Source organism: Colius striatus, chromosome 4 (assembly GCF_028858725.1).
Source record: "Colius striatus isolate bColStr4 chromosome 4, bColStr4.1.hap1, whole genome shotgun sequence".
NCBI classification, from domain to species: domain Eukaryota; kingdom Metazoa; phylum Chordata; class Aves; order Coliiformes; family Coliidae; genus Colius; species Colius striatus.
Window position 1 is genome coordinate 32,971,491 of NC_084762.1, and position 576,716 is coordinate 33,548,206.

Genomic DNA, 576,716 nt, shown 5'->3' on the forward strand with positions numbered 1-576,716 from the left:
CGCATAGTACCGGCGAGACCAGGGAGGGCGATGGCGGTGCCTCCCCTCCCCTCCCCTCCCCTCCCCTCCGCTCCCCTCCGCTCCCCGCCCCGCCCCTCAGGCAGTGCCCCCGTGGGGATTGTCGCCTCCGGGTCTCAGAGAAGGGCCTTTAAGACACGCGCACTCGGCAAGGCGGTTAATTTAAATGCAAATATTTATTTTAAAATGTCTTCAACTTTACACTTTTGACTGGTAATAAATGTAAAATATAATTTAAGAAATACACTTGAAAGATCCTTCTAAAAGCAGACCGAGGAAACTGTCCAAAAAAGAAACAAAACAGAAAAGTGCACCAGTTTTAACAAAATTCCAAAATGGCAAACCCACGTTTTACTGCCTGTCTTTAGTTAGCCTGCTACTGCTACACCTTGACGGCTATTATACTGGTATGCGAAGCAGCACAGTCCATACTGGTTAGGTTATCTCCTGCCACAGGTATTTCGGTTCGCCCGTTTTGCTTTCAGGAGCTGCCAGTTTGTCTTCCCTAGAGTGGCTGAGGGGGCCTGGCCCCCTTGGCACCCACCGAAATCCTTGAGCTGTCAAAATGGCCAGCACGCATACTCCAATCACACTGCACGCACAAACTGTTCCCATTTCAAATAACGTCTGAGTGGTTCTCTCCAGAAATGCACCTGTAACTTTTGGGGTCATGCCATACCTGTTAGGCCGAAACTGTTGGTAGGTCTTCACACACCTCTTTTTTTCATCTTGTCTTCCACCGCATGTCTTAAGGAGGTGCGGGAATGGCACTTTTAATACAAGATTATTAGTGAAGTTCAATGGCAGATTATACCTTTTTTCAAGAGGAATTATATTACTTGTATTTTACACAGGCATTTTTCTATTTTTTTTCTAAATTTCGGAGGCCTTTACATGGAACCACATTAAAATGTTTGATAATTATTGGTGGTTCTCATAACAAAATCTAAAATGGACTAATTGAAAACATTGCACTGTACATGTTATGTAATGCTTTCATACCCTTCCTTTAAAAATCATTCCAAATCCAAAATTCTATTGCACTGCGAAAGAATATACATGTGTAGAAAAAAAATCTGAGAGAAGGAAAAAGGTGAAAACGGAGTTTCTTGATTTTTCAAAAGACAGACTGGGTCTAAACACAAAAGGATTTGGCAGTATGTATACTTGCAGAACTAAACTTGTGGTAGCTTAGAGTTTCTTGGTAGTACAGCCTCCTGAAGAGAGGGTGTTTCACCAGCAAACTGACCTTTCTTCTATTTTAGTCCAGCTGTAATTATCTCTGTCTGTAAGTATCTCTCTCTTCATAATTATGGAGAGCAAGGGGGAAATGGGGTACTGGACTCCTGTCTAACTGTTCTTTTCGCAAAACTTGTGAAGTACGCCTGAAGTGGAAAGAAAGCTACAGAAAGCAGAAAGCAGAAAGGGTAGAGGTCACAATGTACCATCCTATAAATTTAAAAAGTAGAAAAGCTAGAGGAAGAAAAAGGAAAAGGTGTTTTTTTTGATGGACATAGCTGACTTTAATGAAGAAAATGTTCTTTGGTTTTGTTAAGAAGCTGTGTAGGAGAAAAGGGGTGGGAAGAGGGACCCTTTCAGAAGAGGGAAGTTTACTGACCATATAGAGGGATAATCTTTTTTGGCTATAATGAGTAGAAAGAAAGTGGAATACCTTAACTGAAAATTGAGGTAACTTTTGGCTTTTTGAAGGTCTTTCTTAGAAAGACAGCATTTTAAATAAAGCACACAACACCTGATGCATGCCTCTCCTTATGTCGCATTTTAAAGGAACAAAGAGAGAATACATATAGACCAAAAGTGTTGTGTTTTGGTTTTGTTTTGTTTTTTTAAAGAGGTGCAGAAGGGAGACTAGTGAGATAAGGAAGAGAGACCAAGGTGTCACCTAAGAAGAGGCAGAATAGCAGTGTAATTCCTATGACACTCTCCTGTGCAAAATGGGGAACTCCAGACCTGATTTCTTTAACATGCCCTTTTAATTAGCTAAATACAATTGCTAAGACTAGCTAAGCAGATGATGTTCTTTCCATTACTTCTGCCACATTTTTTTATTAGTCATTGGAATGCCATGATTCTACCAATACAAATGTGAAACTGGAAGGTTTGGTTGTTTTGCAGCTGTCTCTGGAACACTGTTGCTCATCAATCCTGAGAAACTTCAGACCGCATAGTTACGAGCACCAGCTGCACAGCTGAGCTACAATTACAGGAGCAAGAGAGTTAATGCAGATACTGAATTTGTCAGTTTTGAAGACTAACCACAGGAAAGGAACACTTCTTTGCCTCCTAGAATGTTTTAAATCTGTTTGAGAAATGCAACTTAGTATTGAATTATCTCAATCCTTGTTTTCAAGAAATTATTTTCAGCCTCAAAAGTTACAACTTCAGTTCTACAGAAAAAGTTAGAACTTGATTTAAGAGCAAAGAATTATTAGCAGTAGGGGGAGCATTAATGCTGCGATCACAGGATAATTACACTTTGACAGCAATATGTCAATGAAGTTGATCTTTCTTTCCCACAAAATTTGTCTTAACTTTGTTTTTTCTTTTACCTTCCTCTAAACCTCGACCAAGAGAAAGTCTTTGCCTAAGCATAGGCAAGTGCATGGATCTCTGTTTTTTAAAAGAAAGTGCTTTGTGGTTTTAGTATCTTTCTCAGCCTTTTACTGATGATTTTCCTCAGAAGCATTTCTGATAGCATGATAGAAAAATGTATTTATAATGACAAGAAGATACACCACATGTATTCAAACATGACAAAGGTATTCATCAGGGTGGTAGTGTCTATGAACATAAGCTACCTGCTGCCCTCTTGGATGAACCTTCTTCAGCTAAATAAAAACCTTGTGACTACAACCCAAGCATGGCCACTCTGCTCATAATGCATGTTACAGAAGTCTGCTTCGGTTGTGACATGTGAGTTCATGTAAGACTTTACATGATTTAAAAAAAGAGGAAGAAACTCCAAGTGAAGAAAGTCCAGGCAAAGAAAAATGTTTTCTAGTGAGAAATGTTTTTAAAATCTGGTTTAGATTTAAGGGTTTTTTCTCAACATAACCAGAAAAGTCTTTAATTTTGGATCTTTACACTGAGAAAGTAGAGAGAAAAAGAGGAAGAGAGCAGAAAGAAAAGACAAAGAAAACAGAACCACAGCTCTCTACCTCTATCATTCTGAGGTTAGGTTTTTTAGTTACATGACACTGATGAAAGTAAATGAGCATGTTATTTTTTTTCCCCTACCTAAGGCAATGTCTACACTCATAGGTAGGGGAAATTAGTTCTTTTAACCTTTTCACTTAAACCATCATGTTGTTAAGGCAAATTAATGGCTTTTCTGAAATAACTACCGTAGGTGAGGCTGTCCTACTTACGTTCCAACATAGCTTGAACACAAGAGCTCAGAAAGACTTCTAGGCAGCAGAAGCTGACCTGATCCCACAGAATATTTCTTACCTCAAGCTTATTGCCTCACACTTAAGTATTTTAAGCACTAGGAATTCCCGTAAGAATTACATATGCCCTGTCGATCTCGATACCATATCAAAGGATCAGCAAGTAAAGTCTTACTGACTTGGCTGATGCACAAACATCAGACCTCCCTATGCCATCCAGAAGAGACACAGTCTAAGAATTTTAGGAATAAATCACTGTGTTTTAATGAAGGGCAATTAAGTCATAGATATGTAGCTGACATTGCTATATTACAATCAGGGAAGAGGATGTCAGACTTTCCTACAGAGAATTTAGGTACAGCTCCTTGACCTTTCATTTCACTAGTTAAATCTCCAAATTGAGAACTGACCAAAACCAGCTTACCCCTTGAACACTGCTGCCTTCACTTCAGGTTTTCAAAACAAAGTTCTCCTTTGGTATCCAAAGAGTCTAAAGTGAATATAAATTATTGGCAGTGTTACCTACAGTAGAGGTCTCACACGGTTTCAGCCACTGGTGTAAATGAATACCAGCAAACCTTAGAAACAGAAGGAAACTTCTTGCTGTACAAGTTTACTTCTAGCTAAAATCAGTTCAATTTTCAGTAAAAACAGTAGCTTGTAATGCTGTACAACTATCATTTGGACTATCATTTGTATGGTGCTCAGCAGCCATTTGCTGACAGCTAAAACCAGGTCATATTCTTAGTAAAGACAAGACCTTAATCAGCAGCTTTAACTTTGATAAGTGTCTGCTATCTGTAGACTGAGAAACATCTCAGAGGGAGACACCTGAGCTTTTAGAACTTCCCACCTTCAGCACAAAAAATTATCCTCCTCAAACAGCAGAATTCATGAGTGCATTCTGTCTCAGCCTCTAGCTAGTTTATGGCTGAAGAGGTTTGAATGCTTTCATCAGTCAGGTGTCAGAGGCACACACTGGAAAAAGAAAGGCATTTCTTTCAGCCTGAATGTCACTATCAGGCAAGCATTTGACTAGGCATTTCTTCTACAATAACAATTTTTTTATTGTTGTTACAATAAATGCATTGGGAGACTCCTAAATCAGACTTTAGGGCTGTACTTGAGGGATACAAACAGCAGGTCATTAAGGATAAAAGCTAAACACCAGTGACCGAAAACATCTTAAAGCCTACTTCTCAGCAGTAGTTTTTAAAATAATACCAAAGCAACAACAACCACTAAGCAAATGTAACTCTTTAAAAGAACTGCTTTCATGCTACTTACTGATCAATGTCAGGAGGTCGTTAATGTCTGCATACAAAAATGTTTTGTGAGATTAAATCAGTGGCAATTTAACTGGGTACAGTGCAATGTCAGATTTCAGTCCAGACTCAATCCAGTGCACATGGGGAAAGGATGAAGGAATATCTGTGCCTTAAAAGCAGATAACAAGAGATTCTTTTTTAGAGTTTCTTTCTTCTCTTCTTTCCAAATGGTGCAACATACCAAATACTAAGAAGGATCTCAAACAGGCTGCCATGGGAGGTTGTGGAGTCTCCTTCCTTGGAGGTCTTCAAGACCCACCTGGACATGTTCCTGTGCAACCTGATCTAGGTGACCCTGCTTCTGCAGGGGGGTTGGACTAGATGATCTCTAAAGGTCCTTTCCAACCCTACCATTCTATGATACTATTAACAGTGGTTAGCCATTGTTCAAAAAGAAGATAAACTGCTGATCTCTTCATAAGCACAGTTCTTAGGAGATTGATGCATGTATGTGGTAATTTAGACTAGAAATAATTTCACTGATACCACTTTTTTTTTTTCACGTGAAACCCAGAATAAAAAACTGAGACAAAGTTAAATGGGATGCGCAGGATATGTGCATTTTTCTTAGGTTTAGACTTCAGAGATCCACAAGGAAGCAAATTTGTCAGAAGATGACATTCAAAAGACATGTAGATAAAGTACTGAGGGATATAGTTTAGTGTAGTGATAGGGATGGCAGTGTGAGGTGAGTGGTTGGACTTGATGATCTTAAGGGTCTTTTTCAACTGTAATGATTCTATGATTCTATGATCTCACTTTTGAGTCACATATTCATCTGTCCTCCTAGAAGAAGGCTGTTATATCTTTTAGATTGATTCTCTTACATGCAGAAGCTTCATCTACCTCTATAATATCAATTAAGATGTGTAAAATGTGTCTGGGTTTGCTGGGAACATGAGAAAACACATCCCAACTGAAATAAACCAGGAAAGCCTTGGAGTAGATAAAGTTATGTCAAGAAAATAGCTTCTATTTTGTAAGACGGATCTGTAGAGAACGTCTGTTGTTAGTTTGCTTAGAAATTTGGCTGATGCAGTTCTCCCACTGTAGTCATGCCAGAAAATATTTCTAAGCACAGACAAGGCATTTAGTAGCAGAGTCTCCTACAGAGTTGCACCTGGTATAACTGCTTACATTGTGCAAAATAGCACCAGCATATCAAGATGAGGGTAATAGTGTTTTACAGTCATGTTGCATCAATGCAAATGATGAGAGAAGGTGCAAGGTAGTGTGAAACTGGGCCCAGGTACTCTCACTCAGAGGGGTGTGACAAAGGGTCCAAGTGTGACATTAAGTGACCAGCTTTTCAGCAGTCATGCTGGCACATTCACCACTCACCCCCCAGCCATCTATTCCCACTCCACCCTGTCTCCCATTTCTGCCAGGCAGCTGCAAAAGGAGCGGGACTGGAGAATATTACATGGTTGCTAGTACAACTCTGTGCTGGCACTACAGAGCGCCTGGCACCAGGACATAAACAGTGGCACTGCTACACGCCAAGCAAAGAACCATGACAGCAACTCTGTGAGAGTCTAAAAGAACCACTGCTCTTAGTTTTGTAGACAGTGGATCAACAAGGCAGAGGCTTTGTGGCACCACTGATTTATGGCAGTCTTACTCTATGTGGGTATCCAGTTGGCTTGGCCAGAAGTATTTGTGAAATTTGGCTTGAACTGATGGGAACAGTGGTATACCGGACAGCGGTGGTCCACCATTGCAGTCTCACTTCAGAATGGGGTCTGATGTTGCATTGCACCCTCTGGCAGGAGTATTAAGGCAAGGATATCAAGACTGTCTCCAATAAGAGTTAGCACGTGGCCAATAGAGAGATGATTTACCTCAGACACACATACGACAAAAAAGGTGATGTTCTCATGGTTTCGGTATGGTCAGCTGCCCTATGGCAGATTTAACTTGAGCTACGGTAAGACTTTACTCTCCAATCTTGCCTTTATGCTGGGAACCTTCTGCAGAACAGTCATCAAAAGGTACCTTACAGTGTAAAGTGCAGCATTTTAGATTAAACTATTGTTCATAAGCACTTAACTGGCATGCAGACAAGGTATATCTTTACATCTGCCAACTCTAATATACAGACAGTAGTTTCTGTCAGAAAAGACAGATAGCCTTGGGTAAGAGCAGCCTCTCAGGTGCAGAACCATCTCCCTACCTGAAACCTACACTTATCCCACATATTTACAGCATCTGGGAGAACTTTATGCCACTTTTCTGGCATATAAAGCCATGCCTTCAGTGACTAATAGATATAAGAATGAAGTCATTGTAATTACTTATAGCATTTTGAAAAAGAAAACATTCATTATAGGGCTTCTTTCAAAAAGCACATATATATCTAAGCTTTTTTAAAATTATGTGTTTTTATACATGTGTTGATATAAAGTTGGAATAGTGCAATTTTAAAACAAAAGTTAGTGCAGGAGTCAAACTACAACAACAACAAAAACCAAAACAGAAGTTGATTTTTTTCATTTTGATGGAAGTAACTTTAGTGGATGCATTCAAGGGACAGCATACAGATCTGTTTTCAAAAGCACCAAAGTGTACCAAGAAACTAGAATGCTTTTGAAAAGAACATATGTCATCTTAGTATGGGATTTGGTTTTGATGTCAGCTAATGATGTCTAACAAGCTCTTACTAGATAAATACACACCATCAAGTAAAAAAGTGCATTTCCTTTGTTAATGTTACAAGTAACAGTGAGGAAATAATTGAAGGAATGTTTTCTTCTCATGTACATTTAATGGCACTTTGTAGCTCATTTATAGAAGACAACACACCATTGTTCAGTCTTTTAAACAGCAACATGGAAGGCTGATAGCTTTAAAGAGGAAAAATATGTGTACTAAAACATTATCAAGGAAACTTGGGAAGAACTTTAGTTTGAAGTGAAATAATTTTTAATGCATTTTCGGAAAACAGTTTTGCTTAATGCTATCCTTTTCAATGAAGAAGCTATGTTGGGAAGCCCTTGCCTGTTGCTATCAATTTAATACTGAGATAAAGTAATAGCTGCTGCTTCTTATTAAAGTAACAAAAAAAAAAAGCAAAAAACTCCTAAGGTAAACAGGCCACAATGAAGACCATAAACATCACATCATCTTGAAAAAAACAAACAGAACAAAGGCAGGAAAAACAAATAGCTAGAGCTTGGTAATGAACAGTAGGCAAGAGAGGAAAGATGATAAAGGCAAATTAGCAGGTACACCTGTGCAGTGCACAATGATTATTTTTCTGTGCCTGAGTTTTATCTTCCTTTTTTTCTTTCTAAAGATCAGTAAGAGAAGGAGGGGACAGGTGGGGAGCGTGTGTGACCATGTCTGGTTTTTTTCACACACACACACTCAAAATTTTTCTGCTGGCTTTTAATTTTAGTAACTTATTTAACCCAACTGGAAGAGAATCTACAACTTCTTGCTTTTATCATTATAAATATTCCAAGTGTTATAAAATCTATTGTAAAAATGTACATTCAGTGGCTTTATGAGACACAGGACCTGCTAGTGTATTTTCAGGAAAGCTTGCGTGTACTCTGTTCTGTCCACTGTTGGACAGTGGTGGAGAATCCAGGGGCTCACGCTTGATTGCTTGAACCAAGCAGGGGTTTTTAAATTCACATGGCATTTTAAATACTTCATTGTTCTGCCCTTTCTCTTCCCCTGGGCTGGGGCTGTAGAAGTGGCCATAGCACGCTGTGTGTGGCAGGTTGGGCATGCTTTCCAAACACCCAGAGGAGTTCTGAGGGCAAAATGGGGCCACCTCCTTCGTATGTGAACCTTTGCAAGATCTGTTCAGATTTAGGTTGTTGGGATGATTTGCTACGATGCATTGCCAGTTATGTGGCGTGTAAAGGCAGTGCCTTGGCTTCTGACAAGGTGAGGTTGCCTCACAGAGGTCCGGTTCTGTTTTGAGGTGCACTCGATTGGGGTAGCTAAACACCTGCTTTCTTACTGAGCTGTTCTCATCCAGCCAGGCTCGGTTTTGTGACATCAGGTAGTTATCAGCAATGTTTTCAGAATCTGAGTCATATTCTGTTTTGATAGCCATCTCCAAGGGAGGAAAAGTTGTGTCATAGAGAGACTCTGAGGACATGAATGGTCTCTGCAGTTTCAGATGGTCCGTTGCACAGCTCTCTGTACAACGCTGTTGTACACCCGAGTAAGACTGGCAGCTTTCCGCATTCCCCCAGTGGGAAAGGCAAGTTGATGCTAAATTTAAGGAACTTTGGTCTCTGTTGTAGAATGATCCAGCTCTCCTGTTTGAACACGTGTTTACTCGCTGGCTAATGGAACAAGAACTTGAGTTTCTTAAAGTCCAGCTATTGTTTGAAGTGCAGTTGTTCGGAACACCTAAAATCGATGTACTAGAACTGAGAGGTTCCTCTTGCATAAAACACTCACCATTTGTATGAGGCTCAAACTTCACTTTTACAGTGTCTTGTTCATTTTTTACTGCTGTCCAGTTAAGATGCTTCCACTGGCCGAGAGTTTCAATGGCACTGTTATAGGAAAGTCCCTCCAGGTTTCCTTTCAAACTGGCAAAACCACTTGGTATCTTCAGTTGTTCATCTTCTTCCCTTTCAATAACAGCAGAAAAAAATCAGTCAATCAGAGGTTTCTAAACGGATGTCTTCTGAGATAGAAATGGAGTGGCTCAACATATACTACAAGCTACACTTTGTCCTTAGCTTAATGTGGGACTTTCACATTCCAGTCCATATCCACCTTTGCATTTTTTTGAGAGCAAAAAAGAGTGTGCATGCATCGCGGCATCAATGTGTGTGCACAGCTACCTTTCTGTGGCAGTGTTTCATTTTAATTCTGTCATGCATTTACTCTTCCATTTCAGGCACACAGTTCACAAAGACTTTAAATATTGTAGTACAGTATGGTAAATACCTTACACTTTTGTCCTTCCCTTAAAATATATCTAAACAATATTTGTGTGTAGAGAAAACTAGAGATAAAAGACAAAGGAGTATCTTAAATGAGACATATATTGTTAAAAAAGAATTATTTGGACACATAAGAACTTTCTGATCAAAGTGATTTGAGGGAGAACTATAGGGGTCGTCATTTTGAGAATGCAGAGTTAGATGACAGGAACTAAAATTGGCCATAGGTTTGTTCTACATGTCTAAATAAGGGCAGGATAATGTAGGTGAGGCTGTTGTGGGAGTTTGCTACAGGTCACCTGATCAGAAGGAGGAAGTGGATAAGGCCTTCTACAAAAAACTGAGAGCTGCCTCTTGATCGCAATTCCTGGTCCTTATAGGGGACTTCAACCATCCTGGTATTTCCTGGCAAAGCCACACAGTCAAGCACACACAGTCCAGAAGGTTCCTACAGAATGTTGATGACAATTTCCTGTCACAGGTGGTCAAGAAACCAGTGAGGAGGGGTGTGCTGCTGGACCTTGTGCTGACAAATAAAGAGAGTCTGGTTGGGGATGTGAAGGTTGGAGGCAACCTTGGCTGCAGTGACCATGAGATGGTGGAGTTCAAGATCCTGTGTGGAAGAAGCAGGACACCAAACAGAACCATGACCCTGGATTTCAAATGAGCTGACTTTGGCCTCTTCAAAGACCTGCTTGGAGGGATCTCATGGGATAAGATCCTAGACGGCAGAAGTGCCCAAGAGAGCTGGTTGATCTTCAAGCACTACTTCCAAGCCCAGGATCAGTGTGTCCCCATATAGAGAAAAGCGGGAAAAGGAAGCAGGAGGCCTCCATGGATGAACAAAGATCTGCTGGGACAAATAAGGGAGAAAGCAGACATCTATGAGAAGTGGAAACAGGGCCTGATTTCTTGGGAAGAGTATAGGAAAGAGTATGAGAGCATTTAGGGGTGCAACCAGGAAGGCTAAAGCCCTTTTAGAATTAAACCTGGCCAGGAAAGGAAATGAAAACAAGATGGGGCTTTTCAGGTGCATCAGCAGCAAAAAGAAGATTAGGGGGAATGTGAGCCTGCTGCTGAACACAGAGGGTGCCCTGGTGACAGAGGATGCAGAGAAGGCTGAACTACTGAATGCCTTCTTTGCTTCAGTCTTTACAGCCAAGGCTGGCCCTGGGGATGCCGAGTCCAGCAAGGATAGTAGGATGGTCTGGACAACAGAGGAGTTGCCCTTGGTGGATGAGGAAGAGGTTAAAGACTTGTTGAGCAAGCTTAACACTCCTAAGTCAATGGGACCTGATGGGATGCATCTGAGAGCGCTGAGGGAGCTGGCTGATGTGATTGCTGAGCTGCTCTCCGTCATTTTGAACAATCATGGAGGACAGGCGAGGTGCCTGAGGACTGGAGAAAGGCCAGCGTCACTCCAGTCTTCAAAAAGGGCAGGAAGAACAACCCAGGAAACTACAGGTTGGTCAACCTCACCTCCATCCCTGGGAAAGTGATCGAACAACTCATTCTCAATGTTGTTAATAAACATAAGAAGGAAAAGATGGTTATCAGAGAGTCAACATGGATTCACCAAGGAGAAATCCTGTTTGACCAACATGATAGCATTCTACAAGGACATAAATGGCTGGCTAGATGAGGAGAGAGCAGTGGATATTGTCTATTTTGACTTCAGCAAGGCTTTTGACACTGTCTCCCATCACATCCTCATCAGAAAGCTCAGGCAGTGTGGCTTGGATGAGTGGACAGTGAGGTGGACGGAGAGCTGGCTGAATGACAGAGCCCAGAGGATGGTGATCAATGGCACAGAGTCGAGTTGGAGGCCTGTAGCCAGTGGAGTTCCACAGGGATCAGTTCTGGGGCCAGTCTTGTTCAACATCTTCATCAACAACCTGGATGAGGGGACAGAGTATACCCTCAGCAAGTTCCCTGATGACACCAAACTGGGAGGACCGGCTGATTCCCCAGAGGCTGTGCTGCCATTCAGTGGGATCTTGACTGCCTTGAGAGTTGGGCAGAGAGGAACCTTGTGAGGGGACTGACCTGCTGGAGAGCAGCTCTGCAGAGAGAGACCTGGGAGTCTTGGCTGATAATAAGCTAAATGTGTGTCCAGCAGGTCAGGGGAGGTTCTCCTCCCCATCTGCTCTGCCCTGCTGAGGCCTCATCTGGAGTTCTGTGTCCAGTTCTGGGCTCCCCAGCTCAAGAGGGACAGGGAACTTCTGGAGAGAGTCCAGCACAGGGCCGCCAAGATGATCAGGGGACTGGAGCATTTTCCTTATGAGGAAAAGGCTGCAGGAACTGGGGCTGTTTAGTCTAGAGGAGACTGCAGGGGGAACTCATTAATATTTACAAATATCTAAATTGTGGATGTCAAGAGACTGGGACATCCCTTTTTTCTGTTGTATTTAGTCACAAGACAAGGGGTAATGGGATGAAGCTGGAACACAAAAAGTTCTATTTAAATATATGAAAAAACTATTTCACTGTGAGGGTGAGAGAACCCTGGTACAGGCTGCCCAGGGATGATGCGGAGTCTCCTTCTCTGGAGGTTTTCAAAATCTGCCTGGAGGCATTCCTGTGCGACCTGATCTAGGTGAACCTGCTTTAGCAGGGGGGTTGGACTAGATGATCTCTAAAGGTCCCTTCCAACCCCTACCATTCTATGATTCTATGAAATTTATGTTTTCTTTCATTTTCTAAGATGGCCAGTGTGAATTCATTTTCCATGACTTCCAGCTAGAGTACTCAACATTAGTTAAGAGCACTGGCAGAGAAAGATGCCTTAGCATTTCCATGACCAATGCAGCAGGTTGAGGATTTGTCTTGAATTCACTATTATGCTGATTCCCAACGAGGCAGGATCAGCGCTACAAAACCAATCACTCCCTCTCTGAACAAGAAGTGGGCATCTCAATAATACACTGAATATGAAAACTTGGAGAGCTAGCAAGGCTTTTAGAAGGCATTTTCTTAGCTCACCATTAAGAACTTTTTCCTTGGGTACGGACTCAACATGCAAGTATAGGCATTTCCAGTAGAGGGAGTCCATGTTACAAAGAGAGAGTGTCCCACCGTACATCAAGAAAGGAGAGTATTTTCTCTCTTTTTTTTATGAGGTATTAAATACTTTCAGTCCTCTGCTAAATATTGTTATCTTTATTATTGATAGTCTTGAGATGCAAATGGTATGATACAAATTCACTGCAGAACTAGCTTCTCAGGAAATGGTGCAATGGGGAAGCAATGGACTGAATAAAATGAAATAGCCACAAAAACACTTCACTTTTACAGTGAAATAGTATCTAGTGAAAATTCTCTAAAAGAATGTATGTTTCCAGAAATACAAAAAAAAAAAAAAAAGTAGTCATAAGGGTGCAGTTTATTGCAGACTATCAGCAGGGCAGAACTGAATATGACCTTGAAGGCCAACTCCTGTAACACTTCATTCTGCAGGAACTCTCAAGCACAAAGGAAGGATTTTAACCACGAAGAGGGTTAAAATGTAACTACATAAACATCAAAGAGCATGCTTAATTACACAAAAAACAATTTATAAGTAGAGACTTGAATACAAGGAAACATCCCCTTTTAATCTGACTCATTCTCTCACAGGCAAGATGATGTTTGTACCCTCAGTAAAGGTTAGGGGGGAGCTCCTCTGCTATTCACGTGGCTCCTGGGAGATTGCTGCCTGCAAGGGATATCTATCTACTCTAGAAGTTCAGTGACTTTCTAATTTATTTCTTCCACCTGTGAGGCATACTAAAGGAAAAAAGAAAACCAGTGGTAATAACCACATTTGTTCCACGGGGCCAGATGGTGGCTGTGTACACCTCCTGGTCCCTGCTTATTCAGTCCACTATCTTGTCTCTTGCCTCAGACCATCTTGAAGAGATAACTCAACCAGGCCCACAGGAACTGGAACAGACAATCCCATGGAGGAATGAAGAAAAGCCTATTTGGAAGGAAAGGGTAAAATCTGGTGGAGAGGTCCTCTTTGAATGCAAATTTTTGAGATTAGTTTCCTCTCCAAGGCTAAGCCTACACCCAGCTAGATGTATCTAACTACAAACATACACTGAATATGAGCATCCTTGTTTAGATTGCATTGAACATCCACAACTGAAAACATGAGCTCAACTATCATCCATAAAGAAAAAAAAAGCTTAAAATATTCTAATATTAAAAAGTAGGAAAACAAGGACACTAAATGAGTGAAGAGTTTTAGATGTAAAGTAAATCAAAATCCTAAAATAGATTTTTGTGCAAGAAAGTAAAAATACGCTATTAATCAAGCATTTTGGTTTTGAAATATTCTGGTTTAGTATGTATGTACATTCAACTTCAGAAGAAAAAAAAAGAATGAAGAAAGGAAATAAATAAATATTGTTTAGGGTTATAATAGACATTTAATATGATTCAAGACAAAAATGGATTTTCATTTTGCAACTCTTCTAATTTGGCTCTTCTTTTAGGTCACTATAGTCCTTTTAAAGACCTCATACATAAAGAATACATTCACTTTTCTCAAATAGGAAAATATACTTACTTGAACATTTGCTGTTGGGCAAGAACATATTCTGAACAACCACTTCGATACAGCAGCTGGGTGTTAGCTTGAACCCAGACCCAGTGATCTTCGTTTGTTTGTACTTTGACTAGAGAAATGCCATTTTCTCCATTATTCTTTGCTACACGATTTAAAAGAAAATCTGTTTTAATATGATCGGTATTTAATATCTTTTCTTACCCAAACTATGGGTGAAGTTTCACAGGTTTGTTTGCTACTCTGGAATCATCAGCGTAAGAAAGTACAAGCTTAAATATGTCACAAAACTAGGCAAATTACATTTTAAAAATAAAACTTGAAAAGTCTGATGAGGCACCAAGTAACCAAGGATTTTTCAGTATTAGTAGTTCTTTGTAATTTTATCCCCCTCAGTACCATACCAAACAAGAAAATGTTCATGAAAAATAGGGCTATGACAGGAATCACTTTACAGAAGCTAAAGGTTTCCAGCAGCTACAACAGAACGCTGAAAACAATTCTACTCAAGAAGTTGGCCATTGGAGTAATCTTACCATCAAAATTTTATCCATTGTAAAATCTGAAATACAGCATAGACTCTCATAATATTGCCTCAACCATGGTAAAGCATGAGTCAAAGCTGCAAGCAAATCATGAGTTTTAAAGACAATACATTCTAATTTTCCTCTGCTTTCTGATCTTTGGAGTATTTTTATTTACTATGATTGTTCATATGTCTGTAAACTTGGCATCACAGTATTTGTGCCCACACCAAAATAGCAGACTGATTCAATACTATCTTTTGAGGCAAATAACATTTTTAAAACGGGTTTTACAGAGAAGAAAAAAAAAAGACAGCATTGAGACCAAAACCTAAAAAAAACAACATGAGAAAAGAAAAGACAAGGTTCTTTCCCCATAAACTGTATATAATCCAGAAGTACTTAGCAGACACATCTTTGATTTGCTTTTCAGCAATCTGTAACACATTAGTAAAAGCAGCACCTTCATGATGACTGTTTCTTCCATATAATTCTGTTGCTTCACACAGTCCTGAATTACCTTTGGAACTGGAGCTGTAGAAGACAGAAAATGTGGAAAAATCTGTGTCAGTGAGTGGCAGCACAGAAGAATCACAGCCTGAAAGATGGGATCTTTAAGCTGTTGCCCATTAACAAAGACGGAATCACAGAGTCACAGAATGGTAGGGGTTGGAAGGAACCTCTAGAGATCATCTAGTCTAACTCCCCTGCTAAAGTGGGTCCATCTAGGTTCAGTTGCACAGGAATGTGTCCAGGTGGGTTTTGAAAACCTCCAGGGAAGGAGATTCCACAGCCTCCCTGGGCAGCCTGTACCAGGGCTCCCTCACCCTCACAGGGACAAATTTTCTCCTCATGTTCAAATGGAACTTCCTGTGTTACAGCTTGTGCCTGTTAGCCTTTGTCCTATCACCAGGCACCAGTGAAAAAGGCTTGCGCCATCTTCCCGATGCTCACCCTGTAGGTATTTATAAGCATTGATAAGGTCCTTCCCAGTTGTCTCTTCTCCAGGCTGAACAGCCCAGGTCTTGTAGCCATTCCTCATAAGAGAGATGTTCCAGTCCCCTCATAATCCTGATAGGCCTCTGCTGGACTGTCTCCAGAAGTTCTCTGCCGCTCTTGAACTGGGGAGCCCAGAACTGGACACAGAACTCAAGATGAGGCCTCACCAGGGCAGAATAGAGGGGGAGGAGAATCTCTCTAGACCTGCTGGCCACACTCTTCTTGATGTATCCCAGGATGCCATTGGCCTTCTTGGCCATGAGAGGAAAATTGTTGGCTTGTGTTTAGTTTGCTGTCTACCAGGACTCCCAGGTCTCTCTCTGCAGAGCTGCTCTTCAGCAGGTCAACCCCAGCCTGTACTGGTGCATGGGGTTGTTCCTTCCCAGGAGCAGGACCCTGCACTTGTCCTTGATGAACCTCATGAGGTTCCTCTCTGCCCAACTTTCAAGCCAGTCAAGATCCCGCTGAATGGCAGCACAGCCTTCTGGGGAACCAGTCAGTCCTCCCAGTTGGGGTCATCAAGGAACTTGTTGAGGGTACATTCTGTCCATTAAGGTCATTGATGAAGATGCTGAATAAGACTGGACCCAGAACTGACTGTGGAACCCCACTGAATTACCCCACAGGCCTCCAAATAGACTCAGTGACATTGATCACCACCCTCTGCGTTCTGTCATTCAGCCAGTTTTTTATCCACCTCAATGTGCACTCATCCAAGCCACACTTCCTGAGCCTTCTCATGAGGTTTTTATGGGAGACAGTGTGAAAGGCTTTGATGAAGTCAAGGTGGATGACATCCACTCCACTCCCCTCATCTAGCCAGCCACTTTTGCCATCACAGAATGGCCATCAAGTTGGTCACGTATGACTTCCACTTGACGAATCCATGTTGGCTCTCCCCAATAACCTTTTCCTTTATTTGCTCAGATATGACATCCAGAATCAGCTGTTCCATCACCTTTCAAGGGAAGGAGGTGAGGTCAACTGGTCTGTAATTTCCTGGATCCTCATCTTGCCCTTTTTTGAAGACAGGAGTGACATTCGCCTTGTTACAGTCCTCAGACACCTCACTGGTGCTCCCTGATTGTTCAAAAATGATGGAGAGTAGCTTAACATCAGTCAGTTTCCTCAGCACTCATGGGTGTCTCCTCTCAGGACTCATGAATTTGTGGTGTCCAGCTTGCCTAATAGATCCTTAACTTAATCCTCCCCAAACAAGGGAAGGTCTTCTTTTCATTCTATTTTCTACACTCTGGGACTCTTGACGGCTGGCCTTGGCTGTAAAGACTGAAGCAAAGAAGGCATTCAGTAGCTCTGCCTTCTATGTATCCTCCATCACCAAGGAACCCTCCTCATTCAGCACTAGGTTCACATTCTTCCTAGTCTTCATTTTGCTGATGATATACTTGAAGAAGCTCTTCTTGTTCTTTACATTCCTTGTCAGATTTAATTCCAAGAGGATTTTAGTCTTCCTTGTTTCATCCCTACATGCTCTGACAGCACTCTTATACTCTTCCCAAGTGATCAGGCCCCTTTTCCATATTCCACAGACTTCCTTCTTCCATTTGAGTTGTTTCAGAGGCCTCCTGTTCATCCATGGAGACCTCTTACCTGATTTTTAACTCTTAGGTATACAACAATCTTGGTCTTGGAAGAAGTGGCACTTAAAGATTAACCAGCTTTCTTGGGCACCCCTAACTTCTAGAGTCCTATCCCATAAGATTCATCCACACAGGTCTTTGAAAAGGCCAAAGTCAGATCTCCAGAAGTCCAGGGTCACAATCCTGCCTGGTGTCCTGCTGCTTCCACACAGGATCCTGAACTCCAACATCTCATGGTCACTGCAGTCAAGGCTTCCCCCAACCTTCACATCCCTGATCAGACCTTTGTTTGTTAGTACAAGGTCCAGCAGCACACCCTTCCTTGCTGGCTTCTCAAGCATGGTTCAAGTATATAGTAACCAACATGAAACAATTATTTATGTGTCCTCCATAATTTGCTTGCTCAAACTACTGTATGACTGGAATTCTATATTCAAGTAAGAGCAATATTTATGTTTAGGAATATTCTGCTCATAGATGACTAACTATACCTGGAATAATGAATTTTATATTGAATTCAGATAAATGCTGTGTGTATTCAAATCTACGTATTCAAGGTACATACATCACACTCAGCAGCAATGCACCTGAGTTAGCTTGACTTCAGTTTGCAATAATCACCATATGATTTGAATGGATTTCTTCCAGTCTTTTGTTCTAAATGCTTGTTTGGTCTTCAAAAAGGTGCGAAGTCTGTAACCTTGCTTTACAATTTTTTCCTATTATTAAGACCATCAGGAAAAAAATGGCCCACCATGCTTGGTTATCGTGCTTCAGGTCTGAACCAAAGGGAACACTGAAGTTAAGTTCCCACTTCATTCTTGTCAAATCCTTAGCCAGTGTCCAGTCAGTTAATAAAACTTAAGTAAAGCACCTCTCTTCTAGGAGCTGAATTCTGTTCTTCAATTAATTTTAGATGAGCCACTGAAAAATTGGCAATTGGAAATTACTTTCCATCTCTATTCCAAAAGCCTGCATAGTCTGTTATATCAGCCTTTCAGTAATTTGAATCTTGTCAAAAGGATATATGCACTAGGACTACATTACATGTCTGCATAGTAAATCCACACATACAGCATAGTCTAATTAAATATCAAATTGTGATGCTGTCAGTCACACTGATGAGCATTTTGCTTCACAGGAATAGACCTCATTGCTATAAGGTTTTATTTAATCAAGTAAAGGAAATATAATCCTAGCCCTAAACACCAACTAAAATTCAGTTCTAGAAGAGTAAGGAAAATAAGTGTTGGGAAGGAAATGAGGCTGAACACAATCTGTCCTGATGTTCTGTGACTGCTAGTGAGTGATCAGTCCCAGGCCATTTAGTGCAATTTTAGACTTACGTGCTCATGAGCCTTCTGTTTGTAAGATAAATACATTTACTAAATACAATCATTTGACTATATGTGAACACCCTCATACACACAGAGTCAGCTTTCTGAAGTATTCCTTTTCCTTTGTTTGCTACTGGAGTCCTGTGTCCAGTTCTGGGCTCCCCAGCCCAAGAGGGACAGGGAATTTCTGGAGAGAGTCCAGTGCAGGATCACCAGGATGATCAGGGGACTAGAGCATCCTTCATATGAGGAAAGGCTGTGGGAACTGGGGCTGTTTAGTCTGGAGAAGAGGAGACTGAGGGGGGATATCATTAATATTTACAAATATCTAAATAGTGGATATCAGGAGGTTGGGACCTCCTTTTTTTTCTATTGTATCTAGCAACAGGACAAGGGGTAATGGGATGAAGCTGGAACACAAAAAGTTCCATTTAAATATAAGAAAAAACTATTTTACTGTGAGGGTGACAGAGCAGTGTAACAGGCTGCCCAGGGAGGGTATGGAGTCTCCTTCCTTGGAGGTGTTCAAGACCCGTCTGGATGCGTTCCTATGTGTCCTGATCTAGGTGAACCTGCTTCTGCAGGGGGGTTGGACTAGATGATCTCTAAAGGTCCGTCCCAACCCCTACCATTCTATGATTGTATGAAAATGCCCAGGTCCAAATAATTGTGCTACCAGAAGATACTGAAAATTGAATTGCACTGGTAACTTCTGAAGGTTAGGATGATAACTTTCCAGTTTTTGTATAAAATTTAATATAGAGAGTAATATAATACTTAATATGTATTATATATAAAGGACAATATATTATCTCAATTATAAAAGTTATTATGTATTATATAATTAAATCCACATAAATTATTCACTTTTCTAAGAAAGAGTTTAAAACTGAGAGTTATTTAGCTTAATTTGTAGTTTTATATGCTTAAGAAACATAATGCCCATACTTTACTAACTGATAAAAGATTAATTTAAAAATACTTTGTATTCACTGCTGCTGCATCCTCAGCTTTGTGTTTTGCTTTCACAAGTAAGCTTTTCATCTTCATCTCTGTCATGGAAGGGAGAAGAAGTGGTACCACTATGCAGAATAAGGACAGCTGAGGTGGCAGTACTGTTCCCGATGAAGACTTCTTCCTTTGTCCGAAAAGAAACTTCAGTTTGCCTTGGAACTGCATTGTCTGGTATACAAAAAAAAAAAAATCTTAAGCATTTACTATAAAAACATTCAAAATGCTAATGCAAGTCATGGACTGGGATGCAGCTGGAACACAAAAAGTTCCACTTAAATATAAGAAAAAATTATTTTACTCTGAGGATGAGGGAGCCCTGGCACAGGCTGCCCAGAGAGGTTGTGGAGTCTCCTTCCTTGGAGGTCTTCAAGACCCGCCTGGGCATGTTCCTATGCCACCTGATCTAGGTGAATCATTCTATGGTTCTATGATTCTATGACTGTGTTGTTTGATCTGAAAACCAGTTTTGAAACAGGGCAGAGATCAAGTTGATAGCAAGTTGCTGCTTCTCAGCAAAAAAGTTTTGTACTGCAAAATGACCAGAAAAAAATCAGTCCATTTGAGTTGGGTGTTTTCCAGAGCTAAAAGACCAACCAGGGATGTAGAAATGACTAACTAGTATGGCTGTTCAGACCAACAAATGAGTAGTCTTCCAACAAATGAGGATCTGAGAGAGAAGTTGCATTTCCCTGTCTCGTGTTGATTCTCTTTTTTTTCTTTGCACATGCTATACTTTCCCATAGGAAGAAACAGCATCGGGCTTTACTAAACAAAAGAGGAAGTGATTTCTAGAAACGTCTCACTCCTATTAAGGATATTTGAGGAGCGTGTGAGACACTTCCTAATTCTGTTCTTTATTATAAGAGGGCCCTCTACAAAAGGGGAAATTTTTCCTGTTCCTTAGAGCAAATACTTTGTGCTTAAATGTTAATGTTGAAAGTCAGGCTTTACACCCTTGTGCTAGCCCTAGTACAAATTGAGGACAGATATTGTCCAAAAGAGCTTAAAACACAAACTCCATAGATTCTTTCAATTTCAAATATTGCAACCTTCTCTTCTCACATCACTCTTTATACCTATTAATAAAATGTCTTGAGGTGTTTCTTCTTAGTGCACAGCAAATGAAAAGTATATCCTGACCATGGCTCTCCACAATATTTGTACTGACATATTTAATATGAAGTAATTAAAATCTAGTATGTCATGGCTACAGTTCTTTAAGTGAAATTATACTTACAAGGAAGCCAGAAGTACTGTCCAACAAGCAGCGAACTCGACAGATGAAACAACGAGTTAAGAAGGAAGAATAATCTGTTGTCATGCTGTCGTTCTCTTGTGCCTTAAACAATTTACTGAGAAAATATTCTTCTCCTAAGAATAACAGTGGAAGCAATATATATCAGATCACGCTAAAAAAGAATGAAAATGTTCTGTAGCCAATTGAAGAAGTTGTTATGGAAATTACTAAAAATTACTTTATGGAAGGGCAAATATTAAACTGTATCATGTATAGAGACAGCTGCATATGCTCTACTTCAAGAAAATGGAAAAGTTCTTTTTTTGAATGAGATTCAGGTGAGTTTCTTCAGAAACTTTGACTTTTTACTTCCTGAGTTTTTGTGATTTTTCATGATGCAAAGCAGGGTAACAGGTGTTACTGGTTTTGAGATCACAGATCACAAAAAAAGATATTAGAAAACAGGACCAAAATAGTGAAAAATGCTAATGCAAGAAAATGCAAGAAACACTAATGAACAGTGGCTGATTAGCAAATTTTCAGCTGTTTCATCCTTGATTTTTAATGAAGCATATTCTAGTTTTGGACTAAAAGTGCATAGCCTTTAAAATAATCCCAAAACACACAAGTATTTGTACAGAAGCATGAATTTAGGAACTGAAATTCTCCACTTTATATATTAGGACAAAAAATCCAAATCCAAACTTTTCATAATTTGAAATATTAGTGAACATTATTTACTTGTTTTTTCTGCATGCTTCCTACACAATCTTGCAAAGTTCCTCAGATATCTGTAAGACTCTTGCAAAACTGTGTGACCTACTCTAGGTGGTCCTGCTCTGGCAGGAGTGTTGGACTAGACGATCTTTCAAGGTCCCTTCCTACCCTTAAGATTCTGAGATTCTGCGTGAAAACAGAAACTGCAAGAAATTCTACCAAAGTTTCATCACTGACTGTATTCCTGAGGGCTTCATCAAAGGCTGCTGAAGGAATTCTTGCCAATTTCTCCATACTCATCTGAAACTCTGCTTCCATAATTTCTTTCTTCAGTTACTTCCATACCTTCTGGTGAAATGCACACATTTTGCCGGGATCAACAGTTCTTCATGAAGTTAACAATTTCAACCCCATTTTATTTTCTGTAATCATGATTCCAGCTTAATGGCTCAGGTAGGAGAAACGTTGAGCACACGTATCCACCTACCATCCTAGGGAAATGCAGTCTCAGAGGAAAAAGTGCACTGCTAAAACTACTTCTTCTTCTGAAGACTCCTGTCTGTATAATTTTGCATGGGAAAACAAATGGCAGAAAGTGATGTTGCCACTGTGGTACTGCACAGAAACATTTTGCATGGCATGTTTTTGCATTAATGAGAGGAGTACTAATGTCCTGATCAGCATGAACAAAAGCTTGGTAGGACAAATGCTTATATGTCCATTCTGCATGGATAGGAATATCTGTAGCTATGTTAGTCAAAGAAAAACAAAGGAAACATCAACTTTGTAGCCTTATTGGCACACACTAATTTACAAATGTCAAGGATCAGGAAGATACATCATCTAGGGGACAATACCATCATAAATGACCACTACACAGCTTTCCAGTGAAGACTCTGACTTGACATAGAACAGACATGGGTGTAGGTGAACTGCAATTCTCTCTCTGCACAGTGGTGCCTACATTTCCAATCAACATATACAATCCCACCTGTTTCTGTCTGTAGTTGCTGTCCAGACAACATCTGGGGAGGATTCATGGCCCAGTGCAGTTGTCTACAGAAATCCTGGCGATCATCCACATGAATGTAATCATATATGTTTTGGTGCATTACATCAGTCTGAAATAATTACAACAAGGAATGTTTAATTTGTGAGTGTAGTGGGGCAGACACTTGTCTTTAGGTTGATACTTTCCTTAAAATAATGACTGGCATAGATACCTTCAAAGCAAAGACTCATTGAAGAAAGTTACTTGAGAGGTCCCTGTTTTTAGACATCTGGGTTTTGACTTCACCTCCCAAGATGATTATTTTTTATTCTTAACTCTTTTGTGCATATGCAAATATAAGTCACTAAAATGTCCAACTGGCAGCTGGTGACTAGTGGCATCCCCCAGGGACTGATGCTGGGACCAATCCTGTTTCATTTCTTGACAAGTGAATGATAAGTGCATCTTTAACAGGTTTGCAGAGGGTACCAACTGCAGAGAGCAAGACAGCTACTCAGACTTTCACAGGCTGTAAAAAGGGTCTGACAAGAACCTCAGAAGTTTAATGAAGGCAAAGTTCTCTCTAATTCTGGACACTTCAGGAAAAGATAGTGGCATACCAAAGTAAGCACCACGTGAGGGATGGAGGACGTAACACATCAAGAGTGGAGAAAAGAATGGGGTTTGTTCAGCCTCAAGAAGAGAAAGCTTCAGGAAGAAATTACTGCTGTCTACACTGAAAGAATGAGCAGGTGTAGAGAAGACAAACTGGGAGGACAAGAAGCAAAAGACACAAATTGCAACATGGGAAACCAAGACTTGATATAAGCCAAAAATAATTACAACCATGGTGGTTAAACACTGAAACGGGTCTTCCAGAGGGGTCATAGAAACTCAAAACTTCATGAGTCCTGGATCAGTCTGCTCTAACTGGATCTGCACTGAGCAGGAGGTTGGACCAGATGACCTCCAGAGGTCCTTTCCAACTACATGGTTCTGTGATTCTGTGACTTTACAATACATTTGTTACACACAGGCAACTAGTCTAGGATAGCAGCCTCTTATACTGAAATTGAAAGGAAACTTTTAGCTAAATCTTATTTTTGTTGACAAAACCTTTACAAAAGAAACAGCATTACAATTCACCTTCACCTGTCACATCGCCAGAAAAAGAAAATTAGTCTGAAATGGCATAGTAAAATAATTTCAATTATAGTGCTTGTTTAATGAGTAGTAAAAGGATAAAGTGAAACAACATATAGTGATGCAATTTAGAATGCCAGTTAGCAGTGGTGACTCCAAGAAAGTCATTACAATGACAGTAACTACATATTCTTAATATTTGTAAATATATTTACCTGATGAAATCCCAGATAGTCCACAATTGTCGATGACGCATAAAATATCATTCCATCTGCACTCACCACCAACGCAAAACCATTCAGTGACTGAAGAAGGAAAAATAATATCATTAGAAAGATAATCAGAAAAATAAAGACTAAAATGGGTATAAAATGTAATAATTTAAAGAATATTCTAGATGTGAAAAAAACACTGTGAAAAAAGTGGGATGTAAAATTTTTTGAGAAAGGCCTTTTTTCCTAACATGAAAGACAAATAATGACCTGGAACATGCTTTTATCCTACTTTTAAAAAGTTAGGACAACTAATTACAGTGGAACTAACATATTACATTTGTAGTTTATTATCACTTTAAATTTTATTTTGTCATTAATTCATATCATTAAAAGTTTAACAGAAAGTGTCAACTACTAGTTTTTTGCTTTCAATTTAAAACATCACATTCCATAATAATTGCTTTGATACATGCAAATGATATTTAATCTGTAGCAACAAAATTAAATACGTGTGTTGTTGTAACTATGACTTTAAAAGTGGATGTCTATTTTTTAAGTATGGAAATCTCCTTTAGTTCCTCTAAATACGTAGGTAGCATAAATGTAATGGCAAAAAGTAGGCAATAAATATTGCACTGATATAATCGATGCTTAGTCTAGAAAAATGCTAAGAATCTATAGATTCTGTAGAATCAGTGATGCATGGAAAGCAACCAGAGGAATACAAAAATAGAAGTACAGATTAAATGGAGCACACGATGTAAACATTAAGATCCATCACACTGCAGGCAGACTAATTTTGCCTCTCTTCCCTTGATACAGATTCAGTAACATATCTTCACTCCAGCTAGTCTTCTAAGCTCATTTAGATGATCCTTCCATGTGGTGCTTTTGAGGTCTTTTGAGATTACAGTTCAATTAGCTGCTGATGAAATACTGCTATATTATTATTATCCTTGCTTCACCTTTCTCTCAATTTACTGTTATAGCAATGTGCCTATTAATCCTGAGTTAATCCTAAAGCACAATGAGGGCAGATTTTCAATTGCTCCGTAACCAGATACACTGACATATTTTTTGTGAGCTTGGTTCTCTTTTTGGTTCCTAAATAAGGACCAGATTTCCAAGACTGCTTGAAGCCTGTTCACACTATGACAATGGTGGGCAGAATTTCAAGAGTTCAGCATACAATAGGCTGACCTCCTCAGAAGATTTGGCCCCAGTCACAAGTGTGGAGCACCTTTGGAAATGTGGCCCAGTGGGACCAGACATGGCCAGGGGCTCTGCGCCTCAAAAAACCTGTCAAAGAGTGACTGGAGAAGTGTAGTGAAGAGACTGCAATGGCTCACCTATATTTGGTAAGAGCTATAGCAGCAAATGATTCTATCAAGTCAATGCTAACCATGAATCACCACTAGGAATAGTCAAGCACAAGTCATTTTCAGCTCCAGGTCAGCTCCATAGATACAGATCCTTTCCAGAATAAGCTTTATTTCTGCCTAGTTGGGTTTGTGTTGAACACTAGTTAACCCAGTCGACTCTTCAAGACTGGTGCTGTTTCTAAATAATGCCCAAATTCATCCCAGCACCTCATCAACTGGAAGAGGATGTGTCAAGACTTCTACATCTTCACATCTGTGCCTTTCACTGCACTGACAGGAGCTTCCATAGATGCTATCTGTCATTTCCATTTCCAGTGTCAAGTGAGGACAAGAGAGAATTTTTGGCATCTCATCTCTTTGGACTCCTCTTCACAGCAATGATGTGATCACATCAGTGATGTGATGTTAGGAATTTTATTATATTTTGAACATCTGGCAGGCCTTTTAATTTGGGCAGCCTAAAAATTTCAATAAAACATAACTGTAAGACATTTAAAGGATCTCCTTCACATCTATGGCTGTTATCTTGTACATTCCAAAAGATGTCCAGTCCTGGGCAGGTAGAAATAAAGAATATTAAAGAAATATTCTTAATTAAATAAATATTCTTAACCTCTGCAAATTAGTGCACCAAGCACTATCTGGGAAGGCTTAAAAATGACCACAAGATCTGAATGCAATCAAAGAATGTGACACAGTATCATTCTCAGCATCTTTAAAATGTGTCTTACATTGTCCAGCAGGCAAGTTAAGAGTTTTTCAGACCCTGTAGGAAATAGCTGGGGAGCACTTGCCTTTGCCAAGGATTGCTTTTATGAATCAAGAAAGAAATACTCTGATTTGAAAATTAATCTTCCCCATCCAACATATTTGTACATACTCTTTAGGCCTCAACACATACCCTAAGAGATCAGTCTCTACCTTTAAAATGTAAAACTCTCCCACACAGTGAAAGGTAGGCAGACTTTACAAAAGTTTTTCTTTCATGGAGCCAGAATCGGGCTATACCAGGTGCAGCAGTTTATAAGACTGGGAAAGGGAAATGGGACCATGTGCATTTCTAAGGGTTCAGATCAGTGGACTGGCAACTACATCTGTGAGGTTGGAGGAGGTATTAAGTGAGGATGGGAGGAAGAAAGAGGAAAGAAGAAGTGGAGGAAATGTTCAAGGAACCACGTGTTTAAGTTATGGTAGAAATGAGTATGGATTTGAGGGAGGTATGTAAATGAAGAGGATTCCAAACTTCTCCCACTTTGTTTTTTTCTCAAAATGCTGATGTCCTCTCCTAAGTTAGGATCTCTTAACTAAGCGTTGCCTAGTTTTCATGACCCGAAAAGCAGACATCTGATGCTCTGCCCTGCAGGCAGAAAAAAAGCAAAATCCACTTTGGTGCAACAACAACTTTTGTGGAGCCACATGAGGCTATTGAGGATTAACACAAATTCCATGTGTTTAAACCTCATTCTAGCTGGGAAACCAGCTGCTTCAGACACACTAAAAAGAAATGAGCTGGACATAGAGTAAAACTTCATAACCAGTGAGTCCTACCTATGACTGCAAATTTCTCTTCATCTCGGTACTATCCTGAACTGCAGTTCTGTGTGAAACCTGACATCTGTAGTGCAGAGGACTCTGAATAGAGTTTGGCTGAGGTTTATACTTTACTCACCTACTTGCCACAGCTGAGGAGATGTAAGGGGGTGTTTCCTAGCACAGGTCTGGTACCCCAGGAGTAGCTAACAATGATTGCAAATTAGTAGAAAAAGATCTCTTCTGACTTCACAGATAAATCTATCAGGTATCACATACAACTCCATCCTCAAGCCCTTTACAGTAACACTGCATGGAGATTTTCTATTGTTCTGGCCAGAATCACAGTGAGACTGAGTGGAAGAGAGAAATAGCTTCAGTTCATGAGAACGAAGAAGAACTATTCCCAACTTTTTTGTTTTCAGTTACCAGGTCTCACATCAAATAGGACAACAAAGTATATGGTTCTACTTATGATTTTAAGCATTCTCAGTTACTGAAATAAAAATCTCTGTGGTAGCTTCCTCTCATTCCCAGTGAATGGGAGTCTGCACCGGTGTGCTCTGTCAGAACCACAGCAGCCATCTGCCTGGGTAACTGATACTCTTGAGGGGAGGAAAGGGAAAGAGGATGTGGATCAGCCTCATAACCATCCAGTTTGTACCCTCTAATGTAAGCCCATGTCTGCCCAAAACACAGAGGGGATAGCACAGAGAAGTAAAGGCAGCTCTCCTCATTTCACTGTATTCCTTTCCATAGGAATAATGAAAAGCCTGAAATAGGGCTTTTGGATTTAGAAGAGGAAATAACCAAACTCCATGGCTCAATGTTGATGGTATTTGCTTTGTGCACAATGGGTGTGTTTTAATCAATAAAGTCCACTTGCATCTGACCACAGTTTTTGTCAATTTTGCATATACTTACATGTGCACAGCTGGACAAACCCACACACAGAAACACACCCACACAAAGATACTAGTGTGGATACCAAAACCTTTGCAACAAAAAACAACTTACTTCAAATCTGCAAAATATACATGGCTGTAAGCTGCCATTTGGTAAACCATATGGATTCAATGACAGATGGAATTTCTAATCCAGGATAATAGCTGAAACATGTGAGACAGGCTTAAGTATGAATAGTGAACATTTGTTTGTTTGTGTTTGGCTTTTTAAACTCACTTACGTGAGTTTTCTACATTGTACTTAAAAAATGATACTTTTTTTTTTCCAAATGGAAAAAAAAATAAGAGCTTGGCACCAGACAGGGGCCTGTGTTCTTTTGAAAAAAACATGTACATCCAATTATGTACTCACGAAAAGCTGCACCTGCTACCGAAAGAAAGAAAACAATTAATCTGCCAGTTCAAAGAACGTACGATATTATTCTGGTGCCTACAGTAGCTGTCAGATGAAAGTTATCAGTTCCTTCCATTAAGAAGTTTTCGAAATATTATTAGTCAAGAGGTTCTCTTTGGGAATGAAGGCAAATATTTTGAGGAAGATAGGACTTCCTTTGGCAAGATCCTTTATATATCCTGACATTTTTTTCTGGTCCCATAGCAGAAAATCAGCCAGCAAATACTTCAAAGATATTTTGGTCAAGGTCATGGCATAGTAAAAATAAGAGGGGGGGCAGAGGGGGGAGAACAAGTTCCAGTCCACGTTTCTCTTATTACTCTTCCTTGAAATAAAGGAAAACCCACTAGCATTAGGTCTCCAGAGACCAAGTTACTATGGCTACTAAAGTACAACAGTCAAGGCCTGCAGCCATGCCTTGCTTTGAACAGATTTTCGAGTCACGCAACTTGGGTACTAAATTTCCAGGGTCAGTTGGCTCACAGTGTATCTGGAACAGCTTCATTTAATAGTGGATTGCTGGGGTTTCACATCCTATGTGGAATGGGGCCATTTTCTGGTAATCTAAATAAGTAGCTATTTAAAAACCCTGGAAATGATATACTCATTCTTGTCTTATGAATATTAGGAGGAAAACACAGACAGTTAATGTGTCTTCTGTCTTCAACTGTATTGTTTAGTGAATCCGTATTTCTTTCCACTGGTGTTTTTAGGACTCATAATTGCTCTTCACAAAAATCCCTCTGGAATCCCTGAGGTTCTCTTTATAAACTGAAAAAAAGTATTTGAACTCTTACAGAATCCTGAAATAAAAACCCGCATAAAAGACTATTCAGAAATACCGTATCTGGTGACATCAGAATATGGCCTTTGCTCAACAAGTACAGTATCTCTTAGCCCTCCGGACTCTTATGTATTTCTCTGATGTCTACAAAGTAACTTCAAAAGGAATATTTCTGTGAGTAAGCATTATTTTGTGCAAAGGGGGAGTGGCAGAATTGGTTTTAGCATTCAGTTTTGATCAAAGGCTTGCATGTACTGCTTAGTTTTTAGGCAAAAGAAACAAAACAGAAGATAAATTTCCATTACTTGAGCCAAAGGAGGAAGTAAATCTTGCAGACTGAAGCCTACAGGCTTGGGTTTATATGGAAAACCTTTTGGAGAGAAAGTGCTTGATCTGATCTGATCAGCTTTCATATACAGCAGAAATACTTATTTTCAAATACAAAGAAATATGTGCATATAATTACTATGGCTCTTTTCTTCTTCTTGTCTTCCCAGATAAAACCAAGTCCGTGTTACTGCCTGTCTCCTTGAGCCTGGATATGACTTCAGGCTCCTTAAAGACAGTATGGAAATTCAGCATCTAGTGTGCACTACTCAGAGCAGGGCCCGGCAAATTCATTCACGTTTCCAGAGGAATTTGAGCCCTAGCCCTCCTATTTACTATCAAAGGGAACAGCTGTGCCATCTGAAAGGCACAAAGAATTGTGCACCATTCATCTGGTGAAATTTCTCGTTATTCCGCTTTTCAGTATCTCATCACTTCCACTGAGGAATGAGGGCAACTTTGGAGATACTTGTTTACATGTGAGTCTTCAGTCTGACAAGGGCGCTGGAAGACTGTGGCTCGTCAAGAGGCACCAGACAAAACTGGCCTCCTGGAAATCAGTTAGGAAAATGTAAGTCATTGGACTCCGGTAATTGTGAGCTATAAACTTTCAAGAAAACATAGTAGTTCCCTGGAGGGTGAAATTGTAATGTGTGCACACATGTAAATGTATTTTAAACCATGGTGGTGTTGTTTTTTATATGCTCGATATGTGATAAGTATTGGATGCAAGCAAGAGTAATTTTTCCTTTAAAGTTGTTTTGATTGCCTGATGCAAAATTGTAAATACAGTTTTTCTTAGCTTTTTTTCTTTCTTTAGTTTTTCCAAGCTAAGCTTTTGTAACAAAGCTTGCTTAGTCTGCATCAAGTCCTTGTGTTAGGGCCTCTATCCTTTAATATATGCATGAGCCTCTGGCCTCCCATGGGCCTGGTGCCTCAAAACCAACCACTGTGCCCAAGATGGTACTGAGAAACAAGAGCCGAAGCATCATTTGGCTTTGTATGTGCCGAAAGTTGATGTGGTGCACACTAGAAAGAGATACAGCCCAACTGAATCCCACTGTTTTCACAAGTACTAAGCACGGAAAATGAGAATACAGACTGTGCTCCTAGAATGGAGCAGTACTAACAACTAATAGCTTAAAGACAGGTTAGGGAAGGTTTTGTTACTGTAAAAGTGAATTTATGGGTGACACTAAGCACCTCAGTACAAATTTCTTAGATGACATCTCGAGGTCCCTTCCAACCCTTAAGATTCTGTGATTCTGCGACATATTTCTTTAGAATAAATTCTTAACAGCAATAATGCTTTCTAGCGATGGCAAGGTTTGGTGGATTTTTTCATGTCTAAGTTCAAAAACTCCACAATTCTTTTCTTTGCATTATCAATTAGGATTTCATATGGAAAATGAGTATTTGAATACTACCTGTGATGAACAGACATTACAGAAGTACAATTATTTGTAGTAATCTGAAGAAGAAAAACATTCAAATCATGAATTCTAAAATTATGGAGAAAGAGCACATTTTATTTATTAATACACAGGTATCTGTATCATGATTACTGGACATGTTTGTGAGTAACTGCATGAGTAAAGTGTCGTTTACCTAAGCAATTATCATGAAAGGATACCAAAGTATGACATAATGTTTCACACCTTTTCCATTACCCTCCTCATTAATCATGCTGTTGAATTTGAAATTGTGCTTTACTAGTAACGGAACCCTACTGTTAGTGCTCTTCCACAAATGCTATGCTTGGACTATGCTTGGAAATAGAAACAATCTTTATATTGATTTATGCAGTTTCTCATTTCACTTCCTCAAAAGCAGATGTTGTATTCACAGATGGAGGCAAAGCTGGGGCAATATCATAACTTCAGTGCAAGTTCAGCCCTTCATTCTTTTTGAGTTCTGCAGCTGCTCTGAGCTTTTCAGTCTTCCGTTCAACAACTTCAATATAGAAAATGCAAGCCTGATTAATTACATCTGAGAAAACTCAAAATGAAGCATTAATTGCTCACTGCTCTGAACTTGTAATAACAAATTTAGTTAGGTAGCCTTTGTGATAACAAATGTAGCAAGATTATCCATTATCTTCCACAGAAATAATTACTGAAAAGAGTGGCAAGTAATATTTATCCAACACATGGACAATTAGACAAATATAAGTACCAAATGTCTGGATTTTTTTTTCTGTGTTGTTTACATGTAAGTGCATCAAGTCCTGAAGAGAAGGAGCTGCCATAATATTCCATCCACAGCTGACTTTTATTTGTACTTGCAAACTGTTAATGATGGTGAATGGCAGACTTCTCTTTCTGTAAGGAATCAAAACTTAAAAGAGACAATGTTGCAGCCTGTATACTATAAACAGACCGTGATGTCCTAATTTCAGAGCACTATTTTTCTATCCATTTAGCACAATACATCGCGTTTTCTAATACAGAACTACTTCAGGAGGTGTGGAGAAGAGCAAAACAATGTATTTCACATTGTGTTCAATAATATATGCTAATGAGCTTCTTTTAAACACCACTTCAGGTCAGTGGAGTTTTTAGGGAGTGTGGCATTCCTGAATTTGACTCTGAAAACTGTCTTACTGTGCATGTCTTGTAACCTGTAAGTATTCTGTTTAAAATGCTCTCCCAAGCAATGCTTTCTCTAGATGTCAAATGGATGACAGTGGATCATCTGGAAGGAGGTAAAAATGAAAAATTAGAGACAACAACTCTAACCTGCACATCTTAAACTGAGTTATAGACTAGATGAATGAACCCTTCCCCAAGGCCCTTCTCTAAGCTCCTGCTTAGATGTTTTAGCAGACATTTCTTATTGCCAAAAAAAGTATGATTTTAGTTACTGGTGAATTCTGGACACATTGCCATACTGAGAGGAGCAGGGAAGGTGCAGAACACATTGAGGAAAATACTTGCTGTTGGTCACCATCTGCTTTTGCAGCTAAGAATTCTTGGAAGAACTACAATTATAGTGGGATACAAAAACTATCTTTCTTTTTTATACTCAAAATGTCAGGGACAAGAGCGATGGTGATTTCTCTTGAAGTTCTTGGAACAGGTATGGAAGTATCTGAAGGATGCCTGTATGTCCTCGAATCTCCAAATCAATACCATATCCTTGCTAACAGGAAACAGTACATTCAATGATCAGCATCACATTTTTTAATAGCAGTTTTCTTTTCACTCCAAACCTATCAAATAGCATATTCAAGTCTCATTAACTGAGACAGGCAAAAAGTAAAACTGAAATGTACTATCTGTATTACAATATGTAAGTTTCTTTTGCAACCTTCACAACCACAAAAAAAAAAAAGAAAAAAAACCAACACTGCAAATTTACAAAAATTCTTAAGACAACACACAGGCTTGCCCAGACCTGCTTTCTTGCTCATCACTTCACCTTACTGAGAAGATTGCAAAGCTGCAGCTCATTAGCTTTTCTGAGTTTGGAATGAGAAATATACTGGAATCAAGAGTCAGCTGTAAATACAGATTAGGCTACTAATTTATAATGTCACTTCAACCTGTTGAAAACCAGTTAAACAATGTAAGACTGCAATTATCTACGATAAGCAACAGGCATTATTTAAAGTGTATTTCTATTTCATTTGGTGGTTTTTTTCACAATACATGACTTTGCCATCTTCAAAAACAAGATACTCCCTCAAAGGCAAATTGAATGCAAGGAGTCCAGATCTAGTAGCTGAATAAATCCCAGTGCATCTATATGATGCAGTGTTTGCATACAGATATTGATCGTATTGATTGCTGAAAACAACATTCAAGGATTAGCTCTGAAGTCAGTGAGAGAAAAAACCCTAACTGAGCTGAAATGGGAGAATATATTTTGTAGGGGAGGAAGTCACATGGCCACTGGACTGTCTCCAGAGGCACAGAAATAGCCTGAGCAGAAACAGAGGAAGTGGCTGTGAAAAGTGAGCTGGGGTGGAGTTGGCTGCAATGAAGAGTTTGGAGACAGCAACAGCAGCCTGAAATTCAGATTCACATCTGGTCTTTGCCCAAAGCTTATTGATTCTCTATCTTAACACTGCCAATGGACAGCTTCTTCGTTCACTGGTACACCTAAAATTTCTCAGCTAGGCCTTCTCATATGACAGCAGGTTTGCCTCTGCCCTGACAGATGGAGGCCAACTTTTCTGATGCCAGTGGAAACCAGAAAGGAGGCTATGTCTCCTTGCTGCACACCTGTGCTAGCTACCCACTCCCCCCGCTCTATTAAACCTAAGCTGCTTGTCCTGATTTTCTGATTTGATCACAGCTTGCTCCCCCTACAATTATAATCCGTCATTTCATGTTAGAGATGCTAAATATTAACTCTCACCAATCCAACGTGTTAACCCTATCCATATACAATATTTGAAAACAAAGGTGTTTCTCATTTTGCTAAAAGGCTCCATCTGTAGGGGTACCTGATTTTTCTCCTTCAAGTCTCTCCTTAAAACTCTCTTGCAAAAGACCTGGAAAAGATCAAGCTGCTCATACACTGGCAATTGTGGTTACCATTTTGTTCATTATTTCCACACACTGTGTTGCCCATCCAAAAGCATCTTTCATCACTTGTCTCGTATTTAGGCTGCAAATCTGCAGGGTGTGGATCACACCTTTTTGGTTTGCTCTGCCCCTCTGTCAAACTGGAGGGCACCATTGCCTGTAATTCAGAAACCTCATTGTTGTGGCAGTAGCAGTGGGGACCGGAGGAGAGAGCAAATGGTATTTAGAGGTCACAGGCTTTTCTATCCAAATTTGTTTGAGAAGGCAAAAAAAAAAAAAAAAAGAAGAAAGGAATAAGTGAGAATGTTAATTTCTTTGTTTAATAGAAAGGGTATTTTTTGCACAAAGTTGTGGCCATGCCAAATTTCAAGTCTGGATTTTAGAAATATGCTTGTTTACAAAGCGAAAAAAGGGACCAAGTCCTCTGAAATGTTCCTTTGTGTTTTGCCTGCGCCTGGCAAGAAGTATGTGGACATATACATATGATAAAATGGCAAGTTACTCCTGACTCCATTTATGGCTTTTTTTTTTTTCATGGATAAATTCTCTGTAAGTCATCCCAAGTGACTAATGTCATCTTAAATCATGTCATCTGAATTACTGGGAGAAGGTTCATGTTTGAAAACAAAGGAAAGCAAAAGAGTTGTTTGGGTAACTTTTAAAAATTGTATTGACTTAAAAGAAAATGCACTGAGACTATCAGCTTTTTATAAGAACTCCCTATTTAGATGGCCCCATTTTAAACCAGTAGGTTAAAAGGAAAAGCACTATATCATCATCTAACAGGATTTACTTTAGAAGGACTGTGCTAAGAGAGTCAGCACCCTTGGAAGCTGAAAAGGAGCCCTAGATCAGAATAAATCAAAAAGTCTCTCTCTACCAGTTTTTGATTTCTGAAGTCTGTGCCTTTGTCATAGCCTCACATAACAACCATGCACTTTTGTCTGACTCTCAATTTTCCTTTTCAAGTTTAAATTAAAAAATAACAGGAAGAGTAAAATCTCTTGCTCTCAAATTGAAATTCAAACTGGAGTACATTTTTCAGCGGATAGTTTTATCAAGTACTGATTCCATAAATCAATTTGGAAGGAGGAAGTGGAATTACACTAACAAGTTTAAAAAAATTACCGGAAACCAAGTGGGAAAAGAGTTTCCTATGTTATTTCCTTATGCAGAGTGAAGAACAGCACCAATAGGATGTTTTCTAATGTATAATTTTCCAGCTCCCTTGGAATGAAACTTGAACTCTAGTTCAAGCTGTTAGTAGAGGCCACCTGGAAATACCTTTTAATGCCAAGATGTGCACATACACTGCTCTGTTCAAAGCAACTTCCAGAAAGCTTATTATTTGCAGCCACTTTTAAGGTAACAACATAATGTTAAATAATATGCTCCAAGGTTGCATTGTATCAAATACCAAATCCTGTACTTGGATCATAAGTCTGACTTCCATTGGTTTTGACTAAGAAGACTTGGGTTCTATTTGGTAGGCTAACTTGGAAAAGCTAATGAAAAAAAGGCTCACTCACCTCAGTGGGAACTACTAAGCAAGAACTAAAATTTCCTATTCACAATAGTTCCCAAACCTGTGACATGGAATTATGAAATAATATATAAAGGATTTGTTTGTGAAATAAAGTGCCTGTTCTGTGTGAAAAAAGTGCCCATACCTAATTATGCTATCACTTTGCACCAGCAGTCAGTTCCAAGCACAACTGCTGCTGGTTAAGTATCTAGTCATCACTGTCAACTGTCTCACGAGTCATCTTACAACTCAAATCCACAAAATTCATCTACTAAATGGTAGGACAAAAGCATGCCTACAAAATATGGAAGCTCAGTTTCAAAAATCCAACTTTAGATGATTAAGTAGTTAAGGTAATGAAGCTAAGATTATTGATACCAGTGGAGAATTGTAGAGGTCACATCACCAAAACCAGCTTTCACTGTTTTTCTCCACTTATGAAGACAGATAGGATTTTGAAGAAGCTATTTCTTTAAAAAAAAAAAAGACCATATGTCTGTGATTTTAAGATCTTTTTCAAGATGCCAGGCATCTGAAAGTCTTTGTCTAAAAATTTAAATAAGTTGTAAGCCTGTCCAGATCCCTCTGTGGAGCATTCCGACCCTCAAGAAGATCAAGACTCCTGCCCAGTGTGGTGTCATCTGCAAGCTTATTGAGAGTGCACTCAGTCCCTTCATCCAGATCATGGATAGAGATACTAAACAGAATTTACAGTGTCATTGAATAAGAAATACCAGGATAGTATGATGACTGGCACTACGAGACAAAACCACAGAAATGTGATTCTTGTGCCCTGAAGCCTTAAGAGTAGAGAACTCATGTGGAAATTTGCCTGTGAACTGGGCAGAAGTGCTTGGAACGCCCTGAAAACAACACGGAACTTCCCTGAAAGAGTGTGAGCTTCCAGCAAGCACAGAAATGACAAAATAGGGTAGATCTGGCCTCTATTCATCAGTAAATGGGGCATGACAGAATCAGGCAGTCTTACTCAATTAGCATCTGTTTGGGAACTGCCCGGATCATCTGTATTTCTTTGCAATTTTTGTGACATTTTGGATGTAAAATACTATTTTCACACCTGAAAAGAATTATATCCAGTACATCTGGAGACAGAGATGCCATAAATCCCACACTGTGTGCATTGCATAGGAAGACAATTAGCAGAATAGAAGATCAACAAACATAATATAGATGGAAAGGACCATCAAAACATCTCCTTCAGCAGCAAGGGCTGAGACAGAAACTGGGACATCAGTGGTTCTTCCATAAAAGCAGAAAAAATGCAGGAACAACTGTGAAGTAGTCAATACCTACCTTATGTTGTCTACCTAGACTTCAGTAAATCTTTTGACACTATTTCCCACAACATTCTACTGGAGAAAGTGGCTACTCGTGGCTTGGGTGGTTCTACTCCACACTGGGTAAAAAACTGCCTGGGTGGTCGGGCCCAGAGGGTGGTGGGGGACTGGAGTTAAATACAGTTGGTGGCTGGTCACCAGTGGTGTTCCTCAAGGCTCAATGTTGGGGCCTATTCTGTTGAACATCTTTATCAATGACCTCGATGAGGGCATCAAGTGCACCCTCAGTGAGTTTGCTGATGACACCAAGCTGGGTGGGAGTGTTGATCTGCTTGAGGGCAGGAAGGCTCTTCAGAAGGACCTGGACAGGCTGGAGTGATGGGCTGAGACCAATTACATGAGGTTCAACAAGGCCAAGTGTCAGATCCTGCACTTGGGCCACAACAACCCCATGCAATGCTACAGTCTTAGGGAATCATGGCTGGAAAGCTTCCCAGAGGAAAAGGACCTGGGAGTGTTGATTGACAGACAGATGAATATGAGCCAGCAGTGTGCCCAAATGGCCAAGAAGGCCAATGGCATCTTGGCTTGCATCAGAAATAGTGTGACCAGCAGGATCAAGGAAGTGATTGTCCCCCTGTACTTGGCACTGGTGAGGCCACACCTTGTGTCCTGTGTTCACTTTTGGGCCCCTCAGTACAAGAGGGACACTGAGGTGCTGGAATGTGTTCAAAGAAGGGCAACGAAGGTGGCAAAGGGTCTGGAGAACAAGGCTTATTAGAAGTGGCTGAGGGAACTGGGGGTTGTTTAGTCTGGGGAAACGAAGGCTGAAGGGAGACTCTCTTTAAAACTACCTGAAAAGAGGTTGGATATAAAACACTATTTTCACATCTGAAAATAATTATGTCCAGTACATCTGGAGACAGAGATATCATCAATCCTATGCTATGTACACAGCAAGGTGGGTGTCAGGCTCTTCTCCCAAGTAACAAGTGACAGGACAAGAGGTAAGGCCTCAGGTTGCACAAGGGGAGGTTTAGACTGGATATTAGGAAATATTTCATCACCAAAAGGGTTTTGAAGCATTGGAACAGGCTGCTCACAGAAGTGGTGGAGTCCTCATCCCTGGATGTATTTAAAAGATTTGCAGAAACAATGCTTAGGGACACGGTTTAGTGGTGACAGTCGCACTGCTAGGTCAATGGTTAGACTCGATCATTATAAGGGTCTTTTCCAACCTAAACAATTCTGTGATTCTATAATAAAATGACAATTTTAGCAGGCTTAATATACAGGTATTGATTACACAACAAGCAGTGTCAGTAGTGATGAGGCCATTGCCTGACTGCATTGTCGTTAAGAAAACAAGTCATGAGAGCTCCTCCCTCTCAACAACACACATTTAATTCTTCCAATATGATAGTTTCACACATGAAAATTATACATGCATTTCAGATGAGGAATTACCTGCACAGCAATGTAGACTCTAAGTCTGGGCATGAGACTTTGAGTGCAGCATAGCTGAGGGGAAGAATAGGAGGTGGCTAACAGCCATGAGGCGATTACTGTAATCAACGCTATTGCCTAGATACCCACCAGTGATTCATTCTTATTTTTCCAAGTCACTATTTTATTGTGTTTCTCCACCCCATCACCCCATAAATTCTATCTGGATTTACTGACTGCCAATACCCTTTTTTTCTTCCCACTTCTCTGGTTATGGGTTTGGCCCAGTGCTCCTTAAGTATTCAGTAACAGGCTTCAGAAACTGAATGTGGCCCTTTTCTGCCAGAAGGCATGTGGCACAAGAATTGCAATACCACCTGTCTTGGGAAAGATTTTGAAAGTGCAAAGCTAATTTACTGCAGTCAAACAATCAGAGTCTGAATTCTTCATGGACAGCAAAGATTGCCAGAATGGGGTATCCTGAAAAAGACCATTAGTAAAATTGGACTTTGGTTCTCAGAGCTTTGTCTGTCTTCCCTCCAACAATGGCAAGAAAATACTCTTATCCAGAAGAAGGGATCTTAAAACACTAGAAGAAATTATTTATTTAGATACCTGCTGTGCACTAGTAAAAAGTCTTTGATAAAGTGCTATCATTGTTTATTTTGTTATTGCTGATGAAAGCAATTTGATTATAGCTATAAAAAAATCTCTATAAAATCTTAAATAAAAAACACATGTTGTGACAGAGGCCTTTAGAAATAAAAAACATTTTAAACATACTTTGAAGACAGCCTAATTCCATTGTTTTCTTTCAAGTTGAAAGGGGAAGTACTGCATTTTTCCAAGACTTGAGAGTCAGAGATACATCATTTACCCATAATTAAGGTTCTTGTTACTCCTTATTTCTATGTGTACATTAGACACGGTCGTCATGCTCACTCAGAAAAAATAAAAAGCAATTATTCCTGGTTTTACATGAACACTGCACTCAGGGACAGCATTATTCATATATATTTTGGTGATTCAGATTATTGTGGTTTTTATTATAGAAAGCATCTAGGAGAGGTTTCACAGTGCAAGGTGGTGTCATGAGAAAGAAAATAGTTTTTGACAGCTGAAATAAATCTTTTGAGAGCAAATAAAGTGTCCAGATTCACAAGTCAATATAAAAAGCACAGCAACCACCAGCAAGACTGTTTTCGTCTCCTTGGAAGGAATCACAAATGCAACTATTCAGTTAAAACCTCATGGTCCCTAATAACCAACATGGTGAATTTGGTTGAATGACCAAAAAAACAAATCACTTTCCTTCACATATCATTGCCACTCAATGACCATCTGAGCCAAACTCAGTCCCCAGTGAGTATTCCCAGCAAGTCCTAAGGAAAATTCACTCTCTTATTCTAGGTCAGCCATGTCCATAAATGAAGCCTGGCAAATACATCCACATTAACAGGTGCTTAATCATCCAATTAATGATCCAGGATAAAACCTCTACCATAAATATATTCAAAAGGAATGTGACTCCTATATAGCCTGTAGTAAGCACGCTACTAGCATATTCAGTAATATTAGTCTCTTGTAACCTATCTGAAGTTACTTATCAGTGCTCTTTTCATGTGCCCATAGCAGTAGGGCTACTGTTTGAAGACCCTTAATGATTAATATACATCCAACAAAACTAAAGATGGGAGAGCCTCATTAAAAATTACATACTCACTATATTTACAAGTTATGTACTTCCTATTCATTGAGAATATAAATTATTGTAAGTAATACTTGACAGCCAAAGATCTCATTTTGGCACTAGCACTAGATGCCTCTGTGTTCCTTGCTTTGGAATTCAAAATTAAGATCTTCTAAAGTAGGAAGAGGATGGAAAGCAGGGTGCTAATTTCCATTCCATAAACTTGAATTACTTATGATATTGGAGCCTATGATAAAATGTCGTTTTTCTTTAATAGTATGTATCATTTATTTGCTGGAGGCTACTCTTTAATTCACACTTACACGTATCTCAGAGCTGTCACTAAACCACGGTTTTTATATCATGAATACTGTGTTATCCAAAACAGCTACATATATGTAGTCTTAATCACACAGGAATTTCCAAGCACCTCGATGTATTAAAGGCATTATTACATCATGTGTTTGAAATGCAGACTCCTGTGCTCTAGCTGGTTCAGTAGTTTACAGCAGTATTAATTCTTCCTCCAGATTAATGGATCCAATTTTCAGTAACAGTATGGCCTCTTTATGATGCTCTGCCAATATAAAGTCTTTCTAAAGGGGATAAAAATACATACAAGGAGTAACTTTTGTACACACGGCTTCCCTCAGAGCATAGAATTGAGGAAGTAGGATAAATTAAAATATCACAGAATAATCTCAACTCAGATCAGAAACCAGGTAATTTCCTCTTGGCACCCTAAAATAAGGGCCAAGTAAAATAAACCTCTGCTATCACTCTAATAAAGAACTGTGAACTGGCCTGCTAGAGTTCACCAGTAATTTTGAGGATGTAAGGGTGCAAGGTACAATTGCCCAAACGGAGACTGACCAGGACTATCACAACTGCCAGTTTTGCTCTTGCAAGAAGTTCTCACAAGTGTGATTCTTGAATGACTCATGCCAAAACCAACCATTTCTCCAAAGTTGCCACAAAGCATTAACTCAAATATATCAAGTTGGATAAATTACAGCCAGAAAAGACAGTGTTTTTTTCACTCACTTCTAGTAGAAGTCCACCTTCTTGTACAGCAGTCTTGTTAGATATGTTGTCTTCTTTTATTGTTTGGCCAACTTGCTTCTTAAAGTGCTTTTCTTGAATGGCTGTTGGAAAGAGTCATTATCAATTAAAAAATCAGAACAATTAGGGCCACCAGATGAAAATTCTAATTTATGCACCTAACATGCATTGATTTAATTGGGAGTTACTGTCTTTGTGGTCCAGATCTCAGTTACTGACAACTTTCTTTTGCTGTGAGGGAGATAGATACATATTTGGCAATCCAGATGGTTTTTATATGAAATATCTGTCACATTTTTTATTGAACACATTTTTTCCATTAGTGTACTCTACATAAAACAACAACCAAAACCTACAGGAAAGAAACAAAAGAAAGTTAGCAAGTTGAGTTGTTTATAAAAATATGTATTATGACAATATAAAGAAATGCCTATATGTTTTAGGAGACAAGGGACTGAAATAAGTTTCTTCATTTCAGTGCTGACCTTCTTAGCATCAAATTCCATTCAGTCTCACTTTTCTCCATTCACTTCTACGAATTTGAGCGTGACTGTAAGATTCAAGGGAATGTTCTTAAACTGTTTCATCTTTCAACAGAGGTTTAACATTTGGTTTTAGCAGGTCATTTATGACATGAAATTCATTAAAATCTCTTAATGTAGATTGAAATTACAGATTTTTTTTTTAATAATAATGAAAATCTTCATGGGATTCAAAACTGGTGAGTGGTCTTCCTGCACATGGGTTATCGTTGCTTGATCTGAAATCTCTTTGAATACTTAAAGATTTCATATTGATATATCCCACTGAAAAGTTCCTGAAATACAATCCCACTTCTGAGGTCAATGAAAGAATTCCTGAGAAGGCTGACATCACTTGATACATTGAGCATCTGCATCATCTAGGGACAGTAACCTCTCCTTACCACTTGGTCAGTAAAAATTAAGGATTCAGCTTCACTCCTACAGCCCCATCCCTTAGATGGGACAGACAAATATCCTTGTAGAAAAATGAGATTCATTCTTCTGTCTATTCTCCTTTCCACAGGGAGAATGAGTGAGAGCATACCAGTGAGATTAACTGTGACATTTGGTACACATTGTCCCTTCCAGATAAAGGGGAGCTGGAGCAGCCACCACAGCCAGCATCCAACATCTGAAGGGTGGACACAGGCAGGAACAGTTTACACCTGAGCTTGTTGCTAAAAGCCATGACAATGGGATTTAAATTTTTACTAAGGTACAGAATTATAGAAAATAACTATGTTTTTTAATGGCTTGAATAATATTCGTTGCAAAGGACTGACAATATGATCTAAATGGAGTCACTTCCTTTCCAAAGGGCTATGCAAGAGTCTCTTATCAGTTTAACAGCCTAGTGAGGAACTACTGCAAGATATATCAGTATTTTACAACAGATGATTGCAACGCAGAACCACACTGACTGAATATTTGTGATGTTTTTTAGCTTACACAGTAAATATTTGCCACCAGTGAAAATGTTGGTCATTACCCAAAGCAATCAGCTCAGATATGTAATTAGATGTAATAAATCCCTCCCCTGAGCATGGGAAAACACATCAGGAAAATCCCAAGCTGCCATCCCATGTTTTCCAGCCAAAACAATTTTGTGATTTCAGACTTGTAATCTAGGCTGCTACAAACAAGATATAGAGATTCTTCAATTTGTATTTTCATTTTGGTGCACCAAACTGATTGGAAAAGGATGGGGTTTTTCCCCCTGATCAGTCAAGCCTTTTTCCACACCTGTCCATATGAACAGACACATGGGTACTTGTGACAATAATTTTTAAAAGCCCAGCCTCTATTCCAATGGCCTCTTCCAGAGTTTCCCTTCTCAGAAAAGATGTTTTTGTAATTACTGACATGGTGGTTTGCAGTCTTTGTGCAGGTTAAAGGACAGACAGGGAGGGGTGGGAGGAAACGAAGGCTTATTTTTTTTTTTCATGTGCTTATTTAGTATTGTGAAAATTCCACCAGTTCAAACTTCATCGTTAGTGGAAACTATTACTTTACCCAACTGAGTGGGCCAGAGCTCCCTGCCTGTTTGTTAGCCTTCAGGCTCATACAAACACAGCAGCAGAAGCACAAGAGATGTTTGTTCCACAACTCGTCTGGCTACTATAAATTCCATCTCCAAATGGAAAGTATTTTAATGTTATTTTGCCAGCTAGAGTTACCCGTATGTTAGGCCACACACATCCATTTCGTAACATACCCTACTCGCTGGCCTGGACTGCAAGGAGATCCATTGCTCCATAAAAGACGAATGACATCCTTTGTGCCAAGAAACAAGGGCTCCTCAGAGACAGGGATGTTTGTTCCTCGCACCTGAAGCAGCAGAGCTGTTGCTCACTGTCCACTCCCTGCACTGGAAATACTCAATTAATCCACCCTGGACTTGGCTGATACTGCAGTGACAGCTCAGAAGAGATACTACTGCTAATGATAGCCTGACACCTGGAGAAAGCAGAGCAAGACAGGCAGAAAATCGTGTAGATCCCCAAAATGAATGAGGAGGAGGAAAAGCAAGATATGACAGGTTGATGAGGGAAAATGTCAAGATGTTATCTGACTAGGCAGAAAAATAGGGAAACAAGAACAGAGCAGCCTAACAATACCCCTGTCACCACCAAGAATCAAGAGGGAGAACTAAAGGAATATAAGTATTGGTTGTGACGGTTGGTTTGATAGCAAAGGCCTTGATGCCGAGACAGCTGTGATCAAGTTTAGACATTACATAAAATGCTGGCCCTCTGGAGCAATGGTGAAGCCTACAGTGATGAAAGCAAATGAAAGATTGGAGAATGCAGGAGCACTGTCTCTAGTAGGCAGGGAGGAGCAAACTGTGGAAAGATAAAAAATAACAAACAACAAAGGCTGACTCAGTGACCTGAGGGGAAAACTGGCTGCTGGAGTTCCCATAGATCAAGAATAGGCCAAGGGAAAAAAAAAAATCCCTATTGTAGGCAATCTGATGAATGCTGCTGGCTGTAAAAAGATTAGAAAAAGTTTTAGCTTTATGGAGCCTTGGACTGCCTTCCATGGGAGATGCAACTGTTTAGACTAGATTGCCAGCAATTCAGCATGGAGAGCTCACCTACTAGGTTCAAACTATAAGGCTGAAGAGATGTGAAGCAGGCACAGCAGAGACCTTTTTCTAAGCACAACTTATCTAGCATGCACTTCCAGAGCATGAAATAAAACAGAAGATGGAGCTCTTCTGCCAAGGAAGATGAATGAGTATATTGATACCATAGGGTAACACATACAAGAAATACACATATCAGGGCTGCCAGTTTTGCCAGGTCATGCAATACAGTGAACATAGTACAATCTTGGGCAATGTTAAAAGCCCACAAGTTTGGAAACACTGGGTCCTACAAAAAGACAACACTGTGGAAATGTACAGGGGAAAGTGGCTAGGAGGAGGAAAAGCTGGGAGAATAAATGAAGAAAAATGGCCAATGAATCACAGAATGATAGGGGTTGGAAGGGACCTTTAGAGATCATCTGGTCCGATCCCCCTGCAGAAGCAGGTCTACCTAGATCAGGTCACATAGGAACATGTCCAGGCGGGTCTTGAACACCTCTAAGGAAGGAGACTCTGGGCAGCCTGTGCCAGGGCTCCATCACCCTCACAGTGAAATCGTTTTTTCTTATATTTAAATGGAACTTTTTGTGTTCCAGCTTCATCCCATTACCCCTTGTCCTGTTGCTAGCTGCTACAGAAAAAAGGGGTGCCTCAATCTCTTGAGTGAGATTTCCTGAAGGAAAGGTCAAAGCTCTGAGAACATTGTTCCAATTTCTGATCACAAAGTGGTAAAAGGAGCGGAAACAAAAAAATAATGTAGAGTTAGAATTAACAGTTAATTCATGGAGGAAAAAAAAAAGCCCACCAAAGGGATGTGAGGTTTGGCTGAAGGAGTGTTCAGCCCTGAGCCTTTCACAGCTGCATTGTCTCTCCCCAGAACTCTGTAAAAACCTGAGATAGCTTTTGAGCATCCAGTTCTGATAGAAGGATTGTCTCCTGCTTTTACAAATCCCTTGGCTTGAAAAAGAAATCTGGAATACTGTAAAGAAGAGAAAAGCTGCCTGACACTTTAAAGTCTATAGAAGTATTATGAAACCAGCCATCTCCTTTCCCCCAGAAATAACAGAACATTTATTTGTTGCAGAATATTCTTCAGTTCAGAGGGATGGAAATTTCAGAACTCTCATAAAACCATACTTTTTAAACCCATGGGATTACATTCTCCAGAGCATCTCTGTACCTCTTTCCATACAAGCACAAACTTCTTTCTTCAGAAAATAATTAGTGAAACTACCTGCCAAGCTAAGCTCTGTAACAAACTAACACATGGTCAAACTGTACCCCAGCCACTCCAGTGGCCTTGCACTGGTCAGGCTACCCACATCAAGCAACAGCACAGGCAAAATATGAGCAGTGAAAGGATGTTGTTTCTTATCTGAACACCTTGCCGGGGTTCATTTGAGGTGTAAGAAGTACTGCCTTCTTCGGACTCAGTATGGTTCAGGCTTATCAGTTTCAAGCCTTTCCACAAGGAGTATCTGTGAAACCGTTTCTCTCCAGTGATGCCCAGGGGATAAATTGTTTCTTAAAATGAGCAGATGAAAATTCGCAAATCTAGCTTGCAGGTTCAGAGCTGCTGCTTCATGCACATAAGTCTCACTTTTGGTAACTGTTACTCAAAAGGAAGTGAAAACAGGGTCTTTCTTCCTGGATCTTCTGTCTGCAGGAAGAATCAGCTATGTGTGTTACCCTGAATGCTAAGAAAACAAAACAAAACAACTAGGAAACACTCGGTATTAGCAATTCTGCTTAACAAACCTACAGTCATGAACCGAAATGGTCTGTTTCCTCTTACTGTGTTACAGGGAACAAGAAGTGACAATAAGGAGAGAGCTCATTAGACACACACTGAAATTCAACGATATACAAAACAAAGAACAATTACTATACACTGCTGAACATGAAAGGGATGTTTGCACTCTGAAATGCCACAACATCCAGGTTGCACAAAACCTTTGGGAAAGAAATCAGCACCAAAATGCACTCCCTGAATAAAAGATGTATGGTGCTCAGCCCTGTTGCAGAGGCTACATAAACGCCAGATGAAATTACGCTAGCAATAATGCAAAGTTTTTCTTCACAACTTAGCGGTTTTCTCAGTCTGCTTCTTCTTAAGAGATGCTTTGAAATCTGACTGCCCTTTGAAGTTTCTCCAGTACATTATGACATTTATTTAAGGTACAAACTGTTTGCTTTCCAGACCCTGTCCCCTCTTTCATTCGAATCCACTTTTCACAGCGAGTCTCGCCCTTTTTTCCCCAGGCACGAGATGGGCATCAGAGCTGCCACTGCCCAGCAGCTCTGCTCTCCCTGCGGCCCTTGCACGGAGCCGCTGGGGTCGCCTCGCCCCGCCGAGACCCCAGCCCGTGCCCCCTGCCCTGTCCAGAGGAGCCGTGTTGAAGGAGAGGCGGAGGGGGAGGAGAAGTCCCCTCTGCGGAGGAGGCAGACTGCTGACTAACCTCAGCCGCGCTGTCACGCAACCCTCGCCGCCTGTCAATCTCCCGGCGGCTCTGACAGGGGCCTGGCGCCCGTTCAAACCCTTGCGTGCGAGCAGACGAGCCGCATTACCCTATGAAGTATTTCATAATAACAACAGCTGTTAAATATTGATGACTCCTGGCAAGCGCTGAATGCTTTTCAAGAAGGTTAAGCCTTCGTGTAATGGAACCTAATTCCTCATTATATACTGTATCAGATATCTGGAAGTTGCTTTTAAAAAAAAAAAGCAAAGCAAAGGGGCTTAAAGGAACGGATCAGAAAATAACTCTCGTGCAGCAGAGCAACGGGAGAAAATCCACAGTGCGAAAGGCAAGGGGTGTTTCCCCGAAGTCAAAACCTTTTGCAAGCAGTAAAAAATGCTGCTGGAGCGATCATCAAGATGGTTGCGTTTGCCGTATTCCACTGGATGGTCTCGTGTTTTTAGAAATCATTACAAATGAGAGAAACTTTCCAGCTGCCTGCCGTTGCTGTCTGTGTATGTAAGAGTACACATGGAAATTATGTCTGCAGAAAAACACAGATAAAAGGGAGAAAGCTTGCATTCCTATAGTTTTTCTCTACAAATATCAGCCTTGAGAGATCTGGCTCATTAAAAGATTTAGTGGTGATCAAACAAGACATAAAGGATGAGATCTTAGCGAGAGGGTTTCCAGCAGGCGAGAAAGCGAGAAGGGTGATCCTCTTGCTTTGGGCAAGTCCTGATATGCTGTCCTCCAGTTCCCGGAATAAATCCTCCCTCTTCGTCGTGCTGCCCTGTAAAACCCGTAAGTCCCTCTCAACCTAATTGTTGAGAGACTACAATTTGGATGAGGTGAGCTGAGAAGCTGAAAACAATTACTTGCTATATTCAGTTGTGCTACAGTGCAAGGAGTTCTGCAAAGCTTTAGGAAAATATTTTACCTGTGGAGAAGCCAGGTCTATTTATTGAGTCAGGACAGGGAATCATGGAAACTTAGTAAGTTGTAGGTTGGAAGAGACCTATGAAGGTCATCTGGTTTATCCCACTATGATCAAAATAGAGCTAAACAGTTAGGCAGGTTGCTAAGGAGGAATATCCCTGGCAACGGACATTTCCCATTCTCTCCTGGAAAACTTGTATTGTTGAATTACAAACAGGATTAATTTTGTGAGCTCTTTATGGTTTTGGGTGAATGAGCATTAGGATAAGTTCTGGATGGACACTTCTTGTTCCCACAATTCTTGGTCTGTAAAATGTGTAGTGTAAGAAATGCTGGGAATGGGCAATTAGCATTCATGAAATGTGTGTGTATATGGAGAAGATGCGAATGAAGTTATTAGCGATTATTATAATGTTTTTTGATGGTTTATTCTATCTGTATCTCACACAACCATCCTGCAGGAAGCCACATTTGCGTGTCACGTTCTTATGTAGTCTGGAACTGTAACATCTCCCTTCTGAGAGATCACAGATCCAAGGAAAAGATGTGCCTCCGTGCAAAACCAAATTGCTTGCTAACTACTAATGCAAAAGACTCAGAAGAAGTTGTCTAGAAAGCATATTTCCTCTCTGCAGCTTACTGTTGCAACCTTTCTCTCTTCACATGACTCAACAGATGATCTCCCCAACAGATAATACCATGTTGTACATTGGCAAAGAAGACATTTTAGAGATCTGTTTGTATCACTGTGAGTAAACATTTGAGTTATCAATTGATCTGTTAGACTACATTGGCTATAAGACTGCCAATGCAGGAGACATGCCGTCCTCCTAAATTATCCCAACATATAAAACTTATTCCAAGTAATTGTCTTCCATTGCATCTTCATAATTCCACGTGATTACCTATTACTTTAAATATGATGATTTAAAGGATGGGAACTTATTGATTTATGAGTTCAGTCCTGGGGCGTTAATTTTATCCAGGTATCATTCTGTTCTTAGTTTAACTAAGCTGTAATATATTAGCTTGTCTGAATGTACATTTGCTTGCACACCCTTTTGAATAAATCCATAAAAGCTAACTACAAATGGGTTACTCTGTCAAACTACAAAATGGATGGCAAGCCTGAGTTATCAGCAACCTCGAGTAAGAAATCTGCAAGCTACTTAATCCACTTTAAAATCAATACCCACATCCTTCATAAAAATTAAAGACCATTCCAACAAACTCCTTGTCCCTTAAGTTGTAAGTTTGTAAATTACATACTTAATATTGGTTAGTTCCACAGTTCAGGACCTCAGAATGTACAATGAATGTACTTTTATATTTCTTTTACTGTAGCTTCCATTTTATTCTGTACTACGTTATGAAGTGCCGCGTGTTAAGTCTATGTAAACGGATTCAGACTTCACCAAACTAATCCACATTATCATTAAGAGTACTGCAGTGTGTTCCGACCTGCCACATACTGATTGCTTGAGTGGGAACTCAGCAAATCCCACCAATCATGATATATGTATAAATTCAGAGGAACAGCATATCAGGACACATTGATTCTAGGATCTGTGGAGAAGATGGCCTATCAAAACACCACGCAGTTTCTCAGTTCTTCTAAATGTCCTTCATGATGGCTTGTTGGCCGAATACCTGTCCATCTTTTCCCTTGTCCAGATATTTTAAAAAATCTTTACAGGGAAAAAATAAAATATAGGTTCTCTATAGCCTCTGAATTCCCATTGCTTTCTTTCTCTCTTGTCCGAGAATGTAGTCCTCTTTAGATATGCCTCCCATTTTTTCATTGTCCTGGAGCCATTTTTTACACTGGTTGAGTTCTCCCCATGAAAATGTACATTGGGGTCCACAGCAGAGGTAGCTACCCTTTGACGAGAGCCTAAATTGGCTGTGACTGTTTATGAAGGAGAGAAGAATGAGTGGAGATGTAACGAAGGTTTACAAAATTTTAAAGGCCATGGATAAACTGAACAGAGAACTGCTTTTCATCCAACTCCACGATATGTGCACTACGAAGTACTCAGTGACACCACTAAAATAATGCTTTAAACCAGATAAAAGACAGCAGTTTTGGAGAGGAGAATAACCAGACTGGATGGATCACTGTTGCAACACAGTAGTGCATTTCTTATGTTGTTGTATTCTCACTGCAATGCCATGAAATTTGTTGCTCGCTTGTCCACAAAATTTGTTGCAGACAGAAAATAAACAGCAGATGAACAAGAGCAGCATCTGCAACGTGAAACAAAGTATATCACAGACGCAACATTAAGAAAAATCAGAACCTTATGAGAAAGCCTGTGTGTGACTAAATTTAAGCATATGATGAAGGAACAGTTTGTGACTAATCGTTGCATCCAAACAAACAAAAAAGCCACTTCTTTTATGATAAAAAGCCTACTGAAATAAATTTTAGTCTGAAACATCTTGCAGAAACGTAAGTAATGAGACCAAAAACCAGTTTTACTGAAAAGACAGCTAAGAGAAAAGCTATGTGTATTCATAAGTAAGCAACTACGGTCTACTGGAATCTTCCCCACTTTAAATAGGAAGACCATAAGAATTGCATCTTACAGAAGAAATACAATGAAGTCCCAATAACAGATTTATCTTGAGAATATCAGAACATTTTTAGTTGGCTGCAGAACATATGCACAGTTTTACCCTCTTCTTTTAGATCCACAGTTTAGAACATTTACTAAATCAATCCTTGAAGAATGAAATAAAATCAAAGACCAAGTGTGAAAATAAACACAACTAGGAAAGTGTATGAGAAAGCATCTCTCTCCCTTCCTGATTAAATCAAACTGACAATGACTGACTTACATGAGATTTACATGTTCTTTGCTTGCCTATTTGGATTTCATAAGCTCTTTTCCAGGCCTTTGTTTCAAACAGACTATTTCCTGAGCTTCCACTCCTTGTTTTCTACTGCATTTGTAATGTTTTTTGTACCCTTATGATTTCATTTGCACCACTCTGTCTGGAAAGGCACAGGCTGAATTCATACCTGCTAGCCCCAAGAGGGAATTAAAGTCAGTGTCTCTTAGAAGAGAGTGGAAAGAACATGTGTCAGTAGGCCAGTATATCACCCAAGAGACTGCTTAAAAATAGCCAAATCACATGACCCACGGATGATAAAGAAAACCTTAAAGATGAAATAAACATTGCATCTAAAATATTCACGCTGAGACCTTAGTGCACGGGATAAGCATGTGTTACCCAGAAAATCAAACCTGGCTTCATCAGTTTCAGAGTTAGAAATATCTTAAGAGCAATTCCTTAATAACTGCTTAATATAGCAACCATAATGTATCCAATATTATGGGCAAAGACACATTTGCTTTCCAGTGTACTTTAAATAAGCAAACATACTTGACAGGGTAAAAGCATGAATTTCCAACTTTGAGTCAGATGGATATCACAGCACAGTGCTGCACAATCACCAGTACATTCACACACACCACACAGAACATGGCACTTTCTAAAGCAGAGCTGTTTGGCTTTGGTCTTTTCTGCTGTCTGGACACTGCCATGATGAGACATTGCTATGTAGGAAGAGCTGCCTTAAGAGGTTAAATGAACCTATGAGCTATGGGAAAAATATACCTGAGAGGAGATCCTTGAGCTTTTTTACTTCAGAAGGTAAAAGAATATGCTGAGACAAGATACAGGCAAATTAAACATCAGGAGCAGTATCTAAAAGTTTGGGTGTTTTTTTTAAATCACAGTCAATTTTCAAGATATTTTTAAAACAGAACTATATTCCAGAACTTTTTAGAAGGCTGAAGAAAAGCAGTAACATGCAAATCTTACCTAACAGCTCAGAATGAAGTACAAGCCAACAAAAAGTAAAAAACTGAACTACCAGAACCCTAAATGGATTATGTTACTATCCCTGGATATGTTTAATGTGTTTTCACATCCATTCATCTTTTGATGATGCATTTAAAGTCTAGTCCTGTAAAACTATCCAAACAGATCGACCTTGCTCCCAACTGCAATTCCTTGTAAGTCAGAGGGTCTGCAGAGAAGCCATTATGGTTTGTCCAAAACAAAATTGCTTCGCAGAACAGGAACCTTCTGCAGTATTAGAAAATGCATGCACACGATGTGTTCAATTACTACAAAATCCTTCATTTTTCACTTCCTCACAACTGTTTTGCCTTGCCTTTTTCCACAGCCCCGTTCCATGCTCAGATGAAAGATCCCAAGCAAATCCTGAAAGACCCTAAGCAGGCGAGTAGTGAGCTTACACGTTCACTCCCCCTTGGCACTACAGAAACTGAATTTTTAAAAAATGCCACTGTGCCTAGGTCAACAATCAGAAGTAGTACCTTAAAAATTTCAAAGCAAAATGTGAAAATACTATAATTAGAAAAGGCAGGAAGTATAATATTTGAAAGCTCTAAGGCTCCATGTCCCTGCTTTGGTTCGGTTTTTCATTTTTCAAAACAGACATCACTTAGATATATTGATAAAATTAAAAGGCAGACACAGAGTTCTTATCAGACTTGTCCCATGTGAAGACGAGGAACAAACAACAATGTTCTGTATTTCAGAAATTATGTTCTAGCTATTAAAAGATAACCTTTTCTCCAGTTTCAGCTCTTCTGTCATTGACTTGAACAGGCAAGTCTGACTCCTGGGAAGGTGCCTGCTACCTTGACTCACAGCAGGCTACCAAGAAATAAAGAGTATTTCTTCTGGGATAAAGACAGGTAACTTGTCTCCCACTCATGAAACATATGGAATTGCCCACCTCAGTTTTCAAGGCAATTATAGTTAATTATGGCTTTCACCAAGTGATCTAGGTGAATAGAAAGTATAAGAAGAATTACAATACATAGTTACTTATAGTATTTCTTATTCTGTGAAGGTCTTTTGCATAAAAAATGGTGATTTCTTACTTACTGATGTATCAGATCTGTTCCACACTCATTACGTGACATAAAGAGGAGTTTATATTGTTTTTTCATCTGTTACATATGAGCTTCATTGGATATACACTGTGACTTGCTGCCAGAGTCAGTCCAACAACCATCGAAACAAAACTTATTAGTGCTATGCTAAGGAACATATGAACAGGTTTAAGGCAGATGAACACTGAAAACTGCAAAAAGCAAAAGCGAAGATGCTTTTGCGCAGAGTCTTACAAAATGTGAAAGTTAACCGGGGTAAATGTATACTCCAGACCCTGTTTTGTTTTAAGCTGAGTATTTTTCAGAGGCATCCTTAAAGACTTAGTCTATGAACCCTACATCTGAAAGAGGAACATTTTTTCTCCTGCCGGGGCAGATTTGCAGGGAGGAGGCTCATTTCTGCCTTGCTGGTCTGGCAGGCAGCAGAGCTCTATTCCTCTGATCAAGAGATCACTTTCATAACCACTTTTCTGAGGTCACAAATGAGTCTGCTGCAGTCACGCAACCCCTTGCCTACCAAAGCTTACTCTAACATTACAGGTTCACGGAAGCCTTTTAAAGAGCCAGCCCATCCTTTCAGCCCACGCAGATAAAGGCACATGCATCTTATCGCACAGTCTTCCTCTGAACATGTCGTGGGACTCTCTTATTTCGGTTTAGTTCGGAACAGGGAAGAAATGTATAGCTTGGAGTTTTATCTGGATGTAGTCATGTTGCCTGAGCAGAATCAAATAAAAAGTTAAGGTGAATAGCTCTACAATTCTTCAGAACTATACTCTCACCTTTTCCAAATATTTATTCAGCCCGTGCCTTTTTATTAGTTTAAAGGTCCCTGTCTGCCAACCATGTGCTACTGTGAATTATGCTAATTAAGATATTTTAAAGCCATGGTAAACAGTCAAACAAACATTAGATTAAATAAACAGATACAATTGCCCTGAATTAAACACTGCCCTGCTGTACCAATGATGCAGAAATGGATCAGAAAACAGGCTTACTATCAACACTTTATTCTGAAGGAATACTATAAAAATAAAAGTACTAGTTAAAGCTTGTTTTTAGGACAGAAAAGCCTGCCTTCCTATGAATGACCAACATACTAATCTGTTGTATGGAATTGCCTTGTAGGTGGTAGCTTAATTGGCCTTTGGGTGATGGAGGAGCAGGTGGGAATAAAAAGAAAAAGGTTTAAAATATTTTTACTCTTACAGTAAGTCAACTCTACCCAATGAAGGAAGGATTTTGGCCTATTTTCACATGCAGTTGGTGCTATGAAAGGAATCATTGTTGTTCCATCATGAATTATTTACACTAATTACCTGAAATAAAGTTTTCAAAAGCTGTTAAATTACTTTGGAGCCTACAATTTAAAAAATTAAGTTGAATATGTTGCTCATAGACATTTTATGAGGATTAGTATGCAGACACATTTCATTTAAAGGCAGCACAAATAGGCTTGCCCAAACCAGCTTTATAACCCACCTGAAATAAGTCACAATAGCAATGAGGGCACAGCGTTAAACCTGTTGAGGATTCACAGTGTGGGCTGAGATGACTTGTTTGCACACTGTCCTGCAAGTTCATTCCTATTATTAGCCAGGCTAGCCAGGTGAAAGCTCATTCAGGTGTGCCCACACATGCTACAGACAACTTCAGGGAATCTGGAGGTGCACCCACACATTGCAAAGTGCTCTTGCCTTCATGCAAAGTAATGGTCAGGCTTCACTTTGATGTGTATCTTTACTCAGCTCAAGCAGTGAAAGTCCATAGAATCACAGAATCATAGAATGGTAGGGATTGGAAGGGATTGGAAGAGATCATCTATTCCACTCTCCCTGCAGAAGCAGGTTCACCTAGATCAGGTCACATAGGAACATGTCCAGGCAGGTATTGAAGACCTCCAAGGAAGGAGACCATTTACACAAAAGATAACCTCTCAGTCTAGGTTTTATATGAAACTAATGACAGCTTCAAATCAGCCTCGTCTCTGCTCCCAGTCTCGCCTTTATTTATGGAGGGGAATTAGACTGTAAACTGGATGGGTGATTGGGAGGTTACTGCTGCTGGACCTCACTGTCAGTGCCTGGTGCACTCATGTTGTGGATGGGAAGTGAGGGCAGGGAGGCAGGCTCAACCTCCACAGTTTCCCAGTCACCACAGCTGCTCAGCTTGGACAAAGTACTGGCAGAGCTGATGAGACAGAGATGCTGATCTGTAAAGAAAGGGTGTTGACAGACTCTGGAGTGACCTCAAGGGTAACATCACCAGTGCAGACAAGGCTGCAGGCATTTTTGAAGATAGGCCATAGTTTCAAAAATTTCTGAAACTTCTGAAGATGTTTCCCTGAGTCTTATGTTACTGATTTGCACCCATTGTGCCCACTACAACAACTTCCCATGGAAATGAAAAATATATGCGGTCAACTCCCGCCTAAACAAAGAGACGTGACTTTGTTCCTCTTTATGAAATTTGGCTAAACCACAAAAAGTTAAAGAGCATCGGATACTAATGCAAGCATTTAATTAACACAGAAATTTTTCCTTTCTAGTTATGGAAAGAGATACATGAGAATACTGTTGTGCTACTTTACCTTATATTATTCTTCTGGAGGCTATTGGCAAAAAAATCATTAGTTAACACCAGGAACAAGTTTACATATGAGTATTTCACAGTAAACAGTTGCTAGATTATTTGCTGGGCAGCTCTGTTCTTCATGGCAATCAGGCCACAGAGCTGGCACCTAAAAAGTGTTGCCTTACTGAGAGTCCTATTTGTATTCATCATTATACAAAAATAAAATATTTGCTCTTCTTTTTCCTCTACTCAAAGACAGTGTGGTCAATTGCTCCATTTTCTACAAAGGTGCAAGAGGTGCCACATATATGTGCCTAAGTGATGTTGGATCTGCAATTCTAGAGAAAGAATTGGTCAGTACTTTAGTATATTGAAATCAGGATAAACAATGGCCACTGATGTGCCAATTTCAAAATAATTACTGCAAGCTTTCCTCACTCTCTCCATGGCTCTAAAAACTTGAACCCATCAGTCAAAGTTCTGTACACAACCTACATACGTAAGAGAACGTGCAGATGGTAATTTGGATTAGCTACGAATCTCTTCTATGTAATTTTTTTTAGTCCTTTGGTGAAGTTTATTTAATTTGAAAATTATCCAGAGAAATGTAATCCAGATCACTTATACTCCAACTAATAACCCAAAATCAAACGATTTCAGATTAGTGTAATATGAATCATTGTTTAATAAATAAATTGACTTTAAATAGCTACTAAGATATTCTTTCATTAGAAATAATTTAAGTACTGTGAGAAATTACAGTAATTACAATCAAGCTTTAAGGATTTCTGAGTAACACAGTTACAAAAATTACAGTAGACATGCTCACAAAAAACACTCCTGCCCTCACCCTCTTCCTGCTGTCCCAACTTACAGTACATACTTGATGCTCAGCTACATTTCTAACACAGCTCAATGAATTCCAGACAGCTTTTGTCTGGAAGTGGAGGAAAAAATTCTTCTGTTGCTGCAACGTAAATAAAGTTCTCTACCTTGGCCAAGACTACTGCAAGACACCTGGCACTACCCAAGTAGAGGCAGATTAAAGAGGATAGCAAATAATGCAGATGCAGAGATTAGTTTAAAGCATGGCACAGTCCTTGCCTGATGTGTAGGATGCAAAAAGGAGCTGGAGTGCCTAACCATAGCATCCCAGCCAAGGCAATGCAGCTGGGAGTCAATGGAGTCAAGGCAGGGCAGGGCAGACTGAGCATGGGACAGCTGGAACATTCTTATGCCTCATGTATTTTCCACTGCCCAGATGTTCCTCAGTTGACACAAGCTGTGAGACACTGGATGTGCCAGTCCTGGAGGGTGTTCTGACCCCTGGGAAGCAACTAAAGAGACCCAGGCCTGCCCAGCATTGAGGAGGCACAAAGGTATTTTGAAGCTCTGATCGTCTCTGCTCCCACTTGGTCCCTGTGCCAAGTTCAGCTGTCGTGTGGGAACTCAGCTGTGGTGCAAGATGCATTTTGTACGTTAACCCAATGAGCTAAAATACCATCTGAGGCCAACATGCAGTTAATTGCTGTGAGAACAAAACTTTGAATTTCCTGACCTATTCAAAGTTTGAATTTCCCATTGACTCCACATTCCCATACTAACAGATGGTATACAGGGTGCAGCTTCAAAACTCCCTACATTGGAGCGAACACAAAGGGAATGACACGAGCTGGATTGCACACCCCTGGAAACCTGCTCTTTATATGCAGTGTGGTAAATTTCTAAATAAATAAATTAACGTGCCCAAGTGGACCCTCGTTCTGTGCAGATAATCCTGGCTGAAACGCCAAATCTATCCCTGCCATGGGGAGCTGGAAAAGCACTGGTTAGCAGAGCTGACTCATCAGTTGACTAGCCCACAACATCAGCCACAAAGGACCAAGAATGCCAGTGGTGGCATGAAGCATGTGGGTGGGAGCAAGGAATAAGCAATCATCTGGCAGCCTAATGCAGTAGGGAGGGCTGACAACAATTCATTATTTATTCCCCCCTCCCGCCCTAAGGCTCCATCCCTTTGCTGCAGTGATTCTCATCATCTTGACGCTGTGGTAGGGCTCTGTGCAGGGGAGGGAATGAAAGGTACATCCCTCCCTGTGGCCCATGCAATGAAAGCATCAGTGGGCTATCTGAGCTCACCACACCCAGACCACTGAGGGCAAAAAGGCTCTCATGGAGAAGAATGGAAAAGAGGTTTTCCTGGTCCTTCTTTCACCCAACAGGAGGCAAGAACAATGTCTTACTAGCAAAAAAGAAAAAAAAATGAAGAGAGCATCGCTTTCCAACTAAAGTCAGTCTGTTAGTAGAAAGAAGAGATGGAGAGTCAGTTCTGGAATGGCAGAGGGCAGATGTAATAAAAAGCTCTCATGGACAAAGCACAGAATACAGGGAAAAGGGAGAATATTTTAGCAGAGATGGGAAAGGAGGGGAAAACCCCTATATGGAGAAAATAAGAAAATCTACAGATGAGGAAGATGCAAAAAAAGAAAAGCATTTAAAGAGAGGTGAGGTGGGTTATCTCTTGAAAGGCCATTAGAGAAAAGAAGGTGGAAAATATTTCTCAAAGATTTCAGAAAAAAACAGATTCACAAACTACAGACACTGAAACAGGGAAGGAAAGTCACCAAGGTAAACAGCAAAAGCATATACAGAAAAACTAAAATTGGCAGATTTAATTAAAAGCTTGACATGAAAGTACACTGATAAAATCCCCCAAATTGTTCACATGTATCCCATTATCTCCGTGTAGATCTGAATTCACTTTCCAATGTTCTTTCCCCCCCAGCAGCCTGCTACCACTGTGAATCTGGCTGCAATATGGCTGGCTGGTCCCCGATTTTCCTTGCACAAAACACTCTCTGGTCAGATTACTGAAGTGGTGAAGGTGAGAGCTCACCTCTCCCAGGCTTCAACCTTTTCAATGGCATTTTTGCTTAGATTCTTAAAAATATATTTCACTTCAAGAAATGCAGTTTTCAAAACACTGGGTCAGATTTTAAAGGCCTGGTTTGTATTACTCCACTAATGCCACAGTTAAACAAAACATAATAAGGAATTAAGGACTTGACCAGTTGTCTTTCTGTTTCCTTCCCAACCAAATCTGTTGTTTTCTGGGAAGAGGCTTTTTGCCCAGATTTTGCCTACAGTAGGTCTTTCCTGGCAGATTGCCTCAGTGGGAAGGAGATTAGGTTTCTCACTGTGCTCTTCATCCTTGGAAACTTTCTGTTGCATTTCCCAGCCTCCACTACAGACATTTCAGGGCACATGAATATACAGCTTAAAAGTCTTCCTCAACATGTTTTGCACATGCTGCTATATGTATCATTTGGCAAGAGTCATGGAGCATCATAAAATTAGTTTGCCACTGCAGTTTTTCTCTAGCTGGAGAAACCATTCCACTTTATTTCCTGCACAAAGATTAAGCTAACTGCATCTCTTCAGAGATTCAGAAGATGGAATATCTGAAGAAGCTAGAATATCTAAAGTAAGCATGCTGATCCTTGTCTGCAGATCGTGACTTGACTAGATAAAGACAAGAAACAATAAAAAAACTCCTCTTTTCCAAATGACCTCTTGGAACTTCCTTCATCCAGAAAATGACCTCCCTTTCCATCTCATCCTGCCAGCAATGACTCTGTCAGTCACACTACTGGTTTTAAAGACATTATCAATTACCACCATGATACTTGTAAGGTGTGATCACAGAATCACAGAATCATCTTAAGGGTTGGAAGGAACCTGGAAAGGTCATCTAGTCCAACCCATGATCATGAAGCATGCCTTCAAACTGACATTATCTCTGTTTCCTAGCCATAAGTCAGCACCAATAAATGTCGGGTAGGTCCCCAAATAATATAGCACTTACTACCAAATTTATTTAATACTCCTAAAGTGCTTGCTAGCACCAGTAAGAACGACCACTGAATATTGCAATGTGCAATACCTTCAAACTTTCTTGATGTATCATCAAGTATATGTTTGGCTCACAAGAAATAACTCTTCCCTTAAACAGGTATGTGTTGCTAGGATTTAATCCTTATATGGTTCTGATGGTTCTGAAGAAGTGTTGAAAACTATCAATTCCTGTTGAACGTGGTAATTTGAAAACACTCTGCATCTTGCATGACTGAGTCTTTACTAACTATTAAAGTAATCATCTCTAATTTCCTTACACAAATATTACTTGTTCTGAGATGGACAGTCTTTTTCTATATGCAATGACATAGATTAAGACATTAAAAAGTATGGAATGAAAAAATGCAGCTCTGTTTTTCTCCACTTACTGTCTTAGCCCTCATGATAACATTGAAATATTTTCCACATCATTCCATACATTCATCAGCTCAAGATGTATTATCCAAGTTAGATTATTTCTCCTCTCAATGAATATTTTCATAAAGTATTATTATTTATTATTTCTGCCATTTTCCGTACCAGGTTTATAGGAGTCATTTGATGGCATAACATCATTTTAATAAACGATTTGAAACAAAATATAGTGGTTTTGTACCAAGTTTTCAGTCACACTGATACACAATATAATACAAACTCATGGAAGATAGTATTTTCTATACAGATGTTGAAACACTCAGGAGAACATTTAAGATTAATTTGCAACTATACAGTTAGTAAAGTGGTCACAAAGTTCTCAGTGGACTAGAAAAAGAAAAAAAAATTGTTGGATTCTGATTGAGATCTTTGCTTGTTTTCATTCCTCTCCTTTCAGCTGTTTCCAATATGTAAATTGCCAATCAATGCTGCAGGTTCAGAGGTAAATTGGAATAGTGGACACTAATTATAACAAAAAAAAAACCAGAGGGATATATTTACTTCCTATATAGATCTTCAACTTGATATATTCCATGCAGATATAAAAAGGGAATGCATTGCGGGGATTTCAATGGAATTTTATGGACATGCTAAATTCAAGTTATATGTGTTTGGCAAGACTGTTATATAGCACTGAAATGTCACCAAAAAAAAATAGAACCTGTTTTGAAGGAAGTTTTAAGGTCTCACAAACTAAGAAGTTTGCAACTTCTCTTAGTAAGCATTTATTTTAGTTTACTGATATGCATTCTACTTAGATTTCTACTCATACTGATGCCAAGATTTTAGAAAATTTGCCAGTTGCATTATCTACAATTGCACCAAAAATTCTAATGAAATTAACTCTGGATATATACAGGAAAATCTGCTGTGCTTCATCAAAAAAATAAATCATTTCATGGTGGGGAATATTCAGGGCATTGACTAATATGTCACTGCCATGTCAGAGATGATAGAGATAAAAAGAAAAGCGTCTGTGTTAGTCACTTGGGATTTTATTTCCAGTAAGATAAAAAAGACACCAGACCAAATACAATTAAATGAAAATAAGCCCCTTAGAGTAATTCACTGAGCCAAACCATAGGATTGATCATATAACAAAATGAGGTACGCTTTGCAGAAACCAGCTCCCATCTCATGTTTTATGACTTCCAAGCATCTACATACTATTTAGTCACAGATTAGAAAGACAGTTGTCTTGCACAGATTCAGCCACGTAAATCGTGTGATAAAACATATTCTTTTGCGTTTGACTAGATGACCAATTTGTTTATTTACCTTCCTACTTCTATAAACCTTCCTGCCACCTGTAGCTCTGCACATAACAAAGAAGATGTTTTCGCTGTAGGTGACCTGGGCATAATTTCAGGAAGAGCATTTCATCCATAAAGAGCAACATGAAGGAAAGGAATGATGGCTGTAAGAGAAAGAGTCAAAGCTGTGAAAAGAAGAGGCTTGATAAGAATAAAGACTTGATAGGCAATTACATGGCCTTAATAGGAAAAATACAAGCGTAGAGATGCTCATAGAAGAGGGAGAGCAAGTTGCTCATTCAGAGAAATAGAAATTACTAGCTATGATTTCTGTGGAGCACAAATGCCAATGATGTCAGGAAGGCCTCTGACACAGAGGTTGCATAATGAGAGGGATACAAGATTTGGACAGAAGTCTTTGCATTGGGTTCAGAAAGGAAGTTATAGTCCAGAAATGGTGGAAGAGTAAAAGATGTCCCCAGGATATAAGAGGCAAGACAGAAAGTGCAGCACGGCCTTGGCCAGTCCCCAGGGAGGTGCCTGAGGCCCAGGGCTAGGGCTGTCTCTGTCACCTTCCACCTGCCTTGCTCCTGGCTGTGGTGGTGGCATGGACCCTGGTTGGGAGGCCTTGATGGACACCATAGGGACCTGCCATTTTGAGGAGCAGACATCTCATGTGGCACCCTGGCAGGTCCTTCTCACAGCGGATGCCGGAGCAGCAATGCTGTTGGCAACCAAATGGACAGGGGTTTAGGATCAAAAAACCCACTCTTGTCTATGGGCTATATTCAGACAAAGATATCCCAAACTGTTTTGGAAATTATAAAACAAGTAAGACCAAAAGGCATGAGCTGAAGAGACTCTAGTCTTCTCCAAGACGGTGAGAACTGTTCAGAATGTGAAAAACAATTATTAAATGACTCCTAAGAAGCACGTTCTGTAGGTCATGTGATAATGTCCTTTCTTCCATGTCAACACCGAGCAAATGCCTCAGACTGCTACTCAGGGATGTCACCACTGAGTGTTACATGGCAAGTTTCCAGTCATTGGCACACATTTTCTGAAACAGTAACTGCATTAACCAGGGCTATCTACCTAAAGTCTAGCAAGGTGTTTTGTGTATTGCTCGCATTTAATTTAGATTTCATTTGCTCATTTTACATGCATTTGAAACTCAAAGCGCAGTATGCAAAAAAAGCCCCAAAAAACCCCAGACCCTAAGTACATTCAAAAAAGGCAACAAACTGCTACCAGTAAACAAAATTTAAATTTAATTTATCTGAGACTAAACAAATTTTTTAAAAGACAGAATTAATTACAGAAAACCCTCAGGCCACCTAGTCTTGTCCTCTTCCATGTCTTGATGTCCTCTTGTTCCTTGCTTGAGTCATTACAGTTACTCTTTAGGGCTGTTAGAAATGAAGACACAGTTGGCACCACAGAATAAAAAGCTGGTTGCTCACTGACAAAGCATGCACATACCTAGTACAAGACAAGAAGCATAGATGCATACAGACAATGCAGAGGAAGCAATACAAAAACCTAGTAAGACAGTACCTGATGCACATGACAGGCAATGATCTCAGAGCTTCAGTGGCCTAACAATTAGGACTTTGGGGAGCAAAACAAGAAATATGTTTTTTTAAAATAAAACTCTTGAAAGTAGGTAACAAAATACATCTGTGAGTGGTTTCTAGAAGCAATATAGCATTTATGTTAAAAACTAGTAAGTATATGACGGAAGCCAGTTAAGGATATGGCTGTTGATCTTTATTGTCTTCCCTGCAGCCTATCCTGCACCTTCCTACCCCCACCATCTACCCAACTTGACTACAACCAGTAAACCTATCTTTACACTTGAGGTGATCTATATCAAGTATGAATTCCAATTTAAAAATGTAATCAGGAAAAGTGCCAGTAAGTACAATTTAAAATACTATCATTCTGTCTAGTCTTAAAAAACTTTGCAATTTCTGCTTTTCTCCTGTCCCCATGTTTAGCCTTCAGATTGCATCTAATTAATTTCTCAGGGTCCCAGCAACCACCATGCACTGCTAGTGAGGCATATGACACAGCAATTCAGAACTTCCTGAACTGACTCTATAAAAGCATTACGAAGTCCAAAAGCTAAATAGTAATCTTTTAATTCTAATTATCTTTCAAAAGTCTCAGAAAGGAAGAAATATTTTAGATTTACATCTGAATGGCAGGCTCTTAATTCAAGATACTAAGGGATTTGCCTTCCCAAAAGTCTCATCAGAAATAGTTCCTATCTATATTTGCACTTCTCTGGAAGAGTTGTCTTCAAAGGAGCTATGACAATACTGTCATATGGTTCTCATCCGTCTCCATCCATGCTGCTATCTGGCAAATGGTCTTAGGACAGCTTACTGAGTTTTGACTGATGATATGATAAATTACAAGGAATGCTAAAGCAGAAGGAAGCTATATGTACTCAAATGTGTCTTCCTTCCATCTCCATGGACGCCAAGAGTCATCCTGAGATCTGCTTTGGCCAATATAATTGTACAGACACAAAAGAATGGAGCTACCTGATTTGGGAAGCACCAGGAAGCTATGTCTGCACTGGACATGAAAGAGCACAGAACAGAGATTTTGAGCTGGCTCCAAGGGTGTTGTTATGGGCACACAGTGTCTTATGCTGCTACATGAAAACAAAAGCTGCTTGAAAAAAAAGTGTGGTTGTACTGGGATGGCAAGGCACACATGCCAGTAAGCTGTGCCACTCAGAAGGAGCAATTCATGTGGGCTTATCCCCAAAGTGACATAGTCACTCTGCTTCTTGCTAAAAGACCCACTCAAACATCCGCATTGTTTCAGATTGCTCTGCAGATTACTTCAACATGGGCTGTAATCCAAAAGTGAGGCAGTAGCAAAGTGAGAAGAGAAACTAGGAGGACAGTCTCTCACACTGTTCTCTAACCTAAAACTATTTATCCTATTTGTCTTCAAAGCCTGTGCAATTATATTATGCCAAGCTAAATTCCTTGTTCTGTTAGATAAGAGGTATTGCCTTTCCTTTAAACATATCTGTGTTTAAAATAAGAAACAAAGTAAATCATTTTCTTGACAGTAAAGAAACATGTTTCCTCTCAGAGATAATAATCACTCATGAAGCTGAGAACAAGTGTAAACCTAGACAAAGTTCATGTCTGAGGGAATGCTTTCCTACCTCCTAGCCACTGCAGCAGTGCTTAGGACAAAATTATTTCTAGTACTTTCTACAGTCACAGCAATTGCTAGCAACTTCTGGAGTAAAAATGCTATCATTCCTGTGATGAAAACCAATCTTGTTTCCATATCCAAGGAAAAATTGAGTCACAGTGGAACTAAACTTCTAAACTTATACTAAGTCCATTCATTATAGCGTAGTATAATAGAATTTGATCCGGGGGACACAATGAGTGTACTTCAACAGCTGGTATGAAGTTGGGGCAAGGAGGGTCTTAACCGCAGAGGAAGAATTGAACCAAGCACAATGCATAAGCAAAATGAGCATCACATAATTGAAAAGACAGTGCATGTATCAGTCTACTGAATTAGATGGACCCATTTTTTTCTTTGCCATGTGCCTACATTTATTTATATCAATGCTACATGAGATGCAGAGTGTAAGCTAACCAAATGCAACTGAGCATAAAAGCTTACCAAACTGTAATGGTTAAAAATGATGAAGTAAGCTGGAGAAAGATGAAGACCCACACTTAATGGCTCAAAGTATTCTGCAGACTTCTCCTAGCATTGGACCAATATAGCAGCTGTGGATTGTGGGAACACCTATAAAACCTACCATCATGTGTATCTGTGACCATGTTGTCTGGTTCTGAACGTACTTCTACTATCGCTAGAAACTGTGGAAAGCTTCAAGTGCCAAGTGTCCTCAGGAGAAATTTAACAGTCAAAAATTCCACTCACATCACTTGTCATTACCAACTCCCTGGTTCTTTAGCCAGTCTTGCTAATAGCAGGAAAAACATTGAGGATATTCATCTCAGAAACAGGGATGTTCATCTGAATGGTGTCCAGCAACAGAAAAGTGGTACGAGATATAGATCGAGAATCGCAAGAGGAAGTTCTGCAAGAAGAATTGTAGTGATGGTGCACTTCCCAAAGACAGCACTAAGTATACAGAGTACAACTCTGTGCAGATGACTGACAAACCTCAAGCTCTGAGCTTGAGAGGTCTGACAATATAAACAACCCACAGCACATACCAAATACCCAAGGAGTACTGGAAAAGATCTGGAACTTATTTATAACTACAGTTCTTTATTTGCTGTTACTCAGACAAATAAGTATAGGGTCTAGAGCCAGTCTCAGAATGTAACATAGGGTTGCACTAATAGGTTCCCTTGATCTTCAAAGGTGACAATAATTTAAGCAATTTAAGAGTCCTCTTGTTCTTCTTGAATATAGGCTTATTCTGAAGTAAATCCTGCTTGTAAATCTACTCTCCCTCTTCTACAAAACCTATCTTGTTTGCAGAAACTTAAGAGAAAGCTAGCTAGCACAAGGAGGTCTGTCCTTTTACAACAATGCACAAAGAGCAGATATAGTCCTCCAAGAGTCAGAAAAGCTCTCCCATGAGTTAGAAAGAGCTCCAGGTTATCCAGCTGGATATGTCACACAAAACAGCCTCAGGTATTTGTTAACATGGAATGAATGGCATCCCCAGGAAACAAGAGGAGAAGAAAAAAGTAAAACATTGGTATAAGCAATATGTCATAATAAATTCAACTCTCTGGAAATTAAAAATGTCAAAAAGTCAAGTCAAAAGAATATAAATATATCTATATCAAAATAATCTATATCTGTATCAAAATAGATAATATCTATGTATAATATCTATAGCAAAATAATCTAACAAAATAATCAGGTTTCATAAAAAACCATAGAGGCTTGAGGATAATCTGAAAGCCTCTCATTATTTCCATAAGACAAATCAACATATAAATCATAACAAAAAAAGACTGGTGGGAGTGAAGAGAACAAGTCAACGTCCATGACTGTTGATTTAGGCATTTTATCCTGTTCTCTAGGTAGCCTCTCTTACAATATTTATTTTTACTTTGGATCTTCTATTATTTTACTTTTCCTTTATCTATTCTAAGCATATCCAGTACAAAAGACCTGGAGAGAATCCAATGAAAGGACATGAAGATGATGAAGGGACTGCAGCATCTCTCCTACAAGTAAAGGCTGAGAGCTAGAACTGCTCAATCTAGAGAAGAAAAAGCCCAGGGAAGATCTCATCGGCATGTATGAATACCTGAAGGGAGACTGTAAAGACTGTGGAGACAGCTTGTTTTTAGTGGTGTCCAGTGACAGGATCAGAGTCAATGGGCAGAAACCGAAATACAGGAGCTTCTCTCTGAATACCAGGAAATACTTTTTCACTGTGAGCAAGACCAACCACCACTGTGAGCACTGGCATAGGTTTGCCCAAAGAGATTAGGGACTCTCCATCGACATCTGGACATGGTTCTGGGAAACTGGCTCTCCGTGGCACTGCTTGAACAGAGAACTGGGCCAGATGACCTCCAGAAGTCCCTTCCAACTTCAAGCCTCCCGTGATTCTATGATTCACAAAGACTATGGCTTTAAAATTAAGGGAAAACTTCAGGCTATCTACTAGCAAATGAAAGAAGAAATTTTCCCATGGAAAAGGATCCAGTATAGGACAAACCTATGAGCTTAGTTTCAGAATCAGTTAAATCTTGCTGTGGAAAAAATGTCCTTGATTATTGTCCTGGTTTGGTGTGGGCTCATACAGTTCTGTGTTTTGGATTTAGTGTGAGAACAGTGTTCACAACACACCAATGTTTCAGTTGTTGATAAGTAACACTCATCCTAAGTGAAGGAATTTTCAGTTTCCCATGCCCTGTCAGCAAAAAGGTGCACAAGAAGCTGAGAGGGAGCATGGCCAGGACAGATGATCTGAACTAGCCAAAGAGCTATTCCGTACCATAGGATATCATCCCCAGTACATAAACTGGGGGCAGTTGACTGGGAGTGAATTGCTGCTTGGGCATTGGTCAGCAAGTGGTGAGCAATTGCATTGTGCATCACTTGTCTTTTCTTGGGTTTTATTTCTCTCTCTTTTTGCTATCTTCCTTTTCATTACTGCTACTAGTGATACTGTTACCACTAATAATTTTATTTATTAAACTGTTCTTATCCGAATCCACAAATTTTCCAGTTTTCCCACCACCTTTAGCTGAGAGACTGTGAAAAGAAAACTGTTGGAAAATAAAAATGTTGTGGAGAGATCATGGGGGAACAAAAGAATGCCTGAGAATCCCAGTACATGCACTGCAGCGGAGTCCTGGTTCCTCAGAACGGGAGCTTTGCTTCAGGTAAGCAGCATTCATAGAGCAGTGCTGAATACCATTATGGTGCACATAATGCACTGAAAGCAAGATCATTCTTTGCTTTCTTACCCATTTCAAGTTTTATTTCTTTATTTTCTGTGAGTGTCATCAGAGTGACATGCATGCCACATCAGAAACAGATGTATAAGCTATGCAGTCAGGACTGCAGCACTAAATATTCAAATACTACAGCAAATAACAGCCTTGCAGTCAGTCCTTAGGACAGCCTAATCTAAAGAATGTAATGAATGGACCTAAGGAACCTGAATCAAAGTAGTATGAAGTCTATATATGTTATTGAGCTAGGAGATCAATGGCCACGGACACAGTAGTAGAAGAAGAAAGTTGGAACAAAATGCAAGTAATTGAGGATGCTAAAAACCAGGACAGCTGAGAGGAATCCTTTGTTGCTTTCTTCTTAAAAGGCATAAATCCAATTTCCATTAAACATTGGTGAGATTGGATCACACCAAACACATAAATGGGTAAAAAGAAACTAAACACTATTATACATGCTAAATCAGAAGACTGACAGAAAACACACAGTGGTTTCTGAATTGAAAAAAATATATATATATCAAAGGGATTTACTTCAAATGGAGAAAGGGGTTAGAAGGAAGAAAGGCAGCTTGGTGAAAGGGACAAGGAAATCCAGGAATTGATGATTCTTCCAACAGCAGCGATTCAAGGCACAGCAACATGAAGACACTGATCTAAAGAAGGGACAGTACACCTGGAGAATGGAAGGGAAAATCTGGAGGACAGAGATCTAGGAGAATTAAGAGCTGGATGTTGCTTCAACAAACCAATATGTAGGAGAACAACGTAAACTATCCCAGTGGCAGTGAAGAGTGGGAAATATACGAAAAGACCATCTTAACAAAATCCTGACTTCTTCAGGGATTGGATGCACACAGAGGATATATTTTTTTTAATGAATAAAACACAAATGTCTAAGAAGAGGAACAGAAAAGTCAACACATAAAAGAAAATGTGGCAAGAAAGGGAAGGTTATAAAAAGCATGCTAGAAGTCCTTCAACCATACAAGATTGGAAGTAGAGTTTTCTGCTACACAGTAAAGGGAGAGCTACAGAAAATATAGGGGAAAAAAAAAAAAGCTTAGGTGTTTATTGCCTTTTTTGCTTCCATCAGATAGGATTAGAGATATACTAAAAACTAGCAATAAGGCTAGCACCTCAGGTGCTTGCATGAGTTCAGTTGCATCTGGTAAGACTCACTGCAGCATACTCTGAGAATAAGCTGAAGCATACTCAGAGCTACTAGCTATTAGTCTATGAGGAATCATGACAGAAAGGGGAGATTCTGAAAGATTAGAAGAGGACAAATGTGGAGCTTATCTTCAGAAAGCATGGGAAGAGTAGACCAAAGGACAGTAGGCCCACTAAGCTGAGCTTCATTCCCTAGAAAAATACTGGAGAAAAATATCAAACTATTTGTAAAGACCTAAAGGTAACAAAAAAGAAGTAGAAATCAAGAGATCTGTCAATGATATGTTGCCATGTTAGACTAAATTAATTACCTCTACAACTGGACATATGGATAGGAAGAATAGATATTACACATCTTCATAACTTTAAAAAGACTATTCCGACTGCCTCACAATCTTTTCAACTGAAGAATCCTGTTGGAAAGGGATCCAAACTTACTTTAGAACCCATAATCTGAGAACAGTTATCAGTCATTTGTTATAGAATGGAAGGACGAATTGCAATCTTGATATTGAGCAAAAAGATTGATTAAAGAAAGTACAGTCCTTGGCAAAAAAAACAAACAAAACAAAGAAGTCATAACAAAGAAGCAGGGCAGGGCTGTTTTGTTTGAAGAAGAAAAGACTGAGGCAAACATGGGAAAGTTTCATGGCTATAGAAGCTGAGGTGTCACAAGAAAAGGGAATAAATTGTCTTTGGAGAGCTTAAACTGCTGTAGGAATGCTTCAGCTTGGATGTTAGGGATTGCCAAGGAAGCTGTGGAGTCACTCATGTCGCAGATTTACAAAAGCATTAGACAAATGACCTTCAGGTTTAGACATAGCTGATTCTTTACTCAGGAAAGTCCATTACAGGCTTGTTTCCTAAAATCTGAAATTTTACATGGGAGCAGGTGAGCTAACATTTGCAGACAAATTTCTCAGAATCTACTGTAATTCAGCTTAAAGTCCATACATAAATTCAGTCTAAGGCAGATCAAACAACTTGTCTTCATGGTTCACTGTCACTAATTTTTGAAAGATCTGGATTACAATTTAAATATAAAATGTACAGAAACTTTGAGTTTATATACGACACTCTATATTCCCTATTTAGTCATCCATAAATCTATCAGATTTTCAATTTGCGAAAGGAAATGAAGTCTGGAAATAACAGAATACAGAGAAGGCACTGATTCTGAAATAAATATAGTCAAAATAATATTGCAGGGGAGATTTTTGGTGTGATGACACTGGCTTTATGTGTGCATGCATGTCTCCATGATCGCATTCGTGTATGTGTGTATAAACACAAAATACACATTCCTGCCTGCATACAGTGTCCAAAGCTATTGAATTAAATTAGTTTTTATATAAATTGTGAAGGATTACTTCTTGAATCATCAAAAAATTGATCCATATTGAGGTCTTTACATTTGCCATCTAAAGACTACAGTCAACAACATCAGTTACCATTTATATTAGGAATGCTTATGGCTAAAAGGATTAACATTAATGAATTTTATGTTGAAGCAAAGCATGAGCGGCCTCCCAATACAAGGTTAGTTACACTAAGAACTGAAAGATGAGGAGCTTTAAGCCCTGTTGGCCTGTCTACGTTGTATTTTCCTTACAGGTAGTCAGAAGCTTAACTTAGCTGTCTCTCGGAAAGGATGAGAGATGTTAAAAGAACTAGGTGCTACTCTTTTTACATTTATTTACAAAATGTATACCTATACCAGAATGGAATAATCTAAACAATCAACAAAAGAGAGTCAGTTTTGAAGTGGAGCGTGACCACCATTTTTCTGCCAGTGGAAAAACTGAGAAACAAGAGGTACTAAAGGATGTATTGTCAAGAGTGGTAAAGGAAGACAGACTACAATTAACCAATATGGAATATGGCCAAGACAGAGCCCCAGCAAGCTCAAGTGGTCACAGCCAGTAAGTACCATTCCCCTCCTGCAAGAGCCCCACCCAAGGCAAATTTTTGTCACGAGTTTTGAGTGTGACCCTCACAGCTTCCTGCAGTAATTGATGTCTCCAAGTCCAAGTACTAGTTCAGATCCACGCTGCTTTATACAAGAGATCTGGTGAGACGGGAAGGTTATTACTGCAAGCCATTTTGAAGTGCTTATCAGGAAAATGCAAAATGACTAAATGTATATAGCTTGGAGGGAATGGGGCTATTAATAGAGCTGCTGCCAACTCCTAACAGATATGAAGACTATAAACTAAATAGACAGAAGAATTGTTCTGAAGCCAAAGGAAAACTTTTCTAAGAATGAGAGAGGGACTCCACCATAATGACTTAGACTGAAGAGCAGACAAACCTGTCTGAATAAGAAGATCCAAATTTTGGAAAAGAACCAGGCATTTGCTTAAACAACTAAGATGAACTATCCATAAGCTTTAAAGTTCTATCCTGTAATAGTCTGAATAAATGACTGATGAATATTTTAATTTTTATATAGATATATATTATATATATATATACACACACACAAAATATACATATATAGATATATAATTCCCCAATATCTAATTCTCTGCAAAATTATTTTCAATCAAAGTCAATATGGTAAGGTCACTACATGCCCTCTAATTGGCTATTGATCTTTATAAATAGATTTGTGCTACACAGTGAGTGTTGCACAGTAGCTACTGAAAGGACACCTAGTGGTAAGTGAATGAGTGTGTTTAGAAATCGGTGGAACAGTTGAAGGTGTAGGATTACGATTGTCAGGGGAATTGCTGAACTATTACAGCTTGAATATGCAATGTCATCTATAAACTTATGTGTCAGCACTATTAATGGTTTTTTAAAATGGCAAACAACACTCTTATAAGCACTTTTTAAAAACATGGAATTTAAGCTGGACTTCCTTAAAACAGTCTGTGTGTCATAGATTATAAATTTGAATGTCCTGAATCTCCACTGCATCCATTTTAGGAATACTGGATAGCTGAACAGAAATCATTACAGATCTGTTCTGCTTCACATTCAAGTCAAATTTTAGCTTGCCCATCATAATTCCTTGGGTCCTCCATTGTGCCACTATAAAATATCCTAAGTAATTCCTTCCCTTCTCACCATTCTCTCCTATAAAGACAAACAGCCAAAGCATAAGAATTGCACACATTTGAGCTAATTTTATTAATTTTCTTTGTTGTTGTTGTTGTTGTCCATCCAACTTTGTAGTCACTTCTTGCCTGTGTTTATTCCAAAGCCCTTTATATGTACTAATGCCCTTGTGACCAGGAGATGCCCACAACAGAAAGCTATATTCCAGATGGAGTCATGCTGGTCTCAGGCAGAGAGGGATTATAACCTTCTCATGTAGTGACATGTTGCCTCTGGGCAAACACCAAAATCCACACTCGACTTTCTTGTTTATGTCAACATATCTTATTACAGGCATAGAACAATCTGCTGACCACTGTTCCTCTTTGATTACTGCTTTTATGCTCTCTTTTTCCAGGTCTCTCGTTTCTATTGAACATCAGTTCCTTTGGATTAATTTCCCCTGAGTGAATTAGTACGGATTTGCTTGTTCATTTTTTCCAGATACATTTTTTTTTATCCAATTTTGTAACATCTCTGTATGCCACTGGTCTGTTCTCTGTCCTCACAGCGTTTATAACAGCTCCCAACTTAGTACCGTCCTTTCATTTGAAAAGGCATAAACAAGCCATTTCTGTTCTTCTTGTGTTTTCATCACAACAAAGATTGAAACACTGGGAGGGATATTCTTTGTTTGCTTTTTTTAGGTGACTTCCTACCAAAGTTTTTGTTTAAAAATCCTCAGGTTCTGCCTTATTTCTCCTCAAATACAAGGCAGTCGATAATGACGTCCATGAAGGGGGCTGCAGCTCCTCCTCTTACCTGAACATTAGCACCCATTCCTTACCCAGCTCTGCTTCTGTGGCTCACCTCTCCTCCACTTATCATTTTTGAAGCTCTAGCCTGCTCTCTTGTCTTGAAACACCATGTAGTTTCCTTCCTTTACTATAAACAATGCTTTCTGTAACCTTAGTTTCATGATGTAAACATTTAAAAATAAGAATGAAGGGAACACAAACTATGTGTTCAATTAGGTAATTTGGGGATTAAATTAAATATATTGAAATACAGAACATTTCAGAGTAATGAAGCCTAGCTTTATTTGTTTTCCTTTTATCATCTCCCTTCTAAAAAAAAAAAAGAGACAAGGGATCTCAGACAGAAGAGTATTGAAGACAGCTGAAGACAGCTTATTGCTTGTGAATCCAAGAGAAATGAAAGTAAAGCTAGAGGAAGGGGCCATAGCACACAGGTATGTGTTCAAAGGGAGAGGCACTTGGTAAACTGCAGGATGCTGGAGCCTGGGCAACCAGCTGCCACAGTTGACATGGGAGGCTCCTGCTATCAGGATTATCACCATCTGTAATCTGATGTCAGCTTGAAAATGCCTTGCAGTCTGCCAAAGCCCCTTGTCACTGGCATTTCTTTTATACTGAAATATATTTTAAAAGCAAGAAAATAACCAAAATATCATTCTTCAGACAGCCCCCCAAAAATGTGGGGCTCCTTGTGTATACTGTGCATAATAAGGAATAACAATGTCCATTAAAAAAGCACTTCTTTATACCTCTTTAGTCCACCGATAACTTTTGGTCAATTACACAGCTTCAGATAGGCCTTTCTTTTTTGTTTTTTTTAAACAAGTTCTAGAGAGGATTTTCATCATTAAATCCCTAATCTGGATTTTGCTCTTGCAAACTGTTCAGCAACAGAAAAAACTAAGTGTGTCTGAAAACTTGGAAGAATTTTTATTATGTACGTCTGAACATGCACATTTTGCTTTCATTGTGCAGTGTTCCAGACAGCTACAAAAACAAAGTGTGGCCTAGTAAAGCTTTAGTCAACACTTCAAAACTTAAAATCTCGCTTATCCTAAAAGAAAGTTATCTTTTTGGCCTTTCAAGCAACCCCATTTCCTCTTGACATACAGCAAACACAGGTAATATGGTAGTTGCTTGACTTTCACATTTTATTTAAATAGGCATTGCAAACATGCACGATAATAGCTTTGAAAAGGGAGTTGAAAGTATCTACAGGTATTACATCTGCCCTGAGCCTCTTCACCAGTTTAGGCATTTTACAGTCATGTTTTCCCACTTCCTAAAGCTTGCTGAGGAAGAGTGGGGGTTATCACATTATTTGATGAAAACCCACAAATGACATAAGAGGAAATGCACCAATTTTGAACGCAACGTCCCATGCACAGAGGAAGTTCATTAAGAGATCTTTTTTCATCTTACTTTATCAATATAAAGAGGAAGGCTTTTAATGGGATAATGATATCATAAAGAGACCTACCTTGAAAGAAACTTTTGACTCGGAGATAGCTGACACTAAGGCGCAAGACAGAAAGTTTGTCCAGCTTCGATATGATGTCAGGTGGAAAAGGCAGGAGGCTGGCCAGATGGTCCAGTTCTGCGTTCAGGCGGTCCCTGTGTCTCTTTGAAGGATTCGATTTTTCGTTCCCAACTGCAGGCCTTCTGTGGTGGAGAACACATTTTCAATTACCTGTTTTACCTCCAGAGAGTGAAACCAGAGATCAAAGTGTTGTCTGCTATTAGTTGATAACAAGTATATTTAACCTAGTTTCAATGAAAATCCTCTGCGTAAAGAGATTTACCATTCTGCATTTGCCATAGCACAAAGACATGGACATTAGCCTCTCTTTGCACATCTGCCAAGTGGAAAACAGAGGAAGAACTGATATTTCTTACTCAAGACCCTCTCACCTTAGCAAAATGGGTACTGTCTGCATGTTCTAGTCAATATCAGGAAAAATAAATTCTCCTCTATGTTGTACAAATGAGAGTCACAATAGCAGAGGAAAATTACCATGACTAATGCATGAACACATTTGATACCCACTGTATTCATTGAAAACAATTTAGTTTTTTCATTTAATGATTCAAAGTTAACCACTGGGTCAGGAGATACTTAACAAAAGAGCCTGTCTTCAGGCATGACTTTAAAAACTATGGGAAGCAAGGTGAAGAGACATCCCCAGGCTGAAAAAAAAAAAAACCTGTGAACACTCTCACATTTACCTTTCCATGTTAGTAATAACAAAGATAAGAATTTGGTTTCTCTCTTAAGAACATTGATATTCCCCCCAAAACAAAAAGACTAATGTCACTCAAATTTCTAAGTCAAGCACTCTTAGTCCATCCCCATTTCATCTCTCTTTCATGCAGTGGACAGGACCTCAGAAAAGTTGTGGAGAAAATGCATTAAGGTGAAATGCATCACAAATGATGAAGCTCGATTTTGGGGTGTCTGCTGATATTCTTCTTACACAATGTGTAAGATGTTGTTACTGAGAGGTAGAAAAGGAAAAGCTGGTGCACTTGCACACAGACATAAGAACCTGATTTTCAGCACAACAGCAAGGTAAGGTCAGTGCTGAAGCACAGACTTGTCAATTAAGCTAGAAGACCCATGTGGTAAGTTTCAGAAGGTGGTTATCTCTGGCATACAGCCACTGCTAGACGCAGCAGGAGTCACATGAGTTATCTAGGAATGAGCTACAGGCCACTGGAGCCATGAACTACATGGATCCACAATCTCAGAGGGAATGCAACAGCCCAGTGCTATAGCTGAGCTACCATCTCCCTGGGTTGCTGGTCCTCCATTTGCTCTCTTAATGCCCGGGTTCAAGTTCTTAATGTAGCACATTGATTCTTACTATAGCACATTGCCACCTTCCTCCTGAGGCACCTTCTCCAGAATAATGTCTCCAGACATTAAGAGAAAAATCAAGGACAAAATGATTGAAAAATACTCAGGAATGCAAAATGGTAGACAAGGAAAATATAGGTGTGCAAACTGTATTCACTTTCACTTCACTAAGGCAAGGATTGTAATCCTATGTAATTTAGCTGGTGCTCCAGCAGCGAGTCAGAGTAAAACTAATCATATGTAGCATGTAATTACTGCATTTCCACACTCTACACATTCCATATGTTTTTCAATCATAATTTTAATTTTGAGCATTAATATTTCACAAGGTGGTTAAAGACTTAAACTACAACGTTTGTGTGTTCTCCTTTTGTAAGTGCAATCTAAATTTGTCATTGTAACTGTGATTAAAAAAAATAATGTTGTGCTTAGGAATTAGTAAAAAAAAGATCAAAGTTTTGTACATGGGATTGCTGCTAATTGAAAACTTCTTAAAATAAATTAGGTATGAAAAATTCCTTGCTACTTTTGAGAGCCTTCACTTCATTTTAACAGGACAACACTGATGGACAGAATTAATGAGAAAATGTTTTGAGGCAGGTGTCAGTGAAAACATAACTCCTCCTTTTTTGCTCAAAATTACCAAAACTGATATGTGACCCTTCAATAACACAATGAGTTGCTTTCAAAATATGGGGGAGATTTTGTTGATTGGGATCAATATATAACTTTATGGCAGAGACCAACTATGCAACAAATCATGCCATCAACAAAGAAAGAATATTCTTTTTCATGTTTCCAGAGTTCGTTATTTTTCAAAAAAAGAGTGTACATACTGGGCACAACTTTTTTTTTAGAGTAAACTCTGAAGCTCAGCCATCCTCACTGTGACACCAAAAGGATGTCTGACCTGTGGAGAGCAATAATTTTGTGGGAATATAGCCTATAGCTGAGTAGAACCTAAAGCATATAAACTTTTACTAATTGCTCTTCACATCTGACAAACAGCTGAATCAATTTACAACGGGAAAAAAAATCCAACAAGGAAAATCAGGCTGTTGAATTCAAGGGGTAAAAATTGTCAGGACTAATATGGAATAGAAACAGAAATTGTTCAGGCCTATTTACCGCATAAAATCGTGCCTGCTCAGTGCCAGAGATGTATGGTTTGAGGCAATTAAATAGACTACATTTGTATTGAGCATCAGGAACAATTTTCTGAAGACTGCAGAGAATGGTGTGGAAAGACTACAGGAGAAAGCTCAGGACAGAGCCTTCCTGAAAACTCAAGGAAATGATTCAGTAAGGGAGTGAATCCAAACAAACAGGGGTTTGATGTAAATGGTATTTAAGTGCCAAGTGGATGCAATCTAAAACAATGCAAGTTCCATGGAAAGGCTAGCTTAGCTATCCATAAACAGAAAAGAGCAAGCAGGAAAATTGTTCAATGAGCAGTTTTGAGGCAAATGGAAATTCTAGCCCTTATTTTGAGATGAAAGGAGAGGGTACTCATGTTCGTGTTAAAACATAGGTTCTCAAACTGTGTAAATCAGGTCTAAAAAGAGCCACAGCACTCACTCTGATACCTGTTTTGCTCTGCTTTTCATACAACGTTACTACGATGAAGTAGCACACGTAATTATAAACAATAAAGCTGGCATGTCCCCCTTTGCATTGTTAAGCCATTCAAATTCTATTTTGCAGTACCAAGTACTTGTACCAGTACAAGACCCTTCTCACTGGTCCCTCTTAGGTAGGAACTGTGTGTGGGAGCCAGCGCAGAGAACGTGTTCTATTTCAGTGGTACATTAAGGCATTGAGCCATTTATGCTTTAATGATTCAGTGTGTCCATGACACACAGACTGCCACTAGTGTAAACCAGTTCGGTGAGCTTGCAGAGGAATTTCCTGCAGCTACAGCTCTGTCTGCTGCTCACTGCCCTCTGAGGGAGCCCTACCCTGTTAACAAAAAGTTAACTCTGAATAAATGTTTGAAGTGTGCAGAAGTGTTAAACCAGCAGATGATCTAAACTGAGAAAAGATCTAGCCATTTACTATGATGGCAAGCTTTCAGTAAGAAGGGAAAAGGAAGAGAGAGACCTTGAGATGCAACAGATAGGCTAAGTGCAAAGTAACAAGAAGATGCTTATCATGAACATACTGGCCAGCACCCGCAGCCACTAAGCTGTGCTTGGGCATTGCTCAGGCACCCTGGCAGAGCTGAGATCCAGTGCCAGCTCTATATGTCCAGATGTTCACCATCTCCTATGAGCAAAAAGGACTGACAGACAGAAAGCTGTGTGAGGGAATGTGGGGCCTTATTCCACCTTCTAATCTCTTCTGGGTCCTCACAGCAAGGAAAGGCGAAAGCAGAACTCATAGTCAAGAAGAATCAGACTGGCAGAGCAGATGGGAGATGGGATAGTGTGACACCAAGTAAGAGGAAGGGTTATGCCACAGTGGGCCTTAAAATGAGAACTAGGAAGCAGGAGAGAGCTGCACCTCCTAAGGTCTCTGTTTACCCTGGCACTGCTATGGTTCTGGCTGAAGTGGGCAGTTTGGAGCAGTTATAGATACACTCAGAGCTAGGGCAGCTGTAGCTTGCCTTTAAAGAGCTGTGAAACATTACAAGAAATGTTTTGTGGAGGGAGAGAGTTTTACAAGATGCCAGTTTTAGATGAAATGGCTCACGCTCTCCAATGGTAACTGTCCTGAAATGTTACCTTAGCATTTCTAGTATAAAGTACAAATTTCAACACAGTGATTTTAGTTTGAGTTCAAAAACAAGTTCTCTTTAGTTTTCACATGCTTGAATTACCAGTAAAATGTTAGATTTCCACAGGAAACAAACACTTGGTAGAAAATATTTCCTTTACTCTAAACTCTGGTTCTCTGACTGAAAAGTGTATCTGATGGAAATTTTTCAGTCTGTCCGAACTCCAGGTGTTTGAACTGGTTCCATAAAAGCCAAAATTCTTTAGTGTAGACCACACTTCATAGAGCTTGTTTGGAAGCTTTCTGAAGCAAAAGGAGAACAGTTAGATTTTTTAATTTATTTTTATATATAAAGTAGAACTTGAACTCAGTGTATTGTCTGAAGAATGAGAACCTAAGGAACATAGTCTCTTAGTTCCATGTAGAAAGAAAACTAAAACATATTAGGTCTTCCTGTTAAAACAAGTTTTCCCTCACATTCTTCCACAGTCTTGTGGATCTCTGCATTCTCCTGTGGAGCTGCTTCATAAATTATCACCACTATTCTGTAAAACTACCTCAGAATAGAATTTCTCTGCCTGAAAAAACACAGAAGCAGTGAGCAGTATCATTCTGTGATATCCTGAATTAAAAGCCAGTTGCAGTATCACCTCCTAGCTTGACAGCCTGATTGCAAAAAGCTGATGGAGAGTTATATAGCTGGTCTCCTGGGATGCACTGAGCATGGGCAGACATGAATGTCCCAGCTGTTCTGCAAAGGGAAAAACTGTTCCTATGTCCTTTGAATCCTGGCCTTCAGAGGAACTAATCCATTAATCCCTACAGAAATCCAGGTGTCCTGTTAAGACTAGAACCTGAGCTCACTCTTTTGCCAAGAGAAAGTTAAGTTTATAGAGGCTATTCATGGATAAAAGAGAGGAATCATTATTAGGACTGACCAAAGAATTCCCAACAGCTGTTTTTCCTGTGAAAAATCAGGGTTTGCAATTGAATAAAACCCACTCTCTGAACAGGTGGCAGTATCTACCATGGTTCGTTATCAGAATTATACAAAAAAGGAGAACAAGGCCATGGAGGAAAATTTGCTTAGCTACCAAACAAGAGGGGAAAAAACTCAAACAAAAATGGTATGACATGGATCAGCATCACGGTTAAATATACTGTTCAACTAATAGGCTATGTCTACCCTTCTAAATCCAAGACAAATGATTTGAAGCAGACTAACAGTAAGGAGTCCTGAAATGTCAGTAAGGTCTCTGAGACTGATGGACAGAGAATGTGAAAGGAGCTCTGTTAGCCAGTTAGGAAGTCCCTGAGTGAGGGAAAGAGCACAGGAAAGGCTTACCAGAGACTAAGCCCACAAACAGATCAGGTTTGGGGAAGAGACCAGTGTTGCTAGGAACTGAGAAATCATCCTCGGCAAATGATAAGTAAACAACCACAAAAAAACAGAGGGCTGTTTCCAGTGCTGCACCTCAATAGTCTGGTAGGACAAAGCATATCCTTCCTTATGTTTTTAAACAAAACCAAATTTCTTCATCAAAATTGTATATGTCCTGTCAGGATAAGCTCACGCTCAGATACTTGCACTGTAATGTCACAGTAAAGCTATTTTAAAGATAGTATTACTGGTGATGATTCACAAGGTAAAAACTTGGCTCTGCCCAATTCAGTAAAAATTTGCTTTATGATTTGGTTAAATCTAGAATTTCATAAAAGGCTCCTGAGGACATTCATATCCTTTGTGAATGAGTCGTTTTCTTATCATTTATCTAAAAGTCATCTTCAAGACAAGTTCTTCTAGCTACTAGATGTGCTCCAAACATGAAACTTAATGTTTTTCAAAACAACTTCAACTCTCCCTCCTTTCTCACAAAAGTTATGATTCATAAACAGTTCTGCACAGAAGTGATTTTATGTACTGGAGTTGGTCCATACATCATGCAGTTATAAAGATAAATATCCACATCCATACTTGTATAGTAGTGCAGAAATGCTATCTATGTTTTGGATTTAACACTGAAGTTCTGCAGGAAGAATAATTTTCTTATTTCATTGTCTATTGAAATTGCTACCTCTGATGTATTTTATACTAAAAAAAATTCTTTTTTTAAAGTGGGAACAAGTGGTTCATGTGCAAATACTCTTCAAAATCCAAACCAAATCAACAGATTTCACACAAACATTCAGAGAAACTCCCCTTTGACTTTAGACCAACATATACAATTTCGAGCCAAGTGGGTTATTTTTAGAACTTCTGAATAACTGAAAATAGGGAAATCTATTTTAGTTACCTTCTCATCCTTAAATTGTCTGTGAAGGCTACCAGTTCTAGTTCATAATTTTAACACAGTAAAATATGTGTTTCATAACCATATAATCAAGCGTAACACAGAAGATGTGGGATGAGTATATTAAAAAGCTTCATTTCACAGCGTGGTTTATAGCATCTGGAAATCATTTTACATTTCAGTGATAGAGACTTTTTTTCCCTCCCACTTCAAGTATCTTGTAGTAACAGCTTCCCATTGCTTTTTTTCCTTTTCTGCTCTGCCTTCACACACACAATTCCTCTCTCCTATTTTTCTCCTAATGAAAGTGTTCTCATAATAAATACTGGTTTGAAAATGATGTGTTCTCCATGCAAAAAAAGTGAGTCACTGGTGTGCTTTTTCAGTTGGCTGAACTGACCCACTTTCCAGGCTTACACATGTTGGACTTAGTGATGCCCCAAGCAAGGCTAAGCTAAGGAGAAGGGAAGGGAGGAGCACAATGGCTGCACACTGCTGCCCCTCAACGTGCAGCTTCTCTAAAGGCTCCTTCGACACGCAGTCAGGAACACAGAAGTGGAGAGATAGCAGCCACCACTCTGAACCATTGCCCAGATGACATTTAATCCACCAGTACTTTCTGCTTATGAAAAGAGCAGCGTCCTCTGTAGTGCACTGCTGTACATGCCACAACCACCACTTGTATCCTCCCAGGATGCCTAGTCGTGGGTAAAGGCAGTTTGACCTATGTTCAGCATCCTTCCTGGAGCCAGTCTCAACCATGAACAATCTCAGCTGCCAAACAAGGGATTTCTGACTTCAGAGAAGGTGATTAGATCTCTCCTGTGCCAGCAGGCCTTGGGAGGAGGGGACTCCTTCTTCTACCTCATTTCTAGCACATACGTTTGGATGGAGATGCCTCCTGATGAATATGATACTTAACTGTTTCTGAATGGGTTTCCTCCTTTTCCTCCCAGCATATAGGCACTCTCCTGGAGGAATCATTGTTTTGATGCTGAAAAACAAAAGGAATAGGTTTCTTAGTTTGGAGGTTTCTGTGTTTCATATTGCCATAAAAAAGGATAGCACCAAAAAAGTTCAACCAAGGAAAATGATTGTTCCTTGAGTGTGGCATTCAACAACACTAAAAAGCACGGTGGCATTAGTTAAGATAGAAGCTTAAGGCTTATTCCAATTTCCTACCTTAATATTATTAGAATATTGATGTTTATATTCCATTTTCATTTTTTCAAATTAAGCATACTATACATGGTATAAAAATGGGTATAAAATACATCCTGTTTATTCAATATCCAAAATTAATCTTTTTTCCTTCTAGGCTCATTTTTAAATTCAACTAAACAAATAAGAATGAGTAATACAATCCCTTGTCTACCACAGGGAGGTTTTCACAGCTTTTTTAATACACAGGAATATTGTTCTCTATTGCTGACACTGTGATAAGTAGGATGCAATTCTTCAAATCAGCATTCTTCCAGGTCCTCACATCCTCATTTTTAAAGACTGAAAGCATATCTGTCAACAGGTCAAGAAGTAACACAGAGTTTTGTGGTCAGCACTAGGACCCAATGTAGTGCTAACAGAAGTGACAATTTTCAGACAAAACTTAGCTGGCCTTACTGTTCGGTTTCAGCACATTAGCCTTAGAGACATTGCAAGCTCTGAAACAAGTCTTTGATTTCAGTCTGCTTAAATCTTCTGGAGATTAGATGAATGTCAAAGTCTCTGATTTTTTTGTCTGAAAGTATTTTAGTCCTGCTGCGTCCTGTTCAACAGTGGGTGCATGCTGCCTGAGAGGTTACAATACCTCAACAGTATTTGATGCTTTGTGTAAGATGTAAAATTAAGGGGAACTGAACTATGACACTGAATCAAAATCCATGCTACTGAAGACACCTGTGTCGTATAATGCAAATCATAAACTTACTGAACTTCATTTAAAAACTTTTCAGAGGAGCTTTGCTTTTCAATGAACGACAGCTTTCTGATAACTACAAACCTTTTGCTTTCCAGCTTAAATTTGTTCATGGTCATTTTATGCCCATTTGTTCTTCTGCCAACATTGTCTTTTAGTTTAAATAGCTCTTCCTCCTCTACTGTGTTTACTCATTGGCTTATTTTTAAATATCAGTCATATCTTCAGCCAGTCTTCATTCTTCTATTCTAGGACAACTCAAACTCTTTTATTCCCCTTTTATGTTTACAAACTCTTTATTCTTCCCATCATCTTAGGAACCTTTATTTTCTTATTTCAGTCAATCTGACTGAAACAGGGATAAACATAATCATGCCTGGTATATTAAGCAAAATCTAGAAGTATTTCATACATGCATATATGTATGTAAATTGAACCATTCATTCTTTATGGAAATTATCTCACTTGATATTTGTGTGACTGCACTTTCCTTTTTAATAGCCTTTAACAAATTCACGGCTCACAGTCATCCTCTGGACAGCTAATATGCACAGTCCTCTGTCTTCATGTATAACTTACAGTAAGTAAATGCTCAGTTTATCGAGAAGATCTAACTTTCACTGCCAAAGTGCCCAGCCATTCCATTCATACAATTAATCTCTAGTTCATTTTTGTTAGGTGAGAATTGTATCCTATTCTGTATTGATGGCATCAGCAACTAAGTTTATCGGTACACACCTGGTTTTCCATGAAACTTCTTAGTAAAAATATGAATGTCTTCAAACTGATAGTTGAGGAACTCTGCTTGTAGTTTCCCTTCTGATCAGTCATTTTCCTTTCTGCATGTGCTGTTGAGCAGTTCCTTCCTCCAAAGTTTCAATTCTTTACTAGTCCTCAGTAGCACAGCATCCTTCACTAAATTCAGATAGATTAGGTCTACTGTATTTCCCTGATCTGAAAAATCAGTTACTGTATCAACAGAAATCCCTCGGATTACTTTGCCAAAATTGTCTAAATCTACATTCAATTTTTATTCCACTGCACAAACAACCACAGCCATTAATTGTTCTTTCCTTGAGAGTTCATCCTAAACTGATGTGTAGCACAGAAACCAGACAAATAGGTCAGCAGTTGACTTCTCTCAGTTGTAGCTGATGGTGCAACCAGCAGTCATTCTCTAATTGGTGCAGTGTCAACTACAGAGTTCTTCCAGAAACACACAAATCGGGTTTTTTTACTATTACTGGGACAATTTCATCTGAAATTAGAGGGATGAACTGTATGTCCAAAGCCTATGAGGGATAAGATACCATGCAATAAACACTGCTCCAGGTTAAGAAAGTTTGTGTATCCCACAGCTCGTGCTTGGGTAGAACCTTCTTGCCACCTTCAAAGACCTCCTGTTAGGCTAACCTATAAACTCATTTTTTTTGCAACAGTCTGCCAGTTTCTAAGATTTCGTCTCTCCTGGTGGGTTTTCTATTCCAGTAAAAAACTGAAATGGTGTGAAGAATTGCTGCAGTTTCTTGTGAGACCTTACATTAAAAGATATTTGCTTTATAATACTTTTGTGTTCTGAGTCCTTCCCGTCCATATTATGAATCTATGACTCATAGTTCATGTTTCAAAACAGTGTCACATGCTAGACTTCCCCTCTCTTGCCTTCATGAGCAAAATTACAATGAGCAGAAAGACTTGTACAACATAATTCAACTGAAAACTGAAAGTTAAGAGTTCATTCGATTTCCCAAAAGGACCACTTTGTTTTAAAACCCATTCTGGTTCAGTTGATGAATATGCAACAGTAAATAGAAATAAATTTTAAAACCTCAGCATTCAAACAACTGAAACCCAGGAAATAAATAGCAAACAATACCAACTACAATTTATGAGGTGTAAAATGCTGCTTAAGAAAGATAGAGGCCTAAAGGAAAATCTGCAATTGCAATGCTCAAGAGAAAAAAGATAGTGTGCTTTTTAGATGAATATTGTGAACAAAAGAAGTCTAAAAAGTGCATAGAGTGCTTGTTAGATGGAGATGTCTACATGTTAGAACTGCATAAAAGGCAATAGTGTTCTACGCACTTATGTCTAGTCTCAGAAAAAGAGAATCACGCACTTGCATCAAGAAAGAATAAGCCATGAACTCTTTGGGTTTTCTACACGAACTTCCCACAGAATTAGGACAAGGGGTTACCACAGCAACATGGTATGAAGCTCTTCCTCAGCAACTGAACACCAACGTCCTAGACATGCGTACAGCCAAGAGGTGGATACCAATAGCAGCATGCAGATTAAATAAATTTGAGAATGGATGTTGGGGAAAAAAATAAAGACAAAGTCAGAAGGCTCATGACTAAGGATCCTAAAAATACAGCTGAAAACAGCACTTGAAGTTGTTGAGCTGCACAGAACCACAGACCAAGAAAATATTTCTTTTAAAAACTGGAGAAGAGCATATACTCGTGCTTCCACCTGGACCATAGCCTTCTAATTGTCTGTGGGCCTTGCTCTCCATCACAGGGACAGAAAAGCCCATCTCCACCACCGCCCTACCCCTACCAGCCCATCAGCCTCATGTGTGAGTGGGAAACAGGAAGAAGTTGGAGGGATGGCACTCAGCGGCTCAGAACAATTGTGCTCTTTCCTTTCTCTTTCTCTATGTAACACCGGAGACTCCTCACATGCTCTCGCCATCTGCGGAAGGAAAAAGATAAACCCAAAGCAGCAACATTCCACTCCTATTGTAGCAGGAAAGGGGACTTAAAAGCTTGAGGAGCTTCAGGAGGAGGATAGCTAGGACTGAAAGGAACAGAATCGCTGGGAAAGGGCAGGTGTGGGTCATGATCATTCACTTTCTATTGTTAGGTGCTTTTAATCACTGATGACATTAAGTCATAATGAATCTCTGAACACTGGGGAAATCCAACAGAATGAAGGACAGCTGTGATATGGCAATCTTCAAAGAAAAGAAACATCATGATCCAGCTAACCACCAGATTGTAAGACTGACATCCCCAGATGGCAAGACTGACATCGATCCCAAGCAAGGTACCAGAAAAACTGAGAAAAAAGGCAAATGACATCACTTCACAGAAATGTATGGAATAACATGCTCTTTGGAGTGAGACTTACTCACTGAGAAGTTATCAGTTCTAGCTGATAAAGGAATTCACTTGTATTAATAAATTACTTAACTCAGCAGTGCAACATTCTGATTTTAAAATGCCACAATAAAGTATTACAGTGCACAGTTTCTGTAAGTAAATAATTTGTCAGATCCAAGAAGAAAGAAAAAATCATGTAGAAGTCACCTTCAAATAGAATGTTTTTTTAGAAAGATCTTACAGGCATCAGTGTTCAGTACAAAGTCATTGGTGATAACATTTGTCAAGTCATAAAAATTTAGAAGAGTGGCAAATAATGCTGAAGACACAGTGAAACAGAGGAATCTGGGGTGCTCAGTAAGCTGCTTCTGTTTATCCATAATGCATTTTAACACAGAGAAATGCAAACACATCTCAGAAAAGGGAATGCAAATCATTCCCTTTTTTATCAAATGGGGACTGCATCCTGAAATGTCAGTGATTCTTGGAAGGAATTAGCGATCAAAGTGAAAAATGAATGTAATCCATACGTTGAGCTCCTAGTGAGGAGATGCTGCAAAGGCAGCTAACACAGTTGCCGACCCAAGTGAAGTGATTTTACCTCTGTTTACAGATACAATGAGAGTGATCCTGGAACAGTGTGTACAGTTCCCACGTGTTTTGCAAATAATGTTAGAAATTGGAAAGGGTGAACTGCCTTGCACAGAAAACAGAATTAGATGACTTAAGTGAAGTACTTTCCTGGGGAAGTTATGAGTGCTGAATTATTTCAATCTGAAACACGGCAAGCATTTAGAGAGCGAGGCTGAAGTCAGATACATCCAAATAAGAAACAAGGCATTAATCTGTAATGCTGTGGGCTTTTAAGTACAGGGGCAAGCTACAAAGAATTTAATGGATCCTGTTGTCTTGAACTCACTGTTAGATACCTTTCTGCAAAGCAGAGTTTACCCTAACAGAAGTTATGCTTAAATTAAATATAAGCATTTGGCCTGAATGCAGGCATACTCAAAAAAATCCCCAAATTTTGTAGCTTTGGTAGCTATAGGAGGTCAAATTACGTTATCCAATGATGTCTCCTTTCATTAAATTTTATGAATCATTTCCTGGCCGAATGTGATCACATACCATGTATTCAATGCTTGAACTACATAAAAGGGCTGTGCAGACCACAGCTTTGAAGCGGTGCAGGTTTCAAAGAAGCAGCCTGGGAGCAAGGAAGATGTGTTCTCATCCCTGCTGCACTGCAGAACCGGGGTGCAGCTTCACAGCTAAAATGAGAAGGGGATGATGCTGGAGTGTAGCTTGGGGTTCTGCAGGGTAATATGTGTGTTGCTTCTACCTTGGGAGGCAGCATCTCTGGAGAAAGACGTCCACTTGCAACAGCTAACCAACAGAACAGAAATCTACGTGCCTGCTGTCACTAAATTAATTGTGGTTAGCACATTTCCGCCAAATGCTGTGTTTCTGATGAACAGCCATGTTTTAGGAGAAAATATTATAATGGCTTTGGACATACTGTCTTTGCAAATAGCATGTAATATTGTGTCCAGAAACAGCTACACTTCAAGAGAAACTGGAGCGAAGAGTCGCAAAAATGATTAAAGTCTGAGAAAACAAGCCCCGCTGCCAGAGTCCAGGAGCACAAACTGTTCGGGTTATCACGAAGAACAGCAATGGAGAACTTCCTCACAATAAGTAACTACATTATGTAAGAAACAAACATTTCGTGACAGAGATCAAGCTAATTCTAGCAAGATTCAATTTGCAGAATTTGAGGCTAATTAAATTCAAATAAATGAGGATAACTATTAAAATAATTTACCCAGGACTGTAGAGGACTCTCCAGCACCAAGCATTTTTTAAATCAAGATTTTTTTTTCTTAAGAAATCTATTAGACATGTGTGGTGAAGAATTTGTTTAAGGATGTCTGGTGGCCCATGTTATATAAGACACTCTTTCTGGCCTTACTTTTCTGCTTCAATCTTCTCTCCAACGAAAAAGGAAGAAAGTTAATTCACAAACATGAAGAGTTGTTAGGAATGTTAATTGACTAATGAAAATGTATATAATGTTTGACTTACAGAGGGTGTTCTGCAAGTGCCAAGAATCATATGCTGGGCTTACAACACAGCTGAGATTGTCTGACGTGGCATACATAAAATCTCTCTTCAATTTCCTTTAAGGAAAATATGTACAAATTTGGCTATGTTTGGAACGTCTGAAAAAAATAATCCAGTTTGCCTGTGCTTGGGAGACTTTTTGTAGCCTGACGGTTATCTATAGTTTCTGTTGGAGCTGAGCGCACATCACCCCCTTCGTTCCTCCTACAGGCATCTGCACGATACATATGCATCCCCATGCACTTTACATGCCTCTCCTCAGCACGGCTAAGGCAGAGCTAGACTTCCCCTCTCACTGTCCCTCCCCAGCCTGGTGTGCACTCCCTCTTCTAGTTGCTGCTGCCAAACACAGGAGTGAGGATTCAGCCGTGGGAAGGACTGGGAGGCAGACTGAGATGAGGCAGGCAGGGGACAAAACAGATTTCTCGTAGTCCTCAGCCTCAGCATCCTTAAGACCTGCAGACAGACGCTGTGCTTCGTAACACTCTAGAAAGAGACTGTTGAAGAGCACTCCTTTTGAATTAGCATTAGGACTTCAAAGTAATCATCCAAAATCAGGATTTTTCCAGAAAATAGGTGGCCAGCACCTTCCTACTGCAGTCTCCTGCCTAGGTGTCCTGCAGGCTCTTTTGCCATTGCTGCCTGCTTTACAGAAAGAAGTCTGAGCACATGGAGTCAGACTCCTGCCCTGCTCAGAGATCTTAGGGAAGGAATTGGGGCTGTGCAGGGTGCAAAGCCAGTGACATCAGAAATGTAAACCCTTGTTTTCTGTGAGCCTTGGTCTGATTTCTAATGTGATGAGCACTTAGTGCCACAGCTGGAGGCACCCAGAACTCTGCTCTGCATTGAGCGTACACCAAAGGCTGTGCCTTCTGAAAAATCACCTCAAGTGCCTGGCATTGAGTAAATGCAAACATATCTTTTGGAGTTATCTCTACTAATCAGATCATACGTCTCAGCAGTATAATAAAGATTAATTCAGTGGTGGTTTTGATGTACTTAGATATTAAGAGTCAAAATTATCACAGAACAGTCTGTGACAAAATTAATAGCACTGTGTTTGCAAGGGATTTGAACAGTGGGTAGTACAGAGCTGGGACCACAAAGTGAACGAGGATAATAGAAACAAAATTGCTGGGTTTAGCATGAGATTAAGTTTAGTGCCTGTCCACATGGGTGAGGAATTCACATTCCATATTTAACTCCCTGGTTTCCTAATTTGCGAGTGCTTGGCTTTGAAACACGGCAGCCCTTTGCTACAGGGTGGTTATGCAGCTACCCTCTTCAGGAATCTTTAGCAGAACAATAATTTCAGTCACTATTCTTCCCTCACAAACAAGTTCATTTGGGGACTAAATTATCTCATCAGCCCTTTCTTTATTTGTTTATATAAGAAAGCCTGAAATTAAGTTCAAGGAGATTTTTTTTGAGCTCCGAGGATGTAAATAACTAATTTTTTAAAAAGCTTAGATGCCGGGGAGCGGGGGAGGTTAAGTGATGTTTTCAAACTTATTCTGTTTTTAGAACTTCGAACATGTGCACTGTGTCACTGGAGGAAGGATACAGACTACAACACATATCAAAACATACCAAAAAAATAAAATCAGATTTGGTACATGTCTGGTAAAATGGCTTTTAGTTACTGGCACAGCATCTCTTTCCACTAGGCTTGACTTTGGTCCTCCATTGTCTAGATCACAGACCACCTGAGGAAAATACAGGGTTGTCACAGCAGCTGGGGCTGCTTTGCTGCAGCTGGGGCATTTAAGATATGGTCTGATCCATATGAATTATTTGGCGATTAACAAGACAATCTCACATTGCAATCTTGCCCTCGGTAGGGGTATCTGTGTAGCTTGTTTCACTCTTGGGAACATAGTATATTTGAGATCACAGAATCACATAACCTCAAGGGTTGGAAGGGACCTCCATAGATCATCTGGTCCAACCTCCCTGCCAGAGCAGGATCACCTAGAGTAGGTCACGCAGGAACTCGTCTAAGTGAGTTCTGAATGTTTCCAGAGAAGGAGACTCCACAACCCATCTGGACAGCCTGTTCAGTGCTCCATCACCCTCACAGTGAAGAAATTCTTCCTTGTGTTTCTTTGGAACCTCTTATGAACTCTCTCCTTCTGTTAGATTTGCTGGAACCTGACTAAAAGTTGGTCAAAAGGAGTGACTTCTGGAGACCAAAACGCAGATGCTATGAAAGCATAAGCATCATTTCCACAGCAAATTTGACTAAAAATAGTCTGATGGGTCAATGAAATATTTCTGCCACAAATGTGTAGTGTAGCAGGGCCTTAGTTCAGCTGTCTTCAACCTATAGCTAGTTCAGGTTTTAGGTGACAGCTCATATATTTTTTTATATCTATGTTTTCATAGATATATATATATATACACACACACGTATCTATTTCATACAGATATAAGTGTATATTTCTGCATCACTGGAGACAGTGTAGAAAGATAAATTAATGACTGTCTCTGGCCCAGAGATACCACCTGTCCTCAGAGAAGTCTCTGGGACAGCAGGAGAACACTGAACAGTGTTTTCCACAAGGAAAGAAGGAAAAGAGGGCTGGACATAAGGCAAACAAAATGAGGATGGACATCTTTATTATTTTAACACTTACTATGAAATATGTGTGTGTAGGAGGTAAGAGAGCAGGGAGAAAAATTACTTATAAACCTAATGTAACATCGGCGTATTGGGAAGAAGTAATCCCATTCTTCTCTCCGATTTGCTCCTCTGCGTTCCTCCTCCTCAATCATTCAGTGGAAGAAAGGGAGAAGCAGGGGATGAGATGCCAAGACACGCCCATAACAGAGGTTCACCAGAGTTTAGGTACCTGAAGGTCCAGAAAAAAAATTTTTAAAAAGGCGCCAAAAAATGTTCAGGGGAAAAAAAGGTATTTTTCAGAAAGCTGAGGTAGAAAGTGGAAATGCAGAGAAAATTTGAAATGAAACATAAAATATTTTCTCCTAGAACTGAGCAAGATATGTTAGCCTGATGCTTAAATTGACACTGTTATTGCTACTGCTTCAATTCAGTCTTTTTAAATGACTTTGATAGCAGAGTAAAAAACACTACAGCATTTGAAAGATGCAGGTCACAGTTTAAAGACACAAACTGAGAGCCAGCCTGGCATGCAAGTTGTCAACATTCTGCTCCATTCTTGCAAGTCTTCAGTTTCGTGAAGTATATAAAAATCAGAATAAAAAAGTTCCTGTTCTTCAGATACTGAATCTGAAGACAAAAGTAAAACAAAAGCTGATGTAGATATTATTTTTGAGAGGATAAAAGTAGATGAACAAGTTATACTGGTTGAAAGGCTGGCTAGTTTTGTCTGCTACACTGACAAGGCACCTTGGTTTGGATATATCCTGACTTACTGCAGGTCCTTAACTAGAGAAGTATAAGCATACAATTTCCCCTGTAGGAAGACGAATTTCCCCTTGTAAGCAATTGTCTATTTCCATTCTGTTTCTGAGATCTATGAGCATATCATCTGTCTTTTTTCTTCATTATTTGACAATTTGGAGCACTTTTCTATTGTTTCTGTTTACTGTTTTAGAGATATGTCTCCAGAAGAAAAAAAATGTTTAAATATATTTGCAAGTTGTCTGCAGTACAACTCTGACTTCTAATACTATTTATACCTGTTATTACCCTAATCAATATATACAAATTAACAACTACAGTAGTTGTATTTTCTATGTATGTATTAAATTTTTCATCATATACTTTTAGTTTTTAAAAAAATATTGAACTTTCATTTTCATAAGCAAGTAATGACTGCAAGTGTTTCATTTAATACAATCAGAGCAAGAGGTGGGGCAAAATTTGACCTCTTGCCTTCAAAATTCCCAGAATTTTTTTTAGTCTATAAGAAAAGCAAATGTTTTATGCATACATCCTACCACATACAATATGTCATGAAGCATTTGCTACCATCCACAACCACCTGACACTAATAAAGCAGCTAGTTTAACATTCACTGATTCTCATTCACTCTGAAAGGCACTAAACAGGGATTTTTCATTAAGTGAACATCTTAAGGAATCTCCCCAATTACAGGGTAGGGGAGAGCTCTTTTATCCGCTTTTATAGCATGCCTTCCCTCCCCAGCCCCTGATCACCCATCTATCCCAAGACAGAAAGATTCTGTCAATCATCACATCTTTGCAAATGGGGCTGAAAGGACCCTCAAGAGATCATACAGAACATCCTCCTCTGCTTCATACACAAGCAGCTGTATCAAAACCATTCAGAGGTTTCAGATTGGAGAAATGGCTTGTGAGCATGAAAGCCTTATCTGTTTTTTTTCTAGCTAAATCAATTGATATCATAAAAAAGCACCACATCTTTCCACTCTTTTACATGCTTAGGCCATCGTAGCTGCAACAACACAGCTGCCAAACCACTCCCAAAAGCTGCTTATACCGAAGAAGTACAGTTTCTATGAGTACCCCAGAGATTTTATGCCAGCATTCAACTACTACTACTAAAATCACAAAACTTTTCCTAAGCATCTTGACCTACATTCTCCTTACTGCAACATACAATTGTAATTTCTTGTCCTAGCTAACATGAACTTAGGCAACAGTTTCAGTTCAACTAACTTTGCAGCTGACCCTGTGTTTCTAAAGATTTTTAACTTTTTTCCCCTTTACTCTTCCCATTTCTAGACTAAACAATTATTTTAGCTTTTTCTTGTAAGTGATGTTTTCTAGGTATCTGATCATTCCTATTGCTCTCTTCCAGACACTTAATTTCTCCTGCAATTTTTCTCAAACACTCTGCTCTCAAATGAACACAATACTGCAGCAAAGGACCTACCTGGGCTGAGTGTATGTATATATATATATGAAAAACAGATTATTCACATATGTTAGAAAAAAACACTTCTACTTTTGCACGCCCATGTTTACACACCATTTTCATGACAGTGCAATTCTATTGACTCATGTTTAGTTTTCAGTCCACCAAATTTCCACATCCTTGTCTCCTTAGCTTGTGTTGCCTAGCCAGCAATTCCCCGCGTATTTGAGTACATGATTTATTGCTGACTCGAGATAAACCTCTGCACAAAACCTTACAGACTCGCATCCTGCTTGGTTTTCTGGACATTTTGACTGTTAAAAATCACTCTGAATTTGACTCTTGACTTCCAGGGTCCCTGAAACCCATTTCAGCTTGGTGACATCTGCAGGCTGAATGCCCACATGCTCTTACCCGTCCTTCCAGCCACTCACAAAATAGGGAACAGCTCTAACGGACCCTTCTGGAATCCCAACCTGGATGACAGTCTTCTTAATATACCCCTCCAAAATCTCTAGTACCTGCATTCTTTGCCCACAGGACAACCTCAGCAAATTTTGCTTCTCTAGAAATGGCCTGAAACAAGACAAAAACATGATGGAAACATGTAGAAGGATTCCTCATTAGAGAACAGGGAGAGGAAGACTCAAACTGACAAGTGTGCTAGGAGTTCTCAGATGTCAGAAAAAGACATTTTAGAGAAGAAAATCCCTGTGAAAGACAATGAGGCCAAGAAGAGCCTGCTTTCCAAACAATGCTGCCCTGACTGTGAGGTGAGAGCAGAACATTTGGAGTTTCAGCAAAGGAAAAAGTTGGAGAGGCTACACAGCATCACAACTCCCAGGGATCAGTATACTACCAAACGTAACAAACAGCTCCTGGGAAAGCAAGGCAATAACCCTGAAACTGCCACGTATTCAACTTTGCTCTGTTTCAGCTCCAGTGTTACAGAACAGGGAGAAGTCCACTAATGGTGGATTTCCACAGTCCTAAACAGACACAAAATTTGATTTTATTTAGCACATGTTTTCGGCAAGCTAAACCTACTGAAATGACCAACATTCAGCATCAATACCAATAAAGTTTAAGAGTAGGTAATAAATATATCTACTAGAAAGATATGAATATATTAACATATTTAATGCATGCATAGGTACTGATGTTGAATACAGAACAATAGCTCTGGTGCACCAGGCACCACTGCAGTCAGGTCTAAAACATGATTGCAAATCACGTATTTTGCAGCCCTAAGGTAATAGACTGCATCATGCAAATTATATATTTGTTGTTGGCACATGCAGCCTTGATTCAAAACCATAGACACTATAGTCCAAAGCAATCTCATCATCTAACAAGTATCTAGGTACAGACTAAACGCTTTGCTCCCAGATGCTGGTATTAAAGGTGTTCTACTGACACAGGCTGCTAGGCACTGCCATCTTGCACAATTTTACACCACCATCCTGCACTTGCCCTGCTGCTACATACCAGAAGGCATCTATCAGAGGGAAAGGATAAGATCCAGAATAACTCAAAAATAAAGGTAAAAGAGATACACTGGGTTTCTTGCAACAGTAGCTGTGTGCCTGCATAACTGAGGATTGCACTAGAGTGAACAGATCCTACCTTCTCTACACTGAAATGAGCGTTATCACACACTGGCACTAGGGACCTCAAGGGTTCGTAAGTATTTGAGGTGTGTTCAGTTGGCATTATGTTGGCATCACTTTGTCCATTCTGCCTGTGTAATCCTGTAAGCCCATCCATTAAAGTTCTGCAGTTACTCATGTTTGTTATGTTGACAACAGCACAATGAAGCCTCAACTGCTGTAGAAACCTCAAAGATTGTGACTCTGAAGGTAAGCTGAATTAAATCCAAAATGGCTGTCAATGGCTGTAGGAGCTCTGGACCGACAGAGATATTATCCTAAAGCATTTCTATCTCAGGATGTTCAGCTGGTCCCTAACTGGGCCAGAAAGTACCTTGTACATTTTATTCTCATGCAGATCCTGGAGTCCAGGGTAATCTTCCTTTAAAAAAAAAAAAGCAACCACTTGGTACATTGAAAAACACGTATTTGCTCTGGTGTTCACCTTCTTTGCCTTGAACTCAAAATGTTTGTAGAAACCCTGGTCTGTGTTTCACAATAGTAACTTGCATTGAGAGACAACAATAAAACTGTTGTCCCAAAGCAGCAGCTCTTGCTTCTGCTAGCCAAGTATGGTTGGATTTATTTATACATATATATTAACACAGACCCCTGACATATAATTGACCTTCTTGTACCAGCTGGTAGCTGACAGGAAATGAATTTCTGGGGCAAAGAGGGATTTTTTTTGCTTTTCACATCTTTTTGCAGCAGTGCCCCATTCTGGACACCAGCAAGCACTGTGCTACTGCCAAGCTCTCCTGTCCTACTTGCCTGGGCCATGTGGTGAGGGCAAACAATGGCAGAAAGACAGTAGCTGTGGGGGAACATACACATTGACAAACATCCCACTCCTTACCTCATGGCCAAAAGGATGACATCTTCACTCTGCCTGTAGCAGGGAAGGAGGCAGGCACTAGCCTGCTGACCAAGTAACCTCCTTCGAGTAGGAGAAGCCAAAGTTAAGGAAAATTATACTTGTGCCAATCCAGAGAGATTGTGTTAGCAGCTGATGAATTGTGGTTACCTGAGCTTGTTCCTCATGGGTGAGCCAACTCAAAGTGAAAACATCACCACTCTTCAGCAACGAGTTTGCATATGTGGACAAGAGTCAAAGTAGAAGCAGTGTCTGAGTTAGGACTCCAGTTACTTCACAGTAAAGACAAGCCTGTGTTATCCAAATTCACCTCCTTCCCAGGACTCAACTTTTATTGGTTGTTCAAATATTACTATTAAAAAAAAAAAAAGAAAACCAAAAACAAACCCTGGCTGACACTTCCTACCCAAACTTGGCACTTCCTTAAATTTTCCTCCAAAATCTGCTTTGTCCTAGCTGTCTCTGGGCACAAAGAGACACTCCCACATCCTTTACATTCCAGTTGGGACTAATTGAACTCACATGTCAGCATGAGTCAGCAGTAATTACCAGGAATATTAAGGAAAGATTTGGCACCAGACCTTGGTTATTCAACAGCAGAGCCCCCACGCTTAGCTGGGTCTCGGGCTGAATCAAACCCCTTAAAAACACGACGGCAAAATCTGGAGCAAGTTCTCAACCTAGTTCAACCACGTATAGGCAGTTCAGGACACTGAAAGTGTCTTTACTATCTTTTGAAATATACCTACAGGATCGTAATGTAAAAATAATTTCTGACTACTAAATCCTTCACGGTGGAGTTTAAATCCGTTTATATGCCGAAACCGATGGATTGGTATGAGACTGGCTGGCTGCTTTTCACCAGCATCCGCACTGCAAACAGGGCCTAGCACTGCATTTCCTCCCTACAATTCCTCAGCAGAAATCCAGATTGATGGGAAGTCAAGGTAATAACGTATCTCCCCCTCCCACAGCTCATTTGGAATAAAAATCGTGAAACCACAACAACTGGGATTTTCCACACGCGAGTATTTGTTCCCTGCCCCTCTTCACCAAATCAGTGCCCCTCAGTACACCTTCACCCTGTCGACTGTGGAGCCTTTTGCTTCCAGGGCCAAAGATTGGACATGTTGGCACACAAGCCCGACACAGCCCCTAGAAACCCAGACCTCTCCTCAAGACCAAAGAACACCCAAATACATTTTCACAAGTCAATTACAGGCTGGCTGCTTTTCACCAGCATCCGCACTGCAAACAGGGCCTAGCACTGCATTTCCTCCCTACAATTCCTCAGCAGAAATCCAGATCGATGGGAAGTCAAGGTAATAACGTATCTCCCCCTCCCACAGCTCATTTGGAATAAAAATCGTGAAACCACAACAACTGGGATTTTCCACATGCAAGTATTTGTTCCCTGCCCCTCTTCACCAAATCAGTGCCCCTCAGTACACCTTCACCCTGTCGACTGTGGAGCCTTTTGCTTCCAGGGCCAAAGATCGGACATGTTGGCACACAAGCCCGACACAGCCCCTAGAAACCCAGACCCCTCCTCAAGACCAAAGAACACCCAAATACATTTTCACAAGTCAATTACAGAGAAAAAAAATAGGTTGCCACAAATGTATGTACTGATAGAGAGACACGGTGGATACGGCAGTGAAAAGCGAGGGCTGCATCAGCCTACGGTCAGGCAGGGGGTGCCCGTAGGAACAATGGCGTGGAAGTTACTTTTCAGATTTTAACTGGTTACTCCTTCTGATTCTTAACGTCTACGATACTAGGTGCTTTGTTTTTCAAGGAAATAAATTTTTGCACTTGGTCACAAAAACTGAATGACATTAACCGAATGTCTTGTCAGTGGATTTGATCTTGTCAGGCATTAAGTCTCCCGCTTAAATGCAATGATTTAGTCTGAGCCCTGGATAATAACACTTTCTACGGTTCATAAATGAGAACTGTTTTATTTTATCTACTGCAAACATATGTGCATCAACATTCTTCTTAACAGAGTACTTCTGAGCCCAACCAGATCATCCAGTTTTATTTAAATCCAGTCCCAGTCGTGTTTTTGAAACCTCCAACTACCAAACAACGCCAAGTGTATTCTTTGGTTTTTCTTGGTGGGTTTTTTTCTTTTTTCCTTTTTTTCCCCCCTCAGTTTTAATAGTCTATCTCCTGAAAACTCAGTGAATGACGCACAAACATTGTTTGTGTCCGTCTTCAGGAAAAAAAAAAAGTTTCTTACGTGACAGAACTTAGTTTTATGCTATTTTCATTATCTTTTTCATAATAAAGACACAGAACTACAGCTTCACCCAAAGACTTACAAAATTCCTGTTTACTTATCAAAGTAACGCAAAGTCAGAAAAAGCACCAGAGCCCAAACACACACTTTGCTCTTCCCTCACTGATTTTTTCCCCCTTGGTATGTCAAACTGAAATACAAGAATTTTTAGCTCTGAAGTTACGAAAGGCTGAAAATGAAGATTTTTAGAAGTACTGGCTGACCCCAAAGCAATACCCACCCTGATCAATGCCAAGTGAGCGCACTTGGAGCTCAAAAAAGGCAACGTGAAACTTTTATTTCACTTGCTTTCCCCCCGAAAAGTCTCTCGGTGGAAAGGATGGGTGAAGCCAGATGTGGCCAAGGTGCCACGGCAAAGCCCTCTGCCTGCGCCCTCCACTCCCCTCGGTTTCAGCCCCAGGGACGGCGGGGCAGCACCCTGGGCATCTCCCGGCACCTCCAGGAGCTTTCGCGTGGGAGCTGCGGACCATTACGAGCGCGCCAGTGGAAGAAGCGGGGCACGTCCTACGCAGCTGCGGTCCCACCGCCTCCGAAAGTGTCGGGGGGAGCCCCGACATCCCGGGGAAGTGGCGGTGGGGTTGTGGGGGGGGAGGTGCGAGGTGTCCGGAGCCTACGGTCCTCCGATTCCCCTCGCAAAGCCGGGCTGAAGCCTGTCGAAGCCTCGCCTGCCCACCGCGAGCTCTCGGGATGCAACGACTTACCCTACGGTCCCCGCCACGACCCACGGGTGCAAAGTTTCTCCGCGCGAGGAGCAGCCCTCGGCCGCGGCGCAGAGCGTGCGGCCGAGGCGCGGCGGCGGTGCCGGGGCGGCGGTGCGGGAGCGGGCGGCAGGAGCGGGCCGGAGGGCGTCGGGGGTGGGGAGGATGCTCGGCCGCCGCTTCCCTCGTGATTCAGGTGGCGGGCTGGCGGCCGAGTGACAGGGCGAGCCGCCGGCTCCCCGCTCGCACGCGATCCCCAGCCCGCCGCCGCCGCCGCCGTCACCCCCCGCCGGCGGCAGAGGGCGCTGCGGGGGCACCGGCGGTCGAGGGCGGGCGGCGGCCGCGGCGGGGACGGCGGCGGCTACGGGGACGCGGCGAGGGGTCGCCGCCGGACGGGTCCTTGCCGCTGCTCCCCGCCGCGGGACGGGTGGCCGACCCGCGCATACACACTCACGCACACCACCCCTTCTCCTCTGCTACGGTGCACCTGCCCAGCCCGACTCTCCCAAAAAGCTGGAAGAGAAAAGTTACCGTGCGGATCCTTCCCCATCTCCGGGGTACCTGGAGCAGCCTCACGCCCCTCTCTCCCCACCCGGCATCGGTGCCTTTGGAGAGGGCTTCTCTCTGCGCCCCCTCGGCCGCCCCGATGCGGGTTTCTCTGCTCTCCGCCTGGTAGAGGTACATCGTCCCCATCGTACCGGTGCCTCCAGGCCTCCGGTCCAGCACCGTATTTACCGGCTGCACCAGGAAGCTGAGTAATAGCTGGGGGTTTTGTTATTTATTTTTAAGCAGCAAGGGATTTTCCCCCCAGAATATTTTTCCGGCAGATTTCTGCTTTGTACTCAAAGTATCAGAGGGTCCGAGTCAAGCAGCAAGGCCTTTTGCCAGTGGTGTTTGGTAAGTACCTAAAGCGGCTCTGGCACTGGAAACTTAAGGACAGGACAGACAAAACCAGAACAGGCTGATGCAGGAAGTCAGAGGTGACAAAGTGAAAAGGAGTCCTTTCCCCGGTAGGATGCTAGCAAGGAGATCCAAACATTGAACCCCCAGCAGACTTCTGGGACTGGTTGCTGTGGGAAGGAGCTGTCTACTGCTTTTCAGCCCTGGAGTGCCAAGGTGTCCCCCTGGGTGCAAGTGCTCTGGCAGGTACATAGCAGCACCCTGCACTGCCTGCCTTCATCCCCAACACACTGCTGCAGCTTCTCAGACTCCAGCTGGCCAAGCTCTATAACCACAGGCAATCCTGAGAAAGCCCAATTACCAACATACAGATGGAAGGAATAATGTATAGGAAAGCAAATAACTCCCCTTTCACTAATCATAGAATGGTTTGGGTTGGAAGGGACCTTGAAAGGTCATCTAGTTGAACCCCCCTGGAATGAGTAGGGACATCTTCAACTAGATCAGGTTGCTCAGAGCCCTGTTCAACGTGACTTTGAATGTTTCCAGGAATGGGGCATCTACCACCTCTCTGGGCAACCTGCTCTGTGTTTCACTACCCTCATCATAAAAAAAATTCTTCCTTCTATCTAGTCTGAATGATGTAATAGATGTTTCATTCATACAAAGCTTTACTCTCTGGTTGCTTGTGGTACAGACTGAAGGAATGTACCCTGCTTGGGCATGGATTTACTGGGGAAGAAATGGAGAGGAACAGGAATGTTAGAGAGTACTTGAGCCTTCTCTTCTCTGTTCTTGCCCCAGACAGCAAGCAGTGAGGAAGGCTGCAGAAGCTCCATGCTAGGTCTCCATAGCTGCACTTGTGTGACCTCCTAGCTTCACCAGCAGTTCAGAGCTGCAGTGTTTCTCTGCCTGACCTCACAATCACTTTTAAGCCTTCAGCTGGACTGCCCTTGTCTTGCCTTTAGCAGGGACACCTCACTTTGACAAATGTACCTGCATAATAAGCTTCCATTGCTCTTTTGCCTATGTTTTTCAAGATGAGAGGAAACCTGGACCCCAGCCCTGCTGTCCTGCACATGAAGATGGAAGAGCCTAGCTCGCAGGAACACTATTGTTCCAGCAAAATAGAACCAGTCAGTGTTGTTGATTGCTCTGTTACATCTTCCCAGACAGAGCCTTGGCTATAAAAATAGATGCAGTAATCCACATGGACAGTTGCAATTGTAAATGGCATTCAGAAAGCAAAAACGGAATTCATAGTTTGACACAGACATATCTCTAGTCCGTCAGGATGTGACACATTGGCAATGTCTCTGTGCCAAACTATGAATGCCGTTATTTACTTTTCTTCAGAATGCTATTTATGATTGTAACCTTCACAGTAAATTAGTGTATCTATTTTATATTGGACATTTTTTGAGAGGCTTTGGTATTGTCTGCACTTATTATGCTCGCAGAATTGATGTTAGACTGATTTGGGCCACAATACATCTTCGGGGACAACGGACTGTGCTTGTGTTAGGAGGATTTACCAGCATAACCCTACCAGCAAAACCCTATCTGGCAGAGGCAAGGCCTATGTTTGGAAAGAGAAATCAAAGGCCATCAACACTGAATAGCTCTTCATTAGATGAAACAATAGTGCTTCTGCTGCCAGGCCATTGACAGGGAGTGATTTACTCCTAGGAGACTTGGGGGAGTGGGGGGGGTAGAGCCTAGAAAGGGCTGGATAATGGTGAGACAGTCATGGGACAACTATTGTTCATCACTTCTCCTGGTGAACTCAGTGCCACTGAGGAGAGCCAGGAGGTGTCTTGGTGTGTGAAAACACATTTGAGCTCAGTGAACAGGCGTGAACCGGCTCTCATGCAGATGTGGTGTTACCACATGGCGTTCAGGTCTCTCTACCAAATTTCTTAGCAAGTTTGTTTCACTTGGAACAGGGCTGAACTAGCACATGTCCAGCTTGGCATTTGGATCCTTTTGCACCTGTCTGCATCAATACATCCAAAGGCAACAGTTCAGATGTTTTTATGGGAGCTTATTCCATGTACAGCTGAATGACCCAGCCTGCAGAGTGAATATTTATGCTGTGTTCTCTTCACTCCCTGGTTTTCAAATTTTGTTAAAAGTAATTATATTTGCCAGGCAAGAATTGTTTTTCATAATCTCATGCTGCTGACTGTTTATACTTATACCAGCTATGTGCAGATCTTTTTTATACAAGTTAGGCTTCCTGAACAACTGCCAGATAGTTCTGCTTTCCTTCTTGAATTTTAATTGCTTACTTGCCCAGCATCTATTTTTAAAATGGAACTGTAAATGGAACAGTAAGTTCCATCACTCACCGTAGAGGCAGAGGGTCAATGCTCTCCTTACTTCTCCTCCACTCCCTCCTGTGGGGAATATGGAGGAATGGGGACCTGAACTGTAAGACCATTTAACCATGGGCATAAGCATTTCAGTTCAGGAATGTATCTAGATGCTTTGCAGGACTGGAAATATAGCTCAATGCTTTGCAGGGCTGAGACCAAGGTTATCAGGATATACTGTTTTTATATTAGCACTGTGATCATCTACAGTCTCACATGCACAAATGTGCACATATATATATATATATATATGTAGAGACACAAGCTGAAGTTCAAGTGCACTGAGAGTATGAGGCTAGACATCCGTGCAGTCTCAACTGTGTTGTGTGACCAGGAAAACAGGTTCTGGATAGTACTACCAGGTGGCTTATAGATCCCTCATCCACTTGGTAAATCTCTGCCTGCATAGGGTTTCAAAGCAGAAACTTTGAAATATCAGTCTGCTTAAAACCCTTCTACTTGGTGGAAAACCTAGATTGACATCCACAGCAATTTCAAGACCACATGCTATCAATTCCTCACATAATCCCACTTCATTTCTGGAAAATAATTAAAGACTTGAGTCTTCATCTGTCTTCTTAGGGTCATCATTATTTCAAGCACTTACGTGCTCAGAACATCTATTTTATCTCTGGTATTATAGCTTCTTGAATGTAACTGGCTTCTCAACTGTATCCTTTTGCTCCTTTTTTAATATTTCCCATTATTTTTAGACTATGGGGAAAGGAGGTGATTGTGTGCAGGAAATTAGCAGGGAGCTCAAAGACGATATCATTTTCTTCTTGATGCTTTGAATGACACACACCATTTAAAAAAGAAAAAGATACATTCTTAATATTCTCATAAACACAAGTAAGTATTTCCTCATGAAGCACTTTTATTCCTTCCATACAGCTTTTGTAAACTCTTAAAGTACAAAGTGACTGAAATATATTTGGTCTTCAGATTATCAGAGCTAACAATTTCAACTTACCTTCTTTCCTTTATTGAATAGAGTTTCTGAGAAGCATCATACCCTATTTAAAGGGGGCAAAAAAGTAAACAAATGTGTGTGAGATGTTTAGATAAAATTCCTACCAAGCTGTATACTGTCCTCACTCTGGATTTAGGCCCTGATCTAATAAGCTGTCCATGATAAATGCAGAAGTCAAATCACAAGTCAAAAGAGTGTTTCAATGACTAGTTGTCTTTGGCGTTGGTTGGATTTTTTTTTAAATTTTCAAAGATGTGCATAACTGCTATTAGGTAGCTTTCTAAGCATGCATACTTCTAAGATTTGTCTCTATTTACCTGATCTGACCATGTAACATGGCAACAAAAATTTCATCATCCTCGTGGCCAAGAAGGCCAATGGCATCCAGGGATGCATTAAGAAGAGTGTGGCCAGCAGGGTGAGGGAGGTTCTCCTCCTCTTATACTCTGCCTGGTGAGGCCTCATCTGGAGTCCTGTGTCCAGGTCTGGGCTCCTCACCTCAAGAGGGACAGAGAACTTTTGGACAGAGTCCAGAGGAGGGATACAAAGATGATCAGGGGACTGGAGCATCTTTCCTGTGACAAAAGGATGCGAATCCTGGGTATGTTTAGCCTAGAGAAGACTAAAGGAGGATGTCATTAACACAAGTATTTAAAACATGTATGTCAGGATGATGAGGCACTTTTTCTGTTGTCTCAGGTGACATGACAAGGGGTAATAGATATAAGCTGGAACACAAAATGTTCCACTTCATCATAAGGAAAAACTATTTTACTGTGAGGGTGAGGGAGCCCTGGCACAGGCTGCCCAGGGAGGTTGTGGAGTCTCCTTCTCTGCAGCTTTTCAAAACCTGCCTGGAAGAGTTCTTGTGTGACCTGATCTAAGTGGACCTGCTTTAGCAGGAGGGTTGGACTAGATGATCTCTAAAGGTCCCTTCCAACCCCTACCATTCTATGATTCTGTGTGATTCTGTCTGAGCTACTTTTGCTTCCATTTTCTTCTCCCTGCTCCTCAGAGGGCTGCAGGTTGGTAAGGCTTTGGTGCTGATGTTTCATTGAAGGCTTCTGAATGTCGCAGAGAGGGAAAGAGGAACATGGGACACTGCAGCAGTGCTGCTGCATGCAGGGGCTGCTGCTTGCTTGCTTTTTCAGGGAGAAGCCAGTCTGAGAATCATGGTGGGAGAGAAGGCTGAAACCCCTCCTCACTGCTACATGGAGTAGTGGTAGATCCGAGATCTCAGATAACATCACCGTGGAAGTGACAGTAACTTTGATATTGAAAGTTGTTCACTTTTGTCTTTACTTCCCACCAGGGGAAGGTTGACTTCATTGGGAGTGGGACCTGGTGTCTAGCCCAGAAATTGTAGATGGGTGCCTGGGGAACAGAACTATCTTTACAAGCCAAGATTAAAAAGAAAAAAAAATATGAAGTGTTTTAAAATAAATGCAGAGAGCTCAAAAGAAGAATGTATGCTTATAAGGAGATATTTCTTGTGTCCTTCTGTGGCACGTTTTACATGCTTCTTGTGTGCTTCAAATCTGTTTCTAGCAATTCCTCCAACCTTTCTTACGTAGAAGTCCATATCAACCTGTGGATTGCAGCAAAATGCAAGAAGAACTGCTTAGCTCACTCATATAGAGAAAGAAAAAAGGTTGTTTCAAAATCTAATTTTAACTATTTTCTCAATGGGAGTAAGCAGAAAGAAAGAGATAAGAAAATATTTATAACAGCACATTAGAAGATACCTAAATATGATTTTTTCCTAATATTAAATTATTGTAAGAAGGCATAAAGACAACTAAACAGACTTGATTTTCTTAAGTATTAAAAGAAAGTGCTAGAAAAGTGGGGAAACAGCAGAGTGGAGCCCTTAGAGGTCATTATGGTCTATAAAAATCAATAAATAATTGGATTGTGTCAGCAAATTTTTAAGTCAGTTCCTTCCATATGGTCCATCTTTCGTCAGACAAGTTAGTTGCTCAAAACAAGCAATAAATCATCCCCATTCTTTAATTTTAATACTGTAAAGAATATTTGTTTTTATAACCAAATTGATTTAAGTCTTAGCACAGCCACAAAGCATTCTAAACATATGTCTAATTTGAAATCCAGTAATGTATTTTCTTACCATGTAGTTATGGAAATTTGGGGTGCATGTAACCTGAAACCTAGAGTTTTAAGCCCAAAGGAAAATGCATTTAGTAACATATATGCTATTACAAATATGTATTTGCAATAACTGACTTCAGTGAATAGAAAACATGCCCTATAACTGAATTGAAAGCTCTGCAAACAGAGAAGTTGTTGTGACACTTAAGATTTATGTGCAGAGGACCTCCTTCCTTGGAGGTCTTCAAGACCCATCTGGACATGTTCCTATGCAACCTGATCTGGGTGAACCTGCTTCTACAGGGGGGTTGGACTAGATGATCTCTAAAGGTCCCTTCCAACCCCTACCATTCCATGATTCTATGATTCTATGAAATATTATTGTATTAATCTGTGAGTTTCTCTTAACAGCTATAGATGGCTCAGAGAAGGGAGAGTTTTTATTGACAGGTATATGAAGAATCCGATGTGCAGCACAGCCCATGAGGTTTTACAATTGTTTGTGCATAGCACTTTCTCTAGGAAGTATTAGAAATGTTTCCTTTTGAGAGATACAGCAACAGATGAGCACCAAACACTTCTTTCTCCAACCTTGGTCTTAGAGTTAGGACAGCATGGCTACCATATTCTTCTATCAAGAGAAACTCACAGATCTGTTTTGAAACTATGCCAGTCTGACTCATCCTTGCACACAACTCGCTTGGATGATGCAGACATCAGGAGCAGGTGTGGCTAGCTAGCACATGGGTGAGCAAAAATGTGGTCCCAGGCAGGGACATCCTTAACTCAGTTTCCAGTCTTGCTGTGAAGAGCTCCTTGAGATACTTGGAGTGGCCTTAAGCTGTTCCCTTCCAAAAAGCAGTAGCCCATAAGCTGAGAATGGGGCACAGCGGACTTCTGCTGTGGCGTACCAAGATGTAGAGCAAATGTTTTTTCACACTCTGCATGTCTTTATCAGTTTTAACTGGGAGAACAGCACTTGCCAATTTTGGATTCTTGCATATGTGCACGTGGTGAGGAATGGGAGGGTAGATCTGTATTTTCATTGAAATTAAAATGTTGACCGCTATAAACTGTAATTTCATGTCCAGCTTTAGTGCCTGGACCTATGAGGTTCCTTATGGAGGGTTTTGAGGGAGAGAGAGAGATTGCACATGGTTAATGATACATGTACATGTAATGATACATGATAATGGTACATGAGCTCTGCACAACTCAACAGCTTCTTGTCTGTCCCACCATATGAGTATGAAGTATTCATTTTGGTCTCTTGTTTTCCTTCAGGAAACTGTTTGGCTGTAGGTATTTCATGGACACCACTTTGCATTGAAAGTATGAAGTATAAGTGTTACCAAATGTGCAAATATTGCACACCTTGCTAACAGTGAAAGTTCAAATTAAGGAAAAGGGAGAATTTGAGATAGTATCTTGAATACAATGAAGTCTAAGTTACTGGAGTAGACTGCCTTCCTCAGGGTTGTTGCAAGAAGATAGCAACCCAGCTATCGTAGATGTAAAGGCACTTTGCTCCCTCAGGAAAGGAAGAATTGAGACAGGTGAGTCTTGCCAGCACAATTCCTGCTAGTGATTTAATCACTTACAAGCTTAGAGGATAGGCAGCAGGCAGAAATTTTATCAGAGCCTGTCCTCATGGGGTTTGGTTTTTCATCTTTGCAAGGTGCTGTATCACCTCTGTATCGACTGGCACTTTTAACAGTCACATCCCGTTCAACCATCTCAAGTCTCTCTTCTGCTAGGTCATCTGGCAAGTTTAATATTTTCATCTCCCTCTGTTGTCATCCTTGACTTTTAATTCTCTGTCTCTGCTTTTTCCTCACCTTAGAGGCACCTTTCAGAAACCCTGCTGTTTGTCCCAGAGGCCTCCTTTTCCTGCAGACAAGTCAGAAGTTTGGTCTTCCTTTATCACAGCAGGTCAGTACATGTTTGGAACAGGCACAAATCTGTATTTGTCAGTACAAGGCTCCACGGAGGAGACACAGTCAAACTGTTGCTTCATTGTGCCTTTGCTATCTACTTCACTGTGATTTATGGAAGATTTGAGGTACTGCTTGATAACTTTACCATCAAAAAACTCTCTGTCATGATGTATACTGAAAATTCACAGTCTTTTCTGAAGTTATTTCCTTTGTGATCAAAATCCAATACATACAATGTAGGAGACAAATCCTCAGCTATACAGTGTTCTGCTCTCGAATGTTACTGTGACAGGGTTCATGGTGTTGGGATGGCTTGTGAAAGCCAGGTGTGAAGCACCACAAGAGAAGCAATCATCAAGTTAGAAGGCTAACACAGGGGAGATGCATTACTACAGTAATCCATTTGATTGATTCCAGGGAGTAAAGGCAGAATAAGGTGGTATTTTCCTTTAGGTAGCAAATGCTTCTAGATTTTGTGGATAACTGTAAACACATTTAATACATTTAATTAAGACATTACCTTAATTCTTTGGTAGACAGATTATATATTTGAGCCAAATTTTGGCATCTTTTGTAAAGACAGGATGAGTAGCATTAGCGGGTCTCGTGTTTAATATCCTAAAGTAGTTGTATCAAAACCAATGAAGCTTTGGGATTTTGATGTGACAGGTTAGCTGAACTGGATGGCACTAGACCTTTACACTTGTTTCTCCAGCTCTGGCCAATCTTATCTGTTCTTTTGCTTTCCCAGATACTCACCGCTTGAGCTGGAGTGAATTACTATTCTTTCTCTAAGTTCACAAGAGGCAGAACTTTTACCCTTAAAAAACAAAGGAGACACAAACAAGATGTTGTATGTAGCAGGTTGGGCAATGGCTCACATTCAGTCATTTTCATCAGTGTGTTAATCTGTATATTCCAGTTCCTTGGAGTGAAAGAAGGAACATGTAGTCTTTTCCTTATGGAATCCCAAAGGTATTTTTCTGCCTCTTTGGAGCTTTGAAATCAGTATACCAACCTCAGGCACAGAGTGGTTTTACCTTCTTCTCTGAAGAGCTGCTGACAGGGCAAGTGTTCTCAGGGGAAGGAGGCCGGCTGGTGGTGGAGCAAGAGGATGGGGTGCCGTCTCCATTTCTGCAAGGTCTTGTCAGGCTTCAGCTATCTGGTGCACTCTTTCAGGCGAAATCATCAATCTTTTTTCCTTGGCACTTGTTGTCTGTCATCAACATCTCTTCTGTTGGCCATGCCTAAAATGTGTGGGTCTGAATGAGTGTACCATGCCAACAATTCTGTCCAATTTAACAGCTGGGAGACATGATGGAAGCCTTGCCAAGAGTGCTGTTTGCCTCAAGTGCTGGTTTTGGCCATTTTCAAATCCTTGATCTTTATTCCATGCTGCAGTGTCATATCTGCAGCCCTACACAAGCATTGCAATGGCAATACCACCAAGTGTATCAGCTTCTGTCTCAGTACAGGACCATCTGCATCATCACTTTACCCCAGGGGCAGGCATCAACTGGAGTATGATGACCAAGACTAGCTGAAAAAATGTTGGATTTATTTGCCAGTGTGTACCTGTTGAGTCCTGGATTGTGCACATGCAGCAAGACAAAAACTTGGCTGTACCAGAACATTAAGGTGGAACAGTAGAATCTTCTCACTTTGACCCTGGGAGCAGTATCATCCTTCACATTTCTCCCCCCACTCCTCTTATTCTTCTCATGGAGCACAGTGGAAACAGGTACTGCCATACCCTGAAGCAAAAGGCATCTGCATCTGCAGAACATCAAACCTTTACAAGCTTGCTGGCCAGAACTTGACTGCACAACTGTGATTGCCACTATGGATGGCACAGCTTTGCAAATCCAGCTGAGGCAAGAGATCACTGTGCTGCAGTTAGACTCCAGTCCTGGATACATAAAGACAAGAGGTTGTAGCTGGCTCCCTCTGTCTTTCATAGGAGTTGGAGAAATACAACAGGACCACTACCAGAGTCACTACAGGGGAAAAACTCATCTACTATTCACCAAGACTCTGCTTGTTAAAGTTTCCTTGCATTGTCTTTCCGCAGCAGTTCTCTTTAAATCTCCTCTATGCATCATGTTTTGCAAATGGAAAGCCTTTGCTCAGTTTTGAGTGCCCAGATGTGCAGATAAATTTCCCTGGTTTGGGGATGAGGAGATCAAGGCATCTTAAGCATTTTGGCATGTATGCCTGGAAATTGAATCCAGTCCCTTCTACAGTTAATCATTGCCTGGCAATAAGGTTTATATAAAAAGCTGACTGGTGATGCAGAACTTAATACTACAGTCACATATTTATACCAATGGTGAGAATGTAATAATGCTGTTTTTGCAAACTAGATTGTTAGTTTTGAACTTTCAGAACTTTTGCTTATGTTGTTCTTTGCCTGCACTCTTGAGAGGCTTATCCTGTAGGTTTAAGGACAGAAAGTTACATGCAGTCTCTGGCTTTGGTTTAGGCTTCTAGAGAATGAAGCTAATATTAGGAGATCACGCTAAGTGCTTATAACATTATCACAGTGACTTGTGCTTTTCATATATTCTGTGCGATTGAACCAAGCAAAAGAGGTTTCTGAGTAACAGGTAAAATTATATGGGGCATCCCATTTCCCTCCTCCTCTCCTACTCCAGCATGAGCTGTTAATGTTATCCACATTCTTGTAACTTATGAGGAGTGTTCTAATTAGTGAGGGATAGTGAACAATGTTGGCTTTAATCTTTGTTCTAGTCTTTGTCTTATAAGGCTATTCTGTGCAACTCATAGGGAAAGCATGCTCACAGAAAAGCCAGTGTAAGCCATTCAGTCAGTGTAAGCAATCTCATTTGAGATTCCTATTTTTTGACTGACACTTAGAATGACAAATGGCTTTCCACAGTTCACCAAAAAAGTATGGTACCAGAGTGATGTTTCATCCCTGAAAGCAAAGAAGTGCTGATATATTTTAACACAGAGGGAATATATATACATATATATAAAAAATACTGGAGAGAACTCCAATCTGCTAAGCAACTTCCTACCTGGTATTGAAAGGAGAAAGTGGCATCCCTTTTAGCCAACTAGCAGTTGTTCCCCAACAGATACTCCAGCTAGGAGTATCTTCATCTCCTTTTTCTCCAGTATTAATTGACCAGGGAAAGGAAACTAGCCATGTCCTCCTTCTTTTGCATTGCTTTTTTTTCTGGGAAATTCTGATCTATAGTGAGAAGATGGATGTAGCAGGCACGTAAGTATCGAAGTCTGAAAGACAAAAGTAGGAATACTCCACAGGTCTGAAAAGAGCAATTCATGATTGTGTTATTTCATGTGTCATGCTTGTTTTGTTCAGCTGGGCATGTCAGTGAAGAAATGGCTTCATTTCACACTTGAACTCCCTCTGCTGCAGACAGAAGTGTGCAACTGCCTTCTGAAGTCCTGCATCACTTACTTCTGCCTGCTGATGGTACGTACTGTTCTTACAATTCATCATCTTTCTTCTTTCCTGGGTGGCCAGAGAAGAGAAGGATTAAAACCGTGAAAGCTTCTAGAAAAATAAAAGAAAATTGCCTGGGAAGAAAGTGATCAAAGCTGTTGGTGAAAAGCTGAAAGTGATCAGGAGACAAGTGATCAGACCCATTTTCTCTAAGACCATCTTTTATCACTATATCAACTGTGGATGAGCCCATCCACTCTAGATGGGTGAAGTGCATGGTCTAAGGAGGTTATCTTCTCTAGGTTAAATCTCTGAACTGAGATGATACCAGTTGTATGTAGACCACAAGCAGTTGACAGTTGAACTGAAGAATAAAGAGTTCCCACTGAGATTCAAGAAATTTCTCTTGTGTCTTCTTCAAGTGCTTCAACATCCTATTAAAATCTTCTCCAATTTTATTTTCTGCAAAACAAGTTCATTTATTCTTTTCCGTCCAGTAAAGGCTGGTAATTAAGTAATTAAGTGATCACTATTCCATTCTAACATATAGGATTTGTAAGGTGCTTTCAGAAAAGGGAGGGAAACAGAAAAAAAAGCCATTCTCCTTCTGTCTTTTGCTAGACATCACTATTTCTAAAACCCTGATCACTCTTGTTGCCCTACTTGGGTTCACTTTTGGGAGTCTATTTTACTTGAAGTATTGTATTTAAAACAAGACACTGCTTCAGTTTGCTAGTAGCCTCCTTCTTATCTGAAAGCAGCACTCTCACGTGGCAAGATGGGATGGATGATGCTTGTTCAGAACAGTTCAGTTCTTCATTGGAAAGTTTAGAAAAACAGGAGCAATAAAGCAGTTTAATTAGGTTTTCCTAGAGGAAATGTGGGCTGGGGAACGTGAAGATTCCAAAAATCTAATCAATACAGAAATTAATTGCTCAGATCTATCTTTAATAAAGGGTTATAAAGTTATCCAGTGTATACTTTTCAGACTTCCAAAACATCTGTTTCTGCTACTCTGAAATCTTCAGAGAGAAGGCAAAGTATATGTATGTCCCAAACCAGAACTCAACTCTGCATGGCATTTCTCTCCCTTCAAAAGTTACAGGAGTTTTTCAGAGTAACCTAACCATGATTTTTTTCCATAAAAAGACTCTTTGGGATATTAGACAGCTCAAATCTGCTCATTGCTCTGTGTTAATTCCTATCCATTCATTATATTAGGGGCTAGTACGCCAAAGAGTGACAAGATTAATTAAAACAGGCTGGCAAAGCTGTCTAGGGATAGGGGAGCTGCACTAGAATATCCTGAGCCATGTATCAGTTAAGAGATCTGCAGATTGTGTCAGTGGCAGCCGTCACGGTCAGGAAAATTTCTTGCCTTAGCAGTGCCGGCCTTGTGCAAGAGCACTCCCCATAGCTTTAAGGATGACAAGTCTCAGCAGGAAGAAAAAAAATGAAGCAATGGTGATTTCTCGTGATGTTCTGCAACAATTTGGACTCTTTCCACCTTCAAGATTTCATTTCCCAGTATGGAGAAAGACTAGGGCCAGAACTAACATTTCTCACTGCTGCCACTGGTAATCTTACCTTCACTAATGACATTTGGGGGAGATGAAGCAGGAGAGGGGCACATTTTCTGTGCATTGCAAAAGCTGGACCTGTAAGACTTCTACAGTTTTCTTATCCCTTGTTTTCCAAATGTTGCCACTCCATGAGATCTTTCTCTGGGCAGATTGGAGAGACACATTCATGAGCTACTGAAACCTGCAGGCTTCTACCAGCATCTCTTAAGAGCGTCTTGCTCCTCATCTGACCTCTAATTTCTTCAGATGTTTTTGTATTTTTTCTCTACCGCATCTGCTATCTTTCCTAACCTCTAAGAAATGCTTCTACCTTGTAGAAACTGAAGTTTTGCATAGCAAAGAGCTTTTTCCCCTTTCAGTAGCTGACTTCCTTCTCGTGCTTATCTCTGGATTAAGGACAGATGGCTCTGATCTTTGCCTAGGAAAAGGAGTGGACTGTTCCTTTGCCAGTCCCAGTGCAGGTCTCCTCCTATGGCAGCGAGACAAAAAAAAAAAAAACCAAGGAATCATCTCAAGTAGTCTCTCTGGCCTGCCAACTGGAACGCTGTCCTTTCTGAGACACCGCTGGAGCTTTGAGTACTCTCTTCACATGCCTCTTATCCTGTATTCCTACCCTGACAGACAGTGTGGGAAGAATGTAAGCAATATCATTCCAGAAGTCATCCCCCACTGTTGTTACAGCCAAAGGAGAGGGTTTGGGGCATGGCTGTGTTGCTCTTCATCTCTACTGGGTCTCCTTAGTCACAGGCTTCAGGCTTGTCTCACAGAGCCAGAGTTTTCCTGCTGTGCAGGAAGAACATGGCATCTGCCACAAGCTGCTTGTCAGCAGAACTTTTATGCACCAAAGACTTCCTTGTTTACATTTTTTTTGGACATCCCAATAGTAACCCATGTTTTTAGATGGTTAAAATATTCAGTAATAGTTATCAGAGGTGCTGTAATTCCAACCGTGTGTCTTCAGAAAAAATACAGGTGATGACAAAGGTGCTTCTCCATTTGTTTTGTTCTTTCCACTACTTTCTTTTACTAGCAATTGGAGGGATTTTATTTTGTCAAAATTATTATACCCCTAGAATGGCAAAACTATTACCTGCTTTAAGAAGATGAAAGAGTGTAGAAATGGATCCTCAATTTGGATATACATGCATACAAATGCAACTTGCCAAGTGGAAAAATTATATCTGGCATCTGATTTATTGATCACACATTGTGATATGATGCGTTTATTTCTTAATATGCTGACTTAAAGTGTCTTACAAGATGTATTACTGTGGTTATTTTCTGAATCAGTTCTTTATTCTTTTCCCATACAGCATTTGAGTTAAAGGACAAATATTTTTAAAAAGCAAATGGATCACCATCGATGTAACACTGTTCATTGATTTTGATCATTTGTAATGCCCACTCACACACGGCTCTGTAGACTTTGGGCTGAAGTTAGCTTCCCTAGCTTTTCAATTCAGTGTGTCTTTAGTTATGTTTAGATAAAACACTGTCATGGTTTAGGCCCATCAGGGGACAAAAGACCACGCTTAGCCTCAAGTACCGAAGAGGCTGAGAATTGCCAAAGGGCAGGGAGAGCTTAATTGCCACTTAAGGTCCAGGACAAAACAGACCAGGCTACTCGGCTTGGAGGAGGAAACAGAAAACAATTTAATGCAACATCAACTAAAACATAACCTTAAAACCCCAAAACATACCAACATAACTCAACACAGAGTGGTACAACGATGAACAGTCCGACCAGCCCTTTAAGAACACCTTCTTCTCACTCCTCCCCTCTTCCCGGGCTCAGAGCCCTGATCCATGCAAGAACCTGTCCTCCCTGCAAGTTCGTGGGGTACCTCACACACATGGCAGCCCTGTACGGGCTGCTCCAATGCAGCTCCTTTCTGCCTCTCGTGTGGGGCTGCTCTGTGGCATGCAGGCTCTCCAACACGGCCTGGGCCATGGCCGCCTCCTCACACAGTCCCTCGTCCATCCGGGTGCCGGTGGCTCTCAGTCCTGCCATGGCCCTGCATGGGTTGCAGGGGCACAGCTGCATTCTCACCACGGCTTGCAGAGGGGTCTCTGGTTTGCTGCTCCTCCTTCCTTCCTCTTTCTCTGGCTGAAGGGTCCACGTGATTGCCTCCATGTTGTATCACTCTTACACCTACTGCCAGCACTTCAAATTTCCATCCCTAAATAGTGATGGCAGAGGCACCAGATTGGCCCAGCCAGGCCGGAGGTGGGTGTGAACCCAGGAGCTGGGGGAGAGTCCAAAAACTCTTTACCGGGTCTTCACTGCAACCCACTCCCCCTCTTACCAAGCAAAAGCTGCTCCTTGCTAAACCATGACAAACGCTATATTATTTGGCAAGGGAATGAAGATATAAGTGAAAAAGGGAGAATCTTATCATGTATATAGATACCTGAAATGAGGGTGCACAGAACAACCAGGCTCTTTTCAGTGGTGCTCTGAGACATGGCAAGAGGCAATGAGCATAAGCTGGAACACAGGAGGTTCCCTCAGAATATCAGGAAACACATTTTTATTGTGAGGGTGACTGAACACTGGCACAAGTTGCCCAGGGAGATTTTGGAATCTCCATCCTTGGAGATATTCAGGAGCTATCTCAAAATGATCCCGGGCAACCAGGTCTAAGTGACCCTGCTTGGGCAGAGCAGTTGGCCCAGATGACTTTCTCATTTCATCCCTTCTGTGATCTGTTGTGATCTCTGATTATGTGAAAAAGATAGAACAAAATTTATTTTAAAATCAGAATACTCACTCTCTGTAAGTCAAATGTTTTGGTTACTACAGTAAATGATTTGCAGAATTGTAGCTTAAAAGCTGCTTTTTATTTCAGTTACGTACAGCTTGATATGCCCTTGTTTTGCCAAGGAACAATTAGGTACTAATTAACTTCTTATCAAAATACAGAATTTCTACCCATACTGTCTGGTTCTTCCTAAGTCACCCAGAACTATATTGTACAAGAAGGGGCAAACTAATTCCTTGATGACTCAGCCTGCTTATTTTTCTACCCAAGTTCAAAGTCAATGAAGACTGGCTTTCTTAGTTACTCAGAAGAAATGGAGATGAAGAGACAGAGATATGTAGGGTATTCCTGTGACAAGCGCATCAGTCCTTCCTTTAATACATTTCTCCTGTGTTTTTTGTGGTACCCAATATAATATGCACCACTCTCATTGCCAAGCACACTCATGACATCTGATGACTGATGTCAGTCTCTTGTTCATTGGTTGCATGTTGACACATGCAAGGAAAGCAAGGAAATCATCATGAAAACATAAATATTACCAACAGCACAACAGTAATGCTGCGTGTTTTGACTCATACAGTCAAATATCCCCAGTGCTTTTCTTTGCAATAGTTTTGCTGATGTATATTAAAGGGTGGAAAAAAGAATAGAGACAGGCAGTATTCCAGAGATGAGTCCTTCACAATTCTTTATCCAGGAATCACTCAAATCCCCAGTGCAAAGGAGAGGCCCTTTAGCTACAGCTGTAGGTTTGTTACCTGCAGGCAACTGACAAACCTCTCAAGTGCAGAAATTGCTTTTTGGTCTCTGGGACAGACACCTTCTGTAAAAATGGTGTCAAGGATGAAAGACTGGAGACAGCAATTTCAGAACTGTACATCAGGCATGCCAGGGGAACAGTGAAGCTACAGTGATATCTGGTGGAAGGGAGGGGAACTGGGACAATCCTGTGAGGAATATTGTTTGCGTAGGGTATGAACATCCTGAGCCCAGCTTTTTCAGGGGGGAACAGGACATGCTCTCAATGCTTCCTGCTTAACCATTGGTATGTTCTTCAGGTGAGGGTACCAATGCATGGCAAGAGAAGGAAGACAAGGCAGAGCTGATTTGGACCCGCCTCTTATGGTCATGGCTGTAATATTTCTAAGACAGAGCTGCTCTATCATCAGCTTTGGTGCTGTAACAAAGCACAGAGCTCAAACTCACACATACTGCAGGATCTCTGATTGTTTGCACAGACTGTGTTTTCCACAGCTGTGGGTCTCAGGAAGGTTTGTCAGCTTGGGCAGGATGTCAGAGCCAAACCACCTATGGGTATTTATGAGGGTCTGCACATTGACAAGTAAACTTCCTGGAAAATGAGGAACTTTGGAGCAGGAAGGAGATACCTGAGTTCTCCTGGTGTCAGCACTCATCCAGAGCTAATGGGCTTCGTCTGAGCAGATCTGTCTCTGCCACTGAGCATGTGCACCGCATATGCTCACCACTCTCTTTCTGTGGTAGAGCATTTTTCTGAAGCTACTAAATGTTGTCAGACAGAAGCCGACACAGGCTCTGTCTCCTCTGCTAATGGCTGTGTTCCCTTCTCCTGCTATCACAGTAACCCCAAGCAGTTCATGCCTAGGGAGGTGCTGCATGCTCTCTGTCTGGTTAAGCAATGAGATAATAAAGCTTTCCTGTATGTCAGAGTGCTAGGTATCTCCATAAGGTGCTCAGAAAGCATTGGGACTTTGCCAAAATTAATGAGCCCAGATAGATTCAAGCTTATAGAAGTTCACCAGATTTACTTAACGTAACCCAGAAACAGCTTGGCTATTCTGCTGACAAGGGTAGTGCAAAACTGTTGGAAAGCAGTAACTTTACTGGCTAGGTAGAAAGCAGTAACTTTACTGGCTAACAGGAGTGCCTCAGACTCACCCAGACAGTCAGTGGTCTTTAGTTACTTGTTTATGTTCTGTTTCTTCAGTAATACAATAAATATCAAGTAGCTCTTCTGGAACTTGAGATAAGGATCTGTCGCATTTTTCAGTCTTGGCACAAATACTCTTTATTAAAAACAAAAATTGGGGGAGGAGGGAGAGTTGAAACCAGAAGACTTATCGTAGATGGTTCTCCTGTCAGAGTGAAGGAAACGGATAAGATCTGTAGATTTGACTTCACTGTGTTTTGTGCAAATGCTCGGATAGCAGTAGTCCACAGCTTCCTCTTTTCTGCCCATTGCAGCCCTCAGATTTTACCCAAAATGACTACAAGCAGAGAACAGTTTTATTCATTGAGTTTACTCTACTACACAACACATGGCTTATTATTTACTTTCTGAATAATCTCAGATTTAGAAAACTCCTTGGTGTGTTTTTTACAATATATCTATAACACATTTATTGGCAAATGAAAAAAAAAAGAAGTTTCTGTGTTTAGTTTATCTCCTCTGCAGGCTTGGCCGTGCCATTTCTAATGAGATGCCAGTGGACGGAGAGCAAGGGTGCTCCAGTCATGATGGCCACCTGCGAGAAGGGAGACAAGCTCCTCTAAGGCCTCCTCCCTCCAGCAGAAAGGCCACGTGAGTAACTAACTGGAGTGGGTAGCGCATCACTTGATGCCCCTTTGGGACTTTTGGTTTACTGCTATCCCATTAAAAGAAAGGGCTGTTGGTAGTGTATTTAGTGACAGAGGGCCAAGAGAAGTGTGCCTGTGATGCTTGAGATGAAGGAGCCCTGGGCAGGCAAGATGGGAGAGAGAGTATCACACAGAATCTTAAAGGTTGGAAGGGACCTTGAAAGATCATCTTGTCCACGCCCCTGCCAGAGCAGGACCACCTAGAGTAGGTCACACAGGAACTCATCCAGGTGGGTTTGGAATGTACCCAGAGAAGAAGACTCCACAACCCATCTGGGCAGCTCAGTCCAGTGCTCTGTCACCCTCACAGTGAAGAAATTCTTCCTTGTATTTCTTTGGAACCTCTTGTGTTCCCACTTATACCCATTGTTCCTTGTCCTATCATTGGACATCACTGAGAACAGCCTGGCTCCATCCTCCTGACATCCACCCTTACAATTTGTAATTTGTAAACATTAATGAGGTCACCCCTCAGTCTCCTCCAAGCTGAAGGACCCCAGTTCCCTCAGCCTTTCATCATAAGGGAGATGCTCCATTCCCTTCATCATCTTTGTGGCCCTATTGCTGAACTCTCTCCAGCAGCTCCCTGTCCTTCTTGAACTGAGGGGCCCAGAACTGGAGGCAATGTTCCAGATGCGATCTCACAAGGGCAGAGTAGAGGGAGAGGAGAACCTCTCTTGACCTACTGCCCACAGCCCTTCTAATACACCCCAGGATGCCATTGGCCTTCTTGGCCATGAGGGCACATTGCTGCCTCATGGTTATCCTGCTGCCCACCCAGATCCCCAGGTCCCTTTCCCCTCCACTATTTTCTAAGAGTTCATTCCCCAACCTGTACTGGTAAAAAGACTCAAAATAAAGTAGAGATGTCTTTCTTTTGCTTATAGGGATTAGATGCTGATGCTGTTCACCATTCATTTATTTCCTAAGAAAAGATACTTGTGGTACCCTTGGATCTGCAAAGTCCCAAAAGAGTCATAGAGGCTGGGGTTGCAGAAGGGGCAGCCAGGTTGGGTAGAGAAGCAGTGCTTTGCACGAAGGTGGTGGTGGTAGACAGTGGCAATGGCTACTCTATCAGCCAGTGCTGAGGCCGCTGCCTGGAGTGGGGGATACTGCTGCAGCCTAAATCCTAACTCCTGGTGCGCTGGGACACATCCAGGCCAGAATGATAAGCTTGGAGCAAGATGCGGCTACTTGTAGGGGCAGTGTGGCTTTCTTACCAACCACGCAGTGCTGAAAGTCAGGATTGGGTCAGGATGGCTGCCAGCAGTGGAAGGCTATTTGTCCTTTTAGTTAAGCAGGTTTTCCAAGTTTATATGTTGTTGTATTTTTTTTTCACTTCCCTGGCCTCTCTCCTTGGGTCAGAAAATGTGTATGTCTAGACCTCTTTTGTTTAGCTCTCAGCTTGGGAGAGGGAAAAAGTTACTCATGGCTGAGCTCTTGAAGTATAACCTAATTTCCTGGGTCTCTGGACAGTGATGTAAACTGGTGCCATTTAGGAGATTCGTAGCAAGAACACATAGAAGACGAATTGGCAGAGAAACAATATGACAAGGTACAGGTAAGTTTTCTTTGAAAACCAGAAGCAAATGGGAATGCTACCAAGAACTGCGAACTTCAGCTATTTTGTGTGTACTTTAGCGTTATCTGCGCTGATCAGCCTCCTCAGTCTTTGGTTGTCTTTGTATTCATTTTCACATGAACACAATGACAGTGCTTTTAGACTGAGGTATTTCAGGCACTATGTCTTACGCAACTTGCTCTTAAACAGCTGAGACATGGGTGCCTATCTGTCTATGACAAGGATTAGTTTATTGCTTATTTAATAGAGAACTTGAAAACTTGTTTATAACTGTTTACATACAACTTTTTCAACAATTCAGATTGCCTAAGGCTACGGCATGTTCCCCGTGCTTATGTGCAGTGTGTAACCCCCATGTGGCCTCAGGCAAATGGAGTGGTTAAAAGATTTATGCACTGTGTGGATAAACAAAATCTGGGAGAATTTCCCTGAGGCTTTGCCTAGATGGATAAAATGGTGTGATTTTAAAACATGATAGTTAGTACCTGGCATTTCTCATATATGCTCGCTTGATGAAGAAAAACCTATATGAGAGAACAAGTGTTTTGAAAGAAATGCCACTTGGGCATAGCTTTATCTTCACTGCTTGTCCCGACTAAACTAACTTTTTATAAGACAGTGACTATCCTCACTGAAATACAACCCTTTTTCCTAGTGTAGACAAACAAACGAGAAATGAGAAAACAAATACCTTGAAGATTTTCAAGAATTTCCCTGACCAGGCAATGCAATGAATGTGCCAAAATGAGATGGGAGATTTGGGGAATTTCTCTTTCTGGTGAAGAAAACAAAGAAGAGGCTGCCAAAACGTCCTGCATGTTTGGATCCAGCCCTGACCCTTATGGAGGATTTCCTGGAGCTCAGTAAGAATGGGAAAACTTCCACTGGCTGAAAAATGTGTATTTCACCTGCAATGTGCTTGCCTTGTTCTGGTTTTGCGCTAAACCCACAAAAGTCCAGAACTGGGCAGGGAGAGTGGGGAGTGTGTAGCAGCAAGGATTTGGGAAGCCCACTCTCACTCAGCTTTTAAGGGGTGTACAACGAGCTATATATTGGCTGTATGTAATGCTGATTTCTCTAGGAAAGTGATTTTCTTTCAGTGTAAACCAGTCTCTCACAGGCCAAAATGAAACAAAGGTGTTGGCCTGGCATCCCACACCTGCGAGGAAATGACTTTTAAAACCACACAGTCCGTTACACCTGGTGTGGGGCCTCCTGCGGCCGCGGAAACGCACGGCGCCAGCCACCTCGGGCGCAGGCCTCACAGCTTTTCGGAGCAGGCGGGGCGGGCGCGCGGCGGGGAGGGAGGCAACGCCGACCCCACACCACCGTGCCGCCCCGCTCTCAAGCCACCCTCCGGGGCCAGCGCGGTGAGTGTCGCTGGGTGCTGGGGGTGGCCCTGGGGAGCTTCGCGCTCAGGCAGGCGGCCGCAACGAGCTGCTGGCACGGAGCAGCTCTCCCGCTCGCGGAGCCGTAGGCGCACTGCGCGTCGCGGGAGAACGGCGGGCCTTGGGACCCTCCCGTTCCTCGGGGAGGAGCCGCCTTCCCCTGGGAGGCGGCTGCAGCCGGCGAAGGGCCGCGCCGCCGGGCTGCCCGCGGCCCGCGGCTGCCGCCCGCAGGAGGGAGCGGGCAGGGCCCGGGGCGGGGGCCCGCCTCGCCCGGACGTCCTGCGACTGCCGCCGTTTCGGCCGCTGTCAGTCTCGGCTTCTGAGTCCGGCCCGTAACTAAGTTGTACAGTCTCCAGAAAGACGCGTGGCCCCGGCGAGATGGCATCGCCACGAGAAGCAGCTGCTGATCTGTGGGGCTTTTTCTCCAGGAGGCTGGCTGCCCACCACTGTTGGTACTTCTAAGCTTGCTCTGACAGAGTTGTTTGTTTTTTTCTTTCTCGATTAAAAAGCCATTTAACAACCTTTTTAAATTCCTGATGGAAGTTCTTATACACTCAGGTCATGCTGTGTTACCAAATTCTTATTTGTAAACCGAAAAGATTGTTTCCAAAAGGACTGCTGGTATAAAATAATCTTCTCTTGCCCATTACTTTGTGGTTCACTCATCTCTACAGTTTTAACATGGTTCTGAAGCGCAGGCATGAAGTCCAACACACTGACACTGATCAAGGTGAACCTGCTTTAAAAGGGGAGTTGGACTAGGTGATCTCTAGAGGTCTCTTCCAAGCCCTACTGTTCTGTGATTCTGTGTAACAGCATTTTGTTGTTGGATTCCCCGGGGCTACCTGTGGCGGTATTTCTTCCATCTCTTACCGCCATCCCTCCTTTATGTTTCCCTTTAATCCTCACACACCCTCAGGGGCACATGCTCTTGGGTGCCTATGTCAGGTTCCTAACCCAGTGATCCAGAAACATGGCTCACTCAGAGCTTCTGCTTTTCTCTTTAGGCCTCTGAACATCACTTCCAAATGCAGAGTTTTGTGTTTGCATTGAGATGCTTTTGTGAACTGTCCCATCTCGCAGAATAAGCCAGACCATATCACATCTCTGCCTATCACTACTCTTTTGGCAAACTTGGGGCTAACTGTAAAGGAGAGTGATGACTTGCACATTTCATTCAAGGTTATTCATGCTACCAATGCCTGTGGAGTGTCTCTAGAGAAAGCTTTGACCAGCAACTGCTTGTCAAGCATTTTTATGCCTGTCAGTTAAACAGTTTTTAGGCCACTTAATTTGGAAGGTTTCTTTTTCATAAATCATATTAGAGTAAAGCAAAAAGCTTATCAATGTCCATGTGTTTTTTATCAGTGCAGTTACATCTTTTATCACAATTCTGACTTTCTCTAAGAACAAAGCCAGATTTACTGGATAAGAGTTTGTTGGGGTTTTTCTTCAGTACAAGAGATGCCAGTTACATTCAAATGTCTCTATATGACCCCTTCCTCAACTAGCAACCATCAGTGCTCCTCCAAGGTTCTGAATTTTCCCAGTCTTCTGAAATGAGTATCAACTGAGCAGTAACGGTCAGCCGTCATTTCTTGGACTCTTGGTACAAGTTTTCTGCACATTTTAATGAAAAAAAAAAACCAAACACTCCAAACCTGGTTCTTCCCTCTAGCTGAAAACTGGTGTGCTCTTTCTGTAGAAAGGACCATGAGGTTCTTTGTCATCCCCATATCAGAAGTCAACCTTCACTCATAAACCAGTATCTTGTTGCTTTCTAAATACAGAAGAGACTAATTGTTTCATCATTTGCCTTTTCTGTATCAATAACAGTTTTCCATTAGCATACCGTAACAGGAGCATGTACTAAGTATACCTCTCCTGTATACCTCAAAACCTCTTTTCTTGTATTAGAGTCTGCTGGTGAAGACTTCTTTTCCTACTGTGCTTATCTTTGTTTATAACTACTGAACTTCCTTATCTTCTTGTCTATATTTATTGCTATCTATTTTAATTTCCTTCTGTTTGATAAATAATGCCTTTACAGCCAACAGATACATTTATTTCTGCTTTGAGGCAGACTGCACTTGTGTTGGTCTCGTCACTTCACTGCCAAGAACATGAAGTGTGGACATTGTCCCAAACCAGCTGCTTTAGAAACCAAAGGGTGGCAGCATGGTAGTGACTCATTTGTCATATGAGATCCTTCAATTCATGGCTTTACCTTTTCCAAGGAGCACTCAAATTACCTGTGAAAAAAAATCCAGATTATAGCATAACATGCTGAATCTTGCAGATTTAATTACAAGGAAAAACTGCTGAGTTTGATGGTGTAATCAGCCACAAAACTGGATACTTCCATTCAGGAATCAACTATACTAAGATGAAGGTTGTAGACAGGAGCCTTCAGGTGCACAAACCTGTCTTCTGCTGTCCTGTGGTCACAAACTGGAAGTCTTCAAGAAGATCTCCCCCTCTTCTCTGCCCTGGTGAGGCCTCATCTGGAGTCCTGTGTCCAGTTCTGGGCTTCCCAGCTCAAGAGGGACAGGGAAATTCTGGAGAGAGTCCAGCGCAGGGTCACCAAGATGATCAGGGTACTACAGCATCTTCCTTATGAGGAAAAGCTGCAGGAACTGGGGCTGTTTAGTCTAGAGAAGAGGAGACTGCAGGGGGATCTCATTAATATTTACACATGTCTGAATGGTGGATGTCAGGAAGTTGGGGCATCACTTTTTTCCTGTTGTATCTAGTGTCAGGACAAGGGGAATGAAATAAAGCTGGAACACAAAAAGTTCAATTTAAACAGAAGGAAAAACCATTTCACTGTGAGGAAGCCCTGGCACAGGCTGCCCAGGGAGGGTGTGGAATCTCCTTCTCTGAAGGTTTTCAAAACCCACCTGGACATGTTCCTGTGTGACCTGATCTAGGTGGACCTGCTTTAGCAGAGAGTTTGGACTAGATGATCTCTAAAGGTCTCTTCCAATCCCTACCATTCTATGATTCTATGATTTGAGGAGCAACCTGCCAGCCAAAACCAACCATCTAGCACAAAAGCTTGAAAACCAACTATCTATTGATGTAAAAGAAAGTGACTGAATGAGTTGTTGTTACCCTTATCTGATTGGAACTAGTCTTAAGACCTATGAATTTCTAATTCAAGGTTCTACATGGAGAAATAGTGCAGCAAGCTAAAATAGCAGGACTTGTCTTCAGATCAAATAAAGGAAGGTATTTTTCCACTCCACATATATTTTAGCTGTGGGACATGTGGTTACTGATAGCTTACACAGGTTCAGAAATATTTCACTATAGTGTTATGGAGTATCTGCCTCATGGAACAGTGAATGCTGTGAAAGTATTGCACACTTGCTTTTCCTTTTACTTTTTGTTGGACAGATGCTATTAGCCTCATCTGTAGGCAGGTTAGATAGAGCTCTGGCCTGCTACAGAACAGCTTTTGCATGGCCTTATGTACATGAATCCAACTGCCTCTAAGGTTTTGTCCAGTTCCTCTGGACACTGCAACAGTCACGACAAAGTACTACATATGACCTAAATGAGACATTATTGATAAATTGTGGCTTTCAGTATATTTAATCTGTGCAGAAAATATTAGAGAGGCAGGGAGAAAGCTTATGTTGTCCTAATCCACTCTTTTCCCCCTCCTCTGCTTGCTTCTCAATATCCTTGTGGGTTTTCACACCCCACTGTTGATCATGCTGCTTGTGAGTGGGACAGGCTTTCACTTTCTTAAGTGTGTCACAGTGTGGTTTGTTTTCCTGGGTTTCTGTGTAAGCTTTCAACCAATATTGTTAAGATGCTCTTAATAGCAACAAAATTTTTTTATTGCCCATCAGTGCCCAACACAAGCTGCCCATATTGCTAGTGCTTAACTCAGGTTCAAACTTGATCTACTCAACAGACCTACAGGATGAACATTGCAGAGGAACTGTATCAGCATTTAATCAAACAAAATATAAACTTCTCTGAAGGATACACACAAGTGGCCTCAACAGATAGCACTTTTTTGACCTTTTCACTGCCACAAAATTTGACCATGCAGCTGGGAAAGTTTCTCTGTTTCATGCAGTTGAGTGAAGTTTAGTTTAAAAAACAGAAACAGCACAGTTGTGTGAAGATGAAAATGACATTATTTGAAAACAATTTTGAAAGAAGGATGACTAAAAATCTTGTCTAGTTAATGAGTAACAATTGTTGATTATTTATTGGCTTTTATGTGAATATACAGTTTCAATTAACAATATTTAGATACATTTTCTCATAATTTGGTAATTATGTTAAGTAATTTATGATTAAACATTTTACAAGAAAAAAAGGCACTAAAATGTACAAGTAGTCATCCTTATTACATACACTTTCAGATATTTGGTGGATTCCTGTCACTCAGACAATTATTTAATCTCTTCCTTCAGTATTACTTTGTGTTGCATTTTATACAATGCCAGCCAATAGAAAGTATACAGTTCAGGGCCCTACTTTTGTTTCCTTTTACTCACTGCTTCTGTAGAAAAAGAAAATAACTTGCTATGAAAATTTATATGAAGATAATGAACACCCCATTCCTCACTTTTCTAAAGACTCAAACATAATCTCCTTAGAGATAAGTCTTCTTCTCTGGAGACATTCAAAACCCACCTGGACGTGACCATCTCTAGGTGGTCCTGCTCTGGCAGGGGAGTTGGATTGGATGATCTTTCGAGATCCCTTCCAACCCTTAAGATTCTGTGATTATTTATCAATTTTAAAAATAAAAACCAAACAACAAAAGTGTTTAAAGGCACAGTTCCAGAAGCTGCTTCCATGCAGGGCAGAACCAGCTTTTGTGGTGTTTGAAGCACTAAAATATTAAGCCAACAGTTTGTGACAAGTGAGATGACAGAGGCTGACATCACGCTAGGAAAATCCAATTAGCCTAGTGGCTACCATTTGGCTAAAAATGGGACCTTAAAGAATGTATAGTTTTTTTGTGCAATTTAAAAAGCAGAACCCAGAAACTTTAGCCAGTAGAAGGCGAAGACTACAGGAGATACCATCTAATACTCATGAAAATATTTAATATGAGGAGTATTTACATTTTCAAGTATGTTATGCCAAATAGCTCAGTACGTAAGTGCTAGTTCTGTTTTAGATGCTCACTGACTATATGCACAAACACAGCACAGTGTAATTTTATGTATTGTTAAAACACAACAGAATCTAACGTCACATAATAAATACAACACCATGTAAAGAAAAAGTGGTTTCCTAATTATTTGACCACTTATACAAAAATGACAAAGAGGAGTGCCTACATTCAAGTTTCTCCATGAGATTCTCAAGCTCTTGTGCTGGCAGTACTCTAGAGGTACAATTTTCAGTGTCTCTGCATTTGGACTGCAGTCATCCCGAACCCCTTGAACACACATTGAAAAATTTTTAAACTACATGATTGTTTTAAAAAAGAGAGATTCTTACTCAGCAATATGAGTCACTCAAAAATCACAGGAAGGAAAAATGTTAAAGAAAGACTTTTTGTGATTGCTTTGGATAAGAAAAACTGTATTTTTTTTCTTCATAGTCACATGGGTTAGAAATTCCAGAAGATGGGGCTCAGTGCTCCCTGGAAATTGGTGGGATCTGAAAGTGTAACCAACATGCTCTGTTGAAAACCCCATCCGTGGTTTCTAGGGTCCATTTTTCCCAGAAGTCCTGACATGTCATTACCCCTGCTGAAGACAGTGGGGTCAGCACCTCTGAAAAACAGGCCCTGTAATTACACTAGTGCTGCAGGATGCTAGTGAGTGATAAAAAATTTGTATACCACCACAAAAAAAAGAAAGATGTGATTAGAGTTATGCTTTCTAGCTCTCTGGAACAGACCAGAATATGTCTGTATTTGCATTTACGCATTACCAGAACTTTTTTTCTGGTACCAATCTAAACTGTCGGGAAATCTGTATCTCAAGGTGTAGATCAGATCTCTCATTATTTAGCCTTAGACTCTTTGAGGGAGGGGAAAAAAGGTGGAAAGTATAAACAAACACAAAAGCCCACACAGAGCTGAAAACACAAAATATCAGAAAAAGATTTGATACCTTGTTCATTTGCTTGGATTTCAGTATATATCCAAGTGGGGATGAATTAGTGTAGTTGGCTTTATTTTTGTAATTAAGAATGTGAACTAATTTGATGGAAGTAGCAAAGATTTCACAAGGAAGAAAGATGAGAACATGCCTACGTGATACATATTATCCATAGCAGTTAACCAAACCTGAACAGAAAACCAGATCTGTTGGACTGAAGCTGTGTTAATTTACCACTCTTAGAAGTTGAACACATACTTTTAACCCGTCCCATGATTTGGAAGATTTTAGTAAATAACATTTTGCAGAATCAATTACTTACCACCCAAAGCTGTTTTTACAGATCACCCACGCTGTTACTATACCCATACTTGTGTTTTAGGATGTGACAGGTTTGAGTTTGCTGTGCCATGGGACTTGAGCCACTGATATCCATGCTGTGTGTAAGGGAAGGGCTTGAGTTTAAGCCAGTCTTTGCCGTGCTTGATTTTCCCATACTGGCTCTCTGACAGTGCACTCATGCTGGCTTTATGAAAGCAGCATTGGTAGCTGTGACAGTTGGGCCAGAATGAGAACTGAGATCTATGCTTCTCTGTCAAGCCTGTGGCAACATGTAGAGAAATGTATTTGCTTAGGTGGGACCATGAAATGATAAACTGGAAGCAAGCAGTTCATTTTGCAGTCTAAAAGAGGGCTAAAAGCAAGATTTACCCCAGAAGAAGGTATTGTATTTGGCTGAGACAAAGTACTGTTGTGACTGTTTACTGATTATACCTCTCAGTTTGCCACCTTATCAGTGTGACAAGGCACCTCAGTGATAGAGTTCGCAATGATGGTTGTTCCTGTTGGCCAAAGCCCTGTGTTTTTTATCCAAATTCATCCACCACCATTGATATAGTAATCAGGAAAGATGAAGGGAGTCAGTGCCAGACAATCTGGTAATGTGAGCCCCTCGCCATGGTCCAGCTGGCACCACCACATGGCTAAGTGCATCCAAGTGGGAGTATTGCATTCAAGAGGAACAGGACCAAATCGGTACGAGAAGTCTTCCTCAGATGCTATCAGCCACCAAAGGAGTGCAACATAAAGAGCCCAGTCTAGTCTCAGAGCCCTCATGCAAGCCAGTAACTGAAAGCAAAACAAGTGCATTTTGGAATCTAATGTTGCTTTCTTTGGCAAGGACTTCTCATTACACCTCATTTTAGATGGAAAGTTGGATGTAAGGCAATATTTGGATTCCTTAAGCAGAAGTGGAACCTCTCCATTAGGTCAGCACTGATAACTCCCGGCCTGCCAAAATTTCTGCCGTGATTTGAATACCAAATGCATTCAGTCACTTCCCTAATTTGTACTTTTCAGAGTCTCAGTATGTGACAGCATTTACCAGATCTTTTTCAGATAAATGGGATTTATCATTTGTGTGTCAATTCAGACTTCGTACAGTCCATAGACTCGGTACTCAAAAGTTATAAAGCCATGTGGCTCATTGGGCTGAAGGTTGAAATTTCAAAACTCCACAAACAGGAGCAGGTTTTTCTCCCCTGCTTTATATTGTGATATAGAATGTGTGGCAGGAATTTATGTGGGTAATTCAGCTGGTTAACTTGTGGCTTAGTACATAATTTCAAGGCATAATTCTAAGAAGAGGGAAGCAATTTGTACGTGACTAAATAATGCACAGAGCTTGAGCAGCTTATAGGTCACCTTGTTAGTGCCATGTAAATCATAAATTACTACTAAACTGGTATATTAGCCCAGTTTCAGATTCAGGACTGTCCAAGAACAGCCTCTTACATCTGAGAAGAAATATCTGAAGATTTCTGGAATACAATAAGTCTCAATTTGTGCTGAATACAAACCTACTTCTACTCATTTGCCAAACAAACTTGATTAATGAGGTGCTCTGACATTTGGTCAAAAACTGAAGCACACAACTGTTCTGCAGCTGGACTAAATAACAAAAGGAAAACAAACAATTTCAATCAACGTTTTAAAAAAAACCCCACATAAATGTGGATGATTTAAGAATCTATTTGCTTTATTTCTGTTACATTAGAGAGTTACTTCCCTAAATATATGTATCTGTAGTGTAACTTTTTATCCAGCCAAGTCTTCATCAGGAAGGTAACAGATAGTTTGTAGCTACTTTGACTGGTTTTTTTTTCCTCTTGTTTTTATCGTGTGACAAAATTGACAGATGAGGAAATCTAGACTAAGATGAATTAGAAGATTTGGCAAAAATATTTAATTCTTACTACTAAGGAGTTTGACCATCCAGTGAGATGCACCCACACACCCTCATGAATGTAAGTTTTACAAACCACAGTCACACAGTGGACAAGCTTTTCCTTTGCTGTATCGCCAATGCCATTTGGCAGACCACGTACTGAACAGATTTCACGTGCCTTTCTGCAGCACACAGCGTGTGTGTCTGGGCAATGCAGTCTCAGAAAACTGTCAAACTTCAATTTAGTAAAGAGTAAACTAATAACTCTGTCAGGATTCCTGCTTGATGTGGTTACTTCTCTTATTGTCAGGCACTTGGAGCTGTGAATGGTGTGGTAAAGGTGTCCAGTCTCAACGATGTCATGAGGGAAGGTGAAGAAGGTGAAGACCCTGTGGGGGAATTCTTTGACATATGTGACAATGTTACTATCTCTTGAGATATTTAAGAGCTGTATTTAGTTCTGACTTGGTCTGAAAACCATACCAGCATTGGTTTGGCTTTTTTTTTTGCCTTTGCAAGTCTTTAAATTGTTCAGTGTTATTAACATGACTGATGATGTTGCGGGATGCCTAATACCTTCACCACCAGAACAGTAAAAAGTTCAGAGCCATAGCGAGTACTTTTCTATTTTATTGCTCTTGTTTTAGGCCCAGAAATTTGTCCATGTTCCTGTGTGCACCTTCTTTACATATAAGATAATCAAGCTGGTTTGTGTAATTCCATGAACAACAACAACAAAAAAAATCTAAGAACCAAAGTGCTTTGTGAATCAGCAGCACAGAAGTCAGTGTGATACAGAAACAGAGATCACTGCTTGCTTTCAATGTAAAAATACATTATTATCCTATTCTAGTAGTTGGCAACAAACTGTCTTCTTTCTTTTTCTCAAATGTGCAGAGCTGTCCTCTGTAATATTTTCAAAATTATATTAACAGTCACTGCATATGTGATATTTTTTAAAATTATATTAAGTCACTGTGTATTATCCTGTCATCGAGTTACTTGGTTTATTAGCCTAAATGTATTAATTCTAGTACCTATTAGTACTTAACTTGCACAGAAACATTTTTTAATATCTAACTAAAGACAAAATTCAAGAAGAGTGGTGGCATGTGAGTTTACAGTCAACTGCTTTGAGAAGAAACAGAAGATTAACTTGAAAAGACGGCCAGTTATATTACGAGAACAACTGAGATGCACTGGTCTTATAAAAATAGCTTTGAACAAGCTAGCTCAAAGTATGAGACCACAGGATTACTTGTGAGGGACTTTACTTGCCTGGAAAAAATTACAATTAAGTAATATTTTAAGATTTATATATAATTCCCCTACCCCCAAAGTAACAATATATAAATGTGCAGCTGTTTCAATGTCATCATGATAAAAATACCTGATTATACAGACTGTGACCATACAGATTCAGACCAAAACTGGAAGCATTATAATGCAAGCGGGGTGGAAGGAAGAGAATGCATTTTAAAAGCTGCTGGAACTATAACCAGCAAAAAAACCCCCAACACTGTGAAATAGCAGTGAAAACCGTTTCTGTAATCATACAAATCCTTGGGAGACTGCTAAAATCTGGTATTGGAAGCAAAGATAAATGTTTGTTAAATAAAATCCAGGACAACATCCTCAGCTGCACTATATGTGGTGGAACTCAGAAAAGGGCAGCCCTGAGGACTCCTTCCTTTCTCTGGTCACAGGGCTGCAACAAGTCTCTTTCAGCCCCACAGTCTGGGCACTGGGGTCAGCCATCCCATCTGCCCCTGCTCTGGAAGGACCACTTCTTGAGCAATGGCTGCTCAGGAGGGCTGTGCCTCTCAGCCTTGGCTAAACACATCTCTGCAATGCAGGAAGGAACACCACAGAGTGGATTTGTGGCAAGCAGGAATCTTGCCCTTGCTCCTGTGATTCAGCAGCCTGAGTGCTGAAAGAAATAGTATAATAGATTGCAGGATGAGTTATTTCTTTGTCAAGGTAAGAGTCTTGATTTGAGGAAATATCTGTGAAAATCTTCCACTGAGACTCTTCTGCAACCTAGAAAGAAGGAACCTGTACTTGGAAACCCCAAAACCAACTTCTGCAGAACCCCAAGGATTTATGAAGAATCAGTACCACTTACATAGCTTCAGCACCCTGCATTACAGTTGTGGTCCTGATGAATGACTTTGTAGTCACACATTGTCCCCCGTGGAACTGGAATAGAGAAAGTGCTCTTCTCTACACAAACCTTTCCCTATACTACCCTCTCTGCAAAATCTTCTATTTCCTAGCCTGTGCACAGAATTCAGAATGTATGGGCAGCTGTGTAGAAAAGGCTAACTAAGCATGCTTCCTGTGGAAGGGGAAGATAATGACTGACGAGCACCTATTTCATGCTCACACATTGTGATATAGGCAATCTGGGCAAGAAAAAGAAAATGCAAAACACATAGCTCTGAATGAAATCCCCTGCTCATAACAAGGGGGTTCACTGACACAAAGAAGACATGCAGGACAAAAAAACAACAAAGATTATACTGGGAAACACATTAGATGATCTACAGAGAGAGATAGCACTTGAAGCCAAGGTCATGCCATTTTGGGGCGCATAAAGGAATTCACCACACCTTGCCTAGGATGCAGTTTCTCTTCCTAAGAGCATGAAGGCTGACAACAATGGCTACTACCTGTATGGTGTATATTTTTTATTATGGAGTTAAGCAGTGATCATTTGCCCAGCTTATCTTTTATGTTCATTCTTTCCAACAACTTCTATAACAAACTCAGAGAAGAGGAAATAGGCATGTTCTTAAAATACTGCTGCATTTTATCTATGGAAAAACCCTGGGGAAATGCCTATATAGCTTGGTCAAATGGCTAACAGGAAAATACAGTTATGTGAAAGTATTTCAGTGATGTAGGCTGGAAAAAAAAGGAGAGGAAGAAACTGACATATTGTCTGAGATGGGTATATAAGAAAGGCAGACAAAGGAAAAGATAAACTCTAACACCAGAGGAAGTAACTGCAAAAAAATAAGTAACTGTAAAAACCACATTTCTCACGTCATTTAAACTCCACCGCACCAATCCCTTTATAAAGCTTGTAGATAGAGAAGCCAAAGTCTGGCATGGAGATACATTATTTCATCTTGTTGATCTTTTACATTTCCTGTGTCTACCACCCAGCCTTAAAGCAACCAATAGCCAACCACAGATGGGGAAGCAAATGCCTGTGTCACCAGAAAGCCATCTATTACCTGTATCACCAAAGGACTTTGTATCATTCGTGTCAGGTGTGATGTTCCCATTCTTGCTCTATGCATGTACTGATTATTCTTTCTTTTATGACTTCATCTTGGCTCTTTCTAATTTTACTCCCACGGTCTCCTTTCTTTTAAACAGAAGCTGAATTTAAAGAGTCTGTTGTTCAGCCTAAGAGCTGTAACTTTTGGTCTCAGAATAAGAATATATACGAAAATGCAAGGCATTGCGCACGTAGAGTCTGAAAACACGCATATCTTAAATGTGGGGTTTTTTAATATAAAAATAAAAGTCTTTCAGGAGCAATGGTATAACTTTCAGGAGTCAAAACCACCCTTATCTGACATTTCATGAGATCCTCCCTGCACTATTTCATACCTTCTCACAGGGCTATCTAGACCTGGATTGTCTCTCTGTTCTTGCTCTTTTCCCATTGCTGAAATTATCTCCATTCGTCAGCTTTTGCCACCTTAACATCATGGTTTCAATTTCATAGTTTCAAATTACTTTCACTTAGAAGCAGTGTGGAAAGAATCCCATCATTGGTTAGGACAAAAGTCTTTCCTATTCTTTTTTTCTGAATGGTGTCTGAACAACTGCCATAACCACTCAAATAACTGACTCATCTTCCAGACCACAGAATGCAACCTCAGAACAAAAAAGTCCTAACTCCTGATTGCTTCTTTCTTTTGGCTCTACCATTATTACACCTTGCAATAGTGTTTCCATTCAGCAGGAAATGTGTGTCCATAATGATATCCTTCTTTGGAAATCCTGTGCTTCCTTGATACAGCCAATTTATAAGTAAATAGAATTTGCTGTCAAAAAGATCTGTCTTCAGATTTCATACATGGCCTATTTTATCTTGCAGCAGCTCTGCATTTTTTTTGTCTGTCATATAAAATAAGTTGTAATAAGTCACTCTCATAGTGATTGCTGGTGTTAGCATGTTAAAGGGAATAACATATGTAGCACAGCATTAACCACAATGACTACTGTGATAATAGCAGTGCTTGCAAAGACGAATCACCAGCAGGGAAAGCAGTTCAAGAAAAAGAAACACACACACACACACACACACACACACACAAACAAAGCCTAAAGAAACTCACTGCACCTGAAATAACACCCAGGGAAGAGATGGGATTGTAACTCGGAATGTATGTTTTGTAACATAGTCTAATTTGAATATGCTACTCACTGTATAGACTTGCCTTCAAAAATCGTGATCTGAAAATACTTTATTGAATAATGATACCCAGGTTTTTCAATCAAAATTTATGAGTTTGTTCATTTTTCTCATTGCTTCAGATGATGGTTTTACACCTTTTGGTAAAACAGCCTTTCACACATCAGAAGTTCTTATCAATTATTGTGGAGTTCTGTATTTGACATGTTCTTAACCCTTGTCCCACTAGACTGAATGATTGCCTGGGAACGATTATCTTTATTTGTGCTTTTCTACTATCTGAAATTCTGGACCCTTAGACTCTATGGAGACTTCCATGTGAATGTTTTGATACAAATCACGTCCATCACCCCTCATTGACAGCAAAGCCAAGAAATATATCACCGTAACACACAGGACAGAACAAAACAGAACAGTGCTCTAAGACAGGAATGACCCAAACTGCTTCTCACCCTATGTGAAGGAAAAGAGGGTGAGTCTTAGTCTTTTCTTCTAGATACAGAGAGGTTGAAATACTCAAGCTAGCTGCTATGCCATCAATAATTGCATAGGGAGATAGAGGGAGAGTTTGCCAATGGACTGGTTGACTCACTATGTTCTAAGAACTTTATGAAATGTTAGAAAGCTCTTCCTCTCAGACTGACTCCAGGTGAACACCACACAACACTGGCAGCAGCATGCAACCCTCCTAATCTATATTCAATACAACAGGGCCTTGAAAAGAAAGAACAAGCACAACGGCTTTTGAGGAAGAAGTCACCTTCTTTCCAACCTCTTAAGGGTCAAGGCCCAAACAACTGGAGGGCTGGCCAGCCAGCTGGAAAGTATTACTGCTCTTAATCAAAGAGCTCACTTATTAGAGCAGTCCTTTTGCTACTTCATTTTCACATCTTCTGTGAAGAATAAGTTATGAATTATATTAACTAGAGACAAGGGGTTTTTTCCCCCTCAATTCCCAGTGTTACAATCCCATCAATAACTCTCAATCACCTTTTGTCTCAATAGTGGAGAGCAACTCCAACCCTTGCCTTCATTTGGGAAATGGTAGACAGGAGGAGATGGAAATCAAAACAAATACTATAACCTGATGTTTGAAGCTGTTAAGTTTTCTCAAGAACACCCAGAGTACTTTAAATTTCAAAAGGACATTAGGGTATTCTAAGAGGGGAAAATATGTTCCCATTTTAGAACATTGTGCATATCAGAGTTAAACAAACCAGAACTACCTACAAAAGAACAATACATTTTTCCCCTTGGTGGACTCTACCAGTGTTTCCCTAAGCATTAAGAGTCAAAGTATGTTCACTATCAGCCAGGCACCTAACCTGTCACTGTACATTCACGTTAAAAAACCCTCTTTCCAGTGCACGTTACTCATAAGTGTGCTCAATCAGACCAATTCTCTGCCCCTTTTTGCTCTAAGGTGAATTAGGAAAGGGTCTGTTAAAGGAAGATACAGGCCATTCTTTTGTGATGGTCTGCAGTTTTCTCTCCCAATACATTTTCTTTTTATTTAGCACTTCCATTTTTATCCTGTGTTCTTCTTCAGCCATCTCACACTCTCTCTCTATTTGCTGTATTTTTGCCACATGAACTTCATTCATTTGGATTAACTGCAGTTGTAAAATTGACATTTGCTGATGATGTTCTTCCTCATGCATCTTTTTCAGAGCACTTTCTTGAGATGCTTTACTTCTGTAGTTCTTATCTGCTGCTAGTCTGACATCAGAACATGAAGGCTCAGGTTGAGAGGTACCTTCACATACTGGGAAATGTACCAGTTCTTTCTCTTCATCACAAAGTTCTCTATTTGAGACAACAAATGATTCTGAAAAACATAAGAGAAAAAAAAAGTATTATAGTAGCCCTTTTTTCTCCCTCAAGAAACAAACTTGTGATAATACAGTCACTAGTGTATGCATCTAAACCTTGCGCTTTTGTACTGTAGTACAGGAGCTGCTACATAACGCAGTTCTGTTACAGAATGTTAAGGGCATCAACGGTCTGAGCTGAACTGCTTTGGGCTCTGTTGATAGACCGCCATGGCTATGACAGGAGCTCAGAATACTAAAGTGGACACCTAAATTTAGGTGGTTGAGCCTGGAGCTGAACCTTAATGCAGCTGTTTAAGCCAAATCTGTATGTGGCTTGCAATATTTTTATGCAAGATCTGAGTGTCAGGTGAAGAGCTGTATCAATGTGAATGCCAAGAGACTGAGGGAATACTAGGATGAATAAATACTACTTATTCATTCCTTATCACTGCTGTACATGTACAGTGAAGGATATTTGTAGGGAAAAAATTACATTATTCTGAGAAGGTTCTACTCATTCTTTTTAAATAAAAGAAACTACTCATGGTATAAAATAGTTACCACTGCAAATAAGGGTCTCAAAATACATTCCTTTATAAATCCTGATGACTACTTATGGTAAATACAATTATGACAGTGACATTGTAAGAATGTTATCTAACGATGTAGTTACTGTTGTCTTTTGAGCAAGGACAGTCTTCTATGTGTGATGCCGACAAAATAAATTTGCAAGAAACCACTGTAGCCACCCTCCCTTCTGGTTTTGGATTATTGCTTCTTTGTATGCTTGCCAAACAGAGAAGAATGTACTGCTGAACTTTTTCAGAAAGGTCATTCTCCAGTGTGGACTGCAGTGTGACATGTGGTTGTACATATTCTTTTTAAGTCCTTGAAAACAAAGGCGAAAAGACCTACAGGGAACTCTCGCAGCGACAATTGTGTATCAATTTGCTGCTGGTGGCTTTTTTAGGTTTTTTTTTTTTTTTCTTAAATGCTCAGACAACTTCTTCCCAGCAAAACAGTACTTTATAAAGGATCAAAATATCCTTGGGACTGTTCTCTAGAAAGCTAGCATGATAGCTGCTGTGATGCTTGCTACAAAGTAGCAGATATGTCAAAAAGTAATAAAAAAAATTGAGTAAACCCTCCTTTTAACTCCTGAGAGCCTAGGGAAATACATGAAGTCTTGTAATATCATAGCTCTGAAATTACTTTTCTATAACCAGCAGTCACAGCCAAGTGGAGAGATTTAGACTGCTGGAAGAGAATCACTGGCAAAACCACATTCAAAACAATACTGCTTGCGTCATTACAGCAACATTTATACCTTGACTAGAAGCATCAGGCTGATATTCAGAATCTTCTTCTGGTGGGCTCTGCAAAAAGTACATTTGCTCAGGCATTATGCTGGCAATCTTCTCTTTCCCTATGATGTGAGTATTTATAAGTGGACTAATACTTCTTTTTACCTTCTCCCGTCTTTCATGTGCCATTATCTTTTTTGTCCGTGCCTTGATATTTTCCCAGCATTTCTTTAACTGTTTGAAGTCTCGCAGTGATACGCTGGGCTGGGAATTATATTCGTGAGCTAGGGCTTGCCAGGTACGTTGTTTCAGAGCAATAGTTCTTGCATCACTTTTTTTACATTCAAGCACGTATTTGTATTTTTCAACTAATGCAAGCAGCACACTCTTCTCCACTTCTGAGAAGTATTTAGCAGGCTTTATTATTTCGTTTTGCATTTTCTACCGTTTCTCCAAGAAGCCAAAAAATCCTATGAAAACAATGTTGAAAGCAAAAAAACAAACACAAATTAGAACTAGTTACAGTGTCTGAAAATTGTGTTTCAGCAAATAAGTCCTAAGCACAGCTTCTAATTCTAATACACTTCATTTTCAGAATAATTTGCTAGTAGTTCTAGAGTACACAATGAAACATTCAGGTAAGATACAGTATAATTATACGCTGTTTCCTATTGCCACTTCAGTGGCTACACAGTTACAGAAGTATACCTTAATGAGGAGAAGTTTCTTGACTTTGTTACAATTTGCCTTGATATAAAATACTCAATATTCAATTTACTTAGTAAGTTCCTGTTAGTAACTTGTCTTCCTATTCATTACACTTTGCTACACTCAGTGACTGTTCAAAGCCCTGTACTGTGGAACAAATTCAGCCCTTGATAGCTTCAGGTTTAAATTCAAAACCGCCTTTGGCAGCTTTGGGTTTCCTTCGGTACACAAAAGACCCTCTTCTGCCCTTGCTGACTGTATATAACTGATTTCTCCCCTCTCTCTGCAATATTTGAAAGTTATATGAGAAACAATAGTAAGAAGTTAAATATAAGAATAAAACTATTTCACTGTGAGGGTGAGGGAGCCCTGGCACAGGCTGCCCAGAGGGGTTGTGGAGTCTCTTTCCTTGGAGGTCTTGACCCGCCTGGACATGTTCCTATGTGACCTGATCTAGGTGACCCTGCTTCTGCAGGGGGGTTGGACTAGATGATCTCTGGAGGTCCCTTCCAACCCCTACCATTCTATGAAGTTATCTTTTTAAAGACTTCTGTCGATTTGGTTCTCCTCCATGCTCAGCCTTCCTTTAGTGACATCCACTAATAGGCAGCAAGATCCTGACCAACAAATACTAAGAAAAGGTAGGGGTTGAAAGAAGACATGCATTAACTAGGGAAACTAAGGGCTCTGAAGGCTCGGGTCCTCTGCCCCTCAGTTCCTCTTCCTTACACATGCACTGCTGGTCACTCTCGGGAGCAACCAACCAGGCTAAAAAGAGTCTGGGCCTTCCTCAGTACAGCCACTGCTATATACTTGTGACATGTTAACCACTGCTTTTTTCTCAAGCCTAGGACTCAGGTAGTTAATAGGAAGAGAGTAATGGACAGTGAGTGGGATATTCTTAGCAGTAAAAAAAAAAAAAAAAAGCAGTGTTTCCTTGAATTAGTAACACATGACTGTGCTGCAAAACGTGCTTTTTTCTATTATCTTTCCACACTTCCCTCCCACTACAACTGTGTAGCCTAAATTACTTTCACATTTTAAGCAGAAACTTCTGGATAATAAGTTAGAAACAAGGGGAGCAATGTTGCCTTAGCTCACATTTCTTATGGTTTTAATCATAAAACTCAGAAATGGAACATATATAACAATTGGCTCATATCTCTAACAGTCTAGGACTCTCACAAAATGAATTTTCTAATATTTTGTTCATTGTTTCTGCTACTTCCTTCATAATATTACTTGAAGATGCAATAGATGAATAGATATCACCATCAGGCTTCCTCTTTTTTTTTTTTTTCCCCTTAACTTGACTGCACTAGCATTGTCTTCATACTATTCTTGTAATTCCTCTCCTCCAAACCTCTACTTAGTTATTCTCACCCCTTTCTCTGAAGGTAACTACTTATATTTATGAAGAAAGCTAACAGAAAGCTAATAGACAAGTTAATATCACAATGACAACCCAACTCTGACATAAGAACAGGAGTTTTCTCAAGTATCCCATAAAACATCACAATCCTCAGCGAAACAAGTCAAAGAATAGATGAGGCAGTAGGTGAAAACAAAGTGAATAGAACTAAGTAATTGGCTGAGTTTAAGTATCGCTGGGCCAAGGCCAATGCCATGAGTTTCAGTAAGGCCAACTGTTGGGTCCTCCCCTTGGGCCACAACAATCCCCAGCAGCACTACAGGCTTGGGGAGGAATGGCTGGAAAGCTGCCAAGCAGAGAGAGACCTGGGAGTGTTGGTTGACAGTGGCTGAACATGAGCCAGTTGTGTGCCCAGGTGGCCATGAAGGCCAATGACATCCTGGCCTGGATCAGGAAAAACGTTGTCAGCAGGAGAAGGGAGGCGATTGTTCCCCTGTACTGGGCTTTGGTGATGCTGCACCTCGAATACTGTGTCCAGTTTTGGGCCCCTCTCTACAAGAAGGACATGGAGGTGCTGGAGAGGATCCAGAGTCCAGCTACCAAGCCAGTAAAGGATTTGGAGCACATCTTGTATGAGGAACAGCAGAGGGATCTGGGGCTGTTTATTCCGGAGAAAAGAAGGCTCAGGGGAGACCTTCTTGCTCTCTACAACTACCTGAAAGGAAGTTGTAGCGAGGCGGGGGTGAGTCTGTCTCTCTAGTAACAAGCAACAGGAGGAAATGGCCTCAAGTTGCACCAGGGGAGGTTCAGGCTGGATGTTAGGAAGAATTTCTTTACTGAAAGGGTTGTCAGGCATTGGAAGGGGCTGCCCAGAGAGGTGGTAGAGTCCCTGGAGGGGTTTGAGTTGTATGTTGTCCTTAGGGAAATGATCTAGTGGTTGATAGGGCTGGGACAAAGGCTAGACTTGATGATCTTAAAGGTCTCTTCCAGCTGAAAAGATTCTGTGATTCTATGATTCTAACTATGTGAAGTCAATAGCAGTAGCTAAGTTGTACCCTTACTAAAAAAGAGGCAGCAAACAGTTTGTACTTTCTATCACTGCCCCAAAAGCAGTCACTAGGCTTATAATGACTGGATAGCCAACACCTGTGTGGTTCCTGGCAAGTCACAGTCCTGCTGTCTCTTACCAAACCCTGGTGCCACGAGGACATGGCAGAGCTGGAGTTTTCACAGCAGGCAGAATTTAGGGAGCATTATCCCACAGAACAAAGTGTACGTAAAACTTGAAAGTATCACATACCAATCATTATAATGTCTAGGTCTACTAGAAAGCAGAGAGCATCTGCTTCAGAAGTTCCTTAAATAAAAAACAAATTTAAAAAATAAGCAAAAACTCAGGAAATGGGCATCCTAACAAAGAGATACCAAAAACTGGCAACTCCTCTCCTAGAAACAGCACTCAAAACATGTACAATAAGAGAGATCTATGACGAAATAGACTCTACTAGTCTGTTTTACTTAGGCACTTGTACCATTCCAAACCACTGAGCTACTTTGGACAGCTGCTGAAATGAAATTCCTGGGACTAAATACTGATACTTGAACCTCTCTTAGCATTAGTTTCACTGAAGAACAGGGTGAAAAGCAGGTTCACCAGCAAGTCATATGGTTCAACAGCTTATGACCCAGAAAAAACAAGATCAGAGACACTATGTGATCAGAAGTGGCTGATTCTGCCTTCTTTTAGTCCATGATAGTTTTATTTCTAGCTTTGAAAAGGTGTGAGAATCCTAGACCAAAAATCATGAAACGTTTCTGTGCTGAAAATTCCTTTAATTAGAAAAACGAGCGTTTTCAAGAAGAGACTACATTCAAAAAGTTAAACAATGATACTGGGACTTCTGGATTCTATGTGCTAAATACTTAGCTACACAGACTGCTAGAGATCAAATGATATCAGTACATTTTTACAACAGGTTCAAATACAACCTCATACATATAACAGCCAACATACTAGGATAAAAGCTCATCTTTCATGGATGGAATCACAGCAAATCCTTAAGTCTAGCTTTTATACCATAGTATCATTTATTACTATTACTTTTACTGTAGTAGCATCTGAGATCCCCAGTCATAAGTTCAAATATTGTACCTTTCAGAAGAGAAACATAGGTCCCACTCTGAGAAGAATACAAAATATTAATCTTCCCCCATACATATTCCTAACTATTTTTTCCTATACCTACACACTGTACTTGTGTCCTTTCCATGAAAAAGCCAGGATTGTGATCTAGGATTCATAAAAGAAGTCAAGAACCAGTGCAAGCAGTTTGATGTACTTAATATATAGAAGAAAAGTGTTCTTGAAAATTCTTTTTGAGCTCTTACATGTTTAGCCTGCTTGCTTCAACACATTAAAACCCTTTTTCAACTAGGTGAACAGAAAACACTCCAAGTTGTCAGAGAACTTACAATACTGAGAAGCTGCAGCAAAACACCACCATATATTTAAATTCGCATCTTTTTCTTTATGCATACCAACCACCATGGCAGCCCACTGGCTCCTCTGCAGAATATGAGAGAGGATTTTCACAAGGACAAACAATTTTCCTTTTGAGGCTCAAGACCCTTACAGGACATATGCCCAAGATATAATTTAGCATCTAGGAATCCATGTTGAAATGGAAGTTTACTGTGTATAGCTCATACAGTCAACAGGACTGTTTTGGCAATATGTAGGCACGCGAGGACAGTTGCACAGTAAATTCTAAGAAACAAAGAATGGAAGGTTTCTTCCACTCTTACAGGTGGCCCAGGCTCCAATACATGAGCAGTAAGGAAGTATTTTATCCTACATGTCTTCTCCTGGCGTGGCTCATTTCACAACTTGCCTTAAAACAAATTAGTGTCCTAAGTACTTGTCCTCTCACAGAAACCTTAATTGCTTTAAAGTAACAAAAATATCTCTCAATCCCCTATTTTTACTTCGAAACCTTGTGTGGCATTCTTCTTTGAAAGACTGTAAGGCATGTACTGTGATGTACTCGAAGAATATTTTGAAAAATAATTGCACAAGTGAAGAGGTGCACATACATTCATAAATATGTTATATATGTATTATTTTGCATATACCTAAACACACATGCAAACTCCAACCAGTTGCAAAATCCATTAAAAAATAATCACTTCAGCTTGGCATATGTGAGCATTTTCAGTCCATGAAATACTTTTCTTATGCATAAGGAAATGGAAAGACAAAGTTACGGTTAAAGACTTAAGCCAAATGTTGAGGTTACACTAGTAAACCCAAAAAAATAGTTTGCTAGCAAACTGTGATCATTTATGATATGAAAATGGAATTCATGGCATTGGTTACCAATGTCAACAGGATTACTACCAGAATTAGTTAAGGACTGAAAAAAGAAAAAAATTATTTATCCAATTTATATCACAGATAAAGACTTAACCAGATTCAGTAGTTAACAGCACTGGAAATCAATCATAATTCTGTGTCCTTTTCATCCAGTGTTGGAGGATGAAAGAAAGGTATGAAAATGCAAGGTCCTAAACTAGCCAAAACAACAGGTTTATATTTCATTTTAATGACAGAAACAGCAGTAAACAATGCCCTTCTTTCTCAGTTTTCCTCACAGAGCTTCTATGAGAGTATTCCAGGCCTGACCCTGTCTACCTTGCAATCTGAAATCACTACGTAATTAGGTGCATATTACAAATATGAATGAGATCTGTATGGAAATTCTGTATATATGGTCCCACAAAAAAAAACCCCAAAACATCAAAAGAACAAAACTCTTTGGGTGCCTTCTCTCCTCCCCCCTTTTAATACAGATTAACAGTTACTATGGATAATCCAGCAAATGAACAAAATAATCTATTAGTAAAAATTTACATTACTTCGACGGAATTTCTCCTGGCAAATTTTACATGCAGATACTCGTAAATGTATTTTTAAAAGAAACAGATCCACTACTACGTTATCTGTTCAAATACAGCGATGCATTTTAAGCGGGTCATCCCGCTACCTATGGAGGACATCCAAAGCAGTTTGTGCAAAGGAAGGTAATGGACGCAGGTCGGTATTTCGCACGGTTGCCTGAAATTCATCAAAAATAGGCATAAACAGGAATCCTACCAGACTCTCCTTCTCTCGAACTTCTCTCACATTAACTCGAGCTCGGTTTTATTTCCTCGCTATCTCCTCTTCTGCTTGAACGAGAAAGGAGAGCAGGTCCCGGCTCGACAAAGAAGACCGCTCCACCCAGGGCGGGCATGCAGGCTGCGGCTGAGGCGCGGATCCGGGGACATGTGCGGCGGCGGGAGGACCGGCAGACGCTCACGCCGTACCCCGCGCCCGCCGAGTCCCCGCTCTGCGGTGCCGGCAAGGGCAGCCCCACCCTGCAGTCCCCCGGCTTCTCCCTCCTCGTAACAAAGCGCCGCCGAGAGCTGCCGCCGCCGGCTCGGCTCAGCTCCCCGCCCCTCGCCTCTGCCTCTCTCTCCCTCCCCCGCCTCCGCGCCAGGCCTGCCTCCCTCTTTCTCTCCCTCCCTCACCTCCTCACCGGCAGGTCACCGGCACTCCTTCAGCTTCCTACAAACCCCGCGCTGGATTTCCGCCTCTCCGCAGAGCAGGCGGCGCGGCACTGGCCTCTCCCGCGGGAGGGAGGGGCCCGCCGTGGGCAGGGAGGAACCCGCCGTGGGCAGGGAGGAACCCTTCCGAGGGACCCTGAGCAACGGGGAGGACACTTCCGGAGAGACGCTGCGCCTGCAGGTGGGGCGGCGGTACGGAGATAGGGCGTGTGGGGTCCGTGCTCCGCACCTGACGCGGGCCTGCAGGTGGAGCCCCCGGGGAGCACGTCGCTAGCGCGTCCCTCCGTGCCCGCTCTCTGTGCCCCCCGTACGGAGCAGGGGGCAGGTCCCCGCCCGTCCCGATGCAGCAGTAGCAAACGCCAGCTCGGGCTTTACCTCCGACAGCGGTCGGCGGAACGAGGCGCGTGTGCGCCAGCGCCCCCAGCGGAGTCTGGGGGAGGCGGGCCGGGGGCTCCGCGCCGTTCCTCCGTCGCGCCGCGCCCTGTCCCCTCCCCTTCCCTCCCCTCTCCACCTGCCGGCGCGGAGGTTCGTGCACCTGGCTGCCGTCCTGTCCCCGGGACCGGTCGGCCTTGCTTACGCTCCCGGCGTGACGCAGTTCCTGCCCGCCCCGTGCTGCCCTGAGCCCCGCCGGCGACAGCGGCGGGCGGGAGCGCCACGATGGGAGCGCGCGCGCGCGCGGCTGGCGGCGGGCGCGCGCATCGGCTCCCCCTCAGTCTCCTCCGCCCCCTCCCCTCCCCTCCGCCGTTGCGTGAGGAAGAGCGGGAGCTGCCGCGGTGGCGGCGGTTCGTGTGGCGGGGAGTTGCGGCGCCAGCGGGTGAGGGGCAGAGGCTGGTGCGGCAGCGGATAGTGGCGGTGGCTGCGAGGTGCCGGCTCCTGCAGCTCCTCAGGGGGCTGCCCGCTCCCGGGCTGGGGTAAGGTGGGTGCAGCGGCGGTCCGGCGGCTCGCCCGGCTCCTTGCGGGAGCAGGTGTGTGTGCGTTCCCCAGCAGAGGTGGAAGCGCCGCCAAGGCCGCTCTCCTGCGCCGTGCCGGGTCAGCGTCGCGGGCGGCCCAGGCTCCGCCGCGTTTCCTCGGCGCCTTTCTTGGCCTGGGGTTCGTGGCTTCGACACCTCCCTCTTGCCGCGGTCCGCAGCGGGAGCGTTCGTTTCTTCACAAAACCCCGCAGCGGTCTTGTTACCAAAGGCGGACTTTGGGCTCTGCCTACCCGGCCGTTGCCGCTGTGTGGCATCTGCCCCAGCCCAGATAGGGGAAAAATGGGGGAAGCTGGAAGGAGTTCGGAATAGTTTTGTTTTGGGTTGCGCATTATCTTCTGGTGAATTCGTGTTTCCTAACGGAAACTTGGAGAATTGTTTCCTTCCACGCAGTACTTTTGCTCTCAGGTTAAAAACAAGGTCATTGTCTTGGAGATTTAACTGTTGAGTGTAACTGAAGGTGAGTCCCAAATTAAAATTCGGAAATACGTGACCCGTAAATAGGGGGAACAAGAGTTGAAACAGTTTCGTGAAGCTAAAGCAATAGTTTGCAGTAATTTTTTCAATATTTTTAGAGCTTCCTTACCATCTAAAGATCAAATATGGACCCTGAAGCTGAAATAAAGAAGCAAGTAAACCCTTTCTACTGCAATGTAAGTATTCCTTATTGAAAATAGTAACTAATCCAAAATAATTGTGGTAGAATAAAGTGGGACTAAACCATGTGTAAACTTTTTTTTTGCCTTTTTAGCAAAAATTACAAATATCACCCGTGTTAAACTTATTTTGCTGTCTTTGTCATGTTTGACATAAGTGTATCAGAGACCATCTTATTAATGAATAATTTAAATAATTTTATGGTTTTTAATAAAGGCATTCTTTTAAAGTGAAAGATTAAATGTCAGCTCCTGTTCAGAAAAAAAATACAAATCCTAATTTATCTCGTCCTTGAGTTTATTGCTTTGATTTTTAAGCAACTTGTTTTTTTAGAGGAGGAGAAAATATTTGGACTGCCTTTGTTCACAGGAATTTAAACATTTTAACTGGCCCAGGGATAAACCAGCTGTGATTGTGAAACTTGCATATGCATATGAGTGAGGCAGGCACCAACTGATGGGAGTGTGTTAGTCTTGATGCAACACTGAGGACTGGCTCGTCTTAGAGACAGGTGTACTGTCTTGTTACAATTATGACGTGCCTCCGGTTCAGACTTGGTTAATAGTCTGTGAGGAAGATCTTATCCACACGAAGATACGCTATGAGATACCTAAAAGGTTCTAGAGACATCTGAATTTTTTATATGATATGGGATTTCCTTTTCATTACACCGTGTTTGTGTGGTCTTGGAGCCTCATAAGGAAAAGTTCCAAAGGCTGCTTTGGTTTGGATGAACAGTACTGTCGTAGAACTCACCTATACTGACATATCGACAGGAGATCTGTTTTGTTGTAATATCAGTGATATTTTTATCTGTTGGTTTGTGTACAATGCTAGAAGTACTTTTTCTCTTAAACTTAGATTTGCAAAATCTGGTGTGCTTCTGCACTAAACTTGCAGACTCACTTCCTCGGAGTCAAACACAAAACGGTAAGATCGGTTTTTGATTTCACCTGTTGTCAGATTTTACATATTTATTTAGTGATATGGGATACAGAGTTTGAAATCTAGTTTTTAATGTAGTGTTGAAATGTGCAATTTCAGATATTTGCTTAGTTTTGTCGCTTTTTTTTTATATATATATTTTTTTAATATACTGGAATAAAGCAGAACTTTATTTTGTTACCGTCATCCTATCAGAAAAGGTTGTTACAAGTTTGTCTCTCACATTCTGGGTTAGTAAAGACAATACATGAGAATATGTGACTGTTAGTAAATGCAGAATGGAATTGTTTAAATTATAGACAATCTAGGAAAAAAATATGCATATATCTTTTAAGTTTCATGTAATTAGCTATTCACCTGAGATTAACACCAACAGATCACCTAACTTATTTTATAAAGAAGGAAATGCTTGCATTGTTATTTTTTTAATCTTAAGTGTCTGCTTCTCTTCCTTGTTGGTTGATGACTTCAACTTAGGTTGAAGAAGCTCTGAAAGCTCATGGCATTGGTAAGCGCAAGACTTTTTTTACTTGCTGCTCTGTTCTTGCTGCACATTTCTCCCCACCCCATTGTAGCAGTTTATAAAACAGAAAAGAGACTTTCTCAAGGCCTGTGCTTTAAGACTTACCATGTATTCTTTGAGATAACTATCTAATCCTACTGAAATCAGTCAATAATGCAAGCAAAGTATATTAAAAAGAACTCCAATATTACAAATCACTTGCATTAAAGCTTTGAGCAACCTTGAAGAATTCAAAATCTTAGAGACATTAAAGATTTTAAATGCTTTTTAAACCACGTGGAAATTCTTTTTCCATATATGATTTATTTACATTTGTTTGTTAAAAGAGCTTATTAAAAATATACTAGTATCTGGAGCAAAGTACTTTGAGTAGGTTTCATATATCATTAAGCTTTCCCCAGATCTTTATGAACTGGTCTAATTTCAGAAGGAATGAAGGTCTAACTACGTTGAGATTGCTTTCCAACTTTTATGATGCACTGAAATGTATTTACAGGTTTCTGCAGTGCAGTGTTCCTAAAATTTGGTTTGAAAGTTGTGGCCCAAGTTACGCATAGGCACTGCACTGACCTAATCTGTGAATTTTTGTGTGGACTGTAAAGGAAATGTAAGTGATTAAATGCTGAAATGGCTGCCCTGAAATTTTTGGAGGTGAATTGCGGACAGTCATCACATCTGACAATCTTTTCCTTTTTTTTTTTTTTTCTTAAGGGATTAATTTGCTACTAAAAACTTGATGAATTCCAGTGACTAGAATATAATTTATGTTATTAGAGTCTGTAGGTTTATCTTCAAAACCGTTTATTTCTTTTCTTTCACTCTTCTGATCTCTTCCTTAAGATGATTACAGAAGGTTTGTGGTAATGCAGCTAGGTTTAAGCAACATCTAATTTGCAAGAATTAGCTGTCAGCTTTTTTAATTGTCAACACAGTATAGTTTGTAACTTAAATACTCAAGAAGAGTTTTTGTGAAGATTATCTCTTTAATGAAAGCATACATGGCTCTTTCTGGTGCAGTAATATAGGTTGAAGCCTTCTGATTCCTAACTATTTAGGGTTTATTATAAGCCTTACATGCAACTTCTTATCAGTATCTCATGTTTCAGTAAGAGATTACTTGCAACAGGGGGCTAGCAGGGTTGAGGGGCATTTAACGGATTAATTAAATTAAATTTGTCCTCAACTGATGTTATTCCAGTGATTCCAGCAATTTATTTATGTATTTATTTCCGTGTAATAAAATGCTGAGCTTCCTAAATTTCTGAAATTCTACTCTTGTTGCTTTTTTTATACTGAGCGCATTAAGCCCCTGTTCAAGGAACGGCAACTTTGCTTCCTTTGTGTTCTTGGCAGTCCACTCCCAAACACAGGGAATCTCATCTCGTACATATGTCTGTCTTCAGATTCCTCAATGGCAGATAATGCTATGGGGTCATTTCTGTCCTACTTTTCTTAAGCTTTCTGTAGCCTCAGCCATATCTCATGCTGTACGTGGTTAAAAAATGAGATTTCATTGGGGAGGGGATAACTACACAGTTTGAAAAAGACAGCAGACTTTGTTAATTATAGTGTAAAAGATATTTGCACTGTAGTGAATGTCAGACTTTTCCCTTGTTGCAGTTTGTCTTCTGTATGAACTAAATGACAGCCATAATTACTTACAATTTAAGCCACTGTTCAGTAATTTCATTGTGTGGTATGTGTGTGAATTGGTCTTTTCTCTCTGCCTGCTTTGTTTAATTACCTGACATTAAATAACTGCTGTTGTTTGATGTAAATATTTTTTGTCCATTTTTTGCCAAAATATCTTGTAGAACATTCAAAACTAAACATAGCTTGTTTTTATTACGTCAGCAAAAGCTCAAAGAATTTTCATTAAACAAAAATCCAATATCATACCAAATTGGTTTCTGTGCTTACAGTTTTATTTCCACTTCTGGATTGTTTTTTATTTAGTCAAAGCAGCAAGTGGCTCAGGGGAGCAAATGAAAACACCCGTTAAACTTCCTGATTATGGTAAGAATGTTTAATGAAAAAAAAGGGGGATAAGTAAAATCTTTTGAAATGTAGTATTACAAGTGATGTCTAGATCTTAGCAAGTCGCAGGGAATCCATTTCTGTTTGTTGTGTTTTCCATCTGCAGTAATGTTTTGTAATAATGCTTAAAACAAAATGCTATAAAAAAGTGAAAATAGGATTGAAGGGATAATATTTCTCAATAACTGACCTTTTGATGTGGATATGTGTATGAGCAGGGATTCACTTGAATGAGAATTTCTCAGCATATTTTCTCTAGGCCAAAGGTTAAACTCGGGAGTTCATTTCATTTTGGAGGGGTTTTGTAATGTGACTTGAGACCGTGAAGACCGATTGATAGATGAATAATGTGGGATTACGTAAACTTGATTTTATCTTACAGTGCAAACTGAGCCAGAGAGGCTTCATGGACAGACCTTGGAAGAACAGCTTAATACATGTAAAGATTCAGAACCTGCACTTGGTGAGGGGTTTTGGTACTGTAATTTCTTGCTTGGATGAAGTTTACTGAGCACTGATTATTTTTTTTTTTAAAGTAAAATTAGGTAATACATAATAAAATTGTACTATATTTACACTGAGTACCCAATAGTATGGTATGCAAGTGACTGATCTTAGTGACAAAACCATTGGATTTAGTCTGGAACATTTTTTATTAGAGTAGATGCCACATGTTGAGAGTATTCTCTAGAAACAGTCTAAGGTGGTGTGGCAGAAATGAACTTTGACTGAAATGATTGTTTGTTTCAACAAACATCAAATTTACTGACTTTTTATTTTAATCAATATAGGACTGAATTATATAATTGAATATCGGTCAAAGGACAATTTCCCTTTTCTCTATGAATGTCAACTGTGTCATTGTAAAACAGGACTGAGTAACATGTTCATGCATGTCTGTGGTTCCAAGCATAGACTGGCATACCTGGTAAGTTTTTAGAGTAAAGGTTGTTCTTCTTTTTGTTTTTTTTTTTTTTAATGTAATGATTTAAGTAGAGAATTGGCTAATTGTGTTAGGATTTTTTAAAAAAATAATAATGTGTTACATAAGCTTTTGTGAAAATATGTGTGTGCAGCTGTGATAAATGGATTTAAAATTCTTCTCATCAGTAAGGAAGGTATATACCTGTCGGTTGCTGACACCAAGTTTTTGGTTTATTCTGGTTTGGATGATAACTAAAAATGACTAAAAGTAGGGTTTTGACTGAGTTTTGTATTATCTTAAAGAACTGGACCAATGAGGAAATTATTCAGTCTTTCAGATGCTTTAGATTAAAAGGAGCATAAGTGACTTGGAATCAGGGAGAAAAAACAAAAGAATTTTATTCCCAGTTTTGTGGTTGGATAAGCTATGCAAGTTCTGTGCCTGTTTTATGGAGATCTGCAAAACTCTCAAGTTTCGTGTTGGTCCACAAATGCTTAATTACATTCTTTTTTTTCTGTATATATAGAGAAATGAGATTGTCTAGTCTTTGAATATTTACTTGAGTGTGTTTAGGATGGACTTTAATGAAACTAAGAAAGCAATATTCTGAAAAGTATTTTGATACTTTCCATGAGATATCTGCGCAAAGTTGGTACTATATCTCACATATCTTAAAGTTTTAGAACATTGGGTTTGTACAGTGTTTTGAGGCAGTTTTAGAGCTCATGTTGTTACCAGGTGTACTGTGATGGATCTGCAATGATGTCCTTTGTAAACGTGCTGTTTCTATGTATTAATGCAGATGCATGTGTGGAGTTTTGATGTTGTCATTGTTTCTTTTTTACTTGTGACTGTTTCCTGCAATTCTGAGTCTTATACTTGTTATATGTCTCTGTTATGTTCTTAAAGACTATAAAATGTAATAATATCCTTATTGAAAGGATGACTTTCAAGTCATGCGTCTGGGATTGATTAAACCTTAAGCTGTAGGAAAGTCGGGAGACTAAATAGCTGGAATTTGCTCTGCTGAAAAGAAGCTGGTGTTGTCCTGGTGGGCAACAAGCTAAAGATAAGTAGTGTACCTTGGCATCAATGAAGACTAACAGCAAACTGAGCTATACTGACAAGGGTATAGCCAGTAGATCAAAAAAAGTGTTAATTCCACTATTCTTGATACATAGGTAGGCCATTATTCCAGTGTTCTTGATACATAGGTAGGCCATATATAGAATATTGTGTCCAGTTTTGTGCTACTGCAGACAAGCAAGCTGTTGATGAAATTGAGCAAGTCTGGCAGAAAACTGCCAAGATGGTCACAGGGCTGAAGCAGTTGCATTGTGAGGAGAGGCTAAGATAATTGGTCTTATTCAGGCTGGAGAAGTGGCAGGGAGATGTAATAGCAGCCCTCCAATACCTCCAGTGAGGTTATTAAGAAGGTAGAATCAGACTGTCTATGGAGGTGCTTGGTAGGAACATGTATTTCAAAAATGAGTTTCCTACTTGACATAAGGAAGTCTTTCACCCTGAGGGCGGTCAGGTGTTGGAGGAGGTTGCCTAGAGAGACTGGAGAATCTGTATCCACAGATTTTTAAGACAAGGTGACAAAACGCTGTGCAATCAGTTCAGTGTTAGTCCTGTTTTGAGCAGAAGATTTGACTTCAGTCCCCTAAATTATTCTGTGATTCTATATGTAATCATTTTGGTAAGTTCTGCTATTTAATATGTAAAAGTTGATTTATTTCCCATGATTATTAGTTATGCTTGATTTGTAAAGAGGTGCTAACTGCAGCATCTGTATTTTCTTATTTTCTAGAAACAACATTATCCTGAGATAGTAGAATCGGATGAAGTTAAAGGTAAAGGCTCCGAACTGAACAGAAAAGTCAGACAAGTTGCATTAACAATTGAGAAGAAAGAAGGAAGAAAACAAATAAAGGTGCATTTCTTTAAGAATTCCAAAAGTTTTATATTTATTACAAAAAAAAAAAAAGAATTTCTACTATAGTGGGCAGATCTCCTTGGGATAGTAGGAAGATCTCACTTTAACTTGTATTACTACTGGTTTTTCTCACCTTTATAATTTTTCCAGGATTGCTCTGGACACAATTTCCCACTGGTCACTCCTGTCATGTGTATTTGTCTTGTTTGAAATAATACTTATTCTGCCTCAGTTGAAAGAAATATGATTCTAGAATGCACAAATAGGACAAAATGTTTATTTTAATATTGATTTCTAGCTGAGGGGGGAAGTGTAAAATAAGTTATTTTTTTACTACTAGGAGACTACTTTTCTGATTTTTCTGAATTAGTTTCTGCTTTGTTAGCACCTTGTGGCAATTTTTGAAGGAGCCAAATAAAAATTTTGGTCATACAGAAGAAAGTGTGAGAATTTGCAGGTGGATATGAGGTCATCAGCAATGCCATAGGATCACAGCAGCACCACAAGCTAAACATTTGGGGAGCTGCAACCTTAGAAGCATGTTCTTGTGAAAATCTCTTCATGTGGCTTTCTGTTGATGATTATACCACAGTAGGATTTCTAAATGTTTATCGCCTTTACATGGGCAGGCAATTGGCAGTTTCCTCTTGAGGTGTACCTTACCACTCTCATTCATGAGAACTTTACTCAGGTGCTTGGTGTTCTTTATGGTATACATTAAATTTGTATTCTCGATAATTTCAATGTTTCTCAACATCCTGCTTACTAAGCAGTGTTTCAAGGCAAGATTTCTTGCTGGTGTGTATATAGACTATGTCTAGTTTCAAAGTGGAGTTCACAGTTTTACTGTGTTTAAGCTGCTCATCTGAAAAAAGACCCATGTTTCTTTCTGTGCCATACTATCACAGTTAGGCTCAAGGATGAGAGTCAATACTGATCCTACTCTGTTATTTATTTATTTATTTATTTCCTATTATCCTTCATATTTATCTCTACTTGAAAGAATACCTATCAGCAGCAACTTTTGACCTACTCAATTCAAGTTTCTTGGCTCAAGATTGTGTATTTTACTTGAGATTTATGTTCATGGATGTAGAAATAATTAATTCCATCTATATTTTGTAGACTCTCTTGTTTTTCTAGGAATAGTTTCACTATATCCATAGCAAATCCGTCCTTGATTTAAGGAACTTTGCAAATAGAGTGTGCATAACCTACTTTATTCTTACTGCTACATTTTCTGAAACTGGCAGTTAATTTTTATTATGTCTAACAAAGATTTAGTCGTGGTAAACAACTATCCAGGTAACTGAGTTTTTTTAATGCCCATTCAGGGAGTTATGTGTTTACCATTACTTGACATATATCCTTAAAAAAAACCCCCCTATTTAATGAAATAATTATGGAATCATTTTGTCCACAAAGTAGCTAATGTAAATAGGTTTTATTTTTAGGTGGTTACAGATGCTCCAATAATGAGGAGGAGATGGCAAGAATGTAAGTGTGCTGAGTGGGATGTAAATCGTACATTTCTAATTTGGGTAAACTGGCTTTGATCTAAATCAGCTTGATTTAAGGGCAAATTGAAAGATTTGGTCAGTAATTGTAGTGTGTGCTGCATTTTGTATGGTTTATATTGAAAATTTGAAACATAACTAGAAAGATCTGGTTTATATGTCTTTGTGCTCTCTCCCTCTTTCTATCCCTATCTGCTTGCTTTCCAAGATCCTTTACCTACAATTTGTTTTTATCTGGTAATTGCTTTAGTCTCTACAGTGCCAACTACTCATGGGCATTTCAGTGAACTAGGTAAAAGGAGCTGGTCGGGGCTCTTTACGCATATTTAATTTGCAGTCCAGAAAGCCATATGGAATTTTAAAGTGCAACTATAGCTCTTACCTATGGAAGAAAGCTTTCTGTTTTACTAGTCATTAGTACTCAAAAAATTCTGGGAACATGGTATCTCCACTCAGTTTAATCTTTCAAAACTCATTGTAGTACAGTGTCATCCAGACGGACAGACATTACAATTCCAAGCTGCTTTAGGAAATGGCTAAGAATTACCACAAGTCTTTGTTGTGGTTCAACCCCAGCCAGCTGAGCAAGACACAGACGCTCACCCAACACTTCTGCCCCTCCTCAGTGTGATGCAGAGGAGAACCAGAAAAAAAGAGTAAAACTTGTGGGTTAAGAACAGTTTAATTACTAAAATGAGAAGCTGAAAAATCCTGAACTAGCTGCTAGTTAGCAACAACTGAAATGTGTGTGTGTGTGTCTTCAGCATTATTCTGACACTAAATTAAAAAACCAAAAAGCACTGCAGGAAGAAAAATTAACTCTGTCCCAGCTGAAACCGGGACAGACCCTTATTCTCAAACCTGCATAAAAAAATAAAGATTTTAATTAAACCTAATGTATTTCATTTTAATGCGTATTAATATGTAAATAGTATCTTAAAGTAGCTCGATAGAAGGAAGGAGAAGATTATTTCTACAGTGATCTGGATTAGCAGTATTGTATTCTGAGGAGAAAACTTACCTGTTTTGAATTACAGAAGGTGTTTTGTAATAAGCTGAATCCTATTCAGATTACATTTCTTGACTAACCTTTTGGTTCCTGTGTCTAATTTTGCTCATAGCTGTATGACATTCTACTCTATAATATTTAAATGTTTTAAGAATTTTATTATATAATTATAACTAGAGTATAAAATATTGAAGACTTTGTTACTATTTTGCAGTTCATATTTAATACCCTGTCACATAATAATGCTTATACAATTCATGTTTGTAACTAATAGTACACAGAAACCGCTAGTTGAAATTGAAGTGCAGTTTTAGAACTCTCCTCTATCAAGATAATGTCTGTTGTGCCACATTTCAAGCATGTTTGTTTAGATCCTAATGCAGATGACAGCCCTTCAAAAGCTAAACTTCAGCATGTGGATACATTGCTTAATAATGAAGAAAATCCAGATTGTAAAAATAAGGATGGAAAAACGCTATATTCTAGTCAAGGTAAAAGAAAAATGAATTGTTTTCTTTTAACTTTGATCAATGCACAAACTATTTGCTCTATATGTGCTTGTTTATATCTTCTAATGTTATGCCATAAAAGGTAAATTTACGCAATGTTTAGATGGATTAGGGATCTGTGGCAGAGGAAAGAATAATCCCATTGTTTGCAAATAAAACTGTCCAGTTTTACTTCACATCACTGGATACTCTGAAACAGCAGTTAGACAAGGTTCATACTTAGAAATTTTCCATGCATACATATTTTCTGGGGAAAAGGCAGAGATTCCTTTTGGGTGAATGAACTGTTCTTCATTGTCAGGAAAAATAAGAACTGCAGCATGCCAGACTGTTTGTTTACAGCATGAGAATAAAAAACCATAGTTTGAATAGATTTTTTTTTTTTTTTTAACAACTAAAATAATCAGGGGACTGAAACATCTTTCATACAAGGAAAGGCTGTGGGAACTGGGGCTGTTTAGTCTAGAAAAGAGGAGACTGAGGGGGAATCTTACTAATATTTACAAATATCTAAATGGTGGGTGTCAGGAGGTTGGGGCATTACTTTTTTTCTATTGTATCTAGCAGCAGGACAAGGGGTAGTGGGATGAAGCTGGAACACAAAAAGTTCCACTTAAAATATAAGAAAAAACTATTTCACTGTGAGGGTGAGGGAGCAGTGGCACAGACTGCCCAGAGAGGTTGTGGAGTCTCCTTCCTTGGAGGTCTTCAAGACCCGCCTGGACATGTTCCTATGTGACCTGATATAGGTTGACCTGCTTCTGCAGGGGGATTGGACTAGATGATCTCTAAAGGTCCCTTCCAACCCTGTCATTCTATGATTTGAGTAATGCTTATTTTCTTAAAAATGAAACGAGAATGAAATATAAAAACCAGTGAACACCATGTAACTGAAGAAACATCAGAAGCTGCTGCTTGGTTGTAGACTTAATGTTAAAGGTGAGATTAGAGTTCTGTCTAAAGATGTTATAATTATTCTCATTCAGAATATTTCTGATCGGAAATACAAACTTGTGCTTCATGGCTGAAACAAATCTTTGATTTTTAGGTCCAGTTTTTGTTTTATTTCTTTACAAGAAAGAGCTTTGTTTTTCCCCTTCATATTTTATTGATGTTATCTTTGAAAAAAATTCTAAGCAAAGAATATTTTTAAATTAAAATATTGGAACACCATTACTAAATATACTGATCTTGTTGGTTTAGGTGAAAAGAATATTCAAGAGGAGCAGGAAAAAAGTCCGAAAGAACAAGCAAAACCAGATGAGAAGGTTGAATCTAATAAGACTATTGAAAGCAGCGAAGGCAGCAAAGGCAACAGCTCAGAAAAGTAAACAAACAAAATCCACTGTCCCCCAAAATCCTTTAAGTTTACTCAAAGGAAATCGTAGATAATTGTCTACACTGGATTTACATAGAGTGTGCTTGAGGAAGGGGCATGCTATAACAGCAAGATGTTTGTCTTGTGAAATTATGCTCAGCTGTAAACTTCTCTCATCAGCAGAAAACCCGGTCTATGTCAAGTGACCTCAGATTTTGCTCTAGATGCAACCAGTTTTTATATTTATCTGTGTTATCCTTAAGGCGCAATCCTCATGTATTACAAGTTCAAAGCTTAATGTTCCCTCGTGGTTTAAAACCCCCTATTGTGGGTTCATCTCAGGTAGTTAGGGTAGTATATGAACTGATTTTAGAAGGAAAAGATAATTTAATGAAGGAACAATGAGAAGTATTGTGTGAGGTTCTAAACGAGTGAAAATGTACTTGCTTTGTAAATAAGGATGTTTGTTTGTAAACATCTTTATTATTAACACGATTGGGAGTTTAGTTTGAACCATCAGCCTTTGTGTGAGGGGGATATATCCAACATCTTTGTGCAACACCAGGAACCACAGGAAAGCATTTGATAAAGAATATACATGTGTCAACCCAAACATGAGACATTTGTTCCAGCAATTAGTTCTTTGATTTTGTCATGACAATATTTTCTTGGGATGTATCTGAATTTTAAACTAGTACCATTTCTCCAAGATGTGGAGGCCTAACACTTTTTGCTTGTTTACTGTCACCCAATAAAAGGAGAAAGTACCAGAAGGCTGTGTTGCCATTCAACAAGACCTGGGCAGGCTGGAGAGTTGGGCAGGGAGAAATCTAATGAAATTCAACAAGGACAAGTGTAGAATCTTGCATCTAGGAAAGAAGAACCCCATGTACCAGTGCAGGCTGGGGAATGAGCTCTTAGAGAATAGTGGAGGGGAAAGGGACCTAGGGGTCTTGGTGGATAGCAGGATGGCCATGGGACACCAATGTGGCCAAGAAGGCCAATGGCATCCTGGGTGTATTAGAAGGGCTGTGGGCAGTAGGTCGAGAGAGGTTCCCCTCCCCCTCTACTCTGCCCTTGTGAGACCACATCTGGAATATTGTGTCCAGTTCAAGAAGGACAAGGAGCTGCTGGAGAGCATTCAGCACAAGGCCACAAAGATGATGGAGTAGAGCATCTCCCTTATGATGAAAGGCTGAGGGAGCTGGGGCTCTTTAGCTTGCAGAAGAGGAGGGGTGATCTTATTAATGTTTACAAATATGTAAAGGGTGGATGTCAGGAGGGTGGACCCAGGCTGTTCTCAGTGATGTCCAATGATAGGACAAAGAACAATGGGTATAAGCGGGAAAACAAGAGGTTCCAAAGAAGTACAGGGGAGAATTTCTTCACTGTGAGGGTGAGAGAACACTGGAACAGGCTGCCCAGGTGGGTTGTTGAGTTCCAAACCCACCAGAATGAGTTCCTGAGTGACCTACTTGAGGTGACCTTGCTCTGGCAGGGGGATTGGACTAGATGATCTTCCAAGGTCCCTTCCAACCCTTAAGACTCTGTAAGATTCTGTAAATGTCTTTTTGTAGACTTCTGCCTCTCTGTGGGGTAATCCCTAAAAGGATTAAGTGAAACTAAATTCAAGTACAGGTTTATGAATCATTGTGTTAATTTGCCTGGTTTTAAAATAATTGTAACACTTGTAATCTGTAGAGTGAACAAGTTTGTGAAAACATCAAAAATAGGGAACTACTAAAAGCAGACATGCATCTGAAAGTGCTGCTATCGGTTTCTCTACTTGACATTGATCCTCACTGTGCTGTTCTGTACTTTTAAGAACAGGACCCTTTGGAAAATCACTTAACGTTGTTTTAATCCAGTTGTTCAGATAGCTCCTGCCTCATTATGAGCAAGAAAGTATTTCAGCAAGAGACTGATTGAGAAGTTGATTATGAAATTAGGACTTTAGCTTGTTCCTTTAATGTTTATTTTTGTGAGACTTTAACTTAACATATAGTTTCTTTAAAAGGGATAAGATCAGATTCTTATTGACAGTAAGCAATCAAATGATGTTTCCACTTAAGGATTCTGCACTATAACTCAGAGAATTTATGTTACTCTTTATGTTTCTTTGTAGTGAAGTTCTGCACAGTCAGTCATCCAAAGATGTAAATTATTTTGAGTTAATTAAACTTACCATCTGCTTTTACTACACTTTTGATTCTTAAGGAAGAATTCCAGAAAGCGAAGGGCTTAGGCTTGGCAGTCAAATGGTTTTAGTTTAGCTAAACCACTCTCAGCTCTGGTTCCTGGGCTTGCAAAGGGCTGAAATCTGTAGTAATTGTAGCCACAGAACAGTGCAAATATGAGTTAGTAACGTTTAGCCATATGAATATTTGTATGGTCAGTATCTCTGTGGCTACATTGTAAAATACTTTTTATAGCCAATTTTTTTCTAAAGGCAAGTTTGTGCTCATGAAAATCATACTGTAATTAGAGGCCTTGTCTTTGTGCTGTGCATACAGAAACATGTCTAGGACCACTAGGATTTCTGTGAGGAAACGTGACATTTCAGAATGTGTCAGAACTACTGTAGAAGTAGTCTGTCATGAATTTAAACTGACTATCAATTATTGACTGGCTACACATTTTTGATAGATAAGCTGTTTTTTAAATTTCTTTATCCTGTCTTAAGGTGTGAGACCAATAAACAACAGCAGGAAGAAAGCGTGGAAGTTGAGGTGAGTATTTTTCTGTTATATGGGTTTGTCCAGATTACAAACAGTTGGGGAAACAATTACTGTAATATATCATTGGCAAAGGTGTCTGATTTTGTTTATTGAAATTAATAATATTATTGACAGTAAATTAGCTAAAAATTGCTAATTCCTGCTTTGTCGTGAAAACACATGTACACATTTCATACAATTTGAGACTCTAGAATAACCATAATAATAATTACTGTTTAATTTTCGTTACAATTACTGTATCTAATACATCTCTCTTTTAAATATTAAACAGCAAGAATTTAGACCAAATCCTGAAGAATTCACTAGTCAAGAAGAACTGTTGGGTTATTTGGTGAGTGTTGAATCTTAAGCTTGCAACGTAATTTTGGAAAAAAAACATCATGGAATTATTAAGTTTAAAATGTAGCAAGTAACATGCAAACCAAAATGTAGACAATCTGTTAATCTAACAAATTTTGTCATAGGATAGGATTTAGAATCAAATTAATATCACTGAATTTATATTAGATAACTACTTGTTCTAAAGGGTTTTTGCGAAGTACTGGTTTGCTGTTAAAGGAATGACTTGCATTGAAAACTAATGTTTGTTTTCTCAACTGTAGCTTAACTCCAATCCTAAACTACATGCTTAAGTAAAATGATGTGTGTGGGGGGGTGTTTTCCCTTCTTTTTTACTTGGTCTGTCATTTTCAAATGAGGGGTTTGGAAAGATATAATTCAGTAATGGAGGGAAGCAGAATAAAGAAAAATACCTGATGTGCAGAAAGGAAAGAAGCAATTTTAAAGTAGTATAATACAAGTTGTATACTTTAACATCCCCCTCCAAAAAGTCTCATAAACCAAAAAAAGTGTCCTACCTATTCCCTTTATAAAAGAGAGTGGCAGAACACCTGAGTTCTATTCAGTTGTTGAAAATATGTATTTTGTTCCTATTCACAGCAGGGATACAATTAATAAGAATGGAAAACTAGCAGTTGTCAGTTGTTAGATGCTTTAACAGCATTTTTGGTCTTGCATACAGAAATGGTGTTTTTATTTAAAAGCATCAGTGATGAGCTACACAAAAATTTTTACTTATTGTTGCTGTGACTCAGCTACTGCATGGTAATTTATGCACTATTGACTATCATAAAATCTTTTTTCCTTTTATAATAGGAAATTATTAGGTGTAAAGATTGCACCTTGCTAATAAACCTTGAATTTCTTTTGAGGCAATCTCTTGCTTAACATGATTGCCCTCCAAGAACAAAAGAGGACTGCTGGGAATCCCATTGGAACATTGTTCTTTTTTGAAAAGACAGAAATTGTTTAATATTAGCATCTCCAGTTATTTTTGAAAAAGCTGCATTATGTGTTTCTATTGTTGTTGGATTCAAAAGGATTTTTATGCAGTGGAAAGTAATTTTACATGTATCTTTTTTTGGACTTGCTGTTCATATCATGGAATAATTCCAGTTCTTCAATTATTAACCATAAGTATACTTTTTTAACTATGAAAATCAATATGCTCAGCTTTGTCAGTAAAATAATTGTATTTCTTTTACTACTTTGATAGCAAAGATATCCTTGGCAAATTTAATCTTGCTTTTCCACCTAGCTTTTGACATGATTCCCTTTAAATATAACTTGTGCAAACAGGGACAGATAAATACTATTAGTGTTAAAAATATAATCCCTGTTACTTAGTCGCATATTAACTTAATGCTGGGGTTTGATACTTTTTTTTTCCCATTATCTGGAATGTATAAAGGTGTTTGTTTCTAATCCAGAAGACTTGGAATTGCTAGGACAGACCTAGAGGATGACACATGCAGCTCTCAGTGAGACAGAACTTACTTTCCTGCTAGAGATTCAGAGTTTCAAAGGCTGCTTTTTCCTTAGGCTTTTTGGGAAGAAGAACGTTAGCATAGAGAAGATGGCAATAGTGTTCTGGCATTTTGCTACTTTCTAGAGAAATGATTTATGACTGTATTGCTTCAGGGAAGTTGTAACCATTCATTGGTATGCATCTTGGGAAGAGATCAAAATACTTAAGGAAAGCATTTCCCTGTATATATTTCTAAGTATGTTCTTGGATTGTTCCCTTTCTAATGATTGTAGCTGCAACTTCCTTCTGTTAGGATGCTCTTGCATTCCACCCCTAATTCATGTGATTAAAAGTAAAAATTTTATTTACTTTGTAACTTCTGCAGTGTCTGACAGAAGGATAGAGACATAAAGAATGAGGTTCCTGCAGCTTTTATTTATATGTGGTGATGCTTTAATCTTTCAGGGGGAAAACTTTTATATTGTGTGTTGTTTTGGTTTTTTTTTTCCTAGCAAAGTTTTGAGATACTGAATGAAGATGATGCTTCATTTATACTCAAAGTTACGCAGACTCTAACAGATGCACTAGTGGAATATCGTCAGCAGGCTGCATCAAACAAAGTAATGAGGATTTGGGTTTTTTTATTTTGTGGGGGTTTTTTAACAAACCTGTATATTCCTGTGATGATGCATTTTTATTATTACAGAGGGTTTAATTAAAATTGCTATGGAGACTGTATTGTAAGTTTTGCCCATTAATTACTTGAATTCTTGCCCTGATGATAGGATAAACTAGCTTTTCTGTTGAGGAATCGATACTTTCTGCTCAAAAGTGTTTGCTGTTTTTTTTAAAAAGAAGCTAAAAATCATCTTTTATTTCCCATGCTTTTTCTTAGATCTAAATTTTACTGCTATTTTTGCCCCTTTTCGGTTCTAATAAACTTTTCTCATCCCTGCTGACCTCCCTGACACTCTTGTTCTCCAACTCATTTCCATTACCAGCATTCATTTCATTCACCATATAGTCAAGCATTATTGACATTGGTTTTCTTTTTTTATACAACTCTTGGTCCTAACTGTTGCCTTTGAGGTCTCTTTTTTCCTCCGCCATTAGAAACTCAGTTTTCCCCCTCTCTGCTCTTAAACTGACTTTACACAGGCATAGCATGGAGCTATTTTGAATACTCCTTTGAGGCTTCTGTGGTTGACACTTGTATTCCTGCCATGGTTTAACTCCAGCCAGCAACTGAGCACCACACAGCTGCTGGCCCAATGCTCTCCCCCTCCTCAGTGGGATGGGGAGAAGAATCAGAAAAAAACCCAACTCATAGGTTGAGATAAGAACAGTTTTGTAACTAAAATGAAATATAATAATAAATAATATATTCTTAATATTTGTAATCAAAAGGAATATAACAAAAGGCAGAGAGAAATAAACCCAAACAAACAAAAGTGATGCTCAGTGCAATTGTTCACCGCCCACTGACCAATGCCAGAGCAGTGATCTGTCCGTCTCTACCAGCTCCCCCCAGTTTATATACTGGGCATGATGTTCTGTGGTACAGAATAGTCCTTTGGCTAGCTTGGGTCAGCTGCGCTGGCTGTGCTTCCTCAGAGCTTCTTGTGCCTCCCCAGCGCTATGCTGGGGAGAAGCAGAAGAGACCTTAATGCTGTGCAAGCACTGCTCAGCAATAACCAAAACATTCTTCTGTTATCAACACTATTCTCAGTACAAATCGAAACCAGAGCCCTATAGAAGCTACTACGAAGAAAATTAACTCTAGCCCAGCTGAAACCAGGGCAGTTCCCTATACCTCCAATTAACATTCTGTTTACCTCTATTTCCACACTTTAAGTGGCTTTTTGTTCATTCCCCCATTGTCAATAGAGATAGCAGGAACTCTCCTCATATTGGTGATCCATTCAACATCTTTGCCATAGGAAACATTATTCCCATTATTTCTGATCTCTTTGAGTGTTTCTTGTGGAATTGTCAGTGTTGAACAAACCTCTCATTCAGCACAATGGCTATTCCTACTCTTCTATTCTCGCAGCTACTTAGCTTTCTTTTTATTTTTTACGGTTTTTTTGGTCTTCAAAAGCCTTTCTTAATTCAGGACCTTAGTATAAAGTTTATCGTTGCTATCCAGATTCCATCCTCCCTCTACAGCTTCTTTCTACCCCAAAGGAAGTACTTCATGGTAAATTCCGTGCCTGTAGTCTCATTAATTTTTCACTTCAACATAAGTCTTACTTTCACCTTATTCCTGCTGGCTTTTCCGAATAGGATTTTATTGGTTTATTCATATGGAAAGAAGACAAAACCTGATATGTTGCGAAACAATCAAGCTCTAACTGAAATGACTTTTAACCTACTAGTAGAAAAATACATGATAGTGTAAAATGTTTCCTTTTTAGACCTTACAGGTTGAGAATTATGCTCTGTAGGCATTGCTTCTTGCCTAATGCATTGCTTTTTCAGATAGAGATACTGTGAGTAGTGTATACATACACAGAAATTCATTGCCAGCTGCATTGTTTTCAGAGAAATACTTGGTTTTTCAGTTTTGGTAGCAGAAATACTGGTCTTTTATTTGGTTTGTGATCATTAAAAATGTAGTAGTTGATCATTGCAAGAGATTGTGATGAAATTCTGAACACAAGTTTTTTCAAACTCGTAGGACCTCTTAGATACTGAACATAATGGAGAAGCAGCATTGGAATATTGCACAGAACAGTCTGACCTGACTTCAGCAGATATTAGTGACTCTGACACAGGTAACATTAGCTTTGCAGTCTTGAATGTGCTTTAATCTTAATAGCGAACCTTGCGTAAATTTTAGTAAGCCTTTTTTCCCCACTTCTCTAAGAGCAGATGGTCTTAAAGGTCTTTTCCAAACCAAGTGATTCTGTGATTTGGAGCTTAAGAGCAGAATAATGCCAGGCTCAAGTAGCATAAATTAATGGTTGTAGGGGTTTTATTTTCCATCCACTGCCAATATTAGAAAGGGCAGACTATTGAAAACCATTCATCCTATTTAGTTTTAAGATTTGGAGAGAAATTGAATTAGTATCAACTCTGACTTTCCTCTGTCCAGAGGCAACTGTTTCTAAGCAGGCTTTCAAAGTTTAACTATGGCTTTTTTTTTTCCTCCATTTCTTCTCCTTGGTGGAGAAGAGACTTAATGCACCTCTAGTCCAATCAAGATATCAGTGCAAACAAAATTATGTTGTATAGGATGGGTAATTCTGTTTAATACTTGAATATTGCAGTTACTTGGCCTCGGTAATTCTGATTAATTTTTTCAAAGCAGCTTAGATTTTTCTGGGGTAATTTCCATCTTGATATAAACAGTTATTTTTCTACGGCACAAGAAGTACAATGTCATGTTTGCAGAGGCAAAATAGCCAGAACAGCAGTGAAGCTATTTTGTATGTTTTTTATTTTTTCTGTGCACTGACAGTTTTCTTGTTTTTCTAGGAAGTTTAGCTTTTGAAAATCTCAGTGAATGCAGTGCTAATAACAAAAATTGCAATGACTTAAAAGATACAAGACTTCACAGACACAGAATCTTAAGGATTGGAGGAGACCTTGAAAGGTCATCTAGTCCAACTCCCCTGCCAGAGCAGGACCACCTAGAGTAGGTCACACAGGAACTCATCCAGGTGGGTTTTTAATGTCTCCAGAAAAGGAGACTCAACAACCCACCTGGGCAGACTGTTCCAGTGCTCTGTTACTGTCACAGTGAAGAAATTCTTCCTTGTGTTTCTTTGGAACCTCTTGTGTTCCAGTTCATACCCATTGCCTCTGGTCCTATCATTGGCTATCACTGAGAAGAGCCTGGCTCCATGCTCCTGACACCTGCCCTTTACATAGTTGTAAACATTAATGAGGTCACCCCTCAGTCTCCTCTTCTACAAGCTAAAGAGCCCCAGCTCCCTCAGCCTTTCATCATAAGGGAGATGTTCCACTCTTGTAATCATCTTTGTGGCCCCAACTTGGAACTCTTAGTTCCTTTTTGTAAGCATAATGGAAGTAGCTTTCACCTGCCTCCCCACCCTTTTTTCTCCACAAATTTCTGTAATAGGAAAGCACTCCCGACTCTGTCAGTTATATGAAAATGTAGTAAAGTCAGATGTGAACCTTACCAGCAGTGCTGCTGTGCCAGACTGCAAATGCCTGTTTTGAAAAGCCTCATTTAGAGAAATAAGTAATGAAGACTCTTTAGAATCTTCTCTTACTGAAAACCAATATTTGTCTTCTTTAAGACTACTCAAGCAGTCGATCAGCTAAGCAGTCCTTTTCAGTAAATGAAGAAGAGGAACCCCCAAACTTTTCAACTGGCTTTTCAACTGGCTTTTCGGAAATAGCGTATGAGAGCAACGTAACGGCTGAATTTTTGAACAGTGTAAGAAATATGAATGCTGAGGAAGTTACTGCTACTCTACACAAAATAGCAGCAGCAAATCCAGCTTTCAGAGGTAATTAACTATACATACATACACACATGTATAAAAATACCCATAATATAATTTTGTTATCTCTGTGAAATAACTAATAATTTTGTTACCTCTTCAAAATTGGTCAAAGAATGTCGAGTTATTAAAGAGGGCTAAAGAGATGGGGTTTTTTTTCCCCTTTTAACTTTTGCAGGATGCAGTTTAGGAATGGGAATTCCAAATGTCTGCCTTACCCTGAAGGTTTTAATAATTGCTGAATTTATTTTAAAATTATCTTTTCACGTGTGCATAGTAACATTACATGGGGAGAGATGGTCAACTCAAATTAAGCATAATGTTATTAGAAAAAAGCAGAATCTTGTCTCTGTGATATATCTAGTGAAACACTGGGTTTGGGAATGCCAAGAGCCAAGAAGTTTTTACTTACTGATTCCCAAAGGACTTGCACTTGCAGTAGAAATAATACTAAATCAGAGTCAAGTAGTCTTTCTTTTGCTTACAAGTTTCTGATGAGTTCCAGCGATTGGGGTTTTGTTGTGTGTTGAACACAGCTGCTTGCTAACTTACCCCTCACCCCCCTGCAGCTGGACAGGGAAGGGAACAGGAAGAACAAAAGTGAGAAAACTTACAAGTGATGGTAATGACAGTTTAGTAAGTGAAGGGAAGGGTTGCGGGGGCAACAAGTGATGCAAAGACAACAACTCAGCACTTCCCACCAGTAGACTGATGTCTATCCAGTCTCTGAGCCGCAACCACCTTATAAACCAACCTCACTCCCCCTTTCCTTCCCAGTTTTTATTGCTGAGCATGAGCTATGGAATATCCTTTTGGCCTGTTTGAGTCAGTTGACTCAGCTGTGTCCCTCATCCAAGAAGCTTTTGATAGGTATTCTAATCAGAGGCTTTTAAGGGAACTAACTGGCTGTGGGAAAAGAAGAAAATCCTTGCATTGTTTGACTGAAACAGATAGCAGTAGGCAGTAACTTTTTACACTGAAAAACGGTTCCAGTTGAGAATTGTGGGCCTGTGCATAACATCTGTGCAGTTCAATATCTTCACAAGTGACCTGGAAAATAGGAAGAGTAGGTGAGAAAAAATTTGTCGAACTTGAAACAGTTAAAAGCGTTGGTTGACTGATGAATTTCAAAAGCTCCTCATCAAATCAGTGCTATTTTGCTGTTACATAAACTGATGCTTTGCCTGTATCTGATGTAGAGTGTATATTTTTGTTTCCCTTATTTCGAGTAAAGGACTTTACTGCTGCAAAAACTTTAGAGATGGTAACAAAGTACAGGAATATCTTCCACATAAGAAGCAATAGAAAGTTAGGACTCTCTTTGGCCTGGGCAAGAGATGACTGAGATACTGTAAAAGAGATTTGTAAAACCATGAGTGGATGGAGATCACAGACATAAACTTGGAATAGCATGCAAGTCCAACTTCAAAATAATAAAAAAGAGATGGCTTTTTCATCTAGTAGGAGGTGGATGATTTATGGAACTCCTAGCAAAATACAAAAATATTACACATCTTCATTATCTGGGCCAGATTGGGCAAGTGTTGGGAAGAAGGCTGCTGAAAAGTTGGCCGTATCAGACCTGGAAAGTTTCCTGAGCTGAAGATGATCTGAGATGGAAAGAAGATAGCATTCCCACACCTCATGAAGCATCAGGCACGCTTGCCCTGCTCTTACTCTCCCCTTAGCGTTTAGTTATTTGTGCTGTGTACCACTCAAGCAGTCCCAGTGTTTCTTCTCGTCTCCCCCTCATAAAGTTTTACTAAAGCAACACTGCCTTTTCGCTTGTGTTCAGAAGAGGACACTTTAACTGTTACAGTGATAAAATGAAGCATGTCTGGTCATGCTGTCTGGATTATCAGCTGCAGATCTTTCAAAGTTGGAGGCAGGATATGGAGGCAAGACTGTAACTGAAGTAGTACAGCTGTTCACAACATACAGTTGTAGTTTCCAGGCATATTCTGATTGCTAACAGTTATGGTATTTTTCATTTAAAAAGAAAAGATTCAAACTGAGGTCAGCATCTAAATGTTTCAGTATAACTTGTGCTTTTACATGCATTTTATCATGAATTCATTTTCTGGTTTGGTTTTGTTTGTTTATCTAAGGAATTGATATTCCAAACGTTATAAGGATCCTGACTGAGAGTGGAACTCTGAGAAGACCAAGCAACGGCAGCACATAGTGACATGGCAGTTTATAATAGAGTTAATATAACAATGTTTACTCTCTGTAAGTCTGTTATTTTACCCAATAGGAACTCAGTGTAGCCAATTTTGCCATGTGCAACTTTTGTACAGTGTTATTTTAATTAAATTAATAACTTGGGTTTGCAGTTCTTGTTATTTATATCTCTGTATAGATTAAATTTCCATATTGTGGAAAGGTGATAAAGCTTATGTTCTTCCTTTCCTTGTTAAAACAAACTTTTAAAACAGGAAACTTGTTTTTCTTGATATCATTAAGTACTGGACATTGACAGTCACCTTCTTTTCTTGTTTATTCTTTTACAAAGAGTTATCAGCAGAATGAACTACTACAGTCAGCAGTGCAAATTCATCCTAGAATACATACTCGGAAGTTATTCCCTGTGGCTGCTGAGTCTGGCTCAAAAGTGTTTGTAATAAAAAATCCTCTCCCATAGAAGGATTACAAACAGGTCTTTAAAAAAAAAAAGATTATGATTAAAAAAAATAATAAAAAGTCAGTGCTGTCAGTTCTAAGTTGAGAAGTGCCTGAACTGTAGCCAATTTATGGAGCCTAGATAATTGGAAACTTTAGCTAAGTCAACAGAGGTTGGCTGTGCATGCAAATTGAAGGCTGTGTCCCAAAAGACCTAACATGTCTGTGGTACAGAGGCACTGATGTGGTAGGGAAAAGTATCTCTTCTCTTATTCCACTAGCAGGAGAATGGCACGAGAGCTGGCTGATGCTGCCCTTCAAGTTCTTTGAATGTCAACTTTTTTTCAACTAAAGTAGCAGTGCTTTTAACTGAATGCAAAAGTCATTTTTCATCATCCTACAAAAGCAGGAGTTGTTAATACATATTAATGACTCCTACTTCTGTAGGATGATGAAAAATGTTTTGGATGGTTGCAAATCAGTGTGGTGGGGGGGGGATGTGGTGGAATAAAAATAGTGTCATTAAAATTTGCTTCCTGCTTGTGATGTTGGGTAGCATTCCGTGGTTCTAATTAAAGCACTTCAGCTTTGCAGCAGAATTCTGGTGTAATACAGCCATGCTGGGGCCAGATGGCAAATGAACCTCTTAATGTTAACTTATGTTTTTTGGAGATCTGGATGGAATCAAGACTCCTCCTCCTGATGGCTTCACATCTTCATATCAGGGAAAGCAAGATGCCACAAAAAATAAGATAACAAAGGAAGCAGTAACAAAATCAATTAGTTTTGTTCTATTAACAGATACAAGAAAAAAAACAGTTCAATGACAGTCAAAGAAATCAAACCACAAAATGCTGCTTTAAATAAACAGTGAGTGATTTCTAGAATGCCTCTAAATACGTTCTTGGCAGAGGTGGACCCAGAGCTCTTACAACTCATTAGCTCTAAGGACAGGGACAGTGTTCATGCCTCCTTACTGAAGATACTGAAGATAAACTTGATCAGCAAAATCTCTTTTTATTGATACAAAATTCTGAGTTGTTCCTGTAACAAAAAATAAAACCAGAAACTTTTTTGTTTGTTATCGAAGTGCAGTACGTTCTTTTAATTAAAATAATAAAATCTGAATATTCAGCTGTTGTAAGTAGCCATCTCTGGGGCAGCTTCTTTTCCCTCTTACTGTGGGATCATTGCTAGTGGAAGTAAAGTTAATTTTAAGTTAAAATGACTTGCAGTTGAGGATTTGGTGTTTTTTTCCCTTGAGTGCAGGAGGAGCATGCTGAAAATGGGAAGACCTCTGAATCTTATGTCACACCGATCTAAAATGGGATGAATGGTCTGTGTCAGATTGCTGCTGTACTTCTCACAGGCAGCCAAAAACATGGAACTGTGCGAAAATCAGAAAGAGTGTGTTTCTGGAAATGTTTCTTGCGACCACAGTCTAACACGGACTGTGCACTTGTACAATTATTTTCCTCCTGTTTTCAGGTGCAAATAGAGGCTGCAAAAGCAATACATTATTCTATCTGTCTGCTTTGTGATGGCCTGGTATATTCCTATACTAATGGAAAACTGTATGTTTGTTCCAAAGTTGTTTTTAAAGATTATGTTGTACTTCTGCCAGAACTGCAAAGTAAATAAAAGGCAGTCTCTTTACTAATCATATTTAATGATGTTGCTGACTGCATTTAGTATTCTGCATGTTGCTTCTCAGTAACAGCAAGGTAGAATCTGGGGTAACTGGAGAATTAATAGAATTAAAACTTGAGGAGCAAGAAAAAAAATAAAGCAAGATTAATTTTTCTTTTAGCTTTTATGTCAGTTTTACACGTTTCAGTCAGACCAGAGTGCTGTGGGGAAGTGATTTGTAACAAAAAATGTCAAATTTGTATTCCTCTTAAAAAGAAAGAGAAAGGAGAAGGGTATCCACAGGTCAAGTGACAGGAAAGGAAAAGTTCTGAGTGTGCAACAGAAGACATACTGTCGGGTGTAAATTGTGACGGTCTCTGCTCTACACAGCTGTGGAAACATCTTCCTTTTGTGTTGCTTCCTGCATCTTCGTGGGTTGTGTTCTGTCCTTCAGCTTACACATTTGTTACCCCTTTTGCAGCAGCAGGCTCGATCCAGGTGTAGGTGTAGCGAATTCTTGTGTGTACCTGGTGGTTTGATACCCATGTGAAACCTGCAGTTCAAATGCCTACTCTGCCTTGCCATCACCGTTACTATTCTCTCATCTAAGAAACATTTTCCAACTGTGTAAACACAAATCGGGGGATTTGTTATTATGAATGGGTTCCTGTTGCCTCCTCCGACCCCGCCCTGGATGGCATTCACAACCTACCAGTAAGCCCCCCTTCGTGCTGCTCCTGTGCAGCCCAGCTTCTGTCAGCGCAGCCTCCCTCGGCCCAGCCTCCCGCAGCCCAGCGCCCCTTAGCCCAGCCTCCCCGAGCCCAGTTTCCCCGCGCTCAGCGGCCCTCAGCTGCCGCCGTGGAGCGCGGGCCGCGGCTGCAGGGGGCGCCAGCGGCGCAGGGCGGGCAGGGACGGGAGGGCGCTCCTTCCCGGTGGCGGGGCGCTCGCTGCCCGCGGCCGCTCACGTGGGCGGCTATTTCCGGGCAGGCTCTCGGGGGCGGAAGGGGGGCCGCGCTGCCGCGTGGTTGGTGAGTGGCCGGCGCGGCGCGGCGCGCGCGGGGCTCGGCGGTGGCGTTGCCGCGCGGGAGGAGGCGCCCGGCGCGGCCCGGCCCGGCCCTGCCCGCGCGCGCGGCCCGGGGCCGCCGGGCTCGCCCAGCCGCGCGCTAGCGGCCGCCTTTTGTGTGACCCACCCCCTGCCCGCACGCTCCTGCGCGCGGCGGCGGGAAAGCGCGAGCACAGCCGCGGGCGTGCCGGTCCCGGAGACCCGGCGGCCTCGCCTCCCCCGGCCGCCGCCGCCCCTGCCCCACCTCCCCTGGGAGTGCGTGCCGCTGCTCTCCCCGCGGCTTCCCGCAGCCCCCGCTCCCGGCTCGCGTGCCGCTGGCGGAGCCCCAGCTCTTCCGTGGCGCGGCTGCGGGCGCTCCCGGGAGCCGAACTCGCGGCCTCCCCGGCGGCGGGCGGCCGCTAACGCGCTTTATTTAAACGCCTTGTAGAGAGCCTGGAGCGGAGGGAAGCAGCTTTTAGGGAACAAACCGAAAGATGTCCCGGGACGGCGAGGAAGGTTGTTCGACGGCCTAGACCTGCGAGAAGAGCCGCCGCCTCCGCTTCAGCAGCTCTGTGGTTCTGGGTTACGGCATCGGCGGCGCGAGGCGGCCTCTCGTCGCTAGGTTCTGCCGTGAGTGGGGTATGCGGTGCGGAGCCCCGGGGACTTAACTGCCAGTAAGTATTGCCCTTCGCTGGGAGAGAACTTCCCCGGGGGAAATCCCCGTGAGAGGAGTTGGGGTGGGTACCTAGCTTGCCTTCTGGTTTCTTGGGATTTTCCTGATGGCTGGAGCTCGTGAATATGCTGGTACCAGGACTCCCTGAGGTTAGTGCAGCAGAGATACAAGAGAGTAAATGACAGGTGAAACAAGCACTTCTTTTGGTCCCCTTCTGTTTCTCTCTCCCGAGGCAAGGATGGCCGAATGACACCTGAAGTAGCTTCTGGAAAGTGCTATGTATGGTTTTATGTTACGGGAAACTGGTATTGATTTGAGGTTATTTTAGTGTTTTGGACTGTAAAACTGAATTAGTACATAAACTGTTCGGTGTACTTAGCTCAGTCCTCTTGGATGAGGGCCAACTGAAAACACCCTTGAAGTCAAAAGGGAAGCACTTGTTTCAGCAAGAAATCTCATGAAAGCATTTACTTTATAAGCTGTGTATAATTCTGCTTTATGTCTTACTGCATACACCGTGGTGTTTTCATGGCCTTGGTTTTGTAACCATTTTATCTCTGATTTAGCATGGTACCTGTGAATTTGAGATGGATATGTTTAGATTTCAAATAAGTTCTTTGCAAAACACTCATCAGTGCAAGGTAACTGTGCTTCTTTCTTTTAGTAGGAGAAAGTATATCTTATAAGTCTCCTCTTTAAAAGAAGTTAATTGACTTTGTTCAGGCATGTCTGTGCCTATGTTGTAAAGTTTTTATTGCTAATTGGAGGCCATGCGTGTCATATTTTAGAGTGAGGCTTCCAAGATATCTCCCTTAAAGCAAGCTTTTTAAGTGGAAGTAACTTTTATGTCAAAGCTTTCTAGCTATTTCTTATGTCTTGCAATCAAATAGTGAAAATCTTGTTGTAATTCTTTCCTGAAAGGTGCATATGGTAAATTCTTACAAAACCATAACACCACTTAGAAGACCATAGTTGGATGCTAAAGGATTTTTTTTTATTTTGATACCAAGGCCCAATTTTTTTTTAGGGGCCTTTCAATTGATAGGTTACTTACAAGACTACTTTTAACTGAAGTGTAAACTTAGTGTATATAGCTGTTTGAAGCTAGCATGTGAAAAGCAGAAATTAAATTGTAGTCAAATATGTTTGTATAATGAGTGATTTAAATTGTTCTAAAATAATAGAAAATGACAATTGGATTTAAAACATTCTTTAATGTTTGTCCTAGAGATGTTTATATGAAGTACCGTAATAAAGCACAAATTTAGTTTGAAGTCCACTGGAAAAATTAGTTGTAGAATTCTGTTTTCTAGAGTGAATGATGATCGTCTCTGCCATAAAAGACTTATTGCTTGACTATTTTATTTAGAGGTTTCTGGGTTCAGAAATGTCAGTTTTATTGGTTGTGTGGGTTTGGGGTTTTTTTTGTTAGTTTGATTTTTACAGTTTGAATGTTGTGTTCCAAACTGTTTTGTGTTCTTAAGGTATTAAGAATGTGCAGAACATAGTTAGTGAAAGAGTAGTTTGAAAGAGAGAAGAAACAAAAAAATTATGTACTTGGTGGCATGGACTTTATACTGTGTGCAATGAGGTCTAGAAGTATTCAGGTTTCCGCCTCTAAAAATTAACTTATCATTAGAAAGCTGTGACCTGTTAAACCTCAACATCATAACGGCTTTATGCTTATTTTCCCTTTCCAAATTGTAAGTCATCTCTACAACCACTCCTAGGAGTCATCAGACCACGGATTCATGGGCTCAATTATCAGAGCAATTTGTATGTGATGTTGAATGTTTCGACATCAGCTTCTGGAGTTCTGATGTGAATGAATTCAGAAGTACGGAAATCAAGGGAAAGAAGTTGAATGTTCTGTGATCCTGTGAAGGAACCTGTGGTGTACTGTTTGTTGGGGGGTTTTTGGTGGTTTTGGCTTTTGTTTCGTTAGTCTGGTAGAGTTGGGAATACTTTTATCAGTACGGATATGTCAAAGCTAAAAGGCCATTCAGAAACTGAAGTGTGGGATTTCCTTTATTTTGGTTATTTTACACCTACACCAGTATGTCTGTCCGACTTTAAATATGCCTACGCATACTGCCTTATTTCTTAGGCTTATTTAATATGACTTAGTTTTTCAGTCTCTTTTTGTTCTATATCCACCCTCCCTTCTTTCCACTTATCATTTTAAGTGCACAGACTGGACTTGTCAGTAAATAGTGGAAGTTTTCTTAGATTCTTGTCTACTGTTATTGCCAGCAAAGGCCTGACTAAACCCATGGTTTCACCTGTGCAGACTGTATGCTATTAATGATTGAGTTGGTAAACAATGTGCAAATTAAATGAAACAGTTCACTGAGTTCCTTTGGCTTGACAAGAGTCAAGTATGTAAAAAGTTGCTTTATTGACAGGAACTTTCTAAACCAAAACAAACCCAACAGTTTAAATCTGATAAAGCAGTGCAACACACAGATGTATGAGTGGTCTTTTTCAATAAAGTAGCTCTTGGAGCAGAGACAACCAAAGGAACAGCACAGTGTTTTCTGGATGCTATAAGAACAGCTGTACTGAATCAGTCTGTATATCTGTTTAGCTGAGCATCTGGTCTCATGGCCAGACCGTATGCACAGGAAAAAGCATAAAGACAGTAGCTTTCGTTAGGAAGTTGCTGCCCTTTGGTAGAAAAAGTATTTGTAGAGTATTTCAGCAAATTAAGATTCTGAATATCTTTTTTGCAGAGAATCAGAATGACTAAAAAAAGGAAACATCAGGAAGATTTCCAGAAAGTGAAGTTAAAAGTTGGGAAAAAAAAGCCTAAACTAGAGAATGCAACTGATACTACCTTCAAAACAAAGGCCATACAAATTCCTGAGCAGCTTAAAGAAGATGGTGTGCTTCCTACGCAAAATAGAAAACTTAACATAAAGGTATACTCTGACACTATGTTTTGAAATGACAGAAAGTTACTTGTCATTTATGTTTACTGGCATTTAGGGAAAATAAATAAATAAATGAATAAATGATTGAAAACCCCCAGCAGAGTATCTGAATACAGCCTTCACAATAAACTGGCCCATGAATTCAATGACTTGAATTGCTGGACCAGAATATAACCCAGGGAAACGGTTTTAATCAGTGCAAAAACTAAGTTGCACGCAGATGTAAGTATCTAGGATTAACTTCCCGTCTTTGAAAGTCATAGTTTAGGGACAGAGTATTAAGAAATAGACTTTGTGAGTTAATGATTTTAAAACATCTTGTATTTATTTGGATGGTGGTTCTGCTTACCTTCCATTGCATTGTGCTGCAGCTCTTGCAGCTCTTTGCTCAAGCTGAAGAACACTGCTGAGACTGAGATTTCATCGTTCTACTTTTGAGAACAAATGTGAGAGGACTTTAAGCCCTCTGTTAAGTCAGTAGGGTTATGCGTGAACTTAAGAATGAGGAGTATCTAATTACTTGAAGGACAAGTCATGGCATCTTGTTTTTCCTGTCAGTTGCATTTTGATGTTTTGTTCATTTTTATGCATTAAACTAACATGATGTGGTTGTGAACAGCAGTACCTCATAAGATCAGATTCTTTATTTTCATATGTTTAAAAAAAAACGTCCTGGAACTAGGTGGGGAAGTTGAAAGAACTTTAATAATAATGGCAAGTATGTCTGTTTCTTTCCTTTTAGGACCTGCTTTCACAGATGCATCATTATAGTCCCGGGGTTAAACATAATGCACTTCTTGGTCTCAAAGATCTCCTGTCTCAGTATCCGTTTGTGATTGATGCACACCTTTCAAATATAATAAGTGAGGTGGCAGCTGTGTTTACAGATAAAGATTCTGGTGTCAGAGGAGCAGCTGTTCACCTGTTGCAATTCTTGGCTTCAAAAATAAGAGCGGAACAGATTGCTCCATTTTTCCCTTTGGTAAGTGCCCATCTCTCCAGTGCCATGACTCATATCAGTGAGGGAATTCAGGAAGATTCGTTGAAAGTCTTGGACGTTTTATTGGAAGCATACCCAGCTCTTCTCACAGACCGCAGCAGTATATTGTTGAAGAATTTTGTAGAGCTTATTTCTCACCAGCAACTGTCAAAAAGACTGAAAAGCAGAGAGAAACTTTCCTGGATGCTCTCTGTTAACCCAAATCGTAGAGTAACTTCTCAGCAGTGGAGGTTGAATGTACTTGCCAGGCTCAAGAAGTTTCTTCAAGCAGTGGTAGATGGATCCAGTGAAATAGAGGATGAAGGGCTTCAAGAACAAAAGGACAGCCCTCATTCTGTGAGAAGCCCAATATGTATAAGTTGGAAGGTCCATGCAAATAATCAGCAACATATACAACTGTTTGAAAACGGTGGCTTACGACCAAAGATCACCTCATCGTTTAGACTGAGGTAAGAAAACAGTAACTAATTTGGGAATTAATGTCAACTGTAGGATCACAGTGTTCTACTGTGATTTATTGCTATCGAAGACAAGAATTCTGTTTTTATTATGGGATTGTCAGCCACGTTTTAGAGTATTTAGTATTAAGTGCAGTCTTAACTGTAGTGGCTTGAAGTACTCAGCAGGTAACTGTCAAATGCATATATTGTGAACTTTCTCATTATATAAAATAAAAGCTTTATTTTATGCTATTTGTAATAATTTTGGAAGACCAGTTCTAGTGGTTTGATTTTTTTTTTTGGAATGCAAACTGACAATTACAGGTTGTTGCATGATATCAAAATAGACCTGGGGGCAAGCAGCCAAATTTATTTATATTATATGTAAGGTTGTTTTTAAACTGCAATAACTAATTTTGCTGAAATGATGTGCTTTTTGCCTTGTGAAGAGACTACCGTAAGTTTAAGAGTGTATTCTCTTTGAATGTAGCTCCTTCTCAAAAGGACAGCGTCGTAAAATGTGTCTGGCTCTATGAATTTTTGCTGAGTTTCCAATTCTAGATATTTTTAATGAATGGGTTTATATCTTCACTATGGATAGGAGGTCATGTCTGAGGCACGTTGATGAATGCGGAAGAAAGTGTAGTTGTAGTGTGCTTAGTCACAGAAAGGTTTGTGTTTTTTATGTAATGTTCTATAGATAGGAGCTGAAGTTCAGTAAGAAGTAACTAACTGTATTTCTCTTCCTCCTTTCTGATTCACCCACTCCTCAAACTAGAGGAGAAACTCCCATCCCACTTTACGGTACCTTTGAAATATTGGCATCCTCATGTATATGCATTATTGTAGATGGTACATACTTGCTGGTAGGAGACCTGGAATGATGACTTGAAAAACAGAAACTGTTTACTGATATGTTGTGGTTTAACCCCAGCTGACAGTTGGAGCACCATGAAGCTGCTTGCTCCCTAGCCTGGAGTGGGATGGGGGTAAGAATTGGGGGGAAAAAAGTGAAACTTGTGGGTTGAGATAAGAACGGTTTAATTTCTAAAATGAAATTAAATGTAACAACTATAAAATGTATAATAATGATTGTAATGAAAAGGAAGATAACAAAAAGAGAAATAAAAATGAGGAAAAAACATCCAAATCAACACACTCAAAGTGATGCCCAATGAAGCTGTTCCCTACCTGCTGACTGCTGTCCAAGCTCCTCCTGGCCAGCTCCCTCCAGCTTATATACTGGGCATGATGTTCTGTGGTACAGAATAGTCCTTTGGCTACTTTGGGTCAGCTATGTGAAACATCTCTGTGTTATCAAGACTGTTCTCAGCACAAATCTAAATCAGAGCCCCGTACTATCCACTAGGAAGAAAATTAACTCAATCATAGCCAAAATGAGGACACCATTATGCAACACTTCTAATCTGTAGATGATCAAGAAGAATAGAAACCTCAATCACCGTTTTACATCTAGGGGAGACAGAATAAGGGATATAAAACAGTTATACCAAATTCATCTAGGAGGTTAATGGCAGAAAAGAGTGTAGAACCCACTGCCTAATCCATTGCTGTGTCTATCATATCTTTGAGTGAATGAAGGGCAAGAGAGATTCTTTTAATACTAGAGGTACTAGCCTGAACTAGCAGGTGGTTTCCACCTCTCTTGAGGAGACACAAAAATGACTGTGCCACTCCCACTCTCCTAGACTTCCTCTCAGTAACCATGTAAAATGTGCAGTTTACTCTCATAAGAGAGTTCAGTCATCACCACCGTGATCTGCAGGTAAAACTAGCTGGAAACTAGACCAGTGAAGCCTGCTTGAGGCAAGGGAAAGGGTTCATTGCAGAGCACAGACCAGTCCTATGGACTCCATCTCTGCAGTTAGCAGCATACTAATCGTGAACTGCCATAATCAGAGGGTTCTTGTGTTGTGCCCTGAATGATACACAGTGTGTGATATACCATGCCCTGTAATAGCTGAAGGTGCAGTGTAGGAAAAATAAACTTTACATCCCATGTCAGCTGAATTGGATTCTGCTTTTCTGAGGAGCTAGATCTTGCTGAAACGTTGTGATCCACTTGTGGTTATAAGTACTTTCAAAAAGGCGTTTGCAAGCATGTGGAGGAGACAGAAGGAAACACTGCTACAGTCCAAGGCATTATTGGCAAAGAAAGCTGATGGCAGCAGAATGGAAGAATGAAAAGAGAAGGGACATCTGCAGAAGGTACTAAAATGTTCTCATTTTACTGCATTTGCACATATTTTTGGAATGTTAGTTTTGTACAAAAGGGCAGTACAGCTTGGTTTAGTGGACATCTGTGACATTCTAAGAGTGGAAGTTACTGTGGTGGCTTTTGTATTTGCCACAGAAATCTTTTCTAGTAGTGTAGAGATGTTCTGTTATGTCTCTTCCAACCCTGACTGTGGCCTTTTATAGGCATCCCCGGGCCTCTGCTGTGCACAGTAGTGCAAGGACAGAAATTGTTTTAAATAAGAGGTGCAAAATATTTGTAATGCTTGTAAAGCTCCTTGAGTACTTCCAGAATTTCAAACTGTGTGTGTTAGTTTTCAAGTGCACAAATAATTTTAAGTCTTACCTATAGATAATAAGTTGACCAAACCACAAGTAACTATTTGCGGTGTGTGTGTTTTGATGGCCTCATCGCTAATGTTGCAAGTAAATGTTTTCCTCTGTTCTTTAAAAAGTAAGCTTCCAAACACCACTAATAGTCTGCTGATTTTTTTTTAAGTTTCTGTATGTTTTTTTAATCTGGTAATGGCTTTGGGTAGGGGTGACACCTCGTCGATAATCTAGTGAGTACAGAAAGGGATTTTCAGAGTCACTTTGTAGTGTTAATATTTAGTAAAATTAGGTTCTGAATTTGAAATGCTGGAAGGTTCAACAGTGCAAATTCTTATTATTTTCTGTTGTGTGCTAGATCTTCCTTCTGTGAATTATAGTTTACAGTGAATTAGGAAATTATTAGGATGTGTCTTCAGCCTTGTGTGCTGACTGTGCTGCTTTTTGCATCCAACTCATTTCAGGTGTGGAAAAATGAAAAGCCTTCACAACTGAAAAGTGGTGATACCAAGCTGTGTGATCTTTTTGGGAACTGAAAGTGGTACTGAAGAGAAATGATACAGCTCCTATTTCTGCTGACAGAGGACAAAAGCTGTAGAGAAAAGTGAGGAAGACTTGAGAGACCAAGATGGAAGACAAAGCATAGTGAACAAATGTGTAGATGGTGTGACACGTACATCAGATAGAAATGGAAAATACAGTTCACTTGATGTACCGAGTATTTCTTTGCAGCAGTAGACCATGCATGCAAAGAAAAAAGAACCATAACCTGTCTGAGCCATAAAAACTTAACTAACTTCTGATAATTTTCCTATTTTAAGCAGCAGAAAGTTGTTTCCTTATTTTATGGGTTTTTTTTACACTTCCTTGAGTTCCCTTTGCTGATTTTCTGTTTTCTTCTTACTGTCAAATGGCAGATAAGTTACAGTTTTCTTTCGTTTGGTCCTGCTTTATAAAAATATTGGCATTTTAAAGAGAAATTGCTGTTTAAGGTGTACACAAATATATTACAACTCCCTATAGTAGTATTTCATACTGATATGAAGGTGATATGCTTTGTCGTGTTTGAGAACCATCACATCTGCTATCACTGTTCTTTAATGGTATATGACAAGAAAAGTAACACTATAATTGACATCAAGGTCTCCCAGTTCCAGAGAATGAGTATTACTATGGATATTATACTAATCAAATACATACATGACAGATTACAGTAAACCTTTGGCATCATCTGTTACTAGCAATCAGATTCTATTTACCCCTTTTATTATTAACCTTTGTAGAGTCTTATCTTGAGAGATGGGGGCTTCTTTTGCCAGGAGTACATGAAGTTTGTGTGAAGTGTTCTTGCCAAAATGCTTTTGACAGCTGAGTGGAGTATCCCTTTTGACATAGATTCTTCCTCCTTCTTCCATCCCATGTTTCAGAAAAGTAGTGAAATAGTTCTCCGTGTGTGTGTTAATGTTTTTGTAGAAATCTTCAGGTGTGTGGTGCCAGCTTCTCCGGTTTCATGCATTGTTCACTGTTTAATGGGGAGATTTTTTCTGTTCCAGAAATAGATGGCTCGAGTTCCTATAATACCAAGTATTATTTTCAGAGAAACTGTTAAGATTACTGCTTCAGAACTATTTCAGCCAGTTACTGACATTTCAGAACCTCAGCAGTTTGTAGTCATGCCGTGACATAGCAGTTACAGGACAACCTAACTTTTCCAGTGAGGCTTGCCCAGTGATGCTTTAGAATTTATTTCATTGTAACTGGAAGGTGGAGTTTGTTGACTGTCTCTTTTGATGGCTGAGAGTTAAATGGCCAAGTTGTAACATTCACCTTCTTTTTGTGAAAGAAACTGTTGTTGGTACTGAAGTGTCTCTGGCATAGAAGGGACATGGAGCAACAAAAGGGACAAATAAGGCAAATAACATTGACTACATACATTTGTTGGTGCAGTTAATGCTAAGTTTTAAAAGATTTTAAGATGTCTAGTAATTGTAGTAGATACTAAAGATAAAACTAACAATTTTTTTATGACCAGTTATATTTCTACTTGTCCATTTTATTTTGTACCAGAGATCTGAATTCTCTCTTCCCATCTTGCCTTCATTGAAAAAAAGCCTACATTTGTCTCCCACTTTCCTTTTATTCTTTTGCAGATGTCTTCTCCCTGCTCCTTTAACAGTTCAATACCTGGATTTGTTTTGGTTTATTAATTTTCTTGAGACACCGGTTTTAACCAGAGAGAAATGATGGAATAAAATTTTCTGTTCTGTGCATATGATAGGTGATTGCAACAGCACATGAAATGTAGCTTCATAGAAGGATATAACTACTTGGATAATTTAGAAATGACAGGATGACCAGGGAAAATGCCTTACCTCTTTAATCCAATATGAAATTAAAATACTTGTAAACATGACTTCTCTGCCTATTTGTGGAAAGAAAGTGAATCATTTGTCAGATCCTGTTTTGGTCGTATATGTGAAGAAAAATCACTTGGAGAACATCACTGAAATAGATGTATATTAGGAAGTTAGAATTGTGATGGGAATGCTCTGAGGGGAGTTAGAAAACAAAATAATAATAGAAAACAATATCAGAAATAATAATTTGAAATTATTGTTGTTTTTTTTCCTTTTTTAAAAAAAAAATTAAGGCTTTTTGCTTAAAATTAGCAGAAATTATTCAGGGTTTTCTTTCTTTTCAAAAACAAAATTGCATGAATTTATCCAGGAGGAGGATTTGGTCATTTGGGTTTATAACTCCTTTGAAACGTGGAAGTGTGTTATAAGGGGAGAAGGGGCAAAGTCCTTGATTTTCTTATTTTCTGGGAGATGCTGTTTATCTCTTCATTTTGAAATAATTTATGTTTAACTCCCTCATGAGATCATTTTAATAATTTTTCAGCTACTTACTCTCCAGAATGTTGTAGTTAAACATCAGATAGGAAACAAAGTTACATTTTTTTGGAATTATTATTGGTTTTTTTCCTGTTAATATGAATAATCATGTTTATTCTAGCTGGAGATGATTATTAACGGGAATAAACTTCATGCATTTGACAATATTTTGTAGTCAGTTTCATTATTTTGCTTCAAGAAACTTAAAGGTTTGTTTCTGTTGTGCTGGGTACAGTCAATTCCTGCCTCTTGGCCGAAGGTGATATGGTAATGCAAATTATATTTTACCACTTAATAGAGTTTACAAATAACAGTAGGGAAAGAAATACTGAAATCTAAGAAGCACACAAACTTGTTGCAGGGAGACTGGGGAACAGGTTTGCTGTAGGTGGTTTGAACTCTCTTTTTTCCTTACTAAAATACCTAGCAAGAAAGCAAGCAAACATTTACTGTAGTAATTTCTCCTGTTACTCAACAGGAAGGTGATATTGCTCTGATCTGTTTTTAAAGATGTAATCATTATCTTCTTTTTCTTGTTGCTTTTGTTGTTTAGGTCTCTGGCAAGTGTGATGGACAGTGCAGAAAAAGGCCTGTCCTCAGCTGAAAACTTAAAAGGTTTTATTGAGATAATAGTTCCATTACTGATTGAGTGCTGGATTGAAGCATCTCCTGCACAATCAGCTCCCATTCTTGGAAACCTTTTGGAATCAGAATCTCAGCAGCTTATGCAGCAAGTGCTTAGCATAATACATTTATTGTGGAAACTCACAAAGCGACATGATGAAACATACAAAATGGTAAGGGAGAAGTGGTCTGTGGCATTATAATGACAGTTCATTTTGTTCTGATTGGGAACTAGTGGCTTGGTGATTGGAAGTGGTGGAAGTATTTTATCAAGAGATTAAAAACTAGGTTCTGAGTAGCATCTGAGTTTGGAATTTGTCAGGTCTCTTACACTAGAAAATAATTTCTTGAACTGAGCAATGAGTTCACTGATAGTCTCTAGGAATCCTTGACAGACTGCAACACAAATGCTTTTGAAACTGAAAATTATATTGGAGAAGGATTCTGTCTCCCAGATAAACTCTAGAATATAAATTTGAGCAAAGCTTAGGATGAAGTTCTTTGTTCCTTGGTTTTATGGTTTGAAAAATTTTACAGGGATGAGGAGTGGAAATGAATTGGTGCAAGCTATATAATTTTGTCACTATTGGTAGTATCATGAGACATGCAATCAGAATGTTAGTCGGAATTTTGGAAAATATCCTTGAAGATGTTTTTTTGCCATTCTGTTGTCTTATCTTTTTCTTTCGTAATTAAATTGCTTTTTTTGATAACTTTTGCTGCTCTTCCAAAGATTCTTGCAAACTGGAGAAAGAACATTCTTCCCATTTAGGCTATTAAGAGTAGTTGGAAGGAGTGTCTGTACAGCTGTTTGTTTTTAGCTATGTATAGGACTACAGGTCCATTTGCTAAACAAAACACTGCGCGTGGAATAATTATTGACAAACACTTGTGTTATCATATGCTTAAATCAGAGTTGCCCAACATACACAGAGTGAGTGACAGATTCAGTGTTTCTGAACAAAACACACTACTTCCCTTTTTCTTCTAGAGGGCTTCTTGGAAGTGGACAGAAAGCAGATAGTGTGGCAGCCTCCTACTCTCAGCCCTTTTCTAAAGAGAAGGGTACTGCGAAGCTGCTGCCGCTAGCTGTAGGGTTCCTGCTTTTGGTCACGTGAACAGAGTGCTCCTTTGTCAAAATGTGAGCTGTTTCTGATACCTGCAGTTGTATTATCGCCTTAGGATATTGGGGAGAGAGCATTTTGTCTCTTCCTTTGTAGTCACCTTTACATAGAAAATACATTAAATGGCTCATTTTAAATTGAAACTTTGTTTATTTACTAGCCCTTGGGCTTAGAGGCCAAAGTGGTTATTACGGACACTTTGGAAAACCGCTCTGAACTCACTCGGTGGAAACCTATTAATCTTCAAAATAATTTAAGGGTCATTCTCTGTTCTTTGTATTTGAATATCAAAAAGATTATTCTGCCTCACTAGTTTGATATCAATGCAGAGTTTTTTTGTGATGAGTTCTGCTGGGCACTTTGTGGAACGGTGACTATGAGTGTCTTTTAACCCACAAAGTAGAATTATTTTTAAATATGGAAAAAAATCCCTTTTCTGTAAGGATGGTCTTTCTACTAGAAGACATTTTGACAGTAGGCTTTGAACTACAAGTACACTAATGTCAGAGAAAGATGAAGGCAGTGTCAAAACACATCTTAATAGAAAACTCAGGACAGTCACTGCAAGTAAATCGGAGTTCACTCTGATGAATTGATATAAGAGCACTTTCAATTCGCATCTGTAACTCAGTATTGCATGTAGCTAAATTAATATATGCTAAAAAAAATGCAGATTTGGTTTGGATTAAATGTTGTTGCTCAACCTTGGCTTTTACCAGAATTTTACTCCCTTATTTTGTGGACCTTCAGATTCACACACAGGATTTTACATCTGAATGTAAATGTATATGAAAACTTGAAAAAGGAAGCTAGAATTCCTAGTTTTTGTTGATGCCAGTAATGGATTTTGGAAGATGATTGCACTGATGCATTTCACTTATTATATGTTTTCTATCTGTCATCTGCTTTCCTTAACAGGAACTATGGCTTCGAATGAATTACCTTGTTGATTTCAAGCACCACTTTATGCGTCATTTTCCATATTCTTTACAAGAAACGGTAAAACACAAAAAGAAAGACTCATTCAAAAGGTAAGAATAAAATCAAGGCCATATTATAGGTTTTAATTTCGTGAGGCAGTGTGAGTCATATGCTTTATCCAATATTAAATTTTCAGTGTTGGAAAAGAAAACTTTGTTGCATATGCCTGTGATCTGTGGAAAAGTTTTTGTAGCAAGGTAGCATTGCTTTGAATTGAGAAGTTTTGGTTTAAAAACAAACCAAACAATTATATAGGAAGTCATCTGAATAGCCTCCAGTAGAAATTAAACTGCTGTCTTAGAGAAATTAAAATATTTTATTGACTGTTTCATTTGGAATTTGCATACTGCTAAATGGTGATTTGTTGGTCTGATTAGTTTTATATTTCTACATGTTTTCTTCACTGCTGAATTATATCAAAACATACAACTTTTTTTTTCCCCACCCACATCTACTCTTCTATAGTTCTGTTACAGGGCTGGATAAATACAGCTAGGAGACACAGGAGACAAGACACATTGTGCTTATCCTGTATGGCCAAGCAGTACTGGAGCAAGAGAAGCCAAACATATATTTCTTCACTACTGGGTTGGCAAAGTTGGTCATACCAGTTTTGTTCTGGTACAGGCCAGTAGCAGGTTGTTTCTCTTCTCAGCTCCCACACGTGAGACTATATTCACTCAAAAAACTGTTGGGCGGTCATTCTGTCCCAGTGCAGTCCCTGTAGAACACTGGTCTATGTACAAGGTGTTGCAGCTGGTGTCTGTCTTGCTTTCAGATACTTCCAAACTGCCATTGCAGATGGAGCTATAGTAGTAGAATCACTTCTTATTACTCTAAAGGTCTCTCATGGTGCAGGTGATATTTTGACCGTTGCATTTTCCCTTCCTGGAAGGGCACATAGATGAGAAGTACAGGGTAGTTCTTGTTTTACAGATTTTGACCTGTACACCCTTCCTTGAATTAGTAGTTAGGCAATGCAAACATCTTTCTTGTCTTATAGATGACGTACTGACTAACCATACTTCTGTTGATCCTTCTTCACTTAGCTACCAAGTTTTGGCCAATTCTTGCACTCTAAGATAAAATATATTCCTGGATATATGAAGGAAGAATTGTGAAAATATTTTTTATGATTTTATTTTGACTGTTATTTCAAGACTTCTGCAAACTTACCTTCATGCCATGAAAATAAAAATAGTTGCTTTTGGTTTCCTTCCTTACCAATATATTGTGTCAAAGGCCTGCATTTGGAAACCTTGCATGGCATTTCAAGGCTTCCTTCTCCAGTTTGCAAAATGTTGCAGAGTTTTGTCATAGTATTACTCATAGTGCTTAGTATCTACATATTCTGAACAAAGTTATTAGCGTTTATGCCACATGTAAGTGATGTCCTTTGCTCATATTGTAATGGTTGGCTGTGAGCTCAAGGGTGACATTACTGCAAGTGAAAGTGCTTTTTGTACTTTTGTTTTCACAGTGCTATTTTGTGTTCTGGAAGTAGATATTCATCTTGTGCAGCTTTTTGTAGATAAATACTATGATTTATTTTTTTCTTGTATACTGTGAGCAACCAATCAGGGCTTGTACAGAAGTTCTAGCATTTTATGGCAATCTGCAGTACCCTTAATTCCTTTCTTAATGTCCCTTAATTTTGTCTTTCAAACCTCTGTAGTGCAACAGCGTTATCCTGCAGAATATTGCAATGGTGAAAAATGTCTTTCTGATTCCACACAAGTTTGGAATCGCAGAATCATGGAATGGTAGGGGTTGGAAGGGACCTCTAGAGGTCATCCGGTCCAACCCACTGCTAAAGCAGGTTCAGCTCAATCAGGTCTCACAGGAACATGTCCAGGCGTGTTCTGAAAAATCTCCAGAGGAGGAGACTCCACACCCTCCCTGGGCAGCCTGTGCCAGGGCTCCCTCACAGGAAAGAAGTTTCTCCTCAGGTTCAAGTGGAACTTCCCGTGTTCCAGTTTGTGCCTGTTACCCTTTGTCCTGTCATTGGGCACTACAGAAAAAAGACTCGCTCCATCCTCTTGACACTCACCCTTTAGAATCACAGAATGATAGGGGTTGGAAGGGAATTTTAGAGATGATCTAGTCCAACCTCCCTGCCAAAGCAGGTTATAAGCATTGGTAAGATTCCCTCTCAGTCTTCTTAAGGCTAAACAGCTTCAGGTCGCGCAGCCTTTCTTCATAATAGAGATGTTCCAGTCCTCTAATCTTTGTAGCCTTTTGTACTTTTTTTGAAAAACAGTGCATAAATGGATTTCTCTGTGCTGATCATAGTGCACTTTGTCATTGTGCAATAATGTTAAAAATCATGTGATTCCTCTCAGAAGAAGAAACACAGAATAGACTGAAACTAAGAATTAATTTTTTGTTTAGCTTTCCTTTATTGCTTGTGGTCACCTAAAAGTGCTGCCTGGTCAGAGTATAAATGGCAGACAGGAGAAACCAGACATTGAGGTACAATCTGGAGCTTTGGTTGTTGTTGTCACTATAAATATGAGAAACAGACATTTTGATGGCAGAAAAAAACTGTCATGCACCCAAGTGTCAAATATGAATACTTTAAAAAATGGTTATTGACGTGAAAACTTCCATTTTATTTTATTTTCTACATAGTGTAATTTTTACCAAAGTAACATATATTAAAAGGCACAAAATTTTGAGTTTTAAAACACTTTCTCTCTTTCTCCCTGCCAGCAACAAGCATTGTATGACATCCTCCAATAATGTTGACCATCTTTTACTGAATTTAACCTTGTGTGACATAATGGTTTCACTAGCAAGCACTTCAACACTTCAGATGGATTCTAGTTGGCTGGACATGATAAGGAAATTTGTGACAGACACTCTTCAGGATGGCAGCAAGCTGAATAGCAAGCAGGTGAACAGATTGCTTGGTGTGACTTGGAGACTAATGCAAATACAGCAGAACAAAGGTAAGACGGGAGGTTTCATGGTCAAAACCCTGCATGTAGCATTGGAAACTGCTTGTTTTTTAGAAACACTGATAGGTTCATATGCTGATATGCCAAATATTAATATATTTGTGTATCTGTTTTCTGGGTTTACTACTTAAGTGAGCTTCCCCTTTCTAGAAAAATATTTTCTACATTAAAAAAATATTACTAGGCTGTAGAAGTACATGACATTTGAATGTTCCAATCCTTATTTAAAATCTTTAATGTAGCTGACAGACTCTTAAGAACCATCATATGTCTGTTCTAGTTCTGTGATGACATGAAATGCCAAGATAGTCTGATGGAAGCTGTTGTAGGATATTTTCCAACATATTTGATTTGAAACCTTTTCCAAGAGAAATCATAGTTCCAGTTGTGGCTTGTAGGGCCAGTACACCATTTTAGCTTGTGTTTTTTTTTTTTTTGCCTTTCAAGTACTACTTGTGTTCCAGAAGAGACTGTGGTTGACATGTCTGTGAAGTGATCAGTGTAGGACTTCTGTAGGCAAGGAAGACTTTAGTAAATATAAAGGTGTCAGAAGTCTGTTGTGTATTACCATTCTGGTGGAAGTAGATTCCGTAGCCATGCAGCCAGATAAGACTTTATAGAAAATATTTTGCCCTTAGCAGGAGGCTTCATTGTTAGTATTCTAAGGTGAATACTAGATGTCAAATGTCCCTCATATATTTTGGCAGTTAAGTTGTACCTTCTTTCAAAATCCATTTTAACTGGAAATCTGTTTATTCCTATGTCCCTGATGAATAAGATAACTAATAATTCCTGTCTAAACTTCATATTGAAGGCAAGTAATAGCCCAAAGTCAGAGATGTGCCTGTCTCACCAGCTGACCTAAAGAGGAACTGTTGCTACTCAGGAAAGTAGTTTCCAAACTATGGTTAGACAGTTAAATCAGATACTTCATGCTTTTCCTTGTAAGGAAACATTGATTTTTCCTTTGTATACCAAAATTTTACCAGGTAGTGGATAATGACTGGTGTTTTTCTAACCAAAGGGGCCATTTTAATACAATATTTTTCCTCGGGAATGCAGAAAATAATTAAGCTTAGAAAAAAATGTAAATGAAATTGCAAAGGATTAATGTCTATGGATCTTGTCTGCTGATCTTGTTCAATATCTAGGTCAGGAACTTCACCTCAAGTATGTAATTAACTCAAGAATATCTCATCCCTTCAATACTATCCTGTGCAGTGCTAGAACCCTGGCTATATATTGGATTATAATTAATTTACTAGCTGTAGAGAAAATACAGCCTTAACATGCTGGAAAGATGAGTTGACAGTTTGTTGTGGTTTAAGCCTGGTTGTTAATGAAACATCATGCTACTGTTTGCTTACCCCCCTAATATGGCGGAGGCCCCAGAGAGATGGGAGAAGATAACCAAGGGCCTTGCTGATCAAGTGAAGGACAGGGAGGGCTCACTGCCAGTGATGGTTCTGGGCAAAACAGACTCAACTACTCAGGGAAGAAAAGAAGAAGAGTTTAATCTGCTACCAAAGAGAAACAGAAGAGACAAAGCAAAACCAGAGCAGGATGTTGAGTAAAGTACAACCAGCCCTTTAAGATCCCCTTCCCCCCACCTCTCCCTTCTTCAGGCACCTGACCCTGGTGTTTTTACCTTCTCCTACACACTACAAATTTCTGTTCTTAAATAGTGATGGGAGAAGTGCCAGATGGACCCGCCCCAGAGCCAGGAGTAGTTTCAAGAACTTGTTTACAGGGGCAGCACTTCAGCTCCCTCCCCCTGTTACCAAGCATAGACAGCTCCACACAAACCCATCACAATGAAAAATTATGTCCATTGGTAAGAGCTTTACTAATGAAGACCAGCCCCTGACTAGATCCAGAATAATTTTTAGTATGGAGCGTTCTTGTCTCTGGGCAGAAGTAGCTCAGTTCAGTGTGGAATATTTTTCCAAGCTTCATTAATTTTTACATCTCATGGTTTAATCTGGTTTCCAGAGAAAATGTTGTCTGATTTTAGCCAGCTTTGTCATAAGGATAAAACTTTTATAGAATCATAGAATTGTTCAGTTGGAAAAGGCCTTTAAGATCATCAAGACCAGCACTAGCCTCACACTGCCAAGCCCACAAGTGAATCATGTTCCCAATTGATACATTGTGTTATCACCAGACTTAAAACATAGCTGATGAGAGCCTCAGAGAAGGAAACTTTGCAGGGGAGTTAACATTTCTCTTTTCAGTGGCTTGCCGGTGGCCTCTTAAGGTATTTATTTTCTGGTTAATTAGCAAATGTGATTTGGAGCCAGCAGGTTATCAGTGGAGAGCTGATAAGGCTGGTGTATGTGTCAAAGAGAACAAGATAGTGTAGCAAGAACTGAAGGCATTGTCACAGTGAGGTTTGGGGGAGCATAGGTGAGGAGTAAAGAAGAATGGTGTGAGGTTACTGCGTTAGGGGAAGAGGATGTGGAAGACAGCTGTGGAAAGCAGGAATTTATTGTTTCTCAGCTGCCTGGCAACCCATGCACTGCCTTGTCTTCAGGAAGTTCTAAAGTTTTCACTTGCATATTGTCTCTGTTCTTTTGTGTGTCTCTAATGAGCTACACAAGAACGTGTTGTTTCAAAGGTTTAGGTGTCTATCCAGTAGTTTTAAAACATTTGATACTTTACTGTAGAGTTAAACATAGATAGTTGGAGATACAGATTATAGCTCTTCTGTGTATATATGCATGTATAAAATCAGAAGATGAAGCAGCACTGTTTCAGATTTTTATGTGTTTTCTTTCTAGTGGCAACAGAACCTTTGATAAAAGCAGTATATACACTATACCAGCAAAGGAATCTCCTCTTTCCAGTTCGTACATTGCTTTTGAAGTTTTTTAGCAGAGTTTACCAAAAAGAAGATTTGAGGACTCAAAGAATCAGGTAAAAAAACATTTACATGTTCTTTTCCTTTTCAACATACTATATTTACTTCAGAAGTTAGAAGACTGAATTTCTGTGTAGACATTGGAAGACTTAATTCTGAATCAGCTTTGGCACTGTGTAATTGACATGTGAAGTTTAGGTTCTCTGTGAGATTGCAATGTGTATTAACTTCATTGTCTTTTTTTCTTAACCTAAGTACTAGATAGATCTTAATGATTTAAATTTTAACTTGAGGAACACTGCTCATCATTACTGGCTGTATGGTAGTCAGTAGATGTGTCAAGATTGTGCAGCTCTAGCTGTGAAGCATTTCCATTACTTCAACCTGAAGTTGTGGACTTGAGACTTCAGTGCCTGCGGTGATTCTGGCAATGCCTATCTAGCTCTCGTGGTTTGGCCCAGCTAGCACAGCAGCACCATGACAGTCTCTTGCTTGGTGCTCCCATTCACCGTCACTCTCCTTAGGATGACGGAGGCCCCAGCGAAATGGGAGGAAAAAGATAAGCAAGGTTGTTGTGGATTGAGACAAGGGCAGGGAGGGCTCGCTGCCAATTACGGTTCTGGGCAAAACAGACTCCAGTACTCGACTTAGAGAGGAAAGTAGGAAAGTTGATTCTACAAGAAACAGAAAGGAATAAAAGCAAAAAGGGAGTAGGAAGATGAGAAAATTACAACCAGCACTTTAAGATCTTCCTCCCCCATCCCTCCTTTCTTCCTGGGTCCAGCTCACTGCTCCCAGTATCTCTACCTCCTCCCCTCTCAATGGCTCAGAGGGGCAGGAAATGGGGATGTGACCAATCTCTCACAGATGGGCTCTGCTGCTTCTCTGGTATTCTTCCCCTGCTCTGATACAGGGTCTCTCTGCGAGGACATGGTCCTTAAGGAACTTCTCTGGTGTGGGTTGTTCCCAACAGCTGCGGCTTCTGCCAATACAGGGTCCCTCACATGGGATGCAGTTCTTGGTGAATATCTCTGGCGTGGATTCTTTGCCACGGTTGCAGTTTCTGCAGATACAGGGTCCCTCTCTTGGGACAAGGCCTCTTCTGGGCATAAGTTTAATGAGCTGCTTTGGCTTGGATTCATCCCCACAGTTACAGCTTCTGTGAATATCGGGTCCCTCCGTCAGGACACGGCCTCCTCTGGCCATAGTTTTTATGAAGAAGAATCACTGCCTCTGGCTCAGGATCTGTAATGAAGTGATTGGGTCCCTCCGGCCATACTCACTGTCCCTGGCTTGGAGTTCTTAGCAAAATGAGTCTCTGCCCCTGATTTGGGGTCATTATCAAGATAAGTCTCTGCCCCTGATGTGGGGTCTTTAGCAAAATGCAAACAAATCTTGGCTTCACCAGGCCCCTCTGCAGGATGCAGGGGAGTCTCTGCTCCAGCACACCTCCTCCTCTCTTCCCTCACTGACCTTGGAGTCTGCATGGTTGTTTCTCTCACTCTTCCCACTCCTTGCACCACCACCAGCCAGAGAAGAAGGGACAGAAGAGGGAAGAAACAGGAAGAAACCTCCTCTTCTGGCTTCTTAAAAAGTGATCGTGGAGGAGTCTAATTGGCTCAGCCCCAGAAGTGGGTCTGGCTCAGAGCTGGGAGAGTTTCAGGCAACTTCTTACAGGAGCCATCTTTACAGCCCCTTCCCCCTTACCAGAAAAGACTGTCATGTCAAACCATGACACTAGCCTTTTGTACTTATTTTATTTGAGAAGGTTTTTTTTGTTGTTGTTATTATTTTGAGTTTAATACAAAATACTCCTGTCCTTCTGGGTTTCCAATTTCACGCATCTACTTCCAGCTACGTAAAATACAGATCAGTCTGCCTCATTTGAGAACTGCAAAGGGACATAAGATCATACCCATAATATGTGTTTCTTCTGTGGGATAAAAATCAAACCTCAGGGCATCCCAAAGTACTAGCAGAGTCAAGCTTTGAGAAAACTGTTCTTCTGCAACTTCTTTACTTTGTTAAATCTGATGTTGTAGTAATGCCTGGGTGCATGTAATTAGATCTACATAAAGAAATAGCTAACACTACTCTGTAAACATTATCAAAAGAGAATTGTAGAGACAGGAAAAATGCTTTGGAATATCCTGTTTTCCTCCTCTTTTTACCCTGAGTGAAGAAGATACTTTTCTCATACTAATTTCCTCAAGGCTACATAACCACTGTTTTCTGTACTTACCTGAAAGTCTTGAGCATCTTGTCCAGTTTCATGTGATCATCTAATTATCTAGAAAACTTTTAACTTTCTATCTTGAGATATCATAAATAGCAGTAGTTTTCCTGCTGTTCCTCTTAGTCTTTCACATGGAATTGTGACATTTTTAGTAACAGAATAAAGAAATCTCAACAATGCTTTACAAAAAGGATAATTGCATTATGCCTGACAAGATATTTTAAGATGGTCATGTTTGTGTACTGTATTGATCCAATTCTTTCCTTTAGAAACAAATGAGGTTTTTTCATTTCTTCAATGTGTGGACTACACAGTAGATCCTGGATGACATTCATGTTTTTCCATTGTTTGATGTCATAGCTCCTTCAGCCTTTGTGTAACTGGTCTCCTCTTGGTTTTTTTCCTTTCTTTTTTTTCCCTTCAAAAGCTTGTCAAGAGCAGTTTGAGGAGCAGAATTCATTTTGGAACATTTTCCAAGGAAATATAAGTGAAGCTGTTTATTTTTTTAGGTATGTCTGATTCAAAAGCTAGGTAGAACCTTTTTGGCCCTTTACTGCCCTGAGAAACCCTGTGACAAAGACAAGGTTCAGAATTAATATTTCGATCCTCATGTTAGTTATTTTCACTGCCAATTGATACACACACGTGTGCATAGTCATTGTGTGTATATGTGCTTATACTTTGTGTATACTTGTGCACGTAAGCGTGGAAATGGTGGTTTACATTTAAAAGGCCTATTTAGCCTCACAGCCCGCCTTCAACACTAGCCTATACTGTGGGAAGAAGGCAGGAATTACTTTTCTGTGTACTCTAAGCTTCCAGCCATTTGAAGCCTGTTCTTTCTCAGTGCTCCGGGCTTCTATGTATGTAGTGTCACTCAGTGGATGGCATTTTCATGTGCTTTTCTGATCATTCATTGGACCTGTCTTAATTAAGAGTAACTGCAGCATCCTCTGGCAAGGAGCGAAAAAGATCAGTTATCTGAAGACCAGGCTTCTTATGTTTTCATCCTGGCTCCTTCTAGCTTTATTTTATACCAGCACCCACTTTGGTGGGAAAATAAACCAAATGTTTTATTCCCATCCACCGTTTGCATGTCAAGTGTTTTGAAAATGAAGTAATTTTTACCATTATGCTTCTCTTGTTTGACGGCTTCAAAGACCTACTTTGAACTTCACTATTTATGCTTGGCAGCTTCTTTCTTATTATCACCAATTCAGTAGTAAGCTGATGAAATGCTTTTGGTTTATAGGATCTCATAGAAATTGTAGCCTTTGAAAGATAGGCTCGATCTGTAAGAATGTTTTAGTTTGAGCTAGAAAGGACAAATAAAAGCAGGTCTATGGTAGAAATTATTGAGTTCTAAAGCTCAGCGCCAAAGTTGTTTACAGGGAGGAAAAAAAGCTAATTAATGAAGTTTCCTGAAGTTTAAACAGGCCAATTGGTTGGAATGGGGAAGGAGCTCTGGAGAATCAAGTCATAAATGCAAATGAAAATTAGTCTTACGTCAGGGAAGAGTTTGTCCAAGGTTGATTTTTTTTTCTGACAAGCTTTTATGGGGTATTTGTGGTACAGTTACAAAGGATGGGGGAAAAAGGAATTAATTCTTGTTTTTCTGACAAGCAGGTTAGAAATTCTTAAATGTCAAGCTGACTTTTTTTTCATAGGGTATGAAAACAGCAAAGGTTTTTTAATCATCACAGTATAGGATAAAGGAAGTAGTAGGTATGAAATTTGGATGAATTAAAGTTGTCCTTCAGTATAAATAGTAACATGTCACATTTTTCAGTAAAGATTATTATGATTTGAGTTAAACACAAATGGTCAGGGATAATCATAGTCATCAGATACAGAAACAACAGTGCTGTAAACAAAAATGAGTTGAATGCTGTCCAAAGAGTGCAAAAGAGGAGGATTAGGTAAATTTTATTCCAGAGACTTGAGAGAATTGGTGTGTGAGAATGCAAATAGTAAGAACTTTGACTATTACTTTTAAAGGCAGGTAATGTGATCTGGATTTGGTATAAAAAGATGGCATCTCACTTAAGGAACAGGTGTGTATGTAGTGAGAGACAGCGCATAGATGACAGCAGTGGGAGTGGTAAGGAGACAACAATGAGATTGGCAAAATAGGACTGAGTCTACTTATAAAATTTCTCAGAGCTCTCCTGAAGCTAAACTTGATGTTATCATTAATGACCAGCACATGGAGCAGGAGCATGCCAATAGAAACTTTCTCATGACATAGAGTTCAGAAGCATTACCTGAACAGAGGAAGTGAGGAACTAGAAAAAACTGGATTACCTGAGTGTATGGTAGAAAAAGGAAGAGGTGTATTTGTGCAACACTAAAAAAATCCTTTTAATTGGAAAGTACAACAATTTTTATGTGAAATTCAAACGGGCAGCTGCAAATAATAATTCTATGATTGATCTTTCTCCTTCTATAGGCTGCCTCTGTAGTAAGGTTGTGGGGAAAAAAAGCAAGTGTAATTTTAAAAGATATTGAACTGTAGCAGAAGATACATGGAAGTATTGTAATCTTTGAACAAGATCATTTGATACCTCATTTAGTGACTTTATTTGTAGTTACTTATGCCCAAGAAAGCCCAAATTGTAAGAGCTGCAGAGGCAATCTAGGATATGGATTCCTTCCACTCATGTTTGGATTAACCAAAACATTTCACTTGTGTTTTCTTGAGGCTCTGGGAAGGGTCAGTAGAAAGCTAAACATTCTAGCAGGATAGGTAAGATCTTAAGTAAAAAGCCTCTTTAAAGGTAGCAAGTGAAGAATCAGATCAACTGAGTGTAGTGAAATCTATGGGCCAGACAGATATGGATACACCTGAGGGTGCTCAGAAAGTTGTCTTGTGAAAGGGGGGGAACATTGTCATCTTTGGAAAACATCAGTGACTGTGGGAGGTCTGTATGTCAGGAAAAAGAGTACTGTTAACCCATTTGAAGAAAATCTGGCAAATTTCAGACTGATGAGCCTTGACTGGGTCACCTGAGAGATGATGGAGCCCTTTGCTTGGAATTAATACGTGCACACATAAATCGAAGTGCACACATAAAGCAATGCTTTACCAATATGATAGCTTTCTGTGATGAATGACGAGTGGCTGTGAGCACAAGGGAAGGGTTGTCTGACACCAGCCATTTGGTTAATAAGATTGTTTGTTGCCATGTCCAACCAGTTCTAGTTTTTCATTCTGATTTAAGAGATATCAGAATTGATGCCAGCAAAGACAGAATTGAATTTGAAAGTTAAGTGTAAAGAGTAGTAGCTTGATTTGGAGAGTTCAGTGGTATTGAGGGTGTAGTACTACGTCTCATGGCTTTTTAGCCTGACTTGTAACTTATTGCATATAAACTGACTAATAATAAATGGAAGTGTCGCTTTGCCAGCATATGATCTAGTCGCAGAAATACTTGCTGAAAGAGTTGGAAATATGCATTGCAAAGCACGTGGATCAAGTAAATACTTCTGATGTAACTGTAGTAGCACACCAGTATGCTCCGTATCCTCTGGTGAAACGTTTTGGGCAAATCTCACAGTATTGCAGTTCATTGTAATGTAATTGTATGTGATGTTCAAGCAACTTAGTTAAGACTAGAAAGAGTAAGTCTGTGGGGGTTTTGTTGTTTGGTTCGGTTTTCTTTTCCTCTAATTTTTCTTCTTTCTTTTAGAAGTCGAAGTAAAGTTTTATCTCGTTGGTTGGCTGGCTTACCTCAGCAACTTGCTCTGCTGGGCTTGAGAAACCCTGAGCTTTCCAACCAGCTGATTGATATCATCCATTCCGCTGCTTCTCGTTCGAACAAGGAGTTATTACAAAGTTTACAAGCCACTGCTTCCCGAATATATGGTAAGACTGCCCTACAGCGTAATGAATTTTGTTCATCGCTTGGCAGGGAACTTGCGATACACTGGTGGAATACGCTGGTTACGTGTGTGGGGCAGGGGTGGAGGAGCAGATGTGTTCAGTCCCTTGAAGGTTAAAATGAGCTACGTGTGTCATTTCTGAAAGGTGAGGTCAAAATCTTTAGTTCAAGTTAGCAGGACTTAAATCCGGTAGGCCAGAAGCATCGTTTTTAGTGAAATCTGCTTCTGGTGGGGTCGCTCCTTCCACACACGCTTCCCACTCCCAGAGGACAGTACGAGAGTGCTGTAGGCTGTCACGTAAGAGTAGCTGGAGAAGGCTGGGGTCGGCGCAGGGTGGTCGTTGCCGCGTTCCGGGTGTTTGAGGCGAGCGGCCGTCAGCGCTGTGCTTCCCTGTCTGTGTGCCGGCAGATCCGCTAGAGGGCACGCTGGTGCTGCTGCCGGCCGAGGCCCAGCGGCGCCTCGTGCAGCTGGTGTACTTCCTGCCGCGCCTGCCCGCGCGCCTGCTGGCCTGCCTCAGCCGCTGCTGCATCATGGGCAGGATGTCCGCCGAGCTGGCCGCCACCCTCATCGGGATCCTGAACATGAGGTACGGCTCACAGCGACCACAACACCCCCACGCGCGAACCCGCACTCCTTAAACGCCCGCTTGGGTAACGGTTTGCATGGAAACACCCCCACCCTAACACTTGACGCTCATGAAATAGAAGCCGGCGGTGCATGCGCTCGTGTGCGCTGCTCTTTCGCGTCCGTACAACTTACTCTTATTATAAATGCCGCACTCACCTAGCAGCTACGGTTTGGCTGTTTCAGTGTCCTGTTAGAAATTATTCATGCCCTTCGTGTCTCTGCCGTGGCTTGAAAGAGGGTGAGTTTGCCTGTAAAGTCGGGGAGAGAGGCTGCCACTCCCCTTGCTGGGATTTCACACGGGTGTTTGGCTTCGCTGCTTCTGCAAAAAATAGACTGGCTTTTCTCCACTCAGTATTGTTGAACCTTGGATAAATGAGCAGGAATTAAGCTTACAAACTATGCTTAAAGTGATCTTAATGCTTTTTGGAACATAAACTTTTTTTTCTTCACTGTAATACGTCACAATGCATTTTACTGTCAAATACCAACCTGCCCGTATTAGCTGTATACCATGTGAATAAGGTGACTAACGGATGACGTGATGGTGATGCATTCCTGCTATGAAACTGATATTCTGTCTAGTTTTGGGAAGGTGGGCCTCAAATTTTATTTCTTAAAAAAGAAGAGTTCTCTGCCATATGTTGGAAGTTGTGGCAAACCGTAACTTTAGAACAGTGGTTGTAACAACTGAAATGAGTAATAAGCACCCAAAGTGTTTATTTTATTGTTAGAGCTTACCAGATTTTCTGTGTGGGAGATTTTTATAGTAATAGCATAATTGTTTTCTAAAGATTATCAGAAAGCTGTAGGTGGACTGCGGGAACTTGGTCGTTTTGATAGAAGATGCAAAGAGGCAGGTTTTTCTGCCAGAAGTAAGTTACAATCCTGACAACAGAGGAGGAGGAACAACTTCTCATTTTTCAGAGGTGCAAAGAAAGTGTTTTCATTTATGGCATTTGGAACATGTTTTAAACTAAATTGGATTGAGGGACTGGGGATTATTTGCCCAAGAAGTCAATCTGAAATAGCTAGATCAAAAAAACGTACCACGTGCAAATTTCTTGTATTCGTAAGCCCTAACAGTCCTGCTTTCCAAGTTTCTTAATAACCTTGCAGTCTTCCAGAAAAGAGATACTACTCTTGGGCATTGTTTTTCTTTGATAAGGCTGTTCCTGTTGCATTGAGAGGAATCACTGTTAAAAACAGCGACTTGATCAGTTTTCTTGAGAAACACATCTGAAAATAAAGTCTTTTGAGAAGATTAGCATTAGTCTTTTATAGAAAAAGTAAATGCAACAGTATTAAAAACAGATTCTCACCTCTGTAGCTAGCTTAACTCGTACAAATTTTAAAGGGCTTATCGATGATGCTTTTTTTTTTTTAGCAGTGGCTCATCTACTTAATATAAAGATAAAGTCTATTTTGTGAAAGATCTTTTTCTCCTTATCATTGGAACTGCAGACTTTTTTCATCCTAAAACCTTCTTCTTAGGATACCTTAAAGAAATGGAGGACCAAGATGATGTCAGAAATGTTAATGTCCAAAAATAGCTTGGTTTGGCAAAGATAGGGAAAGAAGTAACAATATTGAGAACAGAAGAGGCTGATATTATTTCCTTGGAAAAGAAGTTGTACAGTTAGGAAACAGTAGTAAATTTTCTAGATACAAACCTTAGTTGGGTGTTACGAGCTTCATAACTTGTCATGGCACACAGGATACATTGAACTAATTTTCCATCTTATGAGAAAGATGGACTATTGTGTTCAGTTTTGTGTTGTGCTTTTAGATAATAATGTGGATGAATGAGATTGAGTTTAAAGGACAGCAGACAAAGAATGAGTCTGGAAGTTGTGATAACAGGGAATGACTGACAAATTGGCACTTAGGCAAATGAGGTTGGGAAGGAATTGGAGTTGTGTGTGTAAAAGGCTGTTGAAAGGAAATGGGAGAACACAATTTTAGCAGGATTAGAAATTTAGACCTCAGACATAAGAAAAATTTAGGTTTGAGTCTCAGTGAAATTATCTGAAATCAGAGATATGTACTAGAATAGATTGCGTAGAAAGGGGTGTAAATATGGTTCACTGGAGAGTCTTAAATCAGGTTGGACAAAAGTATGTCATGGATGGCAGGGGCAAAGCTTTGAAGGAAGTAGGGAGACTAGGTAACTTTCAGTAATCATTTACAGCTCTTGTGATCCTTGGAGTTACACATGCAAGTTTTTTAAACAATGATACTATAACAATGTGTCCAGTTTCACAGTTCTGTGCCACAGTCTGATTGATGGGACAGTTTCCGTAACTTTTAGGTTGTGCTAACTTTGCAGAGAGAAACTGATACAAGTCAGTCCTCTGGGAGATGAAATTTATGAGTACACCTGATGTTGTCAGTAGATGGCACTGGTTTTCTTCCAGTGTGTTCATGTTCTGTTTATTGAAGGGGGAGTGCTTATAAATCTCTTTTCTTTCTCTGCCACCTGCTTATCTGTCAGGCTTTAAATAGATTGCATTCAGGAACATCGGAGGCTTGCTGCTGTATTTGTTAATTGTTCTTAATTTCTTTAAAAAAACCTGTTTATTCCTACATTATTCTTGACTGCCAAAGCATGCACATTTTTACATGCATCTGGGAATGCACACACATGCCCGTGTATATTTGCCAGAGAGAAGCTATGTTAAGGTGAATTTGCTGAAAATATATATGGATGATAATAAGACTGCTGCAATTATGCCAAGAACAATCATTATAAACTCCAGGAAATCATAGCTTTTTTTGTGTGTGTGTGTGTAAACTAGAAAAGTAGGTAGCAAATGTATCCAGATGGCTTAAACCACAACCCTGTGATGATATCAGATGGTAACATTAAATTACAAGTATTGTGTGTTAACTTTTAGAAATTTTTGTTTATTAGAAATGGATTTTGAAGACATACAGTCGTTTCCACTTCTTAGTTTTGCAATGGTGAAATGAATAGCCAGGTAGTCTGCAGGAGCCCATTATATGAGCCACAGTGGGCTCTCTGTGCTGAGAGTGAGGATGGTGTTGACAGTATTTCCATATATAATGGGAAGGTTTCCCAGCCCGGTTGGGTGATTATACTGTTAAATTATTAGGATGGTTCCTGTCACACTTTTAGTCTATGTTCAATAAAGCTTTACCAGTTAGGCACAGTCCCAAGGACTATTCTGAAAAAAAATCTGACATGCTTTGGATGCTGGTATGAACATGGCCAGATTTACAATAATTGATCTTGACCAAGGAACAGACCTTGCTGCTGTTTGGGTCGCTGAGACGACCAGCTGAGAGCTGGTGAATGTTATGTGACACAGGGAGAGAGATAAAAGGTTTTGGCTTAATTTCTCTGCTGTTCTCCTCCAGCACTTGCCTTGTGCCTACTGTAAGTTACTGTAACATGCCAGGGTTTAGGGGTATAAATCTTCCCCCCCCCCCCGCTCTTGTTTGTACACAAATAGGTGAGGAAAGGTGTGTGAGTGAACAATCTGTGACTTCAGACTGAGAGAAACAAGAGGTGATTGCTTCTTAGAATTAGATAGATTCCCCTAGTTAGCCTCTCGTTAAGATGCTGAGGAATTTAAATTTATGGAGACAATTGGAAGGGTGTGGGAAGTATTTTAGTAAGTCTTTTTATCAAGTCTACCAGAGGGATTTTTCTGTGGTCTTTAGATGGTGCTATTTAAATTGATGAACCATTTGTCTTGATGCAGTATGACACATTTCTACAAGTTCAATATTTATTTTTAATTTGTGATTTATTGGAATAACTGGTAAATATAAGAAAATAGTAAGTCTCACAGGAACTCATCCAGGTGGGTTTTCAATGTCCCCAGAGAAGGAGATGCGATGGCCCATCTGGGCAGCCTGTTCCAGTGCTCCGTCACTCTCATAGTGAAGAAATTTTTCTGTGTGTTCCTTTGGAACCTCTTATATTCCAGCTTGTACCCGTTACCCCTTGTCCCATCGCTGGCTGTCATTGAGAACAGTCTGGTTCCATCCTCCTGGCACCTCTGATTAATGTAAAATCTGGGTACTTACTGTGATGTATCATGTGAAATATGGAATAAGAATGATGAGATTATGACCAAATATGGAAACTAGGAAGTTAGATTGCTGACTTGACAGTAAAAGTTGCATCTCCTCGTGACATTGTCCTCTGGTGCAAATAAAGAAAACCTAATCCAATGTAATTACGTTGATGCAGTTTATTCATATGCGGTTTATTCAGCATAGGATTCTACTATCCTCACGAATCTGATGTTCAGAAAGAACCAGGATAGACATTTTACCATCTGTTTGGTATATGATGTAAAACTCTGTCCCTCCAGATGTATTACCCAGCGGTGTTTTAGGGTCATAGTGGAGTTTTCAATTGTCTGTTGATACTTTTTTTGTAAGTAAATGCTACTTTTACTTCTTTTGGTCATCCTGGTTATGTGATCTGCAACCTTTGATGGTGTACCTTGAGGAGACACACTGAGAATTCAAACTCTAGGTAATGAAGAGCCTATATACTACTTCATTAAAGACTGAGTGAATGCATTATTGAAGACAAGAAAAACATGATATTCCCAAAAAGTACTTGCAAGCTGGGGAGAACCTGGTGAGGATATTGTAAACAGTTATTGTGAATAACACTACTGATAGAACAATTGAATAGAGTAATTCTCATGAAAAATGCAGAAAAGGTATTTACAAAAAAAAAAAAAAAACAACCCAACCACTTACAAGTCATTATGGTACAATGGGAGGTCAACTCAGTACGCCTTGGAAAATAAGTTGAAAAGCATGCATCATGTGTAAGTAGGTGTAGTAATTATGAATGGGTTGCTAAGAAAAATGTAAGAATGGTAAGGTCTGTATTCATTGAGAGGTACATTTTTCTGGCTGTGTTTTTACACCCCTCAATTTAGAAACAAAAAGGAAGGAGAAAAGTATTAAAGTAAAGGAAATACTTAATGCAAAAAGTGTGTACTTCAAAAATGTTGACGTTTCCCTCATTGGATGCCACTGGGGATGAAGGGAGAAAGATTCGTCTATTTTTGTTGCAAGATCAGGAGAGATCCCTAGTTCCTGAGAATGGTATCCTGGGATAGGTTACAGTGCACTTCTTTGTCTGACTCTGGTCTGCAAATTTTCTTTTCCTTGCTCACAGTTATGTAAAGATTTAGGACCTGAGAGAAGGAGAGGCTAAGCTTATGTTTAAGGACGTGGCCCTCTAAATTTGTCCCCAAGTGGTTGTTTATAGTTTGATATTACTAACCAAGGGGAAAAGAATTATGTTTCTGTACTTAGAATTGCACCAGTCAGTAAATGCTGTTTGCTCATTAGTGAATGTTTCTTCTAATTTGTGTTCTTGTTTATAATGTGTACACAATTCTTCCAACAACCTCTGCAACCATGGAGCAAATGAGTAGCTGACTGGCTTACTTTTAACAATGCATAGCTCAAATTGATGTTTTCTTAAAGTAGGGTTCATATTTTTCCCCAAATCCCTGGTAATTCCTTGAAGATGTTTGTTGCATTTTGCCACATCTTCAAACAGAAACACTTGATCCTTCAAGAGAAATATGAAAGTTAAAAAACTCACACCAGCAAACCGTTGTCTTACATATGGTAGGTACCCTGTTACAGGAAAAAGAAGTTAAAAACTCTTCACTTGCTCTCAGTTTCTTCAGGAGCTGTGCTTCATGGAGCTAAGTTGGTGTGAATGATGAGATAGGTAACAGGGTTGGAGAAGTATTCAAAGATCCAATTATTCTTAAACAATTCCAACACCAGTCTGTGACAGTCTCAGTTTCCTGCAGATCCTCATTAACCACGAAACACAAAACTGATTTAATCCAGTTGGTGCAAGAACCAGAGTTTATACTTTATTGCAGTTGCAAGCATTTCAATTTGATAGGAGTGAACTATGCTAAAACTGAGATAAGTATTGCCACAGGGCTTTTTAGTGTTTTAAAATAACATATTTTACAGTAGTACAAGTACATGCCTATGCTGTGAGAAGTCTCTTTTTAGAATGATTTTATAACCTGGAATTAAAGAAACAATTGTAGGAGGCCTTGGTTTAAATCTGTGATCAATGGTTGATAAAATACATTGGAAATGGGATCAGCTACCATAGTGTAAGTTAAATTAGATTTCTCATTCACTTGCAAATGTTTAAATAATGTTTAAAACTTCAGGAACACCCAACGTTAGAATATTCTCTATTATGGCCGTGGAAGCACTTCCTCGGAAGGCTGAAAGAATTGGGTTTTAGTTTGCTTTAACAGAAAACCTAGACCTTTGACTTTACACTTCTTGAGTTCTTTTTATGTTGATGAAGAAAAGAGCAATAGTATCGATGCCTCAGAAGAACTATGCATCTTGCATTTGCTTTTTCTTGTTATAGTTCAAAAGACTGAACTTTGAGATTCATTACACTTTTTGTCAACACAAAAACCTCAAAATCCCAACCCAAATTCTAAGCAAAACTTGCTGTGTTTAATAGGTGTGTTGCTATGTGAGTTGGAATTTGAGCAATGTTTTTATAGAAGGACAGGTGGAAGGATAATTTCTAATATGACTGCAGAAAGGCTCATCAGTGTTCTACCAGAGACCTTGAAATTACTCAGAGATTCCTTGTGACTATATAAGTCAAAACCAACACCTTAAACCTGAAACAGTAGTCAATTAGTAGCTAGTTCACTCAGGAAGCACAAATAAGCAGTAGCCGAGAAATAACCACTTGTTTTGGCTTGCAACTGTGTGATGTGGCCCAACTTGAAAATAACAACAGCGTGAAAAAAAGGAATGAGGTCTGTCTGGAGTGAAAAGTTAACAGCAAGTGCTAAAGAAATGCATTTCACAGTTGCAGTGACTGGGAAATATTGGCCATGCTAATGGCATGAGAAGCAGGGATTTTTTTCTTTTTTTTTTAAGTTAATTAGATTAATCTTTTTCTGTAATACCAGTTGACGTACTGAGCAGGTTACCTAAAGGTGCTGTTGGAAGCCTCAGGAGTGAGGCTGTGAAGGAGGGTAGGTAACCTTACGGAAATGACAAGATTTAATTTATCATAGTAAATGTGGGTTTGGATTGTCTGATTGGAGAAGTCTCACTCACGTGTGCTTTGACAACAGGTTCCCATTGTCAGTAAAAAATTATTGAAAAACAGGAGCTTGTAATATGCTTATTACTTTTCTTCCACCTAAAAATCACATTTTAAAAAAACCCTGAAGGGTTTGTATTTTTAAAGTGCCCATAGTTCTTAGTTATCTAGAGTAGTCTTAATATATGAAACTGATTTTTGAAGTAATTTGTAATGTATTTGTAGTACATCAGCGTCCAACAATTTCTTTTGTTTTGTTTTTTATCTTCTTTCCGATGTCCTTTCATGTGGACCTCGAAATTGAGCAGCTTTACCTACTTTATAGACATCTATGATTTGGATTCTAAGGTAATTGAGGCATTGACAGCTGGTTAGACTTGTATTTAAACAAACTTCTCCTATGCTGTAATGTTTTTCTGCTTGTGTTTTGTAAGATTAGAAGGACATTGATCTTGGTCTGCTCTTTCAGTCTTGTGCTCACCATTGAACTGTTGCAGGGCTACTGTTAACTAGCATAAAGAAGGGATGAGAGAAGCCTCTACTATGGGGGGGGGGCAGGAATTCTGTTCTAAGTGAATTAATACCTCATTTAATGATATGTTACCACTGACTTCCTGTCCTTCAGTTTTGAAAAGTATTCATTGTGTCATGGAACCTCTGGGTTAGAGATAGGAGAGTGATCCAGTAAAACACCTAAAACCTATTTGTTTACCTGAATTGGTGAGCTGATCCTTTCCTCTACTGTTTTTAACCATCTCATGCCTCATATGCCATGCACCTTACAGATGACGCAATAAAGAAGGCAGGAACAGGTCAGGCTATGTTATCCCTCATTGCATAATCCAGATTGATCCATTCATCCATGACTTGAACAAGGGATAAATCTTTATGACAAATAATATTATCATACTCTTAAGGCACATGCACAAGGAAGCCAAGCTGCAGATTATAGGCAACTTTCTCCATCACTTTCTAAATTTACCTTAATGCTCTTTTAACATTGAGCCTTCTTTCGTGTATGTCATAGCTTTCCCTTTTTTAAACTGCAAATTCATTTGGGGATCTTGAATTTGTATGTGTGCATCTGAGTGTAGTTCTGCTTGTAGGTGACTTAAACCCATTTAATAGCTCTGCAGAGAGTTTGTGTGTTGTTTTTCCTGGGGCAGAACAGCACACAGTCTCTCTGCTCCCTCTTATGTCTGCATCAGCAGCACTTAGCTTGGCATGCTGTTAGGTTGCTCAGAGTGCTTGTCCTGTTTTTTTGAATGTGCAGATAAGCAAATGTAAGTGTTCAAACAAAAGTGCTGAAGAGTTTGGAAGATTTCCATACATTTAGCAATAAACTCTAGATTAATTTTCATGTCCAGTCATCTCTTAAGTTTACTACAGTTTTTTATATGTTTGCTAGCCTGTAGTGAATCTTGGTTTTGTTCAGATTCTTGTGGATTTCATGTAAAATTCTTGCATCCACCTGTACTATGAGGAATCTGACACACCTACTAGCTGTTGCGTGGAAACATGTTTTTATATTTGATTGTTTTAAACCAGATTCTGACTAGCTCTGTCATGCAAGTCCCTGCGCCCTGAATTTGGGCTTCTCACAAGTTCTTTCCATGTTTTCTGTCTTTCTGACCAAGAATTTTTATTTTCACATTTCCCCAATTCCTGTTGCAGCTTATCATTTGATGTGTCTCTTCCAGCATTTTGTACTCCCACCATTTTGCTCACTGATTGCATCACAGTTTGAATTTCTGTGTCCAGTAAGTCCTCAATTCTCCTGAATCTTTCTTCACGCTCACCAATGCTTATGAGTGACCTCAAGTGTGACACATGGTCCCTGTGCGGTGGGTTCAGGCAGCTTCTTCCCCTGTGCTGAACAGGACACGGACTTCGTTCTTTCTTCCAGTATATGGATCTGATTCTTGTGTGAATAGTCACCTTATGTAGAATCTCTGGGGAAACAGGTTGCAAGTTGTCTTGCTAATTTAGTCGACTAGGTGTGAAATCTCTTTGATGCCGTAATGAATCAGATTGGGACCTCCTTGGAAAGAAGGATGAAATTCTCCCTTCTCTGGCCACAGCCAAGGGCTTTGCCCCAGGACAGCTCAGTGTGGGCAGCCAAGTGACATGAATGGAAAGGGATTGAGACATTGTGGGTGAAGAAAACAAAGTAGCAGGAGGTCTGAAGGCTGCCTAGGAATTACAAGGGACCACAAAAAGCTGCCTGCTCCCCAGAGTTGCTAGGTCACCTGAAATGTGGCTGGAAATAAGGATTTACCATTAAAGATGCCATGTGAAGTGGGGGCTTTATTTCATAAAGCCTGTCTGTTCTCTGTCACCTAGCTGTGGTTTGGATTTTTTTTTCCTTCCCTTAGAATTAATTATCCTATGTGGTAGTCTGATTAAATCCTAGGGGGTTTTTTAATTTAAATAAATTCTGAAATTCCTTTCCATTTCCCCTTCCTTTTTTGAGTAGCTCCAGACATGTGCCTATTCTAACTGTCACTTTTGTGAATGCTGAAATACTGTGGATGCATTTTCTTGGGGTGGCAAAATGTATATGCCTGGCACAAAGGTATTCCAAATTTGATATTTTTGTTCCCAAAACATGGAGCTGTAAAAAATTTCTGAAAAACAAGCTTTCCAGAATTTTTTTACCCATGAGATAAGCCATTTTGGCTGCTAGCAGAGAGAAATTAGGGGAAAAAAGTGATTTGAGGCAGATAGTTGGCTAGGAAAATTGCATTTGGAAGCTCTGAAATTTTGCAAGATTGTAAGAGCAGAATGCAGCACTCTCTTAGGGCAGAGATCCACCGTCTGCAGTGCAAGTGCCAAGAGCAGCATACAAGTAATTTGAATAATACACATTTTGCATAATGTGGTGGAGGTCTGAGCTGCAGCCTTTGGAGGGAAGCGAGTGACACGTGCTTGTTCCCAGCTCCTGGGTCTGCAGGGATACAGGGACGAGATGATGCCCTGCAGGTGCTCACTGGTGTCCAGCTGCTCCCACAAGTGCAAACAGCTTCCAGTTTGAGAAATCAAAGTAGGCTGGTGCTCTGCTTCCCACAGCTTACCCTAAAAAGGGAAGTGTCAGGCAGCTCTCATAATGGGGTTGCTTCTTTTTGTGTTCTAAATCTCAAAGCAAGTCTTTAATTTAGCTCTGTGTTTAATGGCTTTAGCTGCCGTAAGGTAGATGCCGAGGCTGCTTTATAATGGGATCCACTGTTCATGGAAAGAGCTATATTAAAAACAGAGGGTATAATGAAAAGTACAGCCCACCTTTGTGATATAGTGACTTTTACCAAATAAGGGAAATAAAACTAATTTAATTTACTGTGTGTTGACTGTCCTCACTTTATTAAAGGTTATACTGGCATTTATGAAAAGTTGCTATCTCAGTAATTTTGTCAACTTAGCAACCTAAGCCCGTGTAAGAGTACAAAGTTCAACGTTACTTGTCTTGAAAAGAGCAAGTTCTGGTTTTGAAGCTGTTTAAAATGCTATTCTGACAACAGCAGTTAGAAATAGGAATGCTAAAATTACCAATTTAGTCATGCTAATTGATTATATTGTGCAGGTAGGTTGTGAATTCATAATTATATGTTTTTTTTAATAAACTATCTGCTATTGGTTTTGTGTAGATCATCCTTTGCAGGCTGGAAGTGCCAAGTGCAGGATAATTCAATGAGTGATGTGGACTATTTCAGCTTCTTGTTTTCAACCCTTATAGGTAATCCATGTGAATGTCATAATTCGAAGTTAAAATGAAATCTGTTTTGATTGTCAATTACTAGATTTAATTTAGAATAAATGATTTAGTAAGTACTTCCTGAAAGTAATTCTAACCTTGTTAGATCTTTTTGATGTGAGACACTCTTTTTTCTTCTTGATCTGATTTTTGGCACCCTTTTTTTATACACTTTAGCATTTGGACTGGATATTTGCATAGTTTGGAAAATATGACACAAATCTAAATTTGGCATATGATATAAACAAGACTTTTTTTTTCTAGATTTAAGTAAATGCCTTTTATTGGCTTGTAGCAGTATAAATGAGTGCCTCTGGGATTTCCTGTAAACGTGCTTACGCTATTAAAAACATTCCATCAGAATAAAGTAATCAAAGTATGTTGAAGTGAGCTGCCCAAGGTCAGCGTGTGAGCAGAATTACTTGCGCTACGATGTTCTTACTAAGATGTAAAAATAGTTATATTCTGTGGTGATGTAACTTTGGAAAATTACAGTGGCCAAATGGCATAGTATTACTGAGAAGTATCTTCCAGTAACTTCTCCTGTGGTAAAAAGAAAGTGTTTTTTATTTATCACCTCAGTCGTTCATAATGTTCAAATACGTACTTTCAAAAGTTATCTTTTTTCCTAAGATGGTGAAGAGAGCACTGTACTGTTAACTAAGAAATGAAAGCAAACCCAAAATCACTGTTTTTGTAAAACATCTAATGCCTGTCTAGAAATAATTAGCCAAATGATTATTTTTTTTTTAACCCTGAGGTTATGTTAGAAGGCTGTTGAGCTGTGAACACATGGTGAAATGTCTTGCATTATACCTAGTATATACTGGTTTTAAAAGTTATCTTTTTAATATGTGTATGTTGAAAATAGCAGCATAACATTGGCTTCTTACAGCTTTATTTTAGTACCACATTATACTTAAAATGGGTACACCATTGATTTTTCAAATATTTCTTTCTTTCAGAAGTCAGCATTTGTATTTTGATACACTTAAAGTACCAAGCAAGAGCTTTTAACAAAAAAGTGTTATGCAGAAGTAATTTAAAAGGCAGGTTTTGTTGATGATGCTGTTGAAACAGAACAGTACTTGGCTTGTTTTGTGATACTGTTGTGCTGCTTCTTTTTCTCTAGGGTTTTCAAGAGAGGAGTTGACTAGTCTCCAGGGCATTAGAGGAAAACCACACATTAGCCAGACACAGCTTTCACCTGTCCGTCTTTACCTAACTGATCTGGACCAGTTTTTACACCACTGGGCTGTGACAGAGGTAATACATCAACACTAATTCTAAATGACAGTGTGCAAACTCTGAGTGCTCTCCATCCTTTTCCACAGATGCTTAAATCTTGTTGTGAGTTGAGTTGAAAAAAGAATGAAAAATATAATAGCTGTCAGCCAACATTTTTCTACAGCCATCAGATAACATTTTGAAGGAAACTGCTGTGAAAAGTGAATGTTCAGACATGTAGCATGTAAAACAGAATTCGTGGAGAAAATGAGCAGAAGCCTTGGTGGAAAATTCTTAAGAACTAATGAGATTAAGACCATAAATTAATTGTAAAAGTACTAATTATTAAGAGTTTTTTTTGAGAGTAAATTCTACTCTTAACTAAAAAGTAGTTGCATTAAATGAGATTTTTAACTTAGAAGCAATATTAAGTTGGCATTGGTGGTTATTTAGAATAACTTTTTATGCCTATTTAATAACAATTTATAGGGATTAGAAACTTGTCTGTGAATTAGATTACGGCTTGTAAGATTGTAAGAGCTGAAACTTAATTGCATTGTTGGTTCTAAAGGGATCTGAGCTACTAGATTTTATTCAGAACAGGTGCATTAGTCTTCATTCTGGCTCAACTTTTTTTATTGCCTAGCTCACCAGAAACCACTTTAAGGTGTGAAATCTTGTTTTAATGACCTGCCAGTTTGATAGTATTTATGAAAGCTCTGTTGTGATTACAGAAAGAGTGTAACTAAAGTTTTCAGTTTTATGATTGATTCTGGGTTTTTGTGGCAATCTCTTTGGTTCAAGAAAGCAGTATAATACATTTAAACATTATGAATTAGAAAACAAAAGTGATAATCTACTGAAACTAATAACAGTCTGAGGTGTATATTGAGTGTGTGCTCTTCTGTATAGTATTTTAAGCAAAGTTGTTGTTAAGTACTGTGACGGACACACATCTTTAGATGTCATGCCTTCAGCTAGTTGGCCCATGGAACAGCTAAACTTGACAATTTGTTTTACTTTGTTTCTTCTGGGCGCTAATGAAGCATTTTCTCACCAAAACTCCTTTCTCTGATGGTACTGAAGGGTTCAGACCCAGTCAGCATGGCCTTATGAAACAGGTCCCACTTGACTAACCCGCAGCCTACCCAGGTGGCCAAAAAGACCAGTGGCATCCTGGCTTGTATCAGAAGTAGCGTGGCCAGCAAGACCAGGGAAGTGATTGTCCCCCTGTACTCAGTGCTGGTGAGGCCTCTCCTCGAGTCCTGTGGTCAGTTCAGACCCTCAATACAAGAAGGACTTTGAGGTGCTGGAATGTGTCCAGAGGTGGGCAACAAAGCTGGTGAAGGGTCTGGAGCACAAGTCTGATGAGGAGCAGCTGGGGAAACTGGGCCTGTTTAGTCTGGAGAAGAGGAGGCTCAAGAGAAACTTGATCACTCTCTACAAGTACCTGAAAAAAGGTTGTGGTGAAGGGGATGGATCGGTTTTTTCTCTGAAGTTAAAAATGACAGAGCAAGAGGAAATTGCCTCAGGTTGCTGCAGGGGAGGTTTAGATTGGATGTTAAGAAAAACTTCTTCACTTGAGAGCATTGGAACAGGCTGCCAAGGGAGGTGACTGACTCACCATCACTAGAGATATTGAAAAGCTGTGTAGGTGAAGTGCTGAGGGACCTGGTTTAGTGATGGGCTTGGCAGTGTTAGGTTAGCAGCTGAACTCAATCATCTTAAAGATTCCAACTGAAATGATTCTGTGAAAGACTAGAATGCTTTCTCTTCATGTCCTGTACAGAACTGTACAGAACTCTGTGAAGGAACCAGTGAGATTTTAGCATTATCTACAGTATCTGAAGGATTTATATATATACTTATACCTGTTTCTGAACATGCCACCTCTTGAGTCATCGTTCTCTTTTTGCTTCTCTTCCACAAATCTTAAGTTGGTTGAGAAGCTACTCAATAGGACAATTTTTATGTAAGGACAGTGAAGTTGTTTGTTTGTAGATCACTTGTTTGTGTCTTTGGTTCATGGTTGCAATTTGGTTTTACTTTTTTTTTAACATTTTCTTTTACCATAAAAAGGAGTTGGACTAGATGATCTCTAAGGGTCCCTTCCAACCCCTACCACTGTATGATTCTATAATATTTTTGGTGAGTCTGGTGCCATCAGAGTCAGTCAATATTTTCAGAAACTTGAGACTTGCTTTTTTTCAAGTACTTTCTATTGGGAAAGATGCAAAGTGCTCCCTGAGGCTCTCAGAAGTGGATGGCAGTGATTGAGCAGAGAGTTGGATATATCCTTAGTTAGTAATGAAAGGTGATTTGCCATCCTGTGGAGCACTGCACTGCTGTTGTGGTAACCTGAGGGCTTTTCTGGCGACTAAGTTATGAAAGAGAGAATAGGGAAAAAAACCCCAATGCATCAAAAATCCATTTGTAGATGGTACAAAACTGGGAGGATTGGGTGATAGGTGAGATGGTTGTGCTGCTGTTTAGAAGAAAATGGACAGGCTGGAGAGCTTAACAGAGAGGAAACTCATGTAGTTCAGTAAAGGAAAATGCAGTTTCCTACACGTGAGGAGGAGTAACCTCAGGCACTAGTAAATGCTGGAGGCTGACCAGTGGGAAAGCAACTCAGCAGAGAAAGAGCCTTTAGGTCCTGGTGGACAATAAGCTGCCCATGAGCAGGCAATGCACCTTTGTGGCAAAAAAAAAAGCGCCAAACAGCAGCCTGGGCTGTGTGAGGAGTGCTGCCAGCAGGTTGAGAGAGTGCTCCTTTTTCTCCACTCAGCACCACTGTGGTCACATCTGAAGTATTGTGTCCAGTTTTGGGCTCCCTAGTACCAGAGAAATGTGGACATACTGGAGCATCTTTCATATCAGAAAAGGTACAGAAAGCTGGGACTGTTTAGTCTGGACAGGAGAAGGCTCGGGGTGAATCTTATCAATGTGTGTAGATACCTGATGAGAAATGATGGCAGGGTCCTGCCTTGGGAAAAATCTTTCAGTTTAAGATTTGCCAAAATTTGTAGGATGTCTTGAAAGACAGTGAGATATGATGGCTCTGTGTGCATTGAGTTTGAGGAGAGTGGGGATGGAAACTGTTTGCTTCCAAGTGGATGTAGTTTATGATGTGACACAATTTTGGAATAAAATTATTTTCAGCTGGGAGAGAAAATTATTTTATTTTCATGAAGAAGGGCTACAGGAAATAATAAAACCCAGCCTGAATTAGTCATGCTTCTGGTGGAACTGAGTGGAGCAGCACAGCTTCTGAATGCCGAATCTTTCATGCTTTCCCTTGCTGGGTAAGGAAGTTTATGGTGATGCTGTAATGTTAAGCAAAATATTTGTAGTAATTTAGAATACCTAGTAAGTGAGAACAGCCCTCCAGTGGCTGCAGAGCAGGCAGCATTCAGGCCTCTGCTTTGTGTCAGGAATTCTTCGTTTCAAAGAGATCCCATTGCGTAGTTGTCATTCAGAGTTTCCTCATGACAGAAAAATATGGTGGATGGAAATAAATAAGGAACTGATGGAATTAGGATTTGACAGCCTGGTTTCCTATGAATAAATGATAACTAGTGATCAGGTTCGTATTATTAGTCCATCCAGCTTTCTTCTCTTCCACCACTAGTTTTATCTGAACCACTGGCTAGGCTTTGGCTCTCTGCTAAAAGAATAAAGTTGCAAATACTGGTTGCCTATAAGTTTTACGAAAGTAAACAGCTGGAAGAGAAGAAACCGAATCACAGAATGGTAGGGGTTGGAAGGGACCTTTAGAGATCATCTAGTCCAACTCCCCTGCAGAAGCAGGTTCACCTAGATCAGGTCACATAGGAACATGTCCAGGTGGGTCTTGAAGACCTCCAAGGAAGGAGACTCCACAACCCCTCTGGGCAGCCTGTGCCAGGGCTCCCTCACCCTCATAGTGAAATAGTTTTTTCTTGTATTTAAGTGGAACTTTTTGTGTTCCAGCTTCATCCCATTACCCCTTGTCCTGTTGTTAGCTCCTACAGAAAAAAGGGATGTCGCAACCTCCTGATAGCCACCATTTAGATATTTGTAAATATTAATGAGATCCCCCCTCAGTCTCCTCCAGACTAAACAGCCCCAGTTCCCGCAGCCTTTCCTCGTATGAAAGATGTTCCATTCCCCTGATCATCTTGGTGGCCCTGCGCTGCACTGTCTCCAGAAATTCCCTGTCCCTCTTGAGCTGAGGAGCCCAGAACTGGACACAGGACTCCAGATGAGGCCTCACCAGGGCAGAGCAGAGGGGGAGCAGAACCTCCCTTGACCTGCTGGCCACAATCATTCAGAACTCTCTGCCTGTACTGGTGCATGCGGTTGTTCCTTCCCAGATGCAGAACTCTGCATGTGTCCTTGTTGAATCTCATGAGGTTCCTCTCTGCCCAATTCTCAAGCCAGTCAACCAGCAAAAGGCAGTTGGTAGCTCTGTTTCTGCATCCTGCTTGGCAGCAGCCAGGCAGCCTGCTGTCGCTGGGCCCATGAGGCGCTGGGAAGTGCGAGGCAGGAGCACCTGCAGTTAACAGTGCTGAGGAGAGGGGAAGGGCAGGGGATGGAGGGCCCCAGGCCACTGCTTGTTGGCTTTAGCGCTTGCTGCTGGACTTGTTTTTTATGCAGAGGAAGGCAGTCCCAGCATCCTGGCGCTGGCTCTGTACTGCACAGCGAGTGCTCTGTGTTCCTAATGGCAATAACCTGTAAGAGGGAAATTAACGTATCACGTATGCGTGCCAGAGGAGGTGGTGTTGTCTGTGGAGGAACAGCAAGTTGTGGGAAGGAAAAGAGAAAGCATTTTCAAATGGCAGGTTGGCTTTTGGAGTGGTAGCATGTGGCTAACCATAGTTGGTGAAAAGGCCAAACAATTGCCCTTCTGATAGGAATGAGTGTTTTTAAGTGGTTTATAGTAAAACCTGTTTTGAGGTGGATGCCATTGGTAACTTTTTTTTCTTGTCTCGAGAGCAGTAATTGGTATAGTGGAAATCTGAAGCCATGTTATTTTTTGAGGAGGCTTTTAGGTAATGGTGATTTTAGCTCCAGGAGTGATGCTTAAGAGAATTGTCCCTGTAAATGCTGGTTTGCATAGCTATAAAGGTTTCTCTTCATGTTTCATCTGAAACATCTGTTAAATGTAGAAACCTGGGTTCCTTTTCTGGAGCAACTTCAACTTAAAATGACTTCTGTCTTATTAAAGCCAATTATTTAAAATCATGCCCCTGTAGCTGAAATAGATGGGGCTCCAGAATAAATGGTTGCAGCCTTAGGGAAGAGGCTTCAGTCTTCGCTCATTTTAACTGTGCCTATAGTGTTTGTGGGTAATACTGTTCAGTCCTCTGTAATTGAATTGCTGGGCCAGGATCGGATGAAATAGCGCCAGCAGAAATGAGCAGTTTAACAAGGTAACCGTGTATACATGATAATTCCTGTTGTAATATTTGGTGTTTGTGACCTTTGAACGTTTTGGAGGGGGAAAGCAAATAACAGTTTGAAGGTTCTGCTCGAGGTCGAGACTCTAGAGTTATATTGAGCCCATAGCTGACTTGAAGAAATAAAAGTTTAAGAGCAAACACCGGGGAAGGTCAGCTGCTTTTAAAAGCTGTCTTGGATTCAGAAACCTTGGGACGCAGGTAATGTAATAAACCAAAGTGTGTCAAACCCAGACAAGTCTAGTAAGTAAAACAGTTGGGAAGGCTGCATCTGCACTGATGAGTTTTGAAAAATTATGACAAATCAAGAAAGGCAGCAAATCAGTGCATGTAAATTAAAAGTCCTGCAAGGATGTTTGTCTTGAAGTGAAAGGTGCTGTTGCAAAGCTGTAGCTTAACTTCAGGCAGATTAACACTTCAGAAAAAGCCACGACATTTTTAAATGTAGATTTTGAGTTGAAGTTTCTGTAAGATTTCAACTAGTCATCTTTATTGAGATTTCCAGGTTAGAGTTACTCTGAGGAGAAAAAGCAGCTGAGGGTAAATAGTACCCCTTCTGAACTAAAAATACACTAAATTTTTACCCTCTTTAAGGAGGATAAAAACCCCCTGTATAACCCCATTAGTGTTTTGTAAAGCTGTGTAATAGCCAAGTTTAATGTGGTTTTTTTCTTGAAAAGTAATGCAAATGCCAAAGTGAAACTATATAAATGAATGTAATGCCTCCTGAAGTGAATAAATCTCTTTTTAAAAGGTTTCTTCCAGCACTGAAGATATAAAATTTAAAAAATCCACGAAGCCAATGAAAAAATCATACTAAACCCCCCTCCAAAATGAACCAAAAAACCCCCCAATAAAACCAAAACACGAACTCCCCAGAAAGCGTAACTTAATCTTCAGGCCAGTGCTCTGTTGTACCTGCGTCGTGGTACTTCCAGTGTATCTTGCAAGGTCTTAGAGCTATGAGCTCACACGTTACTGCATGTGACTGATGTGAATTAACATCTCCACGATTGCTGTGCATTATGCTATACATTCACATCCTGGCTTTGGATACCTCAACTAAATTTCCTCAAAAAGACAGGCTTTGCGGGACAAAAACTAACTTCCCAAGTGTATGGTTTTCTGTGTTTTCAAGTCCTGTTGTCTGGGGAAGGGGCAGGCAGGTGAATTTGAAGACTTGCACATCAAATGTTCCTTCAAGTTTCCAGTGTGTGGTCTGACAAGGAGGCATGCCCAAGGAGGAAGAGTTGGCCGTGGTGATGTGTTACAGCTGTGTGCAAGCCACAGAGCTGTGAAAGAAAGGCTTACTGTGACTGCAAGAGGAGGAAGCAAAAGTTTCTTGGGCAGCAAGGCTAATTTGTGGTGTACTACCTTTCTTTGAATCTTGTTACTAAGATGGCTCTTGAGAGAAGAACCAGACCTGTGCTGTATTTCAGGTGTGGCTTTGTCTACTTCTGGGCAGCACATCAGCCGTTGAGCATAAAACCTGGTTTTGCTGAAAGAAGAACCAATAGTTTCAGAAATGCCTGTTGCTTAGTGAGGCAGTAGAATTGTAACCAGCCCATAGCTCTCTACCTCCTGACACCAAATCTTGCTGGTACCCAGATTTAAGCATGTCATCAAATTGTTGCCCAGGAGGTGAGCAGTGATGGTTGCCACACATGTATCGCTGTCTAGTGGCAAGTAAAGATAGCTTCATTTGGTTTAGTTGACTCTCAGTTTAACATGAGGCTGCGTGCCACAGCTGAGGAGCCTGCAGACAGACAGTCACCGCAGTGCAACAGATGCAAAGGTGAGTTTGTGTGCTGCAGTTTCTGAGCCAGCCATTGCACGTGAACTGGGGCACATAATCCTTCTGAGTCGTTGGAAGCATATACTTTTAGCAAGATGCAAGACACAATACGTGTTTTTAAGCCTTTGTAATTCTTAAACAAGCTTCTTTTATTCCTGTTTTGCTACCTTGAATGTTAAGATAGCCCCATAGCAGGGCTTTTACTCTGTTGTCTGCTTGTGTAACATTCTTCTACAGATTCCGTTCCTCCTTTTCAGCTTTTTCTTTTTTTAACCTAGGTTTTGTTTTGTTGTGCCTGTGTAGGGGGGTTAATTTGTAGCTTTTTGTGTTATGTTTTTTCTTCTTTTTCTGGAGTCATTCAATCAGGAACACCTTTCACATCTGCCACCGTGAGCTTAGCCAGGGCAGATGAACAAAGATCTCTTGTTGCACGCAGCTTTCTCATCAACTTGGGGCACTGTTAATATTGCCCTGTCAAATCAATTTATTTCAGAAGGAGAAGCAGCACCTGTCAAGGGAGTACACTGTACGGGGTGCTTCGGGGGAGGCTGGCCAAGCTTCAGACAACAAGCTTCATTGCCTGCCCCATCACCTGAAAACTTCTCGTTTCCTACGCTCTGCAGTAACATGTTACACTGCATAGAGTCCCACTCCAGACAGTGATTTCACCAGGGCTTGGGAATTGACTGCAGAACAGCCTCTTACATTCTAGGTACTCGTGTTTGAGGCGGATGGATGTCAATGTGAATCGAAAAATACATTTTGAAGTTCACATTAGGATGTAGTGTCTGGTGTGTGCCAGTCTTCTTTTGTAATAAAAATCCTTTCTCTTTGGAGTCTGAACTGTCCTCGGTATGACTGCACAGAGTGGATTGCTAAAATATTTAATCTATTATCTTTTCCGCTTGCTTGGTTCTTCTCTGTGCTCATGCTTATGTGTGTCTTCGGAGGAAGGTGAGTATTTTTCTTTGAAAGAGTGCTTTGTGGCATGATTAAGCTTGAAATAACGTGCAGATTTTCCCTGCAGAGTTACTCATGTTTCTCTTGAGGCTTTTTGAGACAGGATTCTGACACTTTATGGGAAATACTGAGTGATATATGGAGCGGGAATAGTTAAATAGCGAACAAAACATGTCTCTCGCTTCATGGTCTGTTCCTGTTGCCGTGAGGGCTCAGGCTAAAAGTGGGCTCCTTCAGGTCATCCCAATCCTGCTTAGTGGAATTGAGGCATCTTACAGATAAGCAATATTAAAGCCATAGATCCCTCTGACTATACATTAGAGCTATGTTCTGATTGGATTAATGGTCATGTGAATTGGCTATCAGCAGCAAAAATACTGTTAACTCATCCCGTTGAAGAGTAGAATAAAATGCTCCATGGTGTTGGGATTCTCCAAAAACACCAGGGCTGCCTGGGCTGCCTTCCTTGAAGCACTAGTAGGGAACTCGCTGTTGTAGTTGCGTGGCTGATGAGTTTGGTGGGTGGTTGGGCTTGTCTGATCAACAAGGTTTGGTTTGAAAACCTGCCAGTGGATTACGAAGCCTGTAGGATTTGCTGCATAGTGCAAACAGATAATCCCTGTATTTAAGAGAACACTTTTCTTTGCCTTAATTTATTCAAATGGACATTCAATCAAGAAGAAAATCAAAACCTCTGTTCCTACCCCAAGACTATTACAGAATACTTGTCTAAAAAAATGACAACCCTGTGCCATGGTCAGAAATGCTCGTTCTCTGTCCAGTCGCTTCAGTAACGCTCCGAACCACAACTACTCTGGCTTTGGTCCAAAACCGATCTGTGAACGCGCCAAAACTGTGCTGAATGCTAATCAAATGTAAAATAACGAATCAGCTGTGACATTTTATTATGGAAATTAAACATCATGCAAACCCTTGCCTCAGGAAAATAAATGGTCAGGAAAAATACTAATTTTCATGTGGTAATTACATTTTCTTTGCGTTTCATTTCTGTGTCTAATAACGTTTCAGTTTCGCTTTTTCTAACAGACATTTGTTATTAAAGCCTTTTCAAGCAGGATTTAATTCATGGAGTTGAAAAGGATCGCCACTCCCACTTAAACGTAGCAAAACAGAACTGGATGTAGGGAAGGGTGGTTCTACTTTCAGGGTCAGAACGATCTAAAAGGCTGGAAAACCAACTTGCCAGTACACTTTACCACGACCCTTACAAGCAAGTATGTTGCTCCTCAGTGGTAGAATGCCCGTTTGCCTTGAAAATTCTGGAAGAGTCTGAGTGTCGGTGAATTATACCTGTTACAAAATGCTCCTGCAACTTGTTGTCTTGGGGAGGACCTCAGAGGGCAGGTGAGCCTGTCCTAGGAATGCAGTCCTAAGGGTGAAATGTTAATGATGCTTTTATTGATGATATAAGCTTAGTTTGCTGAGTGGGCCTGGTGGACCCTTTAAGAAATTAAAGACTCTTCAAGGAAGGTCTTTAATTTCTTGGCCACTTGCAGGTATCTAGTGTCATGTGTTCATGTAAACTTCCTGAGCTCTGTCCTACATGCAACAAATGTCTCCTGTGTTTCCCCTCTCACAGTCCTCGTAGTTTCAATCTTATGTGCATTCCCAGCCATCTCTGAGCGTTGCTGTGGCTGTTTGGTTCAGTTTGGGGGTGGTTTTCCCCTCTTTGTCATATCTGTAGGTGACACCAGTCCCTCTTGTCGGCTATAGTTTTGGCAACCTCGGCAGGTTGACGCCTGCAGGACAGGATCTCTCTTCTCTGTGCATTTTATCTATGCCTGTTCAGTTTGAATTTACATTTTGTGAAAGTGAGTGACTCCTGTTTTGTACAGTATGCCAGAAATAGTCTAATAGTAAAAAAGTCTTACGGAGTGGTGCTGAACGGATGATCAGTACTGTCTCATCCAGTCTGTTGTGAGCATCTTTATTTTTCTGTCCTAAAGTGATGTTTGCCCGTTCCGTGGTGGTGTCACAACCACCTTGTGGTCAGTTGTTATGCACAGAATTTCCTACTCGTTTCCAACTGTTTGAAACTAGCTGCGTGCAGAAGTTTTCACTAGTCTTCAAGCACGACCCACCACTTCTGTTTCCCTGACTCTTCTCTGTATCTGTTACTCATCAAACCCATGTGATCTTTCCTGTTGGTTGGTCCACTCCTCCTGTCTTGGCAGGGGCTCTCAACCACGAGCTGTCAGCCGACAGGTTTCAGAGATGTAGCCTTACCTTTTGTGTGTTACTTGTTAAAATGCTAGGTCACATTGGCATCAGAGTTTCTTTGACATGACAGTCCCCAGTAGTAATGTCTGTCTCAGCTTGACTTTACTCTCTGACACGGCAAAAAGCAGATGTCTTCAGTGTGTTTCTTTGGAATATTTCAGAGTACTTAATATTTTATCCCTTTCAAGTTGCAGTGTACAGAAGCACTCCACCAGATCTAGGATAGAGTGCACAGTTTAAATAATACTGTTTCATTGTAAAATGTATAGTATAAAAAATAAGGATATTCAGTGCAAGAACATCTATAAAATTGCCTTTTAAATAGCTCTACTAGTCAAAATTCTTCACAGTTACCCCTGTCATAGCGATGAACACGAGCAAAGTCCCAACAGCCTGATGGTATGTTCTGTCAAGCAGATGGGTAAGGATCTCCTGGATTTGCCTTACGCAGAGCTAAAAAGCACCTGTAGCGTGTCCTTTTGAAAAAAGCTGAGCACACTTCGCTGTCACCATAGAGGATACTGCTTGGCCATGTCTGATCAAACCATCCATATCACTTAGGATTGGGTTTTCGTACCACAGGACATGAGCTGACAGTTCTGTTCCTAACCTTTCCTTTCCTTAGAGTCTCTCTTCAGCTGGAAATGTTGTGGACTGTTATTTTTGACATAACATGGGTGAGGATTTCTGTTTTGACATGATCTCATGTTTAGATATGTTGACTTGCCCCAATATGTGGAATCTGATACCTCTTTAATCTATCACAGAATTCGATTCTTCGTCAGATCATTCTGTGAAAGTTTTCTTTAGCTCTTTGGTCAGAAAAGCACCTCAGAGGAACGGGATTTGCTTAGTCATTTGTGAAACTCAGGGAGTTAATTTTTTCCCTCAAACATTTGATCTTGCTGTTCTCTTTCCGATTCCCTTCAGCACAAACACAGGATTTCATTCCTCATGTATTGGTTCTTCCATCCTCCCTGTCCTTAGCAGGATGTCACGATGGCAAATGTTCTCATAACGCACTCGTGCCATGCGCTTTGCCTTCTGGAGGGTTCAGCTGACAGTGGGGGGGATCAGCAGCAAATGGAAACAGAGAGAGGTCAGCCAAATTCTCCAGCTAGTTTGCAAATTTCTGGTATAGATAGGAAGGAAAAGAGAAACAGAGAAAGCTGTCTGCCAAAGACTGGAACACAGCTAACTTAGAAGATGTACTAGAGCTCTGGTTTCTTGATCCTATCCAGCAGCCATATAGCATTTCGTGGAGACTTGGGCTAAGTTTTTTTGTCTTTTCATATGATACCTCTGTCCATTCTGTCTCTGAGCAGCAAATATGTTTTGCTAGTGCCTGATTGGCCTGCCTGAGCACCAAGAAGTTTCTGGCAGTTCATAAAACAAGATTTCCCTTTGTAGTATTATATTTTGTGTCATCTTGGAACATGATGTGTTGGCAGTGCAGAGGAAAAATAAGTTGGAAATGACTCTTTCACACTTTGTTGTATTATTTTCCTGTTCTGTTTCACTGTGATTTCTCCGTTTCATGCTAGAGAAAGTTGTTTGTCAAGTTCTGTTCTGAAATTCCCCATCTCTGTGGCATGTCGAGGCTCAGTGTGGTGCTGTAGGAGTATTTTTTGCCTTCTGTCACATAGGTAAAATGAAGAAGGCCACTACCAAAAAACTAGTGATGTAAGCTGTTACCTCATTAAACAGTGAACCGTTTATGTTGACAGTGGTACTTTTGTGTATGGTAAAGATTCAGTATTTTGAGAGGAAGTTGCTATGTTGGTACTTTGTATTTGGGTCAGTCAGCCAAGTGTGACAGCACAGAAGGATTGCTGGTTGCCTTTAGGGTACTTAAATGTAACTTTGTTTTATTACAACAGATGATCTGTCACAGCTTGTCCACTATACCTTCCCAAAGTCAGTGCTTCGACATTCTCCAGACTGGCATCTGTAAATATCTGGTGAGTACCATTTTGTCTTAAAGGTTAAGGTCTTGTGATAAATTTTGTAACAGTCTCATTACCCTCAAATCCACTTATTCCACATGCTTTGTGTATCATCTCAGCATTTGCAACAGTTCTAAACAATAATAGTAGAGTTTTAAAGAATGTCTAGTAACTGTGAGTGCCCCAACTCACGTGGATGTTTTTGCTGTGCTTTGTGCATAGTTCAGTTTGTTTTCCAGCTGCAGATCAAAGGGTGTCTTGCTTTGGCTCGGTTTGCTTTTTAAAAGAGCAACTAGCAGCTGCTTATCCTTATCCTGAACACTCCCAGAGCTGAGGATGGGGCGGGGGCTGGCAGGGCTGAAGCTGTGTGACAGAATAGTGAGGGACAGAGTCTGCAGTTCCCTGTGATGCCGCCTGCTGGGAGAGGGGACCTGTCTGTTCATCTGGCGAGGTGGTGCTGTGATCTCCACACGTACCCACGGCTCCCTTGGTCAAGCCCTGCTGAAAATGACTAGAGCAAGGCTTCCATGGGGAGTGGCTTACCTTGGGCCTTACCTGGACTTTGAGGGGTGAGTGGTCACTCAGATCACAACTTCTAAAGCAGCTTACATGTTCTACTGCACCGTGTCTTCGAGAGCAAGCAGTTGTGTGGAGCTTTGTAGCTGAGACTGCTGCCCAAGGTCTCTAGCAGGAGGACTGCACCTAACAGTGAAGAAAGGCACCGTGTAGGCACCATCCCATATAGGAACTTACTTGAGCAGTCTTATCTACTGGATTTGTGTAAACTGAAACGTCTGTGTTCACATCACCTTCCAGACTGGCTGACTGGCACACTGTATCAGCAGCATTGGCTGATTTGCTCTTTCAGGGTGCTTTGTTACATGCAGACACCTGCCCGGCTCGCTGTCCTCTCCTGCTTGTGGTTGCTCAGGAACATGATTACTAGTTTTCTTCACTTGGTGCCTCAGCATCCTGCAGCATTCAGCAGGGGCTCAGTGACAGTTGCAGTACATCCTCTGCTAGACAGGAGCAGCACCCTTCTGCCTCTGTAGCTGCCTGGTGCAAGGGCAGCTTGGGACATGAATCTGTGCCTGTGGCCTCAAAATGCACCTGGGGTCATGGGCTGGGAGTATTTAAGTTTGAACCCATGGCTGCTCTTTCCCCTCTTGTGAGCAGAGTCACACCGACGAAACGCATTCCAGGCTTCTACAGCTCGTGTTTTACCAATCTTTTTCTAAATGTTTCTAAAAGAATCAGCTGACCTTGCTGAGTGAACCAAACGCCTCTTTCAGCCAAAAACCATGTACTTGCAGGAGAGCAAATCAGGCTACTCTAAAACTTCTTAGTTTTTTGTAAAGTAAGTGGGGCCACATTTCTGATGCATGGACTTCTTTTTTTATAGCTCTGCATGACAAAAACCTCGGATAGTTACTCAGCAGCCCTTCAAAATGGAAACTGCTCTTTCCTTCACTGCAACTACCCAAAAAAGATTTGTTTCTAAATTATTTATCATGCCTGTAAAACCCTTACTCAAGTTGATGTTCTCGTTTTAACACCAGAAGAGCATCGCCCAGCTCTGGGCCCACCTCGTGTTTCAGTAGCTTTAACTGAACCCAGCTCACGGTGCTTCCGTCCCTCTGGGGCAGGGACATGGCTGGGGACACGCACCCTGATGGTGATCCAGCGGAAGCTTTTCTTTCTGGAGAGTAAATTCGAGTTTCCTTCTACCTCAGTGGCTGCTCACTGCTGTTTCAAGACATGAAAGAGCTGCTCCATCCCCTGATACATGCTTAAAAGGGCAGACCTGCTCTGTTTGTGCTGGTACCATCTTACCAAGCGAGGCCCAGAGCAGTATTTTTGAGGGGTTTTTTTTTCCCTTTAAAAATACATTTGAGATGAGCGTTTATTTGGAGGAGATGGAATGAAGATGGTGGTTTAACCTTCTGTGGGTGTGGATGGCAGTTGGTCAGCAAAATGGGGATTTGAAAAATTGGAGCAGCTTGGTGTAGACTTTGAACAGAAACAAAATCACAGCTGCCAGGGTACCAGTGGGAGTCGTTTGGCTCTAGACACGTTTGTAGACCAGCACAAAAACTGTATGAAGTGATGAACCTGGGTTTGGTGCTTTTTGTTTGACTGCAGGTTGGATTGGTTGTGATACCTGACAGCACGGCGGGCTCTGTTCTGTGTGCCATAAATAAGCTCCTGGATCAGGCTTGCATCCTCAGCGAAACCCTGCACAAGTTCTTAGCCTCTTGCTGTTACAGTCTCCTGTACTTTCTGCTCACTTTGGACAAAGAGGATGCGGAACATATGCAGAAAAGGTAATGCTGCTTTTTGTACCATGTTAATTGTCCCTGCCTTTACACCCACAGCTATTACAGAGATGTAAAAGACACCCCTCGCCCACATCCCCCAATTTGTTTTGCTGCCTTTTGCTTATTCAAAACAGTACTTGGATTTAAGGAAAACATCTGCAAAGTTAGCTGGAGTTGTTTAAGGCAATAAATGAAGAAGGTTTCATCGTGAATTGTTCGAGTTAGAAGTCAGGATGGTTCTGACTTCTGAAAGGGGGGTATTTATACCTTAATCTGTAGCTTTAGCCTTTAGTTTCATTAAATACATTGAAAAGCAACATGCAGAGGATTTGGCTTTATAAGCTTGTACTCTTAACTGACTTGATATTTCAGCTTTAACAGAACTTTGCAGGCATCGTTTTACACACTACAAATCCATTTGATTTAAAACAACAAAATCTAGAGATACCAGATTTAAACGGTTATTTACTTATATAACAGAAATGTCTTCCAACAGTTTAAACTTCAGATTTTAACTGTTCCATATACAGGAAAGTTGTTCAAAGCTTACTTAAAATGTAAGATGTGTTTTTAAAGCCAGAGTCCTCCTTCGCTTACTGTATTTAGTGACTTGCAGATCACAAAAAGCTGATGGCGTTGTTTGTCGTCTTACAAGTCTTAAATAAAGACTCAGGTGTACCTGAATGATGACTGAAACAAAAACCTCTTCCCAGCTACACTAAGCAGAAATTACACTGTGTAAGAGCTTCAGCAATATCTGTAGCTCCAGGGCAGGACCTTAATTTTTTTCATAATTATACAGTATCTTCAAGTTTAGCATTTTCTGGTACAGATTTTCTGCTTTGGCATTAAATGTGGTGGGGGCAGTTGCATGACTGAGTTCAGAGCGGCACAGCGAGTCAACGGAAGCAAGCGCGCCTGAAATCCGCATCCTCCCATCATTTCAGCTTTTGTTCTCTGTTCTTCACAGGGACATGCTGTGGGGATCGTGCATTTCTGCATTAGCACTCCTGCCACGGTTACTGAGGCTGATGCTGCAAAGCCTGCAAGTGAGCAGGATCTGTCGGGAAGAGCTGCCCATTGTTGCTCAGTTGCTTCGCTTACTAATGCAGCACGGTCAGCTCAGGAGCCATATGATCACAAATGAATTTTTGGTGCAACAGATTATCAAGGACATCATGGTATGAAACTTCTCCTTCTCTTCCACAGCTTACAAGGGTTTAAAATTATTGCAAATGGATGCTTAGCAAAACACAAGTTACGATTGTCTTCTGTTTGTCTTGGAAGCCCAGGCGGCTGCCTGTCCGAGCTGCTGTGGCCACTGCACAGATGAGGTGCTTTAGAAGTTGAGCTTGCACCCAGTCTGGGGCCTGGGACAACAAAACAGCCTGCCCAAAGGACAGCTGTCCCACAATAAGAAACTACTTCTTTCTGGCCATTGGAGCTGGGGTATGGAGGTGTGTGAAGATGGTACTAAATCAGACAAGCTCTCTTAAAGTTATGTGCAACGCAAAATACATTCTCTTTCAAATGTTGCAAGCCCCAAAGCTTCTATTCACACCTCTGTGTTCCAGTGCTCTCGGAGAGAAGCTTTACAGTGGCTTCTCTCATCAGGAAAAAAAACATCTGAAACTGCCTTTGCACAAAGTTTTGGGTGCAGAGAGTTTGTGGCACATGGATCTGACTGAGCCCCACAGGCCCGTTAGCTGCTCCACTCCTGAAGGGTCTGTCACCAGAAAGTGTCACGGCAGTGGTGGCGAAGGCAGCTTTGAGAGGGCACCAGGCAAGGGCTCTCCGAGACAAGCGGCTGGTTTCCTTCGGTGTGTCTGTGATATCCCACTGTGGGGGCGTTGTGCTGGTTGTTTTGGGTTTTTTTCTGGATGCTGAGGAGGGTGAATTATGGGCCTGTGGGCGATGCTGCTGTTAGTAGCAGTTCTCCTGCAGACTGAGGTTTTGAGCTCTCCTGCTCTACTGGAACCACGCTCATTTGCATTGTAATTGCCTATAAATTGCAGAATTGGAAGTAAGCAAGCCGCTATAATTAAGAGTAAGGCAATTGCACCTGCTGTAACTCACACATGTCAGTGTAACACTGAGCAGTATCGCTTCATTCTTTCAGTGTTGGAATGCAGGAAAGAGAGGAACAATGTCACTGCAGGCAGGGGAGCAAGGGCCATCCCCTGCCTTGAGCAGCTCACCTGGGTAACTGAAAACAAAGTGAAGCTTTGCAAGTGCTGTGAGTGACAATGAGTTTGACCTTTTTTTTTTCCCCCCCTTCTTTCTAGATGCTGAAGAGTGGTGAAGTTCAAGAGCAGTGGCTAACAGACCTCCATTACTGTTTCAACATCTACCTTGCCTCTCATCCCCAGGGCCCAGGCCCTATCAACACAGTGTATTAAAGAGGTCGAATGGCATTTATTGTAAAGCATTTACTTCTATTTAGTTTTGAATGGAAGATGTTGGAACAAAGCTTGTCAATTTTTTTTGTAAGTGAAACAGAATAAAAATTTTACAAAGAACTGCACACCGCTTGCTTTGCCTTTGCTTTCAAGCAAGGAGACATTGCTGGAAGTGCGTTTTGAAGATGTGGTGACCTTGATGAAAGGTGTTAAAAAAAATCCAGTCTCCTTGGAGCTGAAGTGCGTGCAAAGAAACAGACTTAATATATTAACTAATAATTAACTAATATTATCTAGTAATAATTTTGAAGCATCATATTAGTTAAATTCATAATGATGTAATACCAACTAGAAGAAAAAATAGGAAACACTACACTTTGCAACCAGAGTAGCAGCTTTTATTTTTGCTGAGTTCATATTTTTAAATACTTAGTGCAGAGTGATACTGTACACGGGCAGCTCCGCAGCTCGTACAAGAGCGAGTGTGCTTCCGGAATGGGTCCCATCGTTTTTTGCTTTCTGTAGACACTCTTTCAGTGCAGGTATAAAAATAGCAATTAATAGAGAACAAAATGGTGATAATCTCAAAAGCTAGAAACGTACCTCTAAAAGTTTCCACAGGCTGTGGAAAGCAATTTATTTACTGAGTTATTTTTCTTAACATTCCTAATTTTCCTTCCAAATCCACAGCTAGCTCAGCAACATTTGTTTCTTTGGTACAGAAGTGGAGCAGGAAGGCTGTGCTTTCCTTCCTGGTTAGACTTTGAAATAGGTCTCTCAAACCATTACCTCTTGAGAGAGTTTCCGCTTCCTTTGAAACGGTGTTCGAACACATTCAGAATTCCTACTTTTAATGAATGAACAGAAAACTTTGCGAGCCCCTGCAACTCCACTGTAATGCTGGGCTTGGCACTTCATTTTCTGTTTAAAGATGCAATTCAGATTTCATCCTGTCAGTAAATAAATTAACAGTTGCATTTAAAAACTCCTTAGTACACAAAATAAAGTGAGTCCAGCTCCTTAGAAGTCTGCTTGAGCTGTAATGCTGAGATAATGCAAAATTGAAAATGTATTTGAGTTCTATGTTGTAGGTGACTTGGACATGATAAAAGAGAACAGTTGTACCAGAACGTGCTCTTTAAATCCCAAACATTCGGTTTTGCTTAGTCCTTGAGTCTGGTATTTTTTGATTTTGCAGCAGTGGTTGCTCTCATGTTGTAGGAAAATTGCTTTGATTTGCCCATGTTCTCCAGCAAATTAACACACTGTAGGTTGTTTACTGTAAAAGAAGAGAATGATTTGAGTGGTTAAAAAGTTTCATCTACGCTGTGTTGGAGATGTCAATGAACCAGGCTACACCTTGTTTTCTTGACATCTCCCCCTTGACTAACGGCACATTGAGTTTGGGTCCTGTGGTACATGCTACAGCTGACATGGAACAAATGCTCCACGTTTTAATGCAGCCTCTGCTAATGGGGCTTCGTTTGAGCTGTGCTGTGCTGCTGAGCAGCAGCAGCAGCTCCTGGTGAGCGATACTTGGCAACGTTAAGTACTGGGTCATCTCTCAAAGGTCGGGAAAACTAGTCTGGAGCTAATGCAGAGTACTCTCGCTGTAATTAGAAAGGAAAACTGATTGTCAGCTGACCATTCTTTTCAGTTGGCGGTCTGGCTGAAGAGCTGGACTCATTATATGGTTTTATTTAACGTGCTGCAAACAATATCTGCGTTTTCCTTTCCCAGTTTTGTAGGGAATGGATGCAAATGTATCAGTGCTTTATCCCAGTCTAGCCAGGGCCATCCCAAATGCAAATCTGAACGTTTCATTGAGGAGAACCCAGCACATCTTAAGGCTGTTTTTCTTTCTAATGCCAAGAATTGCAAAACTGCCTCCTTCACAACTTTATAAACACACTTCAGTGTCCACAGTGAAACAAAAAAAAAAGGGCTTCTCATCTTTCTGACCTGCTGCTGCAGAGAGGCTCTTCAAAGGCTGTGTGTATTGAATTAACTTAAACCATCTATTTACTAAAACAAACGTGGATCAGCTTTCAGGTTCCAAATTGTTTCAATCATAACAATCAATCACCAAGACCCTATTTGCCAGAATATTTAGAAGCACCTACCCGCGGTCTGCACAGGCCTGTGCACGCTCTTTTTTCTACCTGACACCCTCTGTCCCCCATTAGATTTGTACATTTCCTTTCAATCCCTTCTGCCTGTACCCACTCCAAAGTGTCTGGTCTGCTTATGCCAATGAGTTAACCGAGTTTGGTGTCAGTCTATCTCCTGTTACAGATTTGTCACTGCATGCTTTTTCCACTACCTATATGAACATGACAGCCAGTCTTCACCTTTCCAGGTGTACTTTCTGCAAGAGAAGAATCAAACTGAACAGTCCATTCTGACCTACTCCAGGCACCTACGTCAGAACGAGAGTATCTGGCATTAGCCACTGACAGCTCTGAACTTTTCCAACAAACGTAATGTTGTCATGCACAAAGGCAGGCAGATGAAAAACATGTTATTGTCTTTAAGTAAGGGCTAAAGTTCCCTGAGCTCCTGTTAGGGGAATAAAAGTAGGTAGTGTTCTAAAGGAACTGGGCAGAGTTCCTATCACTATCCTCTTCGTCACCAAGTTATGAAAGCAAAGGACAAGCAAACCTCCAAAGAAAGCCTTTTTCTTTCAGGAGACAGGGAGATCTGTTGTCCAGAAAAGTTAAACACAAAGAAGCAGCATTATTTGCTAAAGCTCTTTTAAAATTTAGATTACTGTCTGCATGAAGAGGTGGCAATCAAACACCTGTCTGGTCAGGCCTTTATAAAACAGTGGATGAAAAAGGCCTCTGTCTCTTACAACACAAGGCAGAACTCACCTACAGTGCTGACAAACTCAAGGACAGGCCTACTGTCAGATTGCCTTTTGACTTCAGAGGCTGCTTAAACTAGTTGGAAAACGTATTTTTCCTTCCTTTGCAAGTGCCCCCCTCTTGCTGGCATCTCCCTGAAGCGTTGCTGCTGCCTGGCAGGGCACAGCCCTGCCCCATCGCCACACTCAGTACAGCTGTGGAGGCCAAGCCTCCCGTCAGGCGCTGAGTCTTTGCAGAGCCAAAGGCTGCCGTGGCTGTAGCTCCCATCCCAGAGTAAGTACACCACACACTTAAAAAAGTCTTTAAAATAGCACTGAGTAATAGCAGAGAAGCCTGTGTATTCTAGCTTAGAAATGAAGCTAGCTGTCCCATAATGCCATGTGCATAAACGTTCCAGCCTTTAGTGGCTTTGCCAATACCTTCACCATCTGCCTGCCTGGTTTGGCAGTTCCAACTGTGCCGACCCTACTGCCCCAACACCCATTCCAGCCTAGAACTGAATTTGCCATCAGAACTAAGGCTTGCCCAAACAAGATCTTGTAGTGACCACACAGCTTCTAAGTGTGAGTTGGTAGCAAATAAATGCACCATTTTCTCAGAGCCTTAGAACTTACAACAAGTAGAAATCTAGGAAATCACTGAGGCTCTGTGCACAGCGCAGGAACTCCATTGTGCCATTTTAGAAGGAAAGGCAGAGATCAGATGAGTAACTTTGGATCTTCAAGTTTTCGTCTACGCACCGAATCATGAACTCCTAATAATTGGGGCTGTAAGTTCTTGGCATGTGCAGAAATCTGCTTTCCTCTCTAGGACCAGTAAATATGTGTGCTGCCAAACCAAAGCATGAGCATCTGTAAGCCTTATTTTAACCGCAGGTGAATGTTATCTGTACAATCACTGTGCAAGTCCATTACATCAAGGTCTTCCCTAGTAACAGCCCAATGAAAATAGGTTTTCATATAAAAGATTCAATGTAAGGATAAAAGTCCAAAAGTAGTGACAGAGTGCGCAGTTAGTCAGAGCTGTCTGGGAGTAGCTCCGTGTTTCAGAGTGAGATCCCAGTTCTTGAGCAGATTTTTTTGTTTCAAAGATGAAACCAATCGCAAATGTACAGAGATGTCCAAGTATTCTTAAAATGTGTGTGTCCTACCTGAGACCAGCTGCACATCAGGAAGTTTCAGCTTAGAAGAAGCCCTTGATGGCTGATAGACTTTGCCTTCCTGAGAACGTCCTTTAAAAGACAATATGAAGGGCTCTGTGTTTATTCACATTACTCTTGCTTATGGTCAAAAAGCTCATGAGACATTCTATATGACAGAACATTGTGACCACCCCAACTTGAACTTGAACTAAAGTTAAAATACGCCTTGCAGTTGCTACAAAAGAGAAGGAAAATAAAACTATTCCATCTATTTTGTTATGTTATCTTTTTTGGCTATCTAAACTAGAGTTATCACCAGGTAAGGTACACAGAGTTAGCACATCCCTTCCCCATCAGTGATACACACTGTAAAGGAACTCGAGGTTTTAAAGCGATGCTTTCCTTCCACCCTTCAAAGGTGCATCCTTTGCACCACGCACATCCAGGCATGGGGCAAAGCAACACTGGGTTACCAGAAGAGATGATCTCACTGTTCCAGTGAAGACCAACCATTTATAAACAGGAAAGTTATTAACATGGCACAAGACCATGTGCTTCAAATGGAAACATTTAAAAAACAATGGTTAAAAACATTAACCTCTGAGCCAGAGCACCACTGTGCCTTGCTACAGCTATTGATACAGTTTAACTGCTCTGTTCTCTTTGCACACAGATCTGACAACAGAATTATTTGGTTGCTCCAGACCTGTGCTGGAATGAGGCTGCCTGGTGATACAAAGACCTTTGGCAGCAGTCATTGGAAATCACAGAGGTTTGTGCTTTTTTCAACCTGAAACAAATACAATTACCCAGAACATCTGAGGTTCAATCCACTTTTTATAAATAGCTAGAGTCCCTAGCAATTAGGTAGGAAGTGTAGAGAAGAATCCAAAACACAGGGAAAATAGTTATAAAAGCGTTGCTATATAAAATACAGTGAAAATTACCGTAGATCTGCTCAAGGATGGCCTGCTTGCTGGTCTTTGTGGCTGAGCTGGTTTTGTTTACAGATTTCAGATTTTTACACGAAGGGACTGACTTCAGAGGGCTATGGTTCAGCTGTTTCTTCCAAGCAACCCGAATGAAGAAGGCAGCTGTCTCTTGTCTCCATTTGTCTTCATCTTCTTTGCACTGCCGCTTAGCACTAAGAAGCTGAAACAACTCCTGTCTTAGCTGGTAACTAGAGAGCAGAAAAGAGAAGAGCACTTGTTTTAGGTGACCTGTTTTAACTTCAGTGCTTTCCACGCATCAGTTCACATGGTGGATTACATGAGTAACTGGGAAAACAGAACTCCCACTGATGTGCTAAGTCATTTGGATGTGAAATGTTTGCTCAGGAGAAAAAGTAGGAGCCGGGTTCAATTCTGGACGCGTCGGTTACTTCACACAGCTAATAAAGATCTGGCATTTACAGGTTAAAGTACTGCAACATCAGCTCATCAACTGCTTTATAATGTATGGAAAATCTGGAGAAGGCATATCCTCTAAGTATTTGTGATGTAACAGTATAATCAATACTGTTTTCTCATTTTCACTACATTCCCAGCTTAGCAACACCACATTTTCTGGTGTGCCTTACCACTTTGTATTCTCAGTCTGTCAGTGCAAGAAACCAGCCAAATCTACCTCTTACCGGTTCAACTGCATTTTACAGAAAACTGAGCTGCTTGCTATCCCCCCTCTGAAGATGCTCCCCTCACCTTGTTTTCAGCAATCTGTTCTTGCTTTCTTTCCCTTTCCTTCTCCTGACCCAACCTTGCCATGGCTACTTAGATCTTAGACACAGGCATGGCCCCGATCAAAGTGGCGACAGTAGACACATCTATCTTTCTTCCCCCTTTGGTGGCTAATGGCACCAGCGACAAGAAGTTGTTCGGGCTTTTTTCTTGAATCAGATATAAGTATTCCATCAGATACTGGCATTTCACTCTCACAAGTCAATTAAATGGCCTAGCAATTAGCTCTGAATCTTCCAGTACAAACCTGTCAACAGATGAACACTAACACTTGTGAAATATTCATTATAAGTGTTTGGCAAGGAGCCAAAACACACTGATCATCATCATCATCCCCTCTGGCATTCTAAAAGGCCCCAGTAAATGGAATGAGGAAGGGAGGGAAAGAGAGGTGATTTTGTTCCGTTGCTCCATCTGCAGCAAGTTCTAAATTAAAACCAAAGACAACACAACCAGATACAATTTCTTTAAAATATATGTTAGAAGCCAACGCACGATGTAATTCAAACCAAGCAGCAGCCATATACAGACAGTGAAGACGTAACAACACAAGAGAATGCCAAAGGGGGATGAGATGCTCAGTTACAGCCCCAATAACTTCAAACTTCCGATAAGCTCAGTAAATTACCTCTGTGAAATTTGCTGAGAGAGACAAACATATTTAAGCTTAATTTAGTGGAGCTTCAGAATTCAGGCATGTACTGCTACACAGCTCGTTAAAGTACGTATTGAATGGGGGAGCAGTTGCATCTTACCAATACATGTCTGCAGTGCCCACAAGTTGCTAAGTGCTGTAGGAATTCAGAACAGGGGCATTAGTAAGAGACAGAAGAAAAATAAAGATTCAGTTCTGTTAAGTGACACGCCACTTGGAACTTTTCAACAGGATAAGAAAGAAAGAAAAAGTGACGGGGGGGCACAATTACAGCAACTTGCTAATTTAACTTGAGCTGGAGATGGGTCATGTGAATACTGCAGGAAAAACAGTTGGGGAACTGTTTCATACTTTAGCAGAAAAGAATACTAAGCTATTCTCTTGGAATTCAGTAATTACTGCCAGAAGCCCTTGCTGCCACATGAAATGACCCATTCACAGGCACTCCACCTTTGCACTCACATGTGATTTCATATTTGTACAGAACTTCTGGTAGTTTTTACCAACAAGACAACAATTGTGAGGCTCTGACACGGAGAAGATGTAGGCAGTTATCTTTAGAGCATGTACACACTTCTAAAATTCACCTCTCCTGTAACATCATTCTGATCCTAGTGAGAAAAAAGAAGAAGGGGAATCACGTTTGATGCTCTATGAATCTGATGGGATGCCTTAGAAGAACACTCAGTAACTTAGTCCACAAAGTTACTGCACATAAAGGAAACGTGGAATATATGTGCAGAATGACAAAGTGGGCAAATGGTATTCAGATTCATTGTTACAGAAGCTCTCATCTCAAAAACTACTGCTGGGCAAAGTATGTATATAGCAATAGAACATAAAAAACACAGCTTGACTCCAGGAGGAGCAACAGTGACAGCAACCAAATTATTTCCAGCCTCTGTCAACTCACTGTGGACCCTGGAGAATAGCACAGGCCTCAGTGTCCCCCCTCAAGAGAGCGAGCCAGACACAGGATCTGCAAGCCTCAATGAGCAGGATGAGCAATTAACCTTTGGCAAGCCACACACCTTGAAATTCACTTCTGAGGGCTACATTTATAAAGTTTGTGGACTGTGGGAATTGAAACATTTTTCTGAGAAAGGCCAGTTTAATATACTTGAGTGGACCAGTACCATTGTGCTGTAGTTCACAATATCCCTCAATAAACTTTCAATAATAAATCATGGCTATAAAATTTGCCAAGTGAGATAAATGCACTTCATCCTAATTTAAAGAAACGTCAGAACTCAAAACTTGTACTTCTACATGTTTCCAATGTAGAATTATGCATTTATGATGTATAGTTCTAATTGCTGTCTACAAGTACTTGCTATTTACCTGTGCAAGCCTGGACCCAGAAGACAGACATGGGACTGAGCGGGATCCACAGCCACGCAAGTAGGTACCTGCTCAAGAACTATCATTCAGTGTACAGCAGATGAGAAATAAAGTACTTCAGAGAGGGTGTCAGAATAACTGACACAGTAGTAGTCAGCACATACAGTTGCCTGGCGTGAACTCGCTGGAAATGCTGACCACAGCTTCCTGACAGGCAAGTGCCACCACCTGACTTGAGATCTACATCCTAACATCCTCACACTGCCTCCTTCTTTGAGAAAGACATGAACTTTACTTCAAAGTAAAGAGGTCAGAACTCTCCCTAAAAAGTAAAAAATATTGCTGTGGCACTAGCATGGAAAGTGGGAGGAGGAAATCAGGTCCAATTTCACAGCTTTTCAAAACACTCAGACAATAAAGCTCACATTGAGCTTGAAGCATAAGCAGAAAAGGCAGCAGAACTGGTGGGCCTGGGAGAGAAAATGCAGGAAGGGAGCACAGCTCTTGGCAACGCTGCGGTGCTCTCACCTCAGCATCACTGCCCGATGAACTGTTCCGTTCTGCATCAAAACATTCACTGAAATCAATGCACTACGATATTGCTGCAAGCTTCTCCATCAAAGCTCTAGCAAGAGTAAACTGTCTGCAGATGTAACGAAATGACAGCGGAGGAACCGGCAAACTAATCTCTCCTGTGAAGTCTTGCAGAATTTATGATCCTCATTAGTGCTCTATGAAATATGAGGTCTGTAAACAGAACAAATATATTTCTTTTTCTTTATTAATTTTTTAAATAACAAATGTCATTGAAACAATCTTTGATCCCCACAGCTTCCAAAGTGATGAAAGTAAGCGCATGAACTTCTTGCTGAGGTCCCACACCATCGCTGTTTCAGCAGGTGGACAGTTTCGAGAGATCTATCCAAAATCGTTAGATAGTCAAAACTTTAAAGGGAGCAGAAAGATTTCTACACAGGTAAGCCAGCTTGGCACAAGGCTTTATGTCCCAGTTCTTGGGAGGAAATTCACACAAGCATTCGCAGAGCCTTCAGAAGCAGTAGCATCACTTATGGATATGTCCTCCTAACCTACTCATGACTTACTTCAGCTTTGGTATGTAAAAGGCTCTGAATGCAAGCAAAAAATTTGGGATCTAAATGAGACAAGAAGGCCAAGGAGGACACTGTCAGCACTGAGTTGCTTACATAGCGTTTGGAAGCAGCAGAGCAAGCTGATGGCAGAAATGGTGGAGAGACAAGTGACTGCTCTGCTTTACAGTTCTGCGTGAGTATGAGGAACATGGCATGGAATCAGAGAACCACCAAATGGTTTGGGTTGGAAGCAACCTTTAAAGACCATTTAAGGGACAATTTCCACTAGACCAGGTTGCTCAATGCCCCGTTCAACCTGACCTTGAATATTTCCAGGCAATGGGGCACCTACTACTTCTCTGGGCAACCTGTTCTAGTGCCTCATCATCCTCACTGTAAGAAAACTTCCTCCTTATGTCCAATCAAACTCTGCTCTCTCTCAGTTTAAAACTGTTCCTCCTTGTCCTGTCACTAGAGGCCTTGTTAAAAAAATCCTTCTTGATCTTTAAGTCCCCTTTAGGTACTGGAAGGCTGCAATAAGGTGGTGTCTCCCTGATACCCTCTCCAGGCTGAACAACCCCAAGTCTCTCAGCCTGACTTCATAGAGAGGTGCTCCAGCCATCTGACCATCATTGTGTCCCTCCTCTATGCCTGCTCTAACAAGTCTATGTCCTTCTTATATTTGGGAACCCAGGCCTGAGTGCATAAATAGCAACCAGAGAGCAAATATGACACAAGCACAAAAATAAGTGAAGCTGTAAAAAAAGTCCAAATTTTCACCAAAAACCACTCCGAAACAGGTTCCAAAATGAATTAAAAATACCATGTTCCAGAATTTTAACTTTTCACTGGAATGGGAATGTACTCACAAAATCCAGTGTAACTTCTGTACTCCCAACAACAGTGAAGAGATAACCTGGAATATTACTGGGCTGCAAATCCAGACTCCTGCTTGGAAATATCTAGGCTGATCAGTAAAAGAATACTATGAAATACTAAAACATGTCTGAAACTGTTAAACTAGTGAGAGACCTGGAAAGATCAGTTATTAGCAAAAATCAGCAATTTATAGTTTTTCCACATAAAAAACTGAAAAAAACCCTGAAAAAAGAATAGGAAATAAGAATTATGTACATGTGATATGCTTCACCTACTGCCACACTCTAATTTTTAATAAGAAATGAAATATTAGGGAGCATGTACATCAAGAACAACTGCGTTTCTGAGGTTGAAACTCGTGCATTCATGAAAGCAGGACAATGCTGTGGGAAAAGCAAACACAGGGACATCTCACTCCCTCCTGTCTGCCTCTTCTGTATAGCAGTTGTTCCTGCTCAATCAAGTTATTCCAGTCAGCTTCAAGTTTTGGCAATGAATTCCACCCCAGCTTGCAAAGCTCTTCTGGCTTAGTTATCCAGTTAAAAGTCAGGTCAGGATACAACTTCAGGTGTGTCAGTGAATGGCTGTGAAGGATCTGGCTACAAAAACTTTGTTGGGAAGACCCCTATATCCCTACACGTGCAAGTTTGCTAATGAACACAACAGCAGTGAACTCTAGGCTGAGGCAAATCTTGATCAACACTCTCTAAAGAAATAGCACTGCTTGAAATAGAAGTTGTAAGCAAAAGGACCGAATGAAGAGTGTTGTCAACAGGTCTAATTTATTTTACATCTACTTGTATCTCTCTTCCCCAGCTACTAAAACAGCAGCCTTACCTTCTCCACGTCCTCTGTATGACTGTAGCTGCATAGTTCTTCTTCCTGAACAGCTCTTTCCTTTTTCTTTCTTTTTCTATTATCTGCATTCGAATCTCTAAAGGGATTTGTTCAATATTTGTACTTTGCCACGTGACACAACATAATTGATCATCTGTATTCCTGGATCCAATTACGCCTGTTTTTGCCAAGTTCCAACTGTCATCAGGAGCAGAAGATGCTGCTGGGTTTCTTGGCATAGTCCGGGCCTCGGCAGACAACAAAGGAGAGGTCTTTTTTGCTAAATCGTTATTTCCCACTTTGTTAGTTTGCTCTACAGCATATACACTGTCATTTCTGGTGTTTACAAATCCCATTTTGGCACTGCCAGGTCTACTAGAGCCAGCTGGTGAACATCGCTCGTCGTTTACCTCTTTACTCCTGGCTTTCTGCTGATGCCTTTTGCCTTTGGAAGGAGCTCCACATGGCTTTGAGCTTCTCACAACTCCAGCAGTACAAGTGACGCTGCAGAAAGCGGCCGTTCCTTCACTGTGCTCCCTGGTGCCAGAGGAAGGCTGACTTTGATGTCTCAGCTTTTCCCCTGCACTCACAGTCCTACATGCAGCAGCATGCCTTCTGCTCCTCCGAGCACAAGTACCTGTTGCCTCCACAATGTGCTCCTTGTGCTTTTCTGCATCCAGTTCTACAGCAGCTGCAACCTGATGTTTCGTTTCAACTTTTGTTGCCTCTTTTGCTTTGCCGCAGTGGAACTGGACACAACTGGACTTGCTCTTGGTGTGTTTCCTCGGTGAATCTTTAGAGGGAAAAATGAAAAACAACGTTCAGTCTCTGATTAACAGAACATAGCTTTTTGTCTCTTATTTTTGTTGCTCAGTTACCCTTGAGGCACACTAGGATACACTTAAATGAAATGTGTAAGCAGAAGGAATCAGAAGAGGACATGGCTGCCTGTAGCAGTACAGTCCCAAAGGTCTTCATTTGCTTACCATCCTACAAATGTGTTTCTTTCTCATATTACTTTTGAATTAGACTCCCCCCCAAAAAAAAAAAAGAGTCACTAGGAGAAATTATTTCTTCACTTACTAGAAAATACCAGTTTTCTTCAAAGAAACGAGCTCATCACGTGGTGCAGGAATGCAGCCCCATGAACACATCTGCTTGTTCCAGTGAAGACACTGGAATAGACTTTCCCTGTTTCGAGCTGATTTGCTAAACTTCTGCCTGAGCCACCCTGTATCCTGGCAGCTGACACAGGAAACCCAGAGCACTTGGCTTCTCAGAACTCTCCTTGACATTCTGAATGAAACTATGAAGCCTTTCCCTTTTTTTTCCTCGCTGCAAAGCTTCTTTCCAAGCCGAGGGTGAGGAAATAAATCCTCTGGGATAACTTAAGCTTCTAAACACTCTTGTGAGGATGGTTCTCAAACCAGTCTGGAGGGCAAAACTGAAAATCTCCATCTACCATCAACCTTCTACGGTCATAGAATCACAGAATGGTAGGGGTTGGAAGGGACCTTTAGAGATTATCTAGTCCAATCCCCTGCAGAAGCAGGGTCACCTAGATCAGGTCACATAGGAACATGTCCAGGTGGGTTTTGAAAAGCTCCAGAGAAGGAGACTCCACACCCTCCCTGGGCAGCCCGTGCCATGGATCCATCACCCTCACAGTTAAGTAGTTTTTTCTTATATTAAATGGAACTTTCTGTGTTCCAGCTTCATCCCATTACCCCTTGTCCTGTCGCTAGATACAATAGAAAAAAGGGATGCCCCAACCTCCTGACACTCACCATTTATGCTCCAGTCCCCTGATCATCTTGGTGACCCTGCACTGGACTCTCTCCAGTTCTCTGTCCCTCTTGAGCTGAGGAGCCCAGAACTGGACACAGGACTCCAGATGAGGCCTCACCAGGGCAGAGTAGAGGGGGAGAAGAACCTCCCTTGACCTGCTGGCCACACTCTTCTTGATGCATCCCAGGATGCCATTGGCCTTCTTGGCCACGAGGGCACATTGCTGGCTCATGTTTAGCTTATTATTGATCAGGACTCCTAGGGTTCTCTAAGATGGTAATTCCCTCACTCTCATGTTACAGCAGGAGCCTTTTGAAGCCAAGATTTCTGCGGGCATAAACCCACTCATAATGAAGCCAAGTGCAAAATTACCAATGCCATCAATAAAAACTGTATAGGGCTGACAATTAAAGCATACAACACCCCCAGCAGTGTCACAACACTATTCTGATCTTCCAACAAGTTATTTTTTACAGTTGTGAGAAAAAAGAGCACAGCTTTTTAAAATAGCCCTGTCATTCAGAACTCACCAAACCTCGCTACCTGGACCAGACATACAGCATACAGAACACATTTACTGTAACGCATTTAAGTTGCTGAAGTACAATGTGTAAAACTTTCCAAGCTGAACAACTGGATAACTGGGGAATGGAAAAAAACCCAATCATTTAAGTATTCTAGATCATCCTCTGAGGTTGAAATAAACTTCCTCAGATAGGAAGACCAAGTCATAACAAGCAGAGAGTGCAAACCAGAACTTATCTTTTGCTACTATAATTAATGCAAAAGAGAAAACATAGGAAAGAGGATTTCTGAGTGGAGAAGAGATCAGGATACACCCACCAACTAAATCACAGTTTTCATATACTGATAGTAGATGCAAAATATCTATTTGCAACAACTGAAAATCCTGTGAAGTGCCAGCCTGTGGGATCTAAATTTATATTTAATTCCCATAAAACAGCCAATGAAGTCCATTAACGTTCTGGTCTCAAGAGGATTAAACAACACTCCCAGTAAGATTAGCTGATTAACTTCATGATTTCATCTTTCCTGTGGCAACTTTCCTGGTGTCATTCCAATAACAAAAAGAGAATGCTCATGTAAAAATGGCACAGCATTTTATTTCAAACACTGGCATTTTGGGCTGGACAAGAGAGGGCTTTCTTTACACTCTCTGAAGGTAAGTTGGTCTCGCTGTAGAAGAAACAGATGTGTTCTCATGTATTTTCAGAAGAACCTTGAGAAAAATTTTGTTCTCCTCAAGCTCAACACTCATGGTGAAGAACAATCTAAACAACAGTAAAAAAATTTCCATTTAAAATTAAAGTTCTCTCTTTTGTAGAATTTTTATTCTGCTTTTAAAGATAAATTGGAAAGCAAAAATTCTCTAAGCAACAGCCCACATGATTTTAAAACCATCAACACAGAAAAACAATTCTGGTATTGCTACTTCAGGAAATCTACAACATCAGAGAAGCTTTCAATCAGAAGCCCAAGCTACATGCTGCTATCATATGCTGCTGATCAGAATTCCCTAGGTTACTGTGAAGGACAGGGTACACAACTGAACATTAATGTGGTTTTTCAAACACATGTATCAATATTAGGATCCTCTGTGGAAAATTTGGCAAATTCAGTCCTGATCTGTGTAGTCAGTTTGATCCTATAGTGCATGTTTCCTAGGGACTACCTACCAGCTACTTCCTTAGGTCTTTCTCTTGGTGTGAAACCATTGTAATTGTTCCAAGAAACAGTGGGAGTCTGACTGACGCAATGCAGTTTCCATTGGCACTACCAATGGAAGGCTTTGGCAAGGAATAGACAGAGGAGTCAGCAAAAGAAAAAGCTCTTCCTTCCTCTTTTATATTTCTTTGTCGTTCTCTCTTCACTGTTCTAATCCTCCCCACATCTATCTTTCTCCTTTCCCTTCTTTTTATAAATTTCTCATTATGTTCATTACAATGATCCATTTTTCATTTGCCAATCACTGTTTCTGGTTATTCCTGCGGGTTTTACTTTACCATCCAAATATTTTAATTGATAGGAAGGTAAAACACATACAGGTAAAGTTTGCTAGAATTTTTAACACCTCTGTTTGTCATTACTCAGTTTTCACAGCATATGTTAGGCTAAGATATATATGTCTGCTTTTTTTTTTCTCTCACAGTAAAGCAAATTATTCTGTTTATCTGCACATTTACATGTCAAAGAAATCAGCTCGTTGACTTTCTTTTACTTTGGATTGTTATAACATTTTGATTAGCAGAATCTCCCGAGGAATTAGCAATAATTTTACAGCTGAGAAGTTCTTGCTATTTATCTTAGATAAACTATTTATCCAAGTTTTGCTTCTAATGATAACAAAGACACTTTAACACGAGCACTTTTGAAAGATTTGAACCGTGGGCTCCTATAGGTGGCTGAAGTCTGAACCGATTGAAATGTTTTAAAAATGTTTATCTTGCACTAACACAGGAGTGGTGAAGAAATTATACCAAAGTGATAATCCATTTACAGATAGTATAAAAGACTGGAGCAGGGCAAGAAAAGTAACAGAAAGGACTTCCACACACTGTTTCTCAGAAGAATTTCTAAAATGTCTCACTTCTAAAAGAATATCCATGAGTGTTCTCATCAAGGGGCCTTCAAAGACAGGTCGTAGGAGAACCCTGTCACGGAGAATGAAGCTGGCTGAACAGCTTCCTCTGTTTGCTAGAGATGTCACTTAGAACAGTTTTACCCTCATTTTAACCTTCTTTGGAAACAAGAGTTATAATTTCCTCATTAACGTTCTTCAAGAATCCCACAGATAACGCCAAATATCTTTAATCTAATTTTCTCCAAACAGTGCAAGGAACAGAACAACTACCAACAACCTGTTCTCACATATTTTAGGTATATTTACAGACACTGTAGATACTGGTATTTTTGACTACTTTGGTTGACAGAACAGACGCAGTAGAATCTGTATCTAAGAGTATCCTGTATAAATCGCTTAAATCATGAAAGAGCAAGAAATGACAGGAAGAGAAAAACAGGTTTTACATATAAAACACCCCTAGACATGGACAAAATGGATCATTAGGACAATTAAAAAAGATTACAAACCTTGCCTGATTTTATGACCCTTGTTCTGAGGCTCTGCTGATGGGCAGCTCTCTTTTGGTGTCCCCCTGCTGTGACAAGCTTTAGGTGAACTTCTGCTGTTTCTCCCTGGTTGAATGTGTGAAGCGTTGAGGGACAGAGGCCTCTTAGTCTGTGTATCGACTGGTTTACTGGGTACCTGCGAGATGCTGGTTGTCTTCTCTCGATTTGCAGGGTTCTGGTGTGTTCGAAACCTATTTGGTTCCACATTCTGCAACTCTTTCTGCAGCTTGGCTTCTTTTCTCTTACTTTCCTCTTCACGTTTCCTGTAATTATAGTCAATATCATAAATAATTCCAAAGACAAAATCTTGGGAGCATCTACCTTGAACACCTTCCTCTCTAGAAACCTGAAACTGCCACAATAACACCTTGACCCTCACACCTGATTTGTGAGAATGGGACACCTGTTGCACTAAATTTTCTCAGCCTGATCCAAACCAACAACTGACTTGCAGCTATAGCCTAATGAAGGTTAAATCCCTACCAGTCAGTTGCCTCTTCCCTTTGTGGCCATTTAAACTGAGTTTAAAACATTCTCTTATGGAAAACAAGGAAATTTAGTATTTTTATAAATATACAAAAATTAAAAGCAGGATTTTGCAGAGGTATCAGAAGACAAGAAATATGACACTAACAACTGTTTCTTAAATTAATAACGAATAATGCTTTAATGTAACTAGTAATGTGATGCACTGTATTTGAAAATCAGAAAATTAATAGAAGATGTCATCTCTGAGAATTATTTTTCACATTTATCTGTCTCATAATTAATATGGACAATTATGTACATGAACTTCAGGCTAGCTACTGGTACTAACTTGCTGCTATATGTTTATAATTTGTAGATAATTAATTTATTTTACATAAACAGATTACACAGATGATAAATGGTGAAAAAAGAAACGTAAATTAAAAACCTGTGTGTGTGTAGTGTGCCATGACAATTATGGCATTTGGTTCTTAAAGATGAAAGAAGTCACACATCTCTTAAACAGTGTAGATACGCAAGAGAATTTTGGACAAGGTGCATCTATTGATGAATGTTTTGCAGCCTATTTTGAAATACAGTTGGATGTCATTACACTTAAGCTTTTAAATTCTTTTTTCCTACAAAGCAGAACAAAAGCAGCAGCACCCAGCAAACATTACACATCTACCTACCACTGCATTTGTTTTTATAAATTAAGCACTAGTTATAAGATGAAGTGACACTTCTCCTGTCGGAATGGACAGGTGGTAAATGTTGTATCATGTAGCTGTCTGATATTTTAACTTGCTCCAGTATTACAGCATAGTTTGCAGACTGTTGACACGTTAGCTTGCAGCACAGCATATGACAGGTTAGTTATGCAGCATGCCATCCTCAGTTCCTGTGAGTCGTATCAATGCCAGCGTATGTCATTTCGGTGTGAGCTGCTGGGGAGAAGCCTTAACTTTATCTGTCAGTACCATCTTATCAAGTATGCTCTGCAGAAGAACTTTGATTGAACTTTGTACCTGAAAAGCTGCTAATTGATCTAAAAAATACACTCCTAGCAGCCCAAGCTTCTGTATTCCCTCTGGCACAGAAAAAACCGTCGCTAGTTTCAAATAATATTGGCATTCCACAACTGGACTACGTGGGGATGTGTGCCTCGTGTGCAGTATGGATCTCACTGCCATTACTCTGCCATTTGAGCTGATAAATCAGATCTTACTATTCACAGAACAGTCATTTTCTTTTCTTCACAAGAATCAGGCAGCCTAATACCAGTATCCTCAGGGTATTAAGAAAGAAAGTGTGAAAGGGATTGTACGATACACAGTCAAGCCAGAGTGGCCTGCGCTCTTTGAATGAGTAGATTAACTCAAAGCATTAACTCCAGCAACATAGTAACTGTAAAGTTATTGAAATAACATAGGAACAGAAACTGATAAGTAAAAGGTGTTTTTAAAAAAAGTCTTTTTTGTGTACTAATTTTTCAGATTAAATGGAATAAACGAGAAATGGAAGGGATTTCAAAACTCCCCCATTCATAGACCATGACACCACAGATCACCACCATTACAGTAAAGCTTAGTTGATTAACAGACTCCTGTATAGTTATGAACCTCCCTTGTGTTTTGCTTTATTTAGTCAGAGATTCAGGCTGTATTACAAAAAAAGGATCTCTTCAAAATGAAAATTTCCAAGTTTTATGGCTGTCTAAGTTGGGAGGCGAGGTTTCATGAACAAGTAAAGGAAGTCAACAAGTTCCTAACTTAAAGGCTCTCAGGCATTCTCAGGAGGTCCTGGCGACTCAAGAGGATCCAAATTTGGGCTCTGAAGTCAGACAACCGCAGCTTGATAGTGATAACAGAGCTGACAGGCCAACAGTTTCCACTATAATTTCAACAGGATTTTTTCCTGAATGGTCATAAACTTGTGTTTCATTGCAAAAGTGAGAGAATGGAAACTCAGCCTTTAGCAGATGGAAAGGAGCAGTTTCAGCCTTATGCATTTGTGAAGACACGGAGATGCTTCAAATTTTTGATCCAACCTTTTCTATTCTGTTAAGAACATCTTGCTTTTTTGTATCTGCTCTGTCGAGAACGTTTCAAATTTAGAACATGTCCATGTGTCTGGAGAGCATTTATAAAGATATCCTTGTACAAGAAAGTTATTTAAAAAAAACCTTAACCAAAAATAGATCTCTAGGTAGGATCCTCCTGCTGCTGAAGATTTATCTGAACCAAGATATGTTATATTTTCTGTTGTATGAAGCCACCTCCTACTATACAATCTAAGATGATGCTTGCTTTTAAAAGCACGACACTGATGACTCAAGGCATGGTTAGCTTCTGATCTACTACTACAACTTTTTAACAGACAATCATTACTAAAAATGTGAATAAGGCAATTTCTGTCCAGTATTCCTATGTTGAACGCTTTTCTCAAATGTGTAGAACAGTCCCATTTGTCCTTACCTATTTTTTCCTCAAGAATTTCTCATACGTATTTTAACACCATTCTGATTTCTAATTTAGCCTTCAATGTGCTCACAGTCTTCTGCATCTTGATGCAACTTGGAAATTTAACACAGTATCAGGTTCAGGATGGATTAATGTGGAATTCTTATCAATATACACTTCCAGTTTAAAGCCAAACCATTACAAACTACTCTTCGCATAGGGTCTTCCCATCTAACAGCAGTTTAATTCATGCTACATTGTCCTGCTTTGTTATTTGGAATGGCATGTGAAAAAGTATGAAAACTTCTGGCAAGTCTGAATGACAGCTACTCTTTTCCCATGGCCACAAAACTTGCTATTCTGTCACAAAAGAAAATTGAGTTTGGTATAATTTGTTCTTGGCAAATTCAAACCAGCCATTACTTCTTGCTTTATGGTTCAGATATACAGAAGTTTGATTACTCATTCCAGAGTAAGAAAGGCATGGAGTTACTGCAATGAGTCCAGTAGAAAGCTGTGAAGAAGCTTCAGAGACTGAAGCATTTTTCACATTAGAAGAGGCTGAGAGAGCTACGATTGTTCAGCCTGGACAAAAGAAGGTTTATCTATGTCTATAAATACCTAATGGGAGGGAATACAGATGGAGCCAAACTCAGCAGCAGCAGCATCCACTGACAGGACAGCTGGCAATAAGCATAAATTAGAACTCTATCTGAACACAAGAAAAACAACTTTCATTTTTTTACTGTGAGGGTGGCCAAACACTGGAAAGCATTGCTCAGAGAGGTTGTGGAGTCTCCATCTGCGTAGATATTCAAAGCCTCACTGGACACAGTTCTGGGAAGGCTGCTCTAGCTGACGATGTTTGAGCAGGGGCAGGGATAGACAAGATAATCTCAAGAGGTTGTTTCCAATCTGAACAATCCTGGGACTGAAGTTTGTAAGTCTACAGATTCTTTTCCCTTTGAGAATGCAGACACTTTGCGCATTTTGTGAATTCTCCAGTTCTACCAGTTGTCCTGAAGTTTTTAAGGGTAAATATCTTAAGATTATATCAACCAGTTTTCTAAACACCTCAGGATGAATTTTACAAGGCTAAGCTGATCTGAAAGCATCTCACTGATCCAATTAGTCTCTAAACTGTTGTTTCGCTATTTTAGCCTGCACTGCTGCCCTTTGTTACTAGTGTGAATTCTATTTGCTGATGGACTTCATTTGACATTTAAGGAAGACTGAAGTAAAAAAAGGACACAGAACACTTCAGCCTTCTTAGCATCACCTGTGGACCAACTCTTGCTTTGACAATGATTTAATATGACACCCAACATCCGTTGCTAGTTGTTCGTATTTTGCACCTCAGCTTGTTTAATTTTATCATTGTATGTTGTGATTACTCTCAATTTTAGCAACTGCACCAAATTTCCACTACATGCTTTTCATTTTCAGGTTGCTGAAGAGCTCATAATTTTTGCTCTTTCTACACTTTCTACTTTTCTTCAGCATTCAGGCCTTTCCCCCAGTTCTCTGAAGAACCTCATCATCACTTGTTTTCTGGTAGAACATTTTTCTAAATCTGGGGGTTTGAAGGCTGGTTAATTGAACTGTTCTATTTTCTTGCTCATCTTCTCTTCCTAAATATCATGAGTTTCTTACTCATTTTCATCCATTTCTCTTTCATAGCCACATTCTCAATCAGTTTCCCCTAAGTAGTCAGAATGAAATCCTAAAGACTTAGTAAAAACAGAAGTATGGATTCAGGAACTCATTCTGAGAAATTCAAAGGGAAAGTGTTCAAATGATGAATGAGTTCTGCAGTCCTTTTGAAATCCAATATATTGGACATCAGTTTTCTCTGAATCTGCTTTAAACCTGTAAATATTATTTTCCTAAAGACCTGGGTCTGTAAAAAGTAAAACAAAAGCATAACTGTAAAAAGGTATTAAAAGTTCATCATTTTACCTGCATGCACGTAGTCTGACTGGTTTTTAAATGCCTCTTTCCCAAAATGCCTCTGTACTACTCTCCTAAAGCACTGTTCCTCTCTTACCAGATTGTCCATCCCACTTGTCAATAACTAGCTACTTCCACTCCCACTGAAGAAGAGCACCTGTTATAATGACACATTTATGGCTATTAAAATGTTTCATTCTCATACATCCCATCAACATTGCCCTCCTCTTCAGTAAGAAAGGTAATGCATATTGGAAGGGATCTCAGGAAGTCATGAAGGTCAACATTCTGCGCAAGAAAGGGTCAACTATGAAGACAGACTAGGTTGCTCAGAACTTTACATAGCTGAATCTTGAAAACCTTTAAGGATAGAGAGTGTACAATTTCTTTGGGCAACCCATTCCACTGCTCGACTCTCCTGAGGGTGAAAAAATATATCTTTTTTCCAGTCAAAATCTCTCAGTTTCCCAGGGACCAAAGTGAGGCAAAACAGCCTGCAGTTCCCCAGGTTGTTCTTTTGGTCCTTTTTGAAGTTTAGTCCAGTATTTGCTTTCCTTCAATTCACTGGGGAGCTTCCCTGGCCTCTGTGACCTTTCAAAGATGTTGGAAAGTGGCCTTTTAAGGACACCACTTAGGTCACTCGGCACGCTTAGATGTAAGCCATTTGGTCTCACGGTCTTCTCAGGGCTGAGTTCTCTCAAACAGTTCATGACTTAATCCTCCTTTACAGCTGGCACTTTTCCTTGTACCAATTCTCTAAGTACAGAGGCCTGGGAGACCTCTTGGTGAAAACTGAGGAAAAGAAGGCACTGAGTACTTCTGCCAAAACTGCGTCTGTTGTCACTAAATCACTAGCACCATTCAGCAATGGCCCACATTTTCCTTGCTCAGCCTTTCACCATTAAAATAGAGGCAGAAGGTCACCTCCCTACCTGTGACATCCCTTAAAAGCTTCAACTCCATTTGAGTTTTGGCTTTTCTGACACTGTCCCTACATGCCCACCAATGTTTTTACAACTCTTCCCTTGCAGCCTGTCCCTGCTTCCACCTCCTGTCTCCTGCCTTTTTGCATTTGAGCTCTGTCATGGCTTCCCTGCTTACCCAAACTCTCTTGTCTCAATGACAATAGTGTGTAAGCGTCTCAATAGTAATAGTGTGTAAGTTGTTTTGGCATGCACCAGTCTTCATTTATGAATTACCACTTCTTTGATACAGGTTTGTTCAACATGGGAAAAAATGTACAGAAATATTTCGCAGGCATGGAAAACAGTGAATGTACCTTTGTCAGAGAACATGACAGCTATGAGTTGTTGCTTGACTTTTTAAGGGGCAAAGAAACCCAAACCAGACTAATTAAAACCATACAGACTTAGCAGTGACTTATGTTAGTGAGACACTCTAAAATAACATATCACAAAGCAAGTTTAAATACATACACTGAAATAGCTAGGGGGTGAGGTGTTCAACCTTGGAATTCATCATCATTCTGGATTCCTACATAATGTCTCCTTTTATCTGGAGAGCAGATTTTTAAACATCAATAGGGATATTAGGTTTTTGTGTGTAGCAATACCCTGACCAATTTTAGCTGTGGAATGCACAGATGGGTACGCAGAATGATGACAACATAATGTCCCCTCCAGTTTATTACAGATCATAAAATTGCAATTAAATAAAATTTGTTATGTGACAACTTGATTTGCTTGTACACTCCAATTGTATTTTAATCCTATTTTTATGGTACTTGGAACACAGACTTTGGTTTCTATTGCTTTTAAACAAATCAACAACAGCTTAGTAAGTTTCAGAAAGTACATCAGAAACTCACAAAGGAAAACAATTATAAAAACACCCCCAAATTTCTATGAGGCAATCTTATTCCATTTAATCGTCTAGATGGGCTATCACGGATTCTTCTAAAAATGACTGTCATCATAAAGAATAAAATTACCTCACTGGTTAAGTCAGTTGTGACCACACAGCAAGAAGCAGAGTTTTCCAAAGTAAAATGAAATAAGTAAGATATTTAGGGTATTTTCAAAGGCAGCTTCTCCATGCTTGGGCTTGACTTCTACTGACTTCAGCAGAAAAGGTAAATAGTAGGAGGGCTGCAAGTTACAACTTTTGGATCTCAAGATGTGAGCAAGAATTTAATTATCTGCTACCTCTAGATTTGGTTCTTACTGGGCATTAATAATTATTAACCACTATTGCAGTAAGATGAAAATCCACTGAAAGTCTGACTGGTCAGTCATGCAGAATACCAACTACCAAATTTGAAATAGAGCAGAGTGCAGCTGGCTTTCTCTGTGATACATGTATGCAACAAAAACATCCCATGCAATAATTATCTTGTGTGTTTACTCATTTGACCTCTCTTTACACAAATAATACTACAAAATCATGCAGAAACCTTATCACCTTTTTTTCATTCCAGAATTAGGTTTCTTAAAAAAAAAACATGTACTAATTTATTATTCTTCATATTACAAATCTTAAGAATAAATCCCAAGCAAGCAAAGTACTTTGATAATCATTTATGTACCTTTCACCACTTTGCTAACATTATCTCATTTAAGTGGAGCAGAAATTCAGTCAGAACCTACACATTTTACAAGTAACTATTTGAACTGTATGTTAGTTATCTATAATCTAGTTTAATGATTTCATGGTAACTCTCTACTTTGAGAGCAGAAAATGTAGTTGCAGAGAATGATACTACAAGATAGGAGCTGCACATAAAGTCCAGGAGTTCATTTTTCTAGAAAAACACAATCTGTGCTGTGAAACAGTAAGTTAAGACTTGTTGAACCATGCTTTTCCTATGTTGTTTATTTTCTTTTACTTTATCTACTTATTAATTTCTTTTCAAAATTGCTATCAAAGACTTGATAGTCAATAATTATCTCCATTACTTTAGTGTGATAAATGTTTTCCAAGCCTTTTTATCATCATATAAAGTATCAGGAAAAGATTCATAGATGCTAATATGGTAACATCTTTCAACTTTTAGTATTTTGCCTTGTTCTTGGATATTATAAAAAGCTTGTTATTTAATTTGGGATAATCTGGAAAATAACTTCCATCCAGACGTGCATGCAGAAAAAAATCCATTTTCTGTCTCCTACAGTTTTGTGAATTTTACCAATAGGAACAATAAATGATGATGAGTAGCAGATAAAATCATGCACTGATATCTATCAGCTTATAAAAAAATACCTATTTGTTGGAGTAGATATCAAATCTCAGACTTACTTGGCAGCAGCATCTTTCCTCAGCTGTTCATGTTTCATTAAAAGATTCTTCCTCTCTTGAAAAGCTTTTCTAACTTTGTATCCTTTGTAGACAGCCTGAATTTTGAAAGCAGCAATGTCCTGTATGGCAGCTATCGACAGAGCCCCATGTTCTAGCATGAACTGAATCACTTCATGGTGTTCACCCAGCAAAGCATAATCAAGTGGTGTATACCTAAAAAAAATCCAAACCGAAACAAACTCACAACAATATCATAGAACTAGAATTCTAATCATAATATGCATTTGCTTCATCCTCATAATCAGATAACTTCTATCATGAAGTCAGATCATACACTGTTTCCAGTAAGCTGTTTTACTAATTTTTAGCATTAATTTCCTGGCTTACTAATTCTTCACACTGTGACTCTGTTTATATAGTCTATCCTCATATGAGGAGGACAGACTATATGAATGTTGGATCAAAATCCTCCAAAGCTCTATCTATAGACTTAACTGCTTTAGGCAGGCAATCTTAAAAATGTGTTATGGAGGTTCTTATATAGCAATAGAAAGTAAATAAAAAGCAAGTGAAAACATTTTTTGTGTTATTTGGATATGAATTTAAGTTCTAGAGACTTACTGTAAAATCTAGCTTAGCTTCTATAACAATGACTGAGAACAGTATGACTGACCAAGCAGCAGGATTACACCAGCATCAAGGGATAACTGAAACTCTCTAAAAAAGCACTAGAAGATTTAAGTCTGTTTTCAAGTGGACACTGGTGCTAAAAAACTTAAATGGGTTTGGGTTTTAATTATGTGAAAGATGCCTAAGGCCTTTTAAAAATGACCAAATTTCCTGTTGTCAACACAGCAGCAGAATTTACATATCTCCCTCACCAATACTAAAACAGACGATCAAGCATTTAGTGATTGAAACTTATCAGTCAGAAACCATGATCACGACCATGTAATACAAGACAATCAAACAGCAAGTGTCAATGCATGCGATTGTGAAAATTAGGGTTCTTGTTGACGGTAACTTGCTAGGACGTGATGCTGGTAAGCAAAGAAAAACAGACAGAAAGTGCAATTGGACTTGCCACACAATCATGATTTGATGGAAGGATTAACGGTATCTGAACTGAAGTGTCTGCAGGAATAAGGACAATGACATAACATGAAAATTTGTATGTCAAGGTGTGTTGCTGATAGCATTTAAAGAGATACAGATTTTTGATAACCCAGGAATGGGAACTTCAGAAGGGACCTCATTCCAGAAAAAGACATTTTTAAAGTATACATAGTTTTGAACATTTTAATAGCAGGTACAAAAAATACTTTAGTAGACCTTATGCTACTAGCAGGTATACCAAGACAAAGTATTATAGCATGGATCCCAGTCATGAAGATCCATATTTTTAAATGTGGCTTTTTTAACTCTGCTAGCAAGACCTTTCAAACTGAAAAAAATAACTGAAAGGAGTTTGTCTGATTGGACACTACCCATTCAAGACTGCTCACATACACTCCTCACAACCAGCCTTTACCCTGTGTCAGTTAAAAGCCTGTTATAAATGTTTGTTTCCCACTGGTTATCTCTAAGGCAGATAGCTTTTAAATCAAGTTGGCTTCACAGGAAAACACGCAAAGAAGACATAAGCCATCAGCTGTTACATGTCATTTAGCATGAAGCTGGTCAAGCAGCAGCTAGCCTGGCATCACACGATGCACCCAGGATGTCAACTTGTATTACAAAATAAATTTTCAAGGAACAACAAAGCCACCACCCTTCAGACTAGCACTTGATCATGTCTCTGCAAGCAAGTGGGCAGCATAAAAGCCTAGATGCAATCTCAGCTCCTTCTTGTCACAGACCTTTGTGGTTTTAACCACTAAGTTTGATTTTTGAATTGGTATCTCATATTGCACTCACTAAGACAGTGAAGAAGGGAAGATTTTTTCTATAGGTATGTTTGAAAAAAAATTACTATTTGGCAAAATTGTTACTAATTAAAAACAATTTAAGGCAATTACAGAACCAATCCATGGTTATTTTTACTCTCTCATACAATGCTCAACTTGATTTTTCCACTTTCCAAACTTTTGATCTCTTAAACATCTCTTTTGTACATGTTTATTAAGAGGCAATTGCACAATTTGTATACACAATGCATATATTTTTATTAGAATTGTATTTAAAGACTTATCCATCTAGAAATACTGGAGGTCTGCTTTGTCTGTTTTCTACACATGGACTAGCACTTAAGGGCTGATGCAACACTGCCAGTTACCTTTTGAATAATCCAGGTTTATACATAAGAACATGTACTAATGTCACAAAGGAAACAGAAATGGACACTAACTGAATGACTGTAGCAAAACCACAGCTAAGGTATGTTCCTGACATTTGAGCATCATTAGTACATTTCTACAGGTAAGGAAAATAGCAGCCTCCTTCCTGGCAAAACAGTGGCTTTTAATCTTACTTATTAAGAGTAATTTAATTACAACTTTTGGTTTAATTTTCTATCAAAAATTACTAAAGAGAGCATTGGCACTACTTAATTAGGATCTGCTTACACTTTCATTTGTGATTCTCAGGAAAACATAAGAACAAAAAAGAAAGATCCAACTTGTTTACAGTATAGAACAAAAGACAAATTATGGAGGAAGAAAGCAATTAAAAACTGGGAAGTGTCAAATTCAGAAACCCCATATTTTAATGCTAAGTCCTAAAGTTGTTTAAAATGTTGAAATATTTAAATTTATATGCATACTGATCATAATTTTTTTATAATCATGAGGAGGTCATCTAGTCTAAAAAGGGCATCATGAATTTCTGCTAATAGTAATTATCTTTGTGGTCAGGTGACTAATTTGAACTCCACAACCCAAATCATTTTTAAAAAACTATTATTTATATGTCAATGAAAGACAAAGAACAGAGATGGAAATGTACTGTCTCTTTATGATTATAGGAGTTTTTTTTTTTTAACTAGGCCTTTAGAATACAGTTAACCACCAGGTGATTTGTAATCACTCTTTTAAAACATAACGTTTCTCCCATTTTCTTTCTTCTCATGGTATTCCTACCAAAGAGAAAATAAAAATTACAGTCTACTCCAACAGCAGCAGGAATGCCTTTTTATCCTTTGTCTGTATGCATCCACTGTCAATTTCATATAAATTAAAAAAATCTTTAGCATTTCAAACAAGGCTAGAATGAGTAAATACTTGCAGAAATCTCTAAGTTCAAGGTTCAAAAGTATAAGCAGTTGAAGTTTAAGAGATTTTTCACTTTAAAAAGCTGCTTACACCTAAGCCCAAGATTACAGCACTCCTTTTACACTAAAAGACCAAGATCACATTTCTCTGGCAATATCTGAACATTCGACATTTAAATCAGTAGGTAACACCTTTGCTAAATATGAAATTATGCATTAGACTACCCATACCTCTCCTCACTGTTCTCCATATGATTAGGGAAAGCATCAAAACCAAGCAGCAACTTTATAGCATCAAGGTAGCCATTGTTACAGAGCCAGTGCAAAGCAGTTCTTCCCTGTAAACAACAGAACAGAAAAAACCCCATATTGTCTCTATCATGACACCACAAATATCATCCATCATTCTGTAATTACATGTTTTTCTGGACATAAAGGACAAACTCATCTTCTAAATAAACCTCCTTGTTCAAATAAAAGAATACAGATATTTAAAACGAAGTAACTTTTTAAAAAAATGCTAGTACTTTTTCATCTAAAGCAGCTGAAAAACAGTATTAAGAGACTAGCTCTAGAGTTACTTTCTTTGTAGTTATGCTGCCTGAGTCTGAAGCAGCTCTCACCAACTTTAGGTTTTCAGGCAGTTTTCTAGGCTGCTCCAAAACACTTTGGCAAGAATGAAAAAATTATTACAGAATTCAAAATCAGATGAAGTCTGAGGAAAGCTTATCAGCCCAGGCAAACAAAGACTAAAGCTGTGCTTACAAAATGAGCTTGACTTCAGAAGCCTAGTTTCTCTCACATGAAGAAGTCCAACTATCGAGCTGTGGCTGCACTCTATATAGCCAGCTCATATACGACCACTCTGGAGACTGGGATCACAGATCACAATACGAATACCTCAAGCTCCATTAATATTAACAAAACAGAACATCGATATTTCATTTCATTTCCAAGCCACATCTCCTGTCTGTGTCTTGCTTTTTTGAACTCTGAATATAGGAAATACCTAGAAAGCTGGGTGGCACAGAAAAATATGAACACCCTCTAAGTTCTGTGCTGGCAAAACACCTCTTGAACCCCAAGGGCTGAAAAGCATGCTGCAGTGTCTCTGTGTGAAACAGGTGGAGCTGATGTGTTCAGAGGTACTCAAACTGATGCCATTTAGAGCTGGTATCAGGTTGGAAAATTTCCCTAATATGCTCTATAGAACTCATAATAAAAAAACATGCTTTTCCATTACCTGGACTTATCCATGCCCTACAATGAACAGTTACAGAGAAGTTTTAACAAATTGGGTGAAATTCTTTTGACTGATAACGTTCCAAAGACTTCTGAGAAATTATGTCATGTAACAAAGAAATCTGTTACATGTTGCACAATTATTTTGGCTCCTAATTTCACTTATTGACTGAATAATGGCACAAACTATTCAGCGTTTTGGATTTTTTTTTCACCTGAAAGAGTGATAAATACGTGGATAAGTAACTGAAGTAGTTCTTTTGCAATCTCACTTGCAATATCTTACTTGCACTATCTCTCTGCTGCTGAAACACATTACAGACTATAAAATCTCATTCCCATGTCAGCTGTTAATAAGGAAAGACTGAAGTTAAGAAATCAGATTATTAATATGACACCTCATAAGATCTCATTTTGAAAAGTCAAAAGTGCTATGAAAAAATATGACTCTTCAGTTCATGCTGCATATATAGAAGATTCCTTTTAATTCAAGATTTTAGGAATGAAGCCATGGGGAAAATTATGTCAGAATGCATTCATTTCCTTTCATAATAAACAACAGCAAAGATGCTTCTATGTTCCAGATAAGAGAATGACCTTGAAGGAAAATATTTTCATTTATAGTTATTCTAAAGGTAATTAACTAGCTCAGTCAAGAACAACTTACCTCTTTATCCTGAATATTTGGATCTGCGTTGTTTTCCAGTAATACTACCATGCAGTTAATGTAACCACCATAAGCAGCACATTGCAGAGGTGTTCTACCTGCGTAATCCTGCACGTTAGGGTTGATTTTATTTTCTATCAAGATTTGGCACACGTCAGCATTTCCTCCTAGGGCTGCCCAGTGAAGGGGTGAATGGCCATCTTGGTCAACTAAATCTACTCTTGCTCCTCCTGTAACAATAAACACATTTTTTTTAACAATTAAAAGAACCTCACAACCTTTTGACGGTAAAGAAAGGAACAAAATTATGTCCAACCAGAACTTATTTGGTAAACTAGCAATTCTGAAAGTATCTTCAACTTTGTTACTCAAATCCTAAGACCTAAATCAAAATTAATAGTTTCAGTGAAGGTTGGGCATCTTAAGTTTTTTACATGCTTCTGAGTATCTTCTCAGATGCTTTAGAATCTCCACATTTGTGGAATGCTCTTCAAAAACCTAGCTTTTATTTGTTTCAGGCCTACTAATTTGCAGTGAAACTTTTATTTCTCAACAATAAAATCACTTTTGAAAATTTGACTTCAGATGAAATCTCTTTTTAAATCTCTAAAGCAGACAAAATATTCAGTGTGTAAGAACGACTTTTGAAAAAAGCTGTTTTTTTTTTTTTTTAATTCAAGCATGCTAAGACTCTTCTGTGCAGATACTTGATTTCTTTTTGTCTTTTTCCAAGATGTTAAAACTGTGTACAAAAATAATACTCCACAAATATAAAAGCTTGAACCAAGCAGCACCAATCACTGTCTATATCATAACATATTTCAACAAACCTAACTGGTGAAAGGAAGAGCTTAAGGGGAAGCTAAAATATACCCCACAGATCAGAAAGGGGAGCACACTTTTCAGTGAGAAAGGCTGGTTGACAAAAAAACTTGCAATTTGTTAGCCTGGATACTGTCCATAAATGGGATAATATCTCAAGTAGGAGGTACACTACTTTCAGCTACTTGGAACATTTCTGTGAAGCTAAAATGACAGAATTTTGCATCTAAGATACCACTGTTCTTTCACTTCAGCAGAATTTTTACTATTATCTCAAACTGTGTACATTGTTAAATCTCATTTCTTTCTATAAATAAAATACTGCTCATAAAAAAGAGCCAGAGGGAAATGTACTGATTTAGGATTTTTGATAGCTACCTTCATTAAAAAAGAAAGGTTCCTTTAAATAATAAAGAAATCTTCAAAGAAGCCTGAAAATGCTTTCTCACTACAGAGAAGAAAGCTTAATTTTTTTACTGGAGGAAACAAAAAGAAAAAAACTCAACACTTTGCTGGGGGAAGAGGTGGTTTGAGAGACCAGAACATACTTGGAAAGGCTAGAGTAGAAAAGAGCTGTGAAAAATACTATCCCAATTTTGAAAATTATATATTTAACACTTCCAGCCATTTTGCACAACACTGATAATCTTTTACATTTACTAGCTCTCTTCCACAAATGGTACTTACAGACAAAGCCTGCTTTAGGGAAGCAATTTTCTACCCCACTTCTTGCTCAGCTTATTTCCCAGTCCCACGAGAAAGTAGCACCAGAACTCCAAACAGGTACGTAAATAGATAACAGCTAACCTTTAATGAGTGTTTGTATCACTTCTTTGTGTCCCATCTCACAAGCTCGGAAAAGCGGGGTGTGTTTCATGACATCCAAAGCATCTACCTGTGCGTTATGTTCTAGCAGCAGTTTCACTGTGCTGACATGACCAGAAAGGGCAGCAGCATGTAATGCTAAAAGAATAAAGCCGTAGGAAAGAGAAAGCACAATACCATGAGCTTTGGAGGTTCACAATTAGAACAGTCAAACTAAAAATAACTTGAACTATTTATTTCATTGGAAGAGGAGCTTTTCAACCATGGGAAACTGAAAAATCATAACAAGCGATCATTAACCACATTTTACAATACACAGAAATACACAGAAAAAGTTAGCACTGAAACACATTTCTAACTTGTATAAATAGGAATATTAACCTTAGAACCACCGAGATTAGCTTATACTGAGGGTTCGTGGAAGGTCAGTAGCTTCTGATTAAGAGAATATAACATTATCTACTTCCATCTTTGTTTTGTGGCATTGCTTAGATCACTCCAATGGAGATTAAACTGCCCATTGACAGATTGACAGTGAGAGAAAGCTTTCATTATTTCTTCAACGTTTTCCTGAAAATACCTTTTTTTATTTTTTCCAAACAAGCAAAGGTGTCTCAATTGAAACTAACTCCAGGGAACTACCCAGCTGTTCCCACCCCTCCCTTCCTTTTTTCTTTTTTTCAGAATTACTTGGAGAAAGTTTTACACAAGATTATGTGGCAAAGCTATCACATCTTGCACAGTATCTGCAGCTTCCTCCTTTCTTCATGAAAAAGATGATGGAAAGGCCTTTTGTCCCATCTCTACAATTTATGAAGTTCATTTGTATGAAAACCATGCAAGTTGATTTTGCAGACTCCTACTCTTCCATAGATTTCTTTGCCCTCTCATATTTGAATGTATGCAGACTTCACTGAGTCCAAACCAAGAAATAACACAGAGCTGATTTAGATACTTTAGACCTCAGAGGTAAAGTCATGGTGTCCTATAAACGAAGTTTTTATCAGCTAACACAGCATCCTGTGGGCACTGTCAGCTGGAGTTGCAAATGTTAAAATGGCAGTCCCATTAGTTCACAGTTCTTTTTGAAGGAAAGGAGAACTATATACAGCAGTAGGATTTCAAACCAATGGAGGACACATATATTGGAGATTTCACTTGATTTCAGATTGCTTTGGATTATTTTCTATAGTCAGTCAAATCAGATAATCTACATTCTCATACTGCCTGACATGTAGAATGTTTCACAGATGACAAAATAATTTAGAATGAAAATGCAAAACAGTGAAATTCATAAATGTGCATTTAGTAAAGTGAATTTATATTTCCCCTCAAAATTTCACAAATATTCATCCTTGGTGAGGACTCAGTCTGCTCAACTAAGCAAAATGTGGAGCTGTGAACAGTACCTACGTGTTTCTACTTGTTTAAAGCTAAAACAGGCACGGTCAGGATCCAGCAGAGGCATTATACAGAAAGGCAAACCACGAAGGCCAGCATTAGGAGGAATTGCTTCTTGAACTGTAACCAGAAAATCAAAACAGCCAGGCTTTTTGTATTTGCCTGCTACTGTTTACCACTGCCATAAGCTTCAAAAAACTTAGGAAACGGTAAACCAGCATAACCTGTTACATAGGCACTACTGAAACACAGGTTGTTTATACTGTCTGTGAATCAAATCCATCTAGGTGTGTTGCCTTAAAACACACATTTTCAAAATCAGTGATAGTTAACTGCAATTGTGATACGGAACAATGAGGCACCTCCTACAAAAACTGAAGTCACAGCCGGAGACACTGAGAACTGCTGCCTTAGTAATTGAAATCAGGCCTTTAAGATGACACTGATGTTTAACTTGCAGCTAAAAAGCATAGGGATGATCACTGAACTCCTGAAAAACATCTGTAAGCAGTAAGATCTGCAGTAGCTCTGTGAGTGGGTGGCTATCAGAGGAAACTTGATGAGAATGAGATTCCTGCTGTTTGAAACATTTGGATGGGCCTGGTTTTCATGGTCTGACCTCACAGTAAACTCTAGGTTCTGGTTTTTGTACTGCATTTCTTATGAAACAGAAGGCAGTAAACCACTCCATCAGATGACACATGGGGTGTGTATAACAATACAATAGAAAAAGAGCTGCTGTGTCAGCTTGGCTGGTTCTTCCTCCCTATCACTCATTCTGACGCAGGCATCTTGTTTCGCACTTTGTGCTCAATATGCTCGTGTAAGCCAAATTTTCTGTGATGGAGTCTCGGTGACTGAAGAGATTCTTCAGCCAGCTGGTCACAATAGGCCTTTTGTTCAGCCGACAGACAGAGCCCTCTCCATTGTAGGCAGTGACGGCAGAGCTATAAAGCTGCCCCTGTAATGCTCCTGCAGTGCTGATCTCTGAGAGGAGGGAAATTCCTTTCCCTTGGTGTCATTCTCCTACACAATAAGGACAGCCTGGATGTTCTAGCAGGGCTGAACAGAAAGCTTGCTCTTTTTAAGTAAAAGCAAAAGGCTGAGTTAACGCAACACTATAACTGAGCTCAACTGAGTTGGCACACAAAAGTCAGAAAAACACAACCTTGAACTCTCCTCAGCAACTGTATCCCAGGCACAGTGGCATGTACCCTATTTTCTAGTAGTGCATAGTTTCCCGTCAGCATACCATGCTGCTTCTTCCCTCACAAAAACCTAGGAATGATTAAGGACCTTCAGAAAAACACCCAAGTCTGAAACGTACTGATTTACTGGTGCGTTTCCTTTTAAGTTTACAGCTCACTGTCACGATGCCCATGCTACTGCACATGCTCTCAGATTGCTTGACAGCAAGCGATAAACAGCTGAATTCCCCACTTTAAGACAATTACTGTGTTCTATACAACAGCAGCTTCAAGTAAATGTAAATTACATTCATTTCCTTGGATTAAAAGCCCTACAACAAAAATCAAGACTAAAAGGTGATTACACATCACTGCTACCAAAGGTTTAAGACGCACCCAAACACCTGAATTATTCAAGCATGAAATCCGTGACACCTCAGTAATTTCAGAAACACAGGATGTGATTAATGTCTACAAAGAAAACCTTTTTTTAGGACGTTTGCACAGTAACTACACCATTATTGCACCTTAAGGTCTGAAACAAATACTGTGAGGTGTTTAAAAGGGAACAGTTAGGAAGGAGCAAATACAGGTGAGACTGAAACAAAGGCAGATCAAGACTAAAATTTGTAGAGTACATAGATTGTAAAGTTATTAAAAAAAGAAAACTGGATGTTTTTAATGCACTACTTCTTAAATTCTTCCAAATTATATGAACTTGGAAAGACTTGGGGGTTTTGTGTGATGATTTTTAAAGAAAGCAAGAATTTTGTATTTAAACACAATTTTAAGATAACTGTGTGTGGCTTTTTGTGTAAAGATCCACCATACCACCAAAGAAAATAAACATTTTCAATTTTTTAATATGAAAGTAATCTCCAGACATGGTATCTTTCAAATCCTGAACCACACAATCCTGACATTGTATTTATTTGTCATTTGTACGTTAGTTGAAGTGAGATCTGAAAAAAGCAAAGCTGTAAAACTCCTACCTTTGTTTCTTGGTTGGGACAGATCTATACTACAAGCTCCCTGACTATAAGCACGCAGCTTAATCTAGTTTGTGCGTGTGTGCAGTCAAAAGATAACATTTGAGTATACTTTAAAACAACATTAACTTTTATATTAACAAACACTGCAATATACATTTTTGTTCAAAACAACATAAAATATGTTCTTTAGAATAACATGTTTCTCCCAGTGTTTTTGGCAGAAATACCCTCCACTACATTCTCCACAGGTGTGTGCTCTGACCATCAGCTTGGCTATCATTTTACTACTTATTATACCTAAGTGTACATGTTTGCACTTAGCTTCTAAATTTGTGACCTGGCTGTGACTGGTACGTGTGAGTTCATGATCTCCTCCCACACAGCTTATGTCCGCAGCCCCCTGCTACCAAACCCCTCCAATTTATGCCCAATATATGCAGAGTCTCCTCTTTTTCTGTTCATGTATCATAAGCACACTATACAGCTCCCCTGCTCTTACCTGTATTCCCAGAATTCTTGAACACACATTCCCTTCAACACTTGTCTCTCTGTCAAAACTGTTGTTCTGTTTTCATTGAAAATACTACATAGGTGCAATATTTCTAACACAAATTCTTATCTTATTTTCATTAAAGGAGATAAAGTAATAGTTGCTATAGGAAATACTGAATTTCATTACTTGCACGCTTGAATTCTGAAACACTGCGTGAAAAACCTATTCTTTGCTTCAGGCTGATAGTGGGATGACAAACTTAGGAAATATCAAGTTTAAACTCCTGTTTGGACAACAGAACTACAGCTCTAATCTTTATCATACTATCTTTACAAATAACTATGGTACTTCTGATTTTCATGATGGTAACTTAGCCACTTCACTGGTTTGTCTTCTCTACATGGTTTCAAAGCATTTATTTACTGATAATTTTTTTTAACAGGCATTTTCAAGCACGGCTTTTTATGCAGTTATATTTAACTTTGTTCTTCAAAATGAATGACAGCTCTTACTTTCTCAGGTTTACAGATCTAACTACATAGCAACATAGCACTACATTTCTTCTTCTTGTCATGTTTCAAACAAACTGGTTCAATATGTGCAGAAAAAGTATAATTCTTTCCCACAATAAGGCAAAGAAGTGACTCACACATAATTTAACTAATGCAGAAATATATTCAGGATTAAGGTTCACATCCAGAAAAAAAGATTAATACAGCTTCTAACAATGTTTTTTATTTGGTGGAAATCATAGTAACTGGAAACATCTAGTGGCTCTTTTCTATAAAGCATCTTACCTGTGCCAGCATATTTGTCTGTCATATTGATATCTATATCCAATTTTAAAGTCAGCATAGTCCTAATGACATCATCACTGCCTTTGCCAGCTGCCCACATGAAGGATGTTCTTCCCTCCAGATCTGAGTCATCTTTTACAGACGGATGTTTCAAAAATACTTCAACTGTTTCCTGAAAAGACATACTATTGAAATTAACATTAAAAGGCATCTGTAACAACAAGAAACTAATGTGTCTCATTTAGCTGTTCACGAAGCAAATCAAAGCTTCATTTTTCCTTGTTATATAGAGTAACAGCTCAACAGAAACACTGTATTTTCTGGTATGCCCCTTTCCTCATCAATGTTCATAGCTTGTCCTTAACTATGAGTTTAATGCTGTCATTTATTTAATACTTTTTTCTTTTCAGTGTCAAACATTATGTGTTCATCATAAGGAAGCAAAAGACACTGTAGTCACAGTGAAGAAAGCAATGGGAAAAATATTGTCAGCTTATCAAAACATTACTGTAATAGTATGATGTTAAAATAATGCTCGTTCTTTCTCCAGTTCTAAATATGACCATATATGCAAATATTTTAGTTTGTCAAGCTAGTAATACTCTGTCTATTCAAAAAAACAAACAAAAAAGAAGACTGACTCTTGAGGCAATGCAAAAATATTTCCCAATATTTAATAATATAAACAGGTTACTAATCACTGAAATATTAAAAAAAAATATTAATAAAATCTTTACTGCAAGGTCCAGGCTTTGCACTGTAACTGTTACACTGAAATCGCTATTTAAATGAAAGCAAAAATAATTATTTCTTCAAATGTTGTATTTGTGTTGACCTCTCATCAAACCAGAACACTTATTTAACCTGCTGCAAAATTCTTAATATGCAACAAATGAAAGGAAGAGAGAGGAAATCACAAGGGATAGAAAAACAAATAGGGGAAGATTTTCCAGTTTCTATCTAATGTCTTACAAATGCTGTGTATTTAACAGCTGGTAAACATCTCTTAAAATCCACTGTTAGGCTAGCCAATAAAAATTGGAAAAGAGTGTATTTCATTATTTTCTTTCTAGATTTTAGCAGTAACACTATTTTATCCTTTCCCACATGTGACTCCAAAATAGCTCTATGACTGCTCTGGGTCGGATGAGAATTCAAATGTTTATAATCATGAAGGTGTACAAATGCTTAGGACCTATTGATTGGCTTGGATTATTTTTAACTACTACTTATTACTTCATTCCTCTAAAGAAATATGAAATTTCTCATTTATCTTACGTTATTGTGATCTAAGATTCTATCATTTTGTGAATTTCAGTCCATATCTGCCCTGTCAGTTTACTGTAAAAAGGTCCAAGCAGAAATAACGAGGAATGAAAGCATTAAGCCTTCCACACAAACCAGCATGTGTTTATAGCTTTGTGTACTCACACTGACCACCACCACACCTCAGACACAAATGGGTACTCATTAGGCCAGCAACTCAGCACCCTACCAGTACTCTGCACTGCTTGAAATCCTGCAAAGTGAAAAGCAGTATGAAGGCTGGACCTTTTCAATACTAAGGCACATATCCTACAAATATAAATAAGTAATTTTATTTTTCCATTAAGATTTAGCAAAGCAACATTTCTTTCAACCATTTTTTTTCTAGAGTTTTTAATGGAAAGAAAGTGGAAGAAAATTCCATAGTGCTGTAAGAGATATTTTCCAAAATGAAGTGATCACAACCTCAAACAGAATGACCACTAAATTAGATCAGGATGGTTAAGAAATCAGAAAACAGAAGTGTCAATCAGTTTAATTGTATGTGTATTTTATAATGAAAAAAAATTACATGTATTTTACTTCTATTTTAAAAAGTGCAGAAAACAAAATAGAAAACAACACAGCTGAAAGCTAGCAGTAAAGGAGAGAAGTAAATGTTGATCACTTTATTCTGTGCTATCAAAAAACTCAGAAAAATAATAAATACTATTTTTGAATATTTGAAATTAAGACAGAAGTATCCCCATTTCATTTACCACATCAATCTATACAAGCATGGAAAAGGGGAGTATACTGTCCTGGAGATCTGTTGAAAAATTCAGGAAAAAAAATTAGTCCTGCATTTTGCACACTAAAATCAATACTAATAGAGCATCTTCCTTCACACATGAAGTTCAAAAATTTTAAAAGGATGTTTATTTGGATCTTCTGCAGGATACAGAAGCCGTCTAAATTTCAGGAAACCTATTTGGGTGGTTATTTTAAGTAACTTTTCTTCTAAAACTTTTCCTGCTATAATGAGTGGGGATAACTTAGTCTTAGAGATAACTTAGAGAACAAATTCTTCATGTAAATCAAGTGCCAGCTAAGCCTCTTCAATCTTTAAAAAACAAAACTGGCATATTAGAGTAAGTAACCCACAGAAAAACAAGGCAAAGAACAAGATACCGAGTTAAGTAAAACTGAAAGCAATAAAATGTTTATAATAAACACAAAAGAACAAAATTTATTCTTCTTGTTAGAAAGAAACATTTCATTTTAACTGAGAAACACACTATGCTTATCCAGACGGAACAGAAAAACAACATGGCTCTCAAACCATAAATATATAGAAACTACTGGCAAAACAAACATGGATGTATCTCCACTCAGTTGTTTGACTGTTTATGGAATACACTGGTGTGAATTACTCAAGGACTTGTATGCAATCAATAAAAAAAGCAAACAGAAACAATCATCATGGGAAAACAGAGGAAAACACCAGACACCGTTCAGGCATATGTAAACAGGGGCTCTTGGATACATCACCAGGTAAACGAGGGTTGCAGATCTGAATGAGACTGTTCTGTTAAATCCTTCATGTAAGATAGGAAACTATACCTTCATTGTAAACACAAAAGATTACAAAAGAATGTCTGATTCTTCATCAGCTACTCTATTTCCCCATAAAAACTGAAACGATATTGTAGTTTGGTTGGCCAGTGGGATCAAAAAGCAGCAACATAATGAACATGTTTTATACAACTCAATCCAGCCCAGAGAAAGAAAGGCAATATATAAAAAATATTTTTTTATCAATATAGAAAAGAAAAGAAAAGCAAAGCATAAAAACATGTGGACATAATCAGCAGATTGTAAATAAAAACATTCTGTCTCTCCCGTGAGTGAGTCAAACTAGAAAGAAAGGCTTTAACAACAAAATATTTCAGGGGTGAGTCAGACTCAAACTGTCATATAATGTAATGCACATTAATTAGCATGAATTTAAAAATCTCTAAAATATAAAAATTCTACAGAGATATGCTCCAATGGACCTCTGATTTTAAAAACTATCTGGATGGTCTTACTAAGACCACTTCCAAAAAAACCACACTGAAACCCTGAAAGTCACTTTCACAAGGAAACAAATGGTGGCACTTGTGGTACTAATATACCTTGTTCAGCTCCTTCTTTCAATAGTACTTCTGGATTTGGTACCTTGAATGGTTCTGAAGGGCATTAAAGTTTTACTTGTTTTATGAAAATTAACAGGTGAGTAGGCAGGAAAGACCCAAATTAGTATCCTTGTTAAGAAAACACTGCAGTATGCCCTACATACCTGCATTAATTAGGCCCTAAATAACTATTTTTTCGGAGGTTATGAATACTGTAACTGAAGGAAAATTAGGTGGCAGCTCTCAACTTACTACTCATGGCGTAATTCAACTTAGAGAGATAGAGAAGGAAAAAAACCTTCTCAAGTTCCAGTGCTTGATAAAGATTTCTATAGTAACATCTATGACCAGTAATCATTAAAGTGCTGAGTTTTATACTTGGCTCTACTGTGTCTGATCTTGCTCTGGAAAAAAAATACCTATTATAGCAAAATAAAAGAACTAGGCTGTATGAGGAATCCACTTATTTTGTTATCTGACTTTTAAAATAAATTGTTTAAACATTAAAATCTTTGTTTAAGAAAAGGTTAAAAAATATAATGATGATGAAGCATTGTGATGAAAGGCACTCACTCCTTAGCCATGCTTTAGGAGACAACGGCTCATTCATAATAGCAAATATTCATGTTAATCACCTTCTTGAAGGCAAAGACTCCTTTGATTGGTACCAAAGCAGCTGTGCAAATACTCATCCAGGTTATCTTGTTCTAAATACCTTATAACTCCTAAGATTTTCCTGTAATGATCCTTACAAATTTAAAGCACAGTAAAATAGTAGGTGTCATTGTGCTTTCTAATTAGTACCTAAGTAACTGTTGTGTGTTCTGATGCAAACAATGGGCCTTTCTTTGTACAAAGCTTTTTTTAAAACTATTTTTAACATTTTGAAATGAACCACATTTTATATCATGTAACATAGGAAAACTGTGAATTAAGCTTGTGCAGACACACTGTGTTTATATGATTTTAAAAACAATTTAAACACTTTGTTGCATTATAAATGTTTCAGCAAAATATATTTAGTGCACATTTAGGGCATATTCTACTTACAGCAAAGTTGCTCTGTGCTGCATAATGTAGAGGTGTTGCACCTTGACTATCAGATGGGATAGTTCCAAACTTATTTCTTTCTAATAAGAGATGGACAATCTGTGCATGACCTGAGAAAAAGAATATAATAAAACCAGATATGTGTCAAATTCTAAAGTTAATCACTTCCCTATCAAAAAAACAAACACAAAAAACATTAAAGAAAATTTACAGACTTCAATAAATAATAGTATGCTTGCGTTGTAGCCGTCATAGTCTACATGTAAGACTTGATATTTGAACCATTAAATCCAGCATTATTATTCTTCCCAATAGCATTCCAGTTCCACAGTCTTTATCCTCATTTTAGAGGGGCATCTGTAAATCAGATTGACCTACAAATAAGAATGTGTGGGAAAAATATCTATTTCTTTTAAAAGAAATCACTAGAGCATTTCCCTAAACAAACAAACACCAGTAGCTGGTCAGACAGCTGCAATGTTAACACTGCAGCAAATGAGTTGAATATTTCCAGAAAAAGCTTCTGATAATTCATCTGACATACTGCATTTGAGTGACAGGTCAGTCAAAAGCAGCAAAGTGAGCACAGACTGATGACCATGAGCACCTGTCCATCTACATTAAAAGCTGGGCTAAATGAACCTTGACAATTTCATCCTACATCACACTGTTTCACAGAAATTAAGTGTAAATTCTTTACTTAAAGTTTTCATAGAATTGTAGAATGGTAGGGGTTGGAAGGGACCTTTAGAGATCATCTAGTCCAATCCCCCGCAGAAGCAGGTTCACCTAGATCAGCTCGCATAGGAAAATGTCCAGGTGAGTCTTGAAGACCTCCAAGGAAGGAGACTCCACAACCTCTCTGGGCAGCCTGTGCCACTGCTCCGTCACCCTCACAGTGAAATAGTTTTTTCTTATATATAAGTGGAACTTTTTGTGTTCCAGCTTCATCCCATTACCCCTTGTCCTGTTGCTAGCTACTATAGAAAAAAGGGATGTCCCAACCTCCTGATATCCACCCTTTAGATATTTATAAATGTTAATAAGATCTCCCCTCAGTCTCCTCTTCTCCAGACTAAACAGCCTCAGTTCCCGCAGCCTTTCCTCTTATGAAAGATGTTCCAGTCCCCTGATCACCTTGGTGACCCTGCACTAGACTCTCTCCAGCACTTCCCTGTCCCTCTTGAGCTGAGGAGCCCAGAACTGGACACAGGACTCCACATGAGGCCTCACCAGGGCAGAGTAGAGGGGGAGCTGAACCTCCCTTGACCTGCTGGCCACACTCTTGATCCATCCCAGGATGCCACTGGCCTTCCTGGCCACAAGAGCCCATTGCTGGCTCATGTTTAGTTTAAGTTTTGTTCAACAAAAATTTCAACTGAAGATGTATAGCAGAATCTGAATGAACAGCTATGTGGAGATTATTTTTTTCTAGGGGCTTTAGGGTGTACAAGATAGGCTGCTCTTTCCTTTCAGCTATTAAGCAAAGTTAGGACCCAGAACATAACAACACTCTGTCCCTTTGTACCAGAAAAAAAACATTGTAATGTTGCTATGCTTTTCCCATCTATCAGAAGTAAATTGAGGTGCACTGGAAGATGTTGGTTCTTAGTGCAATCCTAGCAGGAAAAACATTGGAGTACTGAGCCTGCATAAAAAGTTTCCTGAACTTTCAGGACACACAATTAGAAAAACAGGAATTAAACTCTGTAATCAGGTCAGGAGGTCTACCTAAATTATCTGAGAAAGAAGGTTTGAAGCAGTTGAGAAAAATTTTGCATTGGGTAAATAAATACATTGGTGCAAAGATGGACGTCACTTGGACATTAATTAACGTAAACATAAAAACTTGTTTCTTGAGGTCCAGAATTGATATTTCATATAGAGGAGATGTAACTTGTCTCAGATATTTATTTACACAAAATAAAAGGTAACAGGAGCAATGATGCCCTAAGATGCAATCACATGCAACCCATCACCTTTAACAGAGTATTTGTGGCTGTATCTATGCACTACTTAAAACTCCTACTCTTAACCAGTGTAGTAACATTTTAGACTCTTTGAGATGTTTATATATATTCTAGAATCTAACTTAAAAACAGAACTCTAAAAATTGATCATGATTTACTAATCAGAACTTCCCCATGGGCATATGCCACCCAGAGACCTCACCAAATTCACAAAGGACTCTGGAGACCTTGGCACATCTTCTCTGCCCCGTTGTTCCACATTGATTAGACAATCCATTTTTCCAATGGACAAAACTGTTCTCTTAAATAAAATCAATTTCAAAACACAATAAATTTTGCTTCTTGGACAGAATCAAGTGATAACAATTACTCTTTGGGAGATTGATCCTATGACACTTAAAATGTTTCAAATTTTCTCTCTAAAAATTCAATATCCCTACTTGAATGCAAATGCAAATCTGAGGACATTCTTACTTCCCTGCTTTGCTTTTTTAAAAATAAACATAATCAAACTACAACTATACTGTCACTGAGGTTGCAGTAACTCACTCCAGTGAGCAATATGATTCTTTTACTCGCATTCTTTGTCTGCAGTGTCCCAAAGGGTCACAGGGGTGAAGCCTGTTAGAAAGGGAAAGAGTGTTTGAAGATTCTTTTTATCCAGTATATGGTGTTTATTTTTTTCCCTCATGGAGAACAGAAAATAGGCTGTCAATTTTCTAAATAATATTATTTTTGTGTCTGTCATTTTTTAAGTTGCATTTCCCTCTATTTAGACATTTATATTTAATCAGGTTTTACCTGTTTTGCAAAGATTTAGTTTTGTGAGCTGTAAAATCAAACTGTGCAGAATTCACACATGCAAGGTTATAATTTACAGGGCATCTAAGTCTCAAGGTAGCAATCTGAACACAAAAACTTATGTGAATAAAACTCTCGTCAGAGCTGATTAGTGTCTCTGATGAAGAGCTTTGTACTAGAAGTAGCAGAAGCATCAGCTCTGCCATTTTCTTCTTGTTTACTTGTACTAGCATTTTCAGATTATCTGTAGTTTCTTTGCAGCAATCTTTTGAAGTCACTTTTCTATTTTGTATGGGGTATTTTAGTAAAAACTACATAATATAATCTATAAATCCACTTAATTTGCACACATAAACTGCAATACATTGCAATAAACTGAGAGTGAACAAATGAGTCATGGTGCCACTGCCGATCCCTCTGCCTTGTGGAGCACTCACTTCCCTCAGATACCTCACAAATCCCACGTAACCGTCTTATACAAAGAACAAGTGAAGATGCTAGTATCAATCCATACATTAAATATTAGTAAAGTTTTCTTATTCTTTCAGATTTAAAATAAATATAAACAGAAGTTCTGGTATTTTCTTCATGCACCTCAATGTATCGTCTTGCGCACACACTGAGGTGCACACTCCACTTCAGACAGTGTTGCTCTGGAGTACCAATTGACAGGGGTTTTTTACCTACAAACAAAACAATAGATGCAAGAATATCTCAATATGCTCTAATTGTTCTTACATTGTGAGCATAGATAGGCCACTGAAGTAATGCATTTTACAGTGCTTTGGAGAATGTGAAGCTGTAAAAAAGAGTCTACACACAAACTTCTAATCCTGGTCTAGCAGAAACTATTATTGTTGTAAGAGATTAGTTATCATGTCAGGTTTGAATTAAATAAAAAACAGAGACAAAGATGAAAAACCACAGTCAATTAATTATTAAATGACTTCAACATTGTCCAGTTTACCAAGTAAGGCTGCCCAGTGAAGGGGAGTTCGAAATAAATTGTCATAAGATGTCACATTGCAGCCTTCATAAGAGGTCAGGACATCAACAACTGCTACGTTCCCATCAGCAACAGCAAAATGAAGGGGAGTTCGTCCTTCATAGTCTTGCCAGTTAAGTAGAGATTCTGTAGGTGCAGCTTCCTTTAAGAAAAGAGAAATACACAATTAAAGAAATATTTAAGCTCAAGAGAAAAAACTAAATATTCTTTACAGATATGAGGGGTTTTTGAGTCTTAAGGAGATCAAGAGCCCATTTTTCAGAAGAATATAGCTCTATCATCAAATACTTTTGTACTTTTGTTACAGTATAGGCTATTTTTTTACAGTTACTTAAATACTGTACAAGCCATGACTTTCAGTACATATTCTGCAAGTTTTACTAGTCCATCGTGCAAGAGGATCCTTACACAGACTAACTCAGGCTCTTGTGAAAATAACTAAGTCTTCTAAATTGATTTTCTAAGTTGAGCACAACGTATATATCTTCATATTTTTCTCCTAGAACACTCTCCTTTTTGCACAAGTTAACCTTATGGCTTTCATTAGAATACTTCTCTAGCATTTTAAAACCATATGACTACCAGACTATTTCTTAAGGAGCTGTAAAGGTTTCTAGCTGATGGGATAGAAGTTAGAGAGTACTACTAATGAATGCATCTACTTGGAATGGGTTTAATTTAGAATAACAAAATCTTTTAAAGTGTTGCAATTAGTATTTAATCACATAACATGTGCATTAATAGATGTAACGTTTCGCCACATTTTCCTAAAAATCATGCTAAATTTCTTTCACATAAGGCTCCTAGCTATATAATTTCAAATTATGATAATTTCCTCTCTTATCAGCTTTTTTTTAGACAGCTTTCTCTTCATGACTTTCTTTCCCAAGCAGAAGAAAACAGGTACAAATGAACATTGTCTTAACATTGAAGAGATCTCCAAATGGCAAGAATCATTAAGGCCCCTGGAATACAAATTTTTAACTTCACTTTCCTGAAAAAAAGAGGTACCTATAAAGAAAATGCTAAACAATAAAACAGTAGAAACTCAGGATGAGGGACACTAAGCATCCAAGGCAGAAGCAGAATGTTAAAACAGGAGTTTAAATAATCTATAGGAAGTAAGTCTGCTGTTCTACCTCCAACAGTTCAGATCAATTCACTGAATTCATGGGAACTCTATGCACAAGAAAAAGGAACATAATCCTGAGATTTTTAACTTCCAATATCAGAGCGGATTTTAAGCCATGATAACTTTAAAAACTCAATTCTTATAATAGAATCACAATATATCTTACAATATACTTTTGAAATACAAGGAAGAGGTTGTGATCAGTGCAGCTTATTAACAGTTTAAGCAAGTTTCTGATCCCTTTCTCACTAAACTAATTGTGATTTTTCCTATTGACTTCATTAGGTACAGAAATAGGCCATAAAAATCATGTGTCTTTGCATTTTGTGAAATGCAGTAACTATTACATAGAAAACAAACATCAAACATTGAGGGTGATAAGTCAAGAAATAAAGTCAGGAAATTCCAAGAATTATGATTTCCATTCAAATACTAATTGACCAAGGTTGTACATTCTATATGTTCTATTTAACAGATAAAAAAAAATATATATATTTAGAGGTATATGTAACAGTATCTCCTCAGTGCAATCTGGCTAAATTAATACTGGATCAGTAACCTCAACTCTGCAATATCCTGATTCTTTGTTTCTTACTGTCTTACTTTCTAGAAGTGACAGTTTAAACCTCCTAATATTTGATTAATATAAGTTTTCTCAAGTGAAACCTTTAGTTTGCATACTGTATGTAAAGTTGCTCGTCTCACATATAAAAACACTGAATCAGTTTTACAGATCAGCATTGTTAGCCATGTTTTGCTGGAGAAAAAAAATTGTCATCCTTGAAACATATTGCAGTTCATTATTATATCTAGCCACTAGTTCATCTATTAAAAACGTTAAAAACAACTAAAAGACCCAAAGTTAACACTGTTACATGAACAAACCACAATAATCAAAGCACCGATGACACTTGTTTTAGGAAGCATTCAAATTCATTTATCTGTAACAGTGAAAAGTAAAGTCTTACATTCTTAAATAAATAATTCTCAAGAGAAAGCAAACTGATAACGTGCTTGCTTTCTGTCTATTCAAAAAGCTCAGCAGGGGGAGTATAGAGCCCACTGCAAGAAATCAGAAGTGATGTTAATGAGAATCCCTTTTAAGAATGACTAAAAATGAATGACGATATGCGCAGAAATTATTACCAACATTCTAAATCCATGAGAAAAAAACATGTTTGAACAAAATGGACAAACCAGAAAGCAAATGTTTCTTCATTTTACTTATAATTTATTGATGTAACTTGGAAAGCTAATTTTCAAGCCTTCTAAAAGCACAACATACTAAATAAATTACTCTTAAAATGCCTGGCTCAAAGTCACCAGTTTTCCCTTAAACATAGTCCCATAACTGAAAGTGTTATTTTGCAAAACAGTAAAGAATCTTTTAATATTAGTCACCATTTATATTCCATCTGAAAGTATTCTTGTTTTTCAGAATTTTTAATCACTTAATCTGAAATTTTCTAGGCTTTTTTTTGCCTACAGTCAAGAGTACAATTTTTTGGATCTGAAGTGGTTTCGGTGTAAAACTAGCAATAATTAAACTGTCACACTCTATTAGTATTTTAACCACAACAGACAGAAGAAGAAACAGAAGCTATGCATTTTTCTGCAGCAATTAGAACAATGGAATTGCAGGCAATAATGGGAAGTGTTATATAAATAAATATAATGTCTCTTACCACAAAGAATAAACAAAGAGATACAAAATAGACAGAGTACTAAGCAGTTGCTTCCATCATATTAATGGAGCCTTATTCTGTTCTTTTCTCCTTAAATCTTCCCACTGCTTTTCATGTAACCAAGCACTTCTGAATCTGGAAAGGTGGAAAAGGAAGCTGACTATGAGAGGATTTACAGATTAGAATTTCTCTCTACTTTCTAAATGGTCATGAGGTTTACTTTCTAAAGATGTCATGAGTTCCATTTTAGCTGTATTTCATGAATTTCATTATTACACATAACCAACTTGTGCATAAGTGTCACCGCTGCAAATCCAACATATTTGTTCAGCATTCAACTGAACTCTTTTCATTATTATCTTGACAATCTCAACGAGCTAAGTACTATACAAACATCAGACAGAACCATGACCCTTCACTTTAGTAATTTATAAACAGAAGACAACAAAGGGACACATCCAGATGGCAGAGAATGGAAAAACAAGACAGTTTTTTCAGTATCGCAGATTGTGGTCTCACTACAAATCAGCAGCTTAATTTTTGTCAAGTTTCTGTAAAGCACCATTTGGGAATTCCAAGCAGCCCAGTAGAGAAAAATAGTTTTCTGGGGAATTCTTCTAGAGTGCTAAAGATAACATGAAAGAAACAACAGCAGAGTTGTTTTTTGTAACGTAGTCAGCAGACAACCAAGGCTGCCAATGCAGAATGACCACGGTAGATATCAATCTGACTGCTATTTGAGCAATGGCACATACTTTTCAGCTTACAGCACTCTATCAGGACAGCAAAGACAAATGGTTGTCTTGGATGTGATGATAAAAAAAAATGAAGAGGCAACAGTGACAGAGTTATAGGCCTTTTGCACTATTATCACTACAAGACAAAATTCTCGTGAACTTAAGCAGTGCGATTATGTAAGTTAAGACTCAAGATAAAAATTTTAACTCTATGAGTATGTATGTTAGAAACATCACGCAGAAAGAATGTGAAAAACTATAAAGTTAACCTGAATGGGAAGATCTAAGATGAATGAGAATCAAAGGTGAAGCTTGGGTGATAGATCTGGAACTGGATGGTATGGCAAAAAGTAACTAAGAAAGGAGGGGACGATTATGAGCTCTGGTAGGTAATATCTATCAAGATAAGTAAGAAAACCACTTCAGTTCGGAGAGAAGACAAGATCTTACTAAAAGATTAAACCCAGAAGCACCACCACCAAAGGTATTTACAATCAACAACAGATTCAATCAATAGATTCATTATCAAATAACATTTTATATTATCAACTTTTATAGCATATTCTATAAGCAAAATTACTTTTAATTTTAACCTGTTATATCTTATTCCATCAATAAGCAAATATAGGCATAACTATTTGGATTACAAACAGTGTAGATGATACATGAAAAATCCTAGTTGGCTAAAAAATAAACTCTTTTAACTGTCAGAGTAAAAAAAAAAAGAACAAAAAAACTCTGGACATGATTCTGCATTAGCTTAAGAGAGTCTTTGAGAATATCTTTAGTAAAGAGATAGTAAACAGTAAAGAGTATTTTTGACCTTTTGTAGTACCTCTGGCTGGGATAGAGTTAATTTTTCTCTCAGCAGCAGGTACAGTGCTAGGCTTTGCATTTGCAATTAAAACTGTTGTCCGTGTTTTCACTATTACTGAATTGTGCCTGCACAGCATCAGCGATTTTTATTTTTCATGCCCTGCCCTGTTCCACTCCACCCAGTGAGTGGGCTGAGGGTGGATAAGAGTCTGGGAGGAGATACAGCTGAGACAGCTGAACCTGAACTGATTCAAGCAATGTTCTATACTATGTAACATCGTGCTCAGCACAAAAAGCCCAGAGAAAGGAGAAGAAGACAGTAGGGAGGCTCATGGCTATAGCATTTGTCTTCCTAAGCAGCCAATTCAGTGTGCTGAAGCTTTCTCCACTTTCCTAGGAGTAGCTAATATCTGCTTACTGATGGGAAGTGGTGAATACATTCTATTTTTGCAGGTAGCTTTTGCTTTCCATACTAAATTGTCATTATCTTCATCTAGGAATCTTCTTGCCTTTCTTCTGTTTTCTCCCAGTATTCAGAAGAGGGGAGTGAGAAGTGGGAGTGAGTGGGTTTTAGGTGGGTGTGAGGCCAACCCACCACAACTTTCAAAAACATTTACCTTGACTACCTAATGTTTGAAAAAGTCTGTATTTGAATATAAGAATCCTTACCTACTTTCCAGCAAATTTCTCTAGCGTTGCAGAAAAGCAGATGGTATACACAAAACAGAACTTTGTGACAAAACTTTGTTTGTAACAAATGGTTTCACAACTAAGTCTAAATAACAAATATCTTGAATAGAGAGAAATAATACAGAGATAAAATCACATTAGTTTAACAATGGAAACTTCTTTATTTTTATAGTGGGAAAAGAAATCTGTAAGACTATCAATGTGATCTGGAGAAAAGCAAAGCAAATTTTCATATGCTACATACTAAGTTCTTAGCTTGCAAGCTCAGCATGCAAACACAGGCAAGTTGTTGTAGGTTAGCTCACAACTAATGTGTCTAATTCCGAAAGACCTCTGAAAGCCAAAGATTGTTGTAACACAAGAGAAAAATTCAACTGAGATTTCTGTATCTTTGCACATTAGTGAAGTTCAGAAATTTCGACAGCATAAAAATCAAGGTCAAAATCAATCAAAGCACATGAATTCCTTGTATGCATTACAACTGTCATTGTAGAAAACAAAACTAAAATACTGCAGAAAGACAATATGTCATCAAGGAAAACATATTACATCTGTACAGAAAAGTATTTTGATAGTCTCTCAATAAACTGATGATGAGATGACTGAGAATTGATCAAATATTTCCCAGAATTCTGACTCAAAAGACTAAATCAAATTAGGCTTTTCAGTACAGTTAACTAGAAATAAACTTTCAAATTATGAAGAAAAGACACACATAAAAAAGTCAGTTTGAAAGATATAACTGCGATGAGTAATATGACTGGTCATTTTAACTAGAAGAACTTGCTCCCCCTTCCTTATTCCTCAAATGAATAGTTAGACACATTAAACTAATTAATATCGTCCATGAGTTAGAACAAAGATACATAGAACAAACTCCTTTCAAGAGAGCAAAAATATTTAAGACAATTTCTTACAAAATTCTGGATATTAGAAAAACAAATTATTTCATTCTCAAAGAGTCAGTGGACTAAAATGAAAAAACTCAAAAGAATAAAAAGCATTTCTATAAGAATAAAGTAATAAACACAGAAAGTATTTCATATATAACAGACTTGCTTACCAGAATACATTTCACTGTGTGAATTGCACTAGGGTCCTTGTTGTTAGCTGCCCAGTGAAGTGGAATTTTTCCTTCAATATCAGGGATTCCAATGTTTGAATCATGTTTTATGAGAAGTTTTACATGCTCTGGGTTATTGTAGTAGGCACTCCAATGCAGTGCGGTTTGCTGGAACACAGTATTCACAAGTTTCACAAACATGTTGAAAAATGAATATACGACATAGTTGGTTAGAACCTGAAATATGATTCAACTGTATTTTCACAGAATGAAGGAGTGTGCCTATGCAACTCCTTTGCTCAAAGCATGGTCAACTAGAACAGGTTGGTCAGAACACTGTCAAGTCAGATTCTTAGTTATTTCCACAAAGACTCCACAACCTCTCTGGACAACCACCTGTTCCACTCTTTGACCTCGCTCACTGTAAAAACCATATTTTCTCAAGTTTAAACAGAATTAATTATATTTTAGCTTGGGCCCAGTGCCTCTTGTCTGTTCATTGAAAAACATTCAGAAGAGTCTGTCTCTGTCTTCTTTACTGCCTCTCATCTGGGCTCCTCAGTTCAAGAAGGACAGGTAGCTGCTGGAGAGAGTTCAGCACAGGGACACAAAGATGATGGAGTGGAGCATCTCTCTTATGATGAAAAGCTGAGGTAGCTGGGGATCTTCAGCTTGGAGGAGACTGAGGGGTGATTTCACAAATGTTTACAAATACATAAAAGTCGGGTGTCAGGAGGATGGAACCAGGCTGTTCTCAGTGATGTCCAATAATAGGACAAGGGGCAAAGGGGAATAAGCTGAAACATAAACTGTTCCAAAGAAATAAAAGGAAGCATTTCTTCACAGTGAGGGTAACAGAGCACTGGCACAGGCTCAGGCTGTGGAGACTCCTTCTCTGGGTACATTCCAAATCCACCTGGATGAATTCCTGTGTGACCTACTCTAGGCGGTCCTGCTCGGCCAGGGGGGTTGGACTGGATGATCTTTCGAGGAACCTTCCAGGCCTTGAGATTCTGTGATTTATACACACTGCTAAAATCACCCCTGGACTGTCACTCCTTCAAGCTAAACATTCACAGGCATTTCATAGCCTCTCCTTGACATCTGATTCTGCAATCTTTAAGCATCTTTGTGGCCCTCCACTGGACTCACTTCAGTATATCTATGCCCTTACTGTACAGGAGAACCCATAAGCAGACACAACATTCCATTTGTGTTGCCATCAGTGCTAAACAGAGGGGAGAGACTCCAGGTAAAAGAAGCTTTAAACAGTGGGTAAATGAGTAATCTTTTGTAACACTTCAGTAAAGAGGATTGACAGTAAATGGAGCACAAGTACCTAGGGTGGGTGACAAAATCAGTGGAAAACAGGCTTGAAACAAATCTGAACAAGAGGCTCATCTACCTGAGTAGGAGTAAATATACACACTTTGCTACTGAGGTCTGAATTAGGTCTAAGCTACACCATCTTACATAAGATCCACACTGAGAAGCCCTTATGCTTGAAATATAAGTATTTCTGGTGTGAGATTAACTGCTTTGTATGGGGATTTATTGGACTGTGGCAGGAGAATACCATTCCTGTCACTTAGCTGTGCTACTTAGCTACAGGGTAATGCCACTGAGTGCAGTAATTTCAGACCCAGAGAAAATATCTGAGCTCGGTAATAATTAAGCAATTGCATCCAAATTAGAATGATCACCTGAAGCAGGCCACAGCACCAGAGCTGCACTGTAGAACAACTGTAGTAATTAGTTTGGTCCCACTTAAATTTGGAGGTCTCTTGGAGTAACATAAATCGATGGAGAAGCATTCAACAACACTACTCTCCACTAGAAGATGGCACTGAAAACCAACATTGGACCGGATAGATCTTAAGCAAACATTTTGACTTTCTGCACTGTCCTTGATCACTCAGAATTCGGAGGTTGAATACTACTGAATGTAATGGCCACCAATCAATCCAATAAAACATCAAAAAGCAACCCATGGTTTATTGCCAATTCCTGATTGCCAGTAGCTTTTTACAGGCATTATTGATGTCTGTAAGTCCATAAGCAAACCAATGTGTGGGCTTTTTTTAAATAGCAAAATGTTGGTATATGAACAAGTATTTTATTTATCAAACACATCTATCCCAACTGCCAAGTTACAGAGGGTTGTAAAATACAGGTGAATTTTATTTCTCATGTCTCTTTCCCCTTCATCCCTGCAAAACATTACATGGCACTTCGATTTGAAAACAGAGCAATAACTGCTGTGGGACATCTGTGTATAAGCCTATGATACCCTGGATTAACATTCTTGAACAGAGAGATCGAATGTGGCCGTTCACTATTGTACCCTTAATGTCTGGAAAGGAGGAAGGCAAAGAGGAGCCTATTTTTTCATGTTCATTGCTTTAAACTGTTAGTTTAATACCATGGTAACATAATATAATAGCAGAACCTTTTTGTCTACTTGGTAGTTCACTGAAAAAGAGCACATTCTCAGACGTAACTGGAGAGGCTGCAAGGACATCACATACAATGACATCCAGGCTAGCACCATCAAGCATGTTCAAACCATCGCAGCCTGTTGGCATTTGAACTGAAAAACTTCTAATGACAGAAATTTGTAACAAGTTAACAAATGTTATTTCTTAAGTGAAGATGACCAGTATCCCTAGAAACTGACAGCTGCAATGAAAGCAAAAACTTTTGATTACCAGGAGGCCAATGTCGCCTTGGTTTATTAGTTTTTCTCACCTACAACCTGCTTTTCAGTCAGTTGCCTACATGGAAGTAGATCTAAAAGACAGTTGTTTTCTTTCATGTTCAGGAATTATATTTGACAATCTTGAAGCACACAGTTGCAGTAAGGGAAATGAATAAGCTATGTGCCCAACAGGGTCAAAAGTGTTGGACTCTGTCCCCAAGACCACCTTTCATCAACTTGAATTCCATCTTTGCTGTTGGAATAAAAAATTGGAATAAAAGTCCTCTACATTTTGTGGGAAATCTGGCAATGCTTTAACACTGCCTTGGAAATCTGCTTAACAACAGCAAGGTCCCTAAGAGGTTTTGGCTGGTTTCCATTTACTTTTGTTAATTAATTAGCATGGGTAGGAAGTCAGCATGACCTCTCCAGAATGACTGCAGTAATTATAGCCAAGGTTTCCATGATACATATTAGAATATCCTGGAAGGCAAACAGCTGATAGTTAGGGTACAGGCTGCTTCAACTTGGAATCTGAGCTTGTAGTTGTCTTATCTTGCTTCCTAGACCACAAAATCTGATAAGGATTTCAGAATTTTAGCAGTTACATCACTAGAAAGCACAGTCCCTTTCCCTTACCATGTCCTCTTGTGGTAGAATGGAAATCCACTACATCAGATATGGAATAATGATTTCTACTAAGACAAGACTTGCCAAGCGGGTATGTTGTCAGCTGATCAGGGCTTTCACATTTGAATCAGTGATAGATTAATGCTTGGTGGGGAAAGTTTCTGCACCCATTGCAAAATGTCTTGCAATTTACAAGAAAGAGACCTTCTTGTTTAAAAAGGCTCCATCATCATTAACAGTTCCAGTTGTATCCAATGCCTACCTTGCCAATGGCAGTTACATAACTCTTTTCTTCTTCCTTTTGCTATCTACATTCACAGTGTCTCACTTTTTGTTACTATAGCCCTGCAGGAAAAATAATGGGCTTAAGGAACATTCATGTTTCTGGGTTCTTTGAAAGAAGTATCTCTCACATTTCAGGATACACAAACTGCTCAAGCACAAGAAATTCAAACCAGATATTTGCAGATTAACAGGTCTGCAATAGTTGCTAAAACTCTCTCTACTAAACACAATATGATCATCTCCCAAACATGACAAACATCAAGCATGCCAACAAGACGGATGAATCTGTTTTGTTCAAAATATATGTACTCTCTATGTAGAGTAACAGGAATCAGTTGTTTTAAGAACGTGTTTTACCACTTTCCTTCTAAGATCTGTCATCTCATCTGACTGTTCATTTTAATGATAGCCCTTTTCAACAAACATCAATAGATTATGTCCAGAGGCTCTTCAAAGTCAGTGTGCTTCTGAAGCAGGCTGGTAATTTTACTGATGTGGTAGAGTATGAATAGACTTTGTGAAGGGACATGAAACCGCACATGATGAGGTATTCACTATGTGATATATCTGGAAAGTCATCTGGACATTTCCCTGCCTTTCAGGGAATTGTTGTCACTACAGATGCAGAAAACTAGTCTCAAAGACTTTATTCTGAGAAGGTAGTAATGTAAAGCACTGAACAGGTTAAGATTACATTTTCTCCAGAGGAAGTCTGGAGTTTCACAAAACAAATGTCAAAGTGACTAACTGGTGCTCTGCTTCAAATGAAAGTCTCATGCCAGAATGTCAATCAACTTTACCATCACATCCCGCTCAGTAAACAATGCACTCATAGAAGCAACCACACATGTGCATTGATAGCAGACCTTCTACTGCCAATTGGTAAAAATAATAACACAACATGATACATTTTATTGCCCCTGCTAGAAAATCTTCTTGAGAAATGGTATCACATATTAGAGGCCAAAGTGTCGTGTATGATTAGGAGACTCTAAAAATTAAACCTTTTTACTTACAGAGATACAGAAAAATATAGGAGAGTCAACCACACAGATTTAGTCTGTGGATATTTTTATCCTTGGACCATCCTTGTGAATGAAGTGAAGAAGTAAAGTTGAGCCAGGAGAAAAGAGAGCAGTGGTGGTGGTTGGAAGGAGCATTCCATTTTTTATCTCTGTTTCTCACTGTAAAAGACTATTTTAATTGATGACAAAAGGAAATAATTAATCTTCCTGTCTTTACCTCAACCCATCAGCTTTTTCAACCTATTCTCTCCATCTGTCCCACTGAGAAGATGGAGTGAGAGTGAGTGGGTGGGCATGTGACTGCTTGACAAAGCTAACCCAGCACAACAGCTAAAGGTAGCACCTACGGACAGCTGTATCAGTATCACCACTATTTTAGTGGTCCCAGTGCAGGGCAAAATCATTCACCTAGCATTAGGAAAAATGTCTACCAACAGCAAACCTGTATTCAGCTCAGCACTGAAGGATTTCCTTTTTTATTTTTTTTAAACTCACCTTTGATACTGACAACTACTTGAAAGGATTTTTGCATCGTTTTCTAGAGATTCTTATCATTAAATGACTCTAAATGTAGGATTTTTGTAAGGAATGAAAGCAAGACAAGCACATACTATCCAGATTCTAACAAGGATCACAATGTTACAGAAAGACTTCGACCTTAAAACCAGTATTTTTTTAAATCTTATTATTCTATACACTGTCAACAAAAATATCAATTAACTCTTACATCATTATTGTCAAGAAAATACTAATATTTCTAAAGGTAATCATTATAATACCAGTGTTAGTTGCTATTTTGAAGACTTAGAAAAAGTTTGTTACGATTCAAATCTTTATTCACCCACAACTGTTTCATGTAACACCAATTTCTAAAGCTGCTACAAGTGTTGTCTCACAATAAGCTGTATTTTTACCTTGTTTCTGTCCTGAGTATCCACTTCTCCAGGTGCCATATGTTTTAGCAACAAAGCTAAGCATTTTGGGCTTTTGTGACGTGTAGTTAAATGTAATGGTGTCATATCCTCTAAGTCCTTCTGCATCCAGTTCCCCCTACGAGCCAGTAAAAGTTTCATGAAGCGGTAATTTCCCTGGATAAAGAAATATACCAGAAATTTATTCCAGTTTATCAAATTAAATGACGATAACATTTAGAGATATTTATTGTTGCCTTTCAGTAAAAAAAAAAGCACCAAAACAGCTTTAAGCTTTGCAAATATCTAATGAAGATTTGTTGTTCAGAAATATTAACTCTTGATTTTTAAGTCTGTTTTGCTTCTTGGTATTATATATGTATCTTCCATTGGTGGAGAGTGTAGGATAGTGTTCAGCAATACTGAAAACTGCAATATTGTCAGAGTTTTTTAATTTTATTTAACCTTAATAAACATCATTTAAACCTGAGATAAGACCAGTAACATGTTGGTTTCAGAAACATAGACAGTTATCAGATGAGGAATAAAACTAAACATGAAGAAGGATGAGTTTCAAAATAAAATAAAGAAAAATAACAGGGAACAACTCAAAGAGATAAAATGTACTCATCTGAAGGAGAAATAAATAAATGAAAAAATAATTGTTTCTCACATTTTTAAACTGAGAACTGTATATGAGTTCTGTATGCATGATACATGGAAGAGCTAGCTTTGTAACACATTTAACATACTTATCACTCAGGACTCAGGTTTTCAAAAAAAATAATGAAGAAAAGCTCTTGTGACTAATAACTAAGGCTGGATCCCACAGAAAACAACAGGATTTTCTTTCTCAAGTGACTGAAGAAACCAGTCAAAAATTAAAGATGTAATCATGCAATCATGAAGAAGCTGTAGTGATTTAAGATATAGTCAGTCTTGACTTGCTACTGTCCCTTCCTTGGAGGTTATTTTCCATATAACAGAAATGCTACATATGACATTTTGATGCTTCCACTTCACTTACAAATACAAAGTCTATTGGGTTTTTGAAATCCCCTTCAGCAGTCAAGTTTCAGTACAGGACCAGTAACAGCTGAAGCAGTAACACATTAAAGCAAAATATCTCGATCTAGCTTCTGTGATCGTGTTTTAAACATCCCTGTTCCTTCCTTAATCTCTAAAAGTGAAATGAGTGTGCTGTCTCGATTTTGCTGTCTCCCAATGTTTCCCAAAATACTATTTTTTGCCAATTTCACATATTGATAGTTTAAGTAAAAGTATCATACACCCTTAAATATAATGAAAACAGCTCAGAAGAGAAATTGTACAATTTCCTCCCACTCGGGGAAAAGCTGCAGCATTTGATGAAGCTTTACTAGACAATGTACACTAGAAAGGTGACACTCAAATCAATAGAATTCATGTCTTTGGTCCTTCTGCTTATGGAACCACCTGCAAATTAACATATTTCAGTTTGCTACAATTCTTTCATAAATTCTGTATATTACCTTAGGCCTTTTAGGTTGACTTTGGGGAAAAAAAAAAAAAAGACAACCATGTGGACAAGTGCAAGCAGTGCTAATGAATGGGGGCACTTCTATGTATCATGACACTGACAACTGCAAAATCATTTTGTCAGCAGAATGGTAGGGTGGAGATGGGACAAAAGATTCCAGAGGTCTCTACACTATCCACTGCCAGGGCACAAAAACATTTTAGTTTCCTTTTAAACGGCAGCCGTAAACACTGAAAGTGTAGATTTTACATATGATCTGTTCTGATATTTGTCTAATAAAACTGGGACAGTTGAGCTTAAGCAGGCAGAATAGATTTCACCAAGTATGCCTAAAATAAACCAATGTGATTTTTTTTTCACTTGCTACATGATCATTCGAAAAATGACATTCAAAAAAATATTTTATCAAAACAAAATAACTGCTTTCTGCTTCTACAGTTTATTGTCATTGTCCTTGCTCTGACAAAAACCTTACCCCAAACCTGCCTGAAAACACAAACTTCTCTTGCCAGATACAGGATAGCTGTCTGTATTCTTTGGTAGCATTCACAGAGAGTAGGAGCTCTCTTTCTTCTGCTGGGTGTCACGGAAAGCATAACCTTAAGATTTTGTCCCTTTAATATACAGACACACATCAATGCATACTCTGAAGTACAGAGGCAGAATAGCATCATGTCTGCACAGCAAGTAATCCACACAGAACACACTCAAAATGGATTCGTGATACATTTTAGAAAGAGTTAGGGGTCAGAAAACTCATTATTGCCATAATATTATACAGGAAAATATAAGAAGAATTTGCAAAACTCATTATAAAAGGAAAAAAAAACCCCAAAAAATTGCAATGTATCACAACATGATTGGGAATTAGACTGAGGGAAGACAACATTAAAGAACATGAGAGAATATTAGTCTTGGAAGAAATATATCTGCTTTTCTCCATCACAGAGAATAATGTATTTGGTTTGTTTTCAGTATTTTCTGCTCAACATGCATGCATACACACGAAAGAAAAAAAATTCTCTTGTTGATGGATACTTATTGGAAGACTTACAAGTATATTGTGCTTTTTGAATGAATTCAGAAGAGTCAAAGTTAAAATAATACATAAAACTAAGGAAGCATGTATTTTTATTACTAGTTTCTTTCCCTACACTGTATTTTATTTTTGCTGTTACACATTTTGCCACCAGTTACTACTATATTATTCTGCTTCATGCTTAGCAGCCAACAAATCCTTCTCCTTAGGAAATGAATTTATAATAAATCCCCTTATTCTGAAACACAAAAGATTCTGCTTCTTCCAAATGAGTTTGGAAGATTTGTTTTAAAAAATATGAGCACCACAGAAAATATTTATACTTCTGCTCTTAGTTCTGGTTGCTATTCTTTTCTTTAGCAATACCAGAAACGTTACTGTGTTCCTTTCACTTGTTAAAAAACAGTGCCATCCCTATGCATAATAAAGAAAAATTTCCCCACCTTCAATTCATTGCTGTTGAAGATTGTAAATATGCAGTGAATCAACATGTCTTGAAGGCAGATGTAATTTAGGTCTTACTAGGTGAAGGGGGGGGAAAAAAAAGTATGCTTGATCTGAAAAGCAGTTGCTAACTTAAAATTCTTGCATATAACAAGTCTTAAAGCCTGCTAGTTTTCACTCACAGGAAATGTACTTGAATGATCTAAAGATTCCTGGGCAGTTTTGGGTCAGTTCGTGGTCTCTTAACATTTGATAACAGTCTCTAAAATGATTCTGCTCAACTGTGAAAACATTACGAGCAAACAGGATTAAATACCAGTATGGAAAACTCAGCTTTGGTAGCCAAAATTTACTATTCCAGTGCTGACTGGTAAAATTCTATTATATTCTATTAGAAATCTTTTTAGCCAAAAGGCTCAACTCTCTGCAAAATAGAGCAGAGTTTCAGAGAACAGCTGACAAGCAGCTTCAGCATAATCCTAAGAAATACTTTGGCTATTTCAAAATTTCAGCCACATATACTGACTGTAATGGAGTATGACACATTTTGTGGTAGACAGATAGTTCAATAAGCAGTCACTTCTCTGCCATCAAGTAGTGACTTTGAAACAAGTTCCGAAACCAAAGCTTAACTGTGAAGCAGTAAGAAAACCTTTCCTTTCCTGAATGTTTCAATAGAGAAAAGAGCAATGGGAGAAACATCTTAGTCAGAATCAATGAATTCACTAGAATTCAAGTTATCCTTGAAATTGAAAAAGTTATCCCCAAAATTATGAATTCGCTCAGAAAAAAAGAGATAAATCTAGTAAAAGTCATGAACAAGTTCCAGAGTAAAACTGCCAGTTAAAATTTTTTCTACCTACTTTCCCGGGCTTGCAAAATTACGTGTTTATTTCTTCATCCACTTAAAGCTGCTTTTTCAACCCATTTTCTCTCCCTGGCCTGTTGAGGAGTGGTTGTGAAAGAGCAGCTGGGTTGGCATCTGGCAAACAGACAAGGTCAATCTGCACAATATGGTCACATAAGCAAAAAAAAAAGAGCTCTGTACTTAGAAAAATTTTGGTATGATTCCAATACAAGGTTGATACTGAAATTACTGATGTTTGTACTAGCAATGCACTAAAACTGTTTGCCTCACACTTCACATTATGTGACTCTATTCAGCCCAGCACAGTCCTGCTCTAAGTCACTCAGTTGCCCTGTGTCTCTGTTTCAAACACTTCCTGAGAACTTGGCCCATAATATCGTAACTAAGCTTCGGGATGCTTAGGGAAAGAACATTTCTTTCTCCTTCCCTTGGATCAGTGGCAGTCCTTCCCTAGCAATCTAATGGAGAACAAGAGATTTAGTATGTGACTGAATCTAACTTGGGCATACTGTATAAGGCAAAGGGAGGGACCTTGGCATCACAGCAAAGCCACTCTAATATCTAAAGCCCTTCTGGGCTGGGTTTCAGCCTTCCCCCAAACACACAGACAGATGCAGGTTCCTTCTGGTCCATTGTCCAAAACAGTTCACTTGTACTGCAACATTTAGAGCAAATGTATTTTCATATTACTGTTGGGAAGGTTTAAATGTTACCCATCTCTACTACTTGGTGCACTGGTAATAGCACAATAGACCAATGATCCTAACATAGAAAGCACTCTCATAAAAAATACAGATGTGGAAATATTCCAGTATTCAAAATGAAGACGATATTCTGGCAGACGTTTTTGTTCTCCATATGATCTCTAGCAGTATAAGAAAGATTCAGAGCTGTTAATTGATTGTTTTCATTTACCTTTCCAATATATGTAGATTATTTAATACATTCCAAATCACGTTGCTAAAGTCTGAATTTTAGGCTACCACAGAGCTAACAACAAATTGCTACAGTTAATCCTGTTTCTTGTGAAAGGTTTTATTCTTCATGTAAGTGAAATTCTTCCAGAAATTTCTTACCATACTCAAGTGTTCACCTCCTTAACAGGTGACAGGACATTCTCCTCTCAACTGTGAGGTATCATGCATGTTCACTCTGAGACCCAGACAGTTTAACTTGCCAGCAGAGAGGTCATGTACAGTGCCCTGCTACATTTAGTTGAAGCCTGGCAATGCCAACAGTGGCAGTTGGGATTACTGCTCAGCTATCAGGTCATAAAAGAACAACAACTGCAATGAACACTTACTAGGAACTTCCTCTCCTTTTAGCTGGCTAAAATCTGATGCTTTTCCAATTCAGAATTGAAAAGAAACTGAGTGCAGTTCCTGTAAAATGTATGAAATTTTCTTTCTGTGAACTGAAAGTCAACGTCTGTAACAGCAATAGGGACATTAAAGTAACATCATATAAAATACATGTATGCAAAAAAATTGATTACTGACTGTTCTTATGTAAAACAATCCACCATCTGAGACTCTGGAGTCACTATCATCTTAATACCAAGGGTGCATATATTGAAACTAAGTTTCATCACAGATGCCTCCTGAATACTCATTAAGTCCATAAGGGTTCAAACACTTTTCCAAACTATTAATAACACCAAGAGACAGCAGACAAGTGCACTTACAGGACACATTCTTAACTTTTTTTTCTTTATAATACTTCATTTTATATGGCTAAAGCTTTGATATCCCGCTCTGGTACCAGATGCAGTTCCAGAAGATCAGGGAAGGATAAAAGGAAGGGACAAATAAAACTATTTCATCTAAATCCTAAATGAATGGCATCGTATCAGTTTCAGTGTAGTCCAAATTTCCATTTATTATGCACCAACAATCAGGAAGATTTTGCAGAATCTCAAATAAAATTCTCATGGGCACATAACGATGAATGACACTTCAGTATTTTGCACAGTAAACTTTTAAGTATTTCAGAGACATATCATCTTGCTTTAAGAGTTCACCTAGGTTCTACAAACATTCTGGTGATGTGCAACAGTGATCGGTGAAAATTTAGTTCCCTTTTCATCCCACTACTTCTTGGTGAGTTAGGTTGGTCATTCTATAACGATGTGCTTCTACACTCTGCTGACCACTTCTACTCTGCAGTGTGGATGTACCTCTGAGGTTGCATTTTTCACTTTTAGATTTTAAAAGCCTACTTACATGGGTAGAGAAAATATAACATCATTTTATAAAGGGAGAAAATGAGCAGTAGAAGAGAAGGCTAAGAGTCAGGAGAATATGTGCACCACTCCAAGTATCAAAAACACATCCATAGGTAGGCTATTGTTATCTTGTCATCAGTGGGTTTATATACAGAAAAATTGCTTATTTTCCTATTCATTGCTGAGAATACATTTTCAAAAAGCATAGCAATTCTAATCCATGTTAAATATTTAACATGATTTAAAAGACTGATTTGTAATAATTTATAATGCAGTGCACATGAGCTGATTACTGACTGTTACAGGACAGCTATGCTATAATAGGCTTGGGAACACTTAGTTGACTGTGAGGGTTGCTAGAAAACTAGGAAAAAGGCAGGACAGAATCTCTGTATAACCTTCTGCTAAACATGGCAGGAGTCATTAAAAATAATGCCAAGCTGTTAAACTGTGAGGATGTTACTTTGGCTACTATTCCAAATGCCACACCTGCTTTCCCAGTACTGAAAACAGACTCATCAAAAGAAAATAAAACAATTTGAAAGTGATACTTACAAAGGAAATGGTTTTTAAAGGGCTCTTCATAAGCAATGAAGATGCAGTCAGGATATACACTTCCAGCCTTAGAAATATTTACAGTTAAACCACAAATTAGAACTGAAGGTTAAAATTGGCTCTCTCCTCCAGCACCACAGGCATTAAGGACATCTTAAGCCTTCTCAAAAAATTCTGAGATTTGTTTTAGGTTGTATTATGATGTTTTGGATTTTTTTCTGCATTTCTCTCATTTTTTAGGATTTGTTTGTAATTTGTTTATAAGATATTTACATACACACACTTCTTTCTTTCTACCTATGAAAGCATAGTGAGGCATTTAAAACCTAAACAGGCATCAGCTCCTTGCACTCTAGTTAGAACTCTAGTTAGGACCTTTGTTTAGAACACAAACAGGCAGAGATTACAGAGAAGAGGTTTCACCACGTAGCTTACTGAATGGCAATGATACTTGTCTACTGCTAGTGTAAGTATCTTGTCAGATACATCAAAAACTGCATTTCTCTTATCAGTTAAGGACATTCACTGATGAATTAGCACATTGACATCCATCTCAGTAATTTTCAAATGATAAATTCATACTATATAGAATAAATTGTTCTCCCCCTGCAACTTACATTTTAGAATATCCTATTTCCAACCATTCCAATTACATCCGGTATTTTGTACTTCTGGTATTCCAGACACTCCAATCCTGTCTTTGACTGACAATAATGCCTAATTTGTGTCACTCTAAAGTATCCTTAGAGGAAGTAATACTTGTGATGTTGTTTACTAAGTAAAAATATTGATTATTACTAAATTCAAGTTCAACTGATGAGGAATTCTAAAACACTCCTTATCTTACAGCTCATATTTCAACTCTATTTATAGTTTTAAGTTCATTATCAAATTCTTTATCATACCCTTACATTTTGTGTCCTAATTTCCCATTTTACTTGCAATTTTTCCATCTAGCACTGCAGTAAATATTTTTGTACAGGCCTAAAGGGGCAATCTGCTGACTTCATTTCTAGAAATTAGCTAGGAAAATATCCAGTTAGTCTTGAAGTACCTACTGCTGAGTGTGTGGTATACATTTTACCAAATTTTCTATTTATGCTTATATATTTATACCTTAGAAACTAATTTTAAACTCTTGCATGCTACTGAAGTCAAATAGGCTACTGCTCTCAGCTACTTTTCTTCATATTTAAAACCTTAGTTAGCAGTCTTTAAAAGTGTCATTGAATACCCCTAATTCTGCAATGTAACGATTCCCAAAATATGTTTCATTGATTAGAACTCTTTTGCACCTTTTCCCTTGCTGTTTCATTACTGTTGAGATGAGATGTATCAAAATCAGGCATTAATCATTGACCACAGCCCGTAACAGAGAGAACTGCATTAACTAAGCCTGGTCAGTAAATGCACAGAAACCTGCAGGTGAGGGTAAAATAAAGCTACCCACAAAATCAGCCTGTTTAAAGGAGTGTATTTAAAGATGACAGAGGAGTAGCAGTACAGCAAGTCCATCATTCCAGATAGAAAGGATTTTGGAGATCCAATAATTATACATCCTACCATGGTTTAATAATTTATTAGCTTATTAAATTTTGATTATTGAAATATATTCATTATTAATTAAGCAGCAGTTATGCAAGACATTTTAGCACAATTTTCTCAGTATTCTTTTGTGAAAAGAAAGACTATTTAACAATCAGTAACTTCTCTTCAGATGAATATGATGTATAATTCAGTTATTTTTACTCTTTCACAAACAGCACACCACAAAATTATTACAGCTGAATTAACTGTAAAGACAAAACAGGTCTGCTTTTTTAATACTACACCAACTGTAGTATGGGTAGTGATTATACTTTTCCAGTCCTTAAATGTTATTAATGATTTAATTTTCCTTTTAAAAATAATAAATAGTATTTGAAAGGACAGTTAGATAAATAACAATTGCTTGAGAGCAGGAAAATAAATTGTATCATATGTTATTACCTACATATTCACTCATGTACATTGTTCCTTTGGTTTAGACCAAATTTGGGGCAGAATAAGAACTGGAAACATGTATGGAAATTTAGCATACCAGACCACTGATCTCCTTTTCCAGATAAGCAAATTTGCAAGTTCTTACTTAAAGATAACCAAAAAAAGTTAAATAGATTGCTATAGTTCAAAAGTCAGATTAGATACGAAACCTTTTAAACCAAGGACTGCTTATAAGTTGGGGTTAAGAGCTGCTCACATCTGAAGCACAAAATTGTCTACACTTTTTAATAGGGACGGGAGTTTTGAAAGACAATATAAATCTATACATTGACAAATAATAAATTGCATTGTGCACTCAGACACGCAGTGGGGTAAAATATGAACAACATCAAAGTAATTTAGATTTTAATTTAAAACTCAAGCAGAACATAGCAGCCACTTTGCACTACATTAGCACACTTTGCCAGATTAGCACAGATGCTACAGCCAAAGCTGAGAACAGCTCTTCCTTGTCAGATGCTGTCAAGAAGCAAAGTCAAAAAACTTGAACTCCTTAATTGCTAGCCAAGCCTTTAAAAGACAAACATATCCATGAGTTTTCTCTATAAAACAAAAATGGCTACTGAATTTAACCTGTTTGTGTTCACGAAGAAGAAACTGCTGTCTGTGACTTACTCAATCTTACAGAAGATAATATCACTATATACACAAACATAAATACTTCACTCTCTTTCCAACAAGCAGGTGCTGAAGACGCAGTGCTTCATCCAACAGATCAGCTTGGTCACCATTTTTCAACATCCAAGAACTTTAATAAGTTTGGAAAGAAAAGGGGCTGTGCATGGCGTTTCATCTATTAGTATCCCTTTGAGATGCAGCACATTCTGAGAACATCAGAAACAGCTTAGAACGACATGCAGCATATGAAGGACTTTCTGTCACCAACACCTGCCAGTTTGAGAAGCTCTCCAGGGAACAAACTAAGCACTTACAAAAGCAGAAGCTGTGACTATCGTACTTCTAATTTGATATATATAGGAACAGAATACTGTTCCAAAAGCAACTGAAATTCATATATCAACAGGAGCATTTTAATGTACTTGTATTATCAGATAACTGCCAAAAATATGGCAAGAATTTTTCAGAAGAACAGCTATTAAAACAGAGACTAGCAACTAGATATTAATTAAATTGCAAATGAGAATTATTTAGATTTATAAATTAGCAACATTTGTGTTTTGAAAAAAAAAATGATCTATGCATGAAATAGCAAAACTTCTTGATTTATAATACACTGAAATTGAATTAATATTGCCTGGTTACAACAGCTATGAGTGGTGTAAAAGCCACCCTCTAAACATGTATGACTGCATTGTTCTTACACTCCTGAATATCAGTAATATTTTTAACAATTCCTGAATAAATAAGTAAATAAAATGACTTTTCTAGTTAAAATGTGTAAAGTGGCTATCAAAATAGTAGGCTATCTCTCTGGTTATCCCGTGTTATACCGCTGTACAAGTTCAACACAGGAATATTCTTACTTAAGCAAATAAGCTCATGACAAAGTTTATGTAAAATTTTGAATATGTATAAATATGAATATAGTTCACTATATTTTAAATTTCAAATGATATAGCAAGAATACACAAAATAAGAATCATAGTCAAGCTCTTAATAACTTTTTTCTCCATCTCTGCCATACTAAATATGATTTTGATCTGTAAACCATGAATAGGAAAGGAATTTCTATTTTATCCCTAAATCTTAACAATTAGATTAATCATTCTTCATTAAAACTCAGCAAGTGAAAAATATCATCACTGTTGAATGAAACCACATCAAAAGGGAAGGTGAATACGTACAATTACTTAACAAATTTAATGATTGTATTAATCAATATGATTGCAAAAGTCTACAGAACAAATAACACTGAAAGGTTTCTATAAAACGTAACAGCTATAAGGACATTCTCAACCCTTTGAAACACTTGGTATACTGGGAAATAATAAGGCACCGAAGATTATGATTCTTAGGTCAGTTTTGCTGTATACTGTCTACTAACCATGACAGTCTATACTAACTACATCATGAACAAAGTAAGCACAGGCACCAGAGAAACTGCTCCTTCCTGTTCTCTTCCCTCTTGATTCAGCTGGCAGATGACAGTTAGAAGACTTGATCTCCACATGCATTTTCAGTTAAGCTGCTGCAGAGTGAATGCAAACAATTTGTCTCTGAACAGAGACACAAAATATAATATTTTAAGTGTTATTAGTTGTAGGGAGTTAAACAAGTATTTCCTCTGTCTCTGGAACAACTTCAATCACAGCTAGACCAGTTCAATTCAAGAAAACCTGAAATCAAGTTTTTAGGTAGTTTTAATTTCAGCAAAACGAAGCAGTTAACTCCTCGATTAAAAATGTAACTGAAAAATAAAAATAAAATGATATCTTTAGGATTATTGGTTTAGGCACAACCCATCACAGTCTTCCATTGAAAAAAAAAATTCTGTAAGCTATTTATTACCTCTGTGTAGACAAGGATGATGCCATGTCTTCTATCTAACAAACCACTGGCAGATTTAAATATGTGATGGGTGCTAATCCTTTCAAGTCATCCAAGGCAAAAAGATCCCTGATTTTTACATTGGGTTAATCTCACAAAGTATCCATTTAGAAACTTTGTTAGCAGCATCCTAGACTCCAAAGTAAAACAGTCATTTGGAGACAATCTCAGACAGCTGAATAGAAACCTTATTTACCAGTTTCCAAGCTGAACATGTTCATTTGTCTGGCAAAGCATCTTAGACAATATATCAGCCAAGAACATCAGTAAGACTAGAGGCCAGTTCTCACTATCAGACATTTTGACCGAAAGTAAGGCGGTGTCTGAACTTAGAGCACTTCTCCCTAAAGCCTCTTGCAAGATTGGCCTCAACATCTTGGTTTCCATAGGAATAGACAGAACTATCAACTGGCACACAGTCAGCGAATACAATAGTGAAGACAACTAACTGGTGCTGTAAAAGCCAAGGTGAAACTGTTTCCCAGCATACGTTGAAGGAATATAGGTATTTGTGTCTTACAGCCTTTCAACTCATTTATCCATGGGTCTGTACATCCTGTTTCTGTGTAGTGTTCCTGTCTCTTCAGCTCTAGATTTTACGATCTACCTATAGAAATTAGTGGCTTTTGTGTAAGAAACACTTCAAGGATGAAAATGCAATTAGCATTCTCATTTCCAGTTGATCTCTTCTACTGTTACTAAACTTGTTTTCCTGTAGTGTTCTTTTGAAGTCACTCAGGCAGAAGTACCCACAACACACAATCTCAGGGGATTTATGAGAAAACCTGAGACACGTTATCCATATTTACAGGATCACTGCCCACCTCTTCATAAAGAATCAAAGGCTAAGTTTTAAAAAAACATTGTACTTCCAAGAATATTGTGATTTGAAACATTTGGCATCAAGTACTGACTCCTTCCTCACCAAACACACAAGTACTACAAAATATTTATATTCATTTTCTTCATCTTAGTGGCTTTAAGTTGAACAGTCTTGAACTAAGAGCATCGTTAGACAACTAAAAAAATATATCCCTGAAATATATGTATTTAATTTAAAAAATGTAGGTTTCATACATTCATGTTTTTCTCAAATCCTAGTGAAGTTTTGACTTATGGCCATATTTAGAATGTTATTTCCACTTCTGGTAATTATCTGTATACCTCACATAACTGATGCTTTACAGACATCTTACTGCTTAGTTATACATACATAATGTAATGCCTCCTAAACGTCCCACCTCTCTTCCAGAAACATAAAACAAGTTAGGATGGTTGCTGAAGAGCGTTTTAGCAAGACAAAAAAAACCTCTCAAAATCTCTGTAATCTGCTTATACACTGACATTTTTGAGTTGTATAAACTCATACTTTAAGAGGAGAAACCTACAGACTTCGTATGATTTTCCATTCCTCTAGATATGCTTTCTATGTCCAGATTTCTATTTAAAATCTAATTAAAATCCTATAAAGAATGGTATTACCCATGTTACAATTTGATGTGAAAATCAAGTCTGAACGATAGCCATCATTCCAGTACTCATTTTTTCTCCTAATTTTGTGCAATGCTTTTTCATTCTGGAAGGAAAATAATTGCCATGACTGCTCAGTATCGCCCTGACCGGTACCGTGCCCCTTCTTAATTGCACCTCTCTAAGTGCTTGTGCATGTGATGCCCTTACAGACTCCGGGAAGAAACAATGCTTGCAAAATGAAAACTTTGCATGTATATAGACTCATTTTTAAGTATATTTTCCCAGAAGTTTTTGTTACGATTTTAGCTGCTGTTTTATCTAAACATAGATCCATGCCTGTTAATGGATTTAAATATATTTCAAACCTATAACAAACCACTGTATGAAATAATTACAAAACTACATGGCAAATTTGATTTTATGAGAAAATTTCTCCAGCCACAGTGAAATTCCCAGAACTATTACAGATGTAGACAGACATAATGAAAGGAATCTGCAATAAAGGTAGGTTTACCATTGCTTTAAATAACTGAGACACTTGAGGGTACTTTTATACACTGCAATATTTTGTAGATTCTATAGAAGGACTATGTCACTATGGTGACATTTGAGACAAAAAAATGAAATCAGAATGTACTTACAGTACTGGTAAATAAACCAAAGCTTTAGTAAGCTACTCCAACTACCTCCTAGCAGTAATAAAAGTACTAGATTTATTTACCTGTGTTCAGACTATAGGTAGGTAAAATAACAATTCAAGCTTGGTGTTTCTTAAAGTCTTCCCAAATCTGTATCATACTAACAGAACACTGAAAAAACATGTCCTATGCTTAAGCGTTTCCATCAGAAGGTTCAGCATATACTAAAATATTATGTATCATCTGTATAAAACATTTATCAATAGTAAAAACAGGTAATATTCTTCATTAATTCGTCATTCCTCATTAATTTCAAAAGTGTAACAAAAAAGGGTTTCAAGATGCTCTACAAAGACACCAAAAAACAATACTTGTAATAGGCAAGGTTAATTAATTCTGCATTTTATGAAATGCTGATATTAGCTGCTGCTTGCCAGGAAATAACAGAATTTTCTTACATGGTTTATATTCTGATATAATTTATATATATCCATTTCAAATTGCATGTGATTTACTTTATTTTCTTTAATCAACAATTTAACCAACTGCTTACAGACAAAAAGAGAGATAAATGAAAAATTAGTGCTCCTGGAGTTTGTGGCTGGACATAAGATCTGAATTTATTTTTCAAATTCCTTCTATAGCAGTAGCCTTGCATGCAGAAGACATCATGTCTAGTAAACTATTGATTCAAATGACAAGCCTGAGCATCAGATTAAGGACATGTCATATACCTGATAGAAAATTCCTGGAGAATTCAGCAGAAAGGTGTCTTGTTTCAAAGTGATCTATTGCTGGTATTACATTTATTGAAGCTATGTGGAAACATTTAACACAAAACAAATTCACTTAAAATAGGGGAAAAAATTACAATTAGTGAAAAAAAAAAAAACCAACAAACCAAACCTTCACTTTTTTCTACAGAACAGCCAGAAAAAGTCACCAAACAGCTCACAAAATGGAACTTAACCAAGCTAATGAGCTAATGCTGGCAATAGGGCTGTTTCAATTTGTCTGGACACAAACAAGGAAGCAGTTTCTCAGTCCCAACATTTCTCCTTGCAGTCACTAAGGATCAGTCGTGAGGTCAGCTGTGGAGGGGCAATTAATGCAAGAACAATGTTTCATAAAGGACACTCAAACAGGGAAATGCCTCTGTCTGTAAAGCTGCTTTTTAAGATACAGACTTAGCAGAAGACATTAATGTCCTGGGAGAAGAGCTGGGCAAGTCTCTTGTGCACTGAAGGATGTCACAATGCTAAACATGCTAAAGAAAAAGCAGTAGGTGAAATAAGAAATCTATTCAGATATGAATTGTAATACTCTAAGTATCATGTTTAGAAAGAATCACATTTTTAAGATGCAACCATTAATTTTTAAGTTCAAATGATACTTTCACCCATCCTTTGAATAAAACAAAATGAGAGAAAGGGGTCAGTCATTTGATAACGGTATGTAAAAGAGATCCAGCAGTTGAAAACTGAGGTAACGTAACAACATCAAGCAACATGTAATAATGTTCTGCAGAAAAAACACTGCTCATGCCTGCACAAAGAACTTGCCTTTGCTAGGGAAAAAGTTTGCCTAACCATCTTAAAGCACTTCTGCATCCTGTTCAGTTTGTCTCAATAAAATATCTGAGATGAGTTTGCGTTCTCATTCTTTTAACCAACTTTCTTCATAAACTAATATGAATTATTTTATTTATTGATATCAGAAGAGGACTTAGATCTGAAAAATTATAATGGGCAAGTCATCAGCCCAGATGCTCATCTAAATTTTACTCACAGAAGTACGACCATGAATTTGATAGACGGAAAAAAAGTAATTCTACCAGCTGGTTGTACAGATATTTAAGTTATCATTCCATATGCTATGCAGAACTAGTTCCTTTTCACTGGGAAACACAACACAAGCAGAGCTGCTCTATGTTCTCCCACCACGGCCTGTGCTTGATTCATATTTTTAAAATCTTTTAGAAAAATCTTTTAGAAAGTTGGAGATATTTCGTATTGTTTTTAATGGAATCTAAAATGCTTGAGATCAAGATAGCTCAGAGGCACTACTCTCATAATACATTCTATGTTTTGGGCCTGATAATATACTGTTTGGCAGTTTGGATCATGAAAGTTTATTTCAGGCATTGGAAACATGGTTAAAGAAGATACAAAGCCAAACAGTGGAAGGGAGAAGAATTAACAGAGCAATATGCAGAGCACAGATACAGAGAAGTGAAATTATATTGTGCTTGAAAATTAGAACAGTTTCTAAAATGAAAATAAGACAAGTTAATTAAAATAGCTGTGACATTGTTGGAGAAGATGTGAAGGAAAACACCAACAATGATGCTCTAGCTATCTAGAGGGGAGAAAATGGGGAAACCTCAGATCATTGCTATGGCAAGGAAACTGCCTAGAAAAAAACATAAAACAACAGAAGGGCAAGGACTGGGGTAGCAAGTATTAGGTAAAGCTGTAGAAATTAAGATACTGAATCACCTCACAATGAAGAAAATAAAGTAGGAACTGAGAACTGACAGATTTTTGATAAGCTAAAAATATAGTTAAATATAATTAAAAATCTTCTAGCAATAAATGTGTCAGGGCTCATTTTATTTTCAGGAAAAAGCCTGTTTAATCACAGTGCTTCTATAGCGCAGACTACAACAGGAGTACAAAAACACTGCGTCAGCATCATGGATATTGTGGATACCAGGAGCCAACCTGGTTACAGCAGCATAATTCTTCTCTGGAGCTCAGCAATCTCAGCTATCTTCACCACAATTAAATCTGCAAGAGTAGGCCATTATCTCAGTTGTTCATTTGTCTTCCTACAGCTTACATCAAAAGGTTAAATGTGACTAAATCGCATTATACAGATTCAAAACTGAATACCAAGATCATAAAGTGAGAGCTCGGGAAGCAATGGAAAGTAAAGAGAGAGGGAAAGATGAGGCAGAGAACTGGACTATAAGGAAAGTTAAAAGTTTAGTTCTGAAAAAGCCTAGACTAGAAATGACAGAGATGGAATACTTATCAGGTAACTAACTGCAAAAGCAAAAATTTTTCAAGACCCAAGAATCCAGACTGACACAAAGATGGGTCTTCATGAGCATGGAAAAAAAAAAAATCACAATTTCGGACGTTAGCCATTGGAGCATGGTAACATATGATACATTCAAGATTTCTGCTTCTGAAATACTGAGCATTGTACTAACTTACAAAGATAAATCAGAGAGTAATGATGTGTTTGCCAGCATTTAAAGCAGACCACCAGTAAATACAGTATTGTGAGTCCAAATGGCCATCAATAAGTGGTGTAGAAGAGAGAGGAGTGGTAGGGGAATCAATCCAAACTGAAACTTCAATAGTAAAACCACTAGTATAAAAATTAATTATAAAAAACAGAAATCAATGAGATTTTTAAAAATCTACAAGCCTGTAAAAACAAAGAAAACTATTAAAATGTTTTGGTTTTTTTTTTCTGATTAACCAGTACAAAATAAAGCGTCCTTCCCCTCCCAACCTGCTATTTTGAAGTCATCCGCAGTTAAGGATTCTAGCTCCTTGTAAGAAGTGGCCAGTTACATGAAGGATAATTTTGGCTAAGTACTATAGATCTCAGAAAAAATGTGATACATAAAGGGGATACTGGTATGGTTACAGTTACCACTTGCTTTGAAAAGAATGAGGAAGTAACATGACAAAGAAAGAAACCACTATTTTAGTAACTTTAAAAACAAACAAATCCTCCTTTGAAATCTAGTCTATTATTTATTCTGGTAAGGTAAATATTAGTACCATAAGCCTTCTGAGACATTAATCTGAAAAAATATATTTGTTCTACTAGCAAAATAGCTCTTCATCAGATGTATCTTCTTTAGAACTATTCAAATCTTTCTCCAAGAAACACGCAGAGAGCAAGGGATTGAAAGCAACAACTATAATAAAACAGCCACAAAATTCAACTGACAATTTTACCACCCAGTGCAGGACTGGATAACAGCACTTGTTCTACTTCCAGGAACATTGAAACAACTGCTTGTGTCTCAAAGAACATAATAGTACTATTGGACTGCCAAATATTTAAACAAAATATTACAACAAAATGTTCACTTTCTTTGTAGCTTCTGCTAAGTGATTCCCTCCATTCGTGGATATTATCCACTCCTATGTCATAATCTTTCACATTTATATTCCCCATTAACTGGCTTTTTCCTCAAGACATAGAATGAGTCTGATGTGGCATCACATTGCCATATAGGTTTCACACAAATTCTGTCTTGTCTCTGTGTGTGCGCGCGCACGTTTGTGAGAGAGTCTGAGATACACAGAAAGCACACACTATGCAGCCTCATTAACTGGAAAGATATATAATTAAACAAGAAGGGGTTAAAGCATACATTAGCCTATTCTGCTTTTCTATCTATTACTTTTTAAAAAGCTTTCATATGTCGTCTTCCTTGTTTCTGAAAGCTAACCATCCCTTCTTCCTTTCAGGAAGGCTGACATTTGACAGCTTAACATAGCTGACAGGGTTACCCAACAGCCCACCCTCCCTATTCTCAATCCAATTAGACCTCTAATCCTCCAGATGAAAGGCCCAACTACTCACGTTCCTCATGACAACGACAGCTATTGATTATTTGTCACTACAGCTAACACCTTCTCTGTCGAGGCCACTCTGACAGAAGCAAACCTACCAAATTAGACAGCACTTTATCTGCCCTGGAGGCCAAATGGCACAACAAGTAAAGGCTAATAAATGGTATAAAAATGAACAAATCATAACATTATGACAGGTTGATCGTTGCCAGCAGCTTCACAGCTCAAGCTTGATGCTCCGTTAGACCCGTTTCTTCTCTTTTCTCTTCCAGTCGTGCTCCAACTTTGACTGAATTAAAGGCCAGAACAATTAAGGCATTTGACCAGCAAAGATAAGCTAGGATAGAAGTATCATCAAGGGACACAAATGTCAATAGCAGACTACCGTTTGTCAATAAACACATTCCAGAGATGCAAATGCTTATGACTCTGCTCTCCACTAGGCTGTACTGACTCTCTTTGTACAGAGCTCTTCCCAAGCCCAGGCAGAAACTCCTGGAAAATTAACCCCAGAAAACCAAGCTTGAGCTGGGAATCATTCTTATCAGGCAAGCATTTGCACCATTAAAAAAGGAATCCCAATACTGAGCTACATTACAAACAGATGTTACAGTTGTTAATCCATTCAGTATCTACAAAATTTTCTTTTCATTTTAATGGAGAGACATGAGCCAGGGATACATAATTTATTAGTAGAAATTTCCTTCAATTGTTTCTCAAGAGAAAAAAAAAAGTCTGTTTCTAGGATAATGTGCAGTATCTAGTGACATAGGACTGCGTAAGTCATACCAGTCTAAGGCAGACTGAAAAGCAGCAACAATCTGTATTATTTTTACAGTGGTACTATCAAAAAACATAATGGTGAGATCAGCAGCACAGTCCCTGAACTGAGGCTGTTTAATGCAACAAATGGCAGGAAGAGAACAAATAAAACACAACCACCACAGGAACAGTGTTAAAAGATAATGTAATCACAGGAATAATGTGAGTAAAAATATACAAGTTCTTGAAACAGTTAAAAGTGCATTTTCCATCAAGGAATTCTTACACTTCTGAAATTACTTACTAACAATAAAATAATATTCAATCAAATTACACTGAAATAAAATAAAAGCTTCTTTAGCTAAAAGACATAGAATATTAGTATCTGCTCATCTACTTTGGAAAAATCTAGAGTTTAACCGAGGAAAATATTCTTCTGTAACATTTAGATTGTACAGATATAGGCAACTACATGCAAGTGCAACACAGTACTATTTAAAAAAAAATCTAAACACTGTAAAAAGATTTCTTCAGTATGGAAAAAAAAAAATGCATCATATTTGTCCTCAGGTTGTTTTAATTTCTTAGGTTTACAAAATACTCTTGGGGATGAACACATCTTTATTAATCATTTCAATCAGACACAGATGATTAAACTCTTCAAAAGACGGGCATTTCAGTACAATATTATCTCAAAATATAGATATTTAAATGAATAGCTTGGCAAATAGATGCCTTAAGATTACTAGTGCATCAAGAAAACCTGAACCTATAGGACATTTAAGTATAATGGATCTCACAAAACTTGAGCAAATCTGTAAAAAATCTAAAAAGTTGAAATGGAATATTTCTAGGAATAAATTTAAAATTATTATACTGCTCTAAATGATACTGCAAATATAATAAATCACTGCAAAGAGGAGACAAATGTTTTAATTTTCAAATAATGTAGGGTACCACTTAGGAGATATATTTTTATTTACAGTGATAAAAATCTGTTTTTAATACCGTTCTGTCCTTTCCAAATGGGACTAGTTCAGAACTCCTAGCACCAAGCCCCCAGAGAAGCACTTGTGCCGAAGAGGGCTGCTTGGGGCACACCTGGCCCAACCCTCTGCACTAGGCAGAAAGAACCAAGCAAACTTACTCCAAACTCCTACTCACACAAAGACATTTATGCTGGTGACAGACAGTCCACAGTGTTCTCAGGAGCTGTTCAGGTTTTCCAGCAACAAAAAAATTCCCTTACTGTTTATATTATAAACCACCTACTTCTCCTAGTTTATATTCACTGCTATGGTCTGTTCTTATTTAGCAGATCTTATCTTATTTTCTCATTTTTTTTAACATATACTTTGTTTATACAGGAATTCTCCCAGTCTGGTTTTACCTAGTATTCTCATTTGGGATTTCTTCCCCTTTTATTCTTTTAAGTGCTTTTTAAAAGAATCTTTAACAATGCTGGCTAATAAATCACCATCATACTGGAGGACTTGCTGGTGCCGAGTAGTGAAGAAACATTACTATACTTAATATCTAATCACATCAGTAAAATTTGTAAATGTCTTTGTAAAAATGTTAGACTTATTAACCTGATGAGTCACCTCCTCCATTATTATTCCTGAGTTCTTACCTGCAAGACTTTTTAATAATATTTGGTTTATGATCATTCTTTTTGATAAGTGTGGATCATTTCTACTACTACAGGTCAGAATCAGAAGTTGCATACTTCTTTGTTTTTTCAGGTTGTGTTCCAGATGTGCCTCCCTGAGCATCATATCTGAACATCCTTTGCACATAGCAAGAGTTACTCCATTCATCTTCACAAAAACCTGAGATGTATTACTTGTTCTACTTTTAAATTAAGTTTGTAACCTTCACAATTAAAATGAAATCCTTCAAAATACGGATGTGATAATGACAGCTGCCAGTCTTAACTGCCCTAGGCAACTAGGGATGATCCCTTCATGTGCATATTGGTCCATCTCTTTCCATGCAAATATACTCCACTATGCAGTATTTCTCCAAATACATCACAAGTGGTCGTGCTGCAAATCCTTTCTTTAAACCCACTATCCACCCTTAGCTTTTGTTTCTACTATTCTAAACAGAGAAAATCAGTATTTTGTTATTACAAGTGGAAGTAGATCAAAGCATCCAGTCTACAGCAGGTTATACAGCAAACTTGTTGGATATTTATAGTATAATACATTTTAGTGTCTCAGAGAGCTTTTTTGTTCTCTTTCACAATTCAGTCCTGCTTAATGATAATAATAGATAATGTTTTTTTGTTTAGCCATGCTATAATTCCTTTCATGCTCAAAATCATTGCTGGAAAGTAGGTATAACCAGGGAGGTAGCCACAAATTGCAAGCAATATTTTCCAGCATGTTTTATTAAAGTAAGTAAGTCTAGTAACCAACACTTACTAAAATAATTTAAAAGTCAATTTTACATGGGCCATAGCCTGTAGGCATTCATACCATATTTATCAGTGCAGTCTGTAGAGAGAGAGTCTGATCTTTAGCTGGTCTGAAGTTCTGAACTTTAAGTCAAAAAAATGACTTTGTAAATTTTTGCATCACCTTGTATGAAAACGCTATTTCACACTAACATAAAACCAGTGAGAAGTCAGATTCAGATGCCTTAGTATCCGCTATGCAAGTGAAATCTGACTTCTAGAACAGTATTTATAAAGTTTTATCTTATACAGCCAAAATAACTGGCTGGATTTTAACCCACAGTTTGGCGGTAGAGACGTGACTGCTGGATACCAAACGACTATAGTGACTTAACACTCCATGAGAAAACAACAACCTGCATGTTCCTGCATTGTTACAAGGCATGACAAAGTGTGTAAGCTGAAAATATATTGCCTGAAAATATGAGAATCACATATTGGTCTTGCAAAGTAGTGCTCAAAACAAGCTCTCCACACCAACAAAAATTTTATTCTGTTTCAGCGATGTTGCTCTATAATGTTTGCTATAACTATAATGCTTACTATAACTGACTTTGAAAGCCTTCCCTCTCCTTCACATCTGTGATGTATTAATGAATCAACATATAGAATTTCTGAAGTTGAAGAATATACAAGACCAATCTCATAATATCTAGCGTTGCTTGATTTCCCACAACCTTTTCAGAACAATCATTTCTCTCTCTAGCTACATGCAAAAGAGCCTACCTAACACAGATCTCCACAAGATGCTTCTATCTTGTAGGGGTTTTTTGTGTACGATCACAGTCCAAGCCACCCTGCACACTTCAGTGGAGAAACAGTGACATTTAAGATGCTCTGGAGCTATACTTGAATGCTCAGTTTCCTAAGAGGAGACTTTGATTTCGAGATCACCTTTTCATACTTCAATATTTTGTTCCCTGATTACTAAATTATGACAGGTTAATGCAGTGGCAGGTGGAAGCACTGATGAAATTTAAAGAACAATCTGAAGCAGAATTAAAGAGATGTACAAGACTGAAAGAAAGTCACAGCTGCTATTTATCACACAAAAAACCTTCAAAAGGCTCCCTCAACTTAAATGTAATGCTACTAAATTCTCATCTAAGACTTTAAGAGTGTTTTTCACTGTGTCAGAATTCATTTAGGAAGTTCCAGCCCTGCAAAGTCTCTGGCTGTTTTATTATTCTTCTTCAGTGGTGATAGCACATCCTGGGATACTATATTGTAAATCAGATATCTGTAACAATGTAAGTTTTTTCTTCCTAAACTTTTCATATAGTTATTTTTAACCATTTCAATATCTATTACAGCACAGACCTATGATAGTCAGCAGCTCAACCAATAGCAAAAAACATTTGGGAGCATGAGGACTTGTGCTAAACAAGCAGAAAAGTAATCGTTATTTTGTTGAGTTCATTTTCTGTTGACTTGCTGAACGGTGAGCAGTTCTGCAGTTGTGAAAAGGGGTCAGGGGAAGGACATGGGCAGGACCAACCCTTTGGTAGCTAGATCAGCTAATCCGCAATACAACACACACAAATCACGTAAGAGGAACTGTGCCTTCTGCCCTTGAGCATCTTTAGGCTTACATTCACTAGGGAGAATGCTTTGTTTGGGAAAATAAAGAAAACATTTATACCATAGTTATTGTCTGTGGCTTGAACACAGAGAAAAACCACAGTTCTGCACATTAAAAAAAAAATCACTGGCTGGTTGGCCAGTATTTCTTTTCCACACCTTTGTTCAGATTTTTCACATTTAGTCAAATTGTGCTCATTCACACTTTGAGAACCTAGATGCACAGAATTAATATTACTCATTAAAAGCCCTCACTGAAGGGGGAACATCACAAAAGGTTACCAGCCTAGGGAAAAAAGAACACAAACTGGCCACCATTGTTTCTGAAAGGAAACATCATTACTTATTTTCATGATAGAGATTGGGAAAGAAAGTTAGAATAGCATGTACTCTTTTGTGCAATTCAAATAATGATTTGAGACCACAGCTCCAAGAAATACATCTTGAAAAAGGTAGTGAGGAAAAAATGTATAAGTTTGCTCCCAGGCAAGCTTTATTCAGGAGCTTAATGCAAACATATTTTAGTTGGACAAGAAAGGGGAAATAACATTCTGGGTTTGGGGCTCTTGGACTATCTTGACTGTACTCATTAGATAAAATGTGGAAATAAGCTTTCATAAAATAAATGAACTAAAGACTACCTTCTGTTTCTAATTTTCTGCCATATCTTACACTTGCTATACGCTGTCTTTTCTCACTTCCTTCTCTACGTGTATGGTTATTGGTGAGCTTACAGAAACAACTATTTTCTCTAATTGTAATATTTCTTAAATTAAACCTCATTAAAATATACCCTCCTACTTTACAAAGAACTCCTAACTGCATCCCGGACATACTGTTATTTATCATTAACTGTGTCACAAAGAATTAACGTAAGCTACAGAATATTTACTGTTTCTAGATAATAAAAGATGTATTTTCCCACTGGAGTGGTATTAATCTTCTTGAAGACAAAATTAATATCCTCCTGACACTTAAGCATCCTGATAGATTAATTTAAGTGCATATAATTAGCATGCAACAACAAAACTATTGAATTTTTTCTTCTATCTCTGTCAACACAAAAGGCTGTGCTTGGGGTTTTCATAAAGATGGTTATTTTCCCAAAGTAAACAGATCACTAATAAGCAAGCATCCTCTGTGAAAACTTCTGAAAGAAGCAGACCTGTTTTTTTCCTTATATTAAATTGAAATTACTTAGTAAAAGATAAATGAAAAAAATCATATACAAGTATGTGTATGGGTATGTAGAAGCATTTCCATTCATAAGTATCACATGTGGATGTTTAAGCAAGTTGTAGTTTAAGACTAGAAGGAAACTGCTACCAGAATGCCTAAAAATGAAAATGACTGTCTGTACTTAAACTATGATCCTAGTACTCATATCTATTTCCACAGCATGTGTATTTCCCAATAATCTCAATTCTACCAAATTAAACAATCTGTACTCATATAACAATGCAATTCTTCAGTGTGAAATCACCAGTAAATTATGGTTTTACTGCTGTTGTAATCAGTCACTGTTTCAGCTCCCAGTAAATTACATCCATGTTCATATAGTCACAACTGTCCCATGAAACTCCTATGGCAATCTTCACAGGAGCACTCCTGAATTAATTTGTATCATTTTCTGGTGAGTTTGGGGTCCTCTCTTTTTCTTTTCTTTTCTTTCTTTTTAAGCATATGAACCCTTTCAAAATTTCTTGGGAGACCTGTCCATTTAATGAGAGACACCAGATCATTCTACCTTTACAGCAGAACAAAATAAAACCCAAGAAGAAAAACCAAGTAACTTCATTTAATGCCCGTCTGCCTAGAAAGACTGAAATGCTTCCAATGTAAGGCTGATGAAGACAGATACTACCAAAGTTGATGTCAGTGAAGATTTGAAAAAGATGGCTTGTTAAAAAATGTATGACTTGGGTGAGATTCATTTGTCACAATGTAGACATTGCCAGCATCAAAACCTACATCACTGAGATGTCTAAAAGGATGACTGGGCTAGTCGGTGTGACCTAAGGTATTCATCTATACTATAGGGTGAATGAACTGCACCCTAAAGTGCATTAATTTTAGAAGTGATCTATATTACTAGCTCAGATTTAGATGTCTGCAATGTAAATCTCTACAGCTACATGAATATATTCTCATCCCATGGTATCACTATGCATTGTAGAATATTTTGAATACTATGTCTCAAAAGACAATATATATTAGTGACATTTAAGCAATGAGTTTAAAGTTCTAGCTCCTTATTTGTGCAAATAATCTTTTTTAGACCAAATGATGTGCAGAGCTTAAAAGCTGGAATAAAAAGGATGTCTATCACCAAATGAAGTGATGGAACAACTCATCCTGAATGTTATCACTGAACACATGAAGGATAAGATAGTTATCAGGGGGAATCAACATGGCTTCACCAAGGGGAAATCCTGTTTGACCAACCTGATATCCTTCTGTGAGTGCATAACCGGCTGGCTAGATGAGGGGAGAGCAGCAGATGTCATCTACCTTGACTTCAGCAAGACTTTTGACACTGTCTCCCACAACATCCTCATCAGAAAGCTCAGGCAGTGTGGCTTGGATGAGTGGACAGTGAGGTGGATCAAGAGCTGGCTGAACAACAGAGCCCAGAGGGTGGTGATCAACAGCACAGAATCAAGTTGGAGGCCTGTGGCCAGCGGAGTTCCACAGCGATCGGTTCTGGGGCCACTCTTGTTCAATGTTTTCATCAATGACCTGGATGAGGGGACAGAGTGTACCCTCAGCAAGTTGGCTGATGACACCAAACTGGGAGGACTGGCTGATTCCCCAGAAGGCCGTGCTGCCATTCAGCGGGATCTCGACCGGCTTGAGAGTTGGGCAGAGAGGAATCTCATGAGGTTCAACAAGGACAAGTGCAGAGTCCTGCATCTGGGAAGGAACAACCCCACACACCAGTACAGGCTGGGGGTCGAACTGCTGAAGAGCAGCTCTGCAGAGAGAGACCTGGGAGTCCTGATTGATAATAAACTAAATATGAGCCAGCAATGTGCCCTCGTGGCCAAGAAGGCCAGTGGCATCCTGGGATGGATCAAGAAGAGTGTGGCCAGCAGGTCAAGGGAGGTTCAGCTCCCCCTCTCCTCTGCCCTGGTGAGGCCTCATCTGTAGTTCTGTGTCCAGTTCTGGGCTCCTCAGCTCAAGAGGGACAGGGAAGTGCTGGAGAGAGTCCAGCGCAGGGCCACCAAGACGATCAGGGGACTGGAACATCTTTCATACGAGGAAAGGCTGTGGGAACTGGGGCTGTTTAGTCTGGAGAAGAGGAGACTGAGGGGGGATATCATTAATATTTACAAATATCTAAATAGTGGATATCAGGAGGTTGAGACCTCCTTTTTTTTCTATTGTATCTAGCAACAGGACAAGGGGTAATGGGATGAAGCTGGAACACAAAAAGTTCCACTTAAATATAAGAAAAAACTATTTCACTGTGAGGGTGACAGAGCAGTGGAACAGGCTGCCCAGAGAGGTTGTGGAGTCTCCTTCCTTGGAGGTTCAAGACGCGCCTGGACATGTTCCTATGCGACCTGATCTAGGTGAACCTGCTTCTGCAGGGGTGTTGGACTAGATGATCTCTAAAGGTCTCTTCCAACCCCTACCATTCTATGATTGTATGAAGTTAAAAACTTATCATTAAGGACATAATTATTATCATTAAGCAAGCACTCACACGTGATTATATCAATATATAATCACAGCTTTTTTCAGATGAAATTACTATTTCAAGTAGTATTAACAGCTGAAGTTTCTGACTGTACCTTATTAACTTCAGGAACTTTCTGCAAAGACAGGTGTAAGAACATTGCTATCAAAGAAATCTATCATCTGCTATCAAAGAAAGGTGGCTAGATGAACCACTAAGCAAGAGAATATCTTAACTGTTACTTCTTGCAAATAGTCCAGAATGTCCTTAATGAAGTCAGAAACAGAAAGACATTACATGAACCATGTGTTAAGAACCTGATACACCTTTCCAACTAACTACTGATTTGCAGACATGGTCCAATGACAAAAGTCATTTGGATGAAACATAGTATGACAGAGCAATTTTGAGTTATGCCAGTCTTCTTGTTTAACTGGTAAAAATGACCTGGATATTAAAACTGCATTAGAAGAGGTTACTGAAATAATTGGATCACTGTTATGGTTTGACATGACAGTCATTTCTTGTAAGGGGGAACGCGCTGTAAAGATGGTTCCTGTAAGAAGTTGCCTGAAACTCTCCCCAGCTCTGAGCCAGACCCACTTCTGGGGTTGAGCCAATTAGTCACCTCCATGATCACTTTTTAAGAAAAAGATGGAAGAGGAGGGTTCTTTGTGTTCCTTCTTGTTCTGTCCCTTCTTCTTCTCCAGCTGGTGGTGGTGCAAGGAGTGAGGACAGAGAGAGAAGCAATCATGCGGACTCCAAGGTTAGAGGAGGAGGTGTGCTGGAGCAGAGACTCCCCTGTATCCTGCAGAGAAGAAGCAGCTGAGATTTGTTTGCATTTTGGTAGGGACCCCGCATCAGCGGCAGAGACTCATTTCATTAAAGATCCCGTGCCAGAGACAGTGACTATGGCTGGAGGAGGCCGTCCCCCATGTGAGCAACCCTATATTCACAGAAGCTGTAACTGTGGGGAGCCAAAGAAGCTCATTAGAATTATGCTCAGAAAATGGCTGTGTTCCCTGTGAGGGATCTGTATCTGCAGAAACTGCAACTCTGGGGAAGGACCCACGCCAGAGTAGTTCATTAAGGACTGTGTCGTGTGGGAAGGACCCCATATTGGAGCAGGGGAAGAATGCCAGGAGTCATCCTTCTCTGAGGAGAGAGAAGTGGCAGAGCCCATCTGTGAGAGAATGACCACATTCCCCATTCTCTGCCCCTCTGAGCCGTTGAGGGAGGAGGAGGTAGAGATATCGGGAGCAGTGAGCTGGGCCCAGGAAGAAAGGAGGGATTGGAGAGGGACATCTTAAAGTGCTGGTTGTAATCTTCTCATCATCCTGCTCTCTTTTTCCTTTTTGTTCTGTTCTGTTTCTTGTAGGCAATAAGAATAAACTTTCCTTACTTTCCTCTCTAAGTCGAGTACTGGAGTCTGTTTTGCCCAGAACCGTAATTGGCAGCGAGCTCTCTCTGCCCTTGTCTCGATCTACAACCACCTTGGTTATCTTTTTTCCTCCTGTTTCGCTGGGGCCTCCACCATCCTAAGGAGGGTGGGGGTGAATGGAGAGCAGCAAGCAAAAGACTGTTGTGATGTTTCTTACCTATGTTGAAACCTTTGAAACTATGGAACCGCATGGGTCATTCTGCTTAGCCATGCTCTCTGAAATGTTTTTCACGGAGACTATGAGTAGCACTTATGTGCGGAAATTCTGATACCAAAGCAAAATAGAGCCATTTTGACAACTCATAATTCTGAAAGATGGCTTTAGGACATTTGAGAAAAAAAAAATGCAAAAGCACTTGTTTGCACCAGAATACCTTGGAAGAGATCAACTACACATCAACAAAGTGACCACCACTGTGTCCAGTGACAGGACAAGGGGTCACGGGCACAAGTTGGAACACGGGAAGTTGCACTTGAAAATGAGGAAAAACTTCTTTCCTGTTCAGGTGAGGGAGCCCTGGCACAGGCTGTCCAGGGAGGGTGTTGAGTCTCTGAGGTTTTCAAACCCATCTGGACATGTTCCTGTGTGAACTGATCAAGGCAAAACTGCTTTAGCAGAGGGTTGGATTAAATGATCTCTAGATATCCCTTCCATCCCCTCCTGTTCTGTGATTTCGTGATTAGGAAGAGATGAAGGAATAAGGAAGACTAGATAGTCTTCCTTAGACTAATAAGTGAGACTATCGCATCTGATAATATTTTATATGACTATATAGGTAATGCTCTAATCTATACCTGTAACTTAGGAAGAATTCTATATCATCAACAAATGAGAATTCTAATTTTGAACACTGGATGCGATTGTTAGAATTGTGAAGGATTGAAAGAAATGCTCTTATAAAATAAAATTCTAATGCAACAGTAACAACAAACAATGACAGGAGAAAACGTGATCTGCTATTCTGCAGACAATAGGTGGAAGTAGAAAACTTGCAGAAAGATGGAAGTTAACAATTAAACAGAGAGCTGGTGTGTACACGGTGTATGCACATACACAATCACCAAGTATAGTCCAGTTTTTAAATCACATGGGCATAGTCAGAAGTTAGTTATATAACTACTAACGGCATGACTTTACAGCTCTTCATTTAAGTCGTATCCAACCAGAAATCCATCCTTGAGAAGCAATTAAGAGTTCTAATTCATTTTACTTAATACAGACAATTTAGACTGAATTCAGGGCTATGACACATTTCTTAAATATTCATTCTGTAACAGGGATTTTAAAAAAATACAAGCTATTTTACTAGTCCTGAAAGATATGAACAGGCATTCATTCCACTGAAGTTTCCAGACACAAAAATGGGAACAGTTTCATCTTAAGTGAGAAGACCTTTTCTCAACACCTTAGCACAGTTACTTCCTGCTGGAGAGAAAACAAAGGAAGGCCTTATATTGGCTGCAGTTTTAGATGACACTGAGCGAAAGCACTGCAGGATGCAGAGAATGAAACCAATTTTAATTTTGATATCCAAGGTTATTAATGGGACAGTCATCATCTTGAATCTAAACATATGAAGACATTCAGCTTCCTTCTGTCTAGGATGGCTAAATTATTCTTTCTATTTGGCATTAAAAGAGTTTCTTCTCACCAACTCTCTGCCTTTGAGACAGTTCTGTGGCTCGCAAATACAGCAGAGCATTTTTGTCAATCAACTGCAAGACTGTTTCAGAGGAACATTTGTAATACTAATGTAAAGGAAGTCTATATGATAACCTAAGGAGACTCAAATCTGCTGGCAATAAACTCTATCACTCTGCTGGAATCTGATGAATAAGGTGTTCCAAAAGCACTCACAAGAGACAGCAAGAAGTAGCAAAAGACTTTGGAACACCAAAGTCTTGCCTAGCTAGCCAACCCCTAGTTTCTTTTGTTCTTTTTCTTCTCCTCCCATCAGAAGTTTGCTCATTCACCTGTAACTGTGGACATTTCCCCCAGCCCTAAACACATTCAAAATTTATGGCAGCTCTGAAGCTACGCTTTAAGTTACGTTTTCTTTTATTGTTGAACACTTCCTTTCCCACTTCTTCACTTCAGTGGGACAGTGTAACTGGACAATGTTATAGAATGAAAGTGTTGAAGGAAAAACAGACAGTAATGCATTTCACTACTGGTCCTGGAAATCATATGGTATTCCATATCCTTGAAATTCTCAGACACAGTATTAATAATTAACAGTGCATGATCTTATATGCACTGAAATTAAGGGTAACATCCTAAGGCATATTAGAGCGTACAAAATTTAGCCTTATCTTAGAACTGGCTATCCCAAAATAGACAAGGACTACTTTTCCTAGAAAACACAAGTTCTTAAACCAGCAGTGAATTACATTGTCTCTGCGGACAGCTACAAACACACTCAGTAAAAGCAAAAAAAAAAGAATCCTCCAAATATTTACTTTGGGATGGGCAAGTTTTTTAAAAAATTCAGAGCATTATTTGTTTCTAAAATGAAAATATCTAAAGGTGCAACGTGTTCACTCGGCCCGAGAAAATCTGCCTTTATATCTGTTGCGAATGAATGCAGCATGCTTTTACAATGGTTGACCCTTGTAATGTAATTAATCACCTTTTGTGCAGCAAGATGGAGAGCAGTTCTTCGGCTACGATCAGCTCTATTAACATCGGCTCCAGCCTTCAGCAACGCTTCTGCACAGTCCAGCCTATCAGCCAATACACAGTACATAAGTGGAGTTCTTCCAAACTGGTCCTCTTTATCTTTCAGCTCCGAGTTGCCTAAATAAATAATGAAATAGACCACATAAAACAATTAATTCTATGAGTATCTAACTCAAAGTAGTACTTTGTAATTAAAAGAGCATCTTATATAAATGAACGGGGTGATCAGAATAATGGAGTATACGATAAACTCAAAGTAACTATTTTTACCCTATTTTTCCTGACATTTCAAAATATGTTTACAGAAAAGAACTACATTCAGAAAGCATTAGTTCCATAAATACACCTACCACCAGTAACATTCTGCAGTGGCATAAATAATTTTTAAATAGATACATTTTAAGGATTTTTTAAAGATGGATATCTTTATTTACTAAATATGACCATATTTAAAGATTACTTTAAAAATATCAACAGTAAATAGATCAAATAGTCTTTCTGAAACCTGTAAACATATTACTAAAATAAGCTTTTAAGCATACTCACAGTAATATTTATTTTAAAAGCATAAACATGTCAATATTATATCAATACTATTATTTACTTCATAGTGCCTTACAACATGGAAACAGCTATATGTTTTCTTCAGTGGATAAGGTTAATAAGGTCGCAATTAAGCTAAGACACAAGTCTGTTGTCCTATTGAAAAGAGAAGAAAATAAAATCATTGTATTCCTGTACACAGTCGTGTCCTCCCCCAAAACAAAACAACTTGTATGCATCCATCAGTATAAAGTTTAGTATTTCTAATATGTCGCCACGTAGCAATGTTGTCTACAGTTATTCAAGAAACACTGAATTTTAACAGGTAAGCTACTTTTTATTTTTAAATATTCGCTTTTTTGCACGATTGTTGATGCTTCAAAAGAACTCCAGCAGAGGTACACTTCTTCTTTACAAACACAATCTTCACTCTCCCCTAGCATATTACACTTATCTACATATCCAGTAATTGTATTCTTAATTATAATTTCTGTTGATTCACTCAGCACAATCAATCAGACGTGAATCAAGAGGAATAAAATGAATTAAAATTCATTCCCAACCAACGAAGCCTCTTACAAAATAACCCCACAGTTAAGCAGTTAGAGCAATCATTTCCGAGTTCCTATAAAACTGCCGAGTGAATACTATGTCGTTCTCATGACTCATTCTGTAACACCTTCTCTTACTTAGAAATTGTGATTTGCCTAGAGAAAACTCTTTCTGCTCTGTAAAAGAATGTTTAGGAACCTTTCTGAACTCTTCTGTGAATGCCGATAATGAAAAAAAAAGGTCTTTTACTGACCTGCATCTACCCTCTACCCTCTTCAGATATAGGTTATATTTTTTAAGAACACCTGGCTTTTTAACATCAACCCTCACACTGCTGTTTAGCCACAATTGCTTCCCTTTGATCTTCCTAACTTTTTCTTCTTAAGTGCTTTTGCATTCACTTCACACTGCAAACAAGGATTTTACTCTTTAGACGTATCTTTAGATTCTTCATAGCAAGTGTTTTTATTTTAATGTCCTTCACCATTTCTAAAGCACACAACTATAGCTGGCTGCTGTTGCTTATCCATGTATAGTCTGGTCAAGAGCTACAAAACCTCGCTTAGTAATACTGACTCACGTCCTACACAGAGAACAAGAGCAACTCAAGCACTGGTTCTGTTCTGGATCCACCAAAACTTCTGTTGCCAGCCTCTTCATGATTTCCAACTATTTAGTTTTTGGATCATATCCTCAATAGCCATTTACCCAAAACATATGAAAGGAATCTTCATTACTATCATAGAATAATAGAATGGTAGGGACCTTTAGAGATCATCTAGTCCAACTCTCCTGCAGAAGCAGGTCCACCTGGATCAAGTGGTACAGGAGCACGTCCAGTTAGGTCTTGAAGACCTCCAAGGATGGAGACTCCACAACCCCTCTGGGCAGCCTGTGCCAGGGCTCCCTCACCCTCACAGTGAAATAGTTTCTTCTTACGTTTAAGTGGAACTTTTTATGTTCCAGCTTCATCCCATTACTTCCTTGTCCTGTTGCTAGGTACAATAGAAAAAATGGATGCCTCAACCTCCTGACACCCACCATTTATGTACTTATAAATATTAGTGAGATCCTTCCCTCAGTCTCCTCTTCTCTAGACTAAACAGCCCCGGTTCCCACAGTCATTCCTCAAAAGGAAGATGCTCCAGCCCCCTGATCATCTTGGTAGCCCTGTGCTGGACTCTCTCCATCACTTCCCTGTCCCTCTAGAGCTGAGGAGCCCAAAACTGGACACAGTACTCCAGATGAGGCCTCAGCAGGGCAGAGTAGAGGGGGAGCAGAATCTCCCTCAACTTGCTGGCCACACTCTTCTTGATGCATCCACTCTTAATGCATCCATTACTATTAATGTTTCCTGTCAACTCAGGATCCTCTGATCTCCCTTAGAGTGTTACACATAACACTATCTTGGCAGATGAACAGTAATCACAGAATCACAGAATCTCGAGTTGGAAGAGACCTTTAAAGATCACCTAGTCCAACCCCCCTGCCAGAGCGTTAGTACTATATTTTCTGATTTAGACATATAAATGCAATAATGAAGTGTGGTTGTTTTTTGTGTTTAAGCTTGATTGATATAGAAATTGATCAAATCATAGAATGGTAGTGGTTGGAAGGGACCTTTAGAGATCATCTAGTCATTTGATAATAGCATTTGAATCCAAGACTTCTACTTCGGTTTCTGAATGTGCATCACCACTCTTCCATGGCTTCCACAATATATCAGAATACAAAGTATGCAGAAAAAACCATTGTCTATATGGTAAAACTTGTGGAATGGAAGGCATTATTCTCACCATATGATCAATAACCTCATTTAAAACATCAATCTTAGTTTTTTTATCAAATTTCTTTAGATTTCCATGTATGTAGAAAAATAAATACATTTGGTTTGGATTTCTGAGCAACTTCAGCTGGTTTGAATTGGATGTTACCTTTTCTTACTGCATGACAGCATAAATGAAGATACAAAACAGCTATGATTCCGCCTTTCATAGATAAGCCATTGGAAACTGTGGGTACCCTCGTCAGTTCTTCCTCATTTTTTTCCTTTAGAAACCTTCTCATAACAAAAGTTATCCTCAAAAAGAGGAGTCTTGGATTTTTCCAATAAATGACCAAAGTACATTTTTATACAGAAGAAAAAAAATCAAATAATAGGAAATTCCTTTTGTAAATTTACACAGGTGATTTTTTTTTTCCTGTGTGGCTTTGCATAAAAGCTGCCTAAGAATCTGGTCTGAACTTTACATAGAATGGGAGAATGTAAAATACTGGATTAATCTTATCCATTATTCTTCAATAGATATCTAGCAATAGATATCAAAAAAGCTTAATTATATAGTAGCATCTTTTAAAGTGATTTTTACGACTTAAAAAACCAATTTGCAGAGGAGTTAAAAGCTGTCTTAAGTTGAAATGTCTTTGGATTATTATTTATGTCTTGTTAAATCTAATTACATTTTTATGTGAAAAAATAAGTAATGTAATTTTTACTAATGCTATTTATATTTTTATACTGTTTTAAAATTCCAATTTTTATTAATACATTTTGAGAAAAAAAGCTCAAGTATTGGCTTTAAATATTCCTTTAAATGTCATCCTGTTTTCGTTACTGAAGACTACTGTTCTTTATTTCTGCTTCAAATGACAAGTTGTAATATTTACTAAGTGCATTAAAAAGCAGTATATATCTATTTTTAAAGTCACTCATTTAAGTAATTCCATGATCATTAGGAAATAATTTAAAACGTAACATACAAGTTAATCAGAGGAATCCAAAATTTCTTGTTTTCCCTGACATGTAAAAACATTTGGTAGATTTTGATGTCATAGTATCAAAATTCCATTGCAAACGGGATGCAGTTTCAAGATCACTCTTCTTCCATTAGCAAAAAGCATTTCAAAAAGTTATAACTACAGGTTCTGAAGCCATTACATTTCAATATTTTAGCTAACAATAAATGATCTTTTACATTCAACAGAACGTAGTACACAAACAAAACCAGTTACAAACAAACATGCAGTCACTGTACAGTAGTGGGCAAAACTAGTTCTTCTCCCTCAAATTCCAAATTCCCTTTCATATTATCTTAGAGGATATATAGATTGTAGAGACTAAAAGAAATGGATAAGGTCAAGATTAGGAAAAAAGGTCCTAAAGCTCAAGTAAAACCCAACTAAATAGAGCAACAAATGTCTATTTTCATTTACAGCTCCCAAAGAGCGACGTAGCTGATGATAAGTTTCCATGATTGCATACATTCTGAGTGAAAAATGAGCAAGACCTACAACACTTAAAGCCAGCAATCTGCGTGAAGCTGCTGCACTGTTAGTAGTAGGCTCCTCATTATTTTGTTTGCTTGCAAGACTTTGTAAGACACTTAGAATGGTTCCCACACTGTAGAAGTGGGAAGTGTGAGGAGGCCTCCCCCTGAGAGGAAACAGAAGCAAAGTCCATCTCTCCTGAACTGACTGTAACCTCAATTCACTGTCAGGAGGAGAAGGGGAAAGAGGTAAGGATGTAGGAAAAAATAAGGGGTGTGGGGAGGTGTTTTAAGATTTACTTTTTATTTCTCATTTCTCTACTCTGTTTTGATTGTTTGTTAATAAATCAAACCATATCTCCCCAAGCTGAGTCTGTTTTGCCCATGATACTAATTGCTGAGCAATCTCCCTGCCCTTATCTCGACTCAGGAGCCCTTTGTTGTATTTCTTTCTCCCCTGTCAACTTTAGGAGGGGGAGTGACAGAATAACTTGGTGGGAACCTGGCAATGAAACCACCACAGCAGTCCATAATCTTGTTGCCAATAGAGGTCATGAACACCATGGCATTGAATGGCTTGATTCCAAGATCTAACTCTTATCCATACGTTGTCACTTTCTCACAATCTATGTAAGCAGTCACATCAGACTAACATTTCTGTGCATTTTTCAAACTGGAAGAGGAGAAAGGGAAGCCGGAGGATGTGAATTCTGCTTAATTATTAAAAGACAGACCATCTCTTGTTATTTGCAAGAATCTTGCCTTTTTTAGTATTTGATTTGAGTTTAACCTCTCACATTGCAGAACATGAAAGACAAAAGCAGAGAGGAGAATCAAATAGAAACATGCAACTGCATATTTTCAACCTGGAATTTATAGCGAACATTTACAATGAAATATCATATCAGAGATTTGGGTTTTAGAGATCAGAGATATAAGTGATAAAGGTTTTAGAATGAGGAGTTGGACTGAACAGACTCTTCAGTATAATGACTGTTAAAAACATTATTATGTTCTTATAAACAATTAAAAAAATTAGATGCATCTTCCCAAAACTCTACACAAAAGGGTTAAATGCAAAATCATATTCCAAACACAAAATAATTTTTGGTCCCTTTTTGCGTAAGACTGAAATAATACAGACAGGTTTTAACACTGAAGAACTGCTAATTAAAGACATGTTCAGTGTTGTATAAAACATAGAAAATACTCTGAGTGACTCCCCAAAGCTTGAGATTATACAATTCTAAAACAATGGGATACAGCACTAGGCAACTCATGTAATGCAAACAATTAGCACACTTTTGTTTTAGCATCGGTTATACAAAGGGCACTTGGCATGTAACTCTACTTTATGCTATTTAACCCATAGGCTGTTTAGATTAAGTCTGTAATTTTCCACCAGCAGTGTTTAACATGAAAGGTCACTGTTCCAGAAATCCCTTTTTCTATCTAAATGTTCAACTTACCTTACATTTCATGTTTCTATGCCTCTTATTGGCAGACAATGTCAAAGGGAAAACAGAATACAGGTCATACTGTATTATTTCAAACACCTGTTCCTTTAAAATCACAGGCTATTGGGCAGCAGATTATACATGTCCATACCCACAAATTATATGCAAATACATTGTATGTGTTTGTGTACAGTCACACACCCTCCATCAAGCTACAGATGCAAAAAGGAATAATCACCAAACAGGTTAGAGGGGCTGCCCTAACACACCGTTGACCAGCCTCTATACCCCTTCTATATTAATAATTGAACAGGGAAAACTGAGATGGGAAAGTAATAATAAATTTCAGGGTAAAAAGTCCTCACTAAAAGAGGGAGAAAGTAAGATTTTGTGTTACTGCATATGCTACTAGCTACATAAACAAGATGCAAAGCTTGGCTGTGTTAGGAGACCACAGTTAGGCAATCCAGCATACGTGCACATTGTCTGGAATTAGATGCTGCTGTGAAGTGCAGTCATGAAGTTCAGCAAACAACAGCAATTGCTCACTTTATCCCTGGCATCTAAGTTACACTTCCAACAGTGTCTGGTAAACAGTTAAAAATATTACTTTCATGCATTCTTCTTCTAGGTAAGACTTTTTTTTTTTGGTCCTATCCTGGCAAAAGTAAGGTCTGCGTCATTTCCTGTCAAAACTTGACAAAGCAGAAAAATCAAATTCTGCTATTAAAGCAAAGGCTGTGAGGATTATGCAGATTTCCACATAAAAATAACACACAGCTTTTTTAGTTTCATCCTGCATCACAGTCATTAAAGGAACAGTGATTCCCTTATCTAGTTCTAATAGCTGGTTTGTGGGATACTCGACAAGGCATACTAGCAATACAGAAGTATTTGGTCCTTCTTGTTTCCAAAATACATCATTTGGCTGTGGGATGAACAAAAACACACTGAAGTTAACAAAACATCTTTGTTGTTGCTTCTGATTGTTAGCTGAGACTTGAAACCTGGACATTATTTTCTCCCCTCCACATGCAGGCAGAAGGTTTTTTTTAAAATTCAGGTATTTAAAGCTACTTTGTAGCTGCATCCCAAAGATTTCTAGAAGCATCTCCATATCAGCTGCTCACTCATTATTTATAAAATGTTCTACTAAAGAGTTAAAGATAGTATTAAATGCAAACAATATATGTTTGAGCCATCAGATGACAAAATAAAGCTGAAGGCCCCACAAAAAATATTTGTTTCAACCAGTGGAGATTCTATAAAGTCAGTTCTCTCATGTTTCAATCAAATCACTTCTAATTATTTTTTGAGAGAATGAGATATACCTTGTAAATAAGAACCACTTACTGTTGTCTATACAGCTTAGAAAATAGAACACAGGTCAGCAGAAGATACATAAAGAAACCTGACTATTGATGAAACTCTCCTTACCTTTAAATTGTCTTGAAAAATATTGTTAGTGTATCAGAATCAAAGTAATAAATAGAGCTGGCTCATTTTATCCCCAAATATGACATAATGACAAGACTTAATTAACTTAATAACATAATAAATGATCTCTAAAAACAAGTTTATTAATTTTCCTGCAAAAGCAACCACAACATTAAAGATTTGCAGCCAAAATATTTCAGCCCAAAGCACTTCTCCAGCATTTCAAATTCTCTGAAACGGGAGTCCCAAATAACTCTTCTGGTTTTATCACTTACTGACTTTCCATTTTACGTCACAGAAAAGTACCAATCAAAGGCAACAGGTAATAAAAAGAAAAAGCAGTCATATTTTCAAGACTCCATTTATTCTAGAAATACATGTAATCAAGAAATACAAATATATCTTAGAGATTAAAGCAGTAAGTCAAAACCAAAAAGCTTCGGTTCTGAAGTAATCCAAATGTATCTACAATGAAAACATTTACCTGCTATTAGCTTTTGGAGGGTACTCTTATCTCCATTAACAGCAGCAGCATGCACTTCAGATGCTAACGAAGAACCACTGAAGAGGCAGTTTGCTGAAATATTCATACTCTTTCCAGGTATTATCATAGGTCAGATCTGCAGCACCAACATTTTTTGTAGGAATTCAGTTCTAGAACAAAACCAACAAAATAGATCAAACAATGCTAAAGAGAATAAACCATTCTTTTAAAAACACAAGAACAAATACAATTCTTATTTTATGGATTACATCTACCTCTAGCTAAAATTCAACCAGCAAATGCCTACGATAAGGAGGTAAATACATATAGAGAAAAAGTTTTGTGGTCTTTAACATAAATTTCAGTCAATAAGCTTTGCAAAAGCCTGCAAATAGGACAGTGTTCATCTACAAATTCAACAAATTGTTGTTCTTCAGCATTGCCATGTCTGCTTCAGTTCAGTAACCTGTGAAGTCTGTTGTATAGTACTAATTTATTTTACGATGATGGACCATAGACATATGCAGGACAAGGTTTGCAATCTGAAGTAGTATTGTTTATTTGACTAACTGCCATAAATGAAATAATCAGATCAGCTTTCTAGATTGTAAATATTCTTCAAAACTGAAGTAGGAAAACACATGTGTAAGAAAAGCCACAGTGAATCAGACCAGAAGTCTATTTCTAAATCCTGCCACAAACTGGCCAATGGTAGTTGCCAAAGAACACAGCATATATATATATATATATATGAAAATTATTACATATATGAATATTATTTCCCCCCCTCTTCCAAACAATCTCCTGACCTACAACTATTTCTGCTTCAATCACTTCTTGAAGTGGACTTGTTTTTTCTGTATTTAGTACTCTGCAAATTCTGCTAGTTTTTTTCCCCACTCATTTCTCTACTATAAATGTGTTCAGTCTCCTCTTAAGATTATGCAAACTTATGGCATCCACAACATCCACTGACAAGGAATTCCATGCAACAATCAGACATTGTATGGACAAATTGCTTGCTTTCATCTGTCTTGTTCTGGCTCTCACTCCTGAGGTCCCTTAATCCTTGTACTGGCAGGGACATTAAATAAACAACTCTTATCCATCAATAATTATTCTACAGATTTTTAACATATGCTCCCCAATCATATCTTTCTCTACCTGTAATAGCCATACCTTACCTAGCTGTTACCCAGACAGCCACTTTTCTGTCTGCGTAACCATTTTAATTGTCCTTCTTTGTACATTTTCACAGTTCTGTTCTAATCCCTTTGCAATGGAAAGAAAACTCCACTAGTTATTCAAGATGTGAGCAAAACATGGATTCGTGCAATGGTATAATGGCATTCTCTTCTTTCTTCTCTATTTCTAAATCCCATTTACCACCACAGTTTCCTTCCTAGCCTCTTCTGAAACAGAACTGCTACCTTCACTGAACTACAACTGCCTCAAGATCCTCATAGGGATCAGCTCAGGCACACACACTATTTTGGAAATGTAGAAAGTCCTGTATGCTTCAAAATTTGTTGATTTTCTCCAAAAGTATATTGAACTTCTACTTTTAACTCTTACCACATTTCACATTTGGAATGGAAAACAAACTGATATAAGCAAATAATAATTGTACACATCAGAGGAAAAGAAAAAAAGTTATCACTGAAGCTGTCCACCGAATTCTGGGAAACTTTCACCTCATCTTCTGTTCCATGCTAATGCACCTATTTACATCACAATACACTTGGAAAACAGCAAGAGGAAGATATTTTGCTTCAATCATTATTTTCAACCATCTTTGGTTTATCTGTTCTGTAAATTTCGTATATTGCTACACAGCATCTGTTGTGATGGAGATGCACACATCAATGCAGATGCACACATCAGTGTTGGGGGAAATATTATTAAAATGCCAGAAAAGTATTCACTTTTATATAAAAATGAAGTGACAATTTCTACAGTGGATATTAAGCATAAGTAATAAAGGTAAGGGCCTTTGCCAGCAAACAAAAACAAAATCAACTACAACTTAATACTCTAATGTAATTGTAGACTCTCCTTCACACGCTCCAAACTTCTCAGAGAGACAAGAAGAAAATGAATACAGGAATCTTCATGGCAAATCTGATTGGGTATCACTTCATACTACATCCCTGGAATAAGCACAAATATGGAACAATATGGTTTTGAAAACCTGCTTAATAACACATTCATATACTGCAGCCACTCTACATGAAGAACTCAGGTGTAACTCATAAAGTATACCACACCATAACTGCAGATGAATCTTTTAACATACTAATGTCTAAATTGATTCTTCTCTATCTTGTCTCAGCCAGCCATGTGCCTGCTATGCTGCTTCTTACAACACCTAACTATATTACTTAACAGTCCTTCCCTGAAGTCTGTCTGGGCTATTTTCATGAGCCATGAAAGTGGGTTCATCACTGCCTAAGAAATGTAACACCTTACAACTTCTGTCCTCTACAAAACCTAGTAACAGTGTGACTAGAAAGGTATGAGATACTGGCTTTCTTTGCGCACATAAAACCCCTCACTCCTGGGACACTTTATTGCTTGTGTTCATGCATCTCCATCTTCTGTGGGTCACTTCAGAAGTACAGTGTTGCCTAACACTTTTAGAATGTGTGTTATGGAAACATGTGATAGCTCACTATACTTTAGTAAAGCAAGAAATTTCCCCAAACCCAGCTTTTGTTTCAGGCACTCCTGTAAAACTGTTTCAGAAATCAACCTAATCATCCAACAACCACCTTGCCAGCACCAAGCATGTATGGCATTTGAACTGCTCTGAAGTGATCTGTTATTACAGCACAATAGCTATTTGCTTCTACACCATCACTGGTGCAATCTGTTGAGAATGCTGGTGCAGAATTGTGAAGATGAGCTCCTCATGTAAGTTTATGATGATATTTTTTTCTCATTGATAGTTCTGGAGCCATTTCCAGTCATCAGAAATGTATGGAACATAGTGATCTTCTTCTTCTATGAACCTCAGAATAATATGATATTCAGTAGCCTGGAAGTCATGAATGTTTCCATTTTTATTGGGAAGTTTTCTGTTTCAAAAGAGCCATCAAATATTTTTTTGACACACTTGTTTTACCACATAAGTAGGTGGTCCTTGCCATAATCAGAAGTGTGTCATTACTGGATCCATGGCTTTTTGTTGACTTCTAGGAGCAGAGAAGAGAAGAGGAAGAAGTTCAAAGAGCCTAATGTGACAGGAGATTAACAACACTACCACTTTTAGAGCCACGTAAAACAAATTAACAGTGTCATGACACACCCCAACAAATTACAGAAAAGCTTGACTTGACTTGGTGCTTAAGAAAGTCAAAAAAGTGCAGATCCCCACAGGGGCAACAGAGCTTACACAAGTACCAGCAAGACCAAATACACTTTGAGACATAACGCACATTTGTTTTAATTTTAGTGTAACATGCACAGTGCTAGCTACCATAATTTTCTTTTAAGGAGGATAAATAATCAGCAATGAGGAATGAATCATCATTCAAAATACTCACACCAGTCCCTGCTCCCCAAGTATCCTCCGCTTGTCCAACAAAATTGGTTGGTTTTGGGTTTTTTTTCACTTTTTAGGATCCATTATTGATACATTTCATCCAAAGCTAAACTCTTCCTCCCAACCTAGCAGTAGAGTTTATGCTTTGTCTTATCTTCTCTACATTACACTGGATAAAATCAGATGAGGCATTTTTGATTTCAGGCAAATCTGAAGAAATCAAAAGGGACAATGTGATACTGAGTGTCAATTACAAGTAGTTCCTGTGCCTCCTCCTACTTAACCATTACTTTTTTTCTCCTTGGTTATTCCTACTGCTATATAAATTTGCCTGGTATAAGGAGGAAATTACAACATTCAAAAGAAAGAAAGAGAGAAAGCTGTAGAGATGGATCATGTGCTACATAATTTCAAATGCACTTGGCATACAAGACTACAGCTTGTCTTTAACTTTCCTCCACTTTTTCCTTAAAAGCTTCTTCCGGATGTAGAAAACACATCAGGACTCTCTACATTATAAAGTGGACCTATATGCAGCATTGGAATTTACACTTGTTGGAATTTTGAGACACTAGTTTTATTCCCCAAAGTTATTGCTGGGATATTTTCTTCCATTTTCTTTATATTTTAGCCTTCCACAACTGAGTATCAACTGAGTAAACTCAACTATGAATTGAGTAAAGCATCAGAAGCATCTCATTATATCAATGGTTACATAAAATTAACTGTATGCAGAGGAGAATTAATAAAAGATGTAAACAATTTCCAGGTGAAAAAATGAGCCAGAATTGCATGAAGTGACAGTAACCACACAGGTGATAGAAGCAACCAGTTATACCCCCACAGCAATTCTCAGTAAAGTATCATAACTGCACTGAAAGATCTAATTCTGCATCAGAGAAATTGTGAAATATTATGAGGAACTATAAAAGGAAAATATGTAACTTTACTCAGCTATTTCTCTCATCAGAAATGGTATCAGGAAGACATGTTTGATAAAGATTCTCATCAACAAAAAACGAGGCATTTATTCATAAGGGATTGAAAACAACAATAAAAATCGAGAAATAAGGATCAGGTCTGCTTACAAAAATTTACATAATTGACATGATCTGTAGTGTACATTGCATTACTAGAATCAAGTAAATAATTCACATTTTCTTTTTTAAGGTAACATGTAGAAAAAGATTAGCCTTGTTGAGTCATCTGAAATGGACAGTTGTGTGTTCTTCAAGGTATGCGAAATTTTATACCAAACTATAGATCTACTTGGGATTACATCAACAATCAGAATTCCATCATTCTTCTATTCAGCAAAACACAAAGTTGTTTAAATTTAAACAACATAACTCTAGTAAATTTTACTGGTACAGTTTCCAACTGAAGACAAAGAGATATCAAAGTATTTTTGAAATGTGAATTCAGAAGACATTCTGCAGACCAAGATGCACAGGTCTTAAGGCAGACATAGCAGAACTGAGAAATGTTAAGTTCTAATTTCAGACTATAAAAAAACCCCACACTTGGAGGGTGGGGCGTTACGTGTATTTTCAGCTCATGGAACAAGGTCACACATAAAAGTCTGAGCCTGTGAGGCTTTCTTTGAATTGGGCTTGACCTGCAAAAAGCTGATGTAAAGGATTTTGTTTTAAATGGCGTTACGCCCCGTTTCACTCCCTGTGCTTGTGTACGTACTGGAAACGTGAAGAACACAAAGTGCAGATTTCCATAATGCTTTTGAGACTGCTCTAAAAGGTCTCAAAGGTCTAAGAGTTTTAGCGGAAGAGGATGAAGCACTGAATTTTAGGTGCTCTCCTTTTCAGTATTTAAAACTCAGGAAGAGACAAAAAGCACAAATCTATTGGAAGCGCCAACAAATAAAAGTGAATGATGACGTTCCACTTTAACCCTGTTCCCAAGCTAAAACTTCCCAACTCTCCCACCAGCTGCTCTGCCTCCTCACACTGGGCTGCCTTCGGCCAAACTGCAACATAAAGTTGTTTCCCCAACTCCGAAGAAACGAAGACTCCTATAGCACCCAAACACTCCTCATCTTCCCTACAGTCAAAGCCTTTTCCCTCATCTCGGCGTCTGAAGGGCCACGGCAGGACCCAGAGACGTCAAACGAAACGTGGACAACTTTTCGCGGGCGCTGCCCGACCCGCCCGGGCCGCGCGGCGCCGACTCGACCCCCATTTCGGCAACGGAGTTGCCACGCACGCTTTCCGCCGCCACCGCTGAGGGCGGGAGGAGACCGTTCCCTCGTCCAGACGGAGGAGCCGCGCTCCCCCGGGACCCATAACGACTCTCGGCGTCCGATCGAGAGCGGAAAGGGCTGCAGGACACATCCTCCCCCTCCAAGGCACAAAGAGTTAACAGTGCCTGGCCCGGGCGGTGAGAGCCACCTCCCTCCCTCCTCCGCTGCGGGGCGCCCCGTAACTCACCTCGACCCCACCCGCCGCCTCATTGCGCCGCCACCAGGCCCCACCCCCCACCGGGCGGGCGGGGCGCGGGCTCGCGCGCGGGCAGCCGCGGTGCGTTCTGGGACTGGCCCCTAAGCCTCCTCCCTGCCCTTTTCTCCCCACCCCTCCCCTCCCCGGGCAGCGGCGGCCGGCCGGAACTACGCTTCCCGGCGCGCTCCGCGAGAACTCGGAAGTGAGCGGCGGAGGCGGGGAGCGCGGGGCCCCGCGGTGCAACTTGCCCGGGTGTTTCCTGGCGACGGGGGAAGTGAGGAGTCGCCGCGGAGAGTGGGAGCCGTGTTTCTCCCCCTCCCGTGCGCCCGATCTACCATGAGACCCGCCATCTTCCCACTCCTGCCTGACCCTGGCTGCCTCCTTCTCCTCTTGGTAAGCGACTGGCTACCCGCGGCCTTTCCCCTGCCCGCTGTTCGCCCGCCCGGCCTGCCGCGGTCCCGCCGCGGGGAGCATCAGCCTGGGTTGGGCGGCGTGGGCTGGCCGGTGGGCCGCGGGGCTCTTCCCTCCCGGCAGCTAGCGTCTTCCCTTCCTCTCGCCCGCCCCACTTATGCATGCCGGGGACGGGTCTCGGGCCGGGTGGCGATTCCCGGCCGTGCCGCGTTACTGCCTCTCGCCCCGCCGAAGCCTGGGGCCGCTCCGCCGGCACCTGTTTGGTGGGGCAGGGAGGCGAGCGGCGGCTGCGGGAGCGGCCCCGGTTGGCGGAGCCCGGTGTTGTGGCCGAGGCTGATAGGCTGCGGACCCGGAACGGGCCGGCGGCGGGGCGGGGCCGGGCCGGGCCTGCAGCCGGCGGTCTGCGGGTCGAGGCTGGGAGGCCGCCGCGGGCTCGGGGCATTGGCCTGGCGGGCGGTGGGGCCTGGCACCGGCTCTTTTGCGGAGAGGGCTAGTGTCGCGCCTCTCTGCTTCAGGAGCCAAGGAGGCAAAGCGAGGGGAAGGAGAGGGCCCGAGGGAGGCCGCGCAGACCCGAGGAGGCCGCGCAGCCCCTCGGGCTCCAACGGTAGCCGTGCCTGCCGGGAGGGAGCTGCCCTAACGATGCCTCTCTGGACGCTGCGTGGCCCTCAGAGTTTTATTGCTAGTCTCCTTCAACTAAGAGGCTCGGGTTCCTTCGCCCGAGCGAGGAGGGGCTGCTTTGTGCTCCCTTTCCGTGAGCACGCCTGTGGTGAAGTAACCCCATCCGAGCTCACTCCGGGGCCGAAGCTGGGAACGTTTCCCGAGTTGTCTTGTACCTTCGTCAGATTTATCTTTAGTTGTCAAACCACGGCGTTATTTTTTTTTTTTAGGCTGACATATGCATGACCTAATCTGGCTTTGCACATATAGAAACTTAATAACTGATGCGTGTGTTTTGTGGAGATAAGTTCTCTGTGTTATATTTTTTTATATATATATTTTTTTAAAAAAACCCAAAACAGACTGATGTAGTGATTCTTTTCCAGAATTTTATTGAGCCAGATTCTGAGCCCTTTGTAGCATGTGTGGCTTGAAGAGCTAAAGGGGACTTCTGTGGATAAGTTTAATAGGATTTGGTCTTAAGATAATGCGTTTAATTGATCTATGTTAAACATTTGGGAGAGTAAAACTGGACAGAAAATGAAGGAGGAATTGAAGCTTTAGGGGTCCAAAGAGAAGGATGTAGTAACATAGCTGCTAATGAATGAATTTATTAATAGAAATGTGAGGACAGGTACTTCTTGAACAGAACAAGTCCTTGTTATCCCTTGGAAATAATGCTATTCAAACTGTATGTGTTCTGTTAAATTATTATAAACTTGCTGTAGTTTCATGGCTAGCACACGTGATTGGTAAGGTTTGAAAAATCACCATTGTTTATAGGTAGATGACTGTAGTGTTAGCTCACTATAAGAGAGATTAAAGTGAAGAACCTAAGATTTTCTAGTTATATCTGTGCATTAAAATGAGAGGAATGTAGTTTATGCACAGGGTTAGTTTTTACCATCATTTTAAGTACAGACTCCAACTAGCAAAACAAAGGATTGTGTACTGTTTTAAAATGTTATTTAAATGTACAAGTTTGAAAAAGTGACCATGAGTTAATGAAAGCATTTTTCTTTCTTCACGGTACAGTTAGATCCGTGTGTGCCAACTACAAAAAAAGGAAATGGCGAAGTTCTAAAATTTCCCCATGTTTTAGTTGCTCGGGGTTTTTTTTTGTGTAGGTTGCTTAAACCAGTCTCTGATGCGATCAAAAAGAATTGTATACGTAAAAACTTGAGAAGAATACGGATCAGAGATTTCTAAAGATAAAATAAATGTTTAATGCTATGTGTGTAATTCTTGAGCATGGTGTCAGACACAGCCCTGTGTCAGAGGGTGCCTGATTACATACTTGGCTCAAGCAAATGATTCATTCATTTTAGTAGATTTTTTAAAAGTTTTGAAAAAGTTTTCCTGAGGAGACTGGGAGGGGGAAGAATCCTTTTTCTTTAAAATAGCTGAAATACTCTTTTACAAAGTATGGTATGTCTATATTATCATGGCATTTGGAGAATCTGGCAGAGTGAGCCAGATTGGCTTCAAAGTTCCAGTAACTTTGTTTTTCTAGTTACGAGCAGCCAGAAATACCAGCAACCTAACCGTGATCTTGGTTAGTAAGGTTTGGGAGAGCATTCTGCTCTGCATCCAAAGCATATACCATCTAGCAGAGCCTTTCTGAGCATGGCAATGGGCATATTTTGTGGATAAGTGAGTTTATCAGGAAGCATTGATGGTTCCTAGAACAGACTACTATGATGTGTAGCTGTGAGAACAGCTTACTAAGCTGGTCTTGCTTTAGTAATAGCAATAAAGTTAAAAAAAAAAAAAGTTTCCTGACTTTTGGATAAGCACATTTCTTTTCTATATGAGGAATTACAGCGTTGCAAAAGGAAGAAAAGGTACACTGTCAATATCAAAAGTTCTTTTGTCTAAAGAAGTTTGGCAGTAGGAGATCACTAAAATTTTAGAAGGCTTTGGGCTTCACTCTATTCTTCTGCCTAGTCTCATGGAAGGTTGGGTTAACTGCCAGTGCCAGTACAACCCTTTTCCCTTACAACTTTTCAGCCTCATGTGCTAGCATTGTAGTGGGCTCCGGGAGAGGAAAAGGAGCTGGAGAGATGATGGAGGAAGTACAGGCTGGCATGACCACTGCCTCTGCAATGCTGGAGCTGACTGAAAGGGTAAGCAGTGCACAGCACATGCTACAGAGGACTGTGTACAGCTAATTACAAGATAAAAGAAACATAATAATGTAGCTTCTTGCAGATGAAGACGTTTCTGCCATGTTAATATATTGCTTAATACTGGGTAAGACTCCAGATGAATGTAAGACAGTGGAATGAACGCATATGGGATGGTGGCTCATCACATTCTCCTTTAAGGCAGGGTGTGGTTCTTTAGCTTTCTTCTACCCAGCTGTTCTGTATGTTTGCCTCTACTTGTAGATGTATATACTTTCCCTGTAAAGAACAAGACACTCAGTTGCACATACTACTTTTGCACATGTGTGAAAGACATTTAGCCTATTGCTCAGTACGTCAATGGGAGGATCATCCATGGTGTTCCTGGGGAATAGATGTGACTAGAGGAAACCACCAACTGGCAGGGAAATTAAGAGTTCGGGGTGGGGGGGTGGGGGGGGGGGGTTCTTTCTTTTTTTTCCTCTCTTTTTTTTTTCCCATTCAAACAGCAGTAAAAGGATTCCCCCATTCTTACACTTCAATCTGTGGAGGGTTATTGATGCTCCTATACGTTTTCTTTGCAGCTTGTTTTGAAAGGTGTGGCCAAACTGAGAACACCTACTTCTAAACATATTTGGCAACAGCTTTGTAAGAAAGTATTTGTCCTCTTGTATTCTGAGAAATGTGAAATGGCAGAGTGTATTCAGAGTGTTAAAGCTTACCTAGTTTTCTAATAAGTAGTATCTTCACTTGAAGTCATTACAGAAGCCTGGTGTATGTTCCATTTCTGATTCAGTAGACTCACAGTCTATGTATACTCTTCCCTGTAAGTTGATGCAGTTTATCATTGCCAAATAATATTTAGTGTTACAGTTTGTGTTACGCTATCATTTTTGATACCTTTAGTGAAGCTTTCAAAATACTACTTAACAGCTATGCAATTATAGATGTAAAGAGCAGTATCTTAGAAGAGACACTGTCTATGAACTAAGTCTATGAACTTTTGTATTTCCTACTAGACTTTTAGTTCGAAAAAATACCGCAGGATAATGTTTCTGTTTCTTGTTTGACTGCTATTGCCTTTCATGTCTTATTAATAAGACACCAAGTACCTAAATAGTAAAAGTGAAATTAAATTAAAATTATGTCTTATTGTTAAATACTGTAGTAAACTGCCTGATGAGAAGTTAACTCTATGTTCATCTTATGTATAGGGCGTATTTCTGTGCATTTTCCTCTTTCTGCGTATGTATTATCAAAGTTTTACAGTTGTGAATCCTGCTCAAAATTTAATATTCTGAATATGAGCATTAGTCAAAGATTACAGGCAAATTTTACTCTACTGAGCCTTATATAATGAAAGAAGTTATCTTCAAGAGTAGCTTGGGAGTTTTGAGTTGCCCATCATCTGTCATGCCCTCTAAAGTGAAATAGTATTGAGTTTTTTTCCCTTAGTTTTGGGGCAGTGAGGAGCAGGGGAAGCTTGGACTCTTGCTGTGAAGCAGAATTGCATTCTCCTTGCTATGCCATGTGATGGGCAAGTTTTCTGTTAGGAGTGGTCAGGAGGGAAGAGAGAAGAAACTAATTTGATTCTTCATACAGAAGACTCAGGCAACATTAGAAAATGTATGAATCAGTTATTGAGAGTAGGATGTCGTAGGATGTCAGAGATCTTGTTACTAGCTGCTGAAGAACTCTGGTGACACATGCCTTCATTTTCTTTTGAGATATCCCTACTGTTCTTCTCTGTAGTCTGCTTTGAGATTTTTTTTTTTTTTTTTTTTTTTTGGCAAGGCCACTTTCTTAAGCAAGAGACCAATCCTCATACTATATTCTTGGGAAATCAGAATGGGTGCTGGTTATTCTTGCCTGGCAGATACCCCTGTGTTTTAATAAAATCTTTTCCTTTTAAAAGACCTACAGATTATAAGGTGATGTTAAGGAGGACTAATTGTTCACCTTGCAGGCTTTTTTTATAAGCCTCACTTGCATAGTTTCAAGATATTTTCTTTGCTTTGAGGGAAGGAGTTGTCTCATGGAAAAAGCAAATATACAAATATTTTTTTCCAGAGCTGTTTCAAAAGCTCTTTGAAAGAATCTAGATACATTTTCAAGTAGTAGATGCTTCAATAATAAAGCAAGTTTGGATGGATTAGTAATACCTCTTTTTTTTTTAAAATATTTTACCTCCACTCCTCCCCTTCATTTGAGAGTGAGTTGTCATTGATTTAGAGGAGGAACATTTGGGAATGTAAGCAGAAGCAATATAGGATGTGATGTCAGAGGCTAAACAATGTTTTCTTCCAAAACTAAACTGGAGAAAGCTCCCCTGAGAAGTAGAGGAGGGCAGGTGTATTGCAGAGAATTAGGAAACGAAACAGTGAGATCAAATCTCCTTTTGAGAGTTCTGCCTTTGTACTGCTTTCCTCCCTGATCTGTCTTTGTTCATCAGAAACATGCTAACCTTGGTAGAAACATAAGGGATTATCTTTTCAAAACTATTAGCAACGTCAGCTGCTCATAGAATCTAATTTTTAAAAGTTTATGACTGAGATTTTAGAAGTTTTATTAACTTCAATTGTTTTAATTTACTGTCTCTCAGGTATGTCATTTTACATTGTTAAGGGCTGGTTTGTAAAGCTGTTGCCAGAGTATTTTTTTCACTACCAGTGGAAGATGCTGTATTTCTCCAAACCAGCTGTAGGACTCTGTCCATATTCAATTAAGCTCTGATGATTACAAAAAATGCCTTTAAAAAATGACAAGAAATATTGCAAGAGAGTTCCTTAATTTTTCCTTTTTTTTGGTGTACACTTTCTACTGAGAAACTGACTACCCTGGTAACATATCCCTTAAAACTAAGTGCCATTTAGGCCATGAAAACATCTGCAAAATTCCATTCATTTGTCTTCCAGGTAAGCACCTGTTACCTGCAGCCTCTTCTAGGAATGAACAAAAACTGGAAGCTCCTTCACATACATGCTCATACACCCCTTCTTTAACCTGGTAGTTATCTACAAGATCTGCTCTTGGTGTAGTGGATAGAGCATAAATGTTATTTTGTTGTCTGCACTGCAATGTGCAGTGATCTATATCTCAACCCAGGACTTAAACCCAGGTTTAACCTGAAACAGTGATAATGATGAGGAGAGAACATCATACATGGTTATCTACCCCACAGGTGCTACTATGCTTACTTTCAGCAGCATGAGGTTTCTGGTAAACACAATGAATTTCCTGTTCATCTGTTTTTTATTGTAGTGTTTTGTGTTTCTTTACCATATGTTTTATGATCTACATTAGTTTGGCTTTATCAAGAGAGCTTTGATGAGCATCACTTTACCTGATCGAGTCAAGTTGTAGCGTTTTGGATTTTGATTGCTACTGGAAGCTTGATCATTTAAATTGGAAGGAACCTCCAGAAGTCGTCTGGTCTTACTCCGTGCTTAGATGAGGTTGCTCAGAGTGCTTCTCAGTTAAGTATCTGTGAGGGTAGGGGTTCTACAACTTCTATAGGCACCTGTTCTAGTGATTGATCAAAACCTTGTTTAAAGTTTTATCTGAAAAATCTGTTTAGAGCTGCAGCTTGTGTCCATTGTTGGTTGTCCTCTCACTGCATCTCTGAGAAGAGTCTGGTTCTGCCTTCTCTATGACTTCCAACTAGGTTACTGGTAACAGTAGCAATAGCTTGTTCTTAAGGGTAGACAAATGCAATTGTCTCAGCCCCTCCTTGTATGCTTTGTTCTCCAGCCACTGCTCACGTTAATAGCAGTCTGCTGGACTGCACTCCGCTATGTTAATGTCTGTTTTGTACAGGCAATCCTAAAGATGGATAGACTCTTTCAGGCACGGTCCCAGAATTGCCAAATGAAAAAGAAGAGTTACTTCTCTTGATCTGCTGGCTACACTTCCACTAATGCAGCCCAGTATATAGCTGTCTTTGTCGTGAGGGTCATGGTGCTGAGACCTCTTCAGCATGTCCCCTAAGACCTTTTCTGCAAAGCTATGTTCTATCTGGTTGGCTGCTAGCTTATACAGGGTTATGCCACATGAGATTCAGGACTTAGCCTTTGTTTAACTTAATAAGATTTCTGTCAGGCCATTTCTTCAGCTAGTTGAGGTCTGTCTGAATAAGTCCCTCCAGCCACTTCCCCCAGTTCAGTATACTCTGGAAGTCTGCTGAAGGAGCGCTCAGTTCCAATGTTCTGGTCATTCTTAAAGTTAAACCTTCCTAGACCCAAAATTATCTGTAAAAAATTCATTAGAGACCAGTTGGACATGGTATATCCTTTGTTATAGTCCTTTGAGCCCAGCAGTCCAGCTACCCTGTCACTCACTTCATAGTTCACTTATTTAGTTCCTATATCACCAGTTCAGGCCTAAGAATATTTTGACACAGTGCTTCAGAAGCTTGCTAAAGTAAAGACAAACAGTGTCCAGTATTTTTCCCTCATTTACAAAGCTACTTGACCCATTACGGAATACACTTAGACTCATTTATTCTTTCTAAAGCCATGCTGAATGAATGTGACTTCTGGAAAGAAAATTTATCTCCAAATGGTCTTTTTTGACTTTCAGAGCCATGTTCTATAAGTGGACTGAATTGTTAGTAAGACCTGACTCTCCTTGTGTAGTGTAATTTTTTTCAGGGCTCTGCAAGGTACCTTTTTCTATAAAAAATATGTATCGTGGTAGGTTATAGACAACACAGATGATGAAATGAAACACCAGAGATCCCAACGGCTTGTTTCCTGGAAGAGGTAGGTTACCACATTTTATGTGCTGAAATCAGCTGCTTCACTTTGAGACCAAAAATAAGGATATGGTAACCCAAAGGGAGATTTAAGGTGTATGGTTTTTGACATTCAGTTACAAAGGAAGATGCTTGTCCACGGTATTGATTTCTTTATTCACTGAAATTTTTTATCCTAAATAGTGTTCGTGAAACAGTAACCTGAGCAGAAGGTAGAGCCCTAGAAATAGAATACAGTAAATGACCTGATTCCTTGGCATGCTTTAGGCAGCCAGCATGTCTCCTCTCTTGCCTGGCATCAGTGATTTTTGCTGATGTGTGTGTGTTTCATTGAGGTGCATCCAAAAAAAAAGTCTGCAAGAACGTAATTTTTTTTTTGTTTTATTTTTATATATTTGTGAAGAGAAGTGGGCAGAAGAAAAGCAATTTTGTGAGATAACTGACAGTAAAGCTTACATTTTGTCTCCAAGTGGATTCATATGGCAATCGGGCATAAATGTGGAGAGAAATTGTTCATTAGGAATTCTACAAGGAAGTATTTTGAAAGGCAAGGAATAGGTGCCTGTTCCAATGGTCTCAAAAAAAGCAAACAACAGCTGTTGTAGTGTTTTGCTGTTTCCCATAGCTGTCATGATTATGAAGTGATGATATAATTAACTTTCTCAAAAGCTTCACCAAGTGAAAGCTTTTCAATGATATATCCACATTCATAATCCCAAGAAAAACTTTTTGTTCCTTTCACCATTGTCTATCACTTATGTCTCTTATAGTTTATTGAAATTTCCTTTCTTAAATCTTGCTGGAAACATTTAGACCCTAAATGGTTTGCCAGTCATAAAAAGTATGGATTTTCATAAATGTGTGTATAAAAATATTTATATATATATATACCATCATCTTCTCCTTGATGAATCAATTCACTTGGGATTTTGGACAGAATGACTGAAAGGCAAATTGGTTGTTTCACAAAGGTAATTAAGACAATATGTGGTGCAGGGGGTGAACAATTAGGGGTTCTTTCCTACTAATGATCCGTTAATTAGTGAAAGAAGCTCAGTGAGTCTATGGGTCTCTCAGGAATTGCCTTTGAGTGACATTTAAAACTGCTTGGTTAAGAAGGTATCATTGCAGGGAGGAGGGGCCTTTTTTATTATTATTTTTTCTGTCAACGTAGGCCAGCAAAATTTGCTAAGCCAGTGCAAATATGTACATATAATTACTGTTACATAACTATTGAAAGTTATTTTTATATAAGCGAGTACACAGCTGTGATACCTTGCTAAGGATTTTGGTAATGATTTTGGTTGCAGCAGTCTTCTGTATTGAGAACAGTAAGCTTGCTACATGGGTCTGGTTAACTGCAGAGCCAGCATGTCTGATACTTGCTACCAATTCAAACACTGCACCATGTGAATGGGTTTAGTATTATTTTTAGGACCAGTCTGGAATACTTGCTTGAATATTTTTGTAGGAGTCAGCCTAAAGCTGTCTGGGTTAATATTCCTCGTGGGAGGTAAACCAGCAATGGCGTATCTCTGTATCATGTTCTTTTGTGCATTTCAGAGTATCTGTGGCATGTGTCCTGTCCTCCCCATTATTTACTCTTCTGCAGTCCGGAATTATCTGGGAGAAATTGACTACATATGTGCAGGCCCTTAGCAGCTGTTTAGGGTAGAAAGAAAATAGCTCTTAGGCAGTCTGAAATTAGCCACTCATCCTTCAAGCTACTTGTGGCTGTAGTCTCAAGGATGAATTTTTTGTCTTCAGAATCAGGTAGCATTGCTTTAATCGGTGAAAATAGCCAGTGGATTACTTGCAAAATAGACTTTTTTTTTTTTCCAGCTCACCCCCCTTTAAATTGGGAAATTTTTCCAGTGCCAGCATAGCAATTAGAATGCAGTTGTGGAGTAGTATTTGTATTACTGCTTATTTGGAAAGATTTTATCCTCTCATAACATCATTTTAAAGTAGCAAATGATAAATACCAACCTAAAAATTGAGGCAAAGCATTTGTTAGAGACAAGCTAATGAATTACCAGTGAATTGTAATATACTGTGATTGGTAGTTTGCATGCATAGAATGGAAGTTTGTGGAGTGTGCATCACAAATTTGCCTGGAATTAAGAAAATAATGAAAGTAGCGTAAATATAGATGATATTTTAAGTGGATTTTTTCTAAAGTTCAGAGTTCTGATGTTAAGGGAATGGGAAGCTCAGGCAATAAAACCCCATTGTAATTTAGGAAGTTGATAATTTCAAAATTCTAAGGTGTTCTTCCTTGTTTCAATTCCTCAGAAAAAAAAGAGGGAGGAGCAGTAGCAACACACGAGTGAATCTCAAACAGTTTTAAAGGCCAAATGCCATGTATGCAATAGATGGCCATGTCACAAAGTACTGTAGCTGTATTTTGATAGTTGCACAAAATCGTAACCTGTGGAAATATTAGGAGGTGATCCGAGGAAATGTAAAATCTCTATCAAGGCTCTAGATCTGAGGCTAATAAATCAGGAATTGTTGCCTGTGTATTCATGTATGAGTTAGTCCTGGCTGAGATTGCAGCACGTAACATGGCTTTTTAGTGCTAAAACTGGAAGAGGGTAAGAATTTAACTTGAACTGCTGTCAGCTGTACACTTGTTCTGCATTGACAGTATTGCTCCATTGTTTAGTTCTAATCTTAATTGCCTTCAGCATCAAATAAGGATAAGCCAAATAAAGCTGGCAGTGCTTCTGTGCTTTCAGACTAATTTCATTATTTGGATGTTCAAATAGGCAGCAGCACTAACATGAATGGTACAAATGGAATAGTGTTAGGAGAGACTAGTTTGCTTGTATTCCCTTAGTTGTCTAGTAGTTAACTAGAGTGTAGAGTGGGTGAGAAGAAGGACCTTAGCAGTATTCTTCAGGTAAGTATTTTGTTAGTCTGATTGTCATTTTTACTACCTTTTTTAACACAGTGCATCAGCAGTGAGGACCCTGCACCTGGTGGAACCACAGAAGAGTGGTACTTCATCTCAAACTACTGATAAGGATATGTGGCATGCAGATTTCTCCAAGGCTGCACTTTCTGTGTTATCTAAATTGCTTCTTAGGTGTTTCTATCATGGAGGGCTAGTTTATACATGTTTGTGATAGCCCTTATTTTTCCATTTGAGTAGCTGGTTTCAGTAATTCATGCCTACTTTTAAAACAAATTCCAGCCTGAAAGTTAAAATTGAACAGTCTTGTATTAAATTTCCGCCTTTCTTGATAGCACAAACAGATAAATAACTTAATCTTTGGCACAGAAGGGCAAAGATGTATTCACTATTCCAAATAGATTATGTAGTTGATGAAAAGATAAGCAGCTAAAAGTGAGTAGGTGTTGAAGTTGAGCTTTTTGTTTTAAATAAGTTAATTTTTGTCTTGTTGAACAGTAATCTCAATATGTATTAAAATCTACCAAAATAGAAATTGTGTGTAATTTTTAAAGCAGTAGAATGTGTGTAGGCACATGTGTGTTGAAAATTCAGATATCCACTTAAACATTTAATTCTTCAGATTATTCCAAGGTAGTGTTCAAGTGTTGTAGGAAATCCTGTTTCTCATGAAAACACTAGGTCTACTTTTGGTTTCTTCATCTAAGGTCATGCTTTAAAGGAGAGATTCTGAATTCTGTGGCCATTCGTTCCACAGAATGCTGTAAAAGTTTGTTTCATTTTAATATCTGTCACTAGTCCAAGAATGAGCAAAACACACACCGTGTGTGTATGTATGTACGTGTATATATATGTATATATATATATGTTATTTAATTAAAAAAAAATCTCACTTCTTGTTCTGTGGTGCCTTGTGTGTAAAGAATAAAGACACAGGAAAGATGTAGAAGATCATTGTGGATGACAGAATAGTATGTTGCTTTCTCTAATGGTTCACATGGCTCTCAAAACGTAGTTCTTAATATGCTTTCTATTTAGGCTCGACTATATTTATATTAAGTGATTCATAATTTATTCTTTAGTGCTACAAATCAAAATAATTTTTAAAGTATGTCAAGCGTAAAGTCGTCTTTGACTTAAAATGCAGAGAGCAGCATATTGGGAAATTATATGCATTTCAAGCTTACACGTCAACTGTGATGTGTAAGGAATGTAGTTAGACAATCTCAAAGGTTTAAGTTCTCTACACTGAAAGTTTTTGGCAATGAGTTCTAGGTGTAATACCAATGGCTGAAATAAAGAACAGGGATTTTTCTGTGACTTAATGAAAAGAGGCAGCAAGGTATTCTGTTCTTGTATCTTACCAAAGTCTTGACATGACAAGAATGAGCTACCTTTTTTTTATTTTTATTGCTGGATCACAGCTTTAAGAAGGCCAGAGTGCTGGCTTTCCCAGACAGCAACAGCTGCTTAACTTGCATTCATCATTTTGGAGATTGCATTTGTATTTTACATGCTTCGTTCCGTCACAAAAGTGAATCCTTGTGTTATTGGCAGAGTAGCTGGTAGATATGTAAAAGAAATAAAAAGATACTACAATGTGAGGTTGTGGTTTTTTTCCTAAAAAACTACACAAATGATACCTTTTTTTTTTCAGAGGAATTCTAGCTTCTTGCGAAAGAGAAGCAGCTTGACAAATAAAATATCTAAAGATTCAGAGTTTTCAGTAGTTTCCTGGGGAGATGAATTCATGACTTTAAAGCTGTGAAACAGACTTTAAGGTAGGATCATATCTCTGAGGATCATCTCTCTGTTACGAAATAAAGCAGATGTTCAGACACCTGTTTACATCTTTTGTAGGTACCTGGACTGTGTTGCCTCAGAGTGAATGTTTAAGGTGAGGGAACTAGTGCATTATGGTCTTGACTGGAGATTGTCCTTTTCCCTCCAGGCCAAGAGAAATAAGTTCAACTGAAAACAAATTACAGATCTTGTCTCTGTGGTATTTTTTAAGTCACGCTTCATGTAATTTTTGTGTCCTGACTTTAACATCTCTGTAAGAGACAGTGATCCATAGGCTTGTGCCCAGAGACTTAAGCTTTAAAATTGTGTTTGGGTCCATAATTCTACCTCTAATAGCTTTCTGGAAAAAAAATGCAATGCATCGAACTGTATGTTGTGATAATGATGTTTACTTTTCTTCTCTGCATTGGACCTTTTAAGTGATCATCTTGTGTCTTCTAATAATAATTCACGAACTGTTGAGAGGCTAACAACGCATTGTTCTGGGAACCTACAGTGCTGTGAGAACAGGCCATCGAGATAGCTCTGCAGCTATGAATTATCCCCAGACATACATGGCAATCCTACAGCTCCTTTGCTTGTACATTCAGTTCATTTGTGGGAAGCATCAGCTGCGAGATTTTGTTTTCCCTGGAGTGTCAAATCAATGTGATTCGGAATTTCAAAGACAGTGTTATTAAGTAGCGGATGGGTTTTCATCAGAAAAAATATTCTTCAATATTAATAATACATGTACCTATACCAAGTATTCCTGTCAGACACTTAAAATGGGAGCAAATGACAAGATATGTGGAGGGAAAAATATTATTCTACCTCTTTATAGTATGGTGGTCTATCTGCCTAGCTTTGTGCATTTATAGCACTGTTTGGCTAAATCATCTAATTGAATGGCCTAACAAGGCTAAAAAACTAAGTTTATTTTTCTAAGAGATACATTATCTGTATTTCAATTTAGTTGGATTTTATCTCTGTTCTCATGGACGTTAGTAACTGTAATCCTTAAATCTATTTTCAGTAGCTTCCTTGAGTATTCTAAATTTCCCTGAGTAAATTTAAGAACTGTCTCTTGAGAGAAAAATAATAGAAAAAGGGTTTTTTGGTACTAATTTTGAAATTACTCTGAAAGCTGAAATAGAGCTCAGAAGTGATCATTATTTAGTGTTTTGAACTATATAGTTTTGTCTCATGGTTTTATAATTAAGTAGCTTACAAATAAAACCCCTGCTTAATCCACAAGGGTGACAGCAGTTAGTGTATATTATGAAAATGTTCAAGCACAGTCTGGAATGAAGTAGTGGCAATTAAGAGCTGAACTCTTCTCACTGAGTGGGTGAATAATGTTATTTTTTTTTTAGTTTTACCGACCATTCTCTATTTACTGTTATCATTCTCTGCTCTGAACCTTGTGGTTCATTATAGGGCTTCTGGGAACACCACCAGCAAGATGCTACTGATTGATGGTTCTGAAACCAAACTTCAGGGGCTTTTACAATGTCTGTCAGCTTTGGCGTGCCATCTCATGGGATTGCTTTTCAATTTGTATCATCCTACAGCAGGCTGGAGACCAGTCTGCTTCCTGTTGTCCAGGAGTTTAATGTAGACCTCAGAGCAGCAGCAGATTAGTGGCATGCATAAAGAAAAACGTACTCAGGGACTGAAAGTCAGCCGCACAGTCCTGTGGGGCTCGGACTTCAGATAGTAACTTCGACATGTCAATCTGGATTAGATGCAGGCTTAGAGCTGGTTGCCAAACATAAATGATTTTGTGGTAGAGGAGAAAGATGGTTTAGTCCTGTGCCTTTAGGACTTCCCAGAAGGAGGAAAAGGTAAATGGAAATTTTAGCAAGTGAAAATGAAGGCTGGTCTTTTTGACTGCCTTGCAGGTGTAGTATTAATTAGAAATCGTTATGCTCCAAGAACAGATTTTCTGTATTCCTCAGATAGGTCTTCATTTCCAGAGCAAGCTGTGTTTCATTATGTGTATTTCAAAAATAATGATGTGAAGAATTAAAATGCAACACACCTGAGTTTTTTCCTTTTTGTTTAGTTTTAAGATGAACTGTTGAACTTTTCTATAAGACAATGTTGTGTAAGGTATGATAAACTTGAAAAAGAAATACCATGATACCTTTAGGCCTATCTCTTCTGTCCAGTTAGCCATTGAAGTACTAACAGTACTAACTGGTACAATTAAATTGTTGTTAAAAGCTTGACCTAAATCTCCTGAATAACCAGTGGGCTTCATTAATTGGATATGTGGAGTGGCAATTTAACATCAACGCTGTCAGCAAAAGATGAGTTGAAATTGGGTGTGCTTTTATTTCCTCTTTGAAAAAAGGATATGAAACTTGGCAGAGGTCTGCCCTTGGGTGTAAGTTGAATCGTTTTGTCCAGACATTTTGTTTCATGTAAGGCTGCTTGCCTAGCCTTACACTGTGTATTGGAGAAGGATAATGTTGTCTTTTTGGGCAGTGCTTCAAGATCTCTCATTTGAAGAAATCAGAATTGATGTTGGCTGATTTGTAGTTACTCCTCAGAAGTGGCTAGTACTGCCTTCTGGCAAAGGTGGCTAAGTAGTTTGTGAACTTCAAGTGCACCAGAAATACTAGGAACATGAGACGTATTATCTTCAGAAACTTCTAGGAACCTGAGCTGACATATTTCTTCCGTATTTGATGGTGTTTCTGTGGACCAGAAGGGTAAAAATACATATGCTATATTCTCCTCTTCCCTCCCTGTAAGCAAAATTTTCTTTGTTAATGAGTTGTTTGATTCCTGACTTTCTCCACCCAGCAGTGCATCCTGTAAATGTATAAAGCTTTCTGCATTCATTTGTTGTAGTCTATAGTTTATTTTGTAGTTTTTCAGTGTTAAACAATTGAGTAGATTACAAAGACGTTTATCTAACTTGTACAATTTCATGCTCAAGTATTTCGTATTTTAGTGTTCTTCTGTATCTTCTTGAAATCTTCTCTCATAACTACTTAGTTTTATCTTCAGATTTTAGTAGTTTAGACATTTAAAAGATACAAATATAGAAATGTATTTTATCCAATGATTTTATCCAATGTAAAGGCAGTGACCCTGAGCTGTTTTCAGGAGTACTTACATAGACAATTTTCCTTTTGAATTAATTTTGCAAGGTGCTTTCTTCGGAGAGTTCGTAGCTATCTTGTGAGGTCAGTTGGAAAACTTTTTTTTTCCCAGTTACAAATATGAACAGTCATCTGTATGTGCTCCTGATGTAGGCCAGTGGAAAACAAAGTTTCCATTTAAAATGTAAAAATTCAGAAGTGTTTTTGTTAGAAAGTGTAGTTTTCAGAACTTATGTTCAATACCTGTTTTATAAAGTGCGTAGCTGACATTGCAAAATGATTCCCTCAAAAACATCTTGTTTTCTGCCCATGGGTATCAAGCACAGGTCAGAAAATATTCTCAAATGAGTGTAGCTTCTTAGCAATTTAAATAAGAATTTGTTTTCTGCCATGTTAAATATTAATATTAGTAATATCATAACCCCTCTTGCATCTCATGGAGCAGCAAGATTACTGGGTCAAAAGATGTGTTTTCTTCCTTATAGGCATTATACCTTTATGAAAGCTTCAGCCAAAGTGAGTCTTGCATATTTATTAACATTTCTTCAAGGAATACTTTTTTCCTCCTAAGTCTTGTCAGTTTAGCCAGTATAAAATGTTTAAGGATGTGATTATGTATATAGGAATTTTCATACTTATAGTGGAAAAAGTATTTAGATTATCTTGGGTTTTATGCAAATTTTTGGGAAAGACATTGTTAGTATTTTTTCCATCACTTTTTAGTACAAAGGTACAATAGGATATATAGCTTAATTTAATTTTCACCTTCAGTATATGAGGACATTTGGTGCCTTTTTTCAGTACATGCAGCTTGCACAATATTTTCCCACAATAAGAGTTAAGAAAGCAATCAAAAATTTTACTCATGCCATAAAGAAGTATCAGTTTTAATTTGCTTTTCCCACATATAGCACAGTCTAGGAGAAGATTTTATTGGTTAGTGAGCCCTGTGCTTTGATTTTGCAGTTAAATATTTGCATTGCGAGTTAACTTGAAACAATCTACAAATGCAACTACAATTCCTGATCTATTTAAGTCTATCTGCTGAATAACATAGCCTATATCCTGACTGCAAATAATATGCTCATCTATGTTATGTTTAAGTTACGTGTAACTTATCCTATTAGATAAGATTTGTGTTGCTGCTGTAAAATTGTATTAGAAAAAGCCATGTAGGTTTAAGAAATCATCTTACCTATTTAGTCTGTGTAGACAATATGAACTGGTGAGCTCCTGTGAAAATAGTTCCACCAAGACCTACTGCGGAAATTCTTTCCGAGTATGAATGCTGATGCAGAGCTGTGTGCAGCAGCTAAAAATTCCTGATTTCTAGAGGCTCCTCTGGGCTTTTTGGGTAAACAAGCATTGTCTAAGTTTATAAGCAGGATAAGTAGCCCTGTGGTCTTCAAGGGGTTATCAGCAGAGACTCTTGAAACCTTGCAGGGCAGCTGGAGCCTTGGAGCTTAGATGAATTTGCAAAGTCATTTGTGGTAGCATTGGCCAATGGCCAACTAAATGTTGAGTTATGCTGTCTTTTATTGCCTGGAGCAATAATCCAACTGTTATTGTTAATCAGAGCTACTGCTTCAGTTTTACACAAGTTACATCTAATTTGACACTCAAAACAAAACTGCATGTGCATACAAACAAAAGCTATGCCAGCTCATTCACAGGCTTAACTGGCCCATTACTACAAATTGAACTAGTACCAGCATCTTTCCACAGCAGCACCATGGAGGCTGACATCCCCTGTACCACCTAAGGGATGATGAGGATGTGTCTGTACTGATGGTTGCCATCCACTGTCACTCATCGGGGTGTAACCTGATCGATACTGACCAGAGTCCATATATGTGGTTTCTCTCTGCAAAGACTGAATTAATAATCCTGCCTTTTTGCCACTGCAGTCAGCAACACCGTCATCTTCGAAGGAACTCTCCTAATACTGGTCGATGCAACTTGTGTGGTTTTGCCACGCCATGTCATTACTCTGTTGGTTTCAACAATGAATCTTAAAGCTCAATGTTAGTTTTGTTTCTCTACAGTCATCTTAAAGTCACAGTTCAGATGTTTGTGTCAGGCGGTTTACGTGACACAGGAAGACTGTGCAAACTCCGCCACAGATCTTACATTCGCGTGGAAGAAGAGTATCTTGTCCAATTAGCAAGTGAGAAGCACTGGTACATGTTTTGTATTGCAACAGATGATGTATATTCAGCCTGCAGTGTAAGATGGACCATATATGCTTACCTAGTGGTCTCTGCGTGGGGAAAAATGAAATGATCAGTATATTCACTGGGAAGTATTTAGTGATTTATAAATCAGAAGGATCTGAAAGTAATTGCTGGAAATCTCACCTGTGTGCTGTTTACAGTGTTAGCTTGAGAGCTATTGACAGTGTCTCTTTGTAGAAGTCTCTCACAATTTTAGAAACTGATCCTAATGAAAGCAAAACATCCACACTGTCTATTTTGAAGCCAATAATTGATACATGCTTGCAACAGATGTTAGAAAACTTGATGTGTTTTACATTGAATTAATCTTTTGATAAATTGTAAATGGTGTCAAAGGCAGGTGTGCTCTGGAGGCTTCTAGTATTAGGTCCAGGATAGTTTTCAGATTCTTCTATAAATACAGAGATCTTTGCTTGTATTGCTGGATGCTTGTATCCAGTTACTCTTTAAGGGCATTATTTGAATGGGGTTTATGCTTCCAGCTGAATTTATCCCTAGTGTCTTTGATTTAAAAAAGCCATTACCTTTGCCTCTCTAGCCATAGACAGATTTTCTTTGCAGCTACAGGGAGTAAACTAAGGCTCCAGGAGCATCAAGAGCTGTATGTCATGTGGCACAGCGTCTCAGTGCAAGGACTAATTCTTCAGGTATTGTTAGGACTCTCTGGTATCTACCTGGCTCTTTGACCTGTGCATTCCTGTCAGTTCTCTAGCGAAAACCTTCCTTTTCCATTCCTACCATCTCTGTCAGGTGAATCATAATAACCATGAGTGCGAAATGGGAAATGAGGCTGGAAAGCATCTAAGCAGAGTATCTGGTATGAGCCCTGGCTCTGCTTAGAGAAATGCTGACTTCCTGAGCAGGTTTCCCCGGATGGAAACATTCATGTCCAGAACAGAATCTGTATTGTCCTGCTCAAAAACTTGAACGTTTATCTCAAAACAAAAATAAATTGTAATTCACTGATGTCTCTTTCACCTGGGATCGGCCAGCAACTATCCCTTTTTCCCTCACCACACTTTGAGATAAAAGGTCTATGCAGTGAATACGACAGTGTTTTTCCATAAAACTCTGTATTACTGCCATAGGTGCATTGAAAGTAATGTGTGTGTTACTCTGTAATTGGATGATCTGGGTGACACAGTATCTCATTTTCTATAGTCTGATATACCAAATGCTTGCTGGGACTGAAGCAGTGCCAAGGAAAAATACAGGAGGTGCAAGACTGTAGCTAGCTGAGTTAGATATACTGAAACTGTTTTCTAAAACAGCAACAAAAATAAAGGCAATTGCAAGCTTTATCAGATAGGAAACTTTTTAGCTAGACAAGCACTGTAAGTAACAGAATGAATTACATATGTCTGGGTGAAACCTCCATGCCTATGTGCTTCTAGGCTGTGTGAGATTGATAGGTGGCTAAAGTGGAATTTCATTTCTTCAGAGTGGATTTATGACTAGAAGTTATTCTTAAAGGTGTAGCATTTACCTGTAACATTTCTACCAGCATAGTAGAGAATCATATGAAGAGATGGTCAATTTTCCTTTAAATATGAAAGTGTGTTGTAGTTGTGAATACAGATATACAAAATGTAGTCTTCTGAATGTGTTGACAGAATTAGAATTATGTGCAATTCAAAAGCTGGCGAAGAACGATAAATGTTTAAGATCATAGATGCATTCCTCAGTAAAGTTGTAATGTTCACATACCTTACTAGTTTGCTTTCTCTTTTAGGTGTCTTGGCTTTTTAATCCAACAAGAAGTGAAATAACAAGTTTAGATAGTGGAAATATAGATGACATTTTAAGTGAGTATTTTGATTTTTTTTTCCTTTGTATATTAACAGTCACTTGTGTTCATGAATCTTGAAATGTTACTAAATGAATATGCATATGCTAACTATGGAGTCTGCATAGAAGTACTAAATTCCTATGGTCAAAATTAGCTGTCTGAACTAATGTATTGCCTAACAAATTACTTCATTGTAATGTCAATGAGGATTTGAAGTGTCTAAGAAAAAAATAGAGGTGTCATGTTTGCAGATGAGAATGCTTGATTACATAATCAAAATATGTCAAGAGACCATTTTAAAAGCTTCCCAAAAAGCAGCAGCAACTGAAACCCATCGTGATGGACCTTAAGTCCTTGTTCAGCTATGCTTTTACTCAGGTTAAACATTGTCCTGATTCTGGTGACCCATGGAAGGCAGACTCATCAATTAAACAGATATGTATTCCTTGTCTGAAGCTTTTTATTCTGAAAAGTATGCAGTTTGCCTTTATCTGGTTGTCTTACCTGTGAAAAAAACTTACTGCATTATTTCAAATACATTGAGAAAAAGAGTCTTTCTACTCTTAGTTTAAGTCTGTACTAGAATCTGCTATCCATTGCAGGATAGGTGTGTATGATTAGATGATATGATATCTGCTTTTAACTGCCTTTTATACGGTGGGAAACTTAAAGTCATTTTGTAAAATGTTATATGCCAACTGTGAGTACTTTATCTGATTACCATTAAAAACTAGTTACTCCTTGGAGGTAATCCTAACCTTCTCTGTGCTTGTTAATTTCCTGTTGATCACTTGCATTCCTTGCTGGTAAAAAAATCTAAACGTATTTTTTCATCAAAACTGTAGGTTTTCCTAGTCTTCTCAAGAGTCATACTTTCTAGCATGTTGATTTTTTTCCAGTCTTCCAACATCTTCATTTAATTTTGTGCAAATTTGTCTAGCGACATTGCTGCTTTATAAAGCTCTGTTTGATATTCTATAGTTCCATTATTCCAAGGATTTTTTCAACGTCTAGGTCACTACTACCAAGAAAAATCAAATCAATTTGCAGCCTGGTTGTTGTGTAAAGATGACAATTCAGTTTTGGAAAGGAGATTTATCCTTCTAGTTTTGATATAATTTCTTCTTTTTAATATGTGAAAAATAATATATAGACATGTTATTTCACCAACTTGGCATATAAAACCCTATAGTATTGCATCTTTTTTTTTCCCAAGTGGCCTTTAGCATTTTCCTTTTTTGTGAGCTGAAGGTTTCTGCGTTACTTTTTGCCTTAGTATCCAGCTTCTTAGAAAATAAAATAGGTAAGGACTGACTAAAGCAAGTTATACAAGCTGGCTGCATGTTGGTCATTGACCTTTCGGCTTTTAACTATTTTTTAACACAAATTATTTTGGTAGTTCTTAAAAAGACAAGCTAGAGTACAACTTCTGGCTTTGAGTGCCTTAATTTTAAATTTAGAATTACTTTTTGTCTCATATGTCACTTAATTACTTCTTTTATGTCTTAATACCTTAAATATTGGCATTTTTAATGTCTAATATATCAATAAAGTCAATAGAATACTTGACTGAAGGCCTCTTTCATCACTTTCCCGTTTGATATAGATTGTATTTCAGATAAGATTTATCCTGGCAGTTTATTCAGTGTACAGCTTAATCTGATTGCTAGAAATCTAGAAATATTTGCTTATATAGGTTTTGTGCCTGTTTTTATAATCTCAGATAAAAGCACCAAGAAGTGCCTCACAATATGACACTGGGCTTTTTCTTTTTCTTTCCTCTCAGACAATGCGGATGTTGCTTTAGTTAATTTTTATGCGGATTGGTAAGTTACTTGAATTGATATTTTCATTGTTGAAAATTCTGTCATGATTCTGTTTGGAATCTCTAGATACATGATGTATCATGGACTACTTGAAAATGATTTATAAATGGTGACCAAGGAAAGCTGTGGAGAGCAGATTTAATACACTGAAATTAGGGGACTAAGTTGCCACTGAAAAAATATTTTTTTGGTTTTGCAAAACACAAACTACAGGAAGCTAAAAATCCATGTTCTGATACTTCTATTATAAAGGAAGTGTACCAGTATTTTAAAAGTTGATATAGCAAGGTAACAAGTGTCCTGTTTTAGGACCTTATTAGCACAGCTCTTTATGCAAATGCCCACTGTTGTCATATCCTCTGTAGAACAGATTTGCTTTGAATTGAAAAATTTGCACGGGCTTGCAAGTTGATTAACATTATAGTAGGCCATAATTTTAAAATGTTACAGCCTTAATTATGATGATTACATGTAGGCATTCAATAATAACCCCTCAACATAGCATACTGCCTGCCTATATTGTAGTGTGACCTTGGAATGAGAACAAATTTGTTTTACTGATACAGCCACTTTTCTGTAAGGGTGGAAAAGAATGAGGGACAAGAAAGCCGTATGTAACACATACATGCTACTTAAATGTCTAGCACACAGTTGTGCTTGCCCAGTCAGGTTTCTCTCAGAAAATGACTTAAAGTCTGTTTGTATTTAGAGAGCAAAACATGCCTTTTCACTTGAATGTTTGCTGCTGTAGATGTAACAGCATCCACAGGCTGTCACTTTTTAAGTTTGAACCGCTCAGCATAGGATGTTGTATTGCAAGTGTTCTCCATGAGGTCTCACTCTGACAACTCCTACATTGTCATTATACATCTTCAATTTAAAATTCTGCCATGTGTTTAGAAGAACAGAATATAAAATAATTTATTGACATATTAGTAATGGACATGTTACTATTACCTCCCCAAAGCTAGTAAAGTGTCTTTACAATCCTACCACATTTTCCATGGGCAAAAAGAAGATTTACTTCAAAATCTGACATGAGAAAGAAGGGACCCATGGGATTCTATTTGTTCATGGTGCTGTAATAGTCAATCAATTTCTACCAAACTTGAATATTAATATGATAAGGAATACTTACATCTGCTGTTGTTGACTCTTGCAAAGTTACCTCTTTGATACTTCTTGAAGGTAATTGTAAATACTTGAATCTCAAAAATCCAAGTTAACTTCCTTTACTATGTTTTAAAAGTTGCATCCCCAGGGATAATTCAGGTGGAAAAAAAGAATAACAGACTTATCAATAGAATGTGTTTCGTCAAGGCTTATAATTAACTAACAGTGTTTCTTAAATAGATATAGAAGGGGAACACATCTAGAATTATGTATTCTTTTAGAATGATTTTTTTTTTCTCCTCCACTTGAATTATTCAAGTTACTGTTGAATCTCTTTTATCCAATTAGTTACTGAGACGATTACAGGTAGATGTGCTTTACCAATAGCTTTTCTTCCTTTTATTTTTCCTTGAAAGATTGAAATATTCACTGAGTCATCAATTAAAATATTTCAAATTAATATTTTGAAGTTACAATTTTGTGTTCTATCCACAGGTGCCGCTTCAGCCAAATGCTACATCCTATTTTTGAGGAGGCTTCTAATGTGATTAAAGAAGAATATCCAGAAAAGAATCAGGTGGTGTTTGCTAGAGTAGACTGTGATCAGCATTGTAAGTAAATCCCAATTTATTTTTTTCTGTACTCTCCTTCCAGTAAGTTGCTCTGAGGAATATACTAGCCAGCAATCTAAAGTGTAGCCATACCTGCTCCATCATTTAGCCCAGAATTGCTTGTATACATCAGTGAACTTCTTCTGAGTTTGTGAGAGCAGTCTCCAGTGTTGGTTTCTCATTGCATCCATAAACATGCATTTATATCAGTTCAGCCTGTCTTAATTAATGGGGAAAAATGGACATTCATTGTCAGCATGAAAAATGTGTTCTGCTCAAATCTTTCTTCCAACTTGGAGTCACGATAGACCGCAAGTTGGTTTTCACACAGCCAGCAGAGCTTTTCTGCTTTCTACACATGCCAACAAGTGATTGCTTATTAGGGTTTTCCCTACTCCCAGAAATACATCAAAGTGATATGCCAAAACTTACTCATTTTGTGTTGGTCTTAATTCCTAAAGTTGCTTTTTAAACCCATAAGAAGTAACATGTAAGGAACATCTGCTGCACATTGAAAGACAAATGGATAGCATTCAGATTTTTGTTACAGTGCTGTTTATAGTATAAGGTCAACTGTATTGTTTTACACTTCTGGAAGAAGAGCACTTGCAAGCATAACTTCTTTACAGTGGCTTGTGATTCCCAGAGAGTATTAACAGTATTTAATATTGAGGTCATAATATTTGGGCTTTACAAAACTTACTCTGTAAGAAGAATCGCAGCTGGAAAATTGAGGAATCACTGTACAGGATTATTAGTTTGTATCTGCAGCATATCGCTGAGACGTACCACTGACATAAAGGTTGTGTTTTAGTGCTCTGTTACAAAAAGTCTAAAGGGACAACCTCGTAGGACAGGAGAAAAAAGTCGATGTGTGTCTATGAAAATTAACTGATTTCATTTACATTTCTCTTTCCCATTTTGCCAATCTAACTTTTTTTTATGTTAGAGAGGATTTTTACCTGTAATGAGAATACTTATCTTGAAGCACCTGGGTTCGTTGTTGTGGTTTGAAAAGTCAGGTAGTCCACTTGAGCATCTTCTACTAACATCATTTTGTACTCTATTTTGTGTGCATGCACGTAGTTGCCCTACGATAAAAGCACGTGTCATGTGCTTTTGAAAGAGATCTCAAGCATTTTAAAAAAATGACTTTTAAGGAAGCAAACAGTATCAATGCAATCTCTGAAATGTAAAATAAGCTGATTCTTCAAAATGTCAGAAGTGACCATGGAGATTCTGTTTTGTCCCTTCCCAAAGGTCAGTTCATGACCACAGGAAACATAAATGCCCCTGGGGTTAAATATTTGAATCACTGAGATTCAGAACTTCCTTCATAGCCTCAGCTGCAGAAGAGGCAAAACAGCATTCACCTAGGGCATGAGAGCAGCTTTGGAGCATTCAGCTGCCTTCTCACCTCAGAGTGGTATGGAAGTGTTGAGGAACTGATAACCAAAGGTTAAATGTAGGTATCCTTGAAGAGCAATTACATTAGACACAGTTGCAGAATCTCCTCCTCTGAACAAATCTAGTGCCTTGAATAAAGCGTATAACAGTGCACTTCTGTAACTGCCTGGAGCATTTCGAGAGCAGCAGCAGAATAGAGAGGTGTGACTGTACTTAATGTGCTTGACAAGATATGCCTTAATCTCCTTGACTTAGAAGTACAGTAGTATTTTTTCTTTCTCATTATAATGTTGTCTCTCTTAAGTGAGGGCTTTCCTACCTCCTCCCTCAACAGTCTTTTCTTAAGTCATAAATTTTGGGGAATTCATTGTGTTTTTTGTTTTGTTTTTTTGGGGGGGTTGTAGATTGGTGATTTTATTGGATTTTGTTGTGTGGGTTTTTGAACTTGGAATACTTTCCCAGATCTCAAATACATGACTATGTTTTCAGCTTCTTTATTTTTCACGCTTGGTGTTCTTTTTTGCTTCCAGTTGTCTGTCTATATGGTGTGTGCTTGGGAGATCTTAACCAAAAGTTAACCTTAAGTATGCAAATTTGCCATCCCTAGAAGTCAACTTTCAAGTGAAGCAATGAATTCCTTTGGAGGAATATATTGAAGGCAAAGCCTGATATGTGCTTTTTGCTGAAGTTTTCTTCTGATTTTTTTTTTTTTTTCCTGAGATCTGCTTCAGGATCCACACATAACAGATAATGCACACTCTTTACAGTTTTAGACAATAAAGGCAGTTGTAGCAAGCACTCTGGATGGTTTTGTATCATCTTATTAAGCCAATTGCTCTACATACTTGAAACTGCTTTTGCATATACTTTTGTATATATTCTATCACTTTAATCAGTGATAGTTTCTCAAATGAACTTGGATCCGTTGGAGGGGGCAGGTGAGAACTAAGGATGTTCAGACCTTTGGTTTACTTGATTTTTATCCTTTACCTTAGTAAATCTTACCTCAGCGTTTAACTGTCTGGTTGAGTCATCTTTTCCTTTGAGCCAAGACACTGACAATGAAACTTTCTATTAAGTTCTCTTAAAACACTTCAGTGAGCCTGTACTGTTGAGTTTTATTGCTAAGGTTTACATTAATGGAAGTTATTTTGTTTTCTGCGTTTTTAGTTGCTTGGGTAACTAGAGTCTTTGGGCTAGTTTTAAGTATTTTAACTTTGATTTTAATGTACGTAATAGCAGGTTTTTAGTAAGAGAGTGAATGTTACTCTTTTTTCCAGCTTGGGCTTGCTGTAGTACCTTGCTAAATGTTGGAGTTAAGATTGTTATTGTTTCATTGGTTTGTTGTGGGTTTTTTTTTGTTTTACCTGTATATTTTTGTATATATTTTACCACCACTATAAGTTTTATGCCAATATTTTGGGGTTTGTTATGCCTGTAAATTTCATAGCTAGTAGTTTGCTACTACAATGTTGATTCAGAGATGGTGGATTATTTGCATTACAAATGATCTGTTTCTTTTTGAAGCCAAGACTCAGCAGGAAATCCAAATAGCTGATTTCAGGCCACTCAAAAACAGCTTTCAGAATGGTCAACCAGGCATAGATGCTTTCCATTTAATGCACTGTTATTGAAGCACACTGCAGGGCCCAACAGCTCACACCAGCTTCTGAGAGTAAAGCAAATTAAAGAGAATTATTGATGCACTGCCAAATGTTTGATGCTTAATGACAAAACCATCATTCTATCTGCTCTTATGGGCAATATAAAGATGTTTTCCTGGAAAGCGACAAGCCCCAATGTGATAAAATACTAAATTTAAATATTAACACTATATTAAGCCTCTGTATGTGTTATACACCAGTGTATGGAAGTTAATTGTAACTGAAATGTTTAAGTCAAGTCATCAGGCTGTTCTTAAAACGATGTGGAATGTAAAGGTAAAGGTAAATCTGATGAAGCAGGTGGTTGAAGCAGGTACATTTCAGTTTCCAAAACCTCATCCTTTTATAGCTTAGATCTAAGTTGACTATATTATATTGCTGTTATAATATTTGGCAGGTTTTGTGTGTTTGTGATACTTCACTTGTCTTAAAAATTATGCACCTGTGTTCTAAGTGTAATGCCTAGTAGACGTGGCTTTCTGTATTAAATTTTAGAAGATCTTTCTACGTATACATTATTAAGAAGGTTTTGGTTTGGTGGTGGTTTTTATTTTTTGCTTGCTTATGGGCTTTTTTGCTGGTCTCTTATTCTTTGTGTTATGCAGCAATGTTGGAAACTCACTTGATACCATGGATTTCTTATGTTTGTTCTCTGTGAGTTAACGTTGCAATACAGAAAAACTAATGTTTCTGGAGGAGAGTTTGTATTTTGAACAGTTTTCTGTGAATTCAGTATTAGGAGTTGTGGCACACAATTCTTATAAATTTAAGTTTTAATTCTACTGCACTATCATTTCTTTTGGTTTCTGAGTTAAAAAAATAATAACTGGTTTGAGTAAATCTTTGCGCTTCCAAACAGAAAACAGCTTCTCACCAGTGGGGTAGACAAGACTGTTCAGGGAACTACTGTTCTTTCTTTCAAAATGTCCATGAGTGATACTCTCATTCACTACTGTCAGCTTCTGATCCCTCTGGATCTGGCCATTCATGTGACATGTGCTGACATCAGTGAGTCACTTAGATTGTATTGCTACTGTGCCATTGGTAAGCAAATAAACTTAATACCATAAAGAATTTGGAGGTTCATAAATGAACCATAAATGAAACTGTAAAGAAGTAGGAGTATCTCAGTGCATTCTTGCCACTTTGCCTAGAAAAAAAGTACCCACCTGAATCTTTGGATAAAATAAAAAGTGGAAGTGATTTAGAGAGGCCGTTGGTGGCTCTCCTCAGGAGAGCCATTTTGTTAGCCTTTCAGAAAAGGTTATGGGATGCCTACTGATGAGGCCCCGCTAAGAGCAGGCATGGATGTTGTGAATGCTCCTTTGCAGCAGAAGGTGATCTAGATTTGCTATTACCCAGCTTTTTAGTAGCTGAATTTAATGTAGAACATGTATTGCTTTACTTGTACCTGTTTTGGTCGATCATGCAAGTAACCAGTATCATGGTTATTGGAACAGGATGCCTGGTTTAGATGGTCTCACAAGTTACTTTCTAACTCTGCTTCCTTTGAATATTCCCAGGTCTTTTCATCATGTGCAGATGTCATGAGAGGAGTAATTTAAATGGGAAGAATTAATGCTATATTATCAAATACTTAACAATAAGTTGAATGTAGTACTGTACATAGGGAAGTAGAAGGCAAAAAGACCTTTTTAAGTGAACTTGAGAGGAAAAAAACTTGCTAAACAGTAACTAAAAAGGCATCTATCAAAGACAATTTATTTCTCACCTGTAGTATGCCCTGGCAGGTAGTATGAAGGGCTTGAAAAGATGTGATAAATCTCAAGTGAGCAAGAAGAATACTGATTTGGTAGCTTCAGCTTCAAACACACAACTGAATAAATTTGTTACCTTTGAGATGGAAGGTATTGCACAAGGTTGAGGAAGAGTTAAGATGATTTGACACAAAAAGACATTAGTGCTAGGTCCAGTAGATTCAAGCACTGTGTCATGCATGCTCAAGCTCACTCTCTGTCTTTATACACACACACACACGTCATGGGTTTGTGTGGAGCCATTTTTGGTAACAAGGGGCTGTAATGATGGCTCCTGTAAGAAGTTGCTCAAAACTTTCCCCAGCTCTAAGTCAGGCTCACTTTTGGGGCTAAGCCAATCCGGAAGAGGAGGGCTCTGCTTTCTGCCCTTGTTTTGATCCACAAGGCCCCTGGTTATCTCCTCTCTTCCCATCTTGCAGGGACCTCTGCCATCCTATGGGAGGCTGAGGTGATGAGCAAGCAGCTGCATGGTATTTTGTGGCCAGCTGTGGATTGAACATGGCTATATATATAGATATATAGATATATGTAGCTATGTAACTATCATGTAAAAAAAAAGTCTAGAAAATGCAGTAGTCTGCATTTCTGCTCCCCCTTCCTCAGACAACATGAAGACCCTCCTTAGAAAATGAGACACTGAGTATTTTTGGAAATTATTTTTATAGAGTTTGAGTTTGGAACTTTGCATTTCTTCCAGATAATTTTTCAGGCTGTTGTAGTCCTCACCTGTGAATTGCTTCAGGTGATATCTTAGATTGTGAGGTAGGTATTTAGAATAATTACTAGTATTCAAATTGTAGTGGATGTGCTTTTTGAGAGCCTGTTCCATAGACTTAATATCTAAATATTTGTTTGATGGTATGAATTATGACCCTGGAAGACTAAGACAGTGGACTGGTGGGGTGATAATACCCTGACACTTGTAAATATTGCTGATCCTCCAGTCGGAAGGACATTGTGGTGGGAATCTACTTCAATATAGTGTTATGGTGCAGTTTTTCAACATACTCTTTATTGTAGGTTTAATTTTGATTTAGTGACACTGGACTTCTCAGTGATGTGATCTGACACTAGCTGAATACTTTAGACAGTGTAGTGTGGTGTTAACCTAGAACAATGGAATCTGAACCATTTTGGGAATCAAGTCGCAGGCCTCATGGTTGCTTGAACTGAAGCTTGGGTAAAGTGTGTGTGCACTGTGAAAAGCCTGATACAGCGCCTAAAAATGAGATTTGACATTTCTTTGAATAGAGGAACACATGATGCTCAGAAACAGAGAAATGGCTGCAATAAAGATACAGATCTCAAATGATAGTTCATAAAGCATGTTTTATTGGAGGATCTTGCTCAGAAAATGATGCAGGGGACTGTCTTAGAAAACACAGATGTAAATAACAGGTGTCATGTAAAAGTTTAACAGTAAAAACTGCTGTCTCATCCCTACTGTAAGAATCATCTTTGTTTCCTCTTCATTAGTTCAGGAGAAGTATCGATAAGGTGCATCTGTGAAGAGAACTGAATGATTGTGAAGACATTCCTGTTGGAGTTTGTAGACTGAATAGTAGAAAATAGTCTGGACAGTTTAGAGATGGTCGTAAGCCAACAGATAGACATGCAAAACAGGGAGGAAAGAATCATGGGAATTCAGCAGTCATTGTTCTGCTTGAAATTTCTGATTTGTAGAAGATAAGGAGATGATCAAACATGTTAGCAGCTTCCTATCATAACTGGTGTGAAACCATTTTGGGAGCATAGGCACTATGGCTGTGGTCTGACAATTGGGCAAAAACCAAACTCAAGGCTTGTTCCTTTCAGGTACCTTAGTACCTGATGAAAATAAGAAGTTGTAGCTGGGGAACTTTTTTTTTTTTCATTAGGTAGGTTACCTGTATCTGTTTCAGACACCTCTTTTCATAGAAAATGTCTGGAAATATTTTAAAATTTAATTTAGGATTTACTATAACTAATGCAATCTGTGAATGAGTTCAAACAATATTCCATGTATTTACATTGTGTATTTCCAATTTTAAAAGGAATATAGTTTTGTAGTTGCTCTGCTTATGCTAACTCTACCTGTATCAAATACCAGGGCTTAATGAAGCATTTAAGGTTTACTCTGTTTGACTTTTGAATGAATTCAAACAATTTTTCATGTACTTGCATTTTATATTTTGTAAAAAGATGGTTTTCAAATACTTACTAGTGTAGGACTGTCATCTCTCTGTGTTAGTTCAAATACCAGTATTCATGGAATCTCAATGTAATTTCTGAAGAGCATGCAAGTTCTGACTTCTGAAATAATGTTTGAATTCAGTCTTGACAGTGGGCATTTTATTACCATTATGTTTTTTTTGTGTAACTTCAGCACTTGATGATGAAGATCCACATCCCTAGGGACTGCAATCTCCAGCTCAGAAGATTCCAAGACCCCCTAAATTCCCGTTCTGCAACCTGTGCGTCTTCCTTTAACTGTGCAAATAACCTCAAGGAGAAGCCACAGTTGTGAGACAAAAAGTGTAGTTCTGGTGTTCTCCTGCCGTGTGGTTGTGTAACAGCCTTCACTCAATCTGTTTCTGAGCAACCTTGATATGTAGTGCTCCTTCTCTCTTATCAGAGTGTGGTCAAATTTTAATAGACTGGTGTAACATCAGACCCAAGGTCCCTCTGTCAGCGGGAGAGAAGGGGAGCAAGCACCTAGTTTGACAATGTCATTTGTCTTCTGCTGCGCAAATAGAAAGCGATTCCTCCTCTGTTATACTTGCCACCTTCTTGCAGGCAGCTCTTAGGTACTTTAATAAAAAGTGGTGGAATTTGATGGAATAAAACAGTATTGATCTAATACTTGTTAACTATATTGACATTTTCCTGTGAGAAATTTGTATTAAAAAAAGTACTCTGAGTTGAGGACATAAAATGTCTTACTCTTAATTTTAACTAATTAGTGCATTAAGAAACTCTTCTGGGATATTTAGGAGGAAGGTCACAATTTTTACTTAAAATTGGTAGTCTAAGTTCTGTGATACAGTGGTGCAAAGCTTGTTAGGAACTGGGCTTAACTGGTGAAGCTTTAAGTTTGATAGATATTAAAGAACATTCTTTGTGGAGGAGACCTGATTCTTAGACTTTTTCTGTGTGTATTTTGTTTTCAGTTCTCAATTTAATTTGTATAGTTGGTACAAAGACTGTATTCAATAACTAAAGCTGCAAGAAATTAGTAATGATTTATCAGCAATTATAAAACCACCTGTGGTTTCACTGAGAGTTCTCTGGGCAGCAGAGAATGCAGATTTTGTGTTATCTCATGCATGTCTGGAAGAGGTGGAGAGCTTTATATTCTGGAGGACGGTTACGGGTCCAGTTCCATAGGGGAATGACTGATGGGTTTAATTTTGGTTTGCAACTGAGAGATATGTTAGCTGCCCAGTATCAGCAGTTTGCTCATGACAGCTACTTCTAAATAATAATTTTTACAGGACTTCTGTCTGCATTCTCTAAGTATAAGAGAGAAAACAGATCTGCTTTGTGGCAAATATGTAATTGAGAAGAAAGGACATTCTTTTCAGAAAGGATCATTGTTTAAGTCGATCTCTGCTAGATGTGCTGATGGGACCCTCACTTGATTGTCTTCCTGCTGTGGGCCAGTTCAGGTCAGCTGAAGTGTACCCTTTGACTTCCAAAGAGTCCATGAAAAGTAGCAGGACACTTTCACTGTCGACCTCTCTCTTTTGACTGGTTGAAACTTCTCTGTCTCCAAACAATAAATTGATCTATTGAAGTTCCGGATCTCTTCCTTTCCTTGTGAGAGAAAGGAAGCAGAGGAAGGAAGGAGGGTGCGGTAGAGCTCAAATGATTAAGCAGCTCTGGAAAGTGGGCAGACTGTGTGTAGTTTTGGATTTAGTTGGATTCAGGTACAAGTGTGATTGAAGTTTAGGTAAATTGCATTCCACTCTGTAATAGAGGTCACACAGCTTCTCGGGGACTGTGAGATTTTTTTTGTTTTTTTGTTTCTAGATGTATTTCCAGGAGAGGCATGATCAGGAGGGCATACTTAAAGCACAAGGAAAGTGCTTGTGGAAATCTCCTTAGCGTTACATGCTTTGTTTCTATTATTTGGTTTTAGTCCTGTTTTCCTAAGAATCCAAAGTATATCTGATCACCTTGTTTCTCCAGTCCTTACTCATAAAAACTCCTTGAAGTTTTTTGCCAGACTTCAACCACATCTGAAAGAGGGGCGAGCATTCTAAGTTATGAAGTATTTACAAATTTTGATTAAAGAAGTTGCTGGATATAGGAGATGGACAAAACCAATTCCTCCACTGCAGCAAAGGTTGCTGTTAAAACTCAAGACTGATGGATCCTGCTTGGTGTGCTGTAAGCCCCTTGCTGGTTATGTAAAAGTTTCTCCCTGAATGCATAGCTATGGAATAGATGCAACACCTATCGCAACTTTCTCTGTCTCGGTGATTAATCAAAGTGGAAGAGGGACAAAGAGACACTTGAAGTACTTTGGTGGGGCATAGGGAAGAAACTGATTATTGGTTTAGTAGTGGTTGAAGATAAGAGGCACAGGATGTATATTCATTGGAAACAATTGCTTCTGCTCAGCTTTCTCCCTTGCTGCTCTTCTAATTTTACTGTAAAACCTCTTTCCAGTTTTTTTTCTTTTCCACTTTGTCGTTTATCCACAAGACTTATGAGATAAATAACTGACCTGTTTTATAAAGGTGAAATTGCTAGTGCTCTTACACCAGGTGAACACAAATGTGTCTTAATTTGTTCAGCTTTGTTCAGTCTAGGTCTGCAAGAAGGGTGGGCTGTGTGTTTATATGCAAATGAAGAACTTTCATGAAAAGAATGCCGACATTGGTTGATCAAAGAAGTGTTTGCCTTCACTTAGAAACCTGAGATTGTTTAAAACCCAAACAGCTCAGAGCTGTAACAGCAGTCTTTTGGCCTTCATGAATTTCATGAAATATTTTGCACAAAGTTCACGTTCTCTAAAATTTAAGATGTGACAAATATAGTAAAATTTCCTCATGTGGATTAATTTAACTGGGATTTGGCAAGATTTTAAGATTCTCATATTCTTGTCGTACTCTTAAATTTGCCTTCCTGGTTGTGTTCATATGAAGGGTACTAAGCGAGTGTAGCCAACCAAGTCAAGTCTTTACTTACCCCAGATTTTGATCATGATTTTTTAATGAAGATCAGTACATGTAAGAAATACTGTAGCTGCTATCTGTTCTCTCCCCTACAGTGATATTTGGGGCTAAGGGGCATTCAGTTTGTTCTTGTTCAAAGATGTGGAATTACTGGTTTAGAGATCCCAATTTATATGTGTATATACACATGTATAGGGTACTGTGTTCAGTGTATTTCTGTATTTGTAGGGATTTAGTTTTGTTTTCTTTCATTTTAGCTGATATAGCGCAAAGATACAGGATAAGCAAATATCCAACTCTGAAACTCTTCCGGAATGGAATGATGATGAAGAGAGAATACAGGGGCCAGAGATCTGTGACAGCAATAGCAGATTATATCAGGCAGCAGAAGAGTAACCCTATTCGGGATGTCCAGGATTTGGAAGAAATAAGTTCTCTTGATGTAAGTTTTTAATTTTAATCCTTCTAAGTGTTCCTTCATTATTTATTTAATGTTACTGGTGAAACAATGTATTCTTTTTTTCCTTTTAGAAATGTTGTGAGTGCTTTTTTTAAGATAAGTGCAAAAACTAGATCATGTCTAGTATTAAAGTGATTCCAATGTAAACACTTTCAACTGCATTTATTTGGTTGCAATAACTCCAATACTAAATTACTTATTTTACTTTTAATCATTTTAAAGTAATTAACGTTATATTTGACAAGATAAATGGTGGTTGTCAGGAGGTTGGGGCATCCCTTTTCTCTGTTGTAGCTAGCAACAGGACAAGGGGTAATGGGATGAAGCTGGAACACAAAAAGTTCTACTTAAATATAAGAAAAAACTATTTCACTGTGAGGGTGATGGAGCCCTGGCACAGGCTGCCCAGAGGGGTTGTGGAGTCTCTTTCCTTGGAGCTCTTCAAGACCCACGTGGACGTGTTCCTATGCGACCTGATCTAGGTGACCCTGCTTCCACAGGGGGTTTGGACTAGATGATCTCTAAAGGTCCTGTCCAACCCCTGCTGTTCTATGATTCTATGATAATATTCCTCCCTGGAAAAATAATCTCTAAGATCCTTCTGAATATTGAAAAAGCAGAAAAGAAATAAGTTCTGTACAGTTATTGACTGTTGGATGAATGTTGTCTTTGTATTGAACAGCCTTAGGGGAGTAATGATAGTTCTTGATACATTAAATTATAATTTAACCTTTTGCTTTTACAGCGCAGCAGAAGAAATATTATTGGATACTTTGAGGAAAAAGACTCTGACAATTACAGAACCTTCGAAAGAGTAGCAAATATATTGCATGATGACTGTGTATTCCTGTCTGCCGTGGGGTAAGTTTTAACATTTGTTGATTGCATGACTTCATTACTGAAATTATGTTAACGAGTATATAATTTAATTGGACTTCTTTCATATTTTCAGTGTGGCATAACTGAAAACACTAGACATTAAGAGAGAAATACACTGACAGAAGGGGAGGAGGAGAAAACTTCTCATAGGCTTAATCTTTGCTGTGAAATATACTTTTGTTTTTTGCCTCTTTTATTGTCTTTTTTTCATTGTCACTACAGTTTAAATGTAATTGGGAAGGTTTTAAGGTTAATGCTAGACAGTTGTGTCCCCAAAAACCTTCTAATTTGGAAGGAAAGGGGAACAGGTAGACTAAAAATTTTATCAGCTTTCCAGACTGGGTGTCTTTTTTGCAACCTCTTAAATTTTTTCATTTAGAAAACGACCTTTTTTTGTAGGGTTATTGTGCCTTCTTTTTGTAGGTGTATTGTTCCCTTTTTTACCTTGTAAATAACAGTTCAGTACTTGCTTTCCCATTTTCTCTGGATGTCAGGGGACAGAACCTTCTTCCATAATGCTCAGTTCCTATGCTTGGGTCTGTTTCATGCAAGTGCTATGTCACCGCACAGACTAACAGTTGAGCAGTTGCATCGGTGAGGTTGTTCTTCTAGAGTTACACTCCAGAAATTCAAATTTCTCCTTGTTATACGTATTTACAGCAATATTTTCAAATATTCTCCTTTCAGCAAAAACCTTTAATAAAAAGTTGGGAGTGATTCCTGTTTTAAGTAGCTTAAAATGCAAAAATGCAATTGTTAGATTGTGGTGTTTCCTGTGTCAGCACCACTCAGTTTAAAGTGATTGGGCATTAATGCGAGTGCAGTGGTTTGCAGTCTACCAACAGTTCAAAGTGCAAGAATTTACATGGATTATACAAGTTATTAAACTGAAACAAAATAGAAAGTTTGGTTTTAAAGGTGCACACCTTTAAAGGTGGAGTGATCCCCTGTGTGCCCAGAGCTGCAATAAAGAAATACCTGCTTGATAGTCATGTTGGCTATTGAGTTTGGAATTGCACTTTCACAGCACCAATGCCATATGCAATTGCCCTAAGACGTTTGTAATTGGATATAGTGAAGAGTAGCAGAGAAACTGAGAGGGTGTATCAAGGTACTAAATGTTTTATCTATTTGAGCAAAACTTGTAGTCAGTCACTAATGCCTCTTTCACTATGTTTTGAAAAACCTTTGAGCATGGAGGAGAGTATATGTAATGTGCAGGACTACCTGTGGCTTTCCTTTCCTTCAGTTCCCAGTTAGATGTCTTAAGATTGTAACCAACCTTGGCTGTGAGAAGATAATCGTATCTTATAAATCTGTGGCTGTAGGTCTGCCAGTCTTATCCCCAAAGAGTGGAAACTGTCTCAAGTGTTTTTTAATGAGTGTCTTCATGCTTGTTCTTAGGGCAGCCAGTCTTAACTTAGCACTCTAAATTATTTTTTGCCCCCTCACATGGCTTTTCATTCTTTCTAGGAATGCCTTTTAAGGCTGCCTTCCAGACAGCAACCTGGAAGATTAAGTATTTTCATCTGAGTGGCCGTGGTTCTCAAGCCTCCTAAAAAATTAGGTGAAAACACTTCTGAGGGAGATACTGGCTTTATAACAATGTTTTCTAGTCAGATTACATTTAGCAAAATGTTTTGTGGGGAGATGGCACTGATCAGTCGAACTTGTCTGACTGAGCATCCCAATAGCCCCCATGAGAGATTATTGGTTTTGCCATGGGCAGAGTTCACGAGGTATATAGGCAGGGAGGTATATGGTAATGTGAACAGTCATGCTCAAACTTTTAGTAAGATAAAATAAACTCAAAACAATCAATTTGACAATATGCCAAAATGATTCTGCTTTAGGTAGTTGTAATAGCTTATATTTTAAACTGCATTAATGGTACTTAGTTGTAGATCATCTTGATGCTCAAAACGATTCTTTAATTAATCAATCATTATGATTCTGTTAAAAGCTGAGGTGACCACAGAGCAAGATTAGTGAGAGAAGACTTGTAAGCAGAAGGAGACAGGAGAAATACTCATGAAGAGATTATCAGAGGCAAATTTTAGAAGTAGAACTAGAGAGGGATAAATCTGAAATGTTTGTGAACATGGAAGAGAATGGCGTCGTGCCCTTGAGTCATTGCATAGGAAGCCGAATACAGAAAACCAAAACAAACGCGTCTTAAAGCTATAATGAACTATAGATAACTCGTAGAAGTGTGTGATGAATCTAGGAACTGTTTTAATTGGAACGAGGTTTGGGGGTGGTCCAAGAGGTTCCCCTTCTACTTACTGCTTCAAGAAGAGATGAAATGCAAACTGAAGTGTTTCCATTTTAGTAGTTGTTTTAAAAAGGTTTACCTTCAGGCGTTTAGGATTTTCACATCATGTCTCCACTTTGAGTTATCTGAAACAAAAATCTGGCCACAACTGTGACTACTTAAGTGGAAGAACACAAAAAGGAACCTTTTGAGTTCCACCACAGGCATAGCCTAGAGCACATATTTTGTTATAGATTATTATCAGCTTACGAAGCAGTGATTGGGCAGATGGCTTCTTTGTCTTCACCTTCTTATTCAGTGGAGGATTATTTGGGATGCAAGGGGCTTTACCTCAGTGATGGTCATGAAGAAGCCGAGTTTCTCATTGTGAGAGCAGTCATCAAGTCAGGAATACAAAAGTACTTTTTAAAATACACATCTCTAAACTGGTGAAAATGCTGATAGGTGTAAGGTACTATGCAATGTTTTATTTATTTTATTTGATCCAATTATCTTTTTCCTGTCACATAAAAAACATAGGTAGTTTGAGTTAAGCCGTGGGACTTAAGTGGTTTTTTTTTCCTTGGCCCTCTAAATTGTTCGTACCCCTGGAAGGATTACTTTACTTTTCACTGAGATAAATTGAGATTGGTTTACTTCTCTTTTTTTTCCCTCCTCCTTACATGTCTTAAGCTTTGGTTAAGACTGATTATATGAAGCCCACAGAAGAGATACTATGATTGGAGGAGCTGGAACACTTATCTAACATTCCCCAGAGGCTGACGTGCTTTCTTTTTAGCCTATGCTAAAAGGAAAAGAAATAGTTAGTTCATTGTACTCTTTCATGGCGTATGCGGCCAGTCAACTCTGTCTTGCCAGCATGAGTTATTTTTGGAACAGCAAGGCATGGGAGAGAAGGAGAGATGAGGCTTCTTTCAGTGTCTGCAGGTGGTGAAAGGGTTTATTTTTGAGAACTTTCTTTCCTTCTGTTTTTCTCCTTCCATTATTGAATGCGTAACTATCCTTGCTTGTGTGAATAAGAGATGTAATTTGGAGGGGGATGGTACTTGCGACTGAGATTAAGGAACCACAAAATATTCCAGAGGCAGAGAGGAACTTAAAAAGGTGACATAGTAAGAAAGACTTGTGTAAGTTCTCCCAAGTACACACATACCAGTGGTCAGAAACTGCATGCTATGTCTTGTGCTCTCTAGGTCTGTTCTGAGGGTAAAACGGACAACGTGGGCTTATTTTCTGTCCATTTTTTCGTTGCCTGTGTTGGTAGTGCACCTCAAAGCCCTTCTTTGTCAGGGCAGATGTAAATTTCTAGAGTAAATAATGTAACAGGAAGAGTAAATGCAAACAGGAATCCCCCCTCTCTCCTTTTGTTCCATAAGAATGGGTATTTTTAATTTTTAAATTCATTGTAATAATTCATTAACATTTGTCTCTGATAGTCAGCCAAAAGTGTACCAGCACTCATCACTGGCACTTCTGTGCTTTTAGTCCATACTTCCAGTCTTAGAGATATATCTCACTGGCTCCCTTAACACCTTCTCTAGCCAGTCCAAGTGTCTGTGTGCAATCACTTTGCAGTTTACTTGAAAGATCAAGAATTTGAATTCTTTAAATTTTGAAGGGAAAAAAGTATTAAAGAAAGGATGTCAAATTAAAATATTATTTTTGATATCTCAGTTATTTTGTCTGTACCAAGACATGCTTACTGGTTGGTTTGTTGTAGGGCTATTTCAAAAGCAGAGAGATTTAGCGGAGACAATGTAATCTACAAGCCACCAGGGGTAAGTGTAACTGTATTATTCTGCTTATTGTCATTAAATGTGAATATGCATAGGTGGGGACTATATTCAGATCATTCAGTATGTTACAGCATCTCAAGTCTTCATTTTATTTCATCATGCAATAGTGTGAACAATAGAATGACAAGAATGAGTGTTTCTGAGTCAGCGAAAAAGATCTTGATCTCATTTGTTGCACAAAACCTAAATTTGTCATGTGAAATGTCAGTGCCCAGAGTTTACAATTCTTTGGTTTTTTTTCTTGGGAACACAGTCAACTCATCATGTGTATAGCTACTTTGTGTTCTGTAAAGGTCTTAAAAGTTCAACAGCTGGTGTACTTCATGGTTTTCAAAGCAAATGACAATTAATAAGTATTTTTCTGACTATTGCTTCCCTGTCTTGTGTGTCTCAGCCCACAAGGGTTAAGAGCTATTCTCTTCATTAAAAAAAAAAGGAATTAGTAAAAGGAACAAATACTAACAAACTTTCAGAAACGTAGCTTGACATGAGAAAAATTCAGTACAGAAGAAAATCTGCAAGAATTGTTTTATAGAAAAATAATTATATGTGAAAAATCTGTTTTTCTCAAATTCAATGTACAAAAAGAGTTGCTTACAAAAGAGAAATAAATTGGAATACCTAGAGGGGGAGAGAGTTTCAATCCTGTTTCTGCAAAACCAGAATTTATTAGGTTACCTAATTTATATGGATTTTCTGAATTAAGGTGTGCTTAATAATGGCTGCAGCTTGCGAAGTCATGCTTCATTTCATTTTGACCAAAACTGTAATTACATTAAAAGATGGCAGCACTGAATTCTGAGTTAAAACTACTTGCAAAGAAAGGAAAACTGTTATTTATTCATATCTCTTTGGCAAAGCAAATGGTGAGTCTTCGTAACTATCATCATGAAGCATCTTTAATAACCACATTCAGTTTAATTCTAAATGTGTTTTTTAAAGTATGGAGATACTATTTCTCAACCTTACAGAAGTCTAAGAAGCCTTTATTTGAAACATCCCTAATTTGGAAAGGAAGTATCTTTTATATTCTTCTTAAATTTACTTAAAGAATGGGGTTGACTGCATAAATGATCTCATATGATATTGGTTTTCCTTTTGTACATTTGTAACATGGTTAATAGAAATGTTGCATGCACAAAGGCTGAATATTGGTATAAGGTTGGCTTTCAATATTTATGTGAATGTTGTTTCTTTGTCTGGCAGGTAATCCTCTTTGTAGGTAGCAATGTCATTTTTACTGTTTCTCAAATAGCGTGTTTTTGTTTTCAATAGGAAAATGCTCCAGATATGGTGTATTTAGGCTCATTAACCAATTTTGATTTGATTTATGCATGGACACAAGACAAATGTGTACCACTAGTTCGAGAAATTACTTTTGAAAATGGGGAGGTAAGAATTTTTCCTACCATTCTACTTTTGGAGTTTCTTTCTCAAAATCAAAACATCTCTTTCAAGGGCTCTAATCCATGCCAAAGAACTTTCTGCATGCTCTGGTTTTGTCAGAACATAGGTGGCATGTAATGTCTTTTTGTTCTTTTGGGGCTTTTTAGTTTGAAACTACTACCAAAGTAAGAGGTTATAATTGTGCATATAGGTCATGTAAGTATCTGATGACCTGTGGACACTTGGATGCCAAGAGTGTATGTCTGTCTAAATACATATGGGTGTGTAACACCTTGGGTTGTATTCTTCATCTCCAGTAAGTACATACTATTACATATACAGATGTTATGACTGAGTATTGATTTAAGATCCAGACATAAATGTTATTTAAGTGCCTTTTGCATCTATTATGACCTGGAAAAAATGCTTCTATCCATGAAATATTCATGTCGTCATGTCCATGACAATTTGGAAGACTAAAATAGTTATTAATGATTCTTTACTTGTAATAAACTTTTAAAGTCTAAAGTTAGTAGTAGAAACCCGTTACTGTATTAACCAAAGCATTATTTCCAAAGCATTATCTAATAAATAAGTACATTAAATGGTGTCTGACCATCTACAGAACTGTCAGTCTTCTAGGAATTGTAGTATTTTTTCAATCTGTGTTTAGGTATTGGTACCTTCTTAATCTTTTTAGCTTCACAAGTGCTTTCCCTTGGGTTTCTTCTTTTAGCTGTAATTCATAAGATGGAATTTGAGAGTTTGCTTTTAACCATCTCTTCTCGTCTTCTTTGCTTTCTTTCAATGCTTTTCTGTTTTGTTTTGTAACCTGCTTCTCTTTCATCTCTTTCCAGCTCTATACTGTAATTTTTTAAAAAAATATCCAAAAACTGGAAATAAATCTTCAGAAAACTAGGAAGTTTGTAGTATCTCATAAAAAGTATTTTTACATAGCCACAGCATCTGCTAGAAACTTTGGTGAGGTTTGAAACAAACTGCAGCATGTTGTCCACACTGGATTAGAAACCAAAGAATTGGTCATATGATTAATTCTCAGCTTGCACCCTTAATTTTTTTTTTATCCAGAGTTGGCAACGTATGTAACGCTGCTGTTCTGGGCAACACATCAGGTTAGCTGACAGAGAAAGGAAAAAGGTGGGATGCACAAAATGGTTCAAGTACAACCTTGTAGTCTACCCTGCCAACTTGTATTTGAAAGTTCTGTTAGTTAAACAAACTATAATTCCCCATTTGCAACTCAATATGTAAAAGATGCCACATGTTAGCATGTTTAGAAGTGTGTGGCAGATTTTCAGTGTACTTTTCCCATGAAAATTGAAATGGGATTCTGAGCCTTAGAAGCCAAGGTTCATCACTGTCAGCTTGTGCCACATTGTGTCGTCGTTTATCTGGTTGTTCAGTCAACCCTCGATTCCTGTTTGCTTGGGCAGATACTTAAAATTCCAGTGTGACATTTTACCTAGCAACATTTGTTTAAAAATTTCAGTGCTGCCAGTACCCAAACAAATTTAAACATGCCAAAATTGAGATATTTCTGCCTTGTGAGATTCTACAGTATTTAAATAAGCTCTTAATGCTTACTGCACAATATTACAGGGTAAAAGTAAGTGGCACTGTGACTGTTATGTTTATGTTACTGGAATACTGACAAAAAAAAGGTAAAGGTAAAAATTTCTACTGCATATCTTATATTACATTTTAGAATAAAAACTGGCCTAACTGTTGTTACATTTTTCTCTCATTTTCTTTCTTAACATTTTTGTTATCTGGTAGTGTCACGGGCAGGCTAGCCAGGAAAGCGCACAATCTGAACAGAGTTCATCATTGTGACTTTAGACAATACATAATAATTTATCTCTAAAGCAAGGTCTTCTGCTTGAGAAGACTGTCCATTGGAGACACAGTCCCTGTACTTAACAAGAGAAAGCTGCTGAGATCAGTAATACCATTCAGAAGAAATCACAGTTTAACCTGTCACCTGTTTACTTCTTTGTTGCATGAATACAGTGAACTGTGTGGTCTAAGGATTTTGTTGAACTGTAAGATTTGGGAAGGGTAAAAAGTTTCTCAAAGGTCTACAGAAGTAATGTGGGAAGCTCAGATCTAACGAAAAAAAAGTTTTGATGTTTTTAGTGCCAGATGAGACAGTAGCTTTTGAGGAAGCAGTCCAAAGCAAACGAAACAGCCATTCCACTTGCCGTGTTCAGATCAGTAAGATGTGCTATGAAAGCTGCAATAGAAAGCAGACAAAGGAGAGTACTTAATAGAAACCATTTAGAGCCAAAATTAGCAAGGCTTTCAAGCCAGCTATCCTAATACCCTGTTTGGACATCAATTCATCTTGTGACTATAACTTCCCGAGCTTGTCCTTTTAGCTGCTTGCAAGCGAGAGGGGAGCTTGGAGCTGGAATACCAAGATTTCTTTGGGACTTTTCCTTTGGAAATGTACCTGTTGAAAGGAGTGAGGGAATGCAGCCATAATCGTAGTGGTAGGAAACAGACTTTTACCCATCCTTTAGTAGGAAAGGAGGCTGAGACCCAGCTGAATTCATGTGTGTAAAAATGAGAACAAGCAAATACAATTAGTAGTTGGTTTGGGAGTGAGTTGGGAAGCTTGGATTTCATCAAAAGCACTGAAATTAAGATCATGTTTGCAATCTACTGTTAAAAGACCAAGCTTTAACTTACTTGACAGACTTGGTTGATAGCGAATGACAGCCATTTCATGTACACTATGTAACCAGCTGCCTGAGGATACAGAAAGCGTTTCTTCCATCTTACTGCAAATCAAAGATATCTGAAGAATTTCTATTTGATGGCAGAACAAACCACTGCTATCTTTCTGAATAAACAGAAGACTTTATTCTGATAGAGGTTAGAATCATAGAAATAGCAGCACTTGCTTGTACACCAGTTGTGTAAAAGATAGGCAAGATTGTAAGCATTTGTTAAATGATAAATTATTATGTCTTCATAATACTTTGTCTTCAGTTGGGCTCTAGTGAGTTGAGCTGATGTTCAAACGTGCCTAAAAATCACTTTTCAAGTAAGCAAATGCATGTTGTTTGGGTTTTGAGTAAAAGAAAAATGCTGAATACACTATCCAAGGAGCTCCTACATTTATCTGTCCTTGGATAGAGATCTTTAAAAGGCACTCAGGCTGCAAGATCACATCCTTGTGAATAACTAAAGCTTGGCTGTGCAACAAAGGCTTTCATTTCTTCAGTTTTAGGAATCTACTAGCCCGCAAACTTAATAATGGTGTTATGCAGATGACCACTCAGCACATGCTTTACTGGCAAAACTTAATTGTAGCTGCTACAGCCATGTCATTAGCTTTGGGCTTTTTTGTTTGTTTGTGGTTTTTTGCTTTGGTTTGGATTTTTTTTTAAGGATGTAGTTCTCATTGATTGTGGTATGCCAATAAAACACCAACTCACTACATGAACCAGGCTAGGACGGGGTCTAGTCTATACCCTCAGCTTTTCATAGCATTTAGTACTGCTCTGTTCAGGCCTTATTGCTGCGTCTATGAAGATGCTCCGTTTTCTGAGAATTGGGCTATTTCTTTTGGGCAAGTGTATCCCTTCCAGAAATGCTGATAATGAAATAACCTTCATCCTTTATCTGCTGTGTGTGATGGAAGAAGGAAACATGGTTAACTGTATCACTTGGGTGTCTTCGATGAAAGGTCGGGAGTTAACATTTTTAGTCCTGTTCTTTCAGCTGTTTTAAAAGTACGGATCTCACTGAATTTAAAAATTGATGGAGTCACTTAAATGCCCTTCAGAAAGAGAAGAAATGAGACTTGTCGCTTGTTTTCTGTACAGGAACTAACAGAAGAAGGCCTTCCTTTTCTCATACTTTTCCACATGAAAGATGACTTGGAGAGTTTAGAGAAATTCCAGCAGGAGGTCGCACGACAGTTAATAAGTGAAAAAGGTTTGTAGGAAACTCCTACTGCTTCTTGCTTTTACTCATTTTGGGTTTTTTTTCCAGGCAAACTCAGTAGAGCGGAAGCAAAGGCCAAACTAAATCCTAGCTTTAAAGCTCTTGAGGCTTTATGTACTTTTGACAGTGAGGACCAGCTCCTGTGGAAATGATTAAAATAGATACACAACTTACTAATCAGTAACTATTTCAGAAATGCTTCTTGTCTAAATGACTTCATGCAGTTTGAGAAGGCCTTAAACAAAACTTCAGCTTGCATTGTGGCCAAAAACACTTGAAGAAAATCCTTTATTTTGGTGGTGTCAGTTATTTAAATACAGTTTCAAGTTTTGCATATTACCTCAGTCTCATATCTCCACCTTTCCAATACTTGTGAAAGTGTTTAGGCTTTTGAGATAATAATAGTTTAAAAATCTTAACATGGGGTTTTGTCTGCTTATGATTTTAAGGTACAATAAACTTCCTTCACGCTGACTGTGACAAATTCAGACACCCACTCCTTCATATTCAGAAGACCCCTGCAGACTGCCCTGTTATTGCCATCGACAGCTTCCGGCACATGTATGTCTTCCCAGACTTCAGTGACTTGTCGTAAGTATTTTTCTTTGTCCCTTTTAATTTGAGAAGAACAAAGGAAAAGATATGTGCTCATATTTTAATCAGTATTGTGACAGGAAGATGAATAAATCCAGGACAGGTAGGGCTGCTTGCCTTAGGTGCCAGAGCCTTAAAGCAGTATCCATTGGTGTGAAGTATTTGTTTAGATGAAGTGCCGTTGCCTTATGCAAGAAGAGAGGTTTTCAGATGCTGCTCTGCTTTTATTTCAAATTTTTGCTCTTTTGCATAGTAGTGAGGCATTTGGAGCCTGGCATGGTATCGTTTTTAGTGGTAATTTAAGCTTTAAAAACTTCAGAATACTGCATGGAATATTTAAATGCTGTGTTGTACAATTAATTACTCTAAAATGCACCATGTAAGAATATAAGAATTCCCAGCCTGCTGTTTTGGCTTTTCCTGCTGTGCAGTTCCAGCTTTCCTGCATCAGTCTAAACCTGGAAAGCTGGCAGAGAAATCCTTGTTGCATGGGTTTCTGAAACTTTCCATGTGAAGCTTGGAAAATGACTAATTATTGGCAGGTTATTTGGATAAGATATGCGAGAGAAGTGTCAGGGTGCGTAGGCAAATAGCACGTTACTGATCCTCTTTACATCAGCCTATCTCTTTATGATGTGCTGCCTTGGAGGCAGATGTTCTGTCTCCTGTGGCTCAGTTGAGGAGTGAAGATGCATAAAACAGTATCTTCAGGAGCTTTCTGGGTTAGACCAGTGTCCTGTCTTCATGTTGTGTGTTCAACTCCAGCTTCTGTCCCAAAGGGCTCACCTGCATATACGTTGCTTCTTGACTCCTAGTTAGATGCTTAAGCTTTAAGACTTGAATTTTTACCCATTCATAATTTTTGCACATTCATACTTTTAGAACCTCAGAGTATTTCATTTTTTTCAAAGCCAAGTACTCAAAGCTTGGACATAATACACAATGTGAACATTACCCCATGTCTAATTGTGCCATTCCAGCAGGCATTTTTCTACCTGAAAATGTTGAAATATGGAAGGAGGATTTAAACTTAGCTTCTGCCCGTAACTCTCCACAGGCTTATTCTTCAAATGTAGTCTCTGATGTATCTCGAATAGCTAAAGCTGTGCTATGTGGAAACTCTGATTGTGGCTGTTTTTCTCCCTGCATTCCTGTTTCTCTGGAAGATCACGTTCACCACACACGCCAGTGGATATCTGCCTTTTGAAAGCACTTCTTTTAGTGTCACTTTTGAAACAGCCCTAAAATAAATTAATATGTCTTATAGGGGAATAGAGATGTTTAGTTTAGACTTTTGCGTTATGTTTCTTATGTGTTTTGTTTCTGTGAAACTCTATCAGAATAATAAGAGCTACTTGCTTGTTTATATACTGATGGCTACATCCAAATGATGAGAGATGTCAGGATTGTAGACAGTTGCTTAATGATAAATAATTATTCAACCTTACTCTAGGAGATTGAGCTGATACTTAGAAATATCCAACAAACAGTTTGGAAACAAGGAGAGCTTGGAACTCCTGGGGTGATATTCTTTTGTGTGTGGTTTGGATTTTTTATTTGGTTTTGGTTTGTTTGTTTTTCAATACCAAAAAAAAAGATCTTAATTCTGAGACTCTCACTTGCCTGCAAAGATTTCTGTCACTTCAGGACATTTTCTGGACTCTCTTACAAACTGGCCCCAGGCTGTCTTTTGTAATCTCAGTGCTGCCACCAACCAATAGGGTTTGGGCATGGTAGTTTCAGAACTGCACCATTAAAAGATTTCCTCTCTCTTTAGGGAGCTGTCTTTTTGGAGAACAGCCACTTCATAGGCAAATGAGACCACCACCCAGTATTTTGTCATCCAAATTTTGGCCACCTGCCTTCATTCATCCTGCTGTTCCACAGTTGGAAATGATAGCGAGGCATGTTCAACAGATCAGGTGTAGTTTCTGGTGAGAACCAGCTGAGCTACAGGAGGCCATAAGCACCGAATGCTCTTACATTAGGAGAAGAAAAGAGGTTGAATGTCACCAGCACTGTGCCTGACAACCTAGAAGGGAGCAGGAGCCTAAGGTGAAGTAGGGAGCCAAGATTCTGCTGTCACTGCAGCTGGAATGGAATGAACCCTCATCTCTTCATCAGTACTGACTGCTGATCTTACCTCAGAAGGGAGGAGACATCTCAAAGTAGCACTGTAATACTGATTAGTCAGAGGCACTGCTGCAGCAAAGCCCTATGACTCTGCATTATACCAGGTTTTATCCGCACAGCGTTCCCGTGATCTGCAGTCCTGCCAACAGCCCGTCTGACCACGCTTTGTCCCTCTTTCCTAAACGTAATTGTTGGTCTGATGAAAGACTGCCGACAAAACCTGTCTCCATTCATACGCTACCTTTTGATTGCATGCACAGCGCTCACAGGTTTTTTCCTCTCATCCTTAGTACTTATTAGATCAACTCTTCATTTTAAGCTTTTTAGTCTATTTGACGTCTCACAGATAAAACTGGCTGCTGTAGTTTTGCACGTTTGCTGTGGGTGACAGTAGATGATCTCAGATTAGATTTACATTGATATCCTCTTAGTGCTTATCTCTGGTGTATATGCAGTTGCTCAGGCACTAGAGAGCCTTTCAAAGATGTTTTGTCAATACGGCTACCCGACTGTCATTTGTATCTATAAACTGTGCATTTGGAACCTGCTGTTCCCTCTTACATTATGGTTAGTGGGGAGCTGAAGTGAGTATACAATGAAGTTATCGGCTAGTACAACTCTGTGGGAGTTATTGAAAAGATGAAATACTTGCTGTGTTCTCAAGAGACAGTAGAAAGAAAAAGAAGCTGGTAGGATACCTTAACAAACCATTTGGCTTCCTGTCCTCTATTAATCACCTCAAAGTGGACATGGTGTGCTAGATAAACAAACAGAAGTTGGCTATTCCAAACAATGCACTTTAAATCTTCTGTGTTTGGACTTAACTTGTAATAAATGTGTGGGTGTTTCTGTTGGATTTGTTCCAGACTTCCAGGTAAACTGAAGCAGTTTGTACTAGACTTGCATTCTGGAAAATTGCATAGAGAGTTTCATCATGGCCCTGACCCAACTGATGTAGCACCTGGTCAGGTAAGGTTACAACAAATGTGTTTCATTTGGCCACTTAATAAAGACCTTTTTTCCCCCTCTTCCTTGTCAGGGCTGTACTTTCTAATGTGTGGGTACTTTTAAACTTCAGACTCCCGAAAGAGAAATCTGTTTATAGATGCGCAACATTGCCACTCCTTCTTGGTTCTTCCTTTAGTGTCCTTTGTGTAAAGGCAGAGAGCCCTAGGGGGAGATCTGGTACCCATTAGCCTTGAGTAAAGGAAAAGCGTAAGAATGCATGTTCTGAAGCAGAAGATCTGTTGTGAGCTCGCAGAGCTGCTCGTATGTTCTTACGTGATTTCAGTGCAAAGAGTGACGATCCCTAGGAGATGGGTTATTTCCCACACGACACACTGCCTCAAAAGGGAAATGTCAATTGACTGTAGGCTTTACACACTTGTAGTTACCAACGCAAGCAGGAGGCAGCTTATTAGAGTATCAACAGAAGATTGAGAAGCAGTAAAAGGGCTTAGTCCTTTTATTAATGCAGTTTACAAGCAGCATTAACTGTGGTCGCAAGATGCATTTGTCAGTTTGGGTTCCTCACTGTTCTGCTCCAAGGTGGTCATGCCGTATAATTACATGCCTGGATGTCACTCCTAGGATCTCCTCAGGAAGACAACTACTGGATCCTTCTCCAAAGTCAGGAGTACCTCAGTTATTTAGCTTAATCCAAGAGGCAGAAAGGAAAGAACATCACCAGCATCAATTCCCTCTGCTCAGGCATTGTTTTGTTATCTTCTTGATATACGACTCAGCTTATATGCTGGTGTCATGCTGCCAAGAGCAAATGGAACAGCCTATCTTGTAACCTTCTCAAGCCTTCTCTAAAGAAATAACTGTTTTTAAACACTTTTAAGTTATACATTGCATTGTCTAGGGCTCAGCCATGTTGGTCCCAGAGGAGACCTGGTACTTTTGTGCTGGTGTGCCTTGGGCCATCCCAGAACGAGTGGGTGAGGGACAGAAACAATTTATGGCTACAGGCTCTTTTCCTGGTCATGTGGTATGGCTGGCACTGACCTAAGCTGTGGCAGTACAGCCTCCTGTTACCTTGCTCAAAGTTACAAGATTTGAAAGGAGGAAAGCCCTGGAGGCCTTGCCTTGGGCCCAAGAGAGTGATCGCTTTTGAATATTGTCATGACTGGCTGTGAAAAGGCACTGGCTGCATTGTTTCAGCAGTAATTCATGTCACAGGTAACTCCCTGTGTTTCTCAAGAAATCATTGAGCAATAAGAATTCAGGTCAACAAGAGGAGATACAGAAAAGAGCGCTGGAGACTGAGGCTTAGACCAGGAGCACAACGGGCAGGCGTGAGGAAGAGATGCTCTGGGACAGTGGAGGAGGTTCAGCGAGGGAGCAGAACCCAAGAGTTCAGGCTGGGTCTGCTGCCTGTCTGGGCTAAGGCTCATTGCCTACAGCTGCAGGCTTGCTCTTGTCCTTATTCTGCCTTGAAACAGGCACACCAAGCCTGGGGTGTTCCTTTCCCTTCCCCTGTATGGCATCCAGCTGTCTTCTGGAAGACACGTGTGCCTGTGTGCTGGAAACACTGCCTGTCACCAAGCTGAGGCTGTTCCCTTGGGTTATCTGTGTCCCTTCAGTTGCACCTTTTGGTTTGGGACTGGTTTTTTTTAGCTTCCATAGAAAATGAATTCTAAGATATTTTGGCAGCACTGTCAGTTTTGCCCTGGCGTATTTCAAAACCAAACACACAAGCTACAATGCCTGGAAAGCAAGCGGTACATAGACTCAAACTTCAGAACCCACCTGGATGCGTTCCTGTGTGACCTGATCTAGGTGGACCTGCTTGAGCAGGGGGGTTGGACTAGATCATCTCTAAAGGTCCCTTCCTGCCCCTACCATTCTGTGATTCTATGAAATATAGATCGGGGTACATCTGAAATGCTTTTGAGTCTCTTGTACAGAAAGTTGGATGATGGCTGCTTCCTTTGAGGTGTGCCAACAAAAGAAATATCCTTAACCAGTGGTGCTTAGTCAATTCATATATGTGTGCACGTGTATTCCACCTACTTGGGACTTAAAATGTGCCTTCCAAAAAACTAAAAACCCCTCAATTTGTGAGAATGCTGCACATCTGTGCACTCCCATAATTTGTTAGAAATTCATTCAGTGGAGGTGATTATTAAAATGAGTCTAACAAGCAATTTTACCGTTTGTTCTGTTTTTCAGCCAATTCAGGATCTAGCGAGCAGCCCACCAGAGAGCTCATTCCAGAAACTGGCACCCAGTGAACATAGGTACACTTTACTGAGGGAAAAAGATGAACTTTAAAAACTTGAAATAATCTTGCAAGCCTTTCAGACAGCAGCATTGACTTCTGTGTGGTGGAAATAGTAAACCTATATTTTCATAATTCTATGTGTATTTTTATTTTGAATAAACTGAAAAATAATTTTTTTCTCCCCAGGCTTGTAAATACATTTGTTTGGTGGGTCACTCTGTGCAGCATCTTTCAAACAGTGCGTTCCCAACGCTGTAGCAAAATAGCAGAGACCCATCCAGACTCTTGATCTAACTCTGTTCTGTAAAACTTTTATAATCCAAATGAAGGTATCCTTGCCAGAGACATGCTGTTAACTTGCACTATCCCATTAAATAGGACTTTTGGGTTGTTTTCTCTGTGTAACCTTGGTAGTATGTGCTTTTTCTTCTTCATGTGAACAGCTATCCCTGGTAACCTATTTCTTTGTCACATTTTTCTCCAACTTGAGGGTCTTCTATTTGGGAGGGGAATAAATTAAAGTTTTACAGAATTTTGTGTGGCGCTTCACTGGGTGTAAATGTCTAAGTGGTTAAACAATCTGACTGTTAAAATACCAAGCGAGGCAAGGAAGAGTTTTAGTGATACTAGCTGTACTTTAACAGAAAAGAGCTGTGTTGACCTGCTCTGATTATCTGGAATTATTAAGATGGTTTTATTATCCACATGGACCGTGGATGTTAGAAACCCTTGATAGATGGAGAGGACTAGAGGTGGCCTGCCATCTTAGTTTTGTCACACTGACATGAGTCTCTATGTATGCATTATCATTAGTCTTTTTTTTTCCTTTGGGTATCTGCCTACCTGGCAGATACTTTCTGAACAACCATTGCACGTTTTGTTACTCTTTTTGACTGGCTTGTGCCTTATTTATTGCATAGTCTTTGAATTCTGCTCTGAAAAAAGAATTAACTACTTTCTTTCTGGGCTTTCTGTTGTTTAATAACAGAATACGGGCTTTTTTGAATGAACCGTCAAAGATGCTTGAACAAACAAACTGTAAGCTGGAAAAATATCTGTTGATTCAGGTTGTGTTACTGGAGACAAATGAGTATTGTATTTGTACAGTAAACTTACTACATCTCAAAGCTTGGGCCCCAAGGTTTAGTGTCCTTAGAAGCAAACTTGTTCTTTGGCTGCTCTGTTCACGTTTCATTCAGTGGGTGCCTCAACTTCTGCAGTTCCCAGCTCAGCATTCCTTTTGATTCTCAGCTAGAGGCCACCTCAGTTAGTGACAGAAGACTGGGGCATGGTCCTGTGCAGCTATGGCAAAAGTAGATCCCAAGAAGAGGCTGTTGCCCCTGCAGCAACGGGCACATGAGCTTTCAACGAGGAGGGGGGAAGCTCTGAAGACAGAGTTGCCAGTACCAGCCAACACTGAGCTACAGCTCACTGAGCTGATGCAGAATCAGCAGCTAGAAGTGTTGCAAGGTTTGTCGGACTTGTGAATTGGCACTTTGGAGTGCACAGCAAGTGCTGGAAAGCCAGGTCTCCTCTTCCTTTCTCCATTTCATGCCAAATCAAGCATTTTTTGGCACCAGAGTCACACCACTTTCCAGGTGGAATCCAAAGCGCCGTGCAGGGTGTGGTTTTAAGGTTGCTACTTGTTACCTGGTGGTGGTGCTGCAGAACTTCTGTTCAGGCACCTGAAATTTTGGTCAGTTCCTGCATGGTGCCTCAGTACTCATCTTACGCCTCTGGGGTTCCTCATTTTCCATGGCATTCTTATTCTTATCGATGCCATTTGATGGAAGACATCTAAACTTGTCTTTCTGGAGGGAGATCATACACCCAACAGTCCAGTGGCTTATTTCTTAATCTGCATTTGCTTTTCTGAGCCAGGACTTATTCCCAGAGCTTTGGCATCCCACCACTAGGTAGACAACTGGATGTAACAGGTTTTTGACGGTTATGCACTCAAAAGACGTTTCATTGTGTGTTTGTGGGCATTAGACCAGGTTCTTCCTGTTGACCAGGCTGTGTACCAATGTTCAAGTGATTTTTGTATTTGAAAGCAGAAGGTTGAAGAACTGAAGTCTATTTATGCCTAAAATTATGCTGAGTATCATTTGAGCTTTTAAGTATCTGATGATTGATCCACAGAATTTGCCTAGAGACAGCAAGTGGTGGACAAAAGGGGAGATGTGTTTCCAGTTGAGCCCTTCAGCTCTCATCACCTACGTCAGTGGTTTAAGCACAGGGTGCTCAGCCCCCCACTCTCTTCAACACTTCTTGAGGCTTTCACAGGAAGCTGTCAAACGCGATCAGTGTTCTCCCCATATGGAGCAAAACCAGCCCTGACTCTGTCACTGAACTGAAGGGGTAGGTGCCTGAGCTCACATACATGTAGGAGTTACAGGATGCATGAAACACTTGAGGAACTTGTGTCAATTTCCCTTAGTGTAAATATTTCAATAGCTGAAGCATGTGTTTGGGAACTCAACACAGTAACCTTAAATCTTGGTAATGTCATTACTTTAATCCCTCACATAGTTTATATTATTAATCTTTTAGATGCTGGAAGGAAATAAACCCCAATGTTCTCAGAAAATGCTACACTCCATCTCATAGGCAAAAGCTTTTATTTGGTCTGAAAGAATTATTTGTATCTTACACATCTTCTGACTCCCCCGCCTAGCAATGTAAATGCTAGTTTGGTTACTCAGATGCCCCTCTTCTTCACATATGTAAATAACTCACCTATTTTTAAAAATCATAGCTCAGACAACAGTCTCCCGAGCTTCGTGTGCACACGATGTTTGGAAATTGCCCCCTTAACAACGCGAGGCAGAAGAACAGTTTTTGTGCCAGACGCTTCACACAATGAGTGCCCACTGAGCTGAACTCGTGTAAGCCACGGCAGGAATTGCACTTGATGAGTTTGGATTGTCCTGGCATTAGTCCAGCATGGGGACAGAGGGCAGAGCCTGCAGGGGCTCTGAGGTGGCTGCCGTCACGTAAACGCACAAAGTTTTGGGAGCACAGGGTAGGAAAGCAGACATAGTTTCTTAAAATCATACAAAGAATCGACCACAGTTTCTCATTAAGAACTTTTTTTTCCTTAGTTTCTTCCTTTAAATATAGAAATTATGTATGAAAGGATGAAAACCCTGACCGTGAAGGTGTTACAAGCTCAGTCAACGTGTTTACATCTGCAGCAGATGCATTTAAACAGAAATGCTTGTTGCCCAGTGGGAGCAAAGGAGCGGAATGACTTGGGTCATGTTTCCTGCTCCAGCTCCCTGTGCAGACATGGTGGGCAATGGGGCTTTAACACCGGCAGCGGTGACGAGGTTTGCAATTACTTGTGAAAACTGTTCTTGCACACCTTGGTTCCCTGAGCCTCAGACCTACTTAAACACAATGCTCTGACTGACAGCAGTTTCAGGTCTATTTTAAAAGTAATCAGGAAGAACTGTTAAGAAAAGATATTTGTGCTGTAACTAACAGTTGCTTATGGTGTCTCTAGACACAGACTCCCTATGATCTGTCAGCGGTAGGCAGTGATCTCCAATGACGACAGCAAAGTACTGGCTATGAAAAGGGAGCTCTCCAAGTAGGAGGCTTCCTTATTCCCTGTGCCCTGCTAGGGAGCCTTCTCACTAACCTGTGCCTCCAGTGCTCATCTAGTAAAACTGGACTCAAGAGCTCACGATGAACCGAATAATCTAAAAACTTTAAAAAGCAGCTTCCCATCCTCAGTTTGTGTTTCCCCCAAACAGGAGCTGTGGGAGCGGGAGAACTGTCCTGGAAGGATGGAGGTAGGACTAGGTGCTGTGCAGTTGATTATCTGACAACAGTATGATTATGTGACAATAAAAACATGTTAACACTTCCATATTTAACAAGGGAAGCTGCCAAAGCAAAAGGCTTCTTAAGTGGCAAAATGAGGGTAAGAGTCATAGGCACCTCCTATAAAAAGCTGGCAAAAGCACTGACAGCACCTCACCCTGTACAGCCTCGACTGCATGTCCCAAAGTTTTGAGAAGGTTAAGAAGCTCCTCTGCAGGGTGGGTGGAAGCAGCAGTTTCAGAAGCAAGCAGTGTGCAGGAGGCGTGCAGCTGACCCAGACAAGCAGGGTTTGCTTATGGCAAACACTATTAGGTTGACTATTACATTGATGGCAGTGGGCTGGCTGCCTCACCAGTCTTGGCCCTGGTGCCTCATGCCCCCTGGAGGGGAAAGGGAGGCTCCTAGGGGTGTGGGCTGGGCTGCTGAGCTGTCCTCCAGGGAAGCTGTTTGGCCCTCCTCCAACAGCTCTGCTGCTGCTGGCAGGAGAGGAGGGGAGCAGCAGGAGCAGCACCAGCAGTAACTGCTGCTTACCCAGCAGAGGCTGCTGGGCTCAATGCCAGAGTTGGGTGCTTCAGCCTCGGCTGTGGCCCTGGCAACAGCCCAAGGAGGTGAACGGCCGTGGAGAATTATTATTCACCAGTAGCAGTCCTGCAGAGCTGCTGCTTAGGCTGTTCACTTCTTAGCTACACTTTGAACAAGATGAAGGGTTTACAAGTTTAAAAAAATAAAGTACCTGAAAAAGGGGCAAAGCTGCTGCTGCAGGTCTGGCTGGGCTGCTGGAGGGACAAGTGGGATGTGCATATGGTGTTTTCCACGTTGCTCAGCCAGTGTTTGCAGCTTTCCCTACGGCACCTAAAGCTTCCTTCCTATTGATCAGGCACAGTCACTCGTACCCTGGGGATACAGACAGGAGGACTTTGCGAACCCAAGTAAATGAAAGTAAAATTAAAGTACTATGGCCACAAAAGATAGGTGGAGCGTGTTTCCTTTTCTTTGGAGCACTAATAAAAGCTCCAGCTTCTGGGTGGCATTCATGGATAAGCATTAGGATTTTCTAAATCTCTATCTCTTGTCCACAAGACACTCAGTGCAAATTTGGCATGAAGCACCTGCCACCCGCCACTGCAGCAGCACAGAGAGCTCACCTAACAACTTTAAATTAAAAGTTACCCACATCATTTTCGAAGGGCTGATGTCACCACGTCCAAAGAGAGAAATTCTGCCATCGCAGCTTCACCCCTCCCAAGTAACGGCACTATTGGCAAAATTCACGCAACTCAGCCTTGTGTTTAAAGTATAAGGCTGCAAGTCTGTCATTAGCGTGGCTACTACACTTTTGTTCCTACTCCTAATGAATCTGTTCTTCAGCTGGATTTTTTGGCGCTTTGGCAAGAAGGCTCTGGACTGCCGGAACAGATCTGCTCCATAATTTTCTGTTTTCTTCTTTGTATCAATTTTCCACCTGTGAAACCCAAAATCCCACCACCCAGTGCAGCTGCAATTCCTGCCACTTTGAAGCCTGCAAGGAGACCAATAGGACCCCCCACCACTCCACCAATGACTGCACCTGCCACCGGCAGAGCTGCCAGCTTGTATTTCGCAGCCTGTAAAGGGGAGAAAAAAAGAGAGTCAGTCAGACTACTTGCCTGTGGCGATGTGCATTTTCCCCGCATTGCTCTTGGCAATGACTCCAACGCTCAGGGATAAATAAACTTTACAAATCAGTATTTTAAAAAAAGATTATCTGCTACCCCAACTGTATGACAGAATGTACAAGTCAAAGTGGAGGTCTCTCACATGTGCAGTTGTGAACCAGGTCCTGTGACACGGTTCTGGCCACGGTACACTATTTGTTACCCGGTCTCTGTCATTAAATCAAATGAGAAACTGAGATGCTCGGAGTTTTCAGTAACGTGCCTGAATCTGGGTTGGTGGCTTATCAGCAGCTCTCACTAACATCTGCATAGAATGGGACTGAAATTGCAGCTTATCGTCAGCCTTGGGTTTTACAGCTGTGTGATTTTCATGAGCCAATGGCTGAACACACTTGTCTTTGCAGGTAAACTGAAGTAGCATCACAACAGCATTTAAAAATGGGCAAAAAAAAATTCATTTGTATTTCCTAGTGGCCTGGATGTGATAGAAAATCACAAGAGAGATTGATTTTTTTTTCCCCCTGCTACCTGTGGGTCATTTCTTCCTTATTTCCTTAATTGCTGGCTCCCTCGGCATTAAAGACGGCAGATCAATGGGGTTAATACAGAGGGCTGCTGGGAGTCAGAGAACCATTGATTCACCAGCGGGAGCAGATCCCTACCTTCCCCAAGTTTTTGGTTCCTTCTTCAACATTCACAGCAGCACTGTTGACGTGGTCTTCAATCCTGTCAATCTTCTCCTGCTGAGACTAGATGCAAAGGAATTATGAGTGAGGTAACCTGCTGGGAAGCAGCAGTGAGCCAATACACACCATTTTAATGCCTGTAATCAGGGCCCCACAGCCGCTTTCATCCGCCACACTCTGCAGCCGTGCAGCCTTAATGGTGCTTCATTAATAGCACCTGATAAACTCTGCTGAAACTACAAGCTGACTTTTAAAAAATCCTAACTATTAAGTAATAATATGGTGTGGGTATTATACAATATGTTGCTGCAGTTGGAGAAAACAACCCAAAACACATATTTCTAAATCTTTTCTGTGAATACATGAGCTCACATTCTGAAGGGAAAAATCACCCAAAGCAGCCTTTTTGTTTCCTGCTGAATTTCACGTTCAAAAAACCCAATTCTGTGAAGAGCATTTATAGGATCAGCATCAACTCCCAACATACAAAGCTGTACCAAGAAATCTAAATAGAAGCGTTTAATTATGACATTATACAACACAGACTTTACTAATGGAGCAGTGACAGTAGTGACAATACACTTGACATTGCTCTCCATTTCATGGAAATGTTCTGTCCTTTCTGCCAATGCTGTCAGGTTCGCCTGCAGTCTCTCTCAGAGAGCACTGGAGCAGAAGATAAAAGGGTTTGTGGGTTGGTTTGTTCTTATTTTAATCTCAGCAGTACCCAGGCTGTTTTATGTCACAAAATAATGAGATGCCTAACATTCAGTTTAAAATAAAAGGCATTCTAAACTTTTTTCTTCTTTCTAATTCAGCACCTGCTGAATCCCCCAGCTCTGGTACCTTCATCTACTACCCAGTGCACACGCTTTAGATACTTGCTGTTATGCCTAGTGACAGTTATGTGTAAAATCCAGAAAGCCTTGGGAACAGGAACTCCTCCTTTTTAGCTAAAGCTGGTAACACTTAGGCTACTGAAGTCCCTCTCCAGCCTAATCAATCTTGAGGGGAGGGGTTGTATATGTGAAGCAGCACATGCATAGCAGAAGGGATAACAGCAAACTTATGTAGCCCAACTAATAACCCAACTGCACGGGGATTAAAGAACTCTTCTAGGAGATGAGACTTATGAGTTTAAATTCCCTCTGGCATAGCAAGAACTAAACACTGGGAGCCACATGTAGATGATGAAGACCTTTTGGCAGCTTCATGAGAGCAGAGAAAGGGCATGATCAAGGTGAGAGAAACTCCAGCTTTTTCTAGTGCTCCTGATTGAGAAGTACCTGAGAAACATCCTCCCTGTACAGTGAGAATAGGACATGGGTCAATACTTCGGCACTTCCCCTCAGGTTCAGCTTGCAGCCAAGGGCACTGTCTAGAACATCAGTAGTTGCTCTGGTGACTAGAACTTAGGAGCAACCACCAGCTGAATCAGAAGGCTATTGCCTCCTCAAAAAATTATCTTGACAGTGCCCAAATCCATCACTGGAAGAGCCACAAAGATACTTGTAGCAATGAGTCGCTGATGTAGGGAAGGAAGAGCTGTTAAGTTTTCTAACCAGATGAGGCAGCTGAGTAGTTAAACTACTGATTTTGAACATTCCTCTTCCGTTGGCACTTGAAAATCAAAATAAAACCTGTGTAAAGTATCTAATTTACCGGCTTTGAAACTGTAGGTGTATTTACCATAGGCCTCAAGCAGCGGAGCCAGTGCCTTCATGCAGGCTCCCTGTGGGGAAGCTGCTCTGTCTCTATGGGCATTTTCCTCTAGTTTCTAACAGCAGATAGGATTTTGTGGTCTTGAATATTGGACTGAATAAATTCAATTAACGTTATTCTGCTATTCCATCACTTTGATGAAGTGACACTGCCTCAGTCTGAGTTCACACTATGAGCAGAAGTATCATCTTTTTTTCTCCCAACTAGGAGATACCCTATTTGTCCTCTTTCTGCACAACTCTCCCCTTCTAGGACTGAATACAGAATTGATACTTACGCTGACTAAGACAGCAAAATCAGTCACCAACTGGCTCAGGTGAATCAAGTCCTACAAATAAAAAGCAAATGTTATTTGGTACTAGTTGCTAAAAACAAAAGCACCAACGTGGCAGAAAGGGAGTTGCAGCATACCTGTTCTAAAGTTTCCCAGGACTCAGCTGCATTTTCTTCCTGAGGTATTTCGGGAAGGCGGGAGGAGATCTGGATTAAACTCTGGGAGCCCTCCTTCACTTCCGCGTTATAGAAAGTCTCTGAATGAGAAACATGTTTATAAACAAATGCACTGAATCAGGACACAGGTCATGTGCAAAGTTTCTCGCTCTTATTGTTTCTCAAAGATAAACACATTTACCCTAATTCAAACCAAAATGATCATATAAGGGAAAGTCTTATAGCACTGCACAGTTTCATAAATGGAAGGTACTGCCAAGGAAAGGGATTTGTTTCCATCAGCACACTTTCACAATCAGTTCTGAGAAGGATAGCAAATTACACAAGGTCGCTTAATTAATTTTGTATCACTCAAGCTATGAAAAGTGACCTCGGGACAAAAACAATTCAGGTACCCACGGCTCGTGAAAACACTGCACTTCCAACACTGACCAGGCAGTTGTTCGGTTTAGGACTGATTATTATATTACCAGTTTGATTTTCAGCCATTTGAGACTGAAAGAAGCTGAAGGAAAAAAGCTTGCAAAATGAAATCAGTGAGAACCAAATAACACGCTGCCCAGCACTCAGTGCAGGATCCCATTGGGTAACGGTACTGTGAGGGTGACAAACATTGGCAGCTTAGAGGTGTAAAGGAGATCATCTCAAATACCTTCCTTTCTACATCACCTGGACCGAATGCAGAAGACACTACGACAAAGTACCGTGGCAAAAATGGGCAATAAGGGGCAGCTGGGTGGTATGGAGGAGAGCACATACAATGAACAGGCACACACATACCTCCTCCAGTCAGAGTCCAGTCTTGAGCCACTACAGATGTAATGGACAAGTGGGTAATTGTGGACAAGTACTTAAGTGGCAATAAAGAACAATAACAAACAAGTTTGTCTCGTCGTAGCAAGGACTAAGGAATAGCTTGGCAACATGAAGGGCTGACTGGAGAATGTATATATGCAAACACAGTGCAAAGATCACGAACATTTAGTCGGCTTCAACTTCTGAAGGAAGGTGGCTATTTTAGTAGGACACTTCCTTGGGAGAGCAGCATGGAGAGGAAGCTTAATGTGGGGAAGACTGGTTAGATATGCCTAACCATACTGAAGTGTAAATATTGTATTAAAATCTTCTTGAGAAACAATGAATGCGCCGAGGTACTTATTGTATAATTGTTACTATGACAGATATGAACAATGGAAAACAAATAATAATAATATTCATGAAAAGAAATCAGTAACAGTGCATGCTTATTCATGGAGTTAAACTTTATCATAAAATAAAAAAATGATACATTTTCATAACATTTGTCCATTTCTCAGCATTTTTATCCCAGTATCTCAAAGTACATCAAGGACCCATCTTTCTACTGTCGGCTCAACAGAAGTCTAACATCAGTGAAGCTGATATTCAGCTGTAAGGACTAAGAAAGCAGAGTAACTAAGAGTAAACAATTTGGGGTTTTATCTGAGGCTTGTTTCTCTAATTATTTCTACCCCTTTTCCATTGAGAATCCAGGCCTGGAAGGCACTTTACCTTCTACAATCATCACCTGTTCTTCCAGAACATATTTTTGATTTTTAACATCATATGAATTAATGTTATACACTGAGTTCTAAGATACTGCTTTTCTCCTTTCAACATAATGAAATATATCTGCAAATGTGTGAATTTTTGGAGAAACCACTTCTGCCACGTATCCTGACATTTAACATTGGTTTTGAGTATTATATTCCGTTTCCATTTCAAAATCAAGTTTCTTCTGCCAAGAAAAGCATACTCTTCCCTAATCAGCCACATGCATGCTAAATTGCATAAATGAAAATGTTCATAACTCAAAGGCAAAAAAAGAAAAGCCCACTGAGCAAAACTGACTCCTCACAAATTATGTTCCCTGCTCTGTCCTCAACTATCTATGCTGACCTATCGTAGAAAAGCACATCCTTCAAAGTAAAAGAATGACACTGAAGTTTTGCACGACACACATTTAAGAGAACTTAAAATGGTAGGTAGGTTTACACTGTTATCATTTTCTAGTAACAAAAATTAGCGAGGGGAAAAAATCCTCAAGAAAATTCTTTACTCATTTCAAAAACCCTAAACGCTATGCTAAAGAAAAAGAAGGGTAAGAGAAGGTGAAGTCACATTTGGGCTGAAAGTATGAGTAAGAAATTTATATTCACTAGCTCATGTTTTATCAACCAATTTGAATAGCAGTGTGAATGGAAGTGGCTCCAGCAGCTCCCTCCTGTACAGCATCTCGGCAGAAAAGCAGGAACACAAAGCCCCTCTGCAGGTTTCACAGAGCAGCTCCGCACCTCGTTACACTCCAGATAGAAATCTAATGCTCCAAAGATTCAATACCTTGCCTAAAAGATTTTAGTAATTTTAAAAGTGGAGTCTCACCTTTTGTTAATATTTGTTTGAAATGCAATTAAATTCCATTTCTATTGGACCTCAGCTGAGGCTGATGAAGGGGGAAGGGACTACATATCACTGATGCCTTCTAAATGGGCCATTTGAATTTGTAAACTCCTTCCTTCTCTACCAGATGGGAAGCAACATGCTACAAAGAATGGGCATACTGAAGCTCCTTTGATTAAGATCAGCAGCCAAGATTTGCTTTCAGGACTGCAGCCTCTAAGCACAAAAGAATAGGCAATATAGTGCATCTGTGTTAGCAATTCAACAGAGCTGCCTCCACAGGCAGGGGAACTGGAACAAAATACCTGTTTAATTGTATTTAGTTGTCTGCCCGTCTGTGTGTTTCCCTTGAAATGGGGTGAATTATTTCCATATTCTTGAGCAGACTCGCAGCAGCCTGTCGTTCCAGTAATATTTTTCTGTCCTTCTCACCTCAGCCTTTCTGATCATGCTGCTTTGCTCAATGTCCCCCATACTTTATGATATTTCATATTTGAAAAAGCAGTCTTGTTCTTTGAAATTGAACTCTAGATCCCATTTACCACCTACATAACTGTTAGAAAAGCAATGAGCCAGGGCAAAGCCTTCCCATTGAAATACCTGAATGTATTGAAGACAACTGGAGGAAATCACCAAAGAAGAGATATTTTAAATTTTGTTCTGATTGTACCAGAGAAGAGGCCACAGAGGGCCTGAAAGTAATGGCAAATATGGATGAAGGGGATCACTGAATACCAGTTCTAAATAGAATTAATTGTGTTCTACAACTCAAAGGCTCAAGACAATGAGCTTCCCCCAAGAGAGGTATCAACAAAATCAGCAAGCCGAATAACAGAAACTCTGGAGAAGAGGTTCCTAAAGGATGAAAAACGGCAGAGGAGCTGGCAGATACTAATAAAACAGGCTACCCTGAAGATGACAGCAAATTGTCCCAGTGCAGGTCAAAATGCTTCTGACTTCAACAAGAGCTCTTCAGTGCCTCAGATATCAAAAATTCGACACACAATTAAGATGAGTACAAGGAATGATATAAGCATGGAAAGTTAATATCTGAGAAAACTAGGCCACAAATAAACTGGAACTACTCAGGGGCATAAATAGCAGCAAGAAAGTTTCTACAAATGCTTTTGAAGTTAGAGGAAGACAAAGGAAGTGTAAGTGCATTGCAGGTAAAGAAAGTAACAGATGATGCAGAGAAAGATGGAGTCAGTCTTTATACAAACAGGTAGCAGCAGTCAGGTATTTGATGCAAGTAATTTAAAGAGGAAAAAAAGAAAGAATAGGGTGAAACACAAAGAACAGGTTTAAAATATTTACATAAGCTAGATCTGCACACCCCCCAAGGGTCTGATGACCCTCTGAAAGTTCAAGCACATTTCTGAGAACTTGAAGAGAGGATCTCAGAGAACTGCAGGAGAACAGATTCATTTATTGTCCTCCTTTTTTTGAAGGGGAAGGGGAATGCAGCAGTTAGGCTGGCTCTGAAATCCACACAGGTATTAGAGCAAACTATTGAACAATCAACTACAAGATGCTGAAGGTGTTGAAAAAGTCAAGATCCAAACGTCAGAAGCCAATTTGGTCTTTTTTTGTTGGCCTGGCAAAGGGACAGAATTTTTTTACAATAAGGGTGGTGAGACACTGGACAAGTTGTCCAGAGAGGCTGTGGATGCCTCACCCCTGGAAGTGTTCAAGGCATCCATTTGACTTGCTAGCTTGTTAATCACACTTGAAAGAGCTCTTGTAGTTCTTTATGCGGCAACAAGAAGAGTGATGAAATCACATTTGATGGCAAGTTCTTCTACAATGCCACTGACTGCAAATACTCTTTCTATTTTAAGACCAGGACATTTTCAAACAATTTTAAACAACAGTATGACTGCAGCAATCCAACTAAGTACTGTCATGTGAAAGGATTTTATCCTGATGTAACCAGCTTTCCCACAGATCATTAGCAGAGAACACCAGCCAGTACCAGGGCACAGTAAGGGCTTCCCCTGAAAACAGTGGAAGAACAAGGAAGGAAAAGCATTTTGTTCAGAAAAGAGGACAGAAAACCAACAAACAGCAAACTTGTAGTATGTTACAGCCTGTTTTTGAACTCTATTTAAATGCATTTATATTGTTTTCTGCTTTTATGTCTTACCAAGTCAAAATGCTACAGGAAGAAATGTTCTCCTTTCTATAGAGACTTGTTCCTCTTTTCCATGTAGTTCGACAGTGGCATATTATACTGTCTGTCATATCAAAACTGTTTTCTTCTTGCTGTTGCAAGCACTGATTCAATGAACACAGCCCGAACTATTAATTGCACATGATCAAGTGATTTGCTGGGGGGAAAAAAGTCAGGCTACCATGACATGAACATGCACATATGTATTCTGCTTCTTAAAAATTGTCTTTTACTTCATGTTCCAAGGCTCCAAGATCTTTCTCATGGATGGCCACAGCTATTTCATTCCTTAAGACACTTAAGTAGAGTATTCTCCACTTATCAAAACTCAGTCACAAGCCATGGGAAAGTGTGGTATAGGGAAAGAAAGAAACTTCTTGATTAACAGTTACTACTCAGCTGAAATCTCATTTGTTCACTTCACTTATGCTTGGTCAGAGAAACTGTGGACTGGATACAATGAGACACATAACGAATGCAGAAATGAAATTGACCTACCTCCTCCTACAGTCGCCGATCTGATTAAAGAGGCATCGTCCTGTACTTCACGTTGCCTTTTAAGCTCTTCTGTTGACTCAGAATGGAGCTGCAGGAAGTCTTTTATGGCAAATGAGGCTTCCTCTTTAACAGGATTTATCATTCTCTGCAGAACTGGGATGTCCTCCTGCCGGACTCGCAAGCAGAGCTTCTCCATCTCTCTCATATTGGCACGGAGTTGCTGTAACAGTTTTAAGAGTTGTTTTGTAGCTTACTATGTAAGAGCACCAGACACCTTTAGTGGTTGAGAAGCAGCTATCACCTTGATTATCTTTAAATACCCATAAAAAGTGCCATTTCTAAGTTTTAATAAACTAAGACAAATAACCCCTCAAACAATCCCTGTGTTCTGTGTCACTACTCCTCTACATCCATTTTCTTTTCCAGACCGCACTGTTTGAATGCAGCTGCTTTGTCTGTCAAAGATGCCCTCACTTTCTATCAAAGCCTGTGCCTCTGACAACACAGTGAACCTTTTCTCTTAACCCGTCCTGAGTCTCCCTGACTCTGATATTTTGTGACCCAGTGCTATTCCCTGGTCTTTTTATAAAGCTGTTGCAAAATTGTCACCCCATAAAAAATACAGTGCTCTGCAGAGAATAGGCTTGTCCTCACAGTAGCTCAACCAAAAGATGGTCCCTTCTGAGGAAACTACCCACCTCCTACCCTTCCTCGGGCAGATGACAGTCCTGTGGAACAACAGTGATACTGCATGAGACAGGGATTTAGTCACCTCAACCAGAGCTCACCACTGTCCACAGAGGAAGGCATTTGTACTTGCGAGTGCTTGTTACTCGCAGACACCACTATGTCATAACCAGCTCACTAATGAGTCTGGTGTATTTTTAGTATTTGCTCGTGAGTTCACTCAGCTCTATCTATACAAAAAATAAATACATGGGAGTGGCAGCTTCCAACACTGCAGCCCCTGAACAATGAGGCATCAACAGGATACACTGCTGACATACTGGGACATGTCTTTCTGGCCATGGCCTACCTTCTGTAAGGGAAACTAAGCTCTGTCCCAGAACAGTAAGATTCAAAGATCCAAGAAGAGATGGTACCTATTCTCTTCTCTGGATAGTATCAGCCAACTGCAAAACAAGGGAGAAGTATTTTTGAAGCCATCCCCATCAATACTTTGATTTTCTTGCTGACAATTTTCTACATTACTCACATCTCCAAGCAAAGAGTCAGATTGTTTTATTTTGGGTTTCAAAGAAAATATTTAACTAATTAATTCCCTATGTAATGACTCAAGTTACTTCAGTGTCCGTGATCAATTTGGGCCTTTGCCAAAATATTTACACAGGCTGCAAGAAGTTAAAACAATATCCAAATAAATCAAGTGATTGGTTCTCAAAATTTGCTTTTTTTTAAATATTCAGTGCCCGTGGTGATTGTGGCACTTCAGGACAAAATCCACCCCGAAACCTACCATTTTCATTTCGCAAAGCGACTTTGGGGACAGAGGGGTAGGATTACTCTTTTTTTTGCAATATTTATGGTTTTTTCAGCAGAAGGATAAATATATTTGATTAGAATATCAATTATAATAAACCACATAAATATTCCTTTAGTTACAAGCACTTTGAGAAGATACAAACCATTCACAACTAGCAAGAAGAATGTGTGCAGGCACGTCCTGTGAGATAAATCTCTGCCCACAGCAAAAACAGAGGGGCTTTTTTTATTGCCTGGCCTTTTAAAATCTAAAAATGCATGCAACTTTTCTTTTTCTACAAATGGAAGGAAGACATTTATAGTTTAAATTGTGCTACTCATTGTTTTAGGACAGAGTTTTTATCTAATTATTAAAAAATACAAGCCATAATAAAAATAGTATTAATTGCAGAACATTGTAAGATTACATAATAAATTACATGCTTTAGTGCACTATTTACCCATTGTTTTGAACATTCTTCTCACAGCAGAACACGAAAATGGATTAACACCACTGAGTGGTTAGAAATCTAAAGGTTTACTTTTGTAACACAAACCAGGTACAGGTTAATGCCTCGGAAAGGCAACATTGTTTACCTGGAAAAGCAGGAGCCAGATGCAACTTATTTTATTTATATACTTTAGTAGAATTCTTTTATTTTTAATATGCATGAAAAAATGGATCCACGTATAATTGGAGAAGGAAATGATTCAAGAACAAACTGAAGTAACACTGCATGAGCCATACTAGGCCACCAAAGACAGAACCACTGAGTCATAAAAGTCATATATATGTCAAATTACTAAGAGTATCTTCTTTTGTATATTTAAATTAAGAGTATTATTGTTTAGGCTGCATGACTGAAGGTGAATCATGGCGAAAAAACTTTGATTAACAATTAAAAAAGAAAAGGAGATGCAAAAAATAACTTTGTAGGATATGAAGTCAAATTGGAAACCTGGTACCCAATCATTTTCCTCATACTATTCTCATCTTAATCTATCCTCCTCCCATGGTCTGCCCCATAAGTACCAAAAAAGGGAGAATGTCATCACTACCATAGTCCACCACGTGCCAAAACTCTCTGTTTATAAAATCTTGCCATTTCATTTCAAGACAAAAGGGGATTATCTAGGCACAACATTTCATCTGTTTTGTGAGAACTCTGTGCAGGGGACCGAGTGAAGTTGATCCTGCTGTTTTGTTTCAGGAAAGAAACTACTACTGCTACTTATTATCCCATCTTTGGCCATAAATGAGACAAAAATGAAATACTAAACAAAAACACATTGTGAAACTGTGACAGGTGAGTTTGAGATGAGCTAATAATGGCTTCCAAGGCAGTTTCTTTAAAAAAATGTTTTAAAAAAGTTAAAATGCCCAGTTGAAATTGAGTTAAAACACAGCTCTGCCAGGGATCTGCACCACTGCAGCTGCAGCTGGGGCAAATGACCGCTATGGGTGATGAAGACAGTTACTGGGCAGTGACCAACACACCACCAGCTCACTGATGGGGTTTTGAACAATCCTGAACAGAAAAGCTCCCGAGAAATGAACTACCCACCCCAAGAAATGGCTAAGTCAGATCCTCACTTTCACTGTTTGTTATTGCCTTATTGATTAAAGAGAAACAACTGTGAGAAAGATGACTGAGGAATCAAATTATCATATTTGCCTGTTTGGTGAAATTTCATTTTAGTATCTCTCCCTTTGTGGTTCTGAAGAGGACTCTTGCTCCATTTATTGCCAATTAAGCAAAGCTGAATGGATTCAGCCTAGCAATAAAGCTAAGCCCCACTGCAAGGAGACACGTCTCAGGAGCTCACCAGGGTGTAACCTGATAAATCTTACGGATATGCAAATGACTGTGACTTCTTTTCATAATCATTTTAATGGGAAGTAGTTTAATTTCTGGGTAGAGCATAAAAGCATATCACCCTCTTCCCAACTGTTTCCACTTTTAAAACCAAGCTTACTTGGTGAGGAAGATAACACAAAATCCTGTTTCCATTTATGGGAACTGCTGAGTTTTGAACCCACCAAATTCAGTCCAAAAGACACAGAACTTTTCTTTGTAGTATTTGCAGTTTTGGTCTGTTAGCTTCCAAAATCAAATACCAGCCTTTGTTCCAAGTGGCTTTCTCACAAAAACTGTAGGAAAACAAAGCTGGTGAAAACCTTGGGAAGTCATCCTTTCAAAGTATGATCTGCTCTATTTTATTTCTGACAGTTTATTTAATCTGGTCTTTAAAAGACTTCTTTGTGAAGAGCTACAGCCTCCTTGATATTATATTGCAAGAATTCATTATCCTAGTTGCTACAGTGTTTCCCTCATGTCTAAAACAACTCTCTTGCCTCAGTTTAAACCAGGTATTTCTAATCTTGTCTGTTCCAAACAGAGAAAGGCAAGCCCTGTCTTCTTTGCAACCATCTTCTCAATGTTTGCAGACAGGCAGCAAACCACTGTCAGGTGTTTTTTTTCAGCAAAAGAACTCAACTGTCAGTCTTCCCAAGTAAGTCCCATTTTCCCAATTTCAGAGCACTTGTTGTTGCTCTCCCGGAATCCTCCCTCATCAATCCACAGCTTCCTTACAAGTAGCTTTACCTATTGCAACGGGGATCCTACTGCTGCTGACCAAAGAGACTGTATGAGAGGCTGCACCAACTACATTTATACATCCCATTATGCTATTTAGCTTTTTTTGTATCACTGCTACACAACTGGTTCACTTTTACTCGGTGTCCCTCGTGTCCTCTTCTGCAGAAGTGCTGCTCCAAGAGTGTCCCATGCTGATTCTATACAGCCAACAATAGTCCTTGTCCTCATCCAAAACCATATCGATTTTTCAGGCCTTTTATCAACATCGTTATGAATTCTAATCCTTTCATCTCTTTCAGCTTATGTTGTTTGCATACTTTTGATTTATCATGAAACTAACATTAAACAGCTACTCTATAGTGCTTTCATCCCTAGGTCTCAAAGGCCTTTACTGGAGTGAGGTTCACTGTTCTTGATTAGCTGCATAACTGAAGTAGGGACACAAAGTTTGAGCTCAATTTGTCTAAAGTATCCATGAATTTGAAGGTAAATCTGGGAGACCCACCAGGATGGTAGATTCACTATTTCATGTGGATAAGGAGAATGGATTTTTTCTCTTTTCTTCAGAAAAGTAAATCTGAGGTGGGATGGTTGTCACAAGTACCGTGAAATACCCATTGACTCTATCGACACATCCAAAACTAAAAAAACAGAGAAGTCTGTCAGAATTTCTATCAGAGAGTAAAACACAAAGGGGGCAAATGAGCCAATGGAGGCCTTAACTTCAACTTAAAAAAAATAAATTAAAAAAACCCCTGTTGCTGAGAATGACTGTACTCATCTATCCATTAAGCTTCTCTTGCTACTCAGCACACTGCTTTAAATCAGCACGAGAAGGAATTATTGTAAATATTGAGTATTGTAAGTATTGAATTTTTTGAAATATCTTTAAAATCACAAAGTATCTTCTCATATTCTGTTCCTCCTAAGTGGTTTATGAATGGGATTTCCTCTACAGATGTCTTGGACATACAAGAAGAAGGATAAGACTCCCTAAATAATTAAGAAGTCTTAAGTTTTCAGTAAACCAATAAACCTTATTCGTACAAAAGAGTAAAAATTCTTCCTTTCGGTGGGCATTTGTTTTTCAGAGCAGTAATTTTTCTTAATGAATAGTAACAGCTGAATTTTCAAAGCAGTGTAACTTGATAAAAAGTAGATGCTGTGTTTCCACAGTGAGCTGAACTGATGTGACTCCTCATTTATACCACAAACAATCTTGTGCAGCTTCTCATGCTCTCCCAGCGTATTTGTAGAGAGAGCATAACTGCCCAGGTATTATTTGCAGAACGGTCTCCTTTTGTGGGATGGATACAGACTAAGGCTGGATCATTCACCCACAGCATTTTTCCTTTTCCTTCTCAATGCCTTATATCCTCTCTAGTAACTGAAGCATCTTTCTTCCTCTCCCTATTAATAGGATCAAGTCAGTCCCTCGGGTGTTACAATAGAACACTGTCATTTCACTGAGATGAGATTAAATCTTGCAAGAATTAATGAATCATGCATCATGTCGGCCCGTATGTGGGCAAAGCCCAGCAAAACTGCCCATGGATTCGGGCCCTAACATTCTAAGAAGTCCACAGACTGTTCCTAAACATTAAAATCTACACAAGAATATTTGTGAAAACCCATACACAGTCTACCAGAGCGATTTTCCCAGTATTTTTGAAAGGGTGCCATCACGCCCTATATGAAGATTTCCCCAGGTTCTTCAGTTTCCTTTTTGGAAGTTTTTAATGTGGCATCCAGTCAGCAGAGAGAAGAGGTATACATTTATGCTCATCTATACTTTTATTACAATTTTCACCATTGTCAAAAGTACAACAGAAGTAATTATTCTGGGTAAACTGAAAATTCGGAAAAATGGCTAATTATGTGCACACGGATTAAATGTAGAGTGGCTGTGCATATATTTGTCTAAAACCTGTGGCGGATGCCTTGGGTCAATATTGACTTAGGGATTCCTAATGTATTTTTACAACATCTAATTTTCAGAGCAAAGTGTGTGCTGCAGAGAACATTTGGTATCACAATAATTAATCTGATTTCTTTGCAAACAAACAGATCACAAGTCCATTGGTAAACATTTAGACAGCTTACAGCAAACACATTCTACATGTCATATAATTTATTATCAAGTATTCCAGGTTCCTAACTATTTAATTAAAACAAAGAGCTAGTCTACTCTCCTTGCATGGACCCAGATACTTATTCTGCTCTCTGGGTATCAGAATGAGAGCCACTCCAATGCATAACTTGTACCCAAATCTAAATGCAGCAAGCATTAAATAAAATACATGAAAATGTATTTTGCCTGAAAGTGAAAATGGCAGGCCTTAGGTTCACAATAAATCTAAATGTTTATAGAGACAAATACAAGGTTTTGTTACTAAAGTACTTAATGCACTTAAAACCACCATCTTTGAGATGGTTACTTTTTCTCCAATTATTGACAGATTTTGTCTTGCTAAACAAATGATACTGATAAAAAGGTATTGCAAGAGAAATGTTTCTTACTTCTCAGACGTGAAAATGGATTAGAGCATACACAAAAGCAAACACATGCTTACTACACCACACCTGTGTAAAATGCCATTGTTTTAACAGAAATTCCACTTTTGGAAGACTCTTTGAATAGAGGAATAAACTTACATTCACATTTCAAAAATACCTGGTGAAAATTTAAAATAAACATTCAAACCTCCATAGAACAGAAAAATCAAGTGAATTTCACATATAACTTATCATCACCTGCACTAAAAACACTCATTAAAACCTCCCATGACTTAAAAAAGACACATAACTCCAGCTCTGCCTACTGTGTTACACTGTTGTCCAGCTGGGTTCAAGTTCCTCTTTTTGTGGTTTGGGGTTTGTTTTGGCTTTTTTTTCATTTTTAGTCTGACCCAATTTCCCACGGGAGCCAGTAAGGCACTGCAACAAACATAGGAATTTACAGTATTAGAATTATGACATATAGTGGTTTAGGGCTGTGCTACCCCTGCTGGCAAAGCCAGCTTGTCTGTCTGGATGCAGCGTAGGTCACAATAGGTTTGTTCTGGTAATGAAGTCACGTCCCTCCTTTGAACAACAGCTATGACACCAACACATGATGCCACTCCTGCTGGCAAAGACAGTTTGTCCCCAGAATTTTGCCAGTACAGCATGTTATAACCACTAACTGCAATATCTGCATGAGTAAACTTCGCAGTACAGATCCAGCCTTTGTGGTTTTTTGTATTGCTAATCCTTGGCCGTGTGCTGTTCAGCAGTGTGATGATGTCTGGCATCTGCTTTTGCATCATTTTCACCAAGACATGCACTTCTTTGGAAACAAATGTGAGATTCCCTGTGTGCTGAGCTATGGATGAGTATGCATGAAGTCACTGAGATGACTCCACACTGACAGATGTGCCTGGTATTTCCTCCTTCAACGATACTATGCATCTAACAAGAGATGTGCACACCAAATTACTAACCCAGATATTCTGTGCTTCATCTGGAACCACGCTTTAAAATTAACACTATCCCTTAGAGCAACTCCTATCTTCTAATTTAGTAATGTAAGAGGATATTTTGCAAAAGACCAGAATCTCCAAACTTCTGTTTGTTTGAGAATCCTGAAACATTTCTGACTGTATTTGCCTCACAGGACGTGATTAAGCAATCCCTACCTTTTAAATGAAGTAAAGCAATACCATGCACTTGTCAAATCTACTTATCAAATGTATGTTTCTGTGAAGATCCATCCCTGAGGTAATCAGTACTATGTATGTCATTTAATTCTGTTAATATCATAGTCTTCTTAACATCCTTACCTGGACTGTTCGTCCTGCGTTAATGTGCTCCTCGTGCAGTCTGTCCCAGAGCCTGCATCTCTGGTACTAAAACAAAGGAAAAACACTCCATATAATTGCTATGTTTATCAACTGGCTATGCAGAAAAAAGGAACTTTCAGTAAATAATCACTTTAATTTTCCAGAACTGACAGTAGAGAAGCTGACTCATTTCCACAGCAAAGTCAGAGAAGCAAACAGCAATGTATTTTGTGAATAATTCTGTACAGTGTATTTTACTGACCTGCAGACAAGCAGGGCTTCAGCATCAGTTTTTAACAACAAGGAGATATTGCAGCATCCTGACACTGCTGTAGCATAAATCACTTGGTGGTCAGCAAAACAAAGAGCAGAAGGAAAGAAAGGACTGGAATAGGGGACTACTGGCCATACACAACAACAAGGTATCTGGTATTATTTACAAAGAAAATTGCACTCATTACACACCACCACTGTATACATTTTCCTTGACAATTTCTCGACAGTTAAAACACAGTTAGGAGAACGATCAGGGCAGGTGTGGCACCTTCATGAGACTCCACTAAGTTGAATGAGAAACTCTCCACGAAGCGCTTTCCACAGGACAGAGCCCAAAGAAAAGATCCCATTAGCTGAGAGCAAGTTTTGCTAAAGAGCTGCACATCATCCCACATGAACCTTCACATCGTTAAAATAAAACGATCCCTGCTATTGGCGGCTGACATCAGTAATGTAGAGACAATAACATGAAACAGAATAGTGAAATAATAGAAGTAGAAGCTGCGATTCCTGGAATATGTGCTGAAACCATCAAAGAATGCATTTACAATGCTAGACAATACTGGAACATTCTTTTTAACTGTTTAAACTACAGGAAAAAATATCTACCATGATTTGTGAGGTATTATTATGTAAAGTGTAATTGTTCAATTTTTTAATATGCTTTGTTACTAATAAAAGGCTTTACAGCCTACACCTTGACTCTCTTCATAATTGCAGAGGCCACAGTAATAAGGATCGCAAGTTACTCAGCTTCCCAAAATACAAGAAGAAATCTGAAGTACCTTCTTATTTTCAGAAAAAAAAGTTCTTTCATGTTAGGACTTTGTAGCGCTATGGAAAAGGTTTCGTGCACAATTAAGTCAGATTAAAGTGATTTTTCTAGGAAACTAGTAACTTCTACACAAATTATAAGACCATTAAAATTATTGTCATTGTTCTGTAAAATAAAATAGACAAAAATCTGTATCAACAGAAGATCTTCCAATTCAGTCATCCTGAAAGAGCACTGAAACAGGACTTTCTAAGGGAGGAACAGAATGGGTTTGGGGGAAAATTACCTTTTCAATTTCAACCGATTGTAATATATTGTTCACATACTAAATAATAAAAAAAATGCCAGTTGAGACAGAATTTCTCAGGAAATCTTTCATAGAATCAGAGAATGGTAGGAGTTGAAAGGGACCTTTAGAGATTATCCAGTCCAACCCCCCTGCAGAAGCAGGTTCACCAAGATCAAGTCACACAGGAACACATCCAGGTGGGTTCTGAAGATCTCCAGAGAAGGAGACTCCATGACCTCCAAGCTGTTTATAACTTCTACTAGAAATACTCACCACATTTATCTGCTTTATATATTTAGAAATTTTATTACATTGCTTCACAACTCCTAGTATGCTAGTGATGACCTCAATACACCCAGAGCAATGACATTCATGTAGTCAAGAGAATTCCTCCTTGTTGATCATCCAACACAAAGTTGGCTGAACTCCTGTGCAACACTCACTCTGCTGGACTCAAGGATCGCAAACCTTGAGAAGAGATGGTATTGACATTATTGATCATAAGTGAATACATGTAAAACTAAAGAGGGTCTTAGAAGTAAAAACACCTATGCAATCCTAATCTGTTAGAGCAGGACCAAACGAGGATCACAAAATGGTCAGAGGGCTGGAACACCTCTCCTATGAGGAAAGGACAAGAGAGTTGGGGTTGTTCAGCCTGGAGAAGAGAAGGCACCAGGGAGACCTGATTGTGGACAGTATGTAAAGAGAGCTTAGAAGAACGACAGAGACTTTTTACTAAGGTCTGTAGTGACAGAAGACAACACTTTTAAGCTGGAAGAGACCAAGTTTAGATTGGACATAAGATTTTTTGATTTTTTTCTTTACAATAAAGGTGGTGAGGCTCTGGAACAGGTTGCCCCATCCCTGGAAGTGTTCAAGGCCAGGTTACATGGGGCTTTGAGCAACCTGATCTGATGGCAGGTGTCCCTGCCCGTGGCAGAAGGGTTGGCCTAGATAGTCTTTAAAAGTCCCTTCCAACCCAAACTACTCTGTGGTTCCGTGATTCTGTGGTTTATGACAAGAGGAAAGGGCCTCAAGCTAAGTCATGGTAGGTTTAGATTGGAAATTAGGAAAAACTCCTTCACTGAATAGGCTGTTAAATACTGGAAGAGGCTGCTCAGAGAGTTAGTAGAGTCCTCATCCCTGGAGATATTTAAAACCTATGTAGATGAGGTGCTGAAGGACATGGTCTAGTGATGGGCTTGGCAGCATTAGGCTAGTGGCTGGACATGATCTTAAAAGGGTTTTTCCAAATTAAACAATTCCATTACATTTATTCTATGATTCTATGATTTCATCGTAATTGGGCTATAGTCCAATCGTTTCTGTTCCACATCAGAAATACAAACCATAAAGTTACTATTAGACAATCTCCTTTCCTCTTTGTCCCATTCTCTTTTGAGAGCTCTCTTTAGAAAGAAACCTTCACACATATGCTTTGGATCCCTTCCAATTCTCCTCGAAAGTATCCAGTGAACACAGAACTCAAAGTTGTTCATATAATCTGCATTAATTTTTGTAGCAGGTAGTGCCCCTCAGCATTTCTAAAACTCTACAATAAATGTCTTATATAAATATACACACTCTGATGAAGTCTGCAGCAAGATTCAGATATCTTAATTTCTCATTTTGTGTCACCTTTATGTATCTTCCCACCACAACAACAGGTCCTCAGCCAAAGGTTAAAAGTGTTTAACACATGATCCTTTAACTTGTCAGCCACAGGAAAAGAAACTGAAACGGAAAGCACGAGAGAAAAGGATGCCACGTCTTAGAGCAGCTTCTTGGTTTTTTAAGGATTTAAGAATTGTTACAGATTAGGGCAGTACGCCATCATCCTGTAGTGCCATGACAATTGCTTTAACCTAATAGAGGCTAACAGAAAGCCTAAACTCTTTTGGACAACTAATGCATTTGATTCCCTCTTTTGGGGTGAAAGGCCACACAATATAGGGAATATGCTTTTTGGGGGGAAGAAAACAAAGAAAGAATAAAAACCCAAACAAATCCATAAATATAAAGAACTGATATCCTAAGAATGTAATTTTTAAGTCTTCAGAAACTGTCAGATAGAAAGTTGGACTCTCAAATAGTTGATTTCAAATAGTTGATAACGAAGATGGATTTATGATAGCCACTTCCTTTGAAAAGGTGTACTCAAGGTCAAATTTCATTATATATTGATTTTATAGTTTCTTCAAACAGTGATTTAGTAGATTAATTGTTGGTACTATCTCTGGAACCTAAGGTTTAAATCAATATTCATGAAATGAGGTTAGAGATATTGGCTTCATCATAAGTAAATAATGTTGCTGCTCTAAGCAATTTGACATAATTAGCGATTCTTGCTTAAAAGTAGCCTGTAAAATAAACAGCATCAGATTTTACAAAATTGTCCTTTTACCTCCAGGGATGTTTGGTTTACATGGTAGAAAGTTAATTTTGCAAAAAGTATTTTAGAGAAAACCATTGAAGCTGCCGATGCTGACAGCTCAGAAAAGTGCTGTAACACGTTCATTATGGCTAAAATGCACGTAAAAGATACAAAATGCAAATTATCGTGGAAGTATTTCAACCAAACTATTGCTTCTGTTCTGATAATCTAAAACTACCCACTAACAGGTTTCAATTCTTATCTGACACATTTTTATTCTGACTTTCTCATAAATCTATCAACAGAACTTTGGAATATTCATAGTTCTTGTAGGCAGAAAAGTATTTAAAAATAAATAAATAAGAAGATAAACTTTCACTATTTTAAAAGTATTACACTCAGTGTGGAATTTTTAAAGGCTCTGGCATTTAGGGACTATTTTTACATTCAGATGTATTACTTCTCATAAATGTTAGTGTCCTACATTCTTTGTCAATACACAGAAGTTCCAAAGTCTTCAGTACTGCTAAGTACCTTCTGATACAGTTACTTATTGTTGATTTAAAGGTTTCATCCATAGTTACATGTTTTTAATAATTTTATTAATTACTTGTTCAAATATCAAGACAAATAGTGTCTAGAGATGCAAAACAGTATTTTGAAATCATAAAGACAAATCTATACTCAACCTCGCTAACCTGATATCCTTCTGTGAGTGCGTAACCGGCTGGCTAGACGAGGGGAGGGCAGTGGATGTCATCTACCTTGACTTCAGCAAGGCTTTTGACATTGTCTCCAACAACATCCTCATCAGAAAGCTCAGGCAATGTGGCTTGGATGAGTGGACAGTGAGGTGGATTGAGAGCTGGCTGAACGACAGAGCCCAGAGGGTGGTGATCAATGGTAGAGAGTCAAGTTGGAGGCCTGTGGCCAGTGGAGTTCCACAGGGATCGGTTCTGGGGCCAGTCTTGTTCAACGACCTGGATGAGGGGACAGAGTGTACCCTCAGCAAGTTGGCTGATGACACCAAACTGGGAGGACTGGCTGATTCCCCAGAGGCTGTGCTGCCATTCAGTGGGATCTTAACCAGTTTGAGAGTTGGGCAGCGAGGAACCTCATGAGGTTCAACAGGACAAGTGCAGAGTCCTGCACCTGGGAAGGAGCAACCCCACACACCAGTACAGGCTGGGGGTCAAACTGCTGGAGAGCAGCTGTGCAGAGAGACCTGGGAGTTCTGATTGATAATAAACTAAATATGAGCCAGCAATGTGCCCTCGTGGCTAAGAAGGCCAATGGCGTTCTGGGATGCATCAAGAAGAGTGTGGCCAGCAGGTCAAGGGAGGTTCTGCTCCCCCTCTCCTCTGCCCTGGTGAGGCCTCATCGGGAGTCCTGTGTCCTTGGGCTCCTCAGCTCAAGAGGGACAGGGATGTGCTGGAGAGAGTCCAGCACAGGGCCACCAAGATGATTGGGGGACTGGAACATCTTTCATACGAGGAAAAGCTGCAGGAACTGGGGCTGTTTAGTCTGGAGAAGAGGAGATTGAGGGGTGATCTTATTAACATCTATAAATATCTAAAGGGTGAGTGTCAGGAGGTTGGGACATCCCTCTTTTATATAGTGGATAGTAACAGGACAAGGGGTAATGGGATGAAGCTGGAACATAAAAAGTTCCACTTAAACATAAGAAAAAACTATTTCACTGTGAGGGTGAGGGAGCCCTGGCACAGGCTGCCCAGAGGGGTCGTGGAGTCTCCTTCCTTGGAGGTCTTCAAGACCCGCCTGGACATGTTCCTATGCGACCTGATCTAGGTGACTCTGCTTCTGCAGGGGGGTTGGACTAGATGATCTCTAAAGGTCTCTTCCAACCCCTACCATTCTATGATTCTATGATACCACTTCTTGCTTTTATAAAAGCATTGTTCTAGAGGAAGTGCAGTCAACAATTTTAAGAACTATGGTTACAATTGTACATCTTTCATACGAGGAAAGGCTGCAGGAACTGGGGCTGTTTAGTCTGGAGGAGACTGAGGTGGGAATCTTATTAATATTTACAAATATCTACATGGTGGGTGTCAGGAGGTTGGGGCATCCCTTTTTTCTATAGTAGCTAGCAACAGGACAAGGAGTAATGGAATGAAGCTGAAACACAAAAAGTTCCATTTAAATATATGAAAAACATGTTTTACTGTGAGGGTAAGGGAGCAGTGGGACAGGCTGCCCAGGTAGGGTGTGGAGTCTCCTTCCTTGGAGGTCTTCAAGACCTGCCTGGACACGTTCCTACATGACCTGATCTAGGTTTACCTGCTGTTGCAGGGAGGTTGGGACTAGATGATCTCTAGAGGCCCCTTCCAACCCCTGCCATTCTTGATGCTGTTAGTGTGGAGGGCTGTCTTGAAGACACAACCCCTCTTGGGGCTTATAGCAAGTGCACATTGCTTCCATGAGCAGTTGTGCAACTTCTGGTTAGATAAAAAAAATGAACAACCTAACTACCAAGATTATCTCTATTTTAGTGGAACAGTTTGCATGGAAAACCTATTATGATGTTGCTCCCCAATAGGCACCTCTGAATCCTGTCCTAATGCACAGTATTCCTCACTAGTAGCCCTTTGGTAGCTCTGTGGTGACTGTTAGATAGATACCATGCCCAACAAGAGACTTTTGCACCATCCCGTGGAGGGTGTGCACCTCTCTGGGGACACCTGAGTTGAAGCTCCCTGCTTCCCCATCATCTCACCCAAGAGTGAGCTTATACTGACTCTCTGTGCTCTGGCTACAGGGAAAAGTAACTCAATTAATTGTTCTTTGTGGAAGAAGCTGGAGAACAGAAACTTGTTTCTGGCCACTCTAGAAGAGGGCTTCTGCAAAGTGGTCAGCTCTGAGGCAAGAAAATGCTGAATCAGCTGGCATCTAGGTAGTGTAATGAATTATACAAATATGAAATAACAAAGAGTAAACAACACCCAGTGACTAATAAAAATAGGTCATCTCATTCAAAAGTTATTGCTTCAGGCAAATATTATACTAATACACTTTTCATTTGTGAATATTACAGTTCATATCCTTATTGTATCCTTATTACGACCTGATCTAGGTGACCTTGCTTCTGCAGGGAGTTGGACTAGATGATCTCTAAAGGTCCCTTCCAACCCCTACGATTCTATGATTCTATGATTCTATGATTACACCCTTACCAGGAAAGATCAAAGGCCTATCTCCCATCATTAGCCCCAGGTCTATTTAAATGAACCAGGAAGAGCTTCCTCTTGCACACAAGTAAGGGAACATAAGAGGATGTGACAGTAGAAACACAGAAAAACTATCTCCTTGTTTTCATTCTCAGATTCACAGCAACTCCAGGAATGAGTTCTGCTAATTTCTAAGCAAAGTCTTAGTGTTGGGTAAATCTTTAGCAATCTTCAGCTGGTGAAGTTCAATCATTGTCTATTGAGTATCTGAAAACATTTTTTTTTCCAGAATCGTAGAACACAGCAGATTTTGAGAGGCACAGCAAAATAAACAGTCCAGACACGGACCACCCCCACAAAAACATCTCAAGTGTTCCAATATATTCCACTACTTTGAAAAGAAATTCTCACTAAGCTGTCAATTACTGACTATCAATAAGTGACTGTCCCTTAAACATTATTTTCTGAGTATGTTCTCAGAAACAAGCAAATGGATTTATTTTCCCTCCTTCCTCACCCCCAAACTACTCGAGGCAGAAACCTCACAAGGAAAATTTCATCTAAAAGGTTATCCACTTGCTAAAGTTACAGTAAAGTAAAGGTTAAAGTTCCAACAATACATTGTATGCATCCCTCAGATCATACCTCTCAGGAAATCAAAATCATCTTCACCTACTTCCTTCCAATTTCTTCTTTCCTTCCCAAGGTGTTTAAAAAATGTAGATTGTTATCCTATACCAGTCTATTTTACATACACACTTGATTTCATGCATTGTGAATAAGCCTAATGAAATTAACATGTGGTATGATCTTTCAGAAACATGTGCAGAACTGCACAGTACCACACACTCATTGTTACTGATTTTTCTATGGTATAATCTTTTCTAAACAAATGTCTTGTATGGTCATTTCAAAACTTCCATTGCAATGTTGATATTATGACTGTAAAAGTGTTTCCAAGTCACTCACTCTCTTTCTTTTTTTTACTGGTGTCACATGTTTTACTAAAATCTCTTACCACCTTCATCAACAAACCAATTTATCTGTTTCTACAGGCTATATGTATACTAATAAACAGAGACTGGGGATGTTTCAAGTCTTAAGTCTAGTTACTTGTCCTGTGAAATTGTTAGAACTCTCTCCAGCCACACCAAACAGCTCTCACATTAAGTGTTCCTGAGAACAGCTAAGGAGTTATAAACACAGAAGAGAGGCTGTTCTCCATTAGCCACCCTGTTTTGCAGAGGATTCAATGATCCGAACATAGGCCATTTCATGAAAGACAACTGTCCTGGGCATGCTTGTGTTAACAGTACAAGCATTGTCATAGTGTATGTAAGACTAACTTCTTGGAAGTATATTCAGTTTCACTCTTAGGTGTGAGCTAATGTCAACAAGCAGCATGTGACTAAACTTTGATAAAATTCTTTTTCTGTGTATTTAAATAATTCCAATGTGACATAATTCTTTTTCTACTAAGTAATTCAATAACTCTATTTCTCTCAACTCACTTAAAAAAATATATATATAGAAAAAAAGATAGGTATGAACAGGAAGTTAATTAGAATAACTGGCTGGAAATCACTGCAACTTTAAAAAATTAACTCAGAATACTAGGCTGCCCTTCTTACAATAACTTTTTAACACAAAACTGTAATGTTTCTCATTCTGTAGATTGACTAGTTACTGCAAATGTAAAGGCCTTTGTACACACAGTGAACTACTAGGCAATACAGAAGTTTCAATTTTAGCCAAATTTTAATTAATGCATTTCATAATCAACTTTACATCAAAATCTCTCTCTCTACCACTTACCAGCGTGACCGCTTGTAAAAAAGAACTACACTAGTAAAAAGTGAACACTAACCTTCTCAATATTTATTTGGTGTTTTCTTAACCTTTCCAAATCCGTTGGAATTGCCACTTTAATGAATTTCTGAATAGCAGGCTCAATTCGACGCAGTTTAACTTTTTCATCATCTTCAGACATCCTAAAAGCAGCTTTCAAGTCCACACTTGTCCAGTATACCTTCACCAAGGTAGAAACCCCTAAAAACCAAAGAGGTACATGTTTACAAAAATGTAGTCATCTATAATCACTTTTTAAAAGAAAGCAAAGTAAGGTTAGGCAGTCTTTCCAATAATCACATCTATCCCAAAATCACATTTTAGCATTATTAACTACTTAAAATCTAGACACCGTATTTGCATTGAAATGCATTATTTCCACTTATTTGCAGGCTTTGGAAATAATTTTTCACTATTCAAACAAAAAAAAAGCTAAATAATTAAGGCAGATGCAAAAATGCTTTGCAGCATAATGATAGTTGGAAGCCTTTGGGAAAAAAACCCTTCCAATTAAATGCTCTGCTTGAACAGAGTTCAAATTTTGCCAATTTATACACTGATTCATCTTAAAAATAGTTCAACATATCCTGAAAAGACACCAAAATAAAATTCATTTTGGAAGCTCAATTCCTAGAAAGATTTAGAGCTCCTGAATGAAGATCTGCACCCCAAATCACACTTGTGTCCTACTGAAAATGACCAAGGTATCACCTAACAACAGGCTGCTAAAACATGTGCAGGACCAGTAGGTACATAAGCAGTCTGAATTCTGTTCCCTGCATACACATAAAACATAACTTTGGAGTTCCACTTCTCTAAAAGAAAGCTATGCAGAACTGTTTATAGTAAGATTTATCTACAGAATATGAGTAATATAAAGGAATTTAATTATGCAGAATGCACACTAAGGAAAAGAAAATATGACTGTGAGATAATTTTGTCGTTTCAATACTGTATAAACAGAGGTTATTTAAATGAGATTTTCTTTGTGTATATTCCTTTTTTAACAAAAACAGGAAGTCGAATTGCAGACACATAACAAGAAAGTTTTGTCAAAAGTGTCAGTAAAAAGACACGTGCTAACTTGGTAATATGAAAGTATCTGGTACTACAACAGAAAGTGCATCAGAAAGCTTTCCCTGATTTTCCTCTTCAAGTAACCAACTAATTTAAAATAATTCAAGTAGCTTAATCCTCCTGGTACAGATGAGACAAAGCAGAATGTAACAGGTTAAAAGAATTTCCTACTTTTCACATAGCCAAATATTTTACTAACAGTGGAATTAGATATTATTTTTCTCACATCTATCTATGGTGTGAAAGTGCAGAGGGAAAGCGTTTTTTTTCTGAGATCTGTGATTCCTGCAGGCAGAGAACCTCAAGGCAGACACCACTTGATGGCACTTGGTCTTGACTGAACTGCTCAAAGTTCAGTCACAGCTCTGACTTGTAAGCTGCAGGGAGATGTCAAATCTCCCTCACCTTCAGAGGAGCCAAGCAGTAAGCATCTTCCATCAGGTACGTGAGAAAGCTGAAAGAGTGTCTAGCAATGGGAAGCTGCTTTTAGAGGAAAGTAGTCCCAGATTACTCATCTTTCCCAACACAGCTGCAAATAAACCAATGGTGTGTTTTTCCGAAGAACAGAATGCTAACAGAAGACTCTCCTCCTTTATCTATCCCATCCAACAAAGACACCAAAAAACGTGGGAAACTGTGCATTTACTGAGAGTAGATCAAGTCAGGGGAAGCCCATCTTTAGGGCTTCACTGATACACCTTTTCTTTTCTCAGAAGGTTCCATCAACTCAGAATTTCGTCAACTGACTTTGTAGTCATTGCTAAATCATCCCTACTTCAAATTATAAAAACATACTATCAAGCAGTCTTACAAACCCCCTTCTAACCAAAGGCATTTAATATTAATAGTTCATTGTCTATATCTTCAAATAAACATGCAGTGGGTAGCCTCGCATTTTTTGGGATGTAAAAGAACTTTAACCCTTTTGTGTTGATTTACTCTTTCCACAATACTAGAAATAGTAGCTTAAATGCAAGACAATCAAAACCACATTGGTTCTTCTATTACACCTCGGTCACTAGAGTCTCTGACACTTTTGAAAGTACCACTCATATCTCACAATTCAACTGCATTTTGAACCTAGATTTCTTTTTGTTTGTTTTGCAATGAGCAAAAGGTAAAAAGCATAATGCTCCAAACCGCAGCTCTTCCTCTTTTAACACATATTGAATTTCCTGACAGTTTATATACTAATCCATGAGTTTATAAGATAGAATTAACTCAAAACTGGTTCCTTAAAGATATTTAGTAGCCATGACATGCTTTTCTTAAATACTGAATAATCTTGAAGAAATGGTAACGAAAATTCTTCAGACTTACTGAACAACATGAACTCTGTCTTAGAATAAATCCAGAAGAGACTAAGCTAAATCCATCATAATTTTGTCTTTAACTTCTAGTGACATCTAAAGACTGGTAAGAGTCAAAATTAACAATTTAGATGACTTACGAACTGGACCACTGTGAAAGAAGAGTTAACATAACCAATGGCCATATGTTTTGAGTAGGTGATCTGGATAAGCACCGGTTCTAAATTTAAAGCTTTAGCTGAATGTAGTGCTCTGGAGAGTCATTTTCCTATCCTTAAAAATCCTCAGGGAGTAAACTAGCTTCCAAAACGATGTCTCTGGATTTCTTTATGGCACTGCTGCCTAAAATTCACTGCACAATAAGTGGGAGAAACTAAGAAATATAAAAACTCCTTATGTTCCCATCAGGTCTCCTGCTTAATGTTCTCTCAAACAGTATAGTTGCGTTTGTAACAAAAATTCTAAGCCATAAATTATTAATATTAAAATATGCACAGTCTTACTTTAAGTTCATATAATAGGATAAATAAAATTAACATTACAAGTTTTTGTGATGACTATATGTTCATTCTAGATGCAATACCAAGGAAATCTAGGTTTTCTTGCATACTCTATTGGGTTTGTGTTTTCCTAAGCATAATTACAGTGATTAATTTCCAAAGCTGTAATGTCTGAGTTTTGAATAATCACAGAATAACAGGACACTTTAGGTTGGGAAGGACTTTCACACGCCATACAGTACAAGTTGAATTAGATGTGGTTGCACAGGCCGTTGTCCAGTCAGGGACAGATGCTCCACACACTCACTACACCCTTCCTTTAGTGTTTCACCATTCTCAAAGTTAAAAACCAACAAACAAAGCAAAACACAAGGAGACCTCCCTCGCAGCTAAACCTGCTTGTGTCCATTGGCTTTCCTCCCACTGTCACGCACCTCTAAGAGGAGCCTGGCTCTGTATCTTCCCAGCCACAGCAGTAAGATCTCCCCTTCCTTCACCTTCTCTTAAGGCTCAACAACTCCACTTCTCTGTTTCTCCCTGAATATCATGTGCTTCAGCCCTCTAACTGCCTTGCTAGTCTCACAAACACCAAATAGAAGGGTCACTCCCTTGATCTGCTGTCCTTCACACACAGTTCCTAATACAGCCCACAGAGTGGTCATCCTTAGCAGCAACAGCACAGACTTGTATTCAGCACATGATCCACCACGTCACATGAGCCCTTTTCTGCAAGGATGCTCCCTACCAAGCCTTCCCACAGCCTGTTCCAGTCATCAGGCTATTCAAGCCCAGGTGCCAGGCATTGCTGTTGCCTTTGCTGGAATTTTCAAAGTTCTTGTCAGCCTGCTTCTCCATCCTGTCAAGATCCCTCTGAGTAGCAGCCCTGTCCAGCCTATCCACCCTTCTCAGGCAAATAAAACTGCTCTCAACTTCAGCTTTTTAAGAAGACAACTTTGTCTCTGTCCTTCCATCTGAAGTGCTGTCAGCCTGTATGTGAACCTGTAGAAGTTCTGAGCCCTCTCTCAGGGGGTACCATTCAGACATCACAAAGTTGTGGTGACAGATTGCCTTCCCTTTCTGACCGCTTCTGTACAGAAATGTCACTTCATCAGGGGCTCGGACAGTCCTTCCTGCAGGCATTTATCACATTTACAACAAAATCTTGAGTTCTCTGAGACTGGAATACCTGGCTCTGATTCCCTCAAATAAATTCAAGATTGATCAAAAAACCCAGGAGAATTAAATCAGTAATTTTAAAAATTAGATAAAAGAATTTGTAATTAAGTGTCCTTTACAATATTCACTGTGCAAGATATTTTGGTAACAAAGAAAGTACAGAATGTCATCTTTTCAAACACTGATGATACAGGACCGTCGGAGGTTATCTGCTAAGTAAAATACTTTCAATTTAACATTCAAAATTCATACACTAAAATTCCATTACATTTCAGTGACAGACTGAAACACTTATCCAGAAATGATCAAGACTCAGATGCAGAATAATTCTCAAGTTGTTATTAAAAAAGAAGGCATATCCACAGCACACTATAGCAGCATTATCAAAGTATTAGGCGGTGATGGAAATCATCTAAATCTCCCTTCTTAATATTTACCTTTTCTGGATATTGGCACCAAACTGAAACTGTAATTGTGAAGTAAAATTAGCATAAAAGAATACCATTAACTTGATCTCTGCACTTCATATGAAAATCACCTATGATTCTTACTAAGACAGGGAAAAATTCCTTATTCAGTTTGCTCATCCCATGCCCTTGATACTATTTAAGTGTATCTTCCATAAAGGATTAGTCCACACGCTCTTGCTAGTAAGCAAAAAAGCAAAAGAACCTGAGGAGTTCCACTAGTTTGAACTTTGCTTTACCAAATCAATGGGTATGTAAAGCAAACAAAATGTTTCAAAACCAGATCACTTCCCCTTTCAGCTTCTAAAGGTCCAACTGGCATATGCTATCTTATTTCATTACTTCAATCAAATACTTCTAAGGGGCAAAAGACTTTTAAGACGTCCAATTCCGAAAGTGCAAGTTTAATTCTGACATTATTGCAAAATCTCCACTCACTATGTCGTGGTGAGTAGAAAGCACAGTCACAGGGCTGCAGTCAATCAGAACTACAATTCTTCCCGTGAATGGTGACAAACTTGCAACTTGTTATTACAAATGTCAGTAAATGCTGTCAATATACATCAAATGTAATGCTCACAAATATTTGCCAATTAGTCTACTGTTCTCCACTCAAAAATGGTAGGAAAAATGCAAAATAATCCTGAAGATTTCTGCTTGCCCAGGGAAGTATAAAGTAGCATGTTGATTCACTTACAACACTTTAGACAATCATTGTCACTAGAGAAAGTACTTCCAGCACAGATGCCATGTTTTTCAGGGTTGTAAGGCCAAAACTCTTTTTCTTGTAAATAAAATTAATTAGAATATAGATGCTAGAATACAGAGTCTTACAGTGGCTTTTTCACCGAGGTGACCTGAAACACTTGTTAGAGTAGCACTGGCCCTAAAATTACTGACAAGAGTATTTCCTATTGCTCACTTGGCTGAGGTCTGTTGTTAGTGAGGAATACGCTCCTCTGGCAGGCTACAGACAAATTGCATATAGATAGTCTGAATGACATCTTTCTCCTTTGGCTGTAAAAAGAACCAAAGGAAAATAGCTTTGTGGGACTGAAATAAGGAATTGCCATCAGCCTTGGCGTGTTTGTGAAGTGACATGAAACTACTCAGTGGGATAAAGAGCCACACGTGTGGGATCTCCCACACAACCAGATTTAATGGCTGCATGTAGCACACTGCAGCTCCCAGCAGATCTGTGTGCTTGCAGATCACACAGCAAAAACAAACTTGATCCAGGCAAAGCAAGGGCACGTGACTGCATTCTGAGAAATCGGAGCAGACATCAGGCATTTTGTCTTGGCTTTACACGTTTAAGCCAGCTGCAGAAGGGCAGAAAATACCTAATGACTAACATGTCAACAGTTTTTGCATAAAGCTGAACCTGTGGAGCAAGTCTGTAGTAGACTGACACCTGCAACAGGTGGCCACAACACAGTTCAAGCTGCAATCGCAGCCCAAATGCTGCTTTTTGTATTACTGAACTGTGCCTCTAGTCTCACCCCAACAACCAACTGGTTACAGAGGTCCACCCTTCCTGCATCTTGCCCCTGAAAAACAAGGGGTGCACGTTGAGAGTAGGAGTGTAAGAATAAAGACAGGTTTTAAGTCAAGGCTTCAAGTGGACTATACCAGTTTCTTTTTCTCGACTTTGGGTTTTAAAACCATGGGGAATGCTGAGCTAAATAATTCCTCACGCTGAGCTTTCACCCTTTTAAAAAACCCCAACATCGAAGCTGGTCTGACAAGGCATGTCACAACGCGACTCCCGGGCCCGGCCGGTCCTAGGGGCACCCACCCACACGGCTGGGGCACCGCGGGCCGCTCCGCCGCGCCGACCAGCCGTGGGCACCTTCCCGCTGCTGGGGAGGGAAACCGCCCTAACCCAAGAAGGGCCGGGGAAGCAGGACGAGCGAACCCCGCCGTGGCAGCCAGCACCCGGGCACCGGTGGAGGGGTTGCCGATGGGCGCGGGCCTGCCAGCAGCTGTAGGGCTCGGCCTACGGCCGCGGCCCGCAAGGCCGAGGTGAGCGGGTGACAGCCTGGCTGCCCGCCGCGGCCCTGGACAAGAGGCAGAAACCGGGGGTTGGGGCGCGGAACCCCGCGCTCCGGGCCGCGCTCCAGGTTTCTACCAAGCGGCCACGTCCGCTGGAACCCAGCGTAGGCAACGGCGGGGACCCGCCAGGCCCCGGCCCGGCCTTCCTCTCGCCTGGCCGGTACGGCAAGCGAAAGCAGCAGGTCCGCTGTCGGTGGCTGCCCGGGAGCCGCCGCGGGCCCGCCGCCCGCCCTGCCAGCGCGCCGCCGCAGCAGCCGTTCGTTGCCCCCTCTCTCCGCGCCCCGCCGCTCTCACCGCCCCCAGCCCCGTGAAGCCTTCCCGCCGTCTCAGCCACCCCCCGCCCGCGGCCCCTCACCATGTGGCGGCTGTGGCTAAGACGAGGCCCGCGGGAGTGCTGGGCGGGAGCCGGCGCGCAGGGCTTCCCCGCAGCGAGAGGCGGCCCAGCCCCCGCCCGCCACACACACACACACACACACACACACCCCGGTGCCACGCTCGGCGCCGTTTCCCCTCATGTTTGCTTCCTTCCGCAACTCTTGGGGCGGGAAGTGGCAGGAGATGAGGAGGAGGGGGAAGAGATGCTGATCTGGACAGGCAGAAAGTAGCGGGCGGCTGGGGTAAGGGCTCAACGGGAGAGAAAAGTTACGTTTTTTCTAGAAGAGAGCCAAAGGTTCTTCCTATCGTTTCAAGAACTTATTAAGTTGGGGTAATGGACAAAAGCTGGAACACAAAAAGTTAACTTAAGCATAAAGAAAAACTGATTTCCTGTGAGGCTGCACCGGCACAGGCTGCCCAGGGAGGGTGTGGAGTCTCCTTCTGTGGAGGTTTTCAAAACCCACCTGGATGCGTTCCCGTGTGACCCGATCGGGATGGATCTGCTTCAGCAGGGGGCTTGGAGTAGATGATCTTTAGAGATCCCTTCCAACCCCCACCATTCTGTGATCCCGTGAAATTCCCCACTACCAACATTTTGGTTTTTTTTTTTTTTTTACATATAATTTAGATAATTGCCTCGTGGGACCCTGGGGATGCAGAGGGTTAAATTGTAGGGAGCAAATGCCCACCAGGCCATGCCACTGAGACTCCTTTCTCCCCTTGCTAACCTTCACTGTTTCTAACAGCATTCAGACAATAAGAACTGAGGAAGTATTTCTGACCTGCATCTCAAAAACAAGCATAACCTGTTTGTGTCTGACACAGATCGCTGGATCCTGCTCCAACACTGCAGCTTCTGACTGGCAGAGCCCCTGCTCCCAGCAGCTGTAGGGCAGGGGGACCAAAACTTCCAAGGGCAGCATGGGATCAGTTCTGATCATTTTATCACCTCTGAATAAAAGCAAAAAACTACCTGGCAACCTGGCAATATTTGTAGAGCAACTGTGTTATGCCACTATTAGAACATTTTAAAACTGCACTCAGCAGCATTAATAGAACAGACTTGAGATCTCTGAAGTATCATAGAATCATAGAATGGTAAGGGGTTAGAAGGGACCTTTAAAGATCATCCAGTCCAATCCCCCTGCAGAAGCAGGTCCACCTAGATCAGGTCGCATGGGAACATGTCCAAGCTGGTCTTGACCTCCAAGGAAGGAGACTCCACAACCTCCCTGGGCAGCCTATTACAATGTTCCATCACTCTCAAACATGAATTTAAGTTTCTTTGAATATTCTGAGCAAGATTTGTTATCTGTTTATCTGCTGTTCCATGCCCTTTTGACCAGTTCCAATCTAATTTGGAGAAATTACAGTCCTACAAGTTGTGTGGAAATTGATATGTCACTGAAAAAATAAACCTAAATTTGTTTCTTCACAAAAGAAACAGCAAGCAAAAATCTCAGCTCTTATACATTCTTGTTTGCAGCAATCAGTGAGTCAGTGTGGTATGTATTAGCCATCCACTTTGCATATGTGTTGTTCCAGACTGCTAGATGGGATTTTAGTAGGGCAAATGGAAAATAAATTGTAGTTAATGCAATTAAATTTTTTAGGGACTAAGGGATCCAAATTCATGGTATCTTCATTAGTTGTATTGTTCACAATACAGCTGCTGGAGTGGCATACTGAGGAATGACAGAAGAATGAAAAAAGCTTAGACTGAACATACATTTTAAAAAGGGTGAAGAGGATGGCTGACACAGGCTGGCCTGTCATAGCCAGTTTGCCATAGATATGGGGCAGAATCATGGAATTGCTGACCTGGAATGCAGTCATTAAATGACAATAATTAAATGCCAGTCAACACACTTGTATGAATAAGATTTGATTAAACACATTTGAATTGAAGTTCGGTCAATAAAGGTAGTAATGTTGATGTAATAGCTTCCATCCATGGTAGAACACTATGGAATACCGATTCTGCATAGTTCATAATAAGAGATTAATCTGACAGTTCTCAGGGAAAGTGAAGATGGTCATAAGGTTGTCTTTTTTCGGTGGTGTTATTCATGGCTAGGTACTATTAGAAATGACCTAGGTAAAAATACCAAATCACTGCTTTGCTATTATTTTGTAAGATTGTCTCTCTTGTAAAGATATTCCTCTGAAGACAGTCAAATTGGATGTTGTATATTCAAGAAAAAGCCTGGAAGACATACCTGGAATCTAAGGAAGATTGACTGGCATGAGGCAATGCTAAAGAGGACCTAGAGATTATGATTTATAAGCAGGTGAACATGAGCTTCCAGAACAAAGCTTTTGCGAATATTCTGAACATCAAATACAACTGGAGTGGGTATTACCCTTATTTATAGAACTGACGAAACCATTATCAAAACACTGCTTTCAGTTTGGGCATTTAGACTTCAAAGGGATGTTACATATTGGAAAGAGTCCAGAAGTATGTTGAGAAAGGTGTGGAAAATGTACATTGATGTGAGGTATTTTTAAAGCACAATCCAGTGCAGGTGAAGAGGTGCTTTTGTTGTAAGTGTTCTAGTACTTGTCTGGGTTAGAGATGTTCAAGGAGTAGAAGCAGTGTTGGCTTTCAGAAAACTACAAGATTCTCAAAGCCAAACTTAAAACCAACCCCAAACACTAGAAATATGGTGTATCCTCATTGGCGCTAGGGTATTAACTTAATTAATTGTGAATCCATTTTGAAACAATACAAAATTGTCAGAAAAAAAAGAAATAGTTTTCAAAGTTGCACTATAGCTCAAACATGCACAGCTGCCATTTTGACGCAGAACACATTGGCAGAGGTCCTGTGCAGTCTGATATGGAGGTGGTACAATCACAAGATTATGCTTAGTTTTTCCTTAAACTTGATGATTCCAGAAGAAGACCAATAAATCTACTTATGTATCAGAAAAAGAAGGATATCCCAAGGATTTTCACCAAAAGAAATGTATGTTCTAACAGGTAATGTCTGAAGAGCTCCTGACACATTTCATTGCAAACACAGTGTTCATGCCTGACCGCTACTATAGCTTATGTGATCTACCAGACAACCCAGCACTGACTTCAGAGAAGTCCAGACTTCCTCCAGGAAAAAATAACAATGCAAAATACTATGTCACTCACGTAAAGATCATCAAAGGCACAAGAGTTCCACCTTCAGGTCTGGGAAATTACTACCTCTGATGGCAAAAGAGATCCCAGGAAATAAATAAATAATTTAATGCGTCGATGGAGTTGGGCTTCTCGAATTACAGACAGACTCAGATGTGTATTACATGTCTGTGATCAGTTCTGAATGGTCTCCTAGAGATCTGATGACCGTGTGTATTTCTAAACAGTTTTCAGATAAACTGGTTTGTAATACCAATACATAATGTAGAAGAAAATCATAGAGAGTCCTAGAAAGGTGGTACATCTGACTAAGGAAGATCTTGCAGCAGTTTCTTTTTCCAAATGAAATAGTTCATGGTCTTCGGATCCATGGATTTGGGACCAGAATCCAGATGTGGAATTCATTTAACTCTATTCTCAGCGATCTTTCCTTATACACACACTCTCAGATAACTCGTGCTGTGGACGGGATTTCAGTATTGTTCAATAAACACAAACTTCTCAGATGTTCCTAAAGATATTTTTCCAGTAGAGCGTTTCAAAACTCTGTTGCAGTTTTCATTACATTAGTATTAAAGTTACACTGATTTCACTGACAAAAGGCTTGTGCTGGCAAGAACAAATAATAAAGTTTCCATTGTGTCATGGAAAACAGCCATTACTGTGTTACAATGAACATTTCTTTCACAGTCTTTTAGGAGAACAAGGTTGTTTGATCTCCTTCTAATATGCATCCCTGAAAACAAATCAAACTCTTTCAGTAATTCTTGACTGAGAGGTGTCTTGTGGAATATATGGCAGAATTTTCTGCAACTGACTTCCTGAAGTATCACAGAATCTTAAGGGTTGGAAGGGACCAAGCATGTAAGCAAAATACTGTGATTTGGTTTGGGGGGAAACTGCTGCCGTTGACAAAGATTGTGCTACAGTTCTGAATCAATGCCTCTTTAGCATAACCCGCTGCAAAATCAGCTCAGATTTGGTTAAAGATCATTTTTATATTACTGCAGAAAGTAGATCTTCCATATGGTAATGCAACAGGTTTGTTATACATTAACATATTGACAGTAGCAGCAACATGGAATGAGGTGTCGAAGCAGGAGAGAACGCAATTAGGGTAAAGCAGAAATTATTTTGAGAAACACTTCCTCACTGGTTGCACTGGTTACTTGGCTCTTTTCCAGCATATTCAAAAGTCTCACACTGTGACCTTAATGCAGGAATGGTTTACAGTAGCTGCCATTGATCTACCCCTTTCTTGTGAACATCTCTCTTATGAGGAAAGCCTGTGGGACCTAGGGCTGTTTAGCCTAGAAAAGAAAAGACTGAGGGGGGACCTCATCAACGCTGATAAGCACCTAAAGGGTGGATGTCAGGAGGATGGGATGACATTTTTTTCTGTGGTGTCTAGCAGCAGGACAAGGGGTAATGGACATAAGCTGGAACACAGAAAGTTCCAGTTAAACACAAGGATAATATTCTTTACTCTGTGAGGTCCCTGCAACAGTGGTGCAGGAAAGCCTATACAGGCTGGTAAATACAGAAACAATGTACAAGACCTGTCCCACAGTAGGATTTCCCTGCTGAGAAGAGCAGGGTGAAAGCAGCATCATGAGTTGGTGGGAGCTCATGTTGCTGATACTCGGGGAACCTGCACCTGTGGCATTTTACTTGGAGAGTCTTAACTGTCCACAGCTGGCATAACCAAAGAACGTAAAACATTAAAACAAGTGTTGCTGGGGTTTTGGCCCTACCTGCAAGCTTCTCCACAACTGGAGTTTCATCAGGAGCCAATATCTTTTTGTTGCCATTCAGCTGAAGAAGATTTCTCCCACTCAGAACTACTGATCAGCTTTCAGTATTTACTGTAGCTACAGTGTGTCAGATATTCTGTTTCATTTGTAAGGCCACCTAAGCAGTTTTACCTTACTTCAGATGAAGATTGAGCTAACTTGGTTAAAAGGCTTTTAGGGTCACTGTGTTTTGTGCACATTCATTTCTTGTTAAAGGACCAAATTCCATTGGCATGATTTTAACCCAAATAGATTTAAAAAAAGAATCTGATCAAAGGAAGTTTATACATTATCTTTTTTGGTTTTATATGCAGGGCCTTAGAAATTCTGTATAAAATTTCAATACTATTCAAGTCAATGGTAAAATTTCCATTAAATTTAGGAGGGTGAGGATTTAATTCTTTGTCCAGGTTCCAATGCTTCCTGACACAGGAAAATACAGACTGTATTTGGAGGTGGGGAAAATATAGAAGGTGGTGAATCAACTGAAAAAACCTTAATTTATCCAATTCATCCACCATACTTAACCAGTAAATATTCCTTTTGAAAAGCCGTTCAGCCTTGAAAGAGGAATTCAGAATGTCTTTTAATTACAGGCCAGAGGTGTATTATCATCAGCTTGCATTCATAATCAGTTTATATTAAAATGCTGTTAAAACCATTTTTAATTTTTCTTGCTTAGTTAGGAAGGTCATTCTGATTCTGTTGCTCATATTGATCATGAGCAACTGCTTGTTCAGTAAGGACTCTAGGGAGTTTCAGTTTCTGGAGGTAAAAAGTTTATCAGACCATGTCTGATTTTAAATCTACGTCAGACTCCAAAACATACACTGAATTAATCAGAAGTTTACCTGTCTATATAATGACCTATTAATCACACTGCTGGTTCAAAAGGCCCGCTATGCCATCTAGCTTTGGATTGTCTCCAACAGTGCCCACAAGCACACAGTGAGGTTAGAGTAAGAATCAGGCAAACATACGTACTGGTTCCTCCTTAATGTTCTCCCAGCCTTCAGCTTTTTTCCTAACACAGACGTGTTTTGTTTCCTCAGTAACCCCAGTGGATTTCTCTTTCAAATGCTCACCCAGTCTCACCTAGAAAAGTAAAGCTCTTTCAGGCACAGAGTCCTTTGGCAAGGATTTTTATAGGTCTCATGCTGTCTGTGTAAAGAGGCTGGCTTTTCTTTTCAGGCTCAGCCACTCCTTGTGGGCAACTTACTCCACAACTTTGATCATCTTTGTTTTTCTCTGGGCCTTCCCCATTTCTGATATTTTTTTTCTATTTTTTCCTTTTTTTTTTTTTTTGTTTTTTGAGATGACAGGACCAGAGCTGCACACAGTGTTCATTTTTTTTGAAGGCAAAGTACAGATTTATACTATGTTATATGTATTTTTTAGTTTGTCGTCTATTAATTTGTTAGCAGTTCCTAGCATATGATATGTCCCTTTTTTTTTTTCAGTCATGTCTGGGAAGTTTTCATGCAAACGTCCATTATAACCCCAAAGTCATGCTTCAAATGGTAATGGCAACATAATGGTTAGCTATTTAGCTTAGAAACTGGCCATACAGTTGCACTGGAGAGGATTGAAAGCAGCATAATAAATAAGGCAATCGTACAAAGGACTACTTTCACTCACAAGAAAGTGATTCTTGCTAGGAGAAGTCGGGGTGAGTCAGAAGTGAAAAGGAGGAATGGTTGAGATATAATTCAACATCTAGTGCTACAAAGTATTTGTCCTTTCTAATATAGAATTTTAAATATAGAATTTTAAATGTAACTGAAACATTATCTTACTAAGTCATAAAATATACTTTCTCAAATCAGACCCTTCTTTGGTTCTGTGCTGCTTTGTTTCTTTCTGTCTTACACATTTTTCAAGATCCATCAATTTCTTGCTATCTAGGGAACCTCTCATGACCTGGATCTTTACAGTGACACTTGCTGGTATTATCTTAAAAAGTTTAAGTTGCTTCTGGCAGAAATCAGACCCTTTTCTCTGAAAGATGCAAAGTGAGAGGGTAGTCACAGCTCCTACGCTCTCTCCTGATTCCTGCTTAGGTGGTAGATATATCTAATCCATGAGGGGGAATGCTGGCGTGAGAGAAATGGCTTAGGTTCACATTTCAAACCTGTTTCTCACTTCTCTGCTAGACAATTTTACAGCAGAGGTACTCATTGGCACTTCTTGAAAAAGAAAATAGATGGTCTAGCATCAAAGATGCAAAGCTGGAGGGTATCAGCTATGTCATGTCAAGCAGACCTTTTCAATGCCTCACTGGCAGTATCACACAGACACTAATACTGTGAAGTGCTCAAGTTTTGTGCTACTAGAATGGAGATGTTGCATAAACAAATATGCATGATCTAAACAGCCTTCAATCCATACCAAGAATTATTTTTATAAATAATGTTTGAATCTTATTCTATTTACTTTTAGTACATCAGTCACAGTGTGAAGCCATGTAGTTCAGTCTTGTAGAGATAAAACTCCTTTAAAGTTTAGTCTCAGAGAAAGCAAGCCTCTAAAGCCTGTTTTAGTTTAAAATGTAATTAAAAGTTTTATTTTCTTGATGAGTACTTTGGAGTACATGTTCAGCTAGCTATATGGAGAATTAGCTGAGCAAGTCCCATTACTGCTAATGCTACGACTAATTCCCTGCACATCATACTGAATATTTACATAATTGTTTAATATTTAGGTGAGCCATTTGAATATTGGTTTCTCACTGTTACAGTCATCTGTAATACCAAAAAAAAAAAGCCACGTGGAAAAGATGATTTTTAGTTAAAGATGTTAAATGCTGTTAAAAAAATTGCATTACTACATTGTGGATTAAACCCTAAATTATAACTAAAATGGCTTAATTTCTCACCTCAGAAGTAGTAGATTGGATTAGTGCTCCTTGGGCACTGTGAATGTAGATTATTTTCTTTGTGTGCAAACACTCTTGGTGTCAGAGAAGCTTAAGAAGATCATTAGTTTAATGCTTGTGTGGTACAGAAAGTGAGTTATTTTAGCAGTTTAAAATATAGTAGCAATACCATATCTTACTGTCTGTAAGATGGATTTAAATAATTTCTGAATGGTTTTCTTCAATATCAGCTGCAGACAGGTAAAACACTGGGCAAAAAACCTCCTTTAGTTGGTGTGTGACTGTGTTTCGCAATCTTGCACATCGATAACATCCTTTGACTAACATGACTGTATCTCATTTTCAGTCTGTCTGACTGCTTCATGCTGAGGACTGACTCTGAGCTGGACAGCAGCTCCTAAAGTGAATACAAAATAGCTGTTATGAGCCTCAGGCCTCAAAAGAAACCAAGACAACTTTTCTATGGATCTAAGCACAAAGTCTGCTATTTAGCTTTCTTTTGCAAGTAGTTGCTTAGGTCTCTTACTTGTTCCCCTTAATCATAATTTTTAACGTAGCTGTGATTATCTTGGGGTTTTATTGTAAATTTTAAAGCTCCACCACTATACTTACTATTGACTTGTTTGATCTCTTGCTGTATCTGGAATAGAGCTATGACTCAATAGAAGTCATCATTTTCCCAAGTGATACGCCAAAATTTTGAAGGGAGATGGGAACCAACACCTCAGAAGATCACCACTGTTATTATTCTTCTTGACTTCTCTTGTGGAAAATGATCAGCTTGCCTTCACTACTCCACTCCTCAACAGCCCCAGGGAGCAAATGGGGAATCTGCCAGTTATTTTGCTTCTAGCATGAGAAAATTCAGAATAAGGCTAGAACAAGCTTGATGTGGAGGGTGGCTAGATATGGGGGCTGACAAGAAGCAGGGTAGAAGTGATACAGTACCTGGATGAGAGCAGAATGCATAGGAACAGTGGGGAGATAGGACTACAGTAATAGTAGGAGTGAGTCCAGATTCAGTTTGTTTGTCTGGGAAGTGTAGCAGACACGTGGGAGGAAAACAGTTCAAAACCAAAGACAGAGTGAACAGTAAAATTTCACACTGATGTGTTTTTAATCTAATGTTGTGTGAGTTAAACTTTTGATTTTGTGGAAGGAGACCCAGGGGTTTGTCAAATTAGAGTTTGACCTTCCTCAAAATGACTCTCAGCACTTGAGTGAATCAGATTGAAATTTGCCTGGAATTTAAAAGTGACACGTTTCTCAGGACTGTTACAGAGCTGATGGCTAAGGAAATTTCCTGCTACCAGTTGAGCCTCAGTCTTACTGTTCAGGTTAATGGACTCACCGTAGTGCTTGATGTTTAAATGTTATATGCAAGTTCCTCTAGACTACTGTAGACTCCAGTTACTCTGGAAGACTTATGCTTACACATTTATCTGCCACTTTAGGAGCATCTTCAAAATACAAGTTAGTCTTTCCTGAACTCCTTCTCCTCCACTGCAACCCTCTGTGCTCTATGACTTCCCTTCTAGGTGACAGGAAAAGCAAGTATTGAGCACAAAGATCTGTCCTACCAATTGTTGCTGTTCATGCAACACCTGTTTCCTTCAGCAGAAGTGAGTGAGTCCTCAAAAAAAGGATGCATGCAGATGTGAGTGGAAGTGTTGCGCTCCCTCTGGAAGTCTCTTGTCTTTACAGGTATTGTAAAGACATCCTACATTGATAGGACTTTCATTTTTTCCCGATTGTCCTGAAACTTGGATCAGATTTTCTGCTTTGAAACCTCTACTTTTCAGTTGGATTTGACTGAAACCACGTAGTGGGTTCCAAAGGTCTCAGGGGGGACCAAGGAACAGAATCATAGTATGACATAAGCTTTGTTTGCCTCGAAAACTAGACTGAGAAGATATTAAAAAATGTTCTAGGTGTTCATGACACAGATAGCTCTGGTAGAACAATTCAAATTGAAAAGAGTGTTCTTTGGATTAAACAAGATGGATTCCTGAGGATAAAAAAAGCCCTTTTTTATGTAATTAAGGACTCTCTCTGGAAGTCTGTTGTTTATACTTGTACTTCTGCAAAGAAGGAGCCTAAGTGGGATCATAGTTTGGCTCTGCATCCTCTGGATAAGGAGGGAGGCTTTCAGGGAGCAGTGAGATGAGCTTGCCGATGAGGATGCTGGGATCTGCCATCTTTCAGCCCACACTCTACCTGTATTTCTTCTTATTATTAGCCTTGTTCTTTGTATTGCCACTTTCAGAGTACTTTGCCACTAATCTCTTCTCTCTCTCTTTGTTCCTTCTCCAACTCTGTTCTCCTATGTATGACTCATCCCAAAAGCTCTTTATCTTTTCCACTGACCAAATGCCCTGCGTCTGGACTGCACTCTGGCAGACATAAAGGCCTGGCAGCAGTGCTAAAAGTGCTTGTAGCAATATATAGCAATGGTATCAGTACTGTAAGGAGAGGAAAAGATGTCAAAGATATACTTCCACTGCCACCCTTAGCTGAAGCAAAGGCCCATCAGACAGTGCTGGTATTCATCACAGCAATGTAACATGGAAGTCATCAGAGCCCTTGACTTTAACAAAAGTGTTGGCACATGTTGCATGAAATGCAGAAATGATTTGTACATCTGAGGCTATCATTCCTCTTGGTTTTTTTTCTTTCCAGTCACTGCCTTGGATCTGTCCATTAATTGCAAGGCAATGTCACTTTTTGCTTCCTCTGTATGACTAGTTCCAGGTGGGAGGTGTGTTCTTCCTCTTTCTTCTACAAGGCTGCACCAGACTTTCTGGTCCCATTCAAAAGATAGGTCTATCTAGGACACCTTAGGTTCTTGTCATCATGCCTGTTATCTCATCAGACTGTTTTTAGAAGACAGGATATAGGTTTTGAGAGTTGCTGTTCGGTGTTTTTTCCTTCACAGCATGCAGTCTTTAGCAGTTTTATGTCGTGTACCCAGTTGCTGTTGAAGCAAATTCCAAAGACTGAGTAATAAATTCTTTGCTACTGCAAAAAGTAATATTTGAGAAGATATTGGTATGGAAAGTTAAACTTCTTTTTGTTAAATGCTAGATTTTCCTTAGATTCACCAAATTATAGAAAAGTATTTGCATTTTAATTATTTTATGGGTTTGGATGTTATAAAAAGAGGTTGGAAGCAATGGAATATCAAACTATATAAAGTTGTTTGTATTTTTACCAGTTTATGGTATCATTTCATTAGCAAAAGGCATGAGGAATGCCGATGTTATGGTTTAAAACCTGTACTTTAAATTTCTCAGGTAACATTCACATTTCATCAAAGTAAGTGAAAATTTTTCCATTTATTCAGTATCACCAGTATTTGATTCATACATGATTAAAAAAAAAAAGTCCTATTTCAGTGTTGACATACTGGAAATTGTGTCAAATGTCTTAGCATAGTTACCAGGCACGGAGTTCCTGCTTTTGTTATACACTGCAGGTTGGTACTGTAGTTTTTTTAGTGTTTCTTCCCTAGATTGATGTCCAGTCTTGCTGCAGCCCTTCAGCAAACATTTTCTGCTAAGGCAGAATGTTATTTGTCACTAAGTACATGTGGATACAAACCAAAACATCAAATCAGGCTCTAAAAAGCAAGAGAGGGAGAGAAAGAAAGGGATCAATTTGTATGAGACAATTAACACCGAGAATTTTACATAATGGAGAAATGGTAATTCCTGGGAGATGAGTTGGATATTCATGGACACCAGCAGATTTGCTGCAGTGTATCACAGGGAGTGCCAAACTGAAAGGTTTCTTAGTTTTTCACTGCCTGATACTTCATTTATTGTTTGCGCTAATGAGGACTGACTGTAAAGCCACATACAACAAAACCTATGTGAGAATGCACATGTATGTGTTGCCTGGCAGGTATGAATACACCAGAGGTTATCCACCTTCTACTGTTACTCCACTGTCTTATGAGACAGAATGGAAGCAGAGGCTGAATAAATAGAACAGTGGGATTTAATCGATTTCCTGCCAATGTGCAAACATCTGCATTGACAGTGTTTAGCAAAATGACAATATGTTGTCCAATATCCATGTTTGTCAGAGATGGCTAATGAACCCTCAGGTAGTGTGCTGATTTTTAACATCCTTTTTTTTTTCTTGACATAGGCATTGTTGCTGTGATCTGTGACCCAGCTCCATCTCAGCTACACTGAAGGGTAGCGAAGACCGGGCAGTTATTGGAAACATTAACTGAAGGGTGACTTGTGTGTGTAGAAAGAAGGGGAATTTTATCAACTAATACTGAAATTGCCTTGTGTGTGGGATTTTTACCATAGACTTCTGGGCTGCAAGCCTAAATGGCACAGTCCAAATGTTCAGCTTAGATGAGGAGTTTTAATGGCAAACTGAGTATGCGAGGTGGTGAAGAACTATAGGACCAAAACGCGATCAGCCAGACAAAAGCAAGAGGCTGTGGGAAATGTGAATACCAAGGAACAGAATAAAAGAGCAAAACCAGAATTCACTGATGTAGACATTACAGTGTAATCCTCATGGTCCCAAACTGTAAGGTACCACACCCAGAGCATTTTCAGGATTGGAATGCTTTTTCAAGAAAGCGGATGCTCAGAAAAGCAAGGCCAGGTGAGGGCTGTGGCAGGGATGCAGTGGCCCTGGTTGCAGCAGGGAGGGTGAAGGCAAGTTTCCTGAGGAACAGGGTGTCGTGGTTTGGCCCAGCTAGCACAACAGCACCACGACAGTTTCTTGCTCGATGCCCCCATTCACCCCCACCCTCGTTAAGATGGCGGAGGACCCAGTGAAATGGGAGTAAAAAGATAAGCAAGATTGTTGTGGATTGAGACAAGGGCAGGGAGGGCTCACTGCCAATTATGGTTCTGGGCAAAACAGACTCCAGTACTCGACTTAGAGAGGAAAGTAGGAAAGTTTATTCTACAAGAAACAGAACGGAATAAAAGCAAAAAGGGAGTAGGATGATGAGAAAATTACAACCAGCACTTTAAGATCTCCCTCCCCCATCCCTCCTTTCTTCCCGGGCCCAGCTCACTGCTCCCGATATCTCTACCTCCTCCCCCCGCAACAGCTCAGGGGGGCAGGGAGTGGGGGATGTGGTCAGTCTCTCACAGATGGGCTTTGCCGCTTCTGTCTTCTCAGATGAGGATGACTCCTGGCATTCTTCCCCTGCTCCAACACGGGGTTCCTCCCCCGGAACACAGTCCTTAACAAACTTCTCTGGTGTGGGTTGTTCCCAGCAGCTGTGGCTTCTGCCGATACAGGTTCCCTCACACGGGACACAGTCCTTGGTGAATATCTCTGGCGTGGATTCTTCACCGCGGTTGCAGTTTCTGCAGTTGCAAGGTCCCTCTCTTGGGACAAGGCCTCTTCTGGGCATAAGTTTAATGAGCTGCTTTGTCGTGGGTTCCTCCCCACAGTTGCAGCTGTGGATATTGGGTCCCTTCCTCGGGACAGGGCCTGCTCCGGCCATAGTGATAAAGGGCCCCTCCTTCGGGACAAGGCCTCCTCCGGCCAAAATCACTGTCCCTGGCTCGGGGCCTTTAATGAAGTGAATCGCTGCCCCTGGTCCGGGGTCAGCTTTAGCAAAATGAGTTTCTGCCCCTGATGCGGGCTCATTATCAGAATGAGTCTGTACCGCTGATGCGGGGTCTTTAAAGAAATGAAAATAAATCTCAGCTTCACCAGTTCTCTCCATAGAATGCAGGGGAGTCTCTGCTACAGTACACCTCCTCCCTTTCATCACTGACCTTGGAGTCCGCATGGTTGTTTCTCTCACCGTTCCTACTCCTTGCACCACCACCAGCCAGAAGAAGAGAAGAAGGGGCAGAAGAAAGAAAGAAGATGGAGGAAGACACCTCCCCTTCCGGCTTCTTCTTAAAAAGTGATCGTGGAGGCGTCTAATTGGCTCAGCCCCAGAAGTGAGCCTTTTCTGAGCTGGGGAGAGTTGTGAGCAACTTCTTGCAGGAGTCATCTTTGCAGCCCCTTCCCCCATACCAGAAAAGGCTGTCATGTCAAACCATGACATTCCACCCCTCGCCTTCACGAATTGCTTTTTAAGGAGGTGTTAAAAATCCACCCCTCGACCCTTCACCAAAGGTAGAACCACTTAAAACCTCAATAGTCAGCGGTACAGTTCATGTTTTGCCCGTTACCACTCCCAATTAGTATCCTTGTCTCAAATTTAATCTGTAATGCTCCAAGTCCCACAGACTCGGGGCCCCACGTTGGGCGCCAATAATGTCGTGGTTTGGCCCAGCTAGCACAACAGCACCACGACAGTTTCTTGCTCGATGCCCCCATTCACCCCCACCCTCGTTAAGATGGCGGAGGACCCAGTGAAATGGGAGTAAAAAGATAAGCAAGATTGTTGTGGATTGAGACAAGGGCAGGGAGGGCTCACTGCCAATTATGGTTCTGGGCAAAACAGACTCCAGTACTCGACTTAGAGAGGAAAGTAGGAAAGTTTATTCTACAAGAAACAGAACGGAATAAAAGCAAAAAGGGAGTAGGATGATGAGAAAATTACAACCAGCACTTTAAGATCTCCCTCCCCCATCCCTCCTTTCTTCCCGGGCCCAGCTCACTGCTCCCGATATCTCTACCTCCTCCCCCCGCAACAGCTCAGGGGGGCAGGGAGTGGGGGATGTGGTCAGTCTCTCACAGATGGGCTTTGCCGCTTCTGTCTTCTCAGATGAGGATGACTCCTGGCATTCTTCCCCTGCTCCAACACGGGGTTCCTCCCCCGGAACACAGTCCTTAACAAACTTCTCTGGTGTGGGTTGTTCCCAGCAGCTGTGGCTTCTGCCGATACAGGTTCCCTCACACGGGACACAGTCCTTGGTGAATATCTCTGGCGTGGATTCTTCACCGCGGTTGCAGTTTCTGCAGTTGCAAGGTCCCTCTCTTGGGACAAGGCCTCTTCTGGGCATAAGTTTAATGAGCTGCTTTGTCGTGGGTTCCTCCCCACAGTTGCAGCTGTGGATATTGGGTCCCTTCCTCGGGACAGGGCCTGCTCCGGCCATAGTGATAAAGGGCCCCTCCTTCGGGACAAGGCCTCCTCCGGCCAAAATCACTGTCCCTGGCTCGGGGCCTTTAATGAAGTGAATCGCTGCCCCTGGTCCGGGGTCAGCTTTAGCAAAATGAGTTTCTGCCCCTGATGCGGGCTCATTATCAGAATGAGTCTGTACCGCTGATGCGGGGTCTTTAAAGAAATGAAAATAAATCTCAGCTTCACCAGTTCTCTCCATAGAATGCAGGGGAGTCTCTGCTACAGTACACCTCCTCCCTTTCATCACTGACCTTGGAGTCCGCATGGTTGTTTCTCTCACCGTTCCTACTCCTTGCACCACCACCAGCCAGAAGAAGAGAAGAAGGGGCAGAAGAAAGAAAGAAGATGGAGGAAGACACCTCCCCTTCCGGCTTCTTCTTAAAAAGTGATCGTGGAGGCGTCTAATTGGCTCAGCCCCAGAAGTGAGCCTTTTCTGAGCTGGGGAGAGTTGTGAGCAACTTCTTGCAGGAGTCATCTTTGCAGCCCCTTCCCCCATACCAGAAAAGGCTGTCATGTCAAACCATGACACAGGGTCTTGGGGCTCAACCACCTGAATGCTGATGATAGAGCAGGATTTACCTTCAGCCTTTTCATTGGTGGGGGCATTGGAGACTTTCACCTTTTCCCAGTTGTCCTGAAACTTGGATCAGATTTTCTGCTTTGAAACCTCTACTTTTCTTTTGAATTTGACTGAAACCACATAGTGGGTTCCAAAGGTCTCAGTGGAGGACCAAGGAACAGAATCATAACATGACATGAGCTTTGTTTGCCTAGAAAATTAGGCCAGAGAGGATATTAAATAATGTTTTAGGTGTTCATGACACAGGTAGCTCAGACAGAACAATTTGAAGAGAAAAGGATGTTCTTTGGATTAAACAAGATGGATTCCTGAGTTTTAAAAAAAATCTCATTTTCATCTAATTAAGGACTGTCTCGCAATACTTACATAGGAAGTGGGGGATGGAAGTTTCTTCAGGCACAGCAGATTCTTTTTCTATCTTTTATTTCTTAACTTCTAAATGCTTGACTAGAGCTACACAACTTTTTAAACAATTTTGTGTGTGTGCACGAAATACGTGTATCGGGTACAGCAACTGTTCAAGTGTGAATTTATTTTTAAATAGAATTGACTCCTTGTATTAGTATAGGCGCTTTGGATGTAGAAACATTTCTATATTATCACCATCTATCTTTTGAGAAAGAGACAGATATTTTTACCTTGGCAATTCTGGTAGCAGGGTGGAGGCAGTTTTACAATAATCTGAATATATTTAAGGTGTGTGGTTCATTTTTGTACCTAATGAATAACTGTGTGTCTGAGTGGATGGATGGAAAATAAGAAGCTCTTGGATTTGATAGGGAAGGTGAAACATGTTACATTTATGCATGTAACATATCTGCTAATATTCCAGTGCGTTTGATAAAGTCACCGTTAAATTCCATTTTTAATGCATGTGATGGCAATCAGTTTTCTCTGAAAACTGTTATTCCAGGAGGGGGGAAAAAAAGTGCATACATTTTAGAAAGCAATACAAGTGTTTCATCGCATTAAATCAGAAATCACTTTTTTTTTTCCAGTCACATTTCTCCTGTGGTCCCTGTGGTGCTGTAGGCAGAGATGAAGCAGAAGCTGGCACAGGATGAAAGGACTGTGCACAGAGCAGGCACTAATGGGGCGACACATGATTTCTTCTACACCCAGTGGAGTCTGACCCAGCCTTTGGTCTGCATCTGCCCAATGTGGCTACAAAAGACAAACTACCAAATGCTTTACTCGCATACATTTGCTAATTAATAGTCAAATGATGACTAGGAACATTGAGTCAAATTAAGAAACATGTTATCAAGAGAGCACTGTGGAAATATTCAACAGCCTACGTCAGAGGCTGAGGCGCAAAACATAAGGAGACCTGCAGAGATGTCTGAAGTTATGGAGGAGTGAGTGAAGCAAGAATCTTCTGCCTCATTTCTGTGAAAAAGGATGGTGGGTCTGAGGGTGCCCATCAGTCCTGCTGGCCAGTGTGCCTGAGAGATCTCAGCTGGAGGCAAGCAGGTCTATCTGGACCACCACTGTCACCACAGGTGGCTGCTGCCAATGTTGCACAAATAATAAACAACTCTAACTGAGTGGCAGCTAACCAGCTGGAGTTTGGGGAAGAAGATGCTTTATAGATACTAAAAAGTTAGCTTTTGCGATGGCTGTAGGGCTTTGTTTCTTTCCAGCAGCCACAATCATGACCCAGTGATGTCCAATAATAGGACAAGGGGCAATGAGTACAAGCTAGAACATAAGAAGTTCCAAGGAAACATAAGGTAAAACATCTTCACTGTGAGAGTGATGGAGCACTGGAATGGACTGTCCAGGTGGGTTGTGGAGTCTCCTTCTCTGGAGACATTCAAAACCCACCTGGACAAGTTCCTGTGTGACCTACTCTAGGTGATCCTGCTCTAGCAGGGGAGTTGGGTTGGATGACATTTTGAGGTCTCTTCCAACCCTTAAGAGTCTGTGATTCTGTGACGACTTGCATGACTAAGTTTTCTGTATTTTTTAGCCCAATCTTGATAAAGACAGCAAAAAATGCTCCTTTATCTGTAAGAAGCATTATGTGTTTGTATATGTGGTGAAGAAAAAATAAGTATCCCTTTGCAATTACCTTGTCATGGTTTGACATGAAACCATTTCTGGTAAGGGGGAAGGGGCTGTAAAGATGGCTCCTGTAACAAGTTGCTCGAAACTCTCCCCAGCTCCGAGCCAGACCCACTTCTGGGGCTGAGCCAATTGGACGCCTCCACGATCACTTTTTAAGAAGAAGCCAGAAGAGGAGGCTGCTTCCTGTTTCTTCTTCTTCTGTCCCTTCTTTTCTGGCTGGTGGTGGTGCAAGGAGTTTGAAGACAGAGAGAAGCAACCATGTGGACTCCAAGGTCAGTGAGGGAAGAGAGGAGGAGGTGTGCTGGAGCAGAGACTCCCCTGCATCCTGCGGAGAGGACTGGTGAAGCTGGGATTTGTTTGCATTTCATTAAAAACCCCGTACCAGGGGCAGTGACTACGGCCAGAGGAGGCTGTGTCCTGTGTGAGGGACCCCATATTCACAGAAACTGTAACTGTGGGGAAGAACCCATGCCAAAGCAGCTCATTAAAATTATGCCCAGAAGAGGCCTTGTCCTGAGGGAGGGACCCTGTATCTGCACAAACTGCAACCATGGCAAAGAATCCACGCCAGAGACGTTCATTAAGGACTGCGTCCCGTGTGAGGGACCCTATATCGGCAGGAGCCGCAGCTGCTGGGAACAACCCACACCAAAGAAGTTTGTTAAAAACTGTGTCCTGGGGGAGGGATCCTGTATCAGAGCAGGGGAAGAATGCCAGGAGTCATCCTCATCTGAGAAGAGCAAAGCGGCACAGCCCATCTGTGAGAGACTGACCACATCCCCCACTCCCTGCCCTCCTGAGCCATTGAGCAGGGGGGAGGTAGAGATATCGGGAGCAGTGAGCTGGGCCTGGGAAGAAAGGAGGGATGGTGGAGGGAGATCTTAAAGTGCTGGTTGTAATTTTTTCATCATCCTGCTCCCTTTTTTACTTTTATTCCATTCTGTTTCTTGTAGAATAAACTTTCCTACTTTCCTCTCTAAGTCGAGTACTGGAGTCTGTTTTGCCCAGAACTGCAATTGGCAGTGAGCCCTCCCTGCCCTCGTCTCAATCCACAACATCCTTGGTTATGTTTTTTCCTCCTATTTTACTGGGGCCTCCACCATCCTAATGAGTGTGGGGGTGGAGGGGGGGCAGCGAGCGAGAGGCTGTCGTGGTGCTTCATTGCTGGCTGGGCAAAACCACGACATATCTACAGTAGCTAATGTGTCATTATTTTTTTTAGCTCTTTCCTCTCTGTGGACAATAAAAAGGAATCCATCATTTCTAAGGAACATTTTATATTGATACAAGCTATTCAGGAGAAAAAGAAACATCCCTTGAAAGCCATATAATGTTTTAGCTTGGAAGGATTAAGGATCATCGAGTTTCAACCCCCCTGCCATGGGCAGAGAGATGTCTTCCACTAGATCAGGTTGCTCAAAGTCCCATCCAACCTGGCCTTGAATGTTTCCTGGTATGGGAAATCCACAACCTCTCTGGGCAACCTTTGCCAGTGTCTCACCACCCTCACAGTAAAGAGCTTCTTCCTATTATCCAATCTAAATCTCTCCTCTCCCCAGCTTTCTTGTCAGCCTCCTTTAGCTACCAGAAGTCTGCTGTAAGTCTCACTCAAGCCTTCTCTTCTCCAGGATAAATCCAACTCTCAGCCTGTCTTCACAGGAGAGGTGCTCCAGAGTTCTGTCCATCTTTGTGGCCCTCCTATGGACTCACTCCAACACACACCAACACACATCACTCCAGACCACATACAACAGTCGGTTTGGCATTGATTTAGTTGCTTCACATTTTTTTTTCTTGCCAGATAATTTTGACATAAAATTTGGAACAAGATACCTATGAATCACTTCTGAAGGAACTTTGTGGCCTCAGAGTTGATAGTTTTTTCCTGACCATGTGCTATGCCTTTCAGAGCAATTTCATTCAGCCTATGTATTGGCTTCCACTGCATGTCTTATAAATGGCAAAATCATCTAATTCATCGTTAACTGATTGCTGCATGTCTGTACAGAAAATGGTGCATTGCAGCATTCTCATCCTTTGTGAAAAAAGGCAACATTTTTAATGAGAAAGGAAAAAGGAAGTATGACAATAAATTCAAGAGGCTGTTCATTTAAATAGTTTCTAAATGAAGCATTTGCATTTTGTGAATAAATCTCCATCCTGATGCCTGATACCTGGAGCAAATCTTGACACACCTTGGATATCTTCATGACTGGGAGATGGATTCAGTAATAAGGGTAAGTCTGCCACCTTGCACACGTGTGGCTCTCAGTAGCCTCTTCCCAACACATCATTGCATCTTAAATCCTGTGCTCAATATTTCGTGTTTCTGTAACAGAGTGAATCCTGGAAAGGGAGCAGAGCAGAGGGAAAATGGAGAAACTGTTTCTTGACTTTCAGATCCCATGTGAGCAATTAGTTGCAGAGCAGCATTAATAAAGAATGCCGATATCCATGTATCATTCCTGTTATGAAAATAAGCTTTCTCCAGAATATACACATACACTTTACAAATTAATAAATACTTTCAACTTATTAAAATATTAATTTTAAATGCATTGCCCTAGGATAGTACAACAAAGAGGAGAGAAGAATTACAGTATAAAGCAAGGCTGCTATCTGGGAAAAAAAGTGTATGACAGAGACTGGCAGCTCTGCTGAGGACTTTCTCATTCTTGTGTTGATCTGGAAGATGCTCTCTCCCATGCTGTTTGGCCACAGCAAGTAGGAGGCTGCTGCCCAAACTCAGCACTCTCATAATCTCTGCAAAATAGCTAAATCTTGGTCTCAGAGGGGACTAGTATTCTTTAAGCAGAGCTAAATTTAGCATTTTCAAGTCTTCAGATCATTTCACTGTTATCTCTGATAGAGACATGGTCATGCGATTGTGTGGAAAGCATTACTTAAGGTTTAGGAAGCGACTAATAAACTGATGTTTATAGATGAACCTCAACTGGTTTATTTTAAATTTGGAGAGGTGCACGTGAGAAGGAAAAAGAAGATCTTTAGATCATCCTTGCTTCCTCTCACTGATACCCAACTGCTACCGTTTTTGAAACTTGGTGGTTATTTAAGTTTTCAAGGTTGCCTATGGAAAAAAAAGAAATAGAAACTTTATTTTAAAATGACACACCTCTAAAATCAGTGGCTTTTAGGATGCCTGTCACTGAAAAGGTAACACTTGAAACAAACTTCAAGTATGATGCATATAAGGATACATCTCAGAATTTTCCCAGATATCCCGAAAAGCCTGGAAAAAAAGATGGGTGCCTAGGGCCCTGCTCAGGCATCTGTTTGCCATATGTTTTCACTAAGGAAATGAAATAAAATGTTAGAAAATCTGCAAGAGGTAAAATGTAGGAGGCAGCATACCAAAAATAGCAAAGCTTGCATGGAAACTGGTAAGCTGAGTCTTCATAGGAGCATAGTTAATGCAATTTTTATCAAGTGCTTCTGAAGCACAGCAGTACACTTTATCACACGAGCCATATCTATCACACGAGCCCCGTGGATATCTACCAATACCAGAATATGGATGAAGAATAGATTTATTGCCCACAGTCAAATACAGGATAGACTAGAAGCATCAACAAGTTAAATGTGACACATGTATGAGGCGCAGGTGTCAGACGTGAAGGGAAACATGTCATGACACCAGGTGCAGACAGGTTATCACGCAATAACCCTAGGAAACAAAAAATGTCAGTCTATACTAATTAACATAGATCACTGGCAGTGAAGTAAAGAGAAAAACTGCATTCTCAGATAGATGTGGAACTGCTGGAAAGTCAAAGCAGCACAAGGGAAAAGTTGCTGAAGAGAGGTTTGTGTAGAAATTGTGAGAAAAGAAAATTACAGAGCAACAAGTGGGAGATATTGCAAAAATCTGAACATGAATATGGACAGTAAGCTGCATAACTGTTTATAAAAGCTATACACAAAGCATATTAAGCCTATTAAAAGCTAGTATACATATGTCCTTTAGAAAATGAACAATCTGTAATATTTTATTATTACCATGGCTGTTGATATTATTGCTCAGCTCTAGATTTTGAGCTGATGAAACTGGAAGACCTCTGTCAAAAATGATAGAGACAGCAGTTTGCACCAGAAGGAGAATTGGGTCTGTTTTCATGCAACCTTTATCAAGATGATGTGTGAAGAGATACCTCTGCTGGTGCTTGAAAATAGAATATCTTCTTGGGTCAGCAATGCAGTATTAGCACGGAGGTTGCTAGGGCTGGATTCATTGTAAATGGATTCTGGGATAATTGTAGCTTTTTTGTTGTTGTTCACAAGTCATTCATAAGCTGATCTTGATTCCTCATGATAAACTAATTTTCCAAGTCCTCATCTGAAGATTTAGAAGGGAGATATTGTCAGCGCCTATGAGTTGTTAACTTTGACTATTTGCTCCCTGTGACATATAATTGGTCACTTCAGTTACATTGAGGTTTTTCTGCTCCATGATTAACTACTGGAGTTTGGATGCCAAATTAGAACATAGAATTGTAGAATCATAGAGTGGTAGGGTTGGAAGGGGGCTTCAGAGATCATCTAGTCCAACCCCCCTGCAGAAGCTAGATATCATAGAAAAAAGGGATGTCCCAACCTCCTGACATCCACCATTTAGATATTTGTATATATTAGCAAGATCCATGGTTACTAATGATTAGTGAATGGAACATACTCTTAATTATGCATGAACAGTCATGTCTGTAGCTGAGAATTCAGATGGAAATGGACATTACTAACACATTCATGTCAATAAAAATCAGAGTTAAGGAATAAAAAGGATCATGATTTTGGCAAGGAAAGATACATTCAGAATTTGAATGTAATTCCATAAAATTTATTTTTGCAGCATTTATCATGTTGTAAATTTTGGGTTGGCATTGATGCCTTTAGGAGGTCAGGAATGCCCTTCCTAGATCAGACTTATATTTGCAGGTTGATCTACAAATTTTTCAGGAAAGTGTAGCTGCTCCTTCTCATTCAGAGACAGAAAATAAACCTGCCAGGAAACTCAGGCTCCTGATGAAAGCTCATCCCTAAACAGACCTACAACTTCAGACACACTGGAGCATTCAGACTGCCAGGACAAAGTTGTTAGGTTCCACCAAGGCTCACATCCCCTGACATCATTGGAAAATAGCTACACCACATTCCGCTTAATTTATTATGATCTTCATATATGCTTATCATATGTACATATCATATATGCTTCTCTGAGTCCCTGCTCTGAAGTGAGTTGTCAGTATCGTAAGACTGTATTTCTTACTCCTCAATACACATCCTCAAATCTCCATGTAATTTCTTAATATCCTCTTTTAATCAGGCAATTCAGATGACTCTCTACAAATTGCCGGTTCTCCTTCCTTAGCATCCCACTTGTTTTTTTATCCTGTGCAAATTTAATCAGTGGAAACTAGGAATGACAAAATCATTCACTAATAGACTGATAGAAACCAATTCCAAGTTAGATCCTTTTAGGTCCATAAAACGTGTTATTCAAAATCTGTGGTCAAGTTTAGTCTGGAGAAGAGGAGATGGAGGGGTGATCTTATTAACATTTATAAATATCGAAAGGATGGGTGTCAGGAGGTTGGGACATCCCTCTTTTCTATAGTAGATAGTAACAGGACAAGGGGTAATGGGATGAAGCTGGAACACAAAAAGTTCCACTTAAACATAAGAAAAAACTATTTCACTGTGAGAGTGACGGAGCAGTGGCACAGGCTGCCCAGAGGGGTTGTGGAGTCTCCTTCCTTGGAGGTCTTCAAGACCTGCCTGGACATGTTCCTATGTGACCTGATCTAGGTGGACCTGCTTCTGCAGGGGGGTTGGATTGGATGATCTCTAAAGGTCCCTTCCAATCTCTACCATTCTATGATTCTATGATTCTATGAAATGATTTGAAGATATAGGCCTGTGAATACATTGTATGAACACAGTTTGTGAATCAGAGCAATAGCTGTTAACAAAAAGAAATCTGCAGAGATAAAATAAGGTTTGTTTTAAAAGACTTGCATTCTACAAAATCGTATTGATTATTATTAATTGCACCTTAAGTGTTCAATTCTATATTGGTGGGCTTCTAAATGAAACTTCTCATTATGTTGTGTACAGGTTCAGCACCCAGCTAACAGATCTATATTTTCCTGGTTCATCTCTCTGCTCTTTTTCAATATTTGGAATACACTGGCAATTCAAAGATCTTTGATATTTTCCGTTTTTCTATGCTGCTTGTTTCCCTCTATGCTGCTTCATTTGTACCTGTGTAATTGCAGCTGACTCCACATCGTATTTTTCTTCATTCTGGATGCCAGGTTTCCTGTTCCACCTACAACATTTTATTGGGCAGATTTATACTCCTGCTTCTTTCTGAAATCGGAAGAGAAATAGTAATGAACACATCTGTCTTTTCTGAGCCTTTGTCTGGTGCAGGAATTTTTTACTCTAATGTGTTTCCTGTATGTTCCTTTTAACTATGTGGCCCATTGACCTTTTCTTTTATACCTATTTTCCGCAGAGTAGATTTTTTAAAATGTGCAGTTTACTGCTATTATCTTTTTTTGCATTCTTTGTACTTCCATTGCTAATGTTTGACCAGCATTTCTGCATCTTCAGTATTTCACAAATTCTTTCTTCCCCTGCATGAACTCTTTTCTACTTGCAAATTTGTGGCACTTACCCAGTAGAATGTTCTTGAACAATTTCCAGTTCCTATTAATATTTCCCACATTAAATTGATGTTCCTAGCTTGTTAAAGCAGTAGGTTTTTTTAAGCTTGGACAAATTGTCCCTTGCTGTTTCTAGCCCGTATTGCATTCAGTGTGCATGAAGTAAATGCGAGAGGTGGTGATTACTGGCAGCCAAATAGAGCCAGTCTTTACCATCTGAATGCAGTCCAGTAACTAATGTCTGCATTGGCTGCAAGACACCTTGTGTTTAAAAAATATTGTTTATTGCTTCTAGAAATGCTACTAACATGATGGGCCAGCCTCTATAACCATGATCTCCCAAGTGAGGTACATGCACCCCAGGGGCTCTGCAAGACAATCCATTGGGGCACAAGAATGTAACACAGAACTTCATTAGTACAAGTATACAGTGTGTAAATAAATAAACAAATAAATATTGGTACTTCCTGCTCAAAAATTTTTTACTGATGGGGTAGATGATCAAAAAGCTTTGGAGACCACTGCTCAACGAGATGCCTGGTAAGCACACTTTTAGGCACCAGTGATCGTAAAGGCAAGATCAGGCTGCACAGTGCATCTCTAGTTTGCCCTGGCCACGATCAGGATGCTGGGCTATATGGACCATCACTTAGAACCAGCATATGAGTCCTTACATAGTCTTAATCATAAAATTACAACCTTCCATGATTGTGAACTGTCTTCAGCTTTTTAACAATCTATTGGGGTTTTTGATTCTGTTTTTCTGCCTCTTCTGTCCTTATTGAATTATAGTCTTTTAAATGGTCTAGTCATATGAATTGTTCTTCTAATCATGAGCACAGAGAACAAAATCTCTTATATGATGTTTTCTTTTTTTTACCACCTACTCTGATTGTAAGGATTATATGGAGAGATACAGTAATGTGCTTGGCTTTATATGTTATGCCATGTGGGCTTGTGAGACTGGTTTGGACTCTGCTGACTGGATACTGACAGCTCTTCACAGTAGGGCTTGGCTGCAATATTGGATTCAAAGCAGTAGTCCGCTTCCAAAAGACTTCCTGTGGTCTAGAAATTTGTAGGTGTAAAAACAATATTGGACTAATAATTAGGCTGTTGTTTAGGGCAGCCTGTTAGAAATGCTGCCCTTTGCAGCCTCAGGGCTCTCCAAGCAGAGAATGCAGTAATTTTTGGAGGATTTATTTATTAAGCCATCTTAACACACATCCTAGCCTTACAACCTATCTGATGAGTTTTGCAATCCTGTCTGAGTCTGATCAAAGATGACATCTGTGGGCTTCTGTAAGGACTGTGGGAAGAATGTACTAAATATGTCAGGTTAGAGTTGTTTCCCCAAGCAATTTAACAACTGTTAGTTTGAAAGCACCCTTTTGGAAAAGTATGCTGACTCATGGTATAAGAGAGGAAGGATTTCTTTTAAAAGCAATAGGCTAGCCTGGTGGGATCTGGATTTACTTGGGGGAACTTAGTGACCAATGATGAAAAAAAGACTGAGATACTTAATGCTTCCTTTGCCTCAGTCTTCAATAGTAATACTGTTGCAAATCTGCTGGGAAGAGAACTTGTCTACACAAAGTTAGATAAGCAGAGATGTCCTTTATTTGACGATGTGCACCAGGGACACGGGATCATTCTCAAAGAATGTCCAACAAAGCATCAAAATTAACAGATATTTATATCCAATATCTTTTGTTCTTTTTTTTTTAACTATGCATATAAAGCCTGCTTATAATTGTTCATTAAATTTGCCCTTTACTTTGATTGGTTATTTGTTACTTTTACACATTACATCACTCTTACTGGTTGGTTCCTTATTACACAAGTTATACATATTCATATACATTTCAAAATCCCCTGGGCAGCTAACTGATCTAAGCTATTGATTATTTGGTGTTCTGGACCAGAATGGTACTAATTATCCGGTGTTCTGGACCAGAATGGTACAGGGGTTCAGGGCAGCGAACAGCTTAATGGTTAATATAACAACCTCTTTTCTTCTTCCTTTGATGCACTTATTCCTGACACTGTTCTTGGATGTTATATGGCTTGCAGGTGCATGGATCTGAATAATGCCCCTCATTATCACTCTTATTGCCATTGTGCCTGATCTCTCATGCACGTTCTTCTCTTTGGGAGTGGCTTTACCAAGGAGGCCTAGTTTTGCTTAGTTATGCTAACTTATACATTTTACTTAAAAATATCTATTGAATAAAATCACTTGAATTTTTATACCTTCTATAACAAAACTAGCTGTTCTCTGGGCACCTGTTCACCTGAGCCAGAACACAGGAACAGGGCACAGAATGAAGTCCCTTTAGTCCAAGAGGAAATAGTTTGTGACCCGCCGCTCCATCTTGACTCACACAAGTCCATGGGGCCGGATGGGATCCACCTGAGGGTGCTGAAGGAGCTGGTAGAAGTGCTCGCCAAGCCACTCTCCATCATCTACCAGCAGCCCTGGCTCACTGGGGAGGTCCCAACAGACTGGAAGTTCCGAAATGTGACAGTCATTTACAAGCAGGGCAGGAAGGAGGATCCTGAAAACTACAGATCTATCAGCCTGACCTCGGTGCCAGGGAAGGTTATGGAATCTTGAGCACCATTGTGAGGCATGTTTGGGACAACCAAGGGTTTGGGGTCAGTCATCATTGGTTTATGAAAGGCAGCTTCTGCCTGATCTCCTTCTGTGGCAAGATGACATACTTAGTGGGTGAAGGAAAGGCTGTGGATGTGTTCTACCTGGACTTCAGTAAACTGTTTCCCACAGCATCCTTCTAGAGAAACTGGCTGCCATGGCTTGGATGGACCTACTCTGTGCTGGGTCGAAAACTGGCTGGACGGCCAGGCCCAGAGAGTGGTGGGGAATGGAGTTAAATACAGTTGGTGGCTGATCACCAGTGGTGTTCCTCAGGGCTCAGTGTTGGAATCTGTTCTGTTTACCATCTTTATCAATGATCTGGATGAGGGGGGTTGAATGCACTCTCAGTATATTTGCAGATGACACAAAGCTGGACTAAATGGAAACAGACCTGGGGTTGTTAATCAACAGCTGGCTGAATATGATCCAGCAGTGTGCCCAGGTGTCTAAGAAGGCCAACGACATCCTGGCTTGTGTTAGAAACGGTGTGATCAGCAAGACCAGGGAAGTAATTGTCCCCATGTACTCAGTGCTGGTGAGGCCACACCTCAAATACTGTGTTCAGTTTTGGGCCCCTTACCAAAAGGACACTGAGGTGCTGGAGCATGTCCAGAGATGGTTAACAAAGCTGGTGAAGGGTCTAGAGAACAAATCTGATGAGAAGCAGCTGAGGGAGCTGAGGATGTCTAGCCTAGAGAAGAGAAGGGAAAGGGGAGATCTGATCACTCTCTACAGCTACCTGAAAGGAGGTTGTGGCAAGGGGATGTTGGTTACTTTTCCCAAGTAACAAGTGATAGGACAAGAGGAAATGGCCTCAAGTTACACTGGGGGAGGTTTATACTGGATATTAGGAAGAACTTTTCACTGAGATTGTTGTTAAACAATGGAACAGACTGCTCAGGGAAGTGGTGGAATCACCACCCCTGAAGATATTTAAATAAATGAATGAGGTGCTAAGGAACATGGTTTAGTGGTGGGCTTGGCAGTGTGTGGTTAGAGGTTAGACTTGATGGTCTTAAAGGTCTTTTCCAACTGAAACGATTCTATCATTGTCTGTCAGTCACATCTATGAAGCTGCAACCTAAATGTTGTGGCAGCCCAGACCAAACAAGGCCTCATATTTTACTTGAGCTGTAAGAGTAATGCACTGTGGAAAAGTGAAAAATGCTAACACCAAATAGCATTTCCCACCATATTTATTGGATTTCTGTGATTGTTTCTGCCCCAGAGAGGCTAGCAGCACAATTCTGTGGCCTTTCAATGTTTCATTAACAACTCCACCTCATGGGAAGAGAGACTGCTTTGGAGGCATGGAGTAAAACAGACTTTTTAACAACAACAACAACAAAATCTTATATTTGTAAAAGGTTTGAAGATTTCAGTTAAGTTTGTGACAGTTAAGTTTGATCTATTTTTCTGGTTTCTCCGGCCATCCATCCTTGATAACGTATCTTGAAAAGTTGTTCACTGAAAGCTATCACTTAGGTCTAAAGTGCTTGTAATTCAGTGTCTGAATGTGAGATGGATCCTGATTCTTTTTCCAAAAAACTGAACTATGTCAGCCTGTCGCCCATAGACATGAACTATGTAGATAGAAATACTTTCCACTGTGCTCTCAAGAGATCAGTTTAAACCAGAGCATCAGTACTTCTGTAAAACTTGAACCCAGAGCCCTCCAGCTTCAGTATTTTGTTTTCATGACTTAAACTTGTTCCCCAACTCCTTAATTTCAAAGAGGCAGGAGTCCACCAGGCCTTCAGATTAAAAGCAGATGTCCATGCTGAATGTTGCACAACTCTGTACAGCAGCGGGAAAATTTCTGTAATAAAATAACTCAGTGTGGAAATTCTTGACTGTGGCCCAGTTCACAAGGCTCTTGAAAAGCCTTACCATGATTTTGCCCTTTGAAATTAAGGGTAGGGGGAAAAAAGTAAAGTCATGAAGATGAAGTCTTAAAGGCTGGAGGGTTCTGGGTTCAAATTTCTCAAAAGCGTTAGGACTAGGTTTTAAAACTGATCCTTGCACTGAACTGCAGATGTTGGTGTCATCAAAAACTGGAAAAGCTGGCACAGTTCAGTCATTCCTCAAAAAATGGAGGTGAAATATATACTTCTAAGGAGACTATTTTTTTTTCAGTAAAGGCTTTCTGTAGCTATTTGTGTTAGCTTGTCTTAGCACCTATTGGAACACAGGGCTTTTTTCCAATGGTTCACTTTTCACTTGAATGGCTAAGCCAAATTTTTTGTTTACTTTTTTAAAAACACATTATACTTGTTATTTCAATAAGCTCTCCTTATCAAGTATAATAATTCTGCCCTGGTTTTGATTATAATCTAAAAATGTACATTAATTTACCATCAAGAAGAAGTCTCAGTTCCTCCATCCTATGAGACATTTTCCCATCATTTAAGAGGCTTTTTAGCTTCTCATCCTGTAGGGAAAGATGATAAGACTCAGAATTTATTGTTCAGATACTAGGGTTTTTTGTAAATAACATACAAAATCTTTTAAAAACTAGATATAAATTAAATGATTTCACCTGTAACCTGAAGATGGTCCAGGTGATTACATTTTTTCTCGTCTTTTCTAGTTATTTAAAGTGACTTAAGACTATAAATACACTTTAAGCAGTCTCATTTATTGTCTTCCTTTCCAAATTAGGTCAATATTGGCATATTTTCTCTGCTTGGTTTTATTTGTATATTTTTGTTATTGTGAGGACAGTTTGACAACAACTTGGTCTCAAGTGAGCCACAGAATGGGAATCTTTTACTTTGCTCACTAGTCACACCTTTTTCTCACCATGAGCATGCCTGCTGAGGTAAAACCTCCCTTCTTGCCGGTGATGCCATCATCAATTTGCATTCTTTCTTTGTTAACAATTAATACATTTTGCTTTTACAGAGGCTCAAAAGTTCAAAATGATACCAACACAGTACCAACAGAGGATTTGACTAGGCTTCTGAGTAAATTAGGGCACTAACTTAATTGGATAACTGTGTAGAATGGTTTGGGTTGGAAGAGACTATTAAAGATCATCTTGTCCTGCTAGATGTGGTTGCTCAAAGCCCCATCCAGCCTGGCCTTGAATGCTTCCAATGATGGGTCATCCACAGCTTCTCTGGACAACCTCTTCTGATGTCTTACCACCCTCACAGTAGAGAATTTATTCCTAATGTCTAATCTAAATTTACCCTCTTTCAGCTTAATTTACCCTCTTTCAGCTTTTCCCTTGTCTCATCACTACACTCTCTGATAAAGATCCTCTCCCCATCTTTTCTGTAGGCCCCTTAAAGTACTAGAAGGCCACAATAAAGTCTCTCCAGAGCCTTCTCTTCTATAGGCTTAATCACTCCAACCCTCTCAGTCTGCTGTCACCACAGGAGATGCTCCAGTACCTGATAATCTTTGTGGCCCTCCTATGGACCCACTTGAGCAGAAACATATCTGTCTTATGCTGGGGGCCCCAGGCTGAAAACAATAGGTGGGGTATCACAAGACCAAAGGTGGGGTATCACAAGAGCAAAGCAGAGGAACAGAGTTACCTCTGTCATTGCTGACCACACTTCTTTTGATAAAACCCAAATGCAATTGACTTTCTGAGCTGTGAGTGTATGTCACTGGCTCATACTCAGTTTTTCATCCACTAATATAACTGAGTCCTTCTCAGGGCTGCTCTCAATCCACTCATCACTCAGCCTGTATCTGCATTTAAGATTGCCTCGTCTCAAATGCAAAATCTTGCACTTAACCTTGTTGAGTTTCATGAGGCAAACATGGGCTCACTTCTCCATATTGTTACATAGTAAATTAAACGTCTATAAATGCTCTTGATATGCCTGAATTAAAATATTTTACATCATCTTTGGACATTTACAGACCTTAATCTTCTGCAAAGAGAAGGCTCATACTTCTCCTTGAGCAAGACTTAGTGTCTACCTTTAAAAGTAACTTGCCTGGGAAGATGCAGCTAAGCTTCCATACCTTTCCTTACTACTTTTGGACATGCTAGAATAGAAACCAAGTGGTTGTACTGAAATTTGGATTAGTTCATAGTGCAGAAAATGGAGCTATTGGAGTTACTTCTTAACTGAGTGTGTGGAGAGGTGTAAGAAAAGTGGCTGCAAATTAGAGAAGGTGTAACTGAATCCTGAGGACATGGGGGAAAAAAAACAGTATGTGTACTGAAGAAGTCAGTCTTTAAAGTAAGGTATAATGAGAAATGGATAAAAAGAGGGAAAATTATACAGGACCACACTGAAAACATTCCAAGTTGCCAACTCTAATTAGTGTTTGTGAAATCCCTGACTGTTGCCATAGCAATAAATGTGATACTACAAATGCAGCATTCTGACTTCTTCACAGGATCAAGTTGGAAAGGAGCAAATCCCTGTGTAAACATCAATATAGTCAATTAATTAGGAAACACAGCAAGATAAATAATAAGGCCCCATGAAAGGTAAATTAATTTCTGTTTTCTATCTGCTACGTTTGAAAGTTTCCCCAGTATCAAACCATCTCTGTAACACATTTTTATTCTGCTTAGTCATAGACCACAGTGGAAGTTATTATGAAGGGAGTGTTTTAATGTATTACTTAGCAGGCTAGAGATTTTGGGTTATTTGAATTATTTCATCTACTTAAACAGATTTCTTTCTCTAAATGTCACTTAGCTTATTTGTTTATTTATTTATTTCAGATAAAGTTCCACCTAAATGATCCCTGAGTTCTCTATTCTTTTAAAAAAATATATAAGCAATCTAAAATGGAGCAAATAATCTTAAGTGCAGTCACAAAGCACGTATGGGACAACCAAGGGTTCAGGCCCAGTCATCATTGGTTTATGAAAGGCATCTCCTGCCTGAATAACCTGATCTCCTTCTGTGGCAAGATGACGTGCTTAGTGGATGAAGGAAAGGCTGTGGATGTGTTCTACCTGGGCTTCAGTAAAGTCTTTAAACTGTTTCCCACAGCATCCTTCTAGAGAAACTGGCTGCTCGTGGCTTGGATGGACCTACTCTGTGCTGGGTCGAAAACTGGCTGGACGGCCAGGCCCAGAGAGTGGTGAGGAATGGAGTTAAATACAGTTGGTGGCTGGTCACCAGTGGTGTTCCCCAGGGCTCAGTGTTGGGACCTGTTCTGTTTAACGTCTTTATCAATGATCTGGATGAGGGGATCAAGCGCACCCTCAGTATGTTTGCAGATGACATGAAGCTAGGCGGGTATGTAGACTTGCTTGAGGGCAGGAAGGCAGTGGGAGGGCAGTGGGACCTGGACAGGCTGGAGGGATGGGCCAAGGCCAATTGTATGAGATTCAACAAGGCCGAGTGCCAGGTCCTGCTTTTGGGCCACAACATCCCCAGGCAACACTACAGGTTTGGGGCAGAGTGGCTGGAAAGCTGCCACTGCCTGTTGTCATCACCGGGGAAGTGATTGTCCCCTTGTATTCAGCACTAGTAATGCTACACCTCGAGTACTGTGTTCAGTTTTGAGCCCTTCACTACAAGAAATATTAAACTGATGGAGCATGTCCAAAAAAAGGGCATCAGAGCTGGTGAAGGGTCAAGAGAACAAGTTTTATGAGGAACAGCTGAGAGAACTGGAGCTGTTTAGCCTAGAGAAGAGGAGGCTGAGGAGAGAGCTGATCACTCTCTTCAACTATCTGAAAGGAGGTTGTCATGAGGGGATGTTGGTCTTTTTTTCCCAAGTAACAAGTGATAGGATAGGCAGAAATGGCTTCAGGTTGCACCAGGGGAGGTTTATGTTGGATATTAGGAAGCGTTTCTTTACTGAAAGGGTTTTCAAGCACTGGAATAGGCTGTTCATGGAGGTGGTGGAATCCCCGTCTCTGAAAGTATTTAAAAACATGCACAAGCTGTGCTCAGGGACATGGTTTAGTGGGGGGCTAGTAGTTGGATTCAATGATCTTAAATGTCTATTCCATCCTAAATGATTCTATCATTTTATGAGCCTAAGAAAATATTAATCAATGGGGAAAATAGTTTGGTTTTTTTTCCCCCATAGTCCTGTGTCTTGCAGAATTTCAGAATCTTGTACTTGAAAGAAAAGTAGTTCCATTATACACACCAAGTATCTTGCCATATATGTAATACCTATTTACAGCTGGTATCTCTGCCTTCTCTTTAAAGAAAATCCTTGCTTTTGTGAGTATAGGACAAAATCTTGATCTCGTCTGACTTCCACAGCCATGTCACAACTTCATGTGCTGAAACTTCTACTGTAACCAAATGCAGCCAGACATTCCTTATTATGAATATAGAAGCAAAGGTGTCTTTCTTAAAAAAGAAAATAGAAGAAAAATTGCTAAGAGTGTTTTCATGTGTTAAACAAGAATCTTTTTCTTTTATTTGACAAGTCACTGTATTGGTAACTCACAGAAACACAGGTCTGAAATATAGTTCTCAAATATATCACGTGCTGCTAAGAATTTGATTAATTGACTCCCCATTAATTCAATTACTCCATCAGTAGTTTGGCATTTTAAAAAGTTAATGTTTTTTATCCATTAGTAATTATTATTTAATCCATATCTTGCAATATTCCTAATGGTCAGTTTCATCGAATACAGAACAGCTAAGTATCTCCTTTCTAAATACTATTGAGTTTGTATCACAGCTTAGTTCCAAGCATATGTTTGACCAGGATTTTGAATAGCCTCATGGGTGAGTTATATAAGCAGGGTAAACAAGATCAGTTTGAATACATGGGTTAATTTGGATTTTTCGGTGCTTTTATCATGTTTGCATCAAATTTGATACAGTGACGGCATAAATTGTCCAGGGAAGGAAAACAAAATCAGAGCATTCACAGGACACTAGCTCAGTAAATAGAAGGTTTTATTCCAAACTCTGTGGCTGAAATGCTGTATGCTTTTTGGCATGGCATTTTTTTTTCCTGTGTTGCTCCTCTTTCTTCTTTTGTCTCTTTGGACTGGAGCTTCCCTTGGGTGAGTACTGGAAGGTGTTAATTAGGGTAGCTAGCAAAATGGGGCCCTGATCTCTGTTGTGGCCTCTAGGTGCTGCTATAATACAAATAATTAATCAAAAGACATGTTTTGCAGTGTCCCTGGCGGGAGTAGCCAATTTTGGTCAGAGCCATGCTTAATTTTTTACAATTAAGACTCCCTCTCTCTCTCCTCCTCCTGCTGCAACAAAACCGAAACTTTATTTTTGCAATATTGCACAAATGAACCTAAGTGTGAAAAGTAAAAGTAGAAAAGCTGTAGAAAGAGATTTGACTCACCTCTAGTTAATGTTGCTCATTTTGGGGTGCCTTTGTGCCAGCTTCCTGTCCAAGGATGATCTCTACTAGAGGAACCTGCTAGTAGAACTTCCCGACTCAGCCCAGCCTTCCACTGCCAGAGTCAATCATCAGGCACCACATCCCTTTGCAAGGACTCTGCCACTGGTGTGGTTTAGGGAGTATAAGCATATAAGGCACACATAAGGACACAAGTGCAGGTAACGGATATATCAGGACACAGCTCTGTTCTCATGTTTAAGGACACAACTTACGGCCCGTGTAGCGAGGACAAGCTTTGCCTTGTAGGGTAAAAATTCAGGCTCTGGTGCAGGTTGGTCACAAGATCTTCATGTTTTGCTTAACAGGGGACTATTGTGCAAAACTCATTGCCATTATCATTAACAATTTAAAAAATAAAGCATAGGAAAAAACCCAACAAATAATTTGGAAGAGTTTGAGCAACCTTCTGTTTTGTCACACTTCCAAAGGAGCTGCCAGTCCTGCAGCCAGCCACAGCCCATACTTTAATGTAACTTCCATCTGAGCAGTTCCTGCAGAAGAACTGCTCTTGTGGAGGTGTACCGTAGCCATCAGTATTTACAGCAACACTTGGGCTAGTGGCAGGCACTTCTCAAAACTGCAGTTGTTAAAAATGCTTTTGTAGTCAACAGTTAGTACTGTCAGGGGCTAAGTGATCCCTCCTGCAAAGGAAAGGAGCAGCAGGGAAAGGAATTGGATGCAAACTGAAAGAAAATGCTGCAGGTGCCTGCTAGAGCCATTCCTTACCAAGATTTACTGACACAAAGGGGCAGAAGATGCAGAGCTCTGTCCTCTATTTAGCCAGATGTGGGTTCCATGGGACCACGGGCCCTATAGCTGTTCCCTCCCTCCCTTGTAGCTGCTGTCATCTGTGAGGTAATTACAAACCCCTCCAGGCATGGAAGAAGAGTGAGGGGCGGGTAGCCTCTCTGCTCTGGTCTGTATGTAGTTCAACCTCTGGGACAGCCATGGTCCAGCTCTCAATGTCCAATTGAAATTGCATAACCAGATACTGCAGGTCTTCTTGTATTTATACAAAAGCTATTTTAATCAAAAGACTAGCCATTAAATTGCCAGTGTTCTTAAGCATGCTTCACCAATTTTTCCACTTTTAAGACTCAAGTAGACAATTTTTTTAATGTTTTATAAATGATAAAAAATTCACATCAGATTGTAACAGAATTAAGCATACTTATTCAACACACATGGGGCCTCTGAAAAAAAATGTTATTCAATTTAATAATTTTAATTTACATTGTATATGTACAAGAGCATTTCTTTCAACCCACAGGTTAACACCACAAAAAAAAAAAAAAAGAAAAAAAAAGGAATAAAAGTACTGCAGTTACTGGAGTGAAGAAACTCTTGAAACACTGTTGTCTGAAATAAAAACAAGGCACTCTCCCTTAACACCTGATATATTCCTGAATTCTGCCTAGACAAAGGCATGTTCACACTGAGAGAGCTCTAAGAAAAGTAGTAGATTTATTCTGCATTAACTCTTTCTTTCACCACTGTGACCTGTCACTGGTTGTACTGTAGGATGGATCCATGTATTGAGGCTGACATGAAGGACAATTCCACAGATGACGGGATCTGGGAGAGTATCACAGTTAAGACTATCTATGGAAGACTGGAGGACACCGGCTGCGTGAAATCTCACATAGGGCTCTGGACTTGAGACCTCCCACTCACATTCCACTTAATAAATAAACCTTGCTCAACAGAAAAAAAAAAAGCAATTATTCTGTACTATGCTGATTTGCCTGGAAGTTCTCCGTAGGGGCCCACTCGCAAGAAACACTTTTGCAAGCCCTCGTCTGGCTGGTGCTCAGCACCTGGCAGGATTTGTCCATAGGTAAAAGTTGTTTCTCAAGGGACCTTGTGTCTTACACAAGGAGACAAAAGTCAACATACTTTTGGATTTTGTGTCTGGTATGTTCTGGTATGCGCACATGTGTGTGAGTGTATATATATATATATATTTAGTATATACAAAAGCAAATTCAGTCAAAATATATTTGTCTTGCTGGTCAGGCTTGTTACAGCAACCTACAAGAAACATTAGCTTCTTTGATATTTAATTATGCTATTATGTTTGCACATAAGCTTAAAAGTCAATACAAAAAGCAATACTTTTCCAAATATTATCTGCAGGTAAACCGGAAATATTAACTATAGTGATTAGAAGTCTGTTTCCCTATTGACACTACTATAAATCTTGATATAAGAATAATTTTTTCATAAAAGCACATCCAAACATAGTAAGTGATAAAATACCAGATTACTATTTGAAAACCATACAGTGACTCGATATCTGGGTTATCCTTTGCAGCAATTAGGCAATTCATTTGGCATCTGTTTGATTGTATAATTTAATTTCCATATAAACAGCATAGTTTAAAAAAAGACAAAAGCTAGAATGCTTAAAGCTAACAAAAGATACAGTGACATCAGGTTGACATTCAAAAATTTCCTTAGCAAAATGACCAACAAAATTTTTTACTTAATACAGTGCATATAAAGTTTTTTAGAACTAAACTTCTTAAATATTATTTGAATTTAGCAAAACATGAGCAAGATTTTAATATCAAAGTGCTAAACAGTACTGCCTTAGAAGTCACTGCAAACAAACTGTAAAATAACTCTGCTTGTGATTTGACAGATATTTTATATACAAATGGTTAATAAAAAGACACACGCGCGCACACACACACACGCACACAAATATAGGTATATACATATATATATATACACACATTATATATATGTATATAGTTTTTTTCCAACTGGTGTATCTGAGTCAGTGTGAACACCCCATTTAGTTATCGTGTGTAACAGGGCTCCCATGAGCTGGCAGTCATTGCAATAAATACAGGCAAAGCCATTACAATATACCATGCATACAAACGTTTATACAAATAAAGACACTATGCAACAAATTATCTCATATTAATATGGCATCAACAGTATAAACATACAAAAAGGAGTACGAACACGGAATGTTTAAACGCAGCCCACTACATCCTTCCTAGCACTTACATTCATGCTATTTTACAAGACTCGCTTGTTCTCGGAAACCACCTTCTGCCTCCTCACTAACTAGTCGCTTATGTTAGAAGTCCAAAACTGAACTATCCCTGATGCTGACCCTGTGTACTCCAATCACTACTTACTCGGATTTCCTTAGCTAAGGAACAACTGAGCCACAATTGCTCCCGTGTCATCCGCATACATTTGTCAATAAGTCGCGCTACATGGAATCAAGTTTGGAAAACTCGGTCAGGTAAGTTAGTGCATGTAATTTTCTCACTTGATTTCTTCTGTTTGTTTTCATAGTAAAATAAATTAGTTAATAAACGAGACTTAGTAAGACAGCACTTTAAAAAATTGCACTTGAACATGGGAGCTAACAGCCATTGTCATTTTGCTATATTTGCTTTGTATGAAATGTTCAATTGAATGTACTTTGCTAAAAAAAGTGATTTTTTGTTTGTTTGTTTGTTTGTTTAGATTGTGCTGATGTATGTGCCCTTGATGCAGGAAGTATGCTAAAGGTATCCTCACAAAACACATACTACCCTGGCAAACAACTATCTACAACTTTATTCCTCACATACCGTGAGGTGTTAAACAACAGATTTAAAACAGTCATGTTAACCCTTTACTGCTGCTGGGATAGCATTGTCCAAAAGTGCCATATTAGCCATTTAAAAAAACCCAAATCACACAAACGAAAACAAAGAACACAACTCCAAACCAGGAAGCCAGTAAATTTCAGGCCTCAGGTTGTAAGGACAAAGCGCCAGAAAAGACCTCATTCTAGACTCGGAGCTGCTGTTCTGTTAAGTGAGGGCAGAAATGTTAGCTGTAAGTCACGATCCGTTTGCCTGCCCTGGTGGGCATTTGCCTTTCAGGAGGGCGGTCTGACTCAGAAGGGTAAGGTGTCCAGAAAGAGTCTGTCGATAATGGAAGGGGCTGGCACCAAATCTTCCAGTTTCAGGTAAAAGATGCGCTGCAGTCCCAGTGTGCGGAGAGAACGCAAGTCAGCCAGAACACCCAGTACCTTCGGCTCTGCAGACTCGAGTGGTTGTCCTTTATTTTGGCAACTGAAAGTTAAGTGATCTTTCAAACTGCTTGTGATCTTGTTGCATAGCTCTTCCACTTTCTTTGGTTCTTTTAATCCATGTCGTTCTGCAAAGCCAGAGAAGATAAAAAAACACAAACCACCACATCAGTATCCCTATCACAAACTTGTTTCCTTTGGTGTAACCCAAATCCATACTCTGGTACTCAAACACACAAAAAAAAAAAGGCTTTGAGAGCTGGGATTTCTAAGAACAGTTGGGGTTATATGATGTCAGTTAACCTTTCTGTCACACAAAGTAAGAGACGGCCAGTGCCCTTTCCACTTGAGCCACTATAAAATAAGCAGCAGAGATGCTCAATTAGAATTGAAATTCTAGTATAACAAGTCCAAGCATCCTGCGTATCTCACATAATTTTCATGATATAAGACAGAATTAATTGGGTGATTTTCCAGCAAAACTATCACAGGAGGTGTTTTGGAGATTTCCGTGCTTCCCCACCAGTTGTGAATGCTCAATAACTATGGCAACCATTATTTATTCAGTGAATTCAAGTGGCGATCGATATCCTTAGGCAGCTCCATCAGCGCCTGGCCTAGAATTCCACCAGGAATTTGCAGACACTCTCATAAGACACTAAAGGCACCTCACCAGCCTTTGTTGTTTTGATCAGCTGCTGCTTTTTAGTTTATTCATCTTTAAAAGGTCTAAGATAAACGAAGCCTGGAAGGTAACTATTTTGCTCTGAGTGAGCAACATATAAAGTGAAAAGGCTGCTAAGGTAAAAAAACTCCATCACAAAAATATCTGCATTCCTAGAAGGGGAGAGATGAGGTTTGTCCCTCTTCAAACAGCCGTTTCAAGTACTACATCGATGTTAAGAACATCCACAGTTCTTTAAGCATAAGTAGAATGAATCAGATTTATGATTCATTAAAAGCAGGTTCTTTACTGGTAAACAGGGAAGTAATTTTGTGTTGTTTGCTATCAAGATATAGTGGATAAATTAATATAAAGTTTCAGAGCAATAATCTGAAATAATTTTGTGATGTTTTGATTCGCCTTTGAAATTCACAGGTAAGTAAGAATGGGCTTCGTAGCAAAGTCATAATAATTTGCACACAAAATAGAATTATACCAGATAGGGCAATCTAATAAAATGCAGGTTAAATTCATTTTAAACAGCTAGACATGCAAAAACAGTGACAGCAGTAGACAAGCAATAATTGTGGCAGTTCTCATGTTTGATGCATTTCAAGTCAACTGCTTTCCCTGGCCCTCTTCCTCCATCCTTGGCAACCACGGGCTATGTTGTGCCCACTGCCCCGAAGTCTTGCTCCTCTACTCTAGGAGCAGTGATCAATAGATACTTTCTCAGTTCACCCAGTGGAAAGAGTACGGTTTTCTTCACTTTCAGAAGCAGGCGTAATGTCTGTGCAAGGTGCAGTGATGCCTTGCCCTGGCATGTATGTATAAACTCCTCACTGCCTCCCCTTCCCACCTGTTTTGGCTAGATGTTCTCGACAAACCAATAAAACAGATGGGATTCAATGAAGGCAGTCAGAAATGTAAAGGTCTGGTTTTCCACTGATCTTCAATCATTTTACACTTTTTCCGACTTTATTTACTTAGGCAGAGCTAGCTCCTGAAGAATACTGGTTTGGGATCAGAACGAGAGATCTGCAGACACGCTCATCTCTGGCCAGAAGCTACCATGCTCTGCCGTTTAAGTACCATCAATCTGCCCTGTTGCTTCAGAGCAACACTCATCCAAGCAGTAACATCTGCTTCAGACGTCTTTTTCACCTTGCAGGAATTAAAAACTCCAGATATCCTAAGTGCCTTGTTTACATTAAAACACGAGGAGTCAATGAATATTTAAAGCCTTTCCAGTAAATGGTGTGTGCTGTAATTATGTAAGCCTTAACTATACAGGTCACTGAGAGTAAATACTTAGGCAGAGTCTGCCATTAAAAATCTTGGTGAATAAATATTTCATACAGGTTTGAAAAGCCGTAGGGTTGGTTGGTTTTTTTTACCACTAGCCTGCTGAGAGAATCTGCAGGACATTAAATTAATCTTGCAGTCTTTGAAGAGTTCTCATCTTTTAATCTGTTTTGAGGTTGTTTCCTGACTGTGTAAGCAAAGATGTCTTTATAGATCTAGGGAGCTGAAATACTACAATGAATCCAAAACCCAACTACAAATTAGAAGAGAACATTTTTAAACGAAGGCCTCAGTAGGTGTGTTGCAGAGTATGGAAAATTCTCTCTGGATCTGGAGCACACAGTTATGTTGTTAACATTTCTGGACATAACTAAACAGCTTTTATCTCAAGATTCATGAACAAATTGTGTCTGGTGGCTAGCCATGAAACATACTAATGCAAAACATAATACATGCAAAGATTATCATATTAGTAGCCTTGCTTTATACAACAAAATCATGGAAATTCAGAATTGAAAGATACTCCATCCCTCAGCAACTGTCTGGTGCTCCAACATTAAAGAAGATTTGACAAACCAAACTCTATTCTCCTGCACAAATTGCCATGCAGTGGCCTTCGTCACTTACAAATCTCTACAAAGCTAGTTCCTCATGGCTGGGACTGCCTCAGGGATTTTCAGTCTCCAGTCCCTAAGGCGTCCCCTGTGGACCCACAGACAGTCAAAGCCATCTATGTGCAAGCTGTTCTGCAAGGAAAGGGCACTGCATGCACTGGTGCTGCCATCACAGTCTCTGATGCCAGCATCCAACCTTCTTTCTGGGGAATGTACTCACATTAGAAGAAGCTCCTCACTTCAATAGACTTGAAGGAGTCTAATATACTTGAAGGTTTAAATTTAATAGGGTTCAAATAGCAGGGGGCATATTTTCTTGCCTTTTCCGCAAAACCAGTCCCATTTGCACATAGAAAGACCCACAGTTTTTCTGACTCAACCTAAAGGCAGCAGCATGAAGCACCTGTAGAAGTGTGTGCACTAGTGCTGAAGCCCACGGCCTCTTACCATTCGTTGTCTTCCACAGAAAATTCTTATCCACATGAGAATGATAAAGCCAAGATTTATCCCAAGGAGGATAGTTAGTCAGAATGGATAGATTTTTCCCTACCTGATTGAGGAGGTGTGTAAATAGTACTGTATTCAGACTTTCTTATAATGACAGTTAAAAAGGCACAGGTAAAGTGCCTTCTGTTTTAGGGTACCACTGATTTTTGCAAGAAAAAATGGTGAGTTATGGCAAAGATGCTCTCTGTAAGACTGTCAAAATGGTTCAGCAGAAGTCTTGCCTCTAAAGCTCTGCAAACTTAGCAGCTCACCATGGCAAATTGAACACAGCAAGTTTTTTACACCTTTCTCCTTTTGCCAGGAGTCTCCATGCGTTTCTGTACTATAGTTACGCTGATCAGTGAGAATTTCATAGGAAGAAAGCAAAAGAGGGGGAAAACCTGTCACCAGCTGTGTTTGTTAGTCCTCCTTTCCCTAATCTTTAACACAGGATAGATTATGCCAGGGCTAGGCAGACTGAGTGCCACCTTGATGAGAAATACCTCTCAAAGAGCACAAGTATTTCAAAGACCTTGAGTAGCTCAAAGACCCTGGGGCTCTGCACTCTGTGTCAGGGTGGGTCAGTTTTAGCCTTAATTCATTTTGAGGTGTCAGTCCGACCAGGAACGCAAGAGATTTATGCCGTAGCCTTAAAATAGGCCTCTTGATTGTCTTGGTTTCGACACAGTTATCTGATTTTCTCTTCCCCCTTCACAATACTCTTCCCCTTCTGTAACTCAAATGCAAGGCTCAGTTGCTGACAGCTTTCTGGTTGTCTCATGTGCACTGTGTTACACAGCAAGTCTGCAACTCAGCAGATTCAAGAGTCTCCTTTTCTGTTGCAGTGGAAGGATGGGCATTTTTAGAAGATGGTTACAATTTTAGGTGCCCTGTCCTTCTGGAGGTGCCCTGTATTCTCCATCAGCTGTAAAAAGCATCTGAAATCAGAAGAGTTGAATGACCACACAGGACATCGTGGTCCGCTCTCTCCTTTAAGAAAACCACAACGTAACACAGAGACTGCTGGTTGCTGTGGGAAAAAAAGAGATCTTGCCTAAGCAAAAGGGTGGGAGTGGAGAAGGAGGAGTGAGTACTTCACTTTGACGCTGACAGTATTTCCCTCAGCAAAGTGGTGGGGGTAAGGCAGACAATGCAATCTGGAGATTTTGGGGTTTTTTTACAACCGGTTCTCCTACACTCCTCCAGTCTGCCACCTGCTCATATGTAGACCCAGCACATGAAGCACCCACTCCGAAAGATCCTGGCAACAGGACTGAAGGATATTTGCTGCTGAGGAGTAGGTGAGCCTCTCTTCTGTAGGGAAGTTGGACAAATTCATATTCAGAAGGGAAGTGGAGCAGCCAGGCCCTTTTTCATCAGACCGGACTCATTAGTCTTTCTTGGTATGACTGATGGTGCTAAAAATTGTGTTTGTAAACTGGAACAGAAAGCCCAACAGCAGGAAGACAAACACAAACTCATACTTAATTGAAACCTCACAACATTCTTCAATGTTCTGGTGCCAGTCTAACAAAGCATTAAGAGTGTGAATAAGCCCAATATATACAGTGGTTCTGGGCTGGTCTGTAACACACTTAAAATAAAACATATGCTGAAAGAGCTTGGCCGAATGAGGTCTAGAATGCTCTGTGCTCAGCAGCATCCCACTGAGAGTGTCAAGTGGGCAAAACAATAATATTTGAATGTGGATAGAGAGAGAAAGAGGCAGAAGAAAAGTGAATCAAAGAGAGAGAGAGAGAAAACATTGGCTATTTTAGAGAAGGCAGAAATTTAAGGCTAATTTAGAGTGCGCCTTGGAGATGATCTGCATTGGACTCTTTATATTTTCACACTGTTAGAGAAACTGCAATCCAGAGTATTATAAATCATTTTGGAAGATAAGGAAACATTTTCAAGAAGAGGCTGAGCTTGTATCTGGTCTAGTCAGCAAAGCTTCATCATCAAAACCATCCAGTCCAGCACAGAGTGGTTGATGCAACACATTAAACAGATAGAAATCATCCATGTGGAACCATAGACAGAACCCGTCCCAAGATGACCAGCATTTTCTTTCCATATTGGCACTCTTCTCTAGCTCATTAGATCTCACATGCCAAAAGAATAAGTGATCCAAAGAAAAAGAACACGACAGAACTCATTTCTTGCTTTCATGGGGATGTGGAGTGAGTAGCATGCATTGTTTCCTAACTACTTTTTTTCTGGCTGATGCACAGAGCGCTGCTGGTGTGCTCTGGAGGAAGTTATGACCAGCTCTTCTTAACCGACTGAAGGAAGTAAGAAAAGAGAAGAGAGACAGAGAGAGGAAGATCCTAAAGGAGTACCTTAAAGAAAAAAAGATGTGCTTTGGCATTGCAGAGTTTTAAATTAACTTTTTGAAAGGCACTCACAATAAAACAGATGTCACTTCTTTCATTTTGAGTGCTTTTTCAAGCTGATATCTTATCTGAAAGGACTTGAAAATACAGCAGCAATACGACAGCATGTTTTTTTCCTTGTAGGCAATATACTGCAAATTCCCAGGAATGAGAAAATAAACCAAAGAGCACAAATATATGGACTTCCTAATGTATTGTACAATGCAAAACATTACAAAACCTTTTCATGTTTATTTTATGTTGTGCACACCTTTAGTTTGAATCAGCGAGTATTGTAACACTCACTACGCTTCTTGTCTTCTCTTAAAAATTACTAAACAGAATGAATGGTCACATACATGCCTGTAACTGTGCATCCTATGCTGTGACCTGCAGCTGTGGTTGAGGTAGGATATGGAGCTTTTAATCTCCAAAGAAGTCAGCAAGGTTAGTTAAAGCGCACTGGAATTACTGGGGCTGTTACTGGGGAGCTGATTTGCCATCACAAAATGGCAACAGCCTTCAGCATCTTGGGACACTGGGAACAATGGAATGTCTTTTATCCTCCAATAGCAATTTTTATATTTATTTCCCCGTTCTCCACTGGGAGAGAGATGTTAGTTCTCCCTGTCACTCTTGCAGAACAGAGAGAGAACACGCAAAATAGAGTAGTGACTTCTCTTACTTTTCTCCTTCAGCAATGCTGCCAACAACTAGCATACAGGAGGGTTTGTTTTCTAAGAGCACATCTTTGTTTGGGCTACGGAGAGCACTCATGAAATCAAGAAGAACAAACAGGTCATTATTCCCAGGAGTGTTTTTCTTTACCCAGAGAGACGATTCTTGAATTTGGTGCTACCTAAAATGCTGTACAGTGTTAAAGAAAGCTATGACTATTATAGAACACTGGGATGTTGTCTGAAAAGTTGACTGATACAAAATAAGAACTGGAGCAATTTGTGTAATAATGAATACATTTTTGCTCAATCCAGCATTTTGGTTTTACAATGTTGCTAATAAAAGCAAACTACTAGATTTGCAAAGAAGAGCTGTCCTGCTCCTTCCTATCTTGCAGCCCAATGGCATGGATATCCATTTAAGACATGAGAGATTCATGGTCAGATTCCCTTCTTGTTCAGAGCAGAGACTGGGCTTTGGGTGTCCCTCTGAGCACCACCTTGCCCCCAGATCATCATACACAACAGCCATTCTGCAGCCTGTGAAATGTATCAAATGGCCTCAACACAAAAGACATTGATACTCAATAGTTGGATATCCTACATTCTTAGAAAAGGTCACTCTCTCTTTCTCTGACTGACAAAAAGGGCTCAAATGAGTGTTTGCTAACTATCCACTTCCTCCAACAGTCCATTACAGGAGAGAAGAGTACCTTATAAACAATAGCACCCAAAACACCCATCTAAATCTAAGCCAAGCCTCAAAAGAATGCTTAAAATTGCTTGTTCGACAGGTTCCAGATTTCCAAAATGTATTATTTTTTCTCTTTTGGTAGGACTAGCTGAAAACCATCACATGGCTTGTCATGTTCGTACTGAATGGAGAAGACAAGAATCCTGTTCTCATGGGATGCAACACCTGAGGCAAATCCCAAGGCTTTCCTGAATATAAAATTTCAATACACTATCATCAAGAAAGTCTCAAAAGGACCCTACCCTTTTTGTTCTGTAGTGCCCTCTTGGCCATAATTACCTGATTTGCTCTTTCAGTCTTTTTGTAATATTATTCATCATTATACACTACCATCCATTTTCAGGTGACCAAAATTCTGTCTGAGTCACTGGGTTACCTAGATGCCCTCAGAGATCTGAATATAAATTACTAGACACAGGAGCTAATTCAGATCACATGAAAATATACTCTGTCCTTTAGGTCAAATTGTCAGAGACATACTGGCCTCATGAAATAAAAGTATAAGCAGAAAACTACATTATTTTTAGTATAAGCAGAAAACTACATTAGTTTTAAGCATCATCCCATAAAGGTGAGACAATCAAGAAAAGCTTAACAGACGTAGAAAGCCTTAAAGTTTTTATGGACAGGAAGGCTCTCCTTTTAAAGGCAACAGTTACTTCCTTTTGTTTAGAAACTTTGGGAAGATCAGCACAATACAGACAATTCCTGAAAGGGCTGTTATCAAGGAAAGGAAAAAATGTGGGGGCATTATTAATTAAAAGACACATCTATGACATATCTTAGGGAACCTGACCTAGTCACTGGGTAACTTTGTCTCTTTATATAAGGGCAATCAAACACTGCCTAACTAAAAAACGGATTATCATGTTAAAACAGGGTATGGGCTTGTAAAGAGAAAAACTTTTCTTCCTATAAAATAGCTTTTTCTATATTCACACAGACAGTTTGCAGGGGATCCTGTTCACCAACCTGCATCCACTCAGTCAGTCCTCTCATCCTTACCACGAAGATAACTGAGAACATGCTCCATCTATCTGCATCTATCTAAAAAAGGCAGATCTAATATATAGTAAGTAACCTAAAACAATGATAGGTGCTATATACATGTGAATATAGATGCCTGTATATAAATACGGAAAGAGATAGCTCCTGTCCTTGATTTATAGATACATAAAAGCATATGCATACTTATTGTATATGTATACACACACACACATATATGTGTACTTATAATACATATATAGGTAAATATACATGAAGGCCTGTCTGTGGATACTTATACATAGGAGTCAAAAGTAAGCTGGGAGTGCTCCTTCTCACTTTAACATATGTTTTGCAAATTTGTTTACAGAGAACAAAGCAACTCCAATGAGTTATTCTGGACTTCAGAGATTTATCAAAGAAACTAGCATCTGGACTTTAACAAACCCTTTCCAACTGCAGGAAAAAAAAAAATGAACTGAAATTAATGAAAAACATAAAATACATTTCTTAAGAAGCAGAGAATTAATGCTAGAACATGTATACACCAACCCTTCACCCTGATGCAGGAAGGAAGCGTACCATGTATACGCTGAAGTCAAAATCTTGGCCACACAAATGGCAGCAGGAGTTGGACAATTTACAGCTTTGATATGTGCTATTGAATGTTCTGTCTCTGTGTTTCCCAAGCATCATCTCAACCTAGGTAAAATGAAGACTGCAGCTGATATTGTTGAGGCCACCACCTGCAGCTGAACCTTTCTACTACCAGCTTTTCTGGCATGAGTACGAGGCTCTCAGCAGAGATGACTGCTGCTGTGACTTCTGCCGTATGGTTGTCAGGCACCCTTAGTCACAGCCCTTCCTGATTCTGTCAGCCATGCCTTTTCGATTGCAAGATGCCCAAGGTATGCAGCTGTCATGGTTTAGGCCCAGCCAGCAACTAAGCACCATGCAGGCGCTCAGCTCCCTGCTCCTCACCTTGGTGGGTTGGGCAGAATTGCAAGATAAAGGTAAAAACTCGTGGCTCAAGATAAAGACAGTTTAATAGGAGAACACAAGAAGAGAAAGAACACTTATACTAATTTTTTTTTAAAAAGAGAGTATACAAAGCAAGTGATGCACAATGCAATTGCACAGCACCCAGAACCCGATGCCCAGCCCATCCCCAAGCCACAATCCCTCTTTCCCACACCACCGGCCAACTCCTCCCAGTTTACATGCTGGGCGTGACATCCTATGGTACAGAACAGCCCTTTGGCTAGCTCGGGTCAGCTGTCCTGGCCATGCTTCCTCACAGCGTCTTGTGAAAGAATCCAGGACAGCAAGTGTGTACTTCAAGGAACTTTGTTGTTTTAAGAATGAGAAAACTATGCTGCCTTGTTTGTACTTACTGGCCAGATTTGGCAGATTCTGACACTGGTTTCCTGCTGTTTGCCCAAGTAGGCAGAAAGGTTGATACGGTCACATGCACACCCAAAAGCTTTTGAACAACTGCAGAAGAGGGTATTTTTCTGTTATCCAATTTTCTCTCTCAAAAAAGCAGTACATGGAATATCTACAGTAGCTGCACTACCAAAACAGCCTGCCTGCCCTCGTGAAGCACTCTTTCTTGTCTAGCTATCTTGCTGAAAGGTGAGCTACACTAGCTGTATGGCTTTTCTCTCTCTTGAGCAATCTGATATTAGTACTCCTACACAAAAGACTTAGCTCTAGTCATCTCATTAGGCTTTTCTGGGAATTCAGCAAGTATTTTGAATGTTTTTTAGGAACTACACAATTTGCTTGGAAGCAGTTTGCTCTGTAGAGACTATTCCAAGAAAACAACTAAACCATGAAGAAATAGAGAGCTAGATTACATTTTAAGAGAGAGATCTGATGGCCTGCCTAATGTTAGTCCACAATTTTGGTACGGTCATTACAGTCCTTAAAAACCATACTCACTTTACCCCAAATATAGCTAAGTTTGAATCACAGAATCATAGAAACACAAAATCATTAAAGCAAAGCACTAGAGTGTACAGCTTTCTATTAACAAAGGAGCACTTACCTGTAATCATAGTTAGAGCTGATAAACTTGCTAAGGCTGGGATATCAAGGTTAAGGCTCTTTAAGTTTAAAGAAAAGTCTTTAATAGAGTCGAGCCACTCCCCAAATCCACGAAGGCACTGAAGTCTATGAAGCACAAGTCCATTGCAGAATACAAACTTATCCTCAGCAGTATCAGACCTCAAATAAAAATAATTGAAAAAATTATATATGTATAACCAGAAATGCATAACCAGTATTGAAGTGTCTGTCATTTAAAATCCGAGGCATATTATCCTGAGACATATGTGGGCATTCACATCAGACAATATGCTTCTCCCTTGGGGCTCAAGTACAACGAACAAGCTTCTATGATTGCTTACTTGGTAGAGTTATGAGCCTGAGGTTAGCTGTAGCATGTGGTGTAGACTGTCTAATTAGTTAAGATTTTGGTCCTGCCCAAAGGCATAAACAGAGGAGACATTTTACATTAAATACTGTATGTCTGAACCAAAGGAATACTGAGTGCGTGCATTTTGAAATACAAAACTAACAGAAACTGGAGAAAGAAGAGATTCTGCAACTCTCAGCAATTATTTAGTTTCATCTTCATTTTTCAGATTGTAAAAAATTGATAAGGAAAAAACCAATGGGAAATACTTGCAAAAGTGCACCACAATACACATCACGTTATGAACTCTTTTCTATGAAAATCTGTGTGTAAGAGAAGATATTACAGCCAAACTCTTCTCTCCTTCCCCTCCCCATTGTCAATATCCTTGTTAAAAAACGCACGCAAAGGTCATTTTTAACCTAAAGAAATGAGGGCATAATTCAAACCACTGGTCTGGAATTTTCCCAGTCCCTGAAAGCGTCTTTAGTGGAGTGTCTTAACTTGCACTAGGCTGACAAATACCATCTCACTCTACTAAATGACTTAGTATTAAGAAGGAAAACAATGGGAACGAGAATTTAGATCTTCTTCATCCCTTTCAAAACCAGACAACATGCATGAAAAAAAGAAAGGGGAAAAGAAAAAAAAAATGCTTATACTGAAGGTGTGTTTCTACAGATCACGCTGAGGGGTATGAAACAAACTTGCTCAAGCTGCACCTGAGGATCAATTTCAATTGCTATTGAAGAAGAGGATGGGGTACATCAAATACAAAGCAGCACATTAGAGAGACCTATGCGCTCTTTTAAAATCATTTTTTTTGTTTCTCCCATAGCACAAAACAAATTAAACACCATATCCCTTGGATGCAGTCATTGCTGATGTTTTGTGGGGATTTTGGTATAATTGGCAATGTCCAAAGACAGCACCATATTCATTCCTTAAAAACTTTTAGATGGATGGTTTTTACACATCAGCTTAAAAGGAAATGAAAGAAATAGTTACCTGATGGAGAGTCGTAGTACAAACAGCTCCAAAAAAGCTGATTCTATGAGTAATGTCTGATCTTCTTTTGGGAGGTCAGTAAATCCTGGGATTTTTTCTGCCCAGCCTCTAGTTATGTCAATGGAGGCAGTCAGGAGATTATAGAACTGTTGTACATGTTCTGCATCTGTGCCTGCAGCAGCCTGATCAGTGGAACAGTACTAAAATGAAAGCCACAGAAACCAACGTTATATGCATCTAAGGGCATTCTGAGACCTAATGGCATTACTTGCTGGTACTGTTATCAAAGGCATATCAAGCAGGTCTACACCTGTCTACCTATTTGGCTACCTACAGGAGTTTTGCTATTCAGATGTATTTTGGAAAAATATTTCAATGCATATAGAAATTGTTTAAAGATTGTAAATGTTATACTTAATACATTTTACAAGTACCAGTTAGTAAACAGAAACAGAAACCTGGTGAGTAGGATAATTTCCATCACACTAGAAGAGGAATATTGTATAACTTACTATAATTAAACACTTTTCCCATTGATGACTTTGTCTCAGTATGTCCAAAACACAGATTTCTTCCAAAACCTCTCAAATTGCAATTTATCTGACAGTGATAGAGACATTTTAGATAAATCATGTTTTATCTGACACATGCAGCATTGCTTCATTTGAATATAGAATTGGTTCGAAGTAAAACAGCTGCCCCATATCACCTCTTATCCTTCAAATAGAAGCATTTAAGGTTCAGGAGAACCTATTATCCTGCTTAGGCAGCCATAACTCTTCCAGACAACCATTCAACAGGCTGAGCTTGCTCAGCTTCCCTATGACCCTCTGACAGCTCCCTCCCCGCTATCTCTGACTTCCTCACCAGTGGATCCCTGCCACTCCCCTGACACTGCTGTCTTTCTCTTGGCAGAAATTATAACAGGAGCTTTCATGGCTTAGTCCAACTCTGTGCTTGGAAAGTGCTGCTGGTTTTCTAAGCAGGAACTGAATAACTTGGGATTTATTGTAATAATATCCTTGCCATCAGACATTTGGTGGGTTATTTCTGGGAGAGACTTCATACCCACTTTCTCTCTGGGACTCGGACAGGGAAAGGTTGGGCTGGTCTCCATGGCTGAAAGAAGTGTGTATGCCCTTTGGAAACAATTTTGCACATGAAGTTAGGGCTTGAGTCCATCAGCCTGATGGTGTCCCTACCAATTCCCCAAGCCAGAGTGGAAATAGAAAGACTCTCTTTTCCTCAATTGGTAACAGTGGGCTGACAGCCTGGGAGAATCTTATTGCAGGCCTACCACTTGGGCTGCAGACATCAGCCCAGTTGCTAACTGCAACCCAAAAATCGCCTCTGTGCAGGAAAGAGAGGGGAGAGCAGCAAGCAGAACTTCTCAGGTAGGTGTCCTGTTCTCTATCTGCCCTAGTTGGTGCTGGCTGCTGCTGTTAGATAAGAGATAAAGGACACAGTGTCAGAGTTGGTGATTGATTGGAGACCCACAGCAATCCTAGAGACCTCTGACTGGATCTGGGTACCAATGCTAGCCCAGAATTACTCTGCTCTGCTTACTCAATACTAACTGCATGAGTTTCTCCTGGTAGCTGCAGCTCACATCCCTAGTCAGCTAGTGAAACACGTGCAATCCCTCTTAAAAAGTTCATCTGGACACAAATTCTGCCCCAGATACTCCAAAGGATCGTGTGACAGTGCAGCAGGTGGAGGTCAAAATACAGAGAGGATGGGGAACAGCAGCAGAAAAATCTGTGTCCTGCATCATCTATGTGTTCAATCTCCCATTTGACTGCAGCAGCTGAGGCTGCTCAAGCAGCGTGAACTAACTGCTCCTGGCACTGGATTGCAGCAAGATGCAGTGGGGTGATTAGTGGGTAGAAAAAGATAATATGTTTTTTCAGAGACCTTGCACATTCTAGGCTCTCTTAAAATAAAGATGTGGAGCAAGTTAAGACCTTGGCTCTGGGAGATAGACTTTGCTGTGAAGGGGCTGACCCATGACTTCTCCTTTCTATACATGCAAAAAATCCAGGCTGGTAGAAACTCCTGCCTCATCATAGGTACTGTGAAGGCAAGATTCATTCTTGGTCCTTTGAGCAGTGAAGAGGAAAGAGGAGAAATGGGAAAAAAAAGGATACTACCCTAAGCAGTATCCTAAGTTCATTCTAAATATAACTCAGCACAAGTCTCCATGATTATGACAGGTATTAATTTGTTCCAAATATTTAGAAAACATTCCTTTGGCAAAAGTAAGGCAGAATTTTAACATTTTTCTAAAAAAGCTGAATGCTGTATTGTCACATAACTGTGAATGGTATGGTATGGTATGGTATGGTGTGGTATTGTATGGTATGGTATATCCCATGTGGGGCACTTAATTAAATTAAATGCATCTCAAAATTATAACTTGAATTTGCTGTTGTAGCTTATCCCACAAGAGCAATTTCAGAAGAAAGGTAAAAAGTCATAGGGAATCATGTATTTTTTAGCAATACATCACTGCTTGCAACAAAGAGTCGGCACTTAAAAAGAATAGCTCAAATAAAGTATTATTTACTTGTGACAGATTTATGAGTATGTAAGTAACCATGAGCAATATGTATAGTTCTGTTTCATGCACCAGAATCTGTGGGTGTTTTCCATGATTATTTGATTGAAAAGAGGTGATATTTGACCTATCATCCAACCAAGACATGTGGTAAACCTGCCCTTGGTCAGAAGGCCATGGTATGGAAGGCCTCCGATCTGCATTTCTTAATCTGCCCTGTGCAAGCTGAAGGCACACTGGGAGAAAGACAGAAGGCAAAGCTATGCCTTACTCCCTTGCTCAGAGCTCCTTTGGGAGTTAAATGAAACCTGACTGTTATTCAAGGAGAGGGTTGCAAGTGTAGCAAGCAACGTTAATTCGCGTGGTCTATATAAGGAGATTAATAAAGCCTGATGTTGGGGAGCCTAGCTCTACCCTTTTCCTACTTCGATCAGACCTTCATCAACTGCTACAGCTGCAAAAGCACAACAATAACTCCACCACAGAGGAGTTTTTCCAAAAATCCCCAATACTTGCTTAATTTTGTGGCTGGGGAAACGGGGAGATTATTACTGAAATGTCACACTCTCCCTGCAAAAAGGCAACAATTCTATTTTAGTTGGTGGCTATCCTGCATGAATAGAGACAAGCAAGACATAAGGTCTGTTTCTCATTTCACTTACTTAGAAGTGTAAATTCATGGAATTGTATCAGTAAAACAGCTGTGAGACCAGACTGCGGCCCTTGGCCTTTAAGGAGTTCATAAACCAAATCCTCTCCCTAGGAATTGCTTTTTGAAACCAAGTACCTAAATATACCATTGCTGTTGACTTGTAAGTTAAAACCAGTGCTGAAATGAAAGGTAACTGTTCTGAATAGAACCGGTTCCAATCTGATTTGGTCTACAACTCATAGCCGATGTAATTTATTTTTGGTTTTGGGTTTGGGTGGTTTTTAGCAGGGAAGGGATATGTATTTCTCTCTGAAACTCTTATCAGTATTTTTAAGATGGTCAAGACCTTACGTCTTGTAAACACGATGACCATTAAGGTCGTGCCTGCAGCAGTGTTAAGGACTGATTCCAAAGACAGGTTTCCGGATCTACCCGTTTGTGGTGCTCTGCAGGGTTGCAGCCTAACTGAACGTGCCATAAGTCAGTGTTTACAGGTACAGGATTACTCTTCAAAGGGATTTTTGAGCATTGCATTGTGCTTACAGCCAATTTCATTGAGTTAATCTCAGTTTTTTACCCAGCATTTGTTTCTCATCTCCCTTAACTTTTCAAAATAAGTTGAAGGTTTATGAAAAACCCAAGAATCTCTTAATTTCTTTTAGGATATTTTTGTCTTTTCATTACTGCTGAGCATAACAGGCTATTACATATTTCATTATAAAGAAAAACTTAGATATTAATATGTCCTAACAGACAATCGTACTTAATCTTTTAGCTACCAAGACTAAATTAATTTACTGTCAATCATATGCTTCCTGTAATGTCCAACAGAATTGCTCAACAATTAGATCTATAGGCTATTTTCATTAAAAGAGAAATAATTACTGCAGGGCAAAGAAAAAAAAAGGCACATAAAAATACATAGTTCTCATTCTTTTCTTTTTTTTGTAACTGCAAAAGAACTTAAGCTTTATAAATAAACAAATAAATACATAAGGTTAGATCCTGCTTTCATGGCCTGGGCTATTATACACCTGTAATTCTGTGGAACCTGGCAGATTTCTGACAAAGAGCACAGCTTGCCACACACCTCGGTATTTGCAGAATGACCCCCTGAGACATTCTGGGTAAGTTAAAATAATGTGTAAATATGGCTAATGCATTCTCCCCCTAAAAGGCTGTCAGACACAGAACAGACAGATTCTTAATAATAATTAGGAAAATTATGATTGTATACTTAGAGAGTAGGTTGAAGATATTACAGCACACTTAAAATTGCTAAATGATATATAGAAGTATATTCTAATTTTGTAATTTTTACATAATTGCAATCAAATATACTTTAGTATGAAATATTACCTAGCAACAAGTGATAAATGGCCAATGTAGATGTTGTCTGAGTACAGCTATATTTTTTACAATCTCAGATTTAATACTTTTTCATTAAGGGGAAGGAATGTGATCTTGTTTTCCCTTAGCTAAAGTTTTCTTTCCCTATACCAACCTTACTAAAAATGTATTTAACAAGCCATTTCATTGCTCTATTAACTATAGGACAGTTTTTTAAGCTTTCAAAGTATCCCATGAATATTTAAATGGTTAATATGATACATTAAAGAACAAGATCACAAAAATATAGAATCTCTGGTAAAGTTTTGCTGAGACAGTTTTTTTAGAATGATTTTTAAGGTTTTGTTTATAATTTTAATGAAGAAATATTTGTGCTGGAACATCCCAAACCAGGGCCTGGTCCCATTTAAATAATGGCAAAATTCCTATTGATTTCAACAGAAATGGCCCTATCCATCCAGTGTTACTTTCCACAGCCCGCATATCTGAATATTAGGGAAATGCTATTAGATTTTAGCCTTCAGAGCCTAGAAATTAAGATACTGGACATACAAGTACTGCTTCTGGGTTTCACAGATTAATTGTTCATATTGTAGTTGCTAGCACACAGCCTTTTGCAAGAAGAATGCTCCCTTTAATCACTCATTTCTGCTTTCACTCAGTCATGGAATATACTGCATATAACTTTGTGATTGAGATCCACATTACGAGCAGCTACTGATTTCAACTACACTTCATTTCCCCTCATCGACCACTGACCATGAAAAGACACACTGGCTGGACAAATGTCTACCCCCACCCAAATCTCACATTTGATCTCATTTTAGCAAGCTGTCTGGAAAACAGAAATACAGTTCACAAAACATTTCTATGTGGAACACAGTCAAAGAAAATGAGACATACTCTTGAATAGTCAAGCTCCCTGGGCGTGGAGTCGGTTAAAGCTCGTACGAGGGCGTTCATCATGCTTATGGGAGGAGAAGGCGGGGAGGACTGAGAGGGTTCTTGCTGTAAGGGGCTCTTTGGTTTGGAAGGCAGCCGACCTCTTCTTCCTTTCAGGCTGTCAGTACGAACAACTAGGCGAAGAAAAAACAAACAAAAAAAGTGAATCGGTTGTGAGTATGTCAGTAAACGATGGGGGCCCACCTGGCAAACATGAGAGCATTCTCCAGTTTCAGCACATGCCTCTGACTGCACAGGAACACAAATGATACCAAAAATTGCATCAGACCCATGGTTGTAAGCAGCAATGTAGCTGCTCATTTAAAACCCAGCTGTGTTCCCAGTACTCATGCTTTGTTTGCAGCACGTCTACATGCCCATGTATGCGTGCCTGTGCACACATGCACTGAGAGACACTCTAACTGCTGAAAGAAAACTGAATGTGAAACACAAATTCTGATGTTCCTACTCCTGGTGCACCTTTCAAATGGCAGAGTTGTTCATTCAAAGTCATTTTAGCTTTCTTGAAGCACTTGAAAAAATATGGTCATGCTACATAGGTTGTATGTGTTAGTGTTTGCAATGGGACAGCTCACACAGTATTACTTAAATATTTGCAGAATTGAGACTAATGAGTTGATATTGTTTCCATTTAAATTAATTGTAATTTTACAAATCAAATTATGGGAATGAGATAAGACTCTACGTCAAAATGCACACAGTCCAGTGCAGCCCCTGGTGAGATAACAGAGAGAAGCCAACAGCATTATCGAGCAACGTTCAAAGTTAATGAAGGACACATTTTGGCCGGTGTCAAATTATTCTCTCGTGACCTTGCTGTTCTTGAACCATAGGGTCTAAAGTCTCGATATGATAATATGAGTGAAAAAGAAGAAAATCAATACATTATTACACAAACACACATATTTGGGGGTAAGTTATGAATCCCACCACTGTAAAGACATCCACGTTCACGCACACAGAGATTCATCAAACAAAATATTTCCGTGTCTGGGATAATAATAGCACTAATCCTTACCTTCTTTAACCATGCCGACGCTGAGACACTTCTGAAACCGGCAGTATTGGCATCTGTTACGACGTCTCTTGTCCACTGGACAGTTTTTATTTGCCAGGCAAACATATTTTGCATTTTTCTGAACTGTTCTCTGTGAAAATACAACACAAAAATAGTAAACTGATTGTTCCTTGAACAACTTAGAACCTGACAAAATGTGTTTTAATTACAACATGAAAAGTGACAGTGCAATTCATATAATTAGATAAAATTAATTTCCTAACACACTAGCCTGCAGGAAAAACAATTTTATTAGTGTTAGCTGCTGACAATGAAAATCATCTAGGATTGTTCTGAAGCAAGTCTCTGGAGACAGGCAACTTTGAATGATAAAATCATATCTGAAATTACCAGGTCATCACATCTACCTTTGGGGATTAGATTATCTCCGCTTTTTAATATCCCTTTGGGAACAATTTTCTGCTTGGTTCATTCCCTTGATTATTGCTGACCTTATTAAAATAAAATCAAAATGATCTGCAATGTACTTCTCTTGCTATCACTATTGTTAGGCAAATACCACAATAGCTGGTTTGGTTAGCCATTAAAAACATCAGAGAGAAAAATACCAGAAACCCCTATAAAAGATGTTTAGTTAAATATTCTGGGAAAGCTAACCTGATCTGGGAAAAAAAGAAAAAAAAGACTAAATTATACTGTAGTTATATACATTTAATTAACTCTAAAATGATCTTAAAACTATACAATAGATTTGAATTTTTTTTAAACCCAGTAAATCTTGAGACAGTATCAAATAGTGATGCAAAAATGTATTGTGTGTTCCCATACTTCAACTCAAAAATACATCAGTAAGTAACTCAGCACCAAAAAAAAGGCATTAATAGGAAAGACCTCAGAAAAGGAACAAATTTATCAGCTCGACATTCAGTATTAAATCTTTCACTGCAAATAAATTAATGGATAAATGTGATTTCATAATTTGTGTTCCTTTTCAAAAAGCAGCCTCAATGTACCAAATACAAGAGACACAGCAAATATTGTTCATTGCGCTTTGGAGCTGAAAAACATTTAATTTTGCAGAATAAGTTCTAGATATAGTGCCAAATCAAGGATATTATATTGATTTCCACAGGGGTAGGATTGAGCCTATAAGAGCTGCAATTTCTAGGTTATTTTTGTTCTCTTTTTGAGTTATATTTAAATAACAAGTGTGTTTCATGGGAGATGTGTATTTTACCAGGTTGTCAAAGGATTATTAACAAGTAACATTAGCAGCTTATGTTCAATAAAAAAAAAATAATCCCCCAACTATTTTTGGACTGTTTTTGTTCTCACCGTATCTTTCACCAGAATGGGGGCATGACTGCTACCTTTGCAGAAAGGAATATTCCAAATAAACCCCAAATACATCAAATCATAAACCTGCTGCTCAGAACCATCCTACCAAAAGTCTATCCCAAGTCCTTGACTTAAGCAAACTACTTGTGAAAATAATACTGGAATCTGAACTCTGTCGAAAGGAAATGACAAAGCACACAAATCTAAGAGCAAAAATACAGTACTCAACTCTTAAAACTACAAGCACAAAGTTTCCCCTGAGAAACTGCCACATGTAAGTTATTTGTGGTGCTACTCAGCTGCAAAGCCTTCTCTGTTACAGAGCAGGCACCAGGACTCTGTCTCATGCTTAGTCACTGCTCTGCAAGCAGCTCTCCACTGGTGAGGACTCACTGGTCTCCTGAACTGAAGATTAATGACGAGGCAGTGACCAAGTAAAACTAGAAATGCTTGGGTTTGTCCCACATAGGAAACCAGTCTCCTCCTGGCCCCAACAGCCTCACTCCAGCTGCCCCTGGGCAACAAATGGCAAGGCTGCCATCAACTAAAATATTAAGTGGATTTTGTGATTTCAGGGTTCCTTTCCTCCCTTAAAAGTGAAGTTTAATTGGAAAGGCTGCATGTATTCTGAGTGAGTTTCACTATGGAATAAATGCAGTTTGTAGCTCGGATCGGGGTGACCCGTGCTACATTGAGGGATGCTGGAAGACCATAGATATATTTGTCCAGCTCATGCCACAGCCCTTTCTCAGGTGACACCGGCTGATCCCTTTATCCTACGGAAGGTTTGCTTGCTTTGGCCTTCTTCAAAAACTTTGGGTAGGTGTCCATCCCACCCTGCTGGGGGTCCCTGAGCTTTAAGACACCACACCCCCAAGCCCTTGAGTGAGCACCAGGAGCATGCTGGGGCTGGTGGGGAGGCTGGGGGAAGTGAAGAGGGGAGCAAACCACGGAGGTCTCACCTTGAAAAAGCCCTTGCAGCCCTCACACGTCCGTACCCCATAGTGCTGACAGGCGGCATTATCGCCACAGACGGCGCAGGTGCCTTCCCCGGACGAGGAGCTTCTGCTGGGTGGAGACGGGAGGCCGCTGCTGCCGCTGCCGCTGCTCTCACCCATCAGGCTGGAGGTGGCTGCATTGAGGCCGAGCGGTGAGAAGGCTAAGGTGGCTGGTCTTTTGGGCAGGTGAAGCCCATAGGAATGGCTCTCCATGGAGGCCTGGCTGGCAGGGGGTCTGTCAGAGCCCAGGGGCAGGCTCAGAGAGGCAGGGTCGTAGCACATGTGAGTGGTTGTGGCCGGCGTGTGGGGAGGCGAGTGCTTGAAGTGGAAGAGGGGAAAGCGTGGAGGCACGGTCTTCATGGGGGTGGCATCCATCAGTTGGCCAGGCGGCACGCAGGTCTGCGTGAGCTGCAGTGGAGGCTCATCCCACAGGCTCTGATGAGAAGGGAAGCCAGGAGTGGTGGGCGTGGAGGGTGGAGATTGTTTGAAGTACATGGAAGTGCTGGGCATCCCCTCATCTGTGGAAGGTGGCAGTGAGGGCTGGTACGGGGAGAGGCGAGGGTCTTCCATCTTTATGAGGGGCCTCTGGCTGGAGGAGGCAGATTGCATTTGGTAGAGGCAAGAAGGCTTGAGCTCGTAGCTGCCAGAGTAACCCTCCATAAAGGTGCTGAAGCTGGGAAGCGATGTGGTAGCAGTGGCAGTGATTTCAGTACTGCTTAGGTCCATGGTCAGCTTGGCATAGTCAGGGTTCATGATCTCCGAGCTGTATTCCGAGCCATATGCGTAGGTTTGAGCTGCATAATTTGAACCGGGCGGTGAAGGACTATACTGCGCTTGCACACAGGGCATATCTGCAAGGGCAAAGGAGGATGTTAACAGCAAGCCCAGCACTGAGGCCATGGCTCAGGCCCTCATGAACATCCTTCCTGGAAGCTTCCCCACATTTCACGGAGCTCAGTTAAGACACTCAACTCTCATTCTCGCCTGGACAGGGGACATAAAAATTAGCCTCAAGTCTTAGCCTTTCAACAAGAAATATGCATCAGCGATTGACTAAGCACTAGGTGTTAGCGAGTCTGCTCTCATCTAGTCATAGGAGCAACTCAAATTTATACTAGGGTCAGTGAGAGAAGAATCTATCTCAAGCTGCCCTACATCTGCTGCTTAATATACATAGGTGTCAATGAGAATTAGATAAGCTGAATGAAAACAGTTTATGTCTCTAAATCTATATGAGTGCAACCATGCCATAAAATTTTCATGAAGGGTAAATGAGATTATCAAATGCATAATATTAAAAATTATACTTATTTTAACAGAAACAGCAGCTGCACTACATGTCAGAGGAATGACTCTAATCACAGTGTTTACTACTTAGGACTTGCAAACATCAATTTGCTTACCCAACTCCGGGCCTTTGAAGCATATTTCTGGTCAGCTAATTATTTAAGGTTGCTGCCCAACTAGTAGTTTTAAGGCTTATCTGCGGTAGAACATTCTCCTCAAAGAAGTGGGTGGTATAACATATCTGTAAATTTGCAAAAATGTAAGAGAAAAAGTGTGTGGTGTTTCTGTTTCCGGTTTTATGGGAAAGCAAGGCTGAGGCTGCTCATATAATTGTTTTTATCCATTGGTCATAAAAGTTTATGTGGTTCACTGATAGCTGGAACGGGTGAAGCAAAACACAGCCTGGCTATAAAGACACTTTTTCAAATTTTAGATGTCCTACCACTATTTCCTTCGCTGCTTTCAGGAAATAATGGACCCAATTCTGCACTCCATTTGAGGTTTGCCTAGCTAAACACTGTGAGACTCTAGCCCAATATTTGCAACCCAAACTAAAAGTGTATGGTGTATTTTGCTTCCACAGCAGAGGAACAAAATGCAGCAATTCATATAAATTCTCTCATAAAGAGAAAACTAAATATGGAGACAACATGTATCAAAATTAAGTGCAGTTCAACTCTTCTCAATAGTGGTAATTTATTTTCCAAAAGCATTTGAGAAACAATTTGTACTAAAAAAAAGAGCTGCCTGGAAAATAATGACGTTTTCCTCAGTGTTTTTAACTCACTTCACTAACAGTTTTAAAATATTCACTTGAGCCTGGCATGCAGGAATCAAAATAATCTGTGTTAAATCAACTTTTAATTCTTTTCTCCCTGCTTTGCAGAGAAACATATTCGAACTAAGCTCTAGATTTCAACTGTTGTACTGTCACAAACCATTCTGATCTTTCTTCTTAAGAAAACATTAAAAAACTGAGAGAAAAAAAAAAGGTGCTGTTTTCTGAAATTAAGATCTTCCTGCTTGTAAATCCAAATGCTGAAAGAAAAAAGCTGGGTAGCCCTTTCACAAACCTTGGCTCCTAATGTTATTTCTGCATTTTAGTACCGTTGTCTTTTTTCCCTATCACTTTCTGTCCATGCCCATTACTATAATTTCCTAGTTTAAGGGCTGTCTGTTAAAATCTAGTGATCAGTGTCTAATCAAATAAAAATGGAAAGAAACTCCTTCCACACACCTCCACTGAGAACTGACTGAGAACACAACTGAGCAAGTAGACAGATAAGGTCACAAATGGATGTGTCGACACACAGCTCTAGGAAAAAAAAAAAAGGGCTTTTTTGCTAGCTCAGAAAATGAGGAGTTCAGTGAAACAGATCGTTATGCCTTTTCCCCCCCTGCTTTTTTTCTGAGCACAACCGGGTTATGTCACTGAATTCTGAGCGAAGTGGAGTAAGAAAACGCCTCAAAAAAGGACAACCTGACAACAGAAAAAAAAAAAATACCCTTAACCTTAAAGTCTGGTCTCTCCTAGCTCTGCGGGACTCGTCCTACCTCACCCTTTGCCAGCATACTTGACTAATTGTAACCCCTCATTTTCCATTTAGGGCACCAATATTAATTACCCCTCAAAGTAAACAACCTGGGATTTTTTTCTTTAATACCCAACAATATAAAAAAACAAACAAACAAAACAAAAAGCCCCACGGGAAGCGCATTGATGAGCAGCTTGTCACCAAAGCCCAAATGAATGGGTAAAAGAATCACAGTAGGGACATTCAGAGCTATTACCTTTTTGTTCTGCTTGACATGAGGGATGCTCAGCCTAACGCCCACCGGGCGCTCCCCACCGGGACTCAAACATCCCTCCCATTTTCGCCTTAAACCTGGCACCTCTGCGACCGGGAGCTCTCAGCCTCCATGCGCTCAAGCACGGCCTCGCTAAAAGCGCTGCGAAAACGCAGGCGCTCCCCAAACCCCTTGGGGATTTAAACACCTCACGGCCTCGGTCGGGGGACCGATGATGCCAAAGAGATTTGGGAAGAGTAGGGGCAGCGGCAGGAGCTCCCGCATCCCCTCCTCCTCCTCCTCTCCCGGACTCAGCCGGGCCCGGCAGAGCGGCACCTTACCTGGCGGGTATCTTGCGCGCTGAATGGTGGGGCTGGAGGTGCGGACGGAGGCGGCGGCGGCGGGCGGCGGCGGGGTGGGTGCCGGCTGGGACCTCTCTGCGGAGGCGGGTCTCGTGCCTGGCCTCGGCGGGGGGCGCTCTTCCGACCCGGGCTCTGTGCAGCGGCGGCGGGAGGAGAAGGCAGAGTGAGGGGGCGGCGGTGCCCGGAGGGGCACAGCCTCCCCCCGCCCCACGGCGCCTCGCGGGGGCGCGGCGCGAAGCCTTCCCCCACGACAAGCCTCTACATCGCCCCACTGGTGGGAACGGGGCAGAGCGTTTCTGCCGGCTCCCGCTCCTTCATCACACAAAAGGCACCGGTCTGTGATAACGGAGCCGCTCGTTTGCCTCCCTGAGCAAGGAGCCTGGGGAAGGCAAGAGGAGGGCCCCGGGCGGGGTGACTACAACCAGCAGGGGAGCATCCTAGTGCGTCCACTTCCCCGCGGGAACTTTCTTTGTTTAGGAGACAGGCAGGGGGAGGCACCAGGATGGGAGCAGGTTGGAAGTTTCTATGAAAAGTACCGGCCGGACTAGCCGGGTATCTCCTAACCAGCCCGGACAACCTACGGTGTCTCCGTGCCCCGCGGGATGCCCCGCGGCCACCATCGCGGGGTAGGGAGCGCGGTCCCGCCGTGTGCCCCCAGCTCAGGGCAGCTGTCTGCCCCGGCCCACCCGGCGCTACCAGCACGGTTGGGGGCTTCGAGGCAGAGCGGGGGATGCGCGGCGGCGCCGGCCCCTGCCCACGAGTACCGCTCCTCGGTGACTCTCTCCCGCTCCTTGTCTTTTTTCTCTGTTTTTTTGCTTTCCCCTGCCTTTGATCCAACTCCCCCCCCCCCCCCCCCCACCCGGCCAGCTCTTGGGATGTTAAGCGAGTGCCGACTCTTCTCTTTCTCTCCAGAGAGTTTTGTTCCCTCCCGAGCTCCTGCGAGGCGGCTTCCCGGCCGGCGTGGAGCGCCCTAGGGCTCCGCTCCGCCTCCCCCCCCCCCCCCCCTCCCGCCCCGAGCTGCCGGTTACCTAGAGACACTCGCTGCGCTTTTAACCATGCAACACCCCTCCGGACTGCAGCCGCCCGAGCCAGGAGCGTAGAGCCGTAAGGGCTGTAAATTAGGAGGAAATAACTACCCTTGTCAAAGCTCTTTTCTTCCTCCGTGCACTTTACATTCAGCCCCCAGTGACACCCCTCCCCACCCTGTAATACGAGGAGGAAACCGTGAAATACTCCATTGTGATTGTGACTTCTTCAGACGAGTTTCGAAACCTTCATTTACCCGGGAGGGATCGCGAAGGGGGAAGCTCCATTGAATTAAAAAGTTTTGAGCTCGATTTCCACCGCCGATTAGCTCGCGATATTTTTAGGGGGGAGGGAGATCGCCCCGAGCCGCACTGTCACTCCACCAAAGATCCACGAGCTCGCGTAAGATTCACCTCCGAAGAAACCGTCTGGTCTGGTTTAGTCCATTGTTTTTTACCGGGGCTTGACTCCAGCATACAACGGTCTCCACGGAGGAGCGAAAAATAGGGCGAAGAATGTAATCGAGTGAAGCGGCTTGGATAAAAGTTAGTGATTCATTCCCAAACTTTTTTTTTTCTTTCCTGGAGAAAAAAAAAATCCGATCCCAACAACACCGATCCCCCTACAGCAAACAGCGTTTTCCGCCCTTTCCCTGGGAAATACCCTCGCATGACATCCATCGTCTCCAAACATTGCAAGTTAAATAACAGTTATTAACTAGGCGCGCGAAGGTGAGCCGCATCTTCGCCCAGGAGTATCGTAAAAATGCCGTCCCGATAACAGTCCCCCGACATACTATCGCAACCGAGGCTGTCTCGCCTCTTTTCATGACCGAAACTTCTTTCGCAGCTACGAAGGCGAGAGGCGCCACAGGGGCCGGGAGCTGGGCAGCGGCGGCGCAGCCCAACTCCCCGCACGGCACCACCCGTGCCGCGGCACCGCCGCCCCTCGTTACCGCTTCTGACCTCCGAAGGGAAAAGTGCACATTGCCGAGGAGCAGATGCCGGGCAGACGTGCCGAGCAAAGATCCCGTCTCATTTCAATACAATATATCACATTCCTGCAATTACCTCTTGGGCGAGCTCTTTCGGGCTGCCGAGGGGGGCTGCTTTCTCCCAAAGTGTGATTAGATCAACCTGCCCCGCCGTCCCTATTAGACAGCTCCAACTTGTGCAAACAAAACCACCTATTTCCCAAGCGCAGACAAATTGTTGCCATTCATCACTGGCGCTGTAAACTCCCCGCCGCCGCCGGCAGCATCATTTCCATGACAACAACTAGCAGAAATACCTCAGTACCACCGTGCTCCGGATCCCGCTTCTCTCAACCACAGCCCTCCCGTTAGCGAGGGGCGGCAGTGCCCCGGGCACGGCTGGGGTTGCTGAGCCGTCAGGGAGGCTCGGGAAGCCGAGTGGCAAATGACCGTCCACGGAGGGTGGGGGTGTGGGGGGGTGAGGGGTGCGAGGGAGAAAGGAGGGCAATGGGGGAAGGAGAGTGAAAAGTTTCAGCGAGAGCCCGGCACGGCAGCTCGTCGGCGGAGCCGCATCGCCCGCCGCCGGCATCTCCCGAGCATCTACCCCGGCGGCACAACTTTCACGGAGTGGGGACAGGTCGAGTCGTCCCTCTCCCTCAGCCGCTCCCGCTCATTCATATACGTACTCGGTTGCTGTGAAGGTTCCGTCTTTACATCTAGTTTGTAGGTGCCCGCTTCCTTAAAGGCGCATGTAGGCGCTGTCCAGCGGCAAGACCCGAGACACAAAACCCCGCAGACTCCCGGCAGCTGCAGGTCCGGAGGGTGCGTTATCCCGAGGCATGGAAAAGGATTGCAAAAGCCCGAGGAGCCAGGAGCCCGTCCCCGGGCGAAGGGAGGGAGGCAGGGAGCGGGCAGGCGGGCAAGGGATGCCGAGTCGCCGTCGCCGCTGCCGCGATGTGCCTTTGTGTGTGTGTGCGGCGGGAGCCGGGCCGGGACCAGAGCCCGCGTCCCCGGTGCGAGTGCCCCGGGGTGCGCGTGTGCCTGCGCGGAGAGAGGGGACGGAGGCGCCTCTCTGCGCTGTTCTCCCGCTCCCTCTCTCTGAACGTCATTTATGTGAGAGGAGCCCTAGCGGCCTCTCCATAGAGCGGCTGGAATGCGAAACGTCAATAGTGACGCCATGGGAGCCTGACGCTACTGACCCCCCCCCCCCCCCCCCCGCCCCAGTGTGTGCGCCGCGCTCTCGCCGCACCGCGCCGAGCTGTGCCGAGCCGAGCCGCGCCGCCGGCAGCGGGACGGGGTGCCCGGCCGGCCGGCTCCCCGCCGCAGCCCGGCCAGTCGCTCCCAAACGGAGTGGTTGCTGTTTTTATTATTGTTGTTATTATTTATTATTCTAATCGACAACAGGGACTGTATTGTGTGGTTTTTGCAGAAGCAGCAACTCACCAGCTGCTTACTGGAGTGGTTCAAGGGGAAAAGAGCTTTCCTTGGTTAGTGACTGTCACTTTCAGGAATAATTTATTACAGGATTCTTTTTCCCTTTTTTTCTCTTTTCCCATTTTTCCTTTTATTTTTCTCTTTTTTTCTGCCTTTTTTCCTCTTTTTTTTCCTCTTCCCCCCCTTCCCCTCTCCCTTTTTTTTTTTTGGTATTTTGTTTTGTTTTGTTTTTCTCTTCTTTTTACCCCCTTTTGAAACTTTCCAGTGCGCACGAGCAAAACAGAGGTTGTGGAAGGTGCGACTATGAGCGGGCACCGGTGCGAGCGGCTCACAAAAACCCCGCCTGCTGCCTGTGCGTGTGTGTCCGTCTGTGTGTCGGCCCGGGGCACCGGCCTCGCGGCGGCTGTCTGCCCCGCCGCCCACGCTGGCAGCAGCTGCTCGCCATTGTGCCCGGTGCCGTGTTTACTTCCGCCGCCAGCCGCCGGGATGTTTGCTATTGTCATTGCAGCCGCTACGGCCGCTGCTGTGTCTGTGCTTCGCAAAGAGAGGCTCAGCGATGGGGGTTCTACCGACGGGGAGCGGAACAGCTGCGAGGCCGGGAGCGAGCGAGGCGCCGCGCCGCACAGCAGAGACCGGCGGCGGCACTTTCGCTTTGCCCGCTCGGAGCCTGCCGCCTGTCGCTCCACCAGCCCGTCACCGGCACCGCTGCAGCGCGAGCTCCCGCCCCGGCCGGCGGGGAGAAGAGGCCACGGCGGGCGCGGACTTCTGCAGACGCCGCGGACCAGCGGTGGGTTACGGCGCGGAAAGCGCCGTACGCGCCCGGGATCCCCGTCCTCTCCGGCGGCTCGGCCGGCGCCGGGTGCACGCCGGGGCCTCCCGCCCTCCCTCGTTCCCTCCCGGGAGAGCGCGGGTACCGGGCCCCCGCTCCCCCCGCGGGGGAACCCGCCGTCCAGCGGGCTCCCCGCGCGGCGACACTTCCCCTCCGGACGCAACCAGCCCCGGCGGGGCCAATCAGCGCCTCCGCGTCACCGCGGAACGCCATCCTCGTGCCGCCGCGGCCAATCCACGCACAGGACGCGGCGGGCCCCGTTCCGAGGGGCGTGGCGTGGCGGGCTGACGCACGGCGGCCGCGTCATTGACGCAAGCGGCGTTGCTAAATTTAGCCGCCGGGCCCCGTGCAGGGCGATCGGGATCGCGCGGGGGAGGGGGCGGAGCTGGAGCCCATTAAGCGGCGGCGGCGGCGGGGCGGGCGGCCGCGCGCGCGCGTGGGGCTATTTTTGGGCCCCCCCAGTTGTGATCCGGCCAAACCAAATATAGACGCGGGCGGGTATTTATAGCGCCGGCAAGTCCCATTGTCGTGGGGCTGCGCCCCCGCCCGCGCTCGGCTTCCTCTGCGCAGGGGGTGGAGTGCAGGGCCATGGGGACCTCGGCGCGCCCACGCAACCCCTCCCGCCCGGGGCACCGACTGCCCCTCGCGACTCTTATCAGGGAGAAAGCCGCAGCGGGCCGCTGGCGGGTAGGGCAGCCCCGGCTCTCTTTCCCTCCTCAAAAAAGTCGCGCAGGGTCGGGCTTCGCGGCTCGGCAACCCCTCCGCGTGGCGGGGCTGCCGTCTCGGGGCGATTTCTTCGGTGCAGTGTGCGCTGCCATACCATCCCAGTCCAGTCCTGCCCTGCCCTCCCCCGGCGATCACTTGACATTCCCGAGCGGCGGCCAATCTGCCATTGCAGGGGGGCGGCGGAGGGGCCGGGGCCAGGATTCCCCTCTGCTGGTGAGGGCCACGCGTGGAAGCGAACGAGGGGTGTTTCCGCGGCGGGGATGCCCCGCTTGGCCGTGGCGGGGATACCCCCTGCCTGACGCAACGGAGCGGAGCAGGGGCGGTGGCGGGCGCGCATAGAGCGGCCGTGACCTCATGGCAGAAGCGGCGGCTGGTTGGGAGTCCTTCCCCTGCCCCCCCCCAACCAGCCCTCCTTCCCCCCTGCCCCCCCGCGCCTGTTGAGTAAGCGTCAGGAGAAGTGAAAATGCCATGACGGGCCGGTGCGCTCATCCCCGATGCTGACATGCGGCGAGAAGGGAGATTCCCTTTGATGCCGCTGCCGGCGTGGGCGGTTGAGGGCAGGGGAGGGGAGAGGGTGGCACTTTCCGCCCGCCGCTCACCCCGGGCACCAGCCTTGATAAAAATACTCCGTTTTCCATGCTGTCATTTCTCCTTTGCATCTCGGCCTCTCTGCTGGGAAAGGGACTCTGCGGAGCGCGGCAGTCGCTCGAGGCCGGGCCTCTCGCCTCCTCTGGGCGGGCTACCCTCGGCGTATAAAATCACCCACCGTCATCCCGAAACTCGCAGCTCTGTACTGAGAATGTGTGCAAGTGCAAAATGTCGGTACCAGGTGGACAGTCCCAGAAACCGTATTGCCCCCCTCACTCCTTCCCCTCTCCCCTGCCTCGTCCCTCCCCCGCCTCGGGTACTCCGTGCAAACCCAGTCCCGTAGGACGTGAAAATACCGTCATGCAAGCAGGTTAAAAAAAAACCCCTCAACTCAACAAAACCCACCCCAAACCGTCGGCAAGAGTGTTTTGAAAGCCTTTAAAATAATCTTCGAGATGCTATTTAAAGAAATGCTACACAGGAAACGGGATATTTGGAGAAAGTGGCGTTAAGAGCGATACGCACTTCAGGAAGATGCAGTGCTGGGCTGGATGCCGGGCTCACCGCCTGGCTGAAGGCAGGAGTTTCCTCTGGGGAGAGCACGGTCTGCTGTTGTGCAGTTACTTACGAAATGAGAGGTCACTCACTACACGCTGCGTGCTTCCCAAGCGGCAAAAAAGGAAGTCCTTCGTGCAAGGAGCTCCCGGTCTAAGAATAAACACCGGGGCAGAGGGAGAGATAAGGGGACAGGAACAATACGAGGCAAATTGTCTAACTGGTGTGTATACACGTCGGCTTCATTGGCTGGAGACAGCAGTGCAGGAGTGAGGGCCAGAAGGATGGTGTTCCCTGGTTATACTGGATAACTCGGGATAATCAAACCTGCACTGGAGGGAATGCAGGGAGGAGAGGAAGCCTGTAGCAATGTGGAGGGAGCCTTGGGAGAAATAATGCTCCAGGAGGTGGGGAAGGTTGTTGAGGGACATTTTCTGTGTGATGCCAGAGTTCAAGACGCTGAAGATTATGCAACGGGGGGGGGAAGGGGGGGTTTGACAGAGGGGCACTGTGAGTAAACAAGGGGGAGAGGCTGAGGGGTTCACTTCCAGTGGCCACCCATGCATTTTCATTTATGGCCAAAGTTATTTGGCCATGACAACTCCTCATTAGATTTTGTAGTTGACTTCTCCAAGACCAGAGCTTGTGCAGGTCAAGCTACAAACTTGCGTGACTTGAGGCAATGAAAATATCACAGGTTTTAGACTTCTACTGTAGAATTTAAATACCCAAGTCTAAAAACAAAATCCAGAAATCCTGACCAGCTGCCATCTATCTCCATCTGCCATCTAGAGGCATCGAAATTCAGGAGTGCCATAAAAGTGGTCTTCGGCAGGTCATCTAGTCCAAGCTCCTACTCAAAGATTATCCCCCTATATTCCCTATTTTCCCTCAGGATGTAGAAAACAACTGTTCCTCTGCCTAAATGCCACCTTGTAGGAAAACCTCAAAAGAGGAGTCAGTTGGTGCACCCAAATTACACAGTAGCTTCAGCTACACAGTAGTTTCAGCACCAGATTGTGGTTTGGGGCAGGTGGCAAAGGTGGGGATGGGTAGAGTTAACCTACATTCACCACTCCCAGGAGATTGCTGTAATCCCAGCATCATTCTGGGTGGCATCCCACCTGTTTGAAATGGTGAAATCACTTTTGGGCTTGTGTGCAAGCACTGTAGTCTAGTGCTTCAGGCTCGCTGCTGGAATGGAGCAGATCTTCTCATCCATTCCTGCTCCAAGGACAGCTTATTTTATGTTAAATACTGGTAGTATAAAAATAACACCATGGCCTTACGCAAACTTTTTTCTTGCCTGGTTAATCCCTTGCTACTGAGCATGATTTCTATAGTAAAAACTCCCTTTTACCTTCATGCTTTCCTGGACAACCAATAACCTGGTGACAAGGCCATTCTCTCACTTAACAGTGTGGATTTGAGTCTCTTCAAGCAGAGAAATGAGCTGAATTCCAGATGTTCTAAGGAGTTGAATGCCCGTTTCCTAGGCAGTGCTGTAATTTGCAAAGCTACAGAGTCAACAGAAGGTAACACCCATCTTCCTCCAGCTGTCTCTTTGAAAAAGCTCATAGGTGAGCATTTTTGAGATTGGATTCTGATACACTGGGACTTTCTGCAGTCCTAAGATATGTATCCTTGCTCCAGAAGAGTGCAATTTGGGATGTGGCCCCTGTCAACTTGTTGCAAGTAGTCAGTTTTGCACCCTTTTCTCACCCTGCAAGCATGCAAAGAGTTAGAATATTAATTTGGATTTCTTGATTTCTTTCTGTGGATGGGGCAGTAAAGAAAAAAAAATGGTTATAAATTTGGTCAGCTGAAACCTCGTTGGATTTAGGTCTGACTCAGTACTCCATCCTTCAGAGGAATCCTGCCATTCAGAAAATAAATGTAGGTTCTGGTGCTGATCAAGATGAATAAAGTCTTGAAAACAAGATGTGATCCTGGTAAAAAATGACACCTAGCCGAGTCTGGATAGTCTGGAACAGCAGCTCTTCCTCAGCTCCCTCACATGGGTAGCCCAGCAAGTTTCTGTATATGAGGTAGCATGCTACAATAGGTAGTCAAGACACCTAATTTATCTCCGCTGTGTTTCCAAACCGAAAGAGGAACTCATCCTGCCTCATTTGCTTGAAGGGTGCCCTTGTCATACAGAGGTCATATTGAGGAAGAGGAGTAAGGCCTAGCTTAGCCTTTGGTGGTGTGTTACCCCTTCCCAAAACTGAGGCCTAGTCTTGACTAAATTACAAGCCCAATCTCACCTGCTGTCATACTTTTACAGTAAAAAGTTTATGTTTTCTTTTCCCAACTAGTTCAAGAAATGGTTGGGTGGTTTATGTTCAGATTTTCCAAATTACTCTGATTGGATCAAGGCCATGCATTGGAAATGTTTGCCCCAAAGGAAGAAATTTTGAGAAAGATTCAAATGATTCAAACCCAGTCTTTTATGAATGTTAGAAATATGTGCAGTATGCTTTGTTCACAATAGCTCTGTTTTCCCAGACAGAAGCTCCACCAACTGGTGGAATTGCCCAGGAATTCTGCAATACCACAGATGGGGAGGCTTGAACATTCCTGGACTGACTCAGCCTGTTCACTTTGCCTGGTTTATAAGACAATAGGCAATTCTTTCTTGCTCCTGGAGATCCAAAATTAAAAGTAAAGGAGCTTGCATGTTAATAAAAGGAATGACTGCCTTTCAGACAAACCCATAGACCAAACTGTGATCCTATGAAGCCGAGGGGCTGTTGAGAGTATAATTCCTATTGCCCACGTAAGAGCTGATTAAGAATAGGAGAAGCCAGGACCAGACAAGGTTCAGACATGCAAGCATAGCAGATTATTAAATAAGGAGATGAAGAAGCATTCAGGGGAATCTTAATTTAAGTACATTAATTATGTAATAATGAAGCAGCTTTAAACTGGATTTATCATGGATACACCAAGAACTGCTTTTGCATTGGCCCTGATTTTTTCATAAGGACAGTCTTACTTGATTGTGTTCACTTAAAGAAAAACTAGGGGAAAAAATATAAAGCTCAAGCTCATTTTATCCTGGGCAGAGATCTTGAAGAGTGTAACTTTTAACACAGACAGATGAATTTTAACAAAGAATCAAGGCCACAAGGCTGTGTTTATAAACCCCAAAAGTTAATTCCTCCTGCCCTGCCCCCCCCCCCCCCCAATTAATAAAATAATAGCAATTTTCATTATTGTTTTGCAAGTTCTTTTCCCATGTTTTCCTTCTGGGCCTTTCCCTTTCCAAATTTAATTCTTGACTGGATTGTCAATCTCTGTCCCTAAGAAGGAGTCTCTTCACTTACCACATGGAGTACTACACAAACGCAACTGCATAATTGTAAATAATCATTTATACTAGATACTTATTTACGCTTGTTCAGCAGGCATTGCTGTTCTGGCAGACTTAGTACTTTCTGTTCATGTTTGGAAATGATATCTCCTCAAAAGCATCAATTTGTTATTTATTTACTTTCCCCAACATCTTCCTATGAGCAGAACCTTTTGAATTCCATCTGTTCTTATTACCTTGTCTTTCCAGTTACCCTGTTTGTTTTATTCTTAATGATATCTAAACCATTTACCCACGGTACTGAGCATTGCATTTCATTTACTATCTCTCTCGCCTCTTCTTGCACTGCATTTTCTCTCCTTCCTACTGTTTCTCTCTCTTCTCACTTCTGTGCTGTCCAAACTGCCCATTTCCAAGAGACATTGGGTAGCAGTTCCTTAGCCACAGGGAGGATGAGGGGTTGGAGGAGTTGGTAGCTAAGTTTTACTTTGTCTCTCTGCCTTTGCATGACTCCACTTATCCCTGCTTGCTTCATTTCCTTATCTGTAAAATTAAAATGGGGTATTTAGGTAATAAAAGCACATAAATGAGAACTTTTCACTGTCATTGTTTGTGTCTTACTAATGCACAAGGCCTCAGACCTCTCAATGACAATGATTCCTTTTCTTTTTACATAAAGAAACCAATAATTTAACTGAGAAAATCTCGACTATTCCTTTCAAGCTTATCACATCTTAAAGATCAGAAGAGAGCTCTAGTCCCAGGTTAATAGAGTTTAAGCATCAGCTTTCTCTGCTTATGACTAAACCTTCTGGCATCTCTGAATCAGCTGAGAGACACTGTTAGAGTGAGCTGATGAAATCAGTCCGTCTTTCCCTCCTTGCACAGTACATGAAAGACCAGACCATAGCATATACACTCTAGGCCTGAACTTATGGCCCCAGCTCCAGGAGTAGGGAGATGAGCTTCGAGTCTAGTCTTTGGGGTTGTGAAAATCATCTCGAAATACAAACTTGAGTGAAGCTGGCATGTCACAGCTATTGGAGGCCATGGCTGGAAATGTCATACCTGGAGCTGTGTGATGTGCCCTCTGCACAGCCCTCTAGAGATGGCAGAAGCGTGCAGTGCCAAAACAAACTTACAAACAAAAGGAGCAAAGTGCGCTGAGCACAGGCGTGCTGCTGTTGGACCAGCTTAGGGATGCTAGGCTGTTCCTCTTGTACCAAAGAAGAGGAGTCTGTTGCCATGTCTGCAGGAGAAACTGAGGGAAATGCAAGGGAGGATGCTATTGCCTCAGACCATTCAGGAAAGCAACAGAGCTCTGAAATGTGTCTTGGATAGTCAATCTTGAAAGCTAATCCAAAAAACAATCTGAATTTCTGACTTTGTTCCTTCACATTTTAGGGAGGCAAGGGACTTGACAGTGTCCCCTGATTATAACTGAATGCTGCAGGTGGAGTGCTGTGCGAGACGACCATGTAGTTCAAACAGCAAAAACCTGAAACATTGGGAAGTGAAGGTCAAAGCCATCTAAACACAGCTTTAGAAAACCACCAACCCTGCTTCTAGGGCATCCAGAGTAGAGATCCAAACATTATAGAAAGGCTTCATGTCCCAGTGATGAAGATGAGGAGGATAACAGAGAAGAGATACTCGATGCCTCGTTTGCTGCTTGCTTTAAGTTACCCTCCCCCGAGCGTTGAAGCTGCACAGAGGCAAACAGGAAGCATCACAGTGGAACTGAAAATCAGTGGAGCTGTTCACCACTGTAGCAGGAGGTGCATGTGTTTTTCTAGTAAGAGGACCTTTTTGTTTTCAAAGAAGCAGACTCGTAATAGATGCTCCCTAATTCCTGTGACTGAGAGAAAAGACCAGAAAATGCCTGTGCAAAGACTACTTAAGGTCAGCCTAGTTCTGCATGCTTTTGGCTGATCTTAATACTCTGCCTTACAGGAAAGGAAAGGAACGTTGTGCAGCAGAAAGAATTAATGTTTGAATAATCTCCTATCTTTCAGCAGGATATGTTTTTTATACGAAATTTGTTGGGGATGATGAGGCAAAAGCTTTGTCATGTTGCAGGTTAATTTGACAGTAGAAACTAATGCATAATTACAAATTTGGGACAATTAAAAAAACCCCACCCAAATTCATTCCTGTTTTCTTGTTCCTTCCCCATAGCTTTCATGTGGTGAGTGCTAGAATAACTCTGGTGCTTTCACCCTACCAAAATTCTGCACTGATCATGCCATGCATTTGGGGTTCCATGAAAAGGGGCAAAAAAGCTTCCTGCTATCTGTTCAAAATTATCCATATTTTCCTATTATATTTCCTCACGATATTGTTTTTATGAAATAGTAAATTTGCAGTATTTGTACCCTTAAGAGTTTAGACAATTCCCTTTATTTTCCATGCTGCCGCTCCTAAAAGACCAAGAAACAGTATCCTGTTTCTCAATGGAAAGATAACGCCGCAGAGCTTCCACCTTTTTATCACTCATTACCCCTTTTCCTAGCACGGTGCCTTCTAACAACAACCAGAAACAATATCATAAATAGACTTTTATTAAAAGTTATGTCATTTCCCTGTTGCTTCCTTTCTGGCCGCTCAATTGGCTTTTTAATTGCTTCGCCGTATTACAAACGTTTCCAGAAGGCTCCACAGTACCTGCGGGTTTTGTGTCACTCCATTAGATTCCGTTAATTTTCCCTTTATGCGGATAAGCGTGCGAGGGAAACGCGCTGCTTTGAGGCCGATTCCCCTGCCACCCGGCGAAATCCACCCTCTCCCGTTTCCCGTTCCACGCGTGGCTGGCGGCAGAACCCCGCCGGGCAGAAGGCGCGGGTTGTCCCCGCTCCTCCTCCCGCCCCCCAGCTCCGTGAAGCCCTTCGCGAGAAAGTTTCTGCGGGCCGCGTGGGCGCCGCGGGGTGTCACCCACGGGTCAGGCCTTCGGGCGGGAGCGGGGCCCCGAGGCGGGGACACGCGCTCGCCGCCCCCCCGCCGCGGCACGGGCAGGTGACGGCGGCCACTGCACGCGCGCCCGGTCCCGTGACGACGCGGCTGGGCGCAGAGCCCGGCCCGCCGCGCGCCCGGCCGGCTGAGCGCCTCGTGACGACGGCGGCGGCGCCAACAGGTGTCCCCGGGCCGCCGCCGGGGCACCCCCCGGCCCTGCCCCCGCTGACCCGGGCCGGCCCTGGCTCGGCTCCCAGGCCGGGAAGCCGGCGCTCTGACCGAGAGGTTTCCCCGTGGGCAGACGGACAAGGCGGTGGCGAGCGGCGGGCCGCGCCGCGTCTCCTGCTCGAGCGGGCACCACCGCAAGGCAGCCGCCCGCCCGGGCAACGCCACCTCCTGCGTCTTGTCCGCAGAGTGGAGGAGACTCGAAAGAACCCTCTTTGCAACTTTAGGGAGTAAGGGGCGAGACTCGACGCTGCGCTAAGCGGCCGTCACCCAGACAGCCCCGGCTCAGCAGCACCCGAGGCCTGCCCCTACAAGCGGGGAGAAGCGGGGTGGCGCAAGAGGCGTTCTGAAGCTGCCGGGCCCCGCCGCTCGGCCCACGCGCGCTGCGGCAGCCGCAGGACCGGACGGGGCTCCGGGGGGCCGCAGGCGGCGACTCTGCTTCCCGGAAGGCCAGCACCGACTCCTGGGCTTTCATTTTCCGCGGGGGTTTTTCCCGGGGCCGGGAGGAGCGGGGGAGTGCCCCCGGCCCGCCGCACTAGGGGCGCAGCGTAGGACCGCACGCTTGCCCTCTCGTCCCGTCCCGGGGGGGCGGGGCCGAGGCGCGGGGCGTCCCCTGGCGGGCCGGGCCCAGCCCCAATCCCACGGCGCCGCCCCCCGCTTTTTTGGCCATTTTATCTCTTTTTTTTCCCCCTTCCCCGCCTTCTCCGGCTATAAATAGTTGGCGCCGTGCGTGTGTCACGTTCCCATTGCGTGCGCCTTACGCTGACGCACGGGGGCGGTGCGCTCCGTGACATCAGCACGCATCCGGCCAACCTATAAATAAACTTCCGGCGGCGGGTGCCAGGGGCGGGCGGGTGTGCGCGCGCTCGCGGGCCGTGGCGGAGCTGGGGAGCGGCCGCCCTACCGGACCCGTTGCCATGGCGACTGCGGCCTCGCTTCCTCGAGCGGCGCCGGGCTCCGGATCCGCTCCGTTCTGCAGCCCGGGGCTGCCGGCAGGCCCTGTCCTTGCGGGTGTAAGGGGCTGGGGGCGGGCTGGGTCGGGCGCGCTCTGCTCAGCGCTGCCAGCCCTCAGGCGCCACTTGCTTTTATGTAGAGTCTGCGCCCGCCTCTTGCTGAGGTAGTAATGCGGCGCGGCTCGCTCTACTCGGCTTCATTACATACTTGTAATGAGCTTCCTGGTGCGAAGGCAGTAGCTTTTTTTGGGGAGGGCGCGGCGCCGTGGAAAGGTGTGCCTGCGGCGGTGCGTGCGGCTCCTCAGCTGCGGAGGGCGGGGGGATGGAGGGCAACTGCCGTGTCACAGCCAGGCTGCGTGTCAAAGGACACCCCTCGGGAGGGGTGGGTTGCCATTCAGCAGCAGGTGATGCAGCCTCCCCTCTCTTCTCTGACCCAGCTGCGGCTCAGTTCCTGAGTTGTGACAGTTTGCAGGCGTGTGTTTTAAATCATTGTCTTCAAGTGTTGATTGTGAGTAATTCAGTTGCTCTGCAGTTGGCCCGAGTCTGTGTGTGTAGCAGATGCAGTAACTAACTTCTGTGATCCTGATACCAGACTTCAGAGACTTCTCATTTATAGACCCTTCCTCCTTGAGAGGCACCTAATCGCTATCCTCATTTACTGTTTGGAGCTGAGTTATGTGCAGTGAGAGAATTGCAAGCAAGGCGTTAAAAGTAAAGGTGCCAATGCCTGCTTACCTGTTGTGTAGACACCCAGGAGCAGGAGGCCTTCAAAATCACAGCTTCAAAATGGGTTCGGCAAGGCTAGAGTCTCCAAAATGAGAGAATTGCTTAATTTCACTGTACGATGTTAAGGAGTGCTTATTTCACTTCTCAGAGCGCAGGGAGGAGCGATATCCCCGTGCATCCAACACTGCAATAAATAGTCAGCTTTTTAAACTAAAAACTTTTGGAGAGTGCTTTCCAATTAATGGATTTTTGTGCCAACCCTGCTGTACTCAGAGATCCAAGTAGAATTTCAGAGAATCCATACATGTTTTAGCTGGTTGTTAGAAATGTAGGTAATGTATTCCTCAATACACAACAGGTGTCTTATAGGCAGCTATCTGGGAAGGAGACAGTGCTTTTTTTGGATCCCTTGAGGTAAAGGAGGGAAGAGAATGGTGTGATCCCGCAGCGTAGGCTCTTAGTACCTCTGTGTGCTGTGTGATAGTGGCTGTGATGGCTAGTCTTGATGTTGTCACTATGTATTAGGCTGCTTAGGGCTAGGGGGGTAGCAAGATAATTCATTTTGCAAGCAGCTATGCTGGCTGAAGATGCAGCTCTTCCCTGGTGATTTGCTGCCTTTCCTCTGCCAGAGTCACCACCCCCACAGCTCTTGAGTTAAAGTTGGATAAGTGAGCAGCTGGCTGAACTGTGTTAACTTTGCCTGAAGCAATGCTGGGGAGGATCCATACCATCTTCCTTACTGGCAGAGGTTTGGACTTGTTGTCATCTATGTGCCATAGATTACCAGCATTGTATGGCAATAATACATTCACTGTGATGAGATGGTGGTGTTTGAAAGGAGGTGTATCTGCCAGTTGCTTTAGGCAGAGGGAGAACTTTCTTGTGAGTAGATGGGGATTTCGGGTGGGTAGACAAATGTTCTGATCAGTCGAGATGGCAATACCTGTGGATCTGTTCACAGCAGTGCTAGGTGCCTGGATGGCTTCTCATGAAAGCATGGGCAGTGTGTTTGGCTCTCATGTCTCATGGCTCTCATGTCAAGCATTTCACTTGCATCCTGAATGTATGGGGCTAGATTCAAAATGAAGCCTACTTTACTCGCTGAAAAACCTGTTGAAAAGCAGTTCTGATGGAAAAAAAAAAAAAAACAAACCAGTTCAAATGCTAGAGTTTGATAAGTCTGATAATGAAATAATTACCTAGCTTTGGTTATAGGCTTTTTGGATACAAGAGCATCATGATTACTAGCCTCTTGCACCAATGTGTGTTTTTCTCCCACCAAGAATCTTTGCAAAGCAGTAACAAATGTAAATAGCAGATTCACTTGTAACTCATAGTGCTTGTAGCCACCTTAATTGATTTCTAGTGCATGGTATTTTTGAGCTTCATTTTTTAGCTCAATGTCTAAGACTCGATAGGCTTGCTTAAATTATAGGTTATAAAAAGTGCTTGATGTTAGACTTTTCTTGTCTTGTGCTTTTATATCAATGGAATTTTTAAAAGTAACTTTTTCCACTAGAAGAATTAGCCATTTCAGTGATTTAGGTTTTCCACTGAGTTGTATGAATTTGGGCAGTCTTATATGTGTTTTCTAGCCCTGGTAGAGAGTCAAACTTATTTCTGTCTTTCTGCAGATAAAACAAAAATTTTAAAACTAGCAGCAGGTTGATACTTGTAATTTCTAATACCTAGTCAGCTTTCTGGGACATATTGCATGTAGTAGTTTCTTAGAGATGCTGCAGCATTTCTTAATCTTGCAGTTTTTTTGAAGTACACCCATGTGTGTTGGAACAGAGACTGTCAGCCTTCCAGAAGTTCATATTTGATGGACATGTCAGCTTCAATTCTCAAGGAAAATAGTTTGCTGCTTCAGTAATTCCATTCTTGGAGAAAACCTCTATGGTTCTGCTGTTGCTTTACTTGTGAGGTTTGTAGTTTGCTGGAGAATTTGCCTAGATGGCACACCTGGCTGCAAAGGAGCTGAAACTTGGGGCAGCTTGATTGTCTGTGACAGATTCTCCCTTATGTTTTCCATCACAGCATCAATGGGTACAGCTGGTATCTTTGCCTCTACCTGTCCTGAGTATGAATACCAAGTCATTGGTAGCTGTCTAGAGGCAGGTGGAAAGGATGAAAGGAGCTAGTTACAAACAGGCCCTCAAAATAACCTACTTCTCAGAAAGCAGCAGAGTCAAATCACAGCACTGTCTTTCCAGGGAAAGTTATCTTAATATTTCTACCTTGTGATATTTCAAAGAGAACTTTGAGGAGAGCCATCGTATAGTGCCACTGGTGGGGAAAAATGCGAGCTTTACATGTTTTTGACAGAAACCACTGTTAGCAAGCTTCCATGAAATTGATGTTGAACTTTTTATTTGTGAGCCTTGTGCCTTTTGATGCCTAAAAGTCTCTTGCAAGGGTGCAATCGTTTTACTGATTGGCTATTAAAAGATTTTGATAGCAAAGGTGCTTTGGTTTGCAGTGAACTCCGTTCCCACATAAAGTTGGGACACTTGATGATGGGCCAAGGAAAGCTGATTTTAGCTCTATGTCAAGGCCTTGAAGTAAGGAAAACGGAAAAACGTGGGAAGTTAGAGGCAACCTTGATGAGACTCTACCTAAAACCAAAGTAGTGACTCTTTTTGCTTATGTGCATGGGCAGTAATTCTACCAGTGAGGTGATTTGTTGCTTCTTTTCCAGAAATACTTCGTTATTTCCAGAAATATGTTTGGATGGGATATAACATGATTGTATGAAAATCCAATTTGGTATTTGAATTGCTCAAAAGTATGACTTGGTACAGTTCTTGAATGTGATTGTAACAATGCTGCATACAGGAGTTTCATATTCTAACAAAGTTTTAATTGGCATTGTTTGGCTTGTTCCCTTGTTTTTCTTTTCATGAGAAGCAAAAATAGGCTAACTTGGTGATTTGAGCGGGACACTGTAAGCAGAAGAGCACGAGATGCTGTGGTTTGTTAATGTCAGCCTTCAGCTTCCATCTGTGGTCATGCTTAAAAATGTCCTTTGTGGTTTCTCTGTCTTCTGTTCTTCTTTTCACTCTAATGTCTCTTCTGCCTTACACCTCTACAGTTTCCAGTCTCTGTTTTGGGTCTCCTTCCTTCCACAGTAGGGCAATTCTGGACTTTCCTGCTTCACATTTCCCTAATTGGCTAGTTTTGTTCATTTATGACTTAAAAATAAGTAGTGATTTCTTGTTGACTTTCTAGGGTTTTAATAAAACTTACATTTACTTTTTGTTTTTTACACTAATGTCTTTGTGGATGAAGTGCTAATGAAACCTGTTAATGTCTAAAGCGTGTGGCTTTTTCTTGTCCTACATTCAGGCTTTTTCTAAACATATTTTGACATTTGTTTTTCATTATGCACTCTTCTGCTATTGACTTTGTGGTTCAGAACTGACTTTAGTCATGAATAGAAACTAGAAAGGAGTTTTGCTCTGGGATCTGGCATATAACAGACAGAGCTACTTCTGTACTATGAGGTTTGTATGGCATGCCTTTTCTTATGATGGTCTTTTCTACTAACGAGTAGATCTTCTCTCCCCTGTTTAGCTGGTCTGCAACTTGCTCATCTTCCATTGCAAAGCCAAGACTTTTGCACTAGGAAGGAGACACAAGGCTGAGATGTGATCTCTGTTTCTTCTCCGAGGAAGAGAATCAGTCTGCCTTTAATATTCTTAAGGCCTCTAGAGCCATACGGCAGCAAATAGTCATGGAGGACTGGTGACTGCTTTCTGTTCCCCCAAAGTGATGGGAAGTATTTGGAGAAAGACTAATCCCTTCAATTATCCCTTCAGTGCAAGGAGAGGCACTGTGGTCTTTCTGTATGAGACACACTGGTTACTAACGTTTTAGCCTTTGTAACTCTTACGTCAAAGCGATTTGATGTTGTATGCATTCTACCTAATGTATTTACAGAAACAGGTAAGTTTATTACTCTCTTTCAATTATTTTGATGCTTTAAAAGTGCAAGGTGAGCTTAATTGACATTGCTTCTGCTTTAGTTGTGGAAAAGTGCTACAAAATAATGGAAGGGAGAAATAATGAGTGCAGCCATCTGGAGTACATTTTTACTTATTTTGAAGCTCTTTGGTCAATGGTGAGGAAAAGATAGAAAATGGGTGGTTGAGGATTTAACTAATCTTCTCTGGGATCATTTGGACATAGGGCCAGTTATTGGTGGAGATGATTGAGTAGGGGAAGGGTGTCTGAAGAAGAGAAATGACTTGGAAATCATTGTTAATAGAACTTGGTAGGACTAATATAGGAGGAGAAACAGAAGGTAAGAAGTCTTGGTAATACTGGATAAGATCTCTTACAGGATGTAAAGACGTTACAGGAGTAAGCATGCTGGAAATTTCCTTTCAAGAAGCATAAGAAAATCTGGGCAATGTCATACTGAAGTTCTGCAACTCAAAGACTTTGATTTAGAGCTTGTTTGTTTTTTTTTTTTTGCAAAAGTCTAGGATGTAAACAAAAACTGATTGTTAACCTCTGCTTCAGAGTGATACTTGAATTCCCCTTGTGAAAAATTGGTTGTGCATCACAGTATAATAATTGTGTAGATGTAAAGATGTGAGCTTGCATGTGCACTTCCATATGAACACTAAGTGTTTTATTTTTGAAAACTGTCCTAATTGTTTCTTACAACTGAAGAAAGGAGTTACGTTGTTAACTAAAATAAATTCTTGGCTGAACAGTGTGTGGGATTCAGTAGAGTCATGGATGCATAATTGTACAGATTTATTTATACTTAAACAGTTTCCTGAATTCAGATTGTGCCTCTCATATGTATAAATACTGAAATATTCCCTCCTCCCTCAAATTTCACATAACTTTAGAAGCTACAAATCCTTGTGCTCTAGTTGGCTACTGATTTTTAGTAGCCAGTCATATGGTATAGATTTGCAAAGCTGACGCAAACTGGAGCAATTCATCTCCTCTGTACTACAGGCTGCTGAAAGCATATCACCCTGAAGCTCGACTCATTGCACTGTAACCCTGCTGAGGACCAAGACAAGTTCAAGCTTTTGGTTTTGGTCTTAGACTTTACAATGCTCGATGGCAATGGCCCAAGCCGCCTGAGGGAACACCTTCTGCAGTCACGGCCACTCATGACAGCTGCATTCCACTGGAACAATGGCATTGTTGGTGAAATAGGGGATGAATGGGAGAGACAAACTGCTTCTGCAGCTAACCCACAACTGAGAGCTTCATTCCTGGAACACATCATAGTGGCTATAAACCTCCCTGTCCTCAGAATTAAGCATAAAATTCACTTGCTTCAATCTCAACTTTCTACAATGTCCACTCTTCCTTTACATTTTTTTGGTAGTCTTCATCATGACTCCAGTCCTCAGAACTTTCACTCTGCCGGCCAGCAGTAAAAATGCTACTTTGACTTGGTTTTTGGGTAAGGAAAAATCGCAGTCTAAGACGAGACAATAGGAAGACAAGCGGAAAAGCAGCACAGAGGAATGCTTCTAAAAATTTTAGGGTTTTTTTCTGCTTCCTTTTCCTCTGGACATCTATTCTTAATATACTTCTTATTTACAGATGTTATTGGTTGTTCAAATACAGCACTAAAAATTACTAGCCTTTGCAGATTGTTACAAATATTCTTGGGAAAAGAACCTCACTGATCTGTTGTAGCTTTCATTTGAGTGAAAGTAGGGAGATTGAATAGGAGGAAGAAAAATATCCACAACATTTATTTTTTTTTTCCCAGAAAATCATTGAGCAATATTGATGTCCCATCTGGCTGTTGTAATCCTTTTGCTTGATAGTTAAATTTTGGGCCTGAGCCTAAAGAAACTGTAAATCTGTTCTGAAATAGCTAGCAAATGTCTCAGTCTTCAAAAACAGAAGTCCACTGGAGCATGGGTATCGTTAGAGGGTGGCTAGAGATCAAATGTCTGAGGTGCCAAAGGAAGCTGGTTGGTGTCAGGTTCAGAACAAGAGGAGGTTGTTCTTTGCACGTTGTGTCACTAAGCTCTGAAATTCCTTGCTTTAGGACATGACAAATGCTAAAGATTTGTCAGAGTTCAAGGAGACAGCCCCATGGGAAAGCAAGCCATCAAGAGTTAGTAGCTATAAAGGTAGAGCCTGCAAACTCAGGAGTGGTTGGGAGTGGAAGGTCTTTGAGGGATGTGTTCTGATGCTGTTGCCTAAGCATCTTTTTTTTTTTTCCTTTCTTTCTTTAGTAGCTATTACACAGAATGCTTGGTTAGGGGGATTGCTGATCTGACATGGTGCTGTTGTCTCTGTATTTCTGTGTTTAAAAGTCTGAGGACAAAGGATGGAATGATGAAACTTGCAGAGAAAACAAAACTGAAGCTGTCTGTAAAGCAGCACAGATCATCTTGCAATTCTGTGTGACTGAGTGAGAAAGCGGCAGATGAAATTCAGAATTGATAACTGCAAAATAATGCACATGGAGAAAAACAACTAATTACACATACACAGTGATGGGCTCTAAATTACCTATTATCACTCAAGGAAGGATCCTGGACTCATTGTGAATAGTTCTGTGAAAATGTCAGCTTGATACTCAATGGAGGTCAAAAAGGCAAGCAGAATAATGTTAGGAAGGGAGAAAAAGAGCAAAGAAGAAAAAAAACCCCAAAACAACAAACATCAGACTGTTACACACATCCATGGGGACCCTGAAAACTACATACATTTTTGACTGTGTTATTGAAAGGAAGGTAGAGTAGAATTTAGAAAAAAAGCAAAGAAACAAGAATTGTTGGAATAGTTGGCATATATGGACAAAATATTTTCACCTCTTTGGTTTTCAGAGGAGAGGGGTTGGATATGATAGTTTTCTGCAGAGGGATAAGTGGTGGATGGAGGGACGCAGTGCAAATAATTTCTTTCTCAGTAATAAACCATAAAGGAAAGTGAAGTCTTCAGGATTCAAGCTGAAAAACAAGCAAGAGGAGGTACCTTTAAAGGAAAGAGAACCCAAGCAAATAACATTGTGACATTTGATGTTGCAGGGCGTTTGAATAAATAGGTTAAAGTAGTGACTGACAAATCGGACAGAGGTCCACCAAGGATTCCTAAACACAGAGATGATGATGCTGCCTCTGGTTCAGAAAGACCTTAAGCTGCCTGTGGCTAAAGAAGGGTGTCCCAAAGCAATCAGGGTTGGCTGCTGCCAGTGATGGCAGATTTGGTGGAACTGTGGCCAAGTGCAGGGACTGTGACTTGTTCTCAGCTCTGATGTCAGTCAGGAGAAGTGATTGTGATGCTTTGCAGCTTAGCTTGTAGCAGGTGAAATATCTCTTTCACAGGACATGTAGCAGTTGAGGGAAGGAGGGCTTTGTTCCCAAATGTAAAAAGATGGAAATAATTGAAATCCAGTGTAAAGACATGCAGAAGACCGTGGCCTGGGCTGTTGCCTGCCCCACATTGATTTCCTAGGTGATTATAATATCAAAATGTTTCTAAGCTTTCAGTAGACTGTGGAAGATGATCTGTGGGGCAGTCTGGAGGCACATAGTCTCAGGTGCATCTTTGTAATGTCAAGGAACGTTTTTCACTTTTTCATTCCTCATTGCAAAGCCTTCTTCCCCTGCCTGCCCCCACCCCCTTCCCCCAGTGTTTGTCTTAGTGATGTATTTTTCAGCCAGGCATCAATTTCTTCAAGAGATTTAAAGACATGGGAGATGATGCTGTCTAAATCCAAGGCAGCAAAGATCAGGAATTGAGTATTGCCTCTGTTTTGGCTCTTAGTTTATAGAAGTCACTTCTGTCAGTGGAAGAGCAACTGGACATAACAGTTATGGGATTGGGTTCTGGAGTGGATAGTACTTGTTTTCATCCCTGAAACCTTTAAAAAGCAAGACAGGAATTAAAGTTTGTGGGGTTTTTTTAATGAAACCTTTTGTTCTTTACCTCATGAACCCAGGAGGGAAAACCATGACAATTAAGTCTTGTGAATACAGATATGTACAGTGCTTTAGATGCATTTGTTTGACCATGATGTAATAATAAAAAGAGATAATTAAGCTTACAAAGTTTTGTTTATTCCATCATCAGGACTGAATTGCTCACACTGGAAGTGAAAGAAACCGCTACTCTTTCCAATGTTTATTTGTTTGGGATTTGTTTGTTTGTTTTTAAATAACACTGTGCAAAGCAGGAGAGATAATACATGTTTTTTAGCACTGATCTGCTCAGCATTTGTTAAAATACCAAGAAGATGTCCCCATGGAAAGTATCTCCCAAATCAGACTGAAGGCAATGCTAAAGATTCTATGGTTAAAACTTCTGCCTGTAACAAAGTTCTGAGTATTGGTGTTCCAACTCCCATCTTCAAAAAAAGCAAAATAATTAGATCACTAGAGGAGTTGTCTATACAAGGAACGAAGATGCTCTGTGCAGGTATACCCCTTGTATAGTTATTGAGCAGTGCGAAATATTTCTTAAAAATACTAAAGATCTGATGTATGTATGCTGTTTTCAGAAATTTCCTTTTTCAGATTACTAAACTGATTTTATTTTTGCTCTACACATAGTGTTACTCATCTCCTGTAGCTGGGTCTTTGCTGGGGCCTTTAAGTGTTCATTTTACAGTTAGACAATTGGTTTTCAACCTTCTAGTTTGAAGGCCCAGAAAAATGTGCAGTAGTGGAAGGCAGAGCAAGTTTAAGGCTGTGAGGTTTGTCTTTGTAGTTTTGTGGTCCCCCAGTCTACCAATGCTTTGGGAGATGTGGGGCTGTGTTCCAGAATTTGAAACAACTTTTAGGCTCTTTATGTGTCTAAACCACCCCCCTCAACCTATACTCCACATGGACGCTAACAGTTAATCCCAAGTGTGTTGCTAGCTTTGCCAGTAGCCTGCTCTGCATGTTTACTCATGCATCAATGAGGGTTTTTCTTTCAAGACACTGGCTAGCATATATTGATCAATTTTGTTTATGCTGGACTAATAGAATCCATTTAAATCCTTCCTGCAATGCTAAAGAAGTTCTGAGCTGGTAAGAAAGTTGATGTTTTGTTTGACTGGTTCCATGAACCAGCAATTTATTAAATCAGATGAATTATATTTCTCTTTTCCCCTTTTCCCCCTTTATTTGACTTCTAACATTTCTGGAAGCTGATACAAACTGAAATTATAGATTACATGACAGACGTGATAGTTTTATGATTTGTGGAGAAATTCCTTTATATTTTTGGTTTTGTCCTGACTTCTTGTAATACAGGGTTCATCTGACTTTGGGTTTCTATCCAGGCATTCAGATTTCACTAGGATTCTGAATGGCTTCATACCTGATAGCAATGACTTCTGACAATAGCTGTATTACATTGTAACTAAAATAGTGTAAAAAAACCCCAAGCCCACAATCCAACCCAATACACAAATCCAAGAGGCAGAGAGCTCATGAGAAAAGGCCCAGGTTTCTTCTCCATAGAACTTACTCTGGTAGTCAGGCTGTTGAGGAAGGAGAAAGCCTATTAACCTCATGGTATTCTGAATTTATCTGTAAAATGGATTTCTTTAATTAAAATTGTCTTTGCTGATCCTTCAGATACAACTACCACTCTTTTTTTATTTTTGGAAATCTGAAGCACACAGGACTGTGAGGTTGCCGAGTAATTTCTACGGGGGCAAAGGATTGATGATGTGATGCACTCTTAGTGTCCATATTTCTAACACTTTCCCTTTGCTCGCTCCTTTATGTGTGGTTCGTGGGGTTTTTTTTTCTTTTTAATTTTTGAATGGGAATCAAGAATCAAAGAATGGTAGGGCTTGAGAGAGACCTCTAGAGATCATCTAGTCCAACTCTCCAGCTAAAGCAGGTTCCTCTTGATGAGGTCACACAGGAACACGTCTGGGCAGGTTTGAAAACTTCTAGAGGAGACTCCACACCCTCCCTGGGCAGCCTGGGCCAGGGCTCCCTCACCTACACACAAAAGTTTTTCCTTGTGTTTAAGTGGAACGTTTTGTGTTCCAGCTTGTCTGTTACCCCTTGTCCCGTCACTGGATGCTACAGAAAAAAGTGTCCCTCCATCTGCCTGACATCCACACTTCAGGTGCTTAAAAGTGTTGATGATGTTCCCCTTCATTCTTTCCTAGGCTAAATAGCCCCAGCTTTTTTTTTTACCTCACAGCTTTTCCTCATAAGAAAGGTTTTTGAAGGGCAGGAACAGGAAGGAGGCGTGTACTCGGCAAAATTGCTTTGCCCTGAACAGGACCTCTGGAAGAGGAACCTTCTGGTTCAGAACTCTTAGGCATGAATAGTGCATTTGGAGGATAAATGTTTGGCTCTCTGGTTTCTGCGGAGAGCTTTTGTATGAAGACCAGTCACCCAGCAGATTCTCTCACCATATGTTAAACTAAACTGGGCCAAATAGAGAAATTGTGCCAGCTAGGTGGAGCTCCCCTGCTAAGTTTATTCTTGTCTTGATTTTTTGTGGCCTTAGTTGTCACTATCACTGAAACTACAAGTGCATTTAATAGATGGCCAGTTTACAAAGAGAACAGCAGTCAGAATGTAGCAGAAGCTTTGTTCTCCATGGACTTTGCCACAGGCAGAGGTGAGCACATGGTAAGATGGAGCTGTATGGACCCATACTGTTATTGAGACTGCATCTCTCTGTGGTGTTTTCGTTCAGTGCAATCCTGGAAGTGCTGGCAATGCTTTAAGTAGTTTTCTCCCTGGATAATAGGATTTTAAATGTACCTCATGATGCCTCAAACATAGAGCATGAGTTACTGTAAGATAAACTTCCACTTAGCTGTTATAAACACCTGTTCACAGCAAAACTTATTCTTTGCTTGTCCCTCAAGGAGTGATTCTCTAAGCTTGGCATCTTTTGTTTCCATGCTTGCTGGATGTCTAGAGAGCACCATATCAAGTGGTTTCTGTCTACGTGTGACAAGGATTTGCCTTCCCACTGCAGCTTGAGATGTGAGGATCAGGTGAGATTCATCATGTATTTTTATGCTGTCTGCACAGTAAAGAATTTGCAGGACATTTTAGACATTGGTGCAACCACATGATTTTTAGATTAGGCCTTTAGTGATGCTGAAGACACTTAGTCTTCAGTAGTTTTCAGTAAATCCATGAAATCAAGCGTAGTACATGGTTTTGTTGATTGTTCAGGAAGAAATAGAGAATCTAGATTGTTGTCTTACAGGGAGTCTGTGTTTTGGAAAAGAACAATTGCGTTCTTGTGGCTGTGAGGAAAGCCTAATATATGTCCTCATCAGTGTTTAAAATAATGGGTATGATTTTGCTAAAAGTATGCATGGGATTGGTTACTATTGTTCAGCTGCTGAACAGTAATTCGTTATGCTGCAGTAACCTGTTTATTGTTTTCTGAGATACCCATGTGCTGGAGTAAAAAGTTATGGTTCCGGATTTGAAATGTAATAAAATTGAGCTAGTAAGAAGCTATTTTTTTCCCTACAGAGCTACTTTTCAAAGTGAACTTTTTGAGGACCATACTGAAATATAAAGTAAAGCTTTTGGGGTGAAAAAAAAGAGGAAAAGGGAATAGTGAGCAAATAACTCTCTGTGACAAAAAATACAGACATTTGTTTGAAACCATACTTCTCCAACAGAAATTTATGTATGTGACAGCCATGTAATGTATGCAATTTATGTACAATATGATACTCATCTGTAGACTTCATATGATCATGTATGGAATATATTCAACCACTAACAATCATTGTTTCAATTCACTAAATAAAAAATTGAAAGGAGAAATTCAGTAACATATTGTAGCATTAATAATGGCAGTAGAAGAGTCTTAGATTGAGGCAAGTCCCTTTGTTTTTGGTGGGGTTTTTTTTGAGGATGTGCATGCATTAGTCTAATGGTAAAATGTGTTTAATTCCATCCCTAACGGTTTAAAGAACTTGAAGAATCCCTTTAGTTCAGGTGAAGGCAATATCTGCGATACCTGCTGTCTGATTTTTGAAAAACACTGCTCTGTGGAGTAGCAACCTTCCATCCGTTGATATCTGGTATTTTAATAACTAATGGTGGCATATATAGACATTTTTATCACAACGTGTAAAACATTGAAGACAAAGCACCAGAAGGGAGGAATTGTCAGAAAGTAGTTTTCAGTAGCCTGACTGGAGTGGTAACTACATTGATGATGATGTGGAAAGCAGCATATTTTTGTGCAGTACCAGTTTAATTTTATAAATACCGAATTGTTTTATCATGAACCTAAATCAATTTTAATATACATTGGAAAATTGATGACCCCAAAACCTATGTAAGTGTTAAAGCTTGGCAGCTTGTGCATTTATTTACAGTTATGATTACATTCACTTATTAACTGAAGATTTTTTTAGCATAGTGTGTAGAGTGACTATAGCAAGTATTCTGTGCATTTCCATGACTCTGTGGACCTAATGATGACTTTTTCTTGTTTCTTAAGGACACATCTGAATTTTGGAGTAAAACAAAGATTTGGGGCCACAGTCTCAAGGAACAGATTCAGTCTTCTCTTCAATCTGAAGTGCACCTTTCTAGTTGATTCTGAGCTGAGGATAACCTGAGGTTCATTGAGTACCACTGACTGGTACTCAGTCTGCATTGGTGACCTCTGTCAGTACTATAGAAAAAATTTTGGTTGCAATGGTACCACTTGAATAAAGAAAATACTTCTTCCTCAGCAGAGATATGCAAGAAGACCTTCATATTCTGAACACAGTCACCAGATGTCAATGGAAGTGTACTACTTTTCATGGAATCACAGAACCATAGCATAGTTTGAACTGGAAGGGACCTTTAAAGACCATCTAGTTCAATCTGCTGCCATGGGCAGGGACACCTTCCGGTAGACCAAGCTGCTCAAAGCCCCGTCCAGCCTAGCCTTGAATACTTCCTTTAGGTTCATCACTGATGTAACTGAAAGATTTCTTACCTGTTTGCATTTGATGTAATTTTCATCCTAGGGTATCATAATGTGCTTGCAGAATAATGGACCGAAATATTCAAGCTTTCATTGATGCCCTCTGATTTTTCAGATGATTACCATAGAATGTGAATGTGTATTTCAGTCATAAGAAGGCAGAATAACAGCATGCTCCTGTTGGAGTCAGGAGACAGATTTCTGTCAGTGATGCAAACAGTGATTTGTATGGATTTGTATATATTAATGGCAAGAGAGTCCCCATCCTTGATGCAGTATATAGGTATGAGGCTATCAATCAGTATTTTCAGACATTAATAGTTCACTCTGGTGTGAATGCCTTGCAGACTGAGCAGGGCTGAATACTGGATGCCAACAGGCATTGTTTACTTCTGGGCATTGTTTCTTGGGGCTTCAATGATAGGTACTGACTTTGCAAATAGCTGGGCTGATTGGGGGATGTCAGAATATTATCTCTTCATTACCAATCTTGCTGCTGAAGAGTATCACCTTAGTCAATCTTGTAATGCAAACAAGTGTGTTTACTTCATCCACTACAGGCCCTGTTAGAAGGTTTGATTAAAATGGCTGATAACCTTGCAAACTGGACTCATGTGAATTAGGGAGGGTTCATACAGTCTCTTTTGTAAGCAGGGTTCTACAAGTGGTAATCTGCAACTAATGGGTCATGAGGAGCAACTAAGAGCCTTAGCAACTTCATCCTACACAACTAGAGCTGAAAGAGGATACACATATGCAGAAAAGCTTGTTCTTACTCAGAGTGCTGCTACTACAATTTATATTGGTGTGGGAAAAAGAGTACAACTTCCTCTTCTCCAAACACAATTATTACTACTACAATCTTGTATTTCAGCTATAAGCGGTGCCAGTAGAATGAATTTTAATATCCAGATTAGTACCTCTGTGCTAGGAGGTCTGTATTCACCTGATAATTTTACTGAAAACTTCATACCCTTTACTGAAAACTTCATACCCTTTACTGAAATTGTTATGCATCTCGAAAAAAAAACAAGCCTTGAAAGTTACATAGGTGTTTATATGGTTTCTCATTACTGTTGCTCTAGATATGTAAATCATTTAAAATGTTAAGGCAGAATACCTTCTTTTTTTTTTGAGTATTGTAGACTGCTCATAATAAATGTAGCAGAATAAATAGGACAGGTATTTGCTTTTACAATTACTGCAGAGTACAAATATTTCAAAGGTGTCATAATCCTTTGGTGCCTGTGTATTGGTTTTGTTTCTCCTCTGCAGTTTGCAAGTGGGACTCAGAAAAGGAAGTGAAAAGTATTTTACAGCTTGAACAGGTTTTAATATCTAACAGACTAGTTGCAACATTTGTATGGGAGTCTGTAGGGAACATGACTGTTCTGAAAAAAAACCCCTTCATGTTTGTCTAAATGCAGGTTTGCTAGTTTAACATCAGTAAATGGAGTGGCCTGGCACCTCAAGACTCATAACTAGGAGAATGATGTACTTCAAAATGACTGTAGATTACTTTTTTTTTAATTTGCATATGCTATTGAATTCATTAATACACCTTTTTCTTTTGCTTTTCAAAGTACATTGCAAAACTGTCACCAGAGAAGGAGCTATGTATGTCGTGTAATGCTTACTGAAAAGAGTATACCTTGTCAAGGGCAGAAGGGGATTTCAGAAGTATTTCAGTATAAACGGACTATTTCAAATCACAACTAAGTTCTTCAAAGGAAATTCCTTCATGAAATGTGTTAGCACAGTGAAGATGATTGCTGTTTTTGTGTCACTCAGGCATAAATCAAAGTCTTTAAAAGTAGCAAACAATAAAACAAAGACATTCTTTATGTGTTTGTCAAGTAAGTTAAATACACAGGATTATCCTGTGCAAGGCAAAGAGGCTGTTCTTTCGTAGAATCATAGAATGGTAGGGGTTGGAAGGGACCTTTAGAGATCATCTAGTCCAAACCCCCTCCAGAAGCAGAGTCACCTAGATCAGCTCGCATAGGAACATGTCCAGGCGGTTCTTGAAGACCTCCAAGGAAGGAGACTCCACAGCCCCTCTGGGCAGCCTGTGCCAGGGCTCCCTCACCCTCACAGTGAAATAGTTTTTTTCTTATATTTAAATGGAACTTTTTGTGTTCCAACTTCATCCCATTACCCCTTGTCCTGTTGCAAGCTACTACAGAAAAAAGGGATGTCCCAGCCTCCTCACACCCACCATTTAGATATTTGTAAATGTTAATAAGATCTCCCCTCAGTCTCTTTTTTTTCTAGACTAAACAGCCCCAGTTCCCGCAGCCTTTCCTCGTATGAAAGATGTTCCAGTCCCCTGATCATCTTGGTGGCCCTGCGCTGGACTCTCTCCAGAAGTTCTCTGTCCCTCTTGAGCTGAGGAGCCCAGAACTGGACACAGGACTCCAGATGAGGCCTCACCAGGGCAGAGTAGAGGGGTAGAAGAACCTCCCTTGACCTGCTGGCCACACTCTTCTTAGTGCATCCCAGGATGCCGTTGGCCTTCTTAGCCATGAGGGCACATTGCTGGCTCATGTTTAGCTTATTATCAATCAGGACTTCCAGGTCTAAGGGTGTTCAGGGCCTACGATGGAGTAGTTTTCAATAATAACATATTATTTGAACATATTGACAATTCACAGAATATAGGGCTAGTACGTCACATTAGTTTTTCTTCTTGCGGATAATTTTCTTTCCTGTATCTGCAAAGAACTGTCATTCGTCCTGGGGAGTACAGAAAAAGGCAGAAAGGTGAAAATAGTAGTGCCAAGAATGGGAAAGGATAGGAAACTGAAACTGTTAATAAAAACTAGGACTTTATCATGTTTCAAAGCACAGTCAATGATTTAGCTTCTCAATACATGATTTGTCCCCAAGTTTCTGAAGTGTTCCTTATGTTATAAAATTGCTGGGGCAAAATTTCTAATGAGTGAGGAACTGCAATAGACAGCAATGGTAATTCTCAGAGAAGTAGCAAAACTAATTCTAATACCAGCTCCAGAAGCAGCCTTGCTTTGTCTTGTTTCTAAACAAGAGATACATGCGAGGTCAGATTTATGTGTTGTATCAACCAAGGAAACATTATAAGGTGGTAGATTCTTCAGCTGAACATCCAGGAGAATTTTACAAAGTTAAGTTTTGAAAAGATACTAATGACATGTATTGGAGATTTGGTAAAACCGTGAGACGGGCATCAAATATGCGTCCAAATTTGATGCCAGCTGTTACACAAAAATTATGACCAGTAGCATCTCCATCTTAAAAAACACCCAAAATGAAGAGTGAAAGATTCTACATATCAGTCACCTCATGCAGCATTCATAATTATGGAGTCACATTTTTCCATTTAATGAGTGAAAAAAAAATGTAAAGTCCTCATATTAGTTGCAATATAGGAAACAAATAGAATATAGAGCAGGATGTGTTAGTAAGAAATATAACCTTTATGGTAAGAGTTTTTGGACGCATTCATAAGTGAAGGCTAGGTTGGGAACAGAGGTTGGAATAGTACAACCTGAGACATGTACCCTCAAGTTTCATCGCTAGTTGCTGAATGGCACTATGTTTCTGTGACTTACCTGTGTTCCAACCGCCAGCTGGTCTGAATTTGTAGAAATACATCTTCCATGTTAAAACCACAGTGCATCTTAAAAAGGCATCTTTTATCTTTTGGTACTTGGAAGGAGTAGGCATGATTAAGAGCAGTTTCTTAGGTCTGTAATGCTACAGATGTTGCAGAAATCACAGTGTGGTTTCAAGCATAGAATGTCCTAGTCACTCCCTTGATGACAGAGAGCAGACTAATCACATAGAGTGGAACAGATGTCTGTAGCAACATTAGCCAGGGTGAGCTCCTCTTAGTTAAAGGACAGTATTCTAGTCAGATATGCTGCATAGTCAGCACCACCACTTTCATAAAGTGGCCTTGTGTAAATGATGGGAGACTTGTAGGTGTCAAAAATCCATTGTTCTCTTCCTTAACCGCAGAAATCTCATGCAAGGTAAAACCAGGCCATCTGGCTGACATTGCTGTTGCTAGACTTAGATTGTACGTGACTGCCATCAACAGAAGTATACAGACTTCACTGAGCTGTGGTGTGCTGCAAAAGTTAAGGTTAGTTGTGCTGGAACCCCAGCAAAAGGTCTTTTGAAGGAGGTCCACCTCTATAGCGTTCAATACCCAGAAGAACTGAAAAGGCATAAATTTTCTCTAGGTGGAGATGTCATCATCAGCAGGGTGGTCAGCAAGCTGAGAATTGTTGCATCTCTGGAACCTGTGGCTCTTTAGAAGAGCCAGAGCCTCGACAGAGAAGTGGAACCCTGGTAAGAGTGCACTTACAATGTAGCTTTAAATCTGGAAGGGATCGTTTGGCAGAAGGGGGCTGAAAAACTGCTAGGAGGAAGGGGGGAACATACAGGCAGTTACAAGGTAGTAGTTCCCAAAGTTTCTGACTGATGGATGCCTGTTAGCCTCATTCTTTCTCTGGTACTGCCACTGAGCTGTTGTATCAAACCTTTGAAAGAGACACTGTTGAAAACAGTGTTTTAATAGCCTTTTGCAGCCCAGCCTTAGAGCGTTTAGCCTGGCCTGGTGGACCATACTTTGGGAGTGCCTTCTTAAGGGGGATTCTGGTCTACTTATTGTAATAAAGTTCTCAATTCATTGTCAAAAGACTGAAACTCTTTTGGGGATTCTGCACTATTGTCATTTGACATGGTGGCTGTCGGGGATTGTGGATGGTTTAGAGGCATATGGGGGGTATTGGCCTATCACAGATTCCCTGGGAGCTGCTCTGTGCCATGGGGGGCCTTGGAATCTATTCTCTCTTGCAGAAGGGGCATGCTCTGCCACCCCTGAGGAACAATAACGTTCAGACAAAGAACATTTTTTCCAGATCTCTTTTGCAAACATGGAGCTGAGTGTAGAACCCTTTCTGAGCCAAGAGGGAGCTGCATAATTTTGTGTGTCTGCGCTACTGTGAAGCCAGGATGAATACTGGGCAGAGGCTTCTTTGGAGGGTGATGTTTTGGTACCATCTGAGTCCAGATGATTCTTGCTGCTCTAAAACCAGAAAAAGTGCTTCTGAACTCTAGACACAGGTTTTCCATCCTTGTTAAAAACAGCTCTACTGAATAATAAAGACATGGGTAGTAAAAGCCAAAGCAATTAGAGAAGCAGAATGGAGTGCTCTAAAGCAGTAAGAGGAAGTCTGATTCCTGAGTAATTAAGGTACATTTGCTGGAATTCCAGAATAGCTACCACATCACTGAGATCAGTTGTGGATCTACACCTCATGCAGAATGTGTGAGATGAAGACAGACATATCCTCTTAAGCTTAATTCTTGGTCAAATGGGAAAGACTGAACAGACATACCAGCTCACCACTATGGAAAAGATGAGTACCTCTACCCTTCTCTCCCTTTCTTTTCTCATCATATAGTTGTGTTTTCTCTGATACTTGTATCTCTCCAGCAACTGATTTAATTCACTCAAATGGCATATAATTTATGCCATTTGTGTTGTGGGTGTTTTTCTGAAATTTCAGTCAATCAAATCAGGTCATAGAAGAGACTGATGTGACAACCATAAAACATGACAGTGGATCGTGCAGCTTTGAGCAGGGGAGGAGGAAGATAGGAGCCGGGGCATAGAAAGAGAGAAGCAGTAGAAGAAAGGGGAAGACAGACTTCATACTTTCAGCTGCAGGGAACCATTGATTGGACTTATCTGCCCATCAAACTTATGCTTTGGCTTTATGCCACTTAATTATAATTTGAGAGTTTTCCTTACTAATTTTTGTAAATGACTTTTTTCCTGTTTTTGCTCCCATGAGGAACTGATAGATAAACTGCATCTTTAGCTCTTCACATGGCTGAATTTTTCTAAACTTTGCTGAATTTCGTGACCTACATGTTGGTCTTGTTTCATGAGGTATGTTCCATGACTTCTATAATTTTTTGTTTCACTTGAATCGTGTAATCTCTAACAAAGTCTTAACTAACAAAAAAAAAGAGATCAGTAGAAGTCAAACTGCAACAAAATAATGAGTATCAACCATAGGATACTCAGATTTAAAAAGTGGAGTAAACTTCACTGATTTACTGTGTGCAGTTGTTCCTGTGGACATTCTGATTAGAGCAAAAAGAGATGGGCCGTAAATACAATAGTCTTTAGAAGCAATGACTAATAGGGAAAAGCAGGTCAAATATCAACCAACAATTTTAGCCTCAGTCCCATGAGGGTTGTACACAGCTAAATATAGGAGCATTCTCCTAAATTCCGGCAAATTAACTAAGGCCAGAGAGATTTTAATGTGATTTGGAGCCCACTAGGAAAAGCACTGTCATACAATTTTTTTAAGTCTGATTTCTTGTTCTCAGTGAACAAATTGAGTTGAATGACCAATAACTTTAACATACTGTTGACCAGAACAAGAACCTGTCCCTTTCACCTAAGACTATAGACTTTTCTTTATGCTTGTCTCTGTAATAGCACCTTGGGAAAACACAGTTTTGAATCTTGGAGCATTAGACTTCCTATGTATTCTGTTCTCTTAAAAACTGTATTCCTCAAATGATAACAAAATAGAACAACCAAACCCCTTTTTAGTAGTACAAGCATTAGCAATGCAGGGATTCTACATTTAGACTTTACAACATCTGTCAGCAGTTATTTCTATTCTGACACTAAGAGATTGAAAAAAAATCTTTCAAGATCATGTATCTCTGCAGCTAGCTCAGACCTTTGGCTGTGTACCCTCACCACTGGCCCTTCATAGCCTTTTGCGTACAATTTTGCTGCAGCTGTTTCAGGGTTCCTTTTCCCTCTACATGTCAACTCATAACTACACTTGCTTTTTGGAATGGACTGGACTCTGGGGTTTTTGTCTTTAAATTACCGGTAAATGAAAATTTTCAGTGCACAATGAAACAACTGGCAGTGAGAAGGGAATGGGGGCAGACAGACCCACTGGCCAGGAAGGGACTAGAACACTGTGACTTGAGGGCAGTGAAAGTGTGACCTGCAGATTCAAAGACCAGGGAACAAGGAGACAAAGATGGGGTCACACAGGACAGTAACCAGAGAGGAAGAATGGGAAATGCTGCCATGAGGTATGCACAGAAAATGAGAAGCATGAGGAAAAGGGGGGATTGGGAATGTGGCGTGTTGCAACGGTTATACTGCTTTAATCTGTCAGTGTGGTGTGACAGGGAATGAACAGGATCCACATTTCTGTTTCTTACACATTCTCATAATATTGGCTGGTTTGCAGTCATATATCAGAACATTCATTTAAATTTTTTTATGGATATCTGAAATCTGCTCTGGAGGAATTTGTAGTTCCTTCCGCGTAGACATTTTATTCCTTTGTCTTTGTAAAAGCAAAGATCATCCCACAACCTTTCATATTTCTTAACTAATTTAGTATTGAGATGTTTATTACATCTTTCTTGCCTGAGGAAAATCTCATTTGTCTCAAGTGCACAGTAGTTTCTTCTGTTTCCTGTGAAAAGCTGTTCTTCTCAGTAGGCTGTGCTTCAAAGATATTTGCTCTAAAATGCAGGCTCAACAAAAGCCACGCAGTTTGCTCTCTCCTATCTGCTTTAAGCAATCACATAGTAAGAGCTTCTAAAACAGACAAATGATGCGTTCTAAAAGCTGAGTATCTTTATAAAGGTGGCAATGGAGAAGTGCAAATGAAGAGAAATCAAGTTGATGATATTTTTAACCTAGTTTTAAAACTTATTTTACACTTAAAATTCAAGTAAGTGGGAAGATTAGAAAGGGAGGGTGAGGAAAAAGATCTCTTGCTCTTTCTTTCTCTCTTTCCAGCTTGTTTACTCTGTCAATGTGCCAGCACAGTGTGAATATTCAGTTTAACTCATTTTGTAGGAGTTTTGTACAGACATCCACTCATTTGAAAAAAACAAAACAAGATTATTCCGTATGTTAGTAGAGGACATGAAACCTCTGAAAAAAAAAGTAGAGAATCGTACTGTAAAGCCACAAAGGATATATGGACAGATGTGGGATTCATCCCACTTCAAACCAACTTCAGATTGGTTAGGTTTCAGCCCCTTGATGTAGTCCCTTGGAAGAGGTGGGCTGCAACGGCCTGAACTGTTCTAAGGGACATGATAAACTACTCTTGGCTGATAGGAGTAGGTTTAAAACTTTTAACTCCAACAGCACACACTCCCTTCTCATCATGTATGCTGGGTAACATATGATAGGGGAACAGAGTAATAATTCTCTAGATATCTGATCAATCACAGGAAATAGCTAGCATACAGTCTCGCTAATCTTTAATCTGAGATCAGTTTCATGGCAGAGTTTTCTTACTACTTCTCTCCAGGGTTATAATCTGGCCTTGATTTTTTTTTTTTTTACTCTAGATAACATCTGATAGGAGATTAGAAATATGATAAGAATCTGTTTTATATGAAATTTAAGAAGCCATTAACATTCCATTGAATTGTAAAATTGTCAAGCTAAAAACAGCTCTCCCGGTGTTCTGCACAGATGCAATAGCAAATCACTGAGTCACAGGAAATGATTCAGTCAACATTTCTAAACTTTCAATGTGTGTTTTATGGAACAAACTTGATGTAAATGTTTAGACAGTTATGGTTTTGGAGATAAATATTGCAATTTTATGGAGTTTGGGGTTTGACATACCAGAACTGTGGTGTGTAGTTGTTAATTTACTAAACATCTAAAGCTGTTCAATTATTGTATTTGATTCCAATGTAGAATGTGTTTTGTTTAACTAATGAAATGTGGTGTATCACATTTGGTCATAGCAGCTTACACATCAGAAAATCAAAACAAAATTATTTTATAATGACCTGGGATTCCCTCTGCACTGCCTCAGGAGAACTGCTCCTTAGGGTCTTGTCTCCTCATCTTGTAAATACAATGCTTTAGTGATATGGCCTCTTATAGCAGGTTATCCTCTGTCCTAGATTATCTTACTGGGATAAACTGCTTTAGAAGGTTAAGTTGAAATGTTTCCTTGCTCCTCATTTTAATTTCATTAATTGCAATAGAGTGCTGACAATGCAAAATACAGATTTTCTTTATGACAATTGCTTGTAGTTAAAGTGCTTCTTGTATTTTTTGAGTATTTTGTTACAGTAGAATTTTCTTAAATGTTTTTCTCAGTACGAATTTGAATGGACCTGCAGCGTGCTATGGCTTAAAGGACATGAAAACAGTATTATAGTTACTGTACAAAACTCTTATACCTAGGTATACTTTTGTGAATCTGCAGTACTGCTTTAGAAGCCCTAATGAAGCCAATGTGGGTTTTCTGGATGTTCACAGACTTATCTGAGACCAATCCAGGCCTAAACATTAATATTCATGGCTCAAATATAAGCAATGAGGAAGGAACTTAGAGTTTGTATTACTTCTTGACATTAAGTGTCCTGTGGCAAGACGTTTAAAAAAGGCTTTCTAGCACCAGCACAATAGACAAATTCTGGCTTCAACAGTATACTTTCTGTGTGCCTAAATTGTCCTTACAGGAGTATAATTCCAGGAGAGCTCCTGTAGATAAGCAAGTGTCTGCAGATGCGTGGAAATCTGTATTTGAATCTGAGACAGTGGAAGAATTACAGGATGTTTTAATGTTTTTAGCTGTTAACAGGTGAGGACAGGCACATCAAAACCAGTAGTGTCTTTATGGTTCTAGATTTCCACCTAGAGGTGGACTAGTCTAGTCCAGAATGGAAAAGAGACATCTTTGAATGTCCCTGCGATGCTGAACCACCAGGAATTGGCCACCCGAGACAATGCAGGGCATGTGGTGACCTCAGAGTTCATTCTGAGGGATGCTGTACCAGGAAGGAACTGCAGCCCAGCCAAAGGGCCTGACCTGGTGTGGTTCATGAAGGACTGCAGCCCATGAAAAGGACCCAGGCTGGAGCAGAGAACAGCGTGAGGAAGAAGGAGCGGCAGAGAAGAACTGTTATGGACTGACTGCAGCCCCGATTCCCCATCCCCTATACTGCTTGAGGAGGAGGGAGTAGAGGAGTTGGTGATGAAGGAGTGAAAGTGAGCCTGGGAAGAAAAGAGGGGTGAGGAGAAGGGGGTTTTACTTTTGCCTTTGTTTCTCAACATCCTATTCTATTCTTAATTGGTGATAAATTAATTTTCCCCAAGTTGCGTTTGTTTTGCCTGCGACAGAAACTCATGAGTGATCTCCCTGTCCTTATCTTGACCCGTGAGTTTTCTCTTCATATTTTACTCTCCGTGTCCTGCTGAGGAAGGGAAGTAAGAGAGCAGCTGGGTGGGTATCTGCCAACTGGTCAAGATCAACCCACCACAAATGCATTTAATTATATGTAAGGACTATGAATGTTCTAATCCAACCAAATACTTGCTATATTACTCCTGATGATGAGGTCTTTGATATCAGATTGTTTTTGAGGGAGATGTAAAGAGAAGAAGAAAAGGAAAGCAGACTTAATAGATACTCAAATGTCAAATGAAGCACAAGTAGCTGTCACTGAAAATTGTCTTGAAAGGTTTGTAATGACAGTGTTTCTTGTTTTATTACTTTTTTTAAACTCCAGGGTAGTTTTTTTTTAAGGAGAAGGCAACAAACAGTTAAAAAAAATCACTATGCTGGTGGCATGTGGCAAAAAAAAAATCAAAACTTCAAAAATGAAAATGTTTCCTTTGTTCAACAGCCTGTAATAGTTAGCTTTGGAACTTCAATCCTGAAGCTTTTGCATTTCCTTTTAAAAAAGTTTAAACTAAGTATTAATGTATCCACTTGGGATTGCACACAGTCTCCTTGAAAAACAGAGAAACGCATCCTTCTGGGGCTTACACTGTGTATTCAGTTTTATAACTTCTAGCATTTTTTTTTTAAACTTTAATATTCTCTGTGAAATTTTACAGATAGCAGTTGACCAGAAATTATTTTTACAACAAACAAAGAAATTCCTTAAGATTCACTGATATATGCCATTAACCGAAACTTAATGAAGCTACTATTAACCAACTTGTCAATCTTGCATCTCTCACTTTCCTATAAATCATTTTCAACATACCTATTTCCAAGTTAATGTTTGCTGTTCCTGCAGAGTACTCCTTACTATTAATATCAAATTGGCTTAAAGTAAATAATTTAGGGATTGTTATAGCTAAGTTTTAATACCAAAACTGTATACACATAGAAAGTACTGTGAGTCATGGTTTATCAGAATAGCTCAAGATTTTAAATGTATCCTGAATTAAGCGATGCATCTCTTTAAGCTAAATTGTAGTGAAATGAGTCTGCAATAGTAGAGCAAAACAGAAAGGAGAAAAATGTTAAACTCCTGTTTAAGAGTCATTCATGGAATTATCTGTTGCTACAAAGTTAATAGAAATTCATCAAGGGTGAGTGTCTGTGGAAGGGATCTGGAGGGCTCATGGACATCAGGTTGGGCAGCAATGGGATCCAGAAATGTGTCCTGGCAGCAAGGGAGGCCAACAGCATCCTGGGCTGCAGTCAGGAGGTGAAGTGATTATTCCCATTTACTCAGTTCCCATTAGACCACATTTGGATACTGCGTTCAGTTTTGGGCCCTTGAAAACTAGGACAGTGGTAAACTGGCATGAGTTCAGTGCAAGCCCACTGAAGTTGGTGAAGGCATGCTGAGAGAGTGGGGCTTGTTCACACCCAGGAGGAGACTGTGTTGGAGAACCTTAAAAGCAACATTCCCCTACCCGTGACAAGGTCATCAAGATGGAGCCTGGTAGTTCTCAGCGATGCAACACGGGACAACAATAGGTGGCAAACAGAAGCTGAAACAAGAAAGTTTTGCAGTGAGTGTCAGGAGAAACCTTTTCACCATGAGGAGATTCAGATACTGGAACAGATTATCTAGAGGAGTTCATGTACTCATTCTTGGAGCGTTTGGAGGCCAGATTGAATGAAGCCCTGAGTAACCATGAGGCTCATCCTGGTTTAAGCAGGACAGTGAACTAGGTGACCTATTGGGATCCCCTCTAAATTGAATTATACTGTGATTCCACGTGATATAATTATTATTATCATTATAATAATCCATATTATGAATTTTCTTTTTTGTACAAGGTTAGAAGAAGTTGTAAGACGTGTCCTTTCTAGAGTTTACATTCAGCCTCGTTTCAGTCTTAACTATTTTTCACTTGTGATGAATATGATTTGATATACATGAAACAAATGATGTCTGTCACAGAAGACTTCAAAGGTTTTGATAATTTTTCCTCAAATAGAAATACTCTCCTGCTCATTTTGGCAAATATTTATTAATTTCCACTGTTTTATTTGGTAATTAAATGAATAGAGCATGACTTCTTTATCAAATAAATACTTTTAGAAATTAGGGCTGTAATTTGAAAATTAAAGGTAACTTTTGAGTTGAACAAATTACTTGTCTTCAGCAACTATTCATTATCTATTTTCACTTTATATCTTGTCTGTTTGAAAGAACTTAAGAGTATATTCCTAAACTCAGCATTAGATGCAGTAATTACATTTTCTAGTTGAAAAGTTAAGTTCTTGAAGAGACCTTACAATAGGCTCAAGTGATCTAAAAATAAACTCCAGGCAGTTCATATTAACTGGGTAATAACAGGCAACAGCAAAAAGCAGTATCCAGCTATGATGAAAACAGGAAGTTCATTACACAAGCTGCCCTTTCCAGATAGGTATGAATTCTTAAAGGCTTAACTGAAATAATAATCCCTCAAAGTTTTTAATAAAAGCAGAGAGTTGCCTATTGTTCATAGCTCAGTGGAGATGAAAAACATGCACCCCAGTACATTGTGAAAGATCTGCTGTGTTCTGGGAAACAACACTATTGCCACTTAGTTACTGGTAACTCTGATTTCAATTTTAAGTCAGTATGGATTTGATCCTGCAAAGGATTGAGCATCTGAGCTCTATCCAGCAAAGCTGCAGAATGCCATTAAGCTTGGGAGCGTGGTGGGACTGAAATGAAGAGGTTGCCCCTGATTGACAGGAGTCAGAAGTGAGTGCTGATCTGTTGTCATAGATGCTGAAGCTGCCTGTGCTCCAGCAGCTCCCAGGAAACCATGTTCACTCTCCTAAGCAGTGGTGTCCTCTCCACCTTCTCTTGGCACGCCGAGGTGGCAACAGAATCCTTTCCTTCGAGATGATGAGTGAATCGCTAGCTAGAACTAGAGAGGTTTTGCTAGAGACATGCTACTCATTTCTGTAGTAAGAGGCAGGTAAAAGAAACAGCCCCTCTGCTGCCAGTCCTGGGTGTTTAGGGAAGATCTGGATTTTCTCAACATTTTGCTCTGCTTGTGAGGTGGTGAAAAGTAATCGTGTGCACAACTGAATATTTGGCATATACAGCTTCCTGTTGCGTACACAAGTAGGGTGCAGGATTGTCTCATTTGCATTTGAAGGGAGAGATTGAACGCTTTCTCCCATGTGTTAATGGCACAAATTATAGGAGTTTGAATGTGAGACGTTTCAGAAGTGGTACTTGCTTATGTCTGGACCAGGTCAGATTGCAGCGTGTCACCCTCAGCCTAGCTGTGGCCTTGCTTCTGTCCTGTGGTGCTGGCAGACCCTTTTGTCACTATTTTCCACTGTTTCCTTTTGCCACTATTTTCCTTGCACCACTGGGATGCCTAGGCAGGGAAGCTCACACTCACACTTCAGGATACCACCCTTCCACAGTGGTGGCTCTGCCTCCAAGCCCTGTCATAGGAATCCGTTTGTATACGATAAACATGATACAACACAACTTTCTCTCAGCCTATGTGTTCACCACGCATTTGCATGACAAAAGAAATGCCAGTGTCTATTTCTCTTGCCAAATTAAATCACATTAGACTTTTATGTTTGCTCTGATTTGGGTTCTTTTTGTTTAATACTGCCCATCCAATAAAATTCCTTCTGAAACGAAGATGTTTGAAAGTCAGAATTGATTATATCCACCCAGTGGGATAGAATGCAGCTATGTTATTAAATAATGACAATGTTGATTTACTGTTAACAAATTCTTCACAGAAGCTAAACACATTAGGCAGTCCATGCAGATAATACAAGCTATGGACAAACTATTGCCATTATGGTCTGATCACTCAATTTTGGTTCTCAGACTGGAAAGAGCTGGTACTTAATGTATTAATTAAATGACCATGCAGTTTGCAAAGGATCCTTATCATGTTTCAGAAATACATAATAATAATGATTCTTGTGATAATACAACATGAGGAATCTTTGTAGACTTAACAGAAGTTTCCTGTGGAATCTCCTCAGGCTTAAAAATTGGAAGTCATGTCATTCCCTACTTAATTTGTCTATGTTTAGCTGTATTTCCATTTTTAACCACGTCTTGCTCCAGCATATTTCTTTTTCCCGTTTGTGGTGGGTTGGCCCTGACTGGACACCATGTGCCTGCCAACCCTGTCTATCACTCCCCCTCCTCAGCTGGATAGGGAAGAGAAAATATGACAAAAGGCTTGTACATTGAAGTAAGAGTAGGCAGAGATCATTCAGCAATTGCCATCATGGGCAAAACAGGCTTGACTTGGGAAAATTACTTATTACCAATCAAATCAGAGCAACGTAATGAAAAATAAACCCAAATCTTAAAAACTCCTTCTTCACACCCCTCCCTTCTTCCCGGGCTTCACTTTGCTCCTAATTTTCTCTTCTTTCTCCCTCCAAGTGGTACAGGGGCATGGGTAGGGGGTGTTACAGTCAGTTTATCACATGTTGCTTCTGCCACTCCTTCCTCCTCAGGGGGAGGACTTCTCACACTCTTCCCCTGCTCTGGTGTGAGGTCCTCCCCTGCAGGTGGGTCTCTGCTGCCCCGTGGCCTCCATGGCTGCAAGGGGCAGGGCCTCACCATGGGCTGCACCATGGGCTACAGGGGAATCTCTGCTCCGGTACCCAGAGAATCATAGAATCATAGAACGGTGGAGTTTGGAAGGGAGCTCTAGATGTCACCTAATCCAGCGCCCTGCTCAAGCAGGTTCCTCTTGATCAGGTCACACAAGAACGTGTCCAGGTGGGTTTTGAAAACCTCCACAGAAAGAGATTCCACCCGCTTCCTGGGCAGCCTGTGCCAGGGCTCCTTCATCCTCACAGGAAAGAAGTTTTTCTTTGTGTTTTAAGTGGAGCTTTCAGTGTTCTAGTGCTTCCTCTCCCTCCTTCTCCACTGACCTTGATGTCTGCAGGATTGTTGCTCTCACATATTCCCACTCCTATCTCTGGCTGCAGGTCTTCTCCTCCTTCTTAACTATGTTATCCCAAAGGTGCTATTGCAATCACTGGTGGGTTCAGCCTTGGCCAGCATCCAAGTCCACCTGAGTCTATCTTGGAGCCATCTGGCATTGACTGTATCGGAAACAGAGGAAGCTTCCAGCAGCTTCACACAGAAACCCCCACTGTACTCCCACTGCTACCAAAACCTTGCTGTGCAAACCCAATACCCTCCTGTGCTCTCTGTGCTATGTCTGGGTTGGACTGTGTCTACAAACACATGGAAAGGTGCAGTTCTCTGAAGCCTGGAGACTAAAATGGAAAGCCTCCAAATTAGGGAAAGATGGAGAAGATGATGACTTCTTTTCAAAATTATCACAGTGACCTGTTGATTTGAGATATTTTTAGTGTGTAGCACTTTATTTACTTTAACAAACATTTAATTTAAACATTTTGTCACGGAAAGCGTCATGATGGTGATGTAAAAGAGGATTGTTGGGTTTTGCTGTGAAACAGAAGAGGAAAACTTGGAAAACGTGAAGGGATAAGATAGTATGTGTTCCATTTGGGTTGGTGTGGACACATGGACAAAAGTTGAATGACTGCTGTGTCACAGACTTGAAAGAGGAGGAGACAAAGGTTACAGGCAATCGACAGTGATACTGTTCAATGGCAGAAGTGAACCTCTGGCCCAGATCTTGCTGTTCCCATCTACACCAAGGGAAAAAGGCTGCTGGATTTCTTGCCCCTGAATTTCTCTTTCATTTTTTGCCTTCAATGTTTGCAATCTATTAAGTATATATATATATATATATTTTTCTAATAGATAAATCTCAAGCCTCCCTTTTATTTCATTAGTTTGCCAAAACCTGTGGTAGCGCTAATTAACAATGCTTGTGATGGGGTTTTTTTTAGTTCTTTCCATTTTTATACCATTGAGATTCAGATTATGCTGGGTGTTATTTAGGTCAGAGTGTGTGGGGACACAGCTGCTGAAAATTTATTTGAAGGAGCTTTTTTAAATCCTGAAGAAGTTGGGATGTGACTGGCAAAGGAACTTCAGCAGGTCTCTTTACTTTCTTTTTGCCTTTTATGTGAAGGATTTCCTTTCCAACTTGTGACTGTATTTTGAAGGCTTGGAGAGTTCTCCACTCCCCCATCTGCCTTCAAAAATGCATAATTAAACTGTGAAGACTTAAGTCCTGAAAGTGAGATGGCACAGTTGTAGTGATTTTGATGGATAAACATGGAGAAATGCCAAGTTGTGGGTGAGGTCCTATCTCTGAAGAGCTGTTTTGTTGTCTCTTGCTGACAGAATACTGAGGAGGGAGAGGCAAGGAGGCCTTTCTGACTGCAGAGACTTCTCCTTTGTGGAGTGCCTGTGTGAAACATTGCTGCAGTGGATTTTGGTAGAAGGGACAAAAAAATCCTTCAGCTGCTGCTGAGAGGGAATGTGCAACAAAAAGGTACGTGCCTGACGAAAGGCACGAGACAGGGAAAGTGCACATCTGGAAGGAGAAGTGCAAGCAATAAAGTTACAACTGCAAATAACAGTGATAATAAGAATTTCAACATGCCAGGGCAGAGATGAGGGAATAGTTTTTATTTTCTTTCTATGGTTTTCTATATACCTTATAAATATGTACTTTACCTTGATATACTTTACCAAAACTTAAAAAATATTCTTAAAACAATTCAATCTAAAATATCAATAAAAGAATAAAGATTTAAAATAAAATGATGATTTGATTATTTGGAATTTCTTTTTTTTTTTTTTCAAAGTTGCTGGTCAAAAAAACTTTAAACCTCCTTGTGTTATATTCCCTAGTTTTGCCTACTGCAGTGCAGGATCATTTCCAAATTAATGTAGATGCTAGTGTTTATCTAGTATACTATCACAGCACTTAATTCAATTTCAGAGAGAAATTAATGTTTTCCCTACTATTGAGCTTCAATGTTCATAATTTAATTTTTTCTTGATATTTATGTAATACTGTCTTGTATGTCTCAAAATGATTCTGCTAATGAACCACTGTAGAGTTTGCACATTTTAAACGTTTGTTGTAGATGTTATTGTAACATAACTGTCAGCCCTATACATATATTTCTCTTTTCATATTTTCTTTTAGTTTAGTATCCCCTAATTATTTTCGTAGCTTTTCTTTGAACTTAATCCAAATTGTCTACATTTCTCTAGCAATTAGTTGCAAATAACAGAAAAGCATTTGGACAAATTCCACCTGTTATGTGAAGAATCATCTCCTTTTATTTCTTTGAATCTGTCTCCTACTAGCTTTCATTAATGGCTCCTTCTTCTTGTATTTGAAAAAACAGCAAGGACTTGATTTCTAGCCACCTTCCTACATGTAATGTGATGGTTTTACATTCTGTAACCCTTCTACGATTCATTTCTTTTGACTTCCAAAACTACTTGCACTGTTATTTTTGTACAGGAAAGAAAGTAGATTTGTTCTGCTAATGATTCTTGGTTTTCTTTCTTCTTCAGTAGAGCTGTCTCTGTTTTTCTCTAAACTTCTGCTGTTCATTTAGTTTTACTTTCCTTACTTAATAACTTTGTCAGTTTTTAATCTTTGCCCCTCATCTATGAGTCTGCACATAGCTAACCTGCTAAAATAGTATTAGTGTGGCAAAGTGAAGATCTCAAAGGAAAAACAGAGTATAGTTGCCAGGGCAGTGCAAATTTTGAGCCCCCCTTCACTTGTATGATGTATCTTTAATTTATAATTATACTTTTTTTTTCTTTTATATAGGATTCTGTCTCACTGTATGCAGAGATGGATAACACATCTTCCACATCTCTTCCTTTACACGTGGCATCATTATTTTATGGGCAAAGAAAATACGTGAGAAAGAACTTTTTAGTGAGACGACATAACAGACTTTTTCTGACAATTAGGATAATGTCTGTCAGTGTGGAGACTCCTAGCACTGCTCCAGTCTGCCGAGCTGGCCATGAGCATGCCTGGAAATGCACACTTTGAAGCAGCCTTGCTACAGAACTCAGTGGTCAGATCACACATATGAAAGTTAGCATCTCAAGTAAGACGTACCAAAAATAATTGCTGCAAAATGTTTCGGTCTTGGAGGTAGGGAGGGAAATCTGGAGATTTCTGTGAAATCTGTAGAAGAGTCAGGAATGCAAATTCATCTGAATTTCTTCTTTCTAAACTATACATCTGCTCTCACCTTTAAGTCCCCTTGCCAGCCTATTGTCATGCTTGAAACTGTGTAGAAAATGAGGCAGGGACAGAATCAAGAATATTAATTTCCCTGGTCTGTGTGTAGGTACCATTCTTTCTGTCAGTTGTGTCCTCATATCAGAAAAATCAGGATGTGAATCTATAATTTAAACCAGTTTGCTCTCCTTGTGGATGAGGGACATTACTCTTGCTTGGACAGTCTCAGTTCTGGACTTCCAAGCTTTGAGGGCTAGGTCCTAAAAATTATTTTTCAAATATTAGTTTAGGTAAAGAAGGAAGGAAAGAAGCAAAGTTTGTCAATTCATTAGAAGATGGAAGTTAGGCTTCTTCTCATTGGTTTTGTGCATAATTATAACATCCTCAGTTTGTTGAACTGGTTTCTGCAAATTCATTTAGTGAAATGAAGTTAATTACTTCAGTATCTATCTCCTACTCATTGTAGGCCAAGCAGTAGAAGATAATGTGAGCTGTGACACACTGAAACTCTGTTATACGTACTCTACAAACCCAGTAATTTTTATTGTGATGATTTTAGGTGTCATGCTGAGGTTGTCTACAAAAAGCAGCACTGTTGGTCTCTGTTGGCAATGAGCAGGGGTGGCCTGAGGTGAGGCTAGCTGGTGTTGTGCATGATGTGCAGATCTCTCTGCTTGATAGGATGAATGTGTGTCACTGTCATGTTGGACTGGCAGCATGTAACTGTGTATGTTCTTTCTTTCTTTCTTAATATATCTAAGGAACGCTGTGCTCTCAATCTGCTTAATACATCTTTGCCACTTTAAAAAACCCCAACTTTCCTCTTCTTATCAAGAAGAACATTGATTGCGAGTAGGACGATGTTATGACATGAGATACATTTTATTACTCTCTTTCCCCCCACCAGAAGCTTCATTTCTTATTCTGCCATTCTGTGGTGATTATATGTTCAGACTGTGCATGACTTCGCATGCGCTGACACATCAGCTTTACAGCATTGCTCCCTCTTACCTGTAAACCACTGCCGGCTAAGTGCTTCATGCCCTCTTGCCTTCCTTCCCTGAGTGCCTGTAGAGCTGTGACCAAACAGCTAGAAAGAGCTTTGCTGCAAGAGGAATAGGGAAGGGCATAAGCAAGCCGTAGGTGAGTACCAGCAAAAAGAAGCAGACACTAGAGTAGCAGAATGAAACATTTTGTAAATAAAGCCAGGTTAAGTTCTAGTTACAGATTGATTCCCCGGCTTTCCTTCATCTCACAGTGGACTATGGTATAATAGCCCATATTTTATCAACTGTGAGACAAGAACCTTAAAGCTTTACTTTAAGATGATAAGCTGTTCTCTCAATGAAAGATTATAAATGTTCTGGACAGAGTGACAAAAATTAACATGTGATTTGAAAGCAGATGTTGAGGACTGGTCAAAGAAAGAAAACCTGTGACTACTATAAACTATTGTGACTGCTCCATGTGATATAGTTTAAGGAGATCTCTGATAAAGATTATTCCTTCCAGATGGTAGCCATAGAAGGATGCCAGAAAAACTGAGGAAACATTGTATTCAATGAGATTTGGAAAAACAAACAAACAGAAAAGACTCTTTCTCTATTTTGTGAACTTTTTATTAGCAAGTATTTGTGAACACTGGGGATTTTTGCAAATTGTTTTCAGCAAAGCAGATTTTGGCTGCACTAAATAGTTCCACTAATACATTTATTTCATTTTTCACTGCTCATGGTTCTGCTATGACAAAAGAATGTGATCTTTTGGGGTGCAGTAATATTTTTGCTTTGATCCTGTAACCAAATGATCCTAGCCACAAAATTATTTTTATTTTGTCATGATGGCACTTGGGACACTTACTATTCATTTTGGTTTTGGCATTCACAGCACTGAAAATGAACCCAAATAACCGATAGTATCTTTGCAATAATGCCAGGTAATATTTGGCAATTATTTCACTCTATGATTCAGGAAGGTGTTTGATGCCGGCCTGATTGTGTCTGGGAATAGATGTGAGTTCATGAAACTGAGAGTGGAATTATAAACTAAACAGCTATTCATGTCTGACAGGAACACAGCAATTACACTCTTTCAAAAATATGTGGTTTTAACTAGAAATCAATAAATGACAGGTAAGAGGTGAACAGTAGGCCAAATTCCTACCAAAGAGACCAAGAAGGTGGCAAGGCAAGACTTTATGGTTTGAGCTTTACATTTCAGATTAATTCTGTTTCATGTTAACCAGTTGTAACTTGGCTTTGCAGCATCCTTGAAATCATTCAGCCTGCTGTGGAATAAAAAGAATGGTTAATTGATGTCTGTTGCTCTATTTGAGGTCACTGATATACTGTGTGTGCAAATAATGATTGCAAAAGGAGAGTTATATGAAACCTTGAGTTTCATCTAACCAGGAATTTAAAAAATTGTTGGTCTTTGTCTTGATAAATGAAGAAAAGAGAAATTATCCCAAAACATAGGCATCCTGGAAGTACAGATGGGTCTAGTAAGTAAGTAAGCAAACAATACATTGCTTGTGAAATTAGTGGTACATAGCACCTGATAGGTGAAATGTTGCTGTCACTGTTTTTTGGGATATCATTCTCAGTCTCCTATCAGCAACATATATTAGGAAAGAGGGAAAAACTTCAAGTGTCATTCTTAACAGGTGTAGATATTTATTTGTGTCACACCCCAGTATACTGATATTATGGTTTGCAATATGAGGGACACTAATATGACATTTAATTTGATACTCAAAAGTTGCAGCCTTTTCTTTCTTATAGATGTATCCTAAGGAGGAATTATGAACAAGTTAAAATATATTGTAATTTCTCTCCAAGCATTCATTCAGTGCTGGAGAAACGGAAAAACCAGTTTCACTAATAATGTGAATCACACAATATATTAATCATAATGAATTCTAACAAAAATTTCTAAGCATTTTTACTTAACAACTGCCATTCTTTGTCATAAGTAAGCACTTTTCATGTATACTTAGAGCCAGTCCTGTCTTGTCATAGAATCATAGAGTCACAGAATGGTAGGGGTTGGAAGGGACATTTAGAGATCATCTAGTCCAACCCCTCTGCAGAAGCAGGTCAGCCTAGGTCAGGTCGCATAGGTGGAGAGTGACTCCTAGAACTGAAAATCACTTTTTGGTGCTACTTTGGACTTGTTTTGCCCAGCCTTTATGAAAGCTAAAATTCTTTCAGTAAACTGCACTGTGTGTTATTTAAATTGCAGACACTGAATCTCATATGGTTGTATGACTAAGGGATACACACTTAGCTGAAAGAGAGTAGTCTTTAGAAGGAGTTTCCTATTTAAACATTTACTCAAATAGTTATAAATTTGAATAGTGAAATTTCTGTATGACAGAAGCTCATTCATTATGTTAAAATATGATGAGGTGCAAAACGAATCTTCTTCCCCAGAACTTTTCACATGACTTCCTTATTCTTACTCTTTTCTTTGTCTGCAGTAGATAATTCTGAAGAACAGGGATTGTCTTGGACTTTTGCTTTCTTCAGAGTCTCCTAGAGGATGTTGCAGTGTTCAAACATGGGAATTGCCCATAGCAGAGCTGGTAAAGGAGATGATTTATGGATCAAAGACATTGCTGGGCAGTGCCAACAGGTGGCTTGTCACTTATGTAGGACCTGACTTTTAATGACTGTTTTGAGTTCTTATATAGGACTTGGCCACAAAACTTTTGGAACAATGTTCTACAGAACAGTGAATTTCTCCATTCCCTCATTAAATTTTCTAGGGTTGTTTTGCTGCTTTGTGAGACTCATGGTGAATGCAGTATTCAGATATTCTTATATCCAGACATCTCTGTGCTCAAGAAGTCTTATTTTTCAGAGAAGTGTATTTGTTCTTTTAGTAATACCTCATTTAACATCGTATGACTATTCAAATTCAAATTGATGAATATTCAGAACATTTTTGCACAGAAATAATTCCATTTTCATCCCGTCCTGGTGGAGGAATCATTGCATTAAGCAAATGTCTTTTCTTTTAAACCCTCCTCCAGTCTGCCCAAAGTCAGTAAGCTGATGATGTTGCAGTGACTGCTTTTCTTGCTGACAGGCTGAGAAAAGTTCTATTTACAAAAGCATTCTCCTGTTTACAGTTACTTGCATGTGCTCTCATCTCTTTCTCCGAGCTGAGAGAGACTTCTTCAGAGAGGAAGTTGTCTACTTACCAGTCTCAAAAAGTGCCTAGTGATCAGATATGTCCAGGTTCTGTTCAGATTTGTTGCTTAAGTTTTGTGGCTGGCCTGACTTGCAGTAGTATGTTTTGGAATGTACTTGATAATCCAGAGAGAGCTTGGAGCTTGGGCTGTGAAATTTGATAGCTCCTGTTCTAGCTAAAATTACTGCATCAAAAAACTCTTCAAGCAAGCATAGTTGACTAATGAATGTTGAACAGAGGTGCTTCCTTTGTCTGTAATGCAGTGCCCGAACTTTCTGGTAAAAAAGCAAGTATTACAGGTGTTTATAATTGGGCTAAGTAAAAAAAAAATCTTAGCTATGATAAAATTATTATATAACATGGCAATTCAGAATTGTGATGCATTTTGAAGACAGAAATATATTAATTTTACAGTTTACAAACAAGAAAATCATGACACTGTGTAAACTCAAGATAAAATCCTAAATGAAACATATTGACATATTCCCCAAGGGAATATCTGCGTTGCGTTAGTTCCAGTGTGATAACTTTTAAGTTTTCTTTTTACCTGCTAGTCTAAACATTTCATAAGAAACTTTTTCCCAATCTATTTCAATAGAAGGATCTGCTGTCTAGAAATTTGCAAGATCAGCACTTTTAATAGGTATTTATCAGGGGACAATCCTAAAAATGGTGAAAAAACACATCATTATTAAGTCATAGAATCATAGAATGGTAGGGGTTGGAAGGGACCTTTAGAGATCATCTAGTCCAAACCCCCTCCAGAAGCAGGGTCACCTAGATCAGGTCGCATAGAAACATGTCCAGGCGAGTCTTGAAGACCTCCAAGGAAGGAGACTCCACAACCCCTCTGGGCAGCCTGTGCCAGGGCTCCCTCACCTGAACAGTGAAATAGTTTTTTCTTAGATTTAAGTGGAAATTTTTGTGTTCCAGCTTCATCCCATTACCCTTTGTCCTGTTGCTAGCTACTACAGAAAAAAGGGATGTCCCAACCTCCTGACACCCACCCTTTCGATATTTATAAATGTTAATGAGATCTCCCCTCCATCTCCTCTTCTCCAGACTAAACAGCCCCAGTTCCCGCAGCCTTTCCTCGTATGAAAGATGTTCCAGTCCCCTGATCATCTTGGTGACCCTGCGCTGGACTCTCTCCAGACGTTCTCTGTCCCTCTTGAGCTGAGAAGCCCAGAACTGGACACAGGACTCCAGATGAGGCCTCACCAGGGCAGAGTAGAGGGGGAGAAGAACCTCCCTTGACCTGCTGGCCACACTCTTCAGACGTGTGACAGACATTAAAACCCCAAGCAATCATCTGTGAGCGTTAGGTATCCAATTCATTTGGATTTTATATACATAGTTTCCTTATATGTCGTCTACAAGAACAGTTTTTCATAGATAGCAACTGCTGCTATATAGGTAAATAGTCTGTGACCTGTAGGCTTGATAGATAGAAAAATGAAAAAGTCTCCCATGTTGTGTGAAAAAAACTTGGTCAATGCTTACAAAGATGGATGCTTGCAAAACAATTGCTTCTGCTGCTATGAACAGTGCAGTTCCCAGTCTGCTCACAGGTCAACTTGTTGACTAAAGTAGATCTTTGGATGGTCCTGAGAAACTTGATTACATAGCAGAGACGATGTTGGTGGGAAAGAGCTTATAGCAAATGTCTTTGTTTCTTGCAAGCCTAAGTAAACTAAGGTTCCCTAAATGTCAAATGACTAAGTATTACTTAGAATTCACATTATGCCCCTTTCCTCACTTTTTTACATTTCAAGAAACGTAGAAGCACCTGACAGTTATTAACCGATATTTTGTAAGTATTTAGACAAGAGTACCTGAGTACCATAGTTGAGTAATGATACGTGGAAAAGTGACTCTTGTACACAAAGATGGAGAAATGTTACAGAGAAATGATAGTGTTCTTGCTGAGTAATAGGGTTTTACAAGAAAAAAAAAGACTCTGAAGTTGACAGCTGCCACGGCCATTGAGATTTCATGAGCTTTCTGAATACTTTCTATTCTTTTTTAATCACCAACAGGGAATTTTGGAATCACTCCATGGTGAAAATGGTAATTACTTTTATAACATTGAAACCTCAAGTTAAACCTAGTTAAATGGACTACTTAAGAGAAGATATTTTTTTAACTGGAAGATATTTGGGAGAGACTTATGCAGTAACATTGACTGTCCATCTGCCACGTCTACACTAATATTTTTAAAATTTCTTCATTCAGCCAAATCCAACCAAATCTGAGTTACCTGGAAGAGTTCTAGATGACTTTATATTCCTTCAAGTCACAGGACAAATTAAAGACTGCATGGAAGAGAGGCTCAAATTAGTCTATTGAGGAAAGGGTAAGCAGAATTCAAACACCATATATTTTACTAGACAGCAGTGGGATAAGTTTGACTTTGGACTATTCACATTGCTTGTGTTCATTTGCCTGGTTGGGGTGTTGTGATGAGAAATAGCGGTGTCAAGTAGTTTTATACGATGAGGGGAACCATCTTTCATTCATTCTGCTGCTTACAGAAGAGCTCATTTGACTGGCATTGCTATACTACCTTCGTACCCACTTTATTAAACTCAAGTCTTAAATAAAGCTATATATAATCATTTTAATTTCTGAGGCTTCACAAATAATCCTGCTTAAATATATAGAGAAGATTTATCATGAGATGTTAGTGCCATTTTTCTTGATTATCACTTACTGAGGCTTCAAAGTATTCACTTCAAAGTGCTTAAAAGTAAAATGTGGGAGTTTTTTTCTCACCACAGCATTCAGTAACTTAATGAAAGGTAGATTATACTGATTTACTGGGTAGCACAAGGGATAACTAAAATATAAGGGTATTTTTTACATGTTTACCCCATAGGATTGTGAATTATTCCAGGACTATAGGCAATGTGGATAATTTTGTATTGCAGGTACAGAACATTAATATTGCTTCAGCATGACAAAGGACATGTCAGAAAGGAAAATTTGCCTTCTAATTTAAAGGCACAAAGCTCACTTTTGTTTCACATTCCTGCTGGAGAAGTCTTTCTAAAGTCACAGTCGTCTTCACAGTCGTCTTCACAGTCGTGAAGCACTGTCCTGCATAGCCTTTGGTAGGTGGCCACAAGGATGCTGTACAGCGGGGTCTTCTGCCCTCTTGAACATAATGCTATCTTGCAGACGATCTACAGTTGGCCAGTCTGGTTGTGCCTTACTGTACCAGCAGTCTGCCTTATGCCATTCTAAGCCCTTGGGCATTCTTGGATGTATGTCTGGTGTCCCTCTTGCAGTTCCTCTGTAGGAACAAAGACTTCTCAAGGCACCTCAAGGCACCCTTCAAAAGTCCAACTAGACCTGTTCCTTTGGCTTGCCAGCACACTTAAGATCCCTGCTGAAGCTGTGAATTTCACTGTTTGAGAAAGTTTCAGTGGCAAATAATTTTTCTTGAGGCAAGAACATTTTAGGTAGCACATGGAGGACTCTGAAAGGAAGATCAGAGTCATTTGATTCTGATGTAACTTGACAGAGTCAGGGTACTGGGTGCTGAGTGACATGTGGGAGAAGAAGCTGGACTGACACACTTTGAAGTCACTGAAGCAATTCAGGCATCAGATAAAAATGGCAAAGCTGTCTTGCAATAGCCAAACCTGGAAACAAAGAAAGAACCACATCTATGTCATAACACATAAAAATGATAGTTTCAGTGGCATCTCTATTTGCAGATAAAAACTGTTGAAATTATCTGAGTCAAAACACCAGTACAGGTTACTCAGCCTTCAAGAGTCTTATTCTCAGCTTCACAAGTTTTCTACCTTATTAGGGTTTAATACCATTTGGGCTCTAAGACTAATTGTGCCACACCTAGAACATGCATGCAACGTGCACCAGGTGTTCAATCTGCAGCATCTTCTGAATTCTGCCAGTGCTTTCAGGTACCTGTTCAGTGAAGATGGGAGGGAGAGTGGACCTGCAAGGACATCAATAGAAATGGCTGAGACGTTGCCACAGCAGAACCCTCTGTGAACAGACCACAGTTTGTGTTTGGCCACTGTTCTCTTTCAATTTGTGACTAGAGCAGGCTGGTGAGATAGTACTGAAAATTTACCAGTTCTGGCATAAAATCCTTATCCCCAGTCTATCAAAAAGAAGGAAGAGAAAATAGTATTTGTGTTATTAAGCTGCTTTTCAACTCTTACTGAGATACAGTGAAGGAAACTGATTATCCAAATAAAATTTGCCTAGCATCAAAGATAGTTCTCAGTGAGTTTAACAGCAGTGTGTTCTCTGCTTCAGGCAGTGTCATATGTGTATGCTTTCTGGGTTATATCAGAACATGCCTCATATCTCTATTCTCTTTACACAAACTTTGAAGTTCTTGCCTATGAAGCTGCAGAATCTGATTGTAGGACTGTAAGACACTAGCTCCATTTGTGGGGAGAAATCCTCTCTGTTGAGTTTTAATCATAGCCTCTCTAGCAAGCAGCAAGCCAGAGTATTGGCAACTCCTCATTCAGAGAGACTTTTTCTCCTAGATTGAGTTATGGGCTCCTCTGAATACAATCAGAATGAACATATGTGAGTTTCAAAGTCCTGAATATTGAAGTCCTCCAGACAGAAATGAATAACCAGACCCAAAAGTATAATTTTACATAGGTCTTGACCAAGTGACTTTAAGCCTTAAACAAAGATATTCACCAGTGATATTTCCTGATGACCCTAGAGAAGAGCATCCCACATATAGCAAGACATTTTTGGGGAGTAAGAACCCTATTGATATCTGCCAAAGGGTGAGTTGATTTGGTTAAATGGTCCAAGGTTCCATTTACATGTAAACTTTGAGGCAGTTGACACCTCACTTTGAAAACTCTTACTAAATTTTAAAATGAGATAAAACATAACATCAATATTTGTACTTGCTGAGGACTACCCAGACTGCTTTGCAATCTGTAGTACTGAGTTGATGAAGCCGTAGGTCAGGCTTGAATGTGGAAATGTTTCCCTTTTGTCAGGACTCAGGGGAGTTCATTTTGATTAAAGGCTCTCTTTTTTCCTGAAGTATGAAAGGAGTGGACAGAATGTGTTAACACAACACAGCTGATAAGTCACTAAATTGATTGGTGGGTTTGGCAGCTACTCATGGTAGGTAGAGTAGACCCAGTGGGTAGAGTAGACCCACTAAATGTTGTCATTGAGTACAAAAGCCATGAGCAAGAGCTCTGATGTGGACAGAGTTGGGGTAACTAGATGAGCCTTGTGAAACTGCTCCTCCCTTTGCAACAACAGATCAACTATCTGCTGCAGTCATTTGAGAAGTATAATGTGGATCACCATCCCCAGTGGAGAAGGGTAACAACAGTTACTTCAGTCACCACTTATAGGGAGGGGAAAGAGTCAGGGAATTGGCTAGAATATCTTAAGAAAGGGAGGAGGCTGGCTGATGGTATTTTGATTACTGTAGCTCAGGTATCCCAAACTCAGCTTTGGTTCTGTTGTCATCTCCAAAGCCACTGAAGTTCTGCTTGTTTATAAGCCTTTTGAGTGACCTGCTGCTTGTGAGTGTGGCTGTTTTCTCCCTTTTAGGCATAAATTATGTTTCATACAGCATAATTCCCTAAACTTCTGGGTGGAGACTCAAGACAGTATTTAGGAATTTTACTGCAAAGGTCTAGAAACTGAACAGATTCTTTAATTAAAGCCAATCAGTATGGGACAGAAAGGTTACCTACTGACTGAAATAATAGGAAATATTCCACTCTGTAGAATTCTGATTTCAGTAGCACAGCTGAAGCATTTTATATATACCCTTAAATTCTTTCTTGCTTCTTAGCAAACATTAGAAAGCACCTGTTCTCTCACTTATGCTGGAACTATGGAAATAATTATGGGGTCTCAACATACCAGAAGTGAAGCATTAATTTAGGAAAGTCATCAGCAACTGGAAATAATGTAAGAATTGTATCTGACTAGACTGATATTCTTATTATGCAAGGATAATTATCATTATATGTTTGGTTTGCTACAAAGGCTTACCTCCATAGTCTTCAAAATACTTCACTATAAATGAATATTTTTAATACTTCTGTGAGATATTATTTTTGTCATTTCTGTTACAGATCTCTTGCATCTGAATAGCTCTGCTCTCAATGGGAGGAATGGGTGAAGACGTGATGAAGACACCACACGGCCCAACCTGTTTTTCCAAAAGAAATGATGCATAGGTAAGTTAAGTGATTACTGATACATGTGTCTGCAGCAAAATTTGGAATGAAACTCAGGTATGAGTCCTGGCTATCACTATCATTGCTAGGCATTGCACATTTACAAGTCCACTGTACTATTTTACTTATGAAACGCAATGGATAGAAATTTGTTGGTGTTTAAACTTGACTGACAGAAGCAAAATAAAAGACTGCAGGTGATGTCACTCATAACTGGCATTTTTGGATTTATTTCATCATAGAATCAGGGAATCATAGATTAGTAGGGGTTGGAAGGGACCTTCTCCAAAGGCTATTTGGCCATAACAAACTGCTCCTCGGGCCCAGATCGTCTGTGTTAGATGATTCCAGGTAAAATTATTACTTTTTTAAGCTCAGGTATTATGAGCCCAACCTGTTTGCAAAAATGTTGTTACATCCGTTAAAATACAGCTGTGTAATGCTTTTGCTGGGTGAACTCTAGAGCAAATGTTTTAATTCAGGAGATATTTGAAACATTGTGGAGATGGGACTGGTGACAAATACACACTTTTAAATCTCTCTATAGAGATTAGCCTCACAGTGTGTGCAAGGTACAGAACCAAATTCTATCTTAGGTTACATATGCAAATAAGGGGATAAACTTATCATCTAGCTTATCTGAAGATATATACTTTGCCTCTAGTATTCTGGTGTTTTGGGGAATATCTGCAGAATTGTATGGAAATACAACGTTTATGAACTAACTAGTGCTGTATGGTAGATGTTGTAGTCTACCACTGCTATCTTCTGCTGCAACGTTTCTCTCTTTGCTATGTGACCTCACACAGCTGACTACACAGCATGTGACAAGTCCCACATGGATGGTCCACAAGATTCTAGGAGTGGTTCAGTGCTCCAGAGAGGTTTGATAACTTTGATTCATCCTTAGATAGAAGAAGATTATCAACGTTTTCCACTGTTCTCTCCTGTTAGCTGCTGACGATGTTTGTGGAAGAATAGGATCACTGTCTTTTCTCTGAGATCAAATGCTGTTGCCACTGGAGCTAAAGGGAGGATAAGGATGAAAGAACACTCCTCTTACTTCCCTGCTCTTCCCCCCCCCCCCCCCCCCCCCCCCCATTTTATTCTCAATGCATTTTCCAACTTTAGAAAGAAAGCTGAGATTGAATCTGTGGAAAAACACCACAACTTTCTTCCATTGTCTACAAAATTAAGATTGGGTCTCTGCTCAGAAGGATGCAAAACTTGAAGGCTTAGTTATATCTCAGGGTATTATCTTCTGATTTTTTTTTTTGTATTCTTTCCCCTCAGTGGTGTTGAGATTTTTTTATGAAACGTAGGGAAATAATAAATGATCTGTAGTATAATTAAAGGACTAGACATGATATTTAAAAGACTAGACATCTTAGTCCTTGTTGTGTAGTAACATTCTTCCCTCTTTCTAATCAACATGTTTGTATTGCTTTGTCCTGTCATTGGCCTGCCATGGTGTGGAGTGAATAATATGTCAACCATGGAAAATCAAAATATTCTCACTTGTAGGCATTTGGAAATCTTCAGAACCAAGTGACATACACAAGGGTACTCATAACAAATAGCAAGCAAATAGCCTGGAACTGGACACTAAAGCCCTACATCAGAAGGTTCTCTCTTGCAGAGCTCTTTCCTCTCATACTTTCTATACTGTGCCAGCAGGCAGTCAGCAGCATGGGTTCTACTTCTCTCAGCTATCAGGAGGGAATGCAAAGGGCTGAACATGAGGATGCTTATTGCTGATTGTCTTGGGCTGTTGCTCTGGCATTTCTTGGCTGACATGAGTGGCATGACTGGCCTGATGACAGAAGAGACAGCTTTCACAGAATCACAGAACAGTTGATGCTGAAAGGCTCCTCTGAAGGAGGAGTGCTGCTGGCTAGGGTGCTGCTGGCTGCTCTTCTTGCAACAGTGACTCATTGACTAATTTTCCACTTGTCAACCAGGACCTCCAGATTCCGTTTTGCAAAGCTTCTTTTTAGTCAATCAGCTCACAGCATGTACTGATAGGTGCGGGACCTTGCATTTCACTTTGTGGCATTTCCTAACATTTCTGTTGGGCCATTTCTCCAGCCTGTTAAGTACCCTCTGAATGGCAGCATGCTCACTGGACCCGTCAACAATTCCTTCCCATTTTATGTCAACTGCAAACATGCTGGGGGTGCATGCCCCATCATCTAGGTCATTAATGAAGATGCTAAAGAGTATTTTACCACATGTATCAACATGTGGAGTACACTAATGGTGACTGGCATCCAGCTGGACTTTGTATAGATCAGCAGATGACAACCCTTTTAGCACAATATTTGAAGCAATTTTCAACCTGCCTCACTATCCATCTATCCAGTCCCTAGTTCATCAGTTTGTCTATGAGGATGTTATATAGGACAGCCTAAAAATCCTTGCTCTGTGAAGGATGAACAACATCCATTGCTTCTTCTCTCCCATCAAGCCTGTTGTCTTATTGTAGAAGGCTATCAGGTTGGTCATTTGTAAGTTCCCTTTCCTAAATCCATGCTGGCTTTCTCCAATCTCCTTGTCATTTATATGTTTGGAAATGGTTCCTTGGAGGATTTGCTTCACCACCTTCCCAGAAACTGAAGGGAGGCTGACAAACCATAGGTGCTTGTATTCTCCCTCTTGATCTTCTTGAAGACAGCAGTGACATTTGCTTTCTTCCAGTTCTGAGGAACCTCACCTGATCCCCGTAACCTTTCCAAGATTATTGAGAAGGACCTTACAATGATGTTGACGATGATCTGTTGTTGATGTTGACTTTCTCAGTTCTTGTGGATGCATTCTATCAGGACTCATGGACTTGAATATGTCCAATTGCTTTAAATGCTCCCTAACTAAATCCTCACTGATGAAGGAGAAATCTTCATGACTTTAGGCTTTCCCATTGGTGTCAGGAGCCTGGGATTCCTCAGGGCAAATCTTACCAAGACAAAGAAGGCATTGAATGTCTTGGACTTTTCCATGTAATTTGTCATGAGGTGCCCTGCCCCATTCAGCAGCAGGCTTACATTTGCCCTTCGGTTTGCTGCTCATGTGCTTGTAGAAGCCCTTGTCATTGCCTTTCATGTCCCTCATCAGATTCAAATGCAGATGGTCTTCAGCCTTATTTCTTTATGCTCAGATGTGGATTCCCTTATTGTGCTTCCATGTCTTGTATGCTTCATTTTTGTGTTTTAGTTAGAGCTCCTTGTTCATCTACACAGACCTCCTGTTACTTTTTTCTTTTATTTCCTGCTCATTGGGATGGGTCATTCTTGAACTTGAAAGAAGTGATCCTTGAAAATCAGCTACCTCTACTGGGCCCTTCTTCTCTCCAGAATGGTCACCCACTGGTATTCCTCCAAGCAGACCTCTGAATAAGACAAAGTCTGCTCTCCTGCAGCCTGGAATTGTGATCTCACTTTTATTTTGTGCCCTGTCCTCCCACTCTCAGCATACTAAACTCTACCATCTCACGGTCACTGCAGCCAAAGTTGTCCCTGGTCTCCACATCCCTGACCAGTTCTTGCATGTTTGTAGATAAAAAGTTCGTAATAGACCTTGTTTGCTCATTCATCTGTGTCAGGAAGTTTTTGTTAACACACTCCAGAAACCTCCTGAGTTTCTTGTGCCCCGCTGTATTGCCCTTCCAGCAGGTATCAAGGCAGTTCTCCTCATTTTCCTGTAATGTTCCAGCAGGAGGAATTTGCTAAAATAGTACAACATAGCAGTATATGTTGTTGAGGACATTGCAGTTAGCCATTCTCCCTCTCCTCTCTTTCACACTTGTATATAAACAGCTAAAAGGCAGGGACAGACCTCTGTGTGGCACATGTATGTGTGCTTCATGTACGCGAACATTTTAAATGATGCGCATTTGTATTTTCAAAAGTCCTTTACCAGGTGCCACAAAGCTCTAATTGCTGCTGCCGTATTTCTGAAGAATGGTAAGCTCCTGGAAACGTACCAGTTAGTTCAAGGTACAGAGTCAAAACCTTGTAAGACATTTCTGATAGTCACATTTCATTAATTTAGTGAAAAGAGAGCTGCTATCCATTTCTAATTGCTGATAACCTCAGAATGTATCATGTATATAACAGAACTAGTGTAGGGTTTCCAGGGAACAGGGACATCTCTGCCATAAGGTGTTTATTCTTCATCTATAAAACGTTCACAGGATGCTGAGGATGAAATTCTTAGTATGGTGGTGAAATAGTCTCAGATTATTAAACTTCAGTAGAAGTAGAGTGAAATCAATGCTGAACACTTTGTACTTTGAATATTCAAGTATGTATTTGCAATGTGAAGTTGCCTCTTCTCCGTATCAGAATCTCCATCCTTTTAAGAAAAGCGCCAGTGTTGACCTCTTTTTGAATGTTCTGCTTCATGTATTTAAACAGGTGATTCAAAGATGTTTTACTGTTCATTAAAGAATGCCTAATCCATATGAGTGACTGGTGACTCTGGTTAGGTCAGTTTGCATATTTCCTTGAGCACAAAGGTTTGAAAGGCCTCGTGTAGGCTCTTTTGTTCGTGTTCACTGTTGTGATGATAGGCCTGAGACAGAATACACACAGATTAAAAGGAAGATTAGTTTTATGCTTGAAAAGTATCAATTTTATGCATGTGAGGTACAAGTGGATGTTAGGCTGAAGCTCAATGATGAATGGTGCTTTAATTTTAGTCTGCTTCTACAATATTTTGCTCCTTTTTATAAAGAGTGATTGAGTCAAGCAGAGACCTCTACAGGAAGAGGCAAATCTCTCCTTGAGATAATCTGACTATGTAGGAGGAGAAAAAAGGTTTGATATATATTCTAGTCAGAAAGAGGAGGAATGTCCGAGACTGAAAGCTAGCTGAAGAGCTAGGAGATGTCTAAGGAGAGCAGGGCCTGAGTGATTTCTGAGCTGCAGCAAACTCAAGACAACAAATGCTTAGGTTGCCAGAAAGCCTAAAAGAAAGTACATACATCAAGAGGATAAAATAAGCAGAGGACCTTCTATTGCAAACCACTTTAGAATTTCATTTCTGTCTTATGTAATCACTTGATTTATATCTGTTTTTATTCTTGTTTGTATTTTAATAGAATCTGTCTTTTCTCTTGAAGAGTCCTTCTATTTTTTAAGAGCAAGAGAAACTAAAAGCATATCTACCTCATGGATCCTGTACAGTTTGAAGTTTAATCCTTGGATCACCTGAAAAAGTGATTTTCAGATTTTTCAGAAACTGCTTGTACCTTTGCATTTTTTCTAACTCTATGTAGACTGCATCACCACAGTGCAGGTTTAATTTTGAGACTTAATAATAGAACACAAAATCTGGTTGTTATTTTTTTTGTCTTGTATGAGGTACATGGGATGGATGTTGACCAGATGACAAACTTCCTGGAAACAGTTTCCCTTTTGGGGAAGATGACCAACCTTTCCATGTTTTAAAGGAGATTCTTTATTTCATTAGTTTGTCACATGAATCCAACATTTGCAGAGTGATGCTAAAATCTAAATTGTTATTTAAACCTTGTTTTCAGTGTTGGTACTATCTGGAGCCATTCATGTTAGACAAAAGATTTAAAATGTGTTCTCTTCTAAGGTTTATCCATAACTAAAGTAATACTTTTTCGTAGAACTACTATTTTATGTACATGCCAATAATAATTCCTCCTCAGTTGGAAAAGCAATTAAACTCTTAGGTTGGAAAGGACATATACTTACTTTCTGGCCATCATCTCAAATTGTGAAAATATCAGTGTTTGTGATAGCTGTTCATTATCACAGATTCTAAGAGGGAACAAGCTTCTATTTTCCAAGTAATTTAAAAAGAACCTATGAAACTGTATTAGGAACATTGCAAATGGGAGAAGTACAGCGCATTCAAATGATTTGGCCTTTGAAAATATGTAATGATTTGTATTGATAAAGCTAACACCAATTTTCCAGAAACTCTAGTGGGTTCCTGGCTCCTTCCTATCAGAGCAAAGCACTCTGTACAAAAATCATTATTTCTTAAAAAAAAAAAAATTAGCAATTGTGTTTATAGTCACTTTTCTTCAATTGCCAAAAGAGTCGCAGTTACAGGAGATACTTCATTTTATCAGCCTTGAATATTTGGAACTATGAAGCATATCCCTCCAAAAATATTATCTCTAATGTTAAGATAACTGGATGATCTTAACTGTGCAGTTGAAGGGATCTTGAAAAGTTTCCTCACTATTTTAAGTTCGTTTTCTACATTAGGTGAAGATTGCCTAATTGCAATTTCTAATTTCTTTAAGGATGAGGAGGATGAGAGTGATGCTTTCAATGACTAAATAACTACTTAAAAGGATTTTTTATGATACACTTAAAAATCATAACAACCTGCCCTTCTGTGTGTTAGAGGTAATGATGTAATGCTTTCTGTGAAAGGTAAGCTAGGAAAAAGAATTGACAACTGATTCATGCATCACAGTCTTATTCTTAAAAACACTTCACACCAGCAAAAAAAACAGCAGGCATTTCATTCACCTTTCGAATGCCTGAGTTAGTACTAAAACCACAACAAACAAAACTAAACATAAACTGAGCCAGTTGCTATCTATAGAAAAAGTTTTGGCCTTTCAGGAAAGCAGAGATGTTTGTGACAGGCTGAACTTCCAAGTCTGGATGTGAGACTTTTGCCAGAGGAATTCTGTAAAGGGTGAAGTTGTCAGTAGTATACCTACTGTACGAGCCTTGTGTAAAGAAATAGTCCATTGCTCTATCCTTAAGCTCTCATTCTATTTCTCTAAATTCATTGACTTTAATATGCCTTTTTCTAACTGGAGTCCACACTCTGGAGAATATTTTTCTTTTGAGAACAAGTGGTATGGAAATTTGGGAAATATTGGTTCTGTTAAACCCTACCTACAAATTAATGGTAATTTCAGTTGAACGTGTGAAGAAACATATCCATTGATTTTAAAACATACCTTAGAAACTGAAATGTTTTATAAGGTATTCAATTGCAGTTTTATCTCAAGACACAGAATGTGATAGGACAACAGTGAAGGCCATGGGAGTGCTGAATGGGAGAAAATTGGATGAGAAATAGTATTTCCCTTTTTCTATTATGTTTTCATCCACGAAAGATGATGAGCTAACTTCTGAGGCAATTAAAAACTGTGTTGTCAAGAATATGGCATCCCATATGGATTTCTGTGGTTCTAGTCCACCCTTTAATCACAATAAAACTGATCTTTTTAAGCTGCACCTAATAAATAGGTGTCCATATTGTGACTAGTTCCAACTACCACGGCTTTCAGCTCTGAAGCTTGCTATATTATCATTTTGCTCTTTGTAAAGGTTTTACTCATAAACATATTGCATTTATTTGTTTACATCTTGTCTTCCTTATATTGACAAGTAATAATATGTAGAGACTTCAACTGGGTGGGTGGTGAGAGCAACTGAATATATCTAGATCCTTTAATAAACTTTAAAGGCTATATTTTCTAATTGATTGTTCTTTGGTTTATTTTTGGGGAGTGGTTTTTTTTTTCCATAATCAGCTTTTAGAGCTGTGGTACTCAAATCCAACTTCTTTATTCCAATTAAGGCCTAGTCACCGCTGTCTAGACTGCAGTAATGATGTTGGTTGTTTTCCTGTAATAACCCTATTGATAGGCCTCAAAATAGCACTGGCCCTTTTTTTTTTCAAATAGCTGATGTTGGCTGATTGTACAAATAATGGACTATCGTCCATTACATGTAGTTTGTTTTTTGCTGTAAAAGGAAACTGTGCATTAAAGGTAAAAATTGTCTTGAAAGGAAAGGGAAGGTTTCAGCCTGGGAGACGTTTTTCAGCCCTGCTTAGGGAAACTGTCGTTCAATCTCTACACATCAGGGTCATGTTCTAGGGCATTATGCCTGCTGTTCTCCTAGGTGAAGGTGAGAGCTGGGGTCTAATGAATTGCAGGCTAAGGGCAAATTTACCTTCCTTTGAACTGTTATTTACTGTGTTTTCAATAAATTGGATGTTAGCCTGAACCTTGCTGTGTTATCTCTTGCTATTTTACTTTACAAAAAAGCCATCTTAGTTATGTGAAGTACCAAAAAGACCTACTTCTGGGCACCAAGGATCTTTGTTACAAGTTGGACTGATTTGATGTAAGATTGTCAGTGTGCAGTCTGGCACTTGAGTGTTTCTGGAGGCAATTTTAGAGGATCACTGGCTTCAGCATGGTGAGAAAAAATTCTGCAGTAGCTCCTCTCTGTGGAGTCAACTTAGCTCAATGTGTTCATACTTTTCTTGGTGGTTTGGAAATCTCCAACTAACACTTTAATCTTTGTGTTAGTGTTAACAAAAGGGCAGGAAAGTGTAATATCGCACAGCTATCATAGGCTTGAATCTTATTTTGTATAGACTCATATGTCTGTGTTTTAGTTGGAAGCTGAATCAGAATAGGTACTCTAGCTGCTTTCTTTATATGTGTGGAGAAACTTGCTTTACCTCTTCACTTGAAGAATTCTGGTATCTCTGGAGGTGTCATGGTATTATTGAAACTTTGATTTGTCGTTTTGTCCCCTTTCATGAGAACGTTCCAGGTTCTTGTAGGTAATTACTGTATGAACATCCACAAAATTTTCATCACATAGTAGCTGTTGTGGTTTGGCCCAGCTAGCACAGCAGCACGACAGTCTCTCGTTTGGTGCCCCCATTCACCCCCACACTTGTTAGGATGGCGGAGGCCTCAGCGAAATGGGAGTAAAAAGATAAGCAAGATTGTTGTGGATTGAGACGAGGGCAGGGAGGGCTCGCTGCCAATTACAGTTCTGGGCAAAACAGACTCCAGTACTTGATTTAGAGAGGAAAGTAGGAAAGTTTATTCTACAAGAAACAGAACGGAATAAAAACAAAAAGGGAGTAGGATGATGATGAGAAAATTACAACCAGCACTTTAAGATCTTCCTCCCCCATCCCTCCTTTCTTCCTGGGCCCAGCTCACTGCTCCTAATATCTCTACCTCCTCCCCCCCTCAACAGCTCAGGGGCAGGGAGTGGGGGATGTGGTCAGTTTCTCACAGATGGGCTCTGCCGCTTCTGTCTTCTCAGATGAGGATGACTCCTGGCATTCTTCCCCTGCTCCAACATGGAGTTCCTCCCCCAAGACACAGTCCTTAGGAAACTTCTCTGGTGTGGGTAGTTCCCAACAGCTGCGGCTCCTGCCGATACAGGGTCCCTCACACAGGACACAGTCCTTGGTGAATATATCTGGCGTGGACTCTTCACTACGATTGCAATTTCTGCAGATACAGGGTCCCTCTCTCCGGACAAGGCCTCTTCTGGGCATAAGTTTAATGAGCTGCTTTGTCGTGGGTTCCTCCCCACAGTTGCAGCTGTGGATATTGGGTCCCTTCCTCGGGACATGGCCTGCTCCGGCCATAGTGATACAAGATCCCTCCTTCGGGACACAGCCTCTTCCCGCCGTAGTTTTAAAGAAGAAAATCACTGCCCCTGGCTCAGGGTCTGCAGTGAAGTGATTGGGTCCCCCCCATGGGACATGGCCTCCTCTGGCCATAGTCACTCTCTCTGGCTCGGGGCCTTTAGTGAAGTGAATCGTTGCCTCTGGTCTGGGGCCAGCTTTAACAGAATGAGTCTCTGCCCCTGATACGGGGTCGTTATCAAAATGAGTCTCTACCGCTGATGTGGGGTCTTTAAAGAAATGAAAATAAATCTCAGCTTCACCAGTTCTCTCCGTAGAATGCAGGGGAGTCTCTGCTCCAGCACACCTCCTCCTCTCTTTCATCACTGACCTTGGAGTCCACATGGTTGTTTCTCTCACTGTTCCTACTCCTTGCACCACCACCAGCCAGAAGAAGAAGAAAGGGCAGAAGAAGGAAGAAGATGGAGGAAGAAACCTCCTCTTCTGGCTTCTTCTTAAAAAGTGATCGTGGAGGCGTCTAATTGGCTCAGCCCCAGAAGTGGGTCTGGCTCAGAGCTGGGGAGAGTTGTGAGCAACTTCTTACAGGAGCCATCTTTACAGCTCCTTCCCCCTTACCACAAAAAGCTGTCATGTCAAACCATGACAGTAACAGCAACAACGTAAGATATTGAGTCCTGGGAATGATACAAGTGGATTTTGATGGGATGTTGTGTACTGAAGTAAAGGAAGAAGGTACAATGACCTCTGCACTAGATACTTAGATGAATACTTGACCTTATATCAGCTGCTGCAATCAGGGTGATGGCAGCCAGCTGGACTACTGTTCTGTAAGAAGAATTATCTCTGAATATCCCCAAAGTGGAATGGGACTCTGAACCATCTGTAGTTACAGCTATTGTGCTAACTGAACAAAAATCCTTCAGAGGTGCATCTCTGGCTGGCAGAGAGATTTATATTTTGTTTATTTGTTGTAGTTTTTTGGTTTTTTTTTCTGTTAGTATTCATTACCAGCAGCAGGTCAATATTAAAGCAAACCCCCAAATAAATTATATTTAACATAATAATAAACATATATTTAATAAAATGGCGGTAGTCATTACATGTAAGGAATTCACATTAAATCATATGCGATGAAGAAAGGCACATGACCACCTTTGAATGTATGCTTCTCACATAACAGAAAACTAGAAATATGTGCAATTGATGAGTAGCTAAGTGCTCTGTTGGTGACCACGTTAGCTTCACATAAGGTGCTCTGCCTGACTGCCACTGAGGAAATTGTGCTGTAAATTCTGCTAGAAGACTGAATTTTTTTTCAGACCTTCCTGAGTGTTTTGGACAGTAATCCTACAAACAAGGAAACACCAGGCCAAGGGAATGGGACTATCATGTCAGGCTGCACGTAAGCATATAGACTGTAGATCTTAGGTTGACTTCTGATGGCTGGTGAACAGACAGAGAGACAGGAGAGCAGTACTCCCTGACTCAGTCAATGTTCTACTGGAAAACTACTGTATGTTTCTGTGTTACAGTTTCCCCGTTGCTTCAAACAAGGAATAATGCTATCCTGGGGAAAAGTATCACCTTGAAGAGCGAGGAAGCTTACTGTAAGACTTATGGTTGTGATGCTACTACAGAAAGTACCATGAGTTTGTTGCAAAAAAAAAAAAAAAAGTTCCTTGTTTCTAACCCATCCGTTTCCTTTCTGCTGGGACTTTCCACCAGCAGTTGATCGTGGATTCTGACTATTCAGTTTTCAAGCAAAGCACGGTAAGTAGCTTCTGTTTAGATGTGTTCAGTTAAAGACAGAAGTGGATAGAAACAGTGCACGTTGCACAATGGTATTTCTAAGAATGTTATGTAGGATTGTGTTTTGCTATGAAGGAACTAAAAAAAAAAGATCATATTGAAATCTCTGCTTACTGATGGGATTTGTGCAAATTTCAGATTCTATTCTGTTTTTTTTTTTGTAAAACTGATACTGTTCAAGGGAGAGAAATGAGGTTTATCTGTCCTGGCAAGAAGATCCAAATATTTGAGAAGAGACATGTGAGAAAAAACATTCTAAAATATATAACCAAATAAATAGATAAATAATAAAGAATGGAAAGAAGAAGATGAAAACTCGAGTCTCATTTTTACACAAGATATTCCATATTAACAAATTAATGATGTCCTAATACCAGTATTAATAATGTATATATGTATATTAAAGCATATGAAATTAACTCATGTAGATGTGCTCCTTCTACTTGTGTCCATATTGAATTTAACCCACAATAGTAGTTCACCTATTATGGCTAGCTCTTATTATGACAATGATGAGAGTTGCAGGCACATGACTAGATTGCTGACTAGATCCTGGCCTGCACCTAGGCTAACGAAAAAGAAATTACTGGTCATCAAATTTGAAATTCCTGAGCTTGATACACTAAAGTAAGAAGTTGATAGAAGCCACAGCTAGTACCATCAGCAAAAACCACATGGATTAGAATATTGAGGTATTTATGTAACAACAGTGGGACTTGTGGGAAAACAGTAAACAGATGTGTTTGATGTTTATTTGGGAAGCAATGAGAAAGGGATCCTGGTATCACTGTGAGCCTTCCTGTCCCATGCCTGAGGGCATTCCCCTAATGACTTCCTGAAGATATCAAAAGGTGCAATCAAACCCACTTGAGGCTTTCGAGTCTGCTTTTTCATGGCATTATGTCTTGGGTTTGTATGGAGCCATTTCTGGTAATGGGGAAGAGGCTGTAATAATGGTCACTCATGTAAGAAGCTGCTCAAAACTTTTCCTGGCTCTAAGTTAGACTCACCTCTGGGGCTGAGCCAATTGGGCACCTCCACAATCACTTTAAGATGAAGAAGCCAGAAGAGGAATGATATGATTTCTAGTAGGTGGTGCAAGGAGTTGGAGGAGAGAGGAGTGACCATGAAGACCCCAAAGTCAGTGAGGGAATCTTCCTGCATCCCATGGTGAGACAGCAGCTGTGCCCTTGCAACCCATGGAAGGTAACAGTGAAACTGAGATTTGTTGGCAGCTCATGGAGGAGCCCACGCTAGGGGTGATTGTACCCAGAGGGGTTGTGACTCTGTGGGGAGGCAGTGTTGGAACAGAATGTACCCCGGGCTGTGCTGCTGCTGAGGACTCGAACTGGAGGAGTCTGTGAGGAGCTGCAGCCCAAGGGAAGGACTCATGACAGAGGGATTCATTAGGGACTGTATCCCATGGGAGGGACCTGTGTTGCAGCAGGGGAAGAATGTGAGGAGTCCTCCTCTGAGGTGAAAGAAGTGGCAGAGACCATCTGTGATTAACTGACCACATCCTCTATTTCCTGTCCATCTGTGCTACTGAAGGGGAGGAGGTAGAGATATGGGGAGCAGGGAGCCGAGCCCAGGAAGATGGGAGGGATGGGGGAAAGAGGTCTTAAAGTGCTGGTTGTATTTTTCTCATCCTTCTCCCCTGGTTTTGCTTTCTGCCTGTTCTGTTTCTAGTTCATAGTAGATTAAACTTGTTTTCTTCCCTTAGTAGTCAAGTGTGTTTGCCCAGAGCCATCACTATCAGTGAGCCCCCTCAGCCCTTGTCTTGATCCACAAAGCCCTGGTTATCTCCTTCCATCTTACTGGGACCTCCACTATCCTGTGATTAGTGAGGGAGTGTGTGTCGGATGAATGAGCGACTATATGGTGCTTTGCTGCTGACTAGGCTTAAACTACGACATGTTGGTAGAATGAACTTCGGAAACTATTTGAAGCAGTTGGTAGGACCTGTAATCATTATCTGTTCCTGTTATCTGTTTTGTTAAACATAATTCCCCTAAGAGTAAGAAGGTTCATTAATGTGGCACCCCTGGAAAATAGTGGTTTATCAAAAGAGCCTTGGAAATACTTCTGTTGTATGATAGGGATAAGGCTTGCAATATGATTTTATAGCTGTTCTTAACTACATAACTTAAAAGAAAAAAAATAATATCAGTAAATTAAAAGAAAAACAGTTGCATTGTTAGAATGAGTTTGTTGCTTTTTTTCTTTAACCTAATTTAGTGTTAAGAGGAGTCTCAGAAGCCACAGCAGGAATGGCTAGAAAAGAGGCAGATAAATCCCTTTATTATCTGCAACATGGGCAAGTTTAGTAATCCCTGTTTTGACAAGCTGTAAGGCCCAGTTTGAGAGCAAGTGGTCTCAGAAAAATAGAGCTGGTCTGATGGGAGACAGGTAATAGAAACAGCCCTTCACTGTAGGAGAGTCTAGATTGTCATCCACAACTGTAAGAGATTTCCTCTCATGCATTGTTTTGATTTTTTTTCTATGTAAAGGAGTGGGGTTTTTTTGATAGGGAAGTATGTATAAGAGTAATCAAAGTCCCTGAGTACTCTTGATACCTCCAGATGACCTATGCACCTGTCCAGATGGTAGTTTTGAATAGTGAGACATTGTTGGGTTTGAGGTTTTTTTTTTGGCTTTTTAAAAAAAATTTCATGGCAAACTCTGTGTATACTGTATAGCTATCAGCTGTACATTAACTTAGCCTTTGAAGATATAATTCCTGACAAGGCATTCTTCACCTATCTGGAAATGATGGTAAAAAGGAGCTGCAGTTGCATGAGATTCTTGTTTGTCATGTGGAAACACTCCATCCTGCTAGACTCAGCTAACTTCTTGGGAAGAAAGCAGGTTATTGTGGTGATGGTGAGACAAAGTGAGGAAGAAATTGCCATTGGGATCTGAAAGAGTAAATATTGCCAGAGGTATTTCTGCTCTAGTTTACTTGAAGCTAAGCCACATAACAGGATTTTAGAGTTTGAGATAGATCACTTGAAAATTATCTCCTATGTAGATGGAGCAGAATGATTTTTTTCCCTCCAAATGATTAGTTTGCCGTTGCCAGACAGCCCTGTCTGCTCTCACCTGCAGGCCCTACTCATCATGCAAGTTCATAAGTGCTATTTACAAACAAGTATTTACAGCCTTGTTGGCCAATGAATGTGTTTTCAAGACTTCAAAGGTAGCTCCAGAAAACTTGCCCTCATGCACATTGAATATGCTAGCTGATATGCCTAGATGCATGGAAAAGTTATACATTTTTGCCATCCAAAATTACACCACTTCTGGTAAAAAATTGTTGAAATAAAATTTTTAAATTTCACAAAATCGTGTTTTACATTAATTTTGCTTCATATTCAATTTTAACAAAGTTCATACTTTTCCCTCTCTGCAACATTAAAAAAATCTATTATAGACCTTCTCATAATTTCATTAAGTTAAAAAAGTCTGACATTTGTGATGAGGAATTCTCCCTCCTCCTGTCTTGTTCTGTCATTGTTGTGACAGACTGTAATGGCTTGTAGGACTGTGGGAGGCAACTCTGAGGAGCAGTGAACTCAGCAATATTCTGCTTATCCTCTATGAGCTCTCAAACAATGTCTCAGCAAACTGATGGAAGACTACTTCTTGAGTCCAAATATTTTCTTTTTTAGAGATGAGGGGATGTATAAAGCTCCTTAGTGATTCTGTGCAGGAGTAGGTTTTGGGGTGTAGGGGATATGGAAAGAGATACAAGCTGGTTTACACATTGCCATCTGAGAGTAATCTACTGCTCAAGAGATGGGAACTGTGTCAGTGAATATCTGGTGCTGCAGGTTTGACCTTTGGAAGCTACCTTGGATAGATTTGTAACTGTGAAAGTCTAAAGAGATACCTGATCCTCACCTATGTCATTTTCCAGGGGTTATTGGCTCTGCTGCAAAGGTAGAAAAGCAGGATTCGTATCAGTTTCTTGGCTGCCCCAGGGCACCATACAGTATTTTAGTGTAAACCTCACCTTTGAAGCCTTTTGTACAACTGAATCAGTTAGTGAACTGACAGCAGAGCCATGTCCTCTACTGCACTGCCTGCACTATCAAGGTAGTAATCTCTGTCAGGGAGGTGCAGAAAAGAAATGTACAATAAGCTACAGCAATGTTTTCAACTCTGCTACATAAATCTTCTAGAGTTTGCCTGTGGCTCATCTTGCAGGAGGCAGAATCGAGGGGCAGCCTGGTACTGAGGGATGGCCAGCTGGACACCACACTGACTTCTCCTGTACCACTGGCATTCTTTAGAGCATGATTTTCCTAAGATAGATATAATGTGTTCTTAAACATCCCTACCCCACTGACCTGTGTAATCTGAGAAACTTGTGCCTGAATTTGGTTAATATTGTGGTTTGGGTTTTTTTTAGCTCTGGCTGGGCATCCTTGTGTATCAGAAACACTTCTTTGCCCACGTGCTTCCATTTTTGTAGGTGAGACTGTCACCTCTCCTCAGATCAAGGGCATTAGTTAGCTCCTAAATTTCAATGATTAGTAATTGAAATAGAAAATATTTGTGTTGTGAATTGTCTGAAGCTTGGAACAAACCATTCTGTCTGTTTTGTCTTTGGACAGAATGTATGGGTTAAAGGAAAATTATCAGAGATAAAAAAGTCTCATGTAAATTGGGAAACACAGAAATTCCTGAGGAAGAGGCAATATTGGAGACAGGTAAGATGCTGTAATGAGGAGGCTGGGTTAATAAAAACAGAGTGGCCTGGACATACCTCATGCTTCGGGAAAAGGTTGTGATGTGATGGACAATTCCCTGTATAGGCCCAAAAGGACTGAACAGAGCTCAAAGGAAAGCTCTGATAGGATGCTGAAGAGGGGGAAGCCCTTATTTTTTTAAAGATCCATTTATTTATTGTGACATGAAGTAAGTAGTTGTCAAATCTTAATGACCTATGATCTTAAGATCTACCAAGTACTTGTACTTGGCTAGAGAGCTAGATGGTATACTGGAGAGCTTGCACTTCCATGGGCAAGTTCTGGGAGGTAATGTATCTCAGCCCTGAGAGACCAGCCTTACATTCTGTGGGGACAAAAATGGATTCCATCTTTTGGATGCCAAAGAGAGGTTCTAGAAGCCAAATACTAGAGACATGAGGTGAGTGAGTGTACTGATCCTTCCCAGAGTCTGGAGGCTTCAGGTTGGAGGAAGGTCACTGGCCAGATCTCTGGCACTTTTCTCTTTATTTATGCACAGCTCTGTAGCAATAAAGCCTTGCTCTGTTCAATGTCTCCCTTTGAAAAAGTAAGGTAGGCCTATTTCCACCAACTCGTAATTATTATGTCTGTTGGCACTGGGCTTTTTTAGTATGCTACAGCATCTGTTAAAATACCTGATGTTAGACACTGCATATTTATTCCTTATGGCTTTCTTTCCCACCTCTTACTTATTGTGGCAGGGGCACAGGGCTGTTCTTAGGATATCTACCTCATCAGCATCTCAGTAAGTCTGCATTAACAGACCTGTGGTCCGGAAGAAAAAAATGAGATGTGGATGGGGGGAAGCTTGAAAGGCTACTGATAAAACTTCAAAACATGGGCAGATATTGCATGCACGCTTTTCTTCCCATACAAACTTCCATGCACTCTTATGTAAATTGAAAGCAGAAACATCGATGCACTGTCTGTTTTTATTTATTAAAATAGTGCCTGACTTGGAGGTTAAACAGTGAACTGCAGTGTCAGATCCAGTAAGGTCTACTGTGTCCATGTAAAGTGCTAGGAAAACCTGAGACAGAAGGAGTCCTCTAATCATACAGGGAAGGTAAGAAGAGCTTGAACTGTGATTTCACTGTCACAGAGCCTCCAGAAGAACTTGAAGCAGTAAGTGCTTGTCCTGTAAATTCTTCATCTCTCCTCTCAACAACACTCAGTTAAGGATTGCTCCTATTGGTATCTGTAAGTATGTGCACTTACCTGTCCTGTCTAAACCACAGTTTTCCAGGAAACTTCCAACCTTTAGGGTGGCTTCTTAGGATTCCAATGTAGTTACAATTCCCAGAAACAGTAGAGACCCTTCTCTGAGTGTGTTGATTTGCGTGGACTGCACATGCCCACAGAAGTATAAATGCAAGGGAATGGCAATTTTGATGCAAAAGCAGCTGGCTGCTGAGCACTGAGCAAAGAGGAGCTTGTTGAGGGCTACAGGCCTGTCTTCAGTTGTGTAAGGAAGAAAGTTTTGCCTGTGGTTCTGGATGACCACATGAACAATGGCGTGTTTAATCACAAAGACACTGGAAACAACTGAACATGAGATGGAATACCTTTGTCAGAATTTGTTCTAAAAGGATCAGGGACCAAAGTAGTGAGGCTAGAATGTGCTGCCAGTAGAGAATAAGCCTTTCTGTCACTCTCCTTCCTAAGCACGTTTGTTCTGAAACAGTGGAACAAAAGCACTGCCTTCTGAAAGGCAAAACCTGCCTTGAAAATTTAAGTCAATCCCACAGTAGAGAAATAGGGGCCATTACAAGTGCTTCATTACAGAAACTCACTTCATATCTGAGGTCTGTGTGAGATTTCAAATGTATCTGTGTGAGTTACTGCATGGTGACTGGAACTCCAAATTAATTGAAAAACCTGGACATTATCTACACTGAAGAACAAAAATGGATAGTCCTTGCTGTGGGGTTTTGAAAATATCTTTGCTTTCAGTATTGCTACCACTGACTTCTTCATATTTCAGTCAACTGAGTTGCTGATTTCAGTCTATGAGAAGTGGGATTGCCTTGGGGCAGGTAAAGTGACTGTTTTGAACAATTTGGGTTTTGACAGCCTATATACTCTTCACGAAAGGCTCCGGTTAGCTGTACATATTTCATAGAAATACTAGTATTTTAGTTAAACTGGCTGTGAAAGGAAAGGAGAGAAAAAAGGAGAGGAGAGGAGAGGAGAGGAGAGGAGAGGAGAGGAGAGGAGAGGAGAGGAGAGGAGAGGAAAGGAAAGGAAAGGAAAGGAAAGGAAAGGAAAGGAAAGGAAAGGAAAGGAAAGGAAAGGAAAGGAAAGGAAAGGAAAGGGAATATTAACAAATCTCTGAAATAAACTATCATTTTCCTTCTACAATTGTTCTCCAAGAATTGCACTTGAGTGACTAAGTTAAATAACACAAGCAAAAGATGATGATTCATGCTGCTTTTCCTGATAGATTCTAGTGTTCGAAAGCCAGTATCACAGCTGCAGCTTTGAATAAATGCGTGGGGAAAGGAATAAAATTATAGTAGGTATGTTAGCGTAATGTTCCCAGTGTGCAGCCTGTGTATGTGATTACCTAATATTCCTTACCAGCTGTTTCTTAACATTAGTCATAGTGATCTAAAACAACCACCCTCACTTCATTTATCTCAGTAAACATTGTTCTTTTTTGAAGAGGTAAGCTGTTTAGGAACAAAAGTTGTTCCCTCCTCCCCTTCAACTCTTTCGCATGCATGTCGTAATCATCTTGAATTGGAAACAAGTCTAACTGACTCTGTAAGTAATAAACAGTGAAGGAATATTTAAATATGGTAATAGCTGTATTTGAGTATTTGTATTATGAATGTGTTTCCCAGTAGTGTCTGGAAAATGCAAGGCTCTGTTCTTGCTCTAGTACAAAACAAAGATAGAAAGAGGAAATGTTTTAATTTTCTTGTTTGACACTGCACTTCTGTCTTTCCAAGGGGAATTAAGATATCCTCTGCAGTTCAGTGTTTGTCTTTTAATTTGAATGTACTTACACTGTGCAACCATTTTGGTTTTATTTCAAATATTCATTGCCATCATTCATTACCTGTGCATGCTACTATCTTCAAAACTGTCTGTCCCACTTACTGATGGCAAGCTGTGTTCTATTCCTGTCTAGTTGCCATGAAACTGGGTGGAACATGTGTTCCCAAATTCACTGGGACACATTCAGCGGACCAAAATACTGCTCAGGGTGAGAAGAGTCTGCTCAATTTGTATCTAAAACGGAAACGACAGGAGTATATGGGAGACTGAGTCAGCAAGTGGCTCTCCTCACACTGTGGCTTCAAGTACCTTCTCCAGGCAGGATTGTGACCTTACTTGACAGCGGAATCTGCAAACCAAAACCTTGTAGCTGAAACCACAAGACTCATTCCTTTCTCCAGAAAAAGGAAAGAGTCAAACATGAAATTATATTTTAGGTCATAAGCTGATCATAAGCAACCTGGTCTGGACCATGTGATTTGTAAGAGGGCTTCTTTGTCTTATGTCCTTGTAAGGAAGAGTGTAATTTTGCCTAGCACTTAAAAGTGATCATTTTTTGGTGCTTAGTGTAAGGAATGATCAAATTATTCAGTATTCTAGTATATGATAATGAAGTGAAAGCTGAAATGTGTTACCTGGTGTTGAGCACAGAACAAATTGACAGGAATGCTTCCTTGTCAGCTGTCAGCAATGAGAAAAAATTGTGTTCCTCTGCAAAAATAAAGCATTTGTGAAACAGAAATCAGTTGATAAGTATTTGGATAAGTTTACAAATAAATATTTAGAAAATGATATTTAAAATTCTGAATAACAAGAAACTCAAAGGCCTAACCAATGTGGAAAAATAATCAAACTCGGCATATGTGGAGGGAAAATTACTTGATTTGCAAGTTTGAAGGCTAGTAAATTACAGAGAAGCACAGATATTAAGGGAAAATGTAGAGAAAAGCTCAGCTGGGGTTTGATTAAAGGTCAGTGGGGAGGTCTCATTAATATGTAAAGTGCAGTGTATGTACCTCTTTGTCAACATATAGCTGGTACAAAAATTAAGGTTGATTTCTAGACCAAAAAACCCATGTTTTCTTTCTTTTTCTCTTTTTGTCAGCATCATGTTCCTGATCAAACTGATGAGCAACAAAGAGGAGAAGACTTCTGATTGCAGACTGTGTTTTGATTTTTGCTTTGTTTTTTAAAAAATATCAACAAATAAAAGAAATTAAAGTGATTTTCTCAGTAATTGCTACTAGTTATCTGAATAGGCAAAGCTGTTTATAGAAAACAGTCTTGAACATGTGGCCCCGGAAAATGAAGTGTGCCATTGAGAGATGGTAAAGAAGCCTCCAAAACTGGAGCACATTGATCACTACAACACATTCTGCTCTTCAAGTTATTTAATATATGTAGAATACCAGCATGAAGTATGTACAGTCAATATTTCGCTTTGTACCTCCATTTAGATGTTTGCTGCAGCACAAGAAAGAGATGTGTCAACTGAAGCATATGTTAGGCTACCTGACTGACTAAAATTCAAGGTAGAGTATCCAAAAACTGAATTCAGGTCTTTTGTATAGGTTACCAGCTGTTATTTAACAAAAAGATACTGCATAATTATTCATAGCAAAATTATTTATGGTGAGCACATAAGCAATGAACGCATGTGTTCTGCAATATTTAAAAAATGACTGTGTAAAAGCAATTTATTTCTGAGGAAGTTGAATCCAGTGTACTGCCATACTAGCTCACACTCCTGCTGTTGCTAATACATTATGTTCATGAAGAGTAACAGCTGTAACATCTGTTCTCATCACAGCATATTTTCGGCACAGTGTTAACACACATTTATACCATGTATGCAATCTTTCTCTTCTCCTCACCTCTTCTTCTGAGATAACTAGCCCTCCTTCAGTATAAACACGCTGTGCATATAGAACCCGAGTCTCCAGAAGTTGAAAGTCATTCACATCATATCTGGATCTATTGCCAAATCTTTCTTGACTGGGAAGATACAGAAGACTGTGGTTGGGAAATCCACAGAGATTAGAGCATTCAGGGCTCTTGAAAATGAGTACTTTTTTCTCTTTAATTTATCTGATTCAACAAAGATATTCCATGTAGACAAAGTGTTAATATTTCTAGGGTGTCAGTGAAGACAGTAACTTGTCTCCTGGATTTCTACAAAGTGTGTTTTCCTCTTCTTAAACCATTTGCATCAAGCAAGGGTGCCATGGTTTAAGCCCAGTGGCAGTGAAGCACCACGTAGTCAGTCGCTCACCTAACACACACCCCCTCACCTCCTGTAGGATGGTGGAGACCCCAGTGAGATGGGAGAAGACAACCAAGGGCCTCGTGGATCAAGACAAGGGCAGGGAGGGCTCACTACCAGTTATGGTTCTGGGCAGAACAGACTTGACTACTTGATTTAGGGATGAAAATAAGAACAATTTAATCTACTATGAACTAGAAAAAGAACAGGCAGAAAGCAAGATGATGAGAAAAATACAACCAGCACTTTAAAACCTTTCCCCCAGTTCTTCCTGGGCTCAGCTCCCTGCTCCCCATATCTCTACCTCCTCCCCTCAGTGGGGCAGGGAATGGGGAATGGGGGATGTGGTCAGTCAGTCGCAGATGATCCCTACCACTTCTTTCGCCTTCTCAGAGGAAGATGATTCCTCACATTCTTCTTGTGCTCCAACATGGATGTCTCCCACAGGATACAGTCCCTAACAAACCCTTCCCTTGTGAGTCCTTCCCTGGGGCTGCAGCTCCTCACAGACTCCTCCAGTGTGAGTCCTAAGCAGCAGCAGCAGCAGCAGCAGCACAACCTCAGGTATATTGTGTTCCAACACTGCTTCCCCAAAGAGTCACAGCCTCTCCGGGCACAATCACCCCCTCTGCCGTGGGCTCCTCCACAAGCTGCCGGTATTCACTGTTCCCCTCCATGGGTTGCAGGGGCACAGCTGCCGTCTCACTGTGGGATGCAGGGGCATCTCTGCTCCAGCACACCTCCTCCTCTCTTCCCTCACTGACTTTGGGGTCTGCATGGTCTCTTCTCTCTATAACTCCTCTCACCACCTCCCAGAAAACATATCCTTCCTCTTCTGGCTTCTTCATCTTAAAAAGTGATCATGGATGTGCTGAAGTGGCTCAGCCCCAGAGGTGGGTCTGACTTAGAGCCACACAAAATTTCGAGCAGCTTCTTACAGGAGTGATCTTTACAGCCCCTTCTGCATCACCAGAAATGACCCCACACAAATCCCTGACAAAGGGATTTAACATCTTGACTCTCACTCCGTTCTTCATTTTCACCTGTTTGGTTTTGGCTGTGGGGGTTTTTTTGGAGTTGTTTTTTTGAGTTTGTTTTGTTTTGTATTGTTTTGTTTTGTTTTTTACTCACTGGGAAGGAATAGTAATCAGTCAGCTAATTGGTAACTGATGCACTCAAATGCCATATTCCTGTCTGAGTCTTCCATGTTTATAAATCTACTGTGGAATTTACCTCTTATTTTAGTCTAGCCTTGTCTAGCTGTTATGGATGAGGAGAACTGTGATGACATGTCTTTGGTCTCTTTTTTTGCTTTTTGTCATTTGGCATGTGGGTGTTAGGTTATCACTTAAAGCCTGACTGAGTCTGATTCACCAAGCATTTGAGCTCTAGCTTACCAGTGCTATGTAACGCCAACCTTTATGCAACGCATAGGGTTACACCTGCACATCTAGCTAGCTAGATCCTGTGTTCCACACATTCTCCTTCCCTAGTCAAGCATAGCAAGAACTCATGATCAATACTGTCATAATACAGAGTTTCAAGACCATTCCAAAATAAAAGACCCAACAGGAAAGTGACTTTTCTGCTGTGCTCAGTACTGGTGAGGTTGCACCTCAACTACCATGTTCAGTTTTGGGCCCTGACTACAAGAAAGACACTGAGGTACTGTAACATGTCCAGAGACAGACAATGAAGGTAGTGAAGGATCAAGGGTCTGGAGAACAAGTCTGATGAGGAGCAGCTGTGGGAGCTGGGGTTGTTTAGCCAAAAGAAGAGGAGGCTGAGAGGAGACATGATCAATCTCTACAAGTACCTGAAAGGTGGTTGTAGTGAGGTGGGGATTAGTGTCTTCTCCCCAGTAATAAACGATAAGACAAAAGGAAGCAGCCTCAAGTTGTACCAGGGGAGGTTAAGGTTGGACATTAGGAAGAACTTTTTCACTGAGTTGTTAAACACTGGAACAGACTGTTCAGGGATGTGGTGGAGTCACTATCTCTGGAGATATGGAAAAGCTGTGTAGGTGAGATGCTGAGGCACATAGTTTAGTGGTGGACTTGGTAGTGTGAGGTTAGTGGTTGGATTTGATGATCTTGAAGGTCTTTTCCAACCAAAAGAATTGTATGATCCTGTGATTCAATGATCTTGAATAATTGCTAATGCCTCAGGTGTTTTTTTCCCTCCAACCAGTTTATTTCCATAAATTCTGGTTACCTCCTAGAGTTTAGCTCTTGACAGTCATTGACAATCTTGACAATCATTGGTAGTCATATAAACTTGCTATCTGTGTTGACCCTATCTGAGCAAAACATCCAACTTAGAAACCCATACATTTCTCCCTTTTGTTATATGAAGAGGATGTAATTGATATGTTTGTACCTTGTGACTGAAATCACTTTCATTTTCAAAATAGCTTTTGGGTCACCACTGCTGTCTCTGATCTGTCTTTTTACAAACAGACACAGTATCATTTTCATTAAATAATATCAATACTCAGAACCTCACATTAAATTAAGGCTTGTTTTTACACTAATCTACAGTACTAATATCTGCAAATCCCTCTTGACTTTTTTAACAGTTTTCTGATTGAAAGAATAACAGGTTACTGAGGACAAACTTCAATCTATAAACCATTGCCACTAATTTGTGGTTTACTATTAAACAATATTGTCAGATATGGTGCAAATAGAGAAAGCTGCAAGACAAAAAACATCTAGAAATCATATTTCAGGGAAACCATAGAATAGTAGCATAGAGTTTACAGTCCTTCTCCCACACAATCTGGAAATATGCTGTTCTCACCATCCTCTGCTTGGACTTTTCAATTTGCAGTTTCTGAAAGTCACAGTTTACTTTTTATCTAACCCTGGTCTCTGGTAACTAAAGACATAAAGCTTTGTATACTTATTAATAAAGATGAAAGATTTTACTTGAACACAGTACCATGTAGATTTCTTTTATTAATCATAGAATGGTAGGGGTTGGAAGGGACCTTTAGAGATCATCTAGTCCAAACCCCCTCCAGAAGCAGGTCCACCTAGATCAGGTCACACAGGAACTCATCCAAGTGAGTTTTGAAAACCTCCGGAGAAGGAAACTCCACAACCTCTCTGGGCAGCCTGTGCCAGGGCTTCCTCACTTGAACAGTAAAATAGTTTTTCCTCATGTTTAAATAAAAGTTTTATGTTCCAACTTCATCCCATTACCCCTTGTCCTGTCACTAGATACAACAGGAAAGAGGGATGTCCCAACCTCCTGACACCCACCATTTAGATATTTGTAAATGTTAATAAGATCTCCCCTCAGTCTCTTTTTTTTCTAGACTAAACAGCCCCAGTTCCTGCACTCTTTCCTTGTATGAAAGATGTTCCATTCCCCTGATCATCTTGGTGGCCCTGTGCTGGACTCTCTCCAGAAGCTTTCTGTCCCTCTTGAGCTGAGGAGCCCAGAACTGGACACAGGACTCCAGATGAAACCTCACCAGGGCAGAGTAGAGGGAGAAAAGAACCTCCCTTGACCTGCTGGCCGCACTCTTCTTGATGCATCCCAAGATGCCATTGGCCATCTTGGCCATGAGGGAACATATCTGGCTCATGTTTAGTTTATTATCAACCAGCACTCCCAGCTCTCTCTGTGCAGAGCTGCTCTCCAGCAGGTTGATCGCCAGCCTGTACTGGTGCATGGGGTTGTTCCTTCCCAGATGCAGGACTCTGCACTTGTCCTTGTTGAACCTCATGAGGTTCCTCTCTGCCCAACTCTCAAGCCGGTCGAGATCCCGCTGAATGGCAGCACAGCCTTCTGGGGAATCAGCCAGTCCTCCCAGTTTGGTGTCATCAGCCAACTTGCTGAGGGTACACTCTGTACCCTCATACGGGTCATTGATGAAGATGTTGAACAAGACTGACCCCAGAACCAATCCCTGTGGAACTCCACTGGCCACAGGCCTCCAATTTTGTGCCATTGATCACCACCCTCTGGGCTCTGTCATTCAGCCAGCTCTTGATCCACCTCACTGTCCACTCATCCAAACCACACTGCCTGAGCTTTCTGATGAGGATGTTATGGGAGACAGTGTCAAAAGCCTTGCCAAAGTCAAGACAGATGAAATTCACTGCTCTCTCCTCATCTAGCCAGCCAGTTATGCCCTTGTAGAAGGCTATCAGGTTGGTCAAACAGGATTTCCCCTTGGTGAATCCAGTTTGACTCCCCCTGATAACCATCTTGTCCTCCATATGTTTATTAGTAACACTGAGAATGAGTTGTTCCATCATTTTTCCTGTTATGGAGGTGAGACTTACTGGCCTGTAGCTTCCTGGGTCCTCCTTCTTGCTTCTGTTAGCACAAAAGCTCTTCCCTGTAAGCAGATTCAATAAGAATCTTGTTTCTTCGTTTCTTTGTTTTTGGAATACATGACAGGTAAAGGGAGAGAAGGCAGTCATGGATTCAATCAGCATTTCAACCTGGCAATATATATCAACAGACAACACTCAGTTGCTCTGAGTGATTTTATCAAGTGTTAGAATTATAGTGTTGGACACATAAATTCCAGGTAATAGAAGTAATATACGTGGAAGGAAAGACAATTTGTCTAAACTTAGACCTTTGATAACATGCCCTCCCATTCAGATAACAAAGATGCAAAAGACTTCCTGGAAACAATGAATTAGGTGGGGAAACACACTTGTGCCTCCTGTGCCACAGCTGTAAAGTGAAATCATTCTACTACAGAGCAAAGACAGTCAAAATGAAACAGGGTAAAGCTCTTGGCTATCTGGGAGGTATGATATGTAAGTTCAGGCCAGAGTATGCGCACAGTTTCTTCCCTGTCATGTGTCCCAGCACACACGTGGACATACCTAGGTTTCACAGTGCCTCCAGTGCATGCTAAACTAGTTTTACCTCAATATGTACCCTTCTGTCTTCATTTAAGTTACAGTTTAGTAGCATGAATTATTGTTTCATTGTCTAAAGGATATTTTAGTGTTTTGCAGAGTGATTGCTGTTTGAAATACAGACCATAAAATATTGACAATGTTCATACAGTAGTTGGGAGCAACACTCTTTTAACTCAGGAAGCTTCAGAGTGAAATTCTGTATCCAGTATTAGCCAAAGAGTTCAGAGCACTTGGGCCTTTTTGGCCTGAAAAAATCTATGAATTACTTTGATAAACATAACACCTGGCACACTATAAAGACAAATCTCAAAACCGGGCATTTAATTTTTTTATATTTGTTTAACAGCATACAGGAAGAAAGGAATGAGAACAGGGATGACAAAAGTAGTGACACTTTGAAAGTAGAACATATACGAAAAAGAGACAATAAAAAGTTATGAGAACATATTAATCACACACAGTCTCACCATCTGTTGACTCTGTATATATACCCCATCCTACTGCTCCATATGGTACTTGAAGATAAATACATACAATGATGGATAACAAGTGAAAAATAGCACACAAAAGGTCTAACATACACATAGTAAATAAACATATGGCATAATGACCCAATTTTGGTGTATCTGTTATGACCTTCCAGAATATACAAGCAAGGAAAAGAAGTGATCAGCAATTGAGCAAATGTGACATTAAATGGACTTAGTGGATTCAGTCACTGAAAACTCAAAAACCTCTCAGCTGTGGAAGGCACCTTAACTGAAGGAACAGTCTAGGAACATTGAACCATGAAAATAATGGGACATCATACAACTACAGAGCTCTGCCCAATTGCTGTCACTCCTTTTGCATCACTCTCTCTCCCATACACATCCAATATCTGTGACATTCCTCCATCACAAACCTCATTTTGCTTTGTCTGTAAGTGCCTTCAGTGGTGGAGTTTTATGTTTCAGGAACTAGAAACCATTGAAAATACTCCTCCATGGACTGTGGAGGAGAGGGCAAAGGTGGAGAGTCTGTGCTTCCCCTTTTTTTTCTACTAATTGTTCCCCATGCAAGGTAGAATATAGCTCGACTAAGAACCAGCTCATCTTATGTCAGAGAACGAGGTTTGGTCCGTAGGGCAAGTGGAAATAATACTGCTCAGAAGGTGGATGGTGCTCCAGAAGAACTGGTATTTACGGATTTTGGTTTTTTTGCTTCTCTCTTTCTTTCTTCTCCTGCCTGCTGAATTCTGGGTAGGAAAAAGTTGAACTCTGTGCAACATGAAGGTTGGTCATGCATTGAAGTACTGCATTTTCTTTGCACTCCCTGGCAGAAGAGTAGGGTTTTTTTCCCAGCTGCGAACTCTGGGTACCAAACAAGGGGACCTTCAGCTGTTCATTCTGGTTAGAGAAGCTGGTTTGCCAAACATTCTATGGCCATTTTTGGCAATTCTTTTGAGTCCTCTAGTCTCATCACAGCTTGTTTGACCAAACATATGGTTCTACAGTCTTTCATTGCTTGTTGTATGTGTAATTAATGGACGGATAGACTGTTTAGACCTGCCTACATTTTCCTCTTGAAAATGTAGAACTAAGGATGGAATTTGTCTTGCTGTAAGTGGTAGCAGCTCCTGTATGAATTTTCAGATAAGAATCACCTGGCACACCAAGGAACTGGACTGTGCAAAATGCTCACAGTTCACAACAGACTGTCTGGCTTATAAAGAAAGCAGGCAGCCTGGTGCACAAATGCTGCTGATTTAGATGGACTTCCTTTAGTTTGCACCATCTTTCCCCTACCCTGTATTTGTGGCCTCTGGCCATCGGTTACTGTGATTTCCACGGTAGCTACAGAGGTTATTTTGGAAAGCAGTTGAATGTAGCTGGAATCTTTGATCTTCGTGAGTTATGGTCAATGTACAAGTATTTCCTATATTTCTGCTCCTATTACAACTCAAAGATTTTCCTTTTTTGATGTTTTTTTAATGGAAATATTTTCAGTCCAGGGAGAAAGCTGTGCCTGAAGGGAAGTCAGCATGTTATGGGAGCAAGTATTCTCCATCTACTTTCCTGGTCCTATGCCGATGATAGATTTATTGTGGGCTGAGACGCTTTTTCTAGAATGTGGAACAGAGTCCTGCTGTAGTGCCCTACCTGCCTCCATGTGTAGCTCGAATATTAAGAGCAGGAGACATTTCTACCCATATACAAGAGAAGTGAGAGGATTAAACCTGGTCCAGTTGCTAAGTTCTTTTGTGATTAAAATCCCAGAGCTCTTATAAGGCTCTGTTTGCTGTTCTTAGTTGCATTTTGTTTTCTTGTATCTATGTGGATCTGATGGATACTTATGGTTGCAGAAGCCCTAGGTATAATTTCTATTGTTGAGCAGTCATATATGTTCTGCTAGGTAAAATTTAGGGACATATGTCTCTTTGTAGCAGAACAGTGAACTAAGAGGATTTCACTCATGAATTTTAATTAGAATTTTATATTTGTTGTCCACAGATAGTAGATGAAGCATCCAATAAGAGCCTTCATTTCTCTCTGGAAAAGTGATCTTTCTGGAGGTTCAACTTTTATATCCTTTTTCCTTAATTCTGGTCATCAACTACCTTCTGGTTTTGGCCAGAAACAGAAATACTGCCCTGCCATTATAAATACTATTTCTAGGGTATTTCGAATCCACTGAAGCAGTTAAGTACTAGAAATCTTTGTGAGAAATCTTATTCTCATGAGTTTTAGAGCTGTGTTTGGAGCAGTGTTTTCTTGTCAGGATGTGCTTACTGGGAAGACAGAAGTTGGTGAGCAGTGTAGCATTGCATCTGTCTTCTGATGAGTTAAGTAACCTAGAAGAGAGGAGGGAGTGCAACTAACACATTAGATGAGAAATCAGTGCAATAAAGATTATAAGTAGGCAGTGATAAATCGTGACATCTTACTATGCCATCCCTCCCACTCGGACAGAGGATGGTCTATTGGTTAAAACATTTTGATTTATTTTCCAGGCTTAATGCTGCCTCATATTAGTTTATGTTGGCAGGACTTTCTGGTTTTGCAAGCAAAAGGCAAACTGTAACCTTATTCCCAATGCAATATAGCCAACATGAGGCTCTTTTATCTTGTCTCTTAGAGTAGGCCTACATACTAAGCTGCAAAGGGGAGAAAGTTCAAACGTAAACTGAACCATCTCAAACATCAAGACTGTATAACTTACTGTAATCACGGCATCACAAAAAAAGAATTTCTCCCCTGCAGCAGTGACAGACCATGAAGGCAAGACATAAAAACTCTGTGCAGGTAGCGTGCTTGGCTCATATAGCTAGCATCCATCTCTTCTGAAGGAGACTATGGAGCTGGGCCTGGTTGAGTCCAGCTAGACTGGAGTTTGGTTCTTACTGCTTCCATGGACTCTGGACATATAGATCATACTTTATATTTGAGCACAGTAGATTAGCTTTTTACTGGTTTGGTTTTAACTTGAACCCAAATGTGTGTCCAGAAAACCAGGTTGCCCAGTTCATTCTTGGATGAGTGCTTGACTGCCTCTGGCAGCCTGTCATTCCCAGACGACCAAATTCCCTGCCTTTGCCTCAGGCTGGGTCTGGCTAGGTAGGTAGGTACATTTCTGTTTGGTATGTCAGCTGTACAGTCTGAGATAGTCTCATTTTCTCACCAACCTGGTTTTCAGAGGTGTTCAGTGCTCACAAATTATTACCAAAAAAAAAAAATCAAAGATGTTCTGAAAACTTTGCTACAAAAGGATACATTCAATTCAGCAAGAAGAATACTTGCAGGTGCTTTATTCTGTCCTTACCTGCTTTTCCCGCCTTATGTTTTACTTCTGTCTCTCTCTGTGGTTAAATTATCTTAAGAGCTTTGCCAGCTGTCTGACTGGGAAGCTTGAGCTCATAGATCCTAAAAATTAGCTCTGATTCAATATCTCCCCCCCTCCCCTTAATTTATTTACTTATTTTTAAATGCAAAGAGCTTGTTTAGGAGAAAAGTATAAATATGTGATATTAGTGGGCACAGAATCACCATAAAAACTAGTAGATGAAGGTGATAATATTTTAGAAAATCTTCATGATTGTTCTAAATATGCCATTAGCTTTGTGGACTTTTATTTTTGAGTTTTTAGATACTCAGATTTGATAACTTTGTACCAATTTACATTCACTCTTGTGTGGAGTTTGTGGTACAGCATCACTCACCCAAACTGGGCATAAACATGTCTGCAAGTGAATTACTGTGTGTTTAAGAGAAACACCACAAAGAATAGTTGTCTTTTCTCTCAATTTGGAACTTATCCTCTAATAGTTTCCCACCTCTTTAGATCTTGAAATGATAGTTAAGATTTTTTTTTTGATCTGTGAAGTGGTTACTGCTGTTTGGCAAAATCACTATGAACATGCTGGGGAAGAGGCTACCGAGTTTTAACTCTAGTCTGGTATTTCTGAAGTTTGATTTTAGGCAAGGCAGTAGAGAATGGTAGACTGGAACAACTTAGAGATCGTGGAAAAAATCTGTAACATCATTTCATTAGGTAATTAGAACATTTAGGTGACTCACTCCTTTTTTTTTCTTTTTATTTTTGTAATCAACCTTACTGTTTGGAAATACTGGGAGCCTTTTCAAGTTAAGATGCACCTTGAATGACTTGTACACACATTAGTTTCTTCAAGCTCCGTTTCTAAAACTGCAGCAGCTATTTGGCATATGCTGAAACCCACTTTTCTACAACAGATAAAGGAAGGGCTGTGAGTAAAGTATGACGTAAAGGCAACCTGTTGCTCTAATGAGAAACTTTATGTGCACAGATGTTCTTAGATCACCACAGGAAGAATGACTGATGCTCAAATCAGAGTTCCCATTTGTTGCTCCATCAGTTTCTATCTGTTTCCCCACTAAACTAAGATTGTTTTCAGATGGAATGAGGCATATTTTTTTCAGTTAGGATGCGGTAGAGGCTTTTCTTATGACACAAGAGAATAGTAAAGAATAGTAAGAGAGGCTGAGATGAAAATTTTGATGGATTTGAGAATAGTCTTATGTCACAATAACTGTGATCATGAAGAATCATCTCTAATATGTGCTGGTATTTTATTTTGTATCCCTTTGGAAGCAGTTTATTGTTAAGGCCCCACCTCCCCTCCCCCGCCCCCCCGGCACCATTTATCTTCTTGATTTACCTGGAGACCATTTTCTTGCATTGAAGAATTTTTCTCCCTCTAACATTCCATCCTGGACCTGGAAGACACCAGTTTTTATGGCACCTTCTCTTGTTTATAACAAATGGTATTTGTAACTTTTGAGGGAAGTGAGAAGTGTCAACAAATTTTCAGACAAGTTCCATTGTGATTTAATCTGGTATCTGTTTAGCAGAATAACTAGGAGTAAAGAGCTGTCCCATTGCTCACCACTAGCCATCCTAAACTTGAACAAAATGTGCTGCTGCTATGGGGTATTGGTGTTAAACTTGAACAAAATGTGCTGCTGTGGTGATAGGTATTTTGGCTCTAACCTGCAAAACCAAAGTGATGCAAAGTGTGTTTGTGACTGGGATGGTAAGGTGTCCACTGTGAAGTCAGTGACTAGAACTGTACTGGATCAATGTAGTTAACATTGTGAGGCAAACTTGCATTCTTAAAACATTTGATACTTTAACTTCACTTGTACTGAATAGGGTAACAGTCCTTGAGTATACCAATGAATTACTCTTAGAGCAAAGATGGCAGAATAACGGTCCCGAGTAATTTCTAAAAACATATTTGGTTTCATTTAACTCTCATCATAGCAAAGACATTGAGGAAGAACAGAATAAAAATGTGATGGATGCATAGGAAATACATGAACCTGGTGTGTGCAAAGGCAGGTCTATCTGACTCTCTGTTCCTTAGCTAGGATAATTAATGTGCAGTTCCACAGTTTTGTTCTAAGTGGAAGAACAGCTGGTCCTAAGAGACGTGTATGAGTGAAAAAAAGTGTTATTTGGGAATAAGATCATGCAAAGGCTTGGAAGATAGCTACTGTGTGGCTACACCTCCAAAGGAAGCTTCTAATTCTGTTCAAACAATAAAGGAGAAAGAAGGCCCAGGTCCTTTCATGTGAAACCCTGAATAGTTTACTGGCTTTGGGGAACATGCAGCTTATGCTTCATGAGACTGTCATCTCCTTCTCTGAGAAAGCAGTGGAAATACCCTGGAGGGAAAAGTCACATGAGAGAAGACCAAAGCAACCTGAAAACAGAGTAACTGAATGGCACTAGACAGGCAAGGGGAAGGGGTGATAAAAAATTCCTGCTACCTAAAGGCTCTGACACTGGCAGGGTCAAAGGGAAGGAGATCAGCTGGGACAAAGCAAAGACACCCTCAATAAACTTTACCATTGTGTGCTGAAACCATTCCAAAAGGTGCCTGTCTAGAGTGATACTCACACACCCTTAAGAGAGGAAGACAGACATTTTCCCTGGGATATTTTTATTTTGGAATGTTTCCTTCTCTTCATCCTTAAATAAGAATGAACACTTATGTGCCTTTTATACTTTGGGAATTTATAGAGATGACACACTTTTCATCTATAAGATCAGTAATATAGAAAGGGTGTATATCTGGTGTCTACTCTGCCCCTAACGTGTTGTCATAGGGCATAGTCTATGGGCCATTCTACACAGTGAATTGGTATCAGGCCTAGGCTGTGCAAAACTAGTTAATGTAAATGAATGTTCTTATCACCTCGCCTTAAAATTCATGGCCCACCCTTTCCTTAACCAATAATCTTCCTGAATATCTGGTTAAATCAAAATTTTTCTAGAAAAGTTCCTACTTATGACAGTAGTACTCATAGTAAGTAGCACTATGTCTTAGTGTTCCTGTTGGACATTTAGATTCCAAATTAGTCATTTTAGCAAAAGCAATAAGCAAACATCCCGTGATTACAAGTGAAATTTTTTCAAATGGATCTAAAGTGACGCTTATTAGCCAAAACCTTTGAATGACAGACGAAACTGGCATCACTTCCCAATTTCTTTTCAGTTAGGAAATGTCTGTGGTCAGAGCATTTACATCTATTGTGAACCCAAGACTCCAGATTAAGAGAAGTGGCTAAAATGGATTTTTATAAATTCAGTGCAAATGCCACTATTTTGAGGAAGTGAATTTCTGCTACAAGATGCGCTCTTCTGAACTTGCTACTTGCTATCCAGGTTTCATGATCTAAACGATATACTGTTTGTTGCCTCTTGAGAGCTGAGAAATTTCACTCTTATGATGAAAACTCCTGGGGAGATGCACTCATTTGTAGAGTGCTTCAGTTCAGATGAACTATGTGAGTGTGTGCATAATAATACCAATGACAGACTTCCCTGTCTGATGTTTTTCAATGTATACTTGTGTTATTTTTGTTTTTTAAAAAAATTATTTTTGGGGTATAGTGTCTGGGGATTACAATCTTGATTGGGACTTCCAGTTCAAAAAGGGAGCAGTAATTCTTTCCTTTGTTTGACTGGGGTTTATCACAGCAGTGCTTATTTAACCTTGTGGGCGTTGTCTTGTGATACCACTTTAGGGCCTGACAGGCTTGGGAGATTTCCTTCTCTACCACCTATGACGTAGCTGTGTAAATGAAAAAGGGAACTTAGTTTACTTCAGGGAACAACTTGCTTCTATGCTGATAAGATTTGATGTCTTTCACCTCTAAGTTTACCCAGAGGTCCCAGAGATTAAACAGCGAGGATAAACTGAGTTCAGATTAGCTGAGCCAAATGAGGTTTTTAATCCTGCTATTTTAAAGTAATACTGAACACTTTAGGGTTTCTTTGCTTATTTACCAGTCCTAATTTTACCTGATTACTAGATCAGGGAAACTTTTGATACAAAATGGAAGTGTTTGAGGCCTGGAACCAGCGCATGGGTGAGAAATTGCAAGTGTCTTTTGAACAATTTAAATGAGGGAGCAAGATAGGCTCTAATCAGACCAACTGCACCCTTGTGCTGACATGGGATGTGCTCAGATGAGTGGGCTGCTGTAGGAGGAAGCTGCTGCTGAGATGGCATCGGGTGAGCTGGCCTGAGATAGAGCTGTTTGCCCAGGCCAAACTCAACTAATAATAAAATATATCTGAGACCTCAGGGTACCGGTTTCTATCTCTGATTAATCGTAGAGCCCCCTTTCCTATGTAATGAATGTCCTGGTCACCTAAAGATCTTGGTGTGAGGTCAGGAGGTTGGGAAGGTTAACCATCCTGGAGTCCCGCTTTTTCTTATTCATCCCATAGTCAAGGGTTGATAGCTGGGAGCCACGCTCTGCCTAGGTCTTAGTTGCATTGCACTGCAACTTGTGGTGATGCTGCTTATTGTGTGTGTGCTCTGTGCTCAGTGTAAGGCATATTCATACCCTCTAGGTGAACCTCTGCAGGGCTTCTACTTTACCAGTACTTTGGTTTCTTACTGAAATTCTGGTTATGCAGTCATACAACATGCTTGCCACCTTTCTCCATTCCTTTTCCTAGACAAAGCTGAGATCTTAAAGAGATGCATTTCCCACGGAAGCCATGAAGCTGCATAAAACAGAACAAACTTACCTGTGTCCTTATTAAGGGGCTGACTTTTGTGAGCTGGTCTGCTTTTTGACACCAGAAAGTCAAAGAGAGGAACCTCAGAAAAGCCTCAACCATGAGAAAAGCTTCAACTGAATCTCATGCCTAAATGTCTGCCAAAATCAGGCAAGCAGAAACCTGCAGAAGTTCTGGGTCGATGAAATGGCATCATAGCATAATACTCTCTCAAGGCCCAGTCTCAGCTGAAGACTTTCCCTTTTCTATCTCCAGGCCTGTTCCCTTCTCTCCTCTCAGTACAGATGCACAGTTAAGAATTCTGTTTCCAGCCTTTCAGATCACACAATAGAAATGAATAAAAACTTAATGAGAGTATTGAAAACAGAAGCCTGCTGCCTCATCTTCACCTTGGCTGCTGTCTAGTGTTCTGGGTGAACATCTTAGGTTTCTGTAGAAATCTTTGGGCTAGCATCAGTGCTGCTGGTGCTCTGTATGATTTGTGTTTCTGCTGTGGAATATTTACTTCAATGAGAGGTGGAATAGATCTGAGATAGGAGTGCCTTGGACTGCACAGTATCCCTGTGGCATGGGCCACCTCTATTCTTCTGTAAAAGATCTGCCGTTGTTTTTGGAAAATGCATTGAGAGGTGGATAATAAATGTTGAGCATTTCTACACAGTGTCCTGTGTGAGGAAGCAGCGTTAAATCTCAGCTAAAAGACAGTAATGAACTTAATTTTGAGACTATATGTGACAATATTTCCTCTTCAGTCAGATGAGGAACACATATCAACTGTTACGTGTAATGTGTTAGGCCTATGTATAGGTAAAGAAAGACATTCTTGTCTCTTCACTCCAAAAGGGCTGCAGATTAAGCACAAATTTCTCAGAAATGGTATGTTGTGGAACTCATCACCTCTGAAATATCTGCTATGAACTCAAGCTATCTCTCATTTTAGCAAAGTTTCAGTGTGGGAACCTTACAGAAAAGTAAGAGCCTGGCAGTTAGTGTCACTGATGAAAAAACAAGCCACCAAAGCATTCATGATGCACTCACTGCTTTTGAATTATTGGTGGCTTGGCTGTCAAGGGGATAAGGTGAGTCTTTTCTGTAGTGCCCAGTGATAGGACAAGGGCACAAACTGGAACACTGAAGTTCCACTTGAACATAAGGAGAAACTTCTCCCCTCTGAGGGAGCCCAAGGAAGATGTAGAATCTCCTTCCCTGGAGGTTTCCAAACCTGCCTGTACACATTCCTGTGTGACCTGATCTAGGTGAACCTGCTTTAGCAGACGGGTTGGACTAGATGATCTCTAGGTACCTTCCAACCTCTGCCATTCTGTGATTCTCTGAGATCATGTCCATCATTTTCAGTTTGGGTTATTGGTTTTCCAGAAAGGGATACTGCACACCCACAGGATACTACGGATGTCTCCGTATTTAATAAACAATTTGAAAACCTAGAGCTCTCTGTGAGTTTCATACTTATACACAAAAATTGCAAAACTTGTTGCTGGTCAGTTTAGGATTGAAAGTGATGACACATAACTCTTCTGTGCTAGGATGGAGTTTCAGTTTTCCCTGCTTTGTGACATAAACAAACAGCAAGTGGCTCTGGAATGTGCAATAGATCAGCCTGGGACTAGAGATGGTTGCTCTTTCTGGCACATTTTCTCAGCTTTTGCAAGTTTCCTACAGTAGGGGTGGCAGGGCTTCTGCTGAGGCAAGCACGGCAGACTCCACTAATGAATGGAAAGTGATGTCTGACCATGTGATACGAGAACAGCACTTTCCATGTTTGCCTGATTATCGAAGAACTGGAATCAGCATTGACGAAGATAATGTGATGTCACTCTTTAATCTGGCAAGCCTGCAAAAACCACTTCCTCCTTGTGTAGGCTGGAGGTCTCATGATTGCCATTTCACTCTAAAGCATTCATTGAAAATGATGTAAGACAGTAGAGCTTTGACTCTGTCCTTTTTTAAAAAATGAATGAATGCTATTGTGAAACTCCTTGTAGCTATATTAGGAAATACACTGGTTATTCCACTGAATATGTTCATTATCAAACAGAAAAAAATGAAAAGATTAACTTAATCACTTTTTTTTTTTTTTTGAGCTTTAGCTTTGGTTTCATTTAATGCAGATGAATGGTCCAGCCATCAAATTAAAATTCACAATCTCCAACATCCAGAGCCTGCACACTGTCAGGATTGAAAGCAGCTGGTCATCTTAAAGATGTGAGATGGTGAGTGTTTTATACCATGAGGATCTTGTCCGAAACGTTATCTTAATATGGTTTTAATAAGTTCCCTGGAGTAGAACCCTTACATTCCCTGAGATTTCTAAATGACTAGGAACATCTTGCAGGAGGCTACTCTTGTCAAGATTTGTCCTGCTGTGACTTGTGTAGTGGGGTATCTGTTTTTGCAAGGAGCAGTCTGCAAACTGTTGATAGTCAGGGGTCAGCTAGGGATGACTGAGGCCTCCAAGTCCTTTTGCCACGCACAGTGCCACAGCTGTTGTTGAAGCAGCACATGCTGTTACTGCAGGCAGGGGGTTGTCCAGTAAAAACTCATTCTAAATGTGTTCCTATGCATTTCATTCTTAAATCATAATAGGAGCTAGCAGAATGTCTTCTAACTATCACCTCATACTGTTCTGATTCTCCTATTCTCCCTTGCCTGCGAGGGCTGTGGACTCTTTAACTACTTTACTGTAACATATAGAAAGTGAAACTACGATTGGGGCCGGGACAGGGGGGAACTGGGGGGGCAATGCTTTGAAACGTTATACACTGCAGATAATTATCACTGTTTCGTTATTAAAACATCTCAATTTTCTACTTAGGGCTGAATGTGTAGAACAAAACAATGAAGATAAATCCTGAAAATTCGTTTGGAAAATAGAAAAAAAAAGCCCAAGCTATTTTTCTCAATATATATTTGATCCAGATTCTTAAAAGACTGTAAGAGATCAGAGCAAACATTGGATGCTATTAGAAACAAAAGACGAGATGAGAGATACCACAATATTAAATCATCTAATTAATTATTTATTCCTGTTCATGGATTTTGAGGAATGTTGCTTTGAAACTGTGATTTCCACTCTTCAAGATCTTCTGAAACATCGTGTAAGAAAACAAAAAATGTGATTCTTTAGAGGATGGATGAAAAATGTAAAACCTGTAGATGTCTGCTCTTTTAGGGCATTATAATTTTCTGTGAAAAAATGTGTGATAGCTACTTTTTGTTATTGAAGGAAGCAGAGGAATTAAAGAAGAAAAAAAAATAGATTTTGGTTAATAGGAGTATATCTTCTTTTCTCTTTTTGTTTGCTTTTCCTTAGATTGCTGAATTAAAAAAATCAATTATTGGCACATCCCTGTTCAATAGAGAATTTTGTGAAAGTGGGCAGCAAGAGCTTAATACCTTTCTGTATATAGCTACTGTTACAGGATAGGACAAGCCTTCTTAAAAATATTCTTTATTGTATGTGACATGAGACACAAGCATGCCTGCACACAGACTAGGACAAAATATGACACTGAGTCTGATCGCTAGGTATGCTGGGTGCAAACACCAAACCTTGAGGCCATAGCTGGGCCTTGAGCGATCACGTTGTACGTGCTGCTCTTATTCTGCCAGGGCTTGACACTGGGTGAAGGGTGACGTGGAGGGACAGGCTAGTTAGAAGAGTAGATGGTGAAAAGGTGTTCTCCTGATAGATAGAAAAAGAAAACGTGGATACACCTAGAGGGTAAGGATTTGTAGCAGCAGTTGATTCAGGGCTTCACCCTATGTCCTGTGTTTAGAGATACTGCGTATCAAATTCATAAAGTCTTCCAAGTCCCTGTTTGGCTCCTGTAACATCAAGATGAGCCTGAGCTTTGCTTTTGTAAAGAAAACGAAGGACTCTGAGAAGTTTGAAAATTCTGTTCTTCAAACTCCAGTCCAATACCTGTCAGGTACCTAAATTTGAATAATTTTCCCTGTGTTTAGAGTCACTAGTGGCATAGCTGAAAATGCCAACAGAAACAATTTCAGAACCTCAGCACAAAAGCCATTACTTGGCAACCTCTCTTGATGAGTTAAGCAAGATCTGTGATGCTGAACACCTGCCAGCATGTTCCTGGGATACTTCTGACAATGCCAGTGAGAAAAGATCCTTCTTTCACTAAGTGACTGCTAAAATCATAGCATTTTCAAGACATTTCAGGATGGAGGTATCAGGGTCCAGAAGGAGCAGTGTGCTGCATTGTGCCTCAGGGACACAAGGAAGCAGCAGTGGCCTGGACAGCTTTGTACTAAATAAAACATGTAAAGGCTTTCTTGGCTTCATATCTAGAACCAGGATTATAAGAAGGAAGAATGTCTTGAGGGGTAGGACAGGTATAATATGATGCCTTTAAAAGCGTAAAAGCATTAAGCAAAGGTAATTTAGTAAATAAACACCTTTTTCAAGCTTCTCTGATGACATAGCTTTCTTTTGCCATTTGTACCTTTTTCAGTCTGTGCCTTTACTAAAGGTACCTGTGTAGCACGCAGATTCCTAAAATAAGGGATTAATGTGCAAGTATACTTGTTTTTCTCCTTAAATAACTGAACAATCTATTTTTTATGTCTTTCAGTAGTTCTTACTGAGTGGTTGCTTTGTCCAGGAAACTTCTAGCTCTGGACACAGAAATCAGGCAAATACTTCCTTCCACAAAATGTGAGATGCCCCTATATGACTGAGTGGATGCATTTGGCAAAGATCATACCAGTCAATGAGGTGGTCCTCCAACTGGTTGTAGCTGCAAATTCAGCACTTTGGCAGATTCTGCAGGAGAATCTTCCCCCTCCCTGCCCGTGGAAGTCTTGAAATGCCCCATCCTGTGCTGTTGCAAATTTGCAGGGCAATTTTCCCTCAACATACTGCCAACAGAAAGAGCTTTGCAATCACACAAGGACCAAAATTAATTTATAAATCTGTTTTTTCCTCCCCTTATCCCTGTTTGACCTTGTATGTACTGTCCTTCACTACCATGGGATGCATCACAGGATGTTCTAAGTATATTTAAAATTGTTGTTCTCTGTATTAAAACCAGATCACTAGCATGCTGCAACTCAAGGTTTTGGTAACACCCTGGAGCTTCAGAGGAAGATGGTGAGGAATGTCAATGGTTTGGGATCTGCTCTTCTAGCACATATGTGGATGACTCATTAAGGCTAATTTTAAATGCTGATGACATGTCCTGTCAGATTGGCTTAGTTTGACTTTGTTCTTTATCCCTGCACCACAAGACCAGTTGTAGGGTCTATGCCCTGCTCTAGTCTCATTGTAGGAGTTAAAAGTTCACATTACTGTGGTCTACTGCAGTTGTTTATCTGCAAGGCACTCTAATAATGGTCTTCCAAGTCCAAGATAATCTCTGAGCTCAGAGAAGAGCTCAGATGACCTGCTTGCCACTGTTATGGTTGACAGAGTTATGTTGATTTTTACAAGGGAATAGAATAGCCAGGAGTACTGGGAGAGTAGATGTTTTCATTCTTGACCTTTCCATCGAGTCCATTTGTTGTACTCCTCTTGTTTCAGAGAAATCTGAAAGGCATCCACCCCACAACAGAATCTAGTTTTGATCTGTTTTTGAGAAAACCATTACAAACTGCTGCTTCCTTCCAAATTTAGTTTCTTTATCTCTAAGTTTCTTTTAGAGCTTTTATGTGGTGGTTGTCTTACAAGTGTTAATGGAGTAATTTTGACAACTTTGTGTGAGCAGACTGCAGTAGTTATTTCGATATCTGCCACAGAAATCTTTCACTGATTGTGAGAGTAGGAATTCTTTTTTCATGTTTGTTATATATCCCAAAGCAGAAATTTCTGCATTGCAACAGGAACCAGAACACAGACAGACATAGTGACACAGGAAGCCAGCAGAAGCACATAATTTGAAGCCAGATCTCTGTTTTGCCCAAGGACCCTTTTCTTGTCTTTTTAATACCTTGTGTCTAAAGGCCAGATGTCAGGATTAAGCTGTCATCATTTGTTACTATGGAACATATTTGATGAACAGACTGACCAGTGCTTCCTTCATCCCAGAAATGGTCATCATTTTCTACTGTTATCTGTCAGATGTCATTTGTAATAAGTTAACTTGCAAGACAGGAGAAGTGAGCTGCGAGGCTTTCCTAAGGAGAAACGAACTAAGAGGCGGCCTAGCACTGCTCTTCCAGGCACTGCCTGTTTGAAATTGCAGTGGGGAGTGAAGTCTGTTCTGTCAAGCAGCTATTGCTGCCTGGATGTGGGTCTGTGCTCTGTGGCAGTGATGTCGAGTGCTAGAGCTGTGTCTCCCTAGGAAGTATTGGGGGACAGTGCCATCTACTGTCTCCCTCACCTGAAAGAATGGCTTGTTTATAGACTTGGAAGAAGAGATGAGTTTCTTCTCCTCCTGTTACTACTTTTTTGTTGTTGTTTGTTTTTGTTTAATAACTATTTGCAGTTTCTTGAGTTCCCTACTTGCACATCTCTTAAATTTGGAAGAATCCTGAGTGAGGTGCAATAGGCAGAACATGATGCTGGAATTCAGACAGTGTAACTTACATTTCTGTCTCCATCACCTGGTATTTTGGACAACCTTGGGCAAGTTCCTCTGGTCCTATTTCCACCCCGTTGAACAGGGAGAATGGTCCTGATCTGCCTCTTAAATTGCGGTAGTGTTTTAGCAGCAGGTCACTGTCATTATTACTCTGTTGAATAGATACAGATTTGGAATAGTCCAAGGGAGTAACTGTGGTCTGGGAAATTCATGCACAGGTGTGAGGGAAATTGTTGCTATAGTGTTTTCTGTTCAAGAAAAGTTGTAAGTGCTGTGGACTGTCTGTCTTTCTCTCTGGTGATGAGGACTGTGCCATACCATGTTATCACACTTCTTTCTTCTTCCTTTATCCCAACACTGGCCTGGATACAGAGGTGGGCTTTTGCCCTTACACAGGACATAGGCAGAATCATCACCCTTTCCAGTGGGAGCAGGTTATGTACAGCAGCTGAAGGGAGCATGTGGTTTCACATTCGTGGTGTCAAAATGTGTTTGTAAGACAGCACAGACATCCCAATGGCCTTAGCTTAGTCACATACTGCTCGGTACAAAAGCAATACAAAGAATGCTGGGTTCAGTTCTAATTATCTGCTCATAATTAATTCATAATTAACAACAATAAATCAACACTGCTGTCCTACTTATTTAATATCTTCAATATTGAAGATTCTGAATCAATTTTTTTATGTGTTTCTCTCAAAATACGCTTGTGTGAGACAGCTATAACTCAGCAATATACTCATCTTGTGGAATCGATTGTTTTGGGTAGTAAAGCTATGTATTCATGACAGGGAATAAATAAAATTTTAACTTGTTGTAAAGCATTTATTAATTTTTGTGGGTCTGTCTTCTGGACAATAGCTATCACTGGGCAGTAAATCACTTAGATTGAGCCCCAGACACCGAAAGGCAGCACAACTGAGAGGAAGCGTTCCAAGATGTACCCTTCTATTCCTCTCTCAACAGGCTCATTCAGCTGGTGAGAGCTGGAAACGTTGCTCCTACCAGCTGATCATGCTTGATTTGCATAGCTTAATGCTTCTAGGCAGTCAGTGCTGCAAGGATGCTTCAGGCACATGTTGTGCTACAGTCTTCACATGGCTAGGAATGAAGTTTTATACCTCATCTGTAGCAAATAATATGTACAGACCACAAGATCACAGAACCACAGAGTCAGTGAGGCTGGGAAGGGCTTCTTGAGATCTTCTTGTCCCACTCCTGTGCTCAAGTGGGCTAACTTGAACAAATTGCCCAGGATCAAGTCCAGTTGTATTTTGAGTGTCTCATGGATGGAGACTCTACAACTTTCTAGACAACCTGTGTAAATGCTTGGTCACATTCATAGAAAAAAAAGTGTTTCTTGGTGTTCAGATGGAATTTTATGTGTTTCAGTTTATTTGCACTGCCTCTTGTGCTGTTTCTGGGCAATGCTGAGAACAGTCTGTCTCCCTCTTCATCCTTCCAATCAGTTATCTATAGATTTGATAAGACTCCCTCTGAGCCATCGCTTCTCTAGGCTAAACAGTCCCAGATCTCACAGCTTTTCCTCCAGTCCCACAATCATCTTTGCTACCTTTTTCTGGACTTGCTAAAATAAGTCCATCTCTTTTTCTTCTTTGTACTGTAAAGCCCAGAGCTGGATGCAACAGTCTAGATGTGGCCTCATTAGTGCTAAGCAGAGAGGAAGAATCACTTTCCTCAACCGACCACATGCAGAAGATTCTGACACACAATCCTCAGAAAGATCCCTGTAGCTGACAGCATCAAATAACTCTGCATGAGTTCCATCATGCTGGATGCGAATGCTTGAACTTGTGTTTGGAAAGGCAACCATGCAATCTCTTACTTTGAGGTTTCTGGTACAAATCCTCTCTGGCTATCACTTTTACAAGGAACTGGCATTGCATGGACCAGGATTTATGAGTTTTTCAAGATGAAACTATAATTTTTCTCATTTCTCACTTTTTTCCTTCTCTCTAACCCATTTGGGTGCTTCAAGGTTACATTTGTGTCTTCAGATGTGTTATGAAGGAAGCAGACAAGCAATGAAAATTGCAAATGTCCTAAATCAAATTATTTTGCAGTGTAGTAAGTGTAAAGGTTTTATAGAACTGAAAAAATAATAAGGTCCTGCAATTATTTCTCAGTCTCCTCATAAGTTTATAGCACTTTAATGAGTCCTCCAGGGCAACTGGAATTCTCTTTTTGCCTCTCAGGGCTTCTCCTCAAACTATAGTATCTCTCTCCTCCTTTCCCACTCCTCTTGCTTCAAGAGAACCCTTGCTTCTGTCTCCTTCCTCTCCTTTATCTTCTGTAGGCGGTTTCTTCTTTTGACCATGTCTAGCCTACAGATCAGTCCCATATGCTCCTCTTGTTTCTCTTGCTTGCTCTTTCCTTAGTTTGTAATGTCATGATTCTTTCTACAGTCTTTCTATGCTTCTAAGAACCAAAAACTTCAAGGGAGTAAAAAAACCCAAACAAACATTTCTGCCTATGACAGTGAATGGTTGTTTGCTCTAAAGAAAGACTTGTAGCTATAACTCTCCTATCTCCTTAACACAGATCATGAGAATCACAGTAAAAGACCATCATAAGACTTAAGAGGACATAGAGACTCCCTCTAAAAAAAAATAGGTCTTGCAATTTGTACAAGTAGCAACACTGCCTGCAATATCAAGATTTATTGTCTTCACAAAATTGCCACTGTGACCTTTGGTTCCTCCCTAGTGCAATATCAGAAAAAGAGTTTATGCAGAAGCTAATAACTGATGATCAGATACATGAAGTCAAACTGTGGTTGTCAAAGTCAATGAAATTATTATGATTGGCCTTCACCTGTAGAGAGTGAAACTGGGGAAGAACAGACAGAATCTTGTCTACTATAGATTAAGATGGGGCCATGGCTATCAGCAAAGTAATTTTCAGCTTCTGTCAGTAAATGCTGCTTTTATGTTCACTCTGCTTTTACAAAGAGTGGAAAATGAAGATAAAATACAGAGCAGATGTACCTATCTGAGATTAAACCTTTCATTTTCTGTTAAGCCTACAGAACTGATAATAAATGATACACTTATTGCTGAGTAGTACCACATCTGGGATCAGAAGTGGCTGAGTGACGTGGTTCAGAATCCAGTTACTGAACTGGACGGCTGTAATAGCTGCTTGAGGGTCTTCCTGTATCTTGTGGATACAGCCAGGGAAGAAATGCTCCTCATGTCTTAAACCCATTGCTGTAAACCAGATCTGGCTCCCTGGCAGCTTCCCTGTTTTGATAGTATAGAGTTAGATCTCTAAGCATTGGCCAGATACTGGTGGCTACTGAGAATATCTTATAGGATCCAGACCATTCTAAGCTGGCTGGTTTTTAGTCACAGAATCACAGAATCTTCAGGGTTGGAAGGGATCTTGAAAGATCATCTAGCCCAACCCCCCTGCTAGAGCAGGGCCACCTAGAGTAGGTCACACAGGAACTCATCAGATTATGTCTTTTACTACTCTTTACAAAAGAACTACAAAGTATTACAAAACTCAACTGTGCTGTCAACTATGTGGCCAGCTATAAAACACTTGATATCATTCATAGCAAATCCTGTGATATTTCCATCACTGTGAAAAATTATTAAAATAAATATGCCTCTCATCCCTTGAAGTGGTTTGAGCTATGCACCGCTGTGATGTAAGAAGTTGTTTAACCAATGAGCTGGTTATCTCCTTAGGCATTTGCGTCTGAATGAACAGAGGGACAAATCATCCAAACAATCCACCCAAGTAAAAGATAACTGTGGAGAACGATACAGTTTAACCTTGAGGATTTGGGCATGATGAGTCAATAGAGGATCTATTTGATTCAGAGACCGTAGTACCATTCGACACCAAATGAGAGAGTAAGGTATCACTCTCTAAGGTACCAAGAAAGGATTGTGCTAATGCAACTTGGGTAAGGCAAAAGAGGAGGAGGCCATAAAGAATAAGCCAGCCAGTACAGTATGCAAAAAAAAAAATTGAGTAAATCCTGAGCCACGATGCACAGAGGCCAATACTGCTCCTCACAGCAGTTAGCACAGACAAACACAGCAAGTCAGTACCTAAGAAGAAAGCCTTAATTACCTTTTTTTTCCCCTAAATCTTAATTTTAAATAATCAAAGAAGTACTTAAAGCAGTCTTAGCATTGTTCAACAGCCTGTGTAACTGTTGTACAAAACACATGGTCAGAGAATAGTAGTTAATACAGTATTTGCTTAGATCTTCAGTAGGAGAAGTAAGCTAGCACAGCTCAACAGAGAACCTACCTCATGGAATCACAGAATCATAGAATGACAGGGATTGGAAGAGGCCTCTAGAAATCATGTAGTCCAACCTCCCTGCTAAAGCAGATCTAAGTGAAGAAGTTGTTCTTTAAGCTTAAATAGAACTTACTGTGTTCCAGCTTTTCTCCATTACCCCTTGTCCTTTCACTAGACACTACAGAAAAAAGGTGCTACCCCATCCTCCTTAAATACACCTTTTAAATATTTGTAAGTATTAATGAAGTCCCCTCTCAATCTCCTCCAGGCTGAACAGCCCCAGCTCCTGCAGCCTTTCCTCATAAGGAAGATGCTCCAGTCCCCTGATCATCTTGGTGGCCCTGCGCTGGACTCTCTCCAGAAGTTTCCCATCCCTCTTGAGCTGGGGAGCCCAGAACTGGACACAGGACTCCAGATGAAGCCTCACCAGGGCAGAGTAGAGGGGGAGCAGAACCTCTCTTGTCCTGCTGGCCACACTCTTCTTGATGCATCCCAGGATGCCATTGGCCACCTTGGCCACAAGGACACATTGCTGGTTCATGTTTAGTTTATTGTCAACTAGGAACCCCAGGTCTCTGCAGATCTGCTTCTCACAGGTCAACATACCCTTACTCATTGCCCACAGAAATGGTCTCCAATTTGCTTTTATATGGAGGATGTCCCATTGCTCACTGCAGTGTTTCTCAGCTTGTATAGATAAATCTCCTCCCTTTTCCTCTTACTAGTAAGTTGAGCTATTGATTTGAATGCAGAAGTTTGTTTTCACTGTAGAGTTTGCAAGATGCATGGATCATGCTGACTATCAAGAGCTGTCATTTTTTGTTCCCTAAGTGAGAATCCTTTTCCCAAATTGCCTGTCACTGATGATTTGAGACAAAAGAAGATGAAATAGTGATGCTTTTTTAGCAAGTATAAAACCTGAGTAGCTGCAAGGTAGCTACAACCAGCTGAGTGTCAACGGCGATATTTGTTTTCATTCTGTGCTGGAACTGTTAACTTACAACTGGATCAAGTAACCCTTTATGACAGTGATTTGCTCAACAAATAAACATCCTGCATGCTGACATTTTTATTAGATAGTAAGTATTCATCTAGAAATACTGACTGCTCACTACTTAGCCAAAGGCTCTGTAACTGCTTCTGCTTGGGATTATGTTGTTATTTTAATACAAGGCAACAGAGGACTCTCAAGGTTAGTCTTGGGATAGCCGTAACAGTTCAGTCTCTGAGTTGTTTATTGACTGCTTTTCCATAAAACACAAAGTACCATAGCCAAGAAAGCGTTGTCCCAGAATTTAAATAGCTTTCTGTAGACAGCAGCTTTGCTGTTTCTGACAGTAACTGGGCTCTCCTGGTTGAAGGTAAAGCTTGGTAGCTGAGACTTCAGCTCAGCTTTGAACAGCAGTTAGCTATCATTGCATTTTCCTTTTGCTTTGCCTTCAGATGCAAGCAGCGTACTCCTCACATTGACACAGATCATAGAATCTCTGTCAGAACTGATAAGCTCAGGATCCAAACTCCTCCTGAGCCATAAGGAATGACATACAAGCCTGTTGGTCCTGTTGGCTGATCTCTAAGAATAGCTGCACCGCTGTCCCTCTTCCACGGTCGGACTCTTATTACAGACATGCTCAATCATAGGAAAGACAACTGTTTCTAGAGGACAGATGATAGCATTTCTGTTGATAGATTTTTATTCTCTAAGTGCTTTTTTGATTTTCTCTACCAAGCTCTGAAAAGTGCTGTTTTGCACTGGGGAAAAAAACGAAGAAAAGAATGCGTAGGCCACTTTGTCCTCCTTGCAGCTTTTCTTCATTTAATTATTGCCCTTCTGCTAAGACTTGATTGGCCACAATACAGACTGGCTTTGTATTTGAGAAGTTATTAAAGAAATACCAGCTTGAGATTCTGTCTCCATCCCACTAGGCAAAAAAAATCCCTGAGAAAATCAAATCTAGTGAGCAAGATTTCTCTTCTCTAGATGCCTGCTGCCTGTTGCTGATGGAGGGGTTGGAGGTACCTCTATGCTGTTTATGCTTCAGCCCTTTCGATAGACGTAAAAATACCGTTTGTATTTCTTTACTGACCATCAGAGAACAGCTAGATAGTTAGCAGAGCTGGAACCAAGTATGATTTATTAACACTGCAACATTGTATCCTGCTGGCCACTGCCAGTAACAGAGTCAATTCTTTGGCATGTCCACTACTACCAGATTCCATTGCATTCCTCTGTATTTCAAGAAATGTATTTCCTTGAACTCACAGTGAAAATTAATTATTCCTCAACGAGTACCTTTTCTTCCTTCAAATCTATGTGATGTTTTAATGATATAGCAGAGAAAAGGAGGTAAATATGTTCTGTTGTCACTATTTCGAAGGATTTTGGCTATTCATTTGGACCATATAATATTTTGTTTCACCTTGAAACAGAGAAACAGAATAGAAGTAAGATTTTTCTTTGTCCCACTTCTTCAAACATAATAAAAGTCCCTGGGGACCCTTGAGTTTTGGCATCTCCTCTCCACATTCTTTTCACAGAGACAGCGAGAGTCTCCTTGAATACTGCCCTCCACCAGAAGACAATTATGCATCTCCAGACTCATGTGGTCTGGAACTATGATCTCTCTTGGTTCCTTCAAAAGAAAGCTAATCATTTCAAAATGGTCTAAATTATTGTGCTTTAAATACTCTAGCGGGACTGCTGGAGAGTTGGGGTATCTGTGTACTACAACTTAACTTATGCTCCATATGTTTAAGTAATAAATGTATTGTCATTATTTAAATAGCTTCAAATTACTCTTAACTTACCATATGAAGGTAAATGCAAATAAAAGCATCTATCTGCAGCTTCTAGGATATATGATGTAATTATGAACGTTAGCGGCTCTTGCTTGAGAACTCAGCAATCCAAAAAACAATCACCTTGGGATGATAAAAGGCATAAGGTGTTTAATTGCTATTACTTTTTTTTCTAGGCATACTTGAACAGTGATTAAAAGAAGTATCTGCAATGCTTTCATTTTCTTCATATCTTAGGCAAAAAATTGAAAAATTTAAATAAGATCATATGACTTTTTTTCTAGTGGGTTTTTTGGCATTGTATTTGTTCTGTTTCATTTATGAGGACTGGCATTGTTCAGAGCTGGGAGATCCATGCCTTGGTCTCAGAGTGACAGCTCATATTTTATCCTTGAGTGGATGGTGAAATTGTTCAATTGTTTTAGAGAGAATATAAAAGTAGAGGTAGAATAAAATCACCCAGAGGGCCAAATTCTGCACAGACTAACACCTGTTTGCCTTAGGGATTTAAATTAAGACAGAATTTCTTTCTTGAGCTAAATTCATCCCTCTTATGTGCAAGAAACTTTCACTTAGGCAATTTTGAGTTACGCAGATCTAGCAAAACAAAATATGGCTTTTTGAGAAGAAGTGCCAAGTTTTATTTAATTTGAAACCCCACTGACTTCATTCGT

The 576,716-nt window shown here is 40.0% G+C and overlaps 8 protein-coding genes across 24 annotated transcripts; 3 read left to right on the forward strand and 5 right to left on the reverse strand.

The window, feature by feature from the left end:
- Positions 1-8,231: 8,231 nt before the first annotated feature.
- On the reverse strand, positions 8,232-80,874 carry AHRR (aryl hydrocarbon receptor repressor). Its single transcript, XM_061995849.1, has 10 exons — positions 80,807-80,874; positions 73,502-73,683; positions 40,917-41,017; positions 24,000-24,089; positions 22,642-22,771; positions 20,934-21,067; positions 19,665-19,864; positions 15,163-15,279; positions 14,225-14,368; positions 8,232-9,354 (listed from the first exon to the last, which is right to left on the reverse strand). Exons 1-10 carry the CDS (start codon positions 80,866-80,868, stop codon positions 8,232-8,234), a joined length of 2,283 nt encoding a protein of 760 aa, XP_061851833.1. The 5' UTR covers positions 80,869-80,874.
- Positions 80,875-127,970: 47,096 nt separating this feature from the next.
- On the reverse strand, positions 127,971-142,190 carry MSANTD3 (Myb/SANT DNA binding domain containing 3). Of its 5 annotated transcripts, XM_010201024.2 has the most exons (4): positions 141,145-141,493; positions 135,077-135,381; positions 134,935-134,983; positions 127,971-133,621 (listed from the first exon to the last, which is right to left on the reverse strand). In XM_010201024.2, the coding sequence occupies exons 2-4, from the start codon at positions 135,347-135,349 to the stop codon at positions 133,212-133,214; spliced, it is 732 nt and encodes a 243-aa protein (XP_010199326.1). In that variant the 5' UTR covers positions 135,350-135,381; positions 141,145-141,493; the 3' UTR covers positions 127,971-133,211. The 5 variants fall into 5 exon arrangements, with proteins under 5 accessions (XP_010199326.1, XP_061852006.1, XP_061852004.1 ...); XM_061996022.1 differs by lacking the exon at positions 141,145-141,493 and adding an exon at positions 142,132-142,190 and having other exon boundaries at positions 134,935-135,381; XM_061996020.1 differs by lacking the exon at positions 141,145-141,493 and adding an exon at positions 141,972-142,099 and having other exon boundaries at positions 134,935-135,381.
- On the forward strand, positions 141,559-167,202 carry LOC133625396 (uncharacterized). Of its 11 annotated transcripts, none has more exons than XM_061996014.1 (17): positions 141,560-142,512; positions 143,140-143,217; positions 144,083-144,151; positions 144,644-144,674; positions 146,646-146,705; positions 147,109-147,189; positions 147,518-147,654; positions 149,465-149,587; positions 151,045-151,087; positions 152,488-152,607; positions 153,829-153,952; positions 156,627-156,672; positions 156,953-157,012; positions 159,001-159,108; positions 161,169-161,265; positions 162,757-162,969; positions 166,855-167,202. In XM_061996014.1, exons 2-17 carry the CDS (start codon positions 143,167-143,169, stop codon positions 166,866-166,868), a joined length of 1,377 nt encoding a protein of 458 aa, XP_061851998.1. In that variant the 5' UTR covers positions 141,560-142,512; positions 143,140-143,166; the 3' UTR covers positions 166,869-167,202. The 11 variants fall into 11 exon arrangements, with proteins under 11 accessions (XP_061852001.1, XP_061851998.1, XP_061851999.1 ...); XM_061996008.1 differs by lacking the exon at positions 166,855-167,202 and adding an exon at positions 165,072-166,713 and having other exon boundaries at positions 141,562-141,777; XM_061996006.1 differs by lacking the exon at positions 166,855-167,202 and adding an exon at positions 165,072-166,713 and having other exon boundaries at positions 142,204-142,512.
- A 956-nt stretch (positions 167,203-168,158) lies between these two features.
- TEX10 (testis expressed 10) lies at positions 168,159-223,387 on the forward strand. Of its 2 annotated transcripts, XM_061995485.1 has the most exons (16): positions 168,159-168,242; positions 168,705-168,930; positions 171,662-171,850; positions 172,605-173,311; positions 179,336-179,579; positions 181,449-181,561; positions 184,224-184,462; positions 187,252-187,387; positions 193,257-193,432; positions 193,858-194,035; positions 204,829-204,917; positions 206,068-206,201; positions 218,480-218,560; positions 220,688-220,869; positions 221,834-222,044; positions 223,149-223,387. In XM_061995485.1, exons 3-16 carry the CDS (start codon positions 171,671-171,673, stop codon positions 223,260-223,262), a joined length of 2,784 nt encoding a protein of 927 aa, XP_061851469.1. In that variant the 5' UTR covers positions 168,159-168,242; positions 168,705-168,930; positions 171,662-171,670; the 3' UTR covers positions 223,263-223,387. The 2 variants fall into 2 exon arrangements, with proteins under 2 accessions (XP_061851469.1, XP_061851470.1); XM_061995486.1 differs by lacking the exons at positions 193,858-194,035; positions 204,829-204,917.
- A 273-nt stretch (positions 223,388-223,660) lies between these two features.
- Positions 223,661-322,767, reverse strand: INVS (inversin). Its single transcript, XM_061994963.1, has 17 exons — positions 322,687-322,767; positions 316,699-316,868; positions 308,910-309,076; positions 278,441-278,614; positions 272,889-273,056; positions 266,727-266,907; positions 262,989-263,098; positions 258,517-258,688; positions 253,629-253,784; positions 252,000-252,229; positions 250,322-250,428; positions 246,883-247,095; positions 238,709-239,010; positions 233,810-234,602; positions 228,218-228,450; positions 227,280-227,360; positions 223,661-224,541 (listed from the first exon to the last, which is right to left on the reverse strand). The coding sequence occupies exons 2-17, from the start codon at positions 316,823-316,825 to the stop codon at positions 224,426-224,428; spliced, it is 3,330 nt and encodes a 1,109-aa protein (XP_061850947.1). The 5' UTR covers positions 316,826-316,868; positions 322,687-322,767; the 3' UTR covers positions 223,661-224,425.
- Positions 322,768-322,855: 88 nt separating this feature from the next.
- ERP44 (endoplasmic reticulum protein 44) lies at positions 322,856-373,305 on the forward strand. 2 transcript variants are annotated; one of them, XM_061996033.1, is made up of 12 exons: positions 322,856-323,088; positions 342,424-342,496; positions 344,267-344,306; positions 345,915-346,030; positions 356,299-356,483; positions 357,247-357,362; positions 361,376-361,433; positions 362,727-362,843; positions 366,692-366,803; positions 367,262-367,403; positions 370,406-370,508; positions 372,717-373,305. In XM_061996033.1, exons 1-12 carry the CDS (start codon positions 323,032-323,034, stop codon positions 372,816-372,818), a joined length of 1,221 nt encoding a protein of 406 aa, XP_061852017.1. In that variant the 5' UTR covers positions 322,856-323,031; the 3' UTR covers positions 372,819-373,305. The 2 variants fall into 2 exon arrangements, with proteins under 2 accessions (XP_061852017.1, XP_010196312.2); XM_010198010.2 differs by lacking the exon at positions 322,856-323,088 and adding an exon at positions 325,796-325,889.
- Positions 373,306-375,372: 2,067 nt separating this feature from the next.
- STX17 (syntaxin 17) lies at positions 375,373-409,945 on the reverse strand. Its single transcript, XM_061996034.1, has 8 exons — positions 409,798-409,945; positions 402,877-403,058; positions 394,105-394,170; positions 386,202-386,421; positions 381,074-381,192; positions 380,940-380,990; positions 378,917-379,003; positions 375,373-378,203 (listed from the first exon to the last, which is right to left on the reverse strand). Exons 2-8 carry the CDS (start codon positions 402,997-402,999, stop codon positions 377,964-377,966), a joined length of 906 nt encoding a protein of 301 aa, XP_061852018.1. The 5' UTR covers positions 403,000-403,058; positions 409,798-409,945; the 3' UTR covers positions 375,373-377,963.
- A 35,326-nt stretch (positions 409,946-445,271) lies between these two features.
- NR4A3 (nuclear receptor subfamily 4 group A member 3) lies at positions 445,272-474,414 on the reverse strand. The gene is made up of 8 exons (XM_061995591.1): positions 474,331-474,414; positions 471,625-471,777; positions 468,173-469,059; positions 465,873-466,002; positions 464,795-464,967; positions 459,333-459,532; positions 457,956-458,134; positions 445,272-448,174 (listed from the first exon to the last, which is right to left on the reverse strand). The coding sequence occupies exons 3-8, from the start codon at positions 469,055-469,057 to the stop codon at positions 447,912-447,914; spliced, it is 1,830 nt and encodes a 609-aa protein (XP_061851575.1). The 5' UTR covers positions 469,058-469,059; positions 471,625-471,777; positions 474,331-474,414; the 3' UTR covers positions 445,272-447,911.
- Between the last annotated feature and the right edge of the window lie 102,302 nt (positions 474,415-576,716).

Excerpts from the sequence above, each read along its gene's own strand:
- AHRR (XM_061995849.1), bottom strand. The coding sequence starts at position 80,868 with ATGATTCCTCCAGGAGAGTGCCTATATGCTGGGAGGAAAAGGAGGAAA. Across the intron at positions 41,018-73,501 it reads AGTCAAAAGTTTCTTTCAAG|CCATTCAAGAAAAGCACTTT; the intron begins GTAGGTCTCTTT and ends TCTTTCCAACAG. Across the intron at positions 15,280-19,664 it reads GCAGCAGCAGTGAATACAAA|CTCCAGTTCCAAAGGTAATT; the intron begins GTATTTTTAAAT and ends TGTCTTCTACAG.
- MSANTD3 (XM_061996022.1), bottom strand. The coding sequence starts at position 135,349 with ATGCAAAACGAAATAATAAAGCCTGCTAAATACTTCTCAGAAGTGGAG. Across the intron at positions 133,622-134,934 it reads GCCTGATGCTTCTAGTCAAG|AATCATTTGTTGTCTCAAAT; the intron begins GTATAAATGTTG and ends TATGTTTTTCAG.
- LOC133625396 (XM_061996008.1), top strand. The coding sequence starts at position 143,167 with ATGGACCCTGAAGCTGAAATAAAGAAGCAAGTAAACCCTTTCTACTGC. Across the intron at positions 152,608-153,828 it reads AACGCTATATTCTAGTCAAG|GTGAAAAGAATATTCAAGAG; the intron begins GTAAAAGAAAAA and ends TTGTTGGTTTAG. Across the intron at positions 156,673-156,952 it reads AAGAAAGCGTGGAAGTTGAG|CAAGAATTTAGACCAAATCC; the intron begins GTGAGTATTTTT and ends AATATTAAACAG.
- TEX10 (XM_061995485.1), top strand. The coding sequence starts at position 171,671 with ATGACTAAAAAAAGGAAACATCAGGAAGATTTCCAGAAAGTGAAGTTA. Across the intron at positions 187,388-193,256 it reads TTGAGGACTCAAAGAATCAG|AAGTCGAAGTAAAGTTTTAT; the intron begins GTAAAAAAACAT and ends TCTTTCTTTTAG. Across the intron at positions 194,036-204,828 it reads ATCGGGATCCTGAACATGAG|ATCATCCTTTGCAGGCTGGA; the intron begins GTACGGCTCACA and ends GGTTTTGTGTAG.
- INVS (XM_061994963.1), bottom strand. The coding sequence starts at position 316,825 with ATGATAATACCTGGAAAGAGTATGAATATTTCAGCAAACTGCCTCTTC. Across the intron at positions 278,615-308,909 it reads TCCATCTTGCTGCACAAAAG|GGAAATTACCGCTTCATGAA; the intron begins GTGATTAATTAC and ends TTCTTTATCCAG. Across the intron at positions 263,099-266,726 it reads TCACTGGGCAGCCTTACTTG|GTCATGCACAGATTGTCCAT; the intron begins GTAAACTGGACA and ends TCTTTTTCTCAG.
- ERP44 (XM_010198010.2), top strand. The coding sequence starts at position 325,827 with ATGATGGAGGAAGTACAGGCTGGCATGACCACTGCCTCTGCAATGCTG. Across the intron at positions 342,497-344,266 it reads AAATATAGATGACATTTTAA|ACAATGCGGATGTTGCTTTA; the intron begins GTGAGTATTTTG and ends CTTTCCTCTCAG. Across the intron at positions 366,804-367,261 it reads ACAGTTAATAAGTGAAAAAG|GTACAATAAACTTCCTTCAC; the intron begins GTTTGTAGGAAA and ends TATGATTTTAAG.
- STX17 (XM_061996034.1), bottom strand. The coding sequence starts at position 402,999 with ATGTCTGAAGATGATGAAAAAGTTAAACTGCGTCGAATTGAGCCTGCT. Across the intron at positions 386,422-394,104 it reads ACGCAGGACGAACAGTCCAG|CAACTCCGTGCCAATATGAG; the intron begins GTAAGGATGTTA and ends AAACTGTTACAG. Across the intron at positions 378,204-378,916 it reads GAACCAAAAACTTGGGGAAG|GCTGCGAAATACAAGCTGGC; the intron begins GTAGGGATCTGC and ends TCCCCTTTACAG.
- NR4A3 (XM_061995591.1), bottom strand. The coding sequence starts at position 469,057 with ATGCCCTGTGTGCAAGCGCAGTATAGTCCTTCACCGCCCGGTTCAAAT. Across the intron at positions 466,003-468,172 it reads GCTGCAAGGGCTTTTTCAAG|AGAACAGTTCAGAAAAATGC; the intron begins GTGAGACCTCCG and ends GTATTTTCACAG. Across the intron at positions 464,968-465,872 it reads CGTCGGCATGGTTAAAGAAG|TTGTTCGTACTGACAGCCTG; the intron begins GTAAGGATTAGT and ends TTCTTCGCCTAG.